The following is a 566639-nucleotide window of genomic DNA, read 5'->3' as shown; positions in this document are numbered from 1 at the left end:
TTGAAGAGGAATTGATGCCCACACCACTTTTCTCTTTGGGGAGATGAGGTGATTTCATTGTCGTCCAACTCTGAGTCTGAGGCTTCCATATGAGAATTTTGAACAAACCATCCTCTCATGTTGGACATATATATAGAACAAAATATTACTCAATTTTATTTGTGTAAAATGATTCACTTGGGAAAAATACAATTTTAATTTTGTAATAAAAGTGATTTTCATAAATTAATTTATAATTTTAAATTTTTTATAAATTTAGTCATTTTTCAATTATTTTGGGAGAAATTTTGCATGTGACTTTCACATGTTCAATTAAATTGTACTTTTTAGTTTTGTAATGTAAGGTTGACATATTCAGTCCTGTATAATTAATTAAATTACAAAAATAAAATAATTGTTTAGTTCATGTGCAAGTCATACGTAATTTTCAGACCAAATTAATCGAAAAGAAAAGATTAAATTAATAAAATAGCACAAAAGATGGTACCCTAAATTATAGGACTAAAGTTGCAAATTTCTTGATTTATACACTTGGATGCATAATGCTCTTTTATTTTATGGATAAACGTAAAACGCCACGAGTCTTAATGAATATAAGTAAATCATAAATTGAAGTTTTTGATAATAGTATTTATTAGCAGGATAGGACATCATGAAACGTGGACTTTAAAGAACATGGGGTGTGAGGATATATCAAATTACATGCATTTTGGACATTTGGACCAGACTCCATACTTACGTACCTATACATTTTATTACCGTCATGTTTCGTGCTAAAAGTTGTATTTTTGCAAAAGTTGTTATGATCATCAACACCACTGCATAATGCATACTGCATGCGCTGTCTTCTTCTCCACCGACAGGATAAGTTTCTCTCCATTATCAAGCGGTCATGAAAGGAATGTTTTCAAATCCGGATCCATATCTGAATTACACAATTAATTAGGTCAGCTCATTCATCAGTTTGGTCTAATGTTGTATTACAAGATATATAGGTCAGCAGGAGCTTTAAAGATTCGCCTAACCACCACCTTCCTTGCCTGAGAAAGGCGTGGCTTGGCTTATGAGCGGCTCCAACTTCGCTGGAGGAACAACTCTCTCTCTCTTTCTCACACACTAAGAATATTTGACACTAATAAAATATATGCTTTCATATATTTAATATTTTAGAATTTTTATATTTTGTTTGCTACATATTATTCATATATCATAAAAAAATATAAATCTAATTATTATGATTAATTTATAAAAAAATATTTGTTTGACAATCATACAAGTTTATTTGTTATGTATTATGGAGCAATTATGTTACTTAGTTGAGATATTATTGAATTAAACGTTCAATTTTTCTGTTAGTATTCAATATTTTAATGATATGAGTGACAAATATTTATAAAAAAATATGAAAAATACTACTCGAAATAAATATATTATTTTTTAAGAAAAATAATTTATTATCAATAAAAGACAAGTTCAATATTAAGCAAAAATTGTATCTTTTTAAAATATGGGAACAAAACGGGTTCACTCCTCCATGCAAGGACACCTTCAGAAAACTCTCTAACATTCTTAGGTACCTTCATGACACATTTTTTACTCTCTAGACATCCCCCTCATATCTCTCACACCTCTCTCACTCTCTAAACATTTTGTAAGAACTCTACAATCATATTATCACGTGTTCTTGTACTTTTCACCAATATCTCAATTTTCAATTACATTCATTTACCTTTTGACTTTGTTCAATCTTAAATAAATATTAACTTGGATTTCGGAATGCTGGCGCCTTTTTTGCAGGTCTCTCCTTCAAAATTTGCATTTGCTTTAGTCCAACACTTGACTGATTGTCCAAATTCATTGAACTCATACATTTTTTGAACGCATCACTAATAAAGAAGTACCAATTGCTTAGATAATAAATACTTGCATTTCTATTAACTATATACTTTTACTTCTAGCACATATTATATATATAACTGAAAAATAAAAACAAAATTTTAAAATATAAAATATGTATGAAACATTAAACATTAAGAGGATGGAATTGAATATCTTATTGCCTCTTCTATTCAACCTCATATATTGATAAAAATTATGTCATCAGTTATATTTAAAAAAAAACGTTTAATGCACATGACATATATATTTAAAATGAATAAAAGATACAACATAATTATAATAGAAAATTCAATCCAATTTGGATGGTCCCATATGACCTAAATCCCATACATATAACCACAGGCATGAAACTTTTCCCTAGTAACACCATCTATTTTTGTAATCATCTTGTGTTCAAGGTAGTTTTTGTGGTCTCCAACTTCACCTTTCCGGAAGAAAGCACTGTAAGGCAATGGAAAAACATTTGGCAGCTCATTGGATTTGTTCACCTGTTGACTGCTCAGAGTCTCAAAGCTGCACATTTTCACAATTTCATCAATCTTCTCTTCTCCATTCTCACTTTGATCAAATGGGCACCCCAAGAATTCACCCAACTTTCTGACATGAAACTTAGGGTTTTCCTTCAGCTCCTCATAAGTAAGAAAATACACCTTCTCAGGCCTGTTAAATCTTTCTTGTCTGTAAGCCAAGACATGATCATAGTAGGGCCCGAATGGGACAACCCCTCGGCAGAACTGATCAACCGCAACCTCCATCTCCCATTCATCCTTCTCAACAACGCTGGATTTCTGCATGAAATGCCACAGTGAAACGAGGGTGTCCTTGGGATTTCTCGTCACATACACAATCTTACAGTCAGAGGAATCCAGGATCTCTCCAAGAATCTGGTACGGTAGGTGTGTGGACAAGATTCTTGCTTTTTCGGGATCTTTAACAACAGGAAATTGTGGGGTTCGGGTGCTACCAATACCACCCACCTCTCTCCATTTCTCAATGTAAAGATCTGTTTCCAGAGATGGGATTAGCTGGTGTGGATGGTTAAGGGTTAAAGGGTGGTTTTCATGGCATGGAGAGGGATGAATGATGGAGTGGAGGAGAGCTTTGAGCCATGTGGTGCCTGTCTTGGGGAAAGAAGCTAGAATTACATCTCCGGGGAGTGGTTTGAAGGTTTCAACAACTCTCTTCGTGGCTTCAAGGTATATTTGTGTAAACCAGAAGCCTCGAAATTTGAAAAGGAATTCATGCCCACACCATTTTTCTCTTTGGGGAGATGAGTTGATTTCATTCATGTTGTCCAACTCTAAGGTTTTTCCAATCATATTGAGAAAGACCCTCCTCCATTCTTGGATATATATATGGAAAAATGCAACAACTTTTATATGATATTATAAATGAACAAATTATCCTCTTACGAAAAAAAAAAAAATAATTTATTTTCTTATATTTTTTAAAATGCATTTACCTCCCTAAATTTTTTAAATGAATCAATGTATCTCCTTAGACAGGGAGATAAATTGCTTCATTTTAAAAAGTACATGCAACAAATAATTATTTCTTTTGTGAAGGGATAATTTGCTCATTTGCAATATCATAAGAGATAAATTGTTATTCACCATATATATATATATATATATATATAGAAAGAAAAGAAAACTTTTACATTTATATGTTATGTGAAGTCAAACCAACTCTCACAATGAGAAAATAGCTTATAACAACTATCGAAAAATTTAAATCAGCATCGAGCTAATTAGTAAACAAAAGTTGTTCCTAATTTATATTATCAAATATATATTTTAAATAATTCGTTATTATATTCTTTAGCAAGAAAATTTTCATCCCTAAATTTATTAACATATAAATTTTTTATATTAAATAATATAAATTAACAATAAAAATTTTATTTACTCCATTTAGATTCTCTTGTAGCGCCGTCTTTCTTTTGATAGACAACGCATTGAGGGCGTAGCGAGGGGACATCATCGGATTTACATCCACCATCATTAATTTGCTAGTTGGGTTCATGCAAATTAACAATGGGACTATAAAATCATTTCTAGACATGTATGTTATGCTCTCTCATCAAACGTAGTAATTATGAATTTTTTTTAATCAAATTAAATTTTAATGAACTAAATTAATTATAGAGCAAGTGTATTGCACCTGTCATGTGATTGAATCATTTTCCCTAAACTATACATCAATCACACGATAAATATATTGTATTTGTTATATAATTAATTCAAATTTAGCCGAACTAAATTCGAATTAGAATTTTTCATAATTATGACATTAATACTATATATATATAGGGTTGGTTTATCATCAATGCAGGGTTAGTTCATCAATAATAATCTGCAACTTAGCGAAAATCCTATGCTTGTAGTTGTAATTATGATACGGTATACAAATTGCTATAGCGTTAATAGTATTTTAATTTGATGTCTTTTTAATTTTTATAATTTCAATATTTTTTTTCGTCTGAGTCACCTTCACAGACGAGAAGGGTGAACTTCGACGAGAAAAATAAATAAATCGTGAAAATTAAAAATATAGAACCGAAATACTAATTTAAAAGTTATAGAACGAAAACTCCAAATAACTTAAATCAAGGGACAAAGAAATGCATTGAAGATAAGTGATATAAAATATTTATATTTTTAATACATATGAAAGTAACAAATATTTAATTTGAATTTTAAATAATTTTTAAAACTAAACTCTGAACATATTTATAAGTTAATAGAAGAATTGGGTGTTTCTCAACAATATTGTTTCTCATATTTACAAAATTTAGATAACAATATTGTTTTTGAAAATATAGAATTGGCAGTATATTATGAAATCCAACCTGTTGGATCCCAGATTGGGAACGAGTCGGATTTTAGGTCCACAATAATGAAATTCATTGCTGTATAGATTAATAATGAATTTAGCAAGAATTCTACTTATTAATTAACTTAATGCTCAAGTTGCGCAGAAAGTCGGATCGGCTTAGAATCGGTACAGATTAATCTGAAAAAATCAAGTCTAGAATCAACCCACTACTATTCATGGTAAGTTTTAAAGGCGGTCCTGGATCTCTAAGTGGGCCCCAATTAGATGCATTTTAAAACCTAGACCCAGTTCATAGATCGGCCCAATTGACGCCCGGACCAAGCCACACTTCAAGCTTGGATGATAAACAATTACTGAAAATTATAATTATTTTATGAAATATATAAATAATAAATTAAATCGCACAAAAATGTATATATAGAAAAATAATAGTTAAGAATATATAATAAACTCAAATAATAATTTGACTAGCAAACTTACAATAATAAATTTAAATGATAATAGGACTTAAAATAAATTTTGAAATAAAAAAAACAAAGAGCATTAATGACATAAAGTACTAAAAATTTAAAACTAGAACAAGAAAGATAAAAGTTTTTAGAATTTAAAGGTATAAAAAAAACTATTAAAATAGTCAATTTAGAATAATAAATAAGAATTATATGTCATCCATTAATTTTTTTTTTAAAGAAAAGCACAATAGGCCCGACCCATACCTGTTCAGGATCAGGTGCTCTTAGGTATTGGGTTGGGCTGATCCCAAGTGTTGATTCCTAAAATTGGCCCAAGACTAGTCTAGTCTCAAGCAAGCTTGAGCCAAACCAACCCACGTGTAACTCGACCTACTATACATCTTGAACTTAATGCTTAGTAATTTAGCATCTTTCAACCATTTTTTGGTAGTATAGTGCAATATATATATATATATATATATATATAGAGAGAGAGAGAGAGAGAGAGAGAGAGAGAGTTAGTTCATACTACAAAAAAATTAATTATTCCCTATATTGTAAATTACCACGACTTAAAAAATTATAGTAAATTAATATATCTATCATGGTCAAGTAAAGCTGATGCGAAAATTTAATTTGACCATGATTAATTAACATTCGTTATGGTTTTACCTATAGACAAAATATTTGCCATAGTTGTTAGCTTTGACAAATATTTTGGTTTCACTTGCAAAAATAATGACTAAATGTAATAATTATTATGCAATCAAAATTAATTAATATTCACCATAAGTTTTTACTTTTAACCATTATAATTAACCATAGTGTAAAATCATATTTATTTGATTGTCATCAAGGATCATTCTATACATGTAACTTTAGCTTGTTAGGGGGAAAAATGGATAATTATGTGCACAGTCCCTAAAAAATAATCAAATTGTACAAATGACTCTCGTACTTTGCATAATTACACTGTCACTCTCTTGGACTACAGTTTTGCCCAACATGACACCTCTTGTGATCCAAAAAATGCGATGTGTTAGCACAAAAGAAGAAAATACCATTTTATCCTTTTGACTTTTCAGTCATTATTTGAAAATATTTTTTGGGCCAAATATATCCTTCTGTATATGTAAGAGGGTGTATTTGATATTCTTATATAACTGAGGAACCTAAATGTAATATACTTCCATAAACTTGATCAACTTTCAGTGCAACTTATTTCTTATTTTACTGATTTTTAATTTTAAAGAGAACTTTTGAATTAAATTATATTTTTAATTTATTATCTAAAATTTTTCAAATTAAATTTTTTCATACGAAAGGAGGTTATTTGCTGAATTATAGGGTAAATATATCTTGAAATTAGGTTTAATTAATTACACAAATACCTTGTGTACTTTGCAAAATTAAAATTACACCCCTGATGTGGTGTCAATGTAATTTACCTCAAGGGTATTTATTTAAGTTTTTTGTTCGCAGGGAGGTGTTCATGTAGTTAATCACAATTAAATGTACTCTGTGGGTGAATTTGTAATTTTGGAAAAGAAAGAAGGTGTTTGTGTAATTCAGTAATTTTGTCATACTTATTGTCTTCTCAACTTTTACTTGTGTTTTTAAATAAATAATTAAGTATTAAAGGAAATATGATTCAAAATACATTAGTTAAATAATTAACTATTAAACAAAATATGATTAAAAATTTAAAATACTTAAAGTATTAAAAAAAATATAATTCAAAATTTTATTAATTAGTTAACTAAATTTTTTTTTTCTTCTTTTCACGATAATATTTATAACCGTCTGCCTATTATTCAGACTTGGTCACGATTATCTCGCAATCACCCTATGTTAATTCATATTGCTTGTATGATAATAAGGTTTAACTTAATCAACGAAGCTGAGCCTATCACCTTAAAGTCATGTGTCCGAACTCCACTGATATATGGGGTTTATTACTATATTTTAATAGTAGGTATCATTTTACTTTAAATAGTAATTATTGATCAGACAAGTTTTTTGATGTTGATGATTAGTTATATAATTTATTATAATTATTGATAATTATAATTAAATATAAATATTTAATATTAACAATTATAATCAATTTATTTAATATATAATAGTAAATCGCTCTCACTTTAAAACAAAAATTGACATGACGTGTACATGGCATGCAACATATCATTTTTGTGTAAGGTAATGATACATAATAGCATTTGATTTAAATAACTTTTTTATGTGTTAGGAGTATTGCTGAAAAGCTATTTTTTGTTTAAATGGAACTGTACATTTGCATATATAGAGACATAAAATTGTAGGAGCATTTGCATGTCCGAGTCATAAAAACTGTATTGATCAAATGAACCTTTGTCAGGTAATTAGACCCATATTTTAAAATCATTTTTGACTGCATTGAATTGATGAATTTAAATATAAGAGATGATTTTAATTGATGCCATGTTAAAAGAAGTTATAATTTATAAATATTCAACTTTAAATTTAGAAATGAAATATTTAAAAAAAAATAGATTTATAATTATATATCCAATCAAATAAAGTTCATAATTTTAATCCAATTCATCCAAACGTAGCCTCAGAGAATATTACCTATAAAGTATATAATATTTCTTTTATTGCAATTATGTTGGCAACTATATAACGTGAATTTACCATGTATTAAAGAGTTGTCACAAAAATGTAATTCAAAATATTTTATTTTATTAATAACGATAAATTAATTACAATAATTTATCTCGATATACTGAGCAGTACCTCAATATATAAATAATAATAAATAAATTTTAATAACTCATATAAAATATACAAATACTTATACGTTCAAAAAGATTTGATGGTTGGGGCATTGGTGGGTGGGGGGTGTTATGTGAAATATATGATTGTTGGAGTATTTGGTTTTTTATTTTGTTTAGGAAAAAGGAGAGTGAACCCGTGAAGATGCCACGTGAAATTATGAGTCCATTTTGTTGAGCCCGTGAAGAAAGAGAATTCCGTGGACAAAACTATCATTATCACTCGAATATTTGCGGGACAACTACCACAAAATCAATAAAATTCTGAATCCCAAACAATTATTATTATAAATGTTACTGCATTTTGTTGGATACTTCACTTTTATTTAGTACAAGGCCTGTGGCTTGATTAAATTTATTTATTTTATAATTAGCTGGAGTTCGATTTAGTCGAATTTAATGACAGTATTACGATAAGTGACGAAATTATGCCGAAAATAATGATTTAAGAAAGAGGAAAATATAGTTGCAAAATGCAATAGTTACGTGTGGATGAGCCTTGCTGATCGATTCGGAAGGTTATGAGCTTGAATTCCATGAATATGGATATATATCAATTTTAATATAATAGTTTGTTTTTTTTGTTTTTTAGTTAAATGTATAAATTGTTAGTTTAAATAAGACTAACTTAGTTGGTGAAATTGAGGCTCCATAACGTTAAAAGTCATTGGTTTGAACTCCGGCTTATGCGTGGGATGTTCTTTCTACTGAATAGTAGGTGTTGGTATTTGCATTGGTTTGATTTAGTCTATTTGATATTATTGATCATAGTATGACTGTTGTAATAATTTGTTGGATATTGATATCTGATAGAAATAATTATAATAAATTTATTTTAATTAATAATAATTTATTGTTTTTATTTAATATATATATATATAGCCACAATCTGGGTTCTTTTTATATGAATTGAATGTGAAAACATGGTGAATATAGATAATTTTACGTTAATATAATATAAGTTATTATTGATGGAGGTATATCCACACAGTATAATATTTTAACATAAAAAAAGAAAGCGAAAAAATGACACTTGTCTCTGACCTAAGTAATGGAAGAAATGGGATTTTGGAGGGGATGAGAAGATCATGAATTTTGTGCCAACTATAAGAGTCTCGTGAACCAACTGGGACCCCAACTGTCCCTTCACCCAATTCTCAACCAAGAACTTCACTAATCAACAAAACTACTAGAAACTAGGGTTTTTCTTCTTTTCTATTTTTCCTTTTTTTTTTTTTTTAATTAGCCATTGGTGTAATTCTTGAATGGACCCGATGCAATTCATTAGTTAGCATCGTACGGTCATCATTTGATCGGATGCAGATGGTCCGAGTGTAGAACGAGTGTGCTAGGTATTTCAATGTTTGATTTGCCTGTTTGCTACCAAGGAAGTAAGTGCTGATAGTTTGCAGTTCACTTGTTTGTCCATGATTGACATTAAGAGCCTTCCTCTCTCCTAGTATAAAAAGGGTTTTAAGCATCCCATAAATCCCTATCTCAGACAACCACAAAAATACAACACTGACCCTTATAAGAGAGACCAACCCTTTTGCTCAAAATTTCATTCTTCAGACATATGTAGGACAAGACTTTGAGTTTCTAGTCTTTTGGAGTTTCCAGAATGTCTTGGTTTTGGACAATAATTTTTCTCTGTGTTGCATTCACCATCTCCTCAGAGGGTAAGCACCACAAGAAGCATCCATCTGCTGTTGTTGTTGGCACTGTCTACTGTGACACATGCTTCCAGCAGGATTTCCCTAAGGCCAGCCACTTCATTTCAGGTGATTTTCTTACATTTTTGTCGGATCCCGTTTCAGTTTAGTACTTAGACATCAAAGTTTGATTCAAGAATTCTTCTCCCTCAGGTGCATCTGTTGCAGTAGAATGCAAGACCACAAGCTCAAAGCCGAGTTTCCAACAAGTGGTCAAAACAGACAAGAATGGAGAATTCAGAGTCCATCTCCCTTTCTCTGTCAGTAAACATGTCAAGAAAATCAAGAAATGTGCTGTGCAGCTGATCAGCAGCAACGAACCCTTTTGCGCCGTGGCAGCCACCGCAGCCTCGTCGAGCTTAAGTCTCAAGACAAGAAAACATGGGACGCATGTTTTCTCGGCAGGTTTCTTCACGTTCAAGCCACTGAAACAGCCTGAAATATGTAATCAGAAACCGAGTATCAGTAGTTTCAAGAATCTTGAAAGTGCTGACAAGCCATCTGTCCTAAATCCTAATGATCCCTTGTTTCCACCACCACTTCAAGATCCTTCACCATCAGATCCACCGACCGGAAGACGGTACCTTCCACCGCTGCCGCAGCTGCCGAACTTGCCGCCTCTGCCTGAGCTGCCCCGGCTGCCTCCACTCCCTGTAATCCCATTTCTGCCACCAGCAGGGCCTAAAAAGACTGCTACTAATTTTAAAGCATCAGAATTGTCGAACCACGAGATTAATCAGCCCAAGTCTTTGTTTTTTCCACCAAATCCACTCAATCCACCTAGTCTTTTTCCTCCAAATCCTCTTCTGCCACCACCTTCTCTGATTCCTCCGGTTCTTCCTTCTCCACCACCGTCAATATTCCCTCCGCTTGTCCCTTCTCCTCCACCTTCGGTATTACCTCCGCTTTTCCCTTCTCCGCCTTCGCCACCTTTCTTCCACCTGCCGCCAATTCCAGGGCTGACACCATCTCCACCGCCGCCGCCACCGCCAGTGTTCCCAATCCCTCTGCCTCCTTTTCCGTTCCAGCCGACCCCTGGCTTCCCCGGAGTGCCACCGGCGGGTGATGCTTCTTCACCATCAAAAACAAGCTCCCCTTGATTTTGCAGTTACATATATAGCAGCCATGTATAATTACACTGAACTGATCATACTTGCAATAAAATCAGCAACTTCATTACTTTATTTCCATGTTGTATTATATGTCTTTACTCTGTCTGCCTGTATTGAAATTGTTGCTGTAAGAAGATCTCGGATGTGAAACATAGTTCATATGTGGATTTTTAGGACCTTAATATAGTTCATAATGTGGATTAATCTGGTAATATATATCATGATATATAGTGTTGATCTTGATTATGAAGTGCTTCGTGCAAGGTTTCTGTATGCTGAAGAGAGAAGCTGGCTAGATTCTTGAACCTTAATCATCTAAATTGAAGGTCTAAGAATCTGTTTGCAATAGCTTTCGCTTTGAATAAGTTGTAATAAAAGTTGAAAAGTTAGTTGTGTAAAAGTTGAGAATGTTAAGAAAAAAATGACAAAAAGTTATGACTTTTGTCTCAATCGAGATTCATTTAAGCAGCTTCAAAGTATAATAATAATAGAAATTTCTTTTTCAACAAAAAATTAATACGCAATTAAATTCAACTATTCCCAACACTGGTGATTTGTGGTTCAGTTACTATATCGCGTTGATAGGAACTCTCAATCTGACATTCGTAGAGGGCCTACCTCTCTTGGCAACTTCAATAGTTTCCTTGTGTAAGAGAATCGATCAACTTACGCTACTGCCATCTCTTTAGAATAATAGCTACATGGCATCAGATTATCGTCTGTCCCAATATAAAATGTTAAAGAAAGAATGCTTAATGCCTCAGTTTCAACCATCTACTCTTAACTACGTAAATGGATCTGACAGACAATATACTCTAAAAAGGTATAATTACACTCTCTTCTTAAAAATTGGTATATTATATGTAGATTTTTTATATCAGCTGACTGACACGACGGTGGCTCCATACGGGATGAAGGTGGAGCTTGAGAACAACAACAAATCTGAATTAGGACAAGGAAGCAAGGGAGCAATAGCTACATAGGGCAAGGCAAGAGGAAGAGGAGGCAGAGGCAGGGATTAAGGCATCTAGTATACTCTTAGGATTCTGGTAAGAGGGCGCGCGTCGTTTTTTGGGGACCCAAATCCGTTAGTATGGAACATTTTCTTTTCCAAGTGAAATCTGAAAAATTACGTCAACACCCAATATATTTGCTTATATCTAATAAATAGGTCTCTCCATTAGTCAAAATTCATAAAATTTGCTGAAATGAACAAAAACCTCGAATACAAATTGATATTTATCCCTGATAGATTTATTGCACATCAAATACATCTTTTTATAACCAAACTATCCCATACGTTTTCACATGTTAATCTACGTGATGAGGTATATTATCATAATTATAAGGGTAGTTTAGTTGAGAAAAATTTTATTTTATCTACAATAAGTCAATCGAAGATAAATATTAATTTTCATTCAATTTTTTTGCTTATCAACAAATTCAATCAGTTTTGACTAATGGATGACCTGTATGTTAATGGAAGCAAACTTCAAGAGTACTAAATTTAATGTGCCAAACTACTAGGAATACTACATGTAATTAGATCAAACATTAAGGGAGGAAAGTGTAATTATCCCTATTATAAATGAGGAACAACCACCTCAATACTAGAGTCAACAAAGTAAACCATCCATAATCAATTAATATATATGATTCCGCAGGATAACATATTATAAATGACTGCAATCAGACACTGCAAAGATTGTCATGACTCGAACTCTCAACTCACGAGACAATGAACATCGGTTTCAACTCAAGTTTCTGCCTTCGGATAGCGAACTTGGTTCTGCAGGAAGAAGCTGAAAAAGGGTCGAATTCAGTACTCTCCCCCTTATCTTTCCAAGTATTGCTGTCCTTAGTTGCTGCAGGTTCGACTGGCCGGACTCTGGAGCAGTTTCTTTTGCATTTGGGATCTGAAAATCTTGACAACCTTAAGTTGCTCTCCTCAAAACTTGTTGCCCTTTTATCAGTGCGCAGAGATGATACGAATCTTGCTGCGGGCCCTTTGGTATCATTTGCTAACGGAACTTGGGTTGATCGTTCTTTGGGTCTGAGATTTACGTTTCAATCAATGGCTGAAGAGGTTTTCAAAACTCAGGTGAAAGAGGTTGATTTTGCAAATAAGGTAGGCATTGTTGCCTGGTAATTTTTATCACTGCAGCTTCAATCTCATCCTTATGTTATAGCACAATTTCTGTTGGGAACAGCTGAGTTCTACATGATTTCTGTCGTCTTTTATAGTATAAGAATGATCCATCAGGATGACTGTGTTTCATCTGATTCATCACAATATTTGCTTGTGTTTTTGAAGGCCGATGAAGTGAGAGATGAAGTAAATTCATGGGCTGAAAGTATCACTGGTGGACTGATCAAAGAAATCCTTCCACTCGGATCTCTAAACCAGGATACTGCACTTGTCCTTACAAATGCACTCTACTTCAAAGGAGCATGGAATAGGATTTTTGACACGACGAGGACCAAAACTATGATTTTCCACCTTCTCAACAGAGAGGAAGTCCCTGTTCCCTTCATGACCAGCAGGTATAATGAGAAACATCTTTACGGGGAGAACAGTGAATACAAAATTCTTCAAATGCCTTACCAAAATGGCCAAGATATGCGAAAATTTTCCATGTATTTCTTTCTTCCAGCGAAAACTGATGGATTGCAAAACCTAGTTCAAGAGTTCCGTTCCAATCCTGAGTTCTTTAGTCAAAACTTTGATTTAAGAGAAGAGGAACTGACTGAATTTTGGATCCCCAGATTCAAGTTCTCGTATGAGTTTGAAGCATCAAGAATTGTCAAAAACCTCGGCCTAGATTTGCCCTTTACAAATCTTGCTGAGTTCAACGAAATGGTGGATCCCCCTTGTAGCAACAGACTCTGTATTTCTAAAATATTTCATAAGTCGTTTATTGAAGTGAATGAGGAGGGCACAGAAGCAGCAGCCAGCACTGCAACCACTTTTGTGCTCTTTTCTGCTACATTTCCCACAGTAAGTTTTCGGGCGGATCATCCTTTCATCTTCATGGTAAGGGAAGAGGCTTCAAAAGTTGTCTTTTTTACTGGGGCTGTTCTTAATCCTCTTGAACAGATGACTAGCTCCTCCTGAGGATTCTTGAATTGTGTTATTATCTCTGTGTAGTTGGTTGATTTGTATGAATAGTGGAATTCACTTTACAGAAGTTATAATGAATTGCATGAAGAGCACTCTTGATCACTTCAATGCACAATACTATAGGCACTGGCATAAAATTGAGATCACATTTGTTGCATTGATACAAAAATGTGGATACCAATAAGGTATTGATATGGGCACAGCAATATCATAAAAAATAGAAAAGATAAAGTATGTAAAAAATATAAGAACTCTCAAATTCTACAGAACTGCTATCCACAAATCTTGCTTGCAAGACAGGAACCCATAAAGCCATTCCAAGAAAACATTGAAGTGTTAGTTCATGGCATCATAGTCATCCAACTTCTCGTTGTACTCTAAGACCTTCCTCCTAATCTTTGAGGTATCCACCCATGTAATAAAGTCTTCCATATTCCTGGTGACGAGGAAAGCTGGGTCAGTAACAGTATCTGGTCCTACGCGAATATGACCCTGTTCGATATATGTAACAGCTTCTTTCAGGTGTTCTGCAAACTTCAGCCGCACCAGGACAGTAGCAAGCCTACGCCTGAAGCAAATAGAAAGACACCAAGAAAAGCACACTTAAGATCTGATTTCACACTATTTGTGGTTTCTTTAATGACAGATTACACATGTTGGTGCTATTTCTGTGCCATCACTTAGTGTCTTGAATTTATAACTGGACAACGAATGGTTTTTCTTAAAAAAAATTGGATCGGAAAGACGACTAATGGTTTTGTTTATAAAGAACATCTTAGCAATAACCTGCACATTAACACCTGACTTACCGGCAAAAGGATGATACTGACAACCGTTCACACAAAGCTAAACTTTTTCGGGATGGTATCACCCCCATGTTGTACCTAAATTGATGGAAAATCAAAAGAGAAAACTTTTAAAAACAAATTACAACTCTCCCTCATACTAATTAGTAAATAAAAATAACTCCAGTTGAAAAAACCACAATAATCTATATTTGGAAAAGTATCAACGATTCCAAAACTGAATTTCCAATCCTAAAACTCACAGCTTTTCAATAAGTGCATCGGTCATCTCAATTCGAAAAGGGTCTCTCGGATCCATCTGTTTCAGTATGTTCACTAGCTTCTGCACCATTCTACACAAACTCGAATACCTAAACCATTACAGCAATTCATCTCAAAACATTATCAGTCAAACTTCACCCACACTCAAAAGCAACTAGGCAGCCAATTACATGGATATAACCAATGGGATTTGAAATTTACTTTTTGTAGGCGTCTCTGCCGGTAACGTGATAGCGATGAATTACTAGGGACTCCCTCTGACCCCCTTCTCTCTTCTATTCCAAGAAATTAACTTTCTTTAAAAGCTTCTTCTCATGAAACTTCAGCTTCCTCATCTTCTACAGGACAAAACCTTACACTAAAACCTAGAAATTCGGAATCTGAATGCAGAGAGCGACTAGCGCTGTTCGAGATATAGTTTGGGCCATAAAATGTATAGAAAACTTGGGCTCAACTAAGAAGCCCAATTTTGAAGGAAACATAGCCCAATGCCATGGTGAAAAATCACATGAGCTCCATTTGTTAAGGCAAATTATCTTTTAATGTGATCAAGAAAGTTATTTAATTTTCTTAATACATTAAGTTGACTTCAAATTGATGATAAAATGAAAAAAAAAAGTTAACCTAAAAGTTTTTAATCTAAAAATTTATTAAAATAAAATGATGTAACTCTAATATCTGTTGTCTTGGTTCAAAAGGTACTTGTTAATTTGATATATTGCTTGTTTAAAAAAAAAAGGAAAAGAAAAGAACTCTATGGCTCTTGACCAATAAGGGTAAATTACAATGAATCATCCTAAATATATTTTGTGGTTTAAAAAAATATTAAAATTCTTTTGATTTTAACGTCTATTTAATAACTAGCTCGTTCTGTTAATTTATTAAGTTTTCATTCATTTTTTGTAATAAATTAATTTATAATTGCCTTCTAGCCTATAAAATAATTTTACTTATCCTTTAAAAGAAAATTATGGATAAGTAGGGTATAAAAGAAATTTCACCTTGTTAGCTTTTTCTACAATTCTCCATTTTTTCTCAAAAAAAAAAACAACAAGAAAAAGAAGAGCAGAGTTGCTATTTTCAGACCTCTATTAAAGGATTAGATAATTTCATCAAATATCAAGAAGTATTGATAATTTCTCAAACAACGATAAGATATTTATAATTATATCAAAACTCAAGAGAGCTAGTTTTAACTAATCCATAATTAATTATATGGGAACTTATGGTCAGTTTTCACAAACTACATCTATCTTTTGCATAATTACATAAACCACCCTAGATAATCAAAAAGCGAGGGCTATTTGTGCAATAATATTGATATTTTTATAATGTATGTATAATTATTCAAAAAATAAAGATAATTTGTATAGCTGATATTGACGATTCTAGTATATACATGTATAATAATTCAAAAGATAAATGATTTATATAAACAAATCATAAGTCCAAAGATGTTAATATAATTATCCGTAATTATATTGTAGTGTCCTGTGAATTGCAGTGCAGTGACGTGAAGTTGCAATGAGTCATGTGAGGTGTTCGTTGTTCCATCTACAAAGGTGCATTGATATCCATTGTTGAGGGTGTGAAATCCTTTGAGTAAATTTATTTTTTATGTTTATCCTTTGAATTTAAATAAAAATGTTAAAAATATATCTGATATGGAGATGTATTCTTGACTGCAAACAGTTTAGAAACATCCCACAAACCAATACAGCAGAACATTCACAATGCCAATGCCAATGCCCTGAAAATTTTCAAGTGTACAAAAGGACATTTCGGAAAAATCCCTGGATACATTTCTCCAAACTACACATTATAGCATCAACCTGTCAGACACCAAAACGTTGATTTGCATCTCTTGTAAATATAAAAAAGCAGAACTATTCAGTCCGTCTGTTCATCAGAAAACCTTCAAACTTCATGCGCAACTGTTGCAGAAGACCAAACATCCTACGAAATAATCTTGGTGCATTTTCTACAATGCAATACTGAGAAACAGTAAACGTTCAGAAACATCCTACACTTGTGTTTGGTACTTTATTTTATCCTTTCTCTCTTTTCCTTATCTTCTCCTGGATTCAAGAACCAACCTTAGCTTAAGTCAAAGGAGATATAAGCATCAGCTGAACTATCCAGGAACTCCTCGAAACATCAGTCACATGGGCTGATCTTGAGGTCCTCGTCTGTCAACTATAATACATCATCGGTAAACAAGTCTAACCCACAGTCACTCCTAATTTTCAGTAAAAGGTTTAGCACTATTTAGTTGGGAAAGAGAAAAATGTGATTTGGGAGAAATCTATTAAATGTTTCAAATCATATTTGGGGGAACAGGGGAACAAAAGCATTCCCCTGAAACAACAAACATAGCCCAGATTTTTCCTCTTTTCCCCCTTGTTTCAGTTCCTTCACAAAAAGCTTAAACTTGCAACATCTAGTTCTGCCCCTTCCCCTCTGGAAGGCATTCTAAAGGTTTTCCATCAATCTAATAACCATTTCTCTAGTCAAACAACATAGCACTAATATACAGCCACTGCATATAATGTCTTATCTTTCCATAAGGCTGGCAATGGCATGTAGCCACCCAAAATGACATAACAAATTCAACTTCGGAGTTACATGCTTGGAAATTCACAAGGTATAAGCAAGCACAGACAGGAACCAAGGCAAGAGACATCCGATCAAATCATCTGCTATTAAAAATACCTACATATGCTCAGAGAATTTAATCAAAATATCAAGGAAACACTAAAATATCTCGAGAAAATGCCAACACCAGTTTCAGCATGAATCAGAATAGAGGTAAGAGAGGGAAAGAGAAGCATGTCTCTATAATTAGTGAAAGCATAGGAAAAACAATCTTTAGGATGAATACGCAACTCTGTCCAATCAAATAAAGTTGGAAAGAAAAAATCTTAACTAGCCTCTTTACTGTTGAAAGCATGTGTTTAGGAAACTATTACAACACACTGTATGTCTTCACATCAAAATTGGACGTGAGACAAAGTAGCTTCTCTAACTAATATCACGTGCGTGTGACTATTGGGCGAGCACAGAAAGAAGTAAAAGGGAAAAACCTTCCACCTAATCTATGATGATAAAATCTTACCGAGTTGATGTGGACTTGATTAATGTCATATAAAGGTTAGAAGGGCAAGCAGCTGAAAGTCTGAAACACTGAAAAATCTGGCTATCAAGAGTGAATCAACCTCCACAAAATTTCAAATATTGTCAATCAACCTTCTACTCCTCCATGACAATCAATTCTCCTGTGGTCCAATAGCAAACAAAATTTTATCACTCTGGTTTTTGATTAGATTCAATGAGTAACGCATTCAACATTATTTGCACTGCAGCATTATAAACAACTCCATCATAATGCATTCCATCAGCTGTACAAGGAGGTCCACATAAGTCGCTCAACATACGAATGTCAAGTTTTAGAAGTGGTCCACCAGATTCACGCAAAAGCTTGCTTCCATAAAGCTCATTGTCAAAAGAGTTGCACATTTCATCAGTCATCCTCTCCCTCTTCTCATCAGTGTTCAACATTGATGTTATCAACGTTGGCATACCAACCCAAAACAAGTGCAAAATGCGGGTAGACTTAGACTCGCTCATTCCTCCGCCACCAGCATCCAAATTTGAAGAAACTGGTAAAAGAGCCAAAACATTATCCCTCAACATCCGCAATGAAATGCCATAATCCGAAGCATTGTTCACGTGCAGCATATCCCACAAACCTGCCCCCATCACCATAACATCCGGGAAATTCTTATTTCGCTTGAACTGTAACATCAGTTCAGTCAAATTCGCAACATATGGAGCCCAAAAAAAATCCAATTTCATTCCAATCTCTTCAACCATCATTGAATAATCGCTATGCCTCTTAAACAAATCCCCTTTGATTCTTTCCATGCCCTCTGATCCTATAACTAACTCTAGCAACGAAACAACCACTAACCTCGCTTGAGAGTCCCCAGCAACAACTACCCACGACCCATTTAACAAATCCGATGCATCTGATTTCTTTAACTTCTGAAACTCACATTTAGCAACCTGATCCGACTTGATCCACTGCCATGACTTCTTGCAACCAATTTCATGATTATCAAAAGGGCCATCATCGCATTCTCTAGTATTGCCATACATGACACTATGCAGAGAAAAAATGCAGGAATCATGATACAAAGAAATTGGAGCTGAAATTACCTCTGACGTTGAGAGAAAAACAGAAATCGAAGGGAAATAAGGCATCAAATGGACACCGACGGCAAGAGTAATAAAGAGGGCGCAGCTGAAGAATAACATCTTGTTACGGCTCAAATGCCATCCCGCCATACCCATGGGCACAAACAGAACTATACAGGCCGCCAATAAGCCTAACTGGACGGCCCCAATCATTTCCAACAAAACGCAATAGCCGTTTTTTTCAGTCCGATTATTTGTACGTTAATTGGGATGAAGAAATGAGAACGAAAATCTTAAGCACCCGATAGTCACCTAGTATTTCAGATAACTCAAATTATTAAAACCCAAAAGAAATCTCAACTAATTCCCCAGAGCAACAAAACCCATTACAAATAACACGGGGACGATGCCCTCCGTTCCATAGTTTCATGCCGCAACGCGCCCGAGTGCGAATCAGAGTGGATCGAAGCAGATTTTGATGAATCCACCGATATATCAGACTAACGCGGCTGATCCAGTTCCCGGAACGGCTGTTCTTCCGCGTTCTCGGTGCCTTCCTACAATAGTTTATGCGAATGGCGCCGGCGACGGTGCAGTGAAATTACAAGGAAATCGAGAAGAATAAAGGGCAAAAGGGAAAAGAAAGGACAAAAGATAGAGAGGGAAAGAATGAAAATATTACAAAAATAAAAAATAAAAAAAAATCAAGATTTTGGGTTGCTGATATTTGTTTAATTTATTTACTTAATTAATTATGTAAATAATATGTTTCCATTATATATAGCGTAATTATTCTACTTCTTTGCAATCAATAATTTATTAATTGAATTAATAAGATATATAATTCTATTAATGTTATTATCTGTGTTGAATGATTTAAGTGTAAATAAAGTGGTTGTTTAATATAATATTATAGTCAAATGTTTCAATTTGAATTTTATTACCACTTATTTATTAAAAAATTATATATCTAACAATTTAAATTTTAAAATAAAAGCTAATTTATTTGGTTAATTAAATTAAATGGGTACTGAATAATTAGGTGAGATGAGTTTTAGCATGCGAAGAATAATACATTATAGGGTAAATTACAATGATATCTCTATTTATTAGTTGTTTGAAAAATTATAAATATTTTCTTGATATTTGGTGAAATTATGTAATATTTGATTTAATCCTTATAATATTTTTTTATTTTATTTTTTAAAAAATTATAAACTTATAAATGATCAAACGAAAAATATAAAAATTATAAAAAAAAGTATCCATTTAATACATAAAAAATCAAAAAATTTGAAAGAATAAATAAAATTATAATTTATAATTTACATGAGCATTTTGGTGAGTTCACCACAGAAAAATAGATGACAACTTAACGAGTTGGGCTAATTGTTAGACGACCATTAAAATCAAAAGATATTGATAATTTTTTAAATAATAAAAAATATTTATAATTATACCAAATTTTAAAGGAGTTGGTTGCAATTTACCTATATCATATTCATATTCATACATATAGGAATATCCATTGATGGCAAATTAGGTAGAGTGAGAATGATTGGTTGGGCTGTTGCTGTTAGGACTTGGAAGTAGTAACAACTTTCAAATCTTTAAACCACAATTCTTATTTGCAAATATTAGCTTCATTGACCAAATATATATATATATAAGCTTTATTGCTTTTCTAATATATATTTTGCCAAAGAAAATATATGCTGAATTGAGATAAAATTTGGTTTCCCACGTATAGGATAAATTATGTTTACACCCTTAAAATTATTTTTAATTATACAAACATTTTAAAGCATATTACACTGACACTCTTTCGAAGTGTATATCAAAAATTCTACAAATAACAGAGGGAGTCTGTGTAATTAAATATAATTTCAAGAGGTGTTTATATAAATTATTGAAAAAATCTTATTTTTGATTCTATATATTAGGTCATATTCAATTTTGGTCCAATTCATTATAAATTCTTAATTTCAGGACATTATCTTTTAGTTTATCTCAATCTTAATCTCACCGTCAAATAATTGACGAAATACGTTAATTGCCGCTAAAGATGTTTGCCTCTCACATGGTATCATTGAATGCGTATTTGGGGGAGGAAATCATACATTTTCAGCCCTAATTTCTTTCCTAAATTATTTCCTCTGAAATTGCTCATTTCAAAACCCATCTTAAACCTTTTTCTTTAATCCAAATCTCCCATTGAAGATGCTAAGAAGAAGAGATTATCACTAGAAGAATGAGCCTTCATGACCCAAAATTAAAACGATTTCCCATTTTCTTCTTTATTTCAGCCACTTTTTTTTTTTTTTCTTCATTTTGTGCAAGAAATTCACATTCTTTCTCATTTTGGACATTTCTTCTTCCATTTTGTTTATTTTGCGAAGGAGCCATGTATGATTTTCTTTTTGCATGTACATATTGATGGATCTTCCATTGTAGAAGTCGAATGACGCCATTTTTTTCAGAAGTTAAAGTTGGATTTGGATTGGAAGAGAGAAAATGGTGGAAGAACCCTAATTTCTAATTTTTCCCCCTTTTTTGTATATTTTTCTCCCCAAATACGCATCATGTGAGAAGCATGTGCACCTCTTTAACGAAATTAACATATTCCGTCAATTATTTGACGTTATGATCAAAATTGATACAAATCAAAAAATATTTTCCTAAAACAAGATTTTTGTAATGGGTGGAATCAAAATTAAATAGGACCTAATATATGGGATCAAAAATAAAATTTTTCCTAAATTATTTATAAAAAGAATTGAGTTGGCATTTTTTTTATAAAATGTTCAGTCTAGCTATGAGAATAAAATTTGGTATGTTTGGGTAAAATAAAAATATAAAGCATGGAAGCCGTTGCTATCAACATATAACATATACCAGAATCTTGAAAAATAACTCCAGACGATCCTTACTTCCTGTGGAATAAATATAACCGACCCATAATATCTTATTTGGTGATCTTATCAACTTTCTTTTTTTATTTTTTGGTAAAAAATTCTTACCAAACACTCCTCATATTTTACAAACTCCTAACTTTTCACAAAATATTTTTTTCCGACAAGTAATTTAAAATATTTTTTCAAACCCAAATCCGTTAATCCAAATGTAACTTTATATTTCGATTGACAAATTTGATTTAGAATATTTCAACTTACTCTATATGAGAAGGATTGAAACAAAAAAAAAAATCAAAGTTAGAAAATAATCCAAACAAATTCAAATTAGGAACTTGAAATTCATAAATTTAAACTCGATCCAAATGGACCCTTAAACAACTTATAAATTTACCCAACACCCTCTTTCACTTAACTACCAAAAAAAAATAAAAACATAATAATGAGTGGAGAAATACATGAGTAAAGCTGTTGAATGTATCGCAGTACAGCGTTCCCGGTATTTCTGGGATCTATCTATAATGTTCATGTTTCCTGTCTTTTTACGTCTAACCAAGAAGGATAGCATGCGATTCCCAGAACGGCATCCAGAGGGCTATTCTACTGGCACAAGAGTTTTGGCCGTTTCGACAGATCAATGTAATAATAAGGATAATGACAATATAATTTTAAGAAATCAAACTAATTACATTACCAACTATATTCCGCTCGTTCGAAATTACTAAAACCTCCTCTCTAAATTTATAACATTTAGAGCCCCGACTCCATTTCAACAGCTAGTAATTTAAATTTTGATTTAACGTCAACATTCTATTTCTACAAATATACAAATGTAAATATTCTTTGTATACTCGTATTAGAAATGTAGAGTAAAGAAAGGTACTCTTAGATGCAAAAACTTAAAACAGGAAAAATTTATAATTTCAAAAAATAAATATATATATAATTAACAAATGAAGATAGTTATAAAACTAATGATTAACATGCAACAAGTTCTCATCCTATGTGAAGGAGGCCCATGCAAAACAAATGGGGAGCTTCAAAAGGCATGATATGATGATGTTGATACCCAGAAAAACGCAAGGAAGAAGAAAATTTCTGCTGTCAATTCACTAGAACGTCTTGCAGCAGATGAATAAAAATTTGAGGAAGTTCAAAGATTTGTAGGCTCCAACTGACGAAGCATATACAATGTACATTTGATGCAGGCAGACTTTTCAAGTGGATGTCGGAAAGACACTGAAACTCGTTCCCTCTACCAAAAACAGAGAGGGAAAACAAAAGAAATTGGGAATGTTACCAAATCAAAAATCAGCAATGGAACTAGGTCTAATCAGCTCTGAACCTTTTCTGAGGATGTTCGTAATTCTCAATGTCATTCAAAGGAGCTCCATAGTCTAGGCCAGAGGCATCGTCTGGGTCCTGAAAGGTCATAGGTAAGGAATTTAAGAAAATTGCATGTATGACACATATTCGTATGGACAGGATTGTACAGGGATAATTTTTTCCCCAGGAAAAAGAAGAAAAAGGAATACTAATGCAAACAAATTCAGGGATGAACCTTGAAATTAAAGGTTGTATTAGTGTTTCTGCCATTTGTTCGTTTTCCTATATCAAGTTGCACCGAGATGCTGGTTTGTGACAAATCCACTCCTGATGACTGTAGTGCATTTGTTAAAGAATTCAATAGCCTGTTCAACACAAAGATATTGCACCATAAGTTTGACAAAGTTGTCCTGTTAGACATGTGAACAAAGAATTTAGATCCATAAATGCAGAGAGGAGGCAGAAAAGATTTCTCATTAAGTTCAAAGATAGGTTGGAGAAAGAATGATGTTTACAGCATACTAGGTGCTCTTTGCTGTTTTCGCTAGGCCTTGAAGGTCCTTATAGTTTCTGATAAACCAAGAATGTAATTTCATGAACCGTCAATTTCCACTACAACTAGGTAAGCTAATGACTAGTTGCAAAGAAAGAGGGCAGCTGAAATTCAAAAATGATTTTCTTTATCCATTACATAGACCAAGGAGAATCAATGAGATAGACTAAGGGATCATAGAGTTACACTGATACGAACATAAGCTAAGCAGTATAGAACTGCAAATATAAGTACAGTATTGTAACAGGAATAAAACCACAACTATACACTCATCATATCGTAGTGATCGTGCCATGAGAGATGAAATAAACTACAACTTCAATGTATCAAGTACCAGTAACAATTGCAGCCAAGGGTGCTGAACTGATTTTTACTGGAGGAAAAGACATGTAACAGACAGACCAAACAGCCACATAATGCAACATGGTATCAAGATGATCATTTCTTACCCTTGAGAATAGGAATTTGAAATACTTGCTTCTCCATTCTCACTCTTTAGTTCTTCCTCATTTGCTGCATAAATAGGAACAGAACAATCATTCCCACATGATCTCCCTGGCCAAAAGTGGGATCGCGACTGCTGGGTCAATTGCTCAGCATCAGGAAAAGATCCCGGGTGGGATTGGGGAGGCATACTTTCAAATACAGGAGCTTGCGGTGGCATGTTGAGAGGAAGGGCTTTCATTGTCATGGGTGGATTATCTGTTGATCTATATAAAGTAGATCCAGTCAGGTCAGATTCCACTGAATTCTGTACATTACTTAGCACTGTTGGGTTGAGAACAACATTGTCTTCATGACCAGATAAATCCCTGTCAAGCTGAGATTGATCTCCATAGCTTTCAACTGGCCCAGAATTGATTCTCTGTCAGCAATAAGAGGAGTTATGTTCATAGCAATGAAACATTAACTTGGACCTTCTGATTTGAAACTAAAGTTTCACTTCTTTTCTAGTTTGCTTCTGATTACTACATGCAAGATACAAAAGGTAATTCAGAACCACATTCTTCGCCCATCAGAGGGGCAAAAAGCAGACGTTGGCATTGTTGAGCTTGCAATTGGCATCAGAGTAAATTCACATAATCACATCCTATGTAACAATATCTATTTATGTCTATCAACAGCTAAATTTTACTAACCCTGTGCCTACACAAAGATGGAGCATAGCTACAAATGGCATCATAATACATCACACTATACACAAATCCAATGCAAGAAAAGCAGTCACCAAATATTCCTCATTTCTTCAAATAGAAAATTTGTGATAAAAATGAGAGCACAAAAGACAAGTGACCAAGGACTATCACATCTTCAGCGTCAAAAGAAATAGAACAAGCATGTAGATTCTACCCATGGTGAAAACTTTGCGGGCTCCGGGCTCCAACCTTGACAAGAGCCCTCATACATCTGCAACTTCTCCTGTAGAAACTGGATATACTGTATGACCTGCACTAGGATAACTGGTTAGAATTTTTGCATGAAACTGCAAGAGGTAAGAATAAATCATTACTATATGACGGCAATAAGAAGAGGCTAAAATCACATATTCCAACCTCCAATAAGAATGAAGCTTTATCTCTTTTTTGATCATTTTCTGGTATTAAATCCCTCAGAATTTGAAATCTGCAACATATAGACCTCGATAGTCAGCTCCACCAATGATGAAACCAAAACTCATGCTTGGAGTCAGATGAAACCTCACCTTACAACACTATGAACAGTTTCTTCCAAATTTAAATAGTTTATTATCGCATTCACAATTCAAATTTTGAATAAAAAAAAAGAAGACATCCCAATTACAAGCCAAAAAGAAGGCAACATTGCTGCAAACAGACAGGTTGAAATTACTTCCAATTTAAGTTCCAATTCGCCACCCAAAGTACCAAGTATAGCTCAAATAAGCCCGAACTTGAACCAAAACATAACAATAATTAAAAAAACGACTCCACACTCACAAAAAGACAAAAACCCTACTTAAAAAGACCGCAACTCAACCGACATAAAATACACTAAGCTTGCCTCTCATTGATTTTGCTTCTTCTGCGCTGCTCAGTCTCTGAATGCTTCGAACGTGAAGCGTTCACCTTCTGATCAACTCTCTTGCTCTCTGCTAAATTCAAATTTTCCACAATTTAGTAAAATAAACACACACACATCCAAACACACACAAAAACATACACAAATACCTATAGGAGAAGAGCTATCATGAGTTTCCTCGTCTTCAACATGGCTTACAGTTCTGACCATTTCCGGTTCTGCAAATCAAAATTCTCTTCCAGTATAAATATATATCTATAAAAGTTTATATATACAGAATTCTGGCCTATATATGCAATTATTTCCGTTGTGTGGAGGTGAATTCCGAGGAGCCCTAGACAATTACGCCTCTTGTACTGGAAATTTCGGACGGCGGTGGGTGCTAATTTGCGGGAGTTTGGTGACGTTCACATTAAACTGCGCCCTCCGGTCATTGGCCATTTTATTTGATTCCTCCACCCTTTGCCTACCTAAGTTTTTGTCTATTTCGCTGGCACTGGTTCTTCTGTTGGGCTGGGCTTAGGTATAACTTTGGGCTGTGTCCGGCCCATTTGTAGTTGTGAGCTGTAAAGGGAGAGTCAATACGTTAATATAAAATTAAGTTCTTAATAAAATTAAGTTGTTAATTATTAATTTTTTAGATAAAAATGAGTAATTACATGTTCGTTTTTTTTAAAATATGCTTTATTGAGATACAATAAGAGAATATATATTTTTTAGTCCTTTTTCCAAAAGGTGTTAAACTTTTGGTTAAGTGTGTATATACACATTGTCAATTTATTTTTAAAAGATATATGAGTTTTTGGGATGTATATATTAATTAATTATTTTATTTTTAATTTAAATTCTATACTTATTAAAAAATTAAATAAAAAACAAATTAATAAAAAATTAATGTGTAAAATATTAAAATATCTTGAACAGTATAATATAATAATAATTTTGTCCGACAAGAGTTTATTAATTTAAGGTAAATTTTACGTAAAGGATAGGCCAAGTGTACTTGACCCTACTATATATATATATGTGCATGCAAACCGCGAAAATTCTTGCAATTCTTGAATTTTCATCACCATCGAAAGATCTCCGTCTCTGTTTATATGTATGTATATAAAACCTCTGGGTGATTTTGGTTATTTGTTGGTATAATGGGGGCGATGACGTCGTCGGTGGCGGCGAAGTTTGCATTTTTTCCGCCGGATCCGCCGTCGTACAGGTTGTTTGTGGAGAAAGGGACAAGGAAGCTGAGGATGACGGAGGTGGTGGATAAGGAGGACGTAGAAGTTCTGAGATTGAAGACAAAGAAGGGAACGGAGATCGTGGCGATGTATGTGAAGCAACCGGCGGCGAAGCTGACGCTGTTGTATTCTCACGGGAATGCTGCTGATATAGGGCAGATGTATGATCTTTTTTATGAACTCAGCATCATCCTCCAAGTTAATTTGATGGGGTATTTTCAGAATCCTGAAATAAACTTTACTACTGTTCATTTCCTTTATTATTTTGGGATTAGCTCTCGGGTGTTGAAATTGATAGAGATATTCCTTTTATGAATTTTTACGTGGTGGAGTATGAATGCTTGGCAAAGGGAATTAGAGATTTGTAGATTGCGGGGTGATGATTTGATGGGTCAATTTCAAAGGTTTTTCATGCTTAATCTTGTTTTTGACTTGAAGAATTTATGTGTTTTGGATTTCCTAACTCCTGAAAGGAAGAGACATGTTTTTGCTCAAGAAGCAAATGATTTCTGATTACTCACAAATTTCATTTTCCTTTCTTTGGCAGGTATGATTATTCCGGATATGGACGGTCCACAGGCAAGGTAAAAGAGACTTAAAGGAGGGCGGATAATTAGTTTTATGGGCTTTACACATTACAAAAATGCTTACTTATGTTTGTTGCATTATGCTTTTCATAGGCAAGTGAGGAAAACACTTATGCTGACATAGAAGCTGTGTATGAATGTCTACGAGAAACTTACGGGGTGAAAGAAGAGGATATAGTACTGTATGGACAATCTGTTGGGAGTGGGCCTACTTTGGAGTTGGCATCCCAATCTCAGATGTCTAAATTAAGGGCTGTGATACTTCACAGTCCTATTCTGTCTGGACTCAGAGTTATGTATCCTGTTAAACGCACATATTGGTTTGATATTTATAAGGTAAACATATATGATTTCGGAGGTGTTGTTTCAGTTCTTAATTTATTACCTGGATTTGCTGACCAACTGTTTTTCATGTGATATAGAATATTGATAAGATCCCACTAGTTCGATGCCCAGTCTTGGTTATTCATGTAAGCCATTTCTCCTCAACTTTGTTTGGGAATTATGTACTTGTATTTTAGGAAGGAGATTGATTAGTTTTAATGTGCCAGGGTACTGAGGATGATGTTGTAGATTGCTCACATGGTAAGCAGCTCTGGGAGCTTAGTAAAGAAAAGTATGAGCCGTTATGGATTGATGGTGGCAATCATTGTGATCTGGAGCTTTACCCTGAATATATTAAGCATTTGAAGTCCTTCATTTTAGCCATTGAGAAACGGTATGGATCTTCTGCCAGCAGCAAGGGTTGCCAACCGCAGTCAAGACAAAAGGATCAGGATGGGAAGTTGAGAGCAAGCACATATCCTAGGGATAAAGCTGCAGCCTACGCTGAAAAGAGAGAGAGATCACAAAAGAGTTTGGGTTATGCAAATAATAGTTGAGATCACTCGGAAAGAGCAAAGATCTGTTGGACTTGACATAGATAGATGTCCGAAAGTTTCTTTTGGTTATATTCATATAAATTGATGCTTTTCCATTTATATTTCATTTTGTGAAAGTCGCACATTTTCTTCCTTGACTGGTGGAATCAAATATGGCAGCTTTGGAGACATGATGTGATCTGCTGGGTTGCGCAATATCAATTTTGGAGACTACGCTCTGAGGACAGGACAGGGAGGAGGTCAGTTAGAATACTAGGATATCTTTCGTTGAAATTTTTTATGGTTAGCTTGATCAGGCTCGAAATCACGGATCGCACTTCTGGGTCGTCGCCTACGCTTCGCCCTCGATCTCCAGGATTCTGAGGATGAAAGAAAACATTATCTAGTCGGGTAAAAACCCGACGAAGATACTCCGACGCTCAAGTTAGTATAGACTCTAGTGGAAAATATCAGTTGTAGAAATGTAAAAATTATTCTCTATAATGCGGAGCTAAAAAAATTACCTTATTCACAGAGATTTCCTTCTTCTTATACCGAACGCAACTTATATGCTGACGTGTTTCCCCACGACCTCCAGTTATGCCCCATGATCACGCATAATGCGCTAAAAGTCCGGTATTATGGGCATTAATTATGCCATTAAATATCTAATCACTAGAGAACCCTGCACTAACATTCGGTCAAATCTCTTAGGTGCACAAAGTCACTTTTGCCCTTCTGCTGGAGGATATATCTGTCTTTTTCTAAATTTTCCTCATCAGGTTAGCTTTGGCAATGGCAGGCAGTTACCAAGTAGGCAGATGATGCATCTTTGACATGAATAGTCTGAGCATTCTTATTTCTCATGAACTAATGAAATCTTTCTTCTCTAACAAAAAAGCTAATGTTGTCCTACATGAGATCTTGGGTTTGAACCTAGACATATAACTATGATGAAATGTGGGAGTAAAAAGAAGGAATAAAGAAGCTGATGATCTTGAAAGAGTTGGGAAGTTTACTGTGTAGTTATGCTGCTCTTGCATTATTTTTTCATGGAGAAATTTTTTCTTCTTACAACTCGATCTCATTGACATATTAATGCAGCTTGCAAAAAGAACAGAATGGCTACATGGTCAATACTAGTTGCACTCTTGACCAAAAAACAAACATAAATTAGTTGTGGAAAGACAGTTCTGTTTAATGTCATACAAGTTGGTACTAAAGTTATTAACCAGGTGTGATGAAAAGAGGGCAACATATATCAAACTTGCCTCCTTAATGACCAACTATGTTGCAAACATTTTAAAACTTCCACGGTTTTAAATTATGCAACAATATTTCAAGCAATTACTGCATGAGCTCCAAAGACAGAAACTTATAACATAATCAAAGTAAGGTTGATCAAACATCCATTCAACTGCAAGAACTCGGAACTTTGAATCAAAGCCCCAACACAAGATTTGAGATATTGTGCCTGAAGTGACGCTCAAGATACTATACACACGGAACACCTCATCTGCAAGTATACAGTTGATATAATAGTTACGGGTTTTATGTAAATTACCCTCCTATGACATTACAAATGAACAAATACCCCTTATGCACAAGGGATAAATTGTTGCATTTCAAAAACACAAGTAAACTGCTAATTTTTTTTTCACAGGAGGCTGATTTATACATTTGCAATATCAAAAGGGGCTAAATTGAATTTTTTCCTAACAAGTTACATAATTAACATTTGACCAAAATACCCTCAAAGAGTTGGCCGCTTACAATATCCTGAAGGCTCTAAAAATTACTAGAATCTAGAGAATATACATAATTTCTATAGGCCTGCATCAGGTGTAGTTAAGATGCTAAAGTTCATAATTCTATGACGGGAAGCTTTTCCTCACACTTGCAACCTATTGCGAATGTAGAATCTCTGCAAACTGTACAAGAAGCACCGGGCTTAGGCGATGATGAGGGGAATTATGTACATATGATCCTGGATATAGATCTCAAACTGAGGCGAAGCGGGTTCCATTATCCATGGCAAATGGAGGGACAATCAAAGAACGTGGCAACACAAGTAGAGTGCTATATTCAGCCTGTTTAGTTGAAGAAATATGGAGACTGCAATACTTCTTTAAGATCAAAATCCCCCCGATCAGGCAACGGGGGAAAAGTCAATGAAGGGAAGGACTGTTGGAAGCCCTCCAATAACTGTTCAAGCATGAAACTGTTAGACTTTGATGGAGAACGTATAATTGAAAAGATTAATCCAAAACTACACCACCGTCCCTAAAGTGTAGATCTATTACAAAAGATATCAATTTTTGAACAATTATGTTGTACCTTCTGCAGGTTGATCTTTTGGCAGTCAGATTTTCTCTGAAAACAAGATGGCTAGAGGAGAGTATAATGTAGAAAATGACTACGGGAAGTGCACTGTTGTTTCTTTCCAATCGAGAATTTTCTTTCTTATTATTTTCTTGGTATATGAAAATCTCAGGCCATGTCTATGTAGTTATTCCATCATAAATTGAATTACCATCGTAGGAAGCAGAATACCACCTAATGAATTCTTGGAAAGAGTATGCATGTAACTCATTGTTATTATTATAACATGTAATTTACAAAAAAATGCTTTGCTGATGAAACCAAATAAACTGAAAATTGAGGGTGTTTCAGATACTTACATTCTCTAGAATTGGCGCTTCATATAGTTCAACAAATTTCTCTCTTAAAATCCGGTTCATTTCGTCAACATCACATGCATGGGTCCAATATGAATCATGAACCCCTGCAACCAGATAGAAAACCAGGTAAATTTGACAGTCAAGAATTTAGGTTGAGAGGTTGTGGAAATGCCAAACCACAGAGGGACCTGCAAAATTCAAGCCCGCCTTCTTGCAGGCAATGGCAGTCATCATCATATGTGAACCATCTAGGGAATGGACAAAGTTGGGTGGGAAAGCTGTTCTCTGCCTCTTAACCATTACCTGCACCATGATCAGGAAATTAACTTCTGGGATCAGAATGCAAGTCATTATTCCTTAACAAACTGGCTTGAAGAAGCCAAAACAACCAGAAAACTAGAACAAGTCAAGTCATAAAACCAAGCAGTTCTTACATTTAACTGAAGCAGGGTTTTTTAAAACTCTACATGAAAGTTTTAAAGCAATATCTTTTCATCTGATTGATTGCGTTGTAAGAAAAGGACTTCCCTACTATGCGCCCCAGATGAACAATTTTCAACAGACAACAGACTTATTGATTAAATAGACAGGAAACTACCTTTTCTGACTCACGCTGCAGAGTTAAAACCTGGAGAGAAGTCTTAATCTGCAACAAAGATCAAAAGATGCTCAAAATATAATACAGGTGTTTTGACTCTTCAAATGGGGAAAAGAAAGAAGTGAGCTATATTTGCTCACGTCCCATAACACTTACAAGATGCCTTCCTACTTTACGATAAGGCTGAACCACGGGGAGTCCAAGTGGAGTTGTCCAACGAACAGGCTCGTTTTCTGATGCAATAATCTGTTGCAGTTTTGGAGTTAATGAATGTGATATATTCGATTAGTGCAAGATGATCAGATCTCATTTGATTAACACAGAAATCGGAAAACGCATGGGAAAATTATTTTAATAATGCCAAAAGAAAAAATTACAAGAATGGCGTTGTTTTGAGTTTGTTGAAAAAATAGGCAGCACCGCGATTCGAATTCGCCATGCTGCCATTTTCTCTTAAAAAAATAAAATATTTAACGGCACCGCGATAAAAAAAATGGACTAGAACCGTGATTCTATTCCAAAAGTTAAAAAAAAAAATTCATGGTCAAAGCAGCCTGCATATGCAGGCTGCTTTGCTGCGACACCATTACTACTGGCAATAGTACATATAAAGTTGTATCCGGAGCTCCAGGCAAATCTTCAGATCGAAGATTTGCATGCTTGTACAACACACTTGTATCAATTGGACCAAAATTTGCTATAATTTCATTCCAAAAAAAAAAAGAATAATCAATGCTAGAATATTTTTCACTTTCAACACACTTCAAAGTGAAAAAATCTTTGCTGAACACACTTCGTTTTTTCACTTTGTTGAACACACTCACCCTTAAATAAGGGAGAGCATCCACCCTGGGGTGCTGCTTTGCCAGTAGCAGCGGTGCTGCAGCAAAGCAGCCTGCCAAGATTTTTTTTTTAAAGTTTTGGAATAGAACAGCGATCAAAAGATCGGTTCTAGTCCAATTTTTTTTTAATTATCTTCGATCACGGTGCTGTTATTTTTTTTTAATTTTTTTTATAGAAAATGGCAGCAACGCGAATTCGAATTGCAGTGCTGCCTATATTTTCAACAAATTCAAACCAACGCCTTTCTTGTAATTTATTTTTTGGCATTATTAAAATAATTCTCCCTTCAAGTAGTCTGCAATCCAGCAAAATGTCCTAAAAAATAATGGAGCTGGAATGCGTGCTAAATGATAAAGGTAACTTTCAGTATAAATGTTAAAGAGACTTGATGAAGTATGCAATGTTCAGATATATAGAATAAAATAGTGTCATGAAGCATCAAGACCAGCAGTAGCTATGCACTAGAATTAAGAACTAGAAGTCAAATTCCTCTGGCTATCCAATTCAGTCTAGGTTGCAGACGAGGAAAATGAAAATAGCATGAAGTATAAAAAACTAGATTTCATGACATTCTTCTATAGAGAAATGACATAAAAGCATAAAAATCAATAAATGCCTCTTTGAATATATTTGTCTAAGCATTTCTTTTGTATTTTCTTCAAAAAAATCAAGAAAAATACTTTCTTTACTGATCCCTTTGCTAGTATATCAACCATAGCAATTGCGCCAAGATTGGCCAGCATTATGTTGACTGGTAAAATGATTCTAGATGATATCTGGCATACACATTATAACATTGGGTATAGACCTCTAGATAGCAAGTGTTATTACCTCTAATTAGCAAGTGTTACACGTTATAACATGGTCTATAGCTCACAGGTATAATTTTGATATTGTGCCAGCATGACTTTGAATCTCAAACATAAGAGAGTCATGATCTTAGTCGTACTCATGTCCATTAAAGTACTACATGGCCATTCTAGATCCAAGCAATCAACAAGGCATCATAATTAAGTCCTAGAGTTACGACATATACTTACCCAAAATACTTCAAATGGTACTGGGGCCTAAAACATACAAAACGCTCATGTAAACTAACCTTTGCACATTCTCCAAGCCAGGTCATGATGCTCCGAGCAGCTTCAAACATTTGCCCTAGTGCAGTTAAGGTAATCTAAGCAGCACCCATAAGTATGACAATTAGTTCCATCACTGAATAAGCATTTTCTAAAATTATGTGGGGTATAATCTGAAGTAACTTGTGATGCAAGAATAGATACTAAGAAATGGACCAATACAAGGTTTTTTTTACTTTCCACTAACTTCAATTGAGCATATGTTCATCAAATTGCAAGTGAACAATCATGTTGGGGACATAATAAGTCCAATGATGATCTACGAACAAACAGTGGATAATGTGAACATATATAATGATAAAAAGTTCCAAGACTGAATATGCATATGCTGAAAAAGATGGGGGAATAGCTTCGCTCATGAATATAACTGATAAACAACTCTGTATAACAAGAAACTCGTGCACATAAACACCGTCAATTAACCTCACTTCAAAAGTAGCAGTTCCAAGTTATGTCATACTTTTGCTGCGTAACAAGCTGCACCAAAGAGCTCTGCATCATCGGCAATGGCACCACGTTCCTTCAATCTCCTCTTTATTTGATCTCGAGCACCAATATAAGTTACACCATACACTGATGTCATTACCGTCTGCTTAACCAACTTCCGGTCCACCTGACAAGCATTGAGTGTACAGCAAACGTTATCAGAAATAGGAGATAAAGGTAGCCATGGGAAGGAAGCAAAAGAAGAAATGGAGAAATAAATATCAGATGAACCAAAATAAAATCCCAATTAATATTCCTAATTGCTAGATAAGTATTTATGTGAATAACTAAACCATTGCCTGATCAATTATAGCTATGATCAAGGACAGAGATATCCAAATAGCAGCACCAAGTTCAATATAACAGGAGAACAAAACTGAAGCCTCAAGCAACAGCATTAAACCTGATTGATCAATAGTCTTGCACGCAAAGCATCAGGAAATACTGCAGGATCCTTTTGGGCATCATCCTTCATGATCTTAAGAACCCTGCATGAAAGATAATCAAGGAACTAGTTTGTTCAAATATTTAGTTCGTTCTTCAGACTTCACTCAAGGAATAAATTATGGACTTCTGCTCCTTCAAAGAGCAAAAGGGTTATAAGCTTAAAACGTTGTGCATAAAGTTCAAAAATCTCCATATCCAAATTGAACAAAGCAACAAGGGATCCATTGTAGAGCTCTAATAATACATTGGTTTAGATATTGAAAGTAATATTATTTTGTAGTGTGTTTTAGATATAAGGCTTATCTGGATACACTGCAGCTGTTTTGCTTCAAAACTGATCACGGAAAATAACATCAAACAGTCTTTACTTTCTTTATTTGGTTTTGGTTTTTCATTTCTTTTATTCCGTTATTCTTTTTAGACACTGCTAAAGATATTCACCTGCTACAGCCTCAGAAGGAAAAGAAGGATCAAGTATGAAAAGAAAAGTAGGTACCTGGCAGCTATGCCTGAGTAAACATCAGCAGGCTTTTCTCCAGCAACAAGATTAACAGCAGCTGCTCCTAGCTAAACCAGTGATTTCAGTGAGAAACAATCACACAACTTTGTGTATAGAAGTATAAAACAAAAACGAAAAATAAAAATTGGTAGCATGTAACAAGATCAGCAAGAGACTTAAAGACACATTAAACACTCAAACATAAATTTGCTAATGGAGTCATCATTTTATTTACAATGAATTTAGTCACTTTCTCAAACTAGGCATTTACCAATAAATGTACGAATGAACTTCGGAGGAACAAAATAAACTTAGAAATGGAATAAAGATAGGAATACAATGATTTTAGTATATTATTCCTAGGTTTGGTATACCAATAGAATGAAAAAATGAATTGAATCAAAACTTTCCAAATATAAATTAATTATAAATTTATAATATATAGATGTTTTCATATATTTAATTTTTTTAATAAATACTTATTATTTACATGATTTCGCATCCTATCGAATATATAGAGTACAACAATATATGGTATATATGTTGTTATATAATATTTCATACTTATAGTAATATTTGGTAAAATGCATATAAAGATGTTAGTAACTTTATTTTATACACAATAAAATATTTAAAATTTAATTTTTTTTATATTTATATATTTTATATTGATATTAATTTTATTTAATGTATTGTTTGTGACTATAAATCTTGTAACTATAATTTAATAAAAAGTTATTTTAGCAATATAAAAAAATAATGTATTCCCAATCTTAGGAATTGCTAAAACCAGGGGGGATGCTCAATCCCATGCTTATGGGAATGGGCATTGCCAAGGGAATGGGTATTGCTATTCCTAAGTTATACCAGGCATCTGGTTGGAATGAACTGCAAAACTAAATCTCACTTTCCAATATGAACCACAAAACTAAACTTCAGATGTTGATACTTTAAAATGGTATTATAGCATAATACTTCTGTTGATGGGCCTAGTAAAATCTTAAAAAAGACAGAAAGAAAAATCACCTTGTCTCTACCAAGGGCAGCATAATGCTGCAAACCATTGCAGGAACCATCCTAGCAAAAAAGGCACAAACAACAAGGTAGAAATTAACAGAGACGCATAGATAGTTTGAGCATAAATACCACTGAAACAGAATTGCCACAAGAGCATTCACAAATTAATTAAAAGGAAAAGAGGCATCAATTCGACTATTTCAACAAAAGTTCTTCAATAATATAATGCAATCACATTTGAAATCACTAAACCTGAGAGCAAAATGATCAAGAGTAAATGAATTTTAGGTCCTTTAAACTGCCTACAGCCATGAAGAAAATACACTAAAATATCATACCTAATTCCATATTTGTCTCATTGAGAGTCAGCATCAACTAGGATATATGTAAATAGTTCATAAACACCGGAAACATAACCACTAAGATATCAACAGATGTCGGGGTTGAATAATAAAACAACATAAATAAGTACAGTTCTTCACCATAACAATGATTTGTTAATTCAATTAAAAAGTAGGGCATATGACCTAGTGAAGAAGTAGAAAAACTGTTTGCTACATGAAAAGAATACCTGGTGCACTGGAATGTGTGAAATTGTTGTCTCCGGTGACGGACTTCTCAGGGCTTCAGCAAGATTAATGCATGCTGCCAAACACTGAAAGGGATCTTCTGCATTCAACCACCATCGCTTTCCTTCAAGTGGTCTATCTGCAGAATCAATTATATCATCCAAGTGATTCTCGGTAAAAGCTAGCCGACCCTCGTGTGATAATTTGTCCACACCATTGGCAAACAAATTTGCCAAGTGTATCTTAAGCCAGCGCAGGCCTGATTTGCCAAGAGGTCGTCCCTCTGAAAACTCTAGGATTCCCCTACAAATGTCGGAGCCCAAATGGTTCAGGTGCGGGTGCATAGGGTATGCACGGCCTCGGAAATCAAGGTTGTGGGGGTAAAAAAAACCTTCTTCCTCTTTCATTTTCCTTGCAACCTAACCCATATCAAGGAGGCATCCTTCAATGCTCTCTAACTAACATAATGAAGACATAAGATTGGAACAACAAAAATGGACTTACAGCCAGTTTCAGCTCTGTATCACACCGTATTGAATGCCTCTCACTGTTCTCTTTCTTGATAGATTTAACTTTCCACTTCCACTTCTTAAGTAACGCTTCATCTTCTGTATCTGGTCGCTCTGGCAGAGAGATCTGTGAGAAACAGAAGAATCGGAGACATCTGTTGTTATAATGACCAAAATAACCTCACCAGTTTGCTCAACAAAATGACGCAAAAAACTTAACCAGATATTGAAGAATAAGATCTAAATTAACATACATCACTGCGGTCAACTAAGTCACCTAGGCAACCTCCACTAGCCCAGATTCTGTCAATGATACTAAGTACTCTCTTATTCACTCTCCATCTGGTGCTTCCAAGAGTATCCAGTGCCTGGAAAGAAGAGGTGCAATTTAAATCTGTAAGCGCTTGACCTTTCTTAACGTGACCATGAAGCAACACATTCCATACCTCAAAAACTGGTTTCAATTGTTCTGTAGGGGCCCTCTTAACTGATTCACGTTGTTGTCGTGCTCCATGTGTGCGCATTACATACGAAGGCAAATATAAATATGCACCTTTGTCATACCTATTAAAAGAAAATCCATGATCAAAAAAGCTAAGTTGACTTAAGCGTTTGGCCCAAGATACCAAACAATATAAAAATTGGAATAAGGCACCAATGAGTCACAAAACCTAGCTACTATACCCTGTCCACTTGACTGGAGGAACTAACATCGGCATATATGGGATGACCATGTGTCTGGCCTGTAGAAAAGACAACTCTTAGAAAATCTACAGGTGGTGATAGAGAAACAGAAGATCAAATTAACAGAAAAATTTGCAACTTGAGGCTGTAACATGCGAGTCTATCTGCATCGTCATGGCCCTAAGATCTAAAAGTTATCAAGTGATCTGAAGCAATCCCTTTATAGATCGACCTCACCTAATTTGAACTTAGAAAGAAAGCGGTGCGAGAGTGCGGGAAATAAATTAACTTACAGTTCTCTCGAGGCCTTTGCGAACAAGAGGATCACACTGGATAACACCATATCTTTTGCTAGAGGTCCTGTCGAAGAGAAGCTTGTAAAGACCATCACAAACCTGAAAAAGGCATAATAGGAAGTTGAGATGAAGTGAGAATATCCTCACTTTGTTTCCTTTGTTACAGTTCTCATGGTGTGAACAAATGCAGGTCGAATATCCGGTGGACCTTCTGTTGACTGATTCGCAGGGGGTTGTATATAGGCTGTTTGCAGAATCAATTCAATGAGATGGCTTCCAACCTAAAAATAACAAAAAAAATATAGGGACTTAGTTTTCTGGAGCCGTAACCTTGTTGCATTATTAACAAGGATAGTTCAGACCTTTGCTTTAGCATCTTGGCCCCATGGCTGGTACTCGATCTGTCTGTTCACTAATTGCCTCACTGCTTGCAGCTTTTGTTTTTTAATCAACATCGTAACTCTTTGATGCAATTTTTCTTGCTCTTGGCTATTTCCATCAAATTCTTCTCCTTCCTTTTCTGTATTTTTCTGAACTTTTTTCTTCTTTGTTTTCTCCAAGAAATATTGTATTCTCACCTTATCCATCATGAAATTGTTAAAAGTCAGTCCTAGTATACATTACTCCTTTAGTACAACAAAGCAAAGGCTAAATTAGATGGAAATTAGAGAGGAATGCTCACAACTTCTTCTTACCAGGAACAGAATTAGCTATATGAAATCAACCTATATATTCAACCCAGTACAAGAAAATAGATCATGAATTTGTCTATCACAATAGTTCTTTCAAAATATCACAGTCACAAGTCATACTGCAAAATCTGGACTGACCATCGTGTTTGTTCCCAATACACGAGAAGTAATATTGAAATTTAGTAAACATAGTAGACCAATCAATCTTTAGACAAACCATAAGAGCAGTTACACACAACTTTTGTAGGTTTCACAGTCAAATACCAAAAACTCTATCAATAACTGAGGTCAACAATCAAATGTATACAAAAAAGACCTAGAAAACAAACTACAATAATCCACTAGAAAAAGAACCTAGAGGCATTACTTAATTGCATGAATCACATATGAACCAACAACATGGTAAATTCATAGAGCAATTTCAATGGCAATAAAATGATAAACTAGTTTAACTGAAATATTTTATATTGCTAGTATTTGAAAATAAAACAAAAAAGAAGTGAAAGGCTGCATCTTTTTCTTCAAGGAGCACACTTTCATTTATGATGGGGGTATTCAAGTCTTGCTCTGCTATGACCTATGTCAACTTTACTCTTTTGTGGTCACTTTACCAACTACTTGCAAGTTCAAATACATGAACTGTAACGTAGTAAATTTTCTTAGAAGAGGCTGAGTACATCAGGCACCTTTTGTTATCATTAACCAAGTAATTCAAGTGACAGGATTCCAGAAGTCACTTTAAAGGGATCTGCAGAACTAACTTGCTTTGTATAACACATAAGGTGGTCCTTTCCAAAAGATACAAAGGAAATATCCATAGACTCGTTATTTCGTTGCACAACACGATACTTCAATTCCTTTATCTTTCACTTCAACGCTAATTCAGTAATTCAAACTAACTTGTAATGCTTAAAGTATATAGTTTCCTATATTTTCAGATTATAACGCATAGATGAGCTAGCATCTAAGCAGACCAACCTCCTGTTCAATTGCATCACCTATAATGCAAGCAGCTTGAACTACTCTTGCGCATCCATGCTCCCCTCCGGTCATCAATAGCCCCATCAGCTTATGCATAGTAATAACAGCCATCATATCAGCCGGCAAGAGATCAAAATACTTGGCATAGGCCGCCTTACTCTTCCCTTTCCTAATAAACTCTTGCTCTTCGGCAATCTTATTCCGCAAAGGCTCAAACCATCCCAGAAATAAAGACTTCATATAAGGCAAATTGGGAGCCAATTTCTGCTCACACATGTCATTCAAAAGCTCCCTGTACTCTTTTGCGGCTTGTCCCCATGCCTCCGTCTCAATCTTAACTTGCCTCCTCCTAAGTGCTTTGTACCTCTCATTTCCCATTCCTCTAACACTTCTTCGTTGTCTCCAGCGAGTCCAGTACTGTCTCCTCTCCTCTTTCCTCACCTCATTCAACAGTTCTTGAACCTCATCAGCAACAGACACATTAACACTATTTTCCTCAACCAAATCAGTTTGCGACACCGCCACTGCCTCAGCTACACTGGCATAGCTTTTAAAGCACAAACCATTCCAATTTATTTGGTTTCTAGCAGGAAACGGAGAAAATTCATCCCGGCTGGAGAAATCACCAAGTTTCTGAAAGCCCAGTTCAGGAAAACAGAAGGTGGGGCGAGAATTGAGCTCAAACAGGGGTCTGAACTTGAATTTATCAGGAAAAGCTGACTCCTGGGCTGACCCGAGGAAGCTGCAAGTGCGAGAGAGTGACTCGGAATTACGACAGAGCTTTAGTGGGGTTCTTGAACTGACTTGCTTGACGATGTTTCTCCACATAACTCTGCAATCCCTGTATGGGTTGAGGATTAAAACTGGCTTGTGAAATGGGGTTCTTGAATTATCAATCTTGAAGCCGAAAGAAATGGGGGTTTTGCTGCTGGACATCAAATTTCGCCAAGAAAATCTTGCAAGTCACAAAAAATATCAATATCGACAGTGGAATCGAAGTAACTGTATGGAACGATTGATTTGAGAAGCCGAAGACGCGGTTCATTAGAATAGTGCTGATCAGTTCTTGGAGGAAGAGTACATTAGTTGCAGCAGCAGCACCAGTTGTGTTCCAAAAAGTATCAGAAATTCAGAAAGACAGATTCTTATTCGTAGTTGCCGACTTTAAACCCTCCTAAAACCTTGTGGGGTTGTATCTTGGCTTTCGGGTCTCATGTGCGTATGGCCCAACTGCTACTTGGGTTTTCAGCCCACTTTGATTAGGCAGACTTTAGTCTGAATTGAACTTAAAATTTGTAACGAACTTGTTGCTGTTTCACCAGGTTGAGTTGGCATATCACTTTCCACCGATCCCCGCCCCCATTGTACTGAAAGAGACTAGTTGCTGATCTCCTCATTATATCCCTCTCAACATATGGACATATCATTCGTATCCAAATCTTGTTAGTTACTAGGTTATCTGAAGCCTGTGGGATGTATCTGTCTTTGGAGTATTTGTAATGTTTAGATTTTTATAAGATAGGGAAAGGTTTTTTTTTACCAGAAGAAATGGAAAGTTTTATATGTAGTATTCCTAGGCTTATTATTTGCATACAAAGATTCTGCATATTTTAATTACATCGAATAACCAAAATGTCTTCTTTATCAAATGAAAATTCAACTAAAAGAATCTTATTAATACAGCAACAACATAATCGCATGCCTGCTACTGCGTAAAACCTCACATCACTGTTCAAAGCTTACAACCTGATGAGTGCAGCAAAAGAGTTTCTGATCACAGGCTTGAAGTCAAACTTCATTTCTCTTCGTGTGCATGTATGTACATATAACATTTATCTCAATATTGCACCTAATGGTTTAGCCCCTAAAACATACAAATGCTCATGAAACTACTAACTTCTTTTAATCCTTTCAATTAACAATTCGCACGTTAGTTCTGTCAATGTTCCCCACCTGCAGTACATGCATCAAGCCAATATTTTTCCTGCTTCTTCCCTTTCATCTGTGGAATCAAGAGCGCCTCCTCTGATACTATATTGTACAGGAGATCTTTAGAGAGCAAATTGTGCAAAAAAGTAATGTCTATATAGAGCAAATGAAACCTATTCACACGAGCAAATGACCATAGCTGAGATTATGCAGGTGGAATCTGGTAAACAGATTGCACTTTTGATTCTAACAGAGAAACATATTTATCAAGCATAGAAACTACAGCTTCGAACTCTGTAACTTGCTGCTCTATGGCATCAAGCTGTTGAACATAGTCATCAAAGGTACTGCTTTTCAACTTCAGTTGCTCCACGAAAACTCTTAATCCTGAAGCCACATCACCAAATCCTTTGTATTCTTCTGCTACCCTTAGATTCATGTTCTCCAAAAGCTCGAGTATATTATTTGTTCCCTGGGACATCAGAAAATTTTAACGTCAATCAGACATACACTTTTTAAGGGAACATGTTGGATAAAAAAAGAAAACAAATTACGCCTGTGCAATTTACAAAAGAACATTGCATACACATAATGGCAGCAACTTAAAACACTTTAAGGATTATTCCACACACCTTTCACTAGATGGAATAGAATAGGTTGATTGCAAATACAATACTTTGAACTTCAAACCATACTTTTGAAATCAAATTATTTTCTCAGCATACAAGAACAATCAAAACCATCACACAGTACTCCAGTAGTCTATTTATCTAACATTTATTTTCTCTCGGCAGCATATCAATAAGTCACTTTAAACCAACTAAGGGACTGATTCCTCCAAAACTACATGAGTCAAGGAAGAGTTTTTAGTTCAATTTTCACATTCTCACCATTCAACACCAAGAGAATGCAGAAACAAGTTTCCAGAAGTTTTTTTAGAACTACTTGCAGAATTTATTCATGACCTGAAACCAAGGTACTGTCTTAGACAGTGCTCGTACCTGTAGCTCGCCTTTGATCATGGTAGAGACACTAGTAAAAAGATCATTGAGAGATGCAGCTAGTTCGTCTTGTCCGGCCTCCTTCGCAGAAGCCATTATAAGACAGGTCCAAAGACCAGCTTGCCTTCTTCAGCTATGTCAGCAAACAATTCTGTGCGAAAAAGCCTACTGTCAGTTGGAAATAGTAACAGATGCATGCCCAAGCAATTCATTATACATCTGCTTCCATCATTATTCACATGAAACGAGACTGTTTTAGGAGTGAGTTACAGGATTCGTTAAATGTAAGTAACAGATTATTCATAGCATGCATACTGCAGCAAAAAGTTGTAGAACAGAATGCAGCAAAAAGTTATCAAACTTCAAGGGGATCTGTAAAGGGTTGAGCTTGATATGTATTTTAGGAATGAGGGTTCTATATTTTGAGGGACAACTATTTGTAAGTGGAGAAAATGTAGCTCCAGTGGCCAAAACATAGACAAAGTATAGAAAGAGGCAACTGACAGCAAATAATGCATCATATGGGTTCATTGGCAAATACAGATGATTTTTCATGACTAAAACAGAAGAAAGCACACTAAACATGCATCTTTTTTGTGGAAAGATCGCTTTCACGCCAGATCAGAAACTAAAAGGGGCAGTCAAAACCTTTCCATGCACTTAAAGCCTTCTTAAACATGTATTACAGCCTATAGTCTCCATAATTGGAGAAAATTAATACCTAATCCAGACAGTAATTACTAACAATGAGATAAAGCCAATATGCCTAGGCATGGTATAACTCCTATTAGCTTACGGATGCACTGCAAATTTCATGTTAATAATAAAAGGGCTGCAAAAATGAGCTGAGAGACACCAAGCATACATGAGTATGACACAAGAAAGTGCAATCGAAGTCCCGAAGTGATGTTAATACCATGTCAGTCAATAAAACCACAAACATATGGTAGTCTCTCTCTTTCATAAAAAAGGCGACATAAATCGTTCTCAACCAGCTATCTAGTGAACTATGCAGTTTTAAGCAATAGATCCATCTTACAGGGAAAAAAGAATTACCAGAAGAAAGCAGGTAACTCAGTTAAACATCTATTCCCAATTATGTGAGTATAAATCAGTAAAACAAGGCGTGAAGCTGGATACCAGATAACTCGCCTCTTCTCACCAAAACTGACAGCATCTATGACCCTCAAAAAGCAACTGAATCTAAGGTCATGTACACCAGAAACACATTAAGACCTAAACTCTTACAGATTGAACCTGTTTCATAAAACCAAATCAGGAAATGAGATTGCGATGAATATCACAGTTAATATCCCCCCTTTTAATCACGGCCTAAATCGTCGCTACGGACATAATTCTTGACCTAAAAAGTTAAAACATCAGAACCTTCTGCAGCACGTGAATGCAGACCCAAAATTGAGACGCAAGGAAATATAGAAAACTTCATCAGCCAAATCATCGCAGAATAGTCTGTTCATACAAACGCAACGTCGGCGACGGGTTTACCTGTATCGGCAGCTTGAGTAGACTCGGTTGAGAAATAGACCAAGTGATGCAGAACTCGTGGTTTTGGAGGATTTGTAAGCCTTCTCAAATCGTGTTCCTGGACACCGGATGTTGTTAATTCTTGTTGAATCACGATATTTACTGCCCAGGGAGAAACATAAAAAATAATACGACAGATGTTTAGAGGGTAAATTTTATTATTTAAAAAATTATAAATATTTTTAATATTTGATAAAATTATATAATTGATAAAAGTTTAAAATTATTAGTCAGTTTTTGTATTTTCTTAAATATATAAAATTATAAAATAATCTAACAATGTGGATGGAAAATTTTGAAATATAATAAACATATTATCCACTTAATCTATAGTTTTTTTTAAAAAAATAAAATTTTAATTCATAGTCAATAATGATATTTTTATCAGTTCACCATAAATTTTGATGAATATCTAACGACAACTAACAGATTGGACTAATTATTAACCGGCCGTTTAAATTAAGGAGATATTGATTATTTTTCAAATAATAATAAAGTATTTGTAATTATGCAAAATTTCAAAAAAACTTGTTATAATGTACCCATAATTTTAAATATAGTATTGTAAATTTATACAGACTAATAAACTCCCCGCTATTTTATTTTTCTTCTTGGATTTTGTGTTAAGTACATTTTATTTGCTATTTTATCTATCTATATTTATGAATTTTTTGTTGTCGTGTTTATTTTTCAAAAGTCTTATTTAAGAAAAGAGCGTTAAATTACTACTTTTGGTATATATTTAATTTATTGGATACATTTATACTCCTTACCTATTGTCTTTTAAAATGACATCTTTTAATAACATGAATCTCTATATTTGTCGTGTTTTACCTATTGTCATTTATACCTTTATACTCCTTACCTCTCATATTGAATCTCTATATAAAATGACATCTTTTAATAATTAAAATATTAAATCATTCAATTTTAGACCTCTATATAAATATTAAATAATTTCTATCAAAATCAAAGGAAGTATTTACAATTTTTTTCACAATAATTGTAAATTATTAAGAAAAGATAGAGATGCCAATGAACACTTGCTGGGATGGGTTAAACTTTTATTAATATGGTATATGTCTTTTATATTGTAGTCTTTCATATATATATATATAAATATATTTAGTTCAAAATTTTTTTTTTCTTTTAGTAATTTTGAATTTTAAGTTTAATTTAAAAAAATAATTGGAAAAAGATATCTTTTAGATAAAAAGAAGTGATTATATGTCAATTTTTAACATATTTTATTTAAAAAGTATGATAAAAAAATATTTAACTTTTGGTTAAGCGCATATATATATTTGTTGGTTATATTATATTTATTGTGTATCTACTATATGTATTAATATAAAAAGAAAAGTCCCTGAACGCTAAAAAATGACAGTTAATGACACCGCCACACTAATTTTTTATGATGTAAAAAAATGCCCTTCATGATAAAATAACTAACTTATTCAACTTTTCAAAATTTACATTAATTGATAAATTGTTATTTTTTATTTATTTCTTTTATTAATTTAATGTATTGATTTATATATTTTACTTTTATTTGTAATATATTTTAAAGCGTGAAAGATTTATTATATGCATATAGAAACGATGTGCCACAATAGCTAGTATATTATATATATTAATATAAAAAAATTAATATTAGTTTGTAGAATGACTTATACCAGTTAAATAGACGTGATTTATTATAGCATACATTGTGATTAATAAGATCGAATCCGATATTAATATCGAGTTTTAATACTAACAAAATGTGTGATTAAATATGATAAATAATTTTATGATGTTTAATCGCACGTACTAAACGGAGGCTATGTGTAATGAACTGCATGGACGGAGTAATTTAACCTACGAAGACAAAAGGATAATTAACTTGTACACGACGAGACATGAAAAACAGCCCAAACCCGTTAGCCCAAAATCAAACGAATTCCCGACCCGGATTACGCATCATTGTTTGACCCGCATCTTCAATTGCCAAAAACAGCCGAACGACAGCAAAACACCGTAATAAAAATAGAACAGAAAATCCATGTCGCCGTTGGTCTGGTAGCAAATCTAAATGGAAGAAGAAGAAAAGGAATTTCCAAGCTGTAAGTGAAGAGCAAATCATCATTCCATTACGTATAAGGTGCATCCGGAGACTCCTATTCCCCCCCTCAGATTTAATAAATCCGCACTGATTAAATGGTTTTCGCGTGGAATATACAGGTGCACTTCTGCTTAATTGAGCGTAATATCAGAGCAATGTTTGAATCGGATGATTCTACGCCCACTCTGTTTGTTGAGTAAATTTATTTTCATGTTTTGTGCTTTAAATTTGGCAGTTGTAGGCAATTGGGATCACGGCTGGAGAGAAACAATGTTAGGGCTGAGGTGAAATTTTGAAGTTGGAAGTTTGTGTCTGCTTTATTGTTTTACAAGTTGAGGAGGAAATGAAGGCCGGGAGTGCGGCAAAGCTAATTGTTGATGCGCTGCTGCAGCGGTTCCTTCCTCTTGCCAGGCGTAGGATTGAGACTGCTCAAGTTCAAGTAAGGTTCTTCTTCTTATTATTATTATTATTTGGGTGTGTGATTGTTTACAGTTAGCGAGACTTCATTTTTCAAAAAAGTATCATTGCTATTGTTTTCCCAGTAAATTTCCTTAAGGTTAGCTGAATTATGTCGTAGTATACCATGTTAAATTTCCATATAGGTTAATTGAATTATGTTGTAGTATACCATGTCTTCATACATGCCCAAGATTGGTCAATGAGTTGATAAAATTCGCAGTTTTAGTTGTATTGTACTCAATGAGGCTTGCAGTTGTTAAGCTGTAAAAAGTGAGAGAATGGAAGGGATCAATTATATGTGTTTAATGTGAGGAAAAGGTTGGCAATCCTAGAGTGAAAGACAAAAAGAGAAAAAATGTTGGGCTGTTTAAATTGCTCAACTTCAGAGGTCTTTTGATATGTGCTTTTTGTCATAAGAATGCTTGCTTAAGTATTTGTGGTGCGAGTAACTGCAGGATGGGCAGTACCTTCGGCCATCAGATCCGGCTTACGAACAAGTACTAGATTCTTTAGCAATGGTCGCACGGCATACACCTGTACCTTTATTGGAAGCTCTTTTGCGATGGAGAGAAAGGTTTTTCTCTTTCTATGATTATGTTTCTTTCTAATACCGAGAAAATTGAATTGCACACTATCTATATACAGATGTCGTATTGAAGGTAGTCCTTCCAGATGGTAATTAATAATGATGCTATCTCTTCGATTTATATTCCATATAAACTCTGCATGTGAATGATAAGCTGGTAGGTATATGTCTGTCGCTGATAAGTTGTTAACTTTTCTTTTTCTGAGGTTGATATGATTATTATTATTATTATGCTGCTTCCCGGTTCTAAAGTCAGGGGATATTGATTGAGTGCATATTGGTTTTACTTTGTTTTTACCTTTTTATTCCCAGAAATAACTCGTTGGAAAAATTAACTTTTAGAAAATGAACTCACTCCAAATATGGAGTTAGATCAATTTCCAATATTTCCATAAGCAAGTTCATGCTATCTAGAAATTGCATCTCTGGCCTAGAAAGTCACTGATATCACTATCGGTTACAACAATTTTCGTTTTTCTGATTTATATGCTTGAATTGTATTGTATGTGCCTGGTCGCAAAATTCTAGTGTGTTTGCCACACCAATTTCTGTAGCTGATGATGAAGCATTATACTGATAGATTTTGTTCATCTCATGCTTAATGTCTTATTGATGTATTGTCTCTGGGAGGAAATTATCACAGGCACACATCAATTACACTCTAAAACTTTACCAGTCTAGATTTTGGAAGTCCAGTTATACTGTGTTCTGCTCTTCATAATTCGATTCTGTTTTACCCAATGTAAATGTGCCAAACAAAAGCAATTTCATAATGTTGAAATGATATCAAGGCTTTTTAAACTGTACTATTGAATTACAAGAAGTGGAAAGGTTTCTCTGGAACAAATGTTTTTGGTTGGTGAATGTTGAGTATCCCTGTTGGTTTTACTTCTTTGTTGTCCTTATTGCTGGTTATTAGATTAACATTTACATGTTCTTTGAACATCAAAAGCACCTGACTTGCAAGGTGAGAAATAGTGGAGTGAGATGCAGAGGTCTGGAGAATACTGTCTAGGAAATGCAAGGTTAAATATTCTCATAGTTTGATGAAAGAACTGATTCTTATTGATTGACGGAAAGGACTGGCGTGCCAGCATACTTTTTTTTTGTTTTTTAATGAGTTGTTATCTGATGTTTTTATCCTGGTATTGTTGAGTTGTGACCCCTGAATATACGTGATGAGGAAAAGGTAGCAACTAGAGAGACTATCTGAGACCGTGCTGCTGATATTTTCTTTGTTGTCTGGGTTAAACTTATCTTTCGTTAACCTGCTTGTGGGTACTGAAACGTGAAAAACTTTACCTCTAAACACGTTGCCCTGTTCAATATAACTGTAAGGTTGATTGAACTGTCTTAGATGATACAGTATCTATAGGATCAGTGTGATATTAGACTGGACGCTCAGTAAAACATAAGTACATCAAGTATTCTAGTATAGTTATGGAATAACTCACAAAATAATAAGTCAAAACATCTGGCGCGGAGTTCGTGTTGTCATATATGTCATGATAATGTCTTTTATATCTTCTTTTTCATTTACCTTGCGGTTTCAATGTCAAAGGACGTTGGAAGATTTTTTTCCCATTTTTCTTTCTCTTTTAACATCAAAATATGCTTCAATTTCAAAGTAAGGTCTCTTAATGATTTTTTTGGGTTTCTATGCAGTGAATCTCCGAAAGGTGCAAATGATGCATCAACATTTCAGAGGAAGGTTTGTCTCTGTGCAATCTGATGAATCATTAGAACTTGCAGCAATTTTTTCATTTCTGAGTGATTAGGCTGTTATTTTTTCCCCCTTATTCGTAGCTTAGTTTAATTATATGCAGTCAATTGCTATGTTTAATACCAAGCACTGTGATTTGGGAAATGTTAAGGCAACTCAAGAGGGAGCTTAGGTTAGAATTGAATACAGAATGGTTATAGGACTAACAATTAATTAACTATATGATGCGTTCTGAGATGTGGTATTGGATTATTCTCAATTTGATGATCTTTAACACGTCGAGGGATACTGTATTATGCAACTACTTTTAATAGCCTAGCCCAGAGGGTGTTGAAGGGTTTACCTTCATGATCATCATCATAGCCAAAGATATATTAAAATCTCAATCTCCCTAGTCTGGGGCCATTCTACCTCTTAGTTGCCTCTCAACATAACGTAGAGAAGGATTGGGAGCTATACTGAAAGCATCTGACTAGAAGTCTTGTATAAATTGCATCTAATAACGGCCATTAAGTTGGAACTCCCAACAAGAGAAAAACTGTGAAAAAGGCATGATCTTGACATTGACAATGATGGTTCCTGTAGTTTCTTTTATCCACTGCAAGTAATTTACAATTTTTGGCTTGGTTCATCTTGAATTGGATCAATAAACTGAACGAAAGAGCATCATGCTGGAATCTTTGAGAATATGCAAGCAAATTTTATTAGTGACTGAAATCTGGGACATAGATTTGATATTTCAGTCTTGATGCTGAAAAGAAGTGGCGGTCGTAGAAAATATTCTATAATGGTTCTGAGAGAAAGTTGCTTTTCTTCTTATTGTACTTTTTTAATCAGTAAATTGCAAGATTTTGCAAAATATGAATCCCAAACTAACTTGAGTTTCATTGTGATTTTCACTGTACAGCTGGCAGTAGAATGCATTTTTTGCTCTGCATGTATTCGCTTTGTTGAGTGCTGTCCTCAAGAAGGGCTTACAGGTTTGTTCACGCCCTAGTTGTCCTCTGAATCCTTAATCAGCTGAAGGGAACTTAATGCAATAGTTACTGTCATATGCCTTGTCAATTGCTGGGTTCCCTCCCCCCCACCCCCACCAAAAGGAATTATCATTTGTAAATTTAACAGGTGTCCTCTATTGGCAGAAAAGCTTTGGATTGGGCTTGAGAATTTTGTCTTTGACTGGCTAATCAATGCTGACAGGTAATAATGACTTAGCTGAATTCAGAAAATAATGGAATATATCAAAATATGGTTACTGCTTTGGCACTAGTTCCACCTCAAAACTTCCATCACCACTAGCTTTTGTCTCTTCTTTGATTGGGTGCATCTACGTGTATGAATTTCCACCGTGGGGTTTATAATTTTTCTGTTAGCAAAACCATTGAACCATGCATGTTAAAATTATATAAAATGTTTTGGCACTGGATGGTGGATATAATCATGTTTTGCTCTTGTTGATACTGATGTGAAGGATGACACTCAACAAATTTAGGATACTTGAAAGTACCTCTGGTTGAAACTGGAATGCCTCTTTGCGGTATCCTCTTTTATGTACGGATTCGTAACCGATGTGCCTCTGATATGAAATGCTGGGAATATGAAAGATCAGTTATGTATCTAATAGTGATTGAATGCTTTCCAGAAAATTTATATGTTCTATCTGCAGACTAAAAGGAAATATTCCAGTTCACACTGCTTTACATCTGAGGCTTAGGCCCATTGATTCCATTCTCTTATATGCATATGTTGCTGATTACTATTTTGCCCTTTATATTGATTGTATAACAAATATCCAAGAAGATACAAAGTATAAAGGAGGGATCCACCTGCTTAAACGCTTCAAGTCCCTGTATTTGCTATGAAAACGAAATAAAAAAGATTCACTAAGATATTATAAACAGATACAAGATATTACTGGGAGAAAAAGAGAAATTTTGAAACAAATTTTTGCACGTTCCAACACACACACACACATACTTATGTTTTGACGATTTCATTTTTCAGCTTTGAGTTTTTAATATAAGGAATATTCAGTGAACAACTGTGTTGCATGTGATGAAAAAACAAATGCATACTTCATAAAATCTGTGAATACTACTTGCTGATTGTAACTTAATGATTTTCTTGTATCAAATGGAATTGATGCATTGTAGCTCAATTGCAGTAGAATAGCTTTCTCTGAACTTATTTTGCGGTAGAAACTCAGTATTTGCTACTATCAGGGTTGTCAGCCAAGTTGAGTATCCTTCCCTCGTTGACTTACGGGGGCTTCTTCTGGACCTAGTTGCACAGCTTCTTGGTGCTTTGTCACGAATCAGGTAAGAAATGATTCTACTATCATGAGTGTGGGTCTCAGTATGACATTATAAAGTTTCTGCTTGTAAGTGCACTGATGCTAACTTTTTCATGGCTGCACGAGGATTGCCTCTGTACTATGTTTTCCTTAGTTGTTTAAATTGCTTAGAGATCTGAATATCTAACTGTTGATGCTGGATGTTAATTGCATCTGCAACTAAACCCTTGGAAAGCTCAGCATAATTTCAATGCTGAGATAACTGTTAATATTTTGCTTTCACTTTTTAACATTTTCTCCATTCTACTCGGTGAACATTATTACATAAAAAGTTTCTCTAAGATATTCTTAGAAATTAGAATGTTATGTGATTTTATCTTCACGTGCTTTACTTCCACGATAGAGTGACAAAAAGTGGGAAAAGTAAACTATTATCCAATATCCAGTTGGGCCCGCAATATTCCTCACTGTATTTATGTTCCGTCCTAAGTTTTCCTCACCTCTACTAAATCAAGAGGCAAATCTATCTTCCTGTGCTTCAAACTTAATTCTTGCCCTGTATTTCTTTCCCGACCATTCAAGTTAAGCTTAGCCTTAGGTCCAGATTAATAGGAAACTGCTTTCTGAGGAAATTAATGTCAGTCAGGGTTTTCAGAGAAGAAAAGCAATAGCATCTGACGGGCTTGCCGTGCAGATTTTTGTTCTCTTATGTGCTTTATTTTTTGTTTCTAACTGCAGCACCTTACACTGCCAACATACGGACATGCTTGTCAAATAGTAAGAAATCAAAGGGCTCATGCTGATCCAAATTGATTTAACTTTTGTAGTTCTTTTGGGAGGATTCAGTTGATGCCATGATTAGCACAGTGTTGAGTCATCCATAACAAAATACTAAATAAATCTTTCTTATACAAGGAAAAATTGCGTTTAGTCAATAAAGACTAAGGAATAACATGGATTTAATTTCCATATAAATCAGAGCACTCTTCCAATTTTCGAAAATGAGTATGTATGTGTTTATATATTTGGAAGACACAGAAGCAAGAATCAACTTTATTGGTACACCCAATGTATCATTTCTGCCAACTTCACTGAAAGCTGTAGCCTTGGTTATCAGAAATTTTTAAGTGCTTATTACCACCATCTGCCAATGAGCGTTGATTAAAAAGCCTTATGTTATGTTGGACAGTTGAATATGATTAAATATTTGCATATTTTTCTCTTTGACTCAACAGATTTAGTTCTGTTACTGAGCGTTTCTTTATGGAGCTCAATACTCGCCGAATTGATACCAGTGTTGCACGAAGTGAAACACTTAGTATTATCAATGGGATGCGCTACCTTAAACTTGGGGTATGTCTGATTTAAAGTCGGAATTTAAAATTGTTACAGAAACATTGACATGATGAGGAGATCATTTTCAGGTCAAAACAGAGGGTGGCCTGAATGCTTCAGCATCCTTTGTTGCGAAAGCCAACCCTCTAAATCGTGCTCCTCATAAACGTAAAAGCGAACTTCACCATGCACTGTGCAACATGCTTTCAAACATCCTAGCACCGCTTGCTGATGGTGGAAAAGGTCAGTGGCCTCCTTCTGGTGTTGAACCTGCACTTACGTTTTGGTATGAAGCTGTTGCACGAATAAGGGGGCAGCTGATGCACTGGATGGACAAACAAAGTAAACACATAGCTGTAAGTTCCAGTGCTGGACTTTTATCGGAACAGTTTTGTCTACTTTAATTCATTAATTCACCTTGTTTATATTGGGAGTTAAATTTATGTCTTGATATGCTTATCTTGGATACCTTCTGACTGATGTGACCATTTTTTTCTTTACTAGGTTGGTTATCCTTTAGTGACTCTTCTCCTATGTCTTGGTGATCCTAATACTTTCCTCAGTAATTTTGGTCCTCACATGGAACAATTATACAAACATCTTAGAGTAAGTTTACAAATCTAATATGCACTGTTTTGACTTCTCTACCAATCAAAATTACATGTTTGCCTCTTTCCTCTAATTTTTATGTCAATCTCTGCCTTTAGTATTGTGTTCAAAATTACAGTAGTATTTTAATTGTATTTATATTGCAGGATAAGAACCATCGCTTCATGGCCTTAGATTGTCTACATCGTGTTCTGAGGTTTTACTTGAGTGTCCATGGTGATGCACAACCTCCAAATCGTGTATGGGATTACCTCGACAGTGTCACCTCTCAACTTCTGACAATCCTTAGGAAAGGAATGCTCACTCAGGATGTCCAACATGACAAACTTGTAGAATTCTGTGTGACGATTGCGGAACATAATCTTGATTTTGCTATGAACCATACGGTACTGGAATTGCTGAAGCAAGAAAGTCCAGAGGCAAAGGTTATTGGACTTCGTGCATTGCTTGCCATTGTTATGTCTCCCACTAGCCAGCATGTCGGCTTGGAAATTCTTCATGGTGGTTATTATTTGTTTTATCTCTTAGTTTGATGCTCTTTTCTTGACCTTTTGAATAAAAAACTTAACTTACTGAGGTTGTGTTTCATTGGCAGTTCATAATATTGGTCACTACATCCCAAAAGTTAAGGCTGCAATTGAAGCCATTTTGAGATCTTGCCATAGAGCTTATAGTCAGGCTCTTCTTACATCTTCAAGGACCACTATAGGTAATAATTTACAGCTCTTGCATTATAGGTTCAGTTTAGGGATGTAATCTTGTCATTTAACTTTTCAGATATCATGTAAGGTCAATTAAGGTGGCAAATGCAACTTGTTGATGGTTGTACTTTATCTGTCTAGGATCATCTTTCTTAGAACTGTTGGGTTCTCATAGAAACTTGTTATAACAATATTTCAACAAATGAATGATTGGACCTATATGACCCGATGGCTGGAACTGGAACTGTTCCTTGTCCTGTGTGCAATTGGTGTATACCTAGTATCAAGGGGATTCTCATTCTTAAATAGATTGGATTATCCATATTCCGACTTCAGTCTCCATGGGTTCGGTCACGCCCTAATTCTTACAAAAGAACTCCTTTAATTTTTGGTAAGCAAAATAACTCGTTCAATCATCAAACTCTACTCTTATCCAACTTCATTTTCTAAAGACTCCAGTGTCTTATTTAATACCTACGAACTGCAGTCATTCCTGTTTCATCTCCCTACAGCTGCTTCTACTGTCTCTCCCTTCGCTACTGTGAACATCCATCATCATGACAGACTCATGTCCACTTACTGCCAATGGCAATCATCAAAAGTGCCAACTCCCTGCTCACGTCCCTATTGACCTTGGCCACTGTTAGGTTGCTTTACTACCAGTCAATCTTCGATCTCCTCACAAGTTTCTGCAAGACATGATTGCACACAGTCACAACTTTCACACTCTCTCACAGGCACCCGCACATATACAGATTCGGGAGTTCATCGCTCAGATTGAACTCTTTTTTTGGCCACTAGCTCTTACATTAAAAAATGGAATTGTTAAATAATGCTTATGGTAGTAAAATGCAGGAATAAGCAACTGATACTGATACATAAGATTCAATAATTATGGCTTGCTAAAAGTGAAGCATTCTCACGTGGTTGGTAAATTCCCTCATTTTACTTGAATAAACGACTTAGAAGCAAAAGTCAGCAGCTGATTATTTTGTCCATGAAGGATGTGCTTGGTTTTTGCAAGAACTTAATGTGGATTAGAGATATTTGTTTCCTTCCATCTTCATGCCCTAACATGCTAAACATGGAGGATCAGATACCATTATGTTGATTACATTCCTTTTCTACTTTATTCTGTTTCTTATTTCATTTTTTCCTTTCCAAATGCCATTTTTATATACCAATTTCCACCCAGGTTTTCTAAGAATGGCAGAACACTTCAAACTTTTGCATCTTACACACTTCTTGACTTCCATATAATTGTTTCTACAGCAAGGTCTTACCTGGAGGAAACAGTAATTTAATTTTACTGATTTCAAAGAAGTAATAACAAGAAACTAGTAGAAGTCTATTATAGCCCCCATATAGTGAAAATCACCTTCTAGCTAAGAAGTCTGTATGGTAATCAAATTGAACTCAACTGGTCTGGTTTCAGAATTTTCTCCAGCCAGGCAACTCTGATCAAAATTCTCACCAGTCCTCAAGCAAGAAATTTGACCTGTTGCAAAGGCTCTGTAGTGGTACTAATTTTGGGAAGAGCACTTATTTGTGTTTCCTCATCATCTTACTTCTGTTGTACTTCTGATGACTGCTGCTGATCTTTACGAGCCTCATTAGTTGAGTTCAGTAGTGTACTTTTTCACCGCACATTGGCCTCTGATCCCCTCTAAACAATTTATACTGCCTTGTTGATTTTCTGTGGAAACAACTGTAAAAGCAATCAATTTTATCTTAGCATATACTTCAGAGTTCATATATTGAGTTTTGGCATGTAAAGTATTTACTGACATACCTCATGAAATGTATATAGTAACTTAATCATATGTCTGTTTTATATGTTTCCTGAACTGTAAGTTGCTTGAATATCCTGCACAAACCTGATGTAACTGAAAAAACTTCTCCAGATTCTGTCACAAAAGAAAAGTCTCAAGGGTATCTTTTTCGCTCGGTCCTGAAGTGCATACCGTATCTGATTGAAGAAGTTGGCCGAAGTGATAAAATCACAGAAATAATTCCTCAACATGGCATTAGTATTGATCCTGGTGTTCGTGAGGAAGCTGTGCAGGTTCTGAATCGGATAGTGAGATACCTTCCCCAGCGCCGCTTTGCAGTTATGAGAGGGATGGCAAATTTTATCCTTCGTCTTCCAGATGAGTTTCCTCTTCTCATTCAAACATCATTGGGCCGCCTTCTTGAACTCATGCGTTTCTGGAGAGCTTGTCTCTCTGATGATAAGATAGAACGTGATGCTCTTGATGCAAAACGTTTACAGAGAAATGAGGGATTGAAGAGGTCATCGTTTAATCACTCTCAAGAGGCTATTGAATTTCGTGCTTCAGAGATGGATGCCGTTGGTCTTATATTCCTTAGCTCTGTTGATAGTCAGATTAGGCATACTGCATTGGAGTTGCTGCGTTGTGTGCGTGCTTTACGACAAGACATACGAGAACTCACCATGCTAGAACGACCAGATCATATCTTGAAAAATGAAGCTGAACCGATACTGATAATTGATGTTCTAGAAGAGAATGGGGTAGGTAACATATTCTGACTTCAGTGGGTTGTCTAGCTAAATTCTGCTTCCTTTTCATGCTCTTGTGCTTTTACCTGTGATTCCAAGGTTTAATGTATGGCTCGCTGTTACACAGGATGATATTGTGCAGAGCTGTTATTGGGACTCTAGTCGTCCTTTTGATCTGAAAAGGGAGTCTGATGCTGTACCTCCTGATGTGACTCTGCAGTCTATATTATTTGAGAGTCCTGATAAGAATAGATGGGCACGTTGCCTTAGTGAGATTGTTAAGTACGCTGCTGAACTATGTCCTAGCTCTGTTCAGGAAGCAAAGTAAGTAAATGTCTTTATAATTTACTATCTCATATATGCAAATGCTCTCTAAGCAGCACACTAGCAAAATAGAACCTGTTAAATAACATGAGTTTCAACTAAGAGTCTAAGATGGGGAATTAATGAATCTGGCCATGGTTTATATTGTCAGTAAAATGCTGCTCAGTCATTCAGACCTCAATGATTCTTTCCATTTCAAACCGTAACATACGTATTCAGAGAGAAGTGTTAGGGCTTAAATTTAACATTTATATGCAGATTAGAGGTTATCCAACGTCTTGCTCATATTACACCTGCTGAGTTGGGTGGAAAAGCTCATCAGTCTCAGGACACAGACAATAAGCTGGATCAATGGCTCATGTATACAATGTTCGCATGCTCATGTCCCCTTGATAGTCGAGAAGGTGGGGGTTCAGCAGCCACAAAAGAACTATTCCATCTGATATTTCCTTCCCTCAAATCTGGTTCTGACTCACATGTAGTAAGTAATTGCTGCCGGCTAATGTTCTTTCAATATGTCACTCTGCATCTATTAATTACTTCTTGCTTACGTTCTTTCAATATGTCCTCTGCATCTTAGTCTGATATCTTTTTCTTCCTACAGCTTTGTAAGTAACAAAGTCAGCATAGGAGAAACTTTATGAGATTTAGGATTGAGATGATTATAGGACCATATGGTCTCAGGATCTGCTTTTAGTGCAATAGAGATCAGTCAGAACAATGTGAAGTTGCTGTTGCAATCTTACACTCAAGGGCAAATTTTCAGCATTTGACCGACAGAAACAATGCAAATTATGTATAATGAAGATGAGAATGAGTTAGAGGATTTCTTTCAGTTTCTGCAATTGAAATGAATGTAAAAGAAGGCGGTCCTGTGACAAGAAGTTGTAAGTACCAAAAAGTATACTGTTGCTCTGTCCAAAAAACCCTTTTATTTGAGTGAGTTACATCTCTGCCTCTAAGACGCCTACTAGATTACCATTCTAGAACACCGCATCATAACCTAAAAGTTAGAAGCTGTAACTAAACAAACAAACATATGAAATCAAACTTAATACTGAGACGCATCAAATCTGAATCACATTGCTTTATCAATCATTCCACTCCTGTCAGCGCGCGGTATTATTTTGCTTGTAAGTTAAGCGAGCCAGCATCTGATTTTCTAGATATACCTAGAATCTGATATAATAGTTTTGGAGTGGAAAGGAGCAGTTTCCTTAGAATTTGGATAAGTTTTTGTACTTTAGCAATGTGTTTTGTGATTCAAGTTTCACTATCTCATAAAGGTAAAACTCATCATGCGAACATATGAAATAGATTCCTGAAATTGATATAGTTATATTGCTCTTATACTTACCTCTATTGTGTACATACAAATGCCAAACATGATAGTAGTGCTGCTGAGTTTTCTAAAATGCAGAAGCTAGGATTACAATGTGAAAAGCTTTAAATGTAATATATGCAGGCTTTTGTTGAAAGAGGAAATATAACATGATTTTACATGTTAAATCTTTTCTATGCGAGTATTATATTACTGTCTCTTTATGATTATATTGGAGTACTCCTTGGGTGATGAAGTACTGAAACTTAGTGCATAATCTTGTATATATACCAGGGGTATTCCTTTTAATCATCAAGAGGAAGAATTATTCTTCCACAAATTTGCAGTTTTCCTGGAATATATTCAAATGTTACAGTTTTTGAGCTGGGGGAGCGTGCCTTGGATGGTTCATTTGTTGCCTACTGTCGGGTGTTTCTCACCAGTTGAAAGTTCCAAATGTGTTGATATTTATTAGATGCTCTCTTTACATGTACCTTAGCATCTTTTGATGAGAATGGCATCATACATAAAAATTGTTGTACAGATGGATGGTTAACCTAACCTCTTGACCGCACATTGAGAAGATGCGAAACAACCACTGATATTTAACATATATTATTTCCCTTTGCAGCATGCAGCTACCATGGCACTGGGCCATTCGCATCTGGATATATGTGAAGTTATGTTCAGCGAGCTTGCATCATTTATAGATGAGGTTTCTCTGGAAACAGAGGGAAAACCAAAATGGAAGGTATTCATGATAAAACACCTAAGATAAATGTTTTCATATTTTCTTGCTTCCTCTTTCTTACCTTCTCTATATTCATACTTCCTGCTTTTATTTTTTTCTTTTTCGTTTTACTGTGGAGACAATCCATGGTGGCTTGAATTATCTTTTTCCAGAAGGAATTGGACCTATTCATTTCAGCAAAATAGATGATGTAATTGGTCATGTATTGAATAAATACTTAAAGAAAAGATCCGTTTGGATTCAGAGCAAAATGCAGTTGTTATATTCATGTTGTAAAGGTAAAACTGATCAAATCATTATTGTCAGAATCCGAGATCTTTCTGGTTCGGATTAAACTCAGATCTCATTTTGTGGCAAACTAAATATAGTGCAGATGTTTTATATTTTTTCCTTGCTTGACTGCTGCTGAAGTCGATCATAGTCCTTCTGGGTCCACTGAGTCAAAATATCACTGGTATTTGTGCAGAGTCAAAAGTCTCGTCGCGAAGAACTCCGTGTTCACATTGCAAATATATATCGGACAGTTGCTGAAAAAATATGGCCTGGCATGCTAGGTCGCAAGCCAGTTTTTCGCCTACATTACTTGAAGTTCATTGAGGAAACAACTAGACAGATTCTGACTGCGCCTACGGAGAACTTCCAAGAGATTCAGCCTCTCCGATATGCACTTGCTTCTGTTCTAAGATCTTTGGCTCCTGAATTTGTTGATTCAAAGTCAGAGAAATTTGATGTTAGAACTAGAAAGAGACTTTTTGATCTCCTCCTCACCTGGGCTGATGACACAGGTGGTACATGGAATCAGGATGGTGTCAGTGATTATCGGCGTGAAGTTGAGCGTTACAAGTCCAGTCAGCATTCACGGTCAAAAGACTCGATTGATAGACTTTCATTTGATAAAGAATTGAGTGAACAGGTCGAAGCAATCCAATGGGCATCCATGAACGCAATGGCCTCTCTGTTATATGGGCCTTGTTTTGATGACAACGCGAGAAAGATGAGTGGCCGGGTAATTTCTTGGATCAATAGCCTATTTATTGAGCCAGCACCCAGGGCACCTTTTGGCTTTTCACCAGCTGATCCAAGAACTCCGGCTTATTCAAAATATATTGGAGATGGTGGGAGAGGAGCAACTAGCCGTGATAGGCATAGAGGTGGTCACCATCGTGTCTCTCTGGCAAAACTGGCGTTGAAGAATCTCCTCCTCACTAATTTGGACCTATTTCCCGCCTGCATCGATCAGGTAACTACGAAACCTGTAATGTAGTCTGTTTGCTCATTTGGCAAGACATTATCCACGCAGAAGGAAATTCTGTTGTACCATGTTTCTGAACACAAAAATGTAATGTCCGTTCTCTGAAGTAGAATGGCAAATGTCTTCTCAAATTAAGTGTTTGAGTTAGGAATGGACACATGCATATTATGCTTTTGGTCATTGTTCATGTATTCTCGTCATTTTGGATGTCCACACCAGTACATCATGTATTTAGAGCTTTCTAAGTACATTTGATATCACTGTGATGGTCGTAAATTTGATATGGTGAACACTCAGTGGGGCTTATTTGGGAAACATATTCCGTTCATGTGTTTGTTGCCGTGGGTTCATATTTCCAGTTCTCCATTTCTATTTATTGATTATTTTGCAGTAGAAACACTACTAAGCTTACACTTAATGCAGTGCTATTATTCTGATGCTGCGATAGCTGATGGCTACTTCAGTGTGCTGGCTGAAGTTTACATGCGTCAAGAGATACCAAAATGTGAAATTCAGAGGTTATTGAGCCTGATCCTATACAAAGTCGTGGACCCATCCAGACAGATCCGTGACGACGCTCTTCAGATGCTAGAGACACTTTCACTCCGTGAATGGGCTGAGGATGGTGTTGAGGGTGCAGGAAGCTATCGAGCTGCTGTTGTCGGCAACCTTCCCGACTCTTATCAACAGTTCCAGTATAAACTCTCTTGCAAACTTGCTAAAGATCATCCAGAACTGAGCCAACTTCTTTGTGAAGAGATCATGCAGAGGCAGCTCGACGCAGTGGACATAATTGCACAACATCAAGTCTTGACCTGCATGGCTCCATGGATCGAGAATCTCAATTTTTGGAAACTGAAGGATTCAGGTTGGAGTGAGAGATTGTTGAAAAGCCTTTATTATGTAACATGGCGCCATGGAGATCAGTTTCCTGATGAAATTGAGAAGTTATGGAGCACAATAGCTAGCAAGCCGAGGAACATAAGTCCGGTTCTGGATTTCTTAATCACTAAAGGGATCGAAGATTGTGATTCAAATGCATCAGCAGAAATAAGTGGAGCATTTGCCACATACTTCTCAGTTGCCAAGAGGGTTAGTTTGTATTTAGCTCGAATCTGCCCACAGCGTACGATTGATCACTTGGTTTACCAATTGGCTCAGCGGATGCTTGAAGATACTGTGGAACCATTGAGACTTAGTGCTAATAAAGGTGATGGAGGAGTTGTCTTGGAATTCTCTCAGGCGCCTGCAGTGGCTCAAATCACCTCTGTTGTGGATAGCCAGCCTCACATGTCACCTTTACTTGTCCGTGGATCGCTTGATGGACCACTGAGGAATACAAGTGGAAGCTTGAGCTGGAGAACAGCTGCTGTTGGTGGGAGAAGTGCTTCAGGTCCGTTGACTCCTATGCCTCCAGAGCTGAATGTTGTTCCTGTAACTGCTGGTCGGTCTGGACAACTTCTACCAGCATTAGTTAACATGTCTGGACCACTAATGGGGGTCCGAAGTTCAACGGGTAGCTTGCGAAGTCGCCATGTATCTCGAGACAGTGGAGATTACCTCATTGACACTCCGAATTCTGGGGAAGATGGATTGCACTCAGGAGTTGGAACTCATGGCGTCAATGCTAAAGAACTTCAGTCAGCGTTACAAGGCCATCAGCAACACACGTTGACACAGGCGGATATTGCGCTGATTCTGCTTGCAGAAATTGCATATGAGAATGATGAGGATTTTCGGGAGCATTTACCCCTGCTCTTTCATGTTACATTCGTCTCAATGGACAGTTCAGAGGATATTGTGCTGGAGCACTGCCAACACCTGCTTGTTAATTTACTGTATTCACTAGCTGGTCGGCATTTAGAACTGTATGATGTTGAAAACAGTGATGGAGAGAACAAGCAGCAGGTTGTGAGCCTGATCAAATATGTCCAGTCAAAGAGAGGTAGCATGATGTGGGAGAATGAGGACCCCACAGTTGTCAGGACAGAGCTCCCAAGTGCAGCACTCTTATCTGCTCTTGTGCAGAGCATGGTGGATGCAATATTTTTCCAAGGTGATCTGAGGGAAACTTGGGGTGCAGAGGCACTTAAATGGGCTATGGAATGCACATCAAGACACCTTGCATGCCGATCACACCAAATATACCGTGCTCTACGACCACGTGTCACAAATGATGCATGTGTATCTCTGCTTCGCTGTCTGCATAGGTGCCTGGGTAATCCTGTACCATCAGTTTTGGGTTTTGTGATGGAAATATTGTTGACTTTGCAAGTGATGGTGGAAAATATGGAACCTGAAAAAGTAATACTTTATCCCCAGCTTTTCTGGGGTTGTGTTGCCATGATGCACACAGATTTTATTCATGTATACTGCCAGGTGCTTGAGCTGTTCTCTCGGGTAACAGATCGTTTATCATTCCGGGACACAACAACAGAAAATGTGCTGCTTTCAAGCATGCCGCGTGATGAGCTAGACACAAGTGCATCAGATAGTTCTGACTTTCAGCGTATGGACTCCAGAAACATCTCTGACGCATCACTATCAACGGCAAAGGTGCCAGCATTTGAAGGAGTGCAGCCTCTGGTGCTTAAAGGACTCATGTCCACTGTCAGTCATGGTGTTTCGATTGAGGTTCTATCTCGGATAACAGTGCCTTCTTGTGATTCAATATTTGGTGATGCGGAAACACGGCTCTTGATGCATATTACAGGCATACTTCCCTGGCTTTGCTTACAGCTCAGTCAGGATGCTGTGGTGGGATCTGCTTCACCACTGCAGCAGCAGTACCAGAAGGCTTGTACTGTTGCAACCAACATTGCGATCTGGTGTCAAGCAAAATCTTTGAATGAGCTAGCAACTGTCTTCATGGCTTATGCCTCTGGGGAGATCAAGGGCATTGAAAATCTTCTTGCTTGTGTTTCACCCTTATTGTGCAATGAGTGGTTCCCCAAACACTCGGCTCTGGCATTTGGGCACCTCCTTCGGCTGCTGGAGAAGGGGCCGGTTGAGTATCAGCGGGTTATACTTCTTATGCTAAAGGCTCTGCTTCAGCATACTCCTGTGGATGCCGCTCAGAGTCCACATATGTATGCAATAGTCTCCCAGCTGGTGGAGAGTACTCTTTGCTGGGAGGCACTTAGTGTTCTGGAAGCACTCTTACAAAGCTGTAGCTCCTTGCCCGGTTCCCATCCACAGGATCCAGGATCCTTTGAGAATGGATTTGGTGGAACAGACGATAGGTTCCTTGCACCTCAGACTTCTTTTAAAGCTCGAAGTGGGCCTTTGCAGTTTTCATCAGGATTCGGGTTTGGGGCAGGCTTGACGAATTCTGGGCAAGCTAATGCAATCGAATCAGGCATATCAGCAAAAGAGTTAGCACTCCAGAATACTCGTTTGATGCTAGGGCGAGTTCTTGATAGTTGTGCACTCGGTAGGCGGAGAGATTATAGAAGGCTTGTTCCCTTCGTAACCACCATTGGAAAACCATAAAGCCATGGGCACTCTTTTTCGTCCTGCGCATGGTTTATTAGTACGCGCACTGGAATATTGTGGGGCTGGTAAATGTAAATAGATATTTATTTAGATATAGTAATGTTCCGTGATGATGTAAGTCTGCTAAATTTTGTCTATAGCTAGTTGGGTGCACCAAGTTTCATCCCTTGCCCATTAGTTTTGTAAAAGTCGTGGGAACTTTTTGTTAGTTATAGTTGTGTGATCTCTGTTGTTACATGTTAGTAAGTACGTACATACACATTCAGCTGGTTGGAGTTGGAATGAGATGTACATATAGATATTTGTCCCGATGATTCGATCAACTATAGTCTAGTTTTGAAGCCTAATTTTACTTGAAAGACTTGTATTAGCGTATATTCAAGAACTCAGGCCTTGATGATGGGCCTTATTTCCGAATAAGCTTATTGATGCTTCAAGTTTACTGAGGGTGTTTATGTGAAGCGCCTAATTCAAATGATTGAGAGAGAGGAGGATTTGCATGTATATATATTGTAATTTGAAGCTCCCACAAACTCGATACAGATTCAAGTTTCATACAGTAATATTTCTGCGACAATAAATAGAACATACAATGCCTTAACAACAATACTATTCGAGCTGGTATGTTCATACAGAATACCCAAGAAAGGCGACTCAGTCGTTTTAAGGCTACCAATGCAGGTCCCCAAGTAACAAATGAAGAATATGATCGATCATTCTTTGTTCGATCATTTATGAAGAGACGGATTCTTCTTGAACAATGCATAGGCATCACTGTATATCGCCACCAGATTTGAGAACACTGCAAGGAGAATCATGAAAATGGATAACATCCTGTCCCTTCTCGTGGCTATCCCATATCGATCCCTGCACCAACTGGACGGACAAATAATCAGAATCATGATCATGATTTCGTTACCCCTAGAGTGGCTACAAACAAACTGGCAGAACTTGCTAAGAAAGTGGATCATTTGATATTTTCAAGTGGCTTGACCGAATCATAGACTTACCTTAGAGTAACTGCAGCAGGAAATATAAAACCAATGCAAACAGCAGCAGTAGCTCCAGTGAACTGGAAAGCATCCCAAATGCTGGGTATGAAATTTGCACCTAACAATACCACCATCATGAGCCCAGTGCTGAGTGATGCAAACCTCAGGTTGTCTGAGGACAAAGGCCTCGAAGATGGAAATAGAAGCCCGTCTAAGTTTAGCCGTAGTGGGTAAAATATAATAGGGAAAACAAGCATCAGGTGGGCTGCATAGCTAACGCGCACTGCATCATTAAGCAAAGATCCAAATGGAATTCCGAGGTCTGTGGAGAAGTTGGCAAGTACGTCATCAAGTGTTGCATCGCCAAATAAGAGGAATCCGAAGACACTCGACATCACATATACGCTCGAGCAGAGAGCAAGAGAAGTTCTCACTGCTGCCTTCATTCGTGTGTTATCATCAAGCTCATTGTTTATTGAGTGAACTGCAGAGAAACTTGTATCTTTTAGAATCACCAACTCTGTACCGTTGCATATTGTATCACTAGATATAACCTTTGTGGCTACTGTACTGAGTATATATCATTATACGATGGTCTAAGATCGTCCTGACATAAGAAACACAAGAATTTGCAATCTGAAGTGATACCGTACCATTGTAGTGGCAGATGTAGGCCGTTACAAGAACAGGAACTGCAGTAAAGAGTTTGAAGAATGAGGCGAGATTGGTAACATCAGGAAACAATCTAGGCATCAGAATGGTTCCGTTGATCAATTTGAAGAGAGTGATCCCCATAGTAACAATCAGGAAAACCATAGCTAGTGCAACTGACAAAGCAGATGTGTATCTCAATGAATCTGCAAACACAAATGTAATAAATATTCAGCTTTTCTTGCAATGGAGGAGAACAGTAGCCATAGCAGAGTTCATCAATTTCTTCCTTAGAAGCATATCATCAAATTCAACATCAAATGAAAAAATAAAAATTCTCATGCACCAAGAAAGTCCATATAAGGTATCTTGTATCAATCGATCCATTATGGTCTGTATGTGTCAGTACGTGTACAATAGCTTCTCAAACTATCATTAAGTCCTAAGAAACACATTTGACACCTTCATTACCTAACTAAACTTGAAATAAGAATCAACGTGAAAGGACTCACCAATTCGCTTTAAGCTGGCTAATGGTGCAAATATGGCAAGGGTGGTAATAAGGAGGATGAAAAATCGTCCTGTCCACCAGTGCTCTCCAAACCAACCTTCCAGGACACCGTTGTGATGAATTCCACCAGATGTCATTCCGGAGAGCACATCACCTTAACCATCAAAAGCTCTGTAAGATCAATGTGACTTAACAATCACATAACAACAAGTAATAGATAGAGATATACGTCATACGCAGAAGATTGCAATTCCGAATTATACCTATGATAATCATATACACAACAAGTCCACCAACATTGTTGACTAATACACAAAATTGGATGGCCATCCTCCCGTACTTCCCAAATGCATCCTCCATAAGACCTCCATAAGAAACGGCCTTTGCTGTCCTACTAAAACGAAGCATAAACTCAATAGAGGCTTCTGTCAAGAATGCCATAAAGATTATTACAGCAACACCAAGAATAAGTCCCAACACTTTCATGGTTGCAGGTAAAGCCATGATCCCTGAACCGACAATGGTGGTCGATAGATTAAACACTGCCCCACTGAAAGAAGCTCCATTGAACTCATCAAACCCATCCTCCTCCTCATGCTTGTTAGGCAATAATGGAGTTTTGTCATCAATGACTGCTTGCTTGCTCTTTCTTGACTTCTCTCTGTTTGTGGATTTTAGACTTCCAATCACCATTTTCAGATCAAATCTGAAACTGTTCGATCCAAGAACGAAAACTTGGCTTCCTCAAGCTAAAGAATTATACAGAAACCTTAATAATTAGCCGCAATCTAAAAAGGGCTCTGAATTTTTCAACTAAATTGTCTTCTAAACCTGAAAGAAATGGCTCTATCCAGAAAATAGTGATGATTGGGTTAGGCAATAAATAGTGAGCAACCTTACGTTGATCTTAAAATAACTAGTTCAACAGTAAGAACCCTTCACAGATCTTCCTTTAACTTTCTTAATTCCTGCACCGGATTCACCAAAATTCAAGACAACCTCAAAAATCAAACGCGAAACAATCCAAAGACAAAACTTTTAAAAGAGAAAACGAAGTGATGACCAGCAAACAAACTTCAAGAATACTAAAACCAAAATAAGGTAAGGAAGCTGAGGTATAAAAAGAGAGAGAGAGAGAGAGAGAGATTGTTGCGGCAACGTGTTTCACGAATGCATTCATAGTAATAATGAAAGAGTTTTAATATTCTTCTGTGTTGCCAAATTAGACATAGCTGTCAAAGAAAAATCCAAGCTGCAAGCTGTAAATATATTTTCAAAGTAAATTCCACATTTCTTTACTTTTCTTGAGGTGAAGAGTGTCAGTCAGACAATCATTTCTTCCTATGCAACCACAATCACTGCTTTCCAAGGTTATGATTTTGAGTTCCTTTCACATGCTCCCAGAAAACAATCCCCCCACACGCCTGAGATACTGGATCATGTCTCTCAAACCCACCCTATATATATATATATTTTTAATATAAGTGAATTAAACACATGGCAATTAACTATATACAAATCTATCTATATCTATAACTATATTATTCATAATTGCCAATACTATGTTATTATCTTTGGTACTTTTATTGATACTTATCTTCGTTTTACACTCATATTCATGTTCAAACACAAGACTCCTCGTAAATAATTTTGAGCTCAAATTGTTGGATTATTCCTAAGAATTATCTTTATTCACATTATCTCCAAGAAGTTTAAAGATAAGGATATTTTCATTTTAAAAATTATCTATACTATTGATAATTGGTCAATGATCTTTTGGTATCTTTGGTTTAATATTTACTATTATTTTTCTTCATTCAAATTATGGCTAATATTATTGGGTGTATTTAACTCTTTATTTTATGTTGTATTCATAGGCATGTGCCTAAATAACCAGCCGCGGCTGATTTATGGCAGTGGGGGCGGCTGGTCACTATAATTGAAAATTGACTAAGGAAAAACCGACGCGGCGCCACGATGTTGGAATGCCAGCAGCTGAGCCACGTCTATCATTTCACACAACTTGGCTATGTTAATTTATAGGTTTAATATATTTGATCTCATTTCATAAATAGAAATTGTGGCGTATTTGGGCTCATAGAATAAACAGTTGTAGTACTTTTGTTTCAAATATTATAATTTTTTTAAATTTATGAGACTAAAAATTCTAAGTCTGTGAACTATGGGATCAAAAGTATAATATCATCTATTAAGTGGGACTAAAAATGCAATTCTTCCTATCATTAACTAATGTCTTTAACCTTAATGGTTGAGGTTTTCCATATGAAAACCATTTGTTTAACGTAGTTGACTAACTTACCTCGTTTTGACTTTCTCGTTTGTCCAAATTAGATTTGATTGAGGATAACTATTAAGGAACCTTCTGGATGGCTTAAGAAATACACATTTTCTCTTATTTCATCCCTCAAAGATTTTATCTTAAACGTGGAACAATTCCACCCCACATGTTTGCTTCTTCATATTTAGCTCAAATCATCTCTGACTTCCCATTTTAAAATAAAGTTTTGCTTGTTTTCTCATCTGAAAAATAACAAAAATATAATAAAATAACATGTTTGACACAAAAACGACACTCTAAATGCTGCAAGATTTGAATTCCTCCCTTTTTCTTTTTTAATTTAGTATATTTAAATTTAATTATAAATTCAATACATCGATATTTTTAATGCAACAAATATATTAAAAAAAAAAATACATTCACATTCGTTGAGTTCAAACTCACAATTCTCATAATTATAAGACCGACTTCTTCCGATGTTTGCTCCTTGAACTTTCTAAACAGTGACGTAACTGCATCCACTAGTTAAAACAACCAAAATTACCCTTATACCCCTTCACTATCAATTAATATATTTTTTTCCGACAAATCTTGCACATGAAATTCTTTTTGTAATTTTTATAAACAAGTGTCGATGAGATGCGAACCCAAAACTTGATCTGAATCTAATACGGTATACAATCACTGGTTTTATAAATAAGTACGAGATGTATTCAGTGTTAGTTCCGACTTTATCTCATTATTTTTAGTTATATTGATATATTATTCAGCTATTCAAATCTATTAATGTAATCGTATAATTATCGATCTTTGTCAAAGGAAAAATTTTGGGCCTGAAATTCTACTGTAATGACTACCGAGGCAAAGTCGTGATTTTAGGGAAGAAGCGTAGAGCCCATTTGGTATAAGCAAGCAGACATATTTTCAACAACTTATTACAAGTGCGTAGGGCACACAAACTTGTCAATGGTTGCAATAATACACATCCCGCACACGTGTGTATGTTTTTTTTTTTTTTGAATAAATATAAATTTCATTTATAAAATAAAATCATACACACGTGTGTATGTTACCATTCCTACCTGTGGAAGGAATATCAAATAATTCGGTATTCAATTTTAAAAATTTGAATCGAAATTCGGATACAAAAGTCTGAACGAATAGGTTTAGGCTTTAGCCCTATCAACGCTACTAAGAGAGGCTCTCTTTGGATTTTTTTTTTTCAATTATAAATCATAAATATTCTGTTCCAACATTATTTTTGGTTAAATTTATCAACTTTATAAAAATATTTGATGAAATATTTGAAAGATTATAATTTTTTTAAGTGTTTGATAAAAGATGAATTTATAATCTTCTTAAGAAATTATTTTTAGAATTTGGAAATATATTTTTTATTTTATTATATTAATTATAAAAATTATCATTACTAACTTCTTGTAAATTATGTTTGGGACGAGTTTTTGAACTTATAAATGGGTCTAAAGGATGATTCTTGGGTCACAATCCTCGGATCTGAACCAAATAATGAAGCATTTGTATATTTTTAAGGGTAAAATATATTTTGCCCCCTCTGAATTATTCAGTATGTAACAATTATCCCCATAAACTAATAAATGTAATACTTACCCTCATAATTAAATTTTTACACAAATATTCTCCTTATATTATATATATATATATATATATATAGTTCAAAGAATTTCTTTTTTTTTTCCAGTAATTTTTTGCATTTTAAGTTTAATTAAAAAGTTTTTAAATGAAAAAATATTTTTTATTTATAATAAAGTTAAATATGATTAATGAGTTAAATTTTTTGAATTTTACTCAAAGTTAGCTAATAAATGAGTACAATAAATACACAAAAAAAATTCATGAAAAGATTTATAATTTGGTGATAAAATTAAGTTATTAACTATTTATTTTTTTAGATAAAAATAAAATTTAATATCAATTTTTTAACTTTTGGTGAAGCATATATATATATTTGTCAATTTCTTTTAAGAAGCATATATGAGTTGTTGGTTATATTATATTTATTGTGTATCTACTATATATATATAAATTTATACCCCACTTTTAATGTAAATTCTTTACTTATTAAAAAGATTAATTAAAAAATATTTTTGTGATGATTTAATGTGCAAAAATACTAAAATATATTAAAAATAATATAATTGTTGAAGACACGAGGGGCATTTTTGTCCAACCAAGGGGGTAAGTGTTACATTCATTAGTTTATGGGGTAAATATTACATGTCGAATAGTTCAGGGAGCGAAGTGTATTTTACCCAATTTTTAAATTTCATCTGTATTATTATGTGTACCCAAAAAAAAAAAAAGAAAAAAAAAGAGAAGAAATATGTGCATTGTTTACGTATATGAAATGTAAATATACTACTTGTATGAATTAAAATCACAATTACAAACTAATAAATATTTTATGCTTTTAATACCTAAAAATATGAAAAATACTTTTGAAATTTTAATATTTCTAAAATTCATTTACAAAATAAATTTATATAATTTTTTTCGTACCTAAAAAATTATAGTGATATTATTTCTTAAAAAATTATTTATTTTAACAATATGGTACGAATTGAATTCCAAATCTCTAAAAATCTCTTATGATTATTAAATTTTGGAGTTTGACAAACCTACCCCCATATCATCAACATCAACGCATGTCATAGAGGAGACATGAAGCTCAAATCTGCACCTACTCCTCCTGATTCCTTGGCCATTTTTGAATTTCCTAATTTGCCCCTACAAAGATATTCAAAGATTGCGTTATAACCAGGTTAGAATAGGGAATAATGATGAGATACGTGCATGACTTTTTGAAAGACAGGGGGATTTGGTGATGCAGATTTGTGCCTCAACTGGACAATACGTGTTTTTTTTTTTTCTTTAGGAATAATTATGTTGTCTTTATGATATTTGATATATGTAATTTTCTATAATTCTAAAAATTCTATTTAATATCTCCAACGTTTAATTCTGCTTAACATGAATGAAAATTTATATTTACCTCAATTGATTTACTATTGACTTCTTGCAGGCCAATCAAATCTTTTCCGTATACATGAAAAACTATATTTTCACCCTTATAAGAGTAATTTGGTCAGATATACTAGATGTAATTTCTGAATGGATCTATTTGTTAAGTAGAATCAAATGTCAGGAATAGTAAATGTGATTTCGTAAAATCACAAGAGATTTATATATAATTACATAAAATTTTATTAAAAAAAATAATGTAATAATTTCTTCTTTCTTTTTTAATAAAAAAGGATCAAAATTGTAATTGATCTTTAATAGGAAGAAGATGAATGGGTCATCCGTCTCTAATTATATTTCTTTCACATTAAAAGGACAGGATTTGCACCCAATCCACGGCTGACGGCTCCATCTCTTCTCCTTTTCGTGTTTCTTTATAAATAAATGGGACGAAGAAAAGGGGATCTTTTACGTTCCAATTTTTTAATATTTTAATTACCCAATTCATGCATCTTAGACCGTCTTACTCTATATATTTATTTAACAATCTTTATAAAACTTATAGTTCTTAAAACATAATTTAAAAGTATATATATAATAAAATAAATTCTTTAAATATTCAAATAGAATAAAATAATAAAACTTATAAAATATTAATAATGACAAATTTTGTACTTTTTTTCTAAATGTATATATATATATATATATGTATTTCTAATTATAAAATATTAGCAGTGGAGTTCTTGAAATTCTAATTTCTAATGCACGAAGACTAGTTCTTCACTGTCAGCAACTCCAAGAAGATGGCATGTGAATCTTTTCGGAATTTTTTATTTTAAATCATATTACATCTTTTATTCTATATGCATTTTATGTACAATTATTATATTATTTATTTTATTTATAAAAAAATTTATATGCTTGACGTGTAAATTTTAAATGATATTAAAGATTAAATATGATCAATAATAGAAAAAAATCAATTTCTTTCCAACCGTTGCCAGTTCATCAATCCGTCGCCATAATCCATGCAAGTTGGAGCTAAAAATCTAGTTGTTTAAGCAATGCCCAAGACCAATTAGTCGTGGAATATGCGATTCAAATATAATAGAACTCGCACTTGTAGAAGAAAAAGTGCGCTTTTCCACTGCTCTTTTAAGTAAAAACAAAAATGAAAAAGTAGATTAAAACATGAGGTCCTATTAAAGTCTAGACCCAGAGTCTATCAAGAAACTAGATTTCGTCACTTGGTCAAAAACTTTTAACAAAGGGTGATGAAATTTGTGGGAGATAATCTTTTTTATATTTGGAGACTTTTTCTTTTCCTTTTTGTAGAATAAAAGGTAGGAAAAGACCATTAATTGATGAATTTCTTTCATAGAGATTGTAATAAAAGATTAGATTTGTTGCTTCAAAGATGGTCTAACAATCCAATCATTATAGGGGAAATGTATCTTGATATTAGAGGTATTGGGTCACCCCAATTCAACCATTTTAACAGTCAAATTAGTAAATATAAGTGCATAGAGATTAAAAAATACTCTAAGGTGGTTCAATATATAAGAATGTATTGAATGATGTTATTACATTGCATACGTACTTATACTGTATATTTATCAGCTTTGGAACGTTATAAAATGCGTGCTCGTCTACGGAAGATGATGCCATTTGTTAAGGTAGGTCAAATAACGAATCGGGTCAGCTAGATTTGCGCTTACCCTTAGTCTGTTAAGCAGTACTCCTTAGGGTAAAATAGAAAGATCGGAGATTTTCTTTTAGACCATGAAACTCTTTCATCTTTTATCAATTTCGATTTAACCTAGGCCACTTTTACTTTGAGTTATTAATTGGGATATCCAACGCAATCACCTTTAATTTTTTATTTACTTTATTTTGAATCGATCCGGTATTAGTAGCTAAAGCCCGATACTATAGTTTATTATGGCTGGATTTCAATCCTAAAGTTATTTATACCATTTAAATCCCATCAGGCTAAGCAGAGAATGCCTTATAGTAACTATAATTACAGAAAATTCTTATCACATATTTATAACGCAAATGTAGTGATTGGTCACTTTTTTTTAAGTATAGACCAATAAACTAAGGGGAAGAAAAGCCACTCCTCATATTCGGAGTCTTTGTACAAAAATAATGCCATTTGCCATACAACCAATAATTAATTCAGTCTCTCAATCACCACCATGGGACAAGGCTCTTATCAGGAAAGGAGACAACGTAGCAGATGAAAAGCAGTATATATATATATATATATATATTAAAAAGAAAACAGGCGAAAACCGAATGAGACAACAAAAGAAAGAGGAGTCAAATTATGTCTAATGATATTATTGTTGACCGTTCAGACCACACCCAATATGCAGAGTGAGGGCATCTGTAGGCATTAGGATTTCTCTCTTTTGATGCAATATTGGACACTTGTTTTTCTTGGTGGAAGAATACATTTCAATTAATTCAACAACCCTATATTACATCGAAAAAGTTAGCTCTAAACCCACAAATATTTCTTTACTCTTTGCAAGATTATACGTACACTCTTCAGGAGCGTTAATGTGATGTAATTTAGTGGGTATTTTTGTAATTTTTTATCATTGAATCGAGAGTATTTGTAATTACAAATATAATTTAAAAAAATTGTCAACAGCAAAACTAATTCAAGTGGAATGATTAGGATCTGAGAGAATGATTTGAAGTAAGGATTTTCAATGACTTCATTGAAATTCGTTATAATTCCACAAAATAAGGACATACATACTCTGGCATCACAGTGCCTTGCTCTCATCTTTCAACTCTACTCTACTCTAAAGTGCCAAACATGGGGGGCCAAAGCCCCCTTTTGCCTTTTTCTCCCACACCAAATCTTTTGTTTCAACAATTTATCTCTTTTGTTGTAAATTTAAATTATTATATTACAATTATGTGTCAATTTTACACGCATGATGTGCATAAAGTATAATAATAATTTACAAATAATTGAAGTGGACTAATCAAATATTGATCGGTGTATTAATCGGTAATTGTTTGGTGAAAACTATGAATTTTAATTTTATCTCAATAAAAGATATTCTATCACATATTATTATTATACAATGATGTTACATTTAAGTGTGTATTGTTCGTCAGCCCACTTTTAATTTATAAAAAAATACGTGTCAATCAATTATTGATGTAATATCAATATGTGATATGAAAGTGTGATAGGAGATTCATAACGTTTGAAATCAGATCTCTTTTACCATTTTCATCATAATTACACACCAACGTGCAATGACGATAAATCAATTAGTAAGTAATCAGTGATTCACGGCTCGTAACAGTGATCGAAGTTAATCAAATATTCAATAGAAACAAGGAAGAACGCACACGTGGTGACTGCTATCCTCCATCCTATAAATTCACCCTTCCCTGCAACTCTCTCCTCACCCTCTTCTCCTCAAAACGCACCCCAATAACTCGCCGTATCCAAACAATGCATCAAACAGCTGATCTTCATTATCTACTACATTCAAACCCAACTCAGTTCCCGGCCCATTTCAGCAGCTTCACAACCGCCATCGCACCCACACACCACAATTTCCACACACTCTCAACTCCCCGATCGGAACAGCTCAATCCCCAACCAACGTACTGTTCCAGCAACAACAACTCGAATTTCGAGGATGCAGAAATAAGCATAATCAACGAGAGAAAGCAGAGGAGAATGATTTCAAACAGAGAGTCTGCGCGGCGATCGCGCATCCGCAAGCAGAGGCACCTGGACGAGCTGTGGTCGCAGGTGGTGTGGCTGAGGAATGAGAATCACCAGCTGATGGAGAGATTGAAACGTGTGATGGAGCGGCATGAGAGAGCGCTCGAGGAGAACGCTCAGCTGAAAGAGGAGGCTTCGGAGCTCCGTGAGATGGTTACCGGTATGCAGCTGAATAGTCCGCTAGTGGAATTCTCGACGTATTCGCCTCCACCAGATCGAAAGGCCCTGCAAATAGATAGTAGTTGAATTTGGCCAAGTATAAGTTATGTTTATTGTATCTATGCTTAACTGTTGCCATAAGATATGTAAAAATGTTTCACTATTGCAACTTATTAGCATAATTTGTTATGTAGAGTAAATTGTTAGATGGTATAATTATTTAATATTAATTATTTTAATATGCTCTCTTTCTCTGTAAATTCTGTACATGAAATCTTCTCAATCCAATTACAACATATAATAGCTTATTTGACCTGACTCCGACATCTATATTTATATTATTATAAAAGAAAATTCTCTTGTCGTACTAATTTTTGAATACTTAAATTTAATTATTCTTTAATTTATTTTTTTCTTTTAAAAAAAATGATCAAAATAGTAATTTTAATATTTTTTAATAATCTCATAATTATAATTCTTTTTTCTCTCAAATCACTGCTCATGTTTCTTTCACTTTCTTTATATTTTTTTTCTCACAAACTTTCATATTTTTACTAAATTCATAATTAGAATTTATTTTTTGTATATGACCTTACCTGATATTTTCTTATTCTGATAGACGTCTTTATTTCTCCTCACCTCACCTCATACTACGTTTGTGTTTTTTTATATATATATATTTTTTTCATCTCAGATTCTTTTTTATATGCGGTTAAGAATTGTGACAATAACTAGTGATGTGTAAATAATTGTCTTCTTTAAAAACTTAATTTGTTAGAGATTAATATTAATATCTTAATACGTCCCCTAATGTGCAAACCCTATGAATAAAATCTTAATATGTTAGAAAGCGAATCTTTTAATATTAATATTTTAGTATATTTCCGTAATGTGTTAATCCAACACTTGAAACCCCTTTTCCATAAAATGGTGATAATGAGGTTTGAACCTAAAACCTCTTATTTGGCTAAAATTTTGATACCATGTTAAAAACCATGTCATTTAAATAATTTAAGTTATGAGATAGAAGAATTATTTAATATTAAAATTTAATAATAATTAAATTAGATTATAATTTTTAAAACAATGTATACCGAAACATCAAAGATATAAATTTTCCAAAACATAAAATTTTGAAGAATATTTTCATCCAAAAATTACACATCTACGCTGTTGATGACAAAAATTAACGGTTGAATGTTTGGAATAACGAAAATTGGTGAAATCATTTTGCATATTGAAAAATATTTTGTGATTTTTAAATATAAATTTAGCAATAATTATACTCTCTTTCCGTGAAAATTGGTGTAAATTACACATAGTGTAGTATCCCCTATTCACTACATTTAATTATCACTATTTCATCATTTTCTTAATTAGAATTCATTCTATAAGTAATTCCTTTTAAATCCATAAAATAAATTCTATTTTATTAATATAATATATAAATATCATAAAAGATAATAAATATCGCCAAAAGTTTATATTTATCCTGACCAGATGTCCTCATGCACTTAATCTTAAAGGAAATTAGTACAAATTTTAAACACAAACTCGGTAAAAGACTAGAATATTTAGCAACCAAATAGCCAAAACCCGGCTTCAGATGTCACAGTTGACCCATCTATTAAGAACAATGGCAAGGATCAAATCCGATGTGGCTAGTCAATGTGACCTATCTCTTGAAAAGTACGTGGCAAAGAATGAGCTGCTTACTCAGTAAGTATAGCTAATCAGTCTATATATGTACACATAGGCCGCAAGTCACGTATAATGTAATCACATCAACTAACAAATATTCGTCATACAGATGTAAGAAATAATGCATACCCACGACATAATATTTGACATTATCGTTTATTAACTAAGGGCCCTGCTTACTCTAATTGGAGTACATCAGTACAAAATCTACGTATATAAATATAAATTCAAATTTACGATCAAATCTAAGAAACCGATATATATTATATATACAATACTACACATATTAATATAAATATATATATCTATATAAATTCAATTAGTTATATTTACCTCAAATTTCAAAATGCTTCAATTAACACAAGGGACTTCTCAACCTCTATTTTGTCGTCACATCCTATAATAGAGTATTATACGTGCAATCAATACATGTAGAATATCATAAATTCTAAATAAAATATTATATAATGTTGGTACATTTTTCACCAATATTTTAATATTTCACTTCTATTAAAATCCAAACCCCTGTTCCATTTTCTTTTAAATAACTATACTTTCTAAGCTTCTCAAATATATATTTAATTTATCAACTAATTCATAAGGATTTATTTAATCAAACTCTTATATATTTATTACTTTCGTTTTTAATAACATCTCTAAATTATATTACCGTTAAAAACATTCCCTTTTTAATAACATAATATTTCTTAAATATAATTTTTAGAATATTTCTATTAATTTTCTATCCATTTATCGATACTATATAATTTAATTGAATAACAATGCATAAAATTACGTATTTGGTTAATCATTCCGATGAAATATGTAAATTAACTAGAATAATAATAAAATCTAATAAATTTATTAATTTAATTAACCAACTATATCATTTTTATATCAAATGTGATATTTAATTTGATACTAATTTAAATAGCCAAACTCGTAAAATATTTTGATTAAATAGTATATCATTCAATATAAATAATATTTAGTAATCGAATTAATTAAATAATATAATTACATAAATTAATAAAAATTAAAATCAAATTTCCGTACCTATTCAGCCGCACCCTCAATTGTGTGAAATGTGTGTAATAAATGTTTTGTGTGTGTGTGGGTGGGTGGGTGGGAGATTAAGAAAAAGAAAGAAAGTGAGGAGGTGGCTGAGGTGATGGCCACCGCACTCCTTTCTCTCTCTCTCTTTATATATATATATATATATATATATTTAATATTTTTAATAATTATCATTATATTCTTTCTAATTTCTTAATTATTATAATTTGCTCTCAAATATTATAATAAACTTCAATTTAATCCATTCAAGTCTTATTATATTATATTTTATTTATTTACTAATTAACTAAATTTCATAAAGTTTTATCAATTAATCTCACAATTATGTATTATAATCTTTGGGGTGTTACACATAGACTTTTTGTAGTTTAAAAAATTACATCTGGCATCCCTAATAATTACTTCTGTATAACAAATAAGTCTATTTGTTACTCAAAATTAACTCAAGTTGTTGATATTAACAAAGAAAATTGAATGAAAATTGATATTTACCCTTAATTGATTTATTGCAAGTCAAATAATTTTTTTTTACTAAACTACCCTTATAACGGTAAAAATATATATATCTCCTTACATGCATTGATGTGTGAAGACGTATGGGGGTAATTTAGTTATAAAAAAAATATTGGACTAATTAGTAATAAATTAATTGGGAGCAAAAATAGATTTTTTTTTTCTGATTCTTTTTATTTCAGTAAATTCAGTGAATTTTGACTAGCGAAAATACTTATTTGTTATAACGAAAGCAAGTTTCATGGTATGTTAAACATAATTTTTAAAATCATAGAAGATTTACTGTATATTACACCAAACTTCAGGAGATGATAGTATTATTAATAATTATCCCTAAAATTTATCTCCAAGGCTTTTAGTAATTTTTTTTTTCATTTTATTATTCCGTCTCACAATTTTTCCTTTTTCGTTTTAGAACCTCCCATAATAATGCTCAATATTATAAAATTAACAATATTTTTTTCATGAAAATCTCGATAATACAAACATAACTAGTTGAGTTTCAACTATTATTTCCACGAATAATTTCATAAATATACAAAAAACTTTCACATTTACCTCAACCTTAATTAGGATAATACATAATACTAAAGTCGAGTACATTAATTTATTTTAGAATATTTCAAATAAAATCCTATTACAAATATTATAACCATTCCCTCAAAAGTATTTATAATTTACAATAAGGATAAATTTTAATTTGTCATCCAAACTATGAAATTTTTATACTTTTTCACTTTTTTTTTTTTCAATTACATTTCACCACCTAAGGTAAACGAGGTTTATCTTACCATCTTAGATCACTTTTTAGTAAAAAAAAATCACTGAAAAGTGATCACAAACATGACACGTGCTATTTTCTAAGAATAAAAATATCAAGTAAAAACTATTATAAATATCAACCTTTTTTCTCCAGAAGTACTTATAATTTAAAATATGAATAAATTACACTTTGCTATTTGAATTACTGTGTTTTTTACACTTTCCACTTAAACATTTTTTTTCAATTATATTTTGCCACTAAAGTACACAAAATCATACTTTAATTCTGATTATATTTTATTAAATATTGATTGATTTTAAATACTTTTTCAGATGAACTAATACTTTTTCGACCCAAATATAATTTTTAAGAAAACATAATACACAATTCTGGCATTACTGAAATATGAAAAAATTCTAACTCGAATCGAATTTAACCAAACTTAAATCAATATACACTTACTTTTATGTTCGATATTCAATTTAAAAAAAAAAATCAATCATATAAAAAATTATATGTACTCTATGATTCTATCAAATTTAATTGAATTAAAAATTTTCACTCAGACATTTAGGTCGAAAAATGAGAAATTAAGGAAGGTGGGGACGGGTCCACGTCATATGCGGGGTACTAGATCGACGCATCGGTAAATGCACATCAGATAAAACAGACCAAAGACCCACCGACGCCGACGCGGGTCGGACCAGTAGTCCCTCACTCTTCCTCTACTCCTCGTAGCTTTACACTCCAGATCTCACAAACGCGCATCAGTTTGACCAACAGTACGTACAAATTCATCTGTTTCTAGACACCAACTGCTCATATCCACTACACATTCGGAGTTTGATTTTGTGGTGCAGTAAATCAGTGATCACCACATTCGGAGAGGATTGTTCGGATTCGTGTTTGCAGAGTAGGGTGATTATTGATTGATTTGTCCGGGGATAATCGTGATGGCGGTGGCGGTTCGGGGCGGGCGGATCGGATCGGGTGGTGGATCCGTGCTCCGAAGCTTCTTCAGCTACCGGATCTTTGTTTCCGCCATGTTCACGCTCCTCTTTCTCGCTACTCTCTCCGTCCTGCTCTCCTCTCATCCGTCTCATAAAGACGCTGTAAACGCTCTCAGTTTCTCCCTACTGTGTGTTTTTTAGTATTTACTTACGTAACTGAGCTTGCTTTTGGTGTGCTTAAATTGTGGTTTGCGTGGTTTATTGGTACGGAAAAGGGAACGGTGCTTTTTCGTGCAGGGTAATTTAAAGTGTGTTCGAATTTTGAGATGTCTTTACTGTCTGTTACTTAGAAAATCGGAATGTACAAGAAACCAAATCTTTTGTTAGTGAAAATTAAGAAAGATGGGGTTTTTCTCCAATTTTATGGATGTCGTAGTATGGCGCTTCAGCTGTTTGTTTTTAAATATCTATTCTGAGTTAAAATCATTATGTTTATACAATATTTCTCTGATAAAGCATCAGACATTGCGCTTGATTAAAAATTATAGCAAACAATTTTGCTTCAGTCTGTTGGAGTGGATTTTCTTGAAGATGAATTTTAATTATGTGCATGTTGTTTTTGGATGCGATAATTACTTCACACTATGTTGCTAAAACTGAATGACAATTATTTATTAATGAAATTAAAGTAGATATTTTTCCCAATTATGAACAGGTCGTGGAAGCTGCAGGAAATGCTCATGTACGGCGATCTTTTCTAGCATGGCAGTCAGATCCAGTGAAGACTAGGTTAGAATTGATACATAACCAGGCAAATAATCATATTGCCTTAGTTAATGCATATGCTACATATGCGAGGAAGCTCAAACTCGAAATATCCAAGCAGCTTAAGATGTTTGATGATTTGGCCAAGAATTTCTTGGACCTTCAATTGAAGCAGACCTATCGCACTGCATTGTTTGAAACTGAAGGAGCAGTTGATGAGGATGTGTTGAGGCAATTTGAGAAAGAGGTAAAGGATAAAGTCAAGATAGCTAGGTCAATGATTGCAGAGGCCAAGGAGTCCTATGACAATCAGTTAAAGATTCAGAAATTGAAAGATACAATCTTTGCTGTGAATGAATTGCTATTGAAAGCCAAGAAGAATGGGGCATTCACCAGCTTGATTTCTGCAAAATCGACTCCCAAGAGTTTGCATTGTCTTGCGATGCGTCTTCTGGAGGAGAGGATTGCACATCCTGAAAAGTATAAGGATGATGAGCCCAAGCCTGAGTTTGAGGACCCAACTTTATATCATTATGCTTTATTCTCAGACAATGTGATTGCAATATCTGTGGTGGTAAACTCTGTTGTTAAGAATGCAGAGGAGCCATGGAAACATGTTTTCCATGTTGTTACTGATAGGATGAATTTTGCTGCTACTAAGGTTTGGTTTAAGATGAGGCCAATACAAGGGGGAGCGCATATTGAGATCCATGCAGTGGATAATTTCAAGTTCTTAAATTCCTCATATGCACCAGTACTCAGGCAACTTGAATCTGCGAACTTGCGGAAGTTTTACTTTGAAACCATGGCAGAGAATGCCACTAAAGATGTGAACAACATGAAATTTAGAAATCCCAAGTATTTATCAAAGCTCAATCACCTCCGTTTCTACTTGCCTGAACTGTACCCAAGGCTGCACAAGATTCTCTTTTTGGATGACGATGTTGTAGTTCAGAAGGATTTGACGGCCTTGTGGAAAATCGATATGGATGGAAAGGTGAATGGTGCTGTCAATACCTGCTTTGGGCCATTCCATCGCTTGTCTGAATATTTAAACTTTTCTCATCCTCTCATCAAAGAGAAATTTAATCCGAGATCTTGTGCCTGGGCATTTGGTATGAATATGTTTGACCTTGATGCTTGGCGACGGGAAAAATGCACCGAGCAATATCATTATTGGCAGAATCTGGTAACTCATGCTTTAGCAGTTTTATCCTGTATTTCTTGACGATAATTTTGCTTCTTTATCATTCAACTTGGAGCTCCATCAAATGCTATGAAAATTTATACGTGTGTATATATATATATATATATATATTCTTGCAAATAATACTTTTTGGTTATTGAATGATCAGAACGAGGACCGTACATTATGGAAACTGGGGACGCTACCGGCTGGGCTCATTACTTTCTACTCAACAACGAAGTCATTGGACAAAGCATGGCATGTTCTGGGGCTTGGAATCAATCCGAGTATCAGTATGGAGGAAATTGACAAGGCTGCCGTCATCCATTTCAGTGGAGACATGAAGCCGTGGCTGGATATCGCCATGAACCATTACAAGCATCTATGGACAAAGTACATCGATAATGAAATGGAATTTTTGCAAATGTGCAATTTTGGCATGTAACGGAGCACTCCTCCTGCTTAGCAAGCACAAAGTGACAAAACACATGACGCATAGCTATCTGCTGAAGTAAAGCCTTTCTGATCATTCATTGTAAGTCGTAATTTTCAGAACAAAGGTTCTAAGTTTTACTCTCCCACGAAATTTTGTCTCCATTACTTCCTGTTGTTCTGTATTTTATTACAATGGAGTGACCTGAAACCCAAACTGTCTTTTATATGCACATAAACATATTCTTTGTACAAGAAACAGCCATAGTGACTCAGAAAATCGAGTGTGTTTTCTATCATAACTCTCTCACCAAGGTTCTTGAGCCCCTCCTATGTTGTACTCGGCCAAAAATCTGCAAATTTATCATCTCAGTTTTGGTTTATTGCACCTTTAGTTCTCATTGGTAGCTACTAAATATCGATCCATTTTCAGCATCCTATTAGCTAACATCAAACAGTGTAACAAATATCCAATTTGGTTGTGGTGCGTGCTTGGTTGCGGTGAAGAAGCAATGGTTGGTAGATCCGTTCATGGCCGCAATTTGGAGTCAACCAAAATCTTCCGGTGAATGTCGTACCGCACTAATTCTTCAATTACACACTCTGTTGTTAATGAACAAATTGGTCGGTTAGTAAAACATTTGACCGGTTTATCTTGAGGGATGATTAATGCCTGCCAAAACATGCAAAGTTAACCAAATAATCTCTTGACGTCTTGGTAGGGAAAGCGTGACGTCTGTCTCAACTCCTTTTTTAGCTCATTCTATTTTCTGATAAGATTATTGATGTGAACCGAAATGAAGATGAACGATTCTTTAAACCTAAGCAAATACATCTCATATCGAACTTCATGTTTCATGTTTTTCCTCCCAAGAATAGTCAGATTTGGACCAAATTATTTTCATTACCATTGCTAATTAAACATTCTTCCTCAACTTAGCTGGCGACCCAGAAAATTACAAAACCGAAAGATTACCAAGAACACATGCAATAAATTATTCGTGGTAACGAGGCCTTACTCAATTAGAAAGGTTGTTACACCCAAAAAAAATAGAAATGGGTGAGGTTGTGTATTTGAGTGATTGAGTCTGTGAGTATATATATCTCTATGTTATAATAGTCTTTTTTGTTTTTTGTTTTAAGGTATTTATTAATTTAGATTATTGATATATAAAACTGAATTTGTTGAATGGGTTAATAAATTACATATTATGAAAAAGTATTATTACGATTATCTTGAAATTAATAATCAATATATTAAACAAAGCAAAAAGGTTATTTTAAAAAAAATAAAAAATAAAACGCATCCCACCAACCCCAGTGGAAATTGAAATGCAGCCAAGCCAACTACCATCCACGATCAAGAATAGATAGGCCAATTTTGACCCGCTGAAAACTTAAAAAAGAAAAGGCATTCAAGAATATTGTGCTGCTTCTTGATCCTTTACTCTGTTTTTCTCTTCCACAAATCACTATAATTACTGCTCAATTTAGTTCTCTCAGACTTGCAGATCTTCGTGGCCACCTTTGGTTTCTCCTCGCAGCATCCATTCTTCTAATTAGCAATTCAAGGTTTGGGCTTCTCTCATTTTCTGATTTTATTCTCCTTGTGAAAGAAAAAAGAATGGATGTTTATACTGTTCTTGAAGTTCATTGATTTGCGGTTGAATTGATTCTCTTCTCTATGGCTGGTAGTAACAGCGAATCAAGCTGGCGCTTCCTTTCTTGCTATTCCCCCAGTTTTTCAGCTACCCCCTTTGTCAGGTCGATGTGATGGTTATGTTTTGATGTAGTGCATTGAGAATAGCTCCATCTTTCTGGTTCTTGATTTAATTATATTGGGAGTATATTCATGGTTAAAGAGTCAAATTAAAGACTAAGTTGGAGACTTTTTTTACTTGTGTTTCATGGGATGCCTTCTCGTCTTGCTTATTGTTACAGAAGTTTCAGATCCTAATGGGATATCGATCGATGCAACTTCTTCCCTTTTTAGTTGTGTTGGAAACAAATGCTCATGCTAAGAGAGATTAGTTTTTTTTGCTTGGTTGATGCTTGATCTGAGTCTCTCACTGGTATGGATTTTGGGAAGGAGCCAAGACTGTTTTCTGATTTTCTTTTATCATGATAGTATTAGGTCCATGGATCCAACACTCAAAGAAATGGATTCATCTCCTGCTACTTTAGAGCAAACTTAACTTGCCGTTTGAATTTTTGCCTGTGTATTATGTTGTGATTTTTTAACGAATCATATCAGCAAACTATTTGTTTATTTCTCTATTTTGTAGTAGGCCAAGTTCAAGTTTCCTTGAGATTTGGTTTTTTATGTTTTGGCAGGTGAAAGAATGGCTGATCAATCCCCAAAACTGACGAGAATTGGCCTTGCTGGCCTTGCTGTCATGGGACAAAATCTAGCCCTCAATATTGCTGAAAAAGGCTTTCCCATTTCTGTTTACAATCGGACTACGTCTAAAGTTGATGAGACTGTTGAAAGAGCAAAAGTGGAAGGAAATCTTCCCGTGTTTGGCTTCCATGATCCTGAATCATTTGTTCAGTCCATTCAGAAACCTCGTGTAATCGTCATGCTTGTCAAGGCTGGTGCTCCTGTTGATCAGACCATCAAAACACTCTCAGCTTACATGGAGAAAGGTGATTGTATCATTGATGGTGGAAATGAGTGGTACGAAAACACTGAGAGAAGGGAGAAAGCTATGGCTGAATTAGGTCTTTTGTACCTTGGCATGGGGGTTTCTGGCGGTGAAGAGGGTGCTCGAAATGGCCCGTCTCTGATGCCCGGAGGGTCCTTTGAGGCCTACAAATATATAGAAGACATCCTTCTCAAAGTAGCAGCCCAAGTTCCTGACAGTGGTCCCTGTGTGACCTACATAGGAAAAGGCGGTTCCGGAAACTTTGTTAAGATGATTCATAATGGAATCGAGTATGGTGACATGCAGCTGATTGCTGAGGCATATGATGTTCTGAAATCCGTTGGGAAACTGTCAAATGAGGAACTGAAGAAAGTTTTCTCAGAATGGAACAAAGGGGAACTTCTAAGCTTCTTGATTGAAATCACTGCAGATATTTTCGGAATTAAGGATGACAAGGGAGACGGCTATCTAGTCGACAAGGTTTTGGACAAAACCGGGATGAAGGGTACTGGTAAATGGACTGTCCAGCAAGCTGCTGAACTGTCAGTTGCTGCTCCAACTATCGAAGCTTCTCTTGATTCAAGATTCTTGAGTGGTTTGAAGGAGGAGAGAACTGAAGCAGCCAAAGTCTTTAAATCTGGCGGTTTTGGTGATATTCTAACCGATCAGGTTGTTGACAAGGAAAAATTGATCGATGACGTCAGGCAGGCTTTGTATGCATCTAAAATATGCAGTTATGCTCAAGGAATGAATCTGATCCGCGCCAAGAGCATTGAGAAAGGATGGGACTTGAAATTGGGGGAGCTGGCCAGGATATGGAAAGGAGGCTGTATTATTCGTGCAATCTTCCTAGACCGAATCAAGAAGGCATACGACAGAAACTCGGAACTTGCCAACCTACTAGTCGACCCTGAGTTTGCAAAAGAAATCATCGACAGGCAGTCTGCTTGGAGACGAGTCGTTTGTCTTGCAATCAACTCAGGCATCAGCACCCCTGGTATGTCTGCTAGTCTTGCTTACTTTGATACTTACAGAAGGGAGAGATTGCCAGCTAATCTTGTCCAAGCTCAACGAGACTACTTTGGCGCACATACATACGAACGGATCGACATGCCAGGATCCTTCCACACTGAGTGGTTTAAAATTGCTAAAAACATAAATAATTAAACTCATAAATGCTATTTTCATTAATAAAGCACAGCTTCATTCTTGAAATCGTCACTTGATGCCTGATTTCACAACATTGCTACTGTCCGAACGAGCACCAGAAGGAGAAGGAGCTTTCTTTCTTATCAATAAAATTTTTGGGGCACCTTTGTTCTTCTTGTTGTACTTCCTGTAGCAGTTTTGGTATTTCATTTTCACTTGCGGTTAGTCTTGCTCAAGGTACAATCTGTGTGTAACTTCGATGGATTTGATATTTATTTTCGTTTTCCACCTTCTTTACTAACCATTCTTACACACTGCCATGTTGATGAATCTGACATTAATATGGGAAAGGCGAGATTTGAAATTGGGTCTTGATGTGGGGTATGTCTTATCAAGGTCATATCAAGACTCTCCTGTTGAATATTACGAACTTCCAACAAATCTTTGGATTCATTTTATTTATTCAAGATCTTTACAATCTGGACCCAGTGCTTCTTAAAACGTAACATGTAAGGATTCACGCATTGGATTATTTTGGTGTTTGTAATTTACTTAAATCATACAATTGAGAGAATTTGGTTTGCATTAGGTACAACTTTTGCTGCTAAACGACTTTCACTATCAGTTAGGGGTGCAAGTTTTGCCAATCTCACATTCAAGCTCGAGCTCTATGATTTATGTTCGGCTCGCGAGCTCAACCCCCCACCCCTTAGTTGCTAGTCAATATATCATATTTAAATATGATATTTTGGGATGTATTATCTAAAAACAAGCATAATCAACAATTTAATACTTTTGATTTCAACTACAACAAATATATTTGTTATTAGTTATTTTATCCTTATATTTATTTAATGTATAGGAAGAAATATATTAGTTATTTGTATATTTATTAAATCAATCAATTAATTTATTAAAATTAAAATTAAAAATAGAAAAGGAAAGGTATGAAATCTGGAGAGTTAAAAACTTAAATGATGTGATTACGTGAAAACTCTCTCTCCCTAATTTCTGAACTCTCTCTCTCCCGCGGAGAAGGAAAAGATTGCAGACTCTAACTCCAACTTCACACCCACAAATCCATTGGCACCTCCGACTCCACCATTAACTGTATTTTTCTTCTTTTAATTTTTTTTTTTTACCGTTTGTAGAAGAAGATGTTGAAGTGCGCCAAAGAATCCAGGAATAACATAAAGAGAAGATATCTTGGATGCAATTCTTGAGGGAAAGATTATCTTCCATTAGCTTGAGCACATTGTCTACTACTCGAGCTCGAGCCTTCATTTCGACTCGTTTGCACTCCTATTATCAGTTCTCTTACAACCTACTAATTTAAATATCAAAGTACTATAATAAAAACCTTCTTGATTTAGTTGGAGCGATGGTGTGCTTGCTTTGTGGGCTCATAAAGGATATAATCGAGGCATATAGTACAAGCTTCTACTGTTTATTGCTCAAGTACAATCAGAATATGCGACGGATATGCGACGAAAAGGAATCCTGAGGAACGCAAATGGTGCTTTTGTTTCCACTATTTACAGTGACAGTCACCACTTCTTCGTTTGTGTTAATAAGCTTCTGGGTTTTAAACTCATCAAAATTTTACCAAACTCCAAACATTCTACAAACCTTACTCTAAACATATCTATCGATCAAATATTATTGTCCGATCATTACATTATTGAAAGTTATTACAAATGTAAACTATCTTATTTTTTAAAAAAAATACATCAATATTTTTGAATCAACCAACATAATATTATCACACTTTTCAGTAACAAAGCATCGATCATTCTAAACCAACCAACAAACTCAAAGTAAACAAAAAGACAATGTCTATTGTTAAAAGTAGATTAAATACCCGTATTCAGAAGACTCGAACTCACAAACTTAAGGCGATGGATCATTGATCTAAAATACAATACCAAAAGCATATGTATGAAATTTATGAAAGACAAAGCCTAAACATAGTCCACTTTTGTTTGAATCGAATGATCCTCATTCATTGCTTTTGCAGCTGCTGTTGTCATCATTCATATCTACATCACTGATCACTTTTTGCATTTCCCAGCCGCAGCGTCCACTACGTTTTTCCATATCGAATATCATTACATTCTTAATTCCTCGCGCATGAAAATATTATTACGGAAAATCAGGTGCTCTACTCAATTAATTAAAAACACTTTTATTTTCTTATTTTTGGTTTTTTTCCCCCCTATCTGAGCTGTTTCCAAACCCACTATTCGAGACTAATCCCGGCATTGTGGCTGCTACTGACCCGAAGGGGCCGATTTGCGCACATGGGGTTCGAGTACGAAACTTTCTGCTAGATAAATTCACTCGTTAATGTGAATGCAATGGAGTTTTACACGGTTGCGCCAACCCTTCAGTTTATAGTTAAAATCTTTTATTGCTCACTGTCGGAAGCAAAATATAAGCTGTGTTTATAAGAAAAACTAACAACAATATCAGAATTTCGATGAATTTTTTTATTTCTTGAGTGGTCCGAAACATTGTTCAAGAAGCTGACATGTTTTCTTTTTTTTAATCTCATGTAAAAATAAATCTTGTATGATTGTCAAGAAAAAATAAATTAACTCTTCGTCTTGTGTTGGTGGATTATATCCTCAAACCCAGAGCAATAAAATACAGAAATTCATGGAAATCAAGAAAACAATAATTAAAAAAAAGAAAGCATTAGTTCAATTTGGGACAATAAAGAAATGATGTAAATGAAGCTGGTAAGAGTTAAAAAAATAAATATACACAATAATTTGCATTTATTTTTGGAAAAAAAATTTTATTCAGGTCTAGTCGAACAAAATCAATTACATGACCAGTGCCATATAGTTGGTTCAGATCTGGTTAAATTCGGTCGAAGTTAGACTCATGGTCTGATCATCCCCTTCTGCATGCAAAGTGCTATCTTTTACTACTGTAGAGACGGTGTGGCCACGTACTTTGGGCAGTCATCTCCTGCCAGGATCACAACCACCACCGTCTCCATACGAACCTCAACGTCGTCTGGTCTGATCGTCCGTCTCTCCTCAGACGAGCCCTTCTGTCCCGTGCAGACAAGAACGGCCAATGCCAACACAATAAGCACCAAAGCAAGAGCTAATCCGCCAAAGAGGTAAGGAATTGGAGACTTCCATCTCCAAGTAGTGTTAGAAAGTGTCATTTTTCTTTTTTGTTTTTTGATGGAGCCGTAGGTTGTTTGGGTGTTGATATTTGTGCTAGTCGCATTTTGTTCTGCAACCGTCCATTTCAACAGTGTAAAAAAGTGTAGTTTTGGGGGAAGATTCCTTCTTGTACTTTGGTAGATTCTTGAGAGATTACTCGTAAATTAATTGAGAAAGTGTTTCAAGTCAATCATCACCGCAGTTTAGAAAGGTGTGGACATTATGGGATTTGAGCATAATTTGATTAAGATTTTCTGGTCTTGTAAAGATTTGATGGCTCAAAGAGTTGTCCATGAGCTCAGGTCACTTGGAATCAATTCAACTTCAACAGATACTTCTCTCTATAAAATATAATTAATCATGAATATAAAAACACGTAAATTACGTTGACATTTTTTTTTAGATTTAGGTCTAAATATATAGATATTTTTAAGTCTTTTATAAAATTATAAGTACATCTTTAAAGTTAGAGTTTAAATTGTAATTACAAGTACATATTTATTCAGAGGTAAAATTTTATAATTATGCCCCTTGAGTTAATTATATTGGTAATCCTCATGAGTGAACTTATAATTTTGCAAAAAATTAGGGATTGTTTGTGTAATTAAACTTAACTTTAGAAGTAGGGATGGCAACATGGGATAAACAAAGGGGAAAAAGTATTTTTTTTCTTCTTATAGGACTACACCTATTTACATGGTGGAATAAATGCTTTTTAGTTTATTGAAAATTACACCAATGTTCTTGAAATAAGATATAATTACACAAATGTCTTTCACTTTATGAAATTACAAATACACTCCTTAAAATTATAATTATAATTCACATTGGCACTTCCTCAAGGACAAAACCTACACATTGACACCTCTAGGATAATTACATCGTGGGGATTGATTTGTGTAAAAAATATTGACGTTTCTAATGTGTGTATGTGTAATTTTTGAAAAAGCAGAATGGTTTATGTTAATATTAATATTTAGGTCGATCCATATATAATTTTTAAAAAATATAAATAGTTTATGTGAATAGTCCATAAATTACGGGCATACATATAATTATTCCAAAATTTATCATAGAGGTAGGTAGTGTTGGACTTGGAATATCCAACAAAGATTATAGACAAGAGAGACTGAGAGAGCGAATGGGAAGTTGGAGTTATGTAGAATGGCAACATACAGCACCACTGTCTCCCATTATACAGTCTATATATATATATATTGTATACCGTATCACACAGTATTTTTGCACATAATTTACTAATATATGTATTTATTGAAATTTATAATTAATTTATTCTTGTATATTAGAGTTTATCATTAACTTACAACCTAACATGCAAAAAAAAATGCTGATAATTTTTTCTATAGGCACTAATTGTCAATAATTGAAATTTTGTACAATATATGTTATAGTAGCGATGATTATATTTATATATAAAATAAATACTAATATGTTATTTATAAATAATAAAATTGAACAAAAGGGAGTAAATTTAATTTGTAACTACAGTAATTGTAAGGAATTTTTAGGACATCATATCTAACGTAGAAGAAAGGAAAATAATATGATCCATCCAAATCGACCAAAGAAAAATAGCTCGATTTTAGGACATCCATTTCGATTACAACGTGAGTATTGTATTGCGTGTCAAACGCTCAATTGGGTTGAGAGCTGACAATTTCTCTTTATATATTCATTTTTACAACAAAAAATACACAGAGCATAATCACCCGACCGAAGGCTAGTTTATAATTCTATCAACAAAAGAAAATTTTTGGCATTTAAAAATTTTGATGTGTTGATATCAAATCTATCACTTGAGTTTATAAATCTTTTTTTTTAAATAATAGTATAGATAATGAAAACAAAATTAAATGGAAATTTTTTTTATTTAATTTTTGAATTTGAATAATGTAATAAATTATATACTATAAAAATAAAAATATTAAAATCTTTTGCACCCTCGAGCCGTGGCATAATAATCAAATTAGAATGACTAAATAATTACTAGTACATGTTTCTAATCACTATAGAAGTAATTGGTGAGAAAGCGCAGCCTCTCAAACTAATTTTAAAATGCAATATATATTTAAATTAAATTTAATCACACTACAAATATACATAATTAATCAATTTTTAAAATTATACATTAATTATTTAACAAATACAAATAATTATATTTACAATTTGTGCAATTATCTAATATTTTTCGAAGGTATTGTAATTTTTAAACAATAAAATTAATTTATATAAATAGGCCATAAATTAAAAGTGTAAATATAATAATTTTAATATATTGCACATGTTACAGAGCAAATCTAATTTCAAACTACTCAATCATTCTCTAACATGTTCGAGACGCCACAAATGAAAAATCTCACTAATTACCTATGAATATTATTATTCCCATTAATGGAGACCACATTAATTAGCAAAACAAGTCACATTAATTATAATTATCAAGTGCTTCTTCCTTAACTGTTACCAACCACACATCATTAATTATATTAAATAATTATGTTTAGTCTTAATTTCTTAATGATGATCTGTTCTTATATTTTCAATAAGAAATGTGCAGTAATATACTCAAATAGGTCGGTTAATTATTCAACTTAAATAATCTAAGTAAATATGATATAATTATTATATATATATATATTTTAATTTTACTATCAAAATTACAAATAAAGGAGGTGATGCTAATTGCCATTTACCAAAGTATTGACAAATTGACAGACATAAAGCTGTCAAATTAAAGCCTAGTAAAATCAATTTTGAATTAAATATATATGTAGAAGAATGAAATCAAACTGTAATCTCAAAATTTGTATTGTTTGTCACAAATTAATCCCTTTTTCTTTCTGCTATCAAATTACCAAATCCCAGAACCAAAAAGTCCCAAAAAGGACTTAACATGTTAAACTACAAACTAAAAAGCGTGTGTTGATGCAACTAATTAATGAACCTATCTAAACCAGATACCAAAAAACGTATTCATGATACACAAGTTAAAAGTCTCCCTCAAACTTCCTCAACCCGTCTGGCGGCGCCCAGCGGTTTCGCGAGGTGGGTGGGGTTGGTTTCTCCGGCCATGATCACCACTATTCTGGGCTCCATCTCAGAGCGTAAAGCGTGCACGCTTTTCTCCGGCTTCTCTTCCGACGATTCAGACGACGGACTCCTGTAAGAGCAAACCAAAATTATCAATGCCATAGCTATGACGCCCAACACCAGAGCCAAACCACCAAACAGGTATGGAACCGGCGAGTTCCACCGCTGGAATCCGCCGCCAGCCGCCGCCGTGGTGCTGTTTGTTGGATGCTGGATTTTCGGCCCCATCTCTCTCTCTCTCTCTCTCTCTTTCTTCTCTCTGCTTTTATGGTAGCTTGTGCTGTGAAGTTACGGTGTTTGTGGGAGTAAGGATATATATATACACATATATATGGGGGGGGGGGGTGTTCCAAAGAGAGACTAGATAGTGCATGGATTAGGATGGGGGTGGAAATGGGATTATTGTGTTGGAGAAGGAGAAGTGAGTTTGAGGGCATAACATAAAAAGAAAGTGGGGATTCTTTCTTAATCTTTGGTTTGGTTTTAGTACTGTTTCCATCCTACTTCTCAATGGATTTGATTTCTTTTCAACTTTCTTTGTTTACAAGCTTTCCAATTTTACCCTTTTACAATGGATGGCATTGTCAATTAATGTCATACTACACTACACACAATAAATACAAGGATCTATTTGAGTTGGAATCTTGTATGCCATAATGCCAACACTTCTTCCCTATATAATATATGGTTATTAATGCATGTGGTTCCATTCTCTTTTCTTGATACCAGAACAATATTGGTGGGTAATTTATAAATATCTCTGTAAGTAATTTATAATTTTAAAATATGCGTGGTTCTTCGTTACTTTTTATGGGCACTCACAATTTAGTAAAATAATCAAACAGAACCCAGACTGAAAATTTGGTACGTGATGCAATCGAATTGAAAACTTTTCAGTTTGATTTTCCGATTTTATTTTCTTGAATATTTGGTGTTCTGTTTCGGTTTCGATTTTTAGTATTGATTTGCCGAACAGTACCAAATACCAAAATAATATTTTTATATACATATAATAATTGATAAATAAATAAAAGTGTAGGTAACACTTTAAACATTTAATTATATATGCTTTATATATCTAATGAAAACTTCGGTTTACCAAATACCCAAACTGAAATACTAAAAAGAAATTCAGTATTATCGAAATGGAAGTGAGCAATTTGATGTGAGAAAGTATTAGGCGAAAGAGAATGAGTGTGAAGTCGTCCCAAGAAGATGACCCAAATTCTGTGACTGGACCCACTAAACGTGTTGTTTTGCTACAAGTATCCTCACCTTATATGCACATTTAACCCTCCTTTGCAATAATTTCTATTTTCTTATACCAATAAAATTGTTAAGAAATTTGTAAATTAAATAATAGTAAAACTTAAAGACGTTTGAAAAAAAATACCAAAAGTAGAGAAACTTAATACTTATAATTTTATTAATAAGTTGTAGAAGTTGTTTTTAATTTTTCGTTTAAATCAATTTAATTTAAGTAGTCCAAAAGATTAAAATAGTAAATAAATAGTATTATTTTTAGTAATAAACTGACAAGCGCTTACTTTAAAATATTGCAAACTCCCTGGAAAATGGTTCAAATAATTGGCTATTTCTTGGTAGAGGTTAAATTTCAAAATAAATTGTCAGTATATCACATGTTTCACAAATAATATTGTTTACTTATTATTAACATTTTCACACTTGAGATATATATATATATAATAATAATAATAATAGAAGAAGAAAAAAGAATATAGAAGGGAAGGAAATGGGAGATTCTTTACTTTTTATGTTTGATTATGTGAAGGAAAAGAAAAGAAAGGCAGAGGGGGCAAAGAAATTCATAAATTCCTTTCTCATTCAAGTTTTTATTATATAAATCAAATATAGTGTAATTTATATCATATCAGTATAATATAAATCTCACCATAAATACAGCTTAATTTTTATTATTTGATATTTTCACACCTATGTATATTACATATATATAAACTTAAAAAAATAATTAAATACAAGTAAAACTCCTATTAAAATAACTATTAATTTTTGTTATAATTAATTACTATAATTAAATTTAAAAATCGTATTGAATATTAATAAATTATGTCTGTGCAATAGTTATTAGTCATTGTTTTTGCAAGTATATTAAACTAAAACATCCGCTATAACTAAAAATTATGACAATTATTTTAATAATGATCAAAATTTAAATTTTTATATTGATTTTATTTGATTATAATAAATAGTAAATCTTTATATGATAATAATTTATAACATAGGCAAAAATCCATTTTTATGTAATGTATCCAGCCCTTTAATTTGATTTGATTGTTGTGGTGAGGTAGGGTGAGTAGCGTCTAGTAGTGTGTGTGTGTGTATATATATAAATATAGAGGGGTCTACTTTCTAAAGCACAAAGGGGACCCCAGGACTTAATTAAATATAGTTTCTATAATGACAAGACCACCATTATATAATTAGTGCATTAATTAAGAAGATTAGCATATGGATTAGGCTAAGCAAGCATCCACATTACTTGCCTAATGATGCCAACACATGACTCATGATCAATGGTATTAGATCTTAACCCTTTTTCTTTTTGATGGATTAGGTGTGTATTAAAAGAAATTAATGAGGATTAACAATGGATAATTTCTAGTTGATCAATTGTGTTTTTGTGACTTTGCTTTGATGGATTAGTTGGAAACAAAGATTAGTAATTGAAGTCATAAACTCAGTCTTCCAACTATATTAATTAATAAATAAATGAAATTGAGGCTTCCAAACTTTATGACGTGATCAGTGTTTTTCTGAATGAGATATTGTCCGTTTACCTTCGTGAGAATCATGATTTTATCTCGAAAATACGCCTCACAATGAACAAGGTCTTAGTCCAGCCAACTTTATAATAAGGTATTGTCTACTTTGACTTCAGTCCTGTAAGAGAAAGTCGCACGATTTTGTTCTATTAAAAGACATAAATAAATACAATACATTTAGGTGACAAATTAAATATGCGAAATCAACACAGATATAAATCACCACGAGTACTGTAAAAATAGTTATGCTTTGACAATCAATAATTAATTAATAAAAATTTATAATTACCTAAAATTATTATAAAAGTATTTCAATAGTTGGAACTAGTTAGGCATTTAGCCACTTACCTTCGAGACTGCGGATGCATTCCCACCTGAGCTCTCACGACTGATTAACACCAGAAAACACGTTTTACGTACGAGGCATCCATTGTTAAATTAGCGATTATAAAATTTTGACGAAGACTCGTGTTTGAACTAATGACGGTGGAGGAAACCATGCGACAGAATCACGTGATATGTGATTAGACTCGAATACTTATAGATCACGTTTTCTTGACAATATCCTATATTAGTCCTTCAACTCTTAAATAATAAAATTTTAGTCCTTCAACTTTCAAAATTCTAGTCGTGAAATTTAAATCATGAACTGATTTATGCTTATCATACAAATTTAATATCTAATAAAGTATAAAGAATTTTGATTTTTAAGGACTTTAAAGAGTTTTAAAAGGAAAACAAAAATACTTGAGTTCTACAAAATATTGAAAAATTATAACTTTTTACCCTGAATATATATATATATATATATATTGAGTGAATTAATTACAATTAAATGTTAAAATTCAATCATTAAAAATCAATGTACATCAATTATAATTATTAAATATGTATAATTAATTAATAACTGATATTATTACAATAAATCAACAACTATTATTACCCACATATTGACGGAACTCAAATATATAATCACTTAATTATATAATTTAAATTTCGCCAACTGAATTAAGCCTAATGAATAGTAAGAGGATTAGAGACATGCCATAAAAATGTGAAATTTAATTAAGGTGTGGGGTAGAAATTGCAATGTTGGAGTTGGAAATAATGTGAATGGAAGTGGGGTGGAGGGGTCCCTTAGATTAGAAAGTGAGGCACCCAGATTTGTCAAAAAAGTCCACTAATTCAATTAATTAATTAATACTTTAACTTTAAGACATTGATAGCTAGGAGACAAAGATTCATGAAGACTACTTGGAGAAAAGGAGTATGCAAATGGGTTGATATTCCCATCAAATTAATCCTGGAATCACCTTAGGATAAAAATTTAAAAGTTGAAAAAACATGCTAATTAATTAATTAATTAATTGAAAATTTATTAATTATAAATCAATAATATGTAAATATCGAATATTAATTAATGCTTATCCACCGCTATAAGGTTATATTATTTAGATTGATGAATTTGAATTTTGAGGGAAGATTTCGAGAAACGTATTTTAAGTGACTCCAGAAAAAAAATTCAAATAAAATATTTCAAATAACTTCATAGTAGAGGGCTTTGAAGTCCATCCATATTCAATGAAAAATTGGTTCTATCAATCCAAATATCGTTTAAAAGTAGATATTTGGATCTGCCAATAATCTATTTTGGAGAGGCTCTTGAAAATCTAACTTTTGGTTTGTGCATCTCGAGCTCTAGTTACAATTTGGGAAATAATCCAACTCAAAACTTCAATTTCGGCACTTGAATCAGGTCTCATTAATACCACGGTAGCATGTTAAAACTTGTCCTTATATACCCCATCATGATCTTTTAACATTATTTGCTTTTCAATTTACTCGAGATTTGTTTGTGTTTGAAGATATGATTTCGAGTTTAATTTAAAATTATATGATATGTTTGAAATTCGTTACTAGAGATTTGAGAATCATACGAATTTAGAATCACTTAAACAAAATATAATTAATTGTTTTTTATTATAAATAAAGAATTTAACTTCAAATATATTGTATGCGAATCAAATGTTGAACCATTTTGGAATTAATTAATGAGCATTAATGTTGCAAGGTTCTTACAAAATCTTCAAAGAATGGTTCTTCAGTTGTTGTGTTATGATGCAACACCACTGAGGTGGCTTTTCATTCATCTCGCCAGCCAATTTTAGACCAGGTTTTCACCTTTATTTGATCTTAGTGAAATAATATTATTTAATAAAAGTTTTCACTGAAACCCCATAATTAACTATGGTTGAAACAGTAGTTTGAGTGAAACGGATTGTATCTTTTCTTAAGAAAAATGATAATTTTGATTGGTTGTAGTGGAACTGTGAAGATGGGTTCGTCCTTTAAATTGTAACTATGACTCAAATTAAACATTTCCGACAACAAAGAACTGTTATTGATTCGGGTCAAATTATTCGATCTCCTGAGACGATCTCACTGCAGATGGACTAACTCTTCCGAACCAGAATTTTGGGTTCCCTGAGAATAAAACACGAACCGTGAGCTCGTCGGGCACGTCCCCGACAATGACCCTCCGACGCTCAAGTTAGGTTGATCGAGAGAAATGTATGCGATCTTAAAATTCGAGCTCAATTAATGCACAACAGTTACCTTAATAACGGCGTTTCGGGGTCTATTTATAGAACACAACTGGACATTGTTGACTGGGCCACGTGGCCTTATCCTGCTGGCTCGCGTTCTGATCGAACGGTCGTCATTGTCCTGGTCTTCAGTCAGTCTGTGCGACCCGCCCGCTACAAAACACGCGGATCCTGGTCGCGAAATGACTATAATGCCCTTAATGAAGGGTATTTCGGTTTTTTTGCAAGGGTGATATATATATACCCATCAGTTATACTTACGTTCAAGAACAATTGTTATATTAGTCGCTCAATTCTCTGTCTTTTACTTTTCAAGAAAAACACAATCTCTTTGTATTATGAAAATGAATAGAACTTAGGTCAATTCTTGCGTCAAGAGGGTTTCTTAACGAGTTATTTATTTTTTTATTAGTAAAAAAAAATTATATTAATATAATTGTTTTTAATACATTAATAATAATATGTCGAGTCGTGATTTAACATTAAAAAAAATTTAATAAATTGAAGAAGTCGTGATTTCTGATCACGAAATCACGATTTCATTCATTTTATTTTTTTTAATTTTTGTTTAATTAAATTTTATATAAATTAATTATATATAATAAATTTTTAACAATATATTAAAGTCCAAAAAATTATAATGTTAAAATTGTATTAATTTAAAAATTTATAATTAAGAATACAAATATAATAGTGTATTTTTTTTGTACAATTGTAAAATATCACAACTTCAACCATTTTATTTTTTTTTTAAATTTTCGTTTAATTAATTTTTTTTATAAATTAATTATATATAATTAATTTTTAATAATATATTAAAGTCCAAAAAATTATAATGTTAAAATTGTATTAATTAAAAAATTTATAATTAAGGGTACAAATGTAATAGAGCATTTTTTTTATACAATTGTAAAAAATCACAACTTCAACCATTTTGTTTTTTTTTTAATTTTTGTTTAATTAAATTTTGTATAAATTAATTATATATAATTAATTTTTAACAACATATTAAAGTCCAAAAAATTATAATGTTAAAATTATATTAATTAAAAAATTTACAATTAAGGGTACAAATGTAATAGAGTATTTTTTTTGTAAAATTGTAGAATATCACAACTTCAACCATTTTTTTTTCAATTTTCGTTGAAAAAAATACAATGAAGTATACAATTTCAAATGTCAAAAATGTCCACCCATTCCACAATTGCGTCTGTTGCGTTGACACCGAGGTCTTCTTATTTCCTCACCCACATTTTGCAGTAGCTCCTTTTGCGCATCATTTTTCATCACCACCGAATCGATTAGATATTGTTGCAGAACTAGATTCGACAATAATTTTTTTAATTTCATTTAATTAATATTTTTTATAAGTTAATTATATAAAATTAATTTTTTAACAACTTATTAAAATAAAATTATAATTATTAAAATTATATTAATTTTAAAAATTATAATTAAGTAGACAAATATAATAGTGTATATTTTTTTGTACAATTAAAAAAAATACAATGAAGTATACAATTAAAAAGATAAATACAATGTCCACCCGTTCCACAATTGCGTCTGTTGTATACTTCATTGTATTTTTTTTAATTGTATAAAAAAATATACAATTTTAATATTATAATTTTTTTAATTTTAATAGGTTTTTAAAAATTTAATTTTATATAATTAACTTATAAAAAATTAATTAAAAAATAAAAGTAAAAAAAATTAAAAAAAAAACTAAAAAAAGGTTGGTGTCGTGTTTTGAATCACGACACCAATTATAAAAAAAAACAAAATTAAAAAATATATATAAAATGGTGAAGCAAAAAATGCTGAAAAAAATATTATTTATTCGTCATATTTTTATTACCCTATTTAAAATGATTATATTAATATAATTTTTTTATAATAAAAAATTAAATAACTCGTTTCTTAACCCCTTAAAAAATAAATAAAGGATTATATTTTCTTATAGTAGTTATTTTTTCTAAGTATGTTAGTAAAACAACTTTTCATCACACTTGTTATTTTACTAAACAGATGTTCATTTGAATGGGAGAAAATTCTTACCCAAATCTGGTTCGGTCGAATCAATCTAATCACAAAACAAGTGTGATATACTTATTTTATGACTGGTCACTTTCTATAAATTGCATACCAAATCACATGACAAATGTATTGTACTTCATGTAATTGATTTAGATTTGATTGAACCACGTCTTCGAGCAAGAATTTTCCATTGAAGGTGCATAAAAACCCCGGGTTTCCAAAAAGTCTCCCCTGAGATCGAAAATATAAAATATGTCCTGAGATTCTAACCTCTCTTGGAGCTTAAAAGTATCAAAAATATACTAGAACTCCAAGGAAGCTCCCTGACGTCGAAGATATTAAAAAAACTCTAGGGCTTCAAGAGTCTTCCTTGATGTTGAAGATGTCAGGAAGGCTCGTGATTTCAAGAAAACTTTGTGACTCCTCAAAATTTCAAAAAATTTCTTTGAAGTCACAAAATACTAAAAAGACTCCAAATTTTTAAGAGAGTTCCTCAATATTAGGAATATCATACCACTCTGAGAGTCCAAGAGAATTTCCATTAAAAGGACCCCGAACTCCAAAAAACCTCCCAATGAGAAAAAAAATTATTAAAAAATTCCCATACACTAAAAAGCATCCCTTAAGGACAAAGAATTCAAACTCTATATTCGAGAAAAAAACACATTTTTAATCATATAAACTTAGATAAGATACTTATCGACGTATGAAAAAAACATGTAATAAGACAATAGAGTATTGTGGGACACTTTTACACCACTTCTTAACAACTTTCAGAGCAAATCTTTCTTGCATATCCTAAGAAGATGGTTAAAATTACATTACGGCACAGAACAAATGGTGAGCAGGGCTAGACACAACCTACTGCAGCCAAGGCACTACCCCCCCCCCCCCCCCCCCATACTTCTTCCTTCGATTTGACCTACGTGATTGTTTTGTAGGTTTGCTTCCTGCCAAATACGACATGGGATGCTCATACTTCACAATGAATTGCAAAAAAACCCTCCATATTACAAGTAACTGCAAAAAGACCCCTTATATTGTAGCTATTGCATATGTACACAGTTCTTAGATACTTCACAATACGCTACCGAATTTAAATAGCTTATAGTACATGGAAACGTTGATAAATAATTTTGTATATTGTAATTGTTATAATCAATAACCTGTATGTACATTTTATTATTATTATTTTTTTTTGGGATAGCAATTCTATATTTCTTCTGATGATACAAAGTTATGGATGATAATCTTTGTATTAGTGATGGTTATTTTGGATGATCACCGAGTTTTTTATTTTCAGATGATAATTACAAAATATTTTAGATGGAAAATTTTAAATTTTACACGAGTATTTAAGTTAAAATTTTTTAAAATGACTCTGTATTAAATGTATTTAAAATTTATTAAAGTGCCACAAAATATAGTTCCAAGATTCAAGAATTTGAAATTTTTTGTGACATTTATTTATCCAAAAAAATTTGATGAACTTGTTACGATGAATTTACAATTCTTAAATCGAATTTGTCTATCTAAACATAATATTAAAGAATTGTCCGTTGTTATCTTTCCATGCATCACATACCTACTAATAAAAAATATACTATATTATAAAAAAAAATTAAGATATATTGATAACTTGATTTTCTATTTTTTCGGGTGCGATATATATGTATGTATGTGTAATGAAATATAAATGCTATATAAATATATATTAAAAAAATTAAATACAATGACTTCCCTCAAAGCTTAATTCTTAACATAATTACGGATAGATTTTATTGTTTAAAAAATTATCAATACCCTAATGTTGTACTTTTTCTTAATTTTTTTGAAAAAAATATAAAAAGAAAAATGGACTATGTGAATTGAAAATTTTATAAAAATTCTAGAAAAATAACATTGTAATTTAGGTATTTCGATGAATTCATCATAAAGAATAAATATAGATCAAATAAAAATTAATAATTTCGATTGATTGTTGAAGGATTGTTAAAATTAATTATATTAATAATTTTTTAAATAATAAAAATATTTTATAATTGTATCAATCTTGAGGTAGCCCAATATAATTTGCCAAAAAAAGAAAAAAAAAATCAAATTCTTAGGGGGTGGGGCTGAGATCGTGTGAGTTTTTGGTGGATGATCAATATTAGTGAAGTGTGGTAAAAGTGTTGAACTCAATGCTCAGATCCAAATCCCCTCATCTATGGACATTCTCTTCGCCATAACAATCAGAAAATTCAACTTCTCAGAATTATGCACGCCGATTTTCCATTCACGGCCATCCTCCTCCTCCTCCTCCTCCTCTTGCCGCTTAGCTCGGCCGCTGCTGGTATCTCGTACTCGGATCACTGCGGCGCCATCGTACGGGATCTGCCTTTGCTTCCAAGCCCTAATCCTCCACTTCTCACCCCTAAGTTTCTCGCTCTCCGCCACGCCCATGTTGATGCCAGTGCAAACAATATGAACAAGGGAATTTCTGAAATCCCCAGGTCGCTATCATTCTCCTGTCACAAAGCGTATAGAACCCAGAAAGATGCTGTCTTCAAAATCGAAGGGGTTCTGAGCGTAGCCGGTGTGGGTTACTCTCGTAATCGGACCCGCCGGGGATTGCGCCTTGTGCATTTCCGGCCGCCGAGGATTCCGGTGACGCCAGGTGACGCCTGGAATTCAATCAGTTTTACGTTGAGTGGGTTTTGGGATTCTGTTTCAGGGAAGCTCTGTATGGTTGGGTCTGGTTTTGGCAGGTTAAGCTCTAATCATGTTGTTTTAAAGCTTGATTATTTGAATTCGTCGAATATATTCAATAGTTTAGTTAATGGCACTATGGAAAGTGTAGATGTAGATAATGAAATGAATCGTGACCGGAAATTGATATCAATACTGGGTGTGAATTTGAGGACCTATAAGTATGAGTTGATTGATAAAGAAATTGAAAGTAATGAGTTTCAGTTGTTGGATGATACGACAAGTGTTTCTTTAGGCTTAGAGGATTTGGGGCAGAATATGTGTACATATATTATATCTGCTGGAATAGTTGATCTGGATTATAAGAGTGACTGCAATAGTGTGAGTTGCAATTTTCTTGGAAGAGGAAATGGTAATTTCACACCAAGTGTGATGTACTTTAACCAAATTGAGTGTTTGGACGGTGGTACAGTGAGGTTCTTGTTGGGGTTCGGGGATTTGGGGCACAATGGTTATGGGTTGCCATTTGAACCAAATAAGACATTGGTTAGTGAAGGGAAATGGGATGGGAAGAAAAGAAGGCTTAACATGGTTGCCTGCCGTATTTTCGGCGATGGGGATGAGGGTTTTGTTGGAGAGTGTTTGATCAGACTAAGTTTAAGATTTCCAGCTAGGTGGACATTAAGAGAGAGAAGCTATATAGTCGGGGAATTGTGGAGTAGTAGAAGTGTTAATGAATCGGGCTATTTTGGCAGTGTGTCTTTGTCAAGCATAAAGAATAAGAATGCCAGAGCAGCAGGCTTGACATATGAGTATAAAGAGATTTCAAATGCCAGAAAATCTTGTGCAAATAAGATGATACAGAAAACAGAGGAAGGAAAGTACCCTGCTCCATTATCGCCTGATATGAGATTTGACATGTTTGGTGGCAATAAGAAAGTGAAAGATCTTTGGGGTTACTCTTCTCCCCTTTACATAGATAATCAGCCTTACCAGTTATCCTCTGTGGTTGGAAGGGAAGCAGACTCTACTTGGGAAGGGAAGCAAAACCTTAGTAAAATGATAAATGTCAGCTATATACTGAGCCTTGCAACTTCTCATGATTTCAGGCTCAGCAGTGAATATATGCAAATCAAATCATTTGAAATCTCTGCTGAAGGGACATATGACTTTGGAAGTGGGCACCTTTGCATGATTGGCTGTATGGATGTCGGGCCACCTAAAGCGAGGGTAGGGCGAAACGTATCACTGGATTGTGAGATTCTGGTTGACATTCAGTATCCTCCACTTAATGCGAGAAATGGAGGTGCCCTAAAGGGAACTATTGAAAGCACACGAGAGAAGTCTGACCGTCTTTACTTTGAACCTTTTGAAATTTTTGCAAGTTCAGTTTATGCAGGGCAAGCAAAGGAATCCATATGGAGAATGGATTTGGAGATTACCATGGTTCTGATTTCCAACACCCTCTCATGTATCTTCATGGCTCTGCAGCTATTGCATGTTAAGAGACATGCAGATGCACTCCCCATGGTTTCTGTCATAATGCTTGTCGTACTCACTCTAGGGCATCTTGTTCCACTATTATTGAATTTTGAAGCTCTCTTCATGATGAGCCACAACAATGTGAATGTCTACTTCGGTAATGACGGATGGCTTGAAGTGAATGAGGTGTTAGTGAGGGTAATAACCATGATACCTTTCTTACTGGAAGTTGGACTTCTCCAAATGGCCTGGTCTGCAAGATCTGGTGATGGAAGCCAGAAGAACCTCTGGATATCTGAGAAGAAAGTTCTGTATCTATCTTTACCTATGTATATTGGTGGTGGGTTGATTGCTTGGTTCGTTCACCTGTCAAGAAAGTCATATCAAAGGCCAAGGATCCACCATCTTGGATATAAACAGCAATCTGTATGGGGTGATCTCAAATCCTATGCTGGGTTGATATTGGATGGCTTTCTGCTCCCGCAAGTACTGTTCAATATATTTTCCGACTCCAATGGGAAGGCTCTTGCTCCTCCGTTTTATTTTGGAATAACTTTTGTTCGTCTACTGCCACATGCATATGACCTTTACAGGTCTCATAGCTCTGCTTGGTCGTTCAGTTACATATATGCAAACCCAAGACTTGACTACTATTCCACCGCCTGGGATATTATCATTTCGGTTGGAGGTCTTCTATTTGTTTTCATTATTTACTTGCAACAACGGTTTGGTGGACGTTGCCTTCTACACAGAAGATTCCGGCAGAGGTCCACATATGAGAAACTACCTGTAGCTAGTACTGCATGAGTTTGAAAGTGCCATGGCTTTTAGTAATTTAGTGAGTAAACTGTCTTTACCACAGGATCCATTTTTCCTCGTTTCTACTAGTACACTCTCGAACCATTTCATTGGTTCATGACAAGGACAGAATTTACAGTAAGTGCCAAACTCTTTTAACTTCATTTTTCGAAGTGTCATATTGTACAGTGATAGGTTTCCTATTCTTTGTGAGCCATCTAACTGATCTTGTTTTTCAGCACGTATAAATTTCGTGCTACTTGTTATAAGTTCACAAACACGAGTCACGTTTTGTCCTTTTATAATTCCTCCTCTAGTATGAATTTATATTCGTTTTCTTGCTATTGTTGCTAATGTTGTAGCTTAATCTGCTGGCTACGCAAGAGAAGCCAGATTAGAAATGTCATATGTACCAACAAAGGTTACTTCAATATTTTCCTGCGTTTCCCACTGCTACCTCATTAGCCAGATACACCGTCATATCATGCACACCTGAAGACCGCACAGTGGAAGAAAATCCTTTTTGAGATTGAAGGGATATAAGAAAACAGACACAAGATTAAGAAAGAAGCAAAAGATTTGGGGTATCGTGAAAAAGACGAACAAAATGACTGCACAACACGTAAGTACGGTACATCGTGGCTCTACTGTAAAGCAACTAAAAAAAAGAATAGTGTACCAATATCCTGTTGATACCAGCATATGGATAACCCATTATTTTTCAGGTCGGTAAAATAAAAAATTATGTTGCATTGATGCAAATGGCGCAACAACAACATATTTAACACCACGACGTAATTTCAACGACAAGCGAGAGTAAGAAATGTCAAAACCATTTTCGCTCAACCAAATGGTTATTTATTAATGCCAATTTATTTACAGCCCCAAATCTAGACATTGTCAAGTTTTTACCTCGGAATTCAAATCAAGTCTTCCCGCCAATTCTATCTTTATTGTAAATTTACAAACTTTGCAGTTTTTTCCTATAGAAAACAGATTAAATTTGTTGTAAAACCAATGTACTATACTCACACTTATCGTTTTTTCTTTGTAAAATAAATTGCGATGAAACGGGATTACAGTCTCAAATTTAAACTTAAGCCTTGTAATAGTCACTCTTCAAACAGTAATTATAATTAAATCGCACATACCACAACACTGGATGATTCATTCCATCAAACCTAATGAGTTGTGTTCCTTTTTAAGCCAAACTTCTCCAAAATTTTTTCCATTTTCTACCACCCCCAGTTACCAACCTAGTTACTTGAAAAGTGTACATACATACATAAGACATATCAATATTATAAACAACAGAATTGCAAGAAGATGCAATATATACTATGAGTGTCATTTTAGTACTATTCGCTACTGCAAATCCCGACCTCTTCAGAAGGACGGGACGACGCTGAACGCGCTCTCGCTTACTAGAGATGTAGAGAACAGCTGATCCACTTCGGCTTCTGCATCTCCTGATCTCTTGGCAAATCGACCTTTGATCCTCGGCCTGGTTTCTGCATAAGCCTTTCTCGACGCATACCTGATTGTCTTCTCAAACTTCCGGTTCTTCTTCTTCTCTCTATATCTCAACACTCTGGCCTCTCTGTCTGTTGGAGAAAGCTGTGTTGGAATTTGGACAGGAGGGCCTGAGAAGAGTTCGATGGTTCCTTTTGGAGGTCGTGTTTGGGAGACTGAAACTTCACTTGTTGCTGGTTCTGGAACTCCCCCGACATGATCCATTAATGGAAGCGCAACCTGATCCGAGAAATTAAACTGGTTAATTATGTTTCAAGGTTTATAGTGTTGCTGGTTTGAAATGATTGTTGTATCTTTAGATATACATGTGTCTGTGTATATATGATGTAGAACAGCAATCACTAGCAGAGGAAAATCTTGAACGGGGAATAGATAAGCCAAGTGAAGAACTTACAGTTTGAGACATTGAAGCAGGATAACTGTATGCAGGTGGGATTGGGACAACACTGTCGCTGCCGTAGCTCCGTTGAGGAAAACTCTGACATTGTCGCTGCTGATTAATACTGTATCCATTGTTGAACTGATTATTCTGACACGAATTGTAGTAATCAAGGGCTAAATACTCATCCGCCTCTCCGCCAAACGAAACCCTCCCATTATCGTCGTTGCTTTGGTCTTCATCCCCGTTCTTGATTGTAGGGTTGTATAATAGCCATGAAGCTGCTTCATCCTCATCCTCAGCTTCTTCATCCATCGACCGGCGGATTATGACTCCATCAGCGTTGGCAGCTGAGGGGCCGTAGAGAGTACCTGGAATCGGCAGTATGGGGACGCGGTGGTGGCGGCGGGCGAGAGGGTTGGCCGAATGGATGTCGGCGTCGCAGGCGGAGCAGAGGGAAGCTGAATCGGCTTTGCATATGAGGGCCGCGGTAGAGCTTTCGCAGGCCTCGCAGACCCATACGCGCTCGTGGCGGGGAGATAACTGGTTGTCGGCGTGTATGCGGGTATCGCAGCTGGTGCAGAGGTAGGCCAAGTGCGTGCGGCAGTAGACGGCGGATGCAGCTGAGCGGCAAGTGTCGCAGCCACGGGGCCAGGTGCTCCTGGCGGCGCCGCCGTGTTTCATGGGGCTATTTTGGAGCTTCAGCATTTCAGTATAGTCACTCTGTACTTGGCATGGAAGCTTAATGTTGAGGGGTGAGCGGGGGAAGCAAAGGTAATGGTGGCAACTGGGGGTTGAGACTTGAGAGAATCCATGGGATGACACATGGCATAAAGTTAGTGGATGAGAAAGTTGTTAAAACTTTTTTGTGGTTGGTAATAGCTCTTGGCGCCTGGTGGGCCGATACAACTTTTTTTCATAAAATTTATTTCATCTTTTATCCTACATATATTTTATATATAAATATTTTACCAAAATAAGATAACGTCATTCTTTTAGTATGTATCAATTAAATAGAATGGAAAATAAAAATAATAAAAATCCAATTCGTGTTGAGTCATGTCAGAATTATGATATATTATATTGACACTTTTTGAGTTTCGTTCAAATTTATAAAGACAAAAATTTACATAAATATTTCTTGATATCCATTACACTAACACCCTTTGGGAGTGTACATATAATTTTGTAAAGAGCGTGGGAGTGTACACTAACACCGTACCTATATATATCCACAGATTCCTCGTTCACTTTTCAATTACGAGATCTCAACATCCGAGAATCTGATTATTCCAAACTTAAACCCATAACAATAACTTTTAAAATTTTTTAAAACACATCATTTCCTTAATTTCTTTTTTGCATTTTATAATTAATTTTCCCCAATTAAGTGTCATAATTATAAACGTACGTGCATTTGTTGTTTAAGTTTCTTTGTAGAGGAGGTGGCCCAGTAGCAGTCGAAGCAGTCAAAGTGAAGTGTGATTATGCTTATTCCCTGTTTGGACAAAAACAGAAGATCACAACGTTGCTGCAGATGAATCAAAAAGTTCTCAAGGAAGGAAGGGGGAATATGAGGTTTAGAACACACCACGTAAGAATCGCTGGTAAATCTGTGAAATCTGAACCACGAGTTTAAAATTTGCGGTGACACGACAACTCAACTATTTGCAGCAGTCTAAACCACGTGGGCCTCTAAGCTCAATGAAAGAAACGTGTTTTTCCCACATCAGCATCCCCTTATGCGATATTATTTAATACATTGAATCTTACGTTAAGAAGTGTTTACATAATTTTTTTTTCTTTTTACGGTGGAAATAAATTATAAAAAATATAAATTAAATAGTGATAAAAATATTCGAAAATAAAAAAAATTAAAGCATTAAAATTGAAAAATAACTTGATATTTATAATTTTACTAGTAAATTGTAAGAGTTGATAGGAAAGTTTATAATTTTTAAAGGCAATTAAACAAAAATACTCTTTTAACCTTATTTATGTAATAAGTTGATAAATACTAATTTTAAATATTTTCAGACACTCCCGTAATATAATTTGATGTCATGCCCTACCTATAAGCTCAACTACAATGTTCAAAGTAATCTATTTTTCTAGATCGAGTTATGTTAGACATAATTTTTTAAATGAATCAGGTGCTACATTTCAATTCATTCAAATTTATTAAATTATAAAGGGCTATGTGCTAAAAGAGCCTTGAATTGCAAAAAAATGATCAATTTTAAGTATGTCATATGTCGTTTTTTATTTTTCAGTTACATAATGAGGACATTTGTGTCGAAAAGAAATGCAATAAAATGTAAAAAGGCGACAATATGTGGGCGAAATATATTTATTTGATCAACTAAAGAACTTTATCAAAAACTCTTCTGTTTGCCCAACAGAAGTCATTTATATCGAAATTTAAACTCAAAATTTCAAACTAAACATACCTAACAACTCCGGAAAAATCAAACAAACAAAAAGAATGAATTAAAAATGGATGCATGAATAGGATAGAAGCTAGACGACGATGGCGAAGCCCTCATTTGTTCATGCCAGTTGCATCCTTCACAGCATCAACTGCGCCCTGTGCCTTGGCCTGCGCTTGCTGTCCAGCCTATACACAAATCACGACACATGCACATTATAGCTACGATAAAGAAAAACTTTGTTTATTTAAGTTAAAATACAGAAACAAACATCAGACTACATTACAATTTGGTAGAGAGAGAGAGAGAGTGGAAAAGGGCAGTTAATGATGTGTTAAGATATATAACCTGCTGCATTGATTCCATGGCAGATTGGGCAGCATTGCCAGCCTTCTCCATCATCTGGTTGCCCTTTTCCTGTGCTTGGCCTTGCACCTGTCCAGCTTTGTGGCTAATGCTCTGGGAGTTATCCATTTTCTTCTTCTAACTCAAATAATTAAAAGCACACTTCAAACACACACACAACCTCTGTCTCTGTGTCAAAACTACTTACTAATGAGTATTGCTGGTGAAGAATGAGTTTGGAGAATTGGTATTTATAGTATTTTGAGGTTGCCTATTCTTAGAATGTGGTAGTTCGAAAGGTTTGAGGTTGCCCGGCGTGTCAAATAGATGTGGTAAAAGATTTAAAAGGAGAGAGCTACGGAAGGCACTAGACTAGGAACATGTTGCAAAATCTCTTGTTTCATCCGCATTTGACTCAGAGGACGTTTGTTTGTTGATCACTCTGAGTAACTTAAAAAATTCTTATATTAATATGTCGCAATTACTAAACAAAATCAGTTTATTTATTAAATTATAAACGAGTACCATTTAAAATTTTTAGTAAATCAATAATGTTAATTGAGTTTTTAACCACAACTATTCAAAATTTATAATGATCGAGGTATAGTCTGGAGTACTTGCCATGATTCTTAGATATGATTGAAACAACTGCTATTGTTTAAGTACGGTTAATATTTTATAACCTGGCCTACAAAAACAAAGCCAATAGCAATTGCTAGATCGTGGTTAATTACTATTTATTATAAATTTTTATTTTACATTATGATAGTTAGCCAATGCGATAGCATGTGTCGATATACATAATTATAGGATATCTCAATTTCACCAAAACATACCAGAACATCATATAGTGTAAGATACGATTAATATCTTTCAATTTTTCATCTTATTTAATCATATCACGTTCGATCCTAGTACACGAACCAAACGAGCCCTTTGTGTATAAATTAGAAAGTTGCTACCCAGGGTATTAAAATGAAGGGATAATGACATTTATACTCCTGATTTTTGGTCTATTATATAAATTATTTATAATTTTTAAAAAATGACATATACATACACCAGAAACATTAACATTATTCACAAATTACCCATATTTTTAAAAATTTACATATACACCCTCTAAAAATATTAACATCATTCACAAGCTATTCCTATTTTGAACCTAACCCATCAACAAATTAAGTGCAAAACGACTTATATGATATGGGGTATTTCAAATTTCTATTGGAAAAAAAATATAGTTTAAATTTTTAAAAGTTTACTTTTCTTGTCAATTTCCCTAAGAACTTAGATTTTTAGTCGAGATGCTGGTTTAATATTTATCAGTTGTTCAAATTATTTAAAAATAATATGGAGTTTGAAAATTTATGTTCAGATTTGATTTGATTATTGTTTAAATTGAATTTAAACGAGTTTTAATTGATTTAAATATGAATCAAATTCTAATAACTTAATACTTTTAATTTATATTTTATTATCTTTGTACAAATATAGTTGAGTTCAAGTCGAATTTAAAAATTTATTGCATAATTTTTTTGATTTAAAATTAATTTATTAAATTTAATAAATTTAATTTAAATACATTTTTATGATTAATTTCAATAAAAAATGGAGTAAGTTGATTAGGTTTTCAACCGCGACTAAATCTCAAGCCAAATAGAGGTTCCTCCAAAACCCACCCGTTTAAACATGCAGCATTCAAGAATTCGGGTAAATGCCCATATCCAACAAGTATTGCACTCTAAACCCCCCCCATCCTTTAAACCCTAATTTTTCCCATTTTGCACCGTCAATTCCAGTATAATTCTGATTCCCTATCGGACCGCTCGTCGTTGTTTTGCTCGTGTGAGATAGGAATACAGAGATCGAAAGTGAGATATGGGAACAGAAGATTCACTGAAGAAGCTAAAGAGAAAGAAAAATACGAAGGCAAAGGGGGAAGAGGAGTTGGAGAATGGGAGTTCTCAGCTTGCTCAAAAGGGTGCTTATCTTTTACTACTAATTGTTATTTGCTTCGGATGTTTTTTTACCGAGTTGTCCGTTTTATTTTCATCTGCTTGTGTGAAATTTTGATATTCTGAAACATATGCATGTGGAATCTAGTCTCTTGATAAAGGAACCGTCTCGAACAAAAAAAAAAAAAAGATGTTTGTTCGTCAGTATAACGTGATTAAGAGAGGATTTGCGTTGAGTGGTTAAGTCTATGGTAGAAGCAAAGTAACAATGGCATGTTCTGCCTGGCAAGAAGAAGTTTAATGCTAAGCTATATGTTTTTTACTGTTGTCTTCCCTTTGTTGGTGCTTCTGTGTTTGGCAGAGTGGTGGTTGTTGGTTAACTACTGGTGCAAACGTACTATCCTATTAGTAAAATTTGGTCAACCCAAAAAACTGCTGTAGGTATCCATTTTTAATTTTCTGGATTACTTGTATGTTAGATATGTGTATGGTTTTCTGTAACTGGGTCAAGATTGATTTTATGTTGGACACCATAAAGCACCAGAATGAAGGTTTTGGCAGAGCCTGGACATTGTTAATATTAAAAAATGGAACTAAATCTTCTCGTTGATGTTGTCAATTTCTGCTTAAATAAACACTGTATAGTTCCTTCTTTTCCTTCCGTTATTAGTTTAGTTTGATGTGGCTGGTTGGTAGATTGGCTGTTTCCAACTGATCACATGTGCTAAATAAGCGTTTCCTCATACAGAAGGGGACTTTTACAGAGCTACCGAGGAAGACAAGAAGAATAAGACTAAGAAGAAGAAGAAGAAACCTTCAGTGGATATCGCCAACAAAGATGATGCCGAGATGTTTGAGCTGCCCAATAACACAGGTAGGTTAAGATACCTGTTATTTCAGTAGTCACCATATTCATGCATTTAAAGTTGACATGAAATTGTTTATGGTATCAGCAGATGAAACAATTGAAGTAAGTGGAGGCAACAAAAAGAGTAAGAAGTTGATAAAGAACAAAAGAAAGAATAGCAAGATAACAAGAATGGGAATTGAGGAATTCGATATCCAGAGCAATGAAGTTGACGATAGCATTTCTGGTGAAAAAGATGTTCAAAATGAACTGGCAGAAGAAAAATTGCAGATATCGAGGAAAAAGAAGAAAAGAAATGTTGAGGGTATCAAAAAGGGTGATGAACTCAACGAGAAAGATGATACGTCAGAACAGCAAAATGGTATGTAAAATTAAAATAATGTCAATGTTCTTTGTGCATCAGTTACTAATCTAAAATATACAAGCTTACTTTCGAAATAGCAGTACTTTATTTTATCTTCTGATGCTATATTTTACCCGTATGTTTGGGCTCCTTTTATTTGATGCCTCCAAATTGAACATGATGCATGCTGATATATGTCTCCTAGTCTTCTTTCTTACTGTTCATTGAGCACTTTACTGATGTTCTCAGTTCTGGAAAGGGGTGATTCCTAAATGGGCATATCAACATGATTACGCACGTTCAATTGCGGAATAATGCGGATCCATAAGTTAGCTTAACTTGCTTCAGTGTAAAAGGATGTCTGTCCTCTAATTCTTGATACATGGACTTTGAAATTGCAGAAGATAATTGTGTTTTTTTCTACAATGGAATTTTTCACCATGTTCATTTATCTAGATAGTGCTTGAGAATTGAAATTTTGTGTCATTGAGGCCTTGTTTTCTAGTAGTGTGTAGTGATTCAAATCTTGTTAAGTGCTTGTAGTTGAAAGTTGGTAATTCTCATTCACACTAAAAAGGAAAATTTGCTTATGATTTAGCATCAACATTCTGTCCTAAGATAGTCCCTGAAACTGAGCAACAATGTTAATGCACTATTTTCCAGAGGAAATGGCTGGGAGAACAGAGTCTAAAACTCAACATCATATTGCAAACTCTGAAGGAATTAACAAGGTCGATACAAGTAGAGGCTCCAAAATGGGTAAGTAACTGATTCATGAGTATGCAAAATTGATACAACCTTGTGTAATTGTCACTTTCACTATTCGTATCGGAAAAATAAAATTTGGATTTCTTTGTCCATAGGCAAGTCAAAAAAGCCTGGGAAACGTGAAAAGAAGAAACAGTTGGAGGCAAATGAATTATCCCCTCATAATTTGCTGGAAAAGAGAGGAGAAGACACAGAAGATGAAGTTTATCAGATGTCCTCAGGAGATGAAGATTATTCAAAAGGAATGAGAAGTATGATCCTCCTATCAGGAACACCTTTCTTGTTTGTCATACATTTTACTATGCCTGTCTCTTGGTCATTTCTTGTTGTTTGGTGAAATTTCAATAAGGTATTTCAGTAGTTAGCTCCAGTGAGCTCAACAAAAACAGTATTGGTGGTAGCTCTCTCTGCTTTGTTGTGAAAAAATGTGTAACCCAGTTTTGAAACAAGTTTTGCAGCATTTTGTTTCTATTGGTCCTTTTGAACCTGGTCAAATATTTATCTTTGCTCAGAATGGATCACACAATACCATCAGAGTAGACCTGGGCTCAAGCTGCTGCAAGAAAGGATTGATGATTTCATAATGGCTCACGATGCACGAGAGGAGCAGGTAATTTTATTTGTTCTGCAGTAAGCTGCTGCTGCTCGTTAAACCATAGATAGTTCAATTGAAAACATCCGGTACTGATGTCTACTTCTATCTGTTGCTAGAGAGACCATTATGCATGTCATGTATGTGCAATCCTCCTTGTTAAGAATGCCACAGTTTAAGTAATTGAAATTTGTTTTATGTATCATCATTAAGTAGTTAAAATTAATTTTATGTATAGTATTAGCTGGGGAAGTGCATGTTATTTTTACAGAATATCGGTTCATTTGGCCCACATTGGTATAATAAATAGCCCTTTCTCATTATATTTAATCAAGATCTCTCATGAGCTTCTTTCTTCTATGTCAATCTTTTCTTAATTTATTGCAGGCAAGAGCTGAGAGGGAAGCCCAAGCTGCAGAAGGTGGATGGACAGTTGTTGTACATCACAAAGGTCGGAAAAAGACAACTGATGCTGAGAGTGGAATTGCTGTGGGTTCTGTTGCCCAAGCTGCTGTTATAGACAAGATGGCACAGAAGAAAAAGAAAGAAGTTGGTTTAGATTTCTATCGGTTTCAGAAAAGGGAAGCCCACAGAAATGGTATGTGCTAATTCAGTTGCAATTGCTTATAGTACATGTTTAAAGAACTTAATGGCATAGTCAATTGTATGGTTCAAATTTGATGATGACGCCTCTGTAAGGATTGTGTATATTTTTTATACTCTCTTTCCTTCCCTTTTTCTTCACCTTATTTCCTGCACCACTTCTCCTTTGATTTAGCACTTACTGATTGTTATTTGAGATTAATTATCATGTTGCATATTCATACATCAAGTTAGATCTGGTAGTACCCTGAAAAATAGGTTGGTGCTGCAATGATATGATTTACTGCCATTAGGGTATCTCTGTATTGTGCAAAACACTTGATTGCATGTATACAAGATCCAGCTGTCAATTTTGTTAGAGCTTCCAACATTCAACTCAAGACAGAATTGGGCATGATATTTTGTCCTCATCGGTTTTGCATAAGGGTGAGGCAATTCTGTCAAGTTTAAGTGATTTTCTTTTCGTTTTTTTATTCAAACACAAATATTCTTATAAATGCTTTACCAACCTAAACATGCTACCATCGGGAAAATTTCCTTGTTCGACATTCATATATGCTTCCCACTCCATGTGCAATCTAGACTGCCTGAAGGTTTTTGGTACCTTTTTTACAACACTCAAGTGATAAGTTGACCTAATAAGAATGTATGAGCTAATATTGCTTTAGGTGTTGCTGCCAATTTGTAGAGAAATGAATGTGTCTCAATTTGGTTTACACATTTAGTTGTCGTTTCTTGTGGCCTGTGATACATTACCTAGAACTTGATCGTTAGATAGAGTTTTGTTCCTTATCTAGTCAAGTTTTCTTATTTTGCCTACTGCTCTCTTCATACGGAAATATGATGGATTTGTGCTGTATGCAGAGATCATGATGCTACAAAGCAAATTTGAGCAGGACAAAAAGCGGATACAACAACTGAGGGCTGCAAGGAAATTCCGGCCCTATTAACTGGAGTTCCGGATGTCATTCCTGGATTAAAGTTTGTCTTCAGCTAACCAAAAACATCTCCGCTGGCCTGAATCTTTCTTTTCCTTTCCCCCTTGCGTTTTACACCATAATTCCACACTGAAAGAGGACTGGCTCAGTGTCAGTTCCAGATGTCCGTTGTACGTTACGTTTCAGCTTAATTCTTTTGTATACTTATATTTCAAAGTGAGTTATAGATGTGTAATATACTTGCTAATGAATTTGGAGGACAGAGTAAGAGAACTACTTATAGCATCAATGTAGCAAACATGTACACTAAATGTAGACAAATTGCATGGGGAGAATTTGGTAATTTTAAAAAGGGGAATCGCCAGAGTTTGGAAATTCTGTAATTTGATTTAGAAAATTGGAGGGAATATATGCAGGCCATTTCTTGAAAAGAAAAAGTCATCAGAGAATATCCAACCTGGAAGAGACTTAAAAGACAGAGGATAGCTTGTGTTTCCCTGAGAAATACATTTTTGCCCAACTTGATTGATTTGTGAAACTCATAGGTACATTAAGATATTAATATGGAGCTTTATGTAAATCAAAAAATTGATAGATTGACAAGCCATTTTATCTTATATTGGGGGTAATAAAGTAATTTGGTAACACTATCTATTAATTTGTCCAAATTTCTAAAAGACACAAAGAGTAACTGTCATACGTATAATCAAAAGATTTTTTCTTTTCGATAGGATAATCAAAAGAATTTTGAAACCATTAAACGACTTACAAATAAATCAATCACCAACTAATTAACAATATAATCATAAATTCACTATTTGGCATATTTATTTCATACAATAAAGTAAACATGGCTTAAGAGTATGTTGTACTTTAACTATTTAGGTCAATTTCTAGTGAAAATTTTAAAAGTAAAACTATGAATATATGAGTCGTGAAATATAATCATTTAGTTGGACCATTAAATATATAAAATGTTACAAAATTAAGCGCTTATGAACTTGTGTTTTTATTTTTATAGAAACTCGCAATACCCTAAACTTTTTGATTTTACATTTCTCAAGGTAGCATTTTTGAATTTTAAAAGATTAGAGACAAATATTAGAAACTAAAGAAATTTAAAAGGACAATTTTTCAAATTTATCCTTTTTATTTTTCTAATTAATATGGCAACAATATTTTGTGAAGGTTTAGAATAAAGTAATTTATACATTTTTCAAAATATATTTTTGTGCCAAATTAGTTGTAGGAGCCAATCAAAATCTCAAAATTAAATAAAAACCCTAAAACAACAATTAAAGAACAACCCTAAATTAATTAGTTTATATGTTTAATATTTTGGAAACCCATTTAATATAAAATTCCAAATTAACAAAAAACTAATTAAAATATGGTTTTGATGCCTAAAAACAAAAGAAATGATTTTCCATAATTTTGGTAGAAAGAGAGCAACTCATTAATTAAATTAATTAAAATGAGAATTGTAGGCTCCACTGTTCTCCCTTCTAACGGCTAGTAAAGGTTTACACAAACTCATAAAGCTGAACCAGAAACCCGATCAGAACCATCCATTCTCAGTAATCCAACGGATCCTATTCAAATCTGAAAATATGACAGTTAACGCCTGAGAGGCGTCCCGCCACTTCGCCCACATTTTATATACGACGCTCTGCTCCTCTTCATCACTATTTTCTGACAAGAACGAAGGGAATTCTAGAGAGAGAAAGAGGAAATTCTAGAGAGAGAGAAGGGAGGGGCTGTTTGTGAATTGTGGCTATTGAAAACCCATAAGAAAAGGTGAGGCGAACAGCGGTGATCTCCTGGTGTTTCTGTCGTCTTTCTTGGAGGGGTTCCCGAAATCGACGATCAAGAAGAAGGATTGGAGAAAGAAGAGGAATCAAATTTCTGGGTTTTTTCTGTTCATCAGGTTTGATCAATGCTTAAGAGTTCATAGGTTCAGCTTTCTTTCCATGTATTTCGCCGAGATTTAAATCGAGGTTTATGCATGAATTTCCTGTAATAGTTCATGATCCCTTGATATTAATTCGGACCAGGCATTTCTTTAATTATTCTTGGATTTGCTGCGTATATACTTGTTTTGTGATCCTTACCGCAAGAACAGAGTTCTAGACTTCCGTTTGGGCTACCAACATTCCCTTTCTTGGTAATTTTCTTCTCCTGGGGATATAGTAGAATTGTTGACTTCCTGGGATTCTTCTGTGTTCCGATCTGAATTATTACAAGATACAATGTTTAGTTTCATTTGATGCATAGTTACTCCTTGGGACTTCTGTTTCTTGGTTTTGCTTTGGTGTTATCCCTCTCTTGATATTGATTTATTCTCTTACGAGGGACATTTTAACTTGAATTCTTGACAACTTGTCCCATTATATCAGCAAAGTTATGATTAGTCTTCTTGTGTTTGATCAGTTGGAGGAGGGAAGCAAAAGAACGGTCACGCCGAAGGCAGAAATCGGCGAGTTCTCGGAGACATTGGGAACTTCGTAACTGCACCAGCTGTTGAGGGGAAGCCTCAAAATCAGATGCCCGCCCCATAACAAGGTTTCACTTCTCTACACACACACACGTGTGTTTCTGTGCTCTTGTTTTGGTAAAAGATATAAGTAACAGAAGAATTGACCATCATTTCTGATTTCAGGAGTTTTTTCGCACAATTGCTGGTAAATGCACAAGCAGCAAAAGAGAAAAACAACAGCAAGGTTAAAGAAAAATAATAAAAAGAACTCCAATTGATCAGAGCTTCTCAACATTGTTTTTTTTAATTTTCTTGAGTACTAAGTACTAAGTATTGGTGAGATAACAAAATTTTGCAATATGCAGAAACCCACTGGCAGAAAATGTTAATGATTTGGTCGGAAAAGATGGTGCTGTGAAACCCGCCGTGCCTCACAAGAAGGAACCCTTGAAGCCGAAGAAGGAGGCTGTAAATGTAATCAGTCCGGACGAAGACGGAAGCTGCAAGAGTGGATGGAAACTAAGGGAAGGATCATCAAAGAAGTTTGAACTGATGCCTAAGAGTCTCTACCTTACATTTAATATAGTGGATCGGTTCCTTTCGGTGAAAACTGTTCCAAGAAGGGAACTTCAATTGGTCGGGATTAGCTCGATGCTAATTGCTTGCAAATATGAAGAGATATGTGCGCCGGAGGTATATATGCTGTTAAATATTGGCTCGATCAAACATGAAATAAAGTTAACCAAGTTTTCGATCTTTCTCAGGTCAGCGACTTCATAGCTATGTCGGACAATGCTTATGTCAGAGAGAAAGTGCTTCTCATGGAGAAAGCAATTCTTGGGACACGAGAGTGGTATCTAACAGTTCCAACTCCATACGTCTCTCTCGTTCGATACATTAAAGCTTTTCTTCCATCTGATAAGGAGGTATTTTATGGTTGTTGCATATGTAATTTCCAGTTGAAGTAGCTGAATGTGAGTGGCTTATTCATTTATTTGTTGACGATGCAGATGGGAGAACATGACATTTTTCTTTGCCGAACTTGGTTTAATGAACTACTCTGCCGTCATACCGTATTGTCCCTCCATGCTTGCTGCTTCTGCTGTATACGCTGCACGTTGCACTCTTAACCGGATTCCCCTATGGACTGAAACTCTGAAGCACCATACCCGCTACTCTGAGGATCAGCTGATGTACGTAAATTGATCCAAATAACTACAGACACCACACACCCCTTGAGTTATTACAAGAGAAGAATCCCTCGATTTAGGAATATCAATTACTGCAACTAAATTTTTCAGGAACGTCCTTGTAATTATTCCTTATTACATTTTTGTTACAGTTTATATACTAAAACTCTTGTCTGTATTGATGTAACAGGGAGTGTGCAAGGCTTTTGGTGCGCTTCCACTCCGGTGCTGTTGCTTTGTTTCCCAGCAAGAAGCCTTCTCCCGAGCTGCTGCTGATGTTGCAAAGACAACAAAAGGTGTGTCCATGTCCCCTTTGAGTTGTTTCAGATGGGCACTATGTATTGTTCAGACAAGACAGATCCTCAACTTGCTCAACCATTTGAGGAGTTGCAGCATCTTTGGAAGATATCTCATACAACTTCTGACGACCATATGGATCTCCACCCAAACCATTTACGAATAAGTCCCTCTTTGAACTCTTGAGTTTTCTCAGATTTGGGCTGTTTTGATAATCCTCCTCTGAACTCTTGCTACAATATAAGTAACAGAGTTAAAACAATAATTTCATAAGTTTTCATAAAAAAAAGTTAAATAACACTAGCAATTACAGTTGCTTGATCAGCTTCAATCCCTTTCCCACAAGATCGAGATTCAAAAAACATCTAATTGTATAGTATCTTTTCCTTCCTGTTGCATTAGAAACATAAAGAGGATAAAAAAAATATTATACCTTTGGTCTGCCCAGTACGATGAGGATACTTCTTTTTAGCTCTACTCTCTGCATTTCGCACTACTTGTTTCTACAAAAATATATGAAAAGTTATTCATACACACAATCTGAAAGAGAATTTAAAAAGCAAAAAGTATACAAAAAATTATTAACCTGCACTTCATCATGCTTCCAATATTGTACAAGAATTAACCACTGATCCAATTTACTGTCAACTATCAGTTTGAGATTATTATTAGGCTGTCAATTATCTCTTTCTGCTCTCAGGTCAACTTACTTATGTTGGGTTTTTGTATTTTCTGAGGATTGAATTGTGTGTGTTCTTGTTTTGTTAAAAGATAAAAGTAGTAGAAGAATTGACCATCATTTCTGAGTTCAGGAGTTTTGGCGCACACATAGAGAAAAACAACAGCAAGATCAAAGAAAAAAAATAGAGAGAACTCCAATTGATCGGAGCTTCTCAACATTGTTTTTTGAATTTTCTTGAGTACTACGCTTTACAAAATTTTGCAATAACTATGCAGAAACCACTGGCAGAATATGTTAATGATTTGGCAGGAAAAGATGGTGCTGTGAAACCGGCCGTGCCTCATGAGAAGGAATCCTTGAAGCTGAAGAAGGAGGTGTAAATGTAATCAGTCCGGACGAAGACAAAAGCTGCAAGAGTGGACGGAAACTAAGGGAAGGATCATCAAAGAAGCTCCATAACTTCGCTCCGTACACCTGCCTTTGTTATTTAACATTTTTTTGCAGAAAAATAAAGCTCTACATCGAAGTAGGCACATACGGCACCCATTATGCCCTCCTCCATGAAGGCGCACCCTCTTAACAGTACTGCTCCATACAAGCACGAAGTAAGTTTTTCTTATTCTAAACATGCTATGCTTATTATATTCTTTGCCGGAGTTTGAAAAAAAAACGAGAAAAAAAAAGTTCATTCTTCGGACTCCATCTCTGAAGATTTCTACTCTAATAATTGTCGAAATCTTCACTTATTAGAGTGGGGCGTCAATATTATAATACATAATAGTACGATTAATTGATAAATTCTTTTAACTAAATTATATAATAGCGAGAAATTGATAGAAAGTTCATAAAAATATCTCGAGAATTATATTTAAGAAATATATGTTATTAAAGAGGAAAAAATAAAGTTTTTAATGATAATTTAATTTAAGGATGTTATTAAAAAGGATAGTTATAAATATATATAAGGGGTTTAGTTAAATGTATTCCTATGAATTACTTAATAAATTATAAATATCTTTATGAGGCCTATAATGTCTAGTTACTAAGAAGAACTAGAACGAAGATTTGTATTTAGATAGAAAGGGAATATTAAAGAATTATTAGAAATTGTACGAATAATATTTAATATTATATTTAAAAAAATTACAATATTCTCGATATATTAATTGTATGTGGTATATCTCATTATAGAATACAGGGGTAAGGTGAAAGAACTGACAATTATCGATTGAATAGATAAAAGCATTGTGAAGTCGAGGTAAGTAAATAATTAGAATTATCTATCTATGTTTTCTTTATTTGTGGTATTAAATTTGTGGTTCATGCCGACGTTGATTTATCTGAAAATATATGAGTGGTGAATGATTTAATTTAATTGATGATATTGTGTACGTGAAATGCGAAGACGCATTGAAATATTATATTTGTTGTATGTTGTGTTGTGGGTGTTTGAAATTGAGAATGTATTGATATATGCTTTTACGTTACTAGTTGCTTACAAGAATGGTGATATGTGGAAATGAGGGAGTTGTGGAAATTGAATATAATTGTGGTATGAATACCCCTTGATGTGTTGAAAAACCTATAAGACGAAATGAAATAAAAAGAGCTATGATGCGATATGAGAAAGAAATGAAATGAAAAGCGATGTTGCGATATAAAAGAGCTATGGTGCGAATTGAAAGAGCTCTGATACGAAATGAGATTGATGAGCCGGTTGTCAAGGGGATTCACTTGATCTTATTTAACGGTGAGATTGAGTTGACGGAAAAAACACGATATCACCTTCTGGTAAGCAAACTAAAAGAAAGGGAGTTTAATTGGTTGTTTTGTTGCGAGTTAGCTATGTGATGCGATGAAGCTGATTATGTTGGAATTAAATTGACTGTATTCCATGCATGTTGCCTACTTATCTTGTTTAGGTTGTGTTTGATATACATATATAAATAGGGCTGGTTATTTACTTACTGAGTGGCAGACTCACTCCTCTTAATAGACTTTGAGGTGTCTGTCTGTTGAAAACTAGGTCTACACGCTATACTCAGGCAGGTCGGGCCAGTATGTTGTTTTCTCTTCTTCGTCAGTTAGAGTACACAAATTGTATTTTATTTGTATAGAGAGAATGTAAGCGTGGGGATTAATTGTGATAGATTACTTGTGGTATTTGATATGTATATATGATGTTGTGGGTTGGTTATGCCTGTTATGAGGTTGGGATTACGTATGCATATTGATTAGATGATTATGTGCATTTATAGATATAAACATAGGAATTACTTTAAGTACGTTTAGGGAAGATATAGTCCTAATAGCGTTAGAGGGTGCTACAGGGGGGGGGGGGGGGCTATTAATGTGCATAAAAACAGGTTGGCCCAAAGAGGCCCAAACGATCCAAAAAGAAGAAAGAAACGAGATGCTTGTAACATCTTAAGAGGCCCAAGGATCTGGAAAGCTTCCTTGGCGAGCACCCCACAAAAAACAGATAGGTGGACGGTTTTGGCAGGTGCCCCCTGAAATCCAGATAAGCGGGCTGTCTTGGCAAGTGCCCCCTAGAAAATAGATAGACGAACGGCCTTGGCAGGTGTTCCTTAGGAGACAGATTGGTAAAGGAAGGAGGTTGAAGGCATTCCCTTTTTATTTGGCCCATGAAGAGATCTAAAGCCTAAGCAGGGCCACATCCAAGATGTTGATGACCCGTTGAAAAATTACCAGGCTCAACCCAAGAGGGAAGTTCAGTATGATCGGCCCAAGAAGGAAGCCTGGTACAAGACCTGCCTTCCAAGCCTAGCCTTGGGAGAAAGGAAGCTCACTCAAGAAGCTGGATTCCTTGCAAGTAGGAGTCCTCATGTAAAAGGAATTCTCCTCCAACCGAAGACGTGCTGCTCAAGTCAAGGAGGAGATAAGATCGTGCCTTATCCTTGGATTTTCGCCTTCTGTCTAAAAAATGCAAGTCACCCCAAAGTTATTGCGAAGAGGGACTCATTCTCTATAAATATAGGCAGTACTCCTCAACACAAATACCTGCAGCCTCCTAATAGACTTACCTTCAAAAAGCTGGAAACTATTTTGTTATTTCGTTGCAACTCCCACTTTGTACTTTTGTCATATTTTACTCACAAAATCTTTATTTTTATTTCAATTTTTCATTTTAGCACCCCTCAATAGGACGCCTTCTTTAGTACTCCAGCAAGGATGCCTTCTTCCATCCACCAAGAGGGACACCCTCTAGAATTTGAAAAACCACTCTCTGATCGATCCCCCAAGAGGGAGCATATTATTAAAACATATGTATATATATATATATATATCTATATTTACACCTTTATATTAAGGGAGAACACCTAATTGGTGTCTCTCTTTTTTTGATCTGCCATTTTTTTTTTGTTAAATTATTTTAGCAGTTTTTTTCCTAAACCTCCATATTTTTCTCTTTCTCAACTTTCATATTTTTTCTTCTCCACTCTCCTCTAAATAGCTACCCATAACTTCTATCTTTGCACTACTTTTTTGTGTTTATTTAACTAAAATATATAATTTGAAAATGTAATAATTATATTGTAATATTTTGAACAAATTTTGATGTGTCACATACACTAGTTATATGTAATTGAAGTGTACTTTATTGGTATGTTAATTTTTAGTTATTAATATTTAATTATTTTTTTTCTTAACTCTCCATTTTTTTCCTCTCTTCTTAACTTACCATTTTCTCTTTTTTTTTTTTAACTTCCACATCTTTTTTCTTCTCTCATTTTTTTATTATTTTCTCATTTTTTATACTTTTTAATATTTTATTAATTTGATTTATTTATGTTTAAAATAATATTAATTTTTTTAAAATTTTATATTAATTATGCACATATATATATGAATGTGCCACATATGTTTGTATATATTATATTCTGAACTTGAATTCACAATGAACATGCTGTCTATAAAATGGTAATAGCATTTGGAAATTACAAGAGAAGAGGACATAACTTTCAGAGGGAAAGTGTTCCTGCACCAAAAAGAGAAAATAAGAGAATTTGGGGGGGGAATTGCTAATACTGATAAACAACACTAACAAAAAGGAACGGAAATACAATTTTCTCAAATTTATGGGGTATCGATGGGAATTAGGAGATACTCGTAGGGGACAGAGATGCAGTAAAAACAACGCTACCCGGAGACCGACAATCTTCCGCACTGTCAAGCTCAAGCCTTCAGCACTACATTTCAGATTTTCGAGGACCCATTTTACTACTGTCGATCACATTTGCGGATTACCAGGATTTAGATTGTGCTCAGGTACAACACGGAGAGGTAAATAATGATGCTTGATCAGAGTGTTGTTAGTGTTTCCATGTTTAATTGTCTGATTGGAATTTTCGAGGTGAGATATTTTGGGTAGTAAAGAATTTCATCCCCGACTACGAAAGATGAAGAACCCTGTTTTACCTTTTCTTTTCCTGGGTATTTGGATATGATTTTTCTTTTTTCACGTTCCATAAGTGTATGTAGTTTGTGTTTTTGTTAGAAAAACTTGTTATCTCGCCGCTTTCTTCTTTGATTAGTACTATTGATTCGGTGATTAGATTTGTATCTCAAACCAAGACTTCTAGCAAGTATTATGATGCTATTTTAGTGATTACTGTGATAATAGTAGAAAAAGTTGTTACTTTTATGAAAATGTTGGTAACATTGTTGAATGTGGAGTTATATTTGGAGTTCAATATGATCCTTTCCTCTTTTACCGATGGATGATGAATATATTTTTGTGTTGCAGATAACATCTTACAATCTTAGTAAGGAAAAAGAAAGCAAGTGTTGTGACAAAAAGAAATGGTTAACTCAGAGGAGCCAAGGAGAAGGGTGGCTTTTGTGCTAGTTGATGGTTTAGGGGATGTATCGCTGCCGAGATTTGGTTATAAGACTCCTCTGCAAGTAGCCAATGTGCCTAACCTGGATGCCATTGCTTCAGCCGGAATCAATGGTTTAATGGATCCTGTTGAAGTAGGATTGGCTTGTGGAAGTGATACCGCACATCTTTCTCTATTAGGCTATGATCCTAGGGTTTATTATCGAGGTAGAGGGGCATTTGAATCAATGGGTGCCGGGCTGGCAATGTCCCCAGGAGATATAGCATTCAAAGTATGTGCTTTGTTCTTTTCCTATCATCTAAATTCCAGCTATCATAAGTTGATATCTATTGTTGTTTGTCCTCAAAAAGAGAGTGGCTTACATTCAAGGTTGAGAGATTTTATCATTTCATATTTTCTCTTGTATCCCAATGCTCCGCCTTAAAATTTCTGACATGTTGTATATGTCTCCACTTATAGAATATTTTTGTTTCATAAGCTGTACGATGATATCATTTTCCTTCCTTCTGAAAAATGTCATGATATAATTGTACAAAAACGATGGTATTCATTTTTATCTCAGTCGAACTTTGCAACCCTGGATGAGAAAACTGGAATAGTTACCAGCAGGAGGGCCGATAGGCATTTTGAAGAAGAAGGACCTGTTCTTTGTGCTGCATTGGATGGAATGAAGCTGCCTAATTTTCCTCAGTATGAGGTTAGAGTCAGGTGCGTGTGGTTCCATTGCAACTTGTTCTCTTCTCCATCTTTGCGTCTCAACTGTGCCTCACTATTTTCCCAAGTTAAATGTTTTGTTGTAAAATCCTATTTTTTTAGGTATGCAACAGAGCATAGATGTGGGGTGGTTGTGAAAGGACCAAAATTAAGTGGAAACATATCAGGAACAGATCCACTGAAGGATAACCGCCTGCTTTTACAAGCTCAACCTCTTGATGATTCCGAAGAAGCAAAGCAGACTGCTGCAGTTGTTAACGAGTTATCAAAGGAGATATCTCGCATTTTGGTTGCTCATCCAATAAATGCAAGAAGAGCTGCAGAAGGAAAGAATATTGCTAATGTTGTCCTTCTACGAGGTTGTGGGATTCGAATTGAGGTAATCTTTTGTAACTTGGGTAATTTATGTCCTCTCTCTTTGAAGAATAGAATCCTTGGAGGCATTTGTTGATTCAAACATCTGTTATGCATTTCAGGTTCCTCAGTTTGAAAAGATACATTCTTTATGGCCATGTATGGTTGCACCTACCAAAATCATTGCTGGCTTGGGTTTATCTCTTGGTATAGATATTTTAGAAGCTCCAGGAGCAACAGGAGACTACAGAACCTTGTTAACATCTAAAGCAACTGCAATATCCAGAGCACTCTCGGCTCCTGTAAACACATGCCCCAATGTCTTTGTACCTGGGGAAGATGAACATAAACCTGGCCGATCTGATGGCTACGATTTTGGATTTCTTCACATTAAGGTGGTGACATTACAATTCTCTCTCCATTCTGTTTCTAAGTTATGTAGTTGTCCTTTTCATGAATGTGCCTGTTCGAAATCTGTTACCTAACATTCTTTTTTGTTTGGGGTCCACCTTGGGCTACAATGCGAGGAGTGTTTATCACACGAACTTCTAACAAAGAAATATATTATTCAGAACACCTTATATTTGTATGTGGACAGTAGATTCTGATAATAAACATCTGTCAAACTTCCCCATCCATATTTAACTCATGATAGCTGGTGAAAGTTGTGCTGTGATGAGTATTGGTATTATTTAACTGTATGCACTTTTGAAGTTGTCCTTATTTTCTTCAAACTCGTTGGAATTGCAGGCGATAGATGATGCTGGTCACGATAAAGCAAGCATCTTCAAAGCCAAAGGATTAGAAGCTGTTGATAGAGCTATAGGCCAGCTAGCTAGACTTCTTTGGCAAGCAGAGTCAACTGGGGCATTTCAGTATTACATTTGTGTCACTGGAGATCATTCAACTCCAGTTGAATATGGTGACCACAGCTTTGAACCGGTCCCATTTGCACTGTGTCGTCTGAAAGACTTTGTTGGTGCGATCGGGGAATCACATCTTTTGGCAACTTCCCTGGACCCATTTCCACTTCCAACCGTCAAATCTGGTGAAGACCTGTCAACTGATTATCCAAATCAAGATGAGAAACGAGGCAAACAGGACCGGGCGTTTAAAGGTGACACTGTTTTTGAGTTCAATGAGATAGCAGCAGCAAGAGGGTGTCTTGGGCGATTTGCTGGAAGTGAAATGATGGGAATCATAAAAACTTTTCTCAAGGTCTGACTGAGAGCCGCTCTGGTTTGAACTTTGGGAGCTGATAAATTACCTGGAATCAAGAATAAGGAAGTAGCATCAGAAAGTAATTTTCTTAAAACTAAGAAGTATCTGACTTGCATCCACTGTTCGCCAGCCTGAGAGAAGGAACTATTTTACCTTTCTGGCTGATCAACTGATGTAGGAACAAAAGCAGGGCAGCAATGGTTTCTATGTATCTACCTTCCACCATCTGCTGATATAAGTCACTTCTCTACTTCTGCAGCTGCTTGTGTATTGAGCTACACTTTAGTTGTTCTTTTTCCAAAATTCAGTTATGATGGTTCTTAACCCTTAAAAGAACTTGTTTCCTACATGTGTCGTGTCGGCACTTGTAACCTTTGGTCCTTTGTGGAAATTCCACATGGACTGAAAATGGGAGGAACTCCACGAATGAATTCTGGAGAAATTGCATTCAAAATCTGGAAGAAAAATCTGGAGAAATTGACACGTAAGCGCCGGCTATGCTAACTACATTAACCAACTAAGCTGAAGAGAAAAACGTTATCACTTACAAAAGTGTTGCGGAAAAAAACATTTTACACCTAAATTTAACTAATGTGCAAAATGTATTGTCTTCATCTTCTCCGTCTGCTTTGTCTCTGGTGTGCGTATGCTCTGGTTCTGCACAATTTGCTGCACACAATTCCTACAGCCACCCTCAAGCTGACCTTGGGAGCTCAAAGCCAGCTTGGACAACAATCGATTGAAAGCAGAAAAAGGAAGGGCTTTGCTGAAGAGGTCTGCAATCTGTTCAGGCCCAGGGATGTAAGAAGGTGCAATGAAACCACACTTGAACTGATCACACAACAAGTGACAATCCAAGTCAAGAAGGGCTTTGGTGAAGAGGTCTGCAATCTGTTCAGGCCCAGGGATGTAAGAAGGTGCAATGAAACCACACTTGAACTGATCACACACCAAGTGACAATCAAAGTCAAGGTGCTTGGTGCGCTCATGAAACACAGGGATGGCCGTAATGTGAAGAGCGGCCTTATTGTCACACTAAAAAAGAATTGGCTGAGAAACTGGAACACAAAAATCACGAAGTAGATATGAGACCCACAACAATTCACTCACAGTCGACGCCATGCTGAGATATTCTGCTTCAGCGGAAGAGCGAGATACTATGGCCTGTTTCTTGGTCTTCCACGAGATGAGTGAAGACCCAAGAAAGACACAAAAGCCGGTACTTGAGCATCTGGAATCAAGACACGAGGCCCAACTAGCATCGGAGTATGCAGAAAGAGTAAGAGCGTTGTGAGCAGGGAAGAAAAGACCCAATGAACTTGAACCCTTCAAATAGCGAAGGATACAGAGAGCAGTGTCCCAGTGAGATGTTCGAGGATGAAGGATACAGAGAGCAGCATCCCAGTGAGATGTTTGAGGATGCTGGAGAAACTGAAATTAGTTGCTGAACATGGAAAGAAATATCTGGATACATGAATCCAAGATAAAGCAGGTGTCCCACTAATCGTCTATATTTGCCCGGGGATGACATCTTGCAACTCCTTTGTCTTCTCCATCTTTACTTTCAAGTATGCCTAGCTATTTTACAAGTAAAATTTATGTTATAAAATCATCTCTTTTGGTTATGGAACATGGCATAGATGTGGGGAGGTTGTGAAAGGACCAACATTAATGATAAGCGCCTGCTTTACAGTCTCAACGTCTTGTTGATTCAGATGAAGCAAAGAACACTGCTGCAGTTGATAACGAGTTCTCAAAGGAGATATCTCACATTTCAGGTTGCTCAACCTCTTGATGATTCAGATCATGGTTCAAACTATCGGCCGATATTGATCCCATAAATTCACCCGATTACATATATTATCTCAGGTGACTCCGTATCGTCGTTACAGTGATATATCACCAATAAAATCGGATTTTATAGTCAAGAATGTACGAAGATGGGCCATAGAAAGCTGCTGACAAAGTTGCAGCAGACAAAGGATGATGGCAGAGCTTCCTGAAGAAGATAACAGACCCTAATCGCATCCATTGACAAATTTTTTAGTTATACGCTTTATTCCTTAGTTGCTTAATGTGAAAGTTGCACACGTTTCTATTATTTTGTAACAAGTCTTTAGTTAGCTTCAAATCAGTTAGCATTGGTTAGACTCCGTTAGCAGCAGTTAGTTTCTCTTCTCTGTGTTTAAACGCTTGAGAGGCAGCCATAGTAGATACGATCAATACAATACAAAGCTTCTGCATAGTGGTTTCTCTTCTCTGTGTTTAAACACTTCAGAGGCCGTTAATGGTTTGGTTTCAAGGATTTTGGTTATACTTGAAGCTGTCCATGTTGAGAGTGATAGTGAAAAAGCTGTCCATGTTAATGGCTTGGTCCATAGTTGGGGGTTGAAAATTGCCATGATAGTGAAAAAGTAGAAATTAAGAACCAAAAAAGTTGATCAAATAACAAAAAATAGAGTAAATTTTCGAATTAAATTAGACCTTGCAGCTGAGATGTATTGAATATTGATAACTCTTGTTAAAAACAATGGGTCGTCAAACCTCAGTGTCATGATGCATATTTATCTTATGCATTTTTATGATTAATTTTATCGATGTTTGATATGATAAAAATTTTGGTTTGTTATATAATATAGTAATTTGTGATACTTAAATTTTTTTTGTAATTTTATTTTTTTTTTTTGGAATTTTTTGAGCATCTTTTATATTTGTTTCATATATCGCGATATATCAAGATTGATGTGAAACAATATCCCTCAATATTAACACCAGGACTTTGAACCATGATTGAGATGAACAAGTCCCATTTGCATTATGTCACCTAAAAGACTGTCAGTGCTATCCCATTTGCATTGTCACCTAAAAGACTGTTGGTGCTGTCGGCAGGGGATCACAGCTTTTGGCAACTTCTCCGGCCACTGATTGTGTAAGTCAAGACTAGAAAGTGCGCGGGCGTTTAAAGGTGACACTGTCTGGATTTCAATGAGATAGCAGCAAGAAGAGTGTATCTTGTGAGATTAGCTGACGGGAATCATTAAGGCATTTCTTAGGGCAAACCATAAGCTGCTCTGGTTTGAAGCTTAGGGGTTGACAAATTGTTGGAAATAAGCTTTAAAATTTTCTACATTGTCAAATTATTTCCAACACTTTATTTGATCTTAATGTGCCAGTTTAATTTGATATTTATTTGAGATTTATGGTCCCATTATTATGATGATTTAATTGTGGATTTATAAGATTTAATAAATATTTGACCGTCACATTTTATATATTTATGTGACCTATTTATAATTGAATTTATTATAATATTATGAGTTCTAATTAGGTCACTTAATATTTTATAACGATCAAATTCTTATAACTATTTAAAGGGCCATTAGCCTTTTTTTCATTTGGCACATTGAGAGAGATATAGATTTTATATGGTTTATGAATTGAGAAATATTTTATACTCCCACAAGTATTTGTAGAGTTTTGCAACGTGACTGTGGATTGATTCCTAGTCTCCTCGTGGTCGTGCACATGGGATGAGACACTGCTGAGAGCTAATGGGGTTTTATCCTGGAGTCATGGTCAGTCGTTAAAACTTGCACGTAGAGAGGCAATCATGGTTTTAGGTCAGCGACAAGTGTCGTGACTCTCCATCGGTGCAGCTTTTCTAATTTCTAATTTTATTTCGTTCATTTCTGTACTATATGTAATTGTCATAATATGTATAATAATATTTTATGTTTTAATGTTATTTTGAGATGTGATTATAAACACAAATCACATCATTTTCCACAACAATCTAAAGCCATGATTATGAATGTGATTTGTGTCGTGACTCTCCATCGGTGCAGCTTTTCTAATTTCTAATTTTATTTCGTTCATTTCTGTACTATATGTAATTGTCATAATATGTATAATAATATTTTATGTTTTAATGTTATTTTGAGATGTGATTATAAACACAAATCACATCATTTTCCACAACAATCTAAAGCCATGATTATGAATGTGATTTGTGTTGAAAAAAAAGAAAACTGCATGATTACAATTCTAATTCAGAGTTTGTTCTTGTGCGAGGCATTTGATTTTCAAATGAAAATTGAGGTATATATGTTGCATTAGCTACTCCAAAAGTGGAACATATTTGATACTTCAAAGAGCTCTCGTCAACAAAATGGTATGAGAATTTAATAAGGCCAATGTGATTCGATCATGCTGTAAGAGGTATGTCTATTTTTTTTTATGTTTTCATAAGAAAGTGAAATTTAATTAGTTCTGTTATGGTCTCTTTCTTGGATTGGTGTTTGAATTGCAAGAGAGTACATATGGAGCCTTAACAAATTTGCATGAAGTATTTTAAATATACTGTTTTATTTATTGCCTTGAAATTCTACTTGCTCATCTCTAAGTCAAGAGTTTGGTATGAAAATTTTGCCTCATATGAAATTCCAAGAGTTGATTGTATGACTCTTTTATCATGTTATACTCTTTGTAGCAAGATTTTTTTATCAAGTTGTGCACAATAATTGTTTGTCAAATATGCACAACGAGTTTATGTGTACATTCTGAAAAGGAAAATTGCCTAAAGAAATTATGCATTCTCTGTGATAAACCATTAGGTAAATTTTCATTATTCATTAATGGAGTTATGTTCCAAATCATCATAAATAGAATTATTAGTAAGCAAACTATGAATAAAAAAAAGAGAAATATGCAAATTATTTGAGTGTTACAATTTCTTTGATTTATTAAGCAGTAATTAACTTCCATAACTATTGTTAATTAGCTAGGTTTGTAATGGCCATTGAGAACAACGGCTAATTAATTTAATTATAAGGATAATAATCAAGTTTAGAGCTAAAAATGAATGGGAATAAATTTATTATTATTAAAAATTATTAATGAGTATGAATGTGCCTTTAGAAACATTATATTCATGATTTTGTAACTACCATACACATAGGATATGTATTTCTCATCCATCCACAACAAATTTATAAAATGAGATTAGCATTTGATAAGCTTGTTTAATTTTTTTATAAAAATTGAATGACTAGAAAATGCATGAGATACCCAAAAGTATGAGCCTATATAATCTTATATATATTTTTTTATATATGAGTTCACATATCAAATTATTGGATTTATATATTGATTCTCAAATATTAGAGTCGAAATCTCTTTGCTCTGCAAGTATTTATATAAACAACAATTTTATGAGATTATTCCAAATACTCATGCCTAAGTGATCAGTTGTATGGGTGAAGAGTACTTTTCTTTCGGCTACAAATTTACTGACTTGGGATGCTTCATATATGAATGAACATGTAGAAGTATTTGGTGAAATTGAATTTCTATTATTTAGTAGAATAAATGAATGATTAGATTGAATAATGTTGGAGGTTATATTTTAATAACATTCTAAGATGCAATTATTATTGTGTTTATTTTGGGTGATTAATGATACCCTTAATTGAACAATTAAATTCTTGCAAATCTTATCAAGTGTGGGGGTATGCACAAATTTTACTTGTCTATAATAGAAATGCACAATATAATATTTTATTATTAGAGCAACAGAAGTAATGGAGATATGGAATTTATGTGATTGCTTATTTTCTCCAATGTCAAAAGGGAGTGTGGGGGTTGAAATATGATAGAATGTGATATTGTGATAACCCTTATGTGGCATTTATATTGTGTTTAATTAGAACTGATGGACCTAGTAAAATGTGGTAATTAATATAATCATGAATTTTGAAAATAATTTTTTTGAAATGTGAATGTGCAAGAGTTACACATTAAAATAAAGATATGTGAAATTTGCTTTCATGATTGAGAAATTATTTTCTTTGAATTATAAATGCAGAGAGAGTATGCAATAAGAATAAAGACATGTGAATTATTATTTTGTGGAGTTCTTATTTTGATATGCAGGTCATGTGCTTGACATGATAGTGAAAAAACAAAAAAAAAAAGAGGCATGTGATATAATATTTCATGTGATGGAAAAGTGCCTCAGGGGACTAGCGCAGAGGCAAGATCCTTTATCATCGAAGGGGATGGGCTAAGCCCGTAAGGAAGTCAACTCCGGGAGTAACCCAACCTTTGTGATTGGAGACCCCATGAAGAAGCTTCAATAGGTAGAAACAACCCGCACTGCGAGACTTATATATAGCACATTATTTTGAGGAGAGAGTATAAAAAAAAAAAAAAAAATACAATGATCTCCTTCCCATCCCTAAGGTGAAGTGCTATAAAATGTGATGTTAGGTTGGGCTTTGACCCTTAATGAGACCAAAGGCGGGATTTCCGCGAGGTATGGGTCACACATACCTTTGGAGGGCTCACCTAAGTGAGAGTTGTCATGGGCCATGACTATAGGTTTGAGCTAACCCTAGAGACCTCACGAGAATCAGGATCAGAGCGTAGCCATTAACGCGCTCAACCACTATAACCATGTCCTAAAGTCTATATCGTGTGTGTGGTAATTGAAGTTTGGCTTAAGGGGCATAATTCAAGGCGAAGTCCATTATTGCTCCTTCAAATGGATTTTTCAACACTAAGTGTATGTTCAAGCCCGAAAGGTACATGCACCGATTGCACGGTATAAGTTGCAACTATTTTATTACATATTTTGATTTCGAAAATTTTAAACCTTGTGGGGGATTGTTGGAAATAAGCTTGAAAATTTTCTACAATGTCAACTTATTTCCAACACTTTATTTGATCTTAATGTGCCAGTTTAATTTGATATTTATTTGAGGTTTATGGCCTCATTATTATGATGATTTAATTGTGGATTTATAAGGTTTAATAAATATTTGACCGTTACATTTTATATATTTATGTGACCTATTTATAATTGAATTTATTATAATATTATGAGTTTTAATTAGGTCACTTAATATTTTACAACGGTCAAATTCTTATAACTATTTAAAGGGCCATTAGCTTTTTTTCATTTGGCACATTGACAGAGATATAGATTTTATATGGCTTATGAATTGAGAAATATTTTATACTCCCACAAGTATTTGTAGAGTTTTGCAACGTGACTGTGGACTGGTTCCTAGTCTCCTCATGGTCGTGCACATGGGATGAGACACTGTTGAGAGCTAATGGGGTTTTATTCTGGAGTCATGGTCAGTCGTTAAAACCTGCACGTAGGGAGGCAATCATGGCTTTAAGTCAGCGACAAGTGTCGTGACTCTCCATCGGTGCAGCTTTTCTAATTTCTAATTTTATTTCATTCATTTCTATACTATATGTAATTGTCATAATATGTATAATAATATTTTATATTTTAGTATTATTTTGAGATGTGATTATAAACACAAATCACATTATTTTCCACAACACAAATTACTAGAGATCATGAATAAAGAAGTAGCAGTTGAAAGTCGTTTTCTTAGAACTGAGAAATATGTGAGTTGCATTCACCTGTTCGGCAGCCCCAGCCTGAGAAGGAATTATTCCATATCTTCAGACAACTGATCTTCTCTTTTCTTTGAAACAAAAACTAACCCACGTTGGACGAACCGACCACCACAAAAAAATTGTCAAATCCTGTCTGCGCTACCCTCCAAACCAAACACCTTTTCATGATTACACGCAACATCAAACAATTGAGGAAACTGAAAAAAATAAAAAACGCCCCATGCAATTGGCAAGGCAAAACAAGAGAGTCCAACGAGCAGAAGCAAAAGTTGGAAAGAACTCCTTCACCTTCAGACAGCAACTTCTCCGGGAAATGGCGGACGCCGGCGGCAGCTATCCAATTCCGGTGATCGATATGCAGGATTTTCCGGGCGAGTCCGCGAAGCTGATAAAGGCGTGCGAAGAGTGGGGATGTTTCAGGATTGTGAACTTCCAGGGGGTTCTCCCGGAATCGCTGATGCTGGAAATGAAAGGGGTGATGGGGTCGCTACTGGAGCTGCCGAGGGAGATCAAGATGAGAAATCGGGATGTGATCGCCGGTAGTGGGTATATGGCGCCTTCCCAAATAAACCCGCTTTACGAGGCGTTGGGGCTGTATGATATGGCCTCTACGCCATCTGTTGACGACTTCTGCTCAAACTTGGAAGCAACTCCTCATCAAAGGTCGGAAACTATCAAACACATATTTATACATGTAGAGTTATGTGGTTATACAACACACACACACAACACATTAGCACTACAAACCAGTCCTAATCTCGTACCGCGTTTTATAAGGACACTATCATGAGTACAAATTTACATTTTTGGTGATTTTGGCTGTTCCAAGACAACCTCAAACGCTCATCACTATGTCCAAAAACAGAAAAATGTTTTGTTTAAACTGTTGTAAACATCCCTTTTATTGTGAAAAGGTGTTTTTGTTATACCTGCCAATCAATCTCTAATAAGCTGCAATTACCATCAGGGCAACAATCTTAAAGTATGCTAAAGCAGTGAGGGAACTGATGATGGAGATTGGACATAAAATAGGAGAAGGGGTTGGGGTGCATGATGTTTCACTTGAGGATTGGGTTTGTCAGTTCAGGATCAACAGCTACAAATTCAGCCCTGAAACTGTGAGTTCCTCTGGACTACAACTGCACACAGATGCTAGCTTTCTCACTGTTCTTCAGGATGATGAAATTGGTGGACTTGAAGTGATGAAACCTTCTGGGGAATTTGTGGCACTTCATCCCTGCCCTGGAACCCTTGTTGTCAATCTTGGAGATATTGCTGCTGTAAGTTATTATCATCTTATTTTTTGGATTTTATAAGCTTTATAGTATTTTATAGCATTCTCCTATACGTGTAATGTGAAAGATGTGGAGCAACGGGAGATTCTTGAATGTGAAACACCGCGTGATGTGCAAGGAAGCAGGCATAAGGATTTCAATTGCTTCGTTCCTGTTAGGACCGAGGGAGGCCGCGGTGGAGGCTCCGCCGGAGTTGGTCGATGTGGAACATCCTCGTCTCTTTGTTCCTTTCACTTATCTGGACTACAGAAACCTACGGATCCCAAATAAGCTCGACACCGGCGAAGCCCTTCATCGGTTGCGGCTTCACTAATAATAGTTGAGACAAATTGCAATAATTTGATACCTCAACTTTTGTGTATTTGTCGTATTGGTGCATCAACTTTCTGACATTGCTGAATTGGCATGTTATTGTCTGAATTCGATTGGTTTAGTTTTTCTTGCCAAGATTATTTTGTTTGAATTTGATTGTAACAAATACGAAATCACTATTTAATTAAAAATAAATAAAACATTGGTCACATTTTATTTTCAAAATCATTTAAAATACGACCATTCAAAAATTCTTTTACCAAACTCTCTTTAATTTAAAAAAAAAAAACATCTAATCCGAATTAAGTTTGAATAGAAATGAAATTGAAAGTTGCTGAATTGCACGTATCTAAAATATTGATGTACAACAATAAAGTTGTAACTTAATAATTAAGGCTGAAATTACGTGTTCCAATTCCATTAGTAAGGACTCATGAGTTCAAATCTTCATGAAATGTTAATACATTTAATTACAATATTTGTTTTTAAAGATTTAGCATAATTTTCAGACACTCCCTTATTATTTAAAAAATTATCAATACCCTCTTGATTTTAACAGTCTTGTAACAATTAGCTCAATCCGCTAAGTTTTCATATATTTTCTGTGGTGAACTAACCAAAATGCCAATGTAGATTAAAAATTATAATTTTATTTATTTTTAAAAATTTTCTAATTCTTTTTATGACTTAAGTGGATAATTTTTTAATAGTTTTTTAGAATTTTTAATTTATTCTGTTCGATTTTTTTATATTTTAATTTTTTTAAAAAATACATTAAGGACAAAATTGATAATTTTATATCTTCATTAAAAATTACATAATTTCATCAAATATCAGGAGTATTTGTAATTTTTTAAATAATAAAAAGTATTCACAATCATGTTAAATTTTAAGTGAGGTGGTTGTAATGTGTTCTATTTTATATGAATTTAACATCAATTTATTTTTTTTCAATTAATTATTACTAGAAACTTATTAGTATATTAATCAACTTGTTGGAATAATATAACTAAAGTAAAACACAAAAGCGGAATGCTGTCTGCACAATCCTCTGAAAATTAAAATAGGCAGGCATTAACACAAGCACTTCTACCGGAGCAATGGCCGACGAGATTCCGGTGATCGATTTCCGAGAATTTCCAGGCAGCTTATCGAAGCTGATCAAGGCCTCTGAGGAATGGGGTTGCTTCAGGATTGTGAATTTCGAGAGCATTCTCCCAGTTTCGCTCATGTACGAGATGAAGGAAGTGGTAGCATCTTTGCTGGATCTTCCCCTGGAGATCAAACAGCGCAACGTGGATGAGATCGCCGGCAGTGGCTATAGAGTTCCGGGACTGATTAATCCCATTCACGAGGGTTTGGGTCTGTATGACATCGCTTCCTCTCAGGCTGTTGATGCCTTTTGTGCCCAGTTGGATGCTACTCCTCTGCAAAGGTTCCAACTTTTATACGAATTTCTACTTGCTAACGTTCCGGTTTTCTTTTGATTTTTGAATGGATTGAGAGGGGTGTTTGTTTGGTTCCATTTTCTGGAAAGGTAGTATCTTTACATCTGGAGGTTTTGATGTTCTTGGAATTGTTAACTTGAAGGCAAACTCCGTTTTAGCTTGAAACCTGAGTTTTTGGAGCTGTTGCTTTTAGTTGAGGAATTGCTGTTATTAATCTGGTGATTCTTGTAAATAAGAGTTTTGATGTTGTAAATTAGGTAATGGATGTTTATTGCAGAGATTATAATGTTGTAAAGTTGGGAAGTTGTGTTGTAGTTCTACAGTCGAGATCTAACATTTGGAATTTGCACTATCAGGGCCACAATTACAAGATACGCTAAAGCAGTACACGAGCTGATCATGGATATTGGATGTAAAATAGGAGAAGGTTTGGGTCTGAGAGATGTTCCTTTCAAGAACTGGCCCTGCCAATTCAGGATTAACAAATATCCCTTTACGCCTGAAACAATTGGTTCGGATGGGCTAAGAACACATACGGACAACGGGTTTCTTACCATAGTGCAGGATGATGAGCTATTTGGTGGTCTTGAAGTGATGCGGAAACCAGGTGAATTTGTTGCCGTTCAGCCTCGTCCGGAAGCCCTCCTAGTCAATTTCGGAGACATTGCTACAGTAAGTTAATCTGTTCTCCCTGTGCTAGTTAAGACGATCACATTGTAATGACTCGTGAAATTTATTTTTTTCCATGTATAGGTGTGGAGCAATGGAAGATTCTACAATGTGAAGCATCGGGTTGTCTGCAAACAAGAAGGAATCAGAATTTCGGTTGCTACGTTTCTCTTAGGACCAAAGGAAGCAATGGTTGAGGCACCGCCTGAATTAGTGACTCCAGAAAATCCTCGTCTCTTTGTTCCATTTGGGTTTGAAGATTTTCGGAAAACTAGATTCTATAAACACATGAATGCAGGTGAAGCTCTTGATCTCTTTCGTGTCAAATCCTGAATCAAGTCTAGAATTCTACATTGTTTTCAACACACATGTTTAAGAGTACTTTTGCTTTCTGGTCGTCAGCTATAAAAAGCACATGTTTGAAAAACACATATTGTTGGACTTCTTCTCAGCTACATACAGCACATGTCATGCTGAAGTTGATCAATGTTTAGCAGAAGATGATGCTGTTTGAGTTGATCACGTTGGATCCACGAAAGAGATGAATAACTTATTTAGATGTAATAATGTCAATACTTAATTAAAATTCCTTACTGAACTTTTTCCTAAGCATAGTTGGATAATTCATATTAAAATAGGAGTAATATTCAATTATTCCTACATGTCTGCTATATGGATCTATAACAGAGATATGACTAAAATATGAGTGGTAGTTGCTGAAAGAGATTATTACAGCTACAGCAACAGCTACCTATATCTTTTCAAGAATCCCTTACCATACCTTAAATTTCCTTGGAATTCGCTTTAACCATCATTGAACAACTTTAATAGTAGTAACATATATGTACAAATGAAACAATAGTCATTTTCCCATATATATATTACTTGAAAGAGTATCTTTCCCTCCAACTGGCTATACATTCATCCACACAAAATTTAAACCATCACTTTATTAACGATCTCACCGCAACATTCGTCTTCATTTTCTCTAACTTTTGTTATTCTCCCGATTTCTTTCTTTTCTTTCCTTACAACCGGAAAATGAAGCTCCAGGGGTCTGAACTCCCTGTCGGAAAGCCCCAAGCAAGAAGGAAAACATCAAAGCTTGCTCCACTTGTTGCCCTGACAATATTTCTAACAATCCCTTTGTATTACCCCACCATAAGAGACTCTACCAAGAAACTGTCTGAAACTTCGCGTCCATATGAAACTTTGGAGGAAACAATAAAACCAACCACCCATTTAGAAACTCCCCCTAATGACAATACTGATGAACCTTCGACATTAAGCGATGCTAGTTTGGAAACCCCCGCAACGGACAATACTGATGAACCTTCGACATTAAATGATGCCCAATTAGAAACTCCCCCGACAGACAATACAGATGAACCTTCGACATTGACCGATGCCCATTTAGAAACTCCCCCGACAGACAATACAGACAAACCTTCGACATTAACTGATGCCCATTCAGAAACTCGGCGGACGGACAATATTGACGAACCTTCGACGTTGACTGATGCCCGTTTAGAAACTGGCCCAACGGACAATACTAACAAACCTTCGACCTTAACCGGTGCCCGTTTAGAGACCCTTCCAGGGGAAGAGACTAAGGAACCTTCCACGGTGACCGGTTCCCATTTAAAAGCTCTTCCGAAGGAAAATTCTAATGAACCGTGCTCTGTTGACTCAAGCCAATGTGATGATGGCAATAATGGTGGAGACACGGCGGCGCACCACCAGGGAGCACCATCCAAGGAGAAGAATGAGGAGAGGGAAAAAAGACCCCATGGACCAAGAACTGATATCACGCGACAAGACGGGAGAAGACGACTGCCAATAAGCAGAAGTAAAGAATCTTCACGACAAGAAACAAGAAAGAAGCCAATTATAAGCAGTAAAGATTCTTCACCACAGCTAAATATAAGGCATCCAATAAGCAGAAACAATGCTCGTGAGATGATAAGATCAAGATTGCTGGATGAAGAGCAATGCGACATGTTTACCGGGGAATGGGTGCCTAACCCGAACGGCCCATATTACACAAATGAGACATGCTCCGCAATTCAAGAGCATCAAAACTGCATAAAATTTGGCAGGCCCGACAGGGGGTTCTTGAAATGGAGGTGGAAGCCCGATGACTGTGAGCTGCCCCTGTTTGACCCCAACCAGTTTCTTGAACTTGTTAGGGGAAAATCAATAGCTTTCGTGGGGGATTCTGTGGCTAGAAACCACATGCAGTCTCTGATTTGCCTCTTGTCCAGTGTAAGCATGAAATCCATAAAAAAAAATAGCAACTTGATAAATTAACATTAACATATCGTTCTTGAGACACATTTGGAGACATTATAGTACATGCATTTCTTGCATAAATCCTCAGTAAAGAATTCTCCTTTCTTGCAATTTTCAGGTTGCAAATCCAGTTGATTTAGCAGCCCCACTGGATCAAAACAGACGTTACGAGTACAGAGAACACGACTTCAACGTTTCCATTTTCTGGGCACCTTATTTGGTGAGGACAGAAAAAACAGACCCCAACGACGAAAAGCGCCCTTTCAAATTGTACCTCGACGAATTCGACGAGCACTGGACAACCCAAATCGCACTTTTCGACTACGTAATCATCTCAGCCGGCCACTGGTTCTTCCGCCCCACATACTTCTACCTCAACAACCTCCTCATCGGCTGCCTCTACTGCCCGGAATCAAACGTCAACCACCTGACAGCATACTTCAGCTACCGTCGCGCTTTCCGGACGGCGTTTCGGGCCATTAACGCCGCCAACTACAATGGCGTGACCTTCCTTAGAACGTACGCGCCGTCCCATTTCGAGGGGGCGCCGTGGGACAAGGGCGGCGACTGTGCACGTAAACGGCCGTACCAGAGAAACGAGACGGTGTTGGAGGATTACGGCTTGGAAATGTATCTGATACAGTTGGAGGAGCTGAGAATTGCACAGAAAGCAGGGAGGCGAAGAGGAGGGAAGTTCAGGCTGTTCGATGCGACGAAGTCTATGTTGTTGAGGCCCGATGGACATCCTAGTAAATACGGGCATTGGCCAATGGCAGATCAGACAATTCCCAATGATTGTGTGCACTGGTGTTTGCCTGGTCCCATCGACGCTTGGAATGATTTCTTGCAAGAATTGTTGATGAGAGAGACAAGATGAGGATATGATTGATCCTTTGCGGCTCAGTGGACCTGCCAGTCCGAGGAAATCAGACACGTCCTTCACATGCCAGGAAACACGTCGAGAGCTGTGTATATATGTTATGGGATTTCGTCGATTTTGTGTATATGTAGGTTTTATTTCTCAATTTTCTATGAGCAGTATATTTCTCATAAATTTTGTACGTAGATGAATATGTTTTAGATAATTCCCGAAAAAGTAATGCAATTGTACCACTTGGTACTTACTATATTGTCTATTTCATTAAGAGGAATGTTGGGGAGGGGGTTAATCCCGCCGGAGATTGTCGCATAAAAAAATAAATATCAAAGTGTGTAAATACAACGATGTGAAGCATACTGCTAAATCAAGAAAAAAAAAAACATACTGCAATATAAGGTCTTCAATAGTTTGGCTGGAATCAACTACCTTTTTTAGTTTCTGTTGCGAAAATATGATGCAATGTGTTAGTCGTGTATTATGAAGCCAAGATAATATTGACCCGCATTTATACTAAAGGTAATGACAATTTTTCTCCCAACATACAGCAACTTTACAATTTCAAAGTAGTAGTATTATACATTTTGAAAATTAATGAACATGTTGGAAAATAGTGAACGACAAATTAAAGAATAAATTTTATTTCGATCCAGATTAAATCGTAACAAGTTATTGATTACAATGTGGGATGCATAACAAGCGCTTGTGATACGTGGATAATGGTTGATGGCGCCCAATCATCATCTGACCATATCTGATCAACCGAATAAGTGTATCATTTGGTTGAAATAATGCATCCATAGGGTGAAATGATGTATCCATCCGGAAGAAAAGTCATAACCTTTCAAAGGCATTTTTCTGATTGTACATATTCATTCAACGATACCTTTTCAACTTCTATAAATAGGCACTTCCATTTCATTTCATTCATTCAATTCAATTTGAAAAGCATTACAAAGCATTTCAAAGTGCTAGCAACGAAAACATATTATCTTTTATTAAAGGAGTTCCAAAATATTATTTGGTTCACCGTTTTTCAAAGTTTTTAGTGTTGCTAATTTGAGATTTGTAAGTCTTTGCTACTGTTATTTTGTTCATCTCCAAAATAATCTTTTTTGCTTTAAACGATGTGTTTGACACGCCTTCCAAAATCTTAAGGTATTGTCAATTTTAACCCATCTTGCATTTAAATGCAAAATACAAATGTAATTATTCCCTTCTTCTGCTAAAAAGGTAAATCTTCAAGAAAAAAAAAATAAAGGAGAGAAAGAAGAATATTTTGTTCAAATCAAATTCGGCATTGTACAATCAATCACATTGAGCATCTTATTATATTTATTATGAAAATTACATAATAAACATAATTGACTCACTATATAATTAATAAGTTGATTTCATCATTCTAATTCTTCTATTAATTCATTAATAATATCTCCATGAAAATTGAAGAATGATGAGTTTCAAACTACATTTATAATTTTCGATCCCATAAATTAGAAAGATGATGGGGCAGGAGCAGCCACCGGATCAGGGGTGGCGCCACCATTGCTCAAAATCTCCAAAATGGCCCGATGATTTTCCTTTTGGTTCTGACATAGAGCTGGCAAAGATATTCCTATACAAATCATAATAGTTGATTAATTAATGCTCGAAAATATACTTTGATTAAGCTTCAAGAAAATCCGCTACGAACAAGCATGGAATAATCAACAAAATTAGTGATTAATATATATGTCATATGGAATCCTCAAAGTTAATTACCTTCACCAACAGCAAGATTGAAAAAGAGGTCGACAATGTTGGGGCAGTTCTGATAGCAAGCAGAGGAACAGAGACGAGCAGTGAACTCTGATGAGAGAAAGGCTTCGGAGGATATTCCGATGAATTCACGATGAACACCACAAGCATTCATGCATTGATTTGTCTCAATGTATCCTGACAATTTCTCCACTACAACCTCTGATGTCTTACATGTATAATCAGTTTTTCCTTGTGCATTTTTGTAGTTCTCCAGCACACACCTCTTTCCTGATGATGCAACCGCAAAGGAACACAGTTTTGTAGGCAAATTCTCACAAATCACGTCCCTTGTACAATATAAAGATTAAGAAAAATATTCAATCAGAATTTTTATAAATGGCAATCATATATATATAATTAATAAAAAATGATAAAATATTATTTATTATTAAGAATCAAAATGATATAAGAATATAAATTCATAATATTTAGATTTACATCCTTAAAAGTTGGTAACACATGAATTTGAGTAATTACGTTTTTGTCATTCAAACTATAACTTTTTTTAATTTTGTGTCAACTTATCATTTCAACTTTATAAAATTTTACACTATTTATAACTGTTTTTTCATCAATTTTTTTATCGAAAACATATCATATGCAATGCACATGTGATATTTATATATGATGTGATATTTTTTCCATGTATGCACAACAAGTGATGTTTTTTCGATAAAAAAAATGATCATATATGACAAATTTTATAAAATTGAAATGGTAAGTTTGATAAAACAATAAAAAAAGTTTAAATACCAAAGTGTAAAAACGCGTATTATTAAAATAACAAAATATAATTTACCCTATGAATATTTATATTGAAAATGCTAATATTTTTAGATGTACGTATAGTTTTCTTTAACAAACATATGCATTCAAACTCTAAATCTTGGATTAGAAATTTTGAAATTCAAATCATTGAGGTGTCGGATAAGAATGTTTATACATTGTCATTTGGATGTAACTTATTTTATTATTGATGTCATCCATCTGTTACAATTGGTGTCTATAATATAAAGCCTTAATTTTATTGTTATTTTAATTTTTGGGTAAATTACAGTAACCTCTTCCGACATTTAAAATAATTATCAATATCTTTTATTGTTTAAAAAATTATAAATACCCCCTAATATTTGATGAAATTATATAATCCTTCGATGGAGGTATGAAATTGTCAATTTTACCCTTACTGTATCTTTTAATTTTTAAAAAAAAAATTAAAAACTTATAGAAAAATCAAACGGGATGGATGAAAAAATTTTAAAAATTATAAAATAATTATCCACTTAGTTCATAAAAAATATTTTTTAAAAAAAATATATAAAATTATAATTTTTAATTCATATATAATGACATTTTGGTCAGTTCATCATAAAAATGAACGAAAATATAACGGATTGAGTTAATTGTTAAACGGCAATTAAAATCAAAGGGTATTGTTAATTTGTCATCAAACAACAAAAGAGTATTCACAATTATATCAAACTCAAGGGAGATCGTTGTAATTTACCCTTAATTTTTTGAATCTGTTTGAACCACGCACTTAATTATACACACACTGCAACTACTCAATGATAAGCTATTTAATTATAAGATTGAAAAATTATATATTAGGTTCTTATAAAAGTGTTGGGATTGTTAAATTTATTTTTAAATTTAATCATATTACATATGTAATTGTCACTATTAACATTTTTATAAATTTCATAAATTCATTTTGGAATTAAATTACATTATAAATATAACAAATATACTATATAGTTATTAAATAGATAAGAAAGAAACAAAGCGATGAGCAAAGGATGGTGGATCGGGGGCTTACCCACATGGCTATGGATAGGTAAGCATGTGAGAAGTTGATATGTATGAGCTAATAAACCCAACATCCAAACACATCTTTTAAATCTATGATTGTGAAATATAACATTAAGAATTTTTAAATTTTATTTTCTCCAAGCCACAAAGAATTTTAAATCTATTATCTGAAATTTGGACAGGAAAAAGGTTGATCTAAAATAATGCATAATTTTGAGCTAAATATTTAAAATTCAAAACATCGATCCTTCAAATTTTAAGCAGTAACTTCATGAACAAAATTTCTTATGATATACAATACTCTTTTTTCCTTTTTTACTATTATAAGCCTCTATAACTAGGAAGTTTAACTATAACCTAATCTGTAAATTGAATGAATGAATTATCTCTCGAGAATTTTAAATCGGATTCATATCATGAATAATTAACAATATCTGATCTATCAAATAAATTTGTTATTGAGACTTGAATAATATAACATATATAGGAAGTTCTTTTATCCATACCGAATGAAAGAACTCCGAACCCATAAAAATTCCTTTATTTATCATCCTTTTGCTTGTTTTTTTCTTACCTTGCATCTTCCTAGGACAATCATCTAATGAAGGATCATCATATTGTTTTTCCGTTTCGATTAATCACATTGTTACAAAGCTAAACAAACAATAAAAGTGAAATGGAAAAATAGGAAAGAAAAAAAGAAATAAAGACTCCTTCTTGCTTTGAGAATGAAAGTATGCCCCCCAACACCCTTTACTAGTTCATAGAAAGGGAAATTTGTAATGGCTGTATTAACGGTTATGAGAGACAGTTACAATAGTAGTCAATTGCAAAAAATATATTTGGACCTATTTTTGGAACGCCAAATTAAATTAAATTTAATTATTATTGGAACGATATTTGTAACACATATATGTATGGTTATATTATGTACAAAATATATTTTTGCTAATATATTAAAGAATATTATTATAAATTAACACAAATTACATAAAATTACACAAATTAATGAAAAAAATTTCAAAAATTACACATATTTTCTTAAATTAACAGAAATTACATTAAATTACACATATTCATAAATTAACACAAATTACAAAAAATTACACAAACTACACATATTTTCAAAAATTACATAAAATTAAATCCCAAAATTTTCTAATATTCAAAAGATTACATAAAAACTAAAATAAATTTCAGAAAATACATATATATATTTTCAAAAATTACTGAAAACATTACAGAAATATTTTCAGAAAAAATTCAAAATTTTCAGAAAAATAACTTTATAAAATTTTCAGAAATTCTTTTAGAAATTACACATATTTACTTAAATGAACACAAATTACATAAAATAACACAACTTACACATATTCATAAATTAACACAAATTACAAAAAATTACACAAACTACACATATTTTCAAAAATTACATAAAATTAAATCCCAAATTTTTCTAATATTCAAAAGATTACAGAAAAACTAAAATAAATTTCAGAAAATACATATATATATATTTTCAAAAATTACTGAAAACATTACAGAAATATTTTCAGAAAAAATTCAAAATTTTCAGAAAAATAACTTTATAAAATAAATTCTTTTAGAAATTACACATATTTACTTAAATGAACACAAATTACATAAAATAACACAACTTACACATATTCATAAAATTTACACAAATTGCACATATTCATAAAATTACACAAATTACATAAAAATTATACAAATTATACATATTTTCAGAAATTACATAAAATTAAATCCAATAAAGAAACTCAACAAATTATATCATCTTCATCATCAAAATATTATAAAAACAGTTTTTATCATCAAAATATTGTAAAAATAACTTACACTAAACAACATTCATATTAACAATTAACAACAAATAACAATTAACCCAACTAGTTTCTCCAGCAAAATATTGTAAATTTTGGAGCGGCCATTGTCGCATATTTTTTAACTTTTTGGCTGTTTTAAATATTAATTTTTATCTTTTTCAAAAAATAAAATTTATTCATCAAGTATTATATTTAAATATTTCTCAGAGTATTAGATAATTGGAACTGCTATTGGAACGGCTTGTGTGGACCTAACAAGTGTATTACATTTTGTAACGGCTTTATATTCAATTAGTGGTACGAAAATTCTTTTTTTTTTCAGTGGTCATTCCAAAATCTTTGTTACAGTAAAGATTTTGTACCGGTGTTTGTAACGGCCAATGTGAATTATATATTTAGAAAGGTGTTTGGAACGGTGAGCTTTCACCAAAAAAAAAAAGTCGTTCCAAATTTTAGTAACAATTCCAAAAGTCGTTCTAAAATGTAACGATCAAATTTTTTAAACGAATTTACGAATACAACTGTTTATGAATAGTGTTTGTAATTATTTTGTCATTCCAAACATATAAAATTTTTCTGATAAAAGAACATGACATCATCAATTGTTTTGGGAAAATTATTTTAATAATACAAGAAAAAAAATTACAAAAGTGGTGTGTGGTTTTTAGAATGTTGAAGAAATAGGCAGCACCGCGATTAAAAATCACCGGTGCCACCATTTTTTATAATAATAAAAAAAAAAAAATCATGGCACCGCAATGTTAGATCATGGTGCAAGTTTACAAATAAAAAAAAAATTAATCCTTGGCACCACGATCTTAGTAGTATCGGTCTAAAGCAGCCTGCACTTTGCAGGCTACTTTTATGAGTAGCAGCGGTGCTCCAGACAATAATTTTAAGTACAACATTTATTTTTGTACTGAAGCACCACGATTTTTTATCATGGTTTTTTTGCTTATAAAATCCGAATTTCATTCTCACATTCTCATTGAATTTGTGTTTCAGCAATAACACTCAAGCCATCTCTACCTTGTGCCCCTAATAAACGCATTCTTCTCCAATTTCTTTACTTTCTTATTTGTGTTATTGTTATAACAAGCTGAAGATTTACGATTAAAAATGCTTATAATAAGTTGTTTGTTAAATTTTTAAATTATTTGTTCATTTGAATATTCTTATTATAATATTATTGAGTATTGAAACTTTGATGTGTATTTTGATGTGGAGATACGGCGGAGTAAAATATTATAGATATTGTTATATATTTTGGAGGTTAACAGATTAATTCAAATGATTTTGTAAGTTATGATCGTCTTTCGATCGGATTTATGTAAATTTATCGTAGTACTACATTTGTTGAGTTAGAATTAATTTTGTATGGAATATTTTGATTTGATATGAATGATTTAAGTTGCATATATTTTTTAAATACATAATATTTAATTTTGGACAAAGGAGGGAGACAGTGTTGGCAATTAAGAAGGACCAGGATATGCAGTTTTTTTTAACCTATTGATATTTTTGTCGAAACAGATAAAGTTCTTCAAAATACTGTATCAGATGACCCGACTGTTGTTGAGTGGGGAACGTATATGTTTATGGTAACCCAATATTTGTGGAGTTTGCTAGTAGTAACTCAAGAAATTGGGAGGTTTGGGATTAATGAAGATTATGCAAGTCCATCTGCATATGCAAGTCCATCTGATTATGCAGGTCCATTATCATATGCAGTTCCATCAGATTGTGCATGTCCATCTTTATATATAGGTCCATCTAGATACAATCCCAGCCTGAAGCTGATAGAATCTTAAACAATGAGTAAATGGACTCAGAATCATATGAGGTTGAAGTAGAGAGCTAGATTGATAATAATCATGATGATGATGGTGATGTAAGCATACCAATTAAATAATATAATAATATTGCGTATTACAGATAATGTGTATGTAATAATTTTGTCCCTGTATCATTACACAACACTAGTAATATCCCCCAATGCCACAACGTGGACATCGTCTGTTTTGTCGGGGGGATTATCCTCTTTTTAATCCACGGGCGTGTTCAAATCGGCGCCTTCAAATGGCACTAGTGATATCCTATAATGTCTTTGGACTTTCGGAGTAATAGTATGTGCATAGTCGTCCGTGACAAACGGCATGTATGAAGTGTTACCAGATGGATTTGTCGGATTATAAACATTTGATGGAGCATCAGGAGTGTAAAAATTTGATGAACAACCTCTGCGTAAACATTTGATAGACCAGCCTCTGTGTAAACATTTGATGGACCGACTTCTTCACTGGCATGAGCTGTTTTGGCCGGATTGACCCTAACACTTGGATATCGTGCACTGAAAAAGTTCATAAGTTCACGTCCAATTGCACGGATTCGTTCCGATTTTTCCTCAATGACTGGTTACATATTCAGAATTGTCACAATCTAGCACAAGTTTCTCCATTCTGTTATACTGGTAAAAAATATTGTATTCAATTAAACATTGTGTGTTCCTAAAATTATTGACTAAAAAAAATACATACAAAGTACTTACCACATATTCTTTTTTTTTTTGGGGGGGGGGGGGGGGGAAGGTAAATTTTTATAAATAAAAGGAGGTATAATACAACAGTGCTCGTATGGTATGTTATCCCTTGACAGACCAAGGGATACACCATAATCTATAAAGTGCACTAGAATTAACAGAGCTAGGAAGATTTTTGCTAAGAATCTGTAGTCTGACGTCCTCTATGATTAAGCTAGCTAACGTAGCCGGCGACCTCGAAGTGTGCTCGAACTGTCTCATATTGCGTTCCCTCCAAATGTGGTAAACGCATGCCCCAAGTAGCGCATGGTATGCCAGTTACCACATATTCCCAATCACGTGTGTCAGTGGGTCGATATCCGAGGGTGTTCGTTGGCACTATATTATGAAATTTTTGAATCCGAATTATTTAGTGATACTAGTTTATATAGTCAGCAACGGTATTACGACCGCCAACAATAACAGGTCCAACCACCATTAATTGCACATCGTTCTATTGTGCAATATAGTTCGAGTGAAATGCTCCCCAATCAACCCCATGACGTCCCCGCCTATCGATTGTAGCCTGCAAATGCAAGTTGCTTTGATCAAGAATTTTTTTTTTAATTTTGGACTAAAAAGATTGCGATTTTGTCCAATTTTTTTTAATTATCACACTCAGCACCACGATCTTATACTGCAATGCCGTGGAATTTATTTTTATTTTTTTTATAAAAATGGCAACACCGCTTTCTATTTTTCTACGATTTTCAAACCACACCATTATTGTAATTCTTTTCCTTGTATTATTAAAATAATTCTCTTAATTATTTTTCATTCTAAAGTTGTTACAAAGACCGTTACAAAAAAATACGTTATAAACCCAATTATTTTTGTAGTGATTTATTAGACATATGTATAAAGTGCTGGATAAGACATATATATACAACAGCAATTCATAATAGAATATTGATAGTGCAAATGAATATATATAGACCTTCTCTTTTCCTGCGCAGAACCCTTTTCCACTCCTCATCTCGGAGCTCCGAAACCATGGATCTTATTCCCTTGAGAAAAACCCGCTTTCTTCTTCAGAAAAACACCAAGAGAATCATTACGACACTAACAATCACATCGCTGATCCTACTCGCGTGCACCCGCCTAAATAATCATCCGGTTCAAAACCCTCCTCCTCCATACAACAACCACCCCCCACCGTTGATTTCCCCTTCGCCGCCCCACACGCCGGTGGAGGATATTAAAATGAGCGAGGATGAGGAGGAAAAATGCGACATCTTCACAGGGGAATGGGTGCCGAACCCGGATGCTCCGTATTACACGAACAGGACGTGTTGGGCTATCCATGAGCACCAGAACTGCATGAAGTACGGTAGGCCGGATACGGGGTTCATGAAGTGGAGGTGGAAGCCCGACGGGTGCGAGTTGCGGGTATTCAACCCGTTTCAGTTCTTGGATATAGTCCGGGATAAGTCCTTGGCCTTTGTCGGGGATTCGGTGGGGAGGAACCAGATGCAGTCCATGATTTGCCTCTTATCCAGGGTAACTTGCAAACACACACACACACACACTCATATGCATATACGAATATATATATATATATATATATATATTAGAAAATAGTAATTAAATAATTACATAAATATTTCAATAAATTGAATACTGATTCGTATTAAAAAAGAAATTCGATAATTATATTTCCATGAGATTTGATATATGTTTGACTAAAATATTAATCTTCATGCCAGCAAGTTTCTAGATATTTAAAATAAGTCCAAATAGATTGGGGCAATTTGTAAATTTTATAAATTTAAAGGAGGATTTGAATAATTTTAAGAAGGGAGAAAGAATATATGTAGTTCTGAGTTATAATTACATTAAAGCCAAAATTCGTAGTAATTAATTAATTAATCTCATACATTAAATTTATAAAATGATGGTTTAGCTAAGATAGGCAGATGTATGTAAGCCGTCTGCAACCAATCACATGGGCAACAGTAAAGGAAAATTATAGTCGTAAAACCCAGTAGAATAACATTAATTGCATAATAAACATAATTGTATTGTTTAATTACATCATAATTAATACAAATTTCACAAAAATATATTTGGACAAGAATGTCCTAGAAAACACCATTAATCCTGCATAGTATGAAATATAACTTTTTCTATGGCATGAGTTATTTCTTTTTCAATAATACGCAATTCATAGAATTTTTAATATACATTTAAATTCAAATACTAATGTAATATATTATTAATCTGAATTATGAGTATGTTGATACAGAATAATGTTTTTCTAAAAAAATAGAATATGATATTTAGATTAAAATAAGTAGTAATCAGATGAAAATGACAAGGGTGGGTGGGAGGGAGGGAATCCAATCTTGGAAACTCGTGATGTAGATCTAGAAATGATGGAGATTTGTTGTGTTGTGTGGTAAGCTAAATGTTAAACCACCCCCACCCCCACCGTCGGACCGCATATGCACTCTCTTTAGTTTATGATTATCCCAATTAAGTTTGGTGTTTTGTGGTGCAATGCACACTGCGTCATACCCCCTGCTGCTGACCCTAATTCAATTCAATATATGTCTGAAAACGACATGCATGCCTCCTCCCCTGACAGGCTGACACCAATCTTACAGATTCTTTTTTGTCTTCTCCATTATATATACCCCATTTATATATACATAATGTATGTTATGTATAGTAGTACATTCATAATGCAATATATATTATGTGTGTGTTTGTAATAAATAGTATTACATGGGATTCTAATTTTGAATGGTTTAGCAAAAGCGGAACATGGCAGGCATGTGGTTGCGCGTGCCTTAATTTGTCTGCAAATTGCTGCTCTTATATATTACGTACCTATTAATATTATTAATCAAATTATTTACTGAAATATTTATTTTTAGATAATCACTTAAACCTATTTTTACCTTGGGTTTTTTTATGTGTATTTAATGAAATTACATTGCATTAAATGTGTCATTGGTGAATTCTCCCTCTCGTGCTGTTTATTTTTCATGTCGTTGGTGTTTTTTAATGCAATAGTGTAATACTTTTTAAAATAGAGAATAATTACATTCTTCTCTTTTTAGAAATTTGATATAATTATACGTAAATTTTTTGTGATTTAAAAAATTATATGTAATATCTTTAGGGTTAGTTTTTGTCTAACAAATAGATCCATTCGTCAATCAAAACCCACTGAATTTGCTGGTATTAGCAAAAAAAATAGAATGAAAATTGATATTTACCCTCGATTGAATTATTGCTGATTTATTGCAGGTCAAACAAACTTTTTTGTCTAAATTATTCTTGTAACCGGAAAAATATACTTACTCACATGCATCAACGTGTGAAGATGTATGAGGGTAATTTGATCATAAAAAGATTTATTTGACCTAATATAAATTAGTAGTAAGTCCATCGGAGGTAAACATAGATTTTTATTTTTTATTTTTTATTAATATCAGCAAATTTAAAAAAATTTGACAAATAAAATGACTCATTTGTTATACGAAAGCAAATTTAAGGAGTATTATGTAATTTTTTAATCCACAAAAGTGTTTAAATGTATTCACACCAAATTTCAGAATAGAAAAATATAATTATTTCTTAAAATAATTATTAAAAAAATTAATACACTTTAAAATGATTTATAAGTTTTTTGAATTATGTATTAATTTTATGACAAAGTATTAAGTGCCATAAATTCGCAGAACAAAAATTTAATTCATGAAATTCCAAAATTTGTTAAATTTTATTCCACGTATACATACATTTTCAAGTGGGAATGAGTTTTTTTCTTTTTTCTTTTTTAATTAAATGTTATATCGTTGCACTTTCAGGTGGAATACCCAATCGACGTCTCCCCGACGACCGACGAACATTTCAAACGCTGGAAATACGTAAATTACAACTTTACCCTCGCCTACTTCTGGAGCCCATTCCTGGTCCGATCCAACGAGCGAGACTCCGACGGCCCGACCCACACCGGCCTCTTCAACCTCTACCTCGACGAGTACGACGACTCATGGACCACCCAAATCGACGAATTCGACTATGTCATCATCAACGCCGGCCACTGGCTCACCCGCACCGCCGTCTACTATGAGAACGGCCGTGTCGTCGGCTGCCGCTACTGCCAGCTCCCCGACCTCACCGACCTCCCCACCACCTACGGCTACCGCCGCGTGTTCCGGACGGCGTTTAAAGCCATCAACGAACGGGAGAATTTCAAGGGCGTGGTCTTTCTCCGGACCTTCGCGCCATCGCACTTCGAGAATGGGCCGTGGAACGCCGGCGGGAATTGCGTGAGGCAGAAGCCGTTCTGGAGCAACGAGACGATCTTGGAGGGTCAGAATCTGGATATGTACATGACCCAATTGGAGGAATTTAGGGCTGCGGAGAAGGAAGGGAAGAAGAGGTTGAGATTGCTGGATACGACCCAAGCAATGCTGTTGAGGCCCGACGGGCACCCGAGTAGATACGGACACTGGCCCAATGAGAATGTGACTTTGTATAATGACTGCGTGCATTGGTGCTTGCCGGGCCCGATTGATTCTTGGGCGGATCTTTTGCTCCACACGATGAAGATGGAGGCCCGGAGATGGCACGAGGAACGACAGAAACTGCAGTAAATTGGTGAAGTCTCTTTATTACTATTTCTTTTGATATCTATTCTTTTGGAGTTGTGTCTGAGAGATTATAGTGCAGTTGCATTTTTTCATTGTTGGAAATGATGTTTTTATTACATCTCCCTAATTGGGGAAGGAGACAGAGTAGGTAACTTTATTGATACTATGATGTACTTATTTTGTTTATTGTGAGTTTTGGTTGATAGACTATTTTCTTGTTTAATGTATGATTGCCCATCACCTCAGATACAACTACTTTGAGTCAAGATTAGAAGAAAAGTGGAAGAGGAGGGGAACACTATTACAATTTACAAGCTCAATTTTTATGAAATACGTAAGGTTGTAATAAATTTTATTCATAAATTCTTTTGAAAGGAGTATAAAATATGAGTCCAATATTCTATTTTATTTGAAAATTTGATATTTTATCCCATTTAATCCACACTCCTTCATGCAGAGTGGATCCCTACTCCCCCACATAAATTGCATCATCTGAATATCAATAGAGTTTGCGTTTGTTTACTGGAACATGTTAATCTTGATTAGATTGATAGTTCAATCTAATCAGTCATTTACATTGCGACACTTTAACTTTTGATAAAATAGGTTGTCCTGCATATTTGTACCATATTTACTATACGTGATAGGATAAAGACCTTAATATTAATTTGTAATTAGATTGACAATTAAATAAGAAATGACTATTTTAATATATAATTCATTTAGTAAATGCCTTTTTCCTAGGACAAGTTAAAATACCTTGTTTACTAGGTTAGGACAAGTCTCATAATTATTTTGTCTAATCACACTTGTGCCCAAAGAAAAGACAAAAAATCAAATTGTGATGTCATCCCAACACATTTAATTATTCTACCTTCCCTTTCCAACACACTGCTTTGTAGGTGCATTCTTTGCACACAACATACTGCTTTGTAATTGGGTAATTTTAAAGCTCAAAAAGGGGAATTGGTAAACACAACTTGAGGACAATAACGAAAGGCATGTCCAATCCTAAATTAAAGCCAGAACCGGGCTAGCCCAACATATCACCGGCTAAATGCTAGTAAATAAGCCACTAAATGTAATTGATTCCTAGTAAACATGGCCTATCCCAGGGCTGGAATTAGACTATCCTTCATTTATCCAAATAATGAGCCTTGCTTGAAATCACATAAAAACAACTCATGTCTGAATGTTGCAGCAACCAAGCAAGCCACAATGATTTCAAGTGGGCAAATTAAGAATAATTTCTTTTACAATTTGTGTATTTTGCATTAATCACTTATGTAAATATTTGTGGCCCATGACCAATTATTTGGAAAGCTCAATGCACTCGCTGGAGGGCTCTTTTGATCACTAAGCCCACAACCCGGTCCAACCCATGCCCATAACCCAACCCGGTTAGATCTTAACCCCCATTTCTTCTCCTCACTTGGCAGCAATCGTTTTCTTCCTCTTTCTTTGTCATCCGCATCCTTGGTTTCTCCTCCTCCTTTGAATCTTTAATGGAGGTTTCCCAAGGGTGTTGGGAATCTTCTCCACTGCCTTCCTCACCTCTCTCTCGTCCCTTCTACCGGTATAAATTACCTCATCTCCTTTTGTGGAAAAAGAACAGAAAAAATACTAGAGCAAATCATTTGTGTTCTTGAATATCTTTGTGGAAATCTTTGTTGTTGGCTTTGTGCCTAAGTTCTTAGTGAACGAGTGGTGTTACTCTTAGTGAGAAAGGAGCAACCATGAGTGCGTAGGTTGCCGGCCTTCCTGTGGCCGTGCGACCACCTCGGATCTTTGGCTCCCTGAGTCGATATTCTTTAACCGCTTTTCTTATTATTTTTGTAATTATTATTGTTGTATCTTTGAGGAGTTTTATATTCCAAATCTGTAATAGTTGAATAAATTATTTCAAAGCTTCCGCTAAAGGATAAATACCCAACAATTTAAAATTATCATATGAAATAAACAATGTATTGGTTCAATACTCTTTCTTATCCCAGTTTTTTTTATCACACTAAAGTAAGTATCATAGGCATATTAATCACTTCAAGTTACTTCTTAAAAAAAATCACTTCAAGTTAGGATTTTTTCTTGTAAGTACATTTAAATTTTGTTATGAGAATTTATTAAAGAATATATCATTGTTACCAATACTGAATTTTCAAAGGACGAGTTCTTCAATTATTTTGCCAAATTTTATTGTTTATGCTTCATCATTAAAATTCAATGTGATACCGGGACAGCACACATGATAACAATGATATTAATATTATTAAGCGATAACTATACTCTCCTTTTCTAAAGTTTAGTGTAATCACACGTAGATCCCTTGAAGTTAAAAAAACTATATTTAGCATTTATGGAGTTTGCTTTCGTTTGACAAATAAGTCTGTCCGTTAGTCAAAATTCACCGAAATTGCTGATATTAACAAAAAAATCAGAAAAAAATCTATATTAACTCCTGATTGACTTATTACTAACTTATTGCAGGTCGAATAAATCTTTTTATGATTAAATTATCTACATATATCTTCGCGCGTTAGTGCATGTGATGAGATATATCTTTGTCATTATAAGAGTAGTTTAGTTCGAGAAAAATTATTAAACCAGCAATAAGTCGATAATCAGTCAATTGAGTATAAATACAATATTCATTCAGCTCTTTTGTTAATATCGGCAAATTTAGTGAATTTTAATTAACGAAAGAACTTATTTGTTAGATGGAAGCAAATCTCAAAGGGTTTAGATGTAATTTTCTAAACAATAGAAAATTTATGTGTAATTACAACAAACTTCTAGAAAAGTGTAATTATCACTATTATTAATAATAATTTCAAGGGATTGTAATAACACAAGATCATTACGCGTGCCATTTAACTTGAGTAACGGTCACTCTGAAAAATATTCCAACCAAGAATTAGACAAAACCCACAATGGATCTCTTATAAAAGCAGAAAAACAAATTTCAAGAAAGTGTCAATGATTGTGTAGTAAAACACAAAAAGCCAAAAACCTACGCCAAAGCCAAGTGAACATGCCCACCGTTTGACTTTGCTTCTTCATAAACCTTTCTCCCATCGATCGCCATGATTAGTATAATCCCACATTAACCTTCCCATTAATAGATTTTAACATCAGATTACTCTTCAGAAATACGGTAGATTTCTTAAATAATTTTCTTTGACTGAAACAGCTAGGTTCTTAGCAGTCATGCGTTTGCTCAGAGCATGTTGTCTGACAAATTTTCTTAATATTTCTCTCTCCATTTCGGTTTCTGACGAAGTATTAGGGACTGTCAGAAAGTCGCACCCACGTTTAATTCTACATTTCTTCGGTGTTCTGTTCATATGCTGCACCATATCTTCAGGGGAAGAAGTTTCCTTGGGGATTTTTCTTTTTCGGGAATTTCAAGATTTCGACCTGTTCTTGAAAGGTGAGACTTTCTGTCAATTTTTTAGCACTGTGGTTTCGTTGTCTCTTTTTCCTGTTGCTGATGATTCAATAACACTGCATTTGGCTTCAAAGTTTTGGGTTTGTTCTTGATTGCGGATTCTTGGCTCTATAGATATCTGTCTTGAATTTGTTGGGAATGCTGATTTTTAGATTGTTCTTTTTGAACTCCATTTCTTGAATTCTTGATCTGGGATTGTTTGCATTTGATTTTTTTTTTTTTTGTCTCAATTTGATTGTTTGTTTGTATGGAGGGATTTGTATGGTTTTAATCTTTTGGGTTTCTGGATAACTTTTTGCTGAAGGTGTTCTCTTGATATTCTTGAAAAGTAAAGGTTGGAAATTGAGTAGATTGAGCTGCATTTTAATGGAGATGTTGCGGTCTTGAATTTGGGAACAGCATTCTTGATAAAGGGAACTGTTTTTTGGGGAAGATGGCTTCAAAGTCACCTTCTCCCAATTCTTCTCCTAATGCAGTCCCACCAGCTTCTTCTGCAAATTCTACCTCTCCTTCGGGATCCAATCCTAATAAGGCAACTGATGCAGTACCTCCTTCATCTAGTTCCTCCAGTCCGCCTCCTGTTGCTTCTGCCCCTCCACCATCACCACCACCGCCATTGTTGAATTTACCACTTCCACTGCCTTCTTCACCACCTCCATTGCCCCCACCATCTCCTCCAGTGTCGCCACCACCATCTCCTCCAGTGTCGCCACCGCCATCTCCTCCACTATCGCCACCGCCATCCCCTCCCACCACCCCTCCTCCGTCTACCAATTCACCTCCTCCACCAACATTGTCTCCTCCCCCACCTTCAGGGGCTTCTCCACCTAAAGAATCACCTGCTCCTCCTGCAGCACCACCACCCTCCCCTCCAGCCATTCCGCCCTCTCCTCCACCTCCAGCAACAAACTCTTCGCCTCCTACTGCTACTCCTCCACCTCCACCCGTCGTACATCCACCAAAGCATTCTCCTCCACCACCTCCATTGCTACCGCCCCCATTGCCACCCCCTCCAACTGGTAGCCAACCTAGCAGTCCTCCTCCAGCTTACACTGCATATCCTCCTCCTTCCGTTCCTTCATCATCCTCGCCACCTCCTATATCTCCTTCCCCTCCCCTGAATAATTCGTCGTTCAATGGAAACACGCCAGCACCACCTCTTCCCTCTTTCCCGACGGAGAAACCTACTGCAAGATCAACTGAATCTGGTCCAAATATAACTGCAAATGCATCAAGGAATTCTGATGGTCTAAGAGCTGGAGGTGCTGCTGCAGTAGGCAGCATTGTGGGATTCTTGGCGTTGACACTTGTGGTTCTGGCTGTGTGGTTTACCCATAGAAGAAAGAAAACAAAGAATGGGTTTAGTCTCAATTATGCAGTGCCCTCCCCTTTTGCATCCTCTCAAAATTCAGGTACTAGTTCACTATGTTTCCCTTCTGATAATATTTTATTGTTAGTGATGGGTAGTATTTTCTTCCATCCACTGTCTGGAGAAATTATGCATCTATAACTTTCAATGTTGAGATCAAAGCTTACCAAGTCAGTGAGAGCTAACTACATATTACATTGCTCCATGTTATTCACGTATTCCACTTTTAACCGTTCAATGTATTAAGCAAAGGCGTCCATAGACTCATCCATGAATCTATGTTCTTTTCATTTCTCGTGCACCTGCAACTGTCAAATGCAGCATAATACATCCAAAAGATGCGGGGTATCTCATAAAGCAACTATTATGATTGACTCTTTTTAAAATGAGTGTAATAATAAACTCTTTTGCACTCTTCTGTTATTTCCAGATTCGTCATTCCTAAGACCCCAGAATTCAGCTCATCTAGCTGGAAGTGCTTCACCAAACAATTTCATGTACTCACCGGATGGTGGTATAGGCACTTCAAGGTCATGGTTCACATATGAAGAGCTTTCTGGGGCTACAAATGGATTTTCAGCAAATAATCTTCTTGGTGAAGGTGGATTTGGTTGTGTTTACAAGGGAGTTCTGGGCGACGGAAGACAAGTTGCTGTTAAACAGTTGAAGGCTGGTGGTGGACAAGGAGAGCGTGAATTCAGAGCAGAAGTTGAGATCATCAGCAGAATACACCATAGGCATTTGGTATCACTTGTGGGTTACTGCATCTCTGAGAACCAAAGATTGCTTGTTTATGATTATGTGCCAAACAACACCCTGCACTACCACCTCCATGGTAAGACTAAATATAGTTGCTTCTTTGCAAATTACTGCATTCACTAGAATGGAATACTGTCATTTGATCTTTGATATTGCAATAGACAAAGGAGAAAGTTGATCAACTGTTCCTGCCTGAAATATGTGTTCAAATTATGTATTACGCTAAACAATATGATCACGGCCTTAGTTCTTGAGTTAATGGCATGTGCAGGTAAAGGCAAGCCTGTAATGGATTGGGCTAATCGAGTTAAAGTTGCAGCTGGTGCAGCACGTGGCCTATCATATCTTCATGAAGACTGTAAGCTCTAGCCATCATTTTTGGAATTCTAATGATTGTCTTTTAATCTGTGGTTTCAAACTCTCTGCTTGGAAATCCTAAAGTTTGATTTATACATTGCTGTACGAATATACACTAGAATAACCACAAAAGCATATTTTATAATGTGTTATAAGCCCTTATAAGTGAGAGTCTTTTAGAAGCCAATGATTATACAAACAACATACTCAACAACTGTTCCCGACTCAAAGGGTTGATTGTCCCAACAATCTGTTGCAGGTTCTTATCATGCCATTTTCTGGTGACTCTTATGAGAATCTCTTAAAATTTTCGGTCATGTGTTTATTAGGTCAACCCCGTATCATTCACAGAGATATCAAATCAACAAACATTCTCTTGGATAACAACTTTGAAGCGCGGGTATGCTGATCTTTCGACACTATGCAGATAAAATTTTCTGATATGCCCTAAATTTGCTTATAGTAACTTAACATCTCAAGCCACTCATATAGCATGGTTTATCCAGCCAACATAATTCTGTCATTCGCCCATTAACTGTTTTAGTGCTGCTTCTCCACAGGTTGCAGATTTTGGCCTTGCAAAGCTAGCCTTGGAATTGGATTTACATACCCACGTGTCAACCCGTGTAATGGGAACCTTCGGGTAGGTCACCACTTCATTGTGAAAGCCACATTGGAGATATTGTGATATGGTTTGCTCTAGATTGGACTAAGTTAATCACACGAAATAGGAATATTGCACTACAGGGCATATTTTTGCATTGCTTAATGTCTAGTGGTCCAATTTGTTGAATGCTTGTTATGATGAAGAAGGTGATGGATTGCAGGTACTTGGCTCCAGAGTATGCATCAACTGGTAAACTAACGGAGAAATCAGATGTTTTTTCATTTGGTGTTGTGCTTTTGGAGCTTATTACTGGTCGTAAGCCTGTCGACTCATCTCAACCCTTGGGTGACGAAAGCCTGGTTGAATGGGTAAGCTCTGTCAGCCTTGTTGATTATTTTCTGATTTAACTTTCCTTAAACCTCAACATCCACCAAAATCCTACAACCAACACATGAGTGGAACACCTATGAAGTTCAAACTTCATGAATTTGAGAGTTCTTATAATTTGTTGATTTTTCCTGAACGAGGTTGCTTTCACATCACAGCTGATATTTATCTCTGGGATCTCTAGATACGTCAAAAATCAGTGAACTTAATTGGACATAAAGTTCAATTTATGTCGTATGCATATCATCGCATTAATCATATTAAAACTGTTCATGCATCGTGCAGGCCAGACCATTGCTCGCTCAAGCACTAGAGACAGAAGTTTTCAGAGATCTGGTGGATCCTCGACTGGAAAACAATTTCGTGGAAAGTGAAATGTTCCGTATGATTGAAGCCGCTGCAGCTTGTGTCCGCCATTTAGCTTCCAAGAGGCCAAAGATGAGTCAGGTAACTAAGTTTCACTCTTAATGCAATGATGTTATGCATCTGACCTTTCAGATTCTTGATTTGTTTCTGTTCTGTGCTTTTGTCGTTTCCAGATAGTGAGAGCTTTAGACTCTATGGAGGAGTCAGCAGATTTGAACAACGGAATGAAACCTGGCCAAAGCGGGATTTTCGATTCAAGGGAACACTCTGCTCAAATCAGAATGTTTCAGAGGATGGCATTCGGAAGTCAAGAATACAACTCAAATTTCTTCAGTCATTCTCAGAGCAGCTGGAGCAGTTGATGGATTCAGCTGTAAGTTCGAACATGTTGGTGCATCACTGGGTATTCTTATATGCAACGGATGTGAGATATCAGAAAATGAGATATATGCGACATGATTCATGCTGAAAAGTGGGATAAGTGTAGTGGCCTATATTATGTTGATATGACATGATTCATACTGTTCGATATTTTTATAGTCAAGGTGCGTACAAGGGTTTCCTGTATCATTGGGACGCTGCAACTAGGACGACCTTCACAAGCCTTGGGCCAGCACGTACTGATTCCGACTGCCTACACATGCCTTTGAGCAAAATTCCTATTCAATTTTTGGATGTAAATTTTGCGGTTAGAGCTAACCACAAGTTTATTGAATTGTCATGATTCTTTGTATCAGATCCTTCATGTTTTGAATCGACTTTGTAGCAACATGTGTATGCAAAGGTTTTGTTTCTGGAGTGCTGCAATGTCAATATAGTTCTGACGAGATGCAGATGATTGAGTTATGGTCTTATTTTTTATTGTTCGTTTTTACTTTGAAATCTTCTTGAACTAGTAACCTGCTAAACACAAGATTCGACCCATCAAAATTTTGGTTATTTTTTCTGAACTGTACACTAATCATACGATAGTGTATTGCATTTTTCATATAATTGGCTCAAGTTTAATCGAGTCGGGTTCGAATTAAAATTTTTCGTAATATTTAAATGTGGATTGTACTTGCCATATGTATTACTTAATCGAGTTTGCTCATATTCCAGTTAAAATTTAAAAATTAATACTTGAGATCTACAACTTGATCCATTTATAATTTTAAAATAAAATTAAAGGATAATTATATGTCTGAATCAATGTTCAAATGGGTAATGCTATATTGAGTCTCTTAAGTCTTCATTTAAAACTATTTTAGTTTCTCAAATTCATTTATTGACTTTAGTATTTCTAAATTTTAATTTTGATCACAGTTTGGTTCCTCTGACGATTTTTCGACAAAAATACGGCCCGAATTTGTTCTTTTGGAAGGTAAAATGGTTAATTTAACTTTTATTTTTATCAAGTTTGCAAAAAAACCAAATTAGTCCTTTTTTTATATATAAAGAAACCATTTTTTATATATTTTTATATGGTATGATGTGATTATCTTCTATGAACAATGAAAACTTTAAACTCTTGTGAACATAATATTAATATATTGCTTAATTTAAAATAAAATAGGCTTTTTTTTCATTTTAAAAAGTGATGAAAATATCAAAATTATAAATAAATTTATAAAACTTATATAATTATAAATATAATAAAAAAATCTAATTTAGTTCTTTAATCATTGGAGTTAAAGATATGTCTAATAAAATTAAATTTTAACAATGTTATTAAATATTGACAGCTACGATTTTGAAGAAAAAAAATGGTGAAATGTACTTTTAATTAGATTATTTTGTGGATTTTAAATATACATAAAATTCATTTTAAGATACTTTTATAGATCTTTTTCTATAAAATGAGATTATATATTTAGAAAACCTTTTAAAATGAATTTTATATAGATGAAATCCACTAATGAATCTAGTTAGAAAGTATAATCTATCAACTTTTTGAGTTAAACATTATATAATTATTATGTTCACAAGAGTTTACAGTTTTCATTATTGACATAAGACAATTACAACATATATATATCAACATAAAAAAATATAAAAAGTTATTCTTTTTTTTTTGTGTGTGTAAAAATGAATTAATTCGATAATTTTATGAATTTAAGGGATTAAAGTGATAAAATCAAACTTATTGACCCTTTTACCCTCCAAAGAGTCAAAATCGGGTCACAGTTTCGTCCAAAAATGATCAAAGGAACAAATTCAGACAAAAATTAAAATTTGAGGATGTTAAAGTCAAGAAATGAACTTGGGGGATTAAAGTGGTTTTAAACAAAATTTAAGAGACCAAATAAAATATTTACTTTATAGGAATCAATCTAAAAGTCAAAAAGTAAAAATTGTATATAATGCTGTTAACACTTTTTTTTAGTATAGAAAATATAAATAATTTGTAAAGTTGTTTTTTTTTTTTTTTTTTTTTTCAGAGTTGTATAAATGATGTTAATGTTTGAAGCAAGTTTGAAATGCTTTCAAGTTTAACTCAAATTTGTTGTCATTCCTAAATTTTATCTCACTGGGAATACAAAAGCCATGATTTTAAGTCAAACTAGAGAAGTGTTAAAATTAGGAGTGGCAATGAGTCGAGTTCGATCATTTTTGTCGAGTCCGAGCTCAAGCTCAAGTTGATTTGTTTTTGTTTATTATTATTATTATCATTATTATTATTATTATATTAAATTATGAGAATCACCAATTTTTTTACATAAATTTATAATTAATAAAATAGAGTGTATAATACTTACTATATTATTATTATTAGATTCAATAATGGGAATCACCAATTTTTTACATAAATTTATAAGTAATAAAACAAATTGTATAATGTGTACTATATTATAAATACACTAAAATATAGTATGAAATTTTAATTTATTATTATAAATATAAACTACTGATTAGTTTAGTAGTAATACAATTAGTAAAATGAACAAAAAAAAAATTATATTGAACAATTTAAAATTATAAAAAAGTATCAATTACGGAAATAATGCAATTGAAATACATAAAAATATTTTATAGTTGAGCTTAATATATGTTCACAATCTCAAGTAAATTTATATATTTTATAAATATTAGTATTATGTAAATATCATCTTACCTTGTTGAACAACATGGGTTAATCGGACCATCAAAATTCAGATCAGACCGTTAGATATGATCAAAATTACAGAAAAATATATTTGATAAAGTTTTAGACTTATTGAATATACGGATGTCAAGATTTCGTACTTGAAACATAAGAATAATTATTCAAGTTGGTGTATCGTACAATCAGGCCATGTGATTTTAAATCAAACCGTTTGATATGATCTAATAGACACGGTCTTGAATATATTTAAATTTGGTGCGAATCGAGTGCCCAAATTTTAAGATATCGTAATTGTTGATTAAACTTTTTGATCTCATTATATATATATAATAAAATAATAATTAAAATAATTAAAAATTGTTCAACTATCACTATTATTTTCATTATCATTATTTTTGGATTAATTCATAGGAATCACTAAATTTTGATATAAATTTATAAATAATAAAATAGATTGCATAATGCATAGTATGCATCATAAAACTCAAAAATAGATAAAAAATCATAAGTGAATTACTTTTCAATTTAAAAAAAGTATAATATAATACAAATATATATATTAAAAGATAACATAAAGTTTATATATGTTATATTAAATAATCATTTTAATTACAAAAAATATTATAATTTACTAAGTTGTTGATTAAATTTATTTTTGTAGAAAGATTAAAAGTACCATAATTTATTATTATTCGAAATAAAATATATAATATTAATTAATAATTATAATATATGGTCAATTTTAATTATAAAATTGATCAAATATTAAATATAAAATTAAATATATAAAAATTAAAAATAAAAAAATATATAAAAAATAAAAAAAAGTAGAAAAAACTCACAAGCGAAACAATTGAGCTCTAGCTCGCTCGATCATGAGTCGGCTCGACTCATGTGGCACCCTGGTTAAAACATGAGAGTCATTTCCTCGATAATATATTATTAATTAAACGAAAAAAAAAAGAAGAAAAGAAAGCAAATTATGCTAAAGTGAGGAAACAAGAAAGACGAGTGAGAATCTTCTTCAGATTTCAATTTTCTTCCTCATCGAAGTGAAGAGTGTGAAGCGTAGACTCCGAGAGGAAACTCTGTTATCCATTTTCTCTTTCAAGAATCGATTGCAAAGTGTTTACGGATAGATAAGAGATGAGTGGCGGAGGAGGAGAGGATCCGCAGAAGTTGAAGCGGATTGCGGCGGCGGCCTATGATTACGACAACGACCCGCGGTGGGCGGATTACTGGTCGAATGTGCTAATTCCGCCGCACATGGCGTCTCGCAGCGACGTCGTCAAACACTTCAAGCAAAAGTTCTACCAACGTTACATCGTATGACAATCTGGCTTTGCTTTGCGTTACTTTCTATTTCTAGTTAATTGTATGTGATATGTATTTTGCTGTTATTTTTAAATGGTCCGAATTCAGAGGGACTTGTTTACTTTTTATTTAGGAGTAAATTATTGGGCTTTTCGGTTCTTGCCAGTTTTAGTTTTTTGGCTATGAAGGTTTTAGTTTCCAATTACATCCACTAAGGTTTATGTTGCTTGCTTGCTTTGTTATTTTAAAAGGTAAATATAGTCCATAAGGTACTTGCACAGCTATATGCCAAATTTATTTTGTATGCTTTTTTATTGTTTGATATGTTATGAACTTAACATCTGATTCAGAAATATCAGGATATAGGGTTTTGTTTCCTATTGTATTCTTTATGAGGCTCTGATCTAAATGCCTTCTTAAATCCTGACGATTCTAATACACCACAGTCTTCATTAGTTTTGGTTGATTGCAAGAAAATGCTACATTTGTTTGTGTGCAATTTCTTTACTCGTTGGTGGAGTAGGGACATAAATGATGCTAGAAGTTGCTGGTCTTGTGTGAAGACTTAAATGACAAATTGGTTCTCCTTGAGATATCACAATTTTTTGCTAAATTTTATGTGTTTTCTCCTATTCAGGATCCTGATCTAATTGTTGAGCCGATGTCTAGTACCAGCTCATCTCAATCAGCAAGAACATCAGCGCCACCACCACAGTCATCATCGTCATCTGCTACTTCTAACAGTAATACTCGCCAAGCGAGTTCAGGTCTAAAGTCATGGCTTTCAGTAGATGAGAGTGAATGTTTCTTTTAATTTGGCATTGAGATTAGGCAGCTTCATGCTTTATTTAGAAGCTAGTTATTCTTTGACTTTGAACATATGGATATTAATCTTGTAGGGTCCTCCAGAAGAACATCAGGGTCATCTACAAGTCCACCTCCTAATTCTACGCCACTGCGTTGGGATCAACAAACAATTCAATTTTCTGTCAATGCTTGGGTATGTTAAATTCATTGGATAATAAACCAATTAAAACTGCTTTTAGGCTGAAGATTTTGTTCATAACTATGGTGGTACTATTTAGACTAGTTGTAGGATGAACATTTGATGTTTATTATATCCTTTTCTGGCAGGTCTTTGTTGTGTCAGTTCTTGCAATTTTTCCACTCGTGCCACAGAACCTTGCAAATCGGGCATTTCGGCTTTCCTTCTTGGGGACTGCATGTTCTTCTTTGTACTCTTTGTATTCACTCTATGGGGTAATACTCTATTTTATTACAAAATTTCTTCCTGTGAGCCACTTTTTCTCTACTTGTTGATACAACTCTCTGTTGTCTGCAGAAACCTAGAGCATGGAATTTGCAGGCTTTTCAAGTGTGGTTCCAGTCGGTGGTAGTTGCCAAAGATTTTGTCTGCTCAATTTACTGCCTTACTTTCGTCAGTTCGCATCTATGCCTCAAATGTCAGTCTGACTCTAGAACTTAACGATTAATTTCTCAGTTTTATGTTGCTGAAGTGGGTGCTTCTCTTCAATGCAAATAAGTTGTCTACTTAATTCTTGCAGTTGCTTTAATTCCCATAATGTGCCGGGCCCTAGAGCATGTCGCAAAGTTCCTGAGGCGCAACTTTAGCAGATCCACCTTGTATAGGTAAGAAATCCTGTGATTGCCCTTGCAAATGCTTCAAATTTTTCCTTTGCTATAAATTCCGGTGGCTGTGCCGTTTAACATGAACCTTGAATGAGAAGATGCCAGCTATCCTAGTCATTGTCCCTTTCCTGGATTTCTCGTAATTATAGTCCAGCAAATCTTTTAGCAGGGTGCCACATCTCTCTCATGCATATCCTAGTTGAAACAGAAATATGATTTTAGTTTGGTGATCTGTGAGGTTTTTTAATCAGTCAGATATATGCTTGCGCTGAGTGGGATAGGACTTAGAGAACTGTATTATTTGTTATCATTATTGGGTGTGGTTGTATGCATGGGAGAAAGAGTACCTATAGAATTCATCATGAGCATGAAATTGCGGATATAATCATTGTTGTTATTCCAGAAACTAAGGTGCATTTTGTATTCTAATTGTTGTGTTAACATGATGCGGATGAGGGAGTTTCTAGCTATGAAATTTGTCGACTTAGTAGCTTCCATACTTGCATGAAGATGATACTCTTTTGATGCATGGTACAATGTTCCTTTGACATGTTTGTGACTTGTTTGGTGGACTTTTACAGGAAATACTTGGAAGAGGCTTGTGTTTGGGTAGAGTCGAACACAACCACCCTTAGCATTCTCTCCTCACAAGCTGAGATTGGACTTGGATTCCTTCTGATTATTTCTCTGTTCTCGTCAGTAGCTCTGCTTTTTCCCTTTTGTGATACCCTTTGCTACAATTTGTATTTATACTGTTAACTTTTTATCTGGAAATGATAAAAAATTACATCACGTGCTAAGATGTCTTCATTTCAATTTTTATATGCAGGTCTCAGCGCAACATTATACAAACATTTATGTACTGGCAGGTACTAGTCATATTTATATGGAACTTGAATATGATATTTTCCTTGAATGTGATGATATTTTTTGTGGCTACAGAACTTGTATTTAGTTCTTGTCAACTGAAGTGAGTAATTGGTGATTGCAAGAAGTTATGGTCTTGATTTTGCATTCTTTACGTCTTATCTATATGTTCTCCAATAGCGATGGTAGGAACAGTCAATCAGCTTGACCTTCAGGTTCAAGTTTTAACAAATAGCTTGGTATTATTTGGTACAATTGTCACAGCTTTCAATATGATCATCTTTAAGGAGGCTTGCTGTAGATTGTGTGGGTGCCTTTAGTGAAGCTTTGGCCTAGAAACTCTGTGATGGCTGCGATGGTCCAACCACAGTAATGGCTGCTTTTTAGGTTTTGTATTATTTTGGAGCATCTTCTATGCTACTTTTGTTAACTTGATTAAAATGCATCAACTTTTTCACAACTAAAAGTTCATACATTTGTATTTCTTTTTTTATATATTCGTTTTATTTTGCAGCTTCTGAAGCTTATGTACAATGCTCCTGCTACTGCTAGTTACCACCAAAGTGCATGGGCTAGGATCGGGCAGACTGTAAATCCACTAATCCAGCGCCATGCTCCATTTCTCAAAACTCCAATTTCTGCCATTCAGAGATGGTGGTTAAGGTGAAAGTCTTGAGAGAAGACGAAAAAGGGCTCACAGAAGTGGGAAAAAGGTGAATGCCATTGCTTCCTTCCGAGACTTGTAATGCTGATTGGGGAAAACAAGACAGGTCGATAATTTTAATTTCAGTTCAAGTGCTCATCTGACTACATCTATCTGATTGGTCACTTCCAACTAATAATCACTTAATCTAACTTTCGAGCTCCAATATGTACTATCACTTCAGTTAATTTTAAGTTATATTTTGCAATCTGCAAGTTTAGAGAAACATATTGTTCATTAATTTGGCAGTTGCAGATTGTTGCATGTGACTTGCTATGTGAGCCGCCGTTTGTTTTGCAAGAACAGTTTTGTATCATTTGGGGCTGCGGCGTGATAGCCCCTTGAACTTCTTACGCGAAGTTGTTGTCTTGGTTTATAACTATTTCGGCTTAAAAATGTCATACATTGAGGTTTCTATTGAGGAAGCTCTCACTTTCTTAACAGGGTCTTGTGACATTCGCTTGTTTTTTTTCTGAGAGGGTCTTGTGACATTCTATGAATGCCTTCTTTGTGTTTTTTGAGTCCCACTTGAATGTGTGTGAACCATTTAAGTGTAAACTTCACCAGAAGAGGCAGATAGCCATGGATGATTGGTTGGATGTTTTTTTCAATTTTTTTGACAAAAAATATTGGATTGACAGGCAATTACAATTCAAATATAACTTATCTACGGAGGTATTTATAATTTCGTCAATAAAAGAGGAGAAACTAAATTATTCATGTTAACAAGATCACTGAACAAAATCTCGCGCTCAATGAGACTTGACATCGATTTGCATGATACACCAAATTGACGAAATATTTATTTTGGTAGAAAGCGATTTTTGTTAAAGAGATGATAAAAATGATACACCAAATTGACGAAATATTTATTTTGGTAGAAAGCGATTTTTGTTAAAGAGATGATAAAAATAGCGAAAGAACCATTTTTAGAAAGAAAAAATAACAATAATAAAGAAAAATAACCAATTTAAAATAATTAATATCCCACGAAATAAAAAAGGACAATAATGCCAAGAACCATAACCTCAAAAAATCTTACAAAACTCAGATTCAATTATTCAAATAAGTGTACGGTAATGTTTATAATTTACTTACGGTTTTGAAAAGTTATAAAAATATGATGAAAACTCTATATTTTTTAAAATTTAATAATTAATCAAAATCAAAATATTTTTCTGTCTTTCAAAAAAAAAAGTAAAGTTATATTTTTATTATATTTTATTCTTAAACTATTTTAATTTGAAATACATTAATTTATGTGTTTTCAATGATGAGGAAAAAGAACATGTGTTCGAAAAAAAAGGTGATGATTTCCATCGTATATTTTACTTGTCTTGATTTCGCTCTTGCCAAACAATCCCCGTGCTCGACGGGATTCCCACCTCGGAAGTCAACAAGTCGGCTACGCCTTAAAGCTGAGCCAATTTTCTCTGCCAGCCGGCTCTTCCGTGTCACTCCATTACTCCATTTTTGGCGCAGATCTGAATACAAATGCCAAAACCCTTATTTCACTCTTCATCGCGTCAAAATTCTTCTTAATTGAGCTGACAAGTTGCATCACTTCTCTAGAATCTTCTAATGGCGGTGCCGGTTGTACGGTTCCCGATCTTCCTGGTGGTGAGAATCATCGGTATTGCAGTTGCCGCATTGGTATTGATATGGAATGTGCACTACAGAGGCGGGTTGGCTCTCGTGTCCGAGAACAAAAGTCTCATCTTTAACGTAAATTCCCTTTCTTTCCTCTTCTTTTTTTTTTTTCTATTTTTTTTAATTCCTAAGGGGATGATGGATGAACGATTAGAATGGAAGAAGAATGTTGTTTTTTTGTTAATAAATTGACTTCTGAATGGGAATTTCAGGTTCATCCTGTGTTGATGGTGATTGGCCTTGTGCTTCTGAATGGCGAAGGTATGAGCAGCATGTATGCCACAAATGAGCTCTAATTGTCCTGTGATCATATCTATGTGTTTCAGACTTGTAAATTCACAATTAGAGTATTTACTTGCTGTTCCTCCCATCTCTTTCAGCATAATAAAAATAAAAAGAGAAGAGCCTGTTGACAGACATCTCATTGATATTTGTTTGGTTTACATTTGTAATTTTGTTTGTGATCTGATGCCACCAGACTCACCACCGTGTTGGATTCATCTAAAATTTGTTCTGTTCGTTTGCCAGAATGTGATGAATGCACAAATTGCCTACGTGCACTTGAGAAACTAATGACATGATTCATTGAACTCTATTACAGCAATCGTAAGTTGCTGATAGAGTCAAGATAGCTTGTATGTATACATAATCTGTTCTAACCCGTAAAGCAATGGTTTATGGTGAGGCATGTAGAGATTGAATCCATGTGGGAAATGTGGCTTGTGTTTAAGTTTGATCGAGATGAGATCCAGTTATACATGTTCTGAATTTGGCGCTCTTTTAAAGTAATGTTGACTCTGTACTCAACAATAACACTTTGCCTGTGGGATATGAAGTTCGTTGATATTATTAGGCATGTGTTATTCTCATGATAAGTATCATTTATCCTCAATTACCTGGAACTTTTTAGAAGTATGTTTTGAACACGCCACATAGATTTTTGCAGCCATGCTAGCATACAAGACTGTGTCAGGAACGAAGAATTTTAAGAAGTTGGTTCATCTTTCCCTACAATCCCTTGCTTTCTCTCTGAGTATTATTGGACTATGGGCTGTATGGAAATTTCATGTTGACAGAGGCATTGATAATTTCTATAGCCTCCACTCATGGCTGGGCTTACTCTGCCTTTTCTTGTTTGGAATTCAGGTAAACTGATTTAGTACTTTGTTGCCTCCACTCCGAATTGAGCACTGTCATCTTTGCAATTATCTAACTCCCATGAGCTCTACCATTTTTAAGCTTGCAAATTTTTAATAACTTACCCTGCAGTGGGCTTTTGGATTTGCGACATTTTGGTATCCTGGTGGATCAAGAAACAGTCGAGCTAGCTTGTTGCCGTGGCACGTATTTTCTGGCCTGTATATCTACGCTCTATCCATAGCCACCTGTGCCACGGGTTTTCTAGAGAAGGCCACATTTCTTCAAACACATAAGATAATTTCGCGCTACTCAAAGGAGGCGGTGCTGGTGAATTCGTTGGGTATTTTGGTTGTTGTTTTGGCTGGTTTTGTGATTCTTGGGGTTGTCTCGCCTGTGTATGGGAAAGGCCATGTTGAGGAACAACAGAATAGGTACAGCAAAGAAAATTTGGAAATTTGATTGACCATTGCAAATTAGCTTGTGGATCTTCCCTGTAAAGAGAGGGGAAGAGAGGCAGAACGAGGATTTGTTGTTTGGTAGCATAAGACCACATATACAGAATAAAATCAAAATGGCCGATGGTCATCTTTTTGTTCAGAATTGATTGAACTTAAATCGTGGCATGTAAAGTGTGCTTAAATCTGTGAACACCTGCAATTGAGCCATTAGATTCTGGACTAGGGGTGTCAATGGGAGGTTATAAAAGATTCATTCTATCAAAATAATATTTAGATCCTGCCCAACTCCTCAAATCCCAATGGGTTTCTAGATTCAATGCCATTGTTTTGGACTCAATTCTTTTGGGTCTGAATGGGGCTTAGACGCAATTTTTTTTTTCTTTATAATGTTGTTGGACGATATTTGCTATTTTTATTTAAGACAAAGTAAGTTAAAAAATATTAAATAAATTTTAAATTAAATTAAGTTCACTTCTTTTTATCTTTCATTTTGTTCACAATTTATCAATAAATCTAGAATTATTAAATTTCAATTATATCTGTTTGACATGATTATAAATACTCCTTTGTTGTTTAAAAAATTATCATTACCCACTTGATTCCAATGATTGTCGAATCATTAGCCTATTTTGTTGGTATTTATTAGATCTTTATCTATTTTTTGCGGTGAACTAATCAAAATATTTTTGTGGATTAAAAATTATAATTTTATTTATTTCTTAAAAATATTTTGAGGACTAAGTTGATAATTTTTATTTTTATAATTTTTCAAATTTTTCCGTCCACTCATCCAAATTTTTTGCAAATTTTTATTTTTGTTTAGAAATATAGTAAGGACAAAATTGACAATACCATACCTCTATAAAAGGATTACATAATTTCATGATGTTTTCAATTTTTGAAACAACAAGAAAGTATTCGTGATTATGCCAAATTTTGAAGGAGATCGTTGTAATTTATCCTTTATTAATAACAAAATAATCTAATGACACTATTAAATCTACATATTTAATAGCAATCTAATTTAATATTGTAAAACTTTAAAATTCAATTTTATCACTTTAAGTTTTCAAGCAAACATTATTATCAATCAAAATAATGTTATGATGTCTTAAGTTTTTTATATTTGTTCATTTGAATGTTAGATCAATTGAAAAATAATAATTCAATAAAATTAAAAAAAAATATAAACATCTTTTTTTGGTTCAAATTGAATGTATATTATATGTATGGATATTGATAGATAGAGATTCAACCCTAATCTAATCTGTATATTATTAGTGAATTTGGGTCTAAACCCGAGTATAATAATATTTATTGTGCCTCGATATGAGTCTTTGAATTAATCTATGAACTTGAGTAGATCTTATCTCACCTGTTGACCCCCCTAGTCTGAATTATCCATAGCTCATTAGTAAAATTTTCTGCACACACAACTTTTCGAGGGATTATGTTGGCTTTGGTGAAATCCTGATTTGGGAGTCAAAATTAGTAAATTTACACGCATATGCAGCCATAACTAAGTCACGATGAAATATCTTAAATATTGTTTGATAATCAATAACACTAAACCACAAAACAAAATATTCGCATTTATACTACGAATGGGTGAAACAGATATCTACAACCAGCTCAATCTTATCAAGTGGTGAACGAATATGATCTAAAACTATTGATTTGGTGATCTTTCTTGTCTACTGCCTGCCACATCTTAGTATCTCGTACATGCTGTTTTCCCACATGAACTATACAATTCCCCAAGGAGACCAACCATTTGTACTGAACAAGCTAGAAACGAACAAGCATTGTGGGTCCAAAATCATAGCTGCTTTTCTATCCACAAAGAGAAAATACCACAGGACAACATATTACTACATTCCAAGAACTGACCGGGGAGAGGCAGCATATTCGCACTCTTCACAGAGTTGGGGTCAGGTAAAAAAAATCAAAAAACCAGTTCGGGTTGAGAAATATTCCTTATTCCAGAAGGGGATAGACAAGAATTGATCTAGCAGGAATTGCATTGCACATCTCTACAACCACAACTGATCTCTGCAATATTCTCGAACAATGACAGGAACGCTCGTTGGGGGTACCTAAACACAAAATAAAACATTAATCAGTGCAAAAGTTAGTGTACTTATTGAAGAAGGGCAAAGAGAGCAAACATAAAACCGAATATGTGAGGGAAACCAGGTTGGAGAAATGACAGGTAAAAGTTCATTATTTATTTGAATTCAAAATATGAAATTTTACGATTAGAAGCCACGGAAAATCAAAATGAAATAGACCAAAAACTTGAGGAATTCATGTGTCAGAGTCAACAAAAAAACACACTCATCCCTATAGATATCACCAATCCATATTATCTAGATGCTTAAGCAATATCAGGTAAATCTGTAGCATCTAAGTCAATGGTTAATGCCCCTATGATGCATCTAAAAACAACAGACTTGGCACATGCCTTGTTCAACAAATTGATTTTGTATATTAAAGAAACAATCATCATAAACATCACGAGTCTCTGCAATGAATCTATAAACAATACACTTGTTGACACTAGCAATTTTCAGGTGAACCATAACGGCAATAACATAGTTTAACTCAAAGATGGTATATGCAGACTTGGCAGTTAAAAGTAGGCATTAACTTCGTTCTCAATGGAAGCACTATGAACCAACTTTCTTCCAACTTACCATGCCATAGTCTGTTATGATCATCGATACATAATCTGAAGGCGTTGCATCATATCTAGTACATGGAAAATCAAAAGTGAGCCACCATGGTACCCGATCAGCTGCATAAACTCAATATAAGGAAAAAAATAAATTATACTCACATCAGGTTCAAGGGCTGTAAATTCTCATTATTGGCCCAGCCATCCAAAGAATTGATTTCCTTTCTGGTATAATCTCTTGAAACCACATCAGGGTCACCTGCAATGATATGTGATAGCAACAACATCAGTCAGAACAAAGATAAGCTGCCATCTCTTAAACAGACAACCTTATTTTAAAAAAGTATTTCATACCAAGTTCATTAAAGCAAATCGAATCAAGTTGAACCCTTTGATGGAACTTGTATGCTTCACAGCATATCAAAACTGGGACACGAAACTGATGGGCAACCATAGCAACACATGCCGTGCCAACCCTTGAGTAGACCGTTCCGTTAGACAATACTGATGATGCACCCAGAAAGACTTTTGTTGCTTCATGCATTACATAAGAAACAGCATTTATATGTGTGTATGTACAACATATACCCTTTCCCACAAGCCTACGAAGCAACCTTTGTCCTTCAAGCTTTGGACGTGAATCCACTATCACCACTCGGAACTGTTTACCAAGCTCATGGGCTTGCACTAACATCATTTCAACAGCAGATGATGATGCATATGTGAGAAGAACATCACCATCCCTAATTTTTGTTACAGCATGCTTCACAATAACCTTATCTGCTATAATTATCTTCTCATTTATAAAGCGTTCAATATCAGAGATAAGATTGGCTTTTGCTTCTGACTCGGACAGGTTCAAGGGTAAGTTGGCAATTTGAGTTTTGAGAAACCTAATTGCATTACCCATGCTGATTGAAAGGGGTCTACATTCAATCAGAAAAGAAACATAACTATTTATTTTTGTTGTCAAGTCCCTGATAAGTGCTTTTTCTGGTGGTGTAGAATAATCCCTGATTGACTCTTGGAACGCTTGAAGCATAGCAATGCAGCGGGCATTGCCACCAGATATTTCCCCAGCTAGAAATTGCAGCCCTACCTGCAATCATAAAATAACTATTAGCACGTACTGCATTGCGAATGAAAAATAATTTTTACCTTGTCCTTCGTTGCTGGGCGAAGATAAAAGATTTCATGATTTCGATTAAATTGAGTACTCATGCTCTTTCCACCAAGACACAATGTCAGGAAAAGGAAAGTGCACAAGAGTACCTTGTAAACAGCAGGATGAACTGATTCAAGTTTGAAGAATTTTGATTCCAGTTCAAGAAGCCTTGTTCCATGTTCATACTGAGGTAGATGCCTAAAGAGTTCAACTCTGTTCCTGGCTTCTGTTTGTTTTACTACTGATCGCTTCTTTGCCTTCTCAACTCTGTTTTCATCATCAAACTGCATTCGTGGATGAGGGGTCTCTTTCTTCCTATCTTTATCTGGTTGTCGATCAGCACCTTTTTTCTCAGAAGCTGTGACCGCAGAGTTGTCTTTCTTTTGTGCATCCGGCTTCACAGACTTCCCTGTACTGGTTGGATTGACCCTAGTAGCAGCAGCAGCGGAAGCCTTACTTCCTTCACCTAGAAAGAGGCAATTTTCAGGAATGTGAGTAAGAGACCAATATAAAATGTATTTTCCTCAAGAATGCAGAAACTTGAGCTATCACACGAATGCTTTGAGCTAACATCTGCAAACAATTTCTCACAAAAAGAGAAAACAAACGAAAAAACGACAAGGCAAAATAAAGCAAGAAAATGATATGAAAAAGCTTTTGCATCTACAGTCCTGGAGTTCATAGAAAAGGCGATAAGCATCCATTAGTACATCCAGAAAGCAATTGGCCAATTGCACGGTTCTTTGAGTTAGTGGTGTTTTCAGTAAGAAAGAGTGACAAACAAACTGGCTCACGTTGCCACAGGAAAATGATATTTTTCCGCCTAGAAGCATCAACAGAAGCACTTTTTCTTTATGAAGACAAATGATTAGTAGATGAATCTGATAGATGATTGATGAAACAATATCACCAAACTATCAGACTTCTTTATTTTCAGACACAGCCATAAGAATAATAACATTTGGAGTTCATCAGGCCAGCAGCATCTTTGCGCTTCAACAACACAAAACTAGAAAGAGGAAAAAATGTGCCGTAATATCAGCGATGCCACTCTGTACCAGTCATATTCATGAGAATGATCCACGGATTGATGCAGAAATGGAGAATAAACTAAAGAGTGATGTGCTGCATGCATCAAAGCTGTCTGTAACAATGCTGGAAGCAAGATGACCTCTATATTTACATAAAGAATAAACCTTAAGATCAATCAATTACTAAAATAGTGCCTCAACGCTTTGTCTGCATGCAATAGATCAAAATTCGACTTCTCAAAGTTCATTTTAATAAACTATGTCCTACTATTGCACATAAAATATAAATTCACCCAATCAAAATGCAAATCCTACATTAAAATATACCATCAACTCCACAAGTACCAACACAAACAAACATTACAAACTGCTGAATATCTCCAAAATGAAAGATAAGCATGAGATATTCACCTTTAGCAGCAGCCTTTGCAGCTCGTTGCGCTTCTTGAATTGCCCGTCGTTCTGCTTTTGTCGTCTTCTCCTTTAACGGCTTTCCACCAGCTGCCCTCTTTCCCTTCTGGACTTCCATATTTGCCCCTCCATCTGTTCCACAATTCTATCAAACCCAAATCTGACACAAGACTCGATTAAAAAAAAATATCAAATAGAACAAGCAAATAAAAGAACACCAAAACAAGTATCGAACATCAACCTGATACATTAGGTGGCAAGTTAACATCATCATTCAGCTTAGCCACCGGTATATCAAATTCGTCAGAGGGCAACGACATAGCAAACTTTCCAGAACTACCCATACGACTCAACCTGGGGGACAGCGGGTCGTCGGAACAATCCGTGGTTGCCGAAGGGGATAAAAAGTCAGAGGGGTTATAACTGCCGACAGGAACAGAAGAGTCAGCAGCTCGGGGATCGCCGAGAGGGGAGAGGAGCGGGGCGTGGGGGTAGTGGCGGACAAGGTCGGTGGATGGCTGGCGAGGTGGCGGGATCATAACGGGGGACAAGGAGTTTCCGGGGGGAGAAATGTCGGATACCGGAGGGGACGAGGATGTGGGGTCGGGTGGACCCGATTGAGAGCGCTCGGGCGGGGCCGGGGGAGCGAAGAATCCGACGTGACGGACCTTGGGGTCGCTGACGGTGCGGGATACACGGCGAGGGTCCATTTATCCGGTGATGGGGTTGGGGGGGGGGGGGGGGGTTTGAGGGTTTAGATGCGAATGATGGGATTGGGAGTTCGTGTACCTGTCGCTGGTAGTTTTGTTTGGAATGAAAGGAAGAAGTAGAAGAGTGGTAAGATGGGACGCAGGGAAATTATGGTGGGGTAGAGTCGCAGGAGAAAACGGCCAAGAATTACGAATTTACAATTGGTATGTTGCAGTGATATATATTTCTGAAAAGCTATTCGTATTTGTATTGAATACTGAGATACGGTACGATACATTATTAAATACTGTTCAATAACGTATTTTAGTATTTAGAAATATTAAACAAATGATTACTCCAAATAAAAATTCATATTAAACTCTTTAAATACAAATTATGTGTGTAGAAAGAAAAAAAGATAATGAAATAATTTGTATCAATATATACTCTTAAATCTTAATTGCACTACGTTATTTAATATTTTCATCAATTAACTTTTTTTTCCTACGATTTTAGCTAACACTATTTAATTAGCATATTTATTGTATATTATACATTGTATTTCCCTACATTAATAATTGGATTATGTATACGTGTGGTGTAGAATATAGATTTCGAATTGATACTTTAATCATCTACACTGCTTTAGTTGAAGGAGTGATTCAGTATTTTTCATGGTTCAGTCAATATGTTTGAGAGTGAACCTAAATCATGTGTCGAAGCTCAACATCAAATGAACTATTATAAAAACTCTTCAAAGATGCGAATGACATTCGCAGCAGTTAAATGTCAGATTTCGATCTAAGTAGTGCAGAAATGCTAAACGCCACAGTTCCCAGAAACCTCGAGTAAGAATCTCTTGGGATCCCACCCCTCCTTAGAATTCCACCATAGGCTGAGTCCCGTAAAGTTGGCAAGTTTTATGAAACAACCGAAGATCACCAATAAATCACACCAAAATGCTCTGATGCTTTGACCACCCAAATATGTTCAAATATTGATAGCATCCATTGTTGTAAAGGAAAAACAAATAAAAAATCTAATTTAGCAATACAAGGTCTAAACTTCAGTACTGGACAATTGCTCAATGGTTCACATGAAACTGGGGCATGCTGGTCCTTTTGACAGTCCAAGACGCACTTCCATTCCATGATGCATGTCAACCGGACGGAATGATTCAGAATCCCTGGGATCTGAAAGGGTATAATAAGCATATCAGAACAGGAGTAAGGATCTGGAAAGATGATCAAGACACGTGCAGCTACTTTTTCAAGTATGCATGGACCATTGAATCATAAACTATCGACCAACTAACATGAGAAATAGATGAAACAATTGTAAATGCAACCATCTCTATAAAATGCATAGTTGAGAAACAGAGACAAAGCAAAAGCATCAAATGCTGCAAGTGAAGTTCACTAGTTCCGCAACAGAATGCATAGATACCCAGGACAAATAAATATAGAATGGCATGAGATATAGAAGTTCGCCAAGAAGATGATTAAGCATATTCAACTTGTTTCTAGCTAACATATACTTCATGAAAAATGAAGTCAGAATTTCAGTTAACCTCATATAATGCACTATTTCATATGATATAACATTGTTGTTCATCAGATAGCCATTCCTACCATAACGCAGTTTGAGATCAAGACTTCACAAGATTGTGGTTGGTCCAGCACTGGGTGGCCATCGGCATGTTAATACATTTTGCATATAGTTGAACAACAAAAAGCAACAAATGATATATGAATGAGTGAATTTTCTTATTATTAGATTTTTATGAATGTTACTGTAAAGTTAGAAGAAGGAAAATGTTTCCCTCCCTGCATGCAAAGCCTAAACATGGTTTAAAGGAAATGGAAATATGATAGCTAAGATCCCAAATGACCCTAAGTGATACATTATACAATCCAACGACCCAGTCTCTATCATCAAGGTCAAGATATTAACCTTGAGAAGAACTTTGTTATGCAAAACCATTAAGATAAAGATTATATCACATTACCATTCAGATAATCTTCAAAACCAAAACCTTCCAAAGTTCCAGTCAAGGCCTCTAAACCCACAAATGAAGACGGTATAGCTCCAGGTGGCCGTTGAAAAAATCTGCACGATATTGCCATCTTGAGAATTATACACAGCTCATATATAAGATTTAAAAATTTAAGTAGCCCAGGTTCAGTAAAGAGACATCAATTTTTGGCATCACTATGATAAATAAAACCCAACCATTTGAAATTCTAGGAAACGGGACAGAGAGAATGTATAATCCCACAAGAACCCTAAAGAGTATCATTTGAGGAACACATTACAATTGGCAAGAACCAAGAATCACTCACTAGATGGAAATAAGGAATAGAGCCATATGCCACTTAATTCGAAATCCCCCATGCCCATGATTTTACTTTCATTTGGCAGACTTATTGCCTTCCAATAACACCAGCATGCCATCTAAATACAGGAAAGATGCACATCTCAACAGGATATGATCTTTAAACAATTGCATCATCACCGTTGTCAACATAAAACTATACGACACCTGAAGTAGCCCTTGCTAAGCAACAAAACATTTAAAACAAGAATGAGAAAGGGGCAAAGGCTTAAAACCCCCCAACTTTTCTAGACTAACAAAAAGAACCAAAGAGCTTACAACAGTTAGATTTCAGCAAGAAAAGTTTATTTGGTGCCTTATCAGAAAGGGAAAGCCAAGTTTCACTTGCCGAGGCTTATTACTGTCTACTCCTTTTTGCCCTGTTCAATTTCTTCAACATAGAGTAAGCAATATAATTCAGTTTACTTCTTCAGTTTCTCAATACACAACTGCTGCAAAATCTCACTCTGAATCAACTATTAAAACAGCATATTAAAAGCCAAAGCTCTAGAACTGTTAAAAGAAGCCCCTATCGAACTAGATGCAAGTGCATTCAAAAATCCAAAAGTAAACCCTAATTCGCAACAATAGATCACTAGCTGCAATAATTCACTACAAGAAGAACTAAAAACAAAATCAAGTAAGAAACAAACAAACAGAAATAAAAAGACAGGAAAACACAAACTTGGAGAGAATCTGGCGGTCGAGCTCCATCTTCATCGGAAACGCTGCTCCATAAGTATTCGCTAGGATTCTCTTCTTCATGTCTTCTTGCCTAACCTTCGCCTGTTCATCAATATGCGAAAATATAAATGACAAAGAAAACAAACAAACAAACAAGAGCGAGCAGATAAATTCTGAAAAACAAAATTACAGAGCGGTAGGCAGATTCAAGGGGGTGAGGTTCAATAATGTCGCTCTTCACGCCGTGAATTCCATAACGGAGTGGATCGTCCGCACGTCCTTCGAGTGGTATCATCTTCGGCGAATCCATTACTACTATCTTTTCAGCTTTCCTGTTCCTCTTCGCTGTGGAAGAAATGTGAGCAATGGCGGAGAGAGGATATCTGACTATGAAGGGAAAAAAAATTCCGAGAAATCTTACTACACAAGAAAAACAATAGTTGGATGAATGTGGGCTCAGCAGGCCCAATAGTCGATGGTGATTTTAAATGATATTGGGTTGGGCCTTGAGACAACACACCTAATGGATTGAGCCATATCTCGGCCCATTGGTCCTGTTCTTTAGATGGTCCACTGTAACAAGAATAAGAGGGTGTTTGTCTGTTTTGGTAATATAAGCTCCGCAAAACATCTTATAAATTGTCTGCGACTTTATAAGATATTAAATAGTGTGTAATAAAATTTTGGGAGAATGAGCTTATAAGATTCAAAATTAAAAATATTATAAACTTATAAACTTCTTAAAAAAAGTACGGAGTTTTTTTATAAAATAAGATCTAACGTCTTAAAATATGTACGAGCTTATAAGAATTTTGAATAAGTTTAGCCAAACATTCTTTGAGTACTTATCATTTAATTAAGAAAAAATTGCAATTTCAATCCTGTAAGTACGGGAGTGGCAATTTTAGTCCAACAAGAACAAAATTTTGGCTTGTAATTTCAAAAATCCACTTTACCATTTTGGAAAATGTAAGGAGTTCTCGACTTCAACTTTGGTTATAGTAATTACAGAATTATCGTTACTAGAATCTTATAAGATACATAATTTTATTTTACTCAAACGTCATCTTTAAGACCCTTATAAGATACACGAATTTATAAGATATTTTGAATAAGTTTAGGCAAATACCATCCAATTAATGCATCATTTAGTTGATTAAAACTTATAAAAGATTTGAACTAAAACAAGAAGCACTAATCTAATTGAATATTAAAGAAGCTGCAGTGCTGGAGAGCAGTAGACACTTCTAACGTTGAACGAAATGCATTAATATGAAAAATATGTGTAGAAGGTTTGTTTGGGGATGGGATGAATATTAAAAGTATACTAAATCTGTAAAATAAACAAAGATAGATAGTGTACTCATTTTGTGTCAGAAAATAATGTATTGTGGGAATTTAGATAATCGCCAAATCCGGAATTGATGTATTCTCAAGTGTACGTTTTTCTGTCATGTTCTTGCCCTTCTTCGTGTCTTGTCCTCATCAATATATTTATATATATATATATATATATATGTATCAATATTGTTTATGTGCAGGACTATATATATATAGTACAAATTAAATAATTGTTGGACCTCTAAGTTGGTTTTAGAATAATACGAACTATGTTACGTATACGCATTGCTACTTCAACACTTTTAAAGAAGAGGGATGATAAGAATATTTGAGATTTTTTTTTCTTTTGTCTAAATTGTGTCTCAATATTCACTTACATATTATTATATTACAAATTCTTTTATAGGCTTATACACATCTTAATAATAATAAAGATTCGTAGACAAATTAAATATCTAAACAACAAATCTTGTTTCTGTGAGTTTTTGGTAAAATTAAATAGCCACAAACTTCTCTGGAAAATAAAAATGGATTTGAAATTTGCAGTATTTGAAACTAGACTAACATTCCCTTCAATTCCATATATGGTTCATTCATAATGACTGCTTTTGGCCTTCTCAAAATACGTCTGAAAGTGTTTTGGAAACCTATCAATACCATCATAGCAAAGAAAAATCATCTTGTTACTCTTGTTTTACAAAAAATATCACGTCTTCCTTGTAAAACTATTGACAAACTCTTACAGAATGATTGTGGATCAATGGAACTACATACATCTGCATACAAAAGTTGTAGAAATTTGCTTGCTCGCAAAAGTAGCAAATTTGGAAAGAGTTATTCTTTTTTGTCTAAATATAATAGACATGGTGGAGGGTTTTATGATCCCCATTCTTTATGGTATTATCACTAGAATAAACATTGTTGGTTACGTTTGTGTCTACCAGTACAAAGTTGCTTCTATCCAGCGTGGTAAGTTATAATGTGACAATATTATTAATAGTAGCTTTTATTGTGGGAAAGCAATAGAGAGCATGCCACCTTCTTCCTCCTTATTCTTGGTAAGATTTGTCGATATCTTCCACATTATTTTCGAATTGATATTCCCATGAATGTCCAGTCCTTTCGCATGCATAGCACTCAACATGATTTTTATCCTTGTTTCTCCTTCGATCATGGCCTATGGGAGAACTCTTATATTTGCACTGTCTTAGGGTGAAGTTCTTGTTTTTCTTGGCTCGACCTTCTTCTTTTCGAACAGCCACCCTTACGGCTTCGGCATCTACCACGACTTTGACCTCCTCCTCCTTTCAAAGTAGCATTTCCTTTAGGATTGAAGACAAGTTTTGCTCCACCAGCTTTATTGGCTCTTTTCATTAGAAAAAAATTTACTATTCGTCTATTTTTTAATGACTATATATGGACTAAAAGTCATTGTAAATAATTATTATATAAGAAAATTTTATTTTTATAGTCCTTTAACTTTATCTGCTATGAGTTTTAGTCTTATAAGTATATGCTCTTTTTTTTTTTTTATTAAGTCCTTTAAATTTCACAATTGATGAGAAATAGTCCGAATTAGGGTTTTGTACGCGATTTTCCTGCGAGATTTTGAAAATCAACCGAAAATTGCCCACGTGGCAAGCAGTTGTTGAATTTTTGGCAATTTATACACGTGTACAGCCACGTATAATAATACATGGCAATTAATGCTGATTGGCCATTACTTAAATAACCAAACCTCCAAAAGATTTATATAAAATTTTAAATTTTTATAATTTAAATAAAAATTACAATATAAAAATCAAATATATTTTACTAAGTATATTATTTACTATAAATAATATTAACTATATTTTTATATTATTTGTAAATTAATAAATAAATTTTCTTTAACTTTTTAAATTTTTTTCAACTTTCTTTTAAAAACTTAACTTTTTTAATTTTTTAAATACTTCTAATTAAATTAATTAATATTTAATTAACTTTTTTCCTGATATGTCGTCGATGACTATCGGTGGCCGCGCTCTCCCTCACCTATGGGCGACGGCCTCCATCGCCCCCTGTGCGGTGGATGCAGGGAGATTGGGGAGGAAGGTCGAGGGGGGTGGGGGGAGGGAGAGGAGGGGTGAGAGGTTAATTTTTTTAAAAACAATAATTAAATTTTATATGTTATAATTATACATATAATATAAATTTAAAATTTATTAATTTTTATTTCCTTTAGGACATGTTTAACATGTCTTTCCAACTCATATTCAAAGCCACATATGATTAAAACCCCCGAAAAATTATCCAACTCTGTTGCCATGTCATCTATCCAGCCAAAAATCAAAATTCCAACAATCGAAGGACTTTTTTCATTATTTTTGTAATTTAGATTATTAAATAAACGAAAGGCATACTTATAGAATTAAAATTAATAGAGGGTAAAATTAAAGAACGAAAGAGAATAAAATTTTCTTAATTGTGGTTAGATAAAACCAATGTAAAAACTTAATTTATCCACTATGAAAAAAATAAATATTTAGTCACACTCACAAATGTCACAACCAACAACCGTTGTGTGATCATGATAAATAATTATTTACTAATATTATTTATTTTTAACTATAAAAATTGGTCATAATTAAATATCACATTTTTTCTAATATCTTCATTCTTTCTTCATGGACTAATAAAGATCCATGAACTAGTCAACTAGGCATGGATTCTAGGCTTTTAATCTATAGCTACCACCACATAATTGAATTTTACATGAAAAAAAAGGGTAGAATCTTCTCTACTGCTCCCACATCTATCTTTTTTAACCAAATCGTTTCATTTAATTCACCATCACTAATACTCGTTAAATTCATTTACCTGCATTAAAATCGACTCAAACTTAGCCCTTAGAGTCTGTAACCACACATTGTTCACTTCATCAACGCTTACCCCTCGGAATTGTTTAGAATTTCTGGTGGATCTTTGGCTCTTGTCTGATTGATGGATTTTTTCAAAGATCTTTTTGACAACTTCACCATTAAATCCACTTTTTGACAATATTCCGACCAATTTCATCCAGCTGTCTTAACTGATAATACCAAAATTAATTGATTAGTCAATCTAATGCTCTTAAATTAAATACGGCTCAACCCAAATACATTAGGAAATGGAAAAAAACAATTTTAGTCATTTAACTTATATATAGGTGATCCGACTGAGATCGCGGGTCGCACTTTAGGTCGTCCCCTTCAGCTCCGGATCCTTAATAACCTGACAATAAAACAAATGTCACCTAGCCGGGGTGGATACCGGCACAGATGCTCCGACGCTCAAGTCAATACTGAGAATTATCCCTAGTAAAATATATTTTCTTAATCTTATGAAAGTGAAATTCGAATTAGACCAACCCTTGCACCTTTTTTCCTTCTCCTCTTTATACTGGTTATCTCCATATTCTTACGTGTCCTCTGCACGATCTTTATGCCCGCTCCCACGACCGCTCGTCCTGCTATCGTGGCCCACTTTTTACGGGCTTAAGATTGCCTTTAACCGTCTACCAAATTAGTGTGGAATACTAGGTCTAACTCTTTTTATCTCTGTCCCTCATACGAAGGGTATATTAGTCTTTCTCTATCCCCCTTCATCAATAGGATAGTATTTTTTATCTTGCACGAATTGAATTTCATTATTTTTAGATTAATTTGATCGAAAAATTACATGTGAGGCTAAATTACCTTTTTCATCCCATAAAGAAAGGAGTTTTCCTCTTCAGTCCCGCGGTTAACGCAATTTTTGTTTTTTTTCAACTTAGTCCCAAACTCTATTTTTCGTCAAATTTTAACGGAAGAATGGAGAGTTTAGTTAAAATATAGGACTAAAACGAAAATCCTGTAAATCATGGGACTAAAACGAAAAAGTCCCTTCTTTATGGGACAGAAAAGGTAATTTACCTTTGTTTTTTAAATTAATTTTAATTAGTTTAATTCAAAGTATATTATATTAAAAATATTAATATAATTATAATTTTACATATAGAATGATATTTTATTCTTAATAAATATCTATATTATTTTAAATTTATTAAATTATATAATTTAACAAATTTAATATTATATATATTATATAAAAACCTCAAATTGATTTATTAAATGATGATATTATTTTGGTCAAGACACCCACAGATTCTCCCAAACTCAGTTCCTGAAGCCTTTTTCAGACACTCCCACTACTCTCTAGCAATACCTTCTTACCACAAGTGTTAATTCTTCCCAATTTTTCTGTAATATTCAAGATCACAGAAATTGGATGCCTTTGATAATTTATATATTTGTAGATCCAATTATTGTATATTTATCTCTTTTGAAATCTTTTGCATTTTCTAACATAGTTTCAACAATAATTGTTATATACAATTTTCTTTTTGATTATGATATGAATGATATCTCAATACAAATCAATTAATCCAAATATAACCTAAGAGCTCCGGAACTAAAATTTGGCATTGCATTGCAGGTTTACACAAGAAAAAATATAATTTTTCGCCACTGTTAATTACTCTAGCAAAAAGAAGAAAAGCGTGGCAAATACAAATCAACCACGACTTTGCGATGACCATTGACCATTATTTATGCAAGTAGACTTAAAACATTAGTCATCGCCAAAACCATGACAACTATTTTGATTATGGATAAAAATTATGGTGAAAATTGATTAATTATGATAAAAAATTAAAATTTTATTTAATTTTATTTAATCATAATTAATAGTATTAATTTATTATAATTTTAAAATCATAGTCATTTATAGTGTAGTAAAAATTTAAATATTTGAAGTGTTAGATCGCAATAAACTAAAAAGACAGTGGAAAATATGTGCAAGATTTTGGAGGGGGCAGCGATATCTTTTCAACGGACATCAATCACTCTCCAGGTTTCACGGCGCAGGATGTCCAAACTAACCTTTCCTTCCTGCCCTAAATTTCACAGTACGTACCATAATTCTCAAACAGTGGATTTTCTGGTACATACATATATATATATATATATATATATACGATTCTACATATTGATCAACAAAAATTCTGAGTCAAACTTGGACACAAGGCTCCATGTAACCACTGAATATCGATCTCACGCAATCATAATACCTAAACATCAATATACAAATCGAAGAAATCGTCATTCAAGAACTCTATAAGTCGCTAGTAGTACTACTCTTTTCATTCTAATTCTTGCAGGCTTTTTCCTCCTCCCTCCATACCTCAATTCTCCTGCTCATCTCAGTTCTGTCTCTTCATCATCATTTGAAACTCAGAAATTGTTGATATTAAGGTTTTCTGCTGTTGGAAGCTCTGCTAAAATCACTGTTGCTGTACATTGCTGGGATTTAGTAGTAGTCAAAGGTATGGGAATTGCGTTGTTCTTACACTTACTACTGACTTTGTGTCGTCTGATTCATATTTGCACTAATTTTAGTTAAGGTTTTTCCTTTTTCCTTTATTTTTAAAAAAAAGAAATCCCATTTCAGTGCTTGTTTTAATTAGTGTCTCATGATTTATTTTGACGGGCTGCTTTTTTTGCTTTTTGGGAGACCTTTTTTCAGTTTAACAGAAAATGAACAATATTGTAAGAGTGGAAGAGAAGGGAAGTTTGATTTCCAGCGATCCAGGTAAGTGAAATGGACATTGAAACCAGCTTTCCTTGCAACGTACGAGGTGCATTCTTGATGTATATGTATATATATGTATGAACGTAATGTTTTGATTATGAGCACAAAGTCAGTATTGCATTTTATCCCTGTTAAAATATTAGTAAACAAAACACTTTCATAAAAAAAGGGAAATAAAAAAAAAACAATGCGACTCTTGAAATTTTGAGTAAGTTTGCTGCAATCCCACATAAGGGTCGCCCTGGGCACTTTTGTTTTTAATCGGAGTTTTCTGCCTATTAGCATGTTATGATAAGGAGGTCTGTTGCGTTTAACTCTATAAAAGTCTTGAAAATGCCAGTTTCATCAGCAAATTACGAGACAAATGATAGTTGTTGAGCTATATATTAAGACCATTTAACCATCGAAAAGATCATTAGTTAAATAGTAGAGTAGGATAATAATGTAATAAAAATTACACTTGTTATAATTTTGATCATGTCTTCAAGTATGTCTGTGTGTATGTGCTGTATTGATTGTTGTAGTGAGGTTTGAGTTCTAATGGTGAGACTTGTTATATTAGTGTGACATATATAAATTAGCATTGAGAGGAGGATATGTATAGCTAGCTAGCTGCATATGACTGCCAGAAGGGAGACAGTTGCCTCAACTTGGTAAAGAAGAATATATGCCATATATACAAGGCTAGCTAGCTAGAACCTTTTGCTATATACTTAACATAGATTAATTTTCACTTTGATTCTTCTGTTCTCGCAAATTTCTGTTGAAAATATAAAATGCAATCCGAGCGACGCAATCCATCTTTGGCAATCTTATTATCTTATAATGCATTATGCAATGTGCAGAACTAATAAAAGAATTCTGCTTCCTGTGTTTCATTTCTGACAAAAGTATTTAAGGAAATCCTCAAACATAAAAAGTGAAGGATGATTAAACTAGACGACGTTAACGAAAAGGGATACCCAAATGACCAAAAATGAGATGGGAATTAGCATGTCAATAGTGCTCAACTATGCCAAGAACTTCTCCCAGTTGATTTCACACATGATCATACTTCTCATCTTAATTAGCTTTGTATTCTTATGAAACAAACTGATGTTCTAGCTCGAGAGTAGACGGCAGACCCCAGTGCATAAAGAATGCAATTCTGGAACCAATCGATTATCTATCCTACGTCTCATCAGACTTAGCATGGATCATGTATCTTGAGTTGTTCTTCGCTACCGTTTTGTGAGCACCTCTGCAGGGAATTAGTGTGGTAGCTATATATGGCTCAAACATGCAATTCCTGCTTCTATAACCTACAACAGGACCTACCTAATTTGCAACTTCTTCTTCTCTCCACTCACACAATTTTAATTAAACAACTAGTGTTCAAACATTGCACTGAGCTGCAATATTATGTGTGTATATATATATATATGGCAAAAAAGAAATACAGAGGGGGGAAACAATTAATTAGTATAAGTATTTAGGCTAATTCTTACATGACAGGAAACATATATAGGACCCTGCAGCTTAATATTGATAACTTCATCATGACTACAACTTATAATTAATGATTCACCCATATCAAAAACAATTTAACACTTGACGCTGAATATTAAAGAGCCATATAAGTAAGCAAGTGAAGCGCGTTCGATTATTGAAGGTATGTATATCGGGAGACGTGATATTTTTCTAGCATCGAGTGATATTTCAATTCCCTGAGAAGGGTGATCGATTCATGCTGGACTCAAGAAATACACAGTTCTCCGAATTTACATATTATTACAAAGGATTGATGTTTCGCAAGCAAATTATATGTGTGTATATATATATATATATATATATATTTCTACACTTTGAAGATCAAGAAATGGAAAAGTTACTGCGGGTAACTAATCTTTAATGAAGTCTCAAATGTATTAGACCACATAAATACTTCTGCAATAAACAACTCAGTTTTTTATTTTTTATTTTTTGTTTTCTTGAATCATAAAGCACATCCAACCACCAAATAAACTTGGAATTTCTTATATTTGGGTACTGGAGGTGTTCGCATTCAGATCACGTACAGAATGTATCTACTTAAAATGACTTACTATCTCAAGGATCCTCTTGAACCGGGGAGACAATATGGTAGGTATACCTACGTACCACTCGATATGTTTCTTTTGTTATAAATTAATACGGATTGATCGTTTCACTAGCCGCCCGCCAACTAACTCAAAGTTGTGCTAGCTATTCGTTTTTAGTTAGATATTTATACTGATGATGGATGTAATTGGAAGATCACAGTCTATATACAGTGTGATCGATATAATTAATTAGTTCTTGCTATATAAATTGGAGTATTTCTGATCATGATTTTGATGTTATAATTAATTTGGGCCTTGTCTACTAGCTTTCATATCTTGGAATAATAACATCATTTTCCAATTTATTGATCTCAAGTGCACAGAAAGTGCATCAAATTCAGAAATGTATTGACAAAGACAACTTGAAATCAGTCCAAAGTGAGTATTGACTCTCATGTTTGTAATAGGACCATGGGGTATAAACCTAGTAAACCAGAAGAATTGATGTCTTTATGATATACAGTGAAGTAACATGGGAAAATAGTACTTAAATGCCCACCCACGAACATTTAATAGTAGATTAGATTGGAAATATTTAACTCCGGACAAAATTATATTACATTCTTAAAGGTTCAGATTGCTGAAGAAAAGAGGTAGCAGAACTTACATTCCTCAAGCACCAGATGAACAACATTAATATGTTGATCTTAATTAAATTGGCTGTAGAGAGTAGTACTCCAAGATTACTTTCCTAGTTGTTTGAAGTGCTGTAGACCAAGACAAATTAAAAAAAAAAAAAAAAATCAATTTTGATCTGATATATATGTATATTCAGTTATATATATGATTCTTGAATGGTCTTAACTTATAATTACCTGTGGTTGAACTTGTGCTGATCCAAGATGGCAGATAAGTTGGATTGTGAGGTGAAGCTACTAATATCCCAATTCTCAGTGACAGTATAAGGAGAAGGGATGCTGCAGTTCGAACTCGAATCCCTCCAAACCATTAGATTTTGTTGATGAAATCCGAAAATTGAGGGATGCTTCACTTTCCTCTTGATCACGATGGATTCTTGAGTTAGGTCTTCATTTGCAGCTGCAGCTTCATAGGTTAAGGGACAATGAAGATCCATATTCAACGAGGAGGAATTGTTGCTGCACGAATTCGAACCTGATATTTTGCAAACTTCAAGTTGATTGTTCATGTACTGAATTGGGATGGAAGGGTTGAGATCATAGCACACAGTACTATTTCTGCAGGTTTGATCAGTACTCAGCTGTTTGATGGACATTTTCTCTCTTGTTCTTTCCCTAGCCCTTGCTCTTGCCTTCACCCTCGACTCCTTGGCAAGGTTTACTGCTGTCTGCTGTGGATCCATTCCTCCTTTATTCTTTAGAATAGCTGATTTTCCCTTTGAATCTGCCCCATTCTCGAAAGACTCTCCAGACTCTTCCTCGCATTCAGAAGGAGAAGAAGAGCTCTTACCGCCCGAACCTGCATTTCGCTTCGTCTGCACCAGGTCTTTGATGGCTGTCTTTGATTTGGTAAGCAGCCAATCAAGGGTTTTGCTGGGCTTGTCGAAACCTAGCATTTCTTGAAGATCAAAAAACTTTCTTGCGATGCCGATGGACAGCCTAACTCTCCTGTCCCTTGGCCCTTGCGCGGTGTAGATTTTGCTGTGCCGGTCTTTTCTTGGAGTTTGTTTTCTTGAACCCATGTTTAAAAAGGCAGAATTAGGATCCCCTCCGTTCAGGCAGCTGCCGGGCAAGTCTTGATTGAACAAGGTAGCAGCGTCAAGAACCGGAGCATTGGCAGCCATGTAATGACCAGCCAGCATCTGGTGATGGTGGTGGAGCAAGATTTCGGCGCCATTGAGGTCAAAACTCGAAGTAGAGGCACGAGAATGGAGAGAGGGAGAAACCTGCTGCTGGAGCAGGTAATTGTTCTTGCTGAACATCTTTGTGGGTACTAAGGTAAACCCTATTCTTTCTTACAAAAATATCAAGAAAAGAAGTGTTGGGTGTCCCCTTATAATAGTTGTTGAAATTGAAGCATTTAATTTATATCTTTGGAAGGAAGTGAAGCATATGTTGGAGGTATGGAGGGAGAAAAAGGGTTCTCAAGTTGAGGTCAATACCTCTATCAGGTAATCTGCTGAAGACATACAAAAGTTGGCTTTTGCTTTATTTACATATAGAAAATGACTTTGCCTGAGAAAGACTGAAGGCTAGTGTGTAGGGAAGAAATGGAGGACGAAGATGTGATGAGCTGAGGGTGGAGATGGGGTTTTATTTTTTAACGTTGTACCCTTTTCCTTTAAACTCCCAAGAGAATTTGCTGGGATGGGGTATTAATTCATCACATAAACTACTCATCTTCTTGCTTTTACTACAATTTACTCATTAATTTCTACAGTTTCTTGCTATAGTCCTCCACTTCAGCAACGGTAAATCCGGCCGGAATAATAATCACTTGCTCATTGATTGTCCTTGGTCATGTACATTTTCGCAATAATAATCATTAGTTTAAAGAATATGATCAATTCGAAAACTTTGTACACTAGAAAAAAATTACTATTGACTATAATTTTAATAGTTATGAACAAAAACCATAATGAATATTTTTTATTGACCATTGACACAAAAACATAGATTTTTCATAAAGAAAAAGTTATTTGCCATGGCTTTTAGTTAGGATAAATGTTTTAGCCACTCTTGTAGATACCATGGCCAACAAGCTGTGATCAATGACTGTTTATTATGATTATTTTATTTTTAACCATGATAATTAATCATGATTAAATATTACATTTTTTGAAGTGGTACAACATGGGTTCATATTACAATACACGGATACTATATATATAATCATCTGGAATTCGAAGACTTTAACTTTCTTATAATCTTTAGAATTATATTATGAGTTCTTCCGATCATCACACTAAACCTAACATATTATACACGTTTTGCAATTTAGGATCGATGGATTAGAACATATACTTGTGTCCAATTCAGGAATATATCTAGGGCTTAATCACACAGGTGGGCAATTAATTATCAAAACAAACAAGAATCATATATATATATATGTATATATATAGAAGAGTTAATAGTTAACTAGTGTGTGAAGTGTGTGAAAGCAGAAGCAAGATTTAGGTTATCCAAGCAGGGGCCGTGAGCTTTTTGTGGGTGTGACCCTTGCATGTGTGGGAAAATAAAAGCTGTAATTAGACCTCTACACCTGCCTTTGTCTATCGCCCTACGCAATGGACAAATCCTACTTGCTTAATTTTCCTGTGCTGTCGTCCGAGGGGCCCCATTCGCATCGTGTCCTATTCACCATGCTTAGGAAAGAAACTCATCACCATTTGCAGTTAATAAATTCATAAATCTCTCCTCTCTCGCTGGTACGGTCCTTCTGTAATTTACTTCTTTCCCGACGGTAAAAAAACATAAATTTTTACTTTTTCCAGTTGTTGGAGTTGGGATCTTCACCTTTAAACATCTGTTCTTGAAGCCCTTCTGGAGGATGGAGAGTGGGTTTCTTCTCTGCAAAGAGGGAAAAAAATCAGGGTTTTCTTGGCGAAATTACGAACCCTAATTCTTGAAGGGTATACTTTTCTTGCCCTAATCTTCCATCCCCCACTCACATTCTTTCCTTCTCCCTCTTTTCCTGGTGGGGTAAAATTCTGGGTTCTTGAACTGCGAGTCTGAAATGTGCTGTTTTGTGAAAATAGGTCTGTTGGTTGTTGAAAACTGTAGTTGGAAGCATGTTTGGGGAGTCCTTAGGGGCCTGAGGCCCTGAACTGTTAGTTGGAGATGTGCAATAATCTTCTCTTTAATCTAAGAAGACAGGAACAGAAGCTTCATTTGTTTAAATTTTTGTGGGTGAAAAAGAGACACTGTTGTCTGAGAGAAGGAGTGGTAAGTGGATCATGGTAAGTAGTAAAATGGTGTCCGTGTGTGTGTGTGTGTGTGTGTGTGTTTAGATAATCTGGGAAAAGAGTCAGAGGGAGAAGGTGGGATAGGTTTGTGGAGTGGAGATGCTTACTCAAAGAATAAACCCTAACTGAGTGAAACTAGGTTATACAGAATTTTTTCAATACATTTCCAGTAACTTTTTTGTTTTTTCTTTCTTTTTTCCTTTCTTTCTCTGTGAAGAAATTGCTAAAATGAAGGGATGGATATAAGTTTGATTTACTTTTATTCTTGACAAGTTTGAAGGAATTGTTGAGTGGGTTCAGGTTTCTGGGTTAGCTTCATAGTTAATTTCTAGATGTTTTGGTTGTAATTAATGTTAATTCTCTTAATTAAGCTTTATGGTATGTGTTTTATATAGTAATATAATATTTAATTATGATTGATTGTCATAGTTAGTAGTAAATAATCGTAGAAAATAATTATTGACCAGTGGTTTTCATGAGGTGGGCTAAAACAATATTTGTCATGGCTTTTAGTCGTTGCAAATTATTTTTTCATAATAAAAAGTTAATTTTTTGCGTGAATTTTATTTAAGTCACTAATATTAAAAGTCAATAGTAATTTTTTTTCTAGTATCATTAATAATTTTTTATTAACATATAATAATTATTATCAAAGTAGATGAAAATTCCCACACTAGTAGGTCACACAAACCATCAACCATATTATGTCCATTTTTTAAAAAAAAAATCACATAATTACATCAATATCGATAAACAAAAAAAAGTACATCAAATCTGTCAATAAAGTTGAATTATAATAAACTAATATTACAATAATACTTACATCATATAAATATCCATTATAATACTTACAATAAATGAGATAAATATATACACATATATTTAGAGAATTTTAAAATCATAATTTTAAACTTATTTATAAAATCTCGATATTTTAGATTTATTGCAATAGTGATTTGTCAGTGAAGTATTGAATTGCCATCATAATATGACCATATTTATGTTGTTACATGAGTTGACATATGTCGGTAATGCATACCAACAATAAAAACATAAACCGATTATCAGCTCTACTAGATTCATGTGGTTTTATTGCAATTTTGGTCCATTAATTATATTTTTTTGTCACTATTTGAGTGAATTGATAATGAAAATCAAGTTTAAATAAAATATAATTAAATTACAAATAACAAATCATAATAGTATAAAAAAAATAAAAGTATATAATTTTCTAAAATTATATAAGGTTGAAAATGTATAAACTAATTAAAAATGCTTGAAATTGTGGATTTACTTTGAGTGACCAAATGTTCTATATAAATCTTATTTCTTTTATTTACTTTTTAGAAAGAAAATGACATTTAAGTTGATAATATATTTATCAACCAAATTAAGATAATTACTATGCACCTTCCCGCTTAATAATTCTGATGTTACAATTAATATTCTATGATTGGCATTGGTCATCTATTTATCTTTCTATTTGAGGGAATCGATTATAATTAGATCATAACTTTTAATTATCAATAATTACTATACGTTAATTATTAATATCAAATATGTGTAATTAATATTCAGTAATTATTATTATTATACTATTTATAAAGTATTATTAAAGTAAATTAATATCCACACATAATGATAAGACTCGATTTTCATAACCTCATAATCATAAGAGTTTAGATTCGCACGCCAATTATGTCAAGTCTCATCGGCAACTGATATCGTCTTACCTGCAGAGCAGGATAGTATTCATTGATCTCGCTCGAAATATGCGACCTCGAGTGGTTATCTCGATCAATGCCACGTATTATCCTAAGATCTAGTGATTGGGTCCTGATGATAAAACACGAACGTGAGGCTCGTTGGGTTCGCCCATGATAACGACCCTCCAACGCTCAAGTTAGACTTGTTCGAGGTAAAAAAATATGCGAACAGGAGAACGTAGGTCTAAAATATCAAATGTCAGTTATCTCAAAATGTAGTGTGTCGGGGTATTTATAAGGCCCACATGAATACTATTGTTTGGACCACGTGTCGCCATCGCAGGGATATGCTTCCCGATCGGACGGCTCTCCAAGTGCCGGAGTCTTCAGTCGTAAACGGGTTTGGATAGTGGATTACCCAACCCGCCTTTCGGATGCGCGGACCTTGAGCCGTCAAATGACAAAAATACCCCTAATTAAGGGTATTTTCAGTATTGTGCATTAAAATTGGGGTTTTCCCATCATTAATTAACCCTGCAAAAGAAAAAGAGGAAGGAAGAGAGTGGAACAACGTCTGCATTATCCTCCTTTAAACAGATGGAAAATGCGGTTTGCAGACATTTGTTCGTTCTTTTTCCATAACGTATCAGATCCTGTCCTGATTCCTGATTCCTGACTCCTGATTAATTAAAACTTCCATAAATGCAAAACCAGGAATTAATCTTCAATCAACAAATTGCAAATTTCAAATTTAATTAGTAAAGTTGATGTCCGTAATCACACTAGAGATAATTTAACATTTAACCATGGTATTAGCCATAGTTATAAATAAATAACTGTGATAAATAGTCATTGATCACGATCACGTAACGATTATTGAACGTAATTTTCGTGAGTATGGCTAAATTATTTGTCATTACTAAAAGTTATGGATAATCTAATTTTTTTAATTAATTTTTATTTAACCATGATTATAGTACATAACTGATAAAATTATAATCAATAGTAATTTTTCTTCTAGTGTCATCAGATTAGAAGTTTGAGTCGCACCGTCGACTGTAATTAATAACCGGTATTGGTTTATTGTAAATTATAATCGTGGTTATTGATTAATTAAATGTTTGATCTTGATAATTAATATAGTGATTTCATATCATCCAATCATTTAATTTCTTTTTTATTTATATATCCCGTTGAATATATATACACAGTAGTTGTGTAATTTATAAAGAGTATAGAATATATTAAGAAAAGAAGAAATTGAAATAAGGAATTTCTGGTAATTAATGTAGTATCAGTCTTTGTCACTGTTTCTCCTGTTTCAAGCTAAGAGACACGATTTTGAAGTTTTTGCTAAGATAGATGGGGCTTAAATAAGTTTTTGGTCCTATAATTTATATAATTTAATATTTTTATTTTTTATTTTTTTAAAATTGTAGAAGAGTGCTATAGTTTTTTAATATTCTGTAATTTTGATCTTTTCGGTGTTGGGTTTTTACAAAAGTCGTCAGAACAAATTAGGTGCGCCGCACATGATTTATTTAAATTGGGATTTTCTTTTGATTAATTCACTTTTGCCAATATGGACAAAAATTAAAAGAAAAATAACGTGGCACGTGATTTATTTCGAGAATTTTTGGAAAATTCGGCACAAAAAATAAAATTACAGGAGTTTTTTGCAACTTCTACAAAAGCAAAGAATAAAAAGGACAAAATTGCGATAGAGACATGATTATTCCTAAAAGTTTTGCAAAACTCGACATCGTAAGAGCCAAAATCACGAAATATCAAAAAATTACGAAATTATTTATAATTCTAAAAGAATAAAAGATAAAAATATCAAAATAACAAAATTAAAAGACCAAAATATATTTAAACCCGTAGATGCCATATGGCTTCTTTCGCACACAAACACTACTGTGCTTGGCCTATCACAAAAACATCAATCTTCTTAGACACCATATTTCTCCCACCATCAATCGTTATGATATAGTGGTTTACAATCGAACACATTTATCATATACTTAGATTTAATTTATTGACAAGGTATCTGATGAGGCCAAACATTCATCATAATTTATGTGTTGATTTTTCATAATTAGGTTTTGATTTTTGACAACAATGAAGTATCAATTATATATTGGGACCCTGGCCGACGACACACGTGACGAATGTGCAATTCTCCCTGACGAATCTGGTGAGTCTAACCCCTATTTTTCCTGCTTGGTTAGCTAATTTCTAATTAGGATTAAAGATATTTTTGGTCCTTTAATTATACTTATTTTTTATTTTAGTTTTTTAATTTTAGAATTGGAAAAAAAAGTTCTGTAAATTTTTTATTTGCTCAATTTTAGGACACTGTTGCCGATTTTTTTTGGAATAGTCGAAAATGGGACATGTTCCTCACGTGCCGATCTTAAATTGGCGGAAGAATTATAATTGGCTACAACTTTAATGACATGGCTTTAAAAATTGATGATGTGGCATCCAATGCCATGTCACCCCCTCTTCCCGACTTCTCCCTCCCTAAATCCTAATCTGCCTGCCACCTTCGCCCCATGCACCACCTCCGCCGTCATCACTCTCAAACCTCCACCTGCCACCATCACTCTCTCTCTCTCCTCTCTCATGCGCGACGAGCACATCCGGCCACCACCACCAGTTGCGTGAGGATGCCTGCCCCCCAACTCATTAGGAAATTACATAACAATTTCCATGTGCTCCTTGTGCAAATGGAAGAGAGAGAGAGAGAGAGAGTGATGGTGGCTGATGGAGGTCTGAGAGACTGATGGCGGCGGATGTGGTGAGGGAAGGGGTAGGCAAATTAGGGATTTAGGAAGGGGAATTTGGGGAGGGACTTAGGAACAGGGAAAGTGGGGTGACATGGCATTGGATGCCACATCATCGTCTTTTAAAGCCATGTCGTGAAAGCAATACTCAATTCTATTTCTTCCCCCAATTTAAAATCGCCATGTGAGGGACATGTGCTGTTTTTCGGCCACTTCAAAAAAATTTGACGAGAAATGTCCTAAAATTGAACAATTAAAAATTTACAAAACTTTTTTGTAATCCTAAAAAATTAGAATACTAAAATGAGAAATGAGTATAATTAGAGAACTAAAAATGGCTTTAATCCTTCTAATTGTTGCCAATCCTTCTTTTATGTTCTTTCTTTTTCTAATTAAAAATAGACTATCATTTCATTTAGTTCAGAAGATAGAATGCGCATGTAAGATTACGTATTCCCCTTCCAAAAAAAAAAAAAAAAGAAAATAGTATGAAATGTTGAAGCACCACAATAAAAATAAGGGATAGTTATATTTACACAATTGTCCCTATTTTTTTGTATATTGCATAAACCATTCCTGAAAACTAAAGAGTAGAGGTAGTTTATGTAATGATATTGATGTTTAGTGGGATGTATGTATAATTTTTCAAAAAATAAAGATGATTTATTTAAATAATATTGATGTTTTAATGGACGTATATATATATATATATAATTATCCAAAAAGACAAGTATGGATTGTATAAATAAATTATAGGTTAGAAGTGTAAATATAATTACAAAAATAATTTGAAAGCTCATATTTGAGTAATACAAATTAAACAGTACAACATTTTAGTTGAACATCTTCCGTTTCTTCAATTTAAGTTGAATCTGCAATTTACTCAAAAACATGTTTCATTGATTATACTTTAATCATCCATTGTATTTTAGTCTAATGGTTAAAATTAATATTCTATAATAAGTTCGAAACATGGATTCTATAGTCCGATCAGATGAGCATTTAATGTGAATTAATTTGTCAGTTTATTATAATTTATTTTATTATTTTTAGTTATATGAATGTATATATTGTTTGCATTGATATATATTTCTTAATTTATGGAAAGGATTAAAGGTAATTTTAGTCCCCTAATTTCAGGCAATTCTCATTTTAGTCCCGTAACTTACTAGGGTTCCATTTTAGTCCTCTATAACTTAAAAAGCTCAATTTTGGTACACATTTAGTTGGAAATTTGCCTCAATCACTGAAAAAAGTCACATGGCCTTCACGTGACTTTTTAAATTAGGGATTTCATTTTTATTGGCTGAAAATGCTCACGTGGCGACGAAGTGGAAATTAAAAAAAAAAAAAGAGGCGATGATGTGGATTTCTTATCCACGTCATCAAAATTAAAAAAAAAAAACAAAAAAGACGGAGGGGCTCTCTTATAACTTATGAGAAAGTTGATGATGATGGGCTTTCTCTGTTGTTTTTTATTTTATTTTATTTTTTGGTTTAGTTTGATTGTAATATTTCTAATGAAATGTAATATTCATGTTTGTAATGAAATGAAAATGCCTGTTTGTTGAAAATGCAATTTTCCTGATTTTAAATTGCTACATATTGTAATTGAAAAGAAAAAAACACCAGAAAATTGAGATACAAAATTGTACAAAATGGACATAATCATAAGAAGAAACTGTAATTGCTATATTGAAAAGGCATCTGAAATTGTATATGACATTCAATAAAATACTGTCATTGTCAAAAACATCGTCATATTCAACAAAATACTGTCATTGTCAAGGACAACAAAATACTGTCATATACCAAATATCACTAGCCAAAACATCGTCATATTCAACAAAATACTGTCATTGTCAAGGACAACAAAATACTGTCATATACCAAACATCACTAGCCAATACTGTCATATACCAAACATCACTAGCCAAAACATTGTCATATTTAACTTGTGATCTATACATCACTAGATAAAATACTGTTAAAACTAACATCACTAGCCAAAACATCATCATATTGAACTTGCAATCACTATACACCACTAGACAAAATAATGTCAAACTTGCAATTACTTGTTTAACTTTAGAAACTTCTGTCCTCCTCCTTTCACTATTGTTTCACTTGCTCCAGAACGTGGCCTTGTAAAAAGTGACGGCAATATTTGTCTTCAAGTGGAGGTGCACGGTTGTGACTCTTAATTCAAAGTTGCCTGTGGGTTGGTAATGTGTAATTGCTGAAACATTGATAGGTCAGGCATGAACACTGGTGGAGGGGTTACAGGTGCAGGTTGCATTTGATCTTGTGTCAAGCATGCTTCAGGTTGCTCATCTTCATGCTGCACTTGCAATGGTGGGAGAATATTTATATGCCGAGATCCCTATAATCATCATGAAAAGTCCTCACATTGAAATTCATACTATTTAATTGTAACAAATATAACTTCATGTAAAAGTGTACTTACACTTGATGTAGCCTGTTCCAATCGTTTAGTTTCAGACAATGATTCGATTGCAAGTTCAGTAGCCTTTTTTTTTCTAACCTAATACAAAGTACCAACAGCATTGTTATAAATAATACAGGTTTATGATATAGCATTAAATACAAATAATACAAAGTACATTTTTCGTGACTCTTTCATGCTGTTCAGTTTGAGTATGTCCACCCTCATGAGGTGTTTGATCCTGTCATTCAAAGCTGAAATTAGAACACATTCGTGTAAACTAAAATAGTTACAAACAAAAAGGGCAAACAAATACCTATTGACACTCAGTTGGCACTCTTTCAGGACAGCTGGTAGTGTCGTGTCCAGGCTCTCCACAGGTCCTGCAATGCACCGTTTTCTGGTTCCTTCTAATCTTCCGCACCTGTGGTGTCTTTTTCTTTTTGGATGGAGACTCATTGGTCTCTCTTCTTCTAGCCTTTTTTGGTCTGTCTGCACCTCTACCAAAATTTGGGGGTATATGTGGTATGATGCTAGACTCATGCCATTATGGCTCATTAGTAGTATTGCAAGTGCATATAATTTTTTGTAAGTTTCAACACTATAATATTCAGCTACAAAGTCTACAGGATCAAGCTTTTGATAGTATATAGCACAACAAGCATTATTGCAAGGAATGCCCAACAATTGCCATTTTCTACAGTTGCAACTTCTAGACCCCAAATCCACAGCATGTTGACTCCCATCAAAACGAGAAACTTGATAATGTTGATCATCGACTTTAATTGGTATACAATCAGAAATCTTATTTATTTATTTTTGTAGGATTTACTGAATTTTTAGGCACAATTGTTTCTTCCACTTAGCAGCACACTTATCTCTGTTCTCTTGCATCCTTCTCATGAGGTATTCTCTTATCAATTCTAACCATGTTAGAATGAATTTTTCTTTTGCATCGAGTATACAACCATTAAATGTTTCACACACATTATTCAGAAGCATATCACAAGTGCTAAGCTCACTGAATTGAGATCTAGACCATTGTGTTGGAGGTTTATCATTAAACCAATCATGTGCAGCTTCAGACAATTTTTTCATTTCTTGCATACTCTTCTTCCACTCACTTACAGTACAAACTCTAGCAACATTCCACAAAGCATTTTTAAATGTTATACCCCTAAAATCAGCTAGTTTAAAATTGTTATAAAGGTGTTGTGCACAAAATCTGTGGTCACTCCTAGGAAAGACATCTCCAAAAGCTTGCATCAGTCCCTTTTGTTTATCCAACATGAAAGTGTATTCAAAATCTCTGACTATGTTCAAATCATGCTTTAGGATTATTAGAAACCACTCTCAAGTCTCCCTACATTCTTTATCCACAACTGCATAATAAATAGGAAACAGGTGGTTGTTGGGATCTACTCCAACTGCAATCAGCAAAATACCCCCATGAGAGCCCTTCAAGTACACCCATCTATCCCAATGATAGACCTACAACCAGCTTTCCACCCTCTTTTTAAGGCCCCAAAACATACATAAAACCTGCTAAACCTTGTTTCCCTCATATTATCTTCTGTCCCAACAACTACAGTAGAACTTGGATTTGTTCTTCTTATCTCTTCAGCATAATCCCACAATCTACTATGCTGCCATTCAGGAGCACCCTCAATTTCTTTCAATGCAATCTTTTTTGCTCTATAAGCCTGCTGTTTTGACACATTAACCCTAAGTTCATTTATTACATCCACTCTGAACCCTTTCACATTTCTTTTTGGATCAGATTTAAATTTCTGCAAGTACCTGTCCTTCAACCAATTTGCCTTCATATTTTTTACATCAAAAATTTGTGGGCATGAGTGGTGAGATTGTAGTAGATTGATTTGGAATGTCTCCTCATCCTTTACTTTAATAACATGCAGCTTCCATTCACAATCAGCATCCCCACATTTAGCATAGATCCTTCTTTATCATTTTTTGTAAATTTCAATGTTCTTTTCGTCTTGATTGCATGTGATTGCAATGCCTTTTTAAATTCTTTTTCATTGCTAAACAACATGCTAATTTCAAATGTGGGGTCATATGTTTCATTTACATTGAAAAGAGGGTGTGAAGGTCCCTCATCATCCACATCTGAATCCCTTTTCTCATCTAAGTCCCCGTCATTATCCACCACATCAATTTCTTAACCATCACTAGACTCCCCATTCTCTTCATCCCTAGCATTTTCCCCTTCAACACTCCCACTTTCATCACCATGACCACTACCCCCCGCTGCAATTATTAATTCACCCTCAAGTCCCTCATAATCACTATCTACCAAGTCATCTCCTTCAACATCATCACCCTCTGAAGCACCATGACTACCCTCACCCCCTGAAAAACCTTGAGCACCCTCAACTTCAGGTATATCCCCCCACTCACCCCCTTAACCATTTCAGCTTCTGCAACCCCTTCACCCCCATCAACCATTTTTGCAACCCCTTCACCCCCCTCAACCATTTCTGCAGGCCCCTCAACCCCCTCAACTTCAACATAAATGAACATCTCTCAACTCTTCTTAATTCTCGTCCATGCCATCTTCATATCATTATTATCAATCAATATTTTAAAGCCTTTATTCACGATTATATAAAATTCCCTACCCTTCCCTAACCCAAGACTATCACAAAACAGGTTTAAAGTTTCAATGTTGATCTCATGGGGTAATATATAATCATATTTAGACACTCTACCCCCCACATACATAGCTTGAGGGATATGTCTAGCCACACCATTATAATGCAGAGACAATGTAATGGAATCAGTGTCAAGGTCTGTAATTAAAACACAAAAAAAACACATCAAAACAAAAAAAAAAAAAAAAAACGAGTTACTGTAGGGGACCACACCATTAAAAACATAAAACAAAGAAAAGCAGCATGTTCTCGATAGACAAACACAATAAAAAAAAGAGCCAAACCCAGCGAGGGTCCACATACAAAATAATAAACAAAAATAACCGAACAAGGGTTTCTTTCTCTCTACAGAAAACGAAGAAAAAAGAAGTAGAAGAGTTACGGTATTGAGGATGATGGCATACCCATATGCCTATCTTGCCTAACGAACATTATCCTTTACTTCTGAATGGCTGAATCTTGTTCGTCTTCATAGATGGTTAGGTGGAGATCGTTTTTTAGGGCTGGGGATCAAAGAGGGATTAGGGAATTAGGGCTCACGATCGAAGGAAATTAGGGATTAGGGAATTGATCGACACATTAATATGTTCTTTTTCCCCTAATTCCATGTCATGAGATGACGTGGATAAGAAATCCACATCATCGCCTCTTTTTTTTTAATTTTCACGTCGTCGCCACATGAGCATTTTCAGCCAATAAAAATGAAATGCCCAATTTAAAAAGTTATGTGAAGGCCATGTGACTTTTTTCGGTGAGTGAGGCAAATTTCCGACCAAATGTGTACCAAAATTGAGCTTTTTTTAAGTTATAGAGGACTAAAATAGAACCCTAATAAGTTACGAGACTAAAATGAGAATTGCTTGAAGTTAGAGGACTAAAATTGTCTTTAACCCTTTATGGAAATATTAATGTACTGATGTAAAAACTTCATTTGATTCGATTGATCCAAACACTTCATTTTGACACTTGACGGGTGATTTAATGCCAAATAAAATATTAAAATATCAATTAAACTGATTATTTACACTTAAAATTAATTTAATAAATTTCAAAATATAAATAAAAAATAAAATATAATCGATAATTAATATATTATTTTGCACTCATGATCGTAGGTGAAAATTTGGTGGATACAAGGTAGAGTTGATGAGTAGGGAGTGATAAGCCTTAAAACTCTTGATAATGTGAAATACAAAATCAAGATTTCATAAAGAAGGACTTCCAAATGCATCTCCCAAGTCCCAACAACATGAGACAGACAATATAGCATAGATGTAGAAGGGGGTGGGCGTGGGGGCAATACTTCGGCCGACAACAATTGTACTTGACTTCATTCACATTCATATGTTGGGTTTTATTAATAAACATCAATCCACGCATATATATATATATATATATATTTCACTTCAAATCATTATATTTGTTGATGGATGTAAGGGAGATGTCGGTTTCATTTCAGGATATCTTCACGACGAAAAAGGAGGAGACGTCGTTTCATCATGCTACCACCCATGTTCCAAATTCTCTTCTGCTTTTTTTCCTTTTTTTTTTTAAAAAAAAAATGGGGATTATATAATTAACATTAATATGAATAAATTGAGTAAGTATTAGATATATGTCGTCAATTACTGCAAGAAATATAGTTTTATTTTGTAATTGGTTATCGCGATAAAAAATGAAAAGAAATTGAGGTGAATAATAGTTAATCATAACTTCGCAACATGTATTGATCATAATTTCAGCAAATGAGACCTGAATATTAATTATAAGTAAATGAGCTCGTTATGTTTATATTTTCTGATTTATGGTTTGTTTACACAAATCAATTTCAATCTTTTAAATAATTTTACATACACCCATCAGAAACATCGACATCATTGCACAAACTATCCCAACTTTTAAAAAAAACACATGTACCCATAAGAATGCCAATATCATTGCACAAACTATCTTTATTTTTTTACTATCAGATGTGATCAATATAACTATGCAAAAAATATGAATAATTTATAAACATACCATAAATCAGAAATATAAATATAATTACCCCTAAATAAAAATCATATGAAATGTTTACCTATTAAAATAAACAGTCAGCCCATTCGAAAATTATAATAATAATTTGACATAACAAATAAAATTGTTTCTAGATTTCAAATAACACATTTAGAAACACATACACAGTGATAATGAGTAGTAACTTATTACTTTTTCTTTTTGGGGGGATAGGATGCAATATATTTCATCATTAATGATCCAATACATAGATAAATATCCCAAATCTACGAAATCATTCAAAAGAAGAAAGAAAAAAGAATGGAGTATACACCTATTTTTATAGTAAATTTTTATCTTTTATCTCGTTTGGATGTATTAGTTAATTTGAATCGATCTTTAAATATAAAGAAAATGAATATACAACGAATCACATATTATTAAAAAAAAATCGATACATTTTAAAATTATTCAAAATTTGATATCGACTTTAACGTCGACAGATGATTATCATTGCAAAAGTGAGTTCCACATGTGTCTAATTATATTTGTTCACTATTGCAGGCTCAGCTCTAAAATACGAAGTGACACTTGTATTATTGAACCTCTTTAATGTTTATTATTTTGAATATTGGTAAACTAAGTTGATATTTTTTAAATTAGATTTAATTATACAAATACTCTTATTTTATTCAGAAAATATAAGTGTATGTTTTAAAATATAATTATAAATATATACTCTATTTATCGACGAAATTTTATACTAACACCTTCTCAAAGCATGTACCAATAATTTTACAACGGGTAGAACGTATTTATGTAATTTGATCAAACCTCATAAAATGTTGATGTAATATATCACATACCTTTTTCATTTAAAAAAAATAAAAGGATAATTACGCTCACATCCTTTGAGGTTTAGTGCAATTACACATAGACCCTCTGTGATTTGTGAAATTACATCTAGCACACCTGAAGTTTGCTTCTGTCTAACAAATAAGTTCTTCGTTAGCCAAACTTCACGAATTTGATGATATTAACATAAAAATTGAAAAAAAAAATCTATATTTACCTCCAATTGACTTATTAGTGATTTATTGCAGGCCAAATAATTTTTTTTACAATCAAATTACCCTTATATGTCTTCATGCAGTAATGTATGTGAGGAGGTTTATTTTCACCGTTATAAAGATAGTGTAGTCTAAAAAAAACCTGCAATAAACTAATAATAAGTCAATCAAGAATAAATATCTAGTTTCATCCAAAATTTTTTATTAATATCAGCAAATTTGATTAATTTTGGCTAACGGATGGACTTATTTGTTAGACGAAAACAAACCTCAATAGTGTTAAATGTAATTTTTCAAATCACAAAAAATTTACTTATAATTACACCAAATATTAAGAGACGGGAGTCTAATTATCCCCAAAATGAAAATTCTTGAGATTCATCGATTCCGAGCCAAGTTCACGGCCCACTACTGAGTAAAACAAAAAAAATGGTGATGGCCCACGTAAGGTACGCAGGTATTGGGCTGAACTCACATAGTGGGCCTCCATTGTTTCCTCAGTGGATACCCAATCATGTTCATCAGATAATTAAGGTTGCAATTGAGCCAGCATTAGACCAAGATACCGCTACTCCTGAGCACGATTTTCGAATAAAATAAAGATTAATTGTAATTTTAGAAATAAAAGAATAATTAAAATTTAGAAAAAAAAATGGTGATTTTATCAAATATTTTTCTCTTATTATTAGTATATAAATATATTAATGTTTCAAAATAAAATACAATAATGAAAATATTATTTAAAAAGAAAAGAAGAAATCGAGCTCTCCATCTAATATGAGGCTTTCTTTTCCTACTCCGTATTCTGCTTTAATTTAAAAAAGATAACTATTATTAAAATAGAATATTAAATAGGATGATATCTCGTCTTCTTTTGAGATTTTCGTGTAATTATATATAAGTTCTCGTCTTTGAAAAATTATATATGGTATGCTGATGTTTATTTTCATATAATAAATAGATCATTTTATTAGTTAATTTTTACTCAAATTTTTTATATCAACAAAATAAAAGTGTGAAAATTTATATTTACCTTCTATTGACTTAGAATTGAGTTATTATAGGTCAAATATTTTCTAACTAGACTACTCTTGTAAGAGTGAGAATATACCTTCTCATATGCATTAGTGTTGTGAAGTGAAGATGTATAAGAATAGTTTGGTTAAAAATATTTATTTAACCTATAATAAGTTTGTAAGTCAATTTACAATAGATATGAATTTTTATTCATTCTTTTTGCTAATTTTAGCAAATTATTTGAATTTAATTTTAAAAAATAATTTATTTATTTAACGAAAATAAATTTAAAAAATAATGCATAATTTACAAAAATTATAAAAATTTACGTATATTTATATCAAACCTTTGAAGACGACAGCATAATTATTCTATAACAAATCTATAAATCTATGATATTTTATTATTATTAGATCACAATTTTAATAATTAAATTATCCTCGTCTGAAAGAAATAATAATAATAATAATACATGTTTGAATATCATATAGATTCATAGAATGTGGGAATGGAATAAAAAGTTACCGGCCGCAGGCCAGGGGGAAGTGGCCAAGTTAGAATGATGTAGAACTGGCGCACGTGGGGTGCAGGCAAAAGCTGCACATTGACCAATCAAACTGTCTTTGATCAGAGGGGGTTGGGATCTGTATGGTTGGAGACTCGTGTGTCAGTCCTGGCCCTACCACATGCGATTAAAACACCGCTGCTCTTTCATTTTTCTCCATCTTCTACGGCTAATACAAAAACACACACAGTAAAGCAGCGCTGCTCAAATCTAACTTAGTAAACCAGCCCTGCCTCATGTTTTCATGACATAGGCTAATGGTTCGGACATAAGATTTTTTATAAAAAATAAATTATATTTAAATTTTGAATATGTGCATAAGTATATAAAAAAAAAATAAAAAATCCAATTGGGCATGACTTGCACGTGCACAAGACGAGTCGATTAATTAGTCATGCGAGGCCCATAGACAACATTTCCGATTCAGGGCCTGACCCTATACCCCATTTCCGGCCCATATATGATAAGGCCCATAATGCAAATTTCTTGTGCTCATTTTGCTTTAAATCTTTTAATTGTTTTTTATTAATATACTTAATTATCTTTTTATACATAAATGTAATGAATAACGTAATGAACCGTGTTCATGAGAAATTAAAACATTGTCGATTTAGGGAAATTAATTAATAATCTTTCCCTATGCTATTTACATTGGTGAAAAATCAAAATAACGGCGAAACTCCCACTTAGGATGAAAGATTATTAAAAAAAAAAAAAAACCTATAAAAATACCTAAATAATTATTTCAAAATTCAAACTCGAGGTCGAGGTCGACGATCAGTCTTGCCAGCAAAGAAGCATGAGCACACATCTTCGCAGTATGTAGAGCCTTCCTTTCTGTTCCTTGAGAAACCTGCCCACTCTTCTGCTTGATAGTCTTTCCTTTGATGCTTCTCCTGATGATCTCATCATGTCCATGACTACTTGGAGTGGCGTGTTTGGGTGTCGGTGTTTGAGAAGGGATTCAGAGCAATGGAACTCAGTTGAGTTTGAAATGAGGGGGCAAACGGGGTGTTATATAAGGGTTAGGGAGGGGTTGATGTATGTTTTATTTTGCCACGTCATTGTTTGTGGCAACAATGTTAATGGGTGTAAAAAGATGGGTGGTCGGTCCCAAGGGAAGGGATAATTAAAAAGGTTTCATGTCTCCAAGAAAGTTTGAAGTTGCCTTTTTGTTTTTTGTTCCCTATCAATGAATTTATCATGTTTCCTTCAACAAATGGGAATCAAGAACCATTTTCTTCCTTTCAAATAATTATTTTTCTTTTAATTTTATTAATTTTTTATACTAGCCAAAATTTTTTTAAAATTAAAAATAAATCAAGGGCTGATCAACACAGCAATATTTCTTTAATGAAACCATCCAAATCCCTATAATTGTGTTCAAAATATGAGCCCAACGATCTAGTTCACTGAACGTACTTTTATTGTCGTGGAATGTGGATGTAAGGCCACAATTACTACACAAAAAGATGAGTTTGTTGTACTGTCGTATAAAAATGTATTATGAATCAAAATCACTCGTCATAATCAAGTTATGAGTGTGTTGTTAGTGTTAAAATTATCTTCCTTTTTCTTTTGTTGGTTACAAAATAGGAAAGTAGTTGTGGCACCCCACAAATCCACCACGGATGATTGCACATGCACTATGTGTATCAATCAGAGTCTACTATAATTGACTTATTGCTTTCACGACCAAGACCTAAATAGAAATTAACACACAAGACAGAATATATATAGTGCCCCATCAAACGTCTTGATAAGGATTCAAAATCACATTATAGGTTTCATAATGTTCAATTTTAATCATTATACCATACTACTTGATAGAGTACTGATATTCTTATACCTCTAATGTATATAAACCACCAAAAATTACATAAAGAAAATTTTCAAAAAAATAAGATATGATCAAGAAGATATTTGTGGCGCACCCCATCAAAGTATGTTGCTTAATTCAGACTCATTTTGTGCACATGTTCTCTTCCAAATTGTGAAGGTAAAGTCAGTCAAACTTTGCTGCACAGTGGTACAATTATGCACTGGGATGTATTAATGCATACTCCCACCCTGGACTCCTCATCAATAGGAACAGTCAACAATCATATTGGTCAATACTCTATCACAATTTATATATATAATTTAGGGATAATTATATTTACACTCATGGAGTTATGGTTTCTTTATAAAAATTACTTTTTTTTTGTATAATTATAAAAATTATCCAACAGTCAAAAACTAAAAATAATTTGTGTATTGATGCTGATGTTTTTAGGGGGTGTATGTGGAATTTTTCAAAAAGTATGGATGGTTTGTATATATAATGTCGACGTTTTTTGTGAGTATACGTATGTGTAATTATCTAGAAGATAATAATGATTTGTATAAATATATCATAAATTAGAGGAGGTAAGTATAAATATTCATATAATTTAAGAAATTTCATATATTTATATATGTGTGTGTGAGACATTGAAATAAAATAAAATAAAAAAAAATAGTTGTAATTAGAGCATCTTTATTTGATTTATTATGAAGAAACTTAGTCCCAGACAGCTTGGGGATTTACAAAAGCGTGATCACCGACTGGTTTATTAAGAAAGTAATGAAGAGGATTATGTGTCAACCAAGTCGAGTTAATGGGGTTTAGTGGTGAATCCTTATTGGATTTTGGTTTGTCTCAGAATCAATTCCTTCGATTTTCTTGTCTGTTATGTCCATCCCCTTTGGTGTTTGGACATAGCCATAATGTCTTAATCAAACAAAGTATGCCCGTCTGGCTGAACCAGCCCGACCCTAATTTGGATTCACCCAATAAAAATGTGGACTACCCAGAGGCTCAGGAGCAGTGGTCCCAACCGGGTTTGCTGGGACTTTTATTTTTTCTTTTAATAATTAATAATATAGATTTTTTACTTTATTCTTTTAAATCGACTATTCCAATAAAAATTTTTTTATACATTTTATCTTTCATGTTCTTTTTCTAAATTTTTGGTATATCGGTTTACTAATACTTTTCGTTTATTTTTTTCAAAGTTTAATCTAAGTCTTTTTTGGATATGTTATTATCTAATTTGCGCAATACACGTTCACTAGTGGTTTAAATTTCTTTTGTTGGGTAGCCAAAAATCACAATTAGTCCCACCTAACACAATTTCAATTTGAAAATTTATTTTTAACTTGATTTGATTAATAATAAAATTTAGCCCAAACTAATTTAAGTTGAATTGGAGTCGAGTAGTTTCAATTTTTTCAAGTATATCATATTTCTTTTTGTGATTGAATCAAATTGAAGTTCGAAGCGAACCTAAAAACTTATCAAATGAAAATTAAGTTTGATTTATTAAATTAATAAATCAAGTTTGAATGAATATTTATTCTTTATCGAATATCGAATAATTTAATCAATATTTTCAGCTCTAGCCAAGTAAATTTCAAATTTCTGCTCAACAGTCGGGACTTTAATACGTTTCAGGGCCCAAGGTACAAGAATGGATCGTAGGCCCATTGGACTTGAAACAATGGCCTTTTCTACTAATAGAACTCCATGGCCCGGACCAATTTTAATTATGGAATAGTTTGTAAGTTTTGGGCCCAAATTCTTCAGTGATCGTATAATTTTTTGGCCACGATGGTAAAATTTGAATAATATTATTATTATTATTAGTATTATAAGTTAATTCATTCATAGTTCAAAATTAAAATACACAATAAATATTAAAAATAAAAGTAAAATAATCATTCTATAATTAATCAAAATATATTTTTATAATTTTCTAAAAATGCCATTTAAATTATTATAAATTTAAACAAGAGATGTTCAAACAAATCAATTTAGTAGGAACATGTAGAAAATCAAGGATTGGCAAGAAGAGAACAGATGTATATCTTGGGCTATAGAGAAGATTGGAGAAAACCAAAGGCATGTAATTTATTTTTTGAACTAAAGGTAAACTGCATTGAATGAAAAATGAATGTACAAAAAGCTGCATAGCACTCATCCAAAGCAATCAATCCCACACAATTAATTATCCGCAGTCAAGTGAAGTCAACCTCAAAATAGATGGAGATTAATGTCTCTACATATTGATTTTATTCCTGTCGGAAAAGCTAATGATGTCAAAAATCAAATGCACTACAATCTCAGACCACTCTCCTTATTCCTTCCCTAGATTTCTGTGTTCAATTCCCTACGCACACTCTTGAGTCGTCTGAGTTGATCAAGCCAGAGAATTCCCCCGCCGCCTTAAATGGGCAGCAAAATGAGCAGGCCAAGTCGCAGCAGCAGCACCCGCCACCCACCACCGGCAGCTGACCCACCAGCTCGAACAATCTCAAACCCCAATTTTACTTTCAATTCAGACGCGCATACCATAAATCCTTCAGACGCCGATCTCCGCTCATATGAAGACGCCTGCCGCGCCGATCCCGACCTCCAGACCTTCGACTCCACCCTCCAGCTCCGGACCAGCCGCGCTATTAACTCCATCGCCGTCGGCCTCGAGGTCCGCTCCCTCTCCCTCGATTCCCTCCGCGAAGTCACTGAATGCCTCCTCGAAATGAATCAAGAAGTTGTCAAAATCATTCTCCAAAACAAAAAGGACATCTGGAAAAACCAGGAGTTGTCCGATCTCGTCGACGATTACTTCGAGAACAGCCTATTAACCTTGGATTTCTGTACTGCCCTCGACGCCTGCCTTAAACGCGCCGGCCATATCGAGTCAATTATCAATGTCGCCCTCCGGAAGTTCGACGAAGAACATTGTACATTTGCCGGAGAAGGGTCTGCGAAGAATTACTCGAGAACTTTGGAGGAATTGAGGAATTTTAGATTGGCAGCGGATCCGTTCACGCAGGAGTTTTTTAGGGTTTTCAGTTCAGTTCATTCTAAGCAGATTACGATGTTGGAGAGATTGCAAGCAAAGAAGAAGAAGCTGGACAAGCAGTTGGGGAAACTAAAGGTATGGAGGAAAGTCTCCAATGTGATATTCATAGTCACTTTTGCCTCCGTGTTGATATGCTCAGTGGTGGCGGCGGCAGTCACCGCTCCGCCGGTGGTGACCGCTCTGGCGGCGGCCGCAGCCGTGCCGCTAGGTTCAATGGGGAGATGGCTCAACTCACTTTGGAAGAATTGCGAAAGGGACTTGAGGGGGCAGAGGGACATAATTAGTTCAATGCAGATTGGGAGTTACGTTGTCATTAAGGATTTGGACAGCATAAGGGTGTTAGTGGACAGGTTTCGAGTCGAGCTTGAGGCACTGTTGGCGAATGCTGAATTCGCAACGAGGGAGGAGGCGGCGGTGGTGATCGCAGTGGAGGAGATCAGAAAGAAGGTCAACGAGTTTATCAAGACTATCCATGATTTGAGTGAACACGCGAATAAATGTACTCAAGAAACGAGGATGGCAAGGACTTTGATACTGCGGAGGATTATCAATCACCCCAGCAGCTTGAATCAGGACACTGGTATGTTTTCGTGATGCCTGAGGTTGTTTGCTGCTAAACATTATGTAGAACATAGGGAATTGATAATTATAGCATTGGATCCTGAAAGATGGGCCTTTCCTAAAACATTGCTGAGTATAGATGATTGATGTTATGACAAGATAAATATGTACAATGTAGAGATTTCTTAATTCTATTTTTGCAACAGAGTTGGATATTGAGGACGGTTACAGAAATTAAACGAAACTAGTTTATAATTGATTCAACTGAGAAATGCTCATCGTTGGATAATAGTTTGTCCTGTTCTTGAGTTTCCCTCTTTAGATTGCATTCTTGTTGGGTGACCTTGTAGATCAGGTAGAGTGTAGGTAAATAATGCATACCGCACACTTATGATGTGAGCAGCGGAACGACAACTTTACAAGTCTTTTGTAGAACTTGCAATAGTCCACGAAGGAATCTAACTTCCTTGCAAATCCAGTGAATCTATCATCACGTCTGTGAAAAAGACTGGCAATCATTGTCTTCATTTACGTCTGCACCTAAATCCTTGAATATTCTTTTGGTAGTTATCCTCAAATTAGCTCATTGGATTTGTGTATAGAAGATGCCTGACGTACTCCTATAGCTGAGGTCTTTGAGAGAAAACTCTAGACAGGCAGTGACTTAATGAGAAATTACACTGCATTAAAATTATGCCTGTGATAACGTATAGGAATAATATATCCTCTGAGGAAGATAAGAACGACAAAGCGAAATTTTCCATCCACCACACTTCCAGAGGCCATTTGGTTGAATCTTTAAAGGGATCAGACCCTAATTTCTTACACTTACCTGGGATGAAATTATTGTGTCTGATTGCTTTCTGAGAGGTAATATGTGAAAGAAAATTGAGAATTCTCTAAAAACAATGCTGTGAACTGATTTTCTAACAACATCAAAGGCTTTTGAGGATATCCAGATTGTCAGTAAAAACTAATATAGAGCTAGTTGGAAACTTACAAATGAAATAAGCGGTTAACTAGCAGACACTATGGAGACGTGTTGGTGCTTAAGGTAGCCTACAACAATGAGATCTCTTGAAGCATATCAAGTGTTGTTTGTGGAAAACTATGGTTTGCCCAGTTTCTTTTGTAGCAACTGCCCCTGAGTTGATTATTGCTGCCTTTGGAGAGGAAAGGATTCATTGTTAATACAGAATAACAACAATATTCATTGGTAACAAATTCTGATGTTTACTATGTTCTCAAGGTTTTTAATCAGTTGATATAATTATGTAAGGATAGTGATTCAGAAAAGACAGCAAAGACAAAAAGAGGGACATGATTTGAGAGAAGAACTTAGGAATATAGGGTTGTTAGGGTCACAAATTTACAAGTACCAAATGGTCACAATTGGTGGATGTTAGCTAACATCACAAAGAATCAGTTCACCTGTCTGTTGAGACTTGGGATGTGAAAAAAGATTGATTTCATGACAACAGAGTTTGAGATATTTGAATGCCAAATTACTGGACAAGAAACTAGACAGATGAACCATATAGATGCCTTAAGTATTGAGGAATCTTTTTTAAGAATATGTGCTCGGCAATTAATGTCTTGCAACGTTATCGTAAGCTTACGTAGCCAGTGCCCCTTCATTTAACGTTATCTACGTCTTGATGCTAAGGATGTACTGGATAATCATGTTTTTTAAAGAAGCCATGTTTATGTATTATTCAATTCTTCGTAATTTCACTAAAATACGCAAGCAAGGGAATACTGAAGGAGGCCTAGGTGGCGCTATTTGCATTGGCTGCTACACATTTTGCATTGTCCAAGCAAGAAACCTTCTCGCACCAGCTAAGGATGTTTTGTTATAATTGTAAGATTAAATATAATTATGATCAGATGTCTTGTTTTAATGGTAAGATTAAGGTATTTATGATCAAAAGTTTGTGTATTTAAACTCTCACGGAATTTAGTATTATTTCAAAGTTATTGATATGACTATGTGATAAATTGGTTTTATCCAAAAAAAAAAAAAAAAGAGGGGGTGGGGGGGTGTGGAGTTCCTGCATTTGCAAGAACAGACGTTTTTTCTCATCCGAGAATATGTTATGTATCTATCCCAGTTGCCCAGAAAATTTTATTTAAAGACTAATTAAGTAGAGTGATGTTTTTCTTAAAATCTATAGAGCGCTTCGTTGGAAAATTTTATTTAATATAGGTAAGTGATGTATAAAAAGATTATGATGTAAGTAGCAAAACATCAACTTAATCGCCAACGACGTCTTGTTCGATTGGTAAAATTGAAGCTTACAACCAAAGAATTGTGCATTCGAGTTCCACAAATAGGAATATATGTTTACTCTCTATAATAGTTTCTCTTTGTTTTTCCCCTCTAATCTTGTTTGGATGTATTCATTGACTTTGAACTAATGACGTATTGAATTAGTTTTTAAATTTGAATGTATTGAATGATGTAATGAATTACGATTATAAAAAAATAATATCAACTTGATAGGAATTTTCCAAACGACTTAAATTATGAACGTATCTCCTTTGATAATGTCCAAATGTAGTGATTTGGTGTTCACGTCTGTTAAGAGAAGAGACGTTGAGCTGGAAGTTGTTTTGATTATGATATAGTTCTCTTCAAAAGAGCTAATTGAATGTTTTTTACGCTTTTTTATCTCTGGATTAAAAGAATGTACTAATTTAGTGTGAAGTCACGTAAACTTATCTTCCAACTATAACAATCTTATTTATAACTAACAGCTTACGCACACTCAATTCATGTAAACAAAATCGATATAGTTGTAATAATAAAACGAGAAACTAAACAAAATGATTGTCTAAGTTTTGAAGAATTTGATGATGTAAATCAATTTTAAATAATCTAACTTACCGGGAAGATAAATATACATTTTGTGGACCAAAATTAATTATTATACATCATTCTCACGTAATTAATAGTACAAATAATAATATAAATATAAATAAATAATCAACATTACAGTTTTTAGTATGACCACAAAAAATGTTGGTCCAGGCTGCAAAAAGTATGCTTATGTGATGAGACCAGCAATTGAAAAAAAGTTCAAAATTTAACTTAATTAAATATTGAAGATTGTGTTAAGAAATTTATCACAGTTATTCCACGAACAGAAAGTTGAAAATTATAAATAAAATTATATTTATATATGAAACAGGAATATTAAATATCCAATAATATAGAAAATAAAATATAAAAATTTTAAAATATTAAATATGTGAAATTATAATTTTTGTTAGTGATAAATTACACAAATTATTTGAATTTAACATAAACTTTACATGAGCAATTTTGAAAATAAATTAAAAGGGTAAATCGAGTTAATATTATGATAATGAGAGTAAAGTAGTTAAAAAGAAAATTCAATTTATTTATAAAAAAATCAAAGCAGCTAGAAGTACTCCCAAATATCTCAAAACTGCTTTTTTTTGCTCCAAAAGTTGAAAAACGCTTTTATGAATCTTGCGTAAACACTTCTTAAATACGATTGCGGAGATACAATATGGCGTATTATCGATACTAATATAAAAGAAAAGGTATTAATTTTCAGCCACAAACGGCAATTTGTAATATCATTACACCAATTTTTTTTATTTGTCAATAATATATTTAATTTGTTCCTTTTTTTTGTATTTTATTTCTATTTATAATATGTTTAAAAGCATAAAAAATAATCAATTATTTATACGTAGAAATATAAATATATATCTTCCGTTAGATAATCCGTTAATTTTAACAGATTTTATTAACTAAAAAAAAAAATGGGCTGCCAAGAAATCAAACCTCAATTTTATTTCATCAAGTCAATGATCCCATCACTCATTAAGAAAAAAAAATATTATTAGCTACAATATTAGTAGTTATAGCTAAAAATCGTGATAAATGATATCTATTAATTATGGTTAATAAAATCAACGAAAAAAATTAAGTATTTCAACATGAAATATTTTTTTTTGCCACAACTAAGAGTCATGGTAAAAACATTTGTCATCACTCTTAGTTATGGAAAATGTTTTAGTCACCATCGCAAAAATCACAACACAGAACTGTTGTGCGCTATGTTCAATAATTATTTGCTATAATTATTTATTATTAATCATAATTAAATATTATAATTCTTATAGTAAACTCCATCAAAACTATTTCTTGATTATTTAGTAACCCAGTTTTAGTTAACATTCTAACACAACAATTTCACAATAATTCTATTAATAATTTCACAATAGTTTTAACAATTTCAACAATTCAAAATAATTTCAATAATAAAAAATTTACACACACACACACACACATATATATATATATATATCACTTCCAATTATTTGTCTTTAGCCTTGTTGGATAAAACAATACATTATTCCCATAATGTATTCACATGTGACTTTTATTAATATTTTAATTTTTTTTTTCAATTATCAGATAATTAAGCGACACGATTATCCCCTCGGAGACATATGATTTTATATTTAAAATGTTTATACATTCAATTTAATTTCAACTCACGTTCTGCTGGAGATGTAATGCTAATTTATTATATTAAATATATAAGTACAACTCACACAAATTATATTTAAATTATTTATAATTTTTTTTTTATATTTACATCAGCAACTGTCATATCAAATAAAAACGACGTTGAACAACTGGTTTTTATCGACATGTTTTGCTGAACTGATAAACTTGATGTTATGATTGTGAGTTTGAATCCCATAAATATAGACGTATGTCTAATTCTAAGCTAGTTATTTTATTTATTTATTTTGTTTGAACGTATTTATAAATTTGAATTATTAATATATTAAACTAGCTATTGAATATGAACATATTGAATGATGTAATGAATCGTCATATTATAAAAAAAAAATTTTAAAAAAATACCAATTTTAAAAATTCTATTTTAGAAGTGGTTGTGAGAAATGTGAGTAATGTATTGCTATGTGTAACTCGTGTTCCCTTAAATAGAAAGTACCTCAATCATAATCTCAATATTTGCCGAAGAAAGTCATAACCATGAGAAGATATTTATAATATTCAATGTTTATACATTTCTTTCAATTAACAAATAAATATATTATCCTGAGACGATACAGAGTCTCTTTTTTAATAATATCACAACAGAACATTTTGGCACATTATATTTTAATTTAACTGACAGTATATTGAGATGCAACATCAATTCATTACATTAAACATATAATGCAAAATCACATAGTCTGAAAATTTCATAAGTTCAAAAATTTCATTTTTCTTACCGTATGTTTTTTTTATGTGAGTCTTTTAAAAAATTAAAATAAATAATATCTGACGTAACTAACATCAATCAGATCACAAGTCGTATCATTAACAATGATGTTGATATGGGTGAAATATTCATGTAATAATCATTATTACTAAAAAGAAAAAATGTCCACAAAAAAAGAGAAAGGAGAAGGGTAGAAGTGGTGTACAGCTTCCGATTTCTCGCGATTCGTCTCAACCCATTCACACCCATCTACCCGATCGGGTCGCCCCATATGTTATGTGGCGACACGTCTGCGTTATCATACCAAACTCCCACTTACTTTCTTTTTTCTTTTTCAAAAAAAATTAAATTTAAAGTAATAATCCGATCGCCTCCCTCTAGATTATTCTATTCTTGATTGGGTTTTTGTCATGAGTACCTCGGAGCAGTGCACCTCACTCTCGCACAGTCAAGGGTGAAGATCATCATCCGAGCCGTATTCAGAATTTTCCCAATTTTCTTAACGAGATTCACATTTTTAAAACAACAATCATTTTCAACATAGTAATCGGACGGTGCCCGTCCACCAGCCTTAGCCAACCACGTGTGACTGGAGCAAAACCATTTTCGTGAAGTTTTTAATTAACCTACTTAAAAGGGTGACGATACATTTGGAGAGGTGGAACTGCTACCAATTTTTACCCATATTCTGGGAACATTCCAATTTGTGGGCTCATTTTTATCATTTTTTTTATTTTAATTAAATTATATACACTATATATATTTTGTAAAATTATAAATATAATTCTCGTGGAAATAATTATAATTATCAATATATTTCTTATTTATTAGTAAAATTTTGCACAAGCATCCCCTAAAGTACATTACAGGATAAATTACAATTACCTATTATGACAGTTCAACTTATTTGTAAATATTCTTTCGTTATTTAAAAAATAATTATATAGTCTCTAAACGAAGAGGCAGCCATTACTACTTTACTATTATTTGATTTCTTTTTTTTTTTTTAAATTTGAAGAAATCAAAAGGTTTGAACATGTGTCAAATACATAATTTATAAAGTATACTAGTCCATATAAATATTATATTATAATTTATAATTTATAATTTAAAAGAATGTTTTGATTGGTTTAATATAAAATTCAAATGAAAAAAAAACTAATAAAATTGGGATTGTTGTTAGACAAACGTTAAAATTAAGGAGTATTTATAATTTTTTAAATAATAAAAAAATATTTATAGTTATGTTAAAATTCTCATAAATTTAGCTTACAGTATATTAGTACTCGTTAATTAGTCATAATTTAAATAAAAGCCATGAATGTTTATTTAATTAGCTGTAAATTGAAGGGTTGGATGTAGCCCAGGCTTTAATTTTCTACCACTAATTTCAATAATTTAATTTTATTTTGGTGTTGGGGTGCGGTGGGGAGGGGGGGCGGCTAGGCACTATATATAGCGTAGGTCTCTTCTACTACTACGCCATTGTTGTAGCGATCCAAAACGCATCTGCAAACACGCCTCTAACGCCACCTAGAAATCGTGTTCAGTGTTACTTCTTCATCAATGGCGTTCAAGAAAGCTTTAGCTCACCGCCTCTTCAGCATGGCAAGAATCGGCAACCCCGCCGTCACAAACTGCCGGACTTCCTTACCTCGGGCGGCTGTGGGATCCGCCGCGTCGAGTCCTCAGACAACGCCGAATAGGCTCGCCCCTGATCCTGGAGACGATGGGATCTTCCGACGGTACCTCCACCGCGACTCGTTGGCCGCCCCGCCGTTGGGGCTGCGGTTTCTTCCCACCGGAGAAAAGCTCCTGGAGAAGCTCCGGGGGATGGACATTGCCAGGGACAGGATTAGGCTTGATGGGCTTAGGCCTCCGGCGCAGGCGCCGGAGGAGGAGGGGAAGCTGACGGTGGCGGATGCGAAGAAGATTCTTAGGTTGTCCCAGTTGGAGATGGTCAAGTCGAACCTGAGGCAGATTGAGAAGGATTGTGTGTCTTATCCGGAGTTCTTGGAGATTTGTGCTAAGGAATGCTCGAATTTGGATCAAGCGCTGGAATTTGCTAAAATGCTTGATGAATCGGGGAGCGTGATTGTTCTTGGAAACATCGTGTTCCTCAGGCCTGATAAGGTTGGTTTTTGAATGCATTCTTGTTTCTTGATTCATCAGTTTCTTTTTAAATTTTGTTTGTTTAATGTTTTATTTGATTCCTGGTAGTATTCAGAAGGCAAAGGTAGAGTAGATTGTCATAAACTAGAGTAATAAGATGAGGTCAAAATTTGAATAATGGTGATCAGATTTCATAGTTGTTGAATTTTTCTTGTTTTCCCCCAAGTTTATGATTTGGAGACTACCGAGAACTGATAAGCTCTTTCATATGTGTTTGTGTTTCCATGTCTTCTTCCACAGGCAAACTGAAACAATGTTTGGCACTCAGATGTCTTAGAACCAGATGGTGACTTTTATTAGAGGGTGGATCACTGTTCATTGCAGATTTTCTTTCCATCCATTCCCCAAAAAGTTAAAAGAAAAAAACAGCACCACCCCTCTTGAAAACCTTTGGGTTTTGCCCTAAAGAACAAGAAAAATAAATCTTAAACATAGATTTCTGTCTGGTAAAAAAGATGGGAGAAAAATCTTTGATTTTTTTGAGGTGGGGCAAAGGTGGGAGAATGAAAAGGACATCCAACTTTTGTGGAGTCCTGCAAATGTAAGCAATCATGTCTTAAGAAAACTCTAGAGAGTTGGAGGTGAATAAGTCAAAGACCTTTGTGGAGGTGAAGCAAGAAGAGATTGCATCATTAACCAGTACAATTTCTTAACAGTGTTAATGTAGTAAAAACTCCTAGGATGTGAGAGATTGCAGAAATCAAACTATTGGTCGCAAGGACAAGATTTTGGTTCCTTGTCCAAATAGGGAAGACAAGAGCGCAAGGTTGTAGTTCTGAGTAATTTGAGTTTAACAACAATCAAATGTTAAATCTTTGTGTAAGAATCATACAAGTAAAACTACAGGTGAAATGGAGCCATATTTTACCCAAATGTTGTGTACAATTTTTGTCCTTACAGGTGGTGAAAGCCATCCAAGGATTGTTGCCAGTGTCCTTAGCCCCCAAATCCTATGATCCCAGAATGAGAGAACTCCAAGAATTGGAGAATCAGAAAGCAGAGATTGACAGGAAAGCGGAGCTGCACATACGGCGGGAGCTCATGTGTGGATTAGCCTATCTGGTTGTCCAGACAGCAGCTTTCATGAGACTGACATTCTGGGAGCTCTCTTGGGATGTCATGGAACCTATCTGTTTCTATGTTACATCATTTTATTTCATGGGAGGTTACGCATTCTTCCTAAGAACAAAGAAAGAGCCCTCGTTCGAGGGGTTTTACCAGAGCCGATTCACCGCCAGGCAGAAGCGGCTGATGAAGGCTGAAAATTTCGATGTTGAGAGGTACAATGAGCTGAAGAAGGCTCTCTGTTCTCAGACATCGGCAGCCCAAGAAAGCGCTGTCTCAATTAGTTATCCAGTTTGTAGTGATGCACAGAGGATGTAGAAATTGTGATCTTGTTTAAAATTAAGAAAATGAGATTAAAAAAAAAAAAAAAAAAAACGCATATATCAGAAGATATAAAGTTACAGAAATTTTTGTTTTAGGCTTGTACCCTTTGAACTGAATGCTAGATTTCTGTGTCTTGGCGGCTCCTGTAACCATAATGTACAGAGGCATTATAACAATAGGAATGGGATTTCTTCTTACAACTCAGGTATTTTTGTGCATTTCAACATTGGAAGAGAAGGGGATGTTAGTTACTTCCTAGGATATCAATCAGTCTTAGATGTAATAAATGGAATTTTTTTCAAAAGAAAAAGATTAGAGAACTTATAATTTCTAAATTGTGAAAACTTAATGTTATAACAAAATTTCATTAGTGCACTGTTTGGTATTTTCATACCCACCTCATTTCAGTAGTAAACAAGAAGTTTTCGTAGCTTACAAGCCTTAAGCTTCCTAATGATGGTTTTTTTTCGGATAAAATTGTGAAGCCTCATATATAATTATAGCAATTAATACCTAACGAAATAGAGTATTGGTTGAATCGCACGTTGTGTAAATATAAATATTTTTATGTATAATTGTATTTCTCACTTGTTGCAAAGTTGAAATGTGGGGCAATTATTGAGGGGGAATCAAAGAACATGGCATGAAGATTGTAATAAAACCAACCACCAAATGGAGGAATAATAAGAACTTGTTCCTAAATTCAAACAACACATACAACTAATGCATGTGGAATCCATAATTGTAGCTATATAATCTCCCAATAAATCAACATCCCTATTTGTTCCTTTTATTCTTTTTAAGCTAAATTACAACTATTTTTTTTAAAATTTGACGTAATTATAAATATTTTTAAATTATTTGAAAAATGAAAAGTACCTTCTCATTTTATGTCTATTTAGCAACGAGCCCATTCTATTAACTTTTATTACGTTTTCATTCAATTTTTATAATAAATTGATCAGAATACCCTTTTAAATTATGCATACTTTTACATACTTTTTAAATTCTTTTAAAATAATTTTATGGACTAAGATTATTTATTTTACTCATCTTCAAAAATAATTACATTTTTTATTTTATATTTTTTTGGAAAAAATAGGAATTTAACATAATTATATTCCAATTGAGGGGTATTTGTTCCGATAATTATTATTGTCTCTTAATAGAGTCCTTAATGAGATAACTTCCAAATATAAGTTGTTCTAGCTTGTGAAGGTAACATAAATATTACAACATCAGTATTTGTATTTATAATTATATTAAATCTAAATAGAAGTAGTTGTAACCTTATTATTATTATTATTCTGTATAAAAAAAATCAGAATAGGTTAATACAAGATTTACTTTGAACTTGTATTAACTAATACCCTGCATGAATCACTGTTGAACTTGAATAACTAACATCATATTTGGAGGTGGTATAAAATAGTCACTGCAGTAAATGATAATACATGTTAAAATTACAGTAAATAATATAAACAAATCTTTTACCCGCACTTGCAAATATTTTAAAAGAATTCGACATATCAAATAATTGATTAAAAAATATCAAAACAAGAAAAGAATTTCGTAAAAGAAATATCAAAATATACCGAATACCTCCCAAATTCATATTTATATTGTAAATAAAATATCAAAATACCCCAAATATCTCGGATTTATGTAGTAAAAACAAAAAAGCTCAAAGTAATAGAATGTTTAAAATAAAACATAACAAAATATTTTAAAAGTTTTGTTGAATTTGAATGATCAAAATATAAGTAAACAGCTTATAATTTTCACAAGATTTTTTTAATAAAAATTAATTTTACCACTTATTGTTTTTGGGATACAATCCCAAATTAAGGACCCACATACATTGAATGCAAAACGAAGTCAACAAAGCGCGTTTCATGTGTTAGGCAGTTGAGAACTGGTAAGTATTATTGGGAGTGGGGAAGGCGCTTCTACGAAAGCACGATCCTTAATTTCCATTTCTGGGGTTACCTTTTCAACGTGAGGCTGTTATTTTAAAGCTTCAAATTTGCTTTCGCACTACTTTTGGACCGTTAACAGTATCCACACTTCCATTTCCACTTATCTTCAACTTTCGTTTCTAATACTTGTTTCAACTTATTAAATATTAAAATAAAATTTGGAAATTTTTTGAAAATATTATAGATAATTTATAATATTAATGAAACATTGATAATTATCGTCAAAAGATAGCGCGCCAGAGTGCGTAGCTTTGAGGTCTGGACCTTGTTGTACAAATTCTTTGATTAGTAAAACTTATCGTTCACCAAAAAAAAAATATTACCTTTTTGTTTTTAATTTTAGCACATGTATATTAGTTTTCTATCATTTATGCCGACAAAAATAATTTGTTTTCATGTAATATATTATATTCGGAGTTATTATTTGATGTAGTTGCTATTAAAACTAAATAATAATAATGTATTATTTATTACTTTTAACTATGTGTTATTAGATGTCCTTATTACATTACTAATTAAGCGCAATATTAAATCAATTATTATTTAGGCGTGCCATAAGAATTTATATATTTATAACTAAAACTATGAGATAAATGTTTCGTTAAAAAAAATGATTTTCTTAAAAACTCAGATTTGGGTGGGAAAATTATGAAAGTTAGAGTTTTATTTTTCTTTTCAAGAAACTAAATAATTTCAAAATTGGCATATATTTTTGTTTTTATAAAACAAAAAATGAAAACAATTTCATAAATTCGTTAAAAACGTATGAAAATTTAAAACCTTGATTTTTCTTTAATTTCCTGTAGCCAAATAAACATTTTTAGCGATGTGGAATAAACCCATTGTGGCTATCCCAACAAACGAATTTATAAGTCACAAAATGTTCCTTCCCCAAAATGTATTGCAAGGGATAGAACTACCAACGATGACACATATAATTACGTGCAAATATTATTATTATTATTATTATTAGGGATAATTCCATGATTTCTTTTTAAAATTTAATATAATTATACATAAATATTTGTCATTTAAATAAATTTATTTAGTACCTTTAGTTCATTCTTACGAAAACTCCATTTAAATTATTTTGGTGTATTCTTTCTGATCTACTTCTTTTATGATTTTGTTGGAAATCTTATAAAGACAGTTCTTATTTGATTTATCTATTTGGGTCAGTATTTTATGATTAAGAAGCAATTGTCTCTTGTATAGATCACGTATTAATTAACTAAATGACTCTAATTATATTTATTTTCGTCCAACAAATATATCTCTTACTAGTCAAAATTTACCAAATTTACTTATATTACCAAAAAATTATATTTATCATCAATTGATTTTTTGCTTGCTTATTGTAGATTAAATAAATCTTTTCCGGTCAAACTATCATTATACATTTATACTCGCACTAATGCATGTAAGGAGGTATATCTTCATCCTTATTTGGTTAAAAAATATTTGTTTGACCTTCAATAAGTAAGTTAATTCGGGGTACTTATGGACTTTTATTCCAAATTCTTCTTTCTTTTTTGTTTTTTAATTTAATAAATTTTGTAAGTTTTGACTAACGAATGAACATATTTATCGGACGAAAACAAACATTAAAAATATTAAAAAATTATTTAAATTTACAAAAAAATTATATATAATTACACTAAATTTTTTAAAACAACAGTATAATTATTCTTTACTTTTATTATTATTAATTCAGTATAAGATGAACACAGACATTTATTATAGGGGAGATGTGAAGAATTGTGGGCGATGCCAACTGGTTGACCCTAAATTGAGGAATACTATATATAAATGATTATCAAAGTTTGAAATCAAGACGGCGATGTATAATACAGCTTTTTTGTTTATTATATTCTGATGTTTATAAGTCCTTTTATTCTTATCTTTATAATACTAATATTAAATGTTTTTGATGCGTCATGGAAATCAAGTAGGTCTACTAATGTCTCAAACATTTTGATTAAAAGATATAGGGGTGATTATACCGTTCTTTAATTTTTGAAATTTTGTATAATTATATATAAATTTGTTTTTTTTGAAATATTATATTTAATACACTTGATATTTGTTTTAATTCAATGAATAGATCGTTAGTGAAAATTCATGGAATTTATTAATATTAATTAAAAATATCGAATGAAAAATTCATATTTACTACCGATTGATATATTACAGGTCAAACAAACGTTTTCTGATTAAATTACCTTTATACATATTTATACATGCTAATACATATGAGAAGCTACATCTCACTCTTGTAAGGGTAGCTTGGTTAGAAAGATTAGATTGACTTGCAATAAGTTAGTATTAAGTTAATTGAGAGTAACTATAGATTTTCATTTAGTTTTTTGCTAATACCAATAATTTTTGTAAATTTTGACTAACGATGAGAGATCTATTTATTGGAGGAAAACAAACGTCAGGGATATTAGATGAAAAATTTCAAACTACAGAGGGTGTATATATAAATTCATCGAACCTCAGGAGAGGACAGTGATATAATCCCCAAAATATATAAACTTGAGGCGAGTAAATAAGGATCCACTGAGAAAAGATTAAAATACCCGGCCCTCATAAGACAATTTTCTAGGCAAGATAAAAGATTTGTGTGCTCGAATCAGGGTCAATGTGATCTAGTCGTACCTAAGATCTGAAAAATAACGATTGTTCTCCTCCAAGCATGAGGACGTACCTGATAGTAATAGTTGGACATATACATATATTGATGTGCGCACATCTGACTCTATAAATACCTTTGACTGCTATTATTTATAGTTAAAAGATGTGGGTATCCAATCGAATAGGACCCTCCACCCAAAATTCAGCCCAAATTTTAAAAATAGGTCCAATACCAATCTATATGTTCTTTGGGATAGATTGGACATCCTAGAGTTTAATTAAATCTGAATGTATTAAATTTAAGTAACTGAGTTCTTGAATAATATACGATAGTAAAATTTACAATAATTATTATTTTTAATAAATCAATTACAATCGTATCATGAGTTTCAATCATCAGTAGTTAACACACGCCAATTATTAATATTAAATATGTATAACTAACAAATAACTATTGTTACTAAGTTTGTTAAAGTCATTTTACTTGCTCTAAAAGACATTAATAAGTTTCCTGTTAAAATTCAGGAAAAAGCATTTCGAAAGGGAAGTCTTTTGATTATTCTCACTTGCAAAGAAAATACAGGGTAGCTGGTTTATATAGCTTTCAAGAAGCTCGAACTGCCGCAACTAACAAAACTGAATGAGAACTGAAAAGTTGCTAAAACAAAAAAACGACTAAAAGAACTAATAAAAGTGCTGATGACTAACCAAGAAAAGCTAAATCTAAACCCGCGTTTTAAATAGCGCTAAATAAGAACAGAAAACACGACTTCCATCAGATTTTAAATAGCCCGCGAAGTTCTTTCTCTGTTGAATATGGTGCCTTCTTCTTCCTCTTGTTTTGGTTGCTGCAGAGCAGAAAAGTTAGAAATCTTGCCAATTTTAACACTCCCCCCGCAAGTTGAACCCTGTGGCCAAGAAAGGAGGTTCAACTTGGACTTCATAAGTTTGAAAGTTGTAGCTGGTAGAGCCTTTGTAAAGACATCGGCGACTTGTTCCTTTGCACTCATATGTGTGGGACGGACGAATCCTTCCTTATATTTCTCTCTCACGATGTGGCAGTCAATTTAGATGTGTTTGGTCTGTTCGTGGAACACTGGGTTCACAGTTATATGAACAGCGGCTTTATTATCGCAATAGAGTGGGATTGGTTGGGAAATTTCAATCCGGAGTTCTTGAAGTAGGTAATTCAACCAGATGAGTTCGCATACTGTGGTAGCAAGGCTACGATGCTCAGCTTCCGCAGTTGATCGAGAGACTGTAACCTGTTTCTTTGTTCTCCAGGAAACAGGTGTATTACCAAAAAAGATGCAGAAACCAGTGAGTGATTTCCTTGTCTCAATGCAACCTGCCCAATCTACATCACAGAAGGCAGTTAGCTTAACAGAGTTCTTGTAAGAAAAGAAAATACCTATAGAAGGATGACCCTTCAAATATTTCACAAGGTGGACTGCAACATCCCAATGGAGTTGGTATGGTTTATGCAGGTATTGACTTAATTGTTACACCCCGTATGAAATGTCAAGTCGGGTGTAATTCAAATAGAGCAGAATCCCTATCAACCTATGATATCTGGAAGGTTCAGACAACGGGTTCCCACCTGTTGAGGTGAGCTTTGCTCCCACGGGCAGTGGGGTGTCTTTAGCATTAGCATGAACCAATCCTAAATCCTGTATAATATCAGCAGTATACTTGTTTTGTGTGGCTAGCATCCCTTCATTGCACCAAGCTAATTCAATCCCAAGAAAATATTTCGCCACCCCTAAGTCCTTGATGGTAAATAATTTGTGCAGGTGCTGTTTTACAGTTTGAATGCGAGTGATTGTAGGGGCTGAAATGAGGACATCGTCTACATACACAAGTAGTAAAATCTGTCCCTCCTTCACCTCTTTTGTGAACAGACAACAGTCGTGTCTAGGTTGTCTAAAGCCCATAAGCTCCATGTTCTCTATGAATTTCTTGTTCCACTCTCTCGATGCTTGCTTCAAGCCATAGAGGGATTTTTTCAGTTTGCATACATACCCTGGTTCAACCTCAAATCCCTCGGGGGCATTCATGTAAATGTCCTCCTGCAATGTACCATGTAAAAAGGCGTTATTAACATCAAAATGGTGAATAGGCCATCCCCTTACCACAGACACAGCCATGAACATCCTCACTGTTACTGCTTTTGCAACAGGCGCAAAGCAGTCCGTGTAGTCCTCCCCCTCTACTTGGTTGTAGCCCTTTGCTACAAGCCTCGCTTTGTATCTTTCAATTGTTCCGTCTGGCTTCAATTTTAGTTTATAAATCCATTTACTTCCAATGCACTTCTTGCCTTCAGGTGCCTTCACCAAATCCCACGTGTCATTGAGCTCTAGTGCAGCAATTTCTGATTTCATTGCTTCCCTCCATTCCTCTCTTTGATGGGTTTCTCTGAAATTTTTGGGTTCCTGCAATGTAGATAATGCTTGTACAGAACACCCAAAGGAGGGTGTTATAGTAGTAATCTGTTTAGGCATAGAATCACTAGCAATATCACATACAAAGTCTTTCATCCACCTAGGTTCTGAGGTCAACCTGGTCGTCCTCCTAGGCTGTATTTCTTCCATACTATGTTCTGTTTCTATAGTTCCTTTATTTTCTGAATCTTCATATAGGGTAGGTTGGTTATCAACTGCTACTATAGGGAGTGGACAAGCTAGATTATCACAGTTTATGGATTCAAAAGGAAACACATCTTCATAAAACACTAAGTCCCTAGTGAAAGTACTTTGAGAACCCAAGTCATAGACTTTATACCCCTTTTGATCATGACCATATCCCAAGAAAACACATTTATAACTTCTAGAGTCAAATTTCTTCTTGTTTGGCAGGGTGTTAGAGGCATAACATAAACATCCAAAAGTTTTTAAATGGTCATACGAAGCAGGTTTACCATACAAAACCTCAAAAGGTGTTTTCCAATTTAGCACTACCGTAGGCAATCTATTTACTAAATAAGCTGCAGTGAGGAGAGCCTCTGTCCAAAATTTTGAAGGCATCCGTGCTTGAAATAGCAATCCTCTAGCCAATTGTAACAAATGTTGATGTTTCCTCTCAACCACTCCATTTTGTTGTGGGGTGAAAACACAAGTTCTTTGATGAATCACTCCATGTTTTTGCAAAAACTTTTGACAGATTTGACTAGTAAATTCTGTGCCATTATCAGTCCTAATAGCTTTAATGCGTTTGTGAAATTGATTGTATATCAAATTATAAAAAAAAAATCCAGTTTCTATACGACTTGGTCCTTATAGTTCATAAGGTAGATCCATGTGGCTCTACTGTGGTCATCAACTATGGTTAACATGTAATGTGAATTAGTAATGGAAAATTGTTTATACGGTCCCCAAACATCTATGTGAAGTCAAAATTATTCGTGGCTCGAGTTTGGCTAGTAATAAAAGGTAATCTACGTTGTTTTGCCATGGGACACACATCACATAAACTCAAGGTAGAATGTGCTTTATTAACAAGAGGTATGTGTTTGAGTACATCAATGGGGGCATGCCCAATCTTCTATGCCATACATCTATGTCATGTAAAGTAGCTTTCATACATAATACATCAAGTGAATTCTCAGACTGATTAGTAGTTGTTTTACAGAACTCTTTATCAAGAATGTAAAGCCTGCCGACTAGTCTACCTATTCCCAAAATCTTCATCGTCTGAGGCTCCTGCAAGACACACTTGTTACTAGTAAAAATCACCTTAAGTTTGTTATCAAGGCATGCTTTATTAATAGAGAGTAAGTTATGTTTAAAAGTAGGGACATACAAAACTTCTTTTAAGATGATATTAGCAGACAATTCTATTTGCTCTTTACATATAATTTTCCTTTTTGTACCATCTGGTAACTTCACATAAATGGGATTCTTGAAATATTTTAGATGTTTCAAAAGATGAAAATCATTGCACATATGAGTGGATGCACCACTATCTATAATCCAAGATTTGTTAGTAAGAACATCACCTCCATAATCCTCCATTTCTGCCATATTGGTTGAGTGTGCCTTCACAGAATCGTGTTCATGCATTGCTTTCTTCACTTCATTTCTGATTATTTTGGCAAGGTCAGGTCTGATATTGAAATCTTGGCTCTGCAGGTTATCTTCTATTCTTGCATTATATGCTCTGTTTGCACCTCCCTTTTCACTCTTCCTTTGTTCAATTAAATTTTTATACCAGTCAGGGAAGCCGACAATCTTGAAGCAAGATTGTCTCGTGTGACCATTACTTTAACAGAAATTGGAGTACTGCGACTTCTTATCAATGACAGACCTCTTTCTTGCAGCTATCTCACTCGCTTGATCTCTTCTTGGATTTGAGAATTTAACAGCCATCGCCCCATCTTGGCTTGCACTTACATGTATATCACGCTGCTTTTCAATACGCATTAGCATTGAGTATGCCTTTTCTATCGTAGGCAAGGGGTCCATTAATAATATCTGACTCCTTGTATGGTCATAGTCATCTTCAAGACCCATCAAGAACTGTATAAGCTCCCTTGACGAATTCCGCTCCGCCATAGCACTAGATCCACAAGAGCACTCCAGCAAAGGGTCCAAATGTGCCAACTCGTCCCATAACATTTTCAGTTTTGCAAAGTATGTCAAGATCGTCATATCACCTTGAGTGAGAGAACTGATTTTCTTTTGAATGTCGTATAACATGGGGCCATTACTTTCCCATAATCTCGCTTCTAATTGTTTCCACAAATTTTGTGCAGATGTTGTGTATATAAAAGCTTCCACAACCTCCTTGTTTATTGAATTCAGTAGCCATGAAGCTACCATACTGTCCACGCGTTCCCATTGTTCAATCTCATCCTCGTTTTCCATTGGTCTTCCATAGCTCCATCAATGAAGCCCAACTTTTGTTTGGCTTTCAATGCCAATTTAACCGATTGACTCCATGTTAAAAAATTGCTTCCATTTAGCAGAACAGATACCAAACTTGTGCCTGGATGCTCACCTCCGTGCAGCCTTAATTTTTCTGGCCAAAGTGTGACTTTGCGTTCTTGATCTTGAGTCATGCTTCTTTCTGTAAGTTTTCCTGACATATTGGGCTATTCAAGAATGAAGATAAGCAGAATGTCTGTTTATCAGTAATGAAAGTAGGAACAGAAAAGAAATGCAGTTTTCTATATTGAAAAGAGGAAAAAGAAGCCACTGAATCGTGGCTCTGATGCCATGTTAAAACCCAGAAAAAAGCATTTCGAAAGGGAAGTCTTTTGATAATACTCACTTGCAAAGAAAATACAGGGTAGCTGGTTTATATAGCTTTCAAGAAGCTCGAACTGCGGCAACTAACAAAACTGAATGAGAACTGAAGAGTTGCTAAAATAAGAAAACGATTAAAAGAACTAATAAAAGCGCTGATGACTAACCAAGAAAAGCTAAATCTAAACCCACGTTTTAAATAGCGCTAAATAAGAATAGAAAACACGACTTCCATCATATTTTAAATAGCCCGCGAAATTCTTTCTCTGTTGAATATGGTGCCTTCTTCTTCCTCTTGTTTTGGTTGTTGCAGAGCACAAAAGTTAGAAATCTTGCCAATTTTAACATTTCCACTATCTTTCTGACTAGAGGAGAAGACCATTATGGAAGTTCTGCCACATTGCCAGACAAGCCAATGCAACAGCCTATACACTTGCTAAGTGGGTTTCTTCATTCAAATTGGGATGGATTTATTGATTTTGACTGTATTTTTTTTAAAATTATGAGTACTAACTCTTGAAATTACTACACAATAATTGTTATTTTGGTGATTTATTTTAATGAAATGTTTTAAATTATTTATTAAAAAAGAAAAAGAAAGGCCGTCAAGATGGACCACCTAAGACAACTGCCAAAAACCATGTTAATCAACGCCATTAAAGACCTCTTGTTTCCATCATGACAACGTCAAATTCCCCTTCTTGTTCTTTTACAACACGCCGTTGTCGGCCTTAGGGCCATGCTTTCAGCAAAACCTCTGCATAGAGCATGTGGAATCATAACGACATGGATTTGACATATTTTCACGTTTCCAATTATGATTTTCGACAGTAGAACATTTGTGATAGGTTAATTGTATGTACCTTTTTGTGAATTTTTAATCTAACGAAATTAATAGCAAAATAATTATGATATAATTAATTATTTTTTTAAATTATATATTAATCATATGATAAATATATTATATTTATTATATAATTGGTTTAAATACAATTAATCTCGATTTTGATAAGAATTTGTGATAACTTTCCTCAAAAGTAGGCACCACCTACAGTCAAGTCCCGGCAGCGCACTGCTAAGAGAGAATGCAACTGCTTTTGACCCAAAATCCAGTTTGGATTTCTCGTGGAAAATAATGATCAAGTATGTTTCTTTGTCTTTAAACAAGAGCTGTAATTGGTATAGTCACCTTCTTAGATGTGATTATAAGAATTTTCAAAGAAAAAATAAAGGTGTGAGTTTCATCCCATTTGACCCAATAACTGAGTTATGAAACAATGGTTTTGGATTTAGAGACCTGTTGGGTGTATCATGAAAAAATTATTTGCTACAGCTAAGAACCGTTGTTAAAATATTTGTCATGATTTTTAGCCATGACCAATATTTTAGCCACCCTTGCAAAAACCACGGCTAGTAACCATTACGTGGCCGTGGTCAATAACTATTTACTATGAATATTTATTATTAACTATTGCAATTAATTTGTAGTTAAATATTATAATTCTTCTAGTGGTATTAATTAATATTAGTTATGAAGATACATGTGGCGTGTGTGCATACTTTAAGATTTTAGTATATTTACCTAATTAATTAAAAAAACAAAATGAGTAATTAATTAGAACTAATAAAGTAAATTAATTTTAAACATGCATGAATAAAGAATTATTAACAAAAAATTAACTTTAAAGATATGAACGAAAAATAAGTATATTTGAGAGTATTTTATTCCAAACAAATTGTCAATCAATGATAGTTAATATAAACCCTTCCTACTTAATTTTGGGATCTAAGAACAATATCTTGCACGTTAACCGTCCTAGACCGTCTCGTGTTTAAAATAAGAGTAAATTAAAATGAGTTTTTCTGAAATTTGGCATAATTATAATTATCCCATTGTTTGAAAAATTACCAATACCTCCATAATTTTAGCAGTCGTTAAATAATTAGTCTAATCTGTTAGTTTTCATTATATTTTCTTTCATTTTTTGTTGTAAACTGAACAAATGCCTGTGTAAACTATGAATTATAATTTTACTTATTTTTTAATTTTTTTTTTGTGGACAAAGTGGATAGTTTTTTTCCCCCAAATGTTTCCATCCACCTTGTCCAATTTTCTTTCAATTCTTAATTTTTTTAAAAAATAAAAAATACAATAAAAGCAAAGTTGACAGTTTCATATTCCATTAAAAACTTACATAATTTTATCAAATTATTTATAATTTTGTAAACAAAAAAACATATTCTTAATTACGACAAATCTTTAAAAAATTCAATGTAATTTACCTTCAAAGCAATTCAATCTCATAACCTACCTAAATTAAAAAAAAAAATCATAACCTACCTAAATTATCAAAAAGAAAAAAAAAAAAATCTCACAATCTACCTCGTACAAAAGGAATAGTACAACCTCAATGGTAATTAGTAACTAGTATTTTAACTTTGCCTGCATTTTCTTCAACGATTGATTACCTTTCTTGGTCAAGGACAGGACAAGAGCTGAAGGTGTAAATTCGGTAGATTTCATTTTGGTAATTACTTGAAATTCATGTCCGTAGATTGAATTAAGTTTTTAACTATAAATTTTATTGCATCTTTTATTTTATTTAACGTACATAGATCTTATATATATAATATTTTTTTTAATAAAATACATTATGTCATCTCTCTATATATATAATGTGTCGATATTAAATGGAGTAAAAACTAGAATTGAATTTAAATAAAAAAAATCCAATCAACAAGTGGCGAGCATCAGAGACATTCCAAATGTTCCATAGAAGATGCCAAAATTTGAGAAGATCCGCAGGTGCTTTTGGGGGATATTCGCATTTTAGTTCCAAGTGGGATGCAATATCCGCCATATGAAGATCCATAAGCTCGGGCTCCAATTAATTTGACCAAATAAGTGATTATATATGCTAAACAATATTATCATGTATAATTATATCAAAAACAAGGTCTAAATTATGTGATAATTGCATTTGCACTCCTAAGTTCGAGACATATGATCTGTTTATATGAACTATCCATGTATTTTGAATAATTTACACACATATTTATTAGAAACATCAATATTATTGGTATAAATCACTCTCATTTTTTAGAAATTATACACACGTTTCCAAGAAAATGTCAATATCATTGTATAAATTAATCTAATTTTTTTGACTGTTGTAAGTAATTTTTATAATTATGCCAAAATAAATAAATAATTTGTACAAACAAACTTAGTCTAAATATAATTATCCCTAGGACAAATATAAATGATTCTTTTTATGTATTGCGAACATACTTAGAAATTAATTTTGCTTTTAAAAAAAAAAGAAAAAATTAGTTGTAATTTACTACAAACAAAAAATATACAGGAAAAGGACCCCCCAAAAAAGAAAAGGAGATCAACCTTCTTTGTCTTTGATCAGCTCCAACTTTTCAGCCACATAACGCCTATCATCACCGGCGGCGGCGGTGGCGCTGGCTCCGGCCTTTCGTTTTTTGAGATGCATTCTGACGTAGAAATTCAAGAAGAGAAAGAGAATTGCTCCGTTGAGGACGGAGTTGAAAACCCACGCGCCAATCCCATTGCAGCCGCCCTTAATAAAGTGCAGCAGGAGCACCCCAACGTGGCACACCAGATTGCAGCTCAGCAGAACCATCTGGCAGTTGACGACGAACGGGAAACACGCCCTCGGCAGCCCGATCGCCGTCCAAAATCTGTAGCCGTACACGACGGAGTATACCAGCGACGTCAACAGAATCGCCAGCACTTGGAACGATTGCGAGAATTCCAGCCAGAGAAACGACATGAATATCAATATCGAGTGGTTGAACAATTTGAAGGAGGAGAGGTTTCGGTAACGGAGAATGGTGATGAATGTCCGAATCGCGTGGAGGAAGCGCGAGAGGTAGTAGATGTAGGACCAGAAGAAGACGCGTCCGGAGGGGCGCGTTCCGAGGGGGAAGCAGAGGAGCCACTGGAAGGGTGTGGTGCGGGAGCGGCGCCAAGACCACCGTGTATCCCGGATCTCTGCGGATGCGGATAGGAGGATGCCGGCGAAGATGGTGGCCGAGATGAGGGCCATTGAGAGGGAGTGGACCGCTGGCAGGGGGCCGAGAGGAACTGCCCGGCTTCGGCGTAAAAGGAGCAGGAGGAAAACATGAAGAATAACGGCGGTGGCAATATAAAGGGCGATTGAAGAGAAGAGGAATAACCAGGTGGAACCCCAGGATTGGGAGGGGCTCCACCGGAAGCCGACGATAGAAGGATGCTCCGAGAGGTAATACGTGAAGGTATGAAATGACGCCATCTGCCTGAGACGGCGTTGATACGCCGGAGCCTCGTCAACAGAGGACCCGACAATATTTCTGACCGGCGATTGTGCGGCGGAGTACGGAGGTGAAATGTTTTCTTTTCCCTATATCAAAAAAAGAAAAAGAAAAAGAAATGTTTTTCTTTTCGGGTGAAGAAGATTTGGAATTTGGAAGAGAGAACAAACAAACAAACTGCTTTAAATTTGTTTCCTTTTTCTTTTATTATTATTATAAATTTTTGAGAAAATGAGCGCTCTGAAATAGAGAAGAGCAGAGATGAAATGGTTTAACAAGGGCTGCAAATGATCGGTGCTTATGTAGAGGTAAGAATTGGCTACGTGGATGCCTCTGATTGGAAGATGCTTTTCCTGTATTCACCAATAAAAATTCTATAAATATGTTTTATTACAAACTTACCATAAACACCCTTCATGCGTCTGGCTACTTAATTTTATCGACTATTAATTATAAATATACACACGCATATATATATATATATATATAAATTTTTCTTCATAAAGTTAGATTATTTATTTTTAGTTTAGGTTAATTTACGATAAACTCTTCTAAAATTTGCTATAATTATAAATATTTTATCATTATTTGAAAATAACAAATATTTTCTTTAAATTAGCAATCGTCTAATAAATACACCGTAATAACGAACTAATGAAATATTTCAAAATTTGGTGTCGAATATAATTAATAAAGTCACAGCCCCTCCTTTGCGATATATTTTTTCATCAATTTTATACTTTCCATAAAATGTTGATTCATGAGTAAAATAAAATATTATCATGTTTGAAATTTCAAATATTCAAGGCAATTCAAATCTAGTCTTGCCAACAAAGGAAGCAAATATTAGTCATTTGATAATTTTATATCACATCATAAAAGGTCAATCATATGACGTTATGTCATCAAGTAAATATGATAAAGTCTTCCACCTTAAAATTATAAATAGGGGTGGTTCATCAACAACTAGACACAACTTCTGGTACAAGACAAGACACAAGCTCCACCCCCAAAGTAGTCAAAATCAAAGATCGCATTCGTAAAATAAAAAATCAGATGTTTCAAGTAGAGATTTTATACCCACAAAAGTACAATTAAATAAAAAAAATCATTTATAATATTTTTCTTGTTTCAATAAATTTAGAAACACAAAATTTGCGTTAAAACATGGTTATGTTCAAAATTAAGTGCCCATTGGCTTAGCATCTGTATAGATTAAACCTGTGTTTTGAATTCAAATACAATTTTTTTTTATAGTATTTTGTAATAATCACTTTTAGGATTAAGAAGATGTTTGATTAAATTTATTTAATAAGATCTTAGAAGCTCATATATTTTTAAGGTATTTTTAAAACTTATAAGATGTCAAATTTTATTTTAAAAATAAATTGACAACTCCCTATTCTTTAAAATTAGTTTGTAAGCTTCCGACATCTTATTTATAGAGCTCATAAATAATTCAAATATCCAAATGCAAACTCAATAAATATTATTAGACATAAACTCATAAAAACAGTATAGTTTAGATTCGGGTTGGGTCTCTACCCATCAATTTTAATGGATTTAAATAACGAATTTGGACACAATTTTTTTTCCAATTCAATTAGATTATTATTTTTCAATTGATCTTCATTCAAGTGAACAAATTTAAAAAACTTAAGATATCATAACAAAATTTATCGTGTAATTCTTTAACTATGTATATTTTTTAATTAATAAATAAATAATTATATATATATATATATATATTATCATGCTAGGTATATTTTTCAATATTTTGATATAGGATTGTTTGGGTAGGGTAAGATCCTACCAAAACCCATAAAAACCATTATATCAAATAAAACTCAGACCCTATCCAACCCCCTCAACACCCAGAACCAATGCTATTATTTTTGGATCCAATGTTCTGGTTTTGAATTTTTGAATTAGTGCATGGGCTTAGGTAGGGTAAGATCCTACCCATTGACACCCCTATTTTGATAGAAAATAATGCTTGTTTGAAAACTTGAAGTGATAAAATTGAATTTTAAAGTTTTATAATATTAAATTCGATTACATTAAATATGTAGATTTAATAGTTTCATTAGATTATTTTGTAAATGGTATAATAAATAATATATTACTTAAAAAATTCTGTAAAAAAATTATTTGTGAATTGGTCCCAATAATTCTGAATTTATTAATAAATTATAGGTAAAAATAAAAAATGAAAAGAAAGGAAGTTAATTTAATTTAAAATTTATTTAGTTTTTTTTAATTAATTTATTTTAAATAAAAAAATCAAATATTACCCAACAACATTATGAAAAAAAAAAAAAAGAAAAAGTAAGATTATGGATCTAGACCCTGCTCAGACTCAAAACATCAGGTCCAAAACAATAGCGTCATGTCTCAAGAAGATTGGATAAAGTTCGGATATTATTGGACAAAATGTATATTTTATGGGCATAGGTCTGGATAGGATTTTAACCTACTCATTAACACCTAATTCATAAGCTCACCCAAAACCCTCTAAATTCAATCAAAATCATATTTTGATAAAAATCATAATTTGTAACTTTTAATCTCACCACAATTAATTTGAATCTAATTATTCATTAAGTACATTTTTAGTTCATTTATTAACTATAAGAATATGATTAGTTTTGAAATTTAACTAAAAATATGCATTTATATAATGAATTATGAAAAACTGAATCCAAGTGCCATAACCAGAGTTTTTAATCAATTATTTTATAATTAAAACTGAGCCTCCGAACAAAATTGGAAATCTTTGGTCCAATCAGAGAAAAGGCCTGTTTTACATCTCAGCCCAGAGTGTGGCCCAATGCACTGGACAGGCCCCGGTCCAATACAAAGCTTGATATAGTTGACTTAGGGGGAAATCAGAATTTGAATACTGCGAGAAGCCGAATGCGACCTTTCCCTAACCAACAGGAACCCAAACGTACTTGAAAATGTCACCGAGTCAATAATTTCAGTTATCTTTCAATATGTGTGTGTGTGTGTATATATTGTATGTATCTATATACGCGCGCGCGGTCACACGCACACACGCACTTGTTTCTTTTCCTTGGCGACTATCCATTGCCTTTCATTTGCTGTGCTGATCAGTACGTTGACAACGGTGAGTTTTTGTGATGCAATTTCGTTCTAATCTCTTTTTTGGGTTGATTGGTGGCTGTACTGCGATTTAGTTCTTGACCCGTTTGTTGAAATGCGTGTCTGGTTCTAGTTGGCAAGTTGGGATTTTAGTGTAAAGGGAAAGTGAAGCTGTTTTTGTGTGGATCGGTGTGATGGAAGTTGCTGGAAATTGATTCATTGGGTTTTGAAAATCTAAAGTTTTAACTTCATTGGTTGATGTAAATCTCGTTTAGGCTGTATGAAGTTTTTAGTGTTAAGTGATGAATGTTGCAAAAGGGACTGTTTGTAGGGCTATGTTCTGGGATTACTGATCCGTTGGCCTTCGTCAGAAGCAGCTAGGGAAAAGTGTGGCAATATTAAAATCATTTGGAATTGCCTGTCCAGCTCTGTATTTCAATTGAGGGCTTAGTTGTTGATTCGGTGTACACATGTGGATGTTTATTCCTTTTGTTTATATTAATGGGGATGTTGATTTTAGTTAAGTTTTTGTCGTTCTTGATTGCTTGTGATCCACAGGCAATCAGCATTGATGGCAGAGGCTCGTAATACGACCTCCACGGTGCCTGAGAACATGTCTTCCACGGTGAGAGACGAAGGTGAAGTTGGCAATTTTGAATGCAATATTTGCTTTGATTTAGCTCAAGATCCAGTGATCACCTTCTGTGGGCATCTCTATTGCTGGCCATGCCTTTACAAATGGCTACAAGGTCACTCAAAGTCCCACCAATGCCCTGTTTGTAAGGCCCCGGTGGATGAGGAAAAGCTGATCCCTCTATACGGCAGGGGGAAGACGTCAACTGACCCAAGATCAAAACCTCCTCCTGGTACTGAAATCCCAAACCGACCAGCAGGGCAGAGACCTGAAACGGCGCCATCTCCAGAAGCAAATAACTTGTCTGATACTGCATTTGGACGAACGGGCGGATTTATACCAGTTATACCAGCAGCAATCAGCAACTTTGGGATTCCTGCTGGTTTTGATGGGATGTTATCTCCTATTTTCAGTTTCCATTTTCATGAGTTCCCGAATGCAAGCGGATATGGAGGAGTATCAGGGTATGGTTATGGATATCCTAGCTCGTTGCCTGATCTTGAAGGCGGATTTAACACAGAGAATAGTCAACCTGCAGGGTCGAATGATGAGAGCTTGAGGAAGATTCTTCTCTTCATTCTTGTTCTTGTATTTTTTGGTCTTCTAACAATGTAATGTAATTTGCTCAGTTGTGTAATGCTGCTTGGAAGGTGGGATTTGTGGGTAGAAAGCAGCAAAGGGAATTCTCTACTATAAGTTGGTGTTGCATTTCATTATGCAAAATCCACGTTATTGTGTATGTAAGAACTTTTGTTTACACGGAGTGTATATGTTGTAAGGTGTATTACGAGGTGTAATATCAATTTGTAATAAAACAATCAAACTAACAAAATAAGCCTTTTTGATTCTAAGTCGGTTTAAAGTCACTTATTTTAGTCGGATGTTTTTCGGGTCGAGGTCAATGTGATTCAACCCAATCAAATTCGAACAAGAATTTGGGATTAAGATAAAGCATTATTGAGATATGCTCGACTCAATTAATTGCAACGACTATGGTAAAAAAATTCAGAATTGTTTATGTTTTCAATTTTGTTTAGACTTTTATATGGAATGAGAATAATGAGATTATATTTTATATTGAACTATGGTATCATATTAATATATTTTTAGTGAGAATACATATAAACATATACACTAAAATCTCTATAAATTAATAAACTCTCTAAAATAATCGGTCCCGACTTGGGCCTTTGTAAAAAATCATCAAATTCGATAAGATAATAAGATAATAATTTTTTGAAAAATTCCTTTATAAATATTAGTTCCCATTAAAACTCTAAATTAATAATTCATAAATATTACAATTATAAATATTATGGTAATTTGGTAAAATATGAAGTCCGTAATGCTTTATGCAATTCATCATTCATGGGTGATTTTACGATACCTTTTAGATGAGAAGACATGATTGGGTGTTACGAATTATTTTATTTTCATATTGAGATTTATATAGTATATGTTTCATTCCTCATGCATGAATATATTAATTGGCTATAATAGTTATTTAAGTGCAACGAATTAATGTAAACATATATCTTTAACTAATTTCAATGAATTGATTCATGCGTCTATTAATATAATAATTAATTGTATACAATAAATTGATATTATACATGAATATATTTAATTAGTTACAAAGAATTGATTGATGCATGAATGTAATCAATGAAATATATATGAATTCATTTATTTCCAATACATATGTACTTAAAAAATCTGTCTTTTAATTAATAAAATATTAATTTATTGATAAATTAATATCTCTCTAAATTAATAAAATTTCATGGTCCCAAGGTTATTAATTTATAGAGGTTTTACTGTATGTTTTTCACTCTAATTATTATTTCAAAAATTGGAAATTGGAAATGCAAACACAAAAGAACAAGCTTGCACCATTGGGTGTATTGGACAAGCAGCGAGAACCTCATTTCTACTCAAAATATTACATGTTGATAAAGAAGAGAACGTCGTACATAGTAAAGGTTGTCAGCAAGAATTTTTTTGATATTTTTTAATGCATTACATCATTTCATATGCTCAAATTTTAAAATTAATTTAATAAATTAATAATTTATATTCAAATAAAACAAAAAAAATTATAGAAATAAACATGTATCCTGATTGAGGGAGCTAAAATCACAATCTTTTAGTGGTAAAACCTCAACCTAACAACTAGCGAGAATTCCAAACGTAATAGTTGATGTGGAGGGGAGACTACTTGAATAAATTACGTAAACAACATGCAGCTATTAAAAGCTCGCAGCCCCATGATGACTTTCTTAGTTGTGCTTACCCCTTCCCGCAGTCGGTTGCTAACCGTACCCAAAAAGTCTTAAACCACAATAAAAACTTGAAAAAGGACAACATAATAAGAGTGACAGAATTTTGAGATTGTTCCTTCAATCAGCCAATCAAGAATTTTCTTCTTTTAATTAGTTTCTGAGTTCCTTGCTATCATCAAATTAAAGTTTCACTAGTGGGCTAGCTAAGTTTATTTTTCTATTTATCAAGAAAATATCAGGTTTAAAATTTTTATATTGCAATATGTACTAAGTGTGACGCATCCCTGTTTGAGCCTAAATACGAATTTATTAATCATGCTATTCTTATATACCTCCACAAATTAATGCATTTAAAGAAGAGTAATTTGATCAAGAAAAAATATTTAATTTATAACAAGTTAATAATAAATCAATTGAAAGTAAATATAATTAATTATTTATTTATTAATATAATCAAATTCAGTGATTTTTGAATAATGAGAGATTTATTTATTAAACGAAAACAAATTCCAGAGTGAGATAATTTTTTGGAAACTATGGGTTTTTTTGTGTAATTATAATAAATATCAAGGAGAACAGTATAATTATCCCAAACTAATATGCAGCTATTCAAGAATAAAATAGACCAAAGTTATTCCGAATTGTAAAAAAAAAGTCTTTACGTATAACATGGTTCAACTTATGATCCTATCAACCAACCAGAGTTTCCATCAATTGAACCGCCAATCATTGTGGCTCACTAGTTGAACATCGCCATACTCACCATGTGAGTTCAAATTTTTGTAAAGACATTTGGTGGGTAAAGGTACGTCCGAACATGTATGTTGATCTCCACGTAATTGGATATTAATTCTTCACAACACTAGATCAATTATAAAAACTTTGGCTGACGGCCATGGTACAAGCGCAATCCTCCTTTAGCAATGTTTGTGGGGGTTTCATCCCTGCTTTTTCATTTTTCTAACAGAAAAGAAGAAAAAAATATTTACATCAATTGAGTACATTGGTAGTGAGTCATCTTTTGTCTAGGACCACTTACCGTACGTTCCCAGTGTTGTAGTTTGCCGAATTCCAACCCAAAGAGGAAAACTTGGCTTTTCCGCGAGTATCATGACCCTGGTGACTCTTGCATGAGTGAGCTATTCATGTTGTCAATGATGCTTCGCAGTCCAGACCTGTAAGTAGGATGAATCAACTTCACGCTCAGTTCTTTCTTCATACGAGCATTTGAGACTCGTTTTTCTCCCCTGGAAGCTTTCTCTGTAACAAGTGATTCTGCTCTTTCAGGAGATTTATATTGTTTTCCATGGCTCCCTGGAAATTTTTCCTGGATCAACTTCTGAGCTAGCTCAAATACTTCTGTTCTTGGAGCAGGATCATCGTCCACTATGTTGTATATCTTTCTGAGATGAGGTAAAAGTAAATAGATGTTACGTTTGAGACAATATTCAAAGAAAAGGGAGTAATATTGGTGACAACAGAGATACACATTTTTTTTTTGGATATGGTAACAGAGATACACTGATTCATCATGATTTATGCCTGGTCACACATGTCAACATATTTTCTTCCACTTCTTCAGTCGCTGAGAAACCAGAAAGTAGTAAGATTCATAACCCACCCAGCAGATGGCCTCAAAATACTGGCATGTAATGCTTGGCATATGTCAGCAACATGAACACGAGATGTATAATTTTTTAACACTCTCTTTTTCTGGCCCTTCGAGGGAGGTCCCTGCTTAAGTATGGTATCGACAGCACTGTCAAAACAGAGACATAAAAAGTCAATTTCAAGTCAAGTTTAAACTTTATATGCACATGAGAGTACAGTCTTTGTTACACAACACCTTCAACTGAATCCAACAGGGAAAAATGCAAATTCTGTTGAAATATTTAAAATACTTGCACTAACCTTCTGCCAGGGCCATATATACCTCCAAGACGAAACACTTGAGCTGCAATACCAAGATTATGGCCCAAACATAACCATTCTTCCTCAGCAGCTAACCTCGCTCTGGCAAGTTCACTTGCTGGCTTTACTGGATAACTGCCACGAGATGTTACAAATTTCTTGTGAGCTTACCCGCTCCACAGGCACCAAGAATAAATATCAAATGAATGCTTACTCTTCATCTACCCATGCACCACCACAATCTCCATATACGCCTATATGAAAAATGAAAGACCACTAATACCACGACTGAGAGTAAGATTCTGAATTTGTAAAGCAAGAAAAGTACATCAGACATACTTATCCAAACATAAGGAAGCGAGGGCAAGGAAAAAGTGAGGTTCGATCAAAACAAGACACAGCCAGCATGTAAGATTTTTGCCATGAAATAAAATCTCTGATTAGATATTGGCTTCCAATGAAAAGTAACATGGGGAAAACATGATGAAGAAGCTATATTGAATACAATTGTGTAAGATATTTGTTAATTTATACATTTTCATTCTTTTCTTATTTATAAAGTATAGTTCAGCACCTTTTTTGGTGAAAAGAAAAATATCATTTCTATTGATCAAGCTTTTCCTTTTCACTTTCCTTCATAAATCCTAGCTTCACATAGCACATTTCTTCATTTGAATTCTACTGCAGTCGGACAGATATTATGTATCTATTTACTAGATTCCTAAATTCAGCATCAAATTGGATTTCCAGAAAACCTGATTCTGCTGTAAAATACATAACGGAAAATCAATTAAAAAGAGTTAGCCGGTACAATTTTCTTGCAGTATGGATATAACAGTTGCATTTCCATATTGCTAACATCTGTATGCACATATAAGAAATAGTAAAACAGACATACTAGTTGTTGACAAGTAAACCAGCCACCGAAGTTTCCCACCCTTCAACACGGTTTCTACTAGTCTTTTATGACGAAGCATCTGCAAAATGTCGTACCAATTAACAGCTTGGATAACAAGAGAAAGAGCACATAACCATATACAGAGCTCTATGCATACGTTCTAAATAACATAGTCTGTGCACTAAACATACCGGATCACCAAGACCCCCAAGAGGAGGGATGGATACGACTAGATGCGTATGATTTTTCAGAATCTCTAGGATTTCAAGTCTGCAAAAATATATGGTGCAACGGAGTTTGTCAAGCAAGCAAGATACACAGAATTTTACTTCCACTAATAGATGTCTTGCATAACATAAATGAATAGAGTGAGAAAAGAACAAGTTTAACTTGAAAAAGGTAGGGCTAAACCATACAACTGGTAAAGCTTTCAGTCAGAGATTAATTTGAAGGAATGCAAGTGGTCGGAAACAAGGGAACAAAATTGTAAACAATCTAATATATAATTCCCCAAGAGTATATCCACTTGATAAACATTACGAATCACAAGCAAGGAGGTTGAATGAACTCAGAACCCCAAATCAATTAAGAGGATTGAAGGGGAGTAAAGAATAACTACTGTGGTTCATTTGCATCAAAGACATAAGTCTGATATCCCAACTCTTCGAGCTTTTTCTTCTTCGCAATGCTTGTACAGCTCCCGCTCACCACCCTTCACCACCAACACAAATTTATAACTGAATAAAAAGTGGAAACTAAACAATAGTGAAAATTCAGAAAGTTTACTAGAAAACGGTAGAATTCGAAAGAATCATAACCCCTTTACCATCCTTTGGCCTTGCAATCGGCGGCGAAGAATTGTCCGACGAAACCCATTCCGAGAATGAACATCCGACCACCGCTGCAAAGTTCTGCCGATGTTTTCGCGTCCTGTGAGAGATTGCATCTCACTCTTACAGGCTGAAACGCTGACTTTTGCTCAAATCGGAGATTAATCGCCGGCGATTGCCTCGGCACGCGGCAAATCTCCATTTATGTGATGTTCTTCTGATGCGATGGATTTTGGTCTATTGCGCATAACAGCACCTTAGTCCGTACACCTCAACCTTCCAATAAATTATTATGCACATATAATTTATAACCTGAAATATCCTTTTTAAATTAGAAAATATGTTTTAAAGATAGATTAAATAGTATAAATAATGAAGATGTACACATAAATGAGAGAGAAAAAACATGCAATTGGAAATAAATAAATAAAATTCTTATAAAAAAAATAGCACTTTTAATCCTATAAGATAGAAGTTGCTGCACTTTTAATACCTTATTTTGTGAGATTAATATATTCGACCATACACTATTAAAATACATTGCGAATATGGTCCAATGCACTAATCATGTGAGACTAAATGTGTAAGGCTTGGGACCACATACCAATTCTTTTTAATCTTGTGTGATAAAAATTGTTGGACCAAAATGTAATACCCCTTATTATGTTGGAGCAAAAAAAATTGGTGAAAGCGTAAATTAGATGGATGAAAATAACAAAATAAGAAAAACATTTAAAGTGATTTGTGCCGGATAAAACATATCATGTTAATATTTTATTTATTTAATTTAAGAATATAATTTTTAGAATCTAACAACGGATACATGACGAAAATTACCACACCTTATGATTAGAGAAACCAAAATTTCAATTTTTCCACCTGTTTGGCATAATGACGTGGCATCCATCCACTTATAAATAAAACGATTAAACTCCGATTAAACAAGTGTGAAAATGATCTTACATGGTAAAATTTTGTGCCCTTTTTGTGGGATTAGATTAGGTTCCAACATGACTTGATAAAATCATCTTATATTCCGACGGTCTAATATATTCCAAATCAATAACTCTACAATAGCTCACGTCAACTTTAACATGATTGGTCCAAGTGAACTAAAATCATAAATTCTCTAACTTTCAAGTGTTAGGATTGTTAATTATATTGATCACATATTTAATGTACGTATTGTATTCTCAAAGCGAATTTTTTATTTAGTCAAACATAAAAAGACTATAATGAGGGGGAGGGGTTATTCAGTATATTCCCAATTTGTGATTGTGCTTATAAGTTCATTGGAATAAAAATTTAAGGATTCATTATCAAAGATGATCTTGACCTGAGAAGCTAGTTCGGAACTCAAATCACATTCGTACTTGATCACTCTTATTCCTTACAGAATTTGGAAAACTCAACCTTAGATTTGACAGAAGTGCGTAAGAACATGAAGCCTTGAAATCATTTATTTGCATCATAAATCGACCTTCCTCGGATTGCATGATCAATATATCACCAAATTGCTACAGTCAACGTCAACCTTTTGGGGCCCACAGAAATTTCCATGCAATTTCTTGCACAATTTATTGTACGTAATCATAATCACTCTCACCCCGTCACCCGCCCTACTCAGCAATTTCACTGCAAATTCCAATCCAGCAAAGCTTCCAACTTTTCACTATACTATAAATACTGCACTACCAATCCCTTCATGAACGCATACGATAATACGTATACGTACATTAACACAAGCGTACGTACTTCCTGTAATAAAATTACACCATGGAAGAAGCTGTCCAATGTTTTTGCACGTTTTCTCCCAAGAAGCTCAGCAAGCTGAAGCCGAAGTCAAAGCCCAAGCCCAAGCACGGCTCGCCAAGAACCCCTAAATCACCCTTAAACGTTACTCCACCGCCGAGACAGAAGGAGCTGCGGGAAGTGTTCCGCCGCTTCGACTCCGACTGCGACGGGAAGATCTCTGCCGTCGAGCTCAGATCCTACTTCGCGTCGATCGGCGAGTACATGTCGTACGAGGACGCGCAGGCGATCATTAGCTATCTCGACTCGGACAATGACGGGTTGCTAGATTTTGAGGACTTCTTGCGGCTGATGGAGGATAACGAGGGCGGCCGACAGGGGGAGGAGGATTTGAGGGCGGCGTTTGGGATATTCGAAATGGAGAAGGGGTCGGGTCGGATCACGGCGAAGAGCCTGCAGCGGGTTCTCGGGCGGTTGGGGGATCAGAAGTCGTACGATGAGTGTGTGTCTATGATTCGGGTGTTTGATTCGGATGGTAAGGGGGAACTTGGGTATCATGAGTTTCAACAAATGATGGCAGCCTGAAATTAAAATTTTCAAGATTATTATTTGCTATGTTTGGAAAAGAAAATTGTATGCGCGCGCCTGTATATTCATAATTGATTTCGGAGCTTTAATTATTGAGTAATGTTTGAAATGAATTTGAGTATATATAGACGGATTAGAGTTATGTATGATGCATGGATACTAATGGAAAATTCTAATTAACTTAGATCTGATTTGATCGGATTTGAATTAATTATACGGCAAATATAATATACTTATTGTGTATGATTGATGTACAACTGAAAAAAAATAATTAATCACATAATAAGTGTATGACGCTTACTCTATAATTGATTTGATTTGTCGAACTTAGTTTGGATTATAATTTTTTAAATACGAATATGATGATATGGACACTCAACACGAGAAATTTCAAAAAATTAGAATACATATGGTATAATATATTATTATTATTATTATTATTTTATCTATATTATCATAAAATTAAAATATATAATAATTAACATTATAAAGTAAAGAACAAAATTAATAAATTAACATGGACATATTTTTAAGTCTAAATTCTTAATCCTAAGTGCATGACTTAAAAAATATACATAATTAATTTATTATTAAAAGCAAATAGAGTTTGAAATATAGATTCAGACTCTTGTTTTAGTGAATTCCCCAAATAAAATAAATGATGGGGAAAAATGATTAAAAAAGAGAGAAATAAATATGATAGAAATAAAAAATGTGTTTCCACAATCTTGTGGAGTGAAAAGTCAAATTGAGTGTCTTTTCTCTTTTCTTTTAGCTACCATGCTTCTTAAAATTGTCAAATGAAAATCCTATACATTTGTTGGACATATTAAGCAACATCCGCACATCGTGTTTTGTTTTTCTTTTTATTTTTTTATAATTTTTCGACATGTAAATACCACGTTTTGAATGTGTGATACATATCCAAAACTGTACGGAGTAATTTATTGAAGTGTTAGTGCATTATAGATAGAGAATATAATCTTTTGTAAGAGTGGTAAATGTAGGGTTAGGTCAGGTTTGGAGTCAAAATTGAGTTGGGTCGCAAATGATTGATTTGGATCAAGTTGGTATTACATGTTTTATTAAATTGAACTATAAAATCTACCAAAATTTCAATATTACTGTAAAAGAAAAAAAAAAAAAGGACAATATTTGAACTATTAAAAAATGTAGCTGCAATTTGTAATATAGTATATTAATGACGATTAATCTAACTAATAACCATATGCATTAATTAAGTTAACTAAATAAATATAAATGGATTCATGAAAGAAGAAAAGCAAAAAACAAAAAAGGGTTTGAGAAACACAAGAGAAGGAGGGTGGTGAAATCGCAGTTGAAGTTGAAAAGGAAGAATGAAGATTCTTGTGTGTGTTTCAAACCAGATAAGGCTCCGAAACTTGAGCTAAGCTTTTGACAACGGCGTTAAGCCTGCACAGCCACTTATCAGGTCGGCCCATGATTAATGAGGATATGCTCATCACCATTGCAGTTCATGTGCTCTGTAGACTGAATATGCTTGCAATGAGTTTGTCCTTTTATTCGATATTCATACATCAAAAACATTAAAAAGGCATGAAAACTATGTTCATTGTTCAGAATAAGGTCTTTTCTCCCCATATACACTGACATAGATTGTTTACATTTTTGTAAGTGCAGAACAAGAGAGTTTCTGTTAACTTCTCATTACATTATGTCGTAACTAGAACCTGTGCGAATATGACTGGACTGAGAATTAGGAAAGCTACTATGAGCTCTGAGTGGAATAGCAACACGGAAAATGCTCAACGAGCTATGACTGGATTTGTTACAGGGAGGACTTCCTCGGCTTCAAACTTTGAAACCCATGATTCTTCAGACATTTGAGGGGATGATTGGATGAGGACACATAGGTTGAAAACGATTTCTGCCATTCTTGGTCTCTCGGAGGACTTCTCTGATGTACATGCTCTCGCCAAGATTGCCAAGCTCAGAGCATCATCAATTGGGTAAGAGCTTTTCAAGAGCGGATCCATCCACCTCCTCAGTCTCTCTTTCCTTTGATCTTCAATATCCAAGATTTCCTTTACTTCTTTCCATAACATCACAACTTCACCGTTGTCCTTCGTCTCCATCACCTTCTTGCCCGAAAGTAACTCCAAGAGCACAACTCCAAAAGAAAACACATCGATTTTTAGCATGATGGAGCAAGTAGCTGGTCTGGCTGCAGAGAAATTTGCGATCTTGGCTTTAAAGTTAGAATCCAGGAGTATGTTGCTTGTTCTGATATCCTTGTGAACTATACTAGGTTGACTATGTTCGTGCAGGTACTGGAGACCATTGGCTATATCTAGGGCTATAAGCAACCTTTGGTTCCAACTGAACGATTCAACTCTGGCTGAAGAAGCTGAAACTTTTGGGGACAGCCACTTATCCAAGGATCCATTCTCAACATATTCATAGACTATGTAAAAGTTCCCATAATCATCTGAGGAAACTCCCATTAACTTCACTAAGTTTGCATGACTTACCCTCTGTAGTATTTGGAGCTCCTCTGCTGCATCTCTTGTTTTCTTTACCGCAAGAACCTGATCATTGATCATGGCTTTGTACACCGACCCTCCGATTCTGTAGCGTTCACTGAGGTTCATAGTTGCCTTCATAATCACATTTAGGTCGTACACTATTGGCTTGCCAAGATAGCCTGATACTCCAGGGAGTAGCTTATCCTGAATAGTCTTCGGCTCAAACAGTTCACCTTTGGACACTTTGTAGGCTCGAATTAGATCCGAAGTTCCTACAGAAAAAACATTGCGAGCCAACGTCTTCTTTTTCTTGTATAAGACATGGAAGTATGCAACAAGACCTGAGAAAACAATCAAAAGAGCTATAACAGCACTTGAAATTGCTATTAGGACCCAACGATGTTTCGATTTCCGATGAGCAGCTGAAGAAGGAAAAAGTTGTGAAAGGATCGGCGACTTCACCGGAATCAACACCGGGAGGCATATTGCAGCACTGAAGTTTCTGTTATTGTTCTCCATCACAATATCAGATATTGATGCATTAAACATACTACTCACAGACAACATCTGATCACCAGGCTGCCATATATAAGTGATAAGGTATTTGATTCCCTTTTCTGTGTATGACTTCTTGGGGCACTTACAGAGCAAAGGAAAGACCACCTCCACCCCAATCGTCAAGTTGTTTGGATTCAGCATGGGGTTCATCTCCTCAACCACATAATAGTTCGTCAGATTCTGGAACGGCTTGATTGAAACCGAATAGAAGATGTCATCCTTCTTGATCCGATAGGTGACGTTGGAGAAATAATGTGTTCCATTGGAAGTACATTTGATGGGTATCAGTAAAAGCTGATCCGGAAACAGTGAATGATTCTCCGATGTGAGACTAGTGGCTGATGCTATATCCATTCTGCTTATTCCAAACAGATCAGATATACTTCCAAGATCAGAATAGGGCTGTCTTGCACGATATGTAACATATGTATTGCACGACAATGGTGAGCCTGCCGACCATGTAAATTCTGTGCCTGCAGTATTATTAGGAAATTGAGCAGTAACTATGGAGATTACAAATATAAGAAAGAGATAATAGATTCCCAGAGATGTGTTACGAGAGATTGCCATTTGCCAGGGGTTAGATTGTAACAGAGCTAGTACATGAAATCTTATAGACTTTGGTTCTATGCATAGTATCAGACTTTCTATGAATGTGTTAAATAATATCTAAGAGGCTTTGTCCCCAGCTTTGCTCACATTATGCTTCCTATTTGTCACCCTGATGATTAAGTATTTGTTGATTTGTTAACATTAAGACACCTGTATTATTCAAAAGGCAAATCAACTCAATAAATAAGTTATTACTTTCTAATATGCTGTGCAGATTCCATAGCTGCCATCATCAAGGGAAGCATTCAAGATTAGTTTTAATCAAGAACCCAAGTTCAGACGGCAAGAATTCGTCTTTGTTTCTGAATTATATAAGCAAGACATCAGCTAAAGGATTAAAAAAAGAGGTTCTTGATGACTACAATAATTAATTTATTATATCTGGGAAGAAGCATTGCTTGTATTTTACAAGCTGCAGGGCTTTGCTACAGTAATAATTGTTATTTTAAAACCCAAATGGGCCAGTTTTCTGAAATCTAACAAGTAGGAAAGGGAAGAGTCCCTATCGACTTTGTCCTCTTGCCCGAGGATCAAATAGAACAGACAACTAAAGATGCTTGATTCAACATTATTTTAAGTTAATGAACATCTATTTTTGAGTAAATACCCACAATTGATTTTCTATTTTAGAAGCTGTAAAATGATATCAGTACTTAGATAAAAGATAAAATGTCGTGAGCAATAAAACACCAGAAGTCAAGAGGACTAACAAGTTGATTCTGGACTTAACAAAACTTCAAATTCTGTCACGAGAAGTATCTCTTCATGCTGACACCGTGGTTCCTGTCTCCATATATTTGTTTGATGGGACTTTCTGTAAAACTACTGGAATACATTTTATACACCCTCATAAGATCTGCAGTGCTCACAGTATACAAGTGCCCTGGCAAAGCAAGTGGAATGTTGTCACAAGTTTCCTCACTTAACTCTTCTACTTGAGCTGCCTCTCGGAGCTTGCCTTCCTTCCACAGGCTCTTCACAAGTAACTGTTTAGTGGCAGCATCAGGCATTAATCTTGAGTTCCTCATATCCTCGAAAATCCTTAGTGCAAGAGAAGCTCTTTCACACTTGCAATAAGCGCAGATGAGAATCTTGTACATGTAAGCATCAGGCTCCAGACCACTCTGTCTTACCATTCCAAAGAGTCTTTGCACAGTTTTAATATCACCTTGGAGTGCATAATGATGCATCAATCCAGAAAATGTCTGTAAATCTGGACAAATCCCAAGTAAAATCATCTCCTCGAGTATATCAGACGCTTCAGTATTCATCTGGCACTTTGCCAATGTCCTCAAGAGAGATGAAAATAAAATCAGCAGGCTACTCTTTGACAAAGGGCCACACATTGTCTTGACATTACGGAAAATGTTTAAAGCTGCATCACCCTTCCTTGAAAAGCCATAAAAATCAATAATCAATCTGATGGTGCTGAATGACAATATCATACCTTCATGTCTTACCTTACATAAGAGTTGATCAACCAATTGCACACATCCATGGCGAGCCAACTTGGTAATCATCCTTGATATCGTGTAAATATCATGAACAAATCCAGGCTGATGGGCAACCCAGCAAAAGAACTGCCATGCAGTTTCAGGTGATTTGAAACTCCTAATTAACTTGCAGACTAACCGACTAGTCCACAATAAGTTTGCATCTTCTAGTGCTGACACCTCTTCAGGTTCCCAATGTTTCAAGGTACTGGCCAAAGCAGCTGGATCCAGCCATGGTTTCAATTGAACATCATCCTTGTTGCCTTCAAGATGACTACCAGCACCCTCGTCCTCATCCTCAACATCAACATCATCTTCAGGACTGACTATGGAATAACCTATACTTTTTATCCTCTCATCTGGCATCATTTCCCTAATTAATTCCTCCGTCTCATCTGCAAAGCCTGCCTCTTTCATCCGCTGCAAAGATAATAGCATAGCTCGACCAGGCAATATCCCATCAGTTTGCATCTCACTAAGCAAAGTCTTGACAACTTCTAACCTGTCAGCGCCAGTAAAAGCTTCAACCAACATTGAATATTGCTTTAGTGTACGTCTAATTCTCATAAGTGGCAGCATTTGGAAGAGTTCCACAGCTGAATCTAATTTCCCAAACTTAAGGAGGTGCTGAATAATAACTGTATAAGTTCGACAATTGGGAATTGCCCCTTCCTCAATCATCCTACAGAACACCTTCACAGCCTCTGTATCCCTGCCCTTCTCAATACAAAGTTTCATTACGATATTATAGGACTCCGTACAAGGATGCTTATCCAAGGTTCTCCTCCACTCGTCCCAAACACCGGTAACCGAATTCAGATCACCTGCCTCTGCATACCACCGCATGCGATCCATGAAACTAATATACGCCACATTTACGAACTTTCCAGAATTAATCGCATCAATCAACGCTTCAAGTTTACCTATTTGCCCAGATTTGGCGAGAATCTTGGCCAATGCGTGAAGGGTATCTTGAGAATGAGAAAAATCTTTAACCTTTTTAAGAGTTTCAACCAAATATAGAGCAGAGCCCGCTGAGGGGGCTGATCGAAGCGCATTGGACACAACAAACGAGTCCAATGAAGGACAGCTTAAAATGTTAAGAAGGGAGCTTTCTGCTACATTCGAGCGCAGACACAGCCTTATCGAATCAATGAGCTTTGCCCTTTGCAGATACAACGACACCTTGTTCAGCTTCCGGGTGGTTACCGAAAAATTGCATGATTGCAGGGTAAATTTCTTAAGAAAGGCACTTACAGAGTAGATTCTGCTGGAAAACATCAAGCGATGATGAAAGTGCAAGCAGATTAAGATTAAACAGAAATCAAATAAAACGGGAAATTTTGTTAATTCACCAAAAGAAAAGCGAGAGAAGTCTCGTGGGACAAGAATCAAACATCTTGAGTGCCTGATTTTTGAGAACCGGAACAACAAATATCTCGCGGGATAAACATCAACATCTTGTCTGTCACAACATTTTTGTTGGAACCCAGAACCCAAAAACTTCGAGAGCTTCTGCACTAGCAAGAATCAAGGGTACAAGAAGCGGCTGGTGACGTGACGAGAGCTATACTATGCAACAGCAACTGATCCTCTTCACTTACCTTAATTCCCAGAAAGGTCATTTTGGGCTCTGGGCTCAAAAGGTCGGCTTTGGCGGATAACTCTTCAGGAATTTGCTCGTTTAAATCAGGGAAAAGAAATGAGACTGCATTTGGCTTCATGTATTTGATTTAAAGTTTGGAGGAAAAAAATTTAGTTTATAAAAATTTGAATCACAGACGTTCAATAAAACATAATTTAAAATTAGAATTGAATGATTTATTTTTTTTTTTAAATTTAAAATTATCCAAACAAATTCAAATATTTGTTATTACGAATTTCAAATTCTTGATCGCAAAAACAACCTGACTTGGGAGATTTATTAAGTGTTATTATTTCCGTGAAAATAAAATTTGCAAATCATCAAAATGGATTAATTTAACTTATTTTATCCCTAACTATTATTTTGATTTTTATTAAATTTTCAATTCTCATAAAAAAATATCAGCTACTCAATTGAAGATCAAATAAATTTTGTAAAAAAAAATGCATAATGATCATACCTTTTTTTCCTTTTATTGCTGAACAAATATTTCACCCAAAATCAGTGGTGCTCAAAATCAAAATACATTATTTGGAATGTGTATAACCTAATTCAAACCACGAAATTTTCGTGTATCTTTTCACTTACACTTTTCACAATCTGTCTTGCAATTTTCTAACCCAAAGAATTCATGAATAGTCAGGGAAAGCATCCGGTGAGCAGAATGTGATCAAGAGTCCTCTTCAGGCCATACTTGAGCACTGCCTGATTGCCTTCCCTGAACCCATCTCCATACGCCGCTGACTTGTCTGCTTCGATCTGGTGCATGAAAAACTCACCAAGTTTTTTCTCGAATTCAGACCGTTTCCCCTTCTTTGATGATGGTGGCGTTGAGCTAGAGGATGAGGAGGCGGAGGAAGAAGAAGATGAAGAAGTGGATGCGATGTTACTGCTAGAGGCAGCAATGATTTCAGAATCCAACCACATGTGAGCCAGCACTTGGCAGATCCCTTCTTCGACGTTTGGACTTAGAGTCGGGTAACCTGGAAAGCCGTCTCAGTCGTTAGCTCAAGTTAGGCTTCATACTGTAGAAACACAAGACTCTAGAGTGTAATGGAATCATGTTATATTGGACGTGTGGTTAGAAAGCATCAGTCCCTAGTATTCTGCTAAAACAGAGAAATGGAGGGAAAAATCACCTTTAAGTCTGAGCCAAGCATGCATCATTTCATGAGCCAGGATGGATCCAGTCAATAACCTGAATGTATAACAGAGAGTTCATTGTGCATGGGAATGCAAGAACATGGTCAGGATTGAAGAGAAACAACTCTTACCTAGGAAGACCGTACAGAACAAGAATTGCTGTTACTTCACATTTTCGGACAAGCCTGTAAGGCTCTGTGAACATGTCTATTATCCGATAGCCTCCAATTTTTGGCCTTCTCGATATCTGCAATTGTTGGTAAGAAAGAGATAATACCTCAATCTCAGAAAAAAGTTTCAAAGTAAGCAACTTGAATTGTGTGTTCATACCGTTCTAACAATTTGCTCTTCTGACAGGCAAAGTCCCCTAGTCTCGGGCATGTGGCGATGACCCTGGCAACAGAGAAAGAATACAACAGAAGTCAGTGATGTTCTAGTTTCAAATTCAGCAAAGCTACATCTACATTAGATAAAGTTTACGTTTTTCTCTCCTTCCATGGCTTCGTTCAATGCTTGTCGCTCGACCAAGAGTAGTGGAATCTGCTGCTCCACCTTCATGTTTAAACCTTCATAAAATTCTTGTATTTCAAGGTACAGAGGTTGACATTCGTGCGTGTCCATTATTGAAGAGTCCAAACATTCCAGACATAGTTTCCTTCCATCTTCAAGATTCAAATATCTATAATCCACAGGCTGCATTAGACAAGGTTTTACATTAGTCCACCATATTACAGTAGAACTTATCATTTAAGGTTCAAGAAATTATTTTAATCGATGAAATTCCTCATTCTCTAAAGGTTTGTTTTCTATTTTAGTCTTAGGCAAAACAAAGAATTTATATGGTTCAAAGAAGGCTTCTATGTCATACACGGTTATCAACTCTGCAGGCGCAGGTAAAACATTGTAAAAGTTTACAAAATACTCCTTGTAATAAACATTTTCCCCCCTCACCTCCATTCTTTCGCAGCTGCAGCAGCGAGGCGTTCCATCGTGCTCGTGCAATGGGCAGTACTTTTGAGGCCAGAAAGGATGTTGTCTATATTCAATCAGCCCAGCAGCATTTGTCGGAATCTACTTCAATACAGGAAAATAATGCGATAATTCCATCTAAATCAAACTGTATACTCTATGCAATATATTGCTTTGTGAAAATTACACTTACAAAGTTTTTGCAAACATCGCATTTGGGATGGTGGAGGTCCTTATAGCAAGATTTATGGTAAGGGTGATTATCAGATGTGGAAAACTGAAACAGAATTTAAGATGTCAGTCTGCTGAAATAACAGGAAGACATTCGAAGCAATATACAGTTTCAACATCAAAGAAGCATCTAATGATTGTTCAAGAACCAAAATAAGATAAGACCTCTAGTATGGGAAGATCGGTTCAGCACCTCATGTTCAGTAATAGGCTGGTCACAAGCATGACAGCGGAAACATTCTGGATGCCAAACAGCTCCCATGCAACTCAAATATCTTCCGTGGCCAATTTCGCTATTGCAACCAGCGCACGTTCTGCAATGAAGACAATGCCATGTTCAGGTGATACGCAAAATACTACTGTGCTCCAATGGGGCAAAGCAGTGCACATAGAAAGGCCATAAATGCTAACAGGAAAAGTAGGTATTAAGGTTAACTAATCCGGAGAATTCTGGGATATTTGAATTATGAATCTTTTCAATTTTTTCTTGATACATTCTGCCTTAATCTTCTATGATCAACTGTTATGTTATGATTGCCTCATACCGCAGGATTTTAATCATTCTACCAGTGCCAGAATGAAAATGATTCAGTCAGGAAACCTCTTATGATACAGGTGAAGCTCTGATCAATTATATATAAGAATTGAAAAACTCACAATTACATATATAACATAGACTAATCGAGAACTATGCTTTCGCTAAAGGTCTTCATAGATCATCAAACAAGCAGGAATATGCATTTGATTGATGTAATAATATCACACACAATGCAATGAAACAGAATGTGGGATCATGGAAAAAAATTGCAGAGAAGGAAACCTATCGATTACCTGTATCCTGAAGGAGAGAAGAAGGGAAAGCGTGGGAAGAACCTTCCATAATCATATTCAGGTGATCGAGGTGGAGTTGGTCGAGGTGGGGACTCCATGTTCAGAATTTCTTGAAGTGCCTTAGCAAGCTGTTCATCTTCTTCCAATTGGGGCTCATTCTCTGATAATCAGGACATTGGGATGTATCAGCAAGATATCTCTATAAATGCAATCCAGTGCCTTTGTCTTTAACTAGTTCTGTTCAAATTTGTATAGCTAGAGCCAGAGGTATCACAGTCCACAAAAAATGATCAGCAAAGTTGAAAGATTTGTACCTATTACTTTTTTTCCTTTCTCATCTTCTTCAGCAATAGAAAGGGCTATTGCTCTCTCGATTTCGTCCTTGTCAAAGTCAGACAATTCGTCCTATATATAGTACTCAGACAAAAGTCGACATAATCAGAAGCTGGAATGATTTCACACACTATAAGTAATCAAACCAGTGAGGATCAAGAACCAGCATATGGGTGATTACCACTGAGGCACGAGCCGTTTCCGAAGTTGTATCACCTTCATATATCCCATGATATTGTCCTCCCGAGCATTCCGAGCATTTGTGGCTGGAACCTTTGAGAATCTTGGTAAGCCAACCCATAATGCAAAATGCTATTGCTTCTGGGCCAGCATGTATATTCGGCACACCTAGTGTTCATATGAAGTATAACATAAGAATATAGACTACCACAAGAGGAAATCTAAATCATCTTTCGATCAAGTAATATTTAAGCATCCAGCAACTCCAAAATCTGAGTTGAAATAACGTTTTCCTACTGAAAAGGTTGATTCTTGAAAGTTGGTTGGCTCTTTCAGATTCTTGATAAGAAAAAGCATGCCCATAAACAAAAAAAGGAAACAGATAAAAGGAATACAAGTTTAAAGAAGCTTTATCACAAACAGTTGAAGAAGTATCTGCAGAATTTCTAGGAATCAGATGAACCCTTGATCAGATAAAGCACAAAATCCAATTCACCAGTTGAAAACATGTTCATCATCAACAACTACTCATTCTTTTTAAACCACAAGAACACCATCATAAACAAAACAAGAACAGAAAAGGGTATGTACCTCCTGAATTCTACCAAGAGATAAACCCAAAGACGCAAACTTTCCTACCACTATTTTGTAATAATAGATGATGTGAGAATTACGAGGATAATCAAAAGGGATGTTTCAGTTTGAAGATTTTGCGAAGCACTTCCTCAACGTGGGACCGGCTTTTCTGCCTTCAGTCCCACTTCTCCACCATAACTGTTTAACCTTTGCAATTGACAAAAACGTCATGATCAAGAAAAATGAGGCTGTCTTAGCCTTCATGACCGTGGCATCTTTTGGTTCTTTCTTAGAAAGGGGGGTATGCTCAAGTCCATACAAGCAAAATACAGCCAATTACTTCATTTGTTTAGTAATCTTAGCTTGACTTTTGATTACTTCTAAATTGCCATTTCATGTGGCTTAGAATCATTTTTGACATTTGGTTACACTAAATGGAAAAGGTAGGGATGGCATCTTGGGGTGAAAATATGGGTGGAAATCATGGTTCCAACCCAATTTATTTAGGGAAAAATGCAACCAACTCCTCGTGATATCATAAATAAACAAATTATCTCTTATAAAAAAATAAATAGTAATTTACTTCTCTATATTTTTTAAAATACAACAATTTACCTTCCTATGTTTTTTAAATAAAACAATTTACGTCCCTGTATAAGGCGGTAAATAACTTAATTTTAAAAAGTACAGATGGTAATTTGCTTTATTTTTTTTTCAGAGAAAATCTGCTCGTTTCAATATTACAGAGAATAAAATTGCTATTCACCCTATTTATTAATATAGATTGGTGATGAATTTTAAGTGGATTGATGATAAGTCCTATATGAGCTGGTGATGAATCTTAAATGGATTATGATTTGACTACTTAAAATTTATTGTTGATCACGTTGACTACATATCACTACTTTCACATGTTCAAACTTTTTTCACATTTTTATTAGAAATAAATTTACCAAAACATATTAAGCATGTTTCTATTTAACTTAATAAAATTAGGCTGCACCATGGATTTTATATGGGTTGGTAATGAATCTTAAAAGTGATCGATCCATTATTTATTTGCTTCAATTCGTTATTGATTTAATCATACAATATATTATTAACTACTTTTACATTTCTATCTTTTCACATCTTTTATGAGAAACAAAATTTTCAAAATATATTTAGTAAATTATCATTTCAAATTAATGGAGAATAAATTAAAGGAAAGTGAAGGATTTTATAAAATAGTCAAAACTTGCATATTTATATGTGACAATTAATTAATTTTCTTTTTTAATAAATTGACAGCATACACGTTTAATGAACATATAAAATATCAATATTTAAATATAATTTATAATGAACTAACACTAACTATTATTTTTGCGATTGAAAATCCACACTTCAATTCTAAATGTTTGGAGAAATTGATCACAACTATTCATCTCATGATTTGTTTTAAAAAATACAGTATTTTATAATACGTTACGAGCTTTTTGTATTATACTTAACAAACGAATCTTTTGATGTAACATGATTATTTTTAATAAACAATGAATAATACAAATTTAGTCATATTAAATTATAAGTTGTATTAAAAATATTGTCATCTTATTATTATCTAAAATTTTGAATATTGTAAATATTAAATAGAAAAAAATGGGTATCATCTACCCAATCCGACCCATTTTCAATCTGTTAATTGAAATTCATTTTGAACACAACTCGTATTAGATCCAATCCGTTTTGACCCGATCCAACCCTTCAATTTGCCACCCACAATGGCATCCGACTAAATCATTAGGAAACATTGTGTTTGTACCATGTGTGTTGATCAAGATTTTTATAGCCAACTGATTTTTTTTAAGAATCAAGCTCTAATCAAGTGAGAATCAACACATAAGTAATTGTGTCGTGTATATCGGTCGAGATTTCTCTAACTAACTTACTATCTCAAAAAATTAAGATTTAACTAAGTTAAAATTAATGCATAAGTCAAATTATACTTTAAACCCCAACCAAACAAGTGGATAAGAATTCGAATCTCGAGCGTTCGACCTTAATCATTATTACATATATGTCTTTTAATATCTTAGAAGTGTGTTCATTGGCATTTTGTCCTTTGTGAATTCCTTTATTGTTTTTTATAGAAAAAAAGATTAAATAGAATGGACATGCCTAATCACCCTTCAAGACAAGGGGGTGGTCCAAACCAAGAATGAAAAATAAGATGGGCTTATGATAGCTGCTGTTAGTAAGTTCATACTACTTTATTACAAGTGGCTGCAAAAGTGAAATTGACATATATATATATATATATATATGTGCGCTTAATTTCATTATTGTTAAGACGTTGCAGTCAACCTTCAAGACTCGATACTTAAATTATTGTTTTTTTACTTAAATGTCATGAATTTGAATATTATAAAAAAAAAATAATACAAAACTTATCGATCCATATGGGTGCATTATGAACTGATCAACAATCAATTTATAATGCCCTACGCGATGGGATTATGCTTAAATTTTTATATCTTGTTGAGATTACAGTAGTAAAATCGAAACGCGTTCTCATTTTTATTAAATATTCTTGGAAAGAAAAAAAAAAAAAGAAAGATCACACACACAAACACACACAAGTGTTTCTGCAAAGAATCTGCTTCACTTTTATGAACCTCCAAGTCATGTTTCCCTTTGTTCTCACTCAAAGGCAACTCTAATCAGTTCTCACTAACACCACCAAGTTAACGAAGAAGGACAACTGTTGATGTACAGTATATGTATCTATGATCAACCCACCATAATAATATTTCATTTAATTGCTTCAACTATTTATTATTAAAAGGACAATTTCTTTTCTCTTTTGGATAGAATTGCCTTCAATTAGGTAGTTATATTTATAATACTTATATTCAGTTAATGTAATATAAAATATAGGTCTGGTGAGATTTTATCGTAAAATATTAATAATATTGGCATATGTTTGCAAACGAAGAGTTCAAATGACTTATAAGTTTTAAACCCTCATATTAAAGCAGACAATACTTCACGTACTAGAATATCGATTCCAATAGCACATCACATCACATACTTATACACAATGTTATCAAACCCGGTCCGACTAGTATGATGGGAAACCAGACCTATGGTCTGCCCAGGTGGTGGGCCTTTGTGATTAAACCTAGACTGATGAACTGGTCTGATCCAGTTAAAATTGGTTTAAAGAAAAATAAAAAGGTGGTGGGCTTTTGTTTTTTTTTCTAAATTCCTCTCGTGTTTTGAGGTCAAGAGAGTAATATTACACTTTCTCTTTTTCTTTTTAGTTATTTTTGGGTCCGTTGTGATGGATGGGTTAGGCCCACACCTAATGGGCTGAATTATTAAAAGATGTGATCATGTCCACCTATCATGGCCCATATTCCGGATCCAACCATAAATGCGCAAGCCCATACTGGCAAACTCAAATATTATCATAGCTAAAAATTACAACAAACATTGATTAATAATTGTAAAAATTTAATTAGTTTGAGAGTTAGATTAATTTTTTTAATTAGTTACAAATTTGTCATTAATAAAATATTGTAAGCTCCACAATCTTACTTTATCTGATCGCTTTAATAACATTTCTTTTAAAATAATATCAAACATTTTATAAGCTAAAAAAAATATTATGTGATGTAATCTTATCAATTATAAGTTTGGCCAAACATCTCTAATTAGTTATAAATATTATATATGCACCCAAATACATTTAATATCTTTTCTATATGAGATTATTATTTTGGGAAGGCATAAGTTTTAGAAGGTGTTTCTGTAAGTTTATAAACTCTTTATTGAAAGTGTTTATAAAACGTTACAAAGTATTTGATAAAACTTTTAGGAAAAAAGTTTATAAATTCTAGAAATAAGATGTTATACGAGCGTATGTCAAACCTGAGGACTAGAGGTCATTGGTTCAAACCCGCATTATGCGTGGGATGTTGTGTCTATTGAATATTAGGTGTCATTTATAATTGATTTATTTCAATTAATAATAATTCATCGCTCTTACTTCAAAAAAAAAAAAAATCTTAGCAGCTTATAATTTTTTTTAAAAAAAAAAACAAAGAAATTGTTAACTTGTTTCTAAAATCTTAATAAATTTCTTCAAATTAATTACAGAATTACCACTACTATCATTCTATAAACTCCATTATTTATTTTATCCAAATACTGTCAATTTATTTTTAAAATAAAATTTAACATCTTATAAACTCTCTAAAAATATATTATAAAATGTACGAGCTTATAAACTTGTTATTCAATTTTGATTTCTTTCGAGACTCTAATTTCATATGGTATATTTATCACAAATATAAAAAGCAAAATTAAGGTGATAATTTTTTTGGGGTTGAATTTGGGACCATATATATATATGTATATATATATATGAAGCAAAAATAAATAATTTTGTGACAATGTACACTAAGTGCTTCAGTAAAGTAAAATTAATATTTCCATCTTAATTATTGTTTGAGGGTTATACAATTATGTCATATATTTATAGAGTATCACTAATTTTTTAAATAACCAAAATTTATTTATAATTATATAAAATATTAAAGGGTAAATACACTTTATCCCCTAAACTATTTATGTAACAATTGTCTCTGTAAATTAACAAATGTAGCACTTACCCTCCATAATTAATTTTTAAACAATCTTCCCCTTATATTATATATATATATTTAGTTCAAAGAATTTCATTTTTCTAGTAATTTACATTTTAAGTTTAATTAAAATTTTCTTAATTGAAAAAAAGTATCTTTTATTTATATAAATTAAAATATAATTAGTGAGTTAAATAATTCAATTTATTTTTTTGGACTGAAAGTTAACTAATAAATGAATATAATAAATACACAAAAAATTTCATGAAAATATTTTATTAATTTGGTGATAAAATTAAGTTATTAACTTTTTATTCTTTTATAAAAATGAATTATTAAATATCAGGTTTTTTAACATATATTTTTTTTAAAAAAATATGATAGGTTTTTTAAATATGATAAAATATATTTATTCATGTTTTTCTAAAAATGTTTAGCTTTTCGTTAAGCATATATATATATTTGTCAATTTCTTTTAAAAAGCATATATGAGTTCTTGGTTAATTATATTACATTTATTGTGTATCTATTATATATATATATATATATATTAATTTATACTTTATTTTTAATATAAATTCTTCACTTATTAGAAAAATAATTAAAAAATAATTTGATGATGATTTAATGTGCAAAATATTAAAATATATTGAAAATAATATAATTGTTCAGAGAATGAGGGACATTTTTGTACAATCAAGAGGGTAATTATTACATTTATTAGTTTATGGGATAAATATTGCATGACGAATAATTCAGAGAAACAAAATGTATTTTGTCCAATATTAAATAAGCTCGATGTAATTCACCCTTTTCGAAAATAATACCAAACACTCGTTGCAGTCTTGAATACATATTTCGAAACCTAAAACTAGTTTTTTCCAAAATTTACAAAAAACCTACCTAAAAATGATTTTTTGTTTTCAATTTCAAGCTTATAAATCCATCATTTGAGTATTAAAAATGGTGATATCAAGATATCTCTATCTCCCAATGCTAAAAACAGGCTGTCATCACCTATCTTTTTGCGATACGTGTTGAGCAGCGGAAGCTGGTAGTCCCACCAGGACCACCGCTCTCACGTGGCTCCGGCCACCCCATGCCGGCCGCGCCACCTCAGACGGTGAAGGACCACCTCGGGGATCAATTCATATCGCCGATGCCCATCATGCACACAAGTGCTCTTGCCTTTCAATTATTTCACGTCCTTATCCTCATGGCCCCCCATCACCTTAACTTGTCCTAACCCCATTTTACCTTTGAAATGCTTTCTCCCTTTTGCCCTCCCCTTTCCCCTATTTTTCATTTCGAAAAACTCCAATTCAAATGGAGTTTGGACGAACATGAATTATTATGTGACAAGTGCAATACACCTATTGTATGATTAATATATATTTTAGAGAAAGTGATCAATCAAGTGACAAGTGTTACATTTGCTCTGTGATGGATTTGATTCATTCAAATCTTATTTGTGTAAGAAAAAATTATTTATTAAACATGATTAATTTCAATAGGGAATTATAACATTACCAACTAAAAAAGAGATTTTTCTACGAGGTACGATGACAAAAGATTCTTACACTAGGTAATCCTTCTCACTTATCATGTGTAGTTGATGTTGCTGATGGCGCTCTCCCGTTCAAAATACAAGAAGCAAATGAGGAACGTGTGCCCCTTATAAACTTCACGACATACCTCTTTTTTCTTACGATATGTCTTTTCAGGACAGAATTGTACAGTTTCATCCAAAACAAATACTATCTTACATAGTAGCTTTGATCGTAACGTGCAAATGTAGCTCCAGATCAGTAATAATTCAAGTAAAAAGAACATATTTTATATATTAAAAAAAATTGAGAGAATAATAAAAAGTTTTCTTAAAATAATGCAAAAAAAAAAATGACGGGAATAGCAATATTCTTTGGACGTGATTTCATGAGCTTTTTACTTTTGTGCAATGTTCGATTTGAGTCATAATTATAATTTAAAAGATCATATTGTCATTATAGCTCTATTAAAATGCACAAAAATCAAAATTATTTATGTGTAGCAGAAAGAATCATCCATTTCATTTGACCTATCTCGAGAATGGTAATAAGAAGAAGAAAAAGAAGTAAAGAAAAAACTTGGAAAAAAGTGGAGGCATACCATGAGAATGTCGTTGGCCCTTTACTTAATGTAACCATCACACTGAAAAAGTGACACAATTGAGAACGACATTACTGTGTGTTTTCCTATGAAACAACCCACCAATTTTAAACAATTTGGGCATTCTTGGATTATGTACAACGTGGGTTCTGCCTTGCCTTTTCTTTTCTTTTCTTTTTTTTTTCTTTCTTCTTTTTATTAAAAAACATAATTTTTTTCCTTGTTTGACTTGCATTGTTACTGGGCCTATAAATGACTGGAATTGAGTAGAATATATTAGTATTTAAATTTATTTGAATTATTATCAACTTAAAAGTTAAATTATATTTGAATTTGATTTGATTTTTATCTAATTGAGTTCAAATAAGCTTTAATTGAATCAAACATGAGTCCAGTTCGAGAAATTTAAGATTTTTAGATATATTATTATTATTATTATTATTATTTTTGTATTGATGGAATCGTCGAACTGAGATCAAAAGCATATCGAGCAAAAGATTGTGTTCAAGTTTGATTTGTTAAATTCAATAAATCGGATTGAAATTTTACAAACTTCTACGAATCGATATTTGTTTAATTACTTTTTACATAGGGTTTAAAGCTAAATCAAAGAATTTGATATCAAGCTCGTCTGAGCTTGATTTTTTAAGATTATTAATCGACTTGTGTTTGATTCAATGAAAAATCGATCCGATCAATAATCTAACTAAACTCAGACATGAATTTCAAACTCGATAATAATACAAATAAGTTACCAAATAATAATTAATGTGCTTGACTTGACTCGAGTTGCACGACTAGCAAATTTATGGTTCTTCATCTCATTTTAATGTGAACTTATCGTATTATCAACTTAAAAAAAATAAAATATCTGGTAAAATATATAATTCTTCCCAATGGTCTAAGTTTTGGATAAAAAAAAAATGGGAGCCAGCAAGGACAAGTAATATATATATATATATATATAAAATTAACCAATCACTATATCTACTTAATTAAAAAGTACACGTAATCTTGATTTATTTATATATTTATGTAAATAATGATTAATTAACAAAATCTTAAATTGACTTATATATGCATGACACGAATGCCACCTATGGGATCGACAATAATATTTAAAATTATCTTAGTGATTAGTTTATTATTTTCCAGTAGCAAATTTTTGGGCCAATTGATGAGGTAGATAATTAAAATTAAATGTAAGAAAATAATATATGACACGGATACGATGTTTGGTGGGGGCGAAGTCATATGTATATATATATATATATATGTAGAGAGAGAGAGAGAGAGAGAGAGAGAGAGAGAGAGAGAGAGAGAGAGAGAGAGAGAGAGACTTAAATATTAAGCAAAATGTAAGGTTATAAGTTGGTTAAACATCAGGCATAGTATCATGGGATCCCACTGATTGAATTGTTAGAAATTTGGTTGGTTGATGTATTACATCATTAGGTACAAGGTACCTTTTTTCTCTAATTGTTTTGTACTTATGTAAAACAATTAAGCAATCATCATCTTCATCTTCTTGCCCCTTTGATTTCACATCAATAGCTACTCCTTTTTGTGGTTTAATGATTTCTTATTTTTTAGAATATAATTTGATTTATTATTATATTATTCAATATATTCAAATTAAAATACTAATTTCATATATTAATATTTTTAAATCAATGAATATATTAAAAAGAAACAAAAATTACCTTTTAGTCTGTGAAGTCTCAATCTTACCACTGGAGCAACGTTAATTAAGCATTCTTTTTCGATAAGATTCGATTCATTACTACATCATTCAGTATATTCAAATTCAAATACGAATTCAATACATCGATATTTTTAAATCAGCAAATGTATATATTCAAAGAAAACAACGAAACAATACACTATTATAAAAAAATAGACTATTTACATATGTTAGTGGGACCCGAACCACAACCTTTTAATTATGATGCCTCAATCTTACAACTCGGGCAAGATCTGATGGGCAATTAAGCATTCTTGAGAATCTGTGACTATAATGAAATTGAAATCCTCAAATTCTTACATATAAGATTTTAGGTTCGTATCCTGATTAATGTATATAAATATTGTATTAATTAAGAAAAAAAATATAAGCAACCCTTATGGTATTTCAAATAAAACAATTTATCCCCCTATATTTTTTAAAATAAAACAATTTACTTTAAATAGGATAAGGAGGTAAATTACTTTATTTTTTAAAAAATATATAGAGATAAATTACTATTTTTTTTTTTTTATCATAAGAAGATAATTTATTCATTTTCAGTATCACACGAAGTAAATTGAATTAAACCCTATTAATTAATGAGGAGAAGACATGATTTTCAATTCCCTTATCCTTAGAATACTCAAAAGTCTTTGAGCTGCAATTTTACGCAATTATTCTTGGTCAAGATTCTGAATAATACTTGGAAATTAGTTGTGTTTGTTAATGTAGGGGTGTCATCACTACAACCGATACTTTGATTTTGATCTTATCTCAAAGTCTTCATTTTTTTTTCAGAAGCGATAAGTATATATTTATGTTAACCAATAATTTAATACGTCTATCAGTAAATGACACCTCCATGACTTGGTCGGAAATTTTGCGCTCAAATTGGCCGGATATTACATATGATTTGTATATAATCTAATTAAATTAGGGATTTCAGCAAAAAATGCTAGTAATTGTAATTTATTAAATTCTTGGTCAAGATTCTCAACAATACTCCAAATCTTTTGGAACTAATTTTATTTTTTTATTAGAAACAATAATTATATTTTTATATTAATTAATAAGTCAGAATGTCTTCAAATCATTTTAAGTTTATTAATAAATTAATTAACAATTACAAGAAATAATGAAAACATAAACTTACATACACATTACAAAGGTATCACACTTCTATAAATTTAGTTTCAAAGTGTTAAGTCAATACCTTATTGCACTTGAAAAAATGAATTATTTTCTAGCTACATTGCAATGATCACGATTTAAATATCATAATAATGTCCACCATAATAATAAAATAGATAATAAACATTTATCAATATGATTTTAACTATAGCTAAAATATTTGCTATGACTAATCTTTTTTGATTTTGTTTGTAGAAGCAACGAGTAATAGTCGTTGCGCGGCTGTAGTTGATTAGTATTTGTGACCTTTTTGCTTTTAATCATATTAATTATTAATTATTACCAAAAGTAGTATTTCGTCTAGTTATTCTGAAATTATAATTCAATATAACAATTAATAAGTGGAATTGCTAGATTAATAAATCAATAATATCTGTTTGTTGTAAATAATATTGATATTTTTAATAGATATATTTATATTTTTTTTTAAAAATAATTTATATAAATAGATCATCGATCGAGAGTATAGATGTATTTATTCGTTATATTTATCAATATATTATTAATATGAGAAAGGGAAAAAACTAATGAACAATTGGGCAATGATGAGAGCATGATTAGCATATCCAAAGTTTATTTTATAATAATGGTGTAGCTATAGAGCTGCTGAGATAAGCATGAGTGAGACATTTCTTACACAATAATCAATGCTATGCCTTCATTTTTAACCTTTTTACATAGTTTTAGATTCCTTTTTGTGTCTCAATTACAATGTATGGGACAAAACATTGCTGCTAGTGACATGCCACACATCTCATCAGCCCCTTTGTAATATTTATCATTCTTTTCTCAGCAATGGAACCTATCATCATAATCTGACAACTCTATTTTCAATTTTTAATGATTAATTTTCCCTTTGTTAATGATTCAAACCAAGAAAAGCCTCTCCGTTTCATTTTTAGGGGAAAAATAATCACTTATTTGGTTTTATTTTTGGACAATTTTCGAGATAAGATAAAACACACATCTTAATATTTGTCTTTTTATTTTTATATTTTTATATTTTGTTTGTGTATTTTTTTATTTTTGAACTTTCTATATATACTAGATATATACACACTTATATATATATAAATATAATATAAAAAAAATATGATTTGACAATCAACAGTAATTTGTGTCTCCAAAAAATACAACATTAAACATGCAATATATATATATATTTATATATAAAAAATATATAAAAGATACATGATTTGATAATGAACTCTGATTTTTGTCTCTCAAATCCCAACAACAAACATACACCACTTATTTTAAAATATTTTAAATTACATCTAAAAATAAATCCAAACATACTCTTTATTTCCAACACACACTTATTTATCTCTATTTTTCTACAAAACACTCCAAAAATAAAATCAAACATATTGATTTTTGAAAATTATGAGACTAAATATAATAATCCCGTGATCAATGAGATCGAAAGTGTAAAAGCCCTAATGATAGCACGTGGTATTTTTCATTAAAATATTTAATTATGGGATCAAAAGATTTCATAGTGTTTGATTTCATTTTTGACCCATCTGGGATATGGGCCAAAATACGGTCAATATTTGCCTTAATTTCTTTTGAAAGTTTTGTTGGTGTTTTCAGATGTTTTAAAATAGTGCCTAATTTGTTTTGGTCAAAATAAGTTTACACTAATTATAGGCCCTACAACTAAAAAAATTATATACATACTCATACATATATGTAATATATATAAAAGAGACATGATTTGACAATGAACAGTAGTTTTTGTCTCCCACTAAACAATATCAAATATACAATACTTATTTTATATTATCTCCAAAAACAAGTACAAACATACATACTATCTCTAACACATGTTTATTATCTTTGTTGTTTTTCTATATCTACACAGAACACACCAAAATAAATTAAAAATGAAACCAAACATAGTGATTACTTGTTTTAAAAGTTATAAGATTAAAGTAAAAATCTTATAACCAATGAAATCCAAAAATTATAAGTTACGGAAGGAAAAGTATTATTTATTTAACTTTATATAAGTTTTAAATTCTGTCCAAGTGGGAAATTGACTTTAATTTAACTAAATGTGGATGCATATTGGGGTACAATAAAAGTTAGGAAAAATGGGAAGAAATTAAAATTAGGGCGATGAAGTTATTGGAATTGTGGTCACGGAATAACAAAATTTGTCATCTGAACGCGTTCCCAAAAGGTTAGAAAAAAAGGTGGAGCATCCGGTAAAGGAATGGAATCATTTGGTTGATGTCAAAAGAGGACAATCGTAAAAGTAAACATCAATTTGATTTCATTTACTTTTTTATAATACGTTATTCATTATATTATTTAATATATTTAAATGTAAATACTTATATAGTAAATTTATAGTTCAGATACATGAATATTTTCAAATAAGATAAAAAAAGAATAAAACAATACTATAAAAATAAATATACACCAACATTTGTGATATTCAAACTTATAATTCTTTTAGTTGTGAGATTTCATCACATCTTTTGCATAATTTTAATATTGTTGATTTGGGTTTTATTATAAATATAGACCAAATTACGGAACTGAATTAAAAGTGTTGTATAGAAATTTCAGTGAAGCCCCACGAGTATGTGGCCAAAATTGATGAGTCAACATACAACATGAGCATAAAATGTGAACCTACTGCACTTGTTATATTTACTGTCAGCCTATATCCACCCTAATGCATAGAGAGGAGAGAAGTATTTTTGGTCGAAATACCAAATTTTTACAATTTTTTTCTACTTGTGATTGTAATATCAGTCTATACAATGATTGAGATTTCAAGATATAATAATATATAAATGCAACCAATTTCTCAATATATACATACATCCATGGTTGGGGGGGGGGGGGGTTGATGATGGGGATGGGTTAGTGTTGAATGCATTTTGGTGTATGAGGGGGGCCTCAAACAAGTATGCTGGCATTTCATCTTTAACCTTTGCATTCCATCATTTCATTTTCCTATCACTCTAATGGGCAAAAAGAGACAGTTATAAGCTTCCTCGTACGAACATTATGTGTTCACCATTAATCTTTCCCTTTCACTCTCGTTTTTCCCTTTAAACAACCAGACAGCCTATGTTACAATAGAAAGCCCCACAAACTACTTACCTTCACTCTCAAAGCTACCTCCATTTTAGTTTGTCAGAAAGAAAACAAGACGGAATCACTATGATTTCAATTTTCCAATTTTCGACACAAGGTGTACTTGGGGGGTGGTCAGAATAATTAACCCTTTAATTTTATTGGATGTACGGTATCAGATTCGAACGAGGAATTCGGAAAAGAATTTCAAATGACTCTGTATTAAATAAATTTGAAATTCATCACAAATGTTATTAAAATAGCTTAAAATGATAATTGAATGATTTCAAATCATTTGAAACATAAAATTATCTGAATAATTGTAGCGGATTTATTATTATGGACTTAATTCCAAATACATCAATCCAGCTATGCAAAAACTATTTTATTGCTTTAAAATTTAAATTGATTAAATTGTACTTTAGTTTTAGATACACTTTTTTGTTTTTCTTGATGTTTGTTCACGAAAATTTAATTAAAATATAATAATGTGTATGTCTTATAATATGTAAGAGAAAGACCAAAGAGGTTTTCGATTTAAAATCTGAGTACTGTATTAGTACATATTTGTGTTAATTTCATAATATTTTATTTATAATTTAATAATTTAGTATGTAAGAAAATTTTGCATGTTATCAATGAAAATTAATAAAAAATATTTCTTATAATTTAAAGTTACAATTCGTAACTTTGACTCCCGTTTAACTTACAACATTCTCTTCAGTTTAAATACCAATATAAAATAAAAGTCATTATAAACACCCATAATATATATATATATATATATATATATATATATAAAAGATATTTTCCTTTCATTCTGACTTTTCTATATACATATATATATAGGTTAATGCAGTGTTTTCCTATACGCATTTTGATTAGGCCAGACCTTGTGTATGTGGGGTCGTGTCAATTTAGATTAATGAGTAAATTTCCATATTTTAATTAAAATTTGATATGAAAAACTCAATTAATTACATAATATTATAACAAATGATACATTAATGACAAATTTTAAAAATATACATATTCAGAGACAATACCTTTTATTTTATCGCAATATAATTATTTTTGAAAAGTTATAATTAGCAATGGCTATTACCAGTCACTAGAAGAAACATAACATTTTAATCATCACTAATTGTCATGGTTAATAACAAATAATCGTTGTGAATTGATTGACCATGGTCATGTAATGGTTGTTAGTAGTGATTTCTGCAAGTGTGGCTAAAATATTTGTTATGGTTAAAAATTATGGCAAATATTTTCACCATAGTTCTTAATTGTAGCAAATAAATTTTAATGATGGAAAAATTAATTTTTTGCATTAATTTTATTTAACTGGGCATGGTTAATAATAAATATTTATCACAATTTTTAATCATATTTCATTAATATTGTAGCCAATAATAATTTTTTTTTTCCTATTGAGTAACGACTATTACACAAAAATTTGTCACTACAATGAAAATGATTTTATTGGCAAAACGAAATTTCTTGTTACTCTTATTCATAATCATTCAATATCGTCCTTTAATTTTTTTTATCCTTATATCTTCACTTTTGGTAAAATTTGAACCCAGATGATGGAGCGCTATTCAATATTCTTTTTTTGACAGGACCCGGTTCTTACATCATTTAGATATTCAAATTCTAGCACTGATTCAATATATGAAGAATTTTCAAATTAGATTCTCAAATTTCAAATCAACAAATATTTTTAAGCGAAACAAAAAAATAATAAACTCTATAAAATATATATATAGGAAAAATAGCATTTTTAGTCTCACAAGTTAGGTTCATGTCACTTTTGGTTCCATTCATTAACACTTTTAGTCCCATAACTTACAAAAATTAACATTTTTGGTTATCATTGACTTTTTCATCTGCAATTTGATGATGTAGTTCACGTGCCTAGCACGTTGTCTTTAAGTATTTTTGGTTGGAGGAAAAATTTGCCCTTTTCTCAATAGTAGCATATGAGTTCTTCATTTGGCCTATTTGATTCACTTGTGGAAGATATAATCTTTTGTGTTGCTTCTACTTAGTTTCAATTTATAAAAATAATAATATAATTCAATTTATGTGAGAGAAGAGAGAAATCGCTATATTTTTTGCTCTAATTTCCTTCAAAATTTATTTTTTCTCCTCAAATGTAGTTATTTTATTTTTTCCTAAAAGGTCCCAAGCTAGAAAACAAAATAATTTTTCTCTCTAGTAAAAAACACTTGATGATCACATGTTAGGCACGTGCGTTACACCGTGAAATTGTAGACAAAAAAGTGGATGATGACCAAAAGTGTTAATTCTTGTAAGTTACAGGACTAAAAGTCTAATGCGTACTGAATGAGACCAAAAGTGAAACGGGTCTAACTTATGAAACCAAAAATGTTATTTCCCTAATATAATTACATTGGCATTGGTAGGATTCAAATTCATAATTCTTAATTCGATGGTGAGGTCAATTTCATCACTTAAGCAAGAGCTCATGGATTAAAAAAAAAATGAATATTGATAAAAAGTAATTTTGTTTCTAAATAAATTCTTAAAATAGATTAAAACATAGTTTTTATATATTTCTAAACGGTAGAATTGTGGCCTGGGCCAACAAACCCTAAGATGCGTTGAATGTCGGATTAATTCAAGAAATTATATAACTTGACCAAAAAATACCGGTACCCTAACACACTAGCAATATAATGTCCAATCCACAGTAAAGAAACTAAGAATATTTAACAAAATCTGTTGAAAGAAAAAAGGTGACGTTCTAACTGTGATCGAATCGATGAAATTTTACAATGAACAGTGATAGAAGAACTACATTTTGCGGCATTCAGAACTTAGGTCATTTAATGTTCTAAATTTTTAATCCCAATATTTTTTTTTTATCTCATTATGTTGCATCTTTTAAGTGAACAAAAATTAATTTTCATCACAAGTCAACATTTCGTTAATTTTTTACGGAAATTAATACCCTTCACGTGCTCTATTAGCTCAAATCATGCACTTACGAAGCATGTGATTCAAATGAGCTTATTCCATAAAAACATTAAAAGAAAGTTGACTTGAAACGATAATTGTAATTCCGTAAATGCAACGTGATACGGTAAAAAATACTGTGAACAAAATTGTAAAAGGTCTAAATTAATTATTAGATGTAAACCAAAACAATAGCCTCTAAAATTGCGTGCATAAATATGTTGTCCCGTAACTCTTGTAGATAAAATATTATAACCATTTGAAATTCCATCAATAAATATACAATTGTCAAATATTATATTTTGAATTATGTCAATGTGAATGCTACCAAACCATATCAACCCCACGATCTAGGTCAGAAATATATATATATATATATATTCATTGGTGGAGAGGAGAGATGGCCAGTACAAAAGCTTAATTGAGTGCAGAGTAAATGATGTGTTGCTATCATGTTTATAAAGCACGGGCAATAAGGTCATATACATATTAATAAAAGATTGACTTTGTCTACAATTAGTCATTTTTAATATTAATTACCCTACTTACCAACCATTATTATTACTCACCAAGGACCTATGTAGTTGGCTGATTTACCACGCATTCGAAATGACGCTTTTGCCATCGACATTAATATTCAATTTTATTTTATTTTTTTAAATAGAATTCGTAACGATTTCTTGAACTTGAAAGTTGTCAAATACTAGGTTAATGTTAGAATTTGAGAAGAGAAGTGAAGAATGTTGAACGTCCTACTAAATTATGTCTTTTTATATTCTTTTAGTTTAATTTATTTGTGCCACTAATCCATTTTAAGTCACATTAGATTTTTGTAATCATTTAGCATAATATTGCAGTTGATTATAATTAACATAGGCATAAATGATGTTCGCATTTTAGTGTCTCTACACAAACATTTACTTGCACATTAACGAATTGAATGCTTTAAATTACATCGCATTTAGTATTACGTGCCATCCTTAGTCCAATTTGGCTAATGGCTTAATTTTGTACACGTTTACATATTGTCTTATGGCACGACACACTCAACAAGTTGTCATATTCGATTTGTTATTTTAGACTGTTACACTGATTAATGTGCTCTGACCATATTTTGGTTTAATTTAAGCATTTCATGAATTCTGCATTCATTTCTTACCCATATTGTTATTATATATATATATAAATTATGCTTTCTGCATGTACGAAATGCACACATCAAACTCATAGCCCAATAAATCTTATTTATGATTGCTTTGCTAAGGTTCACACTCGCTTATTCTTGCATTCAAGTATTCCTATTTATTGTAATAGTGTATTCATCACAACAAGACGTCTTTAATTGGGAAGTATAAAACTCGACATTTGAAAAAAATTAGAATAACTTGTTTGAGATTTATAATATGACGCCGAAACTAAAAAAAATTTTGACTCGAGAACTCATACAAAGTTCTCTAAATAAGTTGAGATCACAAGCTTTCTCGAAGCGTGTAATACAATACTCTGAAGCTAGAAACATCCTTAGACAAAGTTTCTAATCACTCATATAACTTTGTATTAGGATTACCATCTGTACATATTGACAAAACACGAAAGTATTACCTTGTCCCCCCGTGGTGAGGCCAAATCCCGCCACCCGGCAACTTGGTGGAGCTCCGCAACTTAAATGAATAAGTTGCATAATTGACTTTAATGAATAAAGCCTAGAAATCAGTCCAACTTCAGGGCACAATGCAACTGTTATTAGCGTAATTTGACTCCAATGAATAAAGTTTAGAAATGAGTTTGGGTTCAAGATGACAATGCAACGATTACTGATGCAATTGACTCCAATTAATAAAGCCTAGAGGTCAATCTAGCTTCAAGTAGTCAAGACAATGATCATATGACATAATTCAAGCCCCCGTTAGAGCAACAATGAATGACCACATTTCCTAACCAGTATATAAGCTCTATCAGGAAGAAAAGGTCCAAGGGAGGGAGGACGAAAAGAATTAGCATTATTTTTGTATATACACAATTCTGTAATTGATTTAGTTATAAACGATTAAGTTAACAGATATTTTCTAGTCTTGTAATTTTGATATTTTGACATTTTCATCTTCTACCTTTTTAAAGTTAGAGAATAAACCTGTAACTTTTATACATTTCGCAAATTTTGATCCTTTTAGTGTCAAATTTTGCAAAAGTTACCAGAATAGATCATGTGCGTCGTCTCATGTGGTTTATTTAAATTGAGGCTTTTGTTTCGATTGATTCCCTTTTGCTAATATGGATTTTTTTTTTTTAAAACGATGTGGCAAATGATTTATTTTGATAAGAAAGGACTAAAATTATGCAATTTTAAAAAATTACAAGACTCTTTGACAACCCCTAAAAAGATAAAGAATGAAAATGCCAAAATTGCAAGGATCAAATGATTTATTCCGATAAGTTTTGAAAAATCAAGCATTGAAAAAATTAAAATCATAAAATGCCAAAAATTACAAGATTATTTTGCAATTCAAAAAAATAATGATGAAAATACCAAAATTACAAAATCAAAGATATATTTTAAACTTAATCGATCGGACTAACCTATTTGAAATCATTTTCATATCTTGTTTCTCATTTCTAATCTTATGTTGTAGTGCATCAAATATTATTAGTGAACAAGTTGTTGCCTTCTTCCTACCGTGGGGTTTTCAAATTCTTTTTATTTTTGTACCATCCCAATTTGAATTTCATTTTTGTTCATTCTAGAATGATATGAATCTACGCTTATTATAAAAAAACAATAAAATAAAATAGATAAAAATATTTCCCCTCATTTTTTTATATATTTAAAAAATTACTAATACTTAATTTCTAATTTTAATGACCGTCCAACAATTAAATTAATTAACTAATCTCCGTTAAGTATCTGTCAATCTTTTTGTTATGAACTGACAAACATGTCCATATAGAGTATAAAGTATACTTTTAATTATTTTATAAATTTTCTATTTTTTTTTATAAATTAAGTGTATAATCATTTTTTATAATTTTTCAAATATCCATCCACCTCGTTAGGTGGTTTTACAGTCTTTTTAAAAAAGGCAAAACAAAAAATAGAGTAGAACAAAATTGATAATTCTAGGCTTTTATCCAAGAATTATATAGTGTTCCAAACAACGAGTGAGTATTAATAATTTTGTTAAATTTTAAAAGAGGCCGTTGTAATTTAACCTAATTAAAGAAATTTAATCTTATATTAAAGAATACATAACGAATCAAGCATAGAAGTCACGTTTTTGTATTATATACACGAGTGTTAGGTCACGAAAAACACGCTTTCCAGCTATTATACATACGATGAAATTTCGAATGAATTAATACCCTTGCATGCATTTTCTTATATCGCATTCAATTACGTATACTATTATATGTTGTGCTATAATTTGTTTATTAATTATGAGTTGAATAATGATGTTAATTAATATGCAATTAAATTGGTAAATTAGGGCGAGGAATTAATATATTAGTACAATTTAATTAATTAAAAATATATAAATGGTGGTATCCAATAGAAATGTGACATAACAAGACAAAAGGTTGAGGTGGGATGAATAGCATGTGGAAAGTATGTATATAATTATTGTTGGGAAAATGACCTCAAAAATGGAAAAGTAATGACCACTCCTACCCTCTCTTAATTTCTTCCTCTCCACCATACTAAAATTATATTATAAAGTACCAATAATTATGCAGCTGGAATTTTTATTTTGAAATAACATTAATTAATATATTTTATTTGAGATATATATATAAATTTAAACTTTTGACAAAAGATTTTATGTATTAAATAAAATACATTAATTGTACGTATATATATGCATCAATACCATTTTATAATAAAAAAATAAGAATTGCTAATTAATTATTATAGATAGAGCTCATTACATTCACTAGAAGGAATTTAATATTTAATTATGGTTAAATATGAATAGTCGTGCATGATAAATAATTATTGACTACAACCACACAATAGTTGATGGCCGTGATTTTTACTAGTGCGGCTAAATGTTATGACAAAAATAGCTTATGTGGAGAATAATCCAAATCTTTTATTGATTTTTTTAACTATGATTAATATTATATTTATTTAGCACTATTTTAGTCCATGTCCCATAAAATTTTCTTCTAATGCTATATTAGGTTTGGATTAAGGAACTAATTTCTTATTGCTATAAGATCATATCTAAATTAATTAGTATGTTAGTTGCAAACAAAACTAGATTTTATTTTTATTAAATGACTAAAATAAGTTCTAAATTACATGTCATATATACTCAAATATGATCTCTTCTTGTTCCATTTATATTCTACATTATATGTATATTATGGGAAAATTCTCATTACCAAAATTAGGTCCAGTTAGATGACTTATCATGTAATTAGATTAAGGTTGGCCAAATCCGATCTCGACTACAATTTTCTGTATAGTATATGTAAAAAATTAATATATGTTTTTTCCACATTTAATATATATTATGTGGATATAAAAATGAAAAAAAAAATACTAATTTGAAATAGAGGGTCTGAATAGATAATATATAAATTGAACAATTTATACTATATATACCCGTATATGTACGTATACCCATATGACATTTTCATTAGTAACTTTCTTTTTCATATTAGAAATTAGTATGGTTTTTTGCAACAAATTAAATGACGTTATTTTTAACAAAACCTCTCGAAATAAAATATATATATACCTAATCATACTTAAATTTAAATTGCACATTGCGATCTCATAATATAATTAACCTATTTTATATACTTCTATGTATATAGTAATCAGTAGATTGTGAATAATTAAGCATGCAAAGAAAAAATCAAGAATATTAGATATATATATGTGATGAGACATGTTTAAGTACATCCATCAGTGAATGCAATTAGGTATAATGCTGCTGGACTGGAACAAATCCTTGGTAAGAGAAACGTCTAATCCCCTCTAAATATATGTTGTCCTTTCCCGCAGCTAACCCCCCTTTGATATTTTCTTCCTCGTACTAGCTAGGGTTCTTAAATACGCTACAACCCCCCTATTGCTCCAAGGGGCAGTCTCGTCATTTCACATTCCTGATTATTGATTCAGGTATGTCATCTTTGTCTTCAGCTGCATCAAGAAAAACTACTTCAAAACTTTCTTTGTCAAGTTGGAGAAGAAACTAAAAAAGTAGTAACACCCCCCCCCCCCCACACCCCCCACCCCCATAAAAAAAAACTAATAGTTTTTTCTTGTTCTCTCTTTCAAGAAGGCGATTGCACAGAGACAGGGAGAGAGAGTAGAGAGAGAAAGGGTAGAGAGAGAAGGAGGGAGAAACGACAGCCTCAGAAACAGCAGAAGACAGACAGAGATAGAGAGAAAGAACAAGAGAGGAGGAATTCACGAGTCAAGGTTTTCTTTCTTTTTTTTTTCTGCGATCCCACTGAAGAGGAAAACGATGTCTAAGGGGTATCAGAATGCACTCTTTTACAGTTACCTGCTGCGACTATAAGAGGTATGTAACCATGAATTCATGTAAAGCACAATTTTTTTTTTTTTTTTTGTGTGTGTGTGTCTGTCTGAACCGCATTAAAATTTTATATATTCACTGTATAAAAAAGAGACGTCGTCTGATGCTTTCACTTTTACTCCTCACTTCACATTTCTATGATGAACTAATAACCTGAATTTCTGTAACGGGTTTCCTTACGGGTTCTTGATGGATCCATGGGGGCTCAATTAACCGAGCAGCTGAGCAAAGAAGAAGGTGAGGGGATTGAGTTAACAAGAGATCGATGATGATGATGATGAAGAGGAAGATATGGGAATAGCAACGCCGCCGTTTCATTCTCTTACCTCGCACAGCTCCAAAGATCACAATTCCCTTCAATTCTTGGACAACTCAAATTCTATGTCCCAGGATTTTCACCAGGGTATTTTCAGTTTCTCAAATGGATTACAAGAACAGCAACAACAACAACACCTAACGCAGCAGATCCCAAGAGATAAACTGAGGGTTTTTCAAGGCTTTAATCCTCCGCCGCCGTTAGTAGGCGTTGAAGAAGAAGAAACCGGAGGCCTCCCGGTTTATGAAACCGCTAGTATGTTGTCGGAGATGTTCAATTTACCCACCGGTGGCGCCGCCTCAGCTACTGAATTGCTAGAGAACCAGATATCGCAGAGTTACCGGAATCCGAGGGCAGCGCAGCTACTCTCCTCCGCGGATTGGTTTTCACATGGTCAAGGTTTGGTGGTGGGTGGTGGTTTGGGAGGCTCAAAGAATCAGATTGTAGTCAGTAACAGTACTGCTCCTCCTCACCATCATCATCATAACCAGATTTCAAGAATTAATGGCGATTCCATGCAGCTTTTTCTCATGAACCCACAACAGCAAAGATCTCCCTCTCCCTCTCCTCCTCCTCCTTCCTCCACTCTCCACATGCTGCTTCCACACCCCTCTTCTTCTTCTTCTTCCACTCTCCAGGCTTTTCAGACCGCATCCGGCCAATTCACATGGGTCTCCAACACCGGAGATGTGAACAACCCTAATGAAATTCCGGGAGTTGTGGAAGGCCAAGGGCTTTCTTTGTCGCTGTCTTCTTCATTACAGCGCTTGGAAGCCGTGGCAAAGCCTGAGGAACTGAGGATAGGAGAAGGAGGGCTGATGTTTTTTGGCCCTGGCGGAGGCGGAGGGGGCGCGTTGCATTTGCAAGGCGGACTGAGTCAGAACCACGTAGGGCTTGGGTCTTCGTTTGATGGGGTAAATATGCTGAGGAATTCTAAATACGCAAAGGCAGCGCAAGAGTTGTTAGAAGAATTCTGCAGCGTGGGTAGGGGTCAGTTTAAGAGAAGCAAATTCGGTAACAGTAACAGAAACCCTAATTCAAACCCAAGTGGTGGCGGTGGCGCCACCAGTGGCGGTTCCGGTGGCGGAAACACGTCTTCTTCTAAAGATCTTCCCCCCTTATCATCTTCTGAGAGGCTCGAGCATCAGCGAAGAAAGGTCAAACTGCTGTCTATGCTTGATGAGGCATGTATTAATCTCTCTCTCTCCTCAATTTCTCTCTCTAGATTATACTATCCTCCAGCTTAATCAATCCATTCTTTATCAAATCCAACGGGAAAGATTCCGGCCAAGTTTCCAGGATTATTTTATTGCCGGCCGACCAATGAAACATGATTGAATTTAAAAATTGAAATAATTAAAAATTATATACTTATAATACCTAGTAAATAATATTTTAAACGTAACAGGGGTAGTGGGGTATAATTAGGGCAAACTTGGTTTTCATCATAGATAGAACACGAGCGACCAACCACTTGAATTACACGTTTAACCCAACAAATGTTTGTTTCCATCTGACGACAAATTAATAGTAATAAACCATCATTACAGGTAGAAAATGTATGTCCTTTTTAAGCTTTAAGAATGTTGCAACTGCTTCAAGACATGCTTGATTTTTCAAGTCATAATCTGGAAAACTTGATCCGACAGGGTTGACTTGAAAATTTAAGTCGATCGTGTTTGGCAGTATTCTGGAAACCGACAAACATATATTATATACAGTACCTATATCTTCCCCCCAGATCACATCAACAATCATTTCATTTTAACAGACTCTGATTTAAAATCAATTATTTAATTTTTCGCCGACTCTGGACATTTCCTCAGTGAGTGCTGCAATTAATGTGTTAAGTTTTATTTTTAAAGTATTTCTTTTAATGTTTTGATAAATCAACATGTATATAATTAATTGTGCTTGATGTAAAAAAACAGAAAGACAGACATACATACTGTGTATTTTGTAAAAAAATCAACAGAGAGACTGACAGACATTCTTGTCGTATTTGATGAAATCTTGGGCCAAGATCAATGTCTTATCATGAATAAATGTTGCAGGTGGATCGAAGGTACAACCATTACTGCGACCAAATGCAAATGGTGGTGAACTCATTCGACATGGTGATGGGCCTGGGGGCGGCGGTGCCGTACACCTGTCTGGCGCAGAAGGCCATGTCCCGGCATTTCCGTTGCCTGAAGGACGCCATCGCCAGCCAGTTAAAGCACAGCTGCGAGGTGTTAGGGGAGAAAGACGCAGCGGCAGCCTCGGGGCTGACGAAAGGTGAAACGCCGAGGCTGAGAATCCTGGAGCAAAGCCTGAGACAGCAAAGAGCCTTCAATCAAATGGGAATGATGGAACAAGAAGCGTGGAGACCTCAGCGGGGGCTGCCTGAACGTTCTGTCAACATTTTGAGGGCATGGCTTTTCGAACATTTCCTGAACCCGTACGCTTTCTTTTACCTCAATTAAATTCTTTTCTCGTCTCTTCCAGTAGTCGTTAATTTGCAGTGAAAAACTGAATGAAAATCGTTTTATTGGATCAAGACACCAAGGAATTAATCATTACTGCAGAATTCTATGATAAGACAATTCTCTTTTCTCTTTTTCTTCCTTCCTCTATACATTATTTTCAAAAAGTTAACTTAATTGGTCAAAATGAAGTCTCATAAATTTAAACTCCACCAGAGTACGTGCACAGTTGTTACTGCTATTTTAACTTTAATTGTTATATTAAGAAATAATTTAAATAATAATACATTGAGAGTTCATTATTAAAATACTTTATATTGTAATAATAAATTCACTTAAAAAATACTCTTAATAGAAAAAATAGAAAAACAAAAACCCTTTTCTGAATTTGCCTTGTCAAGAATAACTCAAATAATAAATGCCTGTGCTGCAAACAGATATATAGGGGTAACATTTACAATATTCATTCATAATATCTTTATATATTTATATATGAGGTCATATAAATAAATTTGAGATCATGGATTTAAGTCCCACTAGATATATGAATATTTACTTCACTTTACGTGAGTATTTTGTAATTTATTTTTTTATTTTTAATCATATTAATATATTATCTAGCTAATATGTCTAAATGTTAATGAAATCATACATGTAATTACACTTCATATATATATATATATGTATGTAGGCCCACTTGATCAGTGTAAGAAATAAACATGATTGATAGAGGTTGTTAGTCTAATAATTTAAGTATATGAATAGTTTTCATAACTTAACCTTATATAGGTAAAAAGATGATACTTTAATTCCGAACTGCCCCAATTAATTAAAGAATTACAACACTGTCAACATTTAAAATAAATCACAGAACATGTAAAAAGTGAGTATGAATGAACATAGACACAGTAACTTTAGTAAATATTGTCTGAAGTCGCATCTGGTAATGAGTGAAAGTACGATGAAATATGTTAAAAGAAAGGACAGAGCACGCTGCAGGTGCAGGGCGTGCAGCTGTTTCCTTTACTTCTGCAACTATTGCTGCTGCCACCTTTAATTTGATCTCTATGTATATATGATGATCCCTCTTAGATTCTCACGCCCATGCACGAAACTTACAAACCGAAAGAATACATATAAATCCCATAAATCTACGGACAAGAATTCACAGTCTTGTGCTTCAGTTTGTCTGATTTAGGTGAGGGAGTATGATCGAATGTCCTTTTCTTTTCTGGTGCTCCTTTTCCTCTCAGGTATCCGAGTGATGCAGATAAGCTTCTCTTGGCCCGACAGACTGGTCTATCAAGAAACCAGGTATTCGTCTTTGTTTTTGTTTTACTCTAATCGCGTTTTTCTTAATTATATTTCTCTCTTTCACTATAAAGAAATATTCAATAGTTATGAAAAATTTTAATATTAAAACCAATATCGAGCTAATTAGTAAATAAAATTCTTACTAAATTCGTTGCTAGTTATGTAGATTAATAATGAATCCCACTATTTTGCAATAAATATATATGTCTTTACTATTAGGGTTGTTTCTTGTAGTGTTTTGCATATGAAGAAAATTAGAATTAGATTTTTTCTTGAAAATTGATATTGCATTTCATATGTACTGCAATTTAAGTGTAAAAATTGTAATATATATGTTAACTGTAATACTAATTAAATGCAATATAACAGAAGTTTAAGCCCCTAGGAGAAAAAACAAAAGAGGGTTTTTGTGGTGGATTGAATTTTTTTATTTTGAATTGTACTGCATCTTCGTGGTACGGAATAGGGTAATTTGTAATGTAGTTTCTTTTTCTTTTATTTGAAGAAAATTTAGGGTTTTCTTTTTAAATTCTTTTTTTTTTCTTTTGTTGTTGTTGTTCTTATATAAGTTAACTATAAAAATATCGAATAATGAAAGTTAAGTTAATTATCTCAATGTAAACAAATTATATTATATTAATGCTAGTTTGTTGATCAAACTGGACTGAAAATGTCAAATTTAAGGTGTTAGATATAGTTGTTTCTTAAATAATTCGAATAATGAAATTGTATATATGTTTCGGATATAAATCTTATTTTAGACTCTGCCAAGAAAACATTGCAAGAATGCTTACATTTAGAATTAGTACATGAAAACATATTACGAGGAAAGACAAAACAAAAAATCATTGTCCAAAAAGTACCTTATAATTAAGAGAGAGACATTTGTCTTATATATCCTAAATTAATTAATTTTCTGCTGAATATGGCCAAATGGGTAGTAACATCATTCAATTCCTTGTACGTGCTCATCTGATCCATTTTATCCATATTATAATAATAACCACCCGATTAAAGTACACACAATCTTAATGGTTTAACGGGTCGGGTACCCTTTTTTCCAGGTTTCAAACTGGTTCATTAATGCCCGGGTCCGGCTATGGAAACCCATGGTGGAAGAGATGTACCAGCAAGAAGCCAAAGAAGACACTGAACAGCGAGAGCGGGACCAAAGCAGTACCAGTACTGGTCCAGCCCACAATGCACAAACCCCAACGCCGCCTCATCCCTCCACCACCACCACCACCACCACCACCACCGGCGCCGCAGCATTTACTCCTCCGCCAGGAGGAAGATCCGAAATCAATGCCCACGAAAGTGACCCGTCATTCGTCGCAATTAATGCCCACTGCTTCTCTGAAAACCAAGCCAAGTTGCAGCACGTTGCCAAGAACAATGATTCCCTACCTGCGGGGGCCACCCCACTCGCCGCCGCCTCTTCCACTACGGCGCAGCCAGCTTCTCGCGCTGCCTTGAATGCTGGTATTGAATCTAGGGTTATGAGGTTCGGGACGGGTGCGGGTGACGTGTCCCTCACTCTAGGGCTACGTCACGCCGGAAATCCGACGGAGAAGGGTTCCTTCACCGTTAGAGATCACTTCGGCGGCTTGCCCTTGAGATTTTAATTTATATATACGTACTTACGGTACTTAAATAAGAAAATTAATTATTAATTAATCTCGTCACCTTTTTTTTTTAATTAGTATAATATTTTTTCTTCGAATTAACTAGGTTTGGTTTTTCTTAATTTGTCCTAGACAAAACACATTATATCGAGAACTAAAACGTAGAAAGAAATGTTAGGAAAGGTGTACGAGGTACTATTGTAATTGTATAGTTTAACTTTTAGACCTTTATAAATTTTCTTTAATATGTGTATTTGATTAATTCTTCGATTACGGTTCTCAGCTAAAAAAAAGAAAAATTATTCTTTACGCTATAAATCACTACGTTTTAAAAATTAGAATATATCAATACATTTATCATCACGGTCAGGTGGTTTTATTTATGACCAAAAGATTTGCCACAGTTTTTAACTATACTATAGCAAATGTTTTGATCTTGCTTAAAGAAACAATGACTAAAGTAGTTGCATAACCGTAGTTAATTAGTATCCGTCATGATTTTTTAACTTTAACAATATTAATTAAACATAATAAAAAGTCATATTTTTTCAAGTGGTTGCAAAAATAATTATAGTGGAACCCATATCTAGTATATATATATATATATAATATACGTTCTGAATTTATATTTTTTTTATTATGTTATAAAAAAGTAGATGGAAACCATCTCCGATCTATTCATATCATTTATGAGTCTGTGATGGGTTAGAACATGATTTAAATATCATAAGTAGGTTATTTAGTACGTACTTACAGATTATCTATCAATACAAAGTTAATTATATCAATAGAGGAAGTTGAACACATGCAAGAGAAAATATATAGTTTTGTTGTTACCAATTGAGTAATATGTGATCATAATTTAATTTTATTCGAAATAGTAAGCAAGCCTAAATGAAAATATCACATTAAACAATTATATTTGAAAATTCTAGTTACTTTTTTGGTGAAGGAAAGAAGGAAGTATATATGTATATATATATATATGTGTGTGTGTGTGTGTGTGTGAAGTCAATTTCACAATGGACAGTAGCTGTTATGTTTGCTACAACTAATTTCTTACATCGAGAGTTGCTTAAAATTTAGAAGAATTATATGCAAAGCGACAATCACCTCTTACCACATTTGTTACTCCGAAATATTGAGGCCAACAACTACACTCCTATCTCAGAAAGTTATCATCTTTGTGATGATACTGTATCAGATTCTGCCCAAAATTTAGTGTGGCAGACCCTAGCTAGCAGCATATATGTATGTCCTAAGGAAGTATGTTGCGGAAATCCAATTTTTTGTCCTATGTATTAAATGCTTTTCGTCTTATTAGTTATGATCAGAGATTTATCAATAATCTCATAAATTAATATTTTCACGGACATTAAAATACTAACTACATACCAACTCTGATGAAAAGGCTAACAGTGAATTTTTTGTAATTTATTGGAGGAAAATATATATATTGTCCCTGAAATATGAGACGAAAAAATGCTATTTTTTCAAATTATGTCATATTAAGTAAATGATAACCTAAAATATGTATAATGTTAGTTTGAATTGTGGTTGGTCATATTTAATTAATCACATGATAAATGACAATACTTATAATTTGGTAATCTGATGCAAGTTGATATCTTTTTTGGAGATGATTTGAGATAGTCTTGCATTTTGTCTTATATCTCCAGCGCAGATTGAGTTTTCTTCCCTCTCTAACACTCAAACTCTCAACTTCAACAGAGCATGTGAGAAACACATGTTGATTCCATTGCAAAATTAACTGAGAGTTCATTTGAGACGAAAATTACTAAATTTTTTGAGTTTATAAAGAGGATGCAATGTGGTGGTTCAGTAATATTCGAACCAAAATTCTGAATATGACCTAAGTTATGAGATGTAAAATATATATTTTTTAAATTAATAAGAAATATATAATAATATGATATGATAATGTTTACAATTATGTTCTAAATGTATAATAATATAGGTCCATAGATATGAAATGTATTTTGTCGAATTAAAAATGGATTGAAGAGAGTAATACGATCAGGTCAAAGTTCAGATGGGCAAAATATTTTTTCAGATAAGAGCAGAATTTTTTTTGTACCACAATTATGGCAGGTGACGTTTTAATTTAAAATCATGTCTTTTTAGTCTAAAAAAATGTGATATTGAGTCTTTTTAGTCCCAAACAACGCCTTTTCAGTCAAAAAATCACAATGCACATGACTTTTTGGAACTAAAAACACATGATTATGAATTTTGTGGGACTAAAAGCGATACATCCTATAGTTGTAGTGCTAAAATAAATTTTGTTCTTATTTTATAGAATTAAAAAAGCATTTTGTCCAAGTCAAAATTATCGATACATCCTTTAATTTCGTGTAGAAATGCCAGCCACAAGAAGAGAATTAAATAAGAGATATGGAGAAAATTACAAAAATATTACCATAAATATACCACTCTTAAACTTAAATTTAAATGGCTTAAATCCATTGTTGGTCTTATAATTTAACTTATTTGATTATAAAGTAGCATTTTGTTCCTACATCATTTAAATTTTCGTGATTCCGCCGCTCTTGTATATCCACCGAAGTCTACCCTTTTGACCTTTTAAAATTGTAACTTATTTTTACTAGTATTTTTATCCTATAACTTTTTAGAAAAGTATTTTGGTCTTGTATGTTTTTTATTTTTGCAATTTCAGTTATTTTTTATTCGAAATTCACCTCCACCAGAGTAGAGTAAACTTAGGGGAGAAAAGGACTAAAATTACAAAAATTAAAAAGATATCGGCCTAAAATTCTACAATAAAAAATTAAAGAACAAAAAAATCAAATGATCTAGGGTAAATTAGATTTTGTCATTCGAATTATATTTATTTTTATATTTTTCCATTGAAATTATTTTTTTGTATCAACTTACCATCTCAACTGTGCAAAATTTATAATTTGGCATATATGATCATTTTTTCTTGATTTTTCTGCCGGAACAACATTACATGTTGTGCATATATAAAAAATACCACATCACATAACCCTTAAATATCGCATGTGCACTTCATGTGATGTTTTTTTGATAAAAAAAACCTTGGCTGAGAAATACTTATAAATGACAAATTGTAAAATTTCGTAAAGTTAAAATAGTAAATTGACAAAAAACAAAATTAAATACCAAAATATAAAAATAATTATAATTTAGATGACAAAATATAATCAACTCAATAATGTTAAGGTAGCTAGCATCTATCCTCATCTTAATTTATTTTTTACCCCACATCATTAAATTACTTTAGATGAAGTTCATAAAAAAAAAAAAAACCAATTATAAAATAATAATGTTATATCATTAATGTCAAATTGTTGTTGAAAAAAAAAACAAATAATAGTGTAAAAATCACATTAAATTATAAATTTAAACTTTAATATTTTTCATAATGTTTGGACTGAGTCGTTACGTAAAGTAGAAATATTTGTCTAAGATTTTGGTCAAGTCAAATTTGAACTACGTACTTACACATCAAGTATACCTTCATGTTAATAATGCATAATAATAATTATATCAAATTTGTCATATAATTTGGTTGGATCCAAATAAAACTTAGTTTAAATAAAAAGAATTCCCCAACTGATATGACAAGCAAAATTTCAAATTTTGGACAAGAAAACTAAAGGACATGTTCCTTGGATGTGGAGTGAGGACAAAACAGCAAAAGACACAAACCCTAATGTTTCAGGAATGTGAAAAGTGTTGGATTTGCATTTAATGTGCGGTGCGACACAAATTGTTCATGGACCCCCCCGGCATGCACTAGCCTAGGGATTCACAAAATTAATTCAGACTGTCTTTTCTTTTCCTTTTTGTTTTCTCCTTTTTTTTTGGTCTTTGGGAAAATTTTAATTCGGCTTGAATTTCAATTATAATTGACCATTATATGAAAAATATTATTGTACGTACGATTTAATTTATTAAATTTTTTAACCATATATCAATAATAGATATAATTCATTTATTAAATTTTTTACCATATGTCAATAATAGATATAATTCATTTATTAGTAATGTATAGAATATAATCAAATTAAATTTCAGGTGCTACATTTCTATACTGTCAATGATAAGAACATATGGTCCCATTTCTTTCTTTCTTTTTTTTTTTTTTTTGAGAGAAAACTTGTTACAGACTCAGCAAACTTCAAGAAAGAAGAAATTATTTTGAATCAAAATAAAAATATGCGTGTACTGCATTCTGTAGAAGAGTATTGCTCAAAAACTATAATCCAAGTTCAGCAAGACAAAGTACTTATATAGCAGAAGAAGGAAAAATTAATTAACTAACAATTAACTAACTAAACGTGGAGAAAAAAAAGAAAGGAGATGGAAGAAACGTGTTTGACAAAATAACAATTTCTCCATTTAATAAACAGAACAAACAGAAAATTAAAGAAATGGTGCCAATGTAATGAACAAGCTCTGTGCTCCTTTGCTGCAATTACTGGTTCAGATTAACAATTCTCATCACTCCCCTCGCAAGTTGGACTTGGGTTGAGTGACACCAAGTTCAACATGGACCTTAATTGAAGAAACAGAGCGTTGGGCAACGTCTTTGTGAATATGTCGGCTACTTGCTCCTTTGAATTGATGTAGGTAGGATCGATTAAACCTTCCTTGAATTTGTTTCGAACCACATGACAATCTATTTCTAAGTGCTTCGTTCTTTCATGGAAGACAGGATTAGCCGTGATATGTAACGCGGCTTTGTTGTCACAGAAGAAAGGTATTGGGACAGTAGTCTTAATATCAAGGCATTCCAACAAATATGTTAGCCAAGTGATTTCACAAGTTGTTGTAGCCATACTCCGCTTCCGCTGAAGACCTTGCTACCGTGGTTTGTTTCTTGGTTTTCCAGGATATTGGAGAACCTCCCATAAAGACGCAGAAACCAGTTATTGATCTTCTTATCAATTTGCATCTTGCCCAATCTGCACCACAGAAGGCTTTTAGTGAAAAATCTGAGTTTGATGGAAAGAACAAACCTGTAGAGATGCTGCCCTTGAGGTATCTCACTAAGTGGACTGCAGCCTCCCAATGTTTCTCACAAGGGTGCTGCAGGTGTTGGCTTAGTTGTTGCACAGCATAGCTTATATCTGGCCTAGTAAAGCCAAGATACAAGAGTCTTCCCACAAGCCTTTTAAATCTGGAGGGATTCATGAGTACACTTCCAGCTTCTGAGATGAATTTCAGTCCAGGTGGTAATGGTGTAGTGGTGTGTTTCCCATTGATTAAACCTGCATCTTTAACAATGTCTAGAGCATATTTATTTTGAGTAACCAGTAATTCTTCTGCAGAACGAGTTAGCTCAAGTCCTAAGAAATATTTAGCATTGCCTAGATCTTTAATGCTAAAGAGTTCATTCAAATATGTCTTAACATTTCCAATAAGTTCTTCATTAGTGGCAGTGATTAAAATATCATCAACATAAACAAGTAACGCAATCATGTTGATACCTTTACCTTTCACAAATAGACAATGATCATGACTGCACTGCTCAAAACCATATTGTTTAACCTTATCTATGAACTCCTCACTCCATTTTCTGGAAGCCTATTTTAGTTCGTACAATGACTTCAACAATTTGCATACCTTTTTAGGTGGGATATTTGAGTCTTGAGGTGGATCCATGTATATAACCTCATCAAGTGTACCATGTAGAAACGCATTGTTGCCGTCAAGATGCTGCAAAGGGCCAGTTTTTACCTATCGCAATAGCCAAGAAAAGCCTCACAGTGACTGTTTTTGCTACAGGAGCAAAGTAGTCATTGTAGTCTTCTCCTTCAATTTGGCTATATCCTTCAGCCACTAGCCTCGCGTTATATCTCTCCACCGAGCCATCAGGATTGAGCTTGGTTTTGAATAACCATCTGCAGCCAACAGTGCTCTTTTGTGGAGGTAAATCAATGATTTTCCAGGTTTTATTCCTTTCTAGTGCTGTAATTTCCTCCTTCATGGCATTTCTCCATTCAACTTTCCTTTGTGCTTCCATGTAATCCTTAGGTTCCTGCAATTCAGATTTGCTATCCACCAAACAATTCTGCATTGGACTAACAGACAAATCTGCAGAGTTAGTAGCATCATTTGTGTTATGACATTCATAATCTTTCATCCAATGAGGTCTGTGAGTATGCCTTAGTGATCTCCTAGGTATAAAGGTGTCTATTTCTTCTGGTTCCCTAGGATCTTCTGAACTTTTGTCCATGTCTTCATTGTTCTCAGTTTCAGAAACAGTAGGAAAAGGGCATACTATGTCATTATCAACAGTGTTGGAGAAAGGAAAGACATTTTCAAGGAAGGTAACATCTCTAGCAATGTATATGTTTTCTGTACTAAGTTCCATAACTTTGTATCCTTTTATACCATGACTGTATCCTAAAAACACATATATTAAAGCTCTAGGTTCAAGCTTAGCCTTATGAGGAGATACATTAGTAGCAAAACAAAGACATCCAAAAACTTTAATATGATCATAAGTGGGTTGTCTCTTATAAAGAAGTTCATATGGTGTTTTCCATTTTAAGCCTTGAGAAAGGAGTCTGTTAACAAGATATGTGGCAGTCAAGAGGGCCTCTGTCCAAAATTTTGAAGGCATATTAGCTTGAAACATTAGAGACCTAGCAATTTGGAGGAGATGTTGATGTTTCCTCTAAACAACTCCATTTTGTTGAGGTGTATGAATGCAAGTTCTTTGGTGAAGTATCCCTTTATTTTGGAAGAATTCTTGACATTCTTTATTAATAAATTCTGTACCATTATCAATTCTTATCTTTTTAATTTTAATCTCAAACTGAGTTAATATCATGTTGTAAAAATGTTCAAGCTTGGATTGAGTTTGAGACTTATGCATCATCATGTAAGTCCATGTGGTCCTACTAAATTCATTGACTATGGTGAGCATGTATTCATAGTTATTGATAGAATACTTCCTATAGGGTCCCCATACATCTACATGGATCAATTCAAAAATAGATTTAGATTTAGTATCACTAAGTGTAAAAGGAAGTCTGTGCTGTTTTGCAAGTGGGTATATCTCACATTCAATCTGTTTAGACATATCATCTTTACAAAATTTCAGATGCTTCAAGACATCAAAGCTACTATGGCCTAGCCTATTGTGCCACAAAGTCTTATTACAATTTGAATCAAATTTGTTCATGTTACAAGAATCAATGTAGTGATATTCTGCAGTAGGGAACCTTTTCATATCTAAGGTTTCTGTCATGTGTGCCTGTGATTCTTTCTCTAACATATAGAGTCTTCCCTCTTGTTTTCCTATAGCAATCACTCTTTTATTCTAAGGGTCATGCACAACACAACTGTGATATGTAAAATGCACATTATAGGGGCCATCTTTACATAGCTTACTAACAGATAACAAGTTGCAATTGAAAGAGGGAACATATAGGACATGTCTCAACGTGATGTGTTTATTTATATGAACATCTCCTACTAGGTTAACATGTTGACCAGTTCCATTGGGCAATTTAACAGAGGTTTCATTTGTGAGTGGATTCAAGTTTTGGAAAGCAGATACATTAGCACACATATGGGCAGAAGCCCCACTATCTATTATCCAATAGTTGCTGCAGGTAGACATAATTTTGTTTAGGGATGATGCTATACCTGCAAAGCTTTGGTAATCTGTGAAATTGGAATATTGTTGTCCACCACTTTGATCATGGAAACATTTCAGGACCTCTTTTCTTATGAGATCTGAAATGCTTCCATCAGTTCCAATATTGTTTTCTCCTTCTTCAGATCTCACATTCAAGGCCTTGAAGTTAGTAGGCCTATTGTTTCCTTTCCTTTGGTCAATAAGGCTTCTATACCAATCTGGGAATCCCACCAACTCAAAACATGTCTCATTTGAATGTCCCTTCTTTTTGCAATGTTCACAGTACAATTTGCTTTTGTCCACAATAGTTCCTTTCTTGAAGCCTCCCTTGAAGGTTGTTTGTCTTCTTGGTTTTGTAATTTGTGCAGCCATAACCCCTTCTTTTGCTATAATTCCAGACTGTATTTCCCTTTGTTTTTCAACTGTATGCACCATGGAATAGGCTTTTCCAACACTAGGCAAAGGGTCCATTATCAGCACTTGATTTCTCACATGATCATAGCAGTCACTGAGTCCCATTAAAAACTGTATTAACTGGCTAGAGTTTGATCGTTCTGACATCTTTTTGCTTGCTCCACAAGAGCATACTGGCAGCGGGTCTAAGCTTTCCAATTCGTCCCATAATTTCTTTAATTTTATAAAATATACAGAAACTGACATGTTTTGAGATATGGATGCTATCTCTCTCTGGATTTGGTAAAGTAATGGCCCATTGCTCGCACCAAATTTGGTTTCGAGGTCAATCCACAGGTCCCTGGTCGAATTTGCATATAAGAAAGCTTCTGCGATTTCTTTGGATATGGAGTCCAAGATCCATGAGACCACCATGTAGTCGTTCTTTTGCCATTGTTCAAGTGCGTTCTTGTCATCAACAGACTTCAAGTACGTTCCATCAATATGTCCCAATTTTTGTCTCGCCCCAAGTGCAATCTTGACAGATCTTGCCCAGGTCAGATAATTACTTCCGTTTAAAGGTGCAGATACTAAAGCTATTCCAGAATGATCATTTCCTTGGATCCTCGTGCTGTTGAGATCTGTTGCATAGTTTTCTTCCATGGCATTTTTGTTGGCCATCGTTCTTCAAGAACTCTCTGTTTCAAGGATTTGTGAATGAGGGTAATAGGATGATTGATTTGTAGAAACTTCTTGTTTTTCAAACTCTGATGCCATGTTACAGACTCAGCAAAATTCAAGAAAGAAGAAATCATTCTGAATCAAAATGGAAATATGCGTGTACTGTATTCTGTAGAAGGATATTGTTCAAAAACTATATTCCAAGTTCAGCAAGACAGAGTACTTATACAGCAGAAGAAGGAAAAACTAATTAACTAACAATTAACTAACTAAACGTGGAGAAAAAAAAAAGAAAAGAGATGGAAGAAGCGTGTTTGACAAAATAACAATTTCTCCATCTAATAGATAGAACAAAGAGAAAATTAAAGAAATGGCGCCAATGAATTGAACAAGCTCTGTGCTACTCTGCTGCAATTACTGGTTCAGATTAACAATTCTCATCAAAACTTTCACTCTTATTACTCAACCAAATCATCACAGATTACAGAAATCAATCCCGGGGGAAGGCAGGATGCATCCCCCTCTTGGCTCAAAGCACACCCAGCTAGAAACTCAGTAGTTAAGTTGTCCAACCTTCTAACAAAGGAAAAAGGAACAAATGCTATGAATAAAGAAAGAAACCGAATGTCTGCAACAAGAGGACTAATAACAGAGAGATCTGGTTGAATATAGGATAACTTATTCAACATTGTGCCTTTGTCTCCTTAAAGAATTACCCTAGACCACCGGTGCCGAAACGAATCGCTTCTCTCGCTGCAACGCCTTAGCCATCTCAGCAGTACTGCATCTGTCCAAGCAAAGAGATAACCAAGCTAGGCATCGGCCAAGAGCATCACAGGTAAGAATTCCAAGACCTAAAGCGCGCCCACCATCAAGGATTCCTCCATCAAAATTAATCTTTATGCTGCCAGGGTGTCACTGGCTGCTTCTTGGGCAAGACGACAGGCAGTGACTTGCCCAAGGATGTGCGGGCGACTAGGGGATACTAGCTAGCACGCAGGTGCGCAGACGGCCATTGAGCAAAGATTTTTACCAATTGGGAATAGCAAAATTGTTCGTATGGGAGCTTTTTTGATGTGTGGAGATGTTATCCGCTAAGTATGAAATCATTTCGAGGACGTTCAGGCACAAAAATATAAGGGCGACGATCAGACGCCACCCTATGCGCGAGAAGGAGACAAATGTGTGAAGCAGAGTTCTTTATCTTTTGAGATTTGCAAAACTATTTCAATGGGGAGATCCTTGGTGTGTTTGGAACACCTCCAAGATGTTTAAGAGTTAGACGGTTCCATTTGAGTAGGAAACGACGACTATGTTTGGAGTTTGTAAATGTAGTGGCGGGATTGTGGTTTTAGAGTATTATGTGGGCAATTTCTCAACTGGATGATCGAATGGGACTGAAACTCTCGAATTATGATGTAGAAGTCGTAGGCTACACAATGATTCAAGCAACACATGATTTGGATGTTGGTTGAGGGAGATGGGAAAAAAGTGCGCTCCTTGGCCATTTCAATATCTACTCTTGCAACAAGAAAAATATTTTTAAGCGTATTATAAGGGGGGCATGTAGTGGTGAGCTCCAGCCAACCCTCCCCGTCCATGACGGTAGCCACACCGACATTAAATGAGTATCTCTTAGGGGCATATCGGAGGCCTTCAAGAGCCGGCTTTAGGTATCTCAAAGGAGTGTTTAGAGTCTTTGAAAGATATGGGAACCAAACGGGCGGCGTAGGGCCAGGATGGCCTACGTTGAGCACAAAAGCAATCGAGAGGTTTCGTGTAACGCACAAGGTTGCTCTACGGGCTGTGGGATATCAGGGGCAACACCTCTCGTGTGAATAGGTAATTGAGGTAAGCACTCTAAGACCTCCTGATCTAACTCATGGCAAGTGTTATTGGGTTCTAGCCGTCCATGGGGATCCGTTGCTTAAGATGAGCGATCGTGGGAAGCCCAGTGGACAATTTGTGAAGCCACGCTGCAATGCAAGAGGCATATCGGGCATGCCGTGTGGGATCAATGTGAGATGTTGGCATATCGAATGGGCCTCGGACTTATGATGTGGTCCTACTCGGGCGAGCCATAGAAGACGACCATGACGAAGGCGTGGCCGAGGATGCATCGAGTGAACATTGGGCTTGAAGATGGGCATTGCGGGCACATGCAGAGCACAGTAATGTCGAGACGGAGAGAGGATGCTCCTTGCAATCGAGGGATGCATTGGCGGGTTTCAAGATTTTGGGTGAGATGCATGGAGGTAGACTAGCTAGTTGGGGTCAGCCGCGAGAATGCGCAAAGACGTGCACATCGAGAGCTTTAGCGAACATGGGTATTTTGGATAAGCAAGCGTACGGGCACGCGGTGCAGCATAGGGAGACGTTTAGATGTTGTCCTAGTGAGCTTCAGTGTTTGAGACACGTGATGGAAAATTGGTAAAGTCTGATATGTGCAATGGTTGATCGAAGATTGGGTGCAACCTGAGATGCCGCATGAACGAAAAATACATTGCTTTGCGAGATAAAGGAGTCCACCCGTGACACAGGGGAAGGGTGAATATGTGTAGACTGGCTCTCCAAAGGTGCGATCGAAGCCTTAGGTCCATGTGACATGAAGGCCACCAAGTAGCTGCGAGCAAATTCTACAACCTGTAGGGGGAGGAGAAAATCCTTATGTGCAAGTTTCAGATTTCTCCTCCACCAAATGGTCCAACAAATCATAACAACAGGGGCGAAGTTAGTAGAAGAGAGTTTAAGTGAGAGTCCAGTAATCCACTCCTCCGTATACATGGTCGGAGAATCAAGGATGTGCCATCTGTTAGGAAATGGATCGGGTCAAGATGGACAACAGCTGGAATATGAAGGCGATAAAAAACACATGAATTTGTTAACCCAGTTCGAATATAAATCCTACGTCTGGGGGCGATACCAAGCCAGGAGAAAACACTCAAAGAGGAGGAAAATTGAGGAGTACAATACACACACACTTGTATGTAAGTTTTCACCACACGTGAAAGACAACACTCACTCTCGTCTCAACTCTTTCTTTTCTCTCTTGATTACACAGAGAACTTATATGTTTTTCTCTCTACTCTACTCTACAAAACAATGCCAATAAGAGTAGTATTTATAGCCATGACTTAGAGTCTCCAACTCAACTTGGGATTTTTAAGTTGAACCGGGTCATCCTTGACTTGACTTAGAGTCTCCAACTCAACTTGGGATTTCTAAGTTGGACCGGGTCATCCTTGACTTCTTCAAATCAATCTTCACATCTTAAAACCATCGAACGTTGGATAGTACCTTTACCTGTCGTGCAAAAGAGCAGCGGAAGAAAGTGTGGGTAGGAGTTTCAGCCACTGACCTGCAAAGAGGGAAAGAAAACATGTCACAATGTATACGTTTCTACAAATTTCTCGCCATAGGGAGAATATTTCGAACAGCTTGCCAAATAAAAACCTTCGCCTTGTTTTGCATATGAGCTTGCCACACCTTGCTCCATGTCTGTCTAGCCCAATGCATCCCACTAGAGCTCGCCTGGACTGACATAGACAACACAAGGTGATACGCCATACGGACTAAGAGGATGCCATTTTTCAAGTAGTGCCAGAAAGGCAAATCCGCCGAGCCAACTAAGATAAGAGGAATTTGGAGACTAAGGTCCCGATCCTCGTTCCACTCATGCGAGTCCTCAGATATAAGATCATGAATCTGCGAAGTATGGACATGTGGGGGTTTTGGCGTGATGATTCGAAATGATGGTGTACGCGGCAGCCATGGGTCTGTCCAAGTACTCACCAAATGTCCCGTCCCAATGCGCTATCTACATCATGATCGAAAGAGTTCCATTGCAACCATAATACTCCTCCAAGTAAAAGATAGACGAGCCCCGAGCTGGGCCGCAAAGAAATGAGACTGAGGAAAGTACTTTGCTTTTAAAACTCGACTAACCAAACTCTCTAGTTGAGATAGAAGCTGCCATAGCTGCTTGGTTAGCAAAGCCAAATTAAAAGCCTTAAGATTACGAAAACCAAGCTTACCTCAAGTTTACTTCTACACATTTGATCTCATGCCTACCAGTGAATTCGCCGTCTATCCCCGTTATGCCAAAAGAAGCTAACTGCTAAGGCTTGGAATTCCTGAAGTAAAGTTTTGTTAACCTAAAGCAAGACAAAGCATACGACGGGATAGCTTGCACTACTGCTTGGATAAGGACCGCCTTACCCACTTGAGATAATGTCTTCTCATGCCATTCCTGAATCCTTTTCCAGATATGATCTTTTAATGCCACAAAGAGGGCTCTTTGGATGCAAAAATCACTAGGGGTAAACCAAGGTACACCTCGTATTTATTTTCAAGACGTATACCCAACACTTTCACCAAGCCCTTGTTGAATATCAAGGGAGTATTACGGCTAAAAGTGGCAGAGGATTTATGCAGGTTAATCTCGTGGCTGGAGGCAATCATGTAAGTATTAAAAACATGCCAAATAGTTTGCACCATGGGAAGATTTGCCGGGCAAAAAACCATGGTGTCATCTACAAAGAATAAGTGGGAAATGAAAGGAGCACCACTACAAACTGCCACCCCCGGGATTGTTCCCCTATCAGCGATCACCCAAAAAAGCAAACTAAGTGACTCTGTACAAACTAGAAACAAATAAAGGGAAAGATGGTCTTCGTGACGGAGTCCCCTCGTAGAGGTGATAAACCCAAATTGGGACCCACTCAAAACAAACGAGTAAGAAATAGAAGAAACATAAAGCATAATGAGATCAACAAAAGCACTAGGGAAACCAAGCTTACCCAGCACCTTTCGGAGGAACGGCCATGCCACCCTATCATAAGCCTTGTTGATATCAAGTTTAAGGTTCATGAAGTGCTTCCATCCCTTAGAGTGAGTGTTCAAGAAATTGTTAGTCTCAAATGCTAGCAAAATATTATCAGTGATAAGGAGCCCTGGCACAAAAGCTAATTGAGCAAGAGAGATTATCCTATCAAGCCAGAGTCGTAAACGATTAGTAATGGATTTAGAGGCTATCTTGTACACCACATTACACAGACTTATAGTGCGATACTGGGCAAGGGACTTCGACTGTTTACATAGGAAGAATATGATGGTTAAGGAAGTTAAGAACACAAGTAATGACATCGGATTTGACAACATGCCAAAACTTTTGGTAAAAGAAGGCACCCCGTCAGGTCCATGGGATTTTAAAAAAAACATACCAAAGAGAGCCTTAGTTACCTCGATCTTCATGTAGGGCCGTAGCAAGTCCTCTACCATCTCATCGCTCACAATGGTTGGGAAGTACTCAGTTCCACTTTGGATATCATCAGGAAGAGGCCTACTGGATGTGAACACTCCACAAAAATACTCCAGAATACATCTCTGAACCCCTTCAACTGACTCAGTTTAGGAACCATCCAGGTTACGCAACTTACCAATGAAATTGGTCTAGTGCCTTTAGCTTGCTTTGGCATAGAAAAAGCCACAGCTTCGGTCCTCTTCCTTAAGCCACAGATCCTTACTACGTTGTTTCCAAAAGATTTTTTTCTGGATAATACGTTTGGTGAGTTCGGCCTTATCCCTCAACATACTGTCTCTATTATCCTTTGTCATCACTATCTATTTCCTTGTTATGAGCAACCGTTCAAGCGCATTGATTCTATCATGTGCCTCTCGACCATAAAGACGCTTCGAACAAGAGAGCCGAGCACTAATCGTGGCAAGCTTCTCTCCTAATCAGAGCTCAGCTCGAGACGTTCTTGGAATTGACCAAGCTTTAGTAACAATATCTTCACAACATTTTGAAATATAACAACTGGATTTAAAAATTAAAAGCAATTAAAGTCATGTTGGGACAAATTACATAAAATATTTAGAAATGCTATTTACGACAAGAAAAAAAATAAATCGAAAACTTACAATGAGAATTGTTATTTTCAATCCAATTGTAATTGTTGATTTTAACCGAATCGCAGAATTATTGCTTGCCTTGAAGAAAATATACGTTTCGTATTAGTAGTGCACCGGGTACAACGTAATTTCTCGCAGGATAAGATAGTTGCAGTTCTTTTGATTTTAGCACTATACCGAAGAACACCACGATTGAACACTCAGAAGCTCGTTATCAAACTTTAGAGCTCAAATTCTTTAAAATTTGAGAAGCCGAGAGAGAAAAAAATCTCAAAAGTGTGAGAATTGATTTGCTGTTGTTGTGAGAAAAATGAGAAATGTCAAACCTTTATATAGGCATGCCAAAACCCAGCTATTAAAACAACAATTAAGAAACAAAATCGCATTTGAATTCCACAGCAAAAAAATCGACCAAAAGCATTGAAGCAACATTTGAAAATTGGTTGCTGTTTCATTTTGCCAATAATTACATTCAAACTCCTGATGAAACTAAAAGAATTTTGAAAAAAAAAAATTCCAATTAGGTGTTGCTGCAATCCAAGGTTTCAATTTATGGGTTTCCATTTGAAATCAAAATTCCAACAGATTATTGCACCATGTGAATACGTCACCCCAAAAGCCCAAATCACGCGAACCACACTAAGCTAAATAGAACAACCAATCTGGGGGTTATTTGCTCTAAGGAGATCATGGAGCTCTTTAACTGTCCAAGGATTCCCCAGCCTTTAACAGTTCCACACTAGGAGACTCATGGCGCCCGGTTGGGCTGCAGAGCAGTCTCCACCCTAAAATTGAAAATCTCAGTAAGTGGACCATCAGATCTGTTTAGTTTTTTAGGATTAGGAAATGTTGCGTTATGGATGTCCTCGTCTACTAATTTTTGTTTAGTTAGAAAGCTAGGGGTAGGGGTTAGAAGTTGCCTCAGTAGGGGCGAGTTCTCTTTGTGTATCTACATTTCCGAGGGATCGTGCGAGCTTGGGGTTGATTATAGGAAGGTAATGCAGATATAGGAGGAGGAGGCGCTGAGTTAAATGGAGACAGGCTCATAGAAACAAAGGGGTATTTGTGTAGTTGAGGCAACAGATAATGAGGAGTCAAAGGTAATAGATGGAGGAATAGAAATTTGGAGTGGAGCAGAAAAAATGGGAGTAGATAGGGGTGAAATTTGAGAAGGAGAAATACAGGATGTAACCTGGGTAGTAGGCGGAGGTGCGGCTGGAAGTATAGGATCCGGGGGAGGATGAACACGAGATGATTCTGGGTTCTCACTTGTTTTAACAGCTGGATGAGGGAAGTCTCCAAAGATGACCGCCTCTCTTAGTTTCAAACAAAGAGGCGAAAACCCCGCTTCGAGAAGAGAATTGGAGTCGAAGAGAGTAACAACTGCACTTGGGGATCCCTATTCTAGGAAAACGAGTCCTAGATTCCCACCGACCCACTGCTTTAAGCTAAGGACCATACGGTGAGTTCTCGCCGGGGTTCACGAAGTCCGCTTGAAATCTTGACTCACACCACTTCAAAATATACTCGAGTTTCCCACCTAAGTAACAGAAATTGGGGATTTGTAAGTAAAGGTCAAAATATGGTTGTCATCCAAAACAATTCGAATCTTCAATGCTCGAGGTAGGGGCTTTGTAACATCAATGGCGACACGAAGATGCATGAAAGAACCCCATGACAACGGGTGTTTTGATAAATCATAGTCAACAATGAAGCTAGCAACTTCAATGTTCATCTTTCCAAGCGGCAAGCCATGAATTCAAACATGGAAATCTCACTAAGTAAGGTCCACATCAGCTGGCTTTTCATCTGCCGACACTGTGGCTAACACAATAAGTCTCTTCTCAAAAGCCCACAGACCACTGGCAAGCACTCGATCTCGATCAACGAAATGGAAAAAATTTAGCAAAAATTGATCGTTTTAGAGGAATGTGATCTCCATGCCCTTGGCTGGATTCCGAGAAGACTGGGGAATGGTTTTCAAAGTCTCCACATGATACGGTTTGTGCGATAAGATGCAACCAACAGTATAAAAACCAACCTTTTCGAGATTAGAATGCCAAACCCTCGCCGGCAAAACCACACCCATCTCCTCCTCTTCCGTTAGAACCAAAGAGCGCCAATTGTGTTGTTTCCGCCTCCATCCGATGATATCAAGAGTAGATAGAAAAGCCCCCCAATCGCAGCAAATAAAGGACATAAAGAACCTGCACAAACCACACAAAAAATACCAAAAAGCAGCTAAGACAGACTTTGATAAGAGTAAACAGCTACAATTCTATATAAGGAAAGAAACAATGGAGAAAGCTGAAAACGAAAAGGGGATTGAAGCCAAGTGAAAAGCAACAAGAAAAGCTGACAAAACAAGGGAAAAGCAATAAAGAAAAATGGATTGAGAGAGAGCATGCAAGAATCCTTTGTTGGCTAGCAGCAAAATCGATGATAACGTCGTCTGGCCGCCTAGAAGGAGGATGGGCGCCACCAAAACCCTAAGAAAAAGAAAAAAAAAACCACCCACGCGGAACAGCTCTCATACAAGAGAATTGGTATCTATGGTCCCATTTCTGATATGAAAGTTGTGGCTAATAATGGTTCTATGTGTGACTCTACATGTTCAATTTAATTTTGTGAAATAGGGTATACTATATTAAAGAAAATGAATTTTATTTTTATATTATTATCAAGACACTATGGCTCAATAGCTACGAAAAACAATCAGTGTCAAGCGAAGTAATAAATAAAACTTTCATTCCTAATCTGCATTGTCTAATATGAAAATTTTACTTATTCATGAATTTATCAATGAAAATTGAAAATTTACTTGCCAACGAATTTAGCAACTAATTTTTTAAAATATACATTGAATAATATAGATTAGCAACGAAAATTTCACTTACTAATTAGTTCGATGTTGATTCTTTATCGTAGATATTGAGCCATTTTCTTGTAGTGAGCAAAAATAGTCAACAATTGTGCTAAATTACGTCAGCACTTCTTGAGATTAGGTTCAAATACAAAAGCATTCTCTATTTTTTGTAAAATTTTAGGAACACCCTTTGAGGGAGTCTTCGTACTATAGTGTACCTCGATTTGTATAAACATTTGTCATAAAACAGACAGTGTAATTACAATTACAATCTCAAAGATGTAGTTATAGTTTTGCAAAGAGTACGTGGTATTTGCGTGTTAGGACCTAATATTACAAAGTGTCAGTATAATTTTAATTTAGGTAGTTATTTAGAGGGGGGAAAAGAGATCATTTTAAGTTAAGGGTGGCAAAATAGTTTAAGACCATAGGTTCAACCCAACACAACTAGTTTTGGGTAGGGTTCAATTGGTTATATTTTAAAATGGATTGATACGGGATGAAGTTAAATAAAATTATATTTTGTATTAGGTTGAATATGGGTTGATAATGGGCTTAATATGGATCTTATTTGGTTCAACGCATAAATTAAAATAACAATAAACTAAAAGTACCCACAATTTACTCTTTCTGCATATACATACACTCTTTCACATCTTTCTCTCACACATAAAATACGCTCACAGCTCCTCTTACTTCATACACCCACTCTCACATTTCTCTCACATATGCACAACTCTCTTTCTCCACACACACACACACAAAAGAAAAACACTTACAATTTCTTTTTCTTCATATTCACACTCTTACATATCTTTCTCACACACACTACCCTCTTTCTCTTACATGCACATAAAATTATCTCTCAACAAATATAAAAAACTTGGTTGTACTGCTTGATATTCATTCAAAATGTTAGGAATTATTTTTATAAAATATAGTATTTTGTTAGATATTTACTAGATTTTTTTACTTTATGATTTAACAAATGAATCTTAACGTACATGGTTATTAGATAAAAATGACATGTGATACAAATTTAGTCAGATTACGTTACAAGTAATAATTATCTTTTTCAATAGTTCAATATTATCATTTTTTCTTTTCATTGTGTGAAATTTTGAAATTATTAGGTTCAAATTAATAAAATTGTTTATATTAACCGACCAAATCCATTTGAACCCAACTCGTTTTGGACCCGATTCATTTAAACCCAACCTAATCCGCCCATTTGCCACCCCTATTTTAAGTAAATCATAAACTTATATCTAATTCAAGGGGTAAAAAAAGAAGAAGAAGAAATAAGAGTGATGTACGATGCCGTGTTCTTCAATTAAATTATTGGGCCAAAATCAATGGGCCCTTCTCATAGATAAAGAATAAGTATGACAAAGCCCATGCGATGGCCCAAGTGAAGTAGATATCCATAATGATTAAGCACCATTCGGGCCCAAATCAGATGGTAAAGCCCGGTACTCTGACAGCAAGCGCCGAACATGTCTTCTATTTAATTAGACTACTCTGTCTCTCTCATAGTGGTAGCAGGACACAATTACTCCCAACAATCATCTTTCATGTATTTTTATTATTTTTCTCTTTTAATTTAATGTTTAATTATTATTGACTTAAACATTAGAATGCTAATATACTTTTTATAAATATTCATATTATTAAAGCGATATTCCATGTATAGATATTCAAATTTAGTACTTGAAATTTGATTAGCATCGATGAGCAATAAAATCATTTAATTTTCATTTGAATGATGTAAGAAAAAAATTCAATTGATTGGCGTATAGTTTGAAAAATATCTTGATCTATTATTAGTTGCAATGGAAACAAAAAACAGAAAAAAAAAAAAAGAAAGAAAGAAAGAAAGAAAGAAAAAGTGTATAAATGGAATCTTGATCTAAAACTTATGTAAACAACTGGCCATATAACATTAAACATAGACAATAGAAACATAGTCCTCCAGTGGTATGTGTATCATCTGTGATGTTCAAAATCTTGATCAAAATCCCTTTCAAGAGCACAGTGATTTGGATTCAGAACAATGAATTTCAGCTGGCTAAGACAACATAGGACCACATTACAACCATACATATAGTAAAATTCAGAAGTAAACTTATGCAGATGAGATTTCAGACTATCCATTTCAACAGAAGCACAAGGAAAAGTGTCTGAATTTCATTGCAAGACTGTCTCCATTCAGGGCTAGATACTCAGAAATCATTGCATAGCTGCACAATCAATTCTTGGATCTCATCTTCACATATATATCGAGGAAACAATAATTACAATCAGCAATCAGAAGGAAAGCTGATATAACGCATATCAGTATCTAGTTAAGCAATGTATTCTTGTTGTTATACCTAGTTTTGCAGCTTCTATCTTGCCGTCTCAGCCACGAAGTTACAAGACATCCTCGACTTCCACAAGTCCAAGTTCCTTCTCAAAGTCAAGTTGGTTGAATGGATTTTAATTATATTACTCTTCCACTTTTGTTGTCATCGTGTTATTGGACTGCTGGAGAGCTTCCGATTCTACATATGGTCTGATGAAAGTCCTCCTCCACCAGACCTCGAAAGCCCTCTGAAGATTCGGACAGTTATCACCAGCTTTCAGAAAACTCCCTAACCAAGAAAGCAAAATGCTTTGCTGATCCTCTAGGGGGAGCGTGAGAATCGTCCTACCAATTCCTTCTTCAACAACCTTCCGATCAAATGATCTGCAGCCATGTTGCAACCAGCTATAGTCGTTAATCAAAGGTTCTAGCCAGGTTTTCAGCAGTAAATGACGGGTATCCTTAGATGGAAGAAGTTCCCCTCTTCCTATTCCAACAAAGAGTCTTGCAGTAATCGTGCTAACATGGTGGCGATAGACAATAGGAAGTCTAGTGTGAAGTGAAGCCAATTCTTGCTGATTGGCCCAAGTTATGGCGAACTCGTCTGCTGCTTGCCTGTCGGCTAAAATATCAAGCAACCATAAGAGGTTATCGGCCTCTATAGCCATCAACTTCACTACTGGTTCTCTGCTATCTATAGGTTTGGCAGCAAAATCAGGTTCAGCAGCTTGTCTGAACAGAGACAATAAAGAATCTAGGGAGTTTCTGCAAGAACTGAAAAGAGTTTCATTACACAAGTCAGATGAGTCTGAAGAGCTAGGAAGATTGTTGTTTTCTCTAAGGAGTTTCAGTACAACAGATTTCATCTCCCGTCTTCCCTTTTCCTCTTTGCTCTTCAGGACTAACTCTAGTATGTGAGAAAGGGTGTCTTTAGGCGTTTTTGAAATTTCAGAAGAAACTCGTTTCAGTACTGGTCTGACTCTGATGCCTTCGCTCTCAAGACGCAAGACTGAAGAAACCACTTTCTCTTCTTCCTCTTCCCCAACCCAAGGGACTGCTTCCAAGTACTCCAAACATGATTGGATGCATGTCGTGAAACCCAGTTGTTCACCAACCTACAAGTTTTCACCAGAATTATAAATCGTATTACAAATAGTTTCAGCCCGTGTAGTATACCAATTGCGTCAACATACATATTTATTATCATGGAAGAGGTGGAAACCCCTTCATATTATTAACAGATGCCAGAAACTGGAAAGCTAAAACGTGACAAAAAGGATTCATAATGTAATGTTTCTTCCAGGCAATTCTACAAATTCCTTAAAGTTATTTTAGTGCAATCAAGTATTAGTTGAGAATGATCCTAGACTTTTGTAATGATCCCGAGACTATTCAAGCTTCCCTCATCCCATTATAGGGGAAATCTGGATAGCCAGAAGCCTGTATCTTCCTTGAACATAGAAATACAAGGCATGTAAGTTGCTCGTAGGATTAAGGAGTCATATTCATGAGTTATTTGTCTAAACTAGGCAAACCAAGAGCTTCTCAAATAAAATATTCGTCTACCTGATTAAAGTAAAATTGATCTACAGCAGAACAGTATCTTAATTACCCAACACAAAACTTTGAAGTTTGAAGTGAGATCCTAGGGTAATGAACAGAATGCAGCACGAAAAGCACTGCTGCTTGGTGTATCAAAACAATCGTCTAAGTAAAACATTTCATAAATAGAGGAGTACAGTCAACAAAAAAACAACTGAATCTCTTGCACAACATGTTTTCAAATGTATATTGTCTCAAGAACATCTATAATTAGCAAGCAGAACCAACATTAACCTGCAAAGGCAGAAATGATGATATGAGGCACAATTCTGTTAATTACCTTGAGGATTCGGAGCACACGTGAAACACTTTGCTTCATCAACCGTTGTTTCAGTTCTTTGCAGTACATCAGTCCAATAGTTTCCACATATATCTCCACATCATCACAGTTATCAATTTCAAGACAGGGGAAAACAGGCTGCTGTTCCGATATTTTGCTGGCGAAGAAACTGCTATTTTCCACAAGTATGCTCCTGTGAATGCTCAACTTCACGGCAAGTCCATGCTTCCCGAGCAAAATTACCCTCAGATCACTGGTCCCTGGTTCACCAAACTCAATTGTTACCTTCCTTGGCACATTTTCAGGCTTCGGCCGAGGTGCCTTTTCATTCATAGACGGCGCATTCAGAACAGGTGGATCAGAACTATGACTCTTTTGCTCATCGGTAACAAGATTTGTCCTAGACGATGTAGAACCGGACTTTTTCTCATTTACTGAATTTGGTTTTCTCTGAAGTGCAGAATTCTGGGTTGGAGCAGATGACTTGGGCTTGTTTTGAGGATTTTGTGTCTTGGTTGTCTTTTGAAACACAACAGGTGAGGGGCAACACCAGAAACCCTCTGGGGTTACAGCAATTGGGACATTCTTAATTTTGGTTTGGCCCTGCTCTAACCTGGGAAGTCTAATCTCAGCCATAACTGAACAAGACTTCAAACTCAAATTGAGTCAATGAGTGGCATTTACAGTGAAAAACAAGGAGGACCCTAATAGAAGAGGAACAAATACTCCAAAAGCTCTGTTGTTTCCCTATTCAGAAAAGATGAAGAACAAAAAGGTCTACATCAAAATCAAAAGTTTCTTTCCTCCAACAAATGAAAAGCTCTCCGTTGGCAAGAATATTAATGAAGGAATGAAGATAACAACAGACCAAGCATCAGGAATTCTCAATAACACTAACAGTATAAGAAACTAAAAGGACTCTCCATTAACTAATCCAAAATCAACCAACTACAGAAATTTAATTCCCATTATCAAGAATGAAGAATTTGAAAAGCTGCAAATCACATTCTTCAGAAACAACTAACCTGCATTCAGAATGGGTAAAATGAAAAAGAACCCTTTAAAAAAGAACCTCCAAGAGATCACAAAGATTAGAATTTTCTTCAAGCAGCCATCTCCGAGAAACTCTGTTGAAACCCCTGAAAACAACAAGAACTCACCAACAAACAGTGAGAAATCTGAGAAGGGTTCTCTGGTAGTCCATCTCTTTCTATCACTCTTTCATTTATGAGCGACTGAAAATGATTGAAGAGAGCTTCGATGTCAAGCATCAAGGGAACCACTTTAACAAGGGACTTGACAGAGTGGAATTGATCAATGATGAGAAAACAAAAGATTTTCTCTTTTGCGATTAAAAAATTCCAGAGCTAATAAAGAAACCACATGATCTGAGGAGCTAAAATGCTAAAGAATGAGAGAGAGAGAGAGAGGTGTTGAACAGTTTGAGGATATGGCTGTTTTGGTAACTTCCACATTCACAATTAAGGATGCTTTTCTTGATTTTAATACACTACTCTTAATTCTCTTCTTGTGGGTCTGAATTTATATCAGCAATCATGTCTGCAAAATTCTTGCTCCTCTCACACAGTATACACACAAACACAAGCAAACTGAGAGATCAATGAGTGAGAGGGATGGAGAGATAGGCATGCAAAATGCACTGGACCTGTCACCTTTTGATCTTCTTCTTTGCTTTTTTCCAGCTTTATTTATTGTCTCCTCCGTTGCTCTTTGCTGTACAGAATCTATTTCAGTTGAACACACCGTAGATTACAAGCCAGGTTTTCTCACTCCATTTGACAAGAATACCCTCCCGCACACTCTTTATCACTGTTTATTCAAGGAAAATCCTATCCCGGATTGAATTTTGCCAAATTGAAACTAATTATACATCAAATTTGATGTGTAATTTGTGTGTTGTTTTAAAAAATTGATCATTCACACGTCATTAATTTGATTTAATCAAATTTGATTTACATAAAAAATTTCTGTTTATTCAGATTTTCTTCAATTTTTCTTGAGATTTTAATTCATTTCTCGAAAATCAGATGAAAAAATTTACTTTATTTTAATAAATCGATTATAATTATATCATAAATTTTAATCATCACTAATCAATATCAATTATCAACTACCAACAGCTACTATTATAATATAAATAATTATTATTAATGTAAATCAACAACTAATATTAAAATAAATTAATATCTACAAATTAATATGCTACGAACACATGACACCACAGTCACCGCAGATCAATTTTGTCAACTAAATTAAGCATTAATCCTCATTGACTTAGAGGTTAAATTAACTATTATCAAATTAAAAAAGAAATATCATTTTACCTGAAGCAATAGTGCGTCTCACACCACTCTTTTCGAGAACAATAGTGTCAGTGGATATGATTTTTTATTTTAATTTTAAATATTTTTTTTATATTTTTCATTAAAATTCAAGATCCATATATAATAAAAGAACTACATATAGAATTTTAGTTATATATGGTGAAAAAAGGTTATTCTAAATATTGTAGTAATTATTTTACGGAATGCGACCAAACACATTAGAAGGATTTCGCATCCATCACACCCAAAGTAAAAGTGTAATTTTATCCTCTTATATATAGTGGTTGTTTTAATTTGTAGCAAGTTACAGTGCAAATTGCAATGCAGGAGGATGAAGATGATTACGTGGATATGGCTGCTGAGGTGAAACTGAGATGGATGCCTTGTCACTTATATTTCTTTATATGCGGCATTCTTGTTATATATTTTGTTAGTAAAGAACACGTTTCCGAACAGTTAGAGTTGTTAGATTAGTCGGAGAGTAATTTTATCTTCCTCCTTGTATATAAGCTCGTTTTGTACAGTTTTTTCTTCAGATGAATTACACATAAATGTAGAAATCATTTTTCCTCCCCCAATCCTCTCGTCAAACTCAGTTTTGATTGTATTCTGATATAAAATATGGTATCAGAGCCTTCATTTGAATATCTCTGCATACCACAGCTCTTAGAATTCTATAATCAGTTAGCAAAATGGCATAAACAGTAGAAAGTAGCAGACATTCCACACCGATGACGACAGAAGCAGGTGCAAGACATAGACAATCAATACCTGAAGTGCTACAACTACACGGTTCTGATCATCCTGGTATGATCCTTGTGCACTTTTAACTAAACACAACTACTTTACCTAGAGGTATGCAGTGAAGAGAGCTCAACGAGCAAAAATGAAATTAGGCTTCATAGATGGTACTTTTGTTGAGCCGCGCATGACGGATCCATTATTTGAACAATTGATACATGTTGATAGTATGGTTACAACCTGGATTTTGAATTGTATTTCTAAGGAAATTGTTGGGCCAACTTCATGTATGCGGAATCTGCACGGACACTCTGATTAGATTTAGAAGAGAGATATGGAAAGTGTAATTGACCTCTCTTATATCAACTGCAACGAGAAATAACGTCCTTGACACAAGAAAATATGTCAGTTGTTGTTGAGTATTTCTCTAAATTGCAAATGGTTTGGGATGAATTAGACATGTTGATGCCCACTCCACGGTGCACATGTGGGGGCTGTACTTGTGGACTATCCAAGGCTATTGCAGATCAGGAAATATTTACTAGACTCATTTAGTTTTTTATGGGGCTAACCAAGACGTTTGATCACTTGTGCAATCAGCTTCTAGTGATGGATCTAGTACCTATAGTGAACAAGGCATACTCTATGGTTTTAAAAGTAGAAAGATAAAGGGGAGTCAACATGGATAGGGCAAAGGCTATAGACTGTTGCAAGTGAGAGCATGAGGAAAAAAAGAATTCATACCCAGGCTAGGGCAAAGAAAGAAGACAAGAAGGGACAGCATTATAGCAACTGTGATCGCTTAGGTCACACGACGGAGACATGTTTCAAGCTCCATGGAACCTTAGATTGGTATAAGGACCTAATTGAAAAGAAGAAGAAGGAAGGGGGAGCTATAAGGGGTTATAATGTACAATTGCAGGAACAAAAACATCAACATCAACATAAAACACAAAATCAAGAGGCCTTGTTACAGGAGTTAATAAAGTTGATGTTTTTCGAAGGACGCCAAGTGCAGCTGCAAGAGGATCCTTTGCACGCTAACTTTGTGCAGCTTGATAATTTTGTTGGTAAGAATTGTGCATTTGCTAGTTTTAATGATAATCTCTCTTATTCTTGGATAGTTGATACAAGAACAACTAATCACATATGTGCACATAAACATATTCTCCGATCTACTTCACCTCCTTCCAAATCCACACTCGTACATCTCCCGGATGAAATCAGTCACACACACACAGGATCTATGATATTACACCCCGCACTAGTGCGTACAGAAGTTCTTTATATTCCAAGTTTTAAGTACAACCTATTATGTCTTTCTAAACTTTATTTACACTCTTCCATAATAGTGAAATTTTACTCCTCTTATTGTGTCTTACAGGACCTGGTGATTAAAAGCATTATAACAGTAAGAAAGCTTTACAAGAACTTATATGTGTTGAACAAATCATCTTTCAGTCCATCCACTATAGTTTCACTTTCTGCAGTTCACTATAGACCTTGTACCGATTTTGTTTTTTGTAATAATGTCTTATAGCATAGGCGGCTGGATCATCCTTCCTTGAATGTTTTGAAACATGTACCCGAGGTGAATTCTATTGATACATCAGATACTTGTATGATTTGCCCTCTTTCTAACAAAGTTGTTTACCTTTCTCTACTTGTGCAATTCAATCCAAGCATGCCTTTGAATTAATACATGTTGATCTTTGGGGTCTCTATAAAACTCAAACCTTCAATGGTTGCAATTATTTTCTCACCATTGTAGATGATCTCAGTAGAGCTACCTGGACATTCTTCGATACAAGACACAAGTCTGTCATACCTTAGATATGTTTTTCAAAATGATTCTTACACAATTTGAGTCCAAAGTAAAAGTGATCAGGTCAGACAACGGGACTGAATTCACAAACACCAATTGTCAATCTTTGTTCAATTCTCTTGGCATTCTTCATCAGAATTCTTGCGGGGCACACCACAACAAAATGGTGTTGTGGAGAGGAAACATAGACTCATCCTTGATGTAGCACGGGATCTAAAATTTCAAGCTCATCTCCCATCTAACTATTGTGGGGAAACCATCCTTGCAACCACATACCTTATTAAAGACTTCTTACTCACCTCCTAAACTGGAAGTCACCCTACGAGATTCTTTATAACAAGCTACCCTCATACTCCATTCTTAGAGTTTTTGGATGTCTTTGTTTTGCATCAAATACCTTACCCTCCCAACAAAAGTTTGATGCTAGGGCTCATAAGCGTGTATTTCTTGGCTATAGCATACACCATAAAGCTTACAAGGTTTTGGACTTAAACACAAACTTAGCTTTTCTTTCCAGAGATGCGAAATTTCATGAGAGTATATTTCCCTTTAACCCTATTTCAACTCCAACTACTCATACTTTAGTCCCTTTACCACCTTCATATACTGATGACTCTGATGATGATACATCTCCACACTTACCTCCTTCTACTCCTAACCCAATTCTACTACTTCAACAGACCCTGAGCTGCCTACTGGCACAGATATTATACCCCAGCCTCCACATAATGACTTTGCCTCTAGCTCTGATCCAATGTATATTCCCCCACCTCGTAGATCTCTATGCATACCCAAGAAATCAGTCTAGCTAGATGATTATGTTTGCAAAATGTGCTTCCAATTCTGATACCACTTGTTACCTTTCTGCTTTTAATTCGGCACATATGTTTTTCGTTTCTCTTCTATCTTCTGTTCAGGAACCTCGAAGCTATGTCAAAGCTAGTAAGGATGAAACGTGAGTTGAGGTTATGAATGAAGAACTCACTGCCCTTGACAAGAATGAAACTTAGGAGCTTGTCCCATTGCCATCAGAGAAGAAGGCCATCAGCAATAAATGGGTTTTCAAATTAAAGTTGAATCCGAATGGCAGTGTGCAACGTTATAAGGCTCGCTTGGTAGCAAAAGGCTACAATCAATCTAAGGAATCAATTATTTTAATAGTTTTTTTCCCGATGGCAAAGTCGGTAACAGTGCATGTTTTTTTGGCAATTGCAGTGGCTAAAGGTTGCCCTTTGTGGCAATTAGATGTGAACAATGCCTTCCTACACGGGCCCCTTAATGAGGATCTGTATATGGTGCCTCCCGAAGGTTTTGTAGGCATATCTGCAGGTTGAAACACTCTCTCTATGAAGCAGGCATCGCAACAGTGGAATATCGAACTTACAACTAAGTTACGCGGTTTTGGTTACATTCAATATCTCCATGATCACTGCTTATTTTTTGAAGGTCACTTCCACTTTTTTGTGGGATTATTGGTTTACGTTGATGATATATTGTTAACTAAAAATTCTGAAGATGAAATTATTGTAGCCAAGGGTTACTTACACTTTCTTTTCACCATTAAAGATTTGGGCTTTGGTAACTATTTTCTGCGACTAAAGCTTGCTCGCTCTACTCCGGCCTTCTTGTTACTCAACAAAAGTATCTTACTGATATACTTAAAGATGTCAATCTCTTGGATGCAAAGGTGGTCTCCACTCCTCTGCCTCCAGGCCTTAAACTCATTGTTGAAACTGGTTCTATCTTGCCTAACCCAAGCCCTTACCAAAAGCTCATCGGTCGTCTTCTATATCTTGGATTCACGCGGCCTAACATTTCATTTGTCGTGAAGCAACTTAGCCAATTCCTCCAACACCCCAAGTCTTCTCATTGGGATGTTGCAGTTCACGTTCTCTGCTATTTCAAAATGCACCTCTGCTCTGGGTCTTTTCTTTCCCTCCTCCAATACGCTTCAACCTTCTGTTTTTATAAATGCGTCTTGGGTCTCCTTCCCAGACTCTTATCATTCGCTCATGGACTTCTGTATCTTCTTGGCTCCACTCTTGTCTCCTAGAAGACAAAGAAGCATGCAACAGTCTCTAGCTCTTCTGCTGAAGCTAAATACCGCAGTATGGGCGTTGCGGTGTGTGAACTTTTGTAGCTTTCATATTTGCTACGTGCTCTTCACATTTAGAACACCTGTTACGTTCTGGTGCGATAACAACGCTGCCATCCATGTCACTGCCAACCCCGTGTTTCACGAGTGCACCAAGCACTTGGACATCGATTGTCACCTTGTTCGAGATCAGTTCAAATTGGTTTCATCCAACCATCCTTTGTTCCCAGCCGCGGTCAACTGGCTAACTCCTCCTGTTGGTGATTTCATTCATCTGCTCGTCAAGTTGGGCTTGGCCCCTCAAGCTCCATCTTAAGGAGGGGTGTAGCAAGTTACAGTGCAAGTTGCATTGCAAGAGGTTGAAAATGATTATGTGGATATGGCTGCTGAGGTGGAACTGAGATGGATACCTTGTCACTTAAATTTTATTCTTTATATGTCCCATTTCCGTCACACGCCTTCTTTAGCAAAGAACATGTTTCCTAATAGTTAGAGTTGTTAGATTAGTTAGAGAGTAGTTTTGTCTTCTTCCTTATATATAAGCTCGTTTTCTACAGTTTCTTCTTCAGATGAATTACACAAATGGAGAAATCATTTTTCTTCTGCCAATCATCTCGTTCAAACTCAGCTTTGAGTGTGATGATTTCTGATATTTTACATATTTTATAGCACCAGACATCTCAAAATAATTTGCCTGATAAATAAAAAATGCGTGGGCCTTCACAAGTCCTCCTTGATTGGGAAAATCTATCTTGTCCTTATAAACTCTTCATTTCTCCATCAGTCGGTCATTAGCATTTTACTATGGATGCTTCACTTTTATGTAACTTGTACGTTTATGTCTTTGTCTTAGACAAGACAGTCTTTTTCTTATCATTATCACAACAAAGATCTTTCACTTACTCTTAACTTGTAGTGTGATTGTTGTACGTATAATTCAAGAAAATTTTTTAATCACATGATAAGTATATCACACTTACTGTGTAATTGATTTGATTCGAATAAACATGAATTGGTTAATAATTTTCCTTCTAAAAGATTAATGACCTCAATTATAAACGTACAAAGTTCAGAAAACAACATATTATAGTGAATTTGTCGCTTTTAAAATGATAACTAAAAAGCAAATTAGATCATTGCTTTGTCTACAAAAGTTGAATCTTGAGGTGAAACCACTCGTGTGAGTAGGGATGATTATCCATCGACATGAATGATATGCCCGAATTTGGAAATTGACATGTTAATTATGTTCATGGAATTGAGATCCGACCCTCCCCACACAATATACATTAGAAAAAATATAATATTTAATTATAATTAAATATTATTATTAAAAAATAATCATAAATTGTTATTGATTATGATCATGCAATGTTTATGATTGTAATTCTTGCGGGAGACTCAAAGCTATGAAAAATGTTTTTGCTACGGCTAACAACCACGGTGAATACTTTAGCCATGTTGAATAAGGTTAGTTAATAATAGTTATTTATCATAATTTTTAATTCATAGCAATTAAAATATAGACAATAGTAATTTTTTTCTAGTGATATGAGAAATTGAATTAATTAAATCATGTTACAATTTTAAAAATATTATAAAAGGATTCTTTTAAGAAAATGTCATCTTTATATATTTCTCTTCTAACTACTAGCGGTACACGACACACTCGATATGTATGCAACAATATTTTAAAATTAAAAATATATTTTTTTATTGATGAGTTGATTATCAGTCATGGTATAGTGGTCTCAAAACATAAAATGTATCAAAAAATTTAGGTGTATGTAAATTTGAGGGATATTTTAGTAAACTAATTAAAAACATTCAAATTTTTATTATGACTGAATTTTATTGAGGGATGTAATGAATGAAAAGAATAAATTTATATATTGAAAAGTTGGTATGACAATAGAGTATTATTTTAAAATAGTATTAATCATCGACAAACACGATGCCCAAACATACCAAAAAAAAATATTATGATGAGAGAAGAAAGAAATTTTTGAAAAAGTTTTGGTGTCACGGGATGAGAAGAAAAAGATTGTGAGAGTAAAATACATTGCAAAATAAGCTATTTATTAATTTATATTAATTTTAGCTAAGAGTATATATCTATGTTTAATATGGAAGTATATATGTAATATATTTTTTCACACATACATATATATATAATGAAATGAGCTGAAAGATTGAATCTAAAATCCACCCCATTTTTTTTGTTTTAATAATATTGAAACATGCCATAAATGCTATGGATAAGATGTCCTCACAATTGAGAACATCAACATTTCAAATTATTATCACAAAAATTCCAACCCACTAATTTAATTAGGGGAAAGAGCATTGTTACATGGCCTTTTACATTTAATTAATGACTACTTCATCACTTTCAAAGTCTATACATTAAAGTTGGTTGTAATGGCCTCACTTTATACTTAAAATATGGGTAAATAGCAATTTATCGACCTGTAATATTAAAAATAAATATTCACCCCCTTATAAAAAAAATATAGCAATTTATCCCCCTTAAAAAATACATAAAGGTAAATCACTATTTATTTTTCATAAAGAGATAATTTGCTCATTTGCAATATCACAAGAAGTTGCTTGTATTTTTTCCTTAAAAGATGGATTATTAAGCAGGAGAGATATCATGTTCTCTTTCATCCAATTAACTCGTACCTTCATATGGTATAAGTCGATTTTACCTTAACACTTACATATGGATCCAACCGTTTGGGCATCACCAGAGTCTTACTCTAATATTATTTTACCCACAAACTTATATTTATCCTCAAAAAATTGATTATTTCAGAAAAGTGATACCATTCTTTACAAGTATGTCCACAATTCTCTAGTAATCAATATTTGATGTAGCCACCATACGTAAACTATGTAAAATTATTAAATGCCCCTCGATACATGGCTAAATATTTTTGATAATTCGCTTATCTTTTACTTAATCCGACACGATAGTTTGTTTTCTGTAACCATATATCTTACTATCTTCATATCGATTGGCCATGTTGTGTCACATAATTTTATTACTTATATACATATATATATATCACTTTCGGATGTAAAATATATTTTTTTATCACACTTAGTGTTTTTTTAGCTTTATCTCGTAATGATGTTTATTGACTTAACTATGATATTTTCTTTTCTCACACTCAGTAGTTACAAGTAACTTAAGTATCAGACGACTTAACTATAGTCTATCTAATATTATTCTTACCGATCACTGCAAGTAGAGGTTTGTAATTTTTGATTGACTAATTGAAAATCAGTTTAATAGAAAGTTCAATTTTTGTTGAACATCGAATCGAAAATTTGATTAATTATTGTTTTTTTCTAAAGTTCAGTATTTAATTTCGTATCGATTTTCCGTGCGAGCTAATCGATCGAACTGAATACCAAATTTTAAATATATATTATATTATAAATATATGTAATATATAAATCCTTAGTAATTTAATATCTGCATTTAAAAAATAAATACTTTTATGGTTAATACATACATAAATGATTACAATTATTAATTCATAAATAATTTACAATTAAAAATTAACATTACATCATTTTTTTTTACCAAATTGAATCGAATATTTTGATTTGGTATTCCATATGTGATTTCAACGTATCAAAAGTTAGATTAATTGAAATACTAATTCGATTCGATTTGATTAATGGAAATGAACACTCCAATTGCAATCACAAAATCATTGAAATTAATTCGCGAGTTGAAACCAAACAAATGATCTAAATACTCAACCTTAAATTATGACATCAGATGCATATACCTCACCTGATGCCGAGCAATAACTGGAGCAACATTAATTAGCAACGATTAGTTGAGTACAAAACCCTAATTTCGATGATCTGATGTGAGTGGAGGGGAAATCCCAACCAATCCCACCAATCACAAAAGCGAATCCGACCACCACCGGTGTTTCCAATTCTCATCGAATGGTCTTCAATTTCTTTTTGACTTTTCTCTTCTTTTCTGGCATTATTAATAATCACACTACACATGCATGGGACCATTTATGGGTTACTTCCAATTGCAGCTGCCCAAGACTGGAAATTGAAAGAAAGAGCGACTACAATTATAAATGATGAAAGTTAAAACACGACTTAATCATAAGTCTTGTGACTTGTCCCCATGCCTCTTGCTGTACTAGTTTGCCCACAACGTCATCATCTTCGTGTGCTCCAAAAAATAATAATTAAAAATTAGTGTATGTGTAGCTAATAGAAAGGCATTTGGGAAAAGAAAATGTTTTATTTTATTTTTTAAAAAAATCTTTAAAAAAAACATAATTTTATATAAAAAAAATTTAATGTAATATTTATCACTCTCTATTGAAAAAAAATAATAATAGAAAGGCTCAATTTAATATTTGTGATTTTTGAGAGAGTTGAATCCAAATTCAACTCAATAATCATTAAATTCCTACTTTTGTGATCTAATTGTATTGTGGCGGTTTTGTGATCTTTAATATAGGATCAATAATATGTACAATTATTTAGTATTTTATAACAATATATGCTTTTCTTTTAATTATTTTGTCATAATAAATATATTTTTTGTAGTGATAATTAGCAAAAATATAAACATATGGAATATCAATTATAATGTGTAAAAGACTTTTTTTTTTTTAAAAAAACATAATGTGTAAAAGATAAACACTTATACATGATTATATATTTGTTTTAGACTACAAACAAATATAAAAAACTTGCCAAATTTTTGTGAATAAGATTATGAAAAAAGTCTTCGAATTAAATTATATAAAAAATTGATCATAATAATATATAAATACAAATATTATTTGAAATAAAATAAAATGATTATGAAAATAGATTGTGAGAAATTAATGATATTATCTGTTTCAAGTTTTTGCATTTATCAATAGCATAAAAATATAGAAGATTACCAGTAACTAAGATCAATCAATTAACTAATTGATCTCGCTTACATATTTATACACATATATTACACAATAGCAATAAAAAACTTTCATAATTATTATTATCGCATTAAATAATGGTTTATGTATTATCGAAACTTTTATATAAATACATGAAGAATTCTAGTATATTATTATTGTTATTGGTCTTATTATTATTATTATTAATGTCACAGTCGAACGAAATCGAATTCGAATACTAAAATGTGATCTTTTCTTTAGTAGTCCAAAACCAAACCCAACCCAACCTTAGCTTGCTAATTACGGTGTGGTCTGAGTTGAGCGATTGATTGAGGCGGCCTAACGATTTTATTGAACATCCCTAATCACTGTAATACCATCGAGATGCAAAATGGGCCAAAATCATTTCTTATAATTAAGTCATATATAAATCTATAATTGTAATTAAGGGTGCCAATGGGTAGAGTAAGATTTTACCCAAACTCATAAATTAATACCTAGACCAAGACCCAACAAATATTTTCAGGCCCAGACCCAAACCCTTTAAAATAATATAGATTGGATCTACGGACAATACCTATGGGTCTAAATACCTAATTTGAACTCAAAAAAATATTTTTTTTATACAATTCAATTAAATAATTATTTTTCAATTGATCTACATTCAAGTGAACAAATCTAAAAATTTTAAGTCATCATAACGTTATTTATCGTGTGATTCTTCAAATCTAATAATGATTGTTTGAAAACTTGAAGTAATAAAATTAAATTTTACAGTTTTATAATATTAAATTCAGCTGTTGTAAAATGTGTAGATTTAATAGTTTCATTTGATTATTTTGTAAACGGTATTATAAATAATATATTATATAAAAATATTATAAAAAAAGAGTTATTTGTGAATTGATCTGAATAATGTTGAATTTATTGATAATTATGGGTAAAAATAGAAAATATAAACAAAAAGAAGTTTAATTCAATTTAATTTAAAAATTATTTAGTCTTTTTAATTATTTTGTCTTAAATAAAAATATCAAATACTATCCAACAATATTATGAAGAAAAAAAGAGAAAAAAAAAAAAGAAATTTTGGGTCTAGACCCTACCCAAACCCAAAAAATTGGGTCCAAAATAATTGCATTGGGTCTAGAGATCCATAGGGTCTTGAGGGGGTTGGGTAGTGATGGGATGGGATGATACCTAAATTTTTTATAAAAGAACAAAAATGCCCTTCATTAAGAGCAGTTTAGTCAAAATATACAAAGATCCGTATGTTTTGCACTGGGTCGGGTCTTTGGAGTTCCAAATTTGTTCTCAACCCCAGAAAAGGAACCCGACTAGCGCCTGGAGTGGAACCGTTCGATTAGAAGCTTGGGTGAATCAAATTACGACACGTGGCCTATTCAACAGTGTACATTTGGGCCCTATAAATACCCCGATACACATCATTTGAGATAACTAACATTTATCACATTTGACCGTACATCTTCTAATCTCATATTCTATCTCGACCAAACTAATTTGAGTATCGAAGGGTTTTAGTTAAGGGCAAACCCAACGGGCCTGACGTACGTGTTTTCATCCTCAGGGCCCATTACCGATTTTGGGAGATTACGTGGCTGATATTGGGTCGTCCAATAAGATTGCATATTTCAAGTCGAATCAGGTAAGGTATGGGTACTATTTAATAGGATGAGTCTTTCATGAATATGAATTTGAATAAGATCTTAACCTATCCATTAACACCCCTAATTGCAATGAGCTCCAAGGTAGAACAATTCGACAAGCACCACTTGTGTAACTTAAACTCCACACATCGGCACTTAAACATACGACGTGATGTATGGTTCGATTCTCATATAATTAAAATTTTTATTATTGATAATAGCAAATCAATTACAGAAAACCCAATTCAGCGGATGCGCAATCCTTACCGACGAAAAGGGTGTCTACTTTGGTCAAGCTTACATGAATGTTTTTATCAATGTTAAAATAGAGTAAAGCATTTGTTGTCATAAAATCCCTGATTTTGACCTTCAACAATTTCTGACTACTTGTGCGTGCTTATGATCTTATTATAAAAAAATCAGATGAGATCCCCAGAAAAGTCAAAAACTCAACCATCTGAAAAGACCCTCTCTGATCAGATCTGCCTGATAGAACAAGCACAGCTTTTCCACTGCAGATTAATCCAACATTTGACTTTGGAGTGAATCAATAATAATACTAGGTAGGATCGATGAAGAGATCATTACTGGGAGTTTGCTGTCTGTCGATGGCTGTTCTTTTTGCTGTATCAGCCTGTTTCCAATTCAACGACCCAGGTAAAAAACCAAAACCTAAAACAAAATGAACAACACAACCAATTAACCACCCAATAAGATTCATATATACTTTTTCTTGCAAATTAAATCCAATGTTTGTTTGGTGTTTGGTCTTCAGATTGGTACTTCTGGATTCCTCTGTATGTCACAGCTTCTGTTGTCAATATGGTCAACTGGGAAAACCCACCCGATTCAAGAACCAGAAAGACGGGGAGATTTGCTTTTTGGCTTGGAGTGCTGCTGTTGGTGAAGGTCTCAGTCCAAGGTTTTGTTCATGGGAGAGATGGGTTTTGGTCGTTGGACATGAGGGACAGAGTTGTCCGGGAGAAATTTGGAAGTGGGCTTGTGGTTATCTCCATGTTCCTCTACTTGGACACTTCCAACAACTCAACTCACCATCCGACCCGACTCCGACTAGCAAAATATGGTATTTTCGATTTTATCTTAGCCTCCTATTTTGTTTTCTGTTCCTAAATTTTCTATTATAAATTGACATGGCATCTTTATGTATGCTTGTTAACCGTGTAACATATTTTTTAAATATGAGATGCCAACCAAGTGTCTTTGATCCGGGTCGAAATTAGCGATCTCCTGAGATGATCTCACTGTAGATGGTCTAACTCTTCCGAACCAGATTTTGGGTCCCCTGAGAATAAAACACGAACCGTGAGCTTGTCGGGCACGTTCCCGACAATGACCCTCCGATGCTCAAGTTAGGTTGATCGAGAAAAATGTATGCGATCTCAAAGTTCGAGCTCAATTAATGCATAATAGTTACCTCATTTTATGGCGTATCGGGGTCTATTTATAGAGCACAGTTAGACATCAAGTACTGGGCCACGTGGCCTTATCCTACCGACTCGCGTTCTGATCGAGCGGCTGTCATTGTCTAGGTTTTCAATCAGTCTGTTGGACCCGGGTCGGGTCCTCTGCGACCCGCCCGTTACAAAAGGCGCGGATCCTAATCGCGAAATGACTGTAATGCCCTTAATGAAGGATAATTCGGTCTTTTTGCGGGGGTGACATGTGTATACCCATCAGTCATGAATGTGGATATATTATATACTTATCTCGATACTAATTTTTTATTGTAAATTCTCGTTTGAACATATTTGTTTATTTGAACTGTCATCTTGATGTATATATGCATTGTGTTTCCAATTTGAACAGGGATGCCGATCCTGGTGGGCGTTGCCTACGGACTCAGCTTCGTTTTCTTTGGATTTCAACACAAAGAAATGAGATATTGATGCAGACAGATGTAATGGCCACGCAAATTTCTCTTCCTTGTAAGAATTTTAATTTTTGGTCAGTAGAGTTGAAATCAAGCTGAGATGTTAAACCTAAGAATGTGGAGTTGCACTAAGCTCTTTCATGACTCTTTTGGACAAGACTTTGATGGTTCAGAGTTTAGGACAGTGCAAGAGGGGGATCAAATTGGTAGTAGCAAATAACACCAAACATTGTTATTTCTTGAAAAATAAGCACATTGAAAATATATTTTTTATTTTAAAAAATTACACTCGATTCCTTAGAATCATGTCTTATATTACAGAATCATTTGAATATATTGAATAATGAAAAGAATATATCATGGTAAAAATATTTAAAAGCTCGTTTAAAAAAAAAAACTAGCAAAAATTCTCTTGTATATTTTTCAGAATAGTATAAGAAAAATAATAGACACGAAATGTGCATAATACGCGCTATTTTTTTAAAAAAAATTAAATTGTAAAATTGTATTTTTATCCATTTACCATAAAATACCAGAGCACTTAGAAGAGACAAGAAATAACGATAATCATCTGTCCAAATGTTGACTTCAAGTTGAAAAATGGCATGCAAAGACTGTAGCTTGTTATCCAGAAAGCTACAATGGTCAAGAATTGCCAAATAACAACTAGGTCTAGTGAATGATGGCTTTCATATCCCCAAATTGAAAACAACCCATCAAAGAGAAGCCTGAAAATTAGAACAATAGATTGCAATAGAAAAGAAGGACCAAGATTGTGCGCTAAATGATTCGAGTCGAATTTGTCATATTATTTTTCAAATTTATTTGAATTAATATCAAATTTTAAAAATTGTATTTGGATTTGATTTTATTATTAACCTACTCGAGCTCAAATAAATTTTAATTAGATCAATTATGAATTAGACTCGAGTAACTTAATATTTTTAAGTGTATTTCTATTATTTTGCCAAATAATCGAGTTCGAGTGCCTGAAAGCTTATCAAACAAAAATTTTTGTTCGAGTTCGATTTGTTAAAATTAACACATCAATTCAAATAAATTTTTATCATTCGTTTTAATCGAATATCGAGTAGTTTATTTTATTTTTCAACCGTAAACACAAAAAAATGAATTTATAAGAAATTAAAATGAGCCAAAAAAATAACTAAAATAGAGTGACTCAAGTTATTTTCCTCATTTGGGTCACTTTTATCTGTTACGGATTAGTCTAATTTAATTGGGTACAAGGAAACAACTTAATTGACAATTATTTATTATCATTGTCAGTAATTAATATATCTTGATTTAAAATTGTAATCGATTTTCTTAAAAGGAGGAAAAACAAACTTTTAATGATACTTTGACCAGTTCATAATTAATGAGTGTAATAATTAGGTGTCCGGAAAGACAAGATTTTTTAATGCAGAATAATGGCAAACTATTTTCAGTGTGATTCATACTTTGAAGTAATGTTATATTCAACAGATGTAAGAATTTTTGGTTCACCAACTCCCACTTGTAATCCCAGAAATTATAAGAAATGTGAATGTGAGCTAATAATCGTGTCGTAATTGTTAATATAACCTACTTTAGATCATCAAATTAAGAGATTATGAGTTTTTGTCCTTTTTATGTATGAATACTTGTCTATTTTAACAGAAATTAATATATTATAATAATAGTAGTTATATATATTTGAGATTAATGGAGGTTGAATTTATAATTTATTATAATAATAGTTATTGATTAATTATATATATATTAAATATTGGTAATAGACATACGTTTATTGACGAAATTCTATTTATAATTTTCATCCATTAAGGAAAGAAAAAACAGTCGTAATATATTCTTGTCACCAAAAAGTTTTTTGTTTGCTAATAATTTATCACAAATTCATTATCATCACTACTTCACCCTCATAAATCATAATCACCATTCATTCCGTCACCTTTGAGCATTTGATTTCACTATTGTACTCTGTGTTGAGTTGGGTTTGACATGATCGAGAGACTGAGACTTTCCTCAAGAAAACAAAAGTCCGCAAACTGCAATTCATTCTTGTTAAAGACTCCAAATCCGTTGTTGTTGGTACGTAGAATTTTTTTGTATCAAGAAAGAAAGACGCGGCCGTATGGTCAAAAAAGGCAGATTTCCTCAGCCATTTTGCGTATGCCCATCACTCTCTGTTGTGTGCAGACTTCACAGAGTAGCACTGGAAGCGTGACAAGTATGTGACAGAAGAGAATTGGGGGGGGCAGGGGCGGATTTTGCGTATGCCCATGACCCTATGTTGTGTTCAGACTTCAGACATAGATAGCACTGAGAGAGAGCGTGATAAATATATGACAGAAGACAATTTGGGTGCTTTGTCCAACTTGATGTTGTTTTCCAGGAACCCTCTTTGGCTTTCTTGTGTCACAAAAATTCGATCTTGACTTTCATTGCGTCAAAGGTAATGGGTTTTCTGGGTTTGTTTGCTTTGCATTTATGTTTTATATCTAGGATTAGGTGGTACTTGTTGATAAATCATGTTGTGGTCCTCTGATTTGCAGAGATGGGTTTCGAAGGGTTTATCAGTAGTACATGGGCTGGACTGGTTAGACACAAGCGTTCCAAGAGGTATACTAACTTTCTGGGTTGCAGTTCTGTAATAGCTTTGGTGTTTCTGAGACAGGAGATGGAGGGAGAATCAATTAAAACCAGCTTCATTATGACTTTATTTATGTAGGCAAAACATATCTTGTTTTCCTTCTGGAATTTGCGATTCTTGGGAGAATTTGGGAAATCAATTAATCTGTGTGAAATCTTGATCTGGGAGTTGGGTTTTCTTGAGTTTCTGTGATCTGCTTACTTTCCTCTAGTTTACTCTTTTGTTCTAGTTAATAGAATGGTTTCTTGTAATAGTTAGACATTCTGATCATTAGAGTAATATTTCTGTTTCATGGTTGTATTGGATAAACATAGATTGAGTTGGCAAGTGTCTTATGCTGAATGTCAACTTCTCTTTGTTAATGTTATTGCAATGGCAGCTTCCCAAACAGCAGAGTACCTGAAGAAGATAAGTTGGATCAATCTGCAGAAGCAGCTACTCCGCATAAGTTGGTGCCGGTACGTTATTGTGGTCTTTTCCTCTTGTGTTTGAAGTAACTGTTGTGGGAGAAGCCTTTTGGATATTGGACCTTGAAAACTTGAGAATCAACTTTGTTTGCAGCAGCAACCAGATACAGCAGATACATCTTACCTTTCTCAATTCATGTTAGAGTTCTTACTTGTATCACTAATGCTATCTGGGAGTGGGAGGAATATACTTGGAATTGGAAACAACTAATGAGTGGGACTTGACAAAAAAATTGCTGAATTGTTTCATGCTAGGATATGGGACACTTAAATGGTTGTGGCAACAGCAAGAAGAAACAATCGTCACATGCTGACATTCAGAATTCTTTGAGGGAGGAGGTATGGAGGATGTTGATAGTAAAAGATCCTACAAAGTTCAAATTTTAACCTAACTTCAATGTAAATTATACAACAAATGTTGATCTCAGCTAATCCGTTTCCTTGCTCACGATTTGTATGTTTTTCAGTGCTAGTATTGGTTTTCCATCATGGATTTGTTTATCAATGCAGATAATGCAGCTAGAAAAGAAATTACAAGAACAAGTTTACGTTCGCTGTGCCCTTCAAACAACACTGAGTTGTGGGGCTTTATCCCATGATATTACAAATGAAACCATAATACCCAAGGTAGCAATCTCTGCTTCTTACATCATAAACTTTGTTACTGCATTTGTATTAGGTGATGGATATGCATACAGGAGGATGGCTTAAATGACTCTTTTGTTGCTTTCTTCCATGAGATCCATATTCCTTTAGGTTTTATTAGAAGTTTCTCTATTTCCAGCCAGCCATAGAACTCCTTAAAGAAATTGCAGTATTGGAGCTGGAAGTTGGCCATTTAGAGAAGTATCTTCTTTCACTATATAGGAAAGCATTTGATCAACGAATTTCTTCCTTGTCTCCATCAAAGAAAGATGAAGAATTTGAATCACCCTTCGCGAATCCTAGTAGACAGTGCCTCGGTTCTTCTAGATCAGATATGAATACTGTGAGGGAGAAATTTGCACCTGAAGTTGAAACTCGAATTATGACTGGTTCAAGTGAGGAAGCCAATGGACCATCCGAAGAGAAGCTTATAGATTCTGTTGCTCAACACTCTCACTCTTCACTATCTCAACTTTCAGTGCCGGCAAACAGAACCTCTCTACCAGCACATGCATCGGGACAGCCTGTCCTCCGTGCATGTCAGTCTCAACCATCGTCAATGATGGAGGTATCACATTTTACCTATAATAGCCAAATTATCACACGATGGTTTTCATTTTCTTCACTTCCTCTAGAAGTCCTTGCCAACACATGATTTTCATTCTGTGTAACTAGCATTAGATCAATTTTTCTTCTGTATTGGGAGTTCCCATGCATGTTGCATTTGCTGATTTTCTTATAAATTATATTTGAAATTCGGTTACCTTGTAATCCTTTTAGATTATTCCATTGACTCGTCAATGATTTGGTTTCCTTACAATGTGCCCAGCATTCTTCTTCACATGCAATCAGTCTGGCAGAGTATCTAAGTGCCAGTGCTTCTGATTATATTCCAGAGACACCAAACAAACTTTCTCAAGATATGGTCAAGTGTATATCAGATATATATTGCAGGCTTGCTGAACCCCCATCGGCCAATCATCGCCCCTCATCACCGGCTTCATCTTTGTCATCTACAAGTGCATTTTCTCCTAAAGATCAATGTGACTTGTGGAGTCCGGGATTGAGAAATGATTCTTCTTCCGATAATAGGTTGGATAGTCCTTTTCATGTGGAAGGGCTGAAAGATTTTAATGGGGCTTGCAGCAGAACGGTTGAAGTACTTCGTATACATAAAAATGATCAGAAATTGAGTGATACCAGATACTTGTTACAAAATTATAGGTGATTATTTGCATGATATAGATATGTCGAGTGGATTCATTTTCCTATCATCAACATCTGGTTCAGCCCCTGACTTCATATTTTACAGGTCTCTTATTTCTCAGCTGAAAGACATGGATCCTAGCAAGATGACAAATGAAGAGAAGCTGGCTTTCTGGATCAATGTGCACAATGCTTTGGTGATGCATGTAAAGATCCACATCTTCAGATGCATGACTTGTTCATTTCTTTAATCCATCTCTATGAGCTGATTGTGTTTCTAATGTAAACAGGCGTTCTTGGCATATGGGATTCCTCGGAACAATATGAAGCGAATGTTTCTACTCTTGAAGGTAAAAGAAGCCATATTTTACTCCCAGAAATGCTAGGTTTGAAACTTGTAATTCAACGTTTGTGTTCACTTAGGCTGCCTACAATGTTGGAGGACAAGTAGTAAGCGCAGATGTCATACAAAACTCTATCCTGGGATGCCGAATGTCTCGTCCTGGACAGGTTAATCTGTGCCTCATATCACTAAGTAACTAGGCTTCTATCTAGATGAAATCAGCCATGCTTCAGGCTCCTCCACAATGCCTAACATGACAAAATTCGCAAAAATTGCACCCAAATTTCCCCCTTCATGTCAAAAGGCTTTCCCTGCCCATTTTTCAGTTCTTAGTTTCAGAATTGGTGGATTAAAGAGCATTTCCTGCATTACATTATCTTCTATTGCAGTGGCTTAGGTTGCTTCTTACTTCGAAAACAAAATTTAAAGCCAGTGATGAATGGCAAGCATATGCAACCGAACGCCCTGAACCCCTTCTCCACTATGCACTTTCATGTGGAAGCCACTCAGATCCTGTGGTAATTGCCTAAACCTTCTCTTTCTTTCAATTATTTGATTATGAGCAATGCCTTAGTTAGACCACATGACGATTTCAACTCTCAAATCGGCTTCTGCTTAATGCGTTCATGCTCAGACATGGTCAATTCGAAGACCAAAATAAATTGAACAACATAGGCGTTCTCACCGGTTAGCATCTGGTTTGTTCTTAGGTTCGGATTTACACGCCCAAAGCAGTATTTCAAGAGCTGGAGGCTGCGAAAGAAGATTATATTTGCGGAACTCTTGGTATTGGGAAGGATCAGAAAGTCCTTTTGCCGAAGCTTGTTGAGTCGTACGCAAAGGATTCAGGTCTATGCCCTGCTGGTATAATGGAGATGATGCAGCAAATTTTGCCCGACTCCCAGTCGAAAAGCATTAACGACCATAATCAGACCGAGAAATCTCACAAAAATATCGAATGGGTTCCCCATAATTTTAGCTTCAGGTATCTGATATTGAAAGACATGGAAAAGTAAATCATGGCAAGTAGCTAATTAACATAATCTCCCTAGGTTCTTTTCTAATTTTCTTTCCGTATATATTTGCTCTGCTACATATTTATTCTTCGATAGAGGTGTAGTTTCTTTCAGGACGATGGCTTTTCTTATTTGAATCGAGCGAGAAAATATCAAATAGTATGAATGATGTCATGTTAGCAGTGTCGAATTGATATTATACTGATGTGACATAATTTATACTCTGAAATTTTTAAACTCGTTGCACATAGAAAAATATTAAGTATGGTCCGAATGCAATCGCTTACTGACGAATTTAAATGTAATCTGTGAAGAAACAAATAATTTGCACCTACAGGAATGTATATCATATATGGATAATTACGGCGTTCTCTCCTACTATTTGGTTTAATTGCATGCGTACATTTTCAGGGATGGAAAATTATATTTAGTAAGAGTCTTGTTAATGCGTGGGTATTAATATATTTTAATAGTAATTAGTCTACTATAATAGTAGTTATACATATTTGATATTGATAATCAATATATATTAATTGTTAATGATTGAAATTTTTTTATGTAATTTGGGGTGCTAAGATGGTCTGAAACCCGTGGGTTTAACTCAACCCAACTAGTTTTGGATTGGGTTGGGTTAGCTATATTTTAAATTGAGTTGGATATAGGTTGTTAATAGGTTTAAAATGAATTGTTAATGAGCCTAATATGGGTTTTTACTGGGTTCAACTCATAAACTAAAAAAAGAAAAGTAAAACAAATCCACAATTTTTTTTTTCGGTAAATGTAAATTTCATTAAACAAATATAGTACATCGGTACAATACAACATGAATGGCTAAGCAGTTACCTCGACAGGCCAAGGAATTCGCCATAAACGAAAAAGTGCATAAATACTAATAGAAGGAGGTAAACCACAACCCTTTTTCTCCATACACATACAGACACGCACAACTCTCTTTCTCCATATACTTTAGATTTTGGGTAAAAACAACGATATTTTTTTAGATTTGACATAATTTTGAATGTCCTTATTGTTTGAAAAATTACCGATACCCCTATGATTTTAACGGTCGCCTAATAATTATTCCATTTCATGAGTTTTTGTTAGGTTTTCATCTATTTTTTTGGTAAACTAACCAAAATGCACTAGTGAACTAAAAATTATATTTTTATTTATTTTATTAAAAAAATAATTTTTTTATTGACTAAGTGAATAATTTCTTTTATAATTTTTTAATTTTTTTCATCCACCCGTTCGACCTTTATATAATTTTTTAATTTTTTAACAAAAAAAATACAATAATGGCATAATTAACAATTTCATACCTCCATCCATGAATTATATAATTTCACTAAATATTAGAAGGACATTTGTAATTTTTCAAATAATGAGAGAATATTCATAATTATGTCAAACTTCAAAGGAGGTCATTATATTTTATCCTTATATTTTAATGTGATTTTTTTATTTCATATTACAACTTATGATTCTGAAGGTGATGAAAATGAAAATTGCCTCTCAACAAATTATAGAGAATTTGGTTGCACGACTTGGTGTTCATTCAAAATGAGCATCCAAAATTTTATGAATTACTTTGATAAAATACAGTATTTTGTTAGATATTAGTAGATTCTTTACTATATGATTTAACAAATGAATCTTAATATACATGTCATCAATCAGAAATGACGTGTGATACAAGTTTAGTCGTATTGCATTATAAGTAATAATTACCTTTTTTTAATAATTCAAATATAATCCTTTCTTCTTTTGATTGTCTGAAATTTTAAAACATTTAAATTCAAATTAATAATTTGGACACACTCACTTGAATCTGACCCATTTTAAAATCAATTTATTTGGATCCGATCCAAAACCAATATAACCCATTCATTTACCACCCCTAAATGTAATTATAACAAATTCGCTCAATTTAGAAGTAGAAAAATTAATTATGACGTGGGCGGCATGTACGAGGAGAGAGTGGCGGACAATCCAATCGCAGGAGACTGGTGTTGGGGCTTGGCCTACTGTAAGAAGACTCAGAGAATCCTTCCAAGATTTCAGTGAAAGAGAAACAGAAGAGTGATCACGTCATTCAGTTGTCTCTGCAATGATTGACTATGATGCACATGCTGCAGTTTTTATTTTTTTAAGAATATTTTTAAATTGACTATCGTTGATAACTTTATAAAATAATTTTTAATTTTTAAATCAAAATAAAAGATGCAATTTTATGCGATTGTGGGTGATTTTAATATTTATAATAAAAATAAGATATTGAAATAAAATAAGTGTTTGTATGTAGCAAGTAAGAAAAACTAACATTATGCACCCGAACACCCTTCACAGTTATAAGTATATTAGAATATAAGATGATATATATTAATCCAACAGGGAAATACTTAATCCAACAAAGGACAATAGTCAGTTTTAGAGAGAGTATAGGTAAAAGACAGAAAGACAGAACAAACACAAAGGGAAGAGAAAATAGACAAGTGGAAAAGGAAAGAGAGAAAAACAGAGGAGAAAACATAAATGAAAAATTGAGACAATCATCAAAATGGGCTTAAAAAATTAAATATTTTTTTTTAATAAAATCCAAATATATATTTTGCAAAAATGGCCTTTGAAATGTGGATCTTTGATAATATATCAATTTTGAGATTTATATAATTCGAATATGAAATTTTTCTAAAAAAATAATTATTTTATTGAATTATTATATATATAAAATTTAAAAAATTAGTTATATATTTAGCAGAGCAGTGCAGTTTGACAGTATTTTTAAGTTCTAAATTAAAACCAAACCAACAGTGCGATGCAATTACTCTAAATTTAATATTACGGTTTAAAAAATAAATAATGAAAAATGGTTCAATTTTAATTTTTTTTTATCACCCCTAAGATTTTCCATGAAAACGAAACACTCCAATTAATTGGGTCCATTTTAGGCAGATTTGTAACTTGTCTATTTCAGGTTTGAGGAATATGTGATAGGTAAATATTTATCTCACTTTATATTATTTTTATTTATTTTATGTTAGTTATTATAACTTATTTATTATTTTTAGTTATATAAATGTATTGATTGAATTGATATGCGGCTCAATTTATTGATATATTAATGTAGCTATATAATTACCCTTTCAAAAAACAAAAGTTGTGAATGTATAAAAATAAATGTGAAAAGTAGTATTTGGGAAAAAGAATTTAAAAAATATAATTTTTTCAACGTAGAAGTTAGTAAGAAGCTGCTTAATTTAAATAATTATAAATAATATATACTTGTTTTTAATAATAAGTTGATAAGTACTTATTTAACCTATTACAAACATCTCCTTAATATGCAAAAGTCGCTTTACATAATTTAAGTTCTTGAGTTTATAATTTATTTTTCCCCTAGATTCTGCCTAATACATAATTTTGATTACTGATTATGAGCCCACTGAGTATTTTAAAATGAGTTTATGAAATATTTGGATAAAATAATTAAAATTATTATTACTGATAAATTTATAATTAATTTGAAGAAATTTGTTAGGTTTTTAAAAATAAGAAGCAACTCACCACCTTTTTTTAAAAAAAGCTTATGAGTTCCTAATATTCATTTTTCAGTTTAATAAACTCTTTTTCTTTAAAAAAAAATTGCCCGTTATTTAAAAGGCTTTTGACCCGTGTATAAAATATTTGTGTCGCACTAATCCGATGTAAATCCTGTTTAAATCAAGTATATATGTACGTACCCGTCACATTCATACAATGAGAACTGCATCAATAGTTTGCATAAACCCATACAATTCGACCATATATACATACCCTTCAAGTCTCAACTGTAACTTTTGCTACCTTAATTTTCTTTACAAGTTTAACATTAAAACAACCTCACTGACTTAAGTATCATAAATGATAATCAAGACTTTCTTGATATAATTCTTACAAGATCTGTCTTACAAAATCATTTGAAGATAAAATTACAAGTTTAATCTTGTATTGGTCCGTCTTTCACACTGAAGTATATATCTTATTTGTTGTTTTGTAACTATAGGTTGTCAGGATTAAAATTGTTAATACAAGACTAAATGTATCGAAAAGGGATAAAATATGAGATGTTCGGAACTAAATTCATTTAAAAAGAACACGTAAATAGAATAAGTTATAGAACCAAAAATACTAACAACCTATAATAATAGAATAAAAAAATTCAACTTTTCCTTTCAAATTTTTATCGAAAGTATTCAATCTGATCTAGAATTTAAACTCGGACTTAGATCAGAATGTAAAGGAGCATTAAGTGACAAGAAATCTAGGTAAGATAACCAACTTTTAGAGTAGAGGTAGGGCGTGGAGGGGTGGGTATTCATAATATTGAAAACACGCACATTTTTAGCAAGTTGTAATAATTAGCTAATTAATTAGGGGCATTCTGTCCTAATAATTCCTAAAAAGACTGAAAGTGGAAGAAAAGACGAAAACAACTTTATAAAGGGATATTGCTAATTTATGTAAAAGTGGACAAAACCTTAACATAATTTGTGTTTGTCGAGGAACATCAACATATTATATTTTAATACGTAATTCAGACCATAATTTCAGGTTTAGCCGATTACTACTCTTGGGGATATGACCAATAATTGATTCCCTTAGGGTAAATTAATATCCACACATTTTAAGATTAGATTAAATTATATAAATATTTTATGTTTTTTTATAAAATTATACGCATACTTTATGAGGGGGTGTTTAGTAAAATTTTTTCAAAAGGTATTTGTGTAAAGTTTTATTATTAAATAGAAGTATATTTGTAATTACAGCTACAATTTTAAGGGTGTTTATAATTTTGCAAAGTATAGGACAAGTTTGTGTGATTAGACATAATCTCAGGAGATGTCAATGTAATTTGCCCTTAAACTTACTAGGCAGCACTTTTATTGTTGAAATACACTGAGGCTATATTTTGACCGATAAATTTGAGTTTGTGTGGAAATTTTGAAAAAAGAGATTTTGAATGATTTCATATTAAATAAATTTGAAATATATCCCAATATTGTTTTGGTTATAATTTAGAATGAAAATGGAAGGGCTTGAAATTTTCAGTAAGATAAAATTATTCAAATAAGTACAGTGAATTTTCTAATTATGGACTTAAAGAAATTTAATTTAAAATTTATCGATTCAAATACAGTATAAAAACTTTTCCCTCTATAAATTGCGAGAGAACACTTATCGAGTTACAATAAAACTTCTATAAATTAATAACCTTGGGACCATGAAATTTTATTAATTTAGAGAGATATTAATATATCGATAAATTAATATTTTATTAATTAAGAGAGAGACTTTTTAAAATCAACAAATTTAGTACATATGTATTGAAAATAAATGAATTCATATATGTTTCATTGATTATATTCATCCATCAACCAATTCTTTGTAACTAATTAAATATATTCATGTATAATATCAATTATTGTATACAATTAACTATTATATTCATGAACACATGTATCAATTTATTGGAACTACTTAAATATACATATTTACATTAATTAATTGCACTTAAATAACTATTATAGCCAATTAAATGTATTTGTGCATGATGAATGAAACACATATTATATAAATCTAAATATGAAAATAAAATAATTCATAACACCCATTCATTAATGATCAAATACGTAAAGCATAACAAACTTCATATTTAATATTTATGAATTATTAATTTAGAGTTTTAATGGGACTCAATATTTATAAAGGGATTTATCGAAAGATTATTATCTTATTATCTTATCGAATTTGATGATTTTTTACAAAAGCCCAAGTTGGGACCGGAAGATTTTATGATTTTTTACAAAGGCCTAAGTTGAATTTCTTTATAATATTTTTTGTCTTAACTATTTTCTGTATATTTTATCGAAATAACGATCAAAATCTACTGATTTATCAGAATAGTTAAATAATTTTATAAATAAATTGTCAATACATTAATCTTTTTACCAAATACTTCCACATGAACTTTTTAATTATTATTTTTAAATATTTCCAACTTTCACTTATTTAATTTTTGCAAACATTTCCGGATGTAGGGTGTAGGGTAAGCGAAGTAAGTGAAATTATTGGATGCCAAAATGAGGGAAGGTGTGGAGACAGCTGTAGAAGATCAGCACTCCCATTTATTAAACTATTTTTCGAATTCTAACCTGTCTTTCTACCCAACAACCCATCCTCCAACCTCCCAACCCCAATAATTTATAATCCACCATTACTTTTTTTCTCTTCTTTCCTTATTGTATACGCTAAATTATAATTGTTTGGATTCGTAATTATAAATACTTTTTTATGTTTTTGAAAACTTATTATAAATATTTTATTGTGATAGTTTATAATAGAAGTATTTGTTGGATGTGCGTTAATTTTATGAGAATAACTGTAATTATAATAAATGTCAAGAAAATTTATTATAATTTAGGGATGATTACACTTCCCTCCACTCTTGAGGTTTGGTTACATCTAACAAATAAGTCACATCGGTAGTTAAAATTCATTAAATTTACTGATATTAACAAAAAAATTTGATTTAAAATTTATATTTACCCTTGATTGACTTAAAATTGATTTATTGCAGGTCCAATAATTTTTTTCGGACTAAACTATTCTTACAACGGTGAAGATATACCTCCTCATATGCATTAACGCATGAAAATGTATAAAGATAATTTGGTTATAAAAAGATCTACTTGACCTTCTATAAGTCAGTAATAAGTTAATTAGGGGGTAAAAATATAGATTTTTTTTTCAAATTTTTTGTTAATATCAGCAAATTCAATGAATTTTAACCAACAGAGAAACTTATTTATTAGACGGAAGCAAACCTAAAAAATGATAGATATAATTTCTCAAACCACAAGAGATTTACGTATAATTACACCAATATAATTATTCCTATAATTTACCCTATTATATATCATCTTCACTTTAAGAGAAAACAAGCGCACAACGACTCCCAGATTTTTACAAGTGACCCATTCCCCAAAAAAATTAAGATATAACTATATGAAAATCAACACACAAATTATAAGGTAAATTTTAGTTTTATCAATATTATTCAAACTCGTTAGGAAAGATTATTTTTTGCATCATGTGAGCCGACTAAATTTACCATTTATTATCGTCAAGAATTAAGGCTTAATCATGTAAAAATTAGTATACCGATCGGGACATACGTTAGATACACTAACTATAGTTTTAAAATATAATTTTAAGATCTAAAATAGTTCCTAAAAGATTATGACATTATAATTTGTGAGACTTTTAACAAAAATCAACTAAAGTATCTTCTAAATCAAATTTATATCAATGGACAAAATTCTGAGAAAAGAAAAAAGAAAAAAAGGAGCAAAATTCCGATTTTGACCACCCACTACTTAGTTTATCAAAGGGTAGCTCCGTTGTAACTAAGCTCAACTCAATTTACAGTATTATACACAAAAAGGAATTCTCTACTCGCAATTTCCCAAACTACCCCTACTCAGGTATTGCACTCAACCTCGCCGCGAACTTCCCTCTTCCGCCCACTCCTCCTCCACACCTCCGCCTCCGAGATCCACTCTCCGCCACTTTTCTAGGTGGCTTCATTCCTTTGTCGCCGGAGAACACAACAATATTACGGCGGCACGCGCATTTGGCGCTGCAGTTACCGCTACTCTTACTGAGAGCCGAGCTGGCTTTAACTGCCAATGCGGCCATCTCCTCCGCCTGAAGGCGGCGCTTCAGCCTGGTCAACGGCAGAGCGAAATAGAGCTGACCCGGCTGCAACTCCTCGTCGTCATTGACAGCCGACAAGACGTCGTCGAATTCCATCTCATCGGAGTTACAGATGAAACAGGCGGGGTTCTTCTGTAGAACGTAGGAGACCTTGACGGGGTACGGGAACTCCTGCAGTCTTCCGTCGGCCGATATTAGCTTAGCCGTAGCTACAGCAGTCGAATCGCAAGAACTGCATATACCCATACTCGCTTTTTTCTGAAGTTTCTCCTCCTTTTTATCTGAAACTGGGCATATATATATATATATATTGAGTGGGAGAGAGAGAAGGGGTATAATGGGGAATTCAAGTAGGAGGAGGACAGTTCAGGGAGAGAGAAATGAATGAAGAAATTAAAGGGAAAAAGGCGATTTTTCATGTATTTAGATTTTGGAGCAGTGGGGCTAGGGTGCCAGCCTGTGAAGCTTGTGGGTGACAGGTTGTATGAGGGGAGTACAGTGACCCACGTTTCTTAATGAAGTTACCAAGAGAGAGGCATTGGACCTTTGCTTTGTCCTTTTCCTTTTCTTGTATTATTATTTACTAAGCTGTAACAATGATCAAATTTCATTTATATATGTTTATTTAATATCACTTAATTTTATTATTTAAATATTTTCAATTATATAAAAAAATTTCTCAAATATATTTAGGATGTTAGTGACTGCATATGTTTATAATACTAACCCAACTAAAGAGTTAGTTTAATGCTTTAGGATCGAATATTGTGGCATCATTAATGTGTGATCAAATGTATATCTTGATTTTATTTTTTTCTCCAAAGGTAAAAAATTTAATTTTGGGAGACTCGATATATGGTATCTACTTGGATTTGCTATAGTTTATAACTATCTGTATATACTTAAATGCAATACTACATTTGTTACGAAAATTAAAATCGTTACGTAGATTCAAATAAAATATTTTTTTTTGATATATTAGAAACTTGGTTTTCGATATATTCCTAGTCTAGTAGTGTCTACTACGTGGATCTATTGTAAGGAACCAAGATTGCCAAATAGATTGAGGTGCAATAGGTTCTTTACAGATCTTTTATTTGTTGGGATCGAAAAATAACACATAAGTTTAGACTTAGTGCTCCTTAAAGGGAATGTAGAGCGTCAATTATTACATAAATTGTGGGTTGCAAAAGCCCTTATATTACAAGTCAATATTACATAAATATTAACAAATATACAGATCTAACAAATATCGTAAAGATAAAATGATAATAAGAGAAAGATATTTGGCTCAGAGGGCCAAATCCGATAGGGGTAGCCCACAACCATCAAGGCTGCTAACAACTCACTGGTTTCTAAACCCAAATCGCACCACTAAGCCCGTTCCACAAAGGACCACTCACGGTTTCTACTAAGGATAAGATTTACAAAGAACTTTTGATCAGAAGAGAGAAAGAAATAGAATGTATTCTGGTTCAATTCGTTCTATTCACCAGAAGCTTTCGAAGGAGATTTATAAAAGGGTGTCATTCATGGTGGTGAGAGAGAAGAACGGAAAAAGGAGAAAAACGAGATGAGAAAAGATGATGGTGGAGATTTCAAAGAGCGCAGGAAGAAAGAGACGAGGAGGCAAGAGAGAGGGAGGGAGAATTAGGTTTAGGATTTGACTAAAAGAGAGAAAACCTTTATTTAAGAGAAATAGGGTCGGGTGAGTGGTCCGAGTAGGGGAATGAGTTAAGCCATAAAAAATGAGCCATGTTGGTGCAATGCGCAGCCATCCAGATGAGGGCTTGGAGGTAATTTCGGGTTAAGCCTACCACAAAAGTCATGGGGCATATTTTACAACACATATAACATATATATAATTTTATAATAAACAAATCAACATATAATACATTCCACGAAATAAAATGGCGAAAACGTACAACATTCATCCCACAACTCAGTAATGTTGAGTGGATCACTAAATTTTATATTATTCGTTCTTCATAAAATCAAGAACTTTAATTATTTGGTGGAAGAAGAAAGGTAGGAGGGGATGAAATGAATTGAATCACGTGATATAACTATATGTATGGGATGGGTGGGTTAAATTAAGTTAAAATAAATTAATGGTGGGTCTGCAATACCTAACAAGCACCGGTCGATAAGTGAGAGTGCACCTTTTTAGTAAAATTTGAAATATATATATATATATATATTATATATTTTTTGATGAGCAGTCACCGGTAAGCCACGACAAAACCATCAATCCTGATAGTGATCATTCCATTCACAAGATTCCATTTGGTGGGGGGTCTATCCATAATTGGATTTGACTCTACCCACGGGAAAAAAACAAGAACCCCTCCACTCCTCTCCCGACTACACTCTCTCGAGCTATTATTAGGTTGTTCCTTTCAAATTAATACCCCTCATCACGTTCCAATTCTTCGTTTCATACAGTTAAATATACATTCTGATTTGTTGTTTGATTCCTATATAGTTACATTTAAGTTTTTATCATTCGCAAATCAATTATAAAAATTTCGATCGACACGTATATGACAGTCCTGATTTTTCATTTATGTATCCAAACATAAAATGTTGATCAATTTTTTAATTTTACATTCAAGTTCCACTTATACGCAGATATTTATAATTTTTATAGTAATTTTTTTTATCTTTCTTTTTAATTTTGAGAAATTAAAATGATCTTTTAACATAAACATTTTTCATTTCAATTCTGTAATAATTTATATATATGACGGCAAAACTAATAAAAATTTACATACAAATAACTGTAATTGGGAGAATTAGGGTTGGGAAGTTGTGATTTGATTGGGTGTTAGATGCATGGTGATGTAATATAGGTGGTGCAGTGGACCACACAGCTAGGATAGCAGCCAAATTAATTAGATGGCTAACAAAAAAGTCGTTGGAAACTGTAGCAAAAGATACGTCTAAATCCACTTATCAAATTCGGCCATCTCTCAACCACAACTTTCCCAAAATTAGTGTATCCTACTAATTACTGCCTAATCCCATCCTAATTTCTATTGCCCTATTAATTAAAACTCAACCACTTCAATTTTACCACTAATCCATGCTTAACTTTGCTAATTAAAGCATGTTTATGCTTATCATTTTCTCAAATTCATCTTCAGATTCTGTATGAGATGATCGTTTAATATGATATTAGATTAGAGTCAAATCAAAATCATCAAACAATGAGTCCCATCTTTTGAGTTTGAGTCGCCCACTTATATATATTAATTAAAATACAAGACATAATATAATTTGTAATTAAAACAATATCTAGAGCGCGAAACTCTTACAACATTCCTAACAATTACATTCCCAAAATTTTAGGTCCGAATGGACTTATAAGTAAATAATTAATACTTAGTATTCTTATACTATTGATGGCAAAATTTTATTTTTACTTTCTGCAACTATATAAAGGCCGTAAGTTTAATAATTTCGACATATTTCATATTGTAGATATCTGATGAACAAATTTCGTCCTGTAGTTAATAATGCAAAACACATTTTAATCCTCTAATTTATTAAATATGACACTTTAGTCATAAATTTTTCGACGTGTCAAAAACTATTAGATTTACAAGGCTGAATATCTCTTTTTAATTGCAATACCCCTATAATTATATGACGAAAAATGAAATTTTGGGTGCTGTTGATTTAATTGACACAGGAAAGTTCTTTTTAAAGAAAAATATTTAAAAATTAAACACAAACGATATATTAGATAGTATAACTTTGATGTAGTCGAGGTTTTTTGCTAAAGGATTAAATCGAGATTTTACCACGACGAAATTGCACACCAGGTGAAATGTAATTTCCGCAAAATGTGTAAATTTCAAGAGAATGAGGGTCTTGTCAATGAATAGTAACTTGGATTAAAAAATTAGTATTTTGGTATTTATAGTGGTATTGGCAATTATATGGTGTGACGGATTGTATTTGCTTATGGTGTGTCTTCTACCTATCCAATTACTCTTTTACCCTTACAATTTTTATATGTATTTTTTACTAATGTATATCAAACTTAAATAATAATTTAAGAAAGATGAATAGTGTAGTGAGATTCCAAGACTATAAAAACATATTTTAATTGAGGTGGTATTTATGGAGACTGAGGTAGGAAACGTGGCAAGTTGGTATTTGGATCCACTGCAAAAAGCCTTCCCCCTTTTTAGACAAGCAAGTGCGGGTATTTGGATCCAGTATACCCAACAACCCGACAACCCTCTGCTGCCCCTACCCACTTATAATTTTTCATTCACTACCCACCTACTAAATACAACTACATCTAAATTATTAAATTTATATGATCGTTTAACATATTTGAAAGAAATTTATATGAGCTTAGAAAGTACCACCTTGTATTTTATAAGTATTAGAAAGCGAATGGGTTTTTGTCTTTATTAATCATGAAATTTCTACCGTTTTAATTTTTAGCCATGATAAATGTTTGGCCACCCCCTTAGGAAAACCACGACCAACAACCGTTATGTAGTTGTGATCAATAACTATTTGCTACAGGTATTTGTTATTAACCATGGAAATTAACTATAGTTAAATGTTATAATTCTTCTAGTGACAAAAAAATGATAAATTTTTTTATTTATTTTAAAATTATATTTTGTAAAATTTCACCATGCTAATTGTAAAAATTTAATATAATTGGCATTTCATATGTTCCATTTATAATAATCAAACACTTCAATAGCTATTTAAGTATAGATAAAATTTAATATTTTGTAAGCAAATCCACTTGGATTACAATTTACCTCTTGAGAATTTCGAATCTCAAGAATCATTAATTATTATTTAATTATAACTCACACATCCTCCGTCTTATATATTCTTTTTTTTTTATTATTATTGTTATTATTTCTACAATTATTTTAGACCCAATAATTCTGATATTTCTATGCCTGCTGGAATGTGTATATATTTGTTTGGTCGGACCAAATACATTGGGAGACATGAATTATGTTTTAATATTAAGATCTTAATTGACTGCTTGTATTACATTAAAAGAAAGTGGGCCGACATGCCTGTTAACTCTGCCTGCCCTGCCAACTATGTCTTACTCGACTGGTAAGATTGATGTCTTATAATCAAAATGTTCGAGTCCCACAAATTTGAGTACATAGTCTGATTCTACAGTAGATTTTTCGTTTTCTTTTAACACATTCGTTGAGTTGTAAATATTAATAAATATTTAATTAATTTTGAATTTGAATATATTGAATAATGTAATGAATGAAATATTATTTTAAAAGAAAAAACCCCACCCTATCCTTGAACCTTCCTTGAAATGAATTACGTGAAAAATTAATAAAAAAAAATTAGAATAATTAAATCGTATTCTTGGATATCAATGATTAAATGTCTTAGCTAGCTAGATGCTTGATTTTTTTTCTCACTATTCCAAATAAATGCGCATGCATGCATGTGCTTATACAATCAAGAATGTCGGATTAATTCATCCATAATTAATTATAATTCACTAAATATAATATATATATGTACAATATAATTTGAAAAATAATTTAAATTGTTGCTAGTACACCTCATTCTTACTCTACATTAGACTCATTACATTATTAATTTAGTTTAATCGAAAGTTTCCGTCCAAATTAAAATTTTTTGTATCATACATTAATTTACCTAAACACAAAGTAAAGTGATATGCTGATGTTTTTTTAAATAAGATTTAATTTATTATTATATTGATTAAATTCAAGACATCGATATATTTAAATTAATAAATATAATTGAAATAAATAAAAAAACAAGACCCTATTATAAAAAATAAACTGTAAACCCAAATTCTCGGAATTGGACCGTTAAAGTAATGACTATTGCAAGTCAATGGTTTCATTATAAGTAGAAACATTCTAGTTGGCAACGTCGTTACATTTTTAGTCTAAGCAATTATTTTGTCCAAACAGGCTAGGAGGAATCATAATGTATAATTTACAAAATAACTAATGATATTAGAAAAAAATATAATTTTTTATTATAATTAATTATTATTAGTTAAAGAAAAAAAATTTAGCAAATAGAAATTAACCATGACTGTGCAACGACCATTAATTATTATTTTTGAAATTGAGGTTAAAACACTAATTATAAAGTCATGAAAAATATTTTACGTATAATAAAAAATATAAGACAAATATTGATGATTAACTGTGGCCAAAATTTATATATTTGCGTTGATTGTATTTGATCATAATTAATAATATTAATTTACCATGATTTAACATCATCGGTATTTATAGTATAGAAAAAATTGAATGTTTTGTAGTATAATTAAGACCAAGACCATATCCCATTTTTTTTTCTTTTTATAAATTCGACTATTAATATAAATAATAAATTGACAGAAATGTTGTCTACCTATTTATTTTGTTGAAGACAAGACAGGATCTATTATGGATGCATATTAATGCATGCACGTGCACACGATTGGTTCCGATGTATTTGTATTCATTTCAGACATTAATGTCTCTAATTTGACCACCGAAAATAATAAAAAACGATGACATTTTCTTTTTATTTAATTGGAGTGATTATTGTATAATTATATTAATATATTGTGCGATATATTGATTCGATCAATACGTTAATGTTACAAGAAATTATAAAATAAATTATAATAATCTATATAAATTAAAGTAAAAACTCACAAATTCTCTGAAATTCAAACCTATAACCTCAAATTTGTTAATAATTTGAAGTATTAATTGCAACATTGTTGAATAGGAGTTCATGAATTGGAAGTTCATATTATAAATGATAATAAACATTAACTTTTATTTTGTTTAAATTAAAATTTAAAGTTAAAAATGTATTTGTCTAAGTCTAAATAAAAATAAAAATTAAAGGGTCTGAACAAACATATGGTCCATATCCACTGAACGTCACATAATTTGCTTATAGGGAAAGTATCACGTAAGTTCCTTTAGACGATGCATCAGATTTTGACATATATTTTTTTTGAAATTAAAGTTATATATGTCAGTTATTTACTTTTGGACATATTTCTTTTCTATTACATTATATGCACATATCCATACGTAAGATATATCACACAGCATTTTTTTTTTTATTATTATATCTAGACCATGTCTAATTGAATTCAATAATTACATAATTACTGTAATATTCTACTTGTTAATGATTGATTACTCACCGTAAATTATATATTACTTACAGGACAAATACATTAATTATATTTATCGTATAGCTGGTTCAAGTCTAATTAAACCCTAATTGAACCGCATGTGTTGAAAAAATTATATATTATATATAGTAAAATACAGTCACTCCCAACGTACGGGGTCATTTGTACTTTGTCCCCAAACTTCATTTATTTATTTTTAAGCACTCCCCCACCTAACATTTTGATTTTAATGCACTTTACAAGAAATAATAACGGAATATTTTGTCTGATGATGACTTTGAGTTCGATAAAATTATAAGGATTAGATGCAGACATCCCCTATGTATAAAAGGTTATTAATTTGCACATTGCCCCCGACCTTTGTGTAAAATAATAAACAAAATGATCAATTAAAAAAAGGAAAAGAATGGAGAAAAAGGTTGGTAAATGGAGACTATTTACAGAAAGTTTAATATATAATATGCAGATACACAATTTCACTTACAAGCCAAATGTAATGTCGGCTTCGATTGAAACACATACATAGCCTTGATGATGTCGCACATACAAAATACACACGATTTGTTTTTCTTTCTTTTTTGGATTTGATTTCGCCTCTTTTTATACAATAGGAGTACATTTGGTATTGTTGTGAAGTTGCACTCTTTCGTGATTTTTCATCAACTGGGTTGTTGGAGTTCGGTTTCCTCATGTGGGTCAGTGAGTTTTTCTTGTTTTATTATTTAGATTTTTCCCAATGATTGTAACATTCTTTTGATTTTATGGTTATATTGAAACTTTTGTTTGTGAATTGAAGTTTAGAGTTTTTTTGTCCGATTTAGGGATTTCACATATCTGATGTTGTAGAAAATTGATGGTTTTTTGCTTTGATTTTGGTTTGTAATAAGTGGTTTGTCAGAAAAGTAGGCATTGGAAAAAATTTCATCTTTTAAAAGATTGGGAGCAAAGTGTAAATAACCCATATGTTGGGGGTATCTGCATTTAACCCTTATAATACTCAATCCGAAATCATCCTCAAGTACGTGAATACAGGTCGGACAGAATTATCCCATTATTATTTTTCAAAAAATACAAAGCGCAAGAAAATTAACAAAGTGCAAATGACCCCATATGTTAGAGTGTCTACATTTTACCCTATTATATATGAAATCTTTCTTACACTTATGAACATAAATAAATCGAATCAAGCCAAACACATTATTATTCAAATTTATTTGAATTATTACTAATTTGAAATATTCATGTTTGAATTTGTTTTGATTACTGATCGAATCGACTCAAACAAGTTTCAATTGAATCGAACACATACAAGCCGAGCTCAAGTACATAATCTGAGATACACATGCAAGGGGTAAAATTGAGTTTTGGTACCATTAAAAAAGATTAGTTTTATTTTTGGTACCACAAATTTTGCAAGTTCGAATTTTGGTACCATTAAATCAAAAAATAAGTATTTTTTGTACCAATTTAACGGCAGAGCCCATGTGCCGTGCACATGGGTCTTAACGGCAGTCAACCTCACAATTTTGGCGGGAAAAGTCACTTGAGTCTGAGAAAAAGAAGGGAAAATTGGTCTTCCAATATTTGTTTTGGTACCATTAAACCTAAAAATAAGTTTTTTTGGTCCCATAAAGTCATGTGCGGCGCAAAATAAGTAATAATTAACACATTCCAAAATAAAAGATAGAATCCATAAACATGAAGCAAAATATATTGGTTATAAATACATGATTTGAGCTAATTGAAACCTGGTTTGACAAAAAATTGATAAAACCCACTTGACAAAATATATGCATAGCAATGCACAATTTTTCGCTAATTGAAACCCGCCAAAAGACTTCAACCTATACAGGTATCTAACCTATTTCTAGATGTCTTTTCGTTATGAAACTTTTTATAAAGTTTTATTACCTAATATGTATAATACTTGTTAATTTTCAAAATTTTTGGAGAGGTAAATCTATAAAGTTCCTTGAATTATGCTATACGGTAGTGCCTTTCTCTGCAGAATTGTACTATTTATAAAATTATATAATAATTTTAAATAGTTTTATAATGATTTGTTATTTTCTGTATTAACTAATATGAGTCTTGAGTAACATAAAATTTATAAGATTTTTCTATGGATGGCCGAATTTTAAAAATCCATCCATGTAAACTATGAGTCTGTATTGTAGTTATTTTTCAACTCGATTTTGCAAATTCTTACACCTATTTGTTCAACTAAATTTTATCTTATGTATTTTTATATATGTTATTCAATACCTTTATCACTTTTTTTAAGATTTTCAAAGCCATATACTAAAATATATAGGTTGAAGTCTTTTGGTAGGTTTCAATTAGCGAAAAATTGTGCATTGCAATGTACATATTTTGTCAAACCAGGTTTCAATTAGTTCAAATTGTGTATTTTGTAACCAATATATTTTGCTTCATGTTTATGGAATCTATCTTTTATTTTGGAATGTGTTTATTACTTATTTTGCGGCGCACATGACTTTATGAGACCAAAAAAGTTTATTTTTAGGTTTATTGGTACCAAGACACTATGAAATGTTGGAAAAATAATTTTCCCTCCATTTTTTCAGACTCACGTGATTTTTTCAACCAAAATGGTAGGGTTGACGGCCGTTAAAGCCCACATGGGCTCTGTGGTTAAGTAGGTACAAAAAATGTTATAATTTTTTATTTAATAATACCAAAATTCGAACTTGCAAAATTTGTGGTATTAAAAATAAAATTAATCTTTTTTAATGGTATCAAAATACGATTTTACCCCAGATGCAAGCATATGTTATTATGTTTTCACCAATTAAATGGAACTCGAACCGAGCTTGAAAACTTAGAGATGAAACTTTTTATTGAAGTTTAATTGGTTAAGTTCAGACAAACTTAATATGATTGATTGATCTCAATCGTACATGGAGCAGTTTTATTATTAATTTTTTTTTAACGCAAATTACAACTGACAACAAAAAGACTTGCCATCCAATCATTTAAGTGGAGGTTCCAAGCTACACCCAAAATCGAGTAGTTCACCAGAATGGGGCTCTTGAAGGGATTCCTTTCCTACTCCTCTTGCGCATGGTGGACCTGGCCAATAAGGAGCATTCTTCAGTACCTGCTCTCCTCTTCCTCTTCTGCATAGGCTGCTTCACCTCCTCTATTTCCATGCTGTTTATCATGCTACTACTACCCATCATATTCTGCCACAAAACAATTACTCAATTAATTAATTAAAATTAAAATACTATATATTTCGACCAATCTACTAACTTGACTATTAGAGTGATTTGGCCGTACAGAGTACAACCCGTCAACTCTGACTGACTTTGTTGTGATTGACGTCAAATCATCTAATTTCGTTTTCATCATGGGACTTAAAATATATAAAACTTAAATCACAATATATAAGAACATGTATATATATATATATAGTAATAGTAATAGTATATTAAAGAAAAAAATAAAGTGAAGATGATATTATTGTTATAAGTAGGTGTAGGTAGTATTATCTATACCTTGCAAGCAATAGAGCAAAAGAGATAGTTGGAATCCTTGAGCTTCTTTGAGCATGTCTGACATTTGGGATGATCATGTGTATGATGATCTTGAAGGACCCCTTTCCCGCAGGGTTTGAGGTAGAAAATGTCCTTGCCGTTGATCTTGTACACTTGAATATCAGATGCATCCATATGCTTTTTAAAATTTTTAATCTCAATCGCAGCCCTCCGTGAAGCCGAACAAACCTTTAAATTGAGAAACAAATTTAATGTGGTTGATGGATCAAGAAACAAGAAAATTCATGAGGAAATTGAATGCAAGTATTGATGAATGAGGTACTTGGAGAGAGATGTGGCCCTGGTGGAGTTGGGAATGCTGGTGTTTCCAGCAGGTCTCGCAGACAGGTTTTCCCATGCAGACGGCGCAGAATACAGTGTTGTACTGGTGGATGTGGTGTTCGCACTTTTCTTCCTCGTAAAAGGGGATTCTCAGCCACGACTCCAGCCATTCTGGCTTTCCTGCACTACTGCTGCACATCACCATTCTTATGAAGTACATATGATCAGTATGATAATAATGGGGGTGGGTTTGGTGTTTAGGGTTTATGCATGAGATGATATATATATATATATATATATATATATATATAAGCTTAGTAGAGATATGGCGGTTATTCGCGGGTTTTCAGGTGTTTGTAGTTTACGAGAATTGGGTTTTGTTTTCCTAATACAAGGGTGATTGTATTAATGGAAAGAAATCCTGATAGTTACAACTTCTAACCACTTTGAAAACCTTCCCACGTCAACCAACTTGGAATCCTACGCATTAAGTAGTATTAATCTTGATGTATGTTGCCTTATATATCACACCCATTTAATTCTTTTCTTTTCTTTTTCTAATTATTTTAGTAGTTGCATATAATTTTTAAACAGTCTTTTTTTGCTATTTTAACACTTTGGGTTCTATGATTTTATAAATACACCCATTTTTTTAAAGGTAATATTATTAACCAAATGAATGAATGCAGAATTAAAAGTTTGATGATGGTGCCTGACATATTGAGTTCGTCCTTGAATGAAGGATAGATTAATGCATGATAAATTTGAGATGAGATCATGATAGGATATATTTGTCTTTTGTTTATTTAGATGGACAGAAGCAAGAATTAATGTGTGATTATATAATCCCATGTTTATTATATTAATGGTTAGGATTCAGGACAAATTTTTGAATCTTTTAATAAGATAAAATTTCACGAAAACCATATGTCAGTCAGTCAGTCTCATGTATGTATGTATACGCCTTCAGAAGCTCTGTTTTGCAAACATGGGAATGGCTTGCATCGTTACACATCAATTTGCAAAATCCACAGCAACTGCTGATCAGTTCCAGTGGCGAAACACACAGGAGCGAATGAACCCAAACCAGCATTAGAGACCCGACACAGCCTTGCCCTTTTGTGTGTTATTACAACATCCAATGCTGCAGCAGGAGCAGGTGAAGTTGCATTCACCTCAGCATCACTATCCTTCAAATCAGCTTTTGGGTGCATTCTTCAGCAGTAAGTGGAGCAAGTTGCCTGCTCATTCTTTTGTCGTAGGTTGTGCTTATGCCCTTCACTCTTAAAATGCTCTCTCTCTATACTCTTTCTCATCACCAACAAAAGCATTGCAAGTGCTGCATTTTTGTTTGTTTGCTTTCCGCAAGAGAGTGATTGAAGAGAGAAATGAAGAATAATCTTACTCAACCGATCTGGACCGTGGGACTATTAATCCCACCTACTTGGGATGGGATTATAATCAGCCCTTTATCCCTCACAATCGCAGGGCAGCCTTATTCCTTATCCCGGGCTGCTGAGTTAACAGAATCTATAGAATCATCTGTAGTAGAGTTGCAGATGTTCACTGCAGCAACTTATTGTTCTCGAGTTGTGGATGCTGAAATCTATCCTGATAATTAATCCATGGGGGATACAATTTATCTCAAGTTCTCATAACAGTCCCATATGTTCTCTGCTCAATTTTCTATTGCTTGGATGCAAAAAGTTGCACACTTGAACTCGGTTAAGATAAAGCTACTTTTCTATGAGAAAGTCTTGAATGGAATCTCAGTTATGAGATTTTCCCTTGACCACAGCCAGTTTTCCGACCCAGAATGCATTGACATACCGACAATATTTCTATTTCTTTTGGTGAGTCTTCCAACTTTAAGACTTGCACTACAAAGATGTCGGTCCTGCATAATTGACATCAACTTGTAGCATTTCATATAAACAGATATTGGAATGAAGTCTAGTTGTGGAGTACATGTTGGGAAAAAAGTTTGCAAAAGTTCAATCTACACTTCAACGGGCATATTACCTCAGAGTGGCAAGGGACTGATGAAGCAATTGAACCAATGTGAAAGTCTTTGATGGATCTTAGGTTCTTTTGCTAAAGAGTCACAACCATACTAGGCAAGGATGAATGCCTTTAATTCTTAGCTCTAGATTTCCACAGCATCTAAAAAGTCGCCTCTTAGACCATATACATCACTTTCAGACTTTAAGTGATCTTTCATTTGATTGAGTATTGTGTAGATAAGATTCGAAGATTCATGTTTGTTATCGTCGACCATAAACTCAGAAACGTGGCCACCAACTTTAATGGAGCTAACTGCATCACTCTTTCTGACACCATGGTCCTTCATTAGTTTCCTCATCTTCTTCATTTCATCCCACTGTTGAGCTTCACAGAATATGTTTGACATAAGTACGAACAAGCCCCCGGCATATGGTTCCAACTCTAATAGTTGCTTCAAGACCAGCTTTGCAATTGAGATGTTTCGGTGAGTTCTACATGCACCAAGCAAAGTACCCCAGATAACTATGTCTGGCTTCATATCCATTTTCCCAACCAGTGCAAGTGCCTCTTTGAACAACCCTCCACGACCAAGAATATCAATCATACAAGCATAATGCTCAACATCATATGGTATGTTATACATACGACCCATTTTACCAAAGAAATATCGTCCAATTTCAACAAGACCACAATGACAACAAGCAGAAAGTAAGGCGCTAAAGGTTACTGCATCTGGCCGAATCCCACCAGCCTCCATCTCTTGAAAAAGTTCAATTGCTCTATATCCATAACCATGCAATGCAAGGGCATTCATTACAGTATTCCATGAAACAATATTTTTCTCCGGCATGTTTAGAAAGACATCCAGTGCTTTTTCTGCTGAACCACATTTTGCATACATGTCTATAAGGGAGTTACACAAAGTAACAGTAGGTTGCACGCTATTAACATGCAAATATTCATGCAGTTTCTTTCCTGTAACTAAATCACCAAGTTGACCACAAGCTGAAAGAACACTAACTATTGTAGTCTCGTCCGGAATCATACAAGAATCACACATTCTATAAAACAATTCTAGAGATTCCTTATAGTAACTATTTTGGAGATAACATGAAATCATTGAATTCCAAGAAACCACATTTTTCACCGGCATTCGGTTAAAAGTTCTCTCAGCGCATTCAACGAGTCCATGTTTAGCATATGCACTAACCATGGAGGTCCATGAAACCACATTTTTTTCAACCATTCGCATAAAAACTCCTTCAGCCATCTGCAGCTGCCCGCACTTAGCATACATATCCAGTAGCGCATTTTGCAAGAAAACATCAACAGTAACCCCATTAATTTCAATATACCAATGAACAGATCTCCCCAACTCCACATCACAAATTCTAGAACAAACTGAGAGCAAACTAACAAAAGTATGACCATCAGGCTCCACCCCTCCTTTCCTCATGCTACTAAACAGCAAAAATGCTTCTTTCCACCAACCCGTTTTTGCATAACCGGTGATCATCGAGTTCCATGAGACTAAAGTCCTAAACTCCATAAAATCGAAAACTTTTCCTGCACAGTCAATCTTTCCACACCCAACGTAAAAGTTTATTAACCCATTCTGCACGCATATATGAGACTCAGAGAAACCCAGTTTTACAGCATGTGAATGAACCGAAACCCCTTCCAGGTATGCCTTCTGCAACGCACAAGCCTTCAGTATAAAAGGAAAGGTAAACTCATTCGGGAAAATACCTGAACAAACCATATTTTTGTAAAGAAAAATTGCCCTATCTGACTTTTCTATACTCGAAGAGGCCCTTATTAAGGTATTGTACATGTGCCGATTCGGGTGGGGAATTTTTTCGAACACATAATGTGCGTATAGGAGGTCGCCCAAAGAAGAGAGAGCGCAGAATGAAATGAGTTTGCTGAGGGAAATGGTGTCGTGGGTGAGGCCCCGGAGGATGATTTGGGCGTGAAGGGTTTTGAGTTGGCTCATTGACGAGCATTTTTCTATGAAGGAATGAAGTGTTTGCTGTAGTGAATAAGAAGAAGAAGAGTTGGAGTTGAGGGTCACGGAGGTGTGTAGGAACCGAGACAAAGTGAGCTTGTTCACTTGTTTGGGAAATTTAAGCATTTCTTGAAATTAGGTTTCCAATGTTTTGTTTTTTAAGGATGCATGAGAAGGAAATTTAACAGGACAGTGTATGGGGTGCCAGGTGGAGAAAAGAACAGCTGACTTTGTTTCTGTCATTTCAAGTATGATCGTTTTAATAGGAAGGCATTTTCTGCACGAGAAATTTATGAATTTGTAATCATGTAAAACTTTAAATTGTTCGAATAGTACATGATAATACCATATGTAATATAACAATTGACAGCTTATTTGAGTACAAACGCATGTGGACGGCATCACACGAAAAGTAACAGATCGCATAATAAGTGCATTTGCAGTCTAATTCACTTCCACTTTTGCCTTATTTATTACAAAGTTTCATGGGGCAAGAGCATGTTAGCTATACAATTGGGATACTAAAGAGATGCATGCAATACACAATCTTCTCAGGATTTCCCAATCACTTCTACACAAGCCCAATGGCATAAATTGGGCGTACAGATGAACTACACAGAAGGAAGAAGCCAGAGATTGAAGAGCAGCGAGGAGAACAGCAGACACCAGGACAAGAAAGCCATAGCAGCAGCCAGTTGATATCTAATGCACATATTTCCCATGCAGAAAGGGTCTCTAGACGAAAGCAAAAGCTCAGTCACGCTAGCAGCCGAGGTAGAAGCAGCCAGGGACAAAAGTGAAAGAACCTGTGAGAGAATTTTATATCTTTAGTATTAGTTCATCAATGATGCTACACATAAAAGATGGTGTCGAGGATGAAAACGAGAAGGTGTGTACCCAATCTCCAACGATGACAATTGAAAGTATCCCAGGTGGACGAACTGGATGTTTGACGCAAATAGAGAATGCATCCACAAGTGCCAATGTTGAGCTCCATGGAACCACCAAGCCCATAGCCGTAATCAAGAAGCTGCAAGTTGAAAGGATTAAGGCAGATGTCAGAGAATAAAAGACAATGATTTTGCGGGCGCAGCGCTGACTTCTATTGCATGAAAAACAGTAGCACAGTAACTAAAAACAACTAGTATTGAAATAACAGTACAAAAACAACATTAAGCTATGGGGACAGTGCTGATACAATTTAGACCTCTATACTAGCAAGAATGGACCAGATTAAGAAACAACCAATCAAACTTGCTAAATTCTTACCTTTCACTTATCAGCATTCTTACATTCTTCTCTTTTATTTGGTTGTGGAGGAATGGGGTTCTTTAGACCTTACTTCCTGGGGCAGATTATTGACAGATAATCAAAGCTACAGCCAAGAAGGTTTTACTGTTAAGAACTAATACTTGACGTGCATGATTTCCTCCAAGACTTGTCCAGATATGTTTGATAATAGCATTTAAAACCCGGCCTCAACCTGTAATATTTGCCATTTTAAAGTTCACAGAACGTCTCATCTGGAATTCTTTCTCGTGTGCCATTTACCAGTAAACACAAAAATGGGTTTATGTTGCATCCAAACTCCAGTTCATTCCTACAACAGTCTTTACTTCATATAGAAAAATACTAGTCCATGATGTTTCTTAGAGAAACCATAGAGTCTAATTGACGCCTCAAGTTCTAGACTGACCATCTTACCAAAGTGTTAGTTTTAGCCACAAAAAGCTTTGCAGTTTCCAAAAACAGAATTTTCTTGTGTACGACAAATAGACGCTACATTTAATACCTTACGTCACTAACTAAACCTGCAGCGGTGCTTTCTTATTCAATGGTCATGCTGACTTGACGTTAACTTATGTGCCGCAAAGGGAATGCCACGTGATCACTGATCTCCAGTCAAGCTTCCCCCCCGTGGTCATTTATATCCAATCAATTGCCTTACAAACAAATGACTCATTGATCAAGTGTATGCATAGTTATCGATCCACAAATCTTGCGACACGTACTTGAACACAAATAGACACAAAGGCTGATGTACCATGTTCCTGTTATTATTATCATAAATATGAAAGTGATTCAAATCACTCACAACTGAAGTAAAACTACCATCACATTGGGCAATAGCATAATACTATAATCACTAAGGTGCAGCCATAAAATTGAATTGCACAATCTAATTGACCACTTTCAAGTCCTAAATTTCTCAATTCTTTTCTTTGTCCATTCATCGCCATCTGATTCTGGCTTGCTTCCAGATAGATGTCTACCAATTATACTCCACAGACAAAACCTAAAAACTATGATTTTTTAAAACATTATAATAATAAAGCCCTTGGCAGTTCGTATCACATAATTCCTGCGAACCCCACAGTGACCAGCCCAATTCATGCATGGCCGCAAACATATCAGAAAAAGACTGTAAAATAAACTCCAAACACAACCAAAAATTCAAAATTTATGAGACCGATTTATTCTTAAATTGACAGATAATCAGGGAATAATCAACCAGAAACCAAAAGGGAAACATGAAAACAGACTAAAAATCAGAAACAACAAAGGGGTCTCCAAGAAACAAGATAAACTAAACCAAAAAAGAAAGAAAGAGAAACCCCATTTATTTTTTATATATCAAGAATTACCAATATGCAGTGAAGCTGTAGAAGTCAACACCCATACACATGAAGAGCAATGAAGAAACAGCAAGAATTGCCTGCCCCAATCTCAAACCCAAGCTCCCAGTAGTCCCCAGAGCACCAGGCAATTCCCCCATACCATCCACCGCACACAAGACTCTCCCTTTGCTTGTACGAAAACAAGTCTTGTACGCCTGTAGTGATGATCACACAGCTCCGTCATAGTCATTCAATTCTCCCCCCAGCCGCTGCCACGTTTCCCACCGAAAGATTTTAAAGGGCAAAGGAAAAAGTAGGTGAATTTTCTTCCGGTTTTTCGAAGGAGAAATTTTGAGTGACGGCTCTGTCTTGGGGTGAGATGAAATGGGAAATTAGTTTGTCGGAAATGGAAAAAGAAACGGTGGTGGTTACGGCGGAAATAAGGTGGTGGTTCCAAGAAGATTCTTGCTCTCTTCTCTCCATTTTTGTCTTAATGCTGGATTGGTAGTAAAAATGACATTTTTCATTTGCACTCAGCTTATGGCTTATTTCATGCATAAACGAAAACATTGAAAAAAAATGAAGAACAAGGACATAACTTCTTGGTGTTTTGAAGCATAAATGTTGTCTCACGTTAATAACTTTTCAAATAAAAACCACTTTGCCAATATTATTAGATTTTGTAAAGTTTGTTAGTGCAATCTATCACTGATTAGGTCATCAAGAACATTATAAATTCAAACTTTATTGAAAATGTCAAATTCGTTACTTTTATATAAGAGTATTATGAATCGAGTCAATATTTAATTTAATAGATTCCGCACTTAATGTAGATTTTTGTGGAGCAAATATTGGATATCAAGCTCGGAGAATTAGCAATTTGCTTGCACAAAGCCCCATTCTGAATCCATTCTTGCTAAAAAGAAGGAATTGCATTTTTTTAATTTCAAATTATATTATATCTTCTTCCGCATCTAATATATGCTTGTTATATAGACAAAGATTAATGTGATTTATTTTATTTTTATTTAATAAAAAGTTTTATACATATGACATGCATCTGTTAAATGATATAAAAGGTACAATTTGATTTGAAATTATGAGTACCACGTATAAACATGCTCCATGAACAAAAAATTCATCCGGTTTAACTTCACTAAGCTTGTGAAACACACCCCACTTGCTTTCTTCAATTGTCATTTCAAGTAGATAACATACAAAAAGACAACATTAATATACAAGCATGATAATCTTGGACGTCCAACGTTACCTCTCCATTACACAAAAAAGACTCAAACCATGAAACTTAGTACAATATTCCTGCTGCTAAATCCAGTCTATGAGTCAAGCTGAGCATACCAAACCCCCTGGATTTTCACATCTTTGGGAGCCTTCGAGCCCAAATCAGTATCAGAAGGCTGAACACTCTCAAACACACCAATCACCTCACCAGTCTCAGGCTTGCTCTTAGTAACACTCAAGGTAATCTTCCCTGTAGATGATGCAACATTCTTGTTGTTCTCCTTTTCCAGCTCCTCCTCGTCTCCTCTTCCTCCAGCAGGCAATGCAACAGCGTTGTCATAGCCAGTTGATCCACCCCTGCCCTTTGGGTCAAGAAACGACGAACCTCTGTATGATGGCACAAGGAACTCTCCTCCAAAGCTCTCAGGCTTACCCGATGCAACGAGCTGCTTGATGGTGAAGAGGAACGGCACACGTTCGCCACCAGGAAGCTGCACTGTGACTGCAGCATAGTCGATTCCATCCTTCTCCTCAAACTTGACGGTTCCATCCTCAGATACCACAAAAGGACCCTCAATCTCGTCAAGAGTGTAGGTTAGACGTGTCATGAGTTTTGTTTTCTGGAACTCTGGTGGGGCGTTCTTGTTTACTCCCTCAGCCTTAACGGTGAACGATGTGGGCTCAAGGCAGAACTTCTTGGCATTGTATTTACCGGCCTTGAAGGCAAAGCTGTCGACTCCACCCTCGATGGTTGGGCACTGGTTTGCAGTTCCGGTTCCTTTGACTTCTAAGTAAGTCTTACTCTGGATTTCATCGTAGGTTAGCCTTTTGGGAACTCCTTCAGCATTGGCTCCCTGTAAACAGATGAGTCCTAGTTGAACTTCTTGAACTGGAATGTGAAGAAACATGTGAATTCCAGAAACTCTAACACTGGTTTTCCTTATTTTCTCAAACTCATAACGATTATTGAACCACAAGGTTCACGAGATACAAATTTTCATTCATCATGATCATTTTCAACTGGTGATCCATCAATTGAATCAACAGCAATAATTTGAAATGATCGCTTGAAAATCCTGGCTGATCACCTACACTACAAATTCAGACAACATCCTGGTTTGAGTTTGTCCACAAATAATCAACAATTTTACTCACCACTCCTGTTCGTGCATAATTATATAGTTGAAATCAACCAATTATCAGACACTAACTAGATATAGGTACTGTGTCTTACCTTCCTCGACCATAAAGCTATCAGCATGTAACCTCAACTACAACGAATTGTTACACTTACACTTCCCGATCAATATGTGTAATCATATTACATAAATCACCCATAATTTATTTACATAATTAAACAGACACAACATGTCAATAACATTTTCACTGTACTATAAAACACTTTCTTGATGAATAAATTAGACAATGGGGTCGGAATTACCGAAACGACGAGTGCGGAAGTAGCAAGAGCGAAGCCAGCAATCTTGGCAGCATCAGTGAGCTTATGTGCCAAGTCCTTGAGATCAGCCTGAAGAGAGCATGTCATTCTGGCGCCGGCAGGCTCAACGCCGAAGGCCTTGCCGAGGGTTTGAACAGATCGGAGCTGAAGGCTGGTTCTGCCAACCTTGGTGGGCTGCATCAGAGTGGCAGCTGCCTGTAGTGATGAGGTTGCCATTGTTGCAGTACTTCTCTTTCTGTTTCTTGATGTCTTGCCTTAATTATTACACAAGAGTATAGTATAGGATGGTAATGTGGTGTGTGAGGAGGACAAAAATCTATGTTGGTGGCTTTGGTGTGAGTAAGATAAGAGATTAGGATAAGAGGTCCGCTTCCATTGGTTGGTCTCAGCAGATGTAACTGGTTTTGTGTGTTGCCACGTGGCGGTCTTCGTGTTTAAGGACAAACATATTCACTTCGATTGATAGATACATTTTCTATATCCTAATGAAAAAAGAAAAGCTTTTCAGAAAACATTAGGATTTGAGTAGGATCCAAGAAAATTTTGGGTGGCGAGGGTCATGGATGAGCGAATTGAAGCAAAGGGGGGATTAAACGAACTAATTAAGTAGCCAAAAACAAGATTTGATGTTTTTTGAGATGTCAGCAACGAAAGGAGCTTCAGTGGCCCATGTAGGTTTCGAACCTGCGACCTTCGCGTTATTAGCACGACGCTCTAACCAACTGAGCTAATAGGCCAATGTGGATTTTCCTGTAAAGATTTATATCTTTATCACAAACATTTGAAAAGCAAAAAATGGCCCATGCAGGTCTCGAACCTGCGACCTTCGCGTTATTAGCACGACGCTCTAACCAACTGAGCTAATAGGCCGATGCGGATTTTTCTGTAAAGATTTATATGTTTATCAGAAACATTTGAAAAGCAAAAAATGGCCCATGCAGGTCTCGAACCTGCGACCTTTCGCGTTATTGGCACGATGCTCTAACCAACTGAAATTTTCCTGTAAAGATCTGCATATCGTTTTATGGGAAAAATTTGAAAAGAAAAAGAATGGCCCATGCAGGTCTCGAACCTGCGACCTTCGCGTTATTAGCACGACGCTCTAACCAACTGAGCTAATAGGCCAGTTTGTCTATTCTTGTATCCTATACACCATGACATAGTTAAGCTATTTTTATATGGACAGATCATCAGTCGCTCATGTTCCTCTCTCCTTTCACTTTTGGGGTTACAGTCCCTTATTTTTCTGCTGTTGAATAAAGATCTCTGACCGTCAACGTACCATAAGATTTGTGGTTAACACATATATTCTTACATAAATTTTTAAACTTGACCACATCTAATTAATCATAATATCACATGATGAACATTAATTATACAGCATTCTCCATAGAGTGTGGATTCTGTATGCCAATCCATCATTCATCAACTTATAGCATCATAGCATAGTTTAGCTATGCACTTGAGTACTTCCCTCTCAATACCAAATAATGCTCTTGCACTTGTAATCACTCATCAAAACACACCCCACCATCCAAATTTCTCAATCAAGTTCCAAGTTCCAACCACTCAAAACCAGATTTTTTAACTCTTGAGAAGGTTGAAGGTATTAAAGAAATGCTCACTAGGGCCAACTTGTAAACATTAAAATATATCGATACACTTGAGAAAATGTGAGTCAAAAAGAAAAAAGAGGATGGAATATGGCTCAAAAGTGCTTGAAAACACAATCATAGATGCCCCTCCCAAATAAATGATTGAGAGGGGTTATCTCAATCCATAAAAGAGAGTTTTGAGTTTCTCATCATTGCCACATTTTCCTCTTAAGAATCCCTCTCACAGCGATTGGGATAATCAAAACATTTCTACACTCGACTAAAAAATAGGCAGTTGGCAACTTTTCAAGATTAAAATAGTTAGTTATCCATAAATATGGTGAAAAGTTTATCATTATTCAGCTATTATGTATCTGTGCTTGAAGTTTAAGTAAAGCTTCGAATATATCATAAAACAAATAAATTTCATTAAATATTGCTCCTTTCAAGATTCACATGATTAAAAGAATTATTAGCATCAGAAATCTCTGACTATGACTTGGATGGGGGCACCGGAATTTTTGTGTGAATTTGAAGTTTGCAGGATTTAATCCTCAACAGGATTTTGAACAGTGATTTTGAGATCGGAGAACTGCGCTTCAATTGAAAGATTTGTAGGTCATCTTGAATACTTCGGAAACGCTAAAATCATGAAGTCGTATACGATTTGAAATCAAAATCTGCAGATTTGAACAAGTAAATTGAAGAAGGGGCATTCAGAATGAGTAGGAGGTTATAATAACTCAATCACCAGAAATTCAGACCAATTAGCTTCCTCATTATGCCCCCAAATTAGAAAAAGATTTAACCACCCAAAAACTTTAAAAAAAAAGAAAGGAAAAGAAAAGAAATTGAACAAGGATCCAATTACTGAAAACAAGAATAACCCAAAACAAATAAATAAATAATAAGAATGGGAAAACGAAAAATATGAGAGATGTGAAACGGAGTTCCTCTCAGACAAATGCCTCGATTTGTCGTCACGATTTTAAAACGAATGGATTTCGATCGGACTCGTCATCGTAATTTGTTCATCACCGAGAAAGACAAATTATCTCCCAATTTTTTCGGACGGCTCAAAAAAATTAAGAGGTGGTGGAGGGAATGATGGAGAAGAAAATGATTGAAATGGAGCAGAAATATTATTGGGCCGCCATGAGCGAGATCAAAATCGAGCTTTCAGTACCTGAAATCACCCAATGATGGCAGATGGCAGATGGCAGTTGAGGCAGCGGAGGGTCGAGTGGTTGTACTTATAATACCTTCATGTGCTTCTGCCAATCCCAATTTAGGGTTTTACATTAGGGTTAGCGCCTCCGTGCCGGAACCAAGCTGAATGACTAAAATACCCTTAGATTATCTTTGTTGGACTCTTTTCCACCTATGTCTAGTGCCCCAATTGATCCAATATTGGGGGGCATGTTATTATTGGTTATTAGTAAATGTATGATAATTGCTGTTATAATGATATTTAAGTATTATTTTTTCTAAAAAAATTAAATTGCTACATTATTTACTAACGATCAGACACGTTTGATACTTGCATAAGATATCAAATAAACAAAAAGAAAAGAATATTAATTAAAATAAAATAACTATAAAAAAAATCAATTAAATCAAATCAAATATGAATTGGTAACTTTAATTCACCGAGTGATGCGCTATAAGTAGATGTTTATTCATACATAAGATGTTAAGAGTATTTTAGTATTTTTTTTTATTTTAAAACAAATAAAAAAGTAGGAGTGGTATCCCACATGTTTATTACGGAAGATTGTGTCTAAACTATATATGCCGACCAAGGCCTTTGTAATTGACTTATTGGTCACAGAAAGATCAAACTCTAACCAGAATCAACGCACAAGTCAAGTAAAAACGTACATATAGTCCCTCCAAATACTTCGATAATGATTCGAACCCACATCATAGATGTGACAACGCTCGACTACAATGAATGGTGTAAAGAGTATTTAACAACTTGACGTAAAAAAGACAGCAGAAGTCATCATTCACTTTATTGAATACTAGTTTGGTCAACTGGGGTTGACCTCAATTTGCATAGCACACATCACATCTGCTGCACAACATTATTCACCCAACAAGAAGTTAAAAGGCAAACTTAGGAAAAATCAAACACAGACATGGGGTTTCCAAAACAAAGTAAAGGCAGTAGGAGCATTCTAAGGGGCGGGGCGTCCTCATTCTTCAAGTTCAGGATGTTGCTGTAGCTGCAAAAGAATCATAAATTGTAAAATAAGACAACAATCCACTGCAGTACAACACACAAAATTATTATGTTAACATGACAATATGTACTAGGAATTACCTAAAATTGGGTTGTTTTGTCTTGTTATCATGTCCCCTCTTGTAAATTGACATTGCATTTTGTATTATACTTTATGTAAACATACTGTGTGATAAAATTTGAGATACATGCATGGATGACCTGAGTTTTATATACATACATATATATATATATATATAATAAAATAGAAGTATAGAGGTTGTCCAAGTGAACGAATGTATGTGCATAAAAGATTTTTTTGTTTTTTTAATTTAGATCTAAATAGGTATAAGATTATTTGTTTTTGTCCAAAAAATTCACAAGTTCCTTTTTTAGATAAATTGGTTTGTAATATAATTTTAAAATTTATTTTGGATTAAATACTATTTTTGTTTTATTTTAATTTTAAATTATCTATCAATTACTCATTTTGTTTTAAAGTTTGAATTACTTTTACATTTTATTTATTTATGTTTTTAAACACATAATCTTTTTTGCTCTAGTTGCCGTATCGTAATAACCTCTATGAATTTCATTTTGGCACTTAAAACATTATGATATTTAAATTTAGATTCACTCATTTTTCTAGGTAAATAGGTAGTAAATAATTTTTCGTATTCAATATACTTTTGTATTTTACACTTATTAATTACTTGAAATTTAACTTATTTATTATTTACTAATTTTAAATTAAGCATAAATTAGTTATAACTTTGTTTACATACCTTTTTAAAACTACAATTCTCCCATTTCTTGACGCGGGATGCTAACTAATAATGTACATAGCGGATGCAGCATTGATGGGTGGCTCGATGAAGATGTAGGATTCGCACGCACACACCATACATTGTAACATTACTTTATGTACAATTTCTGCATATATGTGTGTAAGTGTAACATGCATACCTTGGGTGGTTGAAGATGAAGATGCTGAGTGTTGATTCACAGCAACCCCAGGCCAAGATTTGCACATACAATGCTTCCCATTGTCAATGCTGGCGTACAGTGTGGTCAGGTGCTTCCCACACCCGCCCCAGCTGTACTTTCCACATTTCCTGCAATCCACTTTGTAGCACATTCTCAGATTGCAATTTTTTATGATGCTATTGCTCAGCCTGATACTCTTAACCAAATCGCTTCTGCATATATAGGATGCCGATATCATCAAAATCATCGACAACTTCCGTCCTGTCTATATTGCTTTAAAAACTTCATCGACATTGGAAGTAACGGTTAGCTTAGAAATTATTTTTCTTGTCAGCACATGAACCTAACACCCGTTTTGGTTGGTTCTGGGGTTTATTTCATGTAGATTATCTGTATAGTTGTAATGGACTGGCCTTAGTTCAGTAAAATGCCGTCTCGTTGATATATGTTATGCAAATAATCATTTACTATAGACAACTGTAATCAGATGGGAAATGACAGAAGTAACGAGAAAATGCTGGCCCTTGATTGTGGATACTAAGCTGTAGAAATTTGATCTAAAGCCAATAACCAAAGTACATCATCATTAGAGGAATGTTCCAACATAATGCTGTTTTCTAACATGGATCATCAGCAAACTAGATTTACGACAAAATAGACATACAAGAACAAACACATCGTAGACCTGCGTTAATGTTAAAAGATTGGGGAGATAACAATGATCCGAGGATCATATACTTCTATCCCAAACTCTTCTATCATTCTTCCAAAAACAACATGCCGTACACAATCCTTCAGGAGATACTACCATCACCATTGTTTGATGACGGATCAAGCGAAGGTTTCTTCGTCGGGCTGGGCTGCGCGGTCGAGCTCATCACAACCCGCTTGACTCCTCTTCCCACCACACCGAGATGTGTCACTCCAGAAGCACCATTTGTATGAGCAGTAGAAACAGTTGCAGAGCTCGTACTTCCACCAGTGGCAGCAGAAGCTATCTGTGAAGAGCTCATTGCTGCTGAAGAAGCATTCTTCTCAGCGGCCTTAGCCCTTGCAGCAGACATCATCCCAAGGATATCTGAGAGGATTGATTTCGGGTTTGAGACAAGCTGTTGAAGATCTTCGAGCTGCAAACCAAGAAGGATAGTTAATACAATGTCATGCAAGCTTTCTTATGATCATGGATCTTTCAGAAAGTCTTACCTTCTTTTCTAGTTCACCACACAGACCAGTCAGTGTTTCAATCTCTGCTTCTTTTTCTGGCAGAGAATCACCTGATAGAGATGTAGTTGAAGATGGTTGAAGAGTTTGACTCGCCTCAGAAGCAGCAGATGCTTCTGCTGGTCCTGAGAAGTTCTTTACTTCATCCATAAGTCGCTGCACCCTAGACTTGCAAATTGATATAGCCTTTTGGCAATAAGGAATAGCTTCTTCCGGTTTGGAACCAATTTCCAGGCACAAGCATATCCGAAAATTCCTGAATGGCAGAGTTAAGGAAGTAAACTGGAACCCTTTCAAAAAACTTTGGACCAATTGGCCAAAATTAATTCAGCTCCGAAATTCCATTGTGGGTGCATGCCACTCAATCCCCAAAGGATAACCTTTACATACAATAATGTTAACTCTGAAAGGATACAGTTCAGCTATAAGCCGACTATCAGGTTCAACCAGGCGCTCCAGAATCGATAGGGCTTTCAAGTAGTCGCTCAGAGAAGTTTCAACATCCTCTGAACAAAGCAAAAGCTTCTATAATGAGCAAAGAAAGCACACGCAATCAACCTATTTAGATAACATCCGATAAACACGGTTACTTTCAAAGTACAGACCTCTCTCTAGAGCTACTTCTGCCAGAGCAGACAATATGTCCACCTTTTCCATTGTATCACCTGAGTGCTTCTCAACAATTGCACGGGCAACATCTAGCATCTTCCATGCCAAATCAAGGTCCGATTCATCCTCATCACCATCAGCAAGGTCGTCAGCATCACTTTCATCTTCAGCTTCCTCATCTTTCCCTTCTACTGCTAGTTTCCATAGAAGAAAACACAAGTAAGAAAAAAAGAAATATGAACTCTAGGTGTTACAATCATATAACCTACTTGTAAACAAACATGAGCCAAGATGAGCATCCACAGTTGTCTTCACAAGGATAAATCAGGTTGACAGAGTGTGTGATTAAATCCAACCTTTACATCCTCAACATATCTCATTCAGTAATGGCATAGACTAATAACAGACCAAGAAAATTCAGACATGCATCTACCAGCCTCTGCATATGCTTAAGCACAAATACACCCATGGACAAGCTCATACACTCTAGTACATGAAAGTTGCAATTCTTAGGAAAATGTAACAGTCGGTGAATTACAATGTTGACAAGTTCATCTGTATGGATATTTTCGCCAAATTCAACTGCATAACCATGAGAGATATTTGTTGTAATCACAATATGTAATAGATTATCGTTTACACCATACTTCACTTGCAGAAAAGAAACACTGACTGTTGTCTGCGGCACCATCCAAACAATTTGTGCTTCCACTTTGTTCTGCATTATTGGAAACTGAGGCAGCAGAAGATTCACCATTTGCAGCAATTTTTACAGAACCATCTTTATTGGAATCTTCTTGAGAAACACTCTCTTTTTTGGGCATCGAAGCCAATGGATCAGCCTCTTCTTGAGCTTTGTACAGCAAGGCACATCCATACTTATAGTAAGCATTGATACACTCAGGAGCAAGTTCACCAAAGTGTGCAACCCTAGAGTGCACATTTTAAACCGCACAGCCATTTTAGTCATGTGAAAAATAAACAAGATGTGGAATGACGAACAATGCTTATGCTCTTTACGTGTGTAGTAAACTGGAATGAAACATAAAAATCTCAAAGCATTTATTTCCAGTTAGTTTGTCTAGGGCATGAAAATTGAGAGAAAGCCCTAGATATGGGAGTGAAACTCTACTTTGCTTCAGCCACATAATATCTTGCTTCCCAAATAATATTAAGGGATAAGGAAAACCAGATGGAAAAAAAGGATACAAGTTAACATTTCTTCATTTACTAGTTCTCCATAAAGTTCCCTGCTATATCCCTACTTCAACATAAGTAATCAAACTTACAAAGAAGGTATCACGAACTAAAATTCCAACAGTGGCCAGACTAGAAAAATTGGAAAGTTAGTGAATAATTGATAAATAGATGAAATCAGGATAGAAGGTCAGACAATTAGAAGCTAAAAGCAAGTGGAGAACGTTATATGATAAATATTATGAAAATAAGTTCAAGAAAATCATCATATTTCTTCACATGGTAATCCAAACTAAAACCCCCTTGGTCCTTTGTAGTTACTGGAGATAGAGCTTGGAACATCACTACAAAAGAAGGGATTCACCATCTTACAAGTAACAATAAGTCTATAAGTCAAGCACCAATGAACAGAAGGCCTGGCGGTTGAACCTTAATCCTAATAATTTTAAATCACTATGCCAAAATAAAACTTTCGAGCCAAATACAGTTTGTAAATGAACCAAAATCATCAAAACCTATCTTGACAAAGCTGTTAACATCTGTTTGCCAGGAGATTGCAAAGTAAAAGCATAAAATTGATATCAAAATCACAAAAAAAGAAAAAAAAAATCTCCCTCATAAAAAGCAAAATCACCAAGTACATGCACGAAAAAGAATCAAAGAAAAAAACATCAAACCTGATCTCTAGGGCACGACTATAGCAATCAGTGGCTTCAGCGTAATCGCGCTCCTTGGCAGCTTCAGACCCACGCGCCATCAACTCGTCCGCGTACTCCAAGGACTTCTGGCGCTCACCGTCGGAAGTCACCAAGGAGCTTTCTGCATTGTTGCTACCGCCGTCGTTGCAAGTGGAATCCGTGGCTACGCAAACGGCACCCGACTCAATCGTTGCTTCGACGGAGTTAGGGTTTTGTTCAGCCGTGGAGCCTTGCACCTGGGAATCCGCGGCGTTTTCCGCCATTTACGAGCTAGCACAAGATATTCGGCAAACCTCGGCCCTCCCTCCCCTCCTTTCCTTTGTGCTCAGTGCTTCAAACGGAAATGCAAAACCCTCTGGCGCAAAAATGATGAAAAATTGAAAAGCGAAAGCGTTTATATTGCAACTTGGGAGCGCCGATAAAACGACGCCGTACGCATGTCGCAACAAAGTTTGAGCTGTTGGGCTGGTTTTACAGATTTTGGGCTTCGACTATGAAAATTGATGTTGTCCAGGTACGAAACAGAGTGGACTATCAAATTATAAATTCATATAAATGGTTGTCACTTTGGTTTAGGGTAAATAACTAACATTATAATTTATACTTCATAATTATATTTTGTTCAATTTATTCCTAATGTGAAAAATAAATCTAGTTATTGTTAAAATTAAGCAAGTATTGATACTATTTTTTCGATAAAGTTAAATTGCATTAAGAAAAAATCATAATGTACAGTCATATGGCTAATATTATATGCCATGAAATTTGTCATAATTTATACAAGGCTATCGTACTAATCTTATTCGGCAACTCTGCACTAAGTATACGTAATCTAATTCCGTCTAGAATAATCTTAGCCACTGCCAAAGGGTCTCGATCCAATTACTGAAATTTCCTCCTATTGCGCTCCTGCCAAATATGATATACTAGAGATGCTAAAAGGTTGCGATAGGTTGCATTAACCACATGCTTGTCCCTCCACTTTCGTGCAGCAATCATCCATCCTCTATTTGTCCATGAAAATCGGACCTCCCTGCGTAAGATTCTAATACACTGTTTTGAGTAAGGGTACGAAAATAGCAAGTGTTGGTGAGTTTCCAGTGTCCCCTTGGAGCAAAGAACACAATCCCTATTAAGATGCTGTAACCATAGACGATCCATGGTGGATAGTCATTCGGTATTAATACTATTTTAAATAAAATATTCGTAATAATGCTAAATTTTAAAAGATTTTTCACCATTACAACTTGTATATTAAATCTAAGTTTGAGTGATGAGATATAGTTTGATTGACTAAACATACACGGATCAAGCTATATATTTACAAGGTTATATTTATATATTACACATTTTCCAAATTCTAACCAATTTTCCACACAAAAGAGTAATCATATAATTGCATTGCAAATATTAAATATTGATGTTTTTATTTCATATTTGGTTGCTTAAAAGAATATCTGAAAATACCGTAAACGTAGGTATACGTACACGGCAACTATAAAGAACCTTTGACCATTTTGTACCACAAAGAACTACAAAACAAAGGCCGCGCCTCCACTGCTCCGCCATGGCTCGGTTGGTTTCAACATCTACCGCCGTCGGCCTCTCCACATTCCGCCCTTCTTCTCTCCAATATAATCAACAACAGCCTCGCCTCGTGAATTTCTCCTATTTTCAGAATAAACATCACGGACATCACAGAATTTTCTGCCAAACCAATCCCGATTCAGTTGACTCCGCTGCAACAGAGGTACTCGGTTCTTTGCTCTTTTCTCTTTTTAAGTAAAAATTCTAGATTGAGTGGTGATTTTCTTTTTTTCTGTTTGGCTGTTGATATTGAGAGCAACTTGTGCAGGAAAAACGGGCTGTGGAGCTTGAATCCGAGATTGATGGAAACGCATCCAGCGCCGCCACAATAGAAACAACTTCATCCACCGGTGCTGGATTTCCGGAGTATCCTGACAAAAATTTCAATAGGCGAATCGCAGTGGTTTCTACCGCTGCCGCAGTTGGACTGTTCTTGTCCGGACGATTGGAATTGGGGGGAGTATCCTTGAAGGACCTCTCTGCTGCAGCATTGCCGTACGAGGAGGTTTTATCCATCTACTTTCCGAAAAGAATGGAGTATTATTATCTTTGGGTTAGATGGTGCAAAAATTAAACTTGACAACTGTTAAGTATTATTCCTTGGAAAAGTGAACAAAAAATTGGTATCATTTTGACTTGTGCCGATATGAAACTTCTTAATTGATTTCCTCATTGTCCTATTTTGTGCAATCTTGAGATTGTCTATGTTGTGGAAATTCTTTAATTGCCTAAGATTAGTGACTTTAGACCAGGCTTTTTTGGGTGATTCAAATGTCATGAGCAACTTGGGCTTTCCGGGGCAGGGTTTTGTTTACCTCTTTTTCTTTGCTTAAGCTGACCTCTCATGGTAGCGATTATGTACTGCATATCTGATACCTCGGTTTTCAAGTCTTCTTTTTTCTCCCTTTCACATTCTATCTTTAGGCTCTTTCGAATGGCAAACCCACTGTGGTGGAGTTCTATGCGGATTGGTGTGAAGTATGTCGGGAATTGGCTCCGGATGTCTACAAAGTGGAGCAGCAATACAAGTAATCATCTTAGGACTCCTATTACTTAAGCGTGACTTATATATATCTGTATGTTACTGATTGATGTTTTATTTTCCATCTCTTTTCTAGCCTAATCAGTTTAAAACCAACTATCTACATAAAAGAATATTGCTGTGTGAAGTGCTGGTTTTTGTAGTATAAACTATGACCATTCTAATGATCCCGACATGTTTTTCTCTTCAAAAGTAAGGAAGAAACACAAGATATATAAACAGCAGATTGAGTGGCTTTTGTAACTTGATCTTTAAATAATAGCATATTAATTCTTATCGACTTCATAAATTTATGTTCTTGTGAGTTGAATAATCAATCAGAATGCTCGGTGTTCAAATGTTTTGATGGCATAGACAGGATACACTAGTTAGCTTGTGATTCGACCTAGTCAAGTATATATGTTTTGTTTTCATCAAGTTGACCCCGAGAAAAGTTTTCCTTCGTAGTGTCCCTCGTGGTTGTCGCTTTGTGATGCATTATAGGTTACTATATCTTTTGTGCTCTGAAATACCATAATCTGCTATTCAGGGACAGAGTAAATTTTGTTATGTTGAATGTTGATAACACAAAGTGGGAACAAGAGCTTGATGAATTTGGTGTTGAGGGTATCCCCCATTTTGCATTCCTGGACAAAGATGGTAATGAGGAGGGGAATGTCGTTGGACGCCTTCCAAGACAATACCTGCTTGAAAACATTGATGCCCTTGCCCAGGGAGAAGCAACTGTACCCCATGCTCGGGTTGTGGGAGAGTATTCAAGCGCTGAATCCCGCAAAGTTCACCGAGTTGTTGATCCTAGAAGTCATGGTTAGGAAATATTGACAGTAGAATAGGTTATACATGGTGATCATCAGGTGTGTACTATTGGAGTTCAGCTATACCCATAGAGGCTGAATCATTATTTATTTATGTTATTGGATCTGCAGAGAGGTGACTTATTTGATGTGAAAATATTTTCAAATATCGTGTATGAACCTCAAGGGTCGTAGAACAGTTATTTTAAGTTCCCAGCAAGCAAGCTAAAGGTCGGAGGCTCTTCGGGCGACCATATCAAGGACAAGAATCCCACCTTCTGTGTTGCTGCAGAGATCAAGTCTTGTATCTTCAGGGGAACATTTTCATACTCTGTTTCATGTTGGCAGCAGAAATAAAATGCTTAACTTGTTTCTTTTTTCTTTTCTATTCACACTATATGAAATACCAGAAAATTATAGACTTGCCCTCTCTAGCATCCATGACAAGCTTACAAAGTATACACAAAAAGGTTAAAAAGATGATACTTGGTTACCGTGCTACATTACCCAATAAGCTGTTGGTTGATGGTGAGCTCTGTTCACTCAACCAAGCATCCTGTACAGAAACTGGCGAACTATCCTTCTTCTCTTCTGTTGTAGGCACGGCAGTCACTGCCCGCTGTGGCACAATCAACCGCCGACTTCCTGCACCGGCCTTCCTAGTTGTCGAAGTGTTCAAAGATTTTTCACTTCCCTGGTATGGTGATGAACAAGAAGAGGCCACTGATGATCCCATGAGTATATTCTCATCCAATGGTGCCCAACCACTCAGCCTGATCTGCTCTAGCTCATCGGCCACTTCCATCATCGAAGGTCTCATGTCCCTGTGAAAAGCAAGGCATCTAAAAGCCAGCTCAGCCACTTTGTGGACAGATGATAAGGTCCAAGCATCTCTATTTGGCTCTAGAAATGGATCTATTATCTCATCAACACGACCTTTTCCTATCCTGTCGATTGCGAGGGCAGCCAAATTGATCTCACTGTGGGGTCGAGAGAAATCAACTACTTTTTTTGCTGTGATTATTTCCACAAGGACCACCCCAAAACTGTAAACATCACTTTTATCTGAAAGGTGGAAGTTCTGATGATATTGAGGGTCAACATAGCCAGGAGTTCCTTGTGGTGCTGTGGAGACATGGGAGTCATCAGTCATGCCAAACCTAGAAAGACCAAAATCTGCTACTTTTGAATGGAAATTGTAGTCTAGGAGAATGTTACTAGATTTGATGTCTCTATGGTATATTGGAGGATTCGTTGCTGAGTGAAGGTGAGCAATTGCATGAGCCGTTTCGGCAGCAATGGTCAGACGGATTGTCCATGGAAGTACTGAACCCCCTTCTCTTTGCAAATGGTGAGATAGAGTGCCGTTTGGCATATATTCATAAACAAGAATCTGTTCACCATTCTCAATGCAACATCCCAAAAGACGGACCAAATTTGGATGACTAACGGAGGATAGAAGCTTGATCTCATTCATCACTTGTTCAATACTGTCATGATCCCGATATCTGATTTTCTTGATTGCTACCCACTCATCGTTGTGGAGCTTCCCTGCATAAACTGTACCATAGGCACCCGTTCCCAGCTGTTGTTTCTCAGAAAAGCCATTTGTTGCTCTCTCGATTTCTTTGTAAGGATAGAAGGGTATATTGGAGCTGCCTGCTGCTTCACTGATCAGATGCTTGGCGCTCAATCTGCTTTTCAAAGTTGCACCACGTCTTTTTACACAGTACCAGATGACAGCTAGAACAGCCACTAATAAGACTCCAGCAATAATCCCTACAAATTTGATGAAGTTGATGTACTTTCAATTATCATGAATTTCCCGATCATTATTCCATGCGGAATGCCATATGAATAAATCAAGTATACTCCATGTATTAGGCTAAAGCCCCCATAAGCTAATACTTCTAAACTACTGGAGATGGAACTTACGAAGATTAGGAGACAATTAAGAATGCATATCCAAATGAGGGGAAGAAGTACCTCCAATTAGAATGCCTAACGTAGATCCACGACATCGACCTGACATGAACCCTCCAGCACTGCAGTCAGAAACTGATACATGAAAAATCAACAGAGCAGAAGTAGTTAGCTGATGTAAATTATATTTTAGAAATACTGAAGCTGCAATTTTAAGGTCTTCTTACTGTTAACTCTATCAGATAAGTAAATACGGATTCAACTTAAATGAGTCAAATACTTGGATGATGAGGGATTCTTCATTGCATGCTGAGAAAAGACTAGAAATATGTTTCCTAGTCTAAAGGCTAAAGCAGCATATCAACAGAAACAACTCTCACTTCACTTATTATCAACTAAATCGAAAGGTTTTCCTATTAAGCCCAAATTTAAGTCCAAAAACACAAAATCATTCCCTTAATCAGAAGATGCTTTTCCTTCTGAAAGAAATGTCTGAAGAATAAGCAACTACGGCAAATTTCCTGGTCAGTATATATATCTATTATAAGCCACATTTTCAGTCTCAGGAGAAGGTCTTCTGTTAATCTGAACACGTCATCTTTTTTATTTTCACACAAGGAACATACTTGAAGCACAAAATCATTTAAGCTCCTCTGATTTCATCCAAAAAACACCTATCACAATTTGCACACTGAGATTCTTCATGTATAATCCTAGATTATTCTTCCAGCTGTCTGACTAATGCAAAATCCTCTAAGCAATATATTTCCAAAGATTTGCTTGTTGGCTTGTCTTACAATTGCGTACCCACAATATCAGTAACCCATCTTCTAAAGCCAAGTTTCAAGAAACTGAAGAAGAATCAGTCAATGGTTAATCCCATGTTTGTTTAGCTACCAAATTTGACCAAAATTTGAGATAGTTGCACTCCATATCCTTTCTTTCCTCTGACTTTCCTATACCGAAAATCTGAAACCTTTCAAATCTCTCGAGTAACCATGTGCTCCTTATCATATTTGTAATTATATAATGAATTTAGTAGTAAAATTTGACTTTTGTGATTATCCAATTAGCAAGTGGCAAATATCAAGATTTTAATATAAATTGCAATCCTCATTAGCAAATAGTATTTAGCTCATAGATATCATCAGCGAGGCCGCAATCAACTTCTTTTATACTTTTTCCCCTTTCTTTGTTTCCTTTTCCTTTTCATTTTTCTGGAAGCCATTCATTTTCAAACTTCATTAGGATCAGGGGCAATAACTTTACCCGAATAAATCTCCCAACACGTCATTTTTCATCAAATGCCACTCTGTCAATTTTGCAACTCAAGGAAGGAAGCTTTAGACCAGTCACCCTCTCACCTGTCACTGACTTGAAAACATACTGCCTCCCAATAGTCGATCACTCGTTCATTCTACCTTATCTATACAAGACTTTTAAGTATTTTTACCCAGTAAAAGGGTACATTATTTTTCAACCATTAACACAGATGAACCTCTTCAACTTTATCCATATAAAGGCTAAGAAGAGTTCCGATATTAAGGTCGAAATTTCAGCAGATCAAAACTACCAGCAACCAGGAGTTCCTTTCATTATTTGACCCAAGCAACACACAGCCTAACGAGCATTAAAAGAGTTCATAAAATGGAAACCTGACTAGTCCTTCTTTGCATCTGCTCAGCATCATGCTTCAAACAGGAAGCAACTATTTCATGCAGTTCACATTGGTCAAATTCAACTATTCCCCAAAGTCAAAATCGACCAAAAGAAATACTCCATATAATACGATCAAGAAATTAAACATAAATTTATATATATATAAATTTTCTTATTCCAAAACGAGAAAGACTAAAATGAAATCAAATATTGGTACATGAAGAAAATTAACTGACCTTTCCGGCAACGTTTCCCTCCGGCGAAACCATCTCCGGCATACCCTTTGTTACACTTACAACGATATCCCATCTTCCCTCCATGTGTTACCCGCGTACACCTCGCGCTGGGATCACAATCACACCCCCCATCAACCCACCACCCCAGCTCAGCCGTCTGAAAATCCAGTGAGATGGGAGGGCTCCCGCTTAAACTATTACCACTATCATTGGAATCCACCATAATCGACGAAAACAGAATACTGCAATTCCCTTTTGCCGTTACCTTCCCGAAATCCAAAAACTCAGACACATCATCAAGCCCAACTGAATAACAACTAACATTATAGTAATCAGTCCCTTCCCCGGAATTGCAATTGAACCCGATTCGAGACCTGACCAATCGGCTCGGAATCACACAGTCATTCACGCGCGCGCTGCAGTTCTCTAACAGAATCCCGTTACGCCACGTGGGCGCGAAGTTCGCGCCGAAAAGCCCGGACAATTCTTCAATCCGACGGTTGCATTTCGGAGGAACCCTTATCAAAATCTGATCAGAAGTCACATTCTCGACAAGAAAATCATTAATCTTGATGGTCCCACTCCCAGAGTCGCTGCTACAATTCAACTTGATTTTACATCCATCAGAGAACCCAAACGGATAGGGGACGCGGGATGTACCACAAAATTGATCGCAGCCAGCTGAACTAAAGTTCTGTGCAAGAGATGTCAGAGCTAAAACTGATAAAAGTGAAGGAACGATTAATTGGCGAAAAAGTAGGATCATAGTGCGCGAAATGAAAGCGAAAAATCACTACTTCATTAGCATGCTGCGAGAGGAAAAAACAGAAATGAGAACAAGGGGGTGAAGAATAACAGGAACAGGACAGCAATATGATGAAGGTTGACTTGTGAAGAGAGTATTAATGGTGGAAATAAATGGTGCAGTTGATGTTGGTTGGGAGAAAATTAAATGCTTGTTAATGCTTCTTGTAATCGCTCTGTCGCTCTGAACATTATGCGTTTCAACCGCCCTCGTACTTCTTCTGCTGCTGCCAATACAGTATTTTGAATTGATAAAACGGAGGTGGCGCTGAGAGAGAAAGAAGAAGAAAATGTGCGGGTGTGTGGAATTCCGGGAAGCAGAGGAGGTTTATCTGGCGCACTTGCTATCTGCCCACAGTGCTTCAAATGACCTTTCTACCCTCACCTATTTTTTCATATTTTATTTAAAACTTTAGCAATTTGAATTACCCTTTTATTTATTTATATTTTATTTTTTGATAACATATAAAAAATTAAATATTTTTAACTCATATCATCAACAGCGCATAAAAATCACAATTCACTTAAAAAAAAACACTTATAAATACTCGTTAATACAATATTACCATCAACCTGACGAAAATAAAAAGATATAGCTCATATGACCTTTTTTTTCTGTTCTTTATTGATCTTATGGGCTAATATAAACTAAAAATTAATAATAAAAATAACTCATCAGGTTGAATAAAAATAAAAAGAAAAAAAATAATATTAAGGGGAATTAATTGCTTGAGTTTTTAATTTTTTTTCTCCAAAGAAATTATTTATTGGTTGAGTAAAAAATTGGATGTATCGGGTCAAAATTGGAAATTGAAGTATAGTTTGACTGAGTCGAAATCAACTAGTTAGACACAAACCCACCACACTGCCTTGACGCTTGCGCCAAAAGTGGACCTCCAGGCCTAAGTATTTATTATTATTGGTACGAATGATTATAACATGCTTTCATTAAATTTGACATAATTATAATTTTATTAATTTAAAAAATTATATTTTTAATATTTTTATTTTTATATAAGAAGTAAATTTTTTATTAATTAAAATTTATTGATATAATTAAAATAATTAAATAAAAAGTTTATAGTTACTTTGAATTGATTTATTATAAATTAAATAAAATCAAAATTTTTAGTATATAGCTTAATTCAAGATAATTGAATGTACTTGAAAATACAATTTCTGATAATGCTTCTTTTAAATTAAGCTAAATAAAAATATTTGAAACTTTCTTAAATTAAGCTAACAGTTGTAATTTGGTGATAAGGTATTTATTGCAGCTTAATGCATTTCTACAAACAAGTTGAAGTTCTTTTATCGAAAACTAATTTTTATATATTTTGAAAATATCCCAAAATTTATTTACAATAATTAGATAATTTCACAAATAAACTGATAATATATATATTTTTTCAGCAAACATTTCCACGCCTACTCTTTTTTTTATTATTATTATAACTATTACTTCCAATTTTTGCATTTTAATTACTTATGAGTTGTCATTTTTTAAAAAAATTAATTATTTTTTAAATGCATATTTTTTTCAAACACCCACTGGCTAAGTGTCATGTCCGTAATCAGACAATTTCAAACACTGTGGATAGCGTGTTACGTGGTACAACTATGTATTAGGCATATTTTTCAGATTTAATGAACTATTTTTAATATACTTATAAATAATAGAAGTTGACGGAGAATTTTCTTTTAAATTATTCAAAAAAATAATAAGTAACATTTAAGTTTATTTTTCACTATTTTATTCATTTATAGAGATTTATTTTTATTAGAATTGCATTGAAATTTCAATTATAGTTTTATCCCAATGCAATGTTAGGTTATTGACGTTTGTGGTTGAACAATATGGAGTTGTTCCATCTAAGCAACGTGTGATGGGTCAACAACTTTATATCATCAATTCTAGTATTTAAATTTCAAACTCATTAAAAAAAAAAAAATTGGGGCTCAACTCGAAATAAATGAAATTATAATTAACCATAGCTATAATCAATTACGTTTGCAAAAAATATATAAAATCACTAAGTTGAGGATCAAAATTCAAGTATTTTCATTTGAAAACGATCAAATGTCTTGCGTTTATTTAATTTTATACTAAATAATTGGTAGTCAATGTAAATATTTAGGTAAAGAACTCCTTTATCCTTAGTACAAGGTTTTATTGCCAGATGTCCTGGAGGATCTGCATGTTTCTCAAGCATGTTTGGATTGAAGTGATCGACTCACCCAATCCCAGCAAAACGTGAAGACCACCATTAATGTATGTATACGTGACGCATATCTAGATATTCCAAATATTGGCTGAATGATTTGACGACAACTATAAATTTGTCCGTAATATTATTCTTTGATTCTGTCGTTGTATTAATAGTTCGTGACCTATTGATTCTGTCATCCGCCTCAAATGACTTGATTGTCAAAGTGTTTTCATCAGGATGCTCTTTAGTGGCTGATCATTGTGTCGTAGGTTGTTTGTCACAAAGAACGAATCAACAGCTAAGTTGAGCGACAGCGTACCTGCACGACCATCCACCACGATCAGTAATAAACTATATATATAAAATTATTAATGTTTAATGATTAGCTTCATTTTTTATTGATATGATGTAATATATAGAAAATAAATAATATATACATATATATATAGCTATGGACTTCATTTAGTAAAATTATAGTCTACTTAAAAATATAATTTTAGACCAAATAATTGGTATATTTTTGTTATCTACATCGTAGTCAATGTCTCCACACGTCATGGCAGCCTAAATCTGGTTGAGTCCAACGTTATGGAGTAAAAAAAGGGGTCGAAAAGAAAATTGAATGAGTTTGAGGACAAAAGCAGAATTTGTTGACAAGTGTTCACTTGACATAATCAAAAGTAGCACATTGTTTTTCCACTAAGGATCAGCGGTCATGTTCAAACACGCAAAATATATGAATTTTCAAGACCCCAACTCCATACATATCTTGTAAGAGACCAAGAAATTGTGTGGGATCATGCCACCTTGCAATAAAATAGTTTTATATATATATATATATATATATGTAAATTTTGGTATTACATCTTTGATATGAGTAGAAATGGCAATTGGCCTGGTAAATTTGGGACTCCGACTCGAACCCACCCTGTTTGGGGCGGGATTGGGAATACAGGTCTTGTCCTGAATCCGCTCTGAACTTGTCCCGATCCCATTCTGGGTAATAGATTTTGTATTTTTTAATATCTATTTTTAACATATAATATAAGAAAGACAAAAAATAAAATATTAGTTGATAAGAAATTAATAATTTAGATGAGTAGATGAACATATTTTTTTGTCTTATATAATTCATTTTAAATTAAAAATTATAGGGATAATTATACTTTCCTCCTCTAAGGTTTGATATAATTACACATAGATCCACTGTGGTTTGAAAAATTACATCTAGCACTCCTGAAGTTTGTTTCCGTCTAACAAATAAGTCTCTTCATTGGTCAAAGTTAATCAAATTTGCTGATGTTAACCTAAAAATTGAAAGAAAAAATATATATACATTTACCCGATTGACTTATAGCAGGTAAAATAAATTTACCCTAATATGTCTTCACGCGTTAATGCATGTAAGGAGGTATATCTTCACCGTTATAAGGGTAGTTTAGTCCAAAAAAAATTATTTAACCTGCAATAAGTCAGTTTTAAGTTAATCAAGGGTAAATACCAACACATTAATTTTTTTTTTTTGTTATATCAATAAATTCAGTGAATTTTGACTAACGAATAACTTATTTGTTAGATGGAAGCAAATATCGGGGGTGCTAGATGTAATTTTCCAAATCATAGGGGGTTTACGTGTAATTACACAAAACTTAATTTAGGGGAGGGTAGCGTCATTATCTCAAAATTTATTAAGATATTTAAATCTAAACTGATATTATTTATTAAAAAAATAAAATATTAGTTGAACGTACTCTTTGTAATATATAATTCATTATAAATCATAAAATGATATTACTGGATAAGAAAATTAATTATTTAGATGAACGTATTTGTTGTCTTATACAATTCATTTCAAATTAATAACTATATTAAGGTATTTAAATCTAAATTGCTATTATTTCTAAAAAAATAAAATATTAGTTGAACGTACTCTTTGTAATATATAATTCATTATAAATCATAAAATGATATTACTTTGATAAGAAAATTAAGTATTTAGATGAACGTATTTGTTGTCTTATATAATTCTTTTTAGATTGAAAACTATATTAAGGTATTTAAATCTAAATAAATATTATTTATTAAAAAATAAAATATTAATTGAATGTATTCTTTGTATAATATAATTCATTATAAATCGTAAAATGATATTACTTGATAATCGTAAAATGAAATTACTTGATGAGAAAATTAATAATTTAGTTAAATCATGGAAGAATATTAATTTCTTGTATCTAAAAAATGGAAGGAGTACAAAAAAATATTGATAATTTACAATTATATTTCTTTATTTCCATTTTGATTTGGTGGGGCGGGTCAAGGCGGGGAGCGGAGTGGGGTGAAATGAACCGGGGCGGGTCTCGGGGCCCCGTTGCCATATCTAGATATGAGCCCCCAAGAAATATTATTAAAAAAAATGCCCCACTAATGAAGAAATGACAGGACAATCCAAAATTCAAATATTCGCGTGTTTTAATTCGATTTAAGTCGACTCAATTGATATCATCACATACATAAGTTTTAAAATTCATTCTAGATTTATGGAATTCAATATTACATGTTATAAGTCCAATCAATCAATTATAGTATAAGTACTCCAATAGCCCACTCGGGATTTTGAACCTACTCTATTTTTAATAATTTGGAACGATCATATTAATTTCAGAACATAAAGACTGTTACTGGGGTTTACCTAGTACTCTTTATCTATTATAATCTTTTCGTTTGGACTTGAAAACGAGGATACTTTAATTGTATGATTATCCGATGGGAATAATCTGTGAATGGAATTGAAGGGATATTGTGAACTCATTTACACACATATACTTGGTATAAATTAGGTCTAAAAAACACTGATTCCATTGAGAATACCCATTCATACAAACGGACTATTCCATCATTTCTCCACTGTCTAGTCTTTTTCCAAGGCTCAAAAAGCCATTGACTCAATAAAATTGCAAGGAATGGCAGCTCAATAGCTGGCCTGCTCAGTGCTCACTTATCAACCTTGGACTCACCTAAAAGCCCAATTGAAAACAGTTCACCTAATGGTCCAATTGGAGACCATCCAGCTAATGTTATCACGCCCACTTGAGTGCCTAGTTGAGTTTTACCTACTTGAAGCCTCACTCCAATGCCCATTTGACAGCTTACCTGAGGTTACCCAACTGGAGGCCATCTGCCCTAATTTCAAAATTTATTTGAAAGTCAATGAATCATGCAATCCCTATAGGTCCAACAATCTATCTATTTTGGAGCAAATCTACAAGTAACCTTTTAGGGCTGGTTTACTTTGAATGATGAAATTAAATTAATGATGAATTAAATATGGAATGAAATAAAATTATAATATTATATATTTTATTTACTTGTATCGATATAATTTGGAATTAGACTATTTTTAGACTTATTTGTAGTATTTATTTGGAATAAAATAAGTGATAATTTATCAATTTCCAATATTACCATCCCATTATACGTAAGGACGATTTGGAATTTGAGTTCTGAGCCCATGCATATAAGCCTCGAGGGAATATATCCGACTAGATTGAGTGTGATTCATATCAGGCATTTATTAAGACCTATAACAGACTTGTGGATTAATAGTGGGCCATAATATTTGCAAGTAAATGAGTTATAAAATCGGATATCTTAGGATATTTGGTTTAATCACTTGAACATAGTCTTAATACACTAGTAATATACACATGTATTGCATGTGAGGTGCAGTTTTTAATTTTTTAATATTAATTTTTTTCTCCATTTATAATAATGTATTAATATAAGATAAATATATATTTATTAGGAATTTAAATATAAAATATTTTGAATTTTTTTTTAATTTTTTAATTTCACGGTGCTTTCAATACTTTGTGTACTCTGCTTTTAACATTATATTTATATGTATGTAGGCCCTTTTAAAACAAATCATTCTAGAAGTTGTTCGTGTGTGTATATATATATTGATTTTTCAAGAAAAATTAAAAAAAAAATCTTATCACTTCAATAAATTTAAAATTTAAAAATACTAAATAATATATATTGTGGAATATGGAGATGAGATCCACTTCTGCATTGACTCAGTACAGAATTGATTATTCATGATAATAATATCATGAGGTCAATCAACTTTTATATTACTTTATTACAAGATTGTCTGAGTTTATTATTTTCAATTGATATATTTATTAATTTAAGATATTATCAAAATTAAGTTTTAGATAATAATATTATTAATGTACATAAATGCCACTAAAACTAACATAATTATGAGGATAATTTTGGTGAATTAAAAAGTATTTAAAAAAAAACCTTTAAGCACATTCATACTTTTAGCATTAATAAATACAAGTTACATCCTTAAACTATGTCATCCTCATCAATTATACTTTTAAATTAATGCCTTCACCTATTTTTATTTTTGAGATAATTCCTCTAAATTAAATCTAATTGAACAAAAATATTCTTGTTTATTAATAATATGATATATTCACTTTAATGCCTCTATAGTAAAATATGTCAAACAATTCGACTTCAAATTTTATTCAACCACGTCGTCGATAATTACTCCATAATTTTAAATTAACCAATAAAAATACATTTTAGCATATTAAAATTTTATCCATACCAATTCCCATGGTATTTAGGGAATATGCTCTCTACCAATTTTCAAAACAATTATCTTAATAGGTATGAGCTGAGTCCAGGTCTAATATAAAACTATTAGATATCGAATTGAGGTAATAACTATCGCAATAGTTTTGGGTTTAGATTACCCACTCATTAACAGGCCTAGCATGTTGGACCCAAGATTAAGTTAAAAGATTATTTAGAATTACTATTGAAAAAGTAATTATCTCATTAATTCATTGTCAGATTACCTCACTTGACAATTAGGCATAAAAAACAGCAAACTTGATGGATACTAACAATTTTTTATATCATTAAAATTACATCCCGTGTAATGACACAAACACAGGTAAGAAATTTATAAATTTATATTAATCCAAACTTACTATCATTGATATTGATGCCCCTTAAAAGTATTGGATCAAACCTACAAGCTAGGTATATTAGCCCAACCGAATAAGAGCCCAACTGACCCTCTAGCAGGACGGCTAAAGTCCACTAGCAGGGCGAAAGCCCACAGGTCCACCTACTGCCTTGCTGGATTAGTAGGCCCAAGAAATAAGCTCATATCAGCCAGACACGTCATCATACAGTTGGGAGGACACGTAATGTAGCTTGCCAACACTTTTATATACATCACTCTAAAATATCTTCAGGTGGCTCCAAGTAAATCGAGTATAAATGAACTGAAAAGTCCATGAGTAACTAATTCCTGAAAAAATAAGCGATTTGACAGGATTTTGTCCAACTCACATATCTCAACCGATACTTATCCAAATTATCAACAGTTTGTTGAGTGTATAGCCAACTCAAATAGCTCTCCAATGACGTATAGAACTCAGTATTTGATTTCATATCCGACTCTATACAAGCCTATAAATAGAGGTCTTGTATAGATTTCTGGTAACATCAAACAACATTACACTTATTCTCAAACTCTTATTTTCTTGCACTATTATCTCTCGATTTTTGAGGTATTTTAAGCTCCATGAATATTATCACTCTCACATCATGTCTTACGATTATTCTCACTTTATTTCAAGTTTTTTTTCTTCTTTAATCCGTTACTGACTTAAGCATAGGAGTGCTAATATTTATTTTGCAGGACTAGTCCTTCGATAATTTTAAGATTTTCTTAAAAATCCTTCGACCCTTTGGTGTGGCCTAATTTTTAGTACGCATCAGATGTTATCAATATGTGTACAAAACTTCAATACAGATACTTATACAGTCAAATTTAGAAGAATTATCTTGTACTTAATTAATTTATAAGTTCTTATTAATTTATTAATAATATAATTGAATAAAATTTGAAGTCAAATATATTGATATGTTTTCCTATAGAGGGTACAAATTAAATAAGAGAATTATTTTGTACTTAATGAATTTATAATTTGGTCAAGGTATTTTTCGTTATTTTTAAAGATTATCTCAAAATTATTATTATTTTTTCGGGGGGTGGGGGAGTGGTGTGGGCTCAAGTGAAGATTTCTTTAATTTAAGGGGTAGTTGATGGAGATGGGATACTTTTAGGGGCGTGAAACGTATTTAACCATACTTCTATGAATAGAAAAGCCCTAACCCTAAAACCCTGAAATTCTTTGTTCGGATATCAATTGAACCCGAAGGCGAAGGCTTTTACCAATTTCAGAATGGGTTCGTCTGACAGAGAAGTGGACAGTGAGTCCGATGCTCCCGAGGAGGTCACTTTCCAAGAGGTTTGCTCAATTCTCAGCTGCGAAACAATTTTTTTTATATATATATATTTGAAAAAATTGGATTGCGGTTCTAAAATTTTCAGGGTATGCAACAAGATGAAGAGATAGGAAAAGTCCAAAGAGAAAATAAGGCCAGGTGTGGATTTTATTTTTATTGTTTGTTTGATCAAAATGGAGAGGTACTGCTTTTGATAGTAGGTTTATGATGTGTTGCATAATCAACTCTGTTCGTGTACATTGAGCTTGAATTTTTTCATTTTTACCCTGGTAAGTATGGGATATATGTGGTTTTATTGCTGGTGGGAAGTTTCTAGGATTATTAATTTAGACTGGAGAATGATTGTTGTTTGTGATTGATTCTTGGCATCTGTGGTTGTCGTTATATGTAATTTAAACTGTTTGAAGCCTGAAGATGTTTAACAACTTTGGAGTTTTCGATTTGGGAATTCGGCATCTATTTCAGAAAAGAACCAATGCCTGATTTTCCATAAAATGTTGTCTGCTACTTTTGGTTGCCAACTACACTTTACGTCGGATATTGTTGAGATCCCACATAGTGTGTAACACAGAATACACACCTTTTAGGGTAGTTCGTGAGGAGAAAGAACGTCGGAGGAAGTGGGCACAAAAGTTGACGGCAAGGTCTTTGCCGAAAGAAGAAAGCAGAATAGATGAAGAAGCAACTGAAACACATGAAGAGTCTCAGGCTAACAAAGGAATGCTACCAGATGAAATTGTCAAAATTCTTGCAGAACGTGAGAAGTATGGTTAATTACTTTGTATGGCATCCTTTCTTGCATTGTGCATGTTTGTACACACCAGCATCATGTTGTTACAATGGAGGGAGCTCTTAACATAGAGGCGCTTCATCTGCAGAAAAGTTTTCACATCGGACTCCGAGGACGAGAAAGTTGAGAAGAAGCCTGCTACAAAAAAGAGAAAGTCAAAAAAATCAGGGTTAATTCATCTCTCTCTCTCTCTCTCTCATGCACATGAGACTCATTGATGTCTGTACCGGTTTTGAAATTAGAATTGTCTTATAAACTAAACCTCAACATGTTTCTGTTTCATTGACAGGTTAGAACCTGTTATCTTGAAGGACATACCACCTCCTCAGTGTGTGCAAAATTCACTGGAATTTTTGAAGAGAAGAAAAATGCAGGTTCCGAGATCTTCTGCAGTTTTGAACAATTCAAACCAAGCACTCCGCCTCCTGTCAACATCTGGCTTGTTAAAGTAAGACTGGAGGGAAATTGCAATGGACTACTTGAAATACTCACAATCTCATTTTGATACGACTAGTTGCATTTGTTGGCTCTTAAATCTTTACCTTGGTTGAAGTTTTAGAAATTTAGTGGCATTTGAATGAGATATAAACCATTATATACGTCTTGTATGTTCTACAATAACTTAGCGTATATGAGGATGCCTTCTCTGGAATTTCTTCCTTGTTCTTAATCTAACTTTGCATTGATACAATCCTTTTGGGATGACTTCGCTTCCGACTGATGATATAATCTGGGATAAAAGTAGCATGTCCCCCTGATGATTTTCTTGTCTGCTCTTGCATGCTGTCGTATATTCTCTTCCTGACATAGTTCATCCGATAATTCATATGATGTTCTGTTGGATTACCATTGTAGTTTTTGTTTTGCCTCATTAAATTTATCATCCAGAGAGGAGACACCAAGTGCATGCTTTATGTCACATTCTTGAACATGTGATATATAGAAGTCTAATTGACTTTTGACTTGCCTCTGTTCCTGATGGAACTTCTTTCGTAATGAAATGATTGACAGAATCGCAATTTCATCCAAAAGAATATGGTGAATTCATGTGAATTAAGGGCTGAAATTATAACACGCAGTAGATTTAGAAACCAATTAAGAATTTCCAAATTATAAACTTTGTATAGAGAAAAGGTGTATGGAAAACAAGGGGAGTTGCGGAAACCATTCGCCGGGAGATTGTCTTCAGCCAACAACGAATAAGATTATCCACACAAGTAAGATTCAGTCTCAAGCTGAGTAGGAATTTATGACTCAATCAGGTTGAAAAGTTCAACGTTGTCTCATTGTCCGTGTACGCGCACAGGATAAAAGTGTGATCTTGTTCAAGACCCGCATGCTTTTTCCACGCCAACGTAAGGTTCACATGCTCCATTGTTTAGACAACCTCATCTTTTGACACTTTCCTCTTCAAAATGATCCGCCCAGTACGAGCATATTCGAACTAAGATGAATTATTAATTCCATACAACATATAACTTTCTCTTGTTTTATATTTATTGCTTTTGTCTCCTTTCAAGGCGCAGAACAAAATTTATACATATATATATATATATATTGATAAGAAATTGTATTAAAAGGAGAAAGTCAATACCACGATAAAGAAAGTCAGTAATAGAAAATTAAATTGGATTTTCTATTTCAAATCTTGTTACATCTTCCGACCTATTTAATATATAAATATCACGTGTATAGAAATTTTGTTTGAATGTATTTATGTTAAATAAAGTAAAAGATGGACCATGATTTGAAATAGAAAATCTTATTTGAGATCAAGCATTCTACTCGTTAGCACATAGATAAATATTCATATTTGTCTTAATTACGGAAAAAAATATTAAACGGTGTGAATGATGTCATGTCAGCATGATACATATTTTGGTGAAGGGGTATATTTTTTCAAATTAAACACCCATGTTGAATATTGATTACTTCCGCAATCTGCATAGCAACTGTGTCTCGTGCTCAATATCTTAATACCTTTGTTTACATGAGGAAAACTATCTATATCAGCCATCCTTTCATCGGTTCGTCCTCTCTTCTCTCTCTCTCTCTCTCTCGCTTTCTCTCTTCCCCGTTCATTCCCTTTCGTTGTCTTGGAATTCAATCTCTCTCTTGATTCGATAATCCTTTCTTCATTATCTCATCAGCATAGAATAAACCAGATTCCTGATCATCCAACTGATGAAGAATTCAGGCACCGGCTATCATAACATGATGCTGGCAGATTCCGACGCCCTGAGGAGACAAACATTGGGCAGCATATTGCAGTCCGACGGCGATGACTCCTTCCGCTTCAGCAACACGTCGGAGAACAGCCCCGGCAGCCGCGATCGGCAGTCGACGCCGCGCACCTCAGTGACTAGCTCCACGTACTCGTCCTCACCGTTGGACCAATCGCCTAGGTCGCTTTCGATCCCATCGGTGGACCTACCCTCTACGCCATTGTCGCAATCCCCATGGTCCTCTGAGGTATTGCCGGAATCCTATTCTTACACGGGCTTGGTGGGGTCCCTTGTGCGTGAAGAAGGCCACATTTATTCGTTGGCAGCTTCCGGGGATTTGCTGTACACGGGGTCAGAGAGCAGGAACATCAGGGTGTGGAAGAACCAGAAAGAATTCTCCAGCTTCAAATCTAATTCCGGGTTGGTTAAGGCCATTGTAATCGCCGATGAGTTGATATTCTCCGGACATCAGGATGGAAAAATTCGGATCTGGAAAGTGTCGCGGAAAGACCCAAGCCTTCACAAGCGCATAGGCTCATTGCCAACTTTCAAAGCTAAGGTAAAAAGCTCGTTGAATCCCAGCCACTATGTTGAGGTGAAGAAGCATCGCAACGCGATTTGGATCAAACACACAGATGCAATTTCGAGTCTCAGCTTGAGCGAGGACAAATCCCTGTTATACTCAGCTTCTTGGGATAGGACGTTTAAAGTCTGGAGAATCTCCGATTCCAAGTGCCTGGAATCTATCAACTCACACGATGATGCCGTAAATTCGATCGTTACTGGCTTTGACGGACTGGTGTTCACCGGCTCGGCCGACGGAAGTGTCAAAGTGTGGCAAAGACAAATAGAAGAAAAGGGCACAAAGCATATCCTTTCACAAACGTTGTTAAAGCAAGAATGTGCTGTAACAGCTCTGGCCATCAACCCTTCTGCTACAGTTTTGTATTGTGGGTCGTCAGACGGGCAAGTTAACTTCTGGGAACGCGACGACAAGTTTCTGTCGCACGGTGGAGTTTTAAGGGGCCACAAGCTTGCAGTTTTGTGCTTAGCCACGGTGGGGAATTTAGTTCTAAGTGGATCGGCTGATAATAATATCTGTGTGTGGAGAAAGGAAGGAGGAGAACATGTCAGTTTGTCCGTCCTGATTGGCCACCGTGGGCCTGTGAAATGCTTGGCTGTGGAAGAGAAGGAAGCCCATTGGCAAGGAGATGATAGGCAGTATATTGTGTATAGCGGCAGCACCGACAAGTCGGTGAAGATATGGAGGGTGGCGGAACAGGCGCCGCCAACAGGACCACCACCAGCGCAGCAGCATCAGCATCAGCATCAGCAGGTAGATACAACGCATGGGCGGGTTTCTCTTTGGTCCAGAGCTTCCCCGCTCAAGATAGTAATAGGATGAGCCCCGATGGTGCAAGTAGTAAAGAGGAATTGTGCATGGGAATTGGCAAGAAATCAGTTTGCCAGTCCATCGTCATATACTAATCCATATATGATTAACTTAGTAGGTATATGATATGCTTGAACTCGGTCAATAGGAAAGGAAGATTTGGATTTGCAGTACATAAATATTCTTTGAATTCCTGATTCTTGAAACTCTATACTGATATTAGATAAATTTTTATATCATTCAGCATTGTGGTACTGTTCCAAGTGGATTATAAAGTGAAATGCTGCTGATATCAACGTATATAATATTGAACCCATTGGGTATTACCTGAGTAGTTGGTGTCTCATGGTGTCTAAAATTACCGTAACAGATACTACGAAGATTTGGTTTGAAATAGAAAAACTCCATTCATTTAACCATCATTTTGCAGTAGGTGAGATCAGTTGAACATGCAGTTAGCAAGATTTCTGAACATTTCTTGTCCTGAGGCCTAAGAAATAAATTACAAGAATGAGTCTCTACATGAGACAGCGGAACAAGAACACCATCGCTCTCCTTTTGGAGGAAACTTTATTTTTTTCAATCAAATAAGATTTTTGAACAGCTGAAAACTTTTCTACCAACACTGGCTTCAGTTGCCTGTGTAAGAAACTATGATAGCAAAACACTAGAAAACATACTGACCTCAGTCAGCCACAAAATTATATCGTGCTTGCTCTTGTGAGCTCAAAAGAATGTTTCTGCACACCCACCCCAATCCCGACATCTTGTCAATAAACAGACCAAGATCGATTGTTGCAGATTTCTTGCTTTCTTCCATCAATGTAAACCATTCCCTTAGAAGAGAACCTGAGTCGTCGCAAGCTTCTAAAGCCTTATCCCAACTGCTCTTATCAAGTAGGAGGCCGTTGCGAATGTAACATGCCTAGGAGTTTCACAAAATCATCACAAATCTTAGGTATAAGCCAAGAAAGCACAAGAGTCTCGAACATTCAACGGTTGTGTATTTTATTAGGGTAAGTTTTACGGGTATGACACTGACATCTCTTGACATTTAGGTATATTAAAAAAGACTTCAGTTTTGAAAAATTATCTTGCGCCCTTTTGCTAACATGTTTTTACTTTGAATATTTGATGGGCAGAAAGGAATCTGTAATAAAGATATAACTGCAGGGGTCATCAGCGAAATCTTCAAAAACGAAGGAAACTTTTTTGTAATATTCCTGAATTTCTAGGACATCTATGTAATTATTATCTCTAAATTTTATTTAGTGGAAAATTTCTTACTTCATTTTTCATTTCCAAGCATGACACTAGATAACTTTCTTGCTTTCAAGAGAACAAGATTGATAGATAGTAGAAAGACGATTCACCTGCAATAAACCCGTGATAACATCTGAAGTTCTGGCTCCTTCCCGAAGACAGAGAAGGATTCCGTGCTGCAATTGGGCCAAAAATGTAGCATGAGAAGAGGTGAACTAAAACTGATGGCAGAATGACGAGAAATTCAATTACAATGAAACATGACAGCATAAAAGCATTATCGAAACACGTACATCCCTTATTCCGGATCCACTATTGGAGCTCTCCATGCAAATGAAGTAGAAATCATCATCTTTTAAAGATTTCAACGTCATCAAAGATAGCTTTGGAATTTTTCTCTTGGGAATCAAGCAACCAATTCTAATGGGCAGCAGCTCCCTGCCTAATCCAAAACTCACTTAGGAGTTGTATCTAATGGTAAGGCAGTTCAAAGGGAAAATTCATATTCACTGTGGATCAAAAGCGGGACGAAAGCCTTACCTTTACTCCATAAAAAATTAATATCTTCCCTTTTACTCACTTCAGCTGGTGATGGGATGCATCCTTGCTGAATCCAGATGTTTATTATTAACTCAAGCCTATCCTGGACAAGAAAGTGTAAAAAAGAGGTGGTTGATTGGTGCTTAATAGCAATACATATCATAGACGAGGTTAAGACACTTCTTTTCCACTTTGGAAATAAAGATGTAAAGTGACAAGTTTGTTATTACTATATCATGCTAGAATGATGTGGCATAGATCGTGATCTCGTGTACCAGAGGATCACTGCAGAGGTTGAAAGTTGAAAAGGTAATATAATTAAGGTAGTGAACTGAAAGCCACGAAGTAATAACCACAAACCAAACTGCTATCCTAATAAAATGATTAGGATATTACAGCAAGAAGGACTATATATAAATCAGCATACCCTTTTGTAGATGGCTGTCTAAAATTGGCAATACATGTATGCATTGCACAAAATGTGGAAATATTAAGTAAACTATGAGAACTCACAAGACATGGAGTTTTAAACAAAATTGGGGATGGAACTTCCTGCAATATAAAGGACTAACCTTAGTTAATGTTTGCAGATGAACATGTTTTAGCCCTTGATAAATCCCAAAAAGGTCAATAGCAGAGAAGATTGGATACACAACAAATGGTAGAGCTGCCAATAACCTTTCACACCACAGAGAAGTCAGAAATCATAAAGCAAGCTTAATAATCCATAAGCCTATTTTACCAGAAAATAAAATCCTAATTTTAATCATTTCATGCTCCAACCAATCATCACAGTTCATATAATCCATTACAGCAAAATGATTGCAGAATCAACAATTACGACAATAATTGCATGTTTATGTACAAGGATATGCAGTAAGAATTCATTTTCAGAGAGAAGCTGCATATGTATTTACAATCATAGACAGTAATGGAGAATGCAAGGACAGTGGCAATAGTTGTGAATGTCAGGACAGGAGCAGAAACCTTTGATTGTTTCTAAACAAAATGTTGAAGGTAGCAGCAAGCAGAAGACCGACATTGTCAAAGCAGACTGTTTGTATCTGAAACATAAACCAAGAATTAGTTCAAGATATTTGTTATAATACTTGAATATTTCACATAATCTCACACCTGGGCCTTTGCAGACACTTCACCAAGATTATCCGCGATGGCAAAGCTTCTGTGAACAGCAGACTGGCAACATGATAAATTGAATTTTCCATCACCATGTACGGAACTGGTTGTCACAAATTTTGCAGGAAAGAAAATGGTTGGCATACTCAAGTTTCCAAAATTTCACTAACTGAAGCAACTAAATCAGGTACTTGTTTTGATTAGGTAAATGCCATGATAGTTTCAAGGAAGCGTAGGGATCTAAATATTGAATGTTCACCCATTCGATTTTCTAGATAGTTCTAACTAATGAAGTATCATAGAAAACTAGTCTCTATAACATAGAATGCAGATATGCTGAAACTTACACCAGTTGCTAAGTAGCAAGCAAGGCTTATTTGCTTGGCAATGTTGGCTATTGTGGCAAGAAGCAGAAAGTATTTGGGAAAGACAGGAGTCAACAACTCAACTCCGATGCTCAAACTGAACAGAACAGAGGTTGCAAACCTAACTCTCTTCAATCGACAAACAAAAATGTCAGCATTTCCTCATAAGAAATTAAAAATATTCAAGTGAAAGAAAGAAATTCTTAAAGAATTTATGTTGAAGGAAGCAGGAATTTTATAGCAGTTCCAGTTGAGAAAATTCGTTATTCACCAGTACTTGGTTTGAGAAAGTAAAGAAGTAGGACTATATAATTACCAATCAATTTCAACCAGATAGGTGTTGCCACCTCTTCTGGAGGGCCAGAAGTACCTTGAGATTGGTATCAAAAGATGAAGCAAGGCTAGCAGTGTAGATGCACCTGCTCAGCCGCCCAAGCCCATCCTTCAAAACCCAATTCAGGGCAGCAGCTGATGGGAGTGAACGAGAATAGCCAATTCCTATTGCCCGAAACATTGCCTAATATGACAATTCAAACATCAGAGCTCATGCTTAGTTTACTGAGAAAAATTTGAAAACATAAAGGGATTAGAAGAATCAGTTAGTAATCCTAACCTCAACAGTGCCAACATGAAAACACATGCACAAATCTTATGTATATAATTGACTAATCTCAAAATAATTCCAGCAAACAACAAGGAAGGGCGAATCGTTTAAGTTGAAAACAGGATTCTTATTTAATCCAAGGATAAAAAGTTACCCATCAACTACTGATAGAAGAAATTATAAAGCAACAATAATCACCAAACAGTTGATACAATTATTGTGAGAAAATCATCAAATGAATCCAACAACTTGAAAATCTAGAAGCTTTAATGCAGAAGTGTACAAAGTATGAACTGGCGTTGCGAGAACATGAAGAGCAGGATTAAGTCTCAATCCAGATATCCTTATTGAATAAACTCTAGCACATTCAGTTGCACCATTTTTATAATAAAACTGGCTGAACCTTAAGAGTCACCCATGGCGGCGTTCAATGTTCTTGTAAATTTACCCAAACTTAATCCAAAAACTTGAACTTTGTTACTGCGCGTTACCAGAAGTTTTAACCCCAAACCGAGCGAAGAAGAAACATATAAAAGTCAGTACCTGAGTAGCAAGAACCTGAAGAGCGGAGCTGAAAACTCTATGCAAGAACTTCCATTTCACATACTCCAAATAATTCCCGCCCACTTCCCTTGGTAGAAAAAAATTCCTTACAGCAGCCCCACACACCCTACCCAATTTCCTCATCCCATCTTCATAATCAAGAGAAAAATCCCACAAAGAAAACGCATTACTACCATCAACAGAGACCAATTTCAACTCCTTCCCATCCCAAAAGCACCTTGAAACCGTGCCCGAGTGGCGTATCACAACAGGGAGATTGAAATTTTTTGGATTTTTGTCGTTGAGGTTGGTGGGTTTTAACTTTTCTTCCTCTTGATATTCATGGCTGAAGTTGAAGGAGGTATTCAAGGAGCTTGATAGAGCTAAGGATTTAAGAGAGGTTTTGGGTTTGATGTGTTTGGTGATTTCGACGGGGTCGTATCTTAGAGCCCATGTGGGATACAATTGTGAATGTGAAGGTGTTTGTATTGTTAATTTCATCACGACTACTGACAATGGTATGAACTCTGAACTCTGTGTATGTGTGTGTGTTTGTGGTGTTATTTCTATGGAAAGTGTGCAGGTGTATGCCCTAGTAAGATGAAGAGAATGGTACGAACAAGGGTTGTAATAGTCATTTTCTCAATCTTTTGGCATAAAATAAGAGAGCGTGATGACTGAATGGATTACAACTTCTTTGTTCTTTTCTTGGTCTACTCTTACGCGTCATTCGTCAACTGTCCTAATCCTAGAATTGCTCTGCAAAAATGTGGATCTTACGCAGACGGGTCTTGTTGGTTCTGTCATGCCAGGATTCGTAAGATCTCACAAGACTTTGGGAAGTTACAGTGGGCAAGAGATATTATCAATATCATGTCGAGGATCGTCTACGACAACTGGGAGAGGCTTGTTGTAGCCACGCTCCGAAGAGAGCAGCTTTGGGAACTTTTTCATGCCCACTCCAGGACTCCAAGCGTCAGCTCCAGCGGATCGGGTTTCAGCTTCTCTTCGCCGCTTCTGGAATTGCCGTTCGACTTTTCAAGTTCAAGTTCTTGGTATCAACAGAATTCAGTTCGTGAAACACATATCCGGGGCTATAAGGCTAATGATTTGGAAGTTGCGGCCCTTGCGGGTATAATCAAGGCTGAAAAATCACCTGAAGTCAGACAATTGGCGCCTGGAGACATTTTTGTTAATGGTAAGGCTCTTACTAGCAGAGAGCTAGCGATGTTGCAGAGTTGCCGATATCCGCCAAAAAAGTTGACTCCAGGAAACTATTGGTATGACAGAGTCTCAGGTTTATGGGGGAAGGTAATATGCATTTGCTTTTTACAAGTTATGCTGTTAGATTTGGATGTCAATTCCCTAATTTGATGGAATCTGCTGGTATGGACTTTAACAGCAAGGACGCAAGCCTTCACAGATGATTAGCGCCCAGTTGGATATAGCCGGCCGCCTTGAACAGCATGCTAGCAATGGGAACACGCTAGTTTTTGTAAATGGTCGGGAAATCACCAGAGTGGAGCTGCGTATGTTAAAGGTGGAGACTTGTAGAAAGCTGGCATCAAGCTGAGATTGTTTTCTCATTCCTTGTTAACTTTATTGTCTGTGCTTAGCAGTTCGCTGGTGTCAGATGTCACCCAGATCTACGTTTGTGGATGTATGAAGATGGTTTATACCAAGAAGAGGGAACAAATGTGATAAGAGGGAATATCTGGGGGAAGGTGGGGTTCTTGTTAAAACTATGAGTTCCTTTCACTCTGCCATCCCCACTATTCATTCAGTGATTTCAATGTTCAGGTGGGAGTGAAGCTACTGTGTTCGATGCTCTCTCTGCCATTCCCTCCCAAATCCTCGTATACTCCTGGAGAGTCGTCTGTGCCTGACCACTTTGAGCAGGGGGCTATTCAGAAGATTCTTCTGATTGGATGTAGAGGATCTGGGACAAGCACCATTTTTAAGCAGGTTTGTTGGCAAAATTTTGGTCTCTGCGGTAGACATCCTTAGTTGTTAAAGATTATGTTTTGGTTATTTGATGGAAGAGGAAGATCACTTTTTCTGCATCCACCTTAAGATACTCTAATGCTTTCAGAGTTGCCATGTTGGTACAGGTGTTTTTGTTGCACTTAGAACCACCAAAATGTTGTGCCCCTAACAGTGCATGTTTTTTCTTTTTGGCATTCATCCGGGCTCATCCTTGATTTGATTCTGCAGCATTAGATCAAGAATCTGATCCACAAAATATAGAACTTTCATCCAAACAGGATTCAATTTTTACCTAAGATAAATGCTGTCTAAAAAGAGATCTACGGAAGCATTTTAAGCGATCTTTTTTCATCTCCAGCTTTTGACTAATGCTGAATCGTGGGTCTTGAGGAATCCATGTTTAATATGTTCATGAAAACACATTCTCCTAAGCATGGATAGAGATGTGGATTGATTCGAAATTACCTCAAATGCAGCTATATGCTTACTGACTCTAGACTATCGTGAAATTTCAGCTGGAAAACATGACAGTGAGAGATGAAAAAGATTACCCTAGACTACTGAAGTCCACAGCCATGCATACGGATTGTCAGGCCTCTCACATTGTTCTCTACACTATTGCAAGTTCCTGCTAGTTACATACCCACTACATGCTTGTTTACTTGTGTTCTAATAGTTAGTTGTGGATTTTTAGTGCGATTATCTTCTTCAAGAAAGCATAACCTTCTTACATGCTGACAGCCACCCCAAGATTCTACTATACATGTAATATTTTCTCTAATTGTTGACTATAGAGCAAATATGTGGCTCACTCTGGTGGTGTTTCTGCTTTTTCATTATGTTGTCCTGGTGATGGTTGATTGGTTGTCCTATTAATCAAATTCAATATCATTTTGCAGGCCATATTTCTTTACACAGATCAAACTTCTTTGCTTGATGAGTTTGAACACATCAAATTGTTAATACAGAGCAACTTATACCACTATATGAGTATACTTCTTGAGGGCCGTGAACATTTTGAAGAAGAAAATTTGAACGAATCAAGAAGAAACAAATCTGCTGATAGACAGGGCTTTGCAGGTACAAGTGAATGTTATATATTCTTTTTCAGAATAATCGAGCATATGATGGCAGGGAGATGATTGACAGAAACTGCTCCTCTGGATGATTACAAAAACTAAGGAGTTGCATACATAATCTTGAGAACCGGTTAATTTTCCTGAAAATGAAATGCAGCTTCCTCAAGTACAACCTTTTTTCCGCATGGTTGTAAACTTTATAAGCTCCACATATATGTTGATAAGGCAACCTTTTAACTTGAATGAAGTTCTGTCCACGTTCATTATGCAGTTTACAGAATTTGTACAATTTTGTACCTGAAATAGAACGAGGAACATGTCTAAGAAACACAATTACAACCTAATATAGTTTTCCACATAAGTTGATGGCTTACTATTGTATATTTCAATAGCCAGGATGATTTAATCTGTTTTTGTTTATTTTTCATTTTGCTGATAAATAATCGTTGCTTCTAAGTAGGCTTGTGTTAGAGGTTTACATTTAGAGTGAAAGAGTGCTGAACTTGTTTCTTCTGGTTGATAAACAGGAGATGCAGATGCAGATGCCAGTGATGAAAAATGTATATATTCCTTTAGTCCGAGAATGAAAGCGTTATCTGATTGGCTTCTCTATATCAAGGCATCAACTAGTTCGGATGTCTTTTCAGCTGCTTTCATCGAGTCGTCTGCACCACTGCTTAAGGAATTGTGGAGTGATCCTGCAACTCAGCAAACATTCAGCCGGAGAAGTGAACTAAAGGAGCTGTCTACTGCCGCCAATTATTTCCTAAACCGAGTAAGAAGATAATTCATCTGTCATACCATTTGCTGCTTAACATGAAACGGAAAATGATTTTCTTACCATCATAACTTATTCCCCGCTGCTCTCTATGCATCATAACTTAATCAAGCCATCACTCAAATTATACGTAGATATGAAAAAGACAGACTATAACTCATCTGTACCTAGTAAATGTAATATGATAATTTTCATACACCGGATCATACTCTGAATCATAATTAGTATGGATAATTACTTTACACCCCCTCATCTATTGTCCGTTTGCACAAACCATCTATGTCTTTTCAAAAATTGCAGAAACCACCCCTGACAACTTTTAAACCCAAAAATGCACTCGCTCAAACTTTAATTTAATTTTTCAATGACAGAAAGCTCTCAAGGGTGTTTTTTAATTACCAAAAGGTAGACGGGATGTCATAGTAATGTTTATGAGAATGAATAATATGGCCTCATATATTTTTTTTATTATTTATACTAATTTTTAATTTAAATTTAAATTATTTTATTAGCTTTCTTTTATTGAATCTGTATATAAAAGTACACCCCTTAATAATTGAAATATTAAATTGTTTAATCAATATATTAATAAAAATTAGTTACTAGCTTATAAATTCAAATTAAAAAATTATCACACTTGTATAAATTATTTTAAATTCTTAAAATTAAAAGATTTATTTTTCTATTTTTGTTTATAACTAAACTGTATTAAAATTAATAAATTGTACATATATGTATGTATGTTTGAACAATATAAATATGTATATAATTGGACATATATATATATATTCATATATTTATACATACATGTTTTGATGGCGAACGATGGCGGAGGTGGGTGAAAGGCATGGCGCAAGTGGGGCGAGACCGTAGGCCACATGGGGCAGTGCAAGCAAGGGCGTAGGCAGGAGTTGAGGGTGGGCATAGCGGTAGGGTTGGGAAGCAAGAATAATTTTTTTAAAAAAAAATTAATTTAAATTATTATTTATTAATTTTTAATAAAACTTAATTATAAATAAATTAAGGGTAAATTACCTTTTATTTTAATAATTTCAAAAATTTATAAAAGTATGATAATTAATTTAAACTTATAATCTAATAACTAATTTTATTAATTTAATATTTTAATTATTAAAAAGTGTAGATTTATATAAAGATTCAATTAAAAAAAGTTAATAAAATAATTTAAATTAAAATTAAAAATTAGTATAAATAATAAAAAAATATACAGGGTCATATTATTCATCTCCATAAACATTCCTTTGATACCCCCTCTACCTTTACCTTTTGGTAATTACAAAATACCCATGATGGCATTTTGGTCACTGAAAAATTAAAGTAAATTAAAATTTGATCGAGTCAACAGGGGCATTTTTTGTTTTTAAAGGCTGCCAAGGATGATTTCTGTAATTTTTTAAAAGGGAGGGGTGAATCTGTAAAAAAGACAATAGATGAGGGGTGTAAATGTAATTATCCCTAATTAGTATTTATCCTTAGATTGCTCAAACTTTTTCTTTCTCCAGGCAGTTGATATACTTAAACCAGATTATGACCCTTCCAAGGACATCCTATATGCTGAAGGATTTCCTTCATCACCTTCTTACTTGGACTTCTCATTCCCACCCCCACACAATGACGAGTATTACAGTGGGGATAAGCTACATTTTACAAGGTGAGTCTACTAATTACTCTGGTATTTCTATTGCAATTTGTCTTTCCGGACATAATCTTCGCCTGTGACTATATGCTCATCATTCCAAGAGGTTTGTTTGTGTCCGTGACCGTATGCTCATCATCATCTGCTGTTATTTTGTGCATAGAGTAGAATGTATTGTACTTCTAATCTTCATGACAACTTTCTTGCTATCCATAGACGTTAACACATATTGATTTTATATAAACAAATGTTGTCTTGTGAAGATTAAGATGAGCTTATCCTGTCTCAGGTTCTTTTAGTTCTGAGACACGAAGAGGGTGTTTGAAATAGCTTCTGCTTTTATGATGGGAATAAGTTAAAAAGAAATCGTTAGTTCTGTAATAGTAAAAATTGAAAGTGTTTGAAAATAGTGTGAAGAACGAAAAAAAAAGTTGAAGTTGGAGTGTTTCAGAAAAAACACAATTAAAAAACACTCTTGAAAAATTATTGTTAGCCAAAAGGTGATAAGCACAGAAGTTATTGCAAACGTCCCTTAAATAATGATATTCTCTGACATTTTGGGCCTTGCCCTGTTGTTCTTCAGATATCAGCTTATTAGATCAACGTCAAATAGAGTTGACGACCATAACGAGTTGCTTGAGAAGTTTGAAGATGTTGAGATGGTTGTCTTCTGTGTTTCGTTAAGTGATTATGATGAGTTTGTCATCGACGAAAATGGAGTCTCAGTCAACAAGATGATGCATGATAGGAAGTGCTTTGAGAGCATGGTTACAAATCCGCTCTTTGATCAGACACCGTTTCTTCTCCTACTAACAAAATATGACTTGTTTGAGCAAAAGATAGAACATTTTCCTCTGGATAAATGTGATTGGTTCAATGATTTTCTTCCTGTTAGATCAGCTTACAGTGATCGCAGGGTGGGTGCATCCGATGCCGAAAAGGGATTTTATTATATATCCGTTAAGTTCAAGGATCTCTACAATAATCTAACCGGTCGGAAAAAGTTGTACGTCGCAAAAGTGGCCTGTTTGGAACAGGAGAGCACAGATGCAGCACTTAGATATGCAAGGGAAGTTTTGGAGTGGGAAGAAGAGACGAGCAAATACTACGATACAGATTACTTCAGCGAGGATAGTTTTTACTCAGAGGAAGACAGCTGAGCAGAATTCTGATTGAATGATGAACATAATCTCTGGATTTTCATCCAGTACAACATCAGATATGAAAACATTTGTGCAATAACTTGTGTGTGCGTTGTGAAGGGCAACTACAAACGCCTGCTGAGCTGCGGCCTGCCAAGGTTTTTGTTGAAAGCCCTAAAAAGTTCTCCTTTTCCTCTATTTTTGAGCACTTTCACTTGGAACAGATCATCATCATCAGAACCCGGAACGGATTCAAGTGAAATGATACTTCCAACAAATAGTTTCTGTGCTGCCAAGAATTCATTCCACCCGGTGGAAGTTTGAATCCTATGAGGTCTTTCCCTGGTGAATAATGTTACCGGCCATTTCCTCCCTCTTGGATCCCGCAACGTTATCTTGCTCTTCCTCCGTAATCCAGTTTTGGCAGCAAAAGCAGCTGGAAAGAACTGAAAATGCCCAAGAGATTTTGAAACAAACAAGTCAGAAGTGTGGAAAAGTTGAATATTGATTCATTTGAACATGATGGTTCAGAAAGTATTCACCAGATGGTATGTACTGTATCTCCTCAACTGGACAGAAAACCTTGGAATTTCACTGGTCTTGTCACAGCTATCTCCACTCCCGCATTCCTGTTTTACAGGGAAATTCCCTGGAAAATGGACATGTTCACCTGCTCAAAAGATTGTAAAACATTTTCCAACCATGAAGAACATATCAGAGTTCTGAGTCTTACAGTAAATCCCAGGTTCTTGGATGCCATCAACATCGGAGGAAGGATACCACTTGTCACAACCATCCATGGAAAAGATTGCAACTCTGAATGTCGATCTTCCGACAAAATAAAAAACAAGAAAATCTCCTTCTTCAAGTTGGTTTCCCTTCAAAAATTCAGGCCAACCTCCTATGAAACAGTGCCTCTCATTTACCTGTTCGATCTTCACCGCCCAAGATTCCTGAGATTCAGTTACTAGGCAGACTTTTCCATGCAGCATGTCTTTGTGTCTTCTTGCAAATTCAACTGGTATTGACTGCAATACAACACAACACAAACATAACAACAATATCTGGAAATCAAATCAACTTGCCATTTTTCTGAGACTTACGAGTTGGGTCGAAAAGTCACCGATGAGGGGTTTGAAGAAGCTCGGCCGGTTGAGAGAACTATTCATCTCTGTACACTATTGTCTGATTCTTGAATGTTTGAAGAGAAACTAACTGAAACATGCGGGCTTTAGATGTCTGAAACTTCTTGCATTGTTGTATTTGTAGAGGAGGAGATACTAAACGACTTTTGTTTGTCTTTTGCTAATCAATGTACTCTGTCTTTCAAGATGCCTGAAATCTCTCTCTCTCCAGTGTGTTGATATCCATTTCAACGTCACATGTCCGTACGAGTTCTTTAAGGTAAAAGGTATAAAATTCAAGCTGGTGCAGAAATGAGGCTTTCTTCTTGAGTTTCTTTAACAAATTTGCTGTAGACAACTGACAAGTTTAAGTGTGAAACTGTCTCTTCAATAATTTTGGCTTCTGCGACTCAAATGGTAAAAGTAGTGCAAGAAATTTGAATCGTAAAAGCCGGAGAAGGGAGCAATTGGAACTTGGGGGAAGAGAGAAGGTGAGAAGTCGGTGGGGTGAAATAATGTTTGGACCGTTTCCCCACAAGCAGCATTTAATAATTTGTTATTTTTTATTTTTTAAATTTTTATATTTTAATAAATTGGTTGTTAATTTTTAACAGAACTGAACTTTCAATTTATTCTTGTTACAAGATATAGGAAATTAATTATAATATTTTTTATAAATAAACTGTTGAGTTTATTTTAGTGTGTTTCTTGTTAAATTTTGTTGAAAATTGTTGTTAATGGTATGAAATTGACTTCAAACATGTTAATATTTCTTATTTGAATATATTTTGCCTTTTAGCTTAATTAATTAAAATATAATATTTTCAATCTGGTCCAATCAGTTAAACTGAAATGGTATATGAAATGATAATACTTACAGTGTTTCCTTCTCCTAATATATAAACCATCTTTTATTAGCAACCTAATTACTTGACTGATTTGATCGTTGGAGTGAACCCAACACTTTGCATTTCATTACTTCTGGAGCTCTGCTTGTATAATATTGTGGTCCACATGGAACAAGAAATCTCTTGCATTAGTCACAAGACAGATACCTAACAACATCCATATCATTTCTTTTCTTTTTCTGGGGGTGAAATTTTCTTATTGTTGACGTAATTGCATGTAATTTTCTAGATGGGTTCTTCAATTTGCTAAAGGACAGAAAATTAAACAGTATTACCAACTTTTTATTAGAAAATGGAAGTCATTTTCTTTTTAATCAGAAGACTTGGGATTGAATCCAAGACAACCTAATCTTGGTTCATGCATGATGTGTGAACAGGAACCCGATTAGTACAGTTACTGATAAATCATACATTTGCGGAACAAATGAAAATCTTGTACAAGAACTTCAATTCCATGTCCGGGAAACTCGACGGGAAATGCAATTTTTATCTCAATTCAACACTACTGTCTAAGCATTTCAAGCTTCCTCATAAATCTCAGCTTGACAAATTGATCAGAGGGATTCATGTACAGTAGAATCTAATATGAAACAAGCAAAATATAATGATTTTTACACAGCAGAAACCACTTTGGCCATCAACTAGTTTGGGACAGGGGAATGTAATGCTCATTTGTATCTGCTTTAGTTCATAACTAATATCTGAAAAGAGACAGATCTCTAAGCCAAACTCTACAGGAACCGAAGAAGGCAAAGGATAAAACTCAAACAACCAAAAACAAGAATGAACAAATGCCCCCGCGTGCAGCAAAGATGCAGGAGGGGCAAAAAGAATCCTGCCAAAACTTTTTGTTGCATATACGCACCTTAGGGCAATGGGACGAAAGTATTAGTGGGATATCCCATTTCATTCTTCAACCTCCTCGGCAACAGGCGGAAGGACACCCTCTTTCACAAAGTTTGGGTCGAGAAATTTGGCCACGAATGCCCACAACTTGTAGACATCGTCAAAGTTGGTCAAAAAGCCAAGTGAAGCTGTGACGACCTCAACTCTGACGAATCCACTTTTACCGTCGTGTCTACCATTTTCCATTGGTTTGCAGAGGGTGGTGTCATCGAGACTCAAGGATCCACGCTGCTGCTTGGGGCTATCTAGTATCCGTATGTGACTGAGTATTCCAACACCCAGAGAAATACCACGTGACTCAGCCAGTTTTTGAACAACTTCTGGACTGATCAGACCCCTGTTTCGGTCCCTCACATTGAATGCAACTGAAGCACCTCGTTCGTATTTAATTTTGGGGCCATAAATGTGAACTAGTGGTGCACCGTCCTTTCCATTTGGACTAGGCAGCCTTAGCTGCAGCAGAGAGGTCACAAGCCAATTGATCAAGAACCGAAGCCGTGAAGTGGTCTTGTTGAGACCCAACATATTTATGTGATCAAGATGCCTGCAGATTATTTCTGGTTCACCCCTCTCCGAGTCTTGCCCGTCGCCATATTCATCGTTGCTCATATAGTCATCATCGTCTAGACTGGCGGTAGATAACTCTCCTTGCTCCAGAGTCCAGCCAATGTGAGCTCTGTGGTTGTCATCTGTGCTAAATGATTCCCTTCTCCCTCTGCTTCCAGCTGGCTCAGACTCTTCTACTCCAAAAAACCTGCCACCAGCAATTCTGTTTCTTTCTCGCCTTTCCAGTAACCTAAATTCACCTTCCGTCTCTCGTCTTATTGCACTCTCCTTCTCAAGGCATATCTCAGAAGCAGCTCCATGTTGAATACTCGGATAACTAGAGCCCTTGACAGCAGACTTGTTGATTTCGGGTTCTTCTTCAATTTCATGAAAATGTTGATTATCTGGAGTCCTGAATTCTCTTGAAGCAGGGAACCCATCCGCAATATGTTCTTCAGGAATCTCCTTGAAATGGTCCACTTCTTGAGACACTGACCGAACAGCAGCATCAAATGATAATACATGGCGGTCTCCCATGTTCAATTCCTTGTCGTACATTGGGCTACTGGATAACTTTGAGGCAATTGGAGAAGTCAGCTTATTAATCTTTCTGCCAGAAAACCAAGCCGGTGGTAAGGGAGACGACACTTTATGTTTGTTCGAGTGACCGGCAATGTCAGAGCCTACTGGACTCTGACCCAAATCTATCCACAGTGAGTTATCAGACGATTCATCTTCACTGAAGACTGGGCTTTTCATCACCTCCCCGACAGAAATACTTTCAGTTTCTTCAAATATGGTGCTTGCCCCGTCTCTGTCAGAACTGTTATCATGCTCCATCTCACTCTCAAACACATCTCGTACCTGAGCAGAAGTGAAAGCACCAGAAAAGGCAGGCAATTGAGATCCAGGACGGGTTTCAGTATTAACATCGCCATTCCCACTGGCTTCCTCATCTTCAGCAAATCCGGGGAAATTATCCATTGAATCACTCAAGTACAGAGGAAATACAGGAGTGATTTTCACTATACCATTGCCAGCATGACCTGACTGATTTTGAAGACTTGCCATCACAGATTTCTTAATCAGAAGGCACCCAAATCCCGTGGGATCATAACCAAACACCCTATAGAATGATGTGATGATGAAATCTGGCCGAAATAAGGACAACCCAAGAGAATCCATGTCCTTTGGGCCCAATGCCCCAGCATCAAGCAAGACATGCCAATTGTTCTGTTGGGCCAGAGCCATCCACTGATACGAGTACTTGGCACCAGTAACTCTAGACTGAACAGGGAACACAAAAAGACCAGATGCTGAATCTTTCTTTCTCTTCTTTTTGTTCGAAATTTGCTTCCTCAGGTCCGTGGAACAAAGCTTAAGAGTAGGCCACTTAAACCATGCACTATGAACCTTGGCACCTTTCTCTCTAGCACTCTGAGCCATCCAATTCACTGATTGGCTCTCGTGATCAAACATGGTCAACAACCTCTTATTTGTGTGAAACGGGTATGATTCAGCAAGCAATTTAAAGGCAGAGCCACGGCTCACAGTAAACACAAGGCCGTATTCATTCTCAGGGATGTTCAAATAATCCATTATCCTGGTCTTTATATCATGTTCTATAGTTCCATTTTCAGCTCCCCCATACAAAGCATGATTACTCAAATTGGCAGTAATCTCAGACAAACTAAATGTGGATGATTCCCAGTAATGAACAGTTTGCAGCAATGAAAACAACCCAAACCCACAATAGTCAAGGCATACCTTTGACCCTGCACCAGAGAGATGCGAGTACTCGTCCAACCTCAGCTGATCAATCCTCTCTGATGACTGGTACTTGGGGTACATTGTGAGGAACTTCGAGAAAGCCTCACTGAGCTGTGGAATGGAGTCCCCCGACTCGAATGTGCGCTCAGCGGCAAGAGCAGTAGCTCTGAGGAATTCTTTCTGGGCATTTAGCCGAGCAAGCGACCGCGATCTGCCCAAGCCATCATCTTGATTGGCCAAGGACTCAGAATCCATGTCTTGGGACTTAACAAGAGAACCATCTTCAGATGCTTCTTCAAGAGCCTCCCTCAGCTTGTGCTCTTGCAATTTCCTCAGAATTGACGGGTTGGCCTTAATTTCCGCTGCTGAGTGGTCAGACCCATCTCTTCTTCTGCCCTTTTTGTCCAAGATAAGAGCAGCACAGTGAGATAATGGTTTCCATAGTGAGAGATGCATTAAAGCTTCCTGTTTCTGCTCTTACAAACGTACAAAATCTATCAGGTATAGAGAGAATACAATCAAGAAAAGAGAAACAAAGCAAGAGTAATTCCTTTTCTTTTATTTTTTCTTTTTTGGTATGTGTGGGTTTAGCCTTCTACCAACTAAAACCCAGAAAAAGGAGATTCAAACCCTAAATCCAAAAAGCAAAAGGGATTAAAGCCAGAAAGAAAAGCGTCCTCCAGAATAAACCTTTGCTTTCAAAAATCAAAACCCCCTATTATAAGGAGAGAAAGGACAAGAGCATTTGCTTTAGGCGAACATTCAAACATCAAGAACAGATTTTGAGTTGAAAAAGAACCGGAATTGAAAGAAAAGAATAAAAAGCAAATACTGGGCCAGATCAAAGAAACCCTAGATTCAACATTTCATGAAGATTTAGTTCAGACGAATAAAACACAAGTGGAGAATGTGAACATGACCTGAGCGACAAGACAGGAAAGCGAGTAGATTACATCTGCAGATTTTGAGGAAGTCGGAATTCAGAGGTTCAGTACTGACAGTTGAAGCACGGCGAAGAACATCAACAAATTTACAGAAAACTCCCAATACGGGGAGTGAGGAGGAAATCAAGAGAAGCACCAAGAACACAGATCCCCCCGCCAGGAAATAATAGCACACACTAAAATGGGATTTCTCAACAATTCCTCCTCAAGAAACAAAAAGACCTCTACCCCCCTTTCTTGAATCACCTGAAGAGCTATTAGCTCTCTCTCTCTCCCTCTCTCCCCCCTCTGAAATCCAATTAAAAACAGACCCTCCGCAACAAATGCACATTTACTTCATTTGTGAATCCAAAAACATCCCACAATTGATTACCATTACCCCACACTCTCCTCTCTCTCTCTCTCTCTCTTCTTTGACATTGACCCTACCGAGGGCACTTTGTATAGCACACTAATGACTAAACCCAAACCTGCCTTTTCTTTAAAGCCCCTTCACATTTAAGTTTTTAACAAATTATCGTTTGACTTTTCACACAACCCCCAAATTTAAATCATTTTTCTCTTCTTTTTTCATCCAAATCTCTCACTACAGTAATTGGATTCTTGATTAAACAAAACCTCCAGAGGGCCCCACACCCCCACCCCGGCTGGCTTGTAAAAGCTGTTTCCTGTCACTCTTCTCCCAAACTCCAAAACCACATTGTCCTAAACACTCGTAGAAATTTTCAGGGGATTGTTTGTTTCAAATCAGATTATTTCTAAGTTCTAACTGTGACGTAAAAAGCTACTGACTCGATCCTTTTTCGTACTTACAGAGCAAATTAATTAAGACCGGTTATTGTTAATTATTAGTGTTATTATTGGTCAGCCTCAACTCTGACCAATCAATCATTGTAGTCATCCATTACTAGCATCAGCATGTGAATTCCTTTTGGCTAATAATAGCATAGCAATGTGTTGCAAATTCTTATTTAAATTAAATTTGATTGAATTATATTAATCATATAATAAATATGATAATTTATTGCTATTGGGAACAATCACTCTTTATAGGTTTAGGGATCAATCACTGTTTATGTACCCCATTTTCACCCTTGCGTTTCATGATTTTGTGGATACTAGCATCCACGCAGAATATGCTAAATAGTTAAATAGTCGATACGTATATCATTTTATTAAAAATAATATGCTTATTTAAGGTATAAAACATTGAACGTAACATAAATTTAATATATATTCTACCAGCTTATCATACGCAAATTACCATTTTCTTAATGAGAATTATAATGTTATTCTTATTAAAGAAAAAAAGATAATTATATATATTTACGTCTTTTAACCTATTTTCCGTTTATACAAATTATCTCTATCTTTTTTTATTGAAAATAATTAATTGCAACATAAAGAGACCAAAAATGAAATCCAAAAATAGGATTAAATATTAAGCCAAATTTGGTGCTCACTTGTGCCTTTGCAGACAGCCTAATGATTTAAGTTTAATTTTTTTTACGAAAAGTCATGTATTTGAACTTGAAATATGAGCTTAAAAAAGAAATGAAAAGATATATTATGCCATATTAGTATAATGTAGATGACGTGATATAATTCATATTGTTTGATACTTTTTATGTTTATTATTTCAATTAAGAAAAATGAAGATCCATTGTACCTTTGATTTGCAATTTGCTGATAAAATCAAATGAAATAAAAAAAAAAAAAAGATATATATGAATAATTCAAATTTAAAACAAATGTAATCTTACCAAATACTCCCTGGCTCCCAATTTTATGTCTATTATTGAAATAACTACTTATCATAATAACTATATGAAATATGACTTGTTATCATAATTGATTATTACAACCATACAACAACAACAATTATTATTATTATTATTTTGGTGACTTGGGTTGCCAATTTTATACTTCTTTATTTCAAATAAGTTGAAAAATATATTTTTGTTTTATAATTTTTCTTTTAATATGTTTAAATTAAAAATATTAAATATTCTCTATACATTTATGCAGTTTACCAATAAATTTATAAATATTAAATTATTTTTTATCTTTATCATAAATTAACTTACAAGTTTCATTACAGCTTATTCCCACCACGAAACAACATAAATTATTGCAAACCCCCCATTCATTAACATCGAAAACATCATTGGTAGTGAGAGGGGGAAAAAGTTAAAAAGTTTATAAAAATTTTCGTGTGAGAGTTTCCCCGTCGCTTGGTGTTTGATGCCTTTGGATTCCTGTGGATGGACGGTTGACTTTGACTAAGGCGCAGTAACCTGAAAACCGCCATAACAAACATATATATATTAAAACAGGAAAGATAAGATAGTTAATTTGTGTACTGATTTTAACTTTTTTGGGATGGACAAAGATTTATTATTTTTTACTTCAATACATTTTCACTTAAATCGCTACATCTTTTTTACTTTACTTTTTTCACATAAATTGAGACATAACATCTACCCGTTCGATGGAATTTGAATTCATAACCTCAAGTAATAATAATTAGCTATATAACAATAATAACATTGTTTTTAACAAAAAAAACTCGAGTAGTTTCAATTTTGAAACCACCGTGTGCAAAAGCAGGCCCGTAAATTATATGTCTGGTAGAACTTATAAGGACATCTATGCCATTTTACGATTGAAGAGCACTATTTTGATGTCTTTAAGTTTTTCTGTCTATTATTTTTATATTTTCTTCTCAACTTTCAATTTTTTTTTCTCTCGATAACTTTTTTATTTTGTTAATATTTACTTATTTATTCAATTCAAATACATATTCAGAACAATAATTAATTTTCACGATATAAATAATCCAGTAACACAATTCTCACATCGAAAAAGAAACACTAAAGCAAACTCTTTAACAAGATATAGTGCATAAAATGAATTTTTTTTAAAAAAAAAATAAGGAAAAGAAAAAGAGAAAATAATATTGTGGTGAATTAGGGTAAGCAACAAGAATTAGTAGGTAGGGCAGAGGGTAAAAATTTTGGACCCATAACACAAAGCAAGACATAATTGATGTCAACTCTCTAAATTAGCATTTTCCCATGTTGTCCTTATAGCCACATCACATTCAATTCACACCTTGGGAATATTATCTTCTCTAATTCTTAGAGAGAAAAAAAAACAGTTTTTATTTACTCATTTTGAGAATTAAATTTTGAGTATTGAAAAATAAATAAAAGATATTATATAAACATATATATGTATACAAAAAGTAATTATTAAAATCGCCACTTGACTCGAAGTTAGCTGGCTTTTATAGTTAATTTATGAATAATTTAGGATAAAATACGGTTATATTTTCTAAAAATTATCATAATTACGTATAATTGCCACTTGACCCAAAAAATATTACTTTTATATTTTAAAATTATAAAAATTTTAGGGTAAAATTATAGTTACATTTTTTAAAATTGTGTATACCCTTTTCATTATTTGAAAAATTACAAAAGTAACTCAAATAGAAAATAATTATGTACCTGTTAAATGATAAGGTGGAAATTACTACTTTACCATACTGGTTTTTTGTTTAAAAAATTATAAAAGAATTTGAGGATAAGTAAATAATCCATAGGGATATTACTCCATAAAAATATTTTAAGAATTCAATGAAATATATAAAATTATAATTCATAATTCAAAAGCACATTCGGTCAGTCGACCATAAAAAATGAATGAAAATTTAGTCGAGGTTAACGCATTAGGCTTGTCGTTAGACGGATGTTAAAATGAGGGGGGCATTTATAATTTTTCAAACAATAAATAAGTATTTGAAATTATGTCAAATTTAAAAAAAAAACAATATGACAAACAGATGTGGGTGGATTCGGTAATAAAAAAAATAAAAGATTACTTAAGAAAAGGGGGAATGAAAACGTACGTCAGGGTCGAACAAGGCGTGACGAACACATTAGCATCCTTAACCAAACACGCCTTTGCTCCAACTACATATATATTATGTAAAGACGTTGATGTAATTAAGACTTGTAGTATAAATAAAGGTTTGTTTGAGGATGGGATTACGTATACGTATGATTGATTCCGTATATTGGGTATTAAATTTCCCTATTTTGAGTGTGGTTGGAAGAGTAATTAATGTGGGCGAATACGTACTTGTTGAATTTGGATTATGTCTACGTTTGACAAGACACTCTAATTATTTGGTCAACTTGTAATAATCCTATATTATATGTGCCTTGCAAGATTGCCATTTTTGTCTCAATTAGGGAATTGGGTTTGGATGTGCATTGCTTAGGTCCCTTTATTTGGTTATGGTATTTTTCGATATATTCAAATTTAAATATTAATTAAATATTTTTAATTTAAAATAAACAAACAAATAAGACACTATTATTGATCCTCTCCGACATTCTCAACTTTTGCGTTTTGCGTCAGATACAAACTTTTTTTTTTTTGTTTTTAAATTTATATTTCTCAAAAGTATAAAATTTTGCACACACTCAATTACAAGTGTCTTGACAAGGTAATTGATCCCTTCAAAGCATACTTATAAAATTTTTAAAATATTCAAACTATTTGATAAAATAATTTAGAAGACGAGTTAGTATAATTTCACAAACTTATAAATTCCTTTGGAAGAAGATAAAGACATAATTAACATAAATTACAATTGATGTGAAATATAATTATCAATTAATGAGATAATGCTCTACCTAAACTCATATATACCTTAAGTAATATATATCTAATAGGTTTTGAACTCGAACTGACAGTACCAAATTTAATTTTAGGATCAGGCCAAACCCGACCCCCTTTTTTTTAGACGGTGTTTAGCATTTTTACTCAAGAAATAAATTCATTAAACAAGGTTTAAAAAATAAAAAAATCTAGGGAAAAAAAGGGTTAACATCTCCTACAATTTCTACTATTTAGGTTTCACTAAATTAATTAAAAAATTAAGTATTTAATCCATCATTGTGACTAAAGGAGAGGATAATGAATATGGTTTTATGTTTGAATGTGCTGTTAACGTAATTTCAAACCCTAAATGCCTAATTCATTGCAGTTTGAATCTTTACCAACCCCCATAATTGCATAGAATGAGGAGGAGGTGGCCTCCTTTTTGTGTAGCTGCCTTTTGCTTTTTGCTCTCTTTTTGTAGCTCAACTTTTTCCTATGCATGTGGTGTTAATTCAAATTTAGCATTTCTCCAACATATGTCTATTTGAATATAGGGAAATTACAATTAATTCTTTTAAAATTTAATATAATGATGAATATTTTTTTATTATTCAAAAAATTATAAATACTTCTTAATGTTTGATGAAATGGTGTAATTGTTGAATGAAGGTCTGAAATACTTTACACTTGTTGCATTTTTTTTCTTGTTAAAAAATAGAAAAAAGAATTGGGCAAAGTGAATGAAAAAAATTTGAAAAATTATAATAAAGTATCCACTAATACATAAAAAAAAGTATCATTTTTTTTAAAAAAAATAAATAGAGTTATATTTCATATTTTATAAGAGTATTTTTGTTTGTTCACAAAAAAAAAAATAGATGAAAAGTTAACAAAGACTAACAGATTGGGCTAGTTGTTCAACGTTCGTTTAAATCAGAGGGTATTTATAATTATGTCAAATTTCAAGGGAATTCTTTGTAATTTACCCATGAATAATATTAATATGCATAAAAATGGATTAGTCCAAAAGCATGAAAGAAACAAGAGGCCCATAATGCTTCAAGGAGGTTCAGGTCATGAGCGGCCCAGGGCCCAAGGGAACCTGACAGACGGTCTTGGCGGGTATCCCCAGAGAACAAATTGATAAAGGGAGGCCCATCGAACCCTCAATCATATGTGATTCCTTCAGAAAAAAGGATTTCAAATCCTAACAGACTCGAACAGTCTCTCCTGAATCTGGGGGATATCCCCTAGCGGACCAACCACCCACTAGAGGACTCATGAACCAAATTTAAGGGAGATCAACATTATCCAATACCTTTGAGGCCATAATCACCCCAAATTTGAGACCTCCTCCAACAATCTTATTGTTGCCTATAAATAGGGACATCCCCCAATAGGAGAAAAGGATGCAAGGTTAAAGGACGCACTACCAGAAGGAAAACTGACCTTCATACATTCATCCACACAATCATATTCACATGACCAGAACGACTTCCTCCAGAAAGGACACGACAGGAGGGACATCCTTCTCCCCTTTTTTGCTTCTATATTAGATTAAAACAGCTTTGTAATTCATACTTAGAGTTTGGATTTCTTATCAATCTCTCCAGTACACCCAAACTCAAGCAATAACACTCTTTTGTACTTATTTCATCATTTTTGCCTTCTAGCACTTGTTTCAACATTTCCCATTTCAAGTGGACCTAGCACCTATCATTATTTATTCGATACATGTATTTTTTGAACGCATCAATTATCTAAGGTTACATCTGGATTGTTGGATTTGAAATTCCTAGTAGAAATCCTTTAGATTGATTCTAAATGCAAGGGATATTACATTCTTTAAAGGTGCTATGGATTGATGAATTTGAATTTTAAGAAAGAATTTTAAAAGGGTTCATTTAGAAAAAATTTGAAATCTGTTTATATTTATCGAAATTTAGTCCAAATTAAAATGAAAGAATCCGAAATTCTTTACATTAAAATTATTTAAACACATCAAAAAATTTGTGACGAAGGATTGGAAATTTATGATTTTTAAAGTATATTTTATTAAATAATAGATTTTAAATTATTTTAATATGAGTGCTTTCAAATCATTTTTTTATATTCAAATATGTCAATGCTAAATGTGAGCTTCAAAGCCACTCAAGTCTTAGTTCATATCTATAGAGCCATTCACGAAACAATGCGTCAAACAAGTTCAAAACTCTCAACCACAACAAAGTGTTTTAACTAGGAAAATTTTACTTTTCTCATGACCTGAAAACCCTCATACAATATTTTAAAGTAGTTCATAATTTTCTCCCACAAATTCGATGAGCATTGTGCATTCGATTCAAAATCAAATTTCAGCCCTTGAATCATAGTTGGAACAAAAGAATTATGGGAAAACTTTATTTTCAAAGATGGTAATCTTTTTATTTTGAACTCATACATATGTTTCTATCTTTATAATTTTGTGAAAATAAAAGATTTGTGTGAATAATAATATTTAAACATCAACCCCGAAAATCTACATTAACTAGATTAAATGATTTTTTTTCAAATTTACGCATTCTCAACCAATTCAAAATTTTAAATCAAACATTCAGATTTATTTTCCACTCAACTTAGATTATATTATTTTTTGCAGCGAAAATGATGGAAATTATTTCTTAGGTTATTCTTCATTTGAATGTCTGAGTCAGACGTATTTCTCTCTTACCCATTTCTCGTTTTACTTGGTAATGAAATTGGGCTAAACCTAACAACAGACCCGACACATTAATGGGTTCCAGAGGAGGATTTTGAAATCTTCTGTGCAATTGGATCGGAGCTCCAATAGCCCGATATTGGATCTGGGCTTGGGTCTCGGTTTATTTCTCCAAAATTTGAGGATGCCTTAAAGTGAAAATTATTATTTTTATTTAATACATATAGATATTTATAAACTTGACGTTTAAAATTGAACATAATCTTATTTATGTAAAACATACTTAACCCTCCAACTTTCTAAACGCGATTCTTATAGTCCTAAAGTTGCCTAACGATTTATGATGTTGACACGATAAAAAACACTCGTGTTTTTCACTATAAAATTATTGATTGAATTTTTTATATAATAACATAGTTTTGTCAAAATAATAGAGTATATTACTATCATCTCACCTGAATTTTGATATAATCACAAATACTTTGATGTTGTTTAGAAAATTACAAAACCACCTTCCCTCATCTAATGACGAATCCATTCCATAACTTGTGCTAGGTTTTCATTCATGGTGAATTGACCAAAATTTCTTTTTTGAATCATAATTTTTTTATTGATTGAAATCATAATCTTTTTTATAAACTAATATGCTCTATAAATTATTTAATTTTTCCACCCTCATTTTTTTTAAAAAGAATATTAAGATTAATATAGTAATTTATACCTCACCATTTAGGGGCTACACAATTATTTTCTATTTAAGTGGGGTTTGTCATTATATCAAAACTAAAGGAATGTAGCTATAGTTGTATAAAAAAAACGAAAATACCAAGAAGACAATAAAAAAAATTAAAAAAAAAAAAAAAAAAACCCATCTGTTTAGTTCAACATTACACCACCTTCCTAAGATTTTTCACACACAAAATTCTCCCAAAAATTTTCAACCCATCAACCAAACACACCTAATTAAAATTGTCACTCATTTTTGTCCTTAACTTGTACAATTATTTATATATTAAATAATATGTCTTTGACTTAGGTCCATTTCCTTGTAATAAAAGCAAGTCCTTCTAGTCCATGCACGTTGAGACAACACAGCCCAAATGTGGATGACCTAACCCCAGAAAACCCCACCATCAACACATAATTCCCATTCCCATACACTAAAAGCGTCAAACCAAAATGCAACTCCAATTAATTTAATCCTTCACAAGTTTCCCCCATCTTCATATATATCTTCACATTGCTTTTCTTCTTTCCCATGAAACTCTATCTAATCATGGCCTTAATCTTTCATCACAACGTTGTTGCTTTGCTTCTTGTCCTATTCATTACAAACCAGTTGGCATCATTTGTGATTGCCCAAGATGACATAGATTTGTCCAAGGGAGCCTCATATATCTTTGGAGATTCTTTGGTTGATGCAGGGAACAACAACTACTTGCAAACCCTCTCTAAGGCTAATATTCCCCCAAACGGTATCGATTTTAAGGCCTCTGGAGGGAACCCTACCGGTCGGTACACGAACGGGAGAACCATAGGAGATATTGTTGGTAAGATGATTAGTCCAATCGTGTTTGTCTCTTTTGTAATGTTAACGAATCGAATTGACAAAGGGTGCAGTAAATTTTAACTCTTTCTTATGACAACTTTTTATGTTTTCTTTTGCAGGAGAGGAGCTAGGGCAGCCGCAGTATGCCGTGCCGTTTCTCGCCCCAAACACCACCGGAAAGACTATATTATATGGCGTTAATTATGCGTCGGGAGGAGGAGGAATTATGAATGCTACCGGAAGAATATTTGTACGTTATGATTTTTCATTTATTATTTATAATTTTAGAGGATGTTAATTTGGATGGACTTATAAACTCTTTAAAACCTTTGATTTATAAGATGTTGTAGAGTAAATGTGGTGATTGTTTTAGAAAATCAACTTATAAAATCCAAAAAAAAAGATATTATGAGCTTATAAGATCTTTCTGACCAAAGAGAAGAAAAAAAAAAAAAAAAAGAGTACATAAGGTACTTTTAAAATTTCAACAAACTCCCTCGATTTTTATCATATTAGATATAAAGATTGTCATAATTAACAATATCTCTTATAATTAATCTTCATGATTGTATCTTATCCAAACAGTTCAATAGTTTATTATTAAAATAAATCTTGACATCTTATAAGATTCATAATCAGCTGATAAAATATATTAAATAAGTTATGACGATGTTGTCTATATAGTTATTACATCCTAATTAATCAATTAAAGGTTTATAAATTAAATAGTTGGTGCATATACATATATATATATATGCAGGTTAACAGGCTCTCGATGGACATTCAAGTGGATTACTTCAACATTACGAGGAAAGAAATAGACAAGTTATTGGGTGCATCAAAGGCGAGAGAATATCTGCAGAGGAAATCCATATTCTCCATTACCATAGGGTCCAATGATTTCCTCAACAACTACCTCTTGCCTGTAATATCAATGGGTGCAAGAATATCAGAAACCCCTGATGCCTTCGTTGACGACATGCTCAATCATCTAAGAGCACAACTTACGGTGCGTATTTCAAACTATCGTGCCCGAAACATGATATATAAGTTAGAAAAAATAATTTAAAATCTTATATTACAGACCAATGTTACATCTCGTATAACTACAAATACTTCTCGTTTGTTTGAAAAATTATAAATATGATCGTGTAAATTATATATAATATTGCAGAGACTTTATCAACTGGACGCAAGGAAGTTCATAGTGGGAAACGTTGGGCCAATTGGCTGCATTCCCTATCAGAAGACGATCAATCAACTGAAGGAAGATGAGTGCGTGTCGTTGCCGAATAAGCTGGCGCTTCAGTACAACGCCAGGTTGAAGGATCTGCTTCAGGAACTCAACGAAAACCTGCCTGGAGCCACCTTCGTCCATGCAAATGTCTACGATCTTGTCATGGAACTCATCACCAATTACGCCAAATACGGTCAGCATCCAAAAATATTTCGTAGCTATTCAACTATTTTTTATAGTGGGTTTGCACGTCAAGTGGCGTGTTTAGATATTAAATATTAAATAATTTTTTTTATTAACAGTTTAAACTTTTAGATGGAATTGTCATTTAACGAGGGATATGAACATTAATTTGAAAAAATTCCAGGATTTATAACAGCAAGTAGAGCTTGTTGTGGGAACGGAGGGCAATTCGCAGGGATAATCCCTTGCGGGCCGACGTCGAGCATGTGTTCGGACAGGGACAAGCACGTTTTCTGGGATCCTTACCACCCGAGCGAGGCCGCTAACGTTATAATCGCCAAACAGCTGCTTGACGGCGATTCCAGATACATATCTCCCATGAATCTCCGCCAGCTTCGAGATCTCTGATCATTTTGCAATATTTCAGTTTTTTTTTGGTTTTCTTCAATTCGGCTTATTATGAGCGAATTATAATTAATCGTTGTAACCTTTTGTTATGCTTCTTCTCTTGTTTGTGCTCTGTTTGGATCAAAATTGAAGAAAAAATATTATTCCACCCCAAATAGGCTTCTGAAATGTCTTCAATGTACGTACGATACGATGATTTACTGCTTAATGAACTTTGGAATAAGTCATGTTTCTAGATTTCAGCTTATAAAATCTGATGTAAGATTTGTTTGATTGACGTGGGAGGAAAAGAGAATGAAAATTAAGAGGGAGGGGAAGTGAAAAGGTATTGGGAGAGAGAATAATAATTTTTTTACCAATTATTTGGTATGATTGGAATGTGAATAAATCTTAATATTTTCACTTGTTTGGTACGAGATAAATAGATTTAGAAGAAAATATTATCTTCTGTAATTTTACTGAATAATTGTTCTCTTTATTTTATATTAAAAAATAAATAAATTAATATTATGCTGATATAATTTTAGTATATAAAAAATTAAAAAATCTTATTAATAAAAATATTTATTAAACAAAGAACAAGAATATTTGTTATCAATAAAAAATATTCATCGTTGATCTCGATGCAATAGTTTTTCAGTTATTTTGTTATCTTTTCTCTTGCAATTATACAGTGTTATCAATGGGAGGAAGAAAAGAATTGAAAAAAAAATACTTATATATATATATGGGCAATAGAGTAAATAAAAGTAAAATATATACTTGACTTTACACTTTCACTTTTCCGTCCAATTTCAGACGGAAACGAATATTGGACTCAGATGAATTTTATATACATTGAGTTTTACTTCTCATCCATTTCTTCCCTTAACCAAACACCAAATTATCTCTTATATATTTCTTTTTATTTTTACTCCTCTTATGCTCCCAATTATACTTCTTTAATTAATTTTTTCTTACCATCAATTTGAATTGCTATTCCTATTACCATTGGACAGTTTGTTTCTTAGACGTTTTGTTTTAGGATATCGATTGGGCCAAACACTGTCTTAAATTTATTTGAATTTATCTACAATAAAAATAACATATTATTTAATTATTTTTACTTTGAGTTATTAAATTTTAATTTTACAAGAACTCGAAATGCTATATAGATTATAATAAGAAATAAAATAAATTTATTATTTTACATATTAAGCCATAAGGCCATTCGAGATTTAAAAAAAAAGGTATAAGGCTATTTTCGGCCATTTAAATAGAATTTTCGAATTTACTGGAGTATTTAAAGGTTTTAATAGTAAGAGGTGTTTTTGATACCATTATTAAGAGTACATTGTTTACTTTTTGTATTTGAGATAAATGGTTAATAAGGTTGAGTTGGATAAAATATGGCATAAGAAAATATGACTATTATTGTTGGTGTTTGTTCGATTAGAATGTGGGATAAGATCGGATTATACGATCATACACCTAAAATTAGATTAAGTTATCAATCTTTAATCGGGGCCTGTTCATGAATTGCTAACGGGTAACTATTTTTACAATAACAATCGTAGACTCAATCCACCTTTTTCAAACTTTTTAGACACCCTTTGATATATGAGCATCAAACTAGACGTAATTAATAATTTACCATTATATTACGATATTGGTAGTATTAATTACACACAGTGTATGTACAAAAAGTTGAGACTTATTTTCAATTGGGATATAAAAATGTATGTATGTTTGAAGGAGGAAGAATTTATATTCTTCCTATGACAACAAGACAAAAAGAAAGGAAGAGTCTCTGAGCCTCAGGAAGCACAAGAACACACACACACACTCAGACACATACAAACACATGTCTGTGTGTGTGTCTGAGAGAGAGAGAGAGTGTATAGGGGGGTGGGGGTGGGGGCATGGGAAGCAGAATAAATAGAGCATGCGATAATGTGGTATTGGTTGAAAAGGACTTGATAGGGAGTGGGTTCAATCAGTGAGTGGTCAAATTGAACAGATGAGGGACCTGATCAGGGGCGCCGTGAGCAGGAGGAATGTAAGTCAGCCGGGGCCCTGTGCCCTGTGCCCTGTGCCCTGTGCCCTGTGTCCTGCCCCTTCACCATCCATCTACCAACATTCTACACTCATCACTCCACTCCCCCAATTCAGGGGACTTGTCTTCAAATACATTTCACTTGAGAATCTTAGACATCATTAACTATATTCTCTTTATACTATTATTACTTGTTATTTTTCACTTGGATTTGTTTTAAAATCTTTAATTTAATGCACAATTTATATGTCGCCCTCAATATTTATAAACACAATCACAAATCAAGGACATATTGGGATAGATTATATAGTGTTGTATTTTTTTTTTAATTTTTAGCTATTTTAAGATGGGTTAATATGCATATTAATCTCTCTCAAGTATACTTAATTATCACAAAATGTTCATTTTATTAAATCTGATTAAAACAATGTGTAGTCGTTGTAATTCTATTACCGTATTGATGAATAAGTTAAACTTAATTTTTATTGGATCAAGTATTACGGTATAGTGTAATAAACTCGTGATTTTATATATCTTAATCATAATTCAATTTTTTGAATATTTAAATTAACAAGTTAATGATTACAGGAGGATGGTGATAGTGATAGTGATAGTGGGGTGTGATTACTGATTAGTGATTGGTGCAGCGATGAAGGGGTATAGATAATGATCACATACAATTTGAATTGATTGATGTTGGGGGAACATGGGAATTAGAGTGGAGAAGAGCACAGGGGGAGAGTGAGTGTGGGGTAGGACAGACAAGGGAACGAGAAATCCGGCAAAGAAGAAAAGCAGGGGTGGGTCCCGCTGATGCGGGGGGAAGCAATCCAATAATTGCACCCCACGCTACTCCGACATCCATCATTTTGTCTGTCCAAATCACCCCTCTCTCTCTCTCCTCTTCTTACATGCGGATCTCTCTCTCTGTCTTTGTCCTTTTCCCTCTCTCTCTCTCTCTCTCTCTCTCTCTCTCTCTCTCTCTCTCTCTCTCTCTCTCTTCCCACTTGAGAGAGAATACGAGTTTAAGGTAGAGTTTTAATAAGTATTTTTAGTTATGATTATACTAATTATAAACTTTTTAATATTAATAGTTCATACACTATGCAATTTTATTTTATTCAGACATTCAATAATTTATTTTTGAAATAAAACTTAATATTTTCTAAATTCATATATAAAAACTTTATACAATATAGGAATAATAATTTCCCTTTTTTTGAAAAAAAAAATAAAGGTAGTTGAATGCTTGTAAGTTGAAAACATCTGCTAATATAGATTATATACTAGTCTTTTCATTCTATCCATTTTTTTTTTTGTCCTTAAATTTGTGCCTCAATCCAATTTGAAATAATAATAAGAAGCCGTGATTAAATAATTGTCGATTTATTTTTACATTGTAAAATCATCATTAAATGTCTAATTGGTAAAAAATTGAGGTTTCACAACAAAAAATGATGAGTTCAAATCTTACGAATGTGATTGTATTATTATTTTTATAGTAGTTTGTTATTTTGTTATCTCGTTCGCACATATCGATGATTTGAATTATTGATGAAATAAATTACAGGCTAAAAAGCCATTAAAAATGCTGAAATCATAATAACTAACAGAGAAGAGGACAAAAATGACATGAAAGGCCACACCAAATCCAACTATGCCTTGATAAGTATGAGCAATTAGAAATGTAAGATTATTAAATTAATGTTGACCTATCATATGTTGTAGTGTCATAATCCCAATGATATATATATATATATATATAGAGAGAGAGAGAGAGAGAGAGCATCACACTTTCACTCTGTACTGAAGCTACTACAGCATTATGTGAAGCCCACTACATTTTACTATGTTGTAATAATGATAATAATAGCTCTAGACATCACCACACATGTACTACTCTTTTCATTATTATTTTTTCTTTTTTTTCTACCATAATATTTGTATCTTTTTAAATAAAAAAGTTATGAGTTAAATAGAATGTGGTAAGTTGTTGTTACAAGACAAGATTCGGAACAACAAAAATAAGTAAGGAGTACTAACTAGTTGAGGACAAACCACTTGTTAAGATTGTATGAGGACAGTTTTACTTGCCTATATGAGGAGTATGTCGAGAGTTAATCTTTGTAAGTATTTATATAAGCGATCTATGTTTACGAGAATTATGTTGATAAATAATTTAACAAGCATAGATGGTTTGGATTAATTATGTCGATTGGTAATATGGGACCTAACATAATAATTATTAAAAGATTAGAATGTTTTTAATGTCACGAAAAATTACATAACGAAATAAGAATTTGCATGTTTTTACTCTTAATTCGAGCTGTATGATGCATCTTAGGTTGACGGACCTCAATACTACACATCATATTGACATGATTTTCGGACAAGTGTACCACAAGTATTTCCTAATTATTCCTAACATCTTATTTGCCAAATATAACTCTGGGCCTATTTCATATTTTCTACTCCAGACAATCATATTGACTTGAGCATCGAATAACTATTGTTAGGGCATATCTCGTGCTCCTCGACTGTGACTTTTGGATGTAGCAAGATACATAAATATATTTGAAATCAATTCGACTGGACTTCTCGATCACAAGGAATGACATTGTGCTGCAGTTGGACCTCAAATTAATAGATAATTTATAGGGTTAATTAAACTTCGACTCCCTTTGAAAATGCAAGATTACACTTTTCCCCAAAATAATTTTTCAAAAAATCACTTTTACACCTGATATTCTTTTTTATAGGATTTGGACGAAAAATACTGATATTAGTAAAAAAAATTACACAAATATCAAATTTCACCCTCATTTAATATTTTTATGTAATATTTTTGTACTTATAAAGAAAAACATGTAATAATATTAACCTCACTCCGTATGTATATATATATTATATTTATCCCTTTATAAGTACAAAAAATACATGGCAATGTTAAATTAGGACCAATAATATTGAAAATTTATGTAAATATAAGTCAGCATTTTTCATTTAAAGTGTAACGGAAGGGGGTTAAGTGTAAAACGAAAATTTTTCAAGGATTATAACTATAATTTCAAAACTTATCCAAATATTTAATATTTTTAGAAAATGCCTAAATGTAATTAACCGTAATTTATATACATATTGTTATAAGAAATCTATGCTTCTTGGGACATACTTTAATTAGTGCAATGATCGAACTTGAAATCACTTAGGCTGTATTTAAATTGATAGATTTGGATTTAGACAAATAATTTGAAAAAGTAATTCAAATAACTAAATATCAGAAATTTTTGCAATATATCAATATCGAACAATTGAAGCATTTAAAATCCAATGATGAGTTTCAAAATAATCCCAACAAATTTAAAAAAATTACTAGAAAATCTACGATCTCAAATACTTTGTAACAAAAAAGCAGATATAATGAGACCCTGTTTGGACTTCATTATTCCCACACACACACACACATATATATATATAGCTTAAGCATGAGAGCATAAATGATGTTGGTAATAAATACATATCCTATTACAACATGAACAACAACCAAATAATTAATTGCGAGTAAATTGAGGGGTTGGATAGGATTGTTACATGTGTTTTAATTAAAGGATGCTAATGCTAATGAAACCCATCCACTATTTCAAAACTCTCTAAAGTTGGAAAAAATTATATACACATGATATATATTAGATTAAGTAAAAAATGAGATAGACTTTACCATAAAAAATCCGAGACATGAATTATTATATTATATGCTTAAATATATGAAAGCGTAGAGCACTAAAAAGGTAGGGTTGTTGATTCCTAATCCTACAGCCCCCAAAAGTCGAATAAAACAGCCCACCCAAACAAACACACCCTATATTTCGAGCCGACTGAAAACATGCATTCCTCTCAGTCTCAACATAAACCTCTGTAAAAGCTGTTCACCACTCTCAGAACTCAGACCACACCGTTTCACAATAATTCAATTCTGCGCTGCGCACAGTCTCTCTGTCTCTCTCTCTCTCTCTCTCTCTCTCTCTAACCATCCATATTAAAACCCCCCTTAAACCCATAAGTCTTCATTGCATTTTCAGTTATACGTTGCATATACAGTTATTGTTGCTGCGGGAAGAGACGGGTATGGCGACGGATACGAGTCTGAGGAAGGCGACGAAGTCGGCCCAAGTGGGCGCTCCGCCGCCGGAGCCGGAGCACCTCCCATGCCCGCGCTGCGACTCCACAAACACCAAGTTTTGCTACTACAACAACTACAACTTCTCCCAGCCGCGCCACTTCTGCAAGTCCTGCCGCCGCTACTGGACTCACGGGGGCACCCTCCGCGACATTCCAGTCGGCGGTGGCAGCCGCAAGAACGCCAAACGCTCCCGCACAAGTATCTCTTCCAGCGCCACCACCAGTGGTGGAGGCGCCTCTGTTTATTCATCAGGTCATCATCATGACGTGCGCCACCTGCCGGCCGCTGCTTCTCAGCTTCTGGCCCCACTGGCAGCCGCCGATCAAGGTGGGGTAGTGCCGTACGTGAGCGAGGGTAAGATGAGCGGGAGTTTTACGTCGTTGTTGAACAGCAGTCAGGGGAGTGGGCTTCTGGCATTGGGTGGGTTTGGGCTTGGGCTTGGGCTTGATGAGGTGGGGTTTGGGCTGGGAAGGGCTGTGTGGCCTTTTGCGGGAGTGGTGGAAGGTGGGCCGACGAGTGGGAGCGGTGGCGTGGCAGGTCAGACGTGGCAGCTGGAGAATGGAGAAGGTGGATTTGTGGGAGGTGGAGATTGTTTTGCTTGGCCAGATCTTGCTATTTCCACTCCCGGCAGTGTTATGAAATGAAAAAGAAATGTTTTTTTTTTTTTGGTTGTTTTGAAAAATAGTTGTGTATCAAGAGTTGAGGAGTTTGTCTTTGGTGATAATATTATCTATGTTTCTATGGCTTCAACTTTATTGACGCTTCCCTACTACTTCAATTCAATGCCACATTGTTTTTTTAAAAATCTTACATTAGGATTATTATAAACTTAGAAGATAGTAGCAAATATAAAGGCATGCTCCAAGTAAGGACAAATATTTCTAACGAGTAAAAGATATATAATAGAGAGATACAACAAAAAGTAGGATATTTTAGGCACATCAAATAGTGTTGGTAAATTGTTAAAAGTATGATAATAATTTAGAAATTTGATATTTGATGCGTAAAATTAGTTACTATAGTCTATAGTGGGTTTACAATGGTATAGATATATAATACTGACTTGTCCTAGTGCCCTCAAGGTTAAGCAATCGTGCAAAAACACATTTCACCTTGTTTTTATTCTTCAGTTCTGCTACACTAAGGTCAAATTCCTAGTCCATCGGATCTCATTTATTATATAGTTAGTTAAAATATAAGTAGATCTAATCTGAAACAAAAATTGGTCCACGTTGGGCCAACATCTTAAAAAGGGTGTTTCACATTGCGGAAAGTCTCACTGTTTTTACAATAGTATCTACGTCAAATTTACACCCCACTAATGATCACGGCACTTTATCCTAAATTCATACTTTATTTTTATTTCACTTTACATATATGCCAATTTTACATCATTTTTTTTAATATTTTAAGATTTTGAATATATTATAATGTTTGTGCACTTAAAATATTAGTTTAAAGAAGAGGACTATTATTTGGACGCAGTTAAAAACTTTCAACCACAATTGTGATGAAAAATAGAACGCGAGAGAAGGATAATTGATTGTTGTTGTGCCTGCATAAATGAGGAAGCCTGCACTGCAGTTCAATTGCTCTGCCTCTGCCTGTGCATATAATTATAAGCCGGCTTCTGCAATTATGGTTTATATAACTAACACATATGCCTCTACCCTATACTTTTTACGTTAGTCGGCTGTGCTGTGGTAACTGACATCAAATTATGAGTTCGTTTTCTTTTTTTCACCTCCATTCAGATAAAATTATTGAACATAACATCGCGGGGCTGCAGATGGTAAAATAATATAGTCCTAGCCTAGTACGGTCTGTCGAAAATGAACTAATGAGTCCTACTGGCAAGATACTTATGTTTGATCTCAATTGTCTTTCTTTTGATTGTTGATGTCTGATATGAATTGAAGAGGTTCTCATAAGAGTCAATATGAACCTTGATCCTTCCTGTAACTATTAACTTCTCTACAATATAGGAGCCATTAGTGGTTAAAACTAGTGTGTCGTTAATACAACACAGACGAACACATGTAAGTCAGATACCTCATCTTTTAAAAGACTGGGTATTCATGCACGCAGTATACGAAGCATCAAGTTAGTAAGTGCAACAAGAACCACAATAAAAGCCATGGTTAAAGATATCTAAATAAATATGTGCATATCAACAGCTTCTTTCGGAGTATCAAATTTTTTAACTTTTTCCAGACTTACAGTCTACATATTCACAGGTGATGCGACTCTCCGAACTTCTATAGAAGGTGCCTTGTAAGAAGCAGACCAGCTCAAAGGCTTAGCTAATCAGCTGAGCATTGTAGGATGCCCAGTTTGGAGCATTCTCTTGAACATGTCCATCCCGAAAGCAGAATCTGATGAACTATAGAGAATACGGCACATAACTTAGCAACTTTTACTTGGCATCAGGTAGCACAGCGAAGAAAATAAATGTAACAGTGGAAAAAATGGTGATAATTCATGGGAATCATAAAACTGGATCAGCAATACTGTTGATGAAAGCTTGGGCAAATTATTGTTTTCACCAGTGCTATTGTTGACAAAAGCTCGCTAACAAGTAGATTTGCCACAACTGTGTACGATTATACGAAAAAATGTTTCGCCATACATAGACACCACTCTATCAGACTTAATTAGCAATCTTGATAAGCTCATCCTCGTTTTCATCACTGAAGCTTTCTGAGGCTTCAAGATGGTAATACTAAGCAAACTTCATATAAAAGCTAGTATCAATTTACATGGTGGAAAACATCTAGCTTACGTTATCAAAAAGTGGATGCACATGAAATTTATATGCAAACCCGTAAAGTGTCAAAGTTTGGAAGATTTACTTGTAATACTTAGGCACACCCACATAATGAAGAAGTTTTTAGATTTCTAAAGTTCTACCTCTGGAAATAAAATTTGAGTCTATTTCAGAAAAAGATACCACTAATTCAAAAAGAATTAACAAGTTTTCCACTAAATCATTATACAGAAATTTCAATGGAAATGAAAGTTGAATAGAATGGTAGAAAGACAATAAAAAATCACGATATCATGCAAAGGACAGAAGTGGAAAGTACCTTGAGATAGTAATTTCATAGGGAAATGAAACACCATCAAGGTTTGGTATTGGAGGAACATGATCTCTCTTTTCATTCACAAATCTGATTATCTGAAACAGAATATCACGAAGTGAACATTCTAGTGCTGTGCGCCGAGCTCTCCTTGCCTCAGCTGCAGTGTCTATAGACATTGACAATGAATAAAGGTGAAAATTATTATCATGCCAATAACTAGCAAAGGAAGTGTTGAATTTCTGAGCAATTGCAATAACATATATACCTCCAGGATTAACTTCTACTTTGGGAAGATGAGACTTGCCAGAATGTCCTTTTGGATTTTGTGTAACATTCAGATTTATGTACCACTGTTCCCAGTGGAGGCGTTCAACTTTGTTACTGAACCATGTTGCTTGTTTGTTTTTAACTTCATAGAAGGACAAACATATCTGCATCATCACATTCAAGTTAAGGAATACTAAACAGACTAACAATATGAAGAAAAAATATTACAGAAATACCAAATAAGTGAAGAGTCAGACTTCTGCTCTCCATTAAACAAAGATGTCTAACCATAATCCAGTACCACAGACATCTTGCAGAAACATTTTTCAACCCAGACTAAATGCTGATGAGCAATACTTCTTTGAAGAAAGGGAACACAAATTAAGTTACTGATATATCATAATTCTTAAAATTTGACCACTTAAAACCATTATAAAGCATGTATACAACATACACTACATGCTATGAGCCTTTGAATTGAAAATGAAACATATGCTTCATACATTCTAATAGGCAACCAATAACAAATAAATAAGACACAATGTGTATCCTCAGAAAATAAGGCAAGCACATATGTAAATGTTGCATTTATGGAGAAAGTTTATGTGCTCCCATAGAAAGACAACTTCTTCAGAAACAAAATTAAAGGACCTGATAAATCTCATACGGATTAATTAAGAAATGGGAAAGGATAACCAGACAAACATATAAAAATTGATTTAGCACTGAGATATAAAAAGTAAAGGAAAAATCACCCAACAATTGAACATGAGGAATGTTAAAGATAGAGACAATCCATGTACCTGATTTTTCTTGTTAGGGTGCTTCTCCACCTTATCAATAAATTGGTCAATCTTCTCATCTATTTTCCTTTCAAGTTCCATGTCACCACATTGCACCTGCACAATAGATATCAAAAGAAGCTCCTCACCTCTTACCACAAATGAGAAACATTGATCTGTGGTAAGAGACATTGATCATCAAAGAAAAGCAAAAACATTCAGAGCATAAAGAATCAAAAGTATCTTCTACAACCAGATAGTTACAAATTATTAACCAGCTCTGTTACCAAAAATTTAGAGGCCCCAAAAGATGCCTAATCATTTGAGGTTACTTGGAAAGTTTTCTTCAAACATAAACTCATAGTTTTGACCACTGATAAAGCAAAAATCAAATCAACAGCCCGAAAAATTTTAGCTTGGATAATTCAGTAGCAGCTGTAGTCAGAATTAAGCATTCAGCATCCATGCATCAGCCAAAATGATATGAGGGCATCAAGGGAAGATAATATATGGCAATCAGTTTCAAAAAATGCAGAGTACTTACATATGTAATCTCAAAAAGCTCCAGATCAATGTCTTTTGGGCGCACTAGCCCTAAAGCTCTGTGGAAAAAAATAGTGTGTAGAATGCCTGCAATCCAACCTTCAACTTATCAGGAGTTCTTAATCACAAGCTATCACTGTATCTACAGGTAATTAACTCACAAAATCTGAGCTTGTTTGAAGAGTTAAACTACCCATGGACAAAGCGATGATAAATCACAAACTAATCAAAACAATAAACCTCATTACTAAGAAACCAGAAAATTCAGTCCAAATTCTTTGGTGCAACTAATCACGGCAATTGTTCGTTCATACTAACTATCAAAATCGACGAATCATCACCAATTCCCAAAAAGGGGGAAAGAGACAGTAAACTCACACCGGAGAACTTCACGTATCTCGAAGTGCTCAACTTCCTGCATTAGAGCAAAATCATAAATTGCCCCTCAAGAACTCCGATTAACCATTCGTGTACGTACATACGTATATATGGATGCTCAATTGCGAAGGGGAGAGATCCTTACAAGTTCTTTGAGCTGGCAAACTTCGCAATTCATCGCGATTGCTGGAAACGATGAGAAAAACCGCAGCTCGAACGAATTGTTGGGTTTCCGGGCGAATTCGATCGGAGAGAAGCACAGAATCAGATGAACCCTGCTTCTGATAGCGTCATTCCTTTTCCAGTTGGGAACTTCTTCTTATAATTGCATTATGGTCCCGGGAAAAAAAATGTTTATAAATACTTTTTTGTTTCAAAATAAAAATAAAAACAATTATATTCAAAACATTAATCAATAAATTAATATATTAAAACCATAATAATAATAATTTCATATAGAATGGAATAATCAAAAACTTCGATGATGGGATATGAGTTTATGATCTTATATTGATAAAACCATGAGATCAAACTTTAATAGATAGGTCACGATTTTATCGAGAAAAAAACATTATTTTTGGATTTGAGTTTTAGTTGTTTTGTTTTGTGTTTTGAAAATAGAGAAAACAAAATAGAGATAAGTGAGTGTGTGTTGAAAATAAATGATATGTTTGGATATGTGTTTTGGAAAAATTTAAAATATTTTAAAATAAGTGGTGTATGTTTGATGTTGGGATTTGGGAGTCAAAAATTACTGTTTATTGTCAAATCATGTATGTTTTATATTATGTATATATATAAATGTATATATATATATATATATATTATATATAGAAAGTTGAAAAACATAAAAACACGCAGATAAGATGTAAAAATACAAAAACAAACATTGAGTGTGTTTTATCTTGTCTCGGGAAATGCAAAAACACAAAAACCAAACAAATATTTTTAAACTTGTGAATCGAATTAATTCCTAATTGATTTAATAAAAAAATCAACTATCACTTATTAAATCGTATATTACGATGCCATCGTGTACTAAATTACTTTGTGTAAGTACAAATTTGTATATATTACGTCAAATTCTTGACTTATAAAATTATTTTTATTTTAAATTGTAATCAATAAAGTTTAGTGCAAAGTATTCATTTCTAACCTAATTTAGGTCCAAAAGAGGTTGGAAAGTAATTTTTTTAGATACAAGGCCTAAAATTTAGTTCAACAAATAAAAATTAGATCTAATTTACTGTATCATTGTATACAGAGGGTGTTTTGCGTATGTATATAAGAACATTAAAATATTTTATAAGATATTTAAAAATTTATAATATTTAAAAGTGTTTGATAAGTTTTTTAGAAAATAAGTTTATAAAATGGGAAAATAAGAACTTTAAGTTAAGAAACTCCTTTAATTATGAACACATTTGATGGCGTTATTAACTTAAGCATCAGAATCGTAATACATGTTTTCGAGATTAGCCCTTCAATTGTTTCAAGATTTTCAACGGTAAAATGTAATTGGACTCTGATATAAATTGCAAAATTATCATTATGAATATCATATAAATTGTATAGTTTTACTTCATCCAACCATTTCAAGTATTTATGTTGAAGAAGATTTAACATTTCATAATATGTATGAGTAAATGAGTTTACAAGATATTTAAAAAACAAGTTCAACTGAACACACTCTTAATCGAATTTAGCCAATAGATCCTACACAATATTGTCCTCCATCCCTATATTAGCTCCAACTGTATTTGATCTGGGTAATTTCTTCCCAGTATCTTTGAATCCATTTCTTGTTTGTTAAATTTATTTTGTCACATATATCGTTGCTCTATAAATATAAGTCACTGACAATTATAACGATCAACGTATTAACATTTAATAATAATTTATAATCCCTAATTGGAAACTTTGGAAAGCAAGGCAGCTAAGGCAGGGTACTATAGGGAGCTAAATCGACAAATAGTTAGTGCCTGACCTCCTAGTCGGAGGGCAGAAACGAAACAACAGCTAACGCTCTATCAACGGGAGAGAAGTGCCTTAGTTGGGTCCTAGTCAGCTCCCTGTAAGCCAAAAAGCATGAGGAAAGCTGACATAGCTGAGGCTAAGGTGCTTCTCTCCCAACGAGAGAAAGTGACCCTCGGGTGAGGGGCACGAATGAGGGAGCTAGAGTAAATAGGCTGGTAATTAAAAAACAACTATTACTAAAATACACGGGCACAAACATTAGCAAGAATCGAACTCATAGCCTCATAATATTACATTATCCAAAATGCGCACACTCGGTAAACAAAGTAATTAAGATTAACTAATCTAATGTGTTTGGGTTGTACAAATTCAAAGAGCTAAGATAAAGCGACCCTGTGTGTAGCAGCCAACCTCTTATGACTGGAAAAAAGAACATAAATATTCTCAACAAATAAACTTAAGGATGTCTTCTGCCGACAGCTTTGCCGCAAAGCAGAGCATTGTTAGGTATGTCATATTCATTTGCAAGACTTGGTGTTGGATTGTAGACCCTGAGGTAAAATTGCTGTCCCAGGTATTGCCTTCCCCACATTGCAGACCTCAAATTCCACATTCCCTGGTTGTCCAATGATACTAATATAGCAGTCCAAGATTTGGGGTATACCTGCAACACAATTTCAGCAATGTTTTTAGGACAAAACTATAAATCCTATAGACAAGAAAGTTGAAATCTGTAGCAAAGTTCCAAAAGCAGAAATGTATGTCAAATACAAGATGAAAACGGTCTTGGTGAATGTTAAGGTTATTGTTGGATTGTGAAGTTTAACTCAACATTACACTTAAGACTTAGCTATTGCTGTTCGTGTCTTTGATTTTCCTTGTTAGCTCTGCACACGTTTCACAATCTGTTTTGCAGTTTCCTAACAGTCATTACCTGTGTAGTGTGTCTAGTCAAAGCATCAACAAGGTTGTATGCTTTCCTGCTAGCTTGTGTCCACTGTCCCGTCCCGAATCTGTTCGAACAAACAAGAAAGAACATGAATCAGATACCTAGTTCCTTGATCAGCAAGATAAAAATGTCTTTTAGACATGATGGCCTACCCGACGACCCAAAAATCATAACCATCGAGATGCCAGGACTGGATCGTGTCCTCATTGTTCTGAAAGACAACTTCAATGAATTCATGGAGAGAAGCTCCCATCACAGATGTGGCCAGTTTATTAGAACTGTCAGATGGAGCGGTCTGAATGGAGTTTATGCTGAAAACACCAGGGATGTTGAAGTAATCAGCAAGCTTAAGAGGGGTGTCAGAGTTGATGAAAGAATTCCCATTGATGGCATATCTTTGCTTCCCATTGATAATGGGTGCCGAATTAGCCAGGACGATAGTCCTTGATGTTGTTATTTTTCCGTAGTGGAAAGAGCCCTGCGGGTTTGGCCTTGCAGCATTTGAGGTCAGGTTCCACCTGAAACACCAACCATGTTGATCTTATGGGCTTGTAAGATAAAAGGGGATGAACGTAAAATACGGGTGTAAAGACAACTTTTATGAGCTATACCTGTACGATCGAGCTTGGTCCATGGACCAGGCAATGTCGTCAGTCGGGCCAGATGGTACAGGTCCAGAAATGGCAGCGCGAGAGTTAGTATAGTGCAGAACTGCAATGGCAGTGAGGACCGTCTTTGTGAACCTCGTAGATGCGACTATATAGTAGTCTTTTGGAGATTGATCCAAGGTGACCAGGACAGTCACTGATTGCCCCACATGTACATCAAGAGAATCGTACATGTTCTGAAGAACGTGAGATCCTTCAACCTCGACAAGCTTCAATTTGTGCCCCTGAATTCTAAAGTTAAAGGAGGTGGACAAGCCGAGGTTTGATACCCTGAACATGTATGTCTTACCTGGAAATCAAAGCAAAATAAAGAGTTGCAGTTTATAGTGCTTAGACAACTACACACTTTCATAACATCGATTAGCAACTATTAGGTCCTGACCTTGATCACCACTGAAGGAAGATCGACTCTGGCCATTTATAAGGATGCCGTCAGGGAAAGGTAGTGGTTTCCCTGAATCAAGTACTTGTTGCAATGCCTGCAGCACATTGCAATAATCATTGATGCTTGTGTATGAATACATATAGTACCAATCTGCCAGTAGAGTATTTATTTATACATGTGTATAAATACACTTATGTAATAAGAAAATCTGACCTTGTGATTGCTCTTGTACCAATCACCAATGAGCAGGCTGAAGTCTCCGGCCGGCTTGGCATATGGGACAGGAATCACTGATCTTGCATAAATGTTAAGTACTCCAAACCCACCAGCAGCTCTGTGCATCAGAGTCGATGGGAAGTACGTGTAGCTACCAATTTGATCCTTAGTTTGGAACTTGTACGTGTAATTTGAGTTTGGAGGGATAGCACAATTAGTTCCCAACATACCGTCTTGCCAAGAATTCTTCCTCTGTTTGATCCCATTCCTAGTTCATATAAACAAGATTAAACACTTGTAAAGCATAGGCTGAGGATCCTTGAGATAACTACTTGAAAGCATAGGCTGAGGATTCAAGGATCACGGGTAATTAAAGCAATCAGTTCCAACATTGTTAACACAAATAGCTACTGTCGGTTTGTTCAACAATAAGGACATAATTACTGCAGTAACAAGGCAAGAACATGGACTGTGTGATGTAAACATCAATTACAACAAAAGTTGAGCATGTCTGGACTTGAAATTGCATAAGGGAATGTGACTTACCATGTCAAAAGGAAAGGCTGGTCCAGCTTATTGATGAGGTTAAGGATTATGTTGTCATTGGTCACAGTATCAAGCCTCGGACCAGGAAATTGACCATTGATGAGGATGACCTGCAAATTCAAACATTAAACTCTCTTCAATCTGACTCTCTCTCTCTCTCTCTCTTTCTCACACACACACACATTTGAAGCAGAAAATCTCAAGCACTAGTATGAACCTGTTGAGAAGGGCCAAGTGGGGAAGCTGTTCCATAAGTGACTGTCCAAGTATAATACTTGTAAGCATCCTCTGCTTTCACCACCCAAACACTCCAAAAGGCCAAAACCGAAAGCAAAGACAGCAAAACTTCTCTCCCCATTTCCACCAATAACTCAAAGAATGACAACCCAAACCTCAGTATCTGCAAAATCCCACTTCACATTTGTCAGAAATCCTCAATCCCAAATCAAAACTTAGTTTAGCGAAATCAAAGGTAAGTTCACTGAACTATGAGACTACATCAACAAGAACAAATCTTGACATAACTGCAAACAGTTAGACCAACTTAAGTGACCACACAACAACAGATCTGAAGTGGGATTTTAAGCAAATGAACTAAAAACAGACAAAATGTGGAAAACAGCATACCAGGATTTTGTTATAAACTTCTGCAAAAATGGCAAGAATGTGATCAGCTAATCTTTCTTGAAATTATGTCTCTTTTAGCTGTCTACAACAATCCCAAAAGTGGGGTGTAGTTAGTACGTAGATTTATACTAAGAACACAGTTATGTATAAATAGAAAAAAAATTACAGGTACTGATAATTAAAGTCAGAGTACTTTTAAAATAAATAAATAAAGGGAGGGTTCAGTGAGTATGCCTGTCTGTCTATCATTGCCATCTTTCACATTCGGCGCAACTCACGCGTTTCCGCGTTATTATGAATGCCTCCATTTTTGCAAAATTTTACTGTTCACCGCAGCCGGGGAAAAATTAAAAATAAAATGATGTATTAAGTCGAATTTTAAATTTGATTAATATTTTTTTATTTGTTATCTAATTTGTATTAATGTAAATAAACGTTTCACATGGTTGGACAAAAAGTACGAATGACTTATAATAAGTTTTAATACATTTTCTCTCTAGCGACATGCTTTTTTAAGATAAAATCGTAATAATCATAAGAACCAAAACGGATGAGACTCGTTTAATAGAGTACCGATCGAGTTGCAAATTATATCACATATGAATTAAAAATATATGACTAACTTACCATGATTAGAGGCTGCTATATAAACTATAATAAGAAGTGAAATAAATTTGATTTTTTTTTATACATTAAAGCATAAGGCTATTGGAAATAAATTTAAAAGAAAGAATATATGATTAGTTTTGTCCATTTAGGCAAAATTTTCAAAATTAGAAGGTATTTAAAAATTTAAAGCGCAAAGGTTGTTTCTGACAAAAATGGAGACTGAACAAGAATTTTATGGGTATAAACTCTTGTTTTTCTCGAACAAAAAGGATGTTGGCATATATTGAAATGTGTACAAAAATAAATGAAATACATGGAGAAATATAAAGCATTTTTAAAGATAATATATTGTCGTATAAATTTACTGTGTAGTTGTGGACCGGATCTTAATTTGTATGTATATCGGGAGGTGCGAATTAGTTCAATTCACGAGGCAAAGCAGAGCAACATGGAATTCAGCCTTCACATGCCTTTATGTGGGTACAATTTTCATGTATGGGCAATTGCACCCTGCACTAGGTGTGATATATTTACATATATCTCAAGTTCAGTTAAATTCTTTAAATTACTACGTCTGGGTATTAGATAAAAAGAGGTGAAAGAGTTAAATCTTAAAGTAATAAATACGTACCTAAAACATACGAAGAAGTCAGTATTTATAGTTGGACATATATATCAAGAGATGCATAGAGAAGATGCGTAGCTATCTGACGAACATGCCCAGGTGTAGGTTATACGCATATTCACGGACATGTCTATTTCACCGAGCCTCCTTCTGAGGTAGAGCCCAGATTGTTTTACTTTTTGTGCGAATCGAAACTTACTCAACAAAAAATTTCACTATCTTTATAACCATTCTAGTTACGATAGTCATTTCCTGGGACTTTGGCCGTTGGCTCCCCTGCCATCAGGTCACCAATTTTCTTGACCTTCCGGCAGTGGAGAGACGTCAGCCCTCATAAATGATTTTATGACTTTATAAAGATTTATGTTCTCAATAAACAATCGCCAAAGCTTGATCATGCGACCCTCTTTGCGAGGACGACCTCTTCTCCCACAATTACGGGACTATTTGAGTGATGTAAATTTATTATACTCCAATCGTGGAAGGTCAAGAATTAAATAATTATTTTTCAGCATCATCACAAAATTGATAATAATAACCTTGACCACTACAACTTACATTGTAGCCTTCCTGTAGATCTAATTTTATGAACAGGAATTGTTTTTCCATAAACTAGGTAATTCTTATAGCATGAAAATTTTTAAAGTTTTTTTTTTTTAAAAAAAAAATAAATCTAACCTTGATAATTCAAATATTGGTTGAAATTTTATACGGTAATAGTTAATCTGTCATATTTTAATATCTTCATTAAAATTTTATATGAAAATTTATTTAACTAAACGAAAATACGGTGTATATATATGGCATTCACTTTAAAATTTTATTAACTCTATGAATTATTGATAGGTCTGATTTAAAATTGGAGGGTTTTTGTTGAAATTTCGAAAATATTTTAATTTAATTTAATATTTTTACAAGATATATACATTATGCTGACCTAAGCTTATATCTAATTGTGTTTATTCCCAAATAATTGGCAATGATGATGTGGGTCCTAAGTATATATATATATATATATATATATGTAATTATTTAAAAATATTTGGTGAGAAGACAATGTATATAGATAAGAGGACAGAAAAATAATAATGAGTAGTAGAAAATTAATTGAAAAATCATTGACGATGGCTCCCCATGTGAAGTGTTGATTTCTTTAAGGTTTTATTTGAGCCATATCTCGGGGGTGGGCTACAGGTCCCACACGCTTTCTATACTTACCCCCCCCCCCCCCCCCAAAACCCATGATCTGCTTTTTATTTCTTGGACGCCACAAGCTGATTGAAGTCGCGATTTACATTATTACATTCACCCACACAAACATACCAAGAATTAAAGGGTTTCGCTTCGAATCATACGAATATAAATATATTTTTATTTTATATATTTTTTTAATACTTATGCAGTCAATTCATACGTATACACTCAAAGTGCGAATACGAGAAAGTTTTGTACTCGAACTATTGAGTTATCCCTCTCTGAGGACCTACTCTACAGTAATTTATTATTTCTTTATTCTATTTAAGTATATTTATTGATTTGAAATTATTTATTTATTAAAAAAAAGAAAAAAGAAAAATGAATACCCTTTGGTTCCTTCCCCTCACTTTATTTCTCTAAAGTCATTGTAAAACATAATAGAAAACAATTACATGTCTAAAAAACCGGAATTGGTCAGGTCCACAAATTAGGGGGTTTCATTAAGAAGGAACCTTAAAGCAATATGCTTCACTTTGAAGTTAAGAGACATCTTCATTCCTTCCTCCCTTTATTCATTTCACATACTCATAATCTTTGCATTCACATGTCAACTTTTGTGGCAATGCCTCTAAAGTTTGTTGTTGGAAAATGGTGAACGATAAATTAAAAAAAGAAAATTTATTTAATTAGATTAAATTATAATAATTGATTAATTAATTACAATGTGCGACACATAATAAATTCTTGATACGCGGATGATGGTTGATAATGCACAATCATCATCCATTCGTGTTTAACTTACTGTCAATTACTAAAGTGATGTAATCTTTGATTGAAATGATGCGTTTATTCTGGTAAAATAATATGTTCTTTGGTAAAATGAGCAGTTTTGTCAAGCATGTTTCACATTGAACGTATCTATATAATGACACATTTCTGATATCTATAAATAGGGTCACTATTCACTTTATTTCCATTCAACCATTATATAGCATTTTTAATGAGCTATTATAATTTTCAAACTTTGAAATATTATTTAGTTTGTCGTTATCAAAGTTTATAGTGCTATTATTTTAAAACAGTAAATTTTGTATTTTGGAAAAATAAATTACCTTCTCATCGGCATCAAAGCGCCACAATAATTATATTAAATATAAAAAATCCAACTTTTATCTCGACTTCTTGATACAACAACAGCATATCCTTAATTCTCGCTCCCTGAATTGACGCGGATATATAAAATCATCATCACAACAGGCGCATTAATCATACATGGGCATGCATTAATAGTCATGGAGTGAAGTCAAAGGACTAATTATTAGTTATTTCAACTGTGTTGGGTTTTCATGGTCATGTCGTTTAAGTTGAGGGTGGTACTCAGTGCAGGTTTTAATTTGTGCAAAATATTTTTTTAATCTCATAAATAAAAGGCAAAATATATTTTGGTATCATAACTATGGTAAGTGTTATTTTTAGTCCCATAAAACTCAAAGTTACGTATTATTAATCTAAAAAAAATATGTGCGTTGTGGTTTTGGAACTAAAAAGGCGTTAATAATTATGGGATTAAAAATTTCAAAAAATCACAGTTTTAGAACTAAAAAAACGTAATTTTAAGTTTTATGAAACTAAAAGCGTCGTGTGTTATAATTGTGATACCAAAAATAATTCTATCCTTATTTTATGGGACTAAACAAATATTTTGCCCTTTTAACTTAATTCATCCACTCTGTGAATCTTGCAAACAAATTAACGCAAGCTAGCTATCATATGTTACATATCCAGTTCATGCTCACTCATGTCTGAATGGCCACTAGATTTAGTATATATACAAGCTAAGTGTAGTTAAGGGTATAAGCAACTTTGAACGTGGGGTTTTGACTTTACATCCTAGTTTCCGATGTACTCTTTCTGTAGGTTTAAGGAAAGGAAAAAAGAATTATTCCAGGGTTCAAGATCCGTTAAAGGTTAGCAACTTGCAAATTATGTAATTAGGGTTATGAGCTGTTGAATTTCACTAGTACATTAACAAGTTCTGCTTGTAATTAGGTAAAAACTTGGAAAATCGGGGTAAAACCTACGAATCATTAAACAAAGTAATTATAGAGAGAAATGATGGATAAATATTTAGAAAATTTTGCATGATGTAGTATAAACAAATTTTGGACGTTTGTATGGTCAATATTTGGCATAGGCGGATAGTGCCACGTGATTATAGTATCAAGAATCCCTTAGATCAAATGAAAAATTCTTGCCTTATTAGGTTTGGTTTACAGAACAAAGTGTATCACACTTGTTATGTGATTGATCATTTTTCATGAACTATACACCAATCACAGAACAAGTATATTACATTTGCCCTATAATTAATTTAAATTCAATCGAATCAAATCCGAACTAGATATTCCAGAATCAGGTCACCATTTGGTTCAAATTGGTTGTTGAAAACTAACAGAAAAGGGCATGAATCCTAAACTACCATTGCACCACGGATCCAATTGTGTTAGCTAGAGACTCAAAAGCCCCAAGCAATGAATATCGAATACCAGCACCTGATTGGCCTCAGCTTGACCAAAAATATTGCAAGTCATGGGTATTACAAGCTTAAAAAAATCCCATTCACAGTCTCCATAAAGGATTTTATTATTTGTTGTCAATATGGATCACAACCGGATCCGTGGCGCAATGGTAGCGCGTCTGACTCCAGATCAGAAGGTTGCGTGTTCGATTCACGTCGGGTTCAATTCCCCCGATCAATATGGGTCCAAAACCTTTTTGGCTCTCGTCATTCCTGCTCCTCCTCAGACGCACCCAGAAACGAACTCTGAAGGTTTCTGAAGATGATGTCCTAAAGCACAACTCTTGGCTGAATGATTACAATTTTTCCGAACTTAAATAAAGTGATTGTGTTGGTCGTAGGATATATCTTTACTTTTATTACTCAATAAGTTTTTGTTTATACACATTTAAAATTAATTCATTTTATTTGTTTTGATCGATTACCCATTTCGTCTGTCTTTTCTTTCATTTTATTAAATAAATGGTGTGCTCCGTCTGCTAGTCCAGGATTGAGATCCTATCCTTGAAGTCGAGTTCCACTTTATATCGAAGTTTAAACAACTTGATATCCGTATTTATCAAGAACAATCAAAATCTTCAAAAATGCCAACCAAAGCATAATAAATTTATTCATAATCTTAATTACAATAATTCCTCATTTGATTCCCAGCAACGATCCTTAGTTGGTACCGACACTCCAAGTTTTAGACAATCATCATCATTCATATATGGTATACTTCAACTAGACCCCGCCGCATAAATGCTCGTGATTGTCTCAAAATCTGAAGCCCTGGGTTTCCAAGGATAATCTTGGAAACTGGAAATTCATTCTGCTTCTCTCGGCACTGCAACTCCCCTCCAAGAACGTCCAACTGTTGTACCTCCCAGAGCAACGTTTCCAACATTGACCTCAATAATTAGTAAAATAGCTTATAAGATCACTACCAGATTTGACTGCCTGCCATCAGACTGACTTTCAGTTACTTCTAAACTATACTTCAATTCCATGATGGATGCCCTGGAATATGTCATCAAATTGGATAATGATCTGAGTTTACATTTGCCAGCACATCGAGAATTGTCAAAGACGGATAGCCGAGGCCTGCCAATCTGCAACAGCCAGCACAAGCTATTTGTACCTAGCAAGCTTCTGATGGGATTCCCCCCTCTTCTAGAAAGTAACCAACTACACCAGAAAGCTTTTAGCCTGAATTACCAATAATCATGACATGAACAGCTTCCAGACTCAAAACAATGGAACCTGCTTGAATCCCGTATGATTATTTTCCTTTCAGCTATACTGGAAATGAACTTGATGGCAGTATGACAGTCGACGCAAGTTCTTAAATTCTTGAAAACCTTAATTGGAGTTCCTGCAGGAGTACTAATTATGCCGAATGCCACTGCGAGTTTTTCACTGTGATAAGAGAGGTTTTGCTCTTTCTGCTCTTCTTCCACATCGTGCAGGACATAATTCGTGTGAGGCACATAACCTTCTTCCTTCATTCTCTTTGAAACTTTTCCCAGAAAGTTAAATATCTCTTTCGATCTTGGATGCGATTGATCTCCAACTAAGAAAATGTGGACCTTCTTATTGATGTTGATCCAACTCATACCAGGTTTCTTCACCACTCCTCTCTCATCCATTAATTTTCTGACCTTTGCCACTTCACTCCACTTGCCTGCAGTAGCATAGATATTTGCCAGGGTAACATATGTCGCTGCATTCTCAGGTTCAATTTGAAACAAGGCTTTGGCTGCTCGCTCCGCTAGTTCATAATTTCCATGAATTCTGCATCCACCAAGCAAAGAAGCCCACAGAAACTTGTCAGGTTTCATAGGCATTTTATTTATGATACCTTCAGCTTCTTTAAATCTGCCTGAACGACTCAAAAGATCAATAATGCAAGCATAGTGGTCAGCAGTATGACTCAATCCATGTTTCTCCTGTATCGAGTAGAAATACTCAAGACCTTTATCAACCAAACCGGCATGGGTACAAGCAGATAGAACGCCAACAAATGTGATGTGATCAGGCTGACTACCTGATTTAAGTAACAAATCAAACAACTGAAGAGCTTCATGGGGTTGACCATTCTGAGCATAACCATTAATCAAAGATGTCCAAGAAACTAAATCAGGCCTAGGCAGCCACTTGAATACTTTATGTGCAGTCTCAACACTACCACACTTAGCATACATGTGAACAAGTGCACTAGCAGCAAATGAATATGGATCGAATCCAGTTCGAGTCATGTGTCCATGAACCTGTCTGCCCAACTCCTCGGCAGTTTGATGAGCGCATGCATTTAAAACACCAGCAAATGTAAACTCATTAGGCCTAATCCCAGAACTTAAGAAATCAGAAAACAGGGAGAGACCCTCTTGCCACCTCCCATCACCAAAATATCGGTCAATCATTGTTGTCCATGAAACAATGTCCTTCCCCACCGTTCTATCAAAAATGTACCTGGCATCATCTATGCTTCCACATTTTCCATAAACGTCCAATAAAGCACTCCAAACAACCGCATCAGAACCCAGCCCTGTTCTCATTATATGTCCATGAATCTCCTTTCCCAAACGCAAAGACTGTATAGCAGCAGCAGCCGCGAGAGCACTAGAAACTGTGAACTTATTACTCATGAATTTCTCACTTCTCTGCATTAATCTGTACAATTCCAATGCATTTGCAGGCTCTTTATGCTTCACGTAACCCGAAATCATAGCTGTCCACGAGAAGTTATCTCTTTTGGGCATTACATCAAACAGATTTCTCGCTTCTGAAACCCAACCCATTTTGGCATACCCAGATATCAAAATGTTCCAAGAACACAAGTCCTTCTCACCCATTTCATCAAATACCGTCTGCGCATCGGAAATACTCTCGCATTTACAGTACAAATCAAGAATCTTGTTCGAAATAAATATCCCGGGCACAAACCCAGAGCGTTTGATGTGGGCATGAACTCTTTTGCCCTCACCCAAAGCTCTCTTTTCAATGCATAATTGTAGAATCGTGGTATACAAACCTGCAGAAAGCTGGTGCACCTGTTTCTCGAGTAATTGGATAACATCTTTCAATCGTTTTTGGCGGCAGAGGTGTTCCACGGATTCTTTCAATTTGCCGTCCCACTCTGAGCGGATCATGAGCGAATCATCATTTTCTGATGATCTGAAGCAAGGTTTCTGAGGTTTCGCTGCTTGAATTAACTGTGTTTTAGAAGAAAACGAGGAAGAGAACAGAGAAGAGCGACGAGACAGAGACCGAAACAATGTCCGAAGGTATAATGGTTTAGGCTTCATTGTGATCCTGTTAGCATCAAGTGGTGTTGAAGCTTTGCTCTGCCGCGATACCGGGGGAGGGAATGCAAACGGTCGTGTTTGGAAGTGGATTTTCGTTCAACAAAAAGGAGACGGCATTAAAAGATGGGGTAAATTGCATTTCACCCCCACAATTTCGAATGATTTGCATATTAATATCTTAAAAATAGCGAAATCACATTTTTTAATTCTATAGGATATGAAATTGAACAGCCTTAGTTCATTTTGAGGCACATTTAGGTCTACAAATTCAGTAAAGCAGAGAACCAATTATCAAGGTGTACAGCCAAGAACGGCTTGGATCAATAGGAAAAAGCTGAGCCCAGGGCCGACATACTATTATTCTTGATCGATTTTAACCCCCAATTAAATCATTTTTAAATCTAAGTTCAACCGATAAGAATAATGCATTTTACTTGATTTTGTCCACAATGTTATGTAGAACGATTTTGGTGCACTAGAGAAGGGTTTGATTGTTGTGCTTTTCAGTTTCACGCGAGCTACATATGATCAATGTAATAATATATATGTTCTCCTCTTAACATTGATTCAAAAATGATGTTAGAGCATTTTATGTCATGTGCTCTTTTATACTTTAGTTATTGATTTTCAAACAAGTTAATTCAAAGTGTGTTTGGTTATAAGCTTTTAAAAATATTTTATAAGATGTTAGAGAGTTCAATAAAGTGCTTGGCCATGTTTTTTTTTAAAAAAGAGTTTATAAGATACTCTGCATTTTATAAGTTCTTGAAAAAAATTTAACTTTTTAAAATTTTTTTTTATAAGATCTTATAAGCTATATAAAATTAATACGTCACAATACAAAAATACTCATTCATACACTCACACACACACAAACACACTCTTTCTTTCTTTAGGATTTAAATAACTTTTTTTACTATTTAATTTTTCTAACATTTAAAAAAGAGAAAATACTCAATTATTTATAATAAATCATTATAGTTAAATAAAAATAAGATTGATATGAATATTATATTTACTGAAAAATATAATTCAAGACATTATAAATTATACAACTAGAAAGAATCATTGCATTAACAAAGAAAATATAAATTATATATCTATATTGATATTCAGCTAGCACGAATGTACATATATATTTTTTTTATTCAAAAGTTTAGGTAATATTTTTTTTTTTATTTTAAAAGATTATCTATTAAGTTTTTATTTTGAATTAAGCTAATGCGTACTATTTATAAAAGCATTTAAATTTTTTTTAAAGAAAAATGTGTCAAGAAATAACAACTTATTTGATTCTAATAGTATCATGCCCATTTTAGTCATTCTACCAATAAAAGACCTTATTATGCCAAACACCCTGACATCTTATAAGATGTTTTCACATTCTAAAAGCTTTAACATCTTATTTAATCTAAACACTTTAGAAACTTAATTTTAAAATAAGATCCAACATTTTATAAACTCCTAAAATATCTTATAACATGTAGGAGCTTATAAGATATTTTAAAAAAGTTTAGCCAAACACCCTTAGACTCGTAAAAGATCGGATAAAACTCTTAAATTTTTTTTTTTGTTCCGTAATTAAGATTATTTAGCATTTTTTTCCTTTAATTCTTAATAATAGTATTTTGGTTCTGTATCTTTATAATTTTCGTGATTTTTTTTTATAGGGAAATTTAGAAACCTTTTTATATATATATATAATGCAATAACAATAAACTCCATTAATGATTCCTTTGGTCTAAGGACCACACAACTATGTGCCATTACATTATTCCCCTTTTCCAAATTCTATGTTGAGACACTTCATTTTGTCCATTCTTTTATTACATCTTATCATCCCATTTGTCTTAAATCAATCTCATCTAAAAACATCAAATGGGATGATTAAGGGTTGTTTGGCTAATTAGTTTGTTAGACTCTCACATTTGATGCTAAATCTCTCATTTTTCTCAACTATATAATAATTATATACATGAAAAAGTACATTTTATTCGTTGCATAATTAATTTTTGAAATTTGAATTAGGAAAAACTCGATATGGGTAATTTAATATTGCATATTGGTCTATAATTTGAAACTATACTCATAAACTCATGAAATTTTGTACAAAGTGTAAGTGTAGATGAAATACTACAAACCATACTCGTCGAATATTTTTTTTTCCAAGAATAACTATCCCACTTTTTATTTTATTCTCTTTTCTGGCCTTTCATTTCAGTTTACACTACAATTGTACGCTTGTATAAATCAGAACTCACCATCCTCCATGCATGCACACGATCAACTTAAGTTATGTAACATCAATAACTCACAAATATGCATCGAGAAAAAGAAAAGATGGGGCAAAGTATGAATGAAGTGAATTTAAATGTGGGGTGGAAGACTCTTTCGGACATCCTTAAACAAGAAGCAGAAACTGATGATTCTTGCAAGAAAACATCAGAAGAAGTGGATGTTCATGTCCAAGAATTGGAAGAAGAGTTGAGAAAGATCGATGCGTTCAAACGGGAACTTCCCTACTGCATACTTCTCTTAAAAGACGGTCTCTCTCTCTCTCTCCCTCTCTAAATTTGTTTATTTATTTTTTTTAAAAAAAGAACACTTTAATTGTTCGAGACATACCCAACACATTTTGTTCGCGTATAGTTTGTCTGCTATGTCAGCTAATATTTATATTTTTATGTTTTTTTAAAAAAGACAAATATATATAATATTCAATATTAAATAAATAAAATTTATACACATTTTGGTGCTTTATTGTAGCAATTGAGAGATTGAAGTGGAGGCGAAGGGAATTAGAACTGTTAAAGCGTGGTTCTGAAGGGGATGGAATGGCAGCACAAGTGTCAAACGATTTCACCAAAAACAAGAATTTGATGAGTTCTGCTCAGCTCTGGAAACACGACTCTGTTTTCCACCTAACCTCAGTAAATTTTCCTAAAATTTAGTGCAATTACCATATATTTTGAAAATTTTCATTTAGTGCCCGTGCTGTTTGTTTAAAAAACAATTACTTTATCTGCACTAAGTCAGTATCGAAAATGAATGTAAATTTTTATTTAATTATTTTTAACTAATGTATGAATATATTTATTTTGACAAAAAAATATAATAAATTTTAAATATAATTTTTCAAATTACAAAAAATTACACGTAACTTCACAAAATACTTATGTTGGCTTTTTTTTTGGCCTCCCAATTCAGAGGTATGAAGAGGGGGAAGGGAATGGGAGTGAGAATCGGTGCCAGGGATGTAATTTCAAGAATAGGGTAGGGGCATTTGTGCCATTCAAGAAACCATCCGGAACGACAATAAAGGACGAGAAAGGAACCGCACCGGTTCATGGTGTATCACTGTCGTTAGCTGAGGTGGAAGCAACTGATTGGGGATTGAAAGGGGATGGTGGCTCTGGTAGGACACAACCGCAGCAGCAAGAACAGCAGAGGAAACAGAGGCGCTGTTGGTCTCCTGAGCTGCACCAGAGATTCGTCGATGCACTGCACCACCTTGGTGGACCACAAAGTATATTTATCTTTAGAGGATTTAAAATAAAAATTCACCAGATTAATTTGAAATTTATTACTATATCATAAAATACAGTTTAAAAATTTAAATGTTTTTCACCTAAATTTATTTGATGACTTTATTAGTATAAATTCAAATTCAAATACCACCACACAAACTAACAAATATTTTGGTGATGTGTGGATTGTTTTGCAGCGGCCACTCCGAAGCAAATAAGGGAACTCATGAAAGTGGATGGCCTAACCAATGATGAAGTGAAAAGCCATTTGCAGGTATATATATATATATAGCCAAGTCGCCTACATGTTGAGGCTGTCTTTGATGCAAGATTTTGTTGAAATATGATCAGAAATACAGGATTCACATAAGAAAGCTCTCAACTCCACCACCAGAACTGCCTGGAGATACGTCGAAGCCACTGCCTGCACATTTTGGCTTCCCACCAGGGCCTTTTTTTGACGCTTCATTAGCCGCTACTGCTGATATATAGCATGGAAGAAGAAGAGGAGGGATGAGAATGGAAGCACAGAGGCCGTTCCAACATCTTCAGTTTTGCATATATGTACAAATTAACATAGGAGAATCAGAGTATACAATTAAGTGTTTAATTATTATTCGTCAAATTGTTTCGGATGTTATGATATGTTTGTCAGTTTTAGATATACTGATCAAATAGTGGTAATATTTAAGGTAATTTATAACCAACCTTTCCTTAAGTTTGATATAGTTAAAAATACTCTTTTTTTTTTTTTTTAGTTAAAAAAACTACAAATACCGTCTAAAGTTTGATGAAATTATGCAGTTCTTTGGCTGGAGGTTTGAAATTGTTAACCTTGTCATTGCTTTATTTTTTTATCTTTTAATAGGACGAAATTAATGTAAAAATTTGAGATATTATTAAAAAATTATCTAATTAGTCCATAAAAATAAAATTATAATTCATAGTCCATATAGATATTTTGGTCAATTCACCACAAAAAATAGATGAAAACCTACAGAGACTAATGCTTGTACTAGTTATTAGACGACCATTTAAATCAAAAGGTATTAGTAATTTATAAACAACGAGATAATGTTTATAATTATAATAAATCTCAAAAGAGTTGATTACAATTTATCCTAATATTTAATTATATGGAGGTTTATTGAACGTTATGTTACAATAAAAGATTAGTAGTGGAGGATAATAGTAAATCAGTCAGATGATGTATGGGAAATGAACTTATATAAAGCAAGAAAAATTTTATGTATGGGAAATGAAATATTTTTGAATGGCTAGTAATTATATATACGTATATGTTATATTTAATGACACGAGGGGATAGCAACTGATTACACAACGTCAGCTCCACGTTCTTACAAGGATATGAATAATATAGTAATTTGGGTGAAACTCTATTACTAGAAGGAGAAGGTTATCATTGAAATCCACCATCAGAAATGTGCTCATCAACAAATTGTTTCAATTCCAACCAAATATAGAAAGAGATCTAGCGAGAGAGAGAAGTAATTACCTACGGCTACGGGTATGTGCACAAGTCTTAAGATTTCTATTTATCTATTCCTGAATCTTTCTTCTCCTTTGCACGCTAGTCTCCCGCCTACAAATTTGCTGCAATAAAATAAAAGGGAAAAAAAAACTGTTAAAACTCTACTACACTAATTTCTTTCTATTCAATTCTGAATCAAATATTAATTTATAATAAAAGGTTCAAATTATTAATTAATTTATTAATTTTGTGTAATTGCAAGAAAGAAGAAAAAAGGAGAAAATACCAAAATGAGATAAGATGAAGTTTACCTGGATGAAAATTTTACTGATAGAAGGCATGTGATCTTTTGATTCTTTGAGTAGTATTATATTTTCATTTAACACAAGGACCAGCGCTTCTACCATCATCGCTTTTATCTCTCTGGAATTGCTGGTGGGACTGCGAGGCCTGGGGTTGAGCTAGCTAATTGCTGTTCCGTCTGCTGCAGGTGATTATGACTTGTTACATCCCGTCGTTGTTGTTCTTGCTGCTGCAAGAAAAGCTCTTCTGTAGCAACTAGCTGAAGTTGGTTGGGATGATCTGTATGTGGATGAGATGGAGAAAAAGATTGCTCCTGGACAAGGTTATGATGCTGAATGTGATGGTAGGGATTGGTTTCATACGAACCACCCAACGACATGAAAGGCTGCATGCCATCAGCCTTGGCGGCGGCCTCCTCAGGCATTTCATTAAAACCGGTGGCAGTGGAGGGACCTGCGCCGTCATCAAACACATTAGAACTGAGCCTGACTAAATCATGCGCCGCCTGCTGCTGCAGTTGTTGCTCGTAAGCCCTCAGCATCTCCTGTTCCATAGCGGCGGCCTCCTCAGGCATTTCATTAAAACCGGTGGCAGTGGAGGGACCTGCGCCGTCATCAAACACATTAGTACTGAACCTGACTAAATCATGCTCCGTCTGCTGCTGCAGTTGTTGCGCGTAAGCCCTCAGTAGCTCCTGTTCCTGCTGCTGTTGCAGATGTTGCAGTTGTTGTTGCTCGTAAGCCCTCAGCATCTCCTGTTCCATAGCGGCGGCCTTCTCAGGCATTTCATTAAAACCGGTGGCAGTGGAGGGACCTGCGCCGTCATCAAACACATTATTGAACCTGACTAAATCATGCCCCTGCTGCTGCTGCAGTTGTTGTTGATGTTGCAGTTGTTGTTGATATTGCAGTTGTTGTTGCTCGTCAGCCCTCAGCACCTCCTGTTCCTGCAGCTGTTGTAGTTGTTGTTGCTCGTCAGCCCTCAGCACCTCCTGTTCCTGCAGCTGTTGCAGTTGTTGTTGCTCGTCAGCCCTCAGCCCCTCCTGTTCCTGCAGCTGTTGCAGTTGTTGTTGCTCGTCAGCCCTCAGCCCCTCCTGTTCCTGCAGCTGTTGCAGTTGTTGTTGCTCGTCAGCCCTCAGCATCTCCTGTTCCATAGCGGCGGCCTCCTCAGGCATTTCATTAAAACCGGTGGCAGTGGAGGGACCTGCGCCGTCATCAAACACATTATTGAACCTGACTAAATCATGCCCCTGCTGCTGCTGCAGTTGTTGTTGATGTTGCAGTTGTTGTTGCTCGTCAGCCCTCAGCACCTCCTGTTCCTGCAGCTGTTGCAGTAGTTGTTGCTCGTAAGCCCTCAGCACCTCCTGTTCCTGCAGCTGTTGCAGTTGCTGTTGCTGGTAAGACCTCAGCGTCTCCTGTTCCATAGCGGCGGCCATAGCTACTAATTGCTGCGCCTCTAAAATCTGTTTCTGCTGATGTTGTTGCTCCTGTAAATTTGGTTCCCGGATCACTAGCTGCCCCCGATGTGGTAGTGGTACCCCCGTCGGAATCATCATCTGCTGAACATGAGAAGGCATCATCTGATAAACCGACGGGAGAAAATTCTGTTGCGGCTGCTGCTGTGGCAACATTTCAGAAGGCGCAATGTAAGTGGACAATTCCTTTTTTGCACATTCCAAATCGTGTTGAACTTGCCTGAGCTTCTGCTGCAGAAGAGCAACATGGCCCACGCAGCCGTGAACCGGGTCTCGAAGGCGGTATTCTGCTTCATATACTAGGGACTTAACGGCCTCGTTCCGCTGGCTGTCAGTACCGAGTTCCTTCAGCAGCTTGGCCACGTTGCAGGCGCCGTAGACTTTATGTACGCTGGTGAATTTCGAGGGGTTATCTGCTGGGAAATAGCGTGCAAACACACAATCATTTGTGCACTTTCGCCGGAGACACTTGCACGCCGCACACGGCGGCAGCATTATCTTCTTCTTTAGCACTTTTTACTGAACACATGATTAAGCGCACAATTCATCAATTAATGTATAACTTAAAGAATCTTTTAGTATCTAAAGGATCACTGGTTTCCATCAAAAGAAATTTATGCGTAAAGAATCCGAAATGTTTTACACAGTTACAATGATGTAATAAAATACATGGTATTTAGCGAAGTTCAATATTCTGTGTTAAGAGAAACAATTGCAGGACTTGAGAATGAAAGTCGAGTAACCCATGCTTAACATCCAGGAGTTTTTCACTCAAGGAAAGTCTGAAGAAAAAAATAAAAAGAACGACGGAAGAATATATATAAGAACTAAAAAAAGAATAAAAAAATAAAAAAAGAAATAAAAAAGATTTATCATTCAGAGAAAGAGATAAACTGTAGTAACTGTAAACGTAAACATGAGAAAATATCGCCGGAAAACCAAGAACTCGAAGTCGGTGATTTTCTTCTGATGCACCTCCGAGAAAGAAAGATAAAAATTATTCTCTCTCTGAAACTGCATCAACTTGTAACTCAAGAAAAAACTCAGTATAGTAGTAGTGAACAATTTTCCAGAGCCCAAAAAAGAAGTAAAAAAGAAACATATCATCACAACATAACCATTTCTTTACGGCGAATCCAAACGTCAACATCTTTCCTTGTCTCCAACCAAACCTCATTTCACATTCAAAACGCCCAAAACAAACCACAAGAAACATAAACAACACAGAAAAGAACTAAAACGAAAAATCACTAATGCTTCATTAATTTCTCACCTTACGTATGCTCAATAAACACCTACTTCAAACTCACTCTCTCCGAAAAACTCACATCATCTGTTACACGAAAACATGCGAGAACTCAAAGCCGCAGCACAAAACGGATAATCACGTCAAAAAACAATCGGGGAAAAAAAAACCAGAAGCAGGTGGATCGGAGAATGGCATAACTGAACCTCTGGTTCATCGGAAAGAGTGGAAACTAGGGTTCAGCTGCCAGAGCTCCCAGTCAGGTCTTCAACAACCAAAAAAATCCAAAGAAAAATAGTTAACAAATTGAAAGACAAAAAGAAAACTATTCTTCCTCTGATAGTATTAATCGGAATGAGATAGACAGAGAAATGACAGAAGAACGGTATTGCACGGACGGAGAAAGTCTACAGTCTTCCGCATTTTATACGAGCTCCCAAGCGTACGGCCTGATCTAATCCGTCAACGTGTACAACAGGAACTCGTGTTAGACCGTCGGATCGTTGAACCGGGGTTTAGTTAGCAAAACTTATTTAAATACTAATTTAATATATAAATAATTCAAATTAATAAATACATATTTTTGAATTCAAACTCATAATTTTTTTATTGTGAGAAAATCATAAATGCAGTACTCTGAGTTCCCACTTTTTAAATTTTTTCTTAAGGGCCCTTAATGTTTCATGAAATTACACCATGGCATTAATTTTTTTTTTATCTCTTTTAATTAGATATTTCTCTACTATTTTTCTAGTATTACAGCGATTTAGCTAATATATTTAATATTATTATAAATAAATTATAATAACTCACATAAAATAAGATAAATATCTATACTTTAGTTGAATTCAAACCAATAACATCATTGGTATCTATCAACGGTTAGTCTATCTTTAAATGCTCTTTCAACAGGACGTTCAGATGAGTTTATCAAAATTTTAGCATATTTTTTTCTATGATGCATAGAATTTGGTATTTTTTTTTCAAGAAAATAGTCTTATAAAGTTTAAAAATAATATATTAGAAAAATAAAGAGTTATTAATTTATTTTTAAAAATTTTAACAAACTACTTCAATTTGAATTTTATTAATTACAAAATTGCCATTAGTAACATTTATAAAATCCACAATCTTATATTATTCAAATGATTCTAAAACTTATCTTTAAATTAAATCTAGCATTTCATAAGATAAAAAAAATTTATATAAAATGCAATGACTTTATGGTATATTTTAGGAAAATTACTATAACGTACCATTAAAATAAATTATGAATTAAGAATTGTGGACGAAAATTCGCTCATTTATGTATGGGACCAAAATTGAAAACATGTCCACTTATGGTTATGGGACCAAAAATATAATTTACCTTTACTTTGATTGTATTGACTAACGGAGAGAGCAACTGCCGTTATCAATTGGATGAAAATCTCTAAATGGTCCTCAAATTGAAAAAAAAAAACTACATATGGGACTCAATGTGCAAATTGATTTGAGTATGGGATCAAAATTAAAAATAGGTCCATTTATGGGACCAAAAGTATAATTTACCTTTAAAAAGTACGTTGATTAGTTTTTTAGATATAAAAATTTACTCCAAGGAGATCATTTCAGCAAATTTTCCTACTTTTTTTTAATTAAATTTAACTAAAACAAATGTTGAATATCATTAATCCTTTTGGGTAAATTATATGAGCACCATGAATTTAGATTAAAATACACAAATGCTCCCTGATTTTTGCAATAATACAGCTATATTCGGTGATGTTATAGTTATAATTACAACTATACCCCTGTAAAAGGCAAAGCTTTTACATAAACACCTCTTAAAAAATATTACACTAATATTTCTCAGGGGTGTAGTTGTATTTTTTAGAAGACAATGAGTATTTATGTAATTTAATCTAATTTTAGGGAGTGTGTATATAATTTATTTTAAGAATAATCATATGGTCCGTTATAGCACTTCAATTATATGAAAGATATGTAATGAATTCGAACTCATAACTTTTTTTTTTTTTTTTTTATAATAATGTCCGTCCAAACATAAGATTTTTTATATTTTATTAATTTTTTCATAAGAAAAAGATAAAATGTTACCTTTTTAATTTTATTATTTCCCTAGTTTAATTTAATTTTTATTCTCTTCACAATTAAAATCACCCTACTAATTTTTTTATTTTTGAAGGAATCGACTTGAGCCAATCCCGATGAATCGACCCTACTCCCACTCCTACAGAAATATCTATAAAAATTATTTTTGACGATCTCGACACCCATCAATGAGTTTCAAATTCTTATCAATCATATATAGTCATTTGTATTCTTCCAAAATCTTTCAATCAAATCCAATTTTTTCAATCCAAGTGTAATATTAAGATTTGAATTCCATCAATATTGAAAAAATATAATTTACAATTAGAGTTAAAAAAAAATAAAATCCTTCTAATTTTAAAATTATTTATTCAAACATATTCAAGAAATATTTATTATATTTGAAATATATAACTCCAATTCCATCAATTGAAGTGTAATGTTGGATTCATGCTATATAAGTTATGTATACAAGATAAAATGTATTTTTGATCCCATAACTTAGGTCATTTGGCGTTTTTATTTTTTAATTTTATAGGGTAGCATTTGATCCTACATGCTTTTAGTTCTCGAGCTTTTATGATTTCAGTCTTTTTTTTGCCAAAATTGACCTCTATCAAAGAAAAGGGTGAACTCCGGTGAAAGAAAAACTGAAATCACAAAAATTAAAAAGATTCAAAATCAAAATACTACTTTAAGAAATTAAAAAACAAAAATAGTGGTAAAAATAAGCCAATTCGAATAGTAGCCCTAATTTTATAAGGTCATCTGAGATGCATTTGTATTTTTCCAGCGAGTAGGGTGAATTTCGACGTAAATAGGACTAAAATTGAAAAGATTAAAAAAAAAAAAAAGAATCAGAATGCTACCAAATTATCCTTATACATCTTCACACCTAATGTATGTAAGAAGGTATATCATTACCATTATAAGGATAATTTAATTAGAAATTCTTTTTTGATCTGTAATAAGTTATTCGAGAGTAAATATAAATTTTTATTTAATTTTTTTGTTAATATCAATAAATTTAATGAATTTTTCATTAACAAATGGACCTATTTGTTAAATAGAAACAAACTTTAGGAATAGTAGATATAATTTTTCAAACCACAAGGAGTTTATAGGTAATCACACCAAATTTAAAAAGTGGGAGTGTAATTATTACTAAACACTACCTAACTTTTTTATTGTAATAGATGATTTTCATAAATATAAATAATTTCTAATTTCTGTAAATAAGTGGTTGTAATGTAATTATTTATAAGTAATTTAGATTTTTAATTAGCTGATATTTTTGTTTTTATATTTATGGGAATTTTAATTTAGATTAATTCCAAAAAGGAAAAGATAATTTTGATTTTCCTGTCACTTTCCTATTTTCCCCCTTCCCACTTTCCTATTTTCGACCTGTTCTCAAACTGGAATAGGAAAGTGTTTTAGTTTGTTTATAACAACCCGAAAGTTTGCATTTCCCGGCATTCGCTCCGCCCAACCCCCCACCCCACCCGAGGGGGGTTTCCGGCCTTTCTCCACCATGCCAATTGCCGCGATCCCTTTTCTCTGCTCAAGGGAATACAAACTCCTTGTTAGTGCTTTATCAAGCAGCAATCTCACTAATGCAAATTGAGATTCGCGGAGGTTTGGATTTTAATAAGGATTTTTTTTAGTCGCTGGTAATCATGCATTGGTGGCAGGTAGCCTTTTCGTCCTCGTCGAAGACATTGTCGGACGACGATAACGTCATTGTCGACGGGACTTGCAGGTACTTCTTAAAACCCAAACGGCGGAGCCACAACCTAGCGCGCCAGGGGAAATTACCGATGGCCACTGGTAATGACGACGGAGAAACGTGCCGGCCATCTGGACGTTTTGAGCGTTCCCCGGCCAGGTCGGTGTCTGCGTTGCCTCAGCCGCTGCCACTGCCGGAGTTGCAGTTGCTGATGCAGCGTGACCCTAAATTTGCATCATCAGGCTGCTGCAACATGCCCCTACCCCCGCCAGATTCGGTTCGACATAGAAGAGGAGGGAGTCTGGACACGAACAGACAAAGAGACGAAGAAAGGCAGAGAACGGACGCGTTGATTGCTGATGCCATTGATGGACTGAATGAGCTTAAGAGGTACAGGGAAACAATGTAATTAATGATGGAATTATATGTAAGCTGTTTATTCTTATTCTTGAATATACCTATCTTGTGAGTTGTGTGTTGCCTTACGCAATCAATTCGTCGTCGGAAACACACACATTTTATATATGTATGTGTGAATAGGGCATGCATCCTTATTTCGTTCAGAAATTTAATGATGTGCTCATGGAAAGCTTGTACATCTATTTCATAGCATCTTATAACATAATGCTATTAGCTTAGGCGTCAGATTTTCAAATTCTCAAAACCTCGTAGACAATCATTTTCCAGTTTGTTATTTATAATGAAAGTTGTTGCTTTCATGATGTTGGAACATAATTTGCGTGTTTGTTTATTCCCGAATCAACATATTGCTAGGCCAGCAAACACGGACAAATGTAGAACATTGTGATACTCGGTCAGCTAAGGATTTAAAACAGAAGGGAAATGCCACAAGAAGATCCTCCAGCAGTTGTAGTATTAATTTTCCAAGCAGTGCTCCATCTAGTCCTTATTCTAGTCCTACAGTGAGTCCCTCAAATGGTGATATGTTCGCTATCCATTACATTACTCCCCCCAGTGTTTTTCATGTTTGGTCCGCACCGGAGATACCACATTCTGATGGGAATCTAGGGTTAAGTTCATATTATCAAATGTCTTCTGAGAAAACAGCATCAAGTCTTGAAAATTCTCCCCGTGAGAGTCCAAGATTAAGTTTTCGCCTCCTTGGAATAAGTCCACCAAAGTCTACATCACCATTGTCCATAAAAATATCACCTGAGACCCCAGCGGCACGTTGGGAAATTAATGCTCCAGCCAGTGTACATCCTTTACCACGTCCTCCAGGGGCTGGCACACCTACACAAACCACTTCAACCTCCCAAGTTTTGTCTGCATCTGATCTTTCAGCAGCTCCTATGCCATCACAAGCCACTCCAATTACTACTCTTTCAGGAAAACCTGAATTTCCTGGAGCTAACATTTCCGCACAGCCCTCTGCTGTTTCTCAGGTTGCAGTGAAACCTGAATTGTTGCCCATTAAATGTCAATGGAAAAAAGGAAAACTTATTGGGAGGGGGACATTTGGAAGTATCTATGTTGCGTCCAACAGGTATTAGGAATAAATATACGTACGTAATTGAAGATTAACTGTACTTTAGTTAACTATTTCATTCTGTCAATAGAAAGACTGGAGCTTTATGTGCACTGAAGGAAGTTGAAATTTTACCAGATGATTCAAAATCTGCAGAGAGTATGAAACAGTTGGAGCAGGTTTGATTCTACTTTAGCTCTTCTCATGTTTTGGCATCTTATTCTCGCATATCCTTGTCTTCCAAATGTAAAAATGTGTATTACTACATAAGAAATCTTTCTTAATTCATCATATCCTATTGTTATAGTTAGTAATGCTCAATTCTTGTTTTTCGTTGTCTGGTGTAAGTTGAGATGACTGATGGTTGACCCTGGTTTACTAGTGAATGTCTTTGGCTCTTTGCCTAGGCCTAGCAGAATGCATATGTATCGTGGTTGCCACTAAATCTCAAAGCGTAATAGAGGGCTCCGTAAGACATGGAAGATCACATAATATGATACATCTGTATAGTTGAGAGAGGCAAGTTTTGAACACATATGAAGTGGTAAGGTTAAACTAAAAACCAGTCATTCCATTTCTTGGGTTGCATATTTATTCTTAGTAAAGATAAAAGTCTGAACCACTCATTCCATCCTATCAACAGCATATATACTTTGATTTCTGAGGAGTAATTCTGGATTAATTTGTTTTGATTCTTGTTGTGTGAGTGCCTGGAGACTTTGAATTGCTTTTGATTTGCATGAAATCGTTATACAGGCATCCTTACCTTTTAGAAGTAAATCGTGAAAAGTGGAAATAAGCCTCATTGAGTAAGAAACTTAAAGATAAACCATCTTTATTGTTCGCACTACGGCTTATATGTGAGAAAAACATATACTGATGATTTGGTTAAGAATTTCTTTTGAAGTAAATTCAAAAGAAATTCTTTTTGCAACATATTAGGTGCTTAGTAGCATTAAAACCTAGCTTATTTCTACAAAGCAATTTAAAGTAAGGATAGTTCATAGACATTACAATTATCTTTGGGATTTTGTTATCTAATAATTTGATGATTAATGGACATTACTGTTACCCTTTTTTGTTTTTCTTCCACCCACGAATTCTCACTTGATATTCCAGCTTGCATATTCTTCTGGCCAGTTTTCATTTATCAATAATGGGACCTTGGACTGATGATTCTCAATCCTTTTAGGAAATTAAAGTTCTCAGCCATCTAAAGCATCCAAATATTGTCCAGTATTATGGTAGTGAAATTGTAAGTAATTTTCCTCCTGAACTGTGAGTTTGCTGGCTTCTACATGGATGCCCTAGTTCGAATCTCACTCTAGTTTCCTGCAGGTTGGCAATAAGTTTTATATATACCTGGAATATGTTCACCCTGGTTCAATCAATAAATTTATTCAGGACCATTGTGGAGCTATTACAGAATCTATTGTTCGCAATTTTACTCGTCATATTCTATGTGGGTTGGCTTATTTGCACAGCCAAAAAACCATACACAGGTAGAGTTGTGGTATTTTTATGTTCATAACACTAAGAAAGAATCATCTGCTAGATTGTAGTCAAATTATGAACTTGTGTAATGTACCATGGATGATAAGAAGCATAAATATGGAGGCATGTTAAGCATATACATCTAATTTGATTGGAAAATTTCTTTTGAAATAATTGCATCATGACTTGGACAAAATTAATAATTTATTAAAATTGTGTTTCAGTACATGTCATTTTAACTATCTCGAAATGAATTAAGTTGGAAACTTACTTCAACAGTTAAACAGGATTGGGATGATAATCTAAAACACTGAAAAGGAAGAGTAGATCAATTGGTTTTCAGTAACATTGCTTAATTGTTTGGTGTTTGGCGGATCACAGTTAGATGTGGCCACACGATGATACAGGACACTCTAAGCATTACATCTAGTATGGTCTCTTTCTGCCTCACACTTATTCTCTGTTCTTCACTCCGTGGTATTTGAACCATTTTTTTTAAAAAAAAAAAGTAAATGTTGGCAAGCGTAAAACTGTCCTTTATATGTGTCAGTTTCTCATTATTGTCGTTGGTGTGACCATATCATGCCCTCATTCTGTCTAGATTTATGAAAAACTTGTAAAATTGGAAAGTTTGTCCTGGATTATTTGACGTGTGTCTGAAAATCATAGCATTTGGCAAGCCTTATGCCTAAGACAGTGTGCATTCTTCTTAGAACAGATTATCTTTCAAAATTAAAGACCTAGGAAATGCCTAAATTGAAGAAAGCTGTTATCTGGAGTTCACTTGGGGTATCAAAGTCTTCACTGACTTGGTGTGATGATGATCAATTTCTGTAGGGACATCAAAGGTGCTAATTTACTTGTTGATGCATATGGAGTGGTCAAGCTTGCTGACTTTGGGACGTCTAAACATGTGAGTTATTGATTTCTGGAAATTGCACAATATGCTACAATTATGATAAAATAAGGGACTCTGAAGGACATAGATCCGCCAAGCATGGGCTGGAATGAGTTGTAAAGTTAAAAACCGACCCTTGCACTTTTTATTGCCGTACTTGAGTAGATTGTTTTTATTACTCAAGCTCACTGTCTGAGCGGCCATCCATTGGTTTCATCATGTTTCTCGTGGAAGTGAGAAATGTGATGTATGTGTACATAAATTTTAATAATAATGAGTTTTGGTCTCTTCTAGGATCATATTATTATTCGTCCACTGTGTCACGGGTGTCCACATGAATTGCATCCTAACCTTTTGTTGTGCATACTGTTCACTTTTCATGATTAAAGAACTCCAACGACATCAGAATTCATATTAGTACTGAGGATAAATAATTGTTGGTACTGAAGATATATATGCAACTTATCCCTTTAGGAAAGACTTACTAGCCCGGAATATAAAAGGAGTTTTCAGAATGGAGGTGGAAATCAAATCTGGCTAATTCTTGAACGTGTAAAGCGAACTTGAAATATGAGATAGTATACCATCAAGGCTGCTCTTCTGTTTTAAATTATTACTACACTTCTGCTCTTGTAATAAGTTTGATTTATTCAATTTACAGCTTAATGGGCAAGTTGCAAATCTATCCTTGAAGGGTAGTCCACATTGGCTGGCTCCAGAGGTTTGCAGATACATTGCAACATAAGTTATTTATCATGGCAACTGTTGCCTAAACATGCTAAAAATCTCATTTCTCTTGCAGCTCTTACAGTCTGAGATGCAGAAGGATACTAGTATTGATCTTGCTTTGGCAGTTGATATATGGAGTTTGGGCTGTACTATAATTGAAATGATGAACGGAAAGCCGCCTTGGTCTGAGTATGAAGGGGTAAGCCTTTTGCTATTGGTCAATGTGCTGATAGGCTTTACATTGTAGGTTGTCATTTAGGATGCTGGGGCAATGATAGGGTGCCTGCAGGTTTAGAGAACTGACATCCATAATATTAAAATTAAGCATTCTTTCCTGGTCAACGTTGTACTCTGTCAATAGCTCTTATCAGAAGTTGTGGTCCTGCGGGGATCAAGTCATGCAGTTAAGGAGATGAAAAAGGAAGCTTACCGCTTCACACAAGTGCTTGTCCTGGAATGGCTTGAGATCATAATGAACTCCAATTTCAATTTTCAACATAGCAACCGGTCTTGGGAAAATTTCATCTAGTAAAATCAATGGTGAAACTCAAATTGCTTATTCCTTTATGTGAATATACAGATGCTTTACAGAATGAGTTTAAAAGTATAGCTCAGTGCTTAAGTTGTGCTTGGAATGAATGTTTTATGATACCTATATAAATTAGTTCTTTCATCGACCCCGTAGAACCAAGGTTTCAGTGGCCTGTTTCAGTACATGTTTCACATAAAGAAGATGGCTTCCTTGTTAAAGATTTCTAAATCCCAGTATCGTACATTAACTGAAATTACAAATATCTCCATCTTTTTCAGCCAATTTTGGAATTTCTCTCTCGTTCCACAGTTCATTTAGTCATATATTGTCTTTTCGTTTCAGACTTTCAGTATGGTAAAAGTGAATTTGGTATATATTTCAGGCTGCGGCATTATTCAAGGTTTTAACGGAGACTCCACCAATACCAGAAACACTGTCAGCAGATGGTAAGGATTTCTTGCACTGCTGCTTTCGTAGAAATCCAGCAGAGAGGCCAACAGCTAGCAAGTTACTTGACCATCCGTTTGTGAACTACTCCCAACAGCCTGATGCTTGTACCCAGCCCCTTAAAGAGTTCAGATTGACGGTAAATGACTCATCAAACCGCTTCTCCTTTCCAATAAACTAACTCGACATGCTGCCTCAGGTTTTCTCTCTGATAACCAAAGTAATTTTTGCATCCAGGGCCTGCTGCACAAGACACGCAGATCAAGAAGGGAGCTGGTGAACAAGTAAGAGCTGCATGATATATTGTCACCCCACTTTCCTTGTCTTGTACTTGGATCCCGTACGTGCAAACTCCAAACATTGGGATATAAAGTTGAACATCTTCGACTCAGCTCATGTGTGATACTGCTCCTCGGGTGAGACATTCCAGCAATGTAATCACAAGACATACTGTTGAAGGCTCTTCTGTTGTTATCCTTCCCAAGCTTGGAACTTCCTCCAGACAAGGCCCATACTCCACCAAATTCTATCGGACACAGTACGGCATATCAAACATGGAAAAATGGGGAACTGCTGCATTCTATTTTCTTTTTTCCAGCGTGGCATTTCCCTTAAGATCTTAAGTCATGACTGTCGCGATCCTCCCCATCTGCTCTTTTCGGTAAGCTCAGGGAGTTGGAGCCTGCTTTTTTCGTTCTTGTTAAAGATGACAAATTGAGAAAGCTTCAATTCTGGAATTTTCCTTGGACTTTGTATTTGTAGCTTTATGTCTTTGTATAATACGGAGAATAGAGCTGCAACACAATGAATCGGAAAAGAGACAGTACGGCTATGTAGAACCCTGTAATTGTCTGTTTTGGGTGTAAATCTTTCACAGGCATGCTGAATGAAATCAAGTTAATGGGATTCGATGCTGTCTGATTGTTATTTACAAACTCCCATCTGTCACTAAGTCCAAGACCCAAATCTACCTGGGGGAACACTCTAACTTAATGCATTTGGGATTGTTGATGCGTATGTATTCAACAGTGTGTTTTATTGTGTTTATAAGCTTTTTAAAGTAGCTTATAAGATGTGTGTTGCTGTATTTCAAGAATTTAATTTAAAAATAAAATTTAATATTTTATAAGATGGATGAATTTATAATATATTTGGGCAAAATTTCACTTTTGGTCCCACTAAATAGGGCCATTCTCACTTTTGGTCCCGCGCTTTAGGTGCTCAACACTTGTAGTCCCAAAATCCTAATTTTTTAACACTTTTAGTCCCGCGCCGTTAAAAACTGACGGAAACAGCACGTGACTTGTCACGTGCCGTTAGTCAACTAGTATGGTACATGTTGGTCAACGGCAAAATATCACTTTTGGTCCCACTAGATAGGGTCATTCTCACTTTTGGTCCCACGCTTTACGTTTTCAACACTTGTAGTCCCAAAACCCTAATGGAGAGTGGGACTGAGACATTCCAGCACAACAACGGCAAGTTCTCGGCGGTTCCTTGCAGTGAAAGCTTAATCTTCATCAAAAGCAACTCAACATCTGAAGCAGAGTGAGTGAGAGTGAGAAGAATGCAAATGCAGAGAGACAGAGAGGCCTAAGAGCCGCCATGAATAAGGCTGGGAAGGAAAAAGTAACTGAGTGTGAGAGGGTTCTTTGTTTGAGTTGTGTTCATTGAGTCATCCTCTAGACCAAATCCTGCAACTTCTCAATCAAATATCACTGGTATGGTAAAATGCAGAGAGACAGAGAGGCCTAAGAGCCGCCATGAATGAGTTTGGGAAGGAAAAAGAAACTGAGTGTGAGAGGGTTCTTTGTTTGAGCTCGAGCTCGACGAGCTCACCGAGGTTGAGCTCGAGCTCGAGCTCGATACATTATTTTCGAGCTCAAACTCGAGTTCGCTTTCTCGAGCTCGATTTTGTTCCAGAAATTGCAGAAGAATAGAGGTGGGAAGGAGAGGAATTTTACAACATTACATACAAAATTTTTCAGAAATTTTGCTAATCGATAATGATCTTCCATACAACATTACAACTCTTTTATAAAACCAAACAATAACAACAAGAAATAAACAAATCATTGTCCCCTGAAAACACACTCAAACCCAAGAAAAAAAACTAAACAAGATGCTAAAAACACGCCCAAACCATCTGATATCGAAATATAAGAGTAATCATTCAAGACGGTGTATCGTTGAATCAGGCCATGTGATTTTAAATCATACCGTCTGATATGATCTAATAGACACAATCTTGTATATATTTAAATTTCATATGAATCAAGTGCCCAAATTTTAAGATATCTTAATTATTGATTAAACTTTTTAATCTCATTATATATCTAATAAAAATAATAATTAGAATTGTTCAACCATCATCATCATCATCATTATTATTATTTTTGTTATTATTATTATTATTATTATTATTATTATTATTATTATTATTATTATTATTATTATTATTATTATTATTATTATTATTATTATGATTTTTAGATTAATTCATAAGAATTACTAAATTTTGACATAAATTTATAAATAATAAAGAATCATAAGTGAATTACTTGTCAATTTAAAAAATATTACCGTAATACAAATATATATTAAAATATAACATAAAGTTCTATATATCATATTAAATAATAATTTTAATTATAAAAAATATTATAATTTGTTAAGTTGTTGATTAGATTTATTTTTGTATAAAGATTAAATATATAAATAAAAGTATCATAATTTATTATTATACAAAATAAAATAGATGATATTGATTAATAATTATAATATACGATCAATTTAGATTATAAAACTGATCAAATATTAGATATAAAATTAAATATATAAAAAAATTAAAAACAATATATAAAAAAAAAAATTCGCCAGCTCGCGAGCGGTGAACAAGTAAACATGAGCTCGAGCTCAAAGTCGAGTCGGCTCGACTCATCTGCCACCCCTATGACTAATGGCACGTGACTTGTCACATGCCGTTTCTGTCAGTTTTTAACGGAGTGGGTCTAAAGGTGTTAAAAAATTTATATTGCACCTTAATATAAAATACTATTTTATTGATATATATAAAATCAAAAAAAATATTTTAATTGAAATTGAAAATATAAACAGAATTATATTGTTGATGTCTTGGTCATATTAAATTATTTATTTAATTTAGACCTAACTTATTTAAATAAAGTATTGAATAAAGTATATTCTTCACATTTTTATTTGGCATTCACAATATATATGTATATATCTATACATAAATATGAATAGAAAAAGACACAAATGTTCAATCAATTTGGTCAACCCTTATAACCAATTTCTGTCACATCAAAAATACATATACATATATTCAACATTCTCACACCTATATACCTATATTTGGAAACAACTAATCCAAATATATTATCAGTTTTCGCACAAAAACCAATAAAGCATTTCTACCTATTTCCAAATGTTGGAAATTGAAAATGAAATAAAAACACAACCAAACGGGCCCTAGGATTTTGGGACTACAAGTCTTGAACACGTAAAGCGTGGGACCAAAAGTGAGAATAACGCTATCTAGTGGGACCAAAAGTGATATTTTGCCGTTGACCAACATGGACCATACCAGCTGACTAACGGCATGTGCGTGTCACGTGCCGTTTCCGTCAGTTTTTAACGGTGTGGGACTAAAAGTGTTCAAAAATTAGGATTTTGGGACTATAAGTGTTGAGCACCTAAAGCGCGGGACCAAAAGTGAGAATGGCCCTATTTAGTGGGACCAAAAGTGAAATTTTGCCATATATTTGAGATAAACTTAGGCAAACACCCTTTATTATATCCTCTAATAATTGTGAAACAATCCAAGAAATTATCATAATGTTTGGATTCGTTTTCTGAGTATTTTGTTGTATTTTATGGAAATAGAGAGAAAAAAACAAAGATAAATAAGTGTGTGTTAGAGATAGTATCTATGTTTGAATTTGTTTTTGGAGATAATTTAAAATAAATATTATATATTTAATGTTGTGTTTTGGGAGACAAAAATTACTATTCATTGTCAAATCATGTCTTTGGAGATAATTTAAAATAAGTATTATATGTTTAATATTGTATTTTAGGAGACAAAAATTACTATTCATTGTCAAATCATGCCTTTTTTATATATATTTATGTATATATGTGTGTATATATATATATATATGTATGTTTTTATGCTAAAACAGTTAAAAACACCTAAATAAGGTGTTTTTGAATAATGGCAAACATTGAGTATATTTTGACTTGTCTCGAAAATATGTTGAAAATGAAAACAAACATAGTGTATGTGACTTTGCATTTAACATTTTAGGGCTCAACTGTCTAATGATGAAGGATCATACATTTTATAATTTCAGGCTTGAGCCTATGATGTAATGATGATGGGCATTGGGCTCAAACTTGTCCATGTGGCCCGACCCGAATTCGCTCGACCCAAGTAAAAGGTCCATCAATCAATTACCTAACCACATGCATCGACACTCACACAGAACTGCCGGATGACGACATCGTCCATCTCGTCAGCTTTCTTCCAAAAATAGTCCAAACAAATTCCAAAACCTCGAAATTCGAAGATATATATATAAATATAATGGAAGAATGAAGAGTGAGGTAAGCATAATCAGCCTACCGTGGAAACTGTAAAAAGTCTCTGGGGTGCGGCTGCCTTTTTGAGCCACTCAATCAATCAATCAAACTCCAACCCGCAATTTCATGATCCACATGTATATAAAAAAGGGGGCAAGAGCCAGAAGGGGCAGAGAGAATCGATATGGATCCGCCCCAGGCTCAGTCTATTGATGTTTCAAGCTCCAAGAGCCCTCCAATGGAGGACGAACAAGATAAAGTTGTTGATGAATGGTAATAAGCTACTCAAACTCCTCTATTTCTTTTCTCCGTTTTCATTTTCTGGAAAGATTTGAATTTGAGGTTTATGATGAAATGCAGTTGCTCTTGCTGGTATGACTGTACGGATGCCTGCTTTGACTACTTGTTCTGTAACCTCTGTTAGTTCTTCTCTCTGCTTTCCCCCCACACTTCTTCACTACTCAACTTAGATTTCTGTATTGTTTTCTTGTATTTTGCTTCGGTTTCTCCTCTGTTTTTAAATGATAAAAGGACTGTCTTTGGTTCTTCTGATCTATTATTTTATATATATATATATGTGTGTGTGTGTGTGTGCTCGTGCGCGCGCGCGTTTCTTGGGAAAGAGAAGTTAATAATTGAGTTGATGATCATTTAATTATGTGATTCTATGGTTGGCTTGAGAAGTATCTCGATTCTCGGGCTAGTAAAAAGATGATAATCTCTAGTTACGAAGTATATCTGAACAGGCAGATAGATTATGATGATGTACAGCAAAATCAATTATCTATCAGGCTGTGTTTACTTCAAGTGAGTGAGTCGGATATCTCCAGATACATTGAACATGTAAGCAGAGCAAGAATTCTTATGTTTTAAGTTTTATGAGAACGCGCCAACTGTGTTTACTGTACGAAAATTTACACAAAGTTTAAGAGTTGATGTGCAGAAAAATGACTGTTGGATACCTGGAATTCAATTCAAACAAGAATCTCTATGTATAGTAAGTTGGCAGTGCAATTGTTTGATTAGAGAGAAAACATTAATGGATTTGGACTTGATTTAGGGCCAGCCTCAGACCTTTATTCCTTTGAGATAAATTGTTAGTCAATACTTAGCGTCTCGTCTGATAGTCTTAGCTCTCGTTCCTCTGAAAGCTGTCTTGCGATTCGAATAAGCGCTTCTTCTTTGTCCCCTCTCCTTCAATTTCTTCAAATTCACCTGTTTCAAGGTTCACTCTCGATATCGGATTCTTTAGCAGTTGATTTGCAGTCTCAACAAGGGCTTCAAGATTCTCAGGAGTTGCAATGTCTAGTGAATACTTGTCTCCAGATAATGTATTGTCCTATGCGATGTATACAAATGTTAAGAATTTTAGTTATTCCCATGTAGCAATATTTCATAAATTTTTAGTGCTAAAATGCAACTTTAGTCGGGGTTCACACAACCTGGATACGGAGGTAATTGTTCTGGGTATGGAGGGATTGGAATAGGGTGGAAACATGTATGTCGACCATGTCGGAGCTTGCATCACCGAAAACATCGAGCAATGGTATGTTGCCTTTTTTGTACACCCATCCAAACAAGCCCCATCTGGCTGCTGTCTCTGCATTGTACTCGTGCGCTTGCTTGACTATGCCGGTACCCAGAGACAAGACCAGGATTTTACTGCTGTCTAGTGGATCCATTTGCACATACTCAGAGTCTCCAGCCAAGATTCCACTGGAAATGTGGGATATGGCTATCAGAGTCTGTGAAATTCAATCAACTTCAGTAAGTTCCAAGACTTCGCCACTTAAATTGTTGGATGAGAAGATCATGCACAGGTTTGTGAACTGTGAAACACATTTGACCTTTTCCTACCTATTTCTCTTTATTTACCTTGCTTATCTTATTTATTTGTACGACCATATAAGCTTTTCAAAACATTTTATAAAATGTCGAAAAATGTTTGATAAAATTTTTAGAGAATAAGCTTAGAAGATCCAAAAAAATAAGTTGGTAGGAACATATAAAAAAGTAAAGAATTCCCCAAATTATTTTTTTACGATTTTAACAAACTCTTTCAGTTCTAATTGTATTAATTACAGAATTGTCATTGCTAAATAAGATCCAGCATCTTATAAGCTCTCTCAAACCACTTTATAGTATGAGCTTATGTTTTAAATAAGTTTAGCCAAACACCCTTTCTTTGGCTCTGCCACAGATAAAAAGATAACTCTGCTTTTCGCTGCATCATGTAACTTACAGGATTATTGGCTGCAACCCCTCCATCAATGAGATCATAACTGGTGACTTTTCCTCCTTCATCAATGGTTTCAAAATAGTGTGCTGGGAGATATGTAGGTGCTGCAGAGGTGCCTATGCAGATATCAGATAGATTTGCGTTTCTGTAAGCCTTTTCCTTTGCCTGCCCCAAAATTTGAAGCAAATGAGCATTAATTTTTGCATCCACTTGGGGTAGAAGAATGCATATAGAAAAGATGCATACATCTGTAGTAGTGAAGATAACCGGTTGAAGCCGCTTGATATCAAAGGCCGGTATCACCAGATCTGTTAACGTCTCCTTTATCGTGAGCTCGCCTAGTTGTTCCCTTAGCAATGTCCTCAGATATCTCCCGTTGTACTTGGGACCAAACAAGTTCTTGAATGTCTTCAGCAAGTTATGGCGGCTTCATCACATGCAATACAATTAGTGACTTGTTCACAAAGTGAAATTTAGAAAAGAAAACGTAGTAGATTCAAAGCCCTTGTCAAAATATAAATAATAATTACTGAAAGGTTTATCTGTACCGATCTGACTTGACTTAATTGGTCACATAGCAAGTATACGTTTGCTTACCTTGTGATTGTCTTAATTTTACTTGGCGTCATGAATGCATGCGTTCACCCAGACTAGGTATGGAATAGTCGTGAGTAATATAATTGTGTATAATGGTTGTTGGTTTAAACATTTTCTTCATCGGTCAATCTTCCAACTTATGACAGATTTCTCCTACTTTCACGGTTGCTCAAGATAGATTTTTACTGGGATCGCTTTGAATGAAAATACAATAAAAGTCACTCATCAACTGTTTATACTGGAGTATCTATAAAACATTGCAAAAATTAGAATTAACCTGCAACCAGGAAACAGTCCAGGACAGTGCTGCAAATAGAAGTCAACAATGTCTTTCGCAGCATATATGGGGCGTTTTTCCTCATTGGGCGCAGTGATCATCGTGGCCAGCAAACCTCCAGTGCTGGTTCCAGCAACTATATCGAAGTAATCCGCGAGTCTTGATTCCGGTCCATCTCGTTCCTGGAAACATTGCATTTCCCAGTTTTCATTCATGAGAAACGATTCGAGTTTCTTGGCATTGGGTTAAGGTGGAGAATGGAGAAAAACCTGGAGCTTGGATTCAAGAAAGGCAAGAATTGTGGCAGGGATAATGCCCCTGATGCCTCCTCCATCGATGCTCAGCACAGTCACAATGCTCCCCTTTCTGGGACGGATTAGGAGCCATCTCACAAATCCACTTGTTTTCAACTATATTAAATGTTTTAATTGAATCGTTTTTCTCTTTTATAAATGGAGAACAAGTTCACATTGTCTGATTCTTTCCTTAAACACGAGGTGAATGTTTTGAGTTTGGGGACATGAATCATCATCTGAGATTGGTGTTGGAAACATGTTAGTGACTGGTGATTTGGATACCGTGCAAGAATTGTCTTTTTTATTCACTTCTGACTTGTTCAAGTTGAGATAGTTTGGTTTACAAGAGAATATTGATTTTCTACGAAGCTTGAACCGTCATGCAAAACGTGTTTATTCATCACCCCACACATACAATTAAGGGAGCCCTTATAATAACTGCCATCGGCGGACAAAAATGTGAATTATTCTAAATGCCTTTAATTATAAATACTTTTTTCTTTTATTAATAACTATTCTTTTTTATTAATTACTTCAATTAATAGTATCTTATTCATAGACATTTAAAGTTGATTTATTTTATTATTTTTATCTATTATGCACATGCATCGAGTGTGCTTCAATTGCTAGTATATATAAACGTAGCTAAGATGTGGTACTTACCAATTGGAAACAACCTTAACTCCTATCAAACTTAACAAAGCTTGTGGCATGCATGCACGTGCTGTTTCCATTATAAGCTTAACGGAATTAAAATCTACGACTAAAAGTTCAATTTTTTTAAAGTTATAGAATACAATATATGAGTTCAAAAGCAATGGGACCAAAATCATAAAAAGAATTAATTTGTAGGAGGTAAAATGTAATTTTAGCCATCAAATTCAAACACACTTGAAGTTGAAGTTGAGTTTTGTTTTATTAGGTCACAATTTTTACACAATTGTTGCTGTTCATGTGGTCCTTGGCTTCAAAAGCCTCTTGGAGCTAATTGCTGCATTCACAAGGCTTAGGTGTTAGGAAGTAAGAATCCTAAATCAAGCAATGCTTATTGATGTAGGCAAAAATTGTTTGGACAAGTCCTAAAATAGAAATATTAGACTTTGGGTATTTGGTTTTATTTTTAAAAGTTCATTTTCAGTTTTACATTATTTTCATATTTAAAAACTTGTTTGTTTAGCTCAATTCCGTTAAAAAGATCAATTCTAATGGAAATCTACAACCTAGATTCACTTTCTTATATACACTTTTAGGCCTCATTATTTCTTTTGTCTTTAGTTATGAGGAGGACATGATAAGACATGTTATCATATCATTTTTACCGAACAGTTCAATAAAGCATCTTCACCCAACTTGAAGTAATAAATCTTCTTCTGCCTTGAAAAGGAGGGAAGTCCCACAAAAGTTCCCGGCCGTTTGATTTTATTTTTAGTTTATAGTATTTTCAATAAGATGAAAATACTTTATTGATTTTTGTGCAAGAAATAGGATTGTATGTATTCAAACATAAATTTATAGATGTGAGAATTAAGAATTATATTAAGTTAAAAATGAGAAAATTAGGTTAGAAAATAAGAATCGTAGAAGAGTTTTCTCTGTGTTATGTCTGTATTATCATATTAAGCTTAACAGCCTAGAGTTACTAATTTTGTCCGCCACACGTAAATTGATATTGTTGATGCATTTTCAGATATGAAAAATCGTGATTAAAGTATTACAGTTTAGTAAAAATAGGGTTAAACAATCATCTCATCTAAAAATTTAAGTTAATAGAGAAAAAAAATATTTAATACTAATATCTTAATATGTCCCCTCACGTTGTAAAAAAATGGATGACAATGAGATTTCAGCCTAAGACTTCATTTGATTTTGATACCATATTCTAAAATTTTAACATATTAGAGAGAAAAAAATCATATAATACTAATACCTTAACATTAAATCAAGATCATAAGAATGAGACACAATCAGATCACCAAGCAATTCTACATGTGTACGTACCCCTAATCATTTGGGCTTAGGTGATTGAAGCAAAAATTGAAGTTTTATGAACAAGTTTGAAATTATGGTACGAGTCCCGTTATATATGTTGGTATTTATTTCATTTCTATTTGTGTATTTGTCACTTTATATGTGTTATTATAATTTACTTACAATTATATTATTGTATTGATTGAATTGAGAGTAATTTGTAATTTATTATTTGTCGTTTTTTATATAATGATGCATCGGTGGAATTGATAATACTTAAAAAAGAAAAAGGAAAAAAAAGATTTGGGCCCAAAATGTCAATTGGGCTGTAACCACAGACAAAAAAAGACAGCACGCGCATCACTGTTCGGACACCCCCCACTCAAAATTCATATCACCACGATTTAAGGTAGGTTGGTGGTTATTACTTGTCCTGGATTTAGACTACTTCTATGTTTGTTTTGGTCCATCTCAGATTTTCACTTTACTTTCTTTGCAGTTTTCCCCCAAATTTGACCTTCTGGTTGGAGGTGCCTCCACCACCCCCCAAACCCATCATTTTGATTTTCAATTCCAACATAATGGTGCTACACATCATTGCTCACCTCTTTCATCTCAAGTCAATGTCAAAAAGAGACGGTTTAGCAAGAGAAAAAGAGACGGTTTAGAGTCGGAAGATTCTTTAATTATATGGAGACTAGTGCCCAATTAAGGATCTTTCTATTGTTTTTTTTGTCTGAGAGAGACACACACACACACACACAATGTTATATTATAGTAATTCTCATCTCATTAGTCAACTTACGTACTAGTATTTTCTATTAGTATTTATATGAATTATGTAATATTTGTATTTAATTAATTGAAATTTGAATATGTATGTTGATGTGTATTCAGTCTTTTTCCTTTGGGGAGAGACATTGACACTTAATTCTATCTTATGCTCTAGCTACATTATTTAATTGTAGTCCCTAGTAAATAAGTTGACCAACAATTTGTTTAATTTTCACTCAATTAACATAAAAAATTATTATATCATTAAATCAATTTATCTTCAATTATGTATATAAATTATTAATCAATTAATAACTAATAACAATTTACCATACATTAGACAAAAAGTACATTCGAAGTTATATCTTACTAAGATCTATGTATTTTTTACTTGAACCGGGTTGTACCTGATTTGACCGACCCAAAAATTCAAATATCAAAATCGTCAGACATTCGAAGGCAGCCATGACTCCATACAGTCCCCCACACATAGGCACTCTGTAAATACTAGAGTTCCTAGCTCTTCGATTTCATTTTACTCAATTACCTGATCTAACTTTATCATCAGAGGATTTTAGTTTGGGGGTTATCCTCACAAGCTTAAATTATATTTTAGGAACCAATACAATTCGTGTTGAGAGCCTCGAGCGAACCCCACCTCCAGCCTGTACATCCGGTGGACTTTACTTCCAACTCGGACCGTTAAAGGGTCTGGTAACATATACGTACAACCTTAATTCCGATCATAATTGAAATCTTCAATTTATTTCATAACTTATTCTAATCATCCCAAGCAATCTCAAAATTATTAACTTGAATAAAATAAATCAGTAATTTATATATATATATATATATGTGTGTGTGTAGTCCACCGTATAAAGCTATCCCATATTTTCTAAACCTTCTAGAAAAGTATGATTTATTTTCAAAACCGCGGATTGACATCCACGACGAGATCTTAATCTTAAATATTATAAAAAATGGTTGTTATAACTAAGGAGAATAAAAGAATTGGCAAGTCAATTTAAGACTACATGCGGATGGAAATACGTTCCTAGGAAACAAAAGCTAAGGTTGCAAGCCAACTATAATTAATACAAATTTACATGTGATTTTCGTGCTTAATTTGAAAATAACGAAGAGATAGAGTCTAAAACAAATAACATAAAAACTGTACCGAGTTGATTTTACCTTTTTTGTTTTACATATTCCCCAAAATTTGACATAATTACAAATATCTTATCATTATTTGAAAAATTACAAGTATTCCCCTCATTTTAATATTCGTCTAAGAAGGAACTCATTCCGTTAAGTTTTTCATGTAATTTTTGTGGTGAACTGACAAAAATATACTTTTAGATTATGAATTATAACCTTATATATTTTTTTGAATTTTTCTAAAATATTTTTATGGATTAATACGCCTTATGAATCTTTAAATTACTCACCCTTAATTTTTTTTTTTTTATAGTTGTGTAAAAAAAATATCAAGTTCTAAGATAGTAATTTTCACATCACCATCTAAAAAATAATATAATAAATTAATTTTCAATTAAAAGAGTTATTTGTAATTTTTCGAATAATAAAAAAATATTGATAATCATATCAAAATCTTAAAGGAGCTAGGTAGCTATGCCTAGCTACCTAGCTAGGTCGGGTCAGACCTTCCAAGTGGTGGATTGAGGCTGTGGGCTTGAGCCTACAGAATTTGGTTATGGGCCAATTTTCCAACAAGATTGATGACCAAACGGGGAAATGCTGGGAGAGTTATAAAATATATATATATATATATATGTATATATAAGAGCGCGGCGAAATCTTTGCACTGCATCATATTTTTATCATTTATTTAAATTATTTGTTGATTTTTCTTTGAGATGTTGCGAGGGTGGTTTTGGTATCTCATGCAACCGTTATAGATAATAATTTTTAATTTCAATGGGTATTGAAAATTTCTAAAACAATAAGGTGATAATTTATAATTGTAACAAATTATAAGGGGGTATACATGCAATTTAAGTAATGTTAATTGATTAGAGAAGTGGGGATGTGCAGGTGGGGTGGTTGGTGAAGAGTGATGATGAAAGGGCAAAGTGAAAGAGAAAAAGGTTAGAAGGTAGAATTGATGGGTTTGCCACTTCCAAGTAGTTATTACAATTTGTAGAACATCATTATCACAATTAGGATGAATGGGTCGGAATTAAATACTAGGCCAAGGGGCATGTGCCTGTCTATTTCCCCACACCATCTCATAAATTTCAACCTGAATCCCACAATATATATATATATATATATAAAGTATTATATATCAATTTTTTTTTTAAAAAAAAATATATGTTTTCATTTTTCTTTCATTATTAATTGAATTAAAATTAAACAAGCTTTAATTATCAAGCCGAACACGAACTAAACCTGATCTTTTATGTATATTATATTGAGCTTTGAACATAGATACAATTTTATCGGACAAAAAAAATATACTCAAACTTGATGTATAATATTTAACGAGCAAAGTTTATATAAACTTTTAAATGTAACTCTGAAATCGAATATCGAGTTTTTTAGTTTATTTTTCCATTTCTAAAAATCAGATTAAAATTACCATGATCCCACTATTTTTCATTTTCTTATTCTTTTTTTTTTGGCATTTTCTGGCATTGGTAATTCTTTATTCCTCGTAAATTTTCTTGTCATGTTATATTAATATGAGTGTGTATTTCACAAAAATCCAGGCATAGATTGCTAAATTTATAAAGTAAGGTAGCAATTAATGATTAAGAAGCAGGAGGCAATATGCAGAAAGGGTCTTGTCCGAGGCAAAAATTGTCTTGGTTTGAGGAATCAAGAATCGGAAAACCATAGATTTTATTGCATGTGGATTTACAACCATTTTCAGATTTTTAAGGGGTCAATAACAATTTACTTCCCGTTATATTCAAAATGAAACATTATTTTTATGAAAAAATATAACAATTTATTCCTTTATACTTTTTAAAATAAAGCAATTTATCTTTCAGTATAAGGAGGTGAATTGATTCATTTTAAAAATCATAGAGGGGTAAATTATTGTATTTTAAAAAATATAGGGAGATAAATCGCTATTTATTTTTTTTTTATAATAGGATAATTTGCTCATTTACGATTTTACAAGGGGGTTGCTTGTATTTTTTCTAATTTTTAAGTACTAGTATATACTACTCCCACAACCTTAATAACCACCCATGAAAAAGGAAAGCTGAGGTTTCATTAGGCTGTTACCTAGAAATTAATACCTGCCTATAATTTACATTTTGAGAAATTGTATTAATATTTTCTGATATTAAATTTAATCAAATAAATATATTTTTATTTTTTGCAAAGCTATAAGTATGCACCATTAAAATTGTAGTTGTGATTTTATGTACACATTATTTTCTACACGAATGCTTCATGAGATATGTCACTCTAACATCCCCTAAAACAGTGTATTTGTAATTAAATAAAAATTAGTGGTATTTGTGTAATTAAGCTTAATTTTAGAAAATATCGATCTGATTTATCCTTAATTTTGTTAGATTCATTAAATAAAATAAAAAAAAATTGAGATGAACAATTGATTGATTTGATAAAATATGAAAACTAATTCAGATGTATTATAAATAGAAAAAAATTAATAAAATATCTGGACAAAGTCAAAACTATGAAATTTTGAAAGGAAGGGAAAGGGGTTAAAATTGATAATTATTTTTCATAAATTGTGCACATGGCTCTCATTATTATGGTTAATTGTCACAATTGATGATTGTAAGATTTTCTAAATTAGACCAAATAAAAATGCATTTATTTAAAAAATATTATATTTATCTAATCTTGAAAGAAAATGCATGTAAAAAATATGAACAATAATAGTGTCTTTCTTAAATTGCATTATACTATTAAAAAATAATATTTTTTTAATCAAATATTACAAATATTTTAGCCACCCTCGAGGGCCAACAACCATTGTATGGTCATGGTCAATGATTATTTGCTACGGTTATTTTATTATTAATATGTTGCATTTTTTGTAGTGATTGGAACCAGAGGCGTCAACTCGTATTATCACCCGACGTGCAGGTGTAAGTCTCATTTTTATGTGAGTTTATTATAATTTATTATTTAATAATTTTTAATTATATTGGCATATTAATTAAATTGATGCGTTACTCAATTTATTGAAATATTAATATCTAAAAAAAAGAATTCAACAGCAGACTACATTTTCAAAAAAGAAGAAAATTTCATTGGGAAAACTTGTACAGCAAACAAGCCTGGAAAAATTATTGTTGAGAAGTTATTGGCCAACTTTGTAGGAAACGTAAGCCTGGCAAATTAATAATGATACTATTGTCATTGTCTTAAAATGGATAGTATATGTACAGAACAAAAGACTGCCCCGGGCCCCTGCTGCATGGCGCATGCATCTTCTTCCTCTACACAGACCCCTACGTTACAAATTTACCTAATCCACCTACAAATAAAACCCGTTTTATATACGTTTAAGGGAGAATAGAAACAAAAGCGTCAATTGAGACACCAAAGTTTTTATTTTGCGGCTGATGTAAAAATGTCGGCTATAAATCGCTAATTTCATCCCACACTCTCTGCTTTCCATGTCCTTACACTGCTTTCCCAGTCAATTTTGACCGTAATTTATTCGTTCACATTTTTTTTAATTATTGTTTTTAAGTTTTAATCAAATTTTTTTTTTCCTTTTCTTTTTTTTGGGTGGGGGGGTGGGGGGGATTATTTTATTTAATTAGAGAAGCATGATTGAGATTGTGTTTGAATAGTTAAGATTTGGTGTGCAGCCCAATGTGAAGATTGCGTCTACACCAACCAAGGATGCATCAACTATTCATGCACATTAATGGAATAATAAATAAATAAACAAATAAAGATGAAGAGTTTAATTAAAAAAATATTATTGAAATTGAGAAAAATAATAGAATTTAGGAATATACATGTACATGATCTAGACCCAAACGCCCAAAAATCCTTAAGAGTCTTGATTGGTGGGGGGTTTCTATTCTTTTTTTTAAAGAAATATTTAATTTGTTGAACGATTTGATTAATGTTTTTTTTAACTATTATTGTGACGTAATGAATTTCTGTTAATTCTTTCTATATTAAATGTTGATTTTAAAATTAGTAGCTCGATGAGATATAAATTGTGAGGGTGATCAAAGTGCTAATTCAGATCAACAATGAAAAAGAAAAAAGTGATTTCAGCCAGAGAAACCCCCATGAGTCGAGTTTCGTGGTTGGGGGTGGGCCCCTTTGAGGTTACAAAACGTTGACGATGGTATGTAAAGTTTGCGTGGGGATGGTAGAAATATGAGAAAAGAGAAGAAAAAGAAAGAATAAAATAAATAAATAAAAGGAAAAAAAAAAACAATGGAAATAAACTCAGGTTGCTTGCATTTAATTCATTAGATGAGTGGTTTATTTAATAATATTGTTAAGTGGAGGGGAAGATAAATCAGGAAAGGTTACTTTATTTCAGCAAAGTACAAAGAAAATTTCAATACTTTTACTCATTCATTACCAAGAATTCGTTCATTTGGCCTTAAACTCAAAATCGGATCTATATTAGTAAATTATTTATTATTATTATAATAATCTTTATTAGATATAAAAAAAATAATTTCTTACACGATTCGTATGTATTTCCACCCTCAAATTAATTATATATTTATTTTAATAAAGATATATAACAAACACACGTCAAAAATGTCAAAACTATAGCTACGCTAGCGCGTGAAAAAGGGCAAAACGGGACCAACACCTACCTTCTAATTCTTTCCCACATAAAAGCAGGCACAAGCAGCTCGTGCATCACCTACTTTTACATTTTTAACCCCACATTTCAAACTCAAAAACCAGAAAATCCCCACCAATCATCGTTCAGTTTTCAGATATTGAACAAAAAAAAAAAAAAAATTAAAGGGATAATTATGCTGTTTTTTTTTTTCTTCTAAAATTTAATATAATTACCCGTAAAAAATTTCCTCTGTTTTTGGGATTATATCTAACACCCTCGAATTTCTTTATGGTTAACAAACAATTTTTTTATTAGTAAAAATTTATCAAATAATGTAAATGTGAAAAAGGAATCTCAACCGTTGGTTCCAAGAAATTCTTACAATGCAATATGAGGATAAAAAGAAAAAAAGTTGTATGAATGTTGAGTTTGAAATTGAATGCTGTGGATTGGTTGATTGGGAAGAGCAAAGACAAAATGGAATTGTGGATTCTTGCTTCCCTTTTGTTTGTGCCCAAACGTGTAAGACAAAGTCCACTTATGTTTATAGAATTATAACTTGTCTTATCCTTCCCACTCTCCACCGTCTTATCTATTTATTTATTTGCAAATTATTTTATCGTAAACTCCAAAAATGCTTAGATACCAAGTTATCAAGATTCTCATTTTTTTTTCAAATTATAGTTTTTATATTATTTTTATATTCTCAACGAAAAATTGCGCTCTAAATGGTTGAGCTTTTTTTTGATAAAAATCGTCCAAAATTTATGAGTTTTCTTAAAAATTGTAGAGCCCGTGGAAGTCTTGAACATAAGACTCCGGTTTATATGCAACGATATATCTGTGTTGTATTTTATATTTTCGTGAAATTTTGACCATTTGATATTTTTTGGTAAAATATCGAAGCGAATCACATCAAGATTATGAGTTGTGGATTTGATATAGTGTTCAAATTAAGACTAAAATTTATTTAGTTGTCATTGCATTGTAGTTTTAGGTTTTTAGTGAAAATGTCATGCTATTGATGCTGAATTTAAAAGATTTTTGCGAGAATGTATATTTATAATTATGCATATCAATTTATTAGAAGTATTGATCTTTACGCCAATTATTTTTTTTTTGAAAATAAAAAAATAAAAGATCTTAACAATCAAATAGCTTGATCAAGAATTTGCTCAATAACTCATCCCCAAATAAAAAAAATTCTCAACATAATAAAAATGAAATTATAGAGATCTCATCAAACGTGTGAATATTTGATTTATTTTATGTAAGTTTGAACATTTATTTTATATTATACGAGCTTATTATAATTTATTTTATTATTTTCTATTATAATGATGAATTGATATATAAGATGTATTGTATAATTTATTGAGATGTTGATTGCTTCTGTGATGAAAAAAAAAAAAAAAAAAAGGAAAACTTGTGATTTGTTGATCAAAATGAAGGCCACCATATATCCTGGCCACGTGGACTTCAACTGTACACCCTGGACCACCCGACCCTACATTAATTATCTTTAATTATATTTCCTACTTTTTCTTTAATCCAAAATTAAATTTACCTTTTCTTTTTGGGGAAATAATTTCTCCTTTAAATTTATATTAATGTTTTCTTGACTAAAGCACCCATCGTCGTATACTCTTTATCAGCTTCTCAACAGATCCCTTCCTCTCACATTCTCACTCACCAAATAAATATTCAAAGTGGAAAACCCTTTACAAATTGTGTTCAAATCTTTGAAGATTTTGGGGGTTCTTGATATAAAAACCTGATTTTGAGCTCTTGAAGGAGGAGAAGGATTGACAAAGGAGTAAAGAAAAGCTAGCATTTTCTTGTGAAATGGGAGTTTGTACTTCCAAACCCAGACCCTCTTCGGAGCACAATTTTCATTCATCAGAAGAAATTAAGCCCTCCGTTGTTCCTGGCCAGGACGAGGATAATCCTGTTGGGCTGAAGACTAATGGCGGAAATGCGAGAGATTCTGGTAATCTTGGGGAGAAGAAAAAGAATGAAGAGAATCACGAGGTAGGTAAGAAGTCCCCGTTTTTCCCGTTCTACAGCCCAAGCCCGGCTCATTATTTGTTCTCGAAGAAGTCTCCGGCGAGATCTCCGGCGCCTGGAAGCGGGACGCCGAGGAGATTTTTCAAGAAGCCGTTTCCGCCGCCGTCTCCGGCGAAGCACATCAAGGCGGTGCTCGCGCGGCGGCATGGCTCGGTGAAGCCCAATGAGGCGGCGATACCAGAGGGAAAGGAGGTGGCGGAGAAGACGGGATTGGATAAGAGTTTTGGGTTTTCCAAGAATTTTTATAGCAAGTATGAGCTGGGAGAGGAGGTGGGCAGGGGGCATTTTGGTTATACTTGTAAGGCGAAGTTCAAGAAGGGGGAGCTCAAGGGACAGGAGGTTGCTGTTAAAGTCATACCCAAAGCTAAGGTGTGGATTGTTTATCTATTTATTTATTTTTGACGGAGTTTATTGGTGATCTGATATTTTGGCTATGATGGGATTTTTCTTTTTGTTAGAGAGATCTGATCTATGTGGAACGTAGTTTAGTTTTGTTCTTGTTTTCATATTATCTAATTTGAGTGCTGTGTGCTTTTATCTGCAAGAATGAGTGCTCAATGGAATAGTGTATGTTTTACGGAGCTGGACGATTGTTGACATAATTTGGGCATTTGGATTAATTCTGAATTACTTCAGTGTATGATTTTGAGTTGAGGATATGGAGTTTGGCTTGGTGTTTTGCTCAAATGTTGGTTGACTAGGTATTGTTAGGCGGTCAAGGGCTTGGTATGGTTATTGCTGTGGTTGTACTTTCTGTTGCTGTCTGTTGTTCTAACAGGTGATATGTTGAACTATATTTGAGTTCGAGGTACTGCAGTTATGTGTGGTAATCGTCATGCATATCTCTTCACTCAGTATATCAAGTTAAGATGGGGTTGGGGGTTAAAGCTTGGTGAACTACTACGATATCTTTCTGCTATCTGTTCAATCTTCAAAGTCTTCTGATAGTTTAAATTTTACAATTGTGGGTGAAGGCTTTAACTGCAGTTATTAGATCATGTGAAACAAGAAAAATGGTTGGTGAAAGGAGTTGATATATTAGCAAAAGAGAAAAAACCCGAAATGGAAGGTGAGGAAGCTTGCAGGTGTCCTCTGTGGCTCTGCCCAAAAGCTGATTCATTGTGGAGGGGATTCCCGCGTGAAATACTAATAGATGGGAAGAGAAGATTGATGTGAACCTTTAGTCGATTGATCTGAGGAGGATCTTGGGTCTACTTTGAATTAGCCAAATTAGTTCACATCAAAGCCTACGTATACGTGATAACGGGCTAAGAGTGCTGCTTACAGTCAGTGAGCAATATGCAGGCACCTATTGTAGATTCCACAAACATCTCATGTGGAATATCTCATCAGTATGCATACTTATTCTGTAAGAAACCATCATCATAGTGGTAGATAATAGCAGTAATCTTATTTTAATTCTGAATCTTGAACGTGTCAAGAAATGACCTATGGTTTCATTAGTTTACAATAGATGTAGGATAAATGTCTGATGCTGTTTCTAAAAATGTGGAACAATTTTTATGGTGTTTCATCTATAATATGGTTTTCTAATCTTGACTATATTTCATTACTAGATGACCACCGCTATAGCTATTGAAGACGTGCGCAAGGAGGTGAAAATATTGAGAGCTTTGACAGGACATAACAATCTGATACAATTTTATGATGCCTATGAAGATCAGGACAATGTCTACATAGTGATGGAGTAAGTTTTGCCTGCTTTTTCTGTTAGTCCTCAATCATTTTCTTATTAATACGCTGCACTCAAGTCCCTTGGTTGCTAAATGCCTAAAAATTGTTATGACGTAAATTGCTTTGTGGTGTGTAAATTCTGAACAGCCACTTTAAAACAGTTCAATGTGACTTAATTTCTCAGGTTATGTGAAGGAGGCGAGCTTTTGGATAGAATACTGTCAAGGTACTTCTTTGGTTTTCAATATGGATATTTTTTAAATTAAGAAGGCAAAGACATTTTCGTTCGATCTGATAGCCCTTGGATGCTAATGCAACAAATCTTTCCAGCATCAGTAGTAAGATTAGTTGTGTCTTTGTTATAGGGGTGGGAAGTATACGGAAGAAGATGCAAAAACTGTGATGACACAAATACTGAACGTTGTTGCATTCTGCCATCTCCAAGGAGTGGTACATCGGGATCTCAAACCTGAGGTAGGAGCTTGTGGGATATTTCTTAATGTACAAAAGGTTTATTAATCTGGTTTATGGCTTTCAATAAAAGCCTTAGTATGTTATTTAGGTTCCTATTTTCCCTATAAAGGGAGTTGTTGTGTCATTTCTAGCATGAAAAGGGTGCTGTAATAATGATCATTTATTAAAAAATATAATGGGAGGTGCACATGCAGGGCCCCCACCCAACACACTCACTCTCGGGGGAGATGAACAGGGAGACTGAGTGGAAGATTCTTGCTTCTTGTTGCTTTGTGTTTTCTATTTTGTTGATTCCTCAAGCCAATGTGGATTTTATGTAGAATTACGTTTATTTTCTTATTTTGGATTTGAAACTGATACATGTGGTCCTGTTTAACCAACTCTTGTACTGGACCAGAATTTCTTGTTTACATCCAAAGAAGAAAACTCAACATTGAAGGCTATAGATTTTGGATTATCAGATTTTGTGAAACCAGGTATGTCCTGTTTGTTTCATTAAATCGTCTGTATATCTGTGCTCAAAATGGCTGTTGAAATGAGTAGAAGGATATTGGTTCATTTCTGCAGATGAAAGGCTTAATGACATTGTTGGTAGTGCATACTATGTGGCGCCTGAGGTTTTGCATAGGGCATACAGTACTGAGGCTGACGTTTGGAGTATTGGCGTAATAGCATACATACTATTATGCGGAAGCCGCCCATTTTGGGCTCGGACAGAATCTGGCATCTTTCGTGCCGTTGTAAAAGCTGAACCAACATATGAAGAACCACCTTGGCCAACTCTGTCTTCAGAGGCGAAAGACTTTGTCAAACGTCTGCTAAATAAGGATCCAAGGAAAAGAATGACTGCAGCTCAAGCCATGTGTGAGTGTCCAACTGCTAATTGAACAAGAAGAATTTGATTTTTGATTTTGGAATCAACTTATGGTTTTTCTGCTTTCAGGTCATCCATGGCTCAGAAATACCAATGATGTAAAAGTGCCATTGGACATATTAATATTTAAACTTATGAAAGCTTATATGCGTTCATCTCCCCTCCGGAAAGCTGCTTTACGGGTATGTACTGCTTATTTTCCATCATATGTTGATGTGTGTATAAGAAGAACGTGGAACAAGCCCCTTGTTGGGCATGTATTGTCTGATTGAACTTGGATCTACTATGGCGTTAATTCCTGGATGACCATTTCTTTTCTCCACTCAAAAGATAATGGATACCACCTGATTTTAATAAATAAGGAACACATGTGTGATATTATTACTCCATTAGTTTCTGCATCATTCTATGATTATAGTTTCTGTGGGGCTCATTTGGGTGCATGTGTAGACATACTTTGATAAGCAAATTCATGTCATGGACTCACCGAAGAGAATTTTGACATGCTTATGGTGGTCAAGAGCACTGTTTTACGACTTGGGTCAATCATTTTCATATCATGATAACAAGTTTGAATAGTTGCTAGCGGAGCTTATTGTGGCTCATTGGTTCAGGACGTGATGAAATGGTATAGAATTGGGTGCATGGCCAGTGTCCTTGTCTAGTAACATAGGTTGATCATCTATTTATAAAGGGAAGCATGCAAATGCATTTCTGTTTGCAGGCTCCTCCACCATGCACACGATGGATGAAAACACCCCTAATCTAATTGCTTGATGATTTAACTTTCAACTTTGTCTTGCTGTGAACTGTTGGTTTCCTGGTTCTACTTTTTTGTTCTAATTCTGTTCTTTGTTCTGTACAGGCTTTATCAAAAACTCTGACAGAGGACGAACTTTTCTACCTAAAGAAGCAGTTTGCACAATTGGAACCAAGCAAGAATGGGACGATTAGTTTAGATAACATTATATCGGTCAGTAGCTTGCAAAATGTTTTCATTTGTTCTTATATTTTTCCAATCAAGACTTGATCTCAAGTTCTGTTGTTTGGCCAGGCCTTGAAGAAAAATGCGACGGATGCCATGAACGAATCTCGCATTTACGATTTTCTTGCTTCGGTGTGCTTCTGATCACTGCATCTTGATTTCCTAATTGACTATGATTTGCTCTCTAGGAATCTTCTACTGCTAACTGATTGCTTTTCTGTTATGATAGCTTAATGCACTTCAATATAGAAGGATGGATTTTGAAGAATTCTGTGCTGCTGCTTCAAGTGTGTATCAGTTAGAAGCTCTTGATAGATGGGAACAGCATGCTCGCTGCGCCTATGAACTCTTTGACAAGGATGGCAACAGGACTATCATGATCGAGGAATTAGCTTCTGTAATACATTCTCCATCATTCCCTTGAAAACTCAAGATCAAAGAACCAAAAACTAATCTTACATTCTTTTGGTATATTTTTGTTAGGAACTCGGCCTTAGCCCTTCTATTCCTGTTCATGCCGTCCTCCATGACTGGATCAGACATACTGATGGGAAACTCAGTTTCCTTGGATTCGTCAAGTTATTGCATGGTGTTTCCAGCAGGTCTCTTGCAAAAGCTCATTGAAACAGAACACCACAAACCTCAGCACCCCCGATATTCCTGCATTTCCCTGATGATCGATATGTCATGAAGTATAAAGGGCTAATCAGAGGTGATACCAACTCATCGTTCCAAACCTAATTTACGAGTAAATTGCCTCATGCACCATGCAAGATGCATCAGCCCAAGGTTCTAAGGTCCATACAGCTATCTGGTTCAAGTTGCATTTACCTACCCTGTCGTTGGTTCGGAGAATCAGAGTTGGGACTTAGGCATTGATGCAGTTCTGACAAGGGATCAATGCAGTCAGTCGTGTGCCCATTGTAAAGCCGTAGGCTTATACTTAAGTTTTGTGTTCGACAGTTGCAGCTGAGAATGTTTCTGGGCTGGACATTCGTACCTCGTCTGCTGACATACAACGCTGACATAATCTTGTATCTTCCCCTGTTCCTCACCCTTTGTAATTTAGCGATTGTCGTTCTTTTGTGTAACGTTTCAATCTCTTGTCTCATGAAGTTGGAATAGAGCTGTTGTTGATTTGTCCATAGATAAAATATTCTTGCTTCACTAAGAAACATGGAACGCTGGGACATAACTGAGAAATTCCTCCAAGGCGACAATGGTGTTGTTGAATATTGTAATGGAGTTGAAGAATGTTGATAAATTCTTCCTCCGGAATCTTCCACTACAGCAGTTTGGGTTGAGTCTTTTTTTTATATTGCATATGCAATTTGATTTATATCTAATGGCTCCTCGTGCTCCATACACTATCAAGCTGCCGCAGCTAGGAGGTGACCATGTCATTGGCATATCAACACGGGACATCATCAGCTACCCATATCGTCCAGTCAGCAACAGTGCAACTTAAACACCAAGTCAAATCCATGTCATTAAGTCGGATCCACATCAGCAAACCATGTGGGCAACAATGTCCAGACAGCATAATCCATACATCAACATGGCACGGATTTGATTCAAGGCCAGCCGCGCCCGATGCCACATCATCACAAGGTGTCATGAACAGATCAGCAGCATCTGTGTGAGTAGGAACAGGTGCAGCATTTTTTCCGTTTATCCAAATCAATTAAAGGGTGAATGAATTCCGGTTTACCCCGCTCTACTTGTACTTTTATAGATGCGAAACTTATGTTTAGAATAGATGTTCCTTTTTATTGCATATAGTGAATAAAAATTTGACAATAAAACTAGAAGCATAAACTTTTTATATTATTTCAAGAATAACATTATTAGGACATAGTATTTCTCTATCAAGATCAAAATTATTTAATAGATCGGTAATGGTATAGATCTAATTTTATGTTTATAAAATTTACTGCAATAGTATCAAAAATACTTGAAAAAAAAAAAGTTGTAGTATTTATTTATTTTAATGTATAGTTATTGTTTTTGAATTTCTTAGATATAAATTGTCCAACTATTGAATGCATCTAAATAAATTACATTTTAAATAAAAAATTTTGGAGTGACAACATAGATCATATATATATTACATAAATTATAATATTTGAGTTATACGTTTTTGAGGACATTTATGGTGAAAAGTAAATGCAATGAGATGTAGAGAGACGAGATTATGTGGGCAAAATATATTTATTTGATCAAATATAGAACTTCAATTCATGAAGCCAAGATCTTAAACGAAACATGAGCAACAAGAAGTTAAAAAAAAAAGAGGGTAATGGATGGCATGAGGTCTCATTTGTTGATGCGGGTTGCATCTTTGACGGCATCAACTGCACCTTGTGCCTTAGCCTGCATCTGCTCTCCAGCCTAAACAAAAATATTTGAGCACCAGTGCATGTTAGAAATACCAAAACCAGAGAGAGAGAGAGAGAGAGTTGTTGATGATAACCTGCTGCATTGATTCCTTGGCAGATTGGGCAGCATTCCCAGCCTTCTCCATCATCTGGCTGCCCTTTTCCTGTGCTTGGCCTTGTGCCTGCCCAGCTTTGTAGCTCATGTCCTGTGAACTATCCATATTCAAACACAAATTAACAAACCGGTTTGTATATCTATCAAAACACAAAAGTATTAATTGCTCTGGTGAGAAGTGCAGGTATTTATAGCATTTGCGGTTCCCTATTCTCCTATTCCCCCTCACCCCCTTAATTATTGCTATCTCTTACTTTGATTCAGTCTTCATCCCCTCATAAACATCTAAATATAAGGCCTCACAATCACAACTATTCATAATTACAATTTGCTTTTATATAATAATGTATTTTCAAATATATATATATAGAAATAAGAGGACCCAATCTCCAATTCAGGGTTTTTTTTTAATTTTTTCGGATTTTTCATAATTAATTTTAGATTATTCAGAAAGATGATAGTTTAATAGCTTATTTACTTTGTATTTGATTTTATATTGTGTTTATTTTTATAAGGGATAAAATGTGTAATTGACAAAATTACCCTATAATACAACAAAAATATTCACATCACAAAATATACAACTTTTCTAGATACTTAAAACTTTTTTATATATACATCTTATATCTATATCATTTCCCTCCTCACCACCTGATGGGTATACATATATCACCTCTATAAAAAGACTGAAACGCCCTTCATTAAGGGCATTATGGTCATTTCCGCGACCAGGATCCGCGTGTTTTGCAGCGGGCGGGTCGCAGAGGACCCGACCCGGGTCGCATAGACTAACGGAAGACCCGGACAATGACGACCGTTCGATCAGAATGTGAACCAGCAAGATAAGGCCACGTGGCCTAGTATTTGCCGTACAACTGTGTACTATAAATAGACCCCGATACGCCATAAATGAGGTAACTGTTATGCATTAATTGAGATCGAACTTTGAGATCGCATACATTTCACTCGATCAACCTAACTTGAGCGTCGGAGGGTCATTGTCGGGGACGTGCCCGACGAGCTCACGGTTCGTGTTTTTATTCTCAGGAGACCCAAAAATCTGGTTCGGAAGAGTTAATCCTTCAACGGTGAGATCGTCACAGGAGATCGAATAATTCGACCCGGATCAGTTGGCGCCGTCTGTTGGAACATCTTAGAATTCTTTATTATGGAAGGTTCATCGAGGAGAAATGATGCGGAAGAGGAGACGCCCAGGAAGGGAACAGGTGCCACCATTCAAATCACTCCTGACGAGTTGCAAAGAATGATAGAGGAGGCAAGCCGAAAAGCAATTGTGGAATACGAAAGGAGAACAGCGACCCCCCTGGTCAAGGAAACTGCTAGAAGGCAGTTATTCGAAAATGTGGAACCATTAAGAGAATCAAGGGTGCAAGGTGAACAAGAACATTGCAGCAAGCGACCGGCGTCGTCCGATGCAGGTTCTAGCAGCCACGGACGCGCGAAAAGAAGGGAGCCGGTGATATCCCGGGCCGAAGTAGAAAGTGTAGGCAAACAGATACACAACTTGAATAAGCAGATCGACGAGTTGAAGAAGCGAGGGGAGATCGTCTCGCAAAACAAAAATTCCCCTTTCTGTAACGACATCCTCATTCAAACAGTCGAGCCAGGGTTCAGGGTCCCCGACCTGAGGAGATATGATGGGATGAGAGACCCGCAGGAGCATGTGGCTGCCTTTGAAATGGTAATGAACCTTTACGGACAATCAGCCCCAATAATGGCAAAACTGTTTGCGACCACACTCACGGGGAAAGCTCAAGAGTGGTTCACAAACCTGCCTCGAGCAAGCATTGAATCCTACGAGCAGCTCGTACAAAAGTTCAACTTCCATTTTGCGAGCAAGAAGAAGCAGAAGAGGTCCGCCACACATCTCTTCAATATCCGGCAGAGAGAGGATGAAACTTTGAAAAATTTCATGGGCCGGTTCAACAACGAAACCCTGGAGGTGCAAGAGTTAAGGATTGACATGCTCGTGAGCATCCTCATTCACGGGCTCAGGAAGAGCTCCTTCGCATCCGCCCTCGCACGAGATCCGCCCGTCGATGTTGAGCAATTGATGGCGCTAGCACAGAAATATATCGACGAAGAGGAGATGAACGCGATGAAAGACTCAGAATGAAGGGAGCGAGAGTACATCCCTAGGCGACCTCAAGAGGGCAAGGGAGGAGGAAATGACAAGCCTAAAACAGAGAAACGGAAGAAACCCAAGTATATTCCGAAGTACCACAATTACACTCCTTTAGCCATGTCTCGAGAGAAGGCCCTGATGATAGTAGAGAATACCGATGTGCTGAAGTGGCCAAGACACACGAGATACACCCCCTCCAAGAAAACTTCTAACAAATACTGCCGTTTCCACCGGGAGAGGGGACACAATACAGAGGAATGCTATCAGCTGAAGGATGAGATTGAAAGGCTTGTTAGGCAGGGGCATTTCCGAGATCGCGTGCCCCCAAATTGTAAAATCGGTGGGGAAGGATGGAGGAGCAGATCGAGAAGTCGTGATCGCGACAGAAACCCTGGCCCATCAAAAACCGACAGGGCCCCGATGGGCGGCAACAACGCTCCCACCAAGGGCGTTATATACACGATCGCGGGAGGACCGACCGCGGGAGATTCGAGCCGAACACGAAAGAGATGCGCTCGAGCGACCGGCTTGGTTCGAGAAAAGGAATTCGTGCTGAAGGTGGAGGACGAAGAGGCTATCTCATTCAACAGTTCGGACAGATTGGAGGAGGGTGGAGAACAGAACGACCCCATGGTCGTCAAGCTGGATATTGCGAACTTCACCGTTCACAAAGTGTTGATTGATAGCGGGAGCTCAGCGGACATCATCTTCAAAAATGTGGTGGATCGGATGGGGCTGGAGAACGCGAGGCTTGAACCCGTAAAAACCCCGTTAGTGGGCTTCGGGGGAAGTGAAGTGGCCTCACTGGGGACGATTGAGCTGCCAGTGTCCATGGGAGAGGAGCCAAAAAGAAAAACTTTGATGGTCAAATTCTTGGTGGTGGATACTCCTTTCACATACAACGTCATAATGGGTCGGCGGGAACTGAACTCATTCCGGGCGGTCATCTCCACGTAACATATGAAGATGAAGTTCCCTACCGAATATGGAATCGGGGAAGTGTCATGCGACCAAAAGGAGGCTCGGAAATGCTACAACTTGTCGATAAAAGGAGAGCCCAGGTCGAAGAAGCAGAAAGTTAGGGAGGACGCGGAGCCCCGACCGTATGAAGCCGAACACATGAAGCCCAGTGAGGAATATAAGGCTATACGGCTCGCAACAGAGGATCCCAGCAAAACGACCCGGATAGGGTCCAGCATGAACGAGGGAGAGATGGCCATGATTGACTTCCTGCGAAAGAACGCGGACATGTTCGCATGGAGTCCATCGAATTTCACCGGAATCAACCCGGAGGTCATTGTACACCGATTGAATGTGGACCCGATGGCTCGACCTGTGCAACAAAGGAAGAGGACTTTTAGTAGCAACAAGAACGAAGCTATCAGGTAAGAGGTCGAGAAGCTGCTGAAAGCCGGATATGTATCGGAAGTCCAGTACACGAATTGGCTTTCCAATGTAGTACTTGTCCCGAAATCTTCAGGAAAATGGCGAATGTGCGTAGATTTCACGGACCTAAACAAGGCCTGCCCGAAAGACCCGTACCCACTACCTCGGATCGATACCATGGTGGATTCGACCGCGGGATTCGAGCTCTTCTCAATGATGGATGCATACCAAGGATATCACCAGATCCAAATGGCAGAGGAGGATAGAGACAAAACTTCTTTCGTCACAGATAAGGGGATTTATTGCTACAACATGATGCCGTTCGGACTAAAGAACGCGGGTGAGACCTACCAACGTTTGGTTAATAAGATGTTCGGTGATTTGCTCGGAAAAACCATGGAGGTATATGTCGATGACATGCTGGTCAAGAGTAAGAGATCACAGGACCACATCAAAGATCTCTCTCAGGCGTTCAGCATAATGAGGTCGCATGGAATGAAGCTCAATCCGGACAAATGTACCTTTGGAGTGACAGGGGGAAAGTTTTTGGGATACATGATCAACGAACGTGGAATAGAGGCGAACCCAGAAAAAAATCAAGCTATAATGGGTCTGAGATCGCTCAATTCGATCAAAGAGGTGCAGAAGCTTACGGGAAAGATCGCATCCTTAAGCAGATTTATATCTCGCTCGGCGGACAGGAGCTTGCCGTTTTTTAAGGTCTTAAGGAAACCTAAAAACTTCACGTGGACACCAGAATGCGAGCAGGCTCTGCAGGAGTTGAAGGAACACCTCACAAAGCCTCCACTGCTCGCGAACCCGAAGGAAGGGGAGACTTTATTCTTATACCTAGGGGTGTCCGGTCTATTGGTAAGGGAAGAGGCCATCAATCAAAATCCGGTCTATTATGTCAGCAAAATGCTCCAGGGGGCCGAATCACGATATTCGGAGATGGAAAAACTCGCCCTCGCCTTAGTTGTAACAACTCAAAAATTGCGACCATATTTCCAATCGCACAAAGTGGTGGTACTGACGAACCACCCTCTCAAACATGTGATGTCACGACCCGAAGCTTCCGGGAGACTAATTAAGTGGGCAGTAGAATTGGGACAGCACGACATTGAGTATCAGCCCAGAACGGCCCAGAAAGCGCAGGTGCTAGCGGATTTCGTGACAGAATTAATCGGCGATCAGAAAAGGCCCGGAACGGTCGAACAGCCTTGTTCGAAATGGATGCTGCATGTCGATGGGTCATCCAACGCGAATAATGGAGGAGCAGGCATATTGATCCAAGGACTCGAGGGAGTCGAGATAGAAGTGGCTGCTCGCCTATCATTCCCAGTGACAAACAATGAGGCGGAATACGAGGCATTGGTATTAGGACTGGAGCTCGCATATGAGGCAGGTGCTCGAGATCTGGAGGTTTTTACCGACTCACAGCTGATCGCTATGCAGATCGAAGGAGCATACGAGACGAGAGAGAGAACAATGACACAGTATAAAGAAATCGTGCAGCGGTTGATGGGAAAGTTTGGTAGATGTTCCGTTTCGCAAGTTCCCCGAGCAGAAAACGACAAGGCGGACGCTCTGTCAAAATTTGGAGCGGCGATGGATGGAATTCGGGATCGAAAAATCACAGCCTTAGTACGCGAGCAGTCGGCCCTCGCGAGTAGAACAGAAGTCCAGGTCGTCTCAGCGGCGGGGTCTTGGATGAACGAAATCGTAAGGTATCTCGAGGACGGTACCTTGCCTAGCGACCCGGTGGCAGCAAAAAGAGTCAAATTTCGGGCTGCTCGATTCACACTGTTGGAGAGCCAGCTATACAAAAGGACGGTGGATGGCCCTCTCCTGAAATGCTTGGATGAAGAGAGAGCCATGTACGTGATGCGTGAAATACATGAAGGAAGCTGTGGCAATCATTCAGGGGCGAGATCGCTAGCTCAGAAAGTGATGCGACAGGGGTATTTGTGGCCCACCCTAGTCGAAGATTCAAAGAACTTGGTGAGAAAATGTGAAAGCTGCCAGAAGTATGCCTCCTTAATACATCAACCCGCGACCCCAATGGAACCGATCAAGATAGCATGCCCGTTCGACCAGTGGGGAATTGACATCGTAGGACCCTTTCCACCCGCGCAAGCTCAGAAGAAGTTCATTATCATGGCGGTCGAATATTTCTCCAAGTGGGTCGAAGCGGAAGCGGTAGCCAAAATATCTGAGAAGGAAGTCATCAACTTCATCTGCAAGAACATCATATGCAGATTTGGCATACCCCGGATACTGATATCTGATAATGGCACGCAGTTCCAAGGCAGGAAGATCACGGATTGGTGCAAGGAGCTAAAGATCGCACAACACTTTACGGCAGTCGCGAACCCTCAGGCGAACGGACAGACCGAGGTGACGAATCGGACAATCTTGCAACACTTGAAGACGCACCTCGACAGCAAGGGATCGTGGGTTGACGAGCTGCCCGGGGTCTTGTGGGCTTACCGCACAACGCCGCGAACCGCTACGGGCGAGACCCCTTTCTGCCTAGTATACGGGACCGAAGCCATCATTCCGGCGGAGATCGGGGAGGAATCGCAGAGAGTCATGCAATATGAACCCGAGACGAATCGAATCGAACGAAATTTCGACCTCACCGTCATTGAAGAAAAGAGGGAGGCTGCATACACTCGAATTTTACACCACAAGGGCCTAATGATGAAGAGTCACAATCGCAGAATTCGATCACGCCAATTGCAGGTGGGAGATCTCGTCCTGAAGAAAGTGGAGGTCTCAAAACACGTGGAAAAATTGGAGCCGCCCTGGGAGGGCCCTTACAAAGTGATCGAGATCAGAAAGAAGGGCATGCATAGATTGCAAGACATGCAAGGTCGCGAATTACCACGCCCTTGGAACATACAGAACTTGAAGAAGTTCTATGCCTGAAACAAGGAGCCTGTGAAAGGCCATCAACTGACGGATCGAACAAGGAGCCTGTGAAAGGCCATCAACTGAGGGATCGAACAGGGAGCCTATGAAAGGCCATCAACTGACGGATCGAACAAGGAGCCTGTGAAAGGCCATCAACGAGGAGATCGAACATGGAGCCTGTGAAAGGTCATCAAACGAACAGGTTGAACAACGAAAGACCCACCAGCAGAGAAACTGTACGCGAAGATTTCTAGCAGATTACCAATTGTATATTTCTAAGGTTAGGAAGATTGTATTCATGTTAAACATTGCGTTGTTAAGCATTTGTACCCACTGCAATTTACCCAAAGGGATTCATAAAACCGTATTTGTTTTCGTGCATATATCCGTGTATGTATTTACCTGTCTTTATTATCGCTCGTTGCTTGAATCTTCTAAGTACAAAACGCGAACTGAAAAAGACGCACTCGAGCAAAATGCAAACTGAAAAAGACGCGTCCAAATGGCGATTTGAAAAATACGCACTCAAGCAAAACGCGAACTGAAAAAGACGCGTCCAAAGTGCGATCTGAAAAAGACGCATTCAAGCAAAACGCGAACTGAAAAAGACGCGTCCAAAATGCGATCTGGAAAAGACGCGCTCAAGCAAAACGCGAACTGAAAAAGACGCGTCCAAATGGCGATCTGAAAAAGACGCACTCAAGCAAAACACGAACTGAAAAAGACGCGTCCAAAGTGCGATTTGAAAAAGACGCACTCAAGCAAAACGCGAACTGAAAAAGACGCACTCAAGCAAAGCGCGAACTGAAAAAGACGCGTCCAAAATGCGATCTGGAAAAGACGCGCTCAAGCAAAACGCGAACTGAAAAAAGACGCGTCCAACATGCGAAATGAAAAAGACGCATTAATGTCACACGTGAACTAAAAGAACGGTTGAAAAGAGGCAAGTTTCATACGATTGGAAAGACATGCAAGGGGCAAATAAAGAAGCAAAATATGCGAGCTGCCAAAAGTTTATATTAACAAAGTATCACATACAGGGGTCGTAAAAAATCCTCACCCCGACGTCCTGTTTACAAAAAATGATGTTTCTAAGAATCTCTAGGATTTACATTTTGATCAGTCAGCTCAAATCCAATTACAAAAATAGATCGGGATTGATCAGGCATCAGCTTCCGCCTCCAGCTCGTCCCTCAGGACCATAAATTCGTCATCTTTCAGCTCAGGATCCGGGGGAAGGGGTTGGAGGTCGCCATCAAGCGAGATGTCTAATTTGCTGCGGTCAAAAGACTCGCTAAATCCGCCAAGCTTTTCGACCTGAGACAAGCAGGTCTCATAGCCGGTGGCGAACGAGTCCGCAGACTTGATCTCGAGTGCGGTCGTGAAAGTGTCGGTCTTCAGAAAGTCGCGAACCGCTGACATCCTAGAGCCGGCCAAGATGCGTTGATGCTCTTCGATCGGAATGCGGCCGGCTTGGCCCTCCTCCACCCCGCGTTTGCGGCCCTCCTCGAGTCCAGCCTCACGTCCGGCCTCGAATGCCTCTTTCTTGGCCTCCGATAGAGCCACTTCGTGCTCAAAACGGAGGATCTCTTTATCCTTCTTGGAAGCATCGAGCTCGGCTCGCAGCTTTTGGACCTCGTCACTCAAAGCCAGCAGATTATCCTCCTGTTTACGCTCTTCCTCGTCTCGCTCGGCCAATTGAGCCTTAAGATTCTGCACCTTTTGGTCAGATTGAATGAAACTCCTCCGGTAGTGGGTGCATTTGAGACTCAGGCTCCGGACGAAGGTCATGACCTGCAAGGTCGAAGACAGCGAATAAGAAGAACGAACTGACGGAAAATAGAGATTGATCAGCTGAGGTGTACCTGGACCAGGGAATGAGCCGCGAACTCCTCGAGCCGAATGGGGCTGTTCGTCACCAGCGCCCCTTGATCGCGAACGGAAACAAAGGAGTTATATACAACAAAAGTATCATTTCCTGCTTCGCCATAAAGGGACGAGCTCGACATGTCATCCCATTCCGGGGGCGGCACGTTACCGCGAAGAGCCGCCCGACTCTCTTCCCAGCATGAAGCGAGCTGCGCCACTCGCAAAAACTTATCCCGATCTTCTTCAGCTCCCGTCTTGTCTGCGGCTTCCTTAGCCATCCTACTTAGCACACGCGGGCCTTGCGATTTGGGAGGAGGGAGGTGAGAAGGCTCTGCAGGCTCCTCGCCCTTGCCTTTGTCGCTAGGTCCCAACTTGGATTTAGAACCGTGTCCCTTCTTCGGGGAGGATCGTTTCCTCTTCTTGGATCCTTCCTCGGAAGGACCTTGGTTCCCCTGGTCGACTCCCTGGTCACCACTAGCCTCGTCCAAATTCAATTCTAGCTCTGAGGAGTTGTAGCCGAGGTGACCATGGGCTGAAGGCATCTCCTCGCTGTCGACCGGAATAGGCTGCTGAACAGCCGGGTCCACAACCGCCAAAGCTTTCGAGGGAACTGGGGCAGGCAGGTTAGGATCCGAAGAGCCTGCGACCCCTTTTCCTTTCTTCGTTGCATCCGAAGGGCCTGCGATCTCCCCCCCCCCCCCCTTTCTCGCCTTATTCTGAGATGCGGTCCTCCGCAAAGCCGTGCGCGAGCTCATGATTATACTATCTGCAGAAAGAGAAGTGAGTACGCGCAAGCATGACAACAGCCCCGATAATAGAACCGAAAGGAGAATCACCTAGAGACTCTTCGATATGAAGGGACGCTGGAGAGAGCCCAGATAATTGCAAAACCTTCTCAGTGAGAAGCTTCTTGGGATCGTACTTATAGAACGTTAAGCTCCTTATCTGATCGCCCTCCAGCCCCCCTCCACTTATATTCGGGGCAGGTTTATACTTGGTCCACTCATTTCTAAAGGGCCAGACACCTCTAGGAGGTCGAACAAAAATGTAGCGATCTAACCAAGCTCCTATGTTCGACTTCAGGGTGCTTAAATACCCGCAATCGGGCTTGGCCGAGAGATAGAAAAAACCTCGACTACCAGATCGCTTCAAAGTGGTGAAAGAATACAAACTCCAAAAATTGTCAAAACTGGGTTCTAAGCCTAGAAATTGCATCATCACCACAAAAAGAACGATATGAGTGACAGAGTTAGGAGAGAGCTGCATAGGGCATAGCCCCAACTTTTTCAAAATTGCGGCTACCGGAGGAGCCAAAGGAAATCGTAACCCGGCATCAAGGTGTTTGATAGAAAATGCGCTAAAACCCTCGGGAGGGCGATGCATGCGATCGAAAGTAGCAGGGATGACAACGTCAAAATTGGAGGGTATATGGTATTTCTCCCTAATCTTATGGACATGAGTTCTAACTTTGCTAACTACAGCCTCCCAAGGGTTCTTGGCGAGTCGGTCTTGGAATTTTGCAAGGACAGAAGGGCCAGCCTGCTCGTCATTGAGTTTTTCGGCATGAAGCTTCTTATTTCTTTAGGGGGAGGCAGAATATGACCCGTGAGAAGACCTAGACACCGACCCAGACCCTGACCCTGACGATGAGCCAGACCCAGACTTAGAAGAAGACCCAGACCTAGAGGACTCAGACCCAGACTCGGAGTCGGTCGAAGAGGACTCAGAGCCAGGTCGCGACTTAGAATTCGAGCTAGAGCGAGGAGGCATCGTACCTTTAAGCAAGATGGCTCTGGAAGCAGCAGATCGAATGCGAACTTGAAATCAGGAGTCCTGGTCGCTCGAGGTTTATGCGTGCGGTAGGTTGGGTGTTCAAACGGATGGCGTATTTATAAGCAGACCGCTCTGGGGAAACGCACCTAAGATTGACCGAGGGGATTCCGCCACGTGTGGGCGATCAACGGACGCGACGGTTCGACTTCCTCAAAGGCAACGAACTTGCACTTTGAAAAAGTGGGGGAGTAATGATGGGTATACATATATCACCCCTATAAAAAGACTGAAACGCCCTTCATTAAGGGCATTATGGTCATTTTCGCGACCAGAATCCGCGTGTTTTGCAGCGGGCGGGTCGCAGAGGACCCGACCCGAGTCGCATAAACTAACGGAAGACCCAGACAATGACGACCGTTCGATCAGAATGTGAACCAGCAAGATAAGGCCACGTGGCCCAGTATTTGCCGTACAACTGTGTACTATAAATAGACTCCGATACGCCATAAATGAGGTAACTGTTATGCATTAATTGAGATCGAACTTTGAGATCGCATACATTTCACTCGATCAACCTAACTTGAGCGTCGGAGGGTCATTGTCGGGGACGTGCCCGACGAGCTCACGGTTCGTGGTTTTATTCTCAGGAGACCCAAAAATCTGGTTTGGAAGAGTTAATCCTTCAACGGTGAGATCGTCACAGGAGATCGAATAATTCGACCCGGATCACCACCATATTCACCTTCATAAGAAAATCATATTTATTAATATATAAATATATATCTAACTTGTACAAATTATTAAAATTTTAACATCAAAAGAAATTTTTTATTCCATAATTTAAATTGGAAAAAATCCAGAGACCCCCCCTGTGATAATAGGAATGTTCAAAAACCCCCCTATGAAAATTAAAGTATCAAATACACCCCCTATGATATAAAATAAAGTTCAAAAAACCCCCTCCGTACAAAAATTGGGCTACACGCGCTTTGACTGCGATTTTTCTATAAAAATATATTTTTTTTTGACATTTTTGCCCTTCTCTCACATTTAACATATAATATAATATATATGTATTTAAGAATTAAATATTATTTTATATAATAATTATTTAATTAAAATATGATATATTTCTATTAATAATAAAATATTTTTTTATATAATAAAATATTATTTTAATTAAATTAAAATTAATTTTATATATAATTTTTTTAAAAAAAAAGCAGCGGCGGCGTCGTCGCCGCCGCTGCTGAAGAGGAGGGCCGGCGCCCTCCTCACCATGGGCGACGGCCGTCGCCCAACGCAGCAAGGGCGACGGCCGTCGCCCATCATCTGGGCGACGCGGTCGCCCATCCAGCGAGGGCGACCGCGTCGCCCTCCATTTCTGGGCGACGCCGGCCGCCCAGATCTGGGCGGCCGGCGTCGCCCAAATGGGCGCCGGGGGAGGGAAGGGGGGGGGGGGGAGGATAGGGGAGGGGGGAGGGAAGGGGGGGTTTGAAGGTGGAAGGGGTAGGGGAGGGGGGAAGAAGATGGAGGTGGGGAAGAAGATGGAGGTGGGGGTGGGCCCGGTGGGGGTTGGGGGTTTGGGGGGTGGGAGGTGGGGGTGGGGGGAATGGGGTATGATTATTATTTTTTAATTTTTTTTATAAATTATAATTATATGTATTATAAATATATGTTAAAAATTATAAATTAAAATAATTATATATTAATAAGCCTAGTTGACCGGTTTGACTAGAAGTGTATTTTAGTCATTGTTTCTAAAAAAATAGATTCAAATTGACCAGGGGGCTGTGTGATTATTTATTGGTAACCTAGGGGTGATTTTTGATATTAAAAATTTCATAGGGGGGTTTTTGATATTTTGTTATATCACAGGGGGCAAAATGGATTTAACTCAATTTAAATTTATAACAAATACTTATTAAAATTAATAATAATTTTTATTTATAAGTATTACAAAATTGTAATTAATTAAATAATCATAGCTGATTATCTACAAAAAAAGGGCCACTAAACGTCATCTGGTTGGGAAATTCAAATCAAATAAGGGGGTGTTTTTCGAACAATTAAATTTTAATAAGACACAACTGGGATATAAGCATGGTACACGAGTGCAATCAACCCCAAATCCAGATCATTACTGGGCCAATCACACAAATCACGGGCTGCATTACAAAAACAATAAACAAAAACTAGAGATGGGTATGGGTTCGAGTCTAAATTCTAAATTACCTACGGGTATAGATTTTAAATAGGTAAAATTTAATACTCGAAAAAAATAAAATTATCTATTATTTAAAACCATTGAATTCGTAAATATCTACTAGATTTTTACTTGTCATCTAAAATTCTTAAATTCTTTTACGTATTGATACTTTGAGAAAAAACTGTTAGAGTTTTTTCATCTTTATTTTCATAGTGACAACTCTAAATTGAATTTTTGATTAAAATTAATTTAAACATAAAGTGATAAGTCAAGCTCGACTAATATATGAAACTAATAAAATTTATCGAATAAATAAGATTCAATAAATATTGTATGAGTAAAATATATAAGCAATGATTATGAGTATTTAATAAATTTGGATCTAAATAGAATAATACCCACCCATGATAATGGCTAATTTTAATTGTAGCTCAAGTATCCTAAATCAAAATAAAACTTAGTCACATAGGTCTGGATATGATTGGTTGGAGGCTTCGAGAAAACCGGTAGTTGAAATAGTTCAAACACTGGACAGGGTCCGCCTGCTGTGCCCACCACTCTCCCTCATCCAATGTCTCATCACCAAACACATTTTCCAGAACAAATGTTGCTGCCTATGAAATATCATATACTAATAAATCAGTGGTCGCTGAATTTGGTAAAATTAGAAAAAAAATGATTTTTTTATTATAGTTAATTATTATAATTAAAATAAAAAATTAAAGTGAATATAATTAATTAAAAATTATGCAATGATTATTAGTCGTTATTTTTATAAATTAATTTAAGCCAAATATTAGATACAACTAAAAAGCTTGACAAATATTTTGACTATTGTAAAATCATAACCCATATAAAATAAATGCATTGGTCATTAACTTGAAGATATAAAATAAAATCAAAATAGCACTTTAAAATAATATTTTTGTATATACGTAAAAGTATCCATGAAAATTACTAAGAGGAATTGAGCTAAATGTTGACCATGTGAGTGGTTGTGCTAATCATATTCCACTCTAGCTCTTGCTTATTTTAACTACTTTCATATAAAATAACAAAAATTTATTTTTTCATAACGGACTAAATTAATAACATTAGAATTTTACATTATAATGAATTGATCATATAATTCTCGATGGGGAGTAAGAACCTAGTAAGGGCCAAACAAGAAAATTTGTGAAAATTAATAATTGAGGAAGACTCACAATCGACGAGAAATGATTCGAGCGTCCAAGATCTGTCGTCATAAAACAAAAAAGACTTACAAAGTCTTTGTTACTAGAAAAAAAATGATTATTGACTATAATTTTAATAATTATGAATTAAAAATTTTGGACCGAACTATCCTACACGTGTTCATGGGTTAATGCATATGAGGAAGTATATTTTCACTCTTATAATAACTAAAAAAATATTTAATCTATAATAAATTAATTAAAAATAAATATGAATTTTTCAATCAAAGTTTTATTAATATGAATAAAAATTATTTATTTAAAAACATAAGAGATATAATTCCTCAAATTACATAACCATTAATCACGCAATTTTTCAGAAGGACGGTATACTTATCCCCGCAAAGTAAAACCGGTGGATGTTGCGTTGCATCGATCAAACCTATTGTTTGATAGGAAAAAGCTATAAAGTACCGAATTTCTTGCAACACATATATATTTGTAGGCACGTGATTGTCAGATCATGAAAAGGGGCCTACACAAATGACGGCTCTGGATGAAAATATCGCAGCAAACACATCTGGTAGCTGTTGAGTTCACATTAACAGTCCATCAACAGCAGTGTCCCCAGAAAGATGAAACACAATTTCATTACACGACAAAACCAAGCAACACAGATATATATATATCATATAATAATATGCTCGGAAAATGGTCCAATCAGTTCAATATCTTCAAGTGAAGAAAAAGAAAGCAATTTGTGGTCGTGTGTACACAATTGGAACACGAAAGCAATCCTCTTTCCTTAATTCCCCCATGTGTTTACGTATCTTTTGGTCTATGGGGGTCGACTTATTTTCGATGATGTAAAGGAGAAATTAGATTGGAACAGGACATAACATGTTAAACCTGCCTCCAAGAATTAATCATGCCAGTGCATACGTGGGTGCCAAAATTAATAGGCTTGTCGATCGAGTTGAGTTAGTGATTTTTAATACAAGAGAAATCTGACACATTTTATTGTGTCCCAAATCTTTTTTAAAGAGAGAACTTTTTATATTTGAAGTACGTGTATCCAAATGAATGGCCGATGACTTTTGTGATATTTATAAGGGTTGAGATTTATTATTGAGAAATGACTTTTAAAATTGGTTGGATTTTGAATGTGCGCTAGATCATTGGTATTTTTAGTTTTGTAACTTACTCCACACATTTAATTCTTTTTTTGACGAATTTAGTTCTAAACATCTCATATTTTGTCCTTTCTTGGCAAATTTCATCATATATTCACAATTTTAATTTTAAGGACTCATACTTTTTTTTTTTGTTTTTTTGTTTATATGGTAATGGACTAATACTTACGGACCAAAAATTAAATTTATTACAGCGTGAAAATGGGAAAAAAAATTGTCAATACAAGATTAAATTGGTTAAAAAGAACCAAATATGATATGTTCAGGACTAAATTCGTCAAAAATGGCTATATGTGTGAATGAAGTGAGTTACATAATCAAAAATACTAACGACCTAAAATTATAAGATCAAAAATATAATTTTGCTAGTGGAAAGTTTAAAATAATCCATTTCACTTAATTAATCTACCATCTATAATTTTGAAGATAATAGTATTACTCAGTACATTCATTAATGTCATTGCATAAAATTCTTACAAAAGGAACTAACCAAGAGTGGAACCGATATACATCAATCATCAAACCAATCGAAATCTTGGAATCTCAGATAATCACAAGCATAGTACGTAGATGCTAAGAAACTTACAACTTGAACCTGATTGAATTAAGGGGAAGAATATTACAATATTATCCATAACAACCTGCAGGAATGATATATATATATATATATTTCAAAAGGGGGAGCTGCTGCTGCTGGGGCGAACATCGATCTCCTGAGTCCAGGCCGACCGGTCCTGGACGTGCAGAAGCCAATAAGTCTGAGCCACCGCGTCCGGGTCCATCCACCCGTCCCCTCTTCTGCCGTGCTGTCCTTCCCCAGCTGAAGAAGAAGAAGAACATCTTTGCTGTGAAGTTGATGCTGTAATCCACCTGTCAAGTTTCTTTAACAATTAAAAAAACCAAAATCGTGTCCGTCATAAATTTTGGTTCTAACTCGTGTTTTTATGTCTGAATTCAAAATTTGATCATTTGAGCAAATTACATAATAAGTACAATAGCACTTCAAATTTTATCAAGGTGTGATCAATACTAAGTATAATCAGAAGCAAAAGAAAGTTAAAAGGTGCATCTTTTGAAACCCTAATTTTGATACATACTAAATTTCTATTATGCATTAGCCATGATGTGGATTTATTTTATTACATAAATAAAATGTAAGTATTAAACAATATATGTGACGCCACGCGCGTATTTAGATACAAGAAGATTCTAATAAAAATTATATTAAATAAAAATATAACAATATTAAAATACAGACATGCATATATGTGAATATGCGATATACAATATTAGACGTTTATGTAAAAAATTTCAAAAGTACATATGTGTACATATATATATATATATATTTATATATCCCTTTTTCTCTACTTTTGAAACATTATAATAATAATAATAGTAATAATAAAAGAATAATTTAAAAGTAAAACCAAACAAAGGCGAAGATTCTGGGAATCTAATGGATCTAGAATCTTCCAATTGTAGGCAATTAGATTCACTTTTTTCTTGTAATAATTGACAAATTTGGAGGAAAAAATCTAGGAATGGCAATGTTGGATTTAAGTCGGGTTTATTAAAACTCAGGACCAATCCAATAAGAAATTCGAGGACAGGACGTGATAAACCTAGGTGTGCCGATGATGCCGTCGATGATGACATGCGCCACGTGTACTCCCAGAGGCTGGAACTCACTCGCCAGGCATTGTGATAATGCTCTCATTGCGAACTTCCCGCAACCTTTTAACAGTTGGCGTTAATTATTATCATAACTTCGTACAACATCCTATGATTAATTAATTAATTAAGGGCTAATAATGAAGATTAGGAGAGTTAATTGCATACAGATGTCGGAAAACCCCGGAATGCCGTTAAGCGAGGCAGAGCAGCCCGTGAAGAGAATCGTCCCCCTCCCTCTCTCCACCATCCCTGGAAGCACCTGCATTAATTAATCATTTTTTATTAATTAATCCCGCTAGTTAATTAGCTTTCTATATTTAGAAACTCAACTGATTGGGAGTTGCTAAAAATAGAAACTAGCTAGTAATGAGACCTGTTGTGCGCAGTGGAAGGCGCCGACGGCCGCGACGGCGAGGGACTTCTCGAAATGCTCGAGGCGGATGTCGGCGAAGCTGGTGGGGCTCCATGACGGCGGGTGGTGGGCGTTGTAGACTAGAACCTCGACGAAGCCGAGAGAGAGAACCCCCTCGAACGCCTCCTTGATGCTCCGGGATTCGGAGCAGTCGATCCGGATCGCGAATACTTGGGCTTTCTCTTCTCGTGCGATCTCATCCGCAAATCTCGATAACCTACCTGTCCTAGATTCAGAGAAAATTAAAGAAAAAGAGAAAATAAATAATTTTAATGGGATAATTTTAATTAATTAATATATACTGGCCTAGGTCGCGAGCGAGGATGGCGACGGTGTAGCCTTCGTGCGCGAATTTGCGGGCGATGGAGCGGCCGAGCTTGGGGCCGACGCCGACAATGGCGGCGATGCCTTTGGGCGAGGCGGAGCTCGCCATGCTGCGCATCTTTAGGCAAAACTTTGAAGCAAGAAGGTATGTGTGTATATGTATATGGTGCGAGGAGTTAATTAATTAAGCAGATGTTGAAATCTGTTTGTTGATTTTGTGTGTTTTGGAAGAGGGAGTTGATGTTATTATTCATTTGGTTCAAGAAAAGACAAGGTCAGTATCAAAGTGCAGACGCTTTTGTAATTGCTATTTATTAAGGTTCGTTTATTTGAATTATTTAAGTTAAATAATTCAATCTATCTAAATCAAAAATATTAATTTGTATTGGGCCCTATGATATAAATGTCGAATCCTTATAATACAAAGTAAACACCTTATAAACAAACGTATATTGAATAGTTTACTCAACCTAATAGTGAAATGTAAGTTGAATTTAGAGAATACTTACTTATCACTCCAAAAGCAGCCTTCTTTTTACGTTGACCAAGTGAATCAAACACTCAACTAATTACACAATTAAATATGTCAGAATTATAAAATTTACGGAACTAAATATATCAACATTATCCAATTTACAGGATTAAATGCATCTTTTCAAAAGATAAAAAATCATTAATGCAACACACTTATCACCCAGACGGGTCAATGCTTTGGATTCAGCCCTTCTTCTCAATTACATCGACCTTGTCTCAGTTCATGTCTAATTGACACCTAGGGAGAACCCAGCCTTTCATCATTGAATTCATTATCATCTTTTGGTAGCAGCATCTGGAGCAAGAACTGGTAGTTTCCCATGGTCCAGGGTCCTTCGTTCCCTCTTAAGTAGATAGGCCGGTCTATTTCGCTCAACTAAAAAGCTTTGACGGAAGTCCCATATCTGAGTCGCCGGAGATGCAAGTCTCCCATTGGTTCGAAGAAAACCAGAAATGTGTGGGATCTTTCATCAATAGCTATTCATTGTAGTCTTTGGGATTGGACAATTGGATTTAAAAAAAAAAAATCAATTACATCATAATTTATTTTTTCAGACCACAAATATAATTTATTTTTTCTATGATGGTCTTATATATTTTTAATTTGTTGTGTAGATTGACTAGAGTGGAACTGATAATTGATTTGTTTTGTTTGTGTGGAGAAGAAGGAATTAAAAGAGGTGCATGTACATGAACATGAACATGAACATGATTTTGTTGTTTGTCCCGCAATATCGGTTTCTGGGTTATAGTGCTTCCTGGAGGAGGGGCAGCCTCATACACATACTGCTGTACTCCTCATCATTTTGATAATTTGACTTCAATTCCTGCCCTTTTATGTATTATTATCATTTTTTTATTTTCTTTTTCTTTTTGCAAAATACACAAATGTAAGCATGTGTTTTTCAAAATCATAAATACATCCCTATCTTTGAAGCAAATCTTACACAAAAAGACAGGTCAAAACATTTGCAGCCCTTAAAAATTATGATAAATATTCTGATTATAGGTAAAATCATAATTAATATTTTAAAAAATATATTAACATTGTCTTGTTGTATTCTGCACTCATGTACCTATTTTGTCCTAATTTACTACAATTGACACGGAGAATTGTGGTTTGGTGTAAAGTCAATTTCATAATTACATTCTGCTATCAACATCCCAACTTTAAAAGTTGTCCGAATCCTACCATTATACCCCAATATTTGAGAAATAAATAGAGACAACTGAACATTTAATTCTGGTTTTCAAGACTCCGTATGTGATTTCTAGGAAAAAACAGACACTTGGCTGGATCGGAGAAGAGTCAGCTCATAGCTCTTTTCTTGTTTAAAAATTAAATAAAAAGAAACGATTAGCATAGCCCTTCCCTTTAAACGTGATTGTAATTAATTTAAAATGTATGATTTGAACCATAACTACTACACAAGATGCATGGTGAGTCCGACAGAGTGGAGTGGAAATGTCAAGTGAATTAAGATCATTTCTCATAATCAAGTCATAATTCCACTGTAATAACTGCGTAATTCAATCCCATATAGTTAGTCCTCCATTCACATTCAGGCATGAGTATTCTTTTCTATTTTTTTTCTATTTTCAAGATTACCCCGTCGCCCAGATGACTTTACTAAATCTTAACCACTAATTTTAAAGATACTATTATACCAGTGCACAAGATTTTCATTCTTAGGGTTTCACAATTTTCTCACTTATTTCTGTATATTCGATATCATTTACGAGGAGGACTAAATCCAATTTTACGTCAAAATCATTATCATGGAATCTTCTACGTCAATTATAAACAGACATGATTTTCTCTATGGAAAACGATTTTCATAGGTAATTTATTCTAATTTTACTAATAAAAAATCAAATTCAAATTGGTTTGATCTAATATATGTAACTCTTTCTTTTACAAAACTTAAGTAGTTGCACGGCTGATGAACTTTGGAGACACTATAAAAAAAAATGAATTTTCGTTATACTATAAATGATCACAACTTAAAAATTGAATTAAATCAATTTTATTAACCACAATTGAATAAAATCATAGCAAAAATTTAATTTTTTTTTTATCACGATTAATCAATATTCACCATGGCTTTAAGTCATAGCCAAAATATTTGCCATGATTAATATTTGGCTACACTTGCAAAAATAATCGTTAATAACAGTTGCGAAGCCGTGGTTGATCTATATTTATCACGATTTTCTTCTTTTAATTATAGTAATTAAGTGTAGCAAAAAATTGTATTTTTTCAGAGTTGAAGAATGAAGAATATATATATATATAGATATAGTAAATGAGAAACAGAGAATGAGTGATGATTGGGATTTCAATACAAATGATTGGGGAGCATCTTTATTATTACAAGTTGTTGATTGTTGCCTTGTTTCTGAATTGGTCGTTGAGAGGGCCCAAAAATTTCCCTATTTTCCTGTGTGGGAGGCCCTAGTCACATGCAATTTCTGGTGCAAAAATAATATATATGTTTTTCTAGTTCAATTATCACTATGGAGTCTGGGGCTCAAAATTTAGATTGTGATTGTTTGGCATCTCTTGTCGTTTCAGTGGAATAATATTAATATGGAGAAAATAAAGAAAAAAAAACTTAAATGTGTTGAAAATTGAAGTAAAAAAATAATAACGATAACAAACTCTCTCTATTTTTTGCGAAATTATAAAAATCACTCTTGACAGTTAAAAAACACGCACACTATGTTTGGTTTCATTTTTGACTTGTTTTGGTGTGTTCTGTGGAAATAGAGAAAGAAAAACAAAGATAAATAAGTATGTGTTAGAGATGGTACAGTAAAACCTCTATAAATTAATAACCTTGGGACCATGAAATTTTATTAATTTAGAGAGATATTAATTTATCGATAAATTAATATTTTATTAATTAAAAGAAAGACTTTTTAAATTCAACAAATTTAGTACATATGTATTAAAAATAAATAAATTCATATATGTTTCATTGATTATATTCATGCATCAATCAATTCTTTGTAACTAATTGAATATATTTATGTATAATATCAATTCATTGTGTACAATTAACTATTATATTCATAGACGCATGTATCAATTCATTGAAATTACTTAAATATACATGTTTACATTAATTTGTTGCACTTTAATAACTATTATAGCCAATTAAATATATTCATACATGATGAATGAAACATATACTATATAAATCTCAATATGAAAATAAAATAATTCATAACAACCCACCATGTCTTCTCATCTAAAAGGCATCGTAAAATCATCCATGAATGATCAAATGCGTAAAGCATTACAGACTTCATATTTTAGCAAATTACCATAATATTTATAATTGTAATATTTATGAATTATTAATTTAGAGTTTTAATGGGACCTAGTATTTATAAAAAAAATTTCTGAAAAATTATTATCTTATTATCTTATCGAATTTGATGATTTTTTACAAAGGCTCAAATGGGGACCGGAAGATTTTATTATTTTAGAGAGTTTATTAATTTATAGAGGTTTTACTGTATGCATGTTTAAATTTATTTGTGGAGATAACGTAAAATAAGTATAATATGTTGATGTAGTTTAGTGGAAGACAAAAAGACTGTTCATTGTCAAATAATGTCTCTTTTATTTATATATATATACATATGTATGATTATGTATATCATTTTTTTTTTATTGTAGGGCCTGTAATTAGTGTAGACCTATTTGGATAAAAAACAAATGAAACACTATTTCAAAATATTTCAAAACACTAAAAAAACCCTTAAAACAAATTAGTCCAAACATTTACCATGCTTTGGCCCATCTTGGAAATGGGCCAAAACTGAAACCAATCACTATGGTAGTTTTTGTAATATTGTTGCCGTCTCGTGTGTGTAATTTTTTTGAAAAGCAATAATGATTTATGTAAATAAAATTAATATTTTTAGTAGATATATGTATAAATTTTTAATAGGCAAGGGTAATTTGTGTTTATAGATTATAAATAAGGAGTGTATATGCAATTATTTTCTATTTCTTTTTCTTTTTCTTTTTCTTCATAGAGATACATTTTTTCAGACAAGGAGCAGCCTCCATCTTTCAAGGTCTTATCAGCTACTGAAATTTGCTCGATTTGATTGTTCTCTGACATTTTCAGATGCAAAAAATGAGTTTTTGTGAGCAAGTAAACACTACTATGTTGCTGCGGTAACAAATGAAAAACCGATTTGTCACCAGAAAGGGAAAGTCAAAAGAAGCAAATTCTTGAAGCTGCTCTCAATCCCCAAGAAACTTGCTTTTTTTGTTGTGTTCATGTAAGGTCTGATGACCCATTCAGTTTGAGCTTCATCTTGATCCATTGTTCCCAGTTTGATCTGTAGTGTTAACAATTGGCAAAAAGTTGGTGAGATGTGGCATACTAGACAAGCCACTTGGAAAAAGACTATGGAACCCCCATTTCACCAACTCTATCACAGAATCAAGATCTAACATTTATGATACTAGTTTATTGCTTTTGAAAAATGAAGAACGTATGGCAAAATGAGAATACAAGTTACCGGTTTGGGTTTTGTGTTCCCTATGTGTGTGCTTTGTGTGGTGGGTGTAAGGGAACTAACTTTCTACTACAACAATATTGGTTTTGTGCATGAACCTCAATCATCTGGAGAAACCATGAGAGCCTACGTTGCTCCATGTGTGTTTATATGAAAGAATAAGCAACCAAAAAATCGTCAAAAAAATTAAGATTAACAAGCTGCAACGCTTTCTTAATCGAACCCGAACGATTGTGTAGCTACTTAGAAAGATAGCATTGAGAAGAAAAAAGGAGATGGAATAACATAGCTAATTCTCTATGGGAGAGCATCATCTATTGGCCATAGCATGATGTATTATCATAAAAAATTGACAAATCTTAGTTACCTGGTAGAGCCACAAATCAAATCGAGGGCCAATTTCTTTCAGTTCAATTGATTTGGGACTGTCGTGATTCAAGATAGAAATGCGCTTTTAAAAGACAGCCGTCCGATGAAAAGAGTGGATGAGAACCGTCAGATTAAGGGAGCCAAACGAATTGGGGATGATTTTAAATTAGGGGCTCAACGCAACATCGTTTTACCACAGCTAGGGCACAATTCTAGGGAGAAAAAGATTAGGGATTTTGGAGCAATTATTCGCTCCAGATTTGAACAAGCGGCAGACACGTGGACGGTGGGAGATGAGTGAGCCGTTGTGCAGCTGTTGTCGTTCCCATTTTGGAAGCCTCAGACTTGCAAAACAGAGGACCAATCAAGGCTAAGGAAGGACAACGCAGACTTGCCGTCTGCAGGAGTTTTAGTGCAATTTTCAGCTTTTATCCCTTACATTTTTGTCTGAATGTTGTGATCTTTTAATTGTAAAAGAGGAACTGAATTGTAAGGAGGGATTATGTTTATCATTTTAATGAAATTCTGAGTTCTTCTCATCTCTTTCTCTCTATTTCTTCCCACCTCCATTTATGCAAATCTCAAGCTTTTACTGTAAAATTTGTCAAACTGTTACATTTGGCCTAAGAGCCAAATCTTCCTTGGACCTTAAGAAGCTTAAAATATTACAAAATGGCTGATGGAACACGTCTAAAAGAACTACAAGAAGCCCAAAAGAAAGTGAATATCATGTTCTTAGATGAAAGAGCAAAGAGAGAGGCTAGTGTGGATGAACTCCATGGAAGAATGGATCAAATGTTGGAAGTGCAGGAGGGTCTCCAAGCCTCAGTGCCCAATATTGAGCATAATTGGCTAGTGTACAACAACAGCTACAAAGTATGGCTGATCAGATGCAACAATATAACAAAAATAAGTCGATACTAGGGAAGGATTAACAGCCACTGTGGATAAAGGATCCAACTTCAGGGCCACACCATACAACATTTTCAAACAAGAAGGAGGAAGCATGCCAGGCATGAGACCAGTGGAAACCAGAGTTTAAGAACATATAATGTCCTGAACAGATTAGAGTTTCCACACTTCGATGGGGAAAATGCAAGGGGATGGGTGAGAAGATGCTCAAGGTATTTCCAGTTAATACCAATACCTAAGGACCAAAGGGTATCTATGGCTTCCATTTACATGCAAGGCAAGGCAGAACTCTGGTACCAGGGATACGTGGAGAAGAAGGAATTCAGATCATGGGATGAATTTGTAGCCAATGTATTGGGAAGGTTTGAAGCTCTTAACAATGCTAAGGTGACAACTGAGTTCAATAAGTTGCATCATGAGACTACTGTAGATACCTACCTTGAGAGGTTTGAGGAATTGAAGGATCAGATGGTCATCTTTAACAAGAGTTTAGATGAGGATTTCTTCATGATGAAGTTTATCAGTGGCCTTAAGGATGAAGTGAAGTTGTTTGTGACAAACTGTGAGCCCACTTCACTGAACCATGCCATAACCTTGCTAGAAACCAAGAATAAACAGTCAATGGTATACTATTAAGAGCCCACCACCCTACCAAAAATTTACCACCCAAACCACCTTTTAAACTATCCAACAAAAATCCCCCACAAAGACCACCAGCACAACCCACCAGATTCTTAACAAATGCTGAAGTCAGAGCAAAAAGATAGAAGAATCTGTGTTATAGATGTGATGAACCTTATGTTCCTGGACATAGGTGTAGATACAGACAGGTTTACATGTTGCTGGAAGATGAGGGAGCTAGAGACAATGAAGAAGATGAGCAGGGAAAGCAGACCATTGAGACAGAACTGGAAAAAGAGGAAGATGTGTCTGTATCCCTACATGCCATGAAGAAAAACTTTCACTACAGAACATTGAGGCTTGAAGGGACAGTGGAGGATAAAGAGATCCTCATTCTTATTTACAGTGGCAGCACACACTGCTTCCTTGATGAGAAGGTAGCCAACCTCTTAGGGTGTAACCTAGAGAAAACACACCCCATGATGGTAAGGGTAACAGATGGAAGTAAACTTACCAGTCAGTTGACATGTCACAAGTTTAGTTGGGAAATTCAAGGGCACAAGTTTACACATCCAGTTAAACTAATCAAGCTGGGAGGCTATGATCTGGTCCTAGGCTATGATTGGCTAGGATTGTACAATCCAATTGAGCTTGACTTCCATCAGGGGAGGGTAACCCTTAGTCAAGGCTCCAGCAAGGTGATCCTCAAAGATCTCAATTGTAAGGCAGGATCAAGAACATTGGCTACTCATTCCCTATCACAGCTTATGAGAGAAGGAGCCCTGAGGTGCAAGGAGAACTGCTGCTGAGCCACAGCACTTCAACAGAAGTTACAGGAAGTATCAAGGTGCAAGAGGTATTGCAAAGATATGAGGACATATTCAAGGAACCTCACTCCTTGCCACCTGAAAGAGAAATTGAGCATCGTATTGAGCTACTTTCTGATGCCATACCAAGGAAGCAACACCCCTACAGGTATGCATATGGACAAAAAACTGAGATAGAGAAAATTGTCAAGGAAATGTTGGACATTGGTATTATCAGGCCTAGTCAGAGTTCATTTGTCTCTCCTTTATTGTTAGTTAAGAAGAAAGATGGAGGCTGGAGGATGTGTGTTGATTACAGATACCTTAACAAACTCACATTGAAGCACAATTTTCCCATTCCAGTTATTGATGAGTTGTTGGATGAATTGCATGGGGCAAAATACTTTTCAAAAATTGATCTAAGGTCTGGATATTTTCAAATCAGGATGAGGAAGGAAGATATACCCAAAACCAGTTTCATAACTCACAATGGGCATTATGAATTTCTTGTCATGCCTTTTGGGCTGTGTAATGCTCCATCCACTTTTCAGTCTCTTATGAACACTATTTTTGAGCCTTGAGGAAATTTGTACTGATTTTCTTTGATGATATACTAATCTATAGCAAGGATTGGGGTTTGCATTTGATACACCTCAGAAAGGTGATGGACCTTCTCAGAAAACATCAACTGTTTGCCAAGAGGAGTAAGTGTTCCTTTGCTCAAAAGGAAATAGAATATTTGGGGCATGTCATTTCACATCAGGTGTAGCTACAGACCCCTTGAAGATTGAATGCATGATCAATTGCCTGTACCAACAAATGTCAAAGCATTAAGAGGTTTTTTAGGCCTCACTGGATACTATAGGAGATTCATACAAGGCTATGGAGTCATAAGTAAGCCCCTTACATCCTTATTGAAAAAAGATGCCTTTGAATGGAATGTGGATGCTGAAAAGGCTTTTAACCACCTCAAGGAACTGATGGTTTCAGCCCCTGTGCTAGCCATGCCTGATTTCTCTCAACCCTTCATTGTTGAGACTGATGCAAGTGGCAAAGGGATATGAGCTGTACTGATGCAAGGAGGGAGACCTATATCATATCTCAGCAAGGCATTAGCTCCCAAGAACCTAGGACTGTCCACTTATGAAAAGGAGTTTCTGGCCCTTCTTCTAGCTGTTACAAGGTGGAGGCATTACTTTTTAGGTAATCACTTAATCATAAGGACTGACCAGAAGAGCCTTAAGCACATCCTTGATTAGAGAATTGATTCAGTGCTGCGGCAGAAATGGGTAACCAAGCTACTTGGCCTCAGTTATGAGGTTCATTACAAGAAGGGTAATGAGAACAGAGCTGCAAATGCCCTCTCCAGGAGGATTCATCAGGATGATGACCTTCAGACCCATGCTATATCCACACAAATTCCATTGTGGATCCAAGAGGTTCAGATGAGTTATGAGGGGAATACCCTCTTTCAGACCATTATACAATCCAAGATTATTGATATCACTTCATTCCCAAACTATAGCTATGAACTTGGAGTATTAAAGAAAGGGGGAAGGATATGTGTGGGAAGTCATGGAGGAATCAGAGAAAAAATTCTCAAGGCCTTGCATGATTCTGCATTGGGAGGACATTCAGGCATACATGGCACTTACCAGAGAATGAAACCCTTGTTTTACTGGCCTACAATGAAGATTGATGTACAAGGGTGGGTAAAAGGGTGTGAAGTTTGTCAGAGGGCTAAGCATGAGAGCAATCCATACCCAAATTTGCTGCAACCCCTGCCAGTACCTAACCAAGCATGGTCAGTGTTTCCATGGACTTCATTGAGGCTTACTAAACTCTGAGGGTGAGGATTCTATCTTGGTGGTGGTGGATAGATTGACCAAATACTCTCATTTCCTAACACTAAAGCATCCTTATACAGCTACTTCTATTGCTATGGTTTTTTTTTTTACAATATTTATAAGCTTCATGGATTGCCTATCAGCATCATTTCAGATAGGGACAAGGTCTTTACCAGCAGGTTTTGGAAAGAATTGTTCACCCTTTCAGGTGTCTCATTGGATATGTCATCTTCATATCAGCCTCAAACCGATGGAGAGACAGAGAGGATAAATCAGTACCTTGATAATTACTTAAGATGCATGTGTCAGCAAAAGCCCAAGAAATGGGCTCAGTGGCTCACTCTAGCTAAGGTTTGGTTCAACACCAACTACCACACTGGATTAAAGACAACCCCCTTCTAGGCCCTCTATAGATATCCACCTCAACAGCTTCCTATAGGGCTTTATTTACAGAGCCATCACAATGATGTTGCTGAACTTGTGCAAGAGAGGACTAAGGTATTGCAGTTGCTGAAGGAAAATCTTCAGCAAGCCCAGCAGAGGATGAAGTTGTATGCAAACAGAAAGGGAGTTTCAGGTGGGGGATGAGGTGTTCCTTAAACTCCAACCATATAAGCAAACCTCAGTGGCTTTAAGGAAACAATTGAAGCTATCAGCCAAGTATTTCGGCCCTTACAGGGTGATTGAGAAGATTGGGAAAGTAGCTTATAAGCTTGAGTTGCCAGCAAGGTCCAAAATCCACCCAGTTTTTCATGTTTCATTATTGAAGAAAAAGATTGGCTCCAAATATTTTCCTTCAGTTAACTTGCCAGAATTAGAAGATGAGGTGTTCAAGGTCTATCCTATTGCAATCTTGGGTAGAAGATTAGTGCCTAGAAACAACGTGGGGGTTCCTCAAGTGTTGATCCAATGGGCGCACTCCACTCCCGCGCAGGACACCTGGGAAGACTATCATGTTGTTGCTGCTAAGTTTCCCAACTTTGATCCTTGGGGACAAGGATCTGAAAAAGGAGAAAGGAATGTCGTGATTCAAGACAGAAATGCGCTTTTAAAAGGCAGTCGTCCGATGAAAAGAGTGGATGAGAACCGTCAGATCAAGGGCGCCAAAGGAATTGGGGATGATGTTAAATTAGGGGCTCAAGGCGACGTCGTTTTACCAAAGTTAGGGCACAATTCTAGGGAGAAAAAGATTAGGGATTTTGGAGCAATTGTTCGCTCCAGATCTAGATGAGTGAGCCGTTGTGCAGCTGTTGTCGTTCCCATTTTGGAAGCATCAGACTTGCAAAACAGAGGACCAATCGAGGCTAAGGAAGGGCAACGCAGACTTGCAGTCTGCAGGAGTTTAATGCAATTTTCATCTTTTATCCCTTACATTTTTGTCTAAATGTTGTGATCTTTTGATTGTAAAAGAGGAACTGAATTGTAAGGAGGGATTATGTTTTATTATTTTAATAAAATTCTGAGTTCTTCTCATCTCTTTCTCTCTATTTCTTCCCACCTCCATTTCTGCAAATCTCAAGCTTTTATTGTGAAATTTGTCAAACTGTTACAAGGACCTCCGCATTTCTCATAGATATGATGCCTGCATGACTAACTAAATCAATAATAATGTAGGACAATTATAGTCATCATCTCCATAACAAGAAATGTGAGTTGATTCAGCTGCCAGTTTCCACGTCTACTGCTATTTTGTTTGATGAAAATTTCACATCTTAGTCTGCAGGCATAAAAAAGCTCTGATGAAGCTTTGATGATCTACGTTTACTGTTGCAGGTTTCAAAGGGAATGTTAATGATAAAAATATGCATAAATAGAAGCAAAAGATAGCCACCTGAATGAAATATAATACGACTGTTAAGCAAAAGTGGCTATGCACTTTGTATCTGGCTTGGGCACTCGAAAGAGATACTTAAAAATGTTTGCACTTCTTTGACCAAGCTGACAACAATCAACAAACCCACATTACTACAACCATACCTAGAACAAAATAAACAGAAACAAACTAAAGCAATGAATCTCAAACTGTGGAAAAGGGAAGTAAAGATAAAAGGAAGTTCCTCTATAATTCACAAATAACATCTGCAACAGATCACTGCATAGCACGAATTACCAGGTCTTTTCTCCTTTAATTATAATTTCCAAAGGCATCGATGGTGTGGGGGGGGAGGGGAGGGAGGGTGTAGAGAAGAATAACCCATGCAAGAATATATATACACAGAAGAACAGTATAATAAACAAGAACAAACTCTCCATTCCAACCAGGAGATAAAACTTAAAAGTAAATAAAGTAGTATTTGTAGCAGTTGTGAGGCTCAAATCTTCAAGCAGTTATTATTGAATACTTCAAATGAAGTATACACAGCTAATAAAGAAGTATTTAGATCATGATCACTTTAACACTGAAACATTGCATTACAATGTCCACGTGAAAAAGTCAAACGCCAATAGATGAATAAGTTTCTCAACGATATAACTGATGATTTCATTCTATTCCATTTTTGCCATTGTATAATTGCAATAAATCATCCATGACAGCAAACCTATAGCATTAAGTGATACATATTACTCTAATGGAGAACATGACATGCCCTTTTAGGTTCCAGTTGCTCATGTGATCATATGACAAGTATGAATGAGGTGTAACCTTAGAGGAAATGTTGTCAAGGATCAAATGTGGGTGCCTCAGGCATAGCTCCAATAACCTTTTTGTCCTTGATGTCATGTCTTGTTACCTACATCAGAATGAGATGTGAGAGTGTGGGGAAAAAACAATGTGAGGGGTTTGCCTATGACAAAAGTAAATTCACTCATCACATTGAGCAATCCAAATAAGCTGTTGGGCGAAAAGTTAGATGGCTTATGATTATACCATCTGGTACACCATGATGTTCATGAACTAAGATAACATCTGTAAAATCATGCGCTCGGCATGTTTCAATTATTTCAGATATAACCTGTGGTTAAAAAAATTATTATCAAATGGCATCGAACTTATCGCTAACTGATAAAAAAGGATCTTTTGTTCATCAAAAGCATTCGGTATACAATAATTCTGCTGAATTTGGCTGAGATACATAATGTTGGAGTTAAAACAAATAACTTTCAATACACAGCTGTTCCAGCAACGGAAGAAACCCTATACCAGGATCAAATATGAGAACACAGAAACAACATGAAAGCTGGGAGAAATATCTGCAGCTTGCAACATTTAAATTGAAAATGGTGTGTTTTTTAGATCCAGAGTTCTCTAGACATCTACTAGAAGTAGAGGTATTGATTTCTTTTGATCTATGGTCAGTTAGGTCTGTCATCATTTACCAGACACATCAATTTGTTGTGATTTATCCACCCTGCCATGTGACTCTGAGCTTTTTTCTCATTTATCCCATATAATATTTGAAGAACTGAATATGGAGCAAGTAAATAAGACAGTACAACAACATGTACAGTTTTTATTTCACATATGGAAGGGATTGGAGTACCCCACCTAGCAGGGCAACCATGTGAATAAAAGCATTCATTGTGCATTCGGAAAAACAAACTTCAGTTCCTAGATGAACAAATAAAATATTATTGAATGTGTTGATACAGTCAAATATAAGGGGGAATCAAGAAATTAACGAGTCTTAGTTCAAATAAATAAAGCTATAGCTTTGGAGATATCTGAGATCTAACAACCTTAACAAACTAAGTAAGGGGAGCACTTGGATTCCGAGATGTCATAATCAAAATCTTAGGATCTCTATCAGCTGCATTTGCATATTCGTCGTCAATGGTTGAACGAGGAACTACATTCGACCAAAGATAATTCATACGTCAACAGAAATCGAGTTGGAATCGTTCCCATGGAACTAAAAACAAGAAGATCATAATAGCTAAATGATAATTATATGAAGTTGGGGGACTAAAATTACCTTTAATCCTTATATGCATTATGTAGGTCACAAGAAACAATGTCCTTTTCACTTCCTTCCATTAGTGACATGACAAGCTTAAGCAAGTTAATGAGATCAAAGCTTTAGAGCAACTATTGTGTAACAAGATTAAATGGAATCTCTTCTCCATAGTTTGCATCAAAATGGATTAAACAATCATGTTACCTTTCATGAGGTTTTGCCCATTATTCACAACAAGAATCCTCCAGAGTAAGCAAAAGAGGCATTGGCTCAACATTCAAGCCATCAAGTCCACAGTTGTAATAAGGCAAAAAAAACTTTTAACTGTTACTTGTTTCCTAGTAATCAATTAAACGAAGTCCATCCTATCTTATTATCAAATTTGTTATCTCAACCATCTAGCAACCAAAATCTTGAGTTTGATAATGTTTTTCATCCACATTCTTATATTATGAAAAACAAACATAAAATATGTATATACTCAATAAAAAACCGCATATCACATATTGTGGGCACATCCAAGTGTTGTACCACTAGCAATGCATAGCAGCAGTGTGTTCATCTTCTAGGTCAATTTCTTGATGAAGTGCCGCTTCTTCATTTCTGTGCTCTCTAGGAATTGGCTTTCCCTCTTTCCAGAATACAAGTATAAATTACTCGGAAGCTAGTAAAATGAAAATTACGTTACATCCTCTTATCCTTTTGAGTTTGCAACAAGAATAATAACCTTCTAAAGCTTCCCGAATTTTGCGCTTCTTTTCATAGAGCAGACGCTCTTTCCCCTCCAAGTTTTTTTGTTAGAAATATTTGGCCCAAACCAAAGGCTGGGCCTTTTATTTAGACGGCCAAATCACACTTGGCCCACTAGGTCACATGATCCACTTACCCGACCCACTACAGGTTTGATCCGTCTGCTTCACTACTTAAATCTACTTCTACCCAAACCTTAAATCATTTCCCCACTTTTGTCCCGACTGCTCTTCTTCTTCTTCTTCAGTAAACTGACCCTTTGGGTTCTTCACTGACTCCTTGTCTTTTGCTATTGCTCCTTCTCCAAAAATGGCCGTTTATGTGCCTTCAATGGACAGCCTCTTTAAATGGCTGGTCCATTGTGGCTCTTGGGCAATAAGTTGACTTCTCTCTCTCTCTTTCTCTCTCTCTCTCTCTCTCTCTACCACCATTCTTTGAAACTCTGTAAACAGCCTTAGTGGCAGAACCTTTGTGGTTCGATTAAAAGCCTTTGTGGCATATTTTTTGAACTCTGTGACAAATATGGAATTAAAAGACATAAAACCACTCCCTACACCTGTCAACAAAATGGTGTAGCAGAAAGAATGAATAGAACTCTACTTAATAAAGTAAGGTGTCTTTTAATTAGTTCTAGCTTACCAAAAATTTTCTGGGGAGAAGCACTTTTAACTACTGCTTATCTAATTAATAGATCACCCTCAGTGTCTCTGTTTGGTAATATTCCTAAAAAGCTATGGTCTAATTCTGATGTTGATTTCTCTTCTCTTCGCATTTTTGGATGTTCTGTTTTTTGTCTTATCAATGGTGATAAGCTTGATCCTAGGTCTAAAAAATGTGTATTTATTGGTTATCCATAGGTGTAAAAGGTTATAGATTGTGGTTAAGAAACCAACCTGGTTTTAAAGTAGTAGTTAGTAGAGATGTAATTTTCAATGAATCTGAAATGCTTTGTCTAAATACTACTTCTAACCCAACAAGGGGTAGAAGTAGAAAATAGAGAAGAGAATCAAGTAGATAATAATGAGGAAATAGAAAATAAAAATTCTGAAAATACTTATCAACTAGTAAGAGATAGGGAACCTAGGGAACGTAGAATCCCTTCTAGACTTAGAGACTACCACTTAGCTTTAAATACTGAAAATTCTGAACTGAATTTTTATAAAGAAGGAAAGTTCAAATTCAAAAGAATGGTTGTCTGATATGCATGATGAACTCAAAGCCTTAAAAGAAAATAAAACTTGGGTATTAGTCCCTAAACCTAAAAATGCCTCTGTTATTGACTGCAAATGGGTTTTTAAAGTAAAAGAAGAAAATAATAATAAGAGGTTTAAAGCAAGACTTGTAGCTAAAGGTTTTACACAGAAAGAAGGAATTGATTATACTGAAATTTTTTCTCCTATAGTTAAATTTACTACTGTAAGAATTCTGCTTGCTTTAGTTGCTCAGTTTAACTGGGAACTTAAACAGATGGATGTAAAAACTGCATTTCTACATGGAAACCTTGATGAGCAAATTTACATCTCTCAACCTTATGGATTTATTGATAAGAAAAATCCAAATCTTGTTTGTTTGCTTAAAAAATATTTATATGGTCTTAAGCAATCCTCTAGACAATGGAACAAAAAGTTTGATCAATTCATGCATTCTTTAAATTTCAAAAACAGTGCATATGATCCCTGTCTATATTTCAAGTATGAAAACAATGTGCCTCTATTTCTTGTCTTATATGTGGATGATATGTTAATTACTAGTCCTAGCCTTAGCATGATTGAAAGTTTACAGAAAAATCTATGGAAAACTTTTAAAATGAAAGACCTTGGAAATGCTAAAAAGATACTTGGAATGAATATTAAAAGAAATAGAACAAAATCAACCATTTTCTTAAATCAAACATCTTACATTCAAAGTATTCTTGAAAAATTTTCAATGGAAAATTCAAAACCTTTTTCTGTGCCCCTTGCTGCTCATTTTCAGTTGTGTAAAGATCAGTGTCCTAAAACTGATACTGAAAAAGATAAAATGAAAAATGTGCCTTATTCTAATGCTATTGGATCTGTTATGTATTTGATGGTTAGTACTAGACCTGATATAACATATTATGTAAGTTGTTTGAGTAGGTACATGTCAAATCCTGGTTCTTCCCATTAGGAAGCTTTGAAATGGCTTTTAAGATATTTAAATGGAACTAAGAAACTTGGCATAACTTTTTCAAAAAGCCGTAACGGTGCAAAACTTGTTGGTTATGTGGATTCTAACTATGCCAATGATAGGGACAGTAGAAAATCTACCACCTCTTATGTTTTTACATTATGTGATGCATGTATAAGTTGGAAGTCTCAACTTCAAAGCATTGTAGCACTTTCAACAACTGAAGCAGAATATATTGCCACCATTGAGACAATAAAAGAAGCCATTTGGTTAAAAGGGTTAATATCTGAAATTGGTTTTTTAAAGGAAAAACTTGTGGTTTTCTTTGATAGTCAGTCTAGCATACAACTGTGTAAAAATCCAGTTTTTCATTATAGAACTAAGCATATAGATGTAAGGTATCATTTTATTTGTGATGTGATAAATAAAGGTTTAATTAATCTGGAATAAATAAAATCTGCAGATAATCCTGCAGATATGGGCACAAAATGTTTATCTATTGAAAAGTTTAAAACCTGTCTTGACATTCTTAAATTATGAACTGTTATTCTGTAACCGGTTTTCTGTTTTGCAGGTACCATGTCCAAGGCAATGATGATTGCCAAAAACCCACCATCTTGGTTTGGACCAAGGTGGAAATTGTTAGAAATATTTGGCCCAAACCAAAGGCTGGGCCTTTTATCTGGACAGCCAATCACACTTGGCCCACTGGGCCACCTGATCCACTTACCCGACCCACTACAGGTTTGACCCGTCTGCTTCACTACTTAAATCTACTTCTACCCAAACCCTAAATCATTTCCCCCCTTTTGTCACGATTGCTCTTCTTCTTCTTCTTCAGTAAACTGACCCTTTGGGTTCTTCACTGACTCCTTGTCTTATGCTCTTGCTCCTTCTCCAAAAATGGTCGTTTATGTGCCTTCAATGGACAGCCTCTTTAAATGGCTTGTCCATTGTGGCTCTTGGGCAATAAGCTGACTTCTCTCTCTCTCTACCATCGTTCTCTGAAACTTTGTAAACAACCTTAGTGGCAGAACCTTTGTGGTTCGATTAAAAGCCTTTGTGACATATTTCTTAGTGGATCTGTGACAGAACCTTTGTGGTTCAAAGAGCCTTTGTGGCTTGTGTGATTTGTGCAACCGGTAAAGGTTCCTGACCTTTGGCCTTCAGTAGGCCTTGGGTTTTTGGCTCCTGAGCCTTCACAGTTTATTTATGAATCCTGTTTCTATCATATTACTGTTTTCAGGATTATTTCTTGTATCTATTTTTCTGTTCCTTAGATTCTTGTAATATGTTATAGGAAGGCCTGTAATTTAAATTAAGTTTCTGTAATATTTTATTTTGTAATCTGCCGGAGAACGATCCACTCCTTACATTTTCGGATAAAGATACTCTCTCCTCAGCCTGATGTTCCTCCATTTTGTTAATAACCAACAAAACAGAGCAAAACCTTCACCTAGAAATAGAAAAAATAATACAATCATGACCTACAATTAGGTTTTAGACAACCTGAGCTCAAAACAAGAAAAGGAATCAGAAGGGTTCGATAGAATTTCATTTAATGAAGTATTTAACGAGGTCCAGTAGGCTACACATATATCTCCAATCCATCTCTCTGCTTGACAGCTAAACTTTTAGATGAGGCACGATGGTTTAACAGTGTGTGAGCTCTCTCTCTTCTACTTCATCTTGTTTTCACATTTAAGCAGATATAATCAGAACTATATGAACTAAAAACCTCTGAAACAAGCGAAACAGTACTATCTGTTCCATCACTATACATGTGCCTTCCGAGAACAGAAAAATCAAGAACAAAAAAAACTGCCACGCGCAATTTTTTCCAGAAAATTGCAAGCATCAATTACTGCAAACAAGACTAGAATAGAATTCCACGTGCATGATCTCAAAACTGCAGAATAAGCAACAATAAAATTTCCAACTTATCTTCGACATACCTATTGAGAAGAATGAGTAAGGAAGAGAGGAGGAGCGGCGGAAGGTCGGGAGCGGCGGCGAGAAAATGCTGGCCGAAGGAAGGCGGAGGAGACCGAGTTGAGGATTCAGGATGGCATTATGAGCTTAGATCTTCAGGCTAAAAAAATTCAGGAAGTAAGAACAATGGAATTTCTGGCCCCAATCATATACTCGTGGGAATTTTAATTTAAACTAGTTGAGTTAATAAAATATTATTTAATAAAAACTTTTTGTATAGAAAATTTATAATAATTAAATATTATTTAATAAAAAATTTGTCATGGAAAAATAATAGTATGAAAATGATTATAATAAAAAATAAATAATTTTAAAAGAGAATTTGAAGTAGGAGAAAGAGAAAAAGAAAGATTGAATATATATAAACGTGGAAGTTAGTGAGTGGGGAAAAAAAGACAAAAAGTAATCTATATTAATATAAAAAGAAAAGCCTCTCTATACTCTTAAACGGCGGTTAATGACACCGCTGCCCCAATTATTTGTAAAGTAAAAAATGCACTTCGTGATAAATTAATTAATTTACAACTTTTTAAAATTTGCATTAATTGATAAATTATTTTTTTATAAGCTAAAATTATATTTTTAGTCCCATAAAATATGAGTCCAATACTTTTAATCCTTTACTTAAATTTATCCCGAATTTGAAAAAACTTGATACAGTTAACCCTTTGCTTGATGGAATTTTTAAGATGGTCCTAAAACTATAAAAACTCGACACATTTAGTCTTACGTCTAAATTTTTGGTAAAAAAGTAAACAAGAAGGACACATGTGATGAGTGTGGCCATTAGTTGTGTAAAAAGCCAAGCTAACAGGCATGTGGAATGCACGTATTCTTTCTGTCTACTTTTTTTTTTTTTATGAAAACTTCAACATGAGGCTAAATATATCGAATTTTCTCAATTTTAAAATTATTTTAAAAATCCCATTAAATAGGAACTAAATATGTAAAGTTTTTTTTTTTTTTTTTTTGATATCATTTTAAAAATTTTGTAAAATAGAAAATTAAAACTATTAAACCCTATACTATGCTATTAAAAATTATATTTTGCCTTCTAATAAATTTGAGTTTGGATGGAAACCATTAATGAGTTGATGAATTGCTTCCGCTTTTCTTATTAGTTCTATTTAATTTTTCATTTTAGAACTTTAGCCCAATGAAAGCGCAAAACCCAATCCATTTGACACCACATATTTTACTGATTTTCAGGGTTAATTTTGCCCTTGCCATAATTTTTTCTTTTTTTAAAAAAAAAAATCAAACAAAATGAATGAAAATTTGATAATTTTCCACTTGATCTGTAAAAAAAAAAAAACAATAAGTCAAATTATAATTCAAAGTCCACAAAGAGTATTTCGATTAATTCACCACAAAAAGATGAATAGAAATCTAAGAATAACGAATTTGGTTAAATATCATAAAACTGTTAAAATTCAAACAGTATTAGTCATTTTTCATACAACGAAAGAGTCTTTATAATTATGGAAAATCTTAGGGAGTTGGTGGAAATTTACCCTTAGAACTATTTCCCACCTGTTCTTTTAAAGAAATTGGAAAGTTACAGTTACACATACAAGTTTTTTGAAAATTATAGTTAGGGCTGATTCTTTAGCAAAATTATGTTGTATGCAATTAAATTAGGTAAGTGAAGAGAAATTAAGCTGATATGGATGCAATAGCACAGCACCCGAACTCATTTCTGGAAGCATCATTTCATTTTGAGGCCTTTACTTGGCTGGATTATTACCATTTCTCTCTGTGTATGCTGATTCATCAGGCAACAGAGAAATAACAGACGAGAATCTTTTGTAGAACTTAGTCATTTATTACTCCGGAATCGGATCTTACAGGTTTTGGCAGAGGGCTTTTCATGAGGGTTTGTGGATCCCTAACAAAAAAGCTCTCGGAGTCGTTTTTAAAGACACAGGGCGACGTGCTAGAAGTCTGCTTTGATTGGTGGGCTATAGGAAGTGCAAAGAGATGATCCCCCCAGATATCATAAGTAAATTTTTCCTCGGTACTTATTTTTTCACCAAGTTCATCAGCTTTTCGACGATGAAGCTTGGTCCCAGGAGCACGTGCATGAGGAGAAATTGTTGATGTTGAAGCCAAGAATGGAGAACGGCATGTCGAAGGTGGGATAGCCGTACCGGCACTAGGAAAGGTTGCAGAAGGCAACAAAACAGCTCTACCAGCCAATTTCCTTGTCGCAATTGCACTGGACTTTTCTTGATCAGAGAAGCGCCAGTTGTTCACAAACCTTGAAGAGATCTTATTATCCAAGAGATTTACCTTGGAGGATGATCTGGAGCATTCTTGTTTATCGTCCCGAGAAAATGGGATTGTAGCTTCAGCGGAATGGTCTGTATCAGGAGAAACTTGTGGTTTTGGTGTTATGGATGCTGCAGGTGACAAAGGTGATGATGGTGTAGAATTGCCGCTTTGACTGCTCGAAACTTCAAAGAGTCCAGGTATTGCCATGCCAGAACTCTTCTTCTTTCTCCGCCTTCTACCTTTCTCTTTACCAATTCTAACTCTCAGGCTTCTCGAATCTGATGCATCTTGTGCATCAGATTTCTCTAATGGTGAAGTGTTTGACAGCAGGGGATTTACCAATCTGGTTTCCGGTAGCTTCTGATGTCCTGAAGGATTTGTGCGTCCCTGGTCAGGGGCATGATCATCAGGACGTCTGCCGACAGATGCCAATAGCGATGCTTTCTCCCCCACAATTGATCCTCCAAAGCCATCCATGTTGGGAGCGATAGCACCACTGTTTTTCTTGTGATGCATAATCCAAGAGTTTGATGCACCACTCAAAATATAGGAGTTTTTCCTACTTCGGAAGCTGGGAAGTATGGAGGCTGTTACAGGAGGAAGCAAAAGAAAAGCCAGAAAAAACAACAAAGAAGCAGCAAAAAGGATCGAAACCAAAGCCTTCTTGACCCGCATCCAGAACACTGATCTTCTACAGAAGTTAAGCAAGTATATAGGTAAACTTGCTTTCATAGGTATCACAAGAATGCCAGTTGCCAAAGTCAGCTCAAGGTCCCTTTGTATTGTGGCTGAGGAGAAATCACTCTGGTATAATATCTGAAACATTATAGATTCTCCAGGCAGGAGAGAGAAACCTTTGCAATCATGTACTAAGAACCCATCTAAACCACATTCTGACCCTGAAACTTCAATTCGTATGACCTCAAGAGGAAAATCTCCCATGTTTTTGGCATAGACCTGTTTTATCAAGGGATGACAGCAGGAGGGAATCTTGCCTTCCATGGAGTGAAAGGTTTCTGGGTACGAAAAATTTAGCAGAGATGGCAATTTCAATTTAAATTCTAAACTCTGCACAAGATCAGAACCTTCAAGCAACACCAAGGAAAGTGAGCCTCCAAATCCTCGTAGAGACAACCACTCTAAACCCGAGAGATTACTCCTAATCAGGACCGAACTTCTCCATTCACAGCGATTGGAAGGCTGAAAGAGGATTGGACCAAAAGATGCACTACCATAAGGATGAATAAGAGCTTCCGTCAGTGCATCTTTTGCTATGGAGAAACCGTACCTTGTTGGAGCAATTGATTTATTGCCCATCAAAATACGAGATGAAGAGGGTTGTAAATGCATCTGAGGTGTCCGACACTTATCGATGACTTCCCCGGAATTCAGAATAAGCTGCACCAAAATTGGTTCTTCACTGGGGTTTCTGACAGCTACCCACTCGGAACTATGATTTCCAACCTGAACCATGGGAAATACTACTTCATTGTCATCAAGAACAGACATGAAACTTGCTGTTCCTTGAGATTTCCAATTTCTGAGTACAAATTCATCCGCTTCTCTTGTATCTACAGCCTTCAGACAACGATTAATAGAGTTATCATATTGACTTAGGAAGAAAAATAAAAAATTTTGAAATTAAGTTGAATGATCGATTCAAGGTGCAAAATGGATTGTGTCAAAGTACAAGTTGAGGAGACTAAATACATGAAAATAGAATAGAAACATGAAACCAAGAAACTAAACCAAAATAGTGATTAGTAAATCATCAATCATCCTTCTTAATGATTTTTATTGATCAATTCAAGGTGCAAATACAAGGCAAATCTGTATTTTGGTATTCCTACCAACAATGGTTGAGTTCTATCTCTATATCTTATTTTCATTACTAAAACAGCTGGGTTGGTCATAATATCAGTGAAACAACTTCTACTTGTTACTCGAGTTCTTCCAAGTTTCAGTATTCAAAAAATGAATATCAAGAAGCAGATCATATGCAACTACCAAATATGCTGTCCAAGAGAAAGAGAATAGAACTTACTCCCACACAGAAAAGACAAAAGAGCTACTCTGGTTGTTGAACAAGATGCAAAAACTGATGCACTAAACAAAGCAATATAGTTCGGCACAAAAGGAACATAAAGCAGAATACCCGTACCTTGACATCATAAGGTGGCTGCATGCTGCTACTGAAAGATCTTTCTCTGTCGTTCACATAATCTAGATTATCGGTCCACTGGGCATGTCCAACTGTGGAGTCTAGTTGTCGTGGGCAGACACTGATTACATCTATGCAAGGGATTTTTATCTCGGAACGTCTTGTGTCATTTATCTGTATGAGTAATTTACAGTTCCTATTTACTTCAAGCGTTTCCAAATGAGCATAATTAAGAATAGCTACTTGTGTAACAGACCTGGGAAAAAGTACGAGTCCTTCTATGGACTTGACTTGAAAATTTTGGGTACTTTCCCCTATTTTGCTGACCTTGACAACACTAAACACACACGGGCAATTATTTCTTACTGAGACAGCAACAACAACAGATCCACTGGTATCACACGGAACTAGTGCTTCCAGAGATACCGAAACATGGTCAGTATCTGAATCTGGATTTGGATACAACTCCACTTCAAGAGGAACCATAACATTCTCGGTCTTGTTCTCTGAAGATCTCATCAATTGCAGACAGAAAGCACCAACAATTGTTCCTGAAAAACTATCTGAAATATCCAATTCCAAAATGGTCTCTGTATTTTGGGGGCCAAGCTCCCAATTTTTATGTGGTCTTATGGAAATTTTTGGTAGACCACCTTCAGAACTTTCAACATCCAACCACTCTTTAGCCCGCAAGATATTGTACTCACTGGAATCTCCCATTCTGTGAATGCCGCAAATAGCTTTCACTGAGCGAGAAGTATTTTCCGAGGAAATGGATATCCAAGCAGTTACCTCCTCCACGTAGAGGGCTTCATCGAAAGGATTAAATAAAGATAAGTTCTTTCTCCACCTTCCACTAGAAGAAACATCAAGATCACTTATAGGCTTTATTAAATATGGCGACTCAACACCAAAGCCTTTGGCGTGAATCAGGAACCCGCCAACACTAGTCTGTAAAACTAGTTGAGCAAAGGACAGGCCTAAATTTGTAGGAAGAAAAACAAAACATATTGATGCAACCTCCCCAGGAGCCAACAAGATTTCACTAAAATTGCATGGATAAAACTGTGAGTTGCTACTGTAAGGGGCATAGATACTCAAAACACCATCGGTATCTACATTCTTTACTGTTAAAAAGGCTAGGGATGGATAATACATATTCTTCTGTGCCCAATCCAGCAGAGAAGGTTTTATTTCCACCATGGGTGTAGTCAAGCCATCCAAAAAGCCTGATTTGACTGTCTCTGCATTCTCCTCTGATTTTGAACTGTGAGATGAATGGTCAAATAATGTGCTTATGCAAGACGAAACATCAGTTTGTCGGCCACTCTTGGTGCTACCATCAGTAGATGAAAATTCATGAGAATCATCTGGCTGGTACAAAGAACATGAAAGAACCCTCCCACCTAACAACCTGAAGATACCATGCTCTGGCGACCAGTTCCAGTTACTTTTAGCTTGTGTCAAACCAGATGAAAAACCTTCAGATTGCACCCTAGAAGCATCCGATGCCTCTGATTCAGCTCCATCTTCATTAAGCAAAAACCCAGTCACTGTGGATGGGAAGCAGAATGCATTGGAATGAGGACATATGCTTTCAACACCGTATTGCTGAACAGAATGTCTCGAAACCAATTCTGAACTAACATGGCCATCAAAGACATCTAGAGAGTTTGTATCCGAACTTCCCCTATATGGCTTGCATCCGTCGAATTCCAGCCGACTTTGCACTTCATTTACGGGAGATCGCTTGCATGTGACAAGAATGAAAATAGAACACAACACCACCAACAAAAAGCAAAAATCCTTGGCAGCGCAAAAAAGCCTCCTAAACAATACAAATAATTCAGTCTATATCAAGAAGCCAATTAATTCAAAAATAACGTAAGAATGAGAGTTGCAATCAAGACATCCAAATTGTTCAAAACCCATTATTAATCATATCGAATAAATAAAAGAAATCATAATAAAGATTTTTTAGAAATCAATCCACAAGAAGATAACATCAAAAAATGAATTTCCCACAGCTGCCCCGATTCGTGAACTAAAGTTTTACTACACTTTAACGCTTAACAAACGCCAACAACACATAGTTATCTTTGCGTTAAATACACAAGCAAGCCCACTAACAACAAACGGGGAGTTCTTTCAAGGAAATAAAATAATGGAAGAGAAGCCTCAAGATTTTCCTATATCCGAAGAAACACAAATTTTCATCATTATTAAAACTAGCTTTGACTGAAATAACAAGCATCGCCAAAAAGCATAAGCAAAAGCTCCGATAAAAAACTCCTCACACAAAAACAGAACTCAACGGACGCCATATTATTACAAGAATATCACAACAAACCCCTGAAACGTCCCAAGATTAGAATTTTACCCAACCTGAAACTTTTCCCTGGTTAACCTCGTACAAACAACAAAACCCAGAGAGAAAATTCGTTCTTTTATATTAATCGACCAAGCATTACTGACAAGAAAGAAAAACAACTAAAGTACAGAACACGCAGAAAAGGAGACAGAAATCCGCAGGCACTTTCCAAGGAAGAAAATGGGAAAAAAAAAACGTTCAGGAAAAAATCAGAGCGGATGACGGAGTACCGAAGGCAGAACATGGGAACGAGGTGATGTCTGCGAGCTTTGATCAGTAGGGTTTGAGAGACCATTTCTCGCCAGCACAAACTACATCACTATATATATGTAAAAGAAACTCTTTTACTATGGGAGTTCTTGAAATTTTTAGCTAGGGCTTTTGTCTTCCAACCCAAAAAAGATGCACGCAGATATGATACACACACACCCCTCGATAACGAACGAGAAGGAAAAGAGAAGAAAATGACCATCCATGGGAACTTACAATTTTGACCTCTCAAGGACATCATGTGTTTGTCTATGGTGAGTTAATCGTGGTTAAGTCCAAGTGTACAACTTTAGAAATAGCTAGGACGGGAAATTTGAGACATAGAGTGTTGAAAAGAAGCACGAAAACTTAGAGGCTATTTGATTATGTTTATTTAAAGGGTAAATTACAAATATTTTCTTCAAATTTATAATTTTTTATTATTTAAAATTAATAATTATTTAATAAATATCTGTATAGACTACAATGAACTATCATAAAGAGATATTTGTTATACGATTATTAATTTTAAAAAAATATTTGTAATTTTTTAAATAATAAGAACGTATTTATAATTATAACAATTCTCAAAGGAGCATGTTATAATTTACCCTTATTTAAATCGTTTTAAAAATTAATATTTTTTATAAAATATTTTTAAAATTTATAAAATATTAGATATTCTTTTATAAAATGAATTATTATAAATTATGAATAAAAAAATTATGAAACTTATAGTTTGTTACTAATAATTAGTTCGTAATTAATTTAGAACAAATTGAACTAACTTAATTTGTTATAATTTTAAAAATAAGTGGAAAAAAATATAATTTACGTCCCACGACTTACATTGTTTGCGATTTTGATCTTCTTGTTGACACAAATTAAAAACAGCGTAAGTTATGAGACGTAAATCACAATTTTCCCAAAATAAGTTCGAAACTCCTTATTTTTTAAAAAAAAAAAAAGTTTATAAACTCCCAACATCTTATTTTCCAATTTTATAGACTTATTTTCTAAAAAAAATTACCAAACACGGTATTGTAAAACGTATAGACACACCCAAACATCCTCTTATATTGGAATTGTTTGATAATTTATTTCATCTCTTGGTGAGGAAATAAAAAAAGATTAGAGGAAATACTTTTGGTTAAGATGGGACATTTTATTCGAATATGTGGTTGAATATAAGATAAAATATTTTACAAGATGAAATAAAATAGAATAAATTATAATGAGTTCTTCTATAATTATGAATACATTTTCGTTATTTGAAAATTTACAAATACTTATTTGGAATTAACAAATGTCTAACAAATATTCCTTATAATGAGTTTGTCACGAGGGTATTTATTAAACGGTTATTAATTTTAGCGGATAGTTATAATTTTTCAAATAAAAATATATATGTAATTATAACAAATTTAAAAAAAAAAAAAAAAAAACCTGATAATTTACCCAATAAAATGAAAAATTGTCGGAAGCAAGCAGAGTCGTATTTTGTAGGTTGGTTGTAATGAAATTAAGAATGTCTTTTTTGTGATAATGACAGTCACTATTATTGTAATTCAAACCAGGCGAAAGAGTACGTAATAAGACACGTCTAAGTTATCGTAAAATATATTTGTCTTTACATCCTGAATGCACTCATTTTTGGACTAATAAAGCTTGACAGCAACCTTCTTTGTAATAAAATATAAAGTTGTTGTACCCTGGTCAATTGTCCACTATTCACCTTGCCTAGTAAATTATTAGTGTGTTTCTTTATTATTCAGACACTTTTTTTGAAATTTATTAAATTATAAACACTTACTCTTTATTTAAAAAATTATAAATATTTTTTTTATTTTAATGTCCGTTTGACAACAAGTTCCTTTTAAAGGATTTTTTTTAGTAATCTACCCTTAAATCAATAATTTTTAGAGATAATTATATTTACATCCCTGATCTATAATTTATTTATACAAATCGCTCATGCATTTTGCATAATTAAAAAAATCGTCCATGATAGCCAAAAATATAGGTAGTTAATTTAATGATGGTGATACTTTAGGGAATGTGCAAAAAATGGTAAGTGGTTTGTATAATTGATATTGATATTTCTCGTGGATGTATGTTAATTATTCAAAATATAAAGGTGGTTGGTGCAATTATAAATTATTGGGTTTAAAAGTAATTATTCCTAATTTTTAACTTGTGGAAGTAATTAAGATAAGTAACTCGGAACAAATAAAAAAAAAATCAAGATATTTTTTATTCGACGGAGAAAATAAAGTTTTATGAATAAAATAGGTGAAGAGATGAGATGCGATGCAAAAGAATTTAGAAAGCGGCCAGTGAATTGACAGACAAGTGGATTCTATCTATCGGGAAGAATAAAGGATTAAGGGCATGTTTGGCTTCATTTTCTGCCATTCTTTATTTAGCCTTTCAATTCGAATAATTTGATTTCTTTGAGATAATTGCCAGATATCATTTATTCACAAAGATATGAGAAAATGTGGATACCTTAATGATGATTCATCAGAATAAATGTAGAAAAAGTAATCGGGTCGGATAGCTCTCTTAGCTTACAGACAGGCTTTCAGCCGCTAGCTCTAGCTCTAACTCTAGCTCTGACTATCCCGCTTTATTTCTTTAATTTATGGTAGACCAACTTATTCTATTATTTCTCGGAGTCAAAATAGCGTCGGTCGGACTATTAGCTGCAGGACTAGCTCCTAACTGCTAACTCAAGCATCTAGCTCATAACTGCCCGACTCTGTCAGTCGCTCGCGGTTTCCAACTCCAGGAAACCGGCTCTCTCCTTCGATTTTAACTACATTCACGCATGCCTACGTATGTATGTGCCTACCTGTCTCGCTACGTTCGTTCACTGCATTCACTCACTACGCTCGGTGAGGTCAACCGGACCGTAGGTCATGGATCGCTTCTCCCTGATCGGAGGAGTTCCGGTGCCCCCTCAAGGGGCAGGGTAGCAGCTCCCTCCTTCAATGGGCCACAAGCCTGGTTCCAAGGAGTCGGCTTGTTGTGCCATTTACGGTCGCCTTCAAGTGAAACCTTTGTTATATATATATATATATATATATATATATATATATTATGGACTTATCATTTTGTTTTGAGTTAATAAGTTACAATTACGTCATAAACTATAATTGTTAACAATTAAATACGTCAATTAGTTATATATCAAATATATATATAACTAATCAACTAACAATTATTGTTAAAATAGATTAATTCATACATTACTAGGACTCGAACCCATAATCTATTGATTATGAGGTCTCAATTCCATCAATTAAGTAAGCTAGACCTTGTTATCAAACTTGATGTCGGTTTATTATCCTTAATTATTATAAGTATTCTCCAAATAAATAAATTATTTGTGGGCACTCGATAGTTTTTGTGTGTATGATTTACTCCATATCTATTGATTTAGGGTTTAGTGAGAGGTTTCATTTTGTGTTGGAGGAGTTTGGTTGAATCGATTCTAACTTTATTCTAATATCTTACATTCAACAATCATATCAAGAGAGCATCAAATAGGCCTGAAAAATAGCTTTTTTGTACTCATATTGATATGATCATTTCGACTTTCATATAAGAAAAGACGGATCCGTTCAGAGTAATGTATGACGGATGACTTTCATCGCAATTTGTTATTATTATTTTTTTGTTCCGTTTGAACGTATTCATTAATTAATTAAAATAATTTTTCAATTTAAATATAATAAATTGTATATTATAAAAAAAAAAATTGTACACACAGTTCAACTTGAAATTGACAAGTCTTTTATTAGGAAATCGGTTGACAAATTATAAAAACGAATACAGAAAAAAAAATTAAGAAAAAGATTAAGATAAAACACTAAAATTTATATAATCCAAAAAATTTCTTACTTCCACAATTGCTTAATATCAATTTTTCTTGATTAATTTTGTATGAATTATTATAACAAAATTGTGTATGAATAATTTATACTAAGATATTTATAAATTGTCATAAAATTACAAATTTATATTTAAAAAAATATATGATATTAATTCAAACATTACACTCAGACAACGTTTTAATCTAATGTCTTGTTTATCTTCCCTTTTTTGCACATAGACAACATTAAAAATTAGGATATTACATCGTCAGTCCTTGAGGTATGGTGTAATAATTGTAATTCATAAAATTTATGGTTTGAAAATTACGTTCACTCAAATAGCAAAGTGGCCCTAACGTGCGAAAAAGGCCCCTCCTTTGGAACCGTTACATTAGGCATTGCCATTTGATGACTTGGCATTAACCATTCCCCTGAACGTCATTAGAATTTTTTGGAATCAAAATGCGCTTGGTTTAAGGATGTGTATTTCCTTTTATATTTGGGCATTCTCATAAATTTACAAGATCATGTTATATTGACTTTTTTCTTTACTGATATATAATGGGTATAAACGAAAATTCTTTTGTTTAAAATTTGATTGTTAATAAGAGGAGTTTTTTTGTATTTGCATAGTTTAAGGACCCTTTTGCATTTTGGGCGATAGTTTAGGAGCGATGGATGTATTTTACCCAAATTTATTTATAGGGCTAATTATATCTTTTTCTTCTGAAACTTGATATCATTACACCTAAATTTATTGTAGTTTGGAAATTATATCTAGCAACCCTAAAGTTTGCTCTCCTCTCATAAATAAGTCCCTGCGTTAGACAAAATTTATCGAATTTGCTGATATTAAAAAAAGTTTGAATGAAAATTGATATTTATCCTCAATCGACTTATTACTGATTTATTACTGGCCAATCAATATTTTTTGATTAAATTACCCTTATAACAGTGAAGATTACTTCCTCATATACATTAACGCGTGAAGACGTATTAAAAAAATTTATATGATCTGTAATATATCAATAATAAATCAATCAAGGTATATATATATATTTTTTTATTACTATCAATAAATTGATGAATTTTAATTAATGAATAAATTTATTTATTATATAAAAATAGATCTACTAAATACTAGACATAATTTTTTTAAATCATAAAAAGTATACATATAATTACATTGAACTCAAGGAGGATAGTGTAATTATCTAAATAAGCAAACCAAATGTAAGCAAATGACAGAGGAAGTATGCCCTGGAAAGGTCTAAAGCATACGGCAGCAGCGTGGTGCATGCACGCATGTCCACCATGAAAAAGGATACTAGACTGCCAGCATGTGACACGTCTGCCGGCATTTTGCGCACTGTGAGGGCGACGACCCACGCGCCTACTTCATCTTGCTGTGCACGCACCATGGCCATTGTCCCAGCACCAAGTGAGACAAAAAGCTCCAGGGCATTGCTTGTTCACTGTTGCGCGTCTCCATGGGAAGATAAGCAAATAGAGCCCACTATGTTGGACATGGCGGGGAATCGGGAAACGTCAAAGCTGGCGGCGGAGTCAGAGGCGCGTGTTGTCTTAGGGCTCAGACTCAGACGGTTGCTCCGTCGGGTAGTCAAGAGGAAAATGTTTGAGAGGGTGTGTCCTGGTTGGATTGCTCACGACGGTGTGGACCCCATCTAAGTAAGTACAACGGACGTGTCGTGGTCGTCCGTTGGCTGCGAAAGTGACGGGACGGAAGGTGGGGATTGGAGCAGAATCAACGGTGGGACCATTTCGTAATTTTCGGGTCATTTGAATTTGCTGGGACGGTGACCTACTTGGCATTAATATGTTTGGTTAGAGATCACTAATTTTATTTTAACTTTGGGATTATCATTATTTTTACTTTTTTGAAACTACACTACGTACATTTTGAAAAAATAAATTAAACTTTTAAAAATATGGGGATTATTCTAAAAAGTTTCATTTAATATTAATAAACCAATTCAAATTTCTTGCAAATATAAAAATTTATTTGAAAATGTGTTTCCAGACAAGAAGCCTAACAACATAAACTGGAAGATTTTTGTGGGTTATAAAAGAATATATTAGCAACATCCTTGTATATTTTTTTGTTCCAGAAAAAAAAAAAAAAAAAGAGTGTGTAGCCGGGGTTTTTGCCAATTCTTAGAATAACTTTCAGCTTATTGCTGAAAATAATATTTTTGGTTTACAATTTTATTTTTAAATTATTTAAATTAAATTAATTTACGCCAAATATTATAAGTAGTTCTCTATTAATTTCTGCACCCGATCAATAACATTGTAAATATTAAGATGTTTTCTTAAAGATTCAAACTTTATAAATTATTTTCACTTTTAGCATTTATTTAAAAAAACTTTCAAAATTTTACTATTATTGAACTTATAACTTATTCTCATCATAAAAGTAGAAATTATCGCTGACACATCCGATATGGATGAAATGAAGGTCAACATAAGTTACAAAATTGACGTGGAGGTTACCATCACTAATGGTATTATTGGAGACATGAATCACGAAGAAACTTTTATGAAGGGAGATAATCATGGAGGGTACTAATGTGAATTTGGAAAAATTACGTTACCACCCTCCTGCCATGTATAGCTCAATACAAATGAACCGAGAACAAGATCGTAAAGACAATTACTTACCTTATATAAATCGCTAGTATATAAACTCCTCTACATTCTTTTCTTTTTTTTTTTTTTGGGGGGGGGGGTGTGGGGGGTTGGATTGTATTATATTTCAAATATAAATAAAAATTAGTTGATATTTTATGGAGTGCGTTTAATAATTTTAAGCAACATCAACGTTTGTAGAAGATTAGTGGCTCAATTTGACATCATTGGCACTATGCATGAGTTGATTTTCTTAAAGAATTGGGAAATAGTTGGTAGAATCAGTAGCATTGTATGTCTACCCATCCTAATATAAAGTCAAACTATTACAATAGCTATTAAATTGATTTTTAATAATTTTGGCATTAATTAGGAGATAAGGCTAGCCTTCAACTGATTGGCTAATTATTTATTCATTTTTTTTTGGATAATATAATTATATTATTAAATTATAATATTATCAATAATTCAATATATTTTTTTAATAAGTACTGTGATAACCAAAGTATATTGACTTTACGAAAAAAAAATGAAAAGAAATAAAAATTGATGCACTTCATATGTCGGATTAGATTTTCTATTCCAAATACAATCGCATCTTCTATTTTATTAATATATACATGTCAAGTGTAAAATGATGGCATCGTTTATTTTATTTGAGGAATATTTTTATATATATAATATGTATATGTATATATTAAGTAAAAATAAAAATACAACATAAGTTTAAATACAAAATCCAAACCGGTTCGTCTACGGACATTGTAGCGGATTGTTCCCTTTTCCAGTTGCACTTCTTGTATTACATGAACCTGGAGTCGTTGAAGTCTTTGGTCGGCCTTACTCAGACACCCCAATAATTCAACATTTTCGTAGAGAGTGTTTGGACGAACTCATAGCTTTTCAAAATATTTCATAATATATTTGATAGTTTATCAAATGAGTTAAATGTAATTTACTTTTGTGTGAGCGAAAATAAGTAATTTATCTCCCTGTGAAAAAAAAAAATAGTAATTTATTCTTTTCTGTTACTAGAAAAATACCTTCCTGATGTGTTTCGTGTATCACACGCGTCTTTTTTTATTTTTTATTTAAAATTTAAAATGATATTTATGTTCTTATTTAATAATCGTTGGATCTTGATCAATCTAAGGTCTAAATTTAACTTATAAATAAACGGTGTAAATTTTATTTATTTTAAATCACGATTTAAATTTCAAGAAAATAATATATTATATATAATTAAATTTGAATATATTTATACTTTGATAATAACCTATTATATTTATATGGATTTATATATAGTTCATATATATATATATAGAAAGAGAGAGAGAGATGCTGGCGGGAGAGGGAGGGAGGAGGAGGAAGCGGGCAAATTTGGGCGTGGGGGGAGGCTTCGGCCATGAGAGGGAGGAGGTGGCGACGACTGCAACACGAGGACGAGGGAAGGGGGGATTGGCGGGGCGGCGGCACGAGGGGAGGGAGATTGTGGCGGCACAACAGCGGTCCGATGATTTGAGGATGAAGAAGAAAGAAATATTTATATATATAATTTATATACTAATATGTAATATTTATATATTAAATATTATATGTATAAATATATATGTATTAATATATTAACTTAAATATATATAAATAAAATAATATTTTATTTGTTAAAAAATATAATAGATGCATGCGGGGCATGTGTAACGCACCGCAAGGCCAATGAGATATTTTGCTTTATTTTTTATAAAACAAGTCGGTAAGTTACTGTTTTATTTTTCACAAAGAAATAAATTGTTCATTTTCGATAACACAAGGAGATAAATTGTATTTTTTTCCTTAAAAAAATATATAAAATATCCCTTAAATCTTTTAAAATTAACGAGCTTATAAGTTTTCAAAAAATCATAAAAAGTTTTTAATCTATTTTTAATATTTTAATAATGTTCTTCAATTATAATCGTATTAATTATATAATTTTATAAGTTTCATAATCTTATTGCATCTAAATATTTTGAATTTTATAGTTGGCAAACAAATTTGTTTTGTTGCTTGATGAAGCAGGGAATTGAGCTGCATAGTTGTGTGCAGAGAGATTAAAAAAAGATTCCTTGCAAGAGTTCATAATTGGGGTAGATTCTATTCAACACATATAGATTCATGGTCAAATACAGCATCTAATTATTATTTTTTAAAAAATAAAAAGGAATCTAATATTAAAGTCAAGTTGTGCTGCCTATTTGGTTGACAATCTTGACAAGAGTGAGGTGCATAGCTGGAAGCTTCACTCATGCCCAACCTCATTGTTCTCATGTACCCACAAATTCATTGGTCATCATTAATAATTATGTACATGGAGAATAATAATTGTATATTATTGCGATTAATTAATAATTTAAACTATTTATTTGTGATCGTATATTGATTAATAACCCTCACGACGACTACAACTATAATAAATGAACTCGAGTTAAATGCATCACCCCCTCTCTACAAGAACTAAAAAAGAGGATACCCTTTTGAAAATTTTAAAAAAAAAAACAAATTTATTTTCCTATGCGTCTGGCTACGCGACCTATAATTGATTTTTAGCATGTAAAATGTCTTTTTTGCCCTACTTACTAATGTAAAATTATAATTACAGAACATCAAAGTCAAAATATGATTTTACTGTAATCAAATAGTAAAATGAGTCATATATATATATATATATATATAAATTAATTTTATCCTTATATAAAATATGATAGGCTTATATTGGGGAGACGTTTGGTGGGATTAAATACTCAAAAGATTTAGACATAAAAGAGAATGTTTATCTGTTAGCTTCCTGTAATGTTGGACATCTCCCAACAACCCAAACCAAAACTGTGTTCTGGGCTGGAGCCCATAATGTATGGGCCTCAAATTGGGCCTGGGCTGGATCTGAATGCGTAAAAAGAAATACATGAGAAAGGGAACTCAAAACTTTTTCCCCCTATTGGGCGTGGGCTTACAAAACGACACAAGTTGATGTTTTAGTTACGTGAAATTTCAAACAATCGTAACTTTTGATTTAGAAGGAATTACTGGATAATCTACCTATTATAGAAGAACCCAACTCTTCACAACTATTGTCGTGATAGGCCACCATTTGTTTCGAAATTCCTTCCTTGTGACATTTTTATAATTTTTTCTATTTTCAGTCGACATTAGCTACTTTTCGTATTTTTTACAGTTGGTGCTTGGACCTGATAATTTTACCAGATTGTTTCTAAGATGTTAGGGCATTTTTGGGTTGAATTTTGTAGGGTTTTGGAATAGTTCAAAATTTAATCCATTTCAAATATGTTTGACTTACTTCAAGACCTTTTCTTTTAAATACCTAAAAAGCTTTGTTATGAAAATTCATTCCCCAATAATACACTTTCCTTTGTTTTTTGAGTTCTCAGAGCATTAAAGAGGCTTTCTTCTTTATTCATGCGTTGTTTATTGCATCCGCATAAGTGTGTATTAAAGTCCAGTTAGCACCATCATCAGTGAACCATCTTCACGAAAATCTTAAAATTAATTAGAAAAGAATTAATCTAAAAAAATAGGATTTAACAATTCGATGTTAAGTCAGTAATCGAAAAAACTTGAAAAATAACGTAAGAATAATGACGAAATAATTGAAGTGAATCTGAATAAAAAATTTCAATTATCCTTTCAGTAAATTCATTACTAACTTAAGAAATAATCTGATAAAAACATATTATTATTATTATATTTTACCGATACTTTTATTCCTTTTACACTTTGCATTGTATCATATATATATATATATATATATATTGTTAAGAACACACATATTTTTGATCTTCTAAGTATAGTGGTTAGCACTTCTGATCCTATAAAATGCTACCGACGTATAATTACACGATCAAATATAATTTTGGCTTATTATTATTAATTTATATAAAAAGAGGAAAGGCTGCCCATTAAAATAATTAAAAGTGAAAAAAAAAAAAAGGTGGAGTAAGGTTACCGAATGGGGCAAGAAGAATCCTAAACCCTAGAATAGAAAAAAAAGTGGGAGGGAGTATGGACTATGGTGTGCCACTCACATTATTTATTTATGTATAAATCCAACTTTTTATTTGATTTTTGGGATTAATTGCAGCCGACACCTTTTTCCATTTGCATTTATGCAAGTAGCGGTAGGTATACGTCCACCGGACATTGCACTGCCACCCATAAATTACTTATTAATTTCAATACTTACTGTATTTATATAAATTGATTTTGATGTAGGACAGGACCCGTATTCTATAATACTCAATTAATTTTTCATTACATTATAAATAATCATAATTTAAAAATTACAGTAAATTTATATTATTAATCACGATAAAATAAAATTAATGCAAAAAATTTTAAATTTACTATGATTAATCAATTCTTGCCATAATCTTTACTATAATTTTAGATATAATTAAGGTATAAGATGAGCCGAGTTAGCTTGCGATCCAATTCGAGCTCCAGCTACATTACTTATGTTTGTGAGCTTACGACACCTTTTTTTTCTTTAGTTTTTTATTTGTAAGTATTTTTATATTTTTTAATACATATTTAATATTATATCAAGTTTATGTTAAATTCGTTATACATTAGAATTATTAATCAATATATCTCTTGTTTTAATTCTATACAATAATTAAATATGGTATTTTTATTTATATTTCCTAAAAACAAGTTTAAGCAACAACTTGGTAAGTTTTGACTTTTTTTTTTTTCAAATATATATTTAATACAATGCAACGTAAATTTTATTGTTATAAATAAACTCCAAAAAATTGTATTTATTTCAAAATTCACCGTATATTAGAATTATTAGTCAATATCTCATATTTCGATTTTAGATGATTTTAAAATATAATATTTTGATTTATAGTATCTAAAAATAATTTTAATCAATAATTTAGTACTTTGTGATAAATTTTTTATAAATAAATATTTAATACAATTCATATGAATTTTACTGTTATTTTTCGATATTCACCACAACAAAATGCTTTTGTTTTGGAGTTCATCATAAATTAGAATTATTAGTTAATATCTCATATTTTACTTTTAGATGATATGAAAATATAGTATTTAGATTATATTATCCAAAAACAATATTAATCACAAATTTAGTACATTTTTGATAATTTTTATAAATAAATATTAATATAATGTATATAAATTTTATCGTTATAATTACAACATCTACTACAACAAAATGCATTTATTTCAAAACTCACCATTTATTAGAATTATTTGTACTCAATGTATCATATTTTAGTTTTAGATGATGTTAAAATATTATATTTCAATTTATATTGTCTAAAAATAAGCTTAATCATCAATTTAGTACGTATTGATAATTTTTTTTATAAATAAATATCTAATATTAGAAAGCACTTCAGAGTACATAAAAAGATAAAGGTATTATTTGACTTTGATAATTTATCTTCGATACAAAAAAAATTGTTTGAAATGGTACAATAAGCCATATTTTTTTAAAAAAATTCAAATATTTTGGAAAAAAAATTAATTGAGCTTGAGCTTGTATTTTTCAGCTGGCCGAACTCGAAGTTGATTAAGGGAGCTCGCGTTCGAGCTTTTAGTTGACCTTGGCTCATTTGAACCCGTGGCTATGTCCAAATGTTTTACAAAAATCACTTGAAATATATTACATTAAAAATCCTTAAAAAATATATTTATAATTTTATGAAGCACGACATAAAGTATTTATGTAATGATCATATTTAATTCTTTAATGTGGATGCAACATTACAACGCAAAAACTTAGACTAAAAGATATAAAATATTACAAACAACCAAAATCAAATACTTACATATATTTCACTTCCTCTATTTATTATTTTCAAAATCAGTCTTATAAAAAATATATTAGAGAAAACAAAATCCAACCAAAGTCAACATCACCAGAACAAAATCAAAGGTACATAGCACACTATGTAATATAAAATTCTTTGATAGTACGAAGAATGGACAAATCTCAGGTGCTTTTATACATAATGCGCTGCGATAACTTTAAACAATTAATTTATTTTCAGGACAGTAATGGTTTGACCGTTTATTAAAATACTAAATACTCAATTTTAAATATCAGCAGCTGCTAAAGGGCGAATCTTAGGAATCATAAACGTCATTGGAGCTGTCTTTGTGGTATATGCCGCTGCCTTTTTGAATAAATAAATTTGGCAGGTTATTTTTGTTAAAATAGAAAATTTTCATTTTATCTCATGTACTGACAGTATAAACGGCGGTTTGTGACATCGGGCAAAATTTTTTTATTGTATTAATAATAATTTTAAATTGTTGGTTGTTGTTGTTTTTTTATATCGCTCTCTATTTCTTTTTTTCTTTTTTCTCTTGAAATGTTCCGTTGATTTATATAATTTATTTTTATTTATAATATATTTTAGTTTATACTAATATAAAAAAAGACCTTCTACATTCACAAACATCGACTTGTGACACTGTTGCACAAACTTTTGTTATATCAATAAAACCCTTAGATTGATTTTTTGTTCTTTTCGTCTTTCATTTTTTTAATGTTTTTTGTTGCTATTTTATTTTTAATTATAATATATTTTTAAAATATAAAAAATTATTTATTATATATACGTATGGACGGCGTACCACGATAATTAGTAAAAGAGAAAAAAAATATCTTTATACTCATAATCGACGATTTGTGATACCATAATACCATATTTTATAATATTAATTATCTCCTTGAATATTTGTATAAATATAATTATTTATTTTAAATGATTTACCTCATCTCTTAACCATCACTATACTATCATATTTATTCTCTATTTTTTACTCAATTCATCACTTACTCTGCTTCTAAGTATATATTAATTTTTATTTTTAAAATTTTTATTGTATCTATCATTTATATATATATATATACTATGTATATGCACACAAACAACGCATACCATTGTGGCTAAATTAATTGGAAAATTTAAAAAAAAAAAAAAAGAAAAGAATTAAGGAGACAAATGGGAAAAGCAAATGAATATCAACCATCCACACTAGCACAACACTAAGGATTTCCATGATTGCCAAATTAACGGTTAAGATCCCACATCACTACAGATCCTAAGATTATAAATACCCCATAATGGGGTGTAAGTTGAATCATTAATCTTTCATCTTCATATACACCATTACATCATATCTCTTACTACATTAGTTTTTTCCTAGTAATGGCCAATTACTTCCAAAACATGATCCCTGAGTTTCATTTCCTGATTCTTGCAGTACTACTTATTAATGTCTGCCTGGAAATTCAATTTACTCAAGGCAGGCAACTAAAACAACATCATGATTTTGGTTCTGTCCAAATATTACAGTCGACAGAACCCCATCAGGTTCATGCAAGAAACCTGGAACAACAATCTGCAGGGAGTCAGAAACACGAAAAGATGATATTCCCAAGTGAAAGTCGTGAATTCAGCAGAGGTTCGAAAGAGTTTGAGCCTGAAGCAACAGGAAACAGTCCTGGAATTGGTCATTCTCACGTTGGAGAAAAAGACAACACGGGTACAATTAAGATGCAAGAATTCAGCACAACATCAGTGGCAGCAGATGGTCATGTTAAGGAACCAGCAGGCCACAGTCCTGGTGTTGGACATTCTGTTGGGAACTTGAAGAAAGTACCTAATTAATGCTTGTATATATATATATATATATATATATATAGACAAGTATGTGTGAATAATTATGTATATCTAGAAAACCATGTAATAGTACGTACTTTATAATTTAATTTCTTGCAATAATCAATTTATCTATTTGTTTGTAAAAATCTCGATTTCTCCTGTCAGGATTCTGTTATTTGAGTTGATGTTACGTATGGGTCTTATGTTTTATTTTCTGTATATGTGTCGTATGTGTATTTCTCTTAAAAGTATTTAAGTTATATGCTGAAAGTATAATGTAAAGTGAAATTCAAGATGAAATATATATCCCGTTGATTTCTATGGTCTCATGATACAAGAAGAAAAATTGTTATTGCCAATATTCTAATGGATATGAGCTAAACGTAATAGTAAATAACTATATTAATTATATAAAATAAAATTGATGGAAAAACTTACCTTATTTATCAGGAAAATAATATTTACAATGGCTCTTAATCGTTATAAATGTTTTAATTTATACTAAAAACTACAGCTAACAAATTAATATTTTGTGGCTGTGATCATGAATGACTATTATAACGGCTATTCTTTTTATTATAATTAAATATTATATTTTTTATAGTACGAAGAATTCTTTGTGAAATAAGCCTAGAAGGAAACTGAACATGGCGCACTATATATTAAACTTTTTCCTTAGTTTCCCCTGTTATGGATGTTCAAAGCGCTTGAAAATTCAAGCGTGAATCAAGTTTGATCAGATTTGAACAAATTATAAGATATATATATTTGATATTAATGTAAATTCAGAAAGAATGATTGAATCACATGAAAAAATACTAGTTACACATTAATAAATAAATCAGTGGAGTCCAACAATACCATAATGGTAGAAGGATCTTCAAAGAAATTCTAAAATCAATGAAGGACTAACCTGTAAAATAGGGGTTAACACTCATATGCTTAAGTTAATAAATTGATTTACTGAGGATGAGAAAGGGAATAACTGCAAATAGCATAAGATATGGTGTAATAATTAAAATAGAGAAATAAAATATTGGAATATAAGGTGAAGTATGCTTGTGGAGTGCAAAAAATAAGCAGGGTGAGCTCCTTAGCCTTGCTGTTGACTGAGAGTAAAAAGTTTGAGTGTGAATGAGTGAATGATGTTTTACCCTCGTGATTGCATTATGACCTCTAATTATAGGCCAACTGGGAGGAGAGTCCGGAGGTTAGTTGCTGCGAGTGATACGCCGTTTGAGAGCTGCATATGTTAGCTAACTAACAAAAAGATAAATAAATAAATAAAAGGATTCAATTTGAACTTATCTGGATGGAGATATGTTTGTTTAAATGAGTCATGCCCAGTCAACCCAAAATGTGGGAAGTCTATTTACCTACTGTTGACAGGTCGACTGACGCAGATCTACGGAGAGTTTGTTGAAAAATTTTCAGTATGATATGTCTCATGATGTTGGGAATATATATAATGTAGAATCCGTGTTGTTTACTGAGTCATTCTATTGTATTAGACTGACTTTTGGGCCTTGACATTTTAGTGTAAATGTAGCAATTATATATGAATTCGATACCTAACTTATGGGTTAGCAAGACCAAACAGTGGAGCAGATTTCCTTTATTTTGAACATTAGAAAAAATAATCGAGAGGTATCGCAAGTATAATAACTCAAATAAAGTGATATTTTACGAAATGTATCGCTGCACCAAAAATTAATTACTTACCTATGTTTTTAGTGATAGATTTGAAATTATTGTCTAAAGTTATATAATATTTAATGCTAGCGTGGATTGTTGTGTAGGTGTAATTAAGTATGTGAATCAATTCATTTTCATAAATTATATTACTACTTTATTTTCACCAAGGCAAGTGTGTCCACTGTTTTACATTTCTACTCAAGCATGCTAATTTTTTTTATGATAATTATATTATTATTATTATTATATCAATATGTTATAAAATCTATCAATAGATTCAATACATCAATTTAATTTTTAATAACAATCAAAATAGAAATAATAAATTACAATGAATTTATATAAATTGACTAAATACCCATGCGATTTTGACACATAATCTTATATTTATTCGTCAGATTTCGTCTTTAACTGTTAGGAGATCTTATTGGTTAATACTCAAGCACGAAATTGTAAGCCTAAATTTGATATTTATCGACTATGATGTATGGACAAATTTAATTTAGTGATATAAGCATGATACGACACAAACGTTGTAATACGAACAATCTGAAAACTTAGAATAAGACACTGTAACTACACGATTATATATATATATATATATATATACAAATATCGTGCCCAACATGTATTGATAGCTGATATTATACTAAATAATTTTATTAAAATATGAGTGCATTATAATTTATTTACTATCAACTTAAAGTGTAATTATAACATATTACATAGTATATGTGTGAAAAGTAACCTTAAAGATCTGTTCGACGATTTGACATTAATTTCTTGACAACCTTTGAACAAAAGTGGGGTTATATAATTATAAGACTTGATATTGAAATTACAATCACATCTCCTAGATTCTACTTTACAAAAGTGATTATAGTGACTCAAATAATAAAATATAAAGATCCTCTTTTTCCCATGTGTGGACTAGGAGTTGTTTGGACTAGCACGATTTTTTTATTTTGACAAACCAATATTAGTAATTAATTGTCACTACCGGGATACCTAATGTCTAATGATTATATTTTGTGAAATTAAATTTTTTATATCAATATTAATTAATTCCAAATTGCTTTCGGCAACTGTAAAAGAAATAATAAATTTTGGTGATAAGATGTCAAATGATACAACAATCGAAAGTACTAATAATTATACACGTATATTTATAGTGAGAATTTGTATTTTATTAAAATATAATGTTCACAAATTAATAATGATAGATTTGTGTCGCTATTAGAAATAAGTGACATGAGAATTTTGTACTAAATATTACATATTTAGCAAAAGAATTATTTTTCTCAAAAATAATTATTTTCAAAATTTTAATAATATTTATTATTTTATAAAAAATTGTTATTAGAAAAAATCAATAGCTTGTCACTAAAAATAATAATTAATGATAAATTAACAATCTAATGACAATAATAATTATCGTTGTTCTCATAAATTAACAATCTAAATATAATCAAGAATTGATTATGATTACATCATAAGTGTTAATTATTACCAATTATTATATGTTAAATTATCAATATTAAATATATATTACTAATTAATAATTACTGTCGAAATGGACTAATACCCACATAGTCCACAATTTCTTGATTATATTTAGATTTCAATTTCATTAATTAAGCTAAGTATAATTAAAAATTTTGAATTTTCATTCGAGTGATATCAACCAAATAATTGATATTATAAATTATTGATGATGGTCACCGTTGACCAATTAATTCTATTTAAATGTGATTTTTGTCACTTTTGAACAATAAATAAATAAAAACGAAGGGTCTGCCAACTCCAACAAGTATAAAACCACAAGCCAAAAGTAGAAATAAGGTTACTAAATAGGGCAATTAAAAAGTGGCACCTCCTATATTCTATTCCTCCACTCACATTTTATATTTAATTATAATGCCCATATATTTTTTATTTTATTTTTGGGAATGCCAACTTACCACTTTAATTTGTAAACTTAATATTTCACACCGCACATGCAAGCCATAAATTATGAAATGTCCAATTTCTTAAATATACTTTATGCTACCTTTTTATTCTTTGCCAAAAAAAAAAATAAATATTAACATTTAGGTGAATTGATCATAACAGGCCAATTAAGCTTAAAAAATGTATATATATATATTCCAATATGGCTGAACTCGCTACACGAAAAGAAGAAAAATTACAAACTTTTAGTTCAAGTATGGGTTAGCAATTTTAATTTTGTACGAATTTATTTAGATATTTTTATCGTGTATTTTAAAAATACGCACGTTAAAGACAATAGTGGCCGAAGTTTGCAAAAATGGCTAGGACAGTCATGAACACTACTTGGGCCATTTTACCATATTCTAACTATTATTTGCACAAGTCTTCTTGTCTGTTATCCATCTTGATCCGACGTAATGAGCCTTCCAATCAGGCGTTTGGGGAAGGTACATGATTTTGTTCCATTAGGCTTAACAACTGAAATCCCTCGGCATTGTTCGTTCTGGCGAAAACTACACGATTTTGACCTAAAAAATATCTGACAAGAGAAAAGAAGCTTTAAAACTTATAAGCTACGAAAGTATATACCTATTTGTTATTGATGTTGGATTGGAAAGATTAAATATTGATGTAGGATTGGAAAGAATAAATTAATGTTATATTTTATATTGGTCACTATGTGTACAAAATTAAATTATCACTTATATATACAAGGAAGTGTTTAAACGGGCGAAATAGTTTTTTATTTTATAAAATAAGGAAGAATTTTTTTTGGTACCACAATTATGACAGATGACGTTTTTAGTCACATAAAACCTAAAATCACATTTTTTTAGTCTAAAAAAAAATCTGATTTTGGGACTTTTTAGTCCCAAAGAATGGTTTTTCAGCTCCAGAACCATACCGCACATGACTTTTGGGACTAAAAATATGTATTTATAAGTTTTATGAAATTAAAAGTGACACATGTCATAGTTATAGTACCAAAATAAATTCTGTTTTTATTTTGTGGGATTAAAAAAATATGTTGCCCATATTTATAATATATAATATAAAATAAAATATTAATTCTCAACAACAACAAAAAATCATCTACGGAGTGCGAAGGTGGTACGGGTGGATTTAACCGTGTAGGGAAGGATCAAACAAACTAATATAAAATATATTATAAGATCGTATATACACAGTATAGGATCACAGTATTTATCGGTATACGTATACATATTTGAATAAAGTAACAAAATCAAAAGTACAAACAAAGATGTCACTAGAAAAAATATAATACTCAATTACGAGTAGTTATCATATTTAAAATAAATAATTATTAATTACGAATACACAATAATTACTGATAGTAAATTTACGAGTGTTACAAAAAAAATTGTCTTGAAAAAAAAAAGCCATAGCAAAAAAATATTATTTCATAGTGGATAAGTAATTTTTGTATTAATATTATTTAATCATAATTAGTAATAATTGATTATTATAATTTTTAGTTCATAATTATTAGAAATATGGGCAATAGTATTTTATTTTTTATTTTTTTGTCTGCCGAGAGAATTTAAATAATATTTGGTTTAGTGAGACTGAGGGTTTGACCGACAATTAGAGAAATTTTAAATGTTATCATGAGCCGCAAAACGGCGAGTCTTAAAAGAATCTCGCAGGTTATTCCAGCTGTCTTAGTGGGATTCCTAGAAGAATATGCCACTACCTTCTAATTAAAATATAACCCCCATCTTAACTTATTTTTCATTATATTATACATGTTTATTTTATTATATATGGGAAAAATACAAGCAATCCCCTTGTGATATGGCAAATGAGCAAATTACTCCCTTGTGAAAAAATAAATAGCGATTTACCTTTCTATATTTTTTAAAATACAACAATTTACCCCCCTATGATTTTTAAAATGAAGCAATCTACCTCGCTATATAAGGAGGTAAATTGCTTCATTTTAAAAAGTATAGGGAGGTAAATTGCTATTTTTTTTCATATGGGGGTAATGTGCTCATTTTTAATATCATAGGGGGATAAAATGCTATTCACCCTATTATATATTATATAACCACTCATCGACTATTTATAGCACACTTGCTGTATTTGTAATTTTATAAACAAGAAGAAAAATAAAATGAATAATCAATCATAATTGGTACGTATTTTTCTTAAAAAAAATTATTAATTCTGAATGCACATGAATATAATATTTTCTATAGAAAATATTTTAAAGATTATCGTTATATATAATATAAAATATATCTCGAGGTGTTTTGGTCTGTATATATTTATCAACAAAAAAATATTATTCTAACCATGTGAAAAATTTAATACATAGTATAGATGAATATATAAATAATCAAGAAATTGTAAATCTCTCCCGATAATGAAATATAAATTAAAACATAATAGCGAGTTAGACTCTGGTGGAAGAAAAGGCTATTGAAGAATAAAAAATGATATTTCGAAGAAAGAAAAATGAAGGAAGCCTGCACATCTGTATATACAGTAGTATATATTTACTAAATTGACCACCAGAAAAATATGGTATTTACATATAGTCAATTGATTGAGGGGGTAAAAATAATATTTTGTACCCCTATTAAGTGCATTGTGTAGTATAAATATATATAAGTCTTGAAAACATTGTAAGAAGTACAGTTTGGGCCGGATAGAAGAAGTTATAAGTTGATAACTCACGTACTTGAAGTGTATTGGAATCGTTCCTTCTTTATTTATTCTCGATCAAAACTCTTTATATCGTTGAATTGTATACCAATTATACGGTAAGTGTATTATATTTATCATCTAATTGATTCAAGTTTGATAAAATATGATTTGTGTAAGAATTCTCAATCAGTACACGACAAATATGTCATATTTATTTTATAATTAATTTGATTAAATCAAATCTAATATGAGTAAGAATTTTTGGTGATCCTAAATGCAAGTGGACAAACAGAGAATTTCCTCATACGTTGGAACAACAAGTGATGGAAGAGCCAAGCCAGCAAACATGTACACATGCATGTGGTGGTCATGTCTTTAAGTACGTACAGCTTTCTCCATATATATTTATTTCTATCAAATGACGGCCGTCCATCAACGAATACTATATGTCACTATTACCGGCCACGCTCCTGGAACTGTTTCTGCTCAATTGCCAGAGAATCTCTCACACTTGTGTGTGTGTTCTGTGTGTGTATATATATATATATATGTACTTGGAAATATTTTTTAGTCTTAATTTATTAGTTAATTATATATTTGCAAGTTGTGTTCTTAGTTTTAGGTATGATGGAGGTGGGGGTGGGTTCGAAAAAGGTGCTCCACCTGTTTTGGCTTTTCCGCAGTTTAACAGTCGTGTCTTCTTTTATTTTATTTTATTGTGTTTCCCCCCACTTTTATTTAAGTACAAAAACGTTTCAGTCTAAACTGAATTTGGCATATGATCACTAATAATAATAACTGATTAAATGATAAATATGTTAACGTATATATACTTGCAACTTAATTGATTTGATACGACTAAATTTTGCGAGTATGAGAGAGAGAGAGAGAGAGTTGTTGGTGCATAGGATGGAAAATTCTAACACAAATTGAATTTGAGATAAACTGAATCAATTATATTATAAGTGTAATATTGTATAATTGATATGTAATTTAAAAATAATGATCAATCATATGATAAATGTACTACACTTAATTTGTTTCAATCAAATCTAATTTGGATAATAATATTGTGGGATAGAATATGGTTTGAGAGTGGACATCACTTAGTCATATCAATTGATGTGGTTAAATTGGCAGATATGTTGGCACTGGGAAAGACAAGAATGAGTTGATGGAAATTTTGGTTGCATGCAAATGAAGCGTTAACTTTACGTTCATGTCTTTTGCGTGTTTGGTCAAAAATATAGAGCACAAAATGTTGCATGTGTCTGTGTTCCTACCAGGGCATACTCACATTCATAACCATAACATTTTGTATGAATCCATCAATTTTAGCTCACTCACTCTATCCAATACCATTCGATTGAAGGGAGGCGAGAGCGTACGTGCTGTGAGAACCCATCAAAGGATCTCTGTTTTATCACATACTAATGTCGCATTCATCCGTGCTCCCACATTTTTACATTTTATATATATATTTTTTTTAAATTAAAAAAGAACGTATCGACCATTCATTTGTGTGATACAAAAGTGTGATAAAAGATCTATACTAATCAATTCAAATATTCCCAGACTTCTCAGTCTAAACCAGTACCATTGCTCATGTATGTTCACCCCCTCGTCGCACTGATACAATTTTCCGAAAAAATACATGAATGTCCTAGATTAAAGAAAAGAGAAAATTAATAAGCCTATATTGTAATAGTTCCAAGTAGCCTTAATATAGCAGTTAGATGCAATGTATAGGGTTTGTCCACATTGCAACTCTCGCTCACATGGAATCTTCCTAGGTGTTTGGGGAGTTCACATGCAATGCGTTCTTCAACTTTTTACCTCCATAAATACCCGACCACCTCGAGCCACAGGATTACAACATACACACGCACACTTTCCTCCTCTACCTCTTCTCTTCTCCTCCTAGTTCAATTTTAACTACTCAAACATATTACATTTTTTCTTAAACTTTTTCGAAATCCCATATGGCCAAAGCTCTTGCTTGTCTGATTTTCCTGCTTGTTATACTATCAAACCATGCGCAAGGACGTCATTTGACTGCAGGAAAAAGCACCAACGTTGCCAAAACCAGTTATGGAAACGTTGTGAGCTCGAGCCCCACGGACATAGGGAGCAGGCGTAGGTATAGGCTTGAGGAAGGATACGTCGATTCTTTCCGACCTACCACTCCTGGTCATAGTCCTGGGATAGGACATTCTAAGCATGATTGAAACATCGTATTTCGTTGTTGGGTCTAGCTAGTTTAGTTAATTTGTTTCATGTTTTAGCATTAATTTCTCAATCTGTAAATTTTGGCTTTGTTTTGTGTAACTTTGCTTCGATTTTAATGTCAAATTCTCTTTCTATGGCTATATATGTGTGAAATAACTAACTACATCATGGACGTAATTTCTATTACAAGCTGAACTACTCATACGAACAGTTCACTTAATTCACACGTGACCAAGAATTCTGTTAACTGAAATTTAGGTTACCAGGTTGTAGTTATTCGTTTTATACAGTTAAAGCCAACACTTTGGAATTATCATACGTACATACATATATATAAATCAGGTGTGAAAATACTAAACAGGTGGTAGTAAAATACGTTGGTAACTAGTCCATTCATATAAACAATTTAATTTGAGAATCTGTAATCAGCTAGCCTTGTAGCATTAATTGCTTCTCTCTATCATGTACTTCACCTGCATGCATGCAAGCCCCGAAAACTATTCTTGATTCAAATACTCTCAAGTACGTAAAATTTCTCACTCTTAATTACCAACAATAGAAGAAATATGACTTTTTCGTCATGGTTAATTACAATAGTAAAATAAAACTGCAATGAATACAAAATAATCACAGCTACCAAATGTTTTAACCCTAGCCCTAACTTTGAGTATTAGTTGTCATTTTTACAATTACAGTCAAAATATTAGCCCTAACAAAAACAGTGGCAAAATAGCCCTAGCTAAAACAATGATAAATGTTTTAGCGGTGAATAAAACCATGGTGAATGTTGGTTGAACATGGTCAAAATTTAAAGTTCCGCATAGGTTTTGTTTTAACAGTGGTAAATAGTATTGATTTATAATAATTTTTAAATTGTAGTCATTTGTAAATAAAATTATTTTTTTTTGTAGTGCAATCAATCGCTAGCTTTTGATATTCAGTTGCCATTTTTGATATTCTTCTCATTACTTTATTTCTAAGGAAAGCTAAACGTTATATTGACAGTTCAAATTTTTTATTATATATTGCGTCGAATATCATATTGTCCTTTATATATACACACTATATATAACATTAATAGTATAGACATGATCATATATATCTACCTAAAGTATAATACGTATAAAACAGAATCAATATTTTATAATAGAAGACTCAAACTCAAGATAAGTATTGAACAAGAAAGTTGCAAAATCTAAAGAAATCTTGGGACAACCCCATTAAAATCAAGGAATTGAAGCATTGGAATCCAAGTGAGGTTCAAATTTTTAGTACCAATTGAGAGATATATAGTGAAGTAAATTGATACACCACCATGTTTTGTCTGGGGACATGATGCAATTAAAATTTGCATGCCTAAGTAGAACATGTCTTTTAATGTTTGATCAGCTCCTTAAGCCATGGAGACCACCTTTTAGTACTCAAATTCTTACCAGTAACTGCAAAAAGAATCGTCCTTCAAAGAAAACCTAATAAAGGTGCATGTAATCTCAGGCTGTAAAGTTGTGGTTTTTCTGACAGCACAGAATTCAAAGGCAAAAGCCCTCAAATTAAAGGGATGGTCCAAATAAAACAGTATCAGTATCGTATCATGAGTGGGAAGGAGCATGCAACTTGCTAGTGGGTACTATATATATATATATTTTTGTTTTAACACTTAGCAGTCAGGAACAGTTTAATTAACTGTAATTATAATATTAAGTAATGTATTATTATTATTATTATTATTATTATTATGATTATTATAATTACCAAAGTTTGAGGCAGCCCTTGAGGTCTTGAAAGGCAGGTTTTAGGTCTGAGATCCAATCACCTCGGAAAAGCTGTCGTTCACAAGGTTTTGCTTTACATTGTGTCGGCTGTGGTTTTTTAATGAAAATTTTTAGCAAAAGATTAACGCTAATGGTGCCATTGAACAGGCTGTTAATTAATTTGGCTTTCTTTGTTTTTTTGTTGTTTTTGTTTGTGTTTTGAAAAAATAGAGAAAAACAAAATATTTAGAATCAAATAAAAATTAAGTTAAGACAATTCATTTTGGACTGTCTTAAAAACAGGACCAGGAAAAAACAAATTAATAGAGTTAACTGGAATTTCATACGTTAAGTGAAATCAAATCAATCTTTGTATTTTATAGAAAAAAAACGTTTAAGTGAAATCAAACATTAAATTTTTTACGGAAACATCACGTGCATATTACGAGCTCCGTAGAATATTGAGAAGCATCGACTCATGTTTTCATTAGAAATTTAACGTAAACCAAATGTTAAAATCAAATACATCCTAACTAATGATGCTTTTCCTTTGAAAATTTTATTTTATCTTTATTTATTTTTAGAAAATAAAAGGGGGCGGGGGGTTGAAAGAATCAAAAGAATTGTTGGCTTAATGTTGTGCGGAAGAAAGAAAGGTTAAAAGGCAGTATAGCTCTACCAATGGATACATATTCCCTTTGTAAGAAACGCATATATGAAAACAGTAGTAGAGACAGAAATGACTGATTTTTATTTGGTCTGCTTCACTTATCAGTAGTCCTACTTCTTTTCCTGTACATCAAACAATTATTGCAAAATTTCTTACATAAATCAAACTTGATCGAATTATAAAGTAAATGATATATTTGTCATGTAATTGATTATTTTTCTATACACCAATCACACAATAAATATATTAAATTTATCATCTAATTAATTTTAATATGACCAAATCTGATTCGAATGAAAATTTTTTAGCCACAACATTTAAACACAAATACTCAAAAATCCCACCGAGGTTGATTCAAACATGAACAATAATATTATGTCTTTTCCTATTCCCTGTCGGAATAATATATTCAGGAGATGGACATGCATTAAAACTAGGTCCATTCATAAATAAATAAAAGTCGGCAAATTTAATTAATAATTACACTCGAGACAAGTAGGAACTAAACCAGCCAAGTGCATGTGAGCTTTTTGAGGCGATGGATACAGCTTCAACAGCCAAAATAAGCCATCCACATTTTTCCATACTATTTTCCTTTTTTCTTGAAAATAATTGCATTTCCACCCCTCTACTATCTATTATCTGCATAATTTACTCTGACGTTTCTTGTCATTGTTTTTTTTTCCTTAAACAGAATTATTATCAAACGGCGTGTAATTTATTTAACAATATTAGAAGTAATTTCTATTATTTAATTATAAAATGGAGTACTAGTGTAATTATTTTTTATTGTCCTATAAAGAATCTTCCCACTAATTAGGACCTTCATCACATGCCTGCCGCCCCCCCCCCGGGGGGGGGGGGGGGCAGCCAAACTCAACTAGTATATATACTCTACAGTTTTGAAAGGAATTCAGCACACAGCAAAACTTAACTCCTCCTTCCTACTTTCTATTTCTTAGTCCAACATTCTTGAAAACTCACTAATTTCTCAATCTATGGCCAAAAGTTCTAAGGCATTGACAGTACTCTGTCTTGTTCTTCTCCTTCTAATTGTATTCCAAGAAATGAGTGTTTGTGTGGAGAGTAGGCATTTGAAGTCCAAGAAACATGTAAAGGGTAACCATCAAACCACTCTGAAGGCGGCAAAGGGAGGAGACTACGGCGCCGCCGGCGTGGATATGGGGACGAGTAAGGCTGAGTATGTGGATGATTTTCGGCCCACGACGCCGGGCCACAGTCCCGGCATCGGACACTCAATTCATGACTGAGATTCTTTAAATTTTTTTAGCTTGTTTTTCTGTTGGCAAATGCCGTCGAATTAGGAGTAACTTTTACTACATTGATCACTACTGTCTATTGTATATATCACGTTGCTTGACGTTCATGTCTTACTGTTCCAGCTTCAGTCTTCATGTAATGACAGTTCTCATTAACTCTGCTCAAGAAAGGAACACGTCCAGTAATAATTATGATAAATGAATAAATTTTTGAAGTATAAATTACTATCACATAAAAATTATGATAAATCAATATTATATAGTGTCATAAAATAAGGGCAAAATTTGTTTTGAAACCATAACTATGACATGTGTCACTTTTAGTACCATAAAACTCATAATTACGTATTTTTAGTCCAAAAAATTATGTATTTTGTGATTTTGGGACTAAAAGTTCCAAAATTACATTTTTTGGAACTAAAAAGACGAGATTTTGAATTTTACGGGACTAAAAGCGTCGTATGCCATAGTTGTGGTACCAAAAGAAATTCTATCCTTATTTTATGGGACTAAAAGAATATTTAACCCCAATATTATATGTCATGATAAAACAGACTCGATAAAACAACTTAAATTTTTACCGTAGTTAATCGGTATTTGACGTGATTGTATCTATGACTAAATACTAGCAACATGTTTTTCTCTCTGGGGATGTTTTGCCTTTGTCAACATAAACAAGGGTGAATTACAACTACTTTCCCCTCGTCTTGGCATAATTACTAATATTCTCTTATTTTTAAAAATTATAAATACTCCCACAAATAAAAAATAATTAATTATCTAATTAACTCTAGACAGTGAAATAAAAAAAAACTTTATCCTTGTTATTTTTTTAAAAACAACACATAAAATATAAAATTAAGAGTGGGTAAAGTAGATTATTCATAGAACATATTAGTTACTCAAAAAATATTTTAGGAAATTTTAAAATATATAATTATAATTTATAATTCAAAAGGGTATTTTACTCAATTCATCATAAAATAATAAAAATTTAATGGAGTCCTATAAAACATATAATCACGTATTTTTAGGCACAAAAAGTCATGTAAGTAGTGGTTCTGGGACTGAAAAGACGTTTGTGACTAAAAAGGCATCGTGATTTTGGGACTAAAAAGACATGATTTTGAATTTCATAGCCTATAAATTTTACAACTCCTTCATGTCGATATAACAGACCAAATTAGATGCGTAGCCATCAGGAAACATCAAATGACTAATCCATTCACATATCCTCCTCTTCTACTATTTGCATAGGATATATACGGCTTTGGGCATCACGTTCGGCCTTCTATCGTCCACCTCAAGCTTCGATCGATTATATATGATCTTAAGGTCTTTCGGTGCATTCAGAGTGTCCTTTGTTTTTTCCTTTATATCCATCATGATATTAATATATTGTCAAACACATTCTTCTCAATGTGCATGACATTAAGATTGTGTCAAATCAGATCTGTCGACCTGTACTCGAGCTACCAGAAGATGTTTTTTCTTTGTCCACTTATGCTCGCTACCGTACCCGTCCGAAAGTGACAACGGCACTTCAACCGCAGGAGTTAACTCTTCAACCCATACGTAGATCTATCTCCTGTCAATCTTGCCCATGCAACCTTCCTTTCTACTCGGTTCGTAGTGAATGCTTTCTTGTTCTTTTGGTACGGATGGTCGGGGGAGAGTTACTACCTATAGCAGTCAAAGTAGCAAGCCTTCTTAGCGTTCTGCAGGTAATGCACGTGTGTCTTCCATACAAACTGGACACACCATAACACTAGCGAAACTCCATCCAGACGCCATCCCATAAGCGCGTAGGTTGTTCACAGTCCATATCACCGCGACGCGCATTGAGAATGTCTCGTTCTTCGCACTGTCGTTGGTCTTTTTTTTTTTTTTTTAACATTAGTCATTATCTACCACGTCATTATAATTCACTCAATAAGACGTGTTTCTCTCATATTTTAACTGGAACATGCCACTTTTTGACCAACTTTAAACATTTTGGTCAAATTTATCCTAAAATCACGAAAGTGAAAAATGTGAAAGGCCCAATTTACAATTCTAATAAATTGTAGAACTAACATATCAAAGGGGTATAATTATCGGACTAAAAATGCAATTAATTCGTTAAAAAATGGTCAATATATATTAAAAAAATTGATTATTCTCTATATTATAAATGATTGTGGCTTAAAAACCATAATAAATCAATGCTAGATGTCATGTTAAGACAAATCAAGGCAAAAACTTAAATTATCCACAATTTAGTATAGCTAATATTTTGACCTTACTTAAAAAAAAATAACGATTAATAATTATCAAGCAACTATAATTATTAGTATTTGCCATAATATGTTGTTTTTAACCATGATAATTGCATCGCACTCCACGAGCCTAATATATAGTGACACCAATGACACATTAATATACTCAACACACATAATATGATATCTATAGTTTCTTTATGTGTCCAACAATTTTAACAGCTACGACTAAATCCTCACTCAAAGTTTGCCTATATTTTGAACTCATTCAAAAATTTCAAACTAAAGGTTCAAACCACATTTGCCCTAAAAAAAATATATGAGTTTTGCTATAATTAATTATTATAGTTAAAAAAATAGAAAGAGTTATAATGAATAAAAATTAACTATGGCTCCACAACAATTATTAGTATTTGTTTTTGTAAATGAGGCTAAAATATCAGTCATAGTTAAAATCATGATAAATATTTTGTCCATAATTAAAAACCATGATAAATATTAATTAATCGTAGATAAATATTTAAGTTTCACATTGATCTTATTTCACCGTAATTAATAGTACTAATTTACCATAATTTCTAAATTGTGAAAATTTATAGTGTTAGGATTTTTATTTTTTATTTTTTATTTTCTTGCAGTGACTTCAAATTACATTATTTTTCTGTAAAGAACATTCCGTATTAATCAAAACCTGGTACTCTTATTTAATTTGTTGAGCTCGACAGGGTATGGATTGGGGTCCCCTTATTTAATTTGGATCTAATTGATCGGGATTGGATTTTCTGCTTTTTATTAATAAATTATGTAATTACGTGAGAATTATTTTATATAATTTAACATACAATAAATTATGACACAATTCAGAGGTGAGTATTTAACCAAACTTAGTATTTTTATAACTTATTAGAATATTTACATTCTATTTACACATGCAATGTTCCAATTAATACTAACCAACAACTAATTTTTAATATAATTTTCACATTTTCTATAAGTCTTTGTTAAAATAGCCGTAATAATTAATTTTTTGGGTAAATGTAAATTTCATTAACTAAAACAATAGTAGTGCAACACAGTGTTCATGAGTTGGTTTCTCCCGCGACAGACCACCGGATACGCCATAGTCTGTGTAATGCACATGTGCTAATCGAGCAAGCAAGATTAATACTAAGAATCATCTGCTTAACATCATTAACAATCAAGAAAGCCAAGTGCTAGCTGTTTTTTCTTCATGCTCGAATCGCCTCAGATTCCTCTCCCTCCAAATATGGTAAACACAAGAAGCCAACAATACTCTATAAGCAAGGTTGACAATGTGCTTGCCTCTCCATTTTTGTGCTGCCCAATCGATGTCATTTGCCCAATCTCGGTTGGGCCATGGGAAACGGACCAATCTGCGATTGTCGGAAAGGCACCGTCTACTATATCGGTATTGGAAGAAGAGGTGAGTATGAGTCTCCATCTTTCCATCACACAAGACACAATCACCAAGATGAGAGAGCCATGGTTTGTCCGTCGTCGGGAGTTTGCCAAGAATTGCCATCCATAAAATGAATAGGTGTCGAGGGATCTTACAAGAGCCCGAAAGTAGTGAAGCCCAGTCTTACTTTCGTCCCTGGTGGATCAAATAATCTAATAAGGGCCTTGGTCGATGGTTGCCCACCGCCCATTCTCCAAATAATTCTGTCTACTCCTTCATGGATTGGAGGTAGTACATGAGTTATCTCAAGGCACTCGAAATCCGTGATAGGAGGCCATCGCCATTCGCCTCCACAAATGACCGAGTTAAGTTTGGTCGACAAGTCAAGTCCTAGTAGGTTTGGAGCACGTGGGAATCTGTCAATAAGTGGCCCAAGAGGGTGTCATAGATCCTGCCAAATATAGAAACTCGTTCCATCCCCAATACGGTAATCCACCATTGGGCGGAGGTAACTTCGAAGACGTAGCAATTTCCCGTACTATCCAAACGAAGGTGTTTTGTAACCGACCAGCGTACAGCCAGTCCACCCAAATTGATGTCCTCTCGTATCGGATTACATCACAGAGTTTCTTGCTCATTAATGCCCGATTTAATGTACTACATCCCTGATTCTTTGGCCTCCTTCCCCCACAGGCTGACACACATCTTTCCATGCCACCTTTGTGTATCCACTGTTCCTTGTTCCTTTCTATAGGAAAGCTCGGAGTCTTTTCTCAATTGCTTTTATGATTTTCTTCGGCAAGCAGAATGCAGAGGCCCAATAAACACTAAGGGATGTGATCACAAATTTAATGATTTGCACTCTACCAGCATATGAAAGTGCAAGCCCCTCCCAACCAGCTATACGTTGATCAATTTTTGTCATAATGGTTAACAATTGGAAAAAGATAATCTAGAAGATAGCAGAGGAAGACCAAGGACCTCATTGGCAGTTGCCCTTCCTGGAACCCAAGTAAAGTCAGCATATCTTCTCTCAGTCCCTGTGCTGACCGTGAGATGATAATATGACTCTTTTGGACGTTTAGCTTCAGCCCTGACCATCCAGCAAACCGATCAATTCCTATTTTGAAAACTCCGATGGACGTAATGTCAACCTTGCTGAACAATAGAAGGTCGTCAGCGAACCCAAGTTGGAACACATGCGCAGCTTCGCATTTCTAGTGAAACGTAAAAGACCCGTCTTGATCAATCAACTGGAGAAAATCCAAGTGTAGCATCTCCATGACGAGGACAAATAAGTACGGCGAAAGAGGATCCCCTTGTCTTAGCCCTCTGGCTCCAGTGAAGAATCCATGGGGTTTTCTATTGAGGCCGACTGAGAAAGATGTTGGGGAACCCAAATAACTCAAGAACAGCAGATAGAAAGTCCAACTCAACCGTATCATACGCCTTTCTACTATCCACTTTCAACGCACATCTGGGGGGGAGGCGTGTCTGGTTATATCCTGAAAAAAGTTCCTGAGCTAGCATGATATTATCACTAATACTTCTGCCAGGCACAAATGCCGTTTGGCAGGGGCTAATGAGTTTGTCCAGAACCACACTTAATCGTTGGACAATAAGTTTGGCAATAATCTTATAAAGCATATTACAACAAGAAATTGATCGAAAATCACTAACGGATATTGGAGAGTGCACCTTCGGTATAAGCGCCAGTAAGGTAGTGTTGATTTGTTTCAAGAGCCTCCCGGTAGTACAGAAATCCAACACCGCTCTCGTCACCTCCCGTCCCACAATCGACCATGCAGCTTTAAAGAAACCTGATGAGTAACCATTAGGCCCAGGCGCTTTATCCTCATCAATATCAAACACTGCCTGTTTAACATCGAAGGGGGTGAAAGGCAATAAGATAGAGTTGGCCTCTTGATCTGTCAACACATGTCGTGCCCAGGGTTTAAGGAACCGAATATGAACGGCATCCCGTCGTCTCTCTCCTCCTAGCAGGTTATGGTAGAAAGAGACAAATTCATTGACCACCGCCCCCTGCTCCGTATGGGTAGCTCTATGTTCATTGTTGATTTGTAATATTCTCCTCGCTGTCCTTCGTTGCGCAATTTTGCGGAAGAACACTCTGGAGCATTGGTCACTCCCCTTCATCCACTCTATTTTAGCTCTCTGACGAAGCATGATTTGCTCGAGCTTTGCCGCTTTGGCCAACACCATTCGACAGCAATGCTCCAGGAGTAAGAACAGATCCTCCTGTCTGTTCGAGCTAACCAGGATTTGTGCCTCTTCAAGAAAACCCTTAGCCAACTGCACATTGTACGATAAATCACTCTTATTCCTTCTCTGTTCTCGGAAAACTAGTTTCAAAGCTTTTAGTTTCCGAGTCACCGCGTACATCGCTATGCCTACTATCTCATGCTGCCATATTCTTTGCACACTGTGAATGAACTCTGATGTAGAGGATAAGATAATTATTAAATCGGAACATACCTCCCAAATGTTGCTATCGGTCCCATACAGGACCATCAGTGAGTGATCCGAGGTATGTGGTGTAAGACTCGAGTAAGATGAAGTGGGGGATCGAGCGATCCATGTGTCATTAATAAGTATCCTATCTAGTCGTTTCCATAGATTCCTGGGGCCTGCACTGCAATTGTGCCATGTGTACTATTCTCCTTGCATGGGTAAAGGAAGCAATCCTGTATTCTGGATGCAATTATTAAATTCCTCCATTGCCAGCTGTATGTCTCCAGAAACTCCACAGACCTCACTAAGATCCCAAACAACATTAAAATCACCCCCAACTAACCACGGGGTGTCCAAACATTGGATAGCCAATGCAGTCAGTGAGTCCCAAAGTTCTCGTCTGTCCGCTAACTAAGTGGCCCCATAAATGACAGTAATATCAACTGATTCCTGAAATGATCTAATAGTGACATGACAGTGTATAAATTGTGTGCCCAACTCAACCACATTAACATCAATAAAGTTATCATCCTATGCAATCCAGATACAATTACCCGTCATCACATAATTCACAAATTATTTCCATTGGGGTAATAAAAAAGACTGAATCTGAGAAACATTATTCAAACGAACACGAGTTTCAAGGAGACCAAGGAAATGTACCTGAATTAGCAACTAGATCTTTCACTGCTAGTTGATGGTCCCTCTTATTCAGGCCACGAACATTCCAGACTGCTATATTCAACATGGATCACCGTGCTTGGGGCTACTTTAATTAGGACCCCCAATAGCTTCTTCTACATCATCAAGCATCTGCAAGGCATCAAAAGTATTAAAAATAACCAAAGCCTTACCATTGTCCCCTCGTCCCTTGTCATCGCTTCGAGCGATAGTCGCATGCGTGTCTAATGGTGGTGGTACGCTCTCGTCCAACCGCATTATGGAAGGACGTTGTGGAACACTTGCCATTTTGCGGTGTTCTCCTCCCTCCTTTGTACCCATGGCCCCCCCGCTTTGGGTACATAAACAAACACCGATGGTTTGGTGGGTTTAGCCGGGTTTCATCAACGAACAATCTTTGATAGAGTGGCCTAAGCTCATGCAACCCGTACATTTCGGGGGAACCCATTCATATTTGACATCAGCTTTGCAAGGTGTTTCCCCTCCTCCCTCGTCCGGCGTCATGATGATGATATGCTTTGGTAATTTTGAGTTGATGTCTAGCATGACGCATACACGAGTAAGTCCAATCTCGTGCATGCTCTTGTTATGGCATCCGGGTACAACGGTTTTCATACTCCACTCCCCACTATACTCAATCCCTCCGTGGTCCACAACTCCACTGGGAGGTGTCTTAGCTTGATCCAGACGGAAACTTGTGTATGTTTCAACTTTTGTATTGCCATTCCTAGCTCCCATTTCTGAAGGACAATCGGTTGTCCCTGAAAAACCATGGACCGCCCTCAATTACGTCTTTCATATCTATGACTGATTTGAATTGGAAGAAGAAGAATCCATTTGTCGTAGCAGTAACGTCACGCAACGTCGACCAAATTGACGTGACAAATTCTTTAAGATGGTGGAAATATAGTTTTTTTCCGAGAAAGTATCCAACTGTGTAGCCTCCCATCGCTTCGATCCATCCCGAATAATTTCCAATGAAGGGCGAACAATCACCTCGCCATTTTGCACTGTAGGCGCCACATACTACAAAGTTTTCGTGTAGTATTATTGAAGACATGCGCAATTTTGTCTTTCGAAAACACATTTTCGGAACATGCTTGCAACGGGATATTCCCCATGTACAATCTCGTTTGAACGGGAACACCGAGAGCTCTATTCCTTGCCGCGTCATGAGTAGGCTGTTTTTCCCCCCACAAAAATGCTGATGTCAGCTGCTGTGTCATCGCTGACATCAGCCTTAGAGTTGCTAATGTCAGCAGCTGCAGTGATATCAGCCCTACTAGGGCTGATGTCAGCAGCCATCTCACTTTCCAAATAAGCCTCCATATCACCCAAAGTCACCGCCACCTCAGCTCCAACACTGTCCACATTTGCCTCCAGGCCAGCATGCTGACGCACGTCACGTTTCGTCGGAGAAGTCACCGGACGTTCGTCGGATCGCCGGGGAAACGTTGCAGACTGTTTCTCCGTCGTCTGGGCTACTGTTTCATATTTTTGATTGCCAGAAAAAGCATCACAAAGCCGCTCCGGAATCTGTGTTGTCTCCTTTCCGCCATTGCCAAACTTCATCTCCCATCGAGCTTTGAGCGCCACCAACGCCTCCATTGCAGCACTATCGCCTTCATCCACTACTCGATTCGCGAGGCTTAGAAACTCAGTCATATTAAACAAGCGAGGTGAAATAGCAGGGCTCCATCCGCCATTAATGGACCTTGAAAGAGCTCGAAACCCTAATAATGGAGGCGCTGGCAAAACATCCATTTCTGTGGCCAAAACCCCTCCTTTTTTGGTCGGAATAGTTGCTGTTTTCGCCCCAAAGCCAGCGCCACCCTCAATCGCCGGAAGAACGACAGCTGCCGGTAGAATCGAAGAGGACAACTTTTCGACTTCCGCCCCAAACTATTGTGATTCGCCATTAAACTCGCCTCCACTATTCACCTGACGACAGTCCCCCTCCTCCTCGCCGTCCCCATCACCGGCAGGAGTATCTCCGGCATTGTCCTCGTCACCGGCGGCCATAGTCAGGCATATATGGGATGTATTCTTTATTAAAATTTCAATTGACAGCTTGTTCATTTTTTTCGTCTGTTCGCAGATATTAGTTCTTCACCACAATCACACAATGTTTATCGACCTTAATTTTTATTAGGGTGGCTAAAACATTTGTTATTATCGACTTTAAATTTTGTGAGGGTTGCTAAAATATTTGTCATTACCGACCGTAATTTTTATGAGGGCGGCTAAAACTTATACCATGACTAATTGTCAAGGCTAATACTTTTTCATGACCAATGAGATAAGTTCTTGCATTGATTTTATTTAAACGTGATTTATAATAGTTATTTATCATATTTTTTAGTCCATAGCAATTCATGGGCATCATAATTTTTTTCTATTACATATAACTGTGTACTAAAAATCTTATCTTAAACTAATTATGGGCATCATAATTCATCAAACCTTGAATATATATATATATATAAATAAAAAATAATAATTATTTAGATTTACAAATAAGTCCAAATTAATTTTAAATGACCGAAATTTTGAATGAAGTTGTAAATCATGTGATTGTGTTATGAGTATATATAAATCCGGCTGAGGTACATACAGTACAAAAAATTTAATTACTCCATGCATTATAAACTACTAAAATTTAAACATTATAATAAATCAATATTAATTTAAGTTTTTATCATAATTAATTAATATTTATTATGATTTTACCTATAACTAGAATATTTGCTGTAATTTTTATTTAAAGCAAATATTTTGTCATTGCTGACAAAAACAATGATTAATAGTCATTATAAAGTCACAATTAATTAATATATATCATCATTTTTTACTTTGAACCTTGATAATGAATGAAGAAATATATCATTTCTTTTTTTGAATTTTTAACCATATTGAAAAAATGATATTATTTCTAGAGATGCATGCCCCTTGGTATATGGAGAGGAGAGAGAGATCTGCACCTGTGCCCTTTCAAAGCGCTAGGGAGGTGATGTATCTAGACATTTATTTATTTGGGATAATTACATTCTTTTTTTTTTTAATATTGGTGTAATTATACGTAAATTTTTTATGATTTAAAAAATTACATTTAGTACCTTTGAAGTTTGGTTTCATCTAACATATAAGTCCCTCCATTAGTCAAAATTCACTAAATTGGCTGATATTAACAAAAATATAAAAAAAATCGTATTTATCATCGATTGATATATTACTTAATTATTGCAGGCCAAATAAATACTTTTATAATCAAATTACCTTCATACGTCTTCATACGTTAATGCATATGATGAGATATATCTTCACCTTTAAGGATAGTTTAGTCCAGAAAAAATTATTTGACCTATAATAGTTCAGTAATAAGTCAATCGATGACAAATATCAATTTTTAATTTAATTTTATTGTTAATGTCAGCAAATTCAATTAATTTTAACTTAAATGATGACTATTTTGTTAGATAAAACAAACCTCAGGTAGGTTAAATGTAATTTCCCAAACCACAAAGGTCTACGTGTAATCACACCAAACCTCAGGGGTGGGGAGTGTAATTATCCCTATTTATTTTAATTTTTTACTTTAATTGATGTATGTATGTAGACATCATTAAAGCCCTTATTAGTACTAGGCTTAATAATGCCATAATTTTAATTATTTTATTGTTATTATTACTATAATCATAAATGTTAGCTGGAAGTCTCTGTTATATGTGTGCTTTACAATACATATTTAAGGTATACATGAATAGTACGACAGCAATTTCTGACTTGAGGAATATAATCAGCTTTTAGTTCGACAAAGATTCTCCATTAACATCACTTGGGACAGCCAAATCTATGAAGGATCCCTCTCTTTTTTACTTATTTTTTAATTTTTTTCCCCTTTCTTCGACTACCACTAGAAAAAAATAATAATTATTGATTATAATTTTAATAGTTAGATACTAAAAGCTATGTGTAATTACTTTTTATTAACAACGTTAAATAAAATCGATGTAAAAATATAGATTTTCTATCATGAAAAAATTATTTGTCATGGCTAAGAGCCATGATAAAAATATTTATCATGGATTTTACTCATGGCAAATATTTTAACCACCCTTGTAAATACCTAGGTCAACAACCGTTGCAACGGACATAGATTATATCATCACGACCTCTCTTTTCATACCGCTAGGAATGCTTAACACCGCTTCACCAACTGATGTTACCTGCGGTTTCGTGTTAATAAATTTTTTTTTATATTAATATATATAAATATATAGTATAGATATATAGCTAGTAATAGAAATTTGAGTAGGACTAGTTAAAAAATCTATGAGGGATATTTTTGATAATTTGAAAAATTAGTATCGTGATATAAGTAACAGTTCTAATTAATAAAAATGAAATTTTCTTTATAATAAAATAGATATAGGAGTGGAAAGTTGTTAGCAAAGGGCATAGGAAATAAGGTATTGCCGAAAATGTCTTAATCTATAGTAATTAAGATTAAGATTAATATTTATTGTACTTAATATGAATTTATTGGAATGGGTGTTTGTCTTTTTTGTTCAAAGAAAAAGCGAAAGGAGGTGTCCCACGTTTTATTCAGAGAGACGGAGGTAGTTAAGTTAGTTCATATTATAATAATCATATTTTGATTCCCAACTAAGATTTTAAATATAAAAGAATGTCAACTGTTCTTTAGGTTTCTCCAAATGTTGGTTTAGTACTTTAATTTACTGTCCCTGACGGACACAGACTCGTCGGCACGATTTTAAAAATCGCAAGTTGAAGCGTGCGATGTTGTGTACGGCACATGATTTGCTAAGATCCCTTAATTTATTGTAATTGAATAATCACGGGCGTTGGAGCATATGCTCTTTTAAGATTCTTGGCTTGAATATTTAAAGTAGCATTCTATTTTGTTAATATTTGGAAGTTATTTGACTGTGTTACGGGTTTTTTCAATATGAGATAATAAAATTTGCACTATTATTATTGTTATTGAATGTAAGGATATAAATAAATTGAATTACCTTCAACACATTATTATTATTTATACTTATTTAATTTTTTATCAAGTCGGGCATGAGATGGACTCGAATAGCACTTTAATATTTCTGCACATATTTTATCTTTTATTCACTATTTGGATCTTGATTTGATCGCAAATCTAATGTTTAAATTTGATCGTTATGTTTAATAAAATCAAGATTGTACGAATTTTTACTTGTACATCTACAATCAAGTATTGAAGAATTTAATTTATTTTTCAATACTAGTTAAAAGTACTAATTTGAATCATTTGTTTCAAAAATACATATAACGTATTATTGTTCTTACTGTTTTATGAATCATTCTGTTGAATTGTACTTGCTTTTAAATTTACCAGATTAGTATAAATAAATAGACTATGAATTAAATATCTTGTTCATTAGCCTAAGGCACCAAACCTATTTGGTGGGGGCCCTAAAAATATGAAACACTTTTGGAACGGAAGGATATAGGGGCTGATGTGATCGTAATTTCACAGTACTTGACATATATAAACATAACCTACTTTAATTAATTTGTTCAAAGGCTCTATTCTTTTAAGGGTAGGGGAAAAAGTAAGTTGTCAAGTTAGGCATCATTTTCATAGACTAATTAGCCAAGAAATTGCTCAAATCAGAAGAATGGATATCTGAGATTGCCCTCTTATTTACAATGTACTATCTTTGTGCTCAGTCATGTGACTTCCATTTCACTATGTTATATCTACTTGGGCTTAAATACATCTTTTTATTTCGTTGAAAAAATGCACGTGCATCCCACGTGACTTTGTAAAATCGGGGTAATTGTTCCTACTGACTTAATTTTGCTAGCAGTTTTGTACTTTTAACTTTCTAAATTAGTATTTTGAACCTGTATCTTTTTAGTTTTTTTAATTTTAATTTTTTTTATCACAAAATTTATCCTTCTCGCCAGTGGAAATATAATCCACTCAAAAAGAAAAAGGTTGAAAGCGCA

At 34.4% G+C, this 566639-nt stretch overlaps 69 protein-coding genes, 2 long non-coding RNA genes, 6 other non-coding genes and 5 pseudogenes across 108 annotated transcripts; 37 read left to right on the top strand and 45 right to left on the bottom strand.

Annotated features, from left to right (window-relative positions):
- LOC105167596 (cytosolic sulfotransferase 5 pseudogene) overlaps positions 1-118 on the bottom strand; it is a 1190-nt pseudogene extending 1072 nt beyond the window's left edge.
- Positions 119-2139: 2021 nt separating this feature from the next.
- LOC105167595 (cytosolic sulfotransferase 5 pseudogene) lies at positions 2140-3260 on the bottom strand (annotated as a pseudogene).
- A 6126-nt stretch (positions 3261-9386) lies between these two features.
- On the top strand, positions 9387-10898 carry LOC105167517 (Pollen Ole e 1 allergen and extensin family protein). The gene is made up of 2 exons (XM_011087284.3): positions 9387-9783; positions 9868-10898. Exons 1-2 carry the CDS (start codon positions 9624-9626, stop codon positions 10812-10814), a joined length of 1107 nt encoding a protein of 368 aa, XP_011085586.2. The 5' UTR covers positions 9387-9623; the 3' UTR covers positions 10815-10898.
- A 1598-nt stretch (positions 10899-12496) lies between these two features.
- LOC105167515 (serpin-Z1C) lies at positions 12497-14049 on the top strand. Of its 2 annotated transcripts, XM_020696482.2 has the most exons (3): positions 12497-12954; positions 13141-13370; positions 13593-14049. In XM_020696482.2, exons 1-3 carry the CDS (start codon positions 12565-12567, stop codon positions 13939-13941), a joined length of 969 nt encoding a protein of 322 aa, XP_020552141.2. In that variant the 5' UTR covers positions 12497-12564; the 3' UTR covers positions 13942-14049. The 2 variants fall into 2 exon arrangements, with proteins under 2 accessions (XP_020552141.2, XP_011085584.2); XM_011087282.3 differs by having other exon boundaries at positions 13141-14049.
- Position 14050: 1 nt separating this feature from the next.
- Positions 14051-15416, bottom strand: LOC105167516 (Alpha-L RNA-binding motif/Ribosomal protein S4 family protein). Its single transcript, XM_011087283.3, has 4 exons — positions 15216-15416; positions 14996-15103; positions 14757-14831; positions 14051-14515 (listed from the first exon to the last, which is right to left on the bottom strand). The coding sequence occupies exons 2-4, from the start codon at positions 15082-15084 to the stop codon at positions 14284-14286; spliced, it is 396 nt and encodes a 131-aa protein (XP_011085585.2). The 5' UTR covers positions 15085-15103; positions 15216-15416; the 3' UTR covers positions 14051-14283.
- A 2498-nt stretch (positions 15417-17914) lies between these two features.
- On the bottom strand, positions 17915-19874 carry LOC105167514 (Pmr5/Cas1p GDSL/SGNH-like acyl-esterase family protein). Its single transcript, XM_011087281.3, has one exon. The coding sequence runs from the start codon at positions 19422-19424 to the stop codon at positions 18318-18320; it is 1107 nt and encodes a 368-aa protein (XP_011085583.2). The 5' UTR covers positions 19425-19874; the 3' UTR covers positions 17915-18317.
- A 3333-nt stretch (positions 19875-23207) lies between these two features.
- On the bottom strand, positions 23208-26499 carry LOC105167512 (transcription factor BIM2). 2 transcript variants are annotated; one of them, XM_011087277.3, is made up of 7 exons: positions 26189-26499; positions 26022-26112; positions 25556-25625; positions 25353-25448; positions 24452-24867; positions 23685-23814; positions 23208-23545 (listed from the first exon to the last, which is right to left on the bottom strand). In XM_011087277.3, exons 1-7 carry the CDS (start codon positions 26247-26249, stop codon positions 23453-23455), a joined length of 957 nt encoding a protein of 318 aa, XP_011085579.1. In that variant the 5' UTR covers positions 26250-26499; the 3' UTR covers positions 23208-23452. The 2 variants fall into 2 exon arrangements, with proteins under 2 accessions (XP_011085579.1, XP_011085580.1); XM_011087278.3 differs by having other exon boundaries at positions 26022-26109.
- A 593-nt stretch (positions 26500-27092) lies between these two features.
- LOC105167511 (uncharacterized) lies at positions 27093-29242 on the top strand. The gene is made up of 5 exons (XM_011087276.3): positions 27093-27489; positions 27825-27861; positions 27958-28200; positions 28287-28334; positions 28416-29242. Exons 1-5 carry the CDS (start codon positions 27188-27190, stop codon positions 28743-28745), a joined length of 960 nt encoding a protein of 319 aa, XP_011085578.2. The 5' UTR covers positions 27093-27187; the 3' UTR covers positions 28746-29242.
- Positions 29243-30307: 1065 nt separating this feature from the next.
- Positions 30308-41323, bottom strand: LOC105167510 (DNA/RNA polymerases superfamily protein). Of its 4 annotated transcripts, XM_011087275.3 has the most exons (19): positions 40160-41320; positions 38852-39067; positions 38637-38770; positions 38487-38553; positions 38194-38252; positions 37956-38073; positions 37764-37877; positions 37505-37636; positions 37003-37419; positions 36441-36491; positions 35412-35482; positions 34872-34956; positions 34443-34595; positions 33946-34020; positions 32160-32249; positions 32004-32051; positions 31594-31708; positions 31406-31509; positions 30308-30929 (listed from the first exon to the last, which is right to left on the bottom strand). In XM_011087275.3, exons 1-19 carry the CDS (start codon positions 41096-41098, stop codon positions 30819-30821), a joined length of 3099 nt encoding a protein of 1032 aa, XP_011085577.2. In that variant the 5' UTR covers positions 41099-41320; the 3' UTR covers positions 30308-30818. The 4 variants fall into 4 exon arrangements, 1 of the variants encoding a protein (XP_011085577.2); XR_848261.3 differs by lacking the exon at positions 31594-31708 and having other exon boundaries at positions 40160-41322; XR_002287700.2 differs by lacking the exons at positions 30308-30929; positions 31406-31509; positions 31594-31708; positions 32004-32051 and having other exon boundaries at positions 32202-32249; positions 34406-34595; positions 40160-41323.
- Positions 41324-42225: 902 nt separating this feature from the next.
- Positions 42226-44734, bottom strand: BLOS2 (biogenesis of lysosome organelles complex 1 subunit-like protein). 3 transcript variants are annotated; one of them, XM_011087273.3, is made up of 4 exons: positions 44479-44606; positions 44233-44349; positions 43093-43243; positions 42226-42563 (listed from the first exon to the last, which is right to left on the bottom strand). In XM_011087273.3, exons 3-4 carry the CDS (start codon positions 43186-43188, stop codon positions 42297-42299), a joined length of 363 nt encoding a protein of 120 aa, XP_011085575.1. In that variant the 5' UTR covers positions 43189-43243; positions 44233-44349; positions 44479-44606; the 3' UTR covers positions 42226-42296. The 3 variants fall into 3 exon arrangements, with proteins under 3 accessions (XP_011085575.1, XP_011085574.1, XP_011085576.1); XM_011087272.3 differs by lacking the exon at positions 44233-44349 and having other exon boundaries at positions 44599-44734; XM_011087274.3 differs by lacking the exon at positions 44233-44349 and having other exon boundaries at positions 44479-44611.
- A 1897-nt stretch (positions 44735-46631) lies between these two features.
- On the top strand, positions 46632-64470 carry LOC105167508 (ARM repeat superfamily protein). 3 transcript variants are annotated; one of them, XM_088884244.1, is made up of 18 exons: positions 46632-46780; positions 46977-47180; positions 47656-47774; positions 49452-49497; positions 50417-50489; positions 50652-50709; positions 51732-51827; positions 53038-53155; positions 53227-53493; positions 53642-53743; positions 53893-54247; positions 54342-54455; positions 56352-56980; positions 57096-57292; positions 57551-57773; positions 59245-59364; positions 59831-60604; positions 61040-64470. In XM_088884244.1, the coding sequence occupies exons 2-18, from the start codon at positions 47085-47087 to the stop codon at positions 64106-64108; spliced, it is 6456 nt and encodes a 2151-aa protein (XP_088740370.1). In that variant the 5' UTR covers positions 46632-46780; positions 46977-47084; the 3' UTR covers positions 64109-64470. The 3 variants fall into 3 exon arrangements, with proteins under 3 accessions (XP_088740370.1, XP_088740368.1, XP_088740371.1); XM_088884242.1 differs by having other exon boundaries at positions 46640-46860; XM_088884245.1 differs by lacking the exon at positions 46632-46780 and having other exon boundaries at positions 46955-47180.
- A 119-nt stretch (positions 64471-64589) lies between these two features.
- Positions 64590-67681, bottom strand: LOC105167507 (amino acid transporter AVT6A). 2 transcript variants are annotated; one of them, XM_011087269.3, is made up of 5 exons: positions 66529-67681; positions 66267-66419; positions 65757-65960; positions 65122-65587; positions 64590-64978 (listed from the first exon to the last, which is right to left on the bottom strand). In XM_011087269.3, exons 1-5 carry the CDS (start codon positions 66956-66958, stop codon positions 64840-64842), a joined length of 1392 nt encoding a protein of 463 aa, XP_011085571.2. In that variant the 5' UTR covers positions 66959-67681; the 3' UTR covers positions 64590-64839. The 2 variants fall into 2 exon arrangements, with proteins under 2 accessions (XP_011085571.2, XP_020551537.2); XM_020695878.2 differs by having other exon boundaries at positions 64590-64987; positions 66529-67679.
- Positions 67682-75051: 7370 nt separating this feature from the next.
- Positions 75052-75576, top strand: LOC105167594 (uncharacterized). The gene has a single exon (XM_011087366.3). It carries the CDS (start codon positions 75052-75054, stop codon positions 75574-75576), a length of 525 nt encoding a protein of 174 aa, XP_011085668.1.
- Positions 75577-80204: 4628 nt separating this feature from the next.
- Positions 80205-83178, top strand: LOC105167506 (putative galacturonosyltransferase 9). The gene is made up of 3 exons (XM_011087268.3): positions 80205-80655; positions 81209-82447; positions 82614-83178. Exons 1-3 carry the CDS (start codon positions 80497-80499, stop codon positions 82887-82889), a joined length of 1674 nt encoding a protein of 557 aa, XP_011085570.1. The 5' UTR covers positions 80205-80496; the 3' UTR covers positions 82890-83178.
- A 1043-nt stretch (positions 83179-84221) lies between these two features.
- On the top strand, positions 84222-86971 carry LOC105167505 (6-phosphogluconate dehydrogenase, decarboxylating 2). Its single transcript, XM_011087267.3, has 2 exons — positions 84222-84448; positions 85211-86971. The coding sequence occupies exon 2, from the start codon at positions 85219-85221 to the stop codon at positions 86686-86688; it is 1470 nt and encodes a 489-aa protein (XP_011085569.1). The 5' UTR covers positions 84222-84448; positions 85211-85218; the 3' UTR covers positions 86689-86971.
- A 5686-nt stretch (positions 86972-92657) lies between these two features.
- Positions 92658-93389, bottom strand: LOC105167593 (protein GLUTAMINE DUMPER 5). The gene has a single exon (XM_011087365.2). The coding sequence runs from the start codon at positions 93189-93191 to the stop codon at positions 92874-92876; it is 318 nt and encodes a 105-aa protein (XP_011085667.1). The 5' UTR covers positions 93192-93389; the 3' UTR covers positions 92658-92873.
- Positions 93390-102516: 9127 nt separating this feature from the next.
- LOC105167592 (uncharacterized) lies at positions 102517-105725 on the top strand. Its single transcript, XM_011087364.2, has one exon. The coding sequence runs from the start codon at positions 102670-102672 to the stop codon at positions 105388-105390; it is 2721 nt and encodes a 906-aa protein (XP_011085666.2). The 5' UTR covers positions 102517-102669; the 3' UTR covers positions 105391-105725.
- Positions 105726-106508: 783 nt separating this feature from the next.
- Positions 106509-108085, bottom strand: LOC105167504 (zinc finger protein CONSTANS-LIKE 2). The gene is made up of 2 exons (XM_011087266.3): positions 107309-108085; positions 106509-107133 (listed from the first exon to the last, which is right to left on the bottom strand). The coding sequence occupies exons 1-2, from the start codon at positions 107999-108001 to the stop codon at positions 106768-106770; spliced, it is 1059 nt and encodes a 352-aa protein (XP_011085568.2). The 5' UTR covers positions 108002-108085; the 3' UTR covers positions 106509-106767.
- Positions 108086-109596: 1511 nt separating this feature from the next.
- Positions 109597-110276, bottom strand: LOC105167503 (uncharacterized). The gene is made up of 2 exons (XM_011087265.3): positions 110071-110276; positions 109597-109910 (listed from the first exon to the last, which is right to left on the bottom strand). Exons 1-2 carry the CDS (start codon positions 110194-110196, stop codon positions 109836-109838), a joined length of 201 nt encoding a protein of 66 aa, XP_011085567.1. The 5' UTR covers positions 110197-110276; the 3' UTR covers positions 109597-109835.
- Positions 110277-111765: 1489 nt separating this feature from the next.
- On the top strand, positions 111766-116426 carry LOC105167502 (ribosomal RNA-processing 7 protein). Of its 2 annotated transcripts, none has more exons than XM_011087264.3 (8): positions 111766-112051; positions 112774-112899; positions 112982-113254; positions 113900-113995; positions 114100-114255; positions 114517-114614; positions 114984-115194; positions 116064-116426. In XM_011087264.3, exons 1-8 carry the CDS (start codon positions 111949-111951, stop codon positions 116147-116149), a joined length of 1149 nt encoding a protein of 382 aa, XP_011085566.1. In that variant the 5' UTR covers positions 111766-111948; the 3' UTR covers positions 116150-116426. The 2 variants fall into 2 exon arrangements, with proteins under 2 accessions (XP_011085566.1, XP_011085564.1); XM_011087262.3 differs by having other exon boundaries at positions 112979-113254.
- LOC105167591 (G2/mitotic-specific cyclin-2-like) lies at positions 116365-120501 on the top strand (annotated as a pseudogene). Its single transcript, XR_016066665.1, has 8 exons — positions 116365-116476; positions 118568-118699; positions 118797-118852; positions 118896-118929; positions 118979-119306; positions 119378-119539; positions 119631-119806; positions 119994-120501. The product of XR_016066665.1 is annotated as a G2/mitotic-specific cyclin-2-like (transcript).
- A 4366-nt stretch (positions 120502-124867) lies between these two features.
- On the top strand, positions 124868-128269 carry LOC105167501 (uncharacterized). Of its 2 annotated transcripts, none has more exons than XM_011087261.2 (6): positions 124868-125072; positions 125551-125915; positions 126207-126352; positions 126461-126737; positions 126835-127107; positions 127463-128269. In XM_011087261.2, exons 2-6 carry the CDS (start codon positions 125607-125609, stop codon positions 127934-127936), a joined length of 1479 nt encoding a protein of 492 aa, XP_011085563.1. In that variant the 5' UTR covers positions 124868-125072; positions 125551-125606; the 3' UTR covers positions 127937-128269. The 2 variants fall into 2 exon arrangements, with proteins under 2 accessions (XP_011085563.1, XP_011085562.1); XM_011087260.2 differs by having other exon boundaries at positions 124868-125087.
- Positions 128270-135568: 7299 nt separating this feature from the next.
- Positions 135569-137082, top strand: LOC105167500 (2-oxoglutarate-dependent dioxygenase DAO). Its single transcript, XM_011087259.3, has 3 exons — positions 135569-136030; positions 136335-136647; positions 136730-137082. The coding sequence occupies exons 1-3, from the start codon at positions 135588-135590 to the stop codon at positions 136973-136975; spliced, it is 1002 nt and encodes a 333-aa protein (XP_011085561.1). The 5' UTR covers positions 135569-135587; the 3' UTR covers positions 136976-137082.
- An 899-nt stretch (positions 137083-137981) lies between these two features.
- LOC105167498 (2-oxoglutarate-dependent dioxygenase DAO) lies at positions 137982-139726 on the top strand. 2 transcript variants are annotated; one of them, XM_011087257.3, is made up of 4 exons: positions 137982-138409; positions 138779-139094; positions 139176-139389; positions 139544-139726. In XM_011087257.3, exons 1-4 carry the CDS (start codon positions 138075-138077, stop codon positions 139603-139605), a joined length of 927 nt encoding a protein of 308 aa, XP_011085559.1. In that variant the 5' UTR covers positions 137982-138074; the 3' UTR covers positions 139606-139726. The 2 variants fall into 2 exon arrangements, with proteins under 2 accessions (XP_011085559.1, XP_088740340.1); XM_088884214.1 differs by having other exon boundaries at positions 139176-139613.
- A 406-nt stretch (positions 139727-140132) lies between these two features.
- On the top strand, positions 140133-142491 carry LOC105167499 (protein trichome birefringence-like 19). Its single transcript, XM_011087258.3, has 3 exons — positions 140133-140347; positions 140744-141356; positions 141502-142491. Exons 1-3 carry the CDS (start codon positions 140133-140135, stop codon positions 142258-142260), a joined length of 1587 nt encoding a protein of 528 aa, XP_011085560.2. The 3' UTR covers positions 142261-142491.
- An 8697-nt stretch (positions 142492-151188) lies between these two features.
- On the top strand, positions 151189-155114 carry LOC105167497 (protein trichome birefringence-like 19). The gene is made up of 2 exons (XM_088884298.1): positions 151189-151797; positions 154116-155114. Exons 1-2 carry the CDS (start codon positions 151219-151221, stop codon positions 154905-154907), a joined length of 1371 nt encoding a protein of 456 aa, XP_088740424.1. The 5' UTR covers positions 151189-151218; the 3' UTR covers positions 154908-155114.
- A 2793-nt stretch (positions 155115-157907) lies between these two features.
- LOC105167496 (proline-rich receptor-like protein kinase PERK8) lies at positions 157908-163027 on the top strand. 2 transcript variants are annotated; one of them, XM_011087254.3, is made up of 9 exons: positions 157908-158331; positions 158684-159761; positions 160149-160553; positions 160749-160835; positions 161164-161234; positions 161395-161477; positions 161662-161809; positions 162114-162275; positions 162368-163027. In XM_011087254.3, exons 2-9 carry the CDS (start codon positions 158783-158785, stop codon positions 162554-162556), a joined length of 2124 nt encoding a protein of 707 aa, XP_011085556.1. In that variant the 5' UTR covers positions 157908-158331; positions 158684-158782; the 3' UTR covers positions 162557-163027. The 2 variants fall into 2 exon arrangements, with proteins under 2 accessions (XP_011085556.1, XP_011085555.1); XM_011087253.3 differs by having other exon boundaries at positions 158654-159761.
- Positions 163028-166223: 3196 nt separating this feature from the next.
- On the top strand, positions 166224-170195 carry LOC105167495 (uncharacterized). 3 transcript variants are annotated; one of them, XR_002287728.2, is made up of 10 exons: positions 166224-166605; positions 167231-167360; positions 167493-167593; positions 167728-167853; positions 167936-168056; positions 168159-168243; positions 168825-168938; positions 169073-169112; positions 169375-169479; positions 169625-169764. XR_002287728.2 is itself a non-coding variant. In XM_011087252.3 (9 exons), the coding sequence occupies exons 1-9, from the start codon at positions 166426-166428 to the stop codon at positions 169775-169777; spliced, it is 1050 nt and encodes a 349-aa protein (XP_011085554.1). In that variant the 5' UTR covers positions 166224-166425; the 3' UTR covers positions 169778-170195. The 3 variants fall into 3 exon arrangements, 1 of the variants encoding a protein (XP_011085554.1); XR_848260.3 differs by having other exon boundaries at positions 169375-169497; positions 169625-169763; XM_011087252.3 differs by lacking the exon at positions 169375-169479 and having other exon boundaries at positions 169625-170195.
- Positions 170196-171113: 918 nt separating this feature from the next.
- On the top strand, positions 171114-173203 carry LOC105167494 (transmembrane ascorbate ferrireductase 2). The gene is made up of 4 exons (XM_020695600.2): positions 171114-171538; positions 171676-171724; positions 172410-172609; positions 172733-173203. The coding sequence occupies exons 1-4, from the start codon at positions 171395-171397 to the stop codon at positions 173060-173062; spliced, it is 723 nt and encodes a 240-aa protein (XP_020551259.2). The 5' UTR covers positions 171114-171394; the 3' UTR covers positions 173063-173203.
- Positions 173204-174628: 1425 nt separating this feature from the next.
- Positions 174629-179213, bottom strand: LOC105167493 (translation initiation factor eIF2B subunit delta). The gene is made up of 7 exons (XM_088884319.1): positions 178587-179213; positions 178346-178477; positions 177011-177369; positions 176093-176837; positions 175901-175997; positions 175758-175812; positions 174629-175157 (listed from the first exon to the last, which is right to left on the bottom strand). The coding sequence occupies exons 1-7, from the start codon at positions 179053-179055 to the stop codon at positions 175095-175097; spliced, it is 1920 nt and encodes a 639-aa protein (XP_088740445.1). The 5' UTR covers positions 179056-179213; the 3' UTR covers positions 174629-175094.
- Positions 179214-179980: 767 nt separating this feature from the next.
- LOC105167492 (cyclin-B1-2) lies at positions 179981-182496 on the bottom strand. The gene is made up of 4 exons (XM_011087249.3): positions 182284-182496; positions 182095-182195; positions 181044-181144; positions 179981-180228 (listed from the first exon to the last, which is right to left on the bottom strand). Exons 1-4 carry the CDS (start codon positions 182401-182403, stop codon positions 180128-180130), a joined length of 423 nt encoding a protein of 140 aa, XP_011085551.1. The 5' UTR covers positions 182404-182496; the 3' UTR covers positions 179981-180127.
- Positions 182497-191451: 8955 nt separating this feature from the next.
- On the bottom strand, positions 191452-193461 carry LOC105167589 (transcription factor DICHOTOMA). Of its 2 annotated transcripts, XM_088883085.1 has the most exons (3): positions 192317-193461; positions 192019-192241; positions 191452-191910 (listed from the first exon to the last, which is right to left on the bottom strand). In XM_088883085.1, the coding sequence occupies exons 1-3, from the start codon at positions 193101-193103 to the stop codon at positions 191895-191897; spliced, it is 1026 nt and encodes a 341-aa protein (XP_088739211.1). In that variant the 5' UTR covers positions 193104-193461; the 3' UTR covers positions 191452-191894. The 2 variants fall into 2 exon arrangements, with proteins under 2 accessions (XP_088739211.1, XP_088739210.1); XM_088883084.1 differs by having other exon boundaries at positions 192019-193460.
- Positions 193462-209926: 16465 nt separating this feature from the next.
- LOC105167491 (small polypeptide DEVIL 4 pseudogene) lies at positions 209927-210361 on the bottom strand (annotated as a pseudogene).
- A 2994-nt stretch (positions 210362-213355) lies between these two features.
- On the top strand, positions 213356-215063 carry LOC105167490 (UPF0496 protein 1). The gene has a single exon (XM_020696500.2). It carries the CDS (start codon positions 213603-213605, stop codon positions 214830-214832), a length of 1230 nt encoding a protein of 409 aa, XP_020552159.1. The 5' UTR covers positions 213356-213602; the 3' UTR covers positions 214833-215063.
- A 6473-nt stretch (positions 215064-221536) lies between these two features.
- On the top strand, positions 221537-223836 carry LOC105167489 (calcium uniporter protein 3, mitochondrial). Its single transcript, XM_011087245.3, has 2 exons — positions 221537-222208; positions 223148-223836. Exons 1-2 carry the CDS (start codon positions 221642-221644, stop codon positions 223628-223630), a joined length of 1050 nt encoding a protein of 349 aa, XP_011085547.2. The 5' UTR covers positions 221537-221641; the 3' UTR covers positions 223631-223836.
- A 12841-nt stretch (positions 223837-236677) lies between these two features.
- Positions 236678-238091, bottom strand: LOC105167588 (fatty acid elongase 3-like). Its single transcript, XM_011087360.3, has one exon. It carries the CDS (start codon positions 237797-237799, stop codon positions 236891-236893), a length of 909 nt encoding a protein of 302 aa, XP_011085662.1. The 5' UTR covers positions 237800-238091; the 3' UTR covers positions 236678-236890.
- A 2640-nt stretch (positions 238092-240731) lies between these two features.
- Positions 240732-242344, top strand: LOC105167488 (uncharacterized). The gene is made up of 2 exons (XM_011087244.3): positions 240732-240948; positions 241482-242344. Exon 2 carries the CDS (start codon positions 241495-241497, stop codon positions 242170-242172), a length of 678 nt encoding a protein of 225 aa, XP_011085546.2. The 5' UTR covers positions 240732-240948; positions 241482-241494; the 3' UTR covers positions 242173-242344.
- Positions 242345-244460: 2116 nt separating this feature from the next.
- On the bottom strand, positions 244461-247771 carry LOC105167487 (NAD(P)-binding Rossmann-fold superfamily protein). 2 transcript variants are annotated; one of them, XR_848259.3, is made up of 9 exons: positions 247475-247771; positions 247268-247360; positions 246840-246918; positions 246649-246727; positions 245965-246004; positions 245751-245885; positions 245461-245598; positions 244879-245242; positions 244461-244799 (listed from the first exon to the last, which is right to left on the bottom strand). XR_848259.3 is itself a non-coding variant. In XM_011087243.3 (8 exons), exons 1-8 carry the CDS (start codon positions 247678-247680, stop codon positions 244948-244950), a joined length of 1065 nt encoding a protein of 354 aa, XP_011085545.1. In that variant the 5' UTR covers positions 247681-247771; the 3' UTR covers positions 244461-244947. The 2 variants fall into 2 exon arrangements, 1 of the variants encoding a protein (XP_011085545.1); XM_011087243.3 differs by having other exon boundaries at positions 244461-245242.
- Positions 247772-249060: 1289 nt separating this feature from the next.
- On the top strand, positions 249061-249939 carry LOC105167486 (putative calcium-binding protein CML19). The gene has a single exon (XM_011087242.3). It carries the CDS (start codon positions 249255-249257, stop codon positions 249813-249815), a length of 561 nt encoding a protein of 186 aa, XP_011085544.1. The 5' UTR covers positions 249061-249254; the 3' UTR covers positions 249816-249939.
- Positions 249940-251386: 1447 nt separating this feature from the next.
- LOC105167586 (serine/threonine receptor-like kinase NFP) lies at positions 251387-254234 on the bottom strand. Its single transcript, XM_011087359.3, has one exon. It carries the CDS (start codon positions 253451-253453, stop codon positions 251606-251608), a length of 1848 nt encoding a protein of 615 aa, XP_011085661.1. The 5' UTR covers positions 253454-254234; the 3' UTR covers positions 251387-251605.
- Positions 253216-256741, bottom strand: LOC105167485 (Tetratricopeptide repeat (TPR)-like superfamily protein). Its single transcript, XM_011087241.3, has 2 exons — positions 254206-256741; positions 253216-253356 (listed from the first exon to the last, which is right to left on the bottom strand). Exon 1 carries the CDS (start codon positions 256267-256269, stop codon positions 254242-254244), a length of 2028 nt encoding a protein of 675 aa, XP_011085543.1. The 5' UTR covers positions 256270-256741; the 3' UTR covers positions 253216-253356; positions 254206-254241.
- Positions 256742-257081: 340 nt separating this feature from the next.
- Positions 257082-261113, bottom strand: LOC105167484 (protein DA1-related 1). 4 transcript variants are annotated; one of them, XM_088883372.1, is made up of 12 exons: positions 260995-261113; positions 260322-260488; positions 260122-260212; positions 259808-259967; positions 259170-259290; positions 258939-259022; positions 258728-258847; positions 258257-258469; positions 258107-258169; positions 257908-258023; positions 257773-257831; positions 257082-257616 (listed from the first exon to the last, which is right to left on the bottom strand). In XM_088883372.1, the coding sequence occupies exons 2-12, from the start codon at positions 260439-260441 to the stop codon at positions 257273-257275; spliced, it is 1491 nt and encodes a 496-aa protein (XP_088739498.1). In that variant the 5' UTR covers positions 260442-260488; positions 260995-261113; the 3' UTR covers positions 257082-257272. The 4 variants fall into 4 exon arrangements, with proteins under 4 accessions (XP_088739498.1, XP_088739496.1, XP_088739497.1 ...); XM_088883370.1 differs by having other exon boundaries at positions 260912-261070; XM_088883371.1 differs by lacking the exon at positions 260995-261113 and adding an exon at positions 260716-260855.
- Positions 261114-281921: 20808 nt separating this feature from the next.
- LOC105167483 (BEL1-like homeodomain protein 2) lies at positions 281922-288183 on the top strand. Of its 2 annotated transcripts, XM_011087238.3 has the most exons (5): positions 281922-282201; positions 282438-283716; positions 284587-284972; positions 286251-286311; positions 287376-288183. In XM_011087238.3, the coding sequence occupies exons 2-5, from the start codon at positions 282508-282510 to the stop codon at positions 287934-287936; spliced, it is 2217 nt and encodes a 738-aa protein (XP_011085540.1). In that variant the 5' UTR covers positions 281922-282201; positions 282438-282507; the 3' UTR covers positions 287937-288183. The 2 variants fall into 2 exon arrangements, with proteins under 2 accessions (XP_011085540.1, XP_088740122.1); XM_088883996.1 differs by lacking the exon at positions 281922-282201 and having other exon boundaries at positions 282218-283716.
- Positions 288184-307602: 19419 nt separating this feature from the next.
- On the bottom strand, positions 307603-311495 carry LOC105167482 (BTB/POZ domain-containing protein At3g50780). Of its 4 annotated transcripts, XM_011087236.3 has the most exons (4): positions 311349-311494; positions 310701-310814; positions 309676-310422; positions 307603-308908 (listed from the first exon to the last, which is right to left on the bottom strand). In XM_011087236.3, the coding sequence occupies exons 3-4, from the start codon at positions 310309-310311 to the stop codon at positions 307937-307939; spliced, it is 1608 nt and encodes a 535-aa protein (XP_011085538.2). In that variant the 5' UTR covers positions 310312-310422; positions 310701-310814; positions 311349-311494; the 3' UTR covers positions 307603-307936. The 4 variants fall into 4 exon arrangements, with proteins under 4 accessions (XP_011085538.2, XP_011085536.2, XP_020552008.2 ...); XM_011087234.3 differs by having other exon boundaries at positions 310701-311495; XM_020696349.2 differs by having other exon boundaries at positions 309676-310814.
- A 12142-nt stretch (positions 311496-323637) lies between these two features.
- On the top strand, positions 323638-325320 carry LOC105167481 (transmembrane family 220 helix protein). The gene is made up of 3 exons (XM_011087233.3): positions 323638-323942; positions 324061-324369; positions 325113-325320. The coding sequence occupies exons 1-3, from the start codon at positions 323858-323860 to the stop codon at positions 325190-325192; spliced, it is 474 nt and encodes a 157-aa protein (XP_011085535.1). The 5' UTR covers positions 323638-323857; the 3' UTR covers positions 325193-325320.
- A 1730-nt stretch (positions 325321-327050) lies between these two features.
- On the top strand, positions 327051-331668 carry LOC105167480 (uncharacterized). Of its 2 annotated transcripts, XM_011087228.3 has the most exons (13): positions 327051-327267; positions 327376-327631; positions 327732-327798; positions 328209-328287; positions 328552-328635; positions 328807-328923; positions 329081-329509; positions 329771-330165; positions 330254-330353; positions 330438-330497; positions 330571-330657; positions 330880-331008; positions 331201-331668. In XM_011087228.3, the coding sequence occupies exons 3-13, from the start codon at positions 327734-327736 to the stop codon at positions 331504-331506; spliced, it is 1851 nt and encodes a 616-aa protein (XP_011085530.1). In that variant the 5' UTR covers positions 327051-327267; positions 327376-327631; positions 327732-327733; the 3' UTR covers positions 331507-331668. The 2 variants fall into 2 exon arrangements, with proteins under 2 accessions (XP_011085530.1, XP_088740153.1); XM_088884027.1 differs by having other exon boundaries at positions 327051-327631.
- A 7166-nt stretch (positions 331669-338834) lies between these two features.
- On the bottom strand, positions 338835-339569 carry LOC105167585 (uncharacterized). The gene has a single exon (XM_011087358.3). It carries the CDS (start codon positions 339511-339513, stop codon positions 339028-339030), a length of 486 nt encoding a protein of 161 aa, XP_011085660.2. The 5' UTR covers positions 339514-339569; the 3' UTR covers positions 338835-339027.
- An 11698-nt stretch (positions 339570-351267) lies between these two features.
- On the bottom strand, positions 351268-354594 carry LOC105167479 (pentatricopeptide repeat-containing protein At2g22410, mitochondrial). Its single transcript, XM_088884184.1, has 2 exons — positions 352333-354594; positions 351268-352207 (listed from the first exon to the last, which is right to left on the bottom strand). Exon 1 carries the CDS (start codon positions 354446-354448, stop codon positions 352457-352459), a length of 1992 nt encoding a protein of 663 aa, XP_088740310.1. The 5' UTR covers positions 354449-354594; the 3' UTR covers positions 351268-352207; positions 352333-352456.
- A 120-nt stretch (positions 354595-354714) lies between these two features.
- LOC105167478 (CASP-like protein 5C1) lies at positions 354715-357500 on the bottom strand. The gene is made up of 3 exons (XM_011087226.3): positions 356968-357500; positions 355220-355352; positions 354715-355128 (listed from the first exon to the last, which is right to left on the bottom strand). Exons 1-3 carry the CDS (start codon positions 357096-357098, stop codon positions 354934-354936), a joined length of 459 nt encoding a protein of 152 aa, XP_011085528.1. The 5' UTR covers positions 357099-357500; the 3' UTR covers positions 354715-354933.
- Positions 357501-358102: 602 nt separating this feature from the next.
- Positions 358103-359959, bottom strand: LOC105167477 (oxygen-evolving enhancer protein 1, chloroplastic). Its single transcript, XM_011087225.3, has 2 exons — positions 359624-359959; positions 358103-359036 (listed from the first exon to the last, which is right to left on the bottom strand). Exons 1-2 carry the CDS (start codon positions 359855-359857, stop codon positions 358278-358280), a joined length of 993 nt encoding a protein of 330 aa, XP_011085527.1. The 5' UTR covers positions 359858-359959; the 3' UTR covers positions 358103-358277.
- Positions 359960-360304: 345 nt separating this feature from the next.
- On the bottom strand, positions 360305-360378 carry TRNAI-AAU (transfer RNA isoleucine (anticodon AAU)). The gene has a single exon. It is a non-coding gene; the product is annotated as a tRNA-Ile (tRNA).
- A 59-nt stretch (positions 360379-360437) lies between these two features.
- TRNAI-AAU (transfer RNA isoleucine (anticodon AAU)) lies at positions 360438-360511 on the bottom strand. Its single transcript has one exon. It is a non-coding gene; the product is annotated as a tRNA-Ile (tRNA).
- Positions 360512-360692: 181 nt separating this feature from the next.
- TRNAI-AAU (transfer RNA isoleucine (anticodon AAU)) lies at positions 360693-360766 on the bottom strand. The gene has a single exon. It is a non-coding gene; the product is annotated as a tRNA-Ile (tRNA).
- Positions 360767-360961: 195 nt separating this feature from the next.
- LOC148787101 (uncharacterized) lies at positions 360962-362608 on the bottom strand. Its single transcript, XR_016066909.1, has 2 exons — positions 362423-362608; positions 360962-361916 (listed from the first exon to the last, which is right to left on the bottom strand). It is a non-coding gene; the product is annotated as an uncharacterized LOC148787101 (long non-coding RNA).
- Positions 361953-362024, bottom strand: LOC148787103 (small nucleolar RNA Z105). Its single transcript, XR_016067102.1, has one exon. It is a non-coding gene; the product is annotated as a small nucleolar RNA Z105 (small nucleolar RNA).
- LOC148787102 (small nucleolar RNA SNOR75) lies at positions 362188-362279 on the bottom strand. The gene has a single exon (XR_016067081.1). It is a non-coding gene; the product is annotated as a small nucleolar RNA SNOR75 (small nucleolar RNA).
- Positions 362609-364975: 2367 nt separating the features above from the next.
- Positions 364976-368551, bottom strand: LOC105167476 (Tetratricopeptide repeat (TPR)-like superfamily protein). Its single transcript, XM_011087224.3, has 6 exons — positions 368152-368551; positions 366951-367207; positions 366274-366468; positions 366084-366174; positions 365651-365924; positions 364976-365574 (listed from the first exon to the last, which is right to left on the bottom strand). Exons 1-6 carry the CDS (start codon positions 368433-368435, stop codon positions 365242-365244), a joined length of 1434 nt encoding a protein of 477 aa, XP_011085526.1. The 5' UTR covers positions 368436-368551; the 3' UTR covers positions 364976-365241.
- Positions 368552-369647: 1096 nt separating this feature from the next.
- HCF164 (Thioredoxin superfamily protein) lies at positions 369648-371969 on the top strand. 2 transcript variants are annotated; one of them, XM_011087220.3, is made up of 4 exons: positions 369648-369922; positions 370028-370312; positions 370684-370787; positions 371331-371969. In XM_011087220.3, exons 1-4 carry the CDS (start codon positions 369740-369742, stop codon positions 371611-371613), a joined length of 855 nt encoding a protein of 284 aa, XP_011085522.1. In that variant the 5' UTR covers positions 369648-369739; the 3' UTR covers positions 371614-371969. The 2 variants fall into 2 exon arrangements, with proteins under 2 accessions (XP_011085522.1, XP_011085523.1); XM_011087221.3 differs by having other exon boundaries at positions 369659-369922; positions 370028-370264.
- LOC105167474 (Protein kinase superfamily protein) lies at positions 371950-376554 on the bottom strand. The gene is made up of 3 exons (XM_011087219.3): positions 375414-376554; positions 373582-373653; positions 371950-373374 (listed from the first exon to the last, which is right to left on the bottom strand). Exons 1-3 carry the CDS (start codon positions 376177-376179, stop codon positions 372086-372088), a joined length of 2127 nt encoding a protein of 708 aa, XP_011085521.1. The 5' UTR covers positions 376180-376554; the 3' UTR covers positions 371950-372085.
- Positions 376555-384585: 8031 nt separating this feature from the next.
- Positions 384586-386214, top strand: LOC105167473 (UDP-N-acetylmuramoyl-L-alanyl-D-glutamate-2, 6-diaminopimelate ligase). The gene is made up of 5 exons (XM_011087218.3): positions 384586-384774; positions 384858-384910; positions 385360-385536; positions 385651-385731; positions 385852-386214. Exons 1-5 carry the CDS (start codon positions 384709-384711, stop codon positions 386012-386014), a joined length of 540 nt encoding a protein of 179 aa, XP_011085520.1. The 5' UTR covers positions 384586-384708; the 3' UTR covers positions 386015-386214.
- Positions 386215-387265: 1051 nt separating this feature from the next.
- LOC105167472 (protein JINGUBANG) lies at positions 387266-389370 on the top strand. The gene is made up of 2 exons (XM_088883049.1): positions 387266-387589; positions 387713-389370. The coding sequence occupies exon 2, from the start codon at positions 387747-387749 to the stop codon at positions 389190-389192; it is 1446 nt and encodes a 481-aa protein (XP_088739175.1). The 5' UTR covers positions 387266-387589; positions 387713-387746; the 3' UTR covers positions 389193-389370.
- A 348-nt stretch (positions 389371-389718) lies between these two features.
- On the bottom strand, positions 389719-394272 carry RUS4 (root UVB sensitive protein (Protein of unknown function, DUF647)). Of its 2 annotated transcripts, XM_011087213.3 has the most exons (10): positions 393633-394272; positions 392856-393002; positions 392468-392614; positions 392118-392180; positions 391971-392047; positions 391556-391661; positions 390984-391086; positions 390737-390885; positions 390554-390619; positions 389719-390105 (listed from the first exon to the last, which is right to left on the bottom strand). In XM_011087213.3, the coding sequence occupies exons 1-10, from the start codon at positions 394131-394133 to the stop codon at positions 389866-389868; spliced, it is 1599 nt and encodes a 532-aa protein (XP_011085515.1). In that variant the 5' UTR covers positions 394134-394272; the 3' UTR covers positions 389719-389865. The 2 variants fall into 2 exon arrangements, with proteins under 2 accessions (XP_011085515.1, XP_020551737.1); XM_020696078.2 differs by lacking the exon at positions 392468-392614.
- Positions 394273-394291: 19 nt separating this feature from the next.
- On the top strand, positions 394292-401615 carry LOC105167470 (extra-large guanine nucleotide-binding protein 1). 2 transcript variants are annotated; one of them, XM_088883048.1, is made up of 8 exons: positions 394292-394943; positions 395035-395172; positions 395249-395356; positions 395433-395597; positions 396518-396698; positions 397225-397472; positions 398999-399147; positions 399716-401615. In XM_088883048.1, the coding sequence occupies exons 1-8, from the start codon at positions 394314-394316 to the stop codon at positions 400290-400292; spliced, it is 2196 nt and encodes a 731-aa protein (XP_088739174.1). In that variant the 5' UTR covers positions 394292-394313; the 3' UTR covers positions 400293-401615. The 2 variants fall into 2 exon arrangements, with proteins under 2 accessions (XP_088739174.1, XP_011085516.1); XM_011087214.3 differs by having other exon boundaries at positions 394298-394943; positions 395252-395356.
- LOC105167471 (B3 domain-containing protein REM5-like) lies at positions 400265-401517 on the bottom strand. The gene is made up of 4 exons (XM_011087216.3): positions 401378-401517; positions 401008-401302; positions 400817-400923; positions 400265-400720 (listed from the first exon to the last, which is right to left on the bottom strand). Exons 1-4 carry the CDS (start codon positions 401441-401443, stop codon positions 400400-400402), a joined length of 789 nt encoding a protein of 262 aa, XP_011085518.1. The 5' UTR covers positions 401444-401517; the 3' UTR covers positions 400265-400399.
- Positions 401616-402856: 1241 nt separating the features above from the next.
- LOC105167468 (uncharacterized) lies at positions 402857-406926 on the bottom strand. The gene is made up of 2 exons (XM_011087212.3): positions 406449-406926; positions 402857-405999 (listed from the first exon to the last, which is right to left on the bottom strand). The coding sequence occupies exon 2, from the start codon at positions 405982-405984 to the stop codon at positions 403213-403215; it is 2772 nt and encodes a 923-aa protein (XP_011085514.1). The 5' UTR covers positions 405985-405999; positions 406449-406926; the 3' UTR covers positions 402857-403212.
- Positions 406927-415090: 8164 nt separating this feature from the next.
- LOC105167584 (GDSL-like Lipase/Acylhydrolase superfamily protein) lies at positions 415091-417376 on the top strand. Its single transcript, XM_011087357.3, has 5 exons — positions 415091-415394; positions 415513-415643; positions 416154-416402; positions 416568-416823; positions 416998-417376. The coding sequence occupies exons 1-5, from the start codon at positions 415103-415105 to the stop codon at positions 417219-417221; spliced, it is 1152 nt and encodes a 383-aa protein (XP_011085659.2). The 5' UTR covers positions 415091-415102; the 3' UTR covers positions 417222-417376.
- Positions 417377-423094: 5718 nt separating this feature from the next.
- LOC105167467 (dof zinc finger protein DOF3.4) lies at positions 423095-424191 on the top strand. Its single transcript, XM_011087211.3, has one exon. It carries the CDS (start codon positions 423382-423384, stop codon positions 424078-424080), a length of 699 nt encoding a protein of 232 aa, XP_011085513.3. The 5' UTR covers positions 423095-423381; the 3' UTR covers positions 424081-424191.
- A 1374-nt stretch (positions 424192-425565) lies between these two features.
- LOC105167466 (meiotically up-regulated protein) lies at positions 425566-428835 on the bottom strand. Its single transcript, XM_011087210.3, has 7 exons — positions 428635-428835; positions 428490-428526; positions 428113-428198; positions 427590-427685; positions 426785-426950; positions 426523-426685; positions 425566-425819 (listed from the first exon to the last, which is right to left on the bottom strand). Exons 1-7 carry the CDS (start codon positions 428665-428667, stop codon positions 425744-425746), a joined length of 657 nt encoding a protein of 218 aa, XP_011085512.1. The 5' UTR covers positions 428668-428835; the 3' UTR covers positions 425566-425743.
- A 1889-nt stretch (positions 428836-430724) lies between these two features.
- Positions 430725-434018, bottom strand: SKS15 (SKU5 similar 15). Its single transcript, XM_011087207.3, has 9 exons — positions 433858-434018; positions 433448-433630; positions 433231-433340; positions 432682-432952; positions 432466-432562; positions 432027-432372; positions 431568-431933; positions 431401-431479; positions 430725-431130 (listed from the first exon to the last, which is right to left on the bottom strand). Exons 2-9 carry the CDS (start codon positions 433586-433588, stop codon positions 430924-430926), a joined length of 1617 nt encoding a protein of 538 aa, XP_011085509.1. The 5' UTR covers positions 433589-433630; positions 433858-434018; the 3' UTR covers positions 430725-430923.
- A 4941-nt stretch (positions 434019-438959) lies between these two features.
- Positions 438960-439031, top strand: TRNAW-CCA (transfer RNA tryptophan (anticodon CCA)). The gene has a single exon. It is a non-coding gene; the product is annotated as a tRNA-Trp (tRNA).
- A 412-nt stretch (positions 439032-439443) lies between these two features.
- LOC105167464 (Pentatricopeptide repeat (PPR) superfamily protein) lies at positions 439444-442265 on the bottom strand. The gene has a single exon (XM_011087205.3). It carries the CDS (start codon positions 442151-442153, stop codon positions 440060-440062), a length of 2094 nt encoding a protein of 697 aa, XP_011085507.1. The 5' UTR covers positions 442154-442265; the 3' UTR covers positions 439444-440059.
- Positions 442266-444456: 2191 nt separating this feature from the next.
- Positions 444457-446318, top strand: LOC105167583 (transcription factor HHO5). Its single transcript, XM_011087356.2, has 5 exons — positions 444457-444698; positions 444920-445083; positions 445361-445679; positions 445878-445954; positions 446032-446318. The coding sequence occupies exons 1-5, from the start codon at positions 444473-444475 to the stop codon at positions 446170-446172; spliced, it is 927 nt and encodes a 308-aa protein (XP_011085658.2). The 5' UTR covers positions 444457-444472; the 3' UTR covers positions 446173-446318.
- Positions 445933-450579, bottom strand: LOC105167463 (uncharacterized). 2 transcript variants are annotated; one of them, XM_020695873.2, is made up of 4 exons: positions 450223-450579; positions 447484-449468; positions 447197-447294; positions 445933-446161 (listed from the first exon to the last, which is right to left on the bottom strand). In XM_020695873.2, the coding sequence occupies exon 2, from the start codon at positions 449442-449444 to the stop codon at positions 447588-447590; it is 1857 nt and encodes a 618-aa protein (XP_020551532.2). In that variant the 5' UTR covers positions 449445-449468; positions 450223-450579; the 3' UTR covers positions 445933-446161; positions 447197-447294; positions 447484-447587. The 2 variants fall into 2 exon arrangements, with proteins under 2 accessions (XP_020551532.2, XP_088739163.1); XM_088883037.1 differs by having other exon boundaries at positions 445933-446158.
- A 3684-nt stretch (positions 450580-454263) lies between these two features.
- MAPKKK5 (mitogen-activated protein kinase kinase kinase 5) lies at positions 454264-460521 on the top strand. Its single transcript, XM_011087202.3, has 10 exons — positions 454264-454408; positions 454793-455525; positions 455599-455686; positions 456700-456762; positions 456846-457009; positions 457839-457914; positions 458561-458620; positions 458702-458827; positions 459543-459746; positions 459845-460521. The coding sequence occupies exons 1-10, from the start codon at positions 454396-454398 to the stop codon at positions 459893-459895; spliced, it is 1578 nt and encodes a 525-aa protein (XP_011085504.1). The 5' UTR covers positions 454264-454395; the 3' UTR covers positions 459896-460521.
- A 3580-nt stretch (positions 460522-464101) lies between these two features.
- On the top strand, positions 464102-464758 carry LOC110012484 (uncharacterized). Its single transcript, XR_002287716.2, has 2 exons — positions 464102-464485; positions 464573-464758. It is a non-coding gene; the product is annotated as an uncharacterized LOC110012484 (long non-coding RNA).
- A 551-nt stretch (positions 464759-465309) lies between these two features.
- LOC105167582 (patatin-like protein 2) lies at positions 465310-468355 on the bottom strand. The gene is given in 8 exon segments (XM_088883201.1): positions 465310-465395; positions 465398-465551; positions 465655-465957; positions 466455-466616; positions 466698-466878; positions 467326-467507; positions 467595-467724; positions 468285-468355. Coding segments are annotated over 8 exon segments (1269 nt in total).
- A 9415-nt stretch (positions 468356-477770) lies between these two features.
- On the top strand, positions 477771-483579 carry LOC105167461 (CDPK-related kinase 5). Its single transcript, XM_011087201.3, has 11 exons — positions 477771-478581; positions 479790-479920; positions 480092-480133; positions 480273-480381; positions 480779-480857; positions 480949-481245; positions 481325-481437; positions 482121-482228; positions 482310-482372; positions 482470-482637; positions 482724-483579. The coding sequence occupies exons 1-11, from the start codon at positions 477991-477993 to the stop codon at positions 482862-482864; spliced, it is 1842 nt and encodes a 613-aa protein (XP_011085503.1). The 5' UTR covers positions 477771-477990; the 3' UTR covers positions 482865-483579.
- Positions 483580-484442: 863 nt separating this feature from the next.
- On the bottom strand, positions 484443-484990 carry LOC105167460 (uncharacterized). Its single transcript, XM_011087200.3, has 2 exons — positions 484714-484990; positions 484443-484631 (listed from the first exon to the last, which is right to left on the bottom strand). Exons 1-2 carry the CDS (start codon positions 484837-484839, stop codon positions 484557-484559), a joined length of 201 nt encoding a protein of 66 aa, XP_011085502.1. The 5' UTR covers positions 484840-484990; the 3' UTR covers positions 484443-484556.
- Positions 484991-486996: 2006 nt separating this feature from the next.
- LOC105167581 (uncharacterized) lies at positions 486997-487836 on the top strand. Its single transcript, XM_011087354.1, has one exon. The coding sequence runs from the start codon at positions 486997-486999 to the stop codon at positions 487834-487836; it is 840 nt and encodes a 279-aa protein (XP_011085656.1).
- An 11960-nt stretch (positions 487837-499796) lies between these two features.
- LOC105167580 (short-chain dehydrogenase/reductase ARMGADRAFT_1018421) lies at positions 499797-502089 on the bottom strand. Its single transcript, XM_088883215.1, has 5 exons — positions 501792-502089; positions 501451-501706; positions 501243-501336; positions 501026-501137; positions 499797-500270 (listed from the first exon to the last, which is right to left on the bottom strand). The coding sequence occupies exons 1-5, from the start codon at positions 501929-501931 to the stop codon at positions 500072-500074; spliced, it is 801 nt and encodes a 266-aa protein (XP_088739341.1). The 5' UTR covers positions 501932-502089; the 3' UTR covers positions 499797-500071.
- A 4311-nt stretch (positions 502090-506400) lies between these two features.
- Positions 506401-520021, bottom strand: LOC105167579 (uncharacterized; annotated as a pseudogene).
- A 2013-nt stretch (positions 520022-522034) lies between these two features.
- On the bottom strand, positions 522035-527511 carry LOC105167459 (uncharacterized). The gene is made up of 3 exons (XM_011087199.3): positions 527267-527511; positions 524666-526493; positions 522035-524082 (listed from the first exon to the last, which is right to left on the bottom strand). Exons 1-3 carry the CDS (start codon positions 527329-527331, stop codon positions 522046-522048), a joined length of 3930 nt encoding a protein of 1309 aa, XP_011085501.1. The 5' UTR covers positions 527332-527511; the 3' UTR covers positions 522035-522045.
- Positions 527512-566639: the final 39128 nt, after the last annotated feature.

Source organism: Sesamum indicum, linkage group LG8 (assembly GCF_026168435.1).
Source record: "Sesamum indicum cultivar Baizhima isolate 11 linkage group LG8, ASM2616843v1, whole genome shotgun sequence".
Classification (NCBI taxonomy): Eukaryota; Viridiplantae; Streptophyta; class Magnoliopsida; order Lamiales; family Pedaliaceae; genus Sesamum; species Sesamum indicum.
Note: the sequence above shows the minus strand (reverse complement) of the source record. Positions and strands in the feature narration are given on the sequence as shown.

Bases quoted from the DNA above. Each gene is read 5' to 3' on its own strand.
- LOC105167517 (XM_011087284.3), top strand. From the start codon at position 9,624: ATGTCTTGGTTTTGGACAATAATTTTTCTCTGTGTTGCATTCACCATC. The intron at 9,784-9,867 runs GTGATTTTCTTA...CTTCTCCCTCAG, and splicing joins GGCCAGCCACTTCATTTCAG to GTGCATCTGTTGCAGTAGAA.
- LOC105167515 (XM_011087282.3), top strand. From the start codon at position 12,565: ATGAACATCGGTTTCAACTCAAGTTTCTGCCTTCGGATAGCGAACTTG. The intron at 12,955-13,140 runs GTAGGCATTGTT...GTGTTTTTGAAG, and splicing joins AGGTTGATTTTGCAAATAAG to GCCGATGAAGTGAGAGATGA.
- LOC105167516 (XM_011087283.3), bottom strand. From the start codon at position 15,084: ATGGTGCAGAAGCTAGTGAACATACTGAAACAGATGGATCCGAGAGAC. The intron at 14,832-14,995 runs GTGAGTTTTAGG...CCATCAATTTAG, and splicing joins GATGCACTTATTGAAAAGCT to GTACAACATGGGGGTGATAC. The intron at 14,516-14,756 runs GTAAGTCAGGTG...TATTTGCTTCAG, and splicing joins TCAGTATCATCCTTTTGCCG to GCGTAGGCTTGCTACTGTCC.
- LOC105167514 (XM_011087281.3), bottom strand. From the start codon at position 19,424: ATGATTGGGGCCGTCCAGTTAGGCTTATTGGCGGCCTGTATAGTTCTG.
- LOC105167512 (XM_011087277.3), bottom strand. From the start codon at position 26,249: ATGGTCAGAACTGTAAGCCATGTTGAAGACGAGGAAACTCATGATAGC. The intron at 25,449-25,555 runs GTTGGAATATGT...ATCCTAGTGCAG, and splicing joins AAGCTTCATTCTTATTGGAG to GTCATACAGTATATCCAGTT. The intron at 23,546-23,684 runs GTTCATCCCTGA...ATGACCTTTCAG, and splicing joins ATACAACCTTTAATTTCAAG to GACCCAGACGATGCCTCTGG.
- LOC105167511 (XM_011087276.3), top strand. From the start codon at position 27,188: ATGGGGGCGATGACGTCGTCGGTGGCGGCGAAGTTTGCATTTTTTCCG. The intron at 27,862-27,957 runs GTAAAAGAGACT...TGCTTTTCATAG, and splicing joins ATGGACGGTCCACAGGCAAG to GCAAGTGAGGAAAACACTTA. The intron at 28,201-28,286 runs GTAAACATATAT...CATGTGATATAG, and splicing joins ATTGGTTTGATATTTATAAG to AATATTGATAAGATCCCACT.
- LOC105167510 (XM_011087275.3), bottom strand. From the start codon at position 41,098: ATGTCCAGCAGCAAAACCCCCATTTCTTTCGGCTTCAAGATTGATAAT. The intron at 38,554-38,636 runs GTGAGGATATTC...TCTCTTCGACAG, and splicing joins ACTGTAACAAAGGAAACAAA to GACCTCTAGCAAAAGATATG. The intron at 31,709-32,003 runs GTAGTTTCCTGT...ATCATGGTGCAG, and splicing joins TGCAGCGTGAGTCAGAAAAG to GTAATGGTTAAGAGGCAGAG.
- BLOS2 (XM_011087272.3), bottom strand. From the start codon at position 43,188: ATGGCTTCTGCGAAGGAGGCCGGACAAGACGAACTAGCTGCATCTCTC. The intron at 42,564-43,092 runs GTACGAGCACTG...CTGATGTCCCAG, and splicing joins TGATCAAAGGCGAGCTACAG to GGAACAAATAATATACTCGA.
- LOC105167508 (XM_088884244.1), top strand. From the start codon at position 47,085: ATGAAGGCCGGGAGTGCGGCAAAGCTAATTGTTGATGCGCTGCTGCAG. The intron at 53,156-53,226 runs GTATGTCTGATT...GATCATTTTCAG, and splicing joins TGCGCTACCTTAAACTTGGG to GTCAAAACAGAGGGTGGCCT. The intron at 60,605-61,039 runs GTAACTACGAAA...CACTTAATGCAG, and splicing joins TTCCCGCCTGCATCGATCAG to TGCTATTATTCTGATGCTGC.
- LOC105167507 (XM_020695878.2), bottom strand. From the start codon at position 66,958: ATGGTGATTGGAAGTCTAAAATCCACAAACAGAGAGAAGTCAAGAAAG. The intron at 65,961-66,266 runs GTGAGTCCTTTC...TTGTGTTTGCAG, and splicing joins AGCCAGCTTAAAGCGAATTG to ATTCATTGAGATACACATCT. The intron at 65,588-65,756 runs GTACGGTATCAC...GTTTCTCTGCAG, and splicing joins CTACATCTGCCACTACAATG to TTCACTCAATAAACAATGAG.
- LOC105167594 (XM_011087366.3), top strand. From the start codon at position 75,052: ATGCATCAAACAGCTGATCTTCATTATCTACTACATTCAAACCCAACT.
- LOC105167506 (XM_011087268.3), top strand. From the start codon at position 80,497: ATGGCGGTGGCGGTTCGGGGCGGGCGGATCGGATCGGGTGGTGGATCC. The intron at 80,656-81,208 runs GTAAACGCTCTC...AATTATGAACAG, and splicing joins ATCCGTCTCATAAAGACGCT to GTCGTGGAAGCTGCAGGAAA. The intron at 82,448-82,613 runs GTAACTCATGCT...TTGAATGATCAG, and splicing joins ATCATTATTGGCAGAATCTG to AACGAGGACCGTACATTATG.
- LOC105167505 (XM_011087267.3), top strand. From the start codon at position 85,219: ATGGCTGATCAATCCCCAAAACTGACGAGAATTGGCCTTGCTGGCCTT.
- LOC105167593 (XM_011087365.2), bottom strand. From the start codon at position 93,191: ATGGGGCCGAAAATCCAGCATCCAACAAACAGCACCACGGCGGCGGCT.
- LOC105167592 (XM_011087364.2), top strand. From the start codon at position 102,670: ATGCACGCCGATTTTCCATTCACGGCCATCCTCCTCCTCCTCCTCCTC.
- LOC105167504 (XM_011087266.3), bottom strand. From the start codon at position 108,001: ATGCTGAAGCTCCAAAATAGCCCCATGAAACACGGCGGCGCCGCCAGG. The intron at 107,134-107,308 runs GTAAGTTCTTCA...TTCTCGGATCAG, and splicing joins CTGCTTCAATGTCTCAAACT to GTTGCGCTTCCATTAATGGA.
- LOC105167503 (XM_011087265.3), bottom strand. From the start codon at position 110,196: ATGGATAACTCCCAGAGCATTAGCCACAAAGCTGGACAGGTGCAAGGC. The intron at 109,911-110,070 runs GTTATATATCTT...ATTTGTGTATAG, and splicing joins CCATGGAATCAATGCAGCAG to GCTGGACAGCAAGCGCAGGC.
- LOC105167502 (XM_011087262.3), top strand. From the start codon at position 111,949: ATGGGAACAGAAGATTCACTGAAGAAGCTAAAGAGAAAGAAAAATACG. The intron at 112,052-112,773 runs GTGCTTATCTTT...TTCCTCATACAG, and splicing joins TTCTCAGCTTGCTCAAAAGG to AAGGGGACTTTTACAGAGCT. The intron at 114,615-114,983 runs GTAATTTTATTT...AATTTATTGCAG, and splicing joins ACGATGCACGAGAGGAGCAG to GCAAGAGCTGAGAGGGAAGC.
- LOC105167501 (XM_011087261.2), top strand. From the start codon at position 125,607: ATGGTTAACTCAGAGGAGCCAAGGAGAAGGGTGGCTTTTGTGCTAGTT. The intron at 126,353-126,460 runs GTGCGTGTGGTT...CTATTTTTTTAG, and splicing joins CAGTATGAGGTTAGAGTCAG to GTATGCAACAGAGCATAGAT. The intron at 126,738-126,834 runs GTAATCTTTTGT...TATGCATTTCAG, and splicing joins GTTGTGGGATTCGAATTGAG to GTTCCTCAGTTTGAAAAGAT.
- LOC105167500 (XM_011087259.3), top strand. From the start codon at position 135,588: ATGCAATTGGCAAGGCAAAACAAGAGAGTCCAACGAGCAGAAGCAAAA. The intron at 136,031-136,334 runs GTCGGAAACTAT...AATTACCATCAG, and splicing joins GAAGCAACTCCTCATCAAAG to GGCAACAATCTTAAAGTATG. The intron at 136,648-136,729 runs GTAAGTTATTAT...GTAATGTGAAAG, and splicing joins ATCTTGGAGATATTGCTGCT to ATGTGGAGCAACGGGAGATT.
- LOC105167498 (XM_011087257.3), top strand. From the start codon at position 138,075: ATGGCCGACGAGATTCCGGTGATCGATTTCCGAGAATTTCCAGGCAGC. The intron at 138,410-138,778 runs GTTCCAACTTTT...TTGCACTATCAG, and splicing joins GATGCTACTCCTCTGCAAAG to GGCCACAATTACAAGATACG. The intron at 139,390-139,543 runs GTGAAGCTCTTG...ACTTCTTCTCAG, and splicing joins CTATAAACACATGAATGCAG to CTACATACAGCACATGTCAT.
- LOC105167499 (XM_011087258.3), top strand. From the start codon at position 140,133: ATGAAGCTCCAGGGGTCTGAACTCCCTGTCGGAAAGCCCCAAGCAAGA. The intron at 140,348-140,743 runs TAATGACAATAC...TTTAAAAGCTCT, and splicing joins ACCCATTTAGAAACTCCCCC to TCCGAAGGAAAATTCTAATG. The intron at 141,357-141,501 runs GTAAGCATGAAA...TGCAATTTTCAG, and splicing joins TGATTTGCCTCTTGTCCAGT to GTTGCAAATCCAGTTGATTT.
- LOC105167497 (XM_088884298.1), top strand. From the start codon at position 151,219: ATGAATATATATAGACCTTCTCTTTTCCTGCGCAGAACCCTTTTCCAC. The intron at 151,798-154,115 runs GTAACTTGCAAA...TTGCACTTTCAG, and splicing joins TGATTTGCCTCTTATCCAGG to GTGGAATACCCAATCGACGT.
- LOC105167496 (XM_011087254.3), top strand. From the start codon at position 158,783: ATGGCTTCAAAGTCACCTTCTCCCAATTCTTCTCCTAATGCAGTCCCA. The intron at 161,478-161,661 runs GTAGGTCACCAC...GATGGATTGCAG, and splicing joins CGTGTAATGGGAACCTTCGG to GTACTTGGCTCCAGAGTATG. The intron at 161,810-162,113 runs GTAAGCTCTGTC...TGCATCGTGCAG, and splicing joins ACGAAAGCCTGGTTGAATGG to GCCAGACCATTGCTCGCTCA.
- LOC105167495 (XM_011087252.3), top strand. From the start codon at position 166,426: ATGAGTGGCGGAGGAGGAGAGGATCCGCAGAAGTTGAAGCGGATTGCG. The intron at 167,594-167,727 runs GTATGTTAAATT...CTTTTCTGGCAG, and splicing joins AATTTTCTGTCAATGCTTGG to GTCTTTGTTGTGTCAGTTCT. The intron at 169,113-169,624 runs GTACTAGTCATA...TTTATTTTGCAG, and splicing joins AAACATTTATGTACTGGCAG to CTTCTGAAGCTTATGTACAA.
- LOC105167494 (XM_020695600.2), top strand. From the start codon at position 171,395: ATGGCGGTGCCGGTTGTACGGTTCCCGATCTTCCTGGTGGTGAGAATC. The intron at 171,539-171,675 runs GTAAATTCCCTT...TGGGAATTTCAG, and splicing joins ACAAAAGTCTCATCTTTAAC to GTTCATCCTGTGTTGATGGT. The intron at 171,725-172,409 runs GTATGAGCAGCA...AGATTTTTGCAG, and splicing joins TGTGCTTCTGAATGGCGAAG to CCATGCTAGCATACAAGACT.
- LOC105167493 (XM_088884319.1), bottom strand. From the start codon at position 179,055: ATGGACCCTCGCCGTGTATCCCGCACCGTCAGCGACCCCAAGGTCCGT. The intron at 176,838-177,010 runs GTACTCTTGTGC...TTATGATTGCAG, and splicing joins TTCATCCTGCTGTTTACAAG to GTAGGGCTGCAATTTCTAGC. The intron at 175,158-175,757 runs GTAAGTTGGAAG...TTTTGTGTTTAG, and splicing joins TCATAACAGACTATGGCATG to GTACCCCCAACGAGCGTTCC.
- LOC105167492 (XM_011087249.3), bottom strand. From the start codon at position 182,403: ATGGATTCGCCGAAGATGATACCACTCGAAGGACGTGCGGACGATCCA. The intron at 182,196-182,283 runs GTAATTTTGTTT...ATTGATGAACAG, and splicing joins TTGAATCTGCCTACCGCTCT to GCGAAGGTTAGGCAAGAAGA. The intron at 180,229-181,043 runs GTAATGTGATAT...ATACCCTTTCAG, and splicing joins TTTTGAAGATTATCTGAATG to ATCCCAGGGATTCTGAATCA.
- LOC105167589 (XM_088883084.1), bottom strand. From the start codon at position 193,103: ATGTTCAGCAAGAACAATTACCTGCTCCAGCAGCAGGTTTCTCCCTCT.
- LOC105167490 (XM_020696500.2), top strand. From the start codon at position 213,603: ATGGGCAGCAAAATGAGCAGGCCAAGTCGCAGCAGCAGCACCCGCCAC.
- LOC105167489 (XM_011087245.3), top strand. From the start codon at position 221,642: ATGGCGTTCAAGAAAGCTTTAGCTCACCGCCTCTTCAGCATGGCAAGA. The intron at 222,209-223,147 runs GTTGGTTTTTGA...TTGTCCTTACAG, and splicing joins TGTTCCTCAGGCCTGATAAG to GTGGTGAAAGCCATCCAAGG.
- LOC105167588 (XM_011087360.3), bottom strand. From the start codon at position 237,799: ATGGCGTCATTTCATACCTTCACGTATTACCTCTCGGAGCATCCTTCT.
- LOC105167488 (XM_011087244.3), top strand. From the start codon at position 241,495: ATGGCAGAGGCTCGTAATACGACCTCCACGGTGCCTGAGAACATGTCT.
- LOC105167487 (XM_011087243.3), bottom strand. From the start codon at position 247,680: ATGGAGATTTGCCGCGTGCCGAGGCAATCGCCGGCGATTAATCTCCGA. The intron at 246,919-247,267 runs GTAGTTATTCTT...ATATTTTTGCAG, and splicing joins TTTGATGCAAATGAACCACA to ACTTGAAATCCTAGAGATTC. The intron at 246,005-246,648 runs GTATGTCTGTTT...TTTTTCATATAG, and splicing joins GGTTTACTTGTCAACAACTA to GCGTATATGGAGATTGTGGT.
- LOC105167486 (XM_011087242.3), top strand. From the start codon at position 249,255: ATGGAAGAAGCTGTCCAATGTTTTTGCACGTTTTCTCCCAAGAAGCTC.
- LOC105167586 (XM_011087359.3), bottom strand. From the start codon at position 253,453: ATGGCAATCTCTCGTAACACATCTCTGGGAATCTATTATCTCTTTCTT.
- LOC105167485 (XM_011087241.3), bottom strand. From the start codon at position 256,269: ATGTTTTCCAGCAGAATCTACTCTGTAAGTGCCTTTCTTAAGAAATTT.
- LOC105167484 (XM_088883369.1), bottom strand. From the start codon at position 260,838: ATGATGAACATGTTTTCAACTG. The intron at 258,170-258,256 runs GTAAACTTTATC...CTCTGTTGCCAG, and splicing joins CCATGGAAGGAGAGAAAAAC to GGTCATCGCCACATGCCCGA. The intron at 258,024-258,106 runs GTATGAACACAC...CAACAATTGCAG, and splicing joins AAGAGCAAATTGTTAGAACG to ATATCGAGAAGGCCAAAAAT.
- LOC105167483 (XM_011087238.3), top strand. From the start codon at position 282,508: ATGGGAATAGCAACGCCGCCGTTTCATTCTCTTACCTCGCACAGCTCC. The intron at 283,717-284,586 runs GCATGTATTAAT...TAAATGTTGCAG, and splicing joins TGCTGTCTATGCTTGATGAG to GTGGATCGAAGGTACAACCA. The intron at 284,973-286,250 runs GTACGCTTTCTT...TTTTCCTCTCAG, and splicing joins TTCGAACATTTCCTGAACCC to GTATCCGAGTGATGCAGATA.
- LOC105167482 (XM_020696348.2), bottom strand. From the start codon at position 310,311: ATGGCTGAGATTAGACTTCCCAGGTTAGAGCAGGGCCAAACCAAAATT. The intron at 308,909-309,675 runs GTAATTAACAGA...GAAAACTTGTAG, and splicing joins GTGTGCTCCGAATCCTCAAG to GTTGGTGAACAACTGGGTTT.
- LOC105167481 (XM_011087233.3), top strand. From the start codon at position 323,858: ATGAAGAGATCATTACTGGGAGTTTGCTGTCTGTCGATGGCTGTTCTT. The intron at 323,943-324,060 runs GTAAAAAACCAA...TTTGGTCTTCAG, and splicing joins TTTCCAATTCAACGACCCAG to ATTGGTACTTCTGGATTCCT. The intron at 324,370-325,112 runs GTATTTTCGATT...CAATTTGAACAG, and splicing joins ACTCCGACTAGCAAAATATG to GGATGCCGATCCTGGTGGGC.
- LOC105167480 (XM_011087228.3), top strand. From the start codon at position 327,734: ATGGGTTTCGAAGGGTTTATCAGTAGTACATGGGCTGGACTGGTTAGA. The intron at 328,288-328,551 runs GTACGTTATTGT...GTTTCATGCTAG, and splicing joins CTCCGCATAAGTTGGTGCCG to GATATGGGACACTTAAATGG. The intron at 328,924-329,080 runs GTAGCAATCTCT...CTCTATTTCCAG, and splicing joins ATGAAACCATAATACCCAAG to CCAGCCATAGAACTCCTTAA.
- LOC105167585 (XM_011087358.3), bottom strand. From the start codon at position 339,513: ATGGGTATATGCAGTTCTTGCGATTCGACTGCTGTAGCTACGGCTAAG.
- LOC105167479 (XM_088884184.1), bottom strand. From the start codon at position 354,448: ATGCTTAAATTTCCCAAACAAGTGAACAAGCTCACTTTGTCTCGGTTC.
- LOC105167478 (XM_011087226.3), bottom strand. From the start codon at position 357,098: ATGGGGGAATTGCCTGGTGCTCTGGGGACTACTGGGAGCTTGGGTTTG. The intron at 355,353-356,967 runs GTAATTCTTGAT...TTCAACTTGCAG, and splicing joins TACAGCTTCACTGCATATTG to CTTCTTGATTACGGCTATGG. The intron at 355,129-355,219 runs GTACACACCTTC...ATTCTCTCACAG, and splicing joins TTGTCATCGTTGGAGATTGG to GTTCTTTCACTTTTGTCCCT.
- LOC105167477 (XM_011087225.3), bottom strand. From the start codon at position 359,857: ATGGCAACCTCATCACTACAGGCAGCTGCCACTCTGATGCAGCCCACC. The intron at 359,037-359,623 runs GTAATTCCGACC...ATCTGTTTACAG, and splicing joins CTTCCGCACTCGTCGTTTCG to GGAGCCAATGCTGAAGGAGT.
- LOC105167476 (XM_011087224.3), bottom strand. From the start codon at position 368,435: ATGGCGGAAAACGCCGCGGATTCCCAGGTGCAAGGCTCCACGGCTGAA. The intron at 366,175-366,273 runs GTCTGTACTTTG...TGCTTTGTTCAG, and splicing joins AGAAGTAGCTCTAGAGAGAG to AGGATGTTGAAACTTCTCTG. The intron at 365,925-366,083 runs GTATCCTTTCAG...TCTGCCATTCAG, and splicing joins AGTCGGCTTATAGCTGAACT to GAATTTTCGGATATGCTTGT.
- HCF164 (XM_011087220.3), top strand. From the start codon at position 369,740: ATGGCTCGGTTGGTTTCAACATCTACCGCCGTCGGCCTCTCCACATTC. The intron at 369,923-370,027 runs GTACTCGGTTCT...CAACTTGTGCAG, and splicing joins TTGACTCCGCTGCAACAGAG to GAAAAACGGGCTGTGGAGCT. The intron at 370,313-370,683 runs GTTAGATGGTGC...TTCTATCTTTAG, and splicing joins TGGAGTATTATTATCTTTGG to GCTCTTTCGAATGGCAAACC.
- LOC105167474 (XM_011087219.3), bottom strand. From the start codon at position 376,179: ATGATCCTACTTTTTCGCCAATTAATCGTTCCTTCACTTTTATCAGTT. The intron at 373,654-375,413 runs GTCAGTTAATTT...TTCATGTATCAG, and splicing joins AGGGAAACGTTGCCGGAAAG to TTTCTGACTGCAGTGCTGGA. The intron at 373,375-373,581 runs GTACTTCTTCCC...TCAAATTTGTAG, and splicing joins GTTAGGCATTCTAATTGGAG to GGATTATTGCTGGAGTCTTA.
- LOC105167473 (XM_011087218.3), top strand. From the start codon at position 384,709: ATGGGTTCGTCTGACAGAGAAGTGGACAGTGAGTCCGATGCTCCCGAG. The intron at 384,775-384,857 runs GTTTGCTCAATT...TAAAATTTTCAG, and splicing joins AGGAGGTCACTTTCCAAGAG to GGTATGCAACAAGATGAAGA. The intron at 384,911-385,359 runs GTGTGGATTTTA...CACACCTTTTAG, and splicing joins CAAAGAGAAAATAAGGCCAG to GGTAGTTCGTGAGGAGAAAG.
- LOC105167472 (XM_088883049.1), top strand. From the start codon at position 387,747: ATGAAGAATTCAGGCACCGGCTATCATAACATGATGCTGGCAGATTCC.
- RUS4 (XM_011087213.3), bottom strand. From the start codon at position 394,133: ATGAAATTAACAATACAAACACCTTCACATTCACAATTGTATCCCACA. The intron at 393,003-393,632 runs GTACTGACTTTT...TTGTCATATTAG, and splicing joins TTCAGGTTCTTGCTACTCAG to GCAATGTTTCGGGCAATAGG. The intron at 392,615-392,855 runs GTACTTCTGGCC...TGTCGATTGAAG, and splicing joins CTTTTGATACCAATCTCAAG to AGAGTTAGGTTTGCAACCTC.
- LOC105167470 (XM_088883048.1), top strand. From the start codon at position 394,314: ATGGATTACAACTTCTTTGTTCTTTTCTTGGTCTACTCTTACGCGTCA. The intron at 394,944-395,034 runs GTAATATGCATT...GGACTTTAACAG, and splicing joins TCTCAGGTTTATGGGGGAAG to CAAGGACGCAAGCCTTCACA. The intron at 395,173-395,248 runs GTGGAGACTTGT...GTCTGTGCTTAG, and splicing joins TGGAGCTGCGTATGTTAAAG to CAGTTCGCTGGTGTCAGATG.
- LOC105167471 (XM_011087216.3), bottom strand. From the start codon at position 401,443: ATGAATAGTTCTCTCAACCGGCCGAGCTTCTTCAAACCCCTCATCGGT. The intron at 400,924-401,007 runs GTAAGACTCAGA...TCCATTTTCCAG, and splicing joins CCAAGAACCTGGGATTTACT to GGAATTTCCCTGTAAAACAG. The intron at 400,721-400,816 runs GTGAATACTTTC...GGGCATTTTCAG, and splicing joins GATACAGTACATACCATCTG to TTCTTTCCAGCTGCTTTTGC.
- LOC105167468 (XM_011087212.3), bottom strand. From the start codon at position 405,984: ATGCATCTCTCACTATGGAAACCATTATCTCACTGTGCTGCTCTTATC.
- LOC105167584 (XM_011087357.3), top strand. From the start codon at position 415,103: ATGAAACTCTATCTAATCATGGCCTTAATCTTTCATCACAACGTTGTT. The intron at 415,395-415,512 runs GTAAGATGATTA...TTTCTTTTGCAG, and splicing joins AACCATAGGAGATATTGTTG to GAGAGGAGCTAGGGCAGCCG. The intron at 415,644-416,153 runs GTACGTTATGAT...ATATATATGCAG, and splicing joins ATGCTACCGGAAGAATATTT to GTTAACAGGCTCTCGATGGA.
- LOC105167467 (XM_011087211.3), top strand. From the start codon at position 423,382: ATGGCGACGGATACGAGTCTGAGGAAGGCGACGAAGTCGGCCCAAGTG.
- LOC105167466 (XM_011087210.3), bottom strand. From the start codon at position 428,667: ATGAATTGCGAAGTTTGCCAGCTCAAAGAACTT. The intron at 426,686-426,784 runs GTATATATGTTA...CAATGTCTATAG, and splicing joins AGTAGAAGTTAATCCTGGAG to ACACTGCAGCTGAGGCAAGG. The intron at 425,820-426,522 runs GTACTTTCCACT...TATTCTCTATAG, and splicing joins TATGAAATTACTATCTCAAG to TTCATCAGATTCTGCTTTCG.
- SKS15 (XM_011087207.3), bottom strand. From the start codon at position 433,588: ATGGGGAGAGAAGTTTTGCTGTCTTTGCTTTCGGTTTTGGCCTTTTGG. The intron at 432,563-432,681 runs GTCAGATTTTCT...AATGTGCTGCAG, and splicing joins GGTACAAGAGCAATCACAAG to GCATTGCAACAAGTACTTGA. The intron at 431,934-432,026 runs GTATAGCTCATA...TTGGTGTTTCAG, and splicing joins GACCAAGCTCGATCGTACAG to GTGGAACCTGACCTCAAATG.
- LOC105167464 (XM_011087205.3), bottom strand. From the start codon at position 442,153: ATGAAGCCTAAACCATTATACCTTCGGACATTGTTTCGGTCTCTGTCT.
- LOC105167583 (XM_011087356.2), top strand. From the start codon at position 444,473: ATGCATCGAGAAAAAGAAAAGATGGGGCAAAGTATGAATGAAGTGAAT. The intron at 444,699-444,919 runs GTCTCTCTCTCT...GCTTTATTGTAG, and splicing joins CATACTTCTCTTAAAAGACG to CAATTGAGAGATTGAAGTGG. The intron at 445,084-445,360 runs GTAAATTTTCCT...CTCCCAATTCAG, and splicing joins CTGTTTTCCACCTAACCTCA to AGGTATGAAGAGGGGGAAGG.
- LOC105167463 (XM_020695873.2), bottom strand. From the start codon at position 449,444: ATGCTGCCGCCGTGTGCGGCGTGCAAGTGTCTCCGGCGAAAGTGCACA.
- MAPKKK5 (XM_011087202.3), top strand. The intron at 455,687-456,699 runs GTTTGATTCTAC...CAATCCTTTTAG, and splicing joins GTATGAAACAGTTGGAGCAG to GAAATTAAAGTTCTCAGCCA. The intron at 456,763-456,845 runs GTAAGTAATTTT...AGTTTCCTGCAG, and splicing joins AGTATTATGGTAGTGAAATT to GTTGGCAATAAGTTTTATAT.
- LOC105167461 (XM_011087201.3), top strand. From the start codon at position 477,991: ATGGGAGTTTGTACTTCCAAACCCAGACCCTCTTCGGAGCACAATTTT. The intron at 478,582-479,789 runs GTGTGGATTGTT...TTTCATTACTAG, and splicing joins AAGTCATACCCAAAGCTAAG to ATGACCACCGCTATAGCTAT. The intron at 481,438-482,120 runs GTATGTACTGCT...TGTTCTGTACAG, and splicing joins TCCGGAAAGCTGCTTTACGG to GCTTTATCAAAAACTCTGAC.
- LOC105167460 (XM_011087200.3), bottom strand. From the start codon at position 484,839: ATGGATAGTTCACAGGACATGAGCTACAAAGCTGGGCAGGCACAAGGC. The intron at 484,632-484,713 runs GTTATCATCAAC...ATTTTTGTTTAG, and splicing joins CCAAGGAATCAATGCAGCAG to GCTGGAGAGCAGATGCAGGC.
- LOC105167581 (XM_011087354.1), top strand. From the start codon at position 486,997: ATGTCTCGAGAGAAGGCCCTGATGATAGTAGAGAATACCGATGTGCTG.
- LOC105167580 (XM_088883215.1), bottom strand. From the start codon at position 501,931: ATGCGCAGCATGGCGAGCTCCGCCTCGCCCAAAGGCATCGCCGCCATT. The intron at 501,707-501,791 runs GTATATATTAAT...TAGGACAGGTAG, and splicing joins CTCGCTCGCGACCTAGGCCA to GTTATCGAGATTTGCGGATG. The intron at 501,138-501,242 runs GTATGCAATTAA...AACTGTTAAAAG, and splicing joins TCCGGGGTTTTCCGACATCT to GTTGCGGGAAGTTCGCAATG.
- LOC105167459 (XM_011087199.3), bottom strand. From the start codon at position 527,331: ATGGTCTCTCAAACCCTACTGATCAAAGCTCGCAGACATCACCTCGTT. The intron at 526,494-527,266 runs GTACTCCGTCAT...TGTATTGTTTAG, and splicing joins GTTCCCATGTTCTGCCTTCG to GAGGCTTTTTTGCGCTGCCA. The intron at 524,083-524,665 runs GTACGGGTATTC...CGTTGTCTGAAG, and splicing joins AGCCACCTTATGATGTCAAG to GCTGTAGATACAAGAGAAGC.